Source organism: Phodopus roborovskii, unplaced genomic scaffold (assembly GCF_943737965.1).
Source record: "Phodopus roborovskii unplaced genomic scaffold, PHOROB, whole genome shotgun sequence".
NCBI lineage: Eukaryota > Metazoa > Chordata > Mammalia > Rodentia > Cricetidae > Phodopus > Phodopus roborovskii.
Genome location: NW_026126517.1, coordinates 46,150,920 through 46,721,276, shown reverse-complemented (window position 1 = coordinate 46,721,276; position 570,357 = coordinate 46,150,920). Strand labels below are relative to the sequence as shown.

At 42.8% G+C, this 570,357-nt stretch overlaps 6 protein-coding genes and 2 non-coding genes across 23 annotated transcripts; 5 read left to right on the top strand and 3 right to left on the bottom strand.

The window, feature by feature from the left end:
* Window positions 1-8,074: 8,074 nt before the first annotated feature.
* Mindy2 (MINDY lysine 48 deubiquitinase 2) lies at window positions 8,075-67,521 on the top strand. The gene is made up of 9 exons (XM_051197909.1): window positions 8,075-9,045; window positions 18,841-18,898; window positions 30,740-30,804; window positions 38,151-38,309; window positions 41,997-42,099; window positions 50,308-50,450; window positions 56,234-56,407; window positions 58,550-58,750; window positions 61,171-67,521. Exons 1-9 carry the CDS (start codon window positions 8,278-8,280, stop codon window positions 61,300-61,302), a joined length of 1,803 nt encoding a protein of 600 aa, XP_051053866.1. The 5' UTR covers window positions 8,075-8,277; the 3' UTR covers window positions 61,303-67,521.
* Window positions 67,522-75,342: 7,821 nt separating this feature from the next.
* On the bottom strand, window positions 75,343-120,826 carry Sltm (SAFB like transcription modulator). Of its 8 annotated transcripts, none has more exons than XM_051197900.1 (21): window positions 120,520-120,826; window positions 119,555-119,642; window positions 109,264-109,328; window positions 106,387-106,587; window positions 105,514-105,561; window positions 96,005-96,032; window positions 94,243-94,711; window positions 93,550-93,599; window positions 91,064-91,182; window positions 88,845-88,994; window positions 88,206-88,309; window positions 87,932-88,095; window positions 87,418-87,503; window positions 86,874-87,037; window positions 84,149-84,329; window positions 83,347-83,471; window positions 82,324-82,491; window positions 81,455-81,772; window positions 81,223-81,367; window positions 77,872-78,032; window positions 75,343-76,004 (listed from the first exon to the last, which is right to left on the bottom strand). In XM_051197900.1, the coding sequence occupies exons 1-21, from the start codon at window positions 120,679-120,681 to the stop codon at window positions 75,896-75,898; spliced, it is 3,105 nt and encodes a 1,034-aa protein (XP_051053857.1). In that variant the 5' UTR covers window positions 120,682-120,826; the 3' UTR covers window positions 75,343-75,895. The 8 variants fall into 8 exon arrangements, with proteins under 8 accessions (XP_051053857.1, XP_051053858.1, XP_051053859.1 ...); XM_051197901.1 differs by having other exon boundaries at window positions 81,455-81,769; XM_051197902.1 differs by having other exon boundaries at window positions 94,243-94,657.
* A 16,217-nt stretch (window positions 120,827-137,043) lies between these two features.
* LOC127232019 (U1 spliceosomal RNA) lies at window positions 137,044-137,212 on the top strand. The gene has a single exon (XR_007835324.1). It is a non-coding gene; the product is annotated as a U1 spliceosomal RNA (small nuclear RNA).
* A 2,954-nt stretch (window positions 137,213-140,166) lies between these two features.
* Window positions 140,167-140,273, bottom strand: LOC127232035 (U6 spliceosomal RNA). Its single transcript, XR_007835336.1, has one exon. It is a non-coding gene; the product is annotated as a U6 spliceosomal RNA (small nuclear RNA).
* A 16,783-nt stretch (window positions 140,274-157,056) lies between these two features.
* Rnf111 (ring finger protein 111) lies at window positions 157,057-222,146 on the top strand. 6 transcript variants are annotated; one of them, XM_051197895.1, is made up of 14 exons: window positions 157,057-157,194; window positions 185,381-186,270; window positions 192,738-192,864; window positions 194,845-195,008; window positions 196,000-196,194; window positions 199,843-200,162; window positions 202,507-202,759; window positions 209,781-210,129; window positions 211,970-212,095; window positions 213,648-213,774; window positions 214,775-214,867; window positions 216,202-216,297; window positions 217,674-217,777; window positions 220,495-222,146. In XM_051197895.1, the coding sequence occupies exons 2-14, from the start codon at window positions 185,400-185,402 to the stop codon at window positions 220,610-220,612; spliced, it is 2,943 nt and encodes a 980-aa protein (XP_051053852.1). In that variant the 5' UTR covers window positions 157,057-157,194; window positions 185,381-185,399; the 3' UTR covers window positions 220,613-222,146. The 6 variants fall into 6 exon arrangements, with proteins under 6 accessions (XP_051053852.1, XP_051053851.1, XP_051053850.1 ...); XM_051197894.1 differs by having other exon boundaries at window positions 202,504-202,759; XM_051197893.1 differs by having other exon boundaries at window positions 202,504-202,759; window positions 217,650-217,777.
* A 4,150-nt stretch (window positions 222,147-226,296) lies between these two features.
* On the top strand, window positions 226,297-240,017 carry Ccnb2 (cyclin B2). The gene is made up of 9 exons (XM_051197889.1): window positions 226,297-226,462; window positions 228,757-228,885; window positions 228,972-229,085; window positions 235,874-236,044; window positions 236,152-236,310; window positions 237,246-237,482; window positions 237,725-237,865; window positions 238,473-238,583; window positions 239,687-240,017. Exons 1-9 carry the CDS (start codon window positions 226,439-226,441, stop codon window positions 239,795-239,797), a joined length of 1,197 nt encoding a protein of 398 aa, XP_051053846.1. The 5' UTR covers window positions 226,297-226,438; the 3' UTR covers window positions 239,798-240,017.
* Window positions 240,018-249,979: 9,962 nt separating this feature from the next.
* Myo1e (myosin IE) lies at window positions 249,980-430,854 on the bottom strand. 2 transcript variants are annotated; one of them, XM_051197887.1, is made up of 28 exons: window positions 430,615-430,854; window positions 355,894-356,037; window positions 346,710-346,799; window positions 342,172-342,266; window positions 326,191-326,278; window positions 322,829-322,918; window positions 320,696-320,827; window positions 318,527-318,661; window positions 316,190-316,322; window positions 308,082-308,278; window positions 305,364-305,444; window positions 304,331-304,417; window positions 302,516-302,602; window positions 301,732-301,899; window positions 300,813-300,898; window positions 297,003-297,084; window positions 289,853-289,959; window positions 283,928-284,026; window positions 280,905-281,049; window positions 275,923-276,037; window positions 275,617-275,786; window positions 274,364-274,509; window positions 268,710-268,856; window positions 267,456-267,613; window positions 267,032-267,124; window positions 263,147-263,345; window positions 253,054-253,223; window positions 249,980-250,961 (listed from the first exon to the last, which is right to left on the bottom strand). In XM_051197887.1, the coding sequence occupies exons 1-28, from the start codon at window positions 430,615-430,617 to the stop codon at window positions 250,885-250,887; spliced, it is 3,324 nt and encodes a 1,107-aa protein (XP_051053844.1). In that variant the 5' UTR covers window positions 430,618-430,854; the 3' UTR covers window positions 249,980-250,884. The 2 variants fall into 2 exon arrangements, with proteins under 2 accessions (XP_051053844.1, XP_051053843.1); XM_051197886.1 differs by lacking the exon at window positions 430,615-430,854 and adding an exon at window positions 367,446-367,500.
* A 58,905-nt stretch (window positions 430,855-489,759) lies between these two features.
* Fam81a (family with sequence similarity 81 member A) lies at window positions 489,760-543,306 on the top strand. 3 transcript variants are annotated; one of them, XM_051197884.1, is made up of 9 exons: window positions 489,760-489,780; window positions 506,117-506,213; window positions 507,195-507,468; window positions 523,654-523,772; window positions 529,637-529,766; window positions 532,627-532,733; window positions 535,684-535,819; window positions 537,744-537,939; window positions 541,751-542,070. In XM_051197884.1, exons 2-9 carry the CDS (start codon window positions 506,203-506,205, stop codon window positions 541,873-541,875), a joined length of 1,098 nt encoding a protein of 365 aa, XP_051053841.1. In that variant the 5' UTR covers window positions 489,760-489,780; window positions 506,117-506,202; the 3' UTR covers window positions 541,876-542,070. The 3 variants fall into 3 exon arrangements, with proteins under 3 accessions (XP_051053841.1, XP_051053842.1, XP_051053840.1); XM_051197885.1 differs by lacking the exons at window positions 489,760-489,780; window positions 541,751-542,070 and adding exons at window positions 490,572-490,717; window positions 542,922-543,306; XM_051197883.1 differs by lacking the exon at window positions 489,760-489,780 and adding an exon at window positions 490,572-490,717.
* Window positions 543,307-570,357: the final 27,051 nt, after the last annotated feature.

Sequence of the window (570,357 nt, the reverse complement as noted above, 5' to 3'; positions counted from 1 at the left end):
CTTTGTTTTAAAGCTGACATTGTTTTAATTTTGTGTATGAGTGGTTTGCCTGTGCACATGTGTGTGTGCGCCACATGCATGTCTGGTGCCTGAGGATCCCCTGCAACTGGAATCACAGATAGTTGTAAACTGCTGTTAACTGAACACAAGTCCTCTGAAAGAGCAGTACGTGCTCTTAACCACTGAACCACCTTTCCAGTTCCTACTATAGGAATCTTAACAATACATATGACACTACTCAACAATGAGGGTCTTTCCTATCTGATAGTCCTCTAGATCAGTGTTTCTCAATGCACAGGACACTTCCTGCAGGAGAATCACTCAGCATGCTTGTCACAGCTGCAAGTTTCTGAGCTTTCCTACAATTCTGCTGGATCAGAATTCCAGGGGGTGAAGTCCAGAAACACATCTGAACAGGATTTTGATTATTTTGATTCTTGAGAATTAATAGCACTGAAGTTTGACAACTACTCTTCTAGGCATACATAATTATGTTTGTATTTAGTAAAAAAAATTACTAAACAGTAAAAGACCAAGTTGTTTCTTACCTGTTTTGTTTGTTTTTATTTAATTTGGTCTGTTTTGTTTTTGAAACACAGAGGGAAATCACAAAAGCACTTCCCAAGTGCTAGGATTACAGGCATACACTACCATGTCCTATATTTATTTTGTTTGTTTGTTTGTTTGTTTTTAAGACAGGGTCTCATGTATCCCTAGCTGACCTTATTCCTAGTGTAGTGGTGATCACCAGTTTTGGTTGTGAAGCAGGCTCTCTCATGACCTAAGCAGGCCAACAATGTACTATGAAACTGAGGATGACCTTCCACTCCTGATCCTCCCACTTCCTCCTCCTAAGATTAGGTTACAGACCACCACACCCTATTTATACTTTACTGGGGATGGAATGCAGGCCTTTATGTGTACTAGGAAAGCACTCCACTGAGCTACATCCTCAGGCCCAGTGATCAAACTTTAGTGTATTTGAATCAAACAGAAGATTTGTTAAACACCACATTCCTAAATAATACCAGAGAATAGCCTTCCTCTCCCACAACACACACACACACACACACACACACACACACACAAATCTGGAGCCTTGCCTATGCTAGACAAGCACTCTATCACTGATCAACACATTCATTCTCATTCCTAAGAATTTTTGTTTGTGATAATTTCCAAGTGATGGCGTTGTCAACCCAAAAAAAGACATATTTTGTGAATAACTGTACCAGAATTGAGAGTTATCTGGTGAAATATAAGGTGGGCAAGACAGAATTTTGTTGTCTGTTTTCATTCTGGAATTAAACCCTGTGCCTCATGAATGCTAAATACACATTTTACCAATAACATCCAACCCTTAGCAAGACTTTTTTCTTCTTCTTCTTGAGAGAAGTCCTGTGGAAATAAGAAAGCAGGCACAATTAAACTTGATTCAATAATAAACTGGCCTAAAACTAGGGGAGTAACTCAAATACTAGGGAGTATTGGAAAGTGATGGAATATTCCCCTCAGATTCATCCCTAGAACAATCTATAGTATACAGGTATACATCTAAGTTCCATTTTCTGAACAGATTACATGAGTGCAACTGAAAAAAACCATTTCACTAATATTATAGCACTTGTGGGCTACAATAAAAGGGGGGAGGAAAGTCATTTCTCTCTGTCCTTTCACATCACCAGGGCAGAGGAGCATCTGCTAAAGCAGCATGGAGTAGAGGCAGCACCTGGTCGATGATCACAGCATTGGATTTGTTTCTGAACAGGTGCAGGGCTCCTCATGGGGGTGAAAGGAAATAATTGAGTTGGGGATGTATTTTGCAGGGAGCTGGAGTGTCTGCAAGCAGCTGAGGGCCAAAGCCAGGACCACTGACTTATATGAAAAGCCTGGATTTTAACTCATATATGTTGAACTGAAAACTAAATGATGTGGAGCTAAGGTACATATGCCCTGTACACATTTTAAGTTCTGCTCGGGGCTCATTTTGATGCAGCTAATTATGATATCTGTGATGGTTAATGTGGAATAAACTAAGAGACGTGGAAGTGTGAGAGCATTTCCTGGAAGGATTAACTTCAAAGACCCTCCTCCACAGAGTGAGGTGGTAGGTGGCCCACATTTAAGATCTACGAAAGAGGCAGAAGAAGGGGCACTGGCTGTCTGCCTGTACTTTTGCTGATGGTTGTGTCTTTCTGTTGCCATTGTTTGCTGACATTGGTCTCAGATTCCCCAAGCTCCAGTGTGGGTTGGACATCAGGGACTCTCCAGGAATTCTGCAGCCCCTCAGCACCAACGCGGGCTGCTGAGGAATACAATTCACTGACTGAGCAACTACCTCTCCAGCAAACAGATCACCCAATCCCTCTCAGTCATATGTGACTCTAGTCAATCCCTTTTTAATATGCATACATCCTATCAGTTCTGCTCCTGTGGAGAAGCCTGAATAATACAAGAACCACCAGTTTATTTATTAGTAGTATGTCAATCTCATAAAAGCAAAATCTTTTTAATTATAGTTTTTATAGGCACATACAGGCTGTGAGGAGGAAAAAGACCAGAAAGTAATTGGAATGGTGCTATACACTACTTGCAAAGGGATAAGGACTAGGGGTGGCCACAAGAAGAAGGAACAAAATAAAGGGTACATAATTCAGTAAGACTTAATAGAGAGAATAACAATGGGTATCTAGTGTGAAAGTCAAAGATAATGCCAACTTTTCTCATATGATAGCTAGAAAATTTGTGATGTAGCTTTAAAATAAACATGGTTTTAATAGACTAGAGCCAATGGTGATGGCACATTCCTGTAATCCCAGCACCTGGGAGACTGAGACAGAAAGACCAAGAGTATGAGGCTAACTTGGGCTACCCTAAAACAAAACAGAACAAAAATAATCAAGGCAGAGATATCGCTTAGTTGTATAGCCCATACTTAGCGAACAGGAAGCCCTAGGTTTAATTCCTGTCAACACAAAGTAAATAAAAGTATAATTTTAGCCAGATGTGGTGGTTCACATCTCTAATTCCAACAGGATTTGAAGACAGGAGGCCAGTCTGAACTATGAAATTAGTACTGTACCAAGCTAGTTAGAGCCAAATAGAAAAACCTTGTTCAAAGACAATCCAAAACACTGACAAAATAGTAATAATTTTTATAGTTAAGAGATATATATTTTGTATCTTTTAAGTCTAAAGCAATAATTTATACTTTTAATTATTGTCTCACAAGGGTACCTTTTCTCTGAATTTTTACAGTATTGTTTTTTACTTGTTATTTAATATCATGACATAGTCTTAACAATTTCATGTCAATGTCTTGGTGTGTGAGGATAGCATATGGTTATACATGTGTGTACTAGTGTACTCACCTTCAAGGGGTGTGTAGAGGTCCTTCCTTAATCACTCCCCAACATGTTTTCTTTCTGTTGATGCTATTGTTCTTGCTTTCTTGTGGATTTATTTACTTTATGGTTTGAGATGGGGTCTTGCTGTGTGCTTGCTATGTAGGCCAGACTGAACTAAAAACTACAGAGATCTGCCTGCCTCTACCTCCTGAGTGCTGGGACTAAAGGTGTGTGCCATCACACTTTACCCTCTTGGTTCTTTGGAACAGTGTCTTTCAATGAACCTGAAGTTCACTATTTCAGCTAGATAGGCTGGTCAGGGAATCCTTAGGGTCTGTCTGTATCTGTCCCTCCTCTGCTGGAATATAGGCATGTGCACTTGGCTTATATGTGGGAGCTTGGGATCCAAACCCAGTCTTCACGTTTTCAAAGCATGCAGTATCTACTAAGCCATCTCCCCAGCCCTTATCAATACCGTATTTCCCAAAGAAAGACTTGTTCTATATTTATTTCCCCTATATCTCAATAGCATTACCAAAAAATGACATACTAAGTACATATTACTAATACATATGTTTCAGTACCCTTTGGAAAATACAAAAGTGGGGCTGGAGAGATGACTCGGCTGTTAAGAGCACTGGCTGCTCTTGCAGAGGACCCATATTCAGTTCCCAGCACCCACACAATGGCTCACAACTGTCTGTAATTCCAGTGCTGTGGATTCAATACTTTCTTCTGACCTCTGCAAGCACCAGACACACACCCAGTGTACATGCACACATGTAAGCAAAACTCTCATTCGCACACAATAAAAATAATTTAGTCTTAAAAAATTAAAACATAACATCAAAAGGATAATATAAAAATTATAATCAATATTCTAAAATAAAAGTTAGTACACTATTAACAATAAAAAGGAACTAAAAGGAATATCTGAAAATTAAATATATTAAAAAACAAAATGGTAAAGACTATAAAGACAGGGAAAAAGTCAGAATTACTCAAGATATAATCAATTTCCCATAACTGAAGGACATGAATTTGTATACTGATTGTGGTTACTGAGTACCCAGTGCAATGAATAAAGAAAGGTACACACAAAGAAATACTAACTAGTACAATACTAGAACATCAAAAATAAGAAGAAACTTAGGAGGATCATGAGTTCAAGGTTAGCCTGGGCTACATAGACAACCTCTCTCTCTGTCTCTCTCTCTGTCTCTCTCTCTCTCTCTCTCTGTTTTGTTTTGTTTTGTTTTTCAAGACAGAATTTCTCTGTATTGCTTTGGAGTCTGTCCTGGAACTAGCTCTGTAGACCAGGCTGGCCTTGAACTCACAGATCCTCTTGCATCTGCCTCCTGAGTGCTGGGATTAAAGGCGTGTGCCATAAATGCCAGGCCCCTTTTCTCAAAAGGAGGGGAAAAAAAGGGAGGAAGGAAGAAATGAAGGAAAAAGAGGAAAAGGAGAAAAAGGAAGATAAACTTCAGAGATAACAGGTTATACAAAAGTTCCTGGAGTTGCCAGGTGTTTGATAATGCACACCTTTAATCCCAGCACTCAAGAGGCAGAGGCAGGTGGCTCTCTGTGAGTTTGAGGCCATACTGGTCTACAGAGCTAGTTCCAGGGCAGGCTCCAAAGCAATACAGAGAAATTCTGTCTTGAAAAACAAAACAAAACAGAGAGAGAGAGAGAGAGAGAGAGAGAGAGAGAGAGAGAGAGAGAGAGAGAGAGAGAGAGAGAGAGAGCCTGTCTCAGAAAACAAAACAAAACCAAAACCAAACAAACAAAAAAGTTTCTGGAGTCATAATAGCAGACAGAAAATAGTCACTAAGTTCAAAATGAAGAAAACATATCCCCAACCTTGACCTTTATACAAGTATAAATAGTATATGCCAGTATATACAGTAGAAACACAAAATAAAGCTCTACCTTTTTTCCAGACTGATTGTAGTGAAACTGAACTTGGGTTCTCTGCAAGAAGAGTAAGTGCTGTAATAGCCCAGCCACCTGTCCAGCCTCAATTTGAAACACATACCAATAAAAACAACCAAAGTATATGTTTATCCACATAGGATTTTCAAAACTACTGAGAAGCCATTCTTTGAGAAGTATTGATGGGAGATGTCATTCTGTAAATATGTTTCTCTTATTGGTTAATGAATAAAGCACTGTTGGCCAATAGGAAAGCAAGGTAGGCGAGACTACTGCAATATGGGTAGACAGTTTAAAGTTTGCTGTTTTGCTGAGAAGTCTGCCAGATACACTATGTCCTATAGGCTAAAGATAGAACATTACAGAAGAACTTCCGGTGACTGACCAGGCAAGTTGTCTCTATCATTTCTAGAGTTTATATATTATTCTTCTGTGGTCTTTGATGGAGTTGAAGACAGATAGTTATGGTTATAGTTTTCCTTAGTTAGGATTAAAGTTAAGTTACAGTTATAGGACTTTAGACTCACAAAGATAGGATAGATGATAAAATACTTTCTTTAAATCTTGCTAAATGTTAATGGATTAAATATTGTTAACTGTAGTTCTTATTTGATAACTATTTTGTTATATATATTTGCTATGTTAAGGTTAAAACCCTTCTTTTTATTTTAGACAGAAAAGAGGAGATAATGGGAGATGTCATTCTGTAAATGTGTTTCTCTTATTGGTTAATGAATAGAGCACTGTTGGCCAATAGGAAAGCAAGATAGGTGAGACTAGGAGACTAGGAGAGAGTGAAAGGAGTAGGGAGGAGTTTCAAGATGTAGGACCAACAGGGTAGTACGCCCGGCCCTCCCTCCTCGGTAAGATAAGACCATGGGGAAACACTTAGATTAATAAAAATGGGTTAATATTTAAGGCAGAGCTAGCCAATAAAAAAATACTAGTAACAGGCCAACAGCTTTGTATCTAATACAGTGTCTCTGTGTTATATGGGGCTGGCACAGCTCTGGGACCAGACCGGCAGGAAAAACCTGCTCCTAACAAAGTATGTTTCATTATTTTTTGGCTCTACTGTGTGCTACACTGGCCTACAAATAATTCATTTATTCACCCAGTTTAATCATACAGAACAACTTTGCAAGCCTCCTTTTAGAATTCTCTGAAATCAGTGATATTTTCAGGTGTACTTTGTGGATTTCAATACTGTAACGTGATCAAATCCAGCAGTATATTCTTAATTGTTTAATGTCTGCAATTATTTTGGAGGGGGGAGAAAAACTCAAATTTAACAGCAGGATTTATTGTTTATGAATAAATATGAAGGCAGCTGTAAACAAAACTCCAAATTCAACATTCTGAAGAAATTTTCCATTATATTTTCTAATTTTTCCTTTTCTAGAGTTGCCAATCTTGCGGGCCATGGTGGCACATGCCCATAATCCTAGTATTTGGGAAGCAGAGGCAGACAAACCTCTCTAAGTTTGAGGCCAGCCTGGTCTAATAAGAACTTCCAGGCTAGCCTGGGCTACATAGTGGGACTCTGCCTAAATTTTTAAAAAGTTGCCAATTTTATTGTTATTGTTGTTGTTATACAGAGTTTCACTGTGTAGCTCTGGCTGTCCTGGAACTGGCTCTGTATCAGTTTGAAAACAGTCTTGTGTACAAGACTTCCAGTACTGAAAAAAGAAAGGAGAGTTGAAAGGGGAAGAGGAGAGAGAGGTGGAAGAGAGAGCCAGAGAGAAAGGACCATAATTGCTGAGAAGACAACTATGACATCTTTAGTGTAAAACACTATTCAGCAACATACTTGATGCTAAAATGGGTATAAGCAAAACAATGCATTCATTTTGTCTACCTTTCTAACCAGTAAAGACAGATGTACCAGGTATTTGTATATCTGATCCTGAAGGAAGACCTGTCTTGTTCATTTGTATATCCTCTGAGCCTAGACAAATTTGAAAGGGGAGGGTTCAGGAAGAAACCCTTTTCCGAAACAGGTCAGAAGATCTGTAACCATTCTTGCAAAAAAAAAAAAAAAAAAAAAAAATTTGCAGGCAACTCCGGCCTCTTTGCAGACATCAAGGCTTCATAGTAAGTCAATTCTAATTAGAAAAAGTCACTTTTTCTGGAGCAGGCGCTTCCCACTTCGTGCAAAGAGGAGCCAAGTGAACAGAACCGCAAAGACTTGGCTTACTTCAAACGCAAACTAATTTATTATTATTGGCCCAAATTTACCCCTCTCTCCTGGGGTGTAGGCCAATATCCACAACCGCACTGCACTGAAGCCTCGGCAAGGCCTACCAGTAGCCAGTGGGGAGCACAGCTATTCTCAGCCAAAATCCAGGGAGCGCTGCCCCCGTGCAGCGCAGTCTTCCAAAAGCCTCCAACAGATCTCCGCCTTTAAAACCTGCACTGCCTAAGAAATGCTTCCAATTTCCGATATTAAAAGCTGAAGAAACAGCTCTCTAGAGACCCAAAGAGAATGGCTCCCTTCCAGTACTACTGCCATTTTCGGGGCTCACCAGGCACAAGCCCAAAGTTGGACCACACTCGCTCTAGCCTTGGCGACTGTCTTTAAAGAAAGCGCGCACAGCAGGGATGCTGGGGAGTTCAATTTCCGGCCCCCACACAGAAGCTATTTTCCTACTGGCGTTGCAGATGCCCGAGCCGCGCCTTTGGCTACGCCCCCAACCACGCCCCTACCCTCGTTTTGCTTTCCCAGGCTTGAACGCGCTGGCGGGGGGCGTGGCCTGGGGGAGAGGCTCTCTCTGTGTGGGTCCCGGTTCCTCACCGAGCGCGATCACGCAGAGGCACGCTCCGACCGGGCGGGCGCGAGCTCGCGCACGCGCGCTCCCGCTGCCCTCTCCGGTGACGTGCCTGGCCGAGGCCGCGCTAGGGCGCTGGAGCTGCCACTGAGCGGCTGTCATGGCGTCGGAGGCGCTGGCAGAGGAGAGCCGGCCGCGGTGTCTATAGGACCAGGGGCGGGCGGCCGGGGATGGAGAGCGGCCCTGACAGCCCGCAGCCTCTGGAACTCGGGGTGGCGGCGGGACGGGAGTCGCCGCCGGAAGGGCGACGGCACGTCGGTCGCGAGGCTGAGGATGGTCTCGCAGGACGCGCGGTGGAGAGCGGCGGTCAGGGGGCGGCGGCCGCGCGGAGCAGCCCCGGGGATCCGACGTCCCTCTCAAAGCTCGGCAGCGGCGCGGGCTCGGACTTGAAGGACAGCGCGTCGCCGATCCCCGCTGTCTCGGAGGCGCCTCCGAGAGGGCAGCACAAGGTGACCGCCTCTCCGGAGCTGGCCGAGGCCGCGGCGGGCCGAGGGTCGGGGCCAGTGGGAGATGCGGGCACCTGCGGGGTGGAGCAGGCGGCCGAGGAGCCCAGCAGCGCCGGCGCCCTGAGCAGCAGCTGCAGCGAGCCGAGCCCCCCTGGGGACTCGCCCAGCTTGGACTCCCTGGAGTCTTTCTCCAACCTGCATTCTTTCCCCAGTAGCTCTGAGTTCAATAGTGAGGAGGGAGCAGAGACCAGGGTCCCCGAAGACGTGGAGGAGGGCGCGGCGGGGCCGCCCAGGGCTGCACCTCTGTGCAAAGAAGAGGAGGAGGACCCGGCTCAGGTGCTAGCGGCCTCCAAAGAACGCTTTCCGGGACAGTCAGTGTATCACATCAAATGGATCCAATGGAAAGAGGAGAACACGCCCATCATCACCCAGAATGAGAATGGTCCCTGCCCTTTGCTGGCCATCCTCAATGTTTTGCTTCTGGCCTGGAAGGTACAATCTGCAGCTTTCTACTTCCTACAGCTTGTGGGGAGGGGCAGAATGGGGTGAGGAAACTTGTTTGTCAGCTGAAGGCTTCCTTGTTTCTTCATTCATCAGACTCCTCCTTTTATGAGACACGGTTTATCTGTGTAGCTTAGGCAGTCTTCGAACTCATGATCTTCGTGCTTCAGCCTCCAGGGTGCTAGGATTACAGGCATGCACCATTAGATCTAACAGCCCCTTACATGAAATTAATTCCAGGATTTCTTTATTGAACAATTATTCACGTATGTATATGTCAGGAAGAATTGCCCCTAACTTCAGGTCCCTTTGGTATTAAAAGTTCAACACTCAGTTAAAGGTTGTAACTGATGGTGTACTTTTAAACAGGTAGAATCGAAAGCACCCTACACCCACACCTGCCGAATATTTTTAGCTATATTCGTCTATATATTACTCTTTCTTACTGACATTATCACATATGCAAAACAGTTGAAACTGGAAAAAGTGATCTTCAGAGTTACTATCAATGTGACACCATGAAGTGAGTATTAAGGATTATATATACACTTTTCTAGACAATGCTGCCTATCCCGCTTGGGTGTGGATAAGTGAAGGAATGGAGATAGGGGAGATACAGCCCTTTTAGATAAATTCCATTTAAGGAAAAGCATTGGTCTGAGCCTACTTACCATAAGTTACTTGTTTTCAAAGACTGTATTTTAATCTTGTGTATGATTTTTTACTTGTCTTGTTTCTTTGGCTCTAGTTCAAAGGTTTGGAATTTCAACAGTAACTATACATTAGAATGTGTAAAGGAAGCTAAAACTATTAACTAAAATAAGAAATGACAAACTAAGATACTGGAGCACAAAAGGGGAATGGCCAGTTTATTGAGGCCTCAGAATAAAGTGTCATATTTAAGCTTGCAGTTTCTGGGTGCTGAGAGGTGCATCTCAGCACCTGTTTTCAAACTGATAATTCCATCTGCAGTTAAAATGTTCCCTAAAGGAATAATAGCTTGAACTTTTCAATCAGTTATGAAGAACTGATAGTGAGAGAGAAATCCCAAACACCAGTTTCATATTGGGTATCTGGGCCTCTTGATGGAATTATCTGGATTCCAATCATCTGAATTACTCTGTGAGTGGGTATGCATGCAAATGAATTTGAAGATTGTTTTGATTAACCTCTGCTCATAGCATTCTAGGGCTTTTCTGTCCCAGAGTTTCAAACTTCCACATTCTTTCTACAGACCAGTTCAAGAGGTCTAAGAGCTACATGGTCAGGTTTATCATACCTAAGGCTTCATTCCAGAGTACCAGTTTTCTGGCATAGCTCCCTTTCTCATTGCTGTAACAAAATACCTGACAAAAGCAACATAAGGTAGGGTTTGTTTTTGGTTTTTCTCACAGTTTGAAGGTACAGTCCATTAAGTTGGGGAGCACATGGCAGCTCTAGCCTGAAGTAACTAGTCACATTGCATTCATAGTCAGAAAGCAGAGAAAGATGACTGCTCAATTGGATTTCTCCTTTTTATTTAGTCCAAACACATAGCCTGTGGACTGCCACCCACATTCAGAGTGGGAGGGGCAGCTACCATGGCCTGGATTACTTTGTGGATATATGAGCTTTGAATTGATTCTGGAAGACAGATTCAAACATGTAATCACGTTTGGGTTTGGTTTTGTGGAAGACACTACAAATGCAAAAACAGTACAAAGAACATCAGCCTTCCAGTAGCTCAGGACATGGTAAGGAGGTGGACATAAAGAGTAATTGCAGCGCTAATGTGCTTAGGAAGTACAAGAAAAGAAAGGGGGGGGGAAAGGAGGTGGTGGGTAACTGGGAATAGGCTCTCAGGAGAAGGCTTCAGAGATGAGATGTACTGATCAAATCACAAGATTGAATGAGATAAGGCCTCTGGACAAAAGGGTACATTTGAAGAAAAATCACATAGTGTGTTTTGCTCACCTTCGAGTTTGGTTGAAATGCAGGGGACATGGGGAAAGACATAAATGAATATGCATGCTAATGAATTTGAAGATTGTTCTGTAGGTTTTGTTTTTGTTTTTTGCCTGTAGGCTATTTATGCCAACAAAAATCAGTCATCATTAATGATTGATAGGGAGATGGGTGAGAGAAACAATGCCAAGTAGTATTCTCAAGGTGAGCCAGGGTTTCTAGAGGTCAAAACTGTTTTCCTAATAATACAAAAATGTTATTTGCCTTTTGGACGTCAGCAGGGATTTCCAGATTTTTGTTGGATGGATGATTGAGGTTAAAAAGGAGAACAAAAGGGCACCTACTATACACAACACAGAGACAAAGTATTTGTCCAGTTACAATGTCTAAGAACTTGGGGGGGGGGGGTGCGCATGCTCATGTGCACTCTTACCTATGTGTGTTAAGTGTGGAGGTTGGGTGTATTTCTATATCACTCTCAATATTTCTTGTTGTTTTGGTTCATTTGGAGACAGGGTCTCTCAGTTGAATTTGTTCTTTCACTTAGACTGGGTTTGCCTGCCTACTTCACCACTCTTCAGTGCTAAGGAACAGAACTATGACACTGCCACTCAGTTTTTCCATTGGTGCCAGGAATCTAAACTCAGGTGCACTTTTTTTTCCGTGAGCCAATTGTCCCAGCCTCAAGTTTTTTTGTTTTGTTTTTCAAGTTTCTTTTCATAGTTAGCATTTTATTGTATAAAATAATGGGTTTTGCTATGACATTTCATGCATATACTAATTATATAGAAAATATTGGATTTCATTATAATATTTGTTTTTTGTTTTCAAGACAAAATCTAATATATCACAGCTTGGGCTCCAACTTGCTGTGTAGCCTGAGGATGAATTTTGAACTTCTGGTTCTCCTGCCTCAACTTCCAAAGTACTGGAATTACAAGCATGTGCCACCACTCCCAGTTTATATGGTTCTGGGGTTAACCAGGGCTTCATATATGCTAGGCAGACACCTGTCAACTGAGTTACATCTCTAGCTCTCATTATAGCATTTTCAAACATGTTTGTGGTGTGCTTTGATCATCTTCATCTGACTTCTTCTTTAGTGTGTATGGGTGTTTTTGCCTGCGTGCATATCTGTGCACTACATGCATGTCTGGTGCCCAGGAATCCAGAAAGGGGCACCAGTTCTCCTGGAACTGGGGTTTCTGACAGTTGTGAGACACCTTATGAGTGCTTGGTATTGAATCTCGGTCCTCTAGAAGAGCAGCCAGTGCTCTTAACTACTGAGCCTTCTCTTTCTAAACCTGAGGATTAGTTTCTTATTTTATAAAGAGCACTTATAAATGAGCAAGAAAAAAGCTGAACAATATGATGACAAAAGGAGAAAAAAAAAATCTTCACTGGGTAGTGATAACACACCTTAATCCCAGCCCTTGGGAGGCAGAGGCAGGTGGATCTCTGAGTTCGAGACCAGCCTGGTCTACAGTGTGAGTTCAAGGACAGCCAGAGCTACACAGAGAAACCCTGTCTTCAAAGAAGTAAGTAAATAAGGAGACAGAGAGAGACACACAGAGAGACAGAAAGAGAGAGAGATTTAAAGTTCAAATTGACATGTCCTGCTTTATCTCCTTGAAGTGAAACTCCATGTCTATGAGCATCTTTCCAGCAGTGACTACTTGCTGTTGCTACTTTCCAATGACATCTCCTCTCCTATGTGTTTTTCTCCTCCACAAATCCTTCATGTTAATTTCTGACTTATTCTGCCCTATCCTACCCCAAACCTGTAGAAGAATTGTAGCCACACTAATTTTTTCACGCTGTCTTTTCCTAAAGTAAGCACAAAACTCTTTTGAGGTTTTCCAAAACCTTATAAAAAAGGAAAAACAGATGGTGAGCCAAAGGTTTTATCTTAGCCTCTGCCTACTCTGTTTTAAATATAGATCTTGTAAGGGGAAATTAAAAACTTTACACAGTGGTGGAACCTTATCTAAATAGAAGATTTGAGGAACAGTTCTGAGGCTTCCTTTCCCACTTTCTCCCAAGAATTAGAAGTAGTATGTGTCTCTGGACTTGTGAGTAAAATAGCAGAGAACAGCATGGGTGGATGCCTGGGTTTTGATAGTATTCCTTCAGTGAAAAAGCCTTCCTTTTCCTTTTCCAATCATGCCTATGGAGGTCCAGGTAAAAGATATTTGATTTTTGAAAACATGTGGTACCAACAAACTAGGCCTTCGAATATAGTAATTTTGTTTCTACTTTGTTTTGGAATAGGGTGTTGCTATTTAGTCTCTGCATTTGAACTCTCAGTTCTCTGGGGAGTGCTACAATTACAAGTGTGCAGCAACATACCTGGCTTAAAGTCAACTTTGATGCTGTTCCCATTATTCTCCATTAAAAAAAAATACTTCTATGTATCTTTTTGGGGGGAGGGGTTGTTTTTCATGCATGTATGCATGTGTACCACATGTATGTCTAGTGCTGGGCCAGAAGAGGGCATCATAGTCCTTGGGACTGGAATTACATATGGTTGTAAACATAGATGTGAATGCTGCCAATGGAACGCCAGTAAGTGCTCTTAACCTTTGAACCACCTCTTCATCCACTTATTCTCTACTTTTATTTTTTAAGTTACTTTCATTTTATATGTGTGACTGTTTGGTTTATATGTATGTATGTGTACCATGGATGTGCCTGTGCCTTTGAAAGGCCAGAAGAGACCAGAAGGCATCAAATCCACTAGGACTACAGTTAGGCTGTTGTAAACTGCCATGTAGGTGCTGGAAATAGAACTTGGGTACTCTGAAGAAACAGCCAGTGATCTGGAGCCACTGAACTATCTTTCCAGTGCCTTATTCTCCACTTTTAATTGATTGAGTTGCTTTTTCTTTGTTTTGGTCTCAAATTTACTATGTACCTAAAATTGGTTCTGATCCTTCTCTGCCCTCCTCCTGGGAGTGGAATTACCGTTCTGGAGCACTGTGCACTGCTTGCTTTGGATGCTTTGTTTTTATTGTGTTAGGGATCTGATGACATTTTAAAAAATGAAAAAAATCTTATCTTACTGTAAGTTTGGAGCCTGTCTGAAAGACAAGATCAAACAAAACAAACAAACAAACGAAAAAGTGTGGGGCAACTACTCATTCTATTCTGGAGCCAAAAATGGCCTGGGAACACAAATTTAGGTTACCCAAAATCCCATGTTCTGATGTGGTAACAGTTTCATGAAATTATTAAAGTAATACAACAAATAATATTTCAAATACATTGGTGCAAACATCAGATAGGTGAGATATAGCAAAGTGAGGGGGTGAAGGAGGCTTGAAGAACTTCAGCTATGGGACTCAGATGCTATCTACTGGCTTTCTTAGGTTTTAGTTTAGTGGAAGCCAGCCAGTGGTCTGCCACATTAATTCCAACGATGTTAGGTCAGACAGAGGTGAGTGTCTGACCTAACAATTGTTGGCCAGTGGTGGCACAGCTTTAACCCTAGCACTTGGGAGGCAGAGGCAGGTGGATCTCTGTGAGTTGGAGGCCAGCCTGATCTACAGAGTGAGTTCTAGGACAGGCTCCAAAGCTACACAGAGAAGCCCTATCTTGAAAAACAAAAACAAAACAAACAAACAAAAGAAAAGTTTAACAATTACTTATGATAACTGATCTATCTTTCTTCTTCTTCTCCTTCTCCTTCTTCTTTATAATGCTGTTGTTTGTTTTTTGAGACAAGGTCAAGGGGCTCTTGCCAATCTGGAACTCACTGTGAATCAATGTGCCTCAAATGCCCAGTGTTGGAATCATCTATATAAGCTGCTCCTTATTTCTTAGTAATGTTGAGTTCTCCACATTTACTACTTCTCCATTCCCTTAAAATCTTAGCCTATCACTTTTAGGACATTTCTGTTTAAATTTTCAGTAGTATTTTAAACACCAGATTTTACTGTTTTCATTTTTGACATCTCTTGAGGCTACTTCTGATGTCAGTATACAGGTGATCATTTCTATTTTATATGCTTAGAACAGGGCATGATATGCAGTCTCCTCTTGGGAAGTCAAGACTATGTTCTGAAATTATATAGACTCCTAGGATTATAGAATGTATATGCTGAATTCATGTGTTCTTCAGGGTCTCCATCTTGTTCTTACCCTCTGCTCTTGGTGGCTGACATAGGACCTTGTGTATGGTGTATGTATGGTGAATGCAGCTCTACCACTGAGCTACAGCCCCAGCCTCTCTGGCTTCTTAATTTTACGGCATTGCAGAAATGAAAAAAAAAGGGGGGGGATTTCTTTTATCTTCTTTTTACATTTGGGAGGGTTCACTACAGTCCGTGTGTAGAGGTCAGAGGACAACCTACTTCTCCCCTCCATTATGTGGGTTCAGAGGTTGGAACTCAAATTGTCAGGTCATTGGGCTTGGTGGGAAGTTCCTTTACCTGCTGGACCATCATGTAGGCCCCTTAAGATAAATTACTTGTTCATGAAATCTTCTGGTGAATTTGTCACATTGAAACTGTCTTCAATAAGAGAATACATAATTCTTTTAAGTTGGCAAGAAGATTCAACAGGTAAAGGTGGCTTACTACCAAGCCTGACAATCTGAGTTTGACTCTGGCAAGTTGTCTTATGACCTCCACAAGTCTACCCAGATACATGTGTGCCCATATAGGTACAATCACTAAATAAATAAATATGAAAAAATGTAGAAACAAGAAAAATGAAAGGGATGGTGGCATACACCTTTAATCTCAGCATGCAGGAAGCAGAGGCAGGCGGATCTCTGTGAGTTTGAGGCCAGCCTGGTCTATATAGTGGGTTCTAGGCTAGCTAAGGCTATATAATGAGGCCTATCTTAATAATAACAACAATAATAAAAAAACAGTCTATGTATAAATGGCCCTTTCAGATTGCTAGATATATTCAGATATCAGCACTTCAAAAATGATACTGAAACACCTTGAAAAATACTGTATAATGATAGCTAAAATAGTCTAAAGCAAAAATTAGTACATTATCATGTAAAGAATTACTTCATGGGGCTATAGAGATAGCTAAGGGGTTCATAGCACTGGCTGTGGCCTGGAGAGATGGCTCAGAGGTTAGGATCACTGGCTGTTTTTCCCAAGGTCCCAAATTCAGTTCCTAGAAACCACGTGGCAGCATATGCACATGCAGACAGAGCACTGTGTACATAATAAATAAATAAATCTTAAAAAAAAAAAAAAGCACCAGCTGGTCTCCCAGAAGACCTGGTCCAATTCCTAGCACCTATGTGGCAGCTCACAACCACTATCTCCAGTAGGTCTGATGCTCTCTCCTGGCCTCCTCTGGTTTCTATGGGTACCAGGCATACAAATGGTACATAGACATACATGCAGGCAAAACACCCCCATACATATAAAATAAAATAATAAAAAATATTAAAACTAGTTAGTAATCATGTTAGGCTTTGTGTTTCATCAGTCTCTGTCAGAGAAATTAAACTTTCCTACTGTAGTACAAAAAAAAATGTGGAATATATTGAAATGTAGCCAAAGAATATATAAACAATGAGTAAAATACTCACCTTTTCCTTAGAATAACAGACAGCAAACCATAATTTGCAAGTGAACTTCAGTTTTAAAATTATATGTAGGAAGTGGGCTGCAGAGCTGGTTCAGCAGTTCAAAACACTCGCAGAGAACTCTTGCAAAGAACCTGTTTGATTTTCCACACCCAAATTAGGGCTCACAACTGCATATAACCCCAGATTCATGGGATCTAGTACCCATTTCTGACCCCTGGGTATGTGTACACACATGGCATATATATATATATATATATATATATGTGTGTGTGTGTGTGTGTGTGTGTGTGTGTGTGTGTGTGTGTAAAAAGTACATATTTTTTTAAAAAAACATATTGTTTAGGAGAATGGTTTATAAAGTACACTGAAATGGGGCATTGGACTAGACAGAAACTAGAATGCTGCCTGCAGCCAAAATTATTCTTTAGAATACATTGTTACAGAGACAAAAATCATTTAGAATAATAGGATGAGCAAGCCTCTGTGGCGTATCTTGTTTTTCAGTAAGTGATAAATCCAGAAGACAACTGGGCCCTAAGCATCGGCTGTCATATGTGCTTTCAGAGAGGCTAACACTGCTATGTCTTGCAACATTTTGGAAACTTGTTTTATCATTGATTAAAAATCTTTTAATATATCAGCCGGGCGGTGGTGGCACATGCCTTTAATGCCAGTACTTGGGAAGCAGAGGCAGGAGGATCTCTATGAGTTTGAGATCTATAAGAGCTAGTTCCAAGACAGTCTCCAAAGCCACAGAGAAACCCTGTCTTGAAAAACCAAAACCAAACAACCAACCAAACAAACAAAAAACAAAACAAACTCTTTTAATATGTCATTAACACATTTGATAGCATAAACTTAGAATACCTTCTTTAACAATTAGGGAGCTATTGAAGAAATTGATGATTTAAACAGTTTCCTTGGTTGAACAGAAAATAATGACTAATAATATATTTTCAGTTATGTTCTTCTATCATTGATATGGTAGTTATTTAGAATTTCCATCTTGAATATTTTTAAGACTTTCAAAACATTGTGTGTGTGTGTGTGTTTGCCTGTATGTATGTATATATGTATGTGCCCGGTGCCTTCAGAATCCAAAAGGAGGTATCTAATCTTCTAGAATCGGAGTTACAAGCAACTGTGAGCCACCATGTATGTGCTAGTGCTCTTAACTGCTGAGGCATCACTCCAGTCTCCTGAATATTTATTTTTCTTCTATTCTGTGAATGAAACAGTGTGATTGTAGATGTCAGAAAAAAAATATTTAGTAATTGTCCATGGTATATGTAACTCATCTGACAACCATTTGAAAATTTATTTTAGATCAGTGAGGTAGGTCAGTGGCTAAAAGCACTTGCTATACAATCTTAGCAACCTTAGTTTACAGCACCTCACAAGCTCTTACAGTCTCTCTACTATAAATCTTTCATAATCTCCAGGAGTAGCCATAATCTTGATTTTTGTTATTAGGCTTTGTTTTCTCATTTTCTGAAACAAGGTCTTGTGTCTTATATATGTATCATAGGCTGGCCTCACATTGATAACCAAAGGTGGCCTTGAACTCTCTTGATCCAACTGCCCCTGTCTCCCAAGTGCTAGGATTACAGGTGTATACTACTATGCCTGGCTATTTATTTATTTTGACAAGGTCTCTTTACATAGGCCAAGCTGTCAGCCTTCTCAGTGTTGGGATTACAGGTTTACTGTTTCTCATAGCAATTATATTAAATGGTAAAAACACATGGCTTTTCAGACCTCTCAATATCTTTATATGATTATCATTATAATTGTTACAATGACAAGACTTTGTTATACTTCATTTTAAAAACTATTATTTGTGTATGTGTGTATGAGATGTGAGTAAGGATTCATGTGTGTTTTGGTGTGCATATGTATCACAGTGTGTGTATGTATCACGGTGTGTATGTAAAGTCGGAGAACAACTATAAGAGTCATCCTGAGTTCCTGGAATCAAGCTCACTTATCAAGCACTTTTTGCCTGCTGAACTATTTTTTTCATCCATATTTGTATTTTTTGAGAAAGTCACTCTCTATAGCTTAAGCTGACTTAAAACTCATGGCCATCCTTCTACTGAGTACTGGAAGTACAGGCATGAGCCACATGCCTGGATGACTTTGTTATATAAGCATGAATATCAATGTATTTATGTAGAAGGTGTTTGTGTGTGTGCATGCACATGTATGCTTGTTTTTTGACTACAGGAAACAATTCAGTCATCAAAAACATTTCTTATAGAAATAATACTTTGTTTTTTCAGGTGAAACTTCCACCAATGATGGAAATCATAACTGCGGAACAGCTGATGGAATATTTAGGTCAGTGCCAAAGACTTGGTGATTTTGTATCTTTTACAAAATTAAATGAAGTTTTCAAAGCTGTTGTTTTACTGGTACTATTATATAATCTATTTTTAAAATTATAGTTCTGAATATGCTAATTAAAAATTTTACCAGTATGTTCCTATTCTTGACTGTTACAACATTCTTCCAACCATGATTAGAATCCTGAACTATAAATAAGAAGACTGGGCAAAATCCAGAGAATATCACACTAATTAATTAATCCCTGTAAATTGCAGAGTGAAAAAAGATACAAAAACTTTAGCATTAGAAAAATACTTTTTTAGCCAGGTGGTGGTGGCACAAGCCTTTAATCCCAGCACTCAGGAGGCAGAGACAGGCAGATCTCTGTGAGTTTGATGTCAGCCTGGTCTACAGAGCTAGCTCCAGGACAGCTAGGCCAGTTACACAGAAATCCTGTCTTGAAAAACAAAAACAAAAAAAGAAAAAAAGAAAAGGAAGGAAAGAAAGGAAGGAAGGAAGACCTTTTTAGAATTGTGTCAACTTGCATTAAAGTTGAAGGAGTTGGGCTGAATATGTAGCTCAGTGGTGGGGCATTTGGCTAGGATGAGTGAGATCCTTGATTTAATCAATAGAGTTGACAAACAAGTATAACAACACACACACACACACAAACACACACACACACACACACACACACACACACACACACACACACACCAAAACAAACAAGCAAAGAAAAAACTGAGGAGATGATATGAGATACTGCTACCCAAAGTGTAATTTGTGGGTCTGTGTCAATTTATAGTCTATTTCATCTGAAATGTTTTTTTGTTGAAGGAAGCAATGCATTGAATTGCATTCTCTCCCAGTCAGAACAGACTAGTAGGGTCTGTAGAGATGGCTCAGCAGTTATGAGCACTGGCTGTTCTTGCAGAGGACTTGTATTCAGTTTTCAGTACCCATAGTGTAGGGCAACTCCAGTTTTAGAGGAATTACCTCATCTTCCATAGGCACCAGGCATGTACATTGTACACATACATACATGTAGACAAACACTCATATACATATAATAAAAATAAATCTTTTTTAAAAGACAGGCTGGCTATATCAAATTGAGCTTGTCTAGAGAGAAGATGATAATTCATTGTACTATATACCTTTTGCAATTTGACAAACAACTTATATATATTATTACCAAATATCTTTATCCATATCTTTCTAGTATTTTTAGTGATTAAATTTTTATTTAAAAAAGATCTTTAGTCAAGGGATGTGAAGATGGATTGGTTGGTAGTAAACTGTTTACTGCACATGCATGAGGACCTGACTTTGGATTCCCTCAGTACTCATGTAAAGGCTGAGTGCAGCAGCATGTGCCTGTACTACATGAAAGGTAGAAGCAAGAGAATCTTTGATGTTTCCTGGTCAACCAATTGGTGAGCTGTCAGATTCAGTGAGAGATCTTAATATAAGAGATCAAAAAGTAAGGTGAAGGCCTGGAGAGATGGCATAGTGGTTAAAGGCACAGTTGCACTTGTAGCAAGTGCCTCATAACTGTCTGTAACTCCAGCTCAGGAGATCCAACACCTCTGGCCTCTGCAGGCACCTGCACTCACATGTACATGCACCCACATAGACACACACACATATATACATAATCAAAAATAAATCTTAACCAGATGTGGTGGCACACATCTTTAATTCCAGCACTCAGGAGGCAGAGGCAGGCAGATCTCTGAGTTCGAGGCCAGCCTAGTCTACATAGTAAGTTCCAGGACAGCCAAGACTACACAGAGAGACCCATCTCATAAAACAAGCAAGCAAACAAATAAATAAATTTTAAAAAATAAGGTAAAGTGATTGAGGAAGATACCACATGTCAAAGTCTGGCCTCCACATGTGAGCATTCACATGCATGTATACCCACATACACAGCATACACAAAATACTGCCAGCTACATTTAATGGTATTATGGTATATATCGGTAATCCCAGAACTTGGTAGGCTGAGGCAGAAGTAATCATGTGAGTTTGAGGTCAGTATAGGCTACAGAATAAGACTCAAAAGATAAATAGATAGCTGATAGTTTGTTTCAAGTGTTCCAGGCAACCAGCTGTCTGTGTGTGTGTGTGTGTGTGTGTGTGTGTGTGTGTGTAGGTGCAGCTTAAGTAATTGGAATTGGGACTTTTATAAAGCCTGTGGGGGAGGAAGGAGTGTATACATACATGCATACATACATACATATTCCATGTCCATTAATCCATATTTACAGGCTAGGGACCTCATAGTGGTAGATAAACTACTCTAAATACTTAGATATATGCAGATAAAGGCTAGATTAATGAACTTTAAACAGTGAAGATAATGCCATGGAGAGTACAAAAGGGTCAGGGAGATAAGTAGGAGATGGGCTCAAAATAATTGGATTCTGATCAGGTGGGTCCAGTTGGCTGATGTAGACTGACTTTTTGCTGGGAATGAGTTTTGACTTCAATGAGGACACTGGACACAGGATTGGCATGATCTGACTTTCACGAAAATGCTATAGCTGTTATAACACAGATAGCATATTGTCATAGTTGAATGTTTTTCTTTAAAAATCACAATTCCAGGGACTAGAAAGATGGCTCAGTGGTTTGATTCCCAGAACTAATGTCAGTTAGCTTCAGCTCCAGGGGATCCAACACCCCTCTCCTGGTTTTCGTGAGTACCCAAAAACATGGCAAATGCCCACACTAATACATACATATGCATATAAATAAAAATGAATCTTTTTGAAAAATCTAATATAATTTGGGAATCTTGATGCACACCTCCAATCCCAGCACTCTGGAGCAGAAGCAGGCAAACCTCTGAGTTTGAGGCCAGTATGATCTACAGAATGAATTTTATAACAGCCAGGGCTGCACAGAGAAACCCTATCTTGGAAAAAAAAGAAAAAGCCTTGAAGGAAGAAATGATATCTTGAGATGTTCATACCTAACTGAAAAGCAGTCTATCAGAGCAAGGGCAAGTCTTCACAGCTGTATGGGTTCAGCAGCCAACCCTGGATGATGGGAGGAAGCATTATTATAAGACTGGGACAAAACATACAGTATCACAATGCTATGCAAAAATGCTTCAAATCCAGAACCTGCACAACAGGACACAAAATGTGGCCTTTTAACACAGGAACTTGGGCAAGACAGGGGATCCATGCAATCTCACCTATTCTGATGTAAGCCTCATGTGCTTGGCTGTTTTACCACTAGTTATTCCAAGATAAAGATGGAAATATTTTCTATCTAAACAACCCACTACAGGTTTAACTCATGTTATACCCAGTGAGACCTAGAACCAGTCTTCCATTGGCTCTCTCCAGTTCTTTCTTCCACCTCATGGGTTCTTAGACTTGTTTTCTCTGTCATGTCTCAAAGGTCTTAGGTGCTTTGGCCATGTTCCTAAACTCATGGACTCAGTGATCCTTTTGCCTTGGCCACCCACATTCTGGCAAGAGAGGCATCAGCACAGTACCAGCATGACAGTGTTTGAGATTACTTTTACTATTTTTTATCAGCAAATGTATTTACTGAGCAAGATACCCCATGGAGGTGTTTGGAAGTAACAATGGTCATCAGTGTAGCTACACAAGTGACTTCCACTGCATAAATATTAAAAGAGTATTTCACTTGGAAAAAAGTAAATAATTAACACATTTTGGTATGTTGACTTGTTTCTTAGCTAATAAAGCCATCGAGAAATAGGACATATCACAGAGAATTTTGATAGGGAGAAAGAAAAAACATGATGAAGAAGTACCTAGTGCTGGCAAGATTGCTTAGCAGGTAATATGCTCTTGATGAATAAGCCCAATGACCTGAATTGAATCTCCCAGAACCCACAGTGGAAGAAGAGAATCAACTTCTGAAAGTTGTCCTCTGGCTTCCTCTTGTGTCCCATGGCATGTGCACACACACACACACACACACACACACACTATTGTGAGATAAAAGAAAAATCTACAACCAAGGTAGCTAGAGGTTTTGGGGTCATGGGCTTTAGCTGCTAGGAATGGCATAAAGTAATCCAGAAGAGAGGGAGAAGGAATGGGATCAAAATGAACAGAGTCTATGTAAAATCATCTACTTAGGATCAGTCCAGTCAGAACAAGTGGCATAAGATCCTAAGCTAGTTGGATTGTCTCCTCTTGAGATTACTCTAGTTCTCTGAAGGAGCTAGAGATATTGTATATTAAATAGCATATTGGGGGCGGTGCATGCACACTTTTGGGAAGGGGTACCATGGATCAAACAAGTCATCAGGCTTGTGGGCAAAGTGCTTTTACCTGCTGAGCCTTCTCAACAGCATGGAATATTAAAATACTTGAGTTAACGTGCAAGCAGTAGTGAAAAGATTATAAGAGAAACCATTAGTTGCTTTCCAAACATCTAGGTGAGATACCCCAAAGGATGGGAATTTTGTGTGTATTTGTGTGTGTGTACATGTATACATGTGTATGGCACACATAACTGTATGCCAGAAGACAAATTCAGGTGTCATTCCTCAGACACTGTCTTTTTTGTTTGTTTTTGAGACTGAATGCTTCACTGGCCTGAAGCTTGCCAAGTAGGCTAGGCTGGCCAGTAAACCCCAAGAATCCCCATCCCTGCCTCACTAGTGCTCAGATAACAAGCATGCACATTCAGCTTTTGAAATTTTTTGTGTTTTTCTTTACTTACTTGATTTTGAGGTAAGATTTTGCTACATAACCCAAGTTGCTCTCTAGCTCAAAATCCCCCTGCCTCAGCCTGCAAATGCTTGGATTACAGGTGTAATCCACACCCAATAAAAATGAGAATTTTGCTTGGCAAGGTTGAAGGAAAAGCAAATGAGTTTCATTTTAGAAATCTCTGCTTGTACGTAAGAAGGTGGCCAAAATGCAGCTGTAGCTTGTTCAAGTATTTGGCATAGAGAAAGTAACATAGCATGTAGATGCTTAGGCAGCGTTAAAAAGTCTAATAAAAAAGGAGAACAAGGAAACAGATACCTTGATAGAGGGAGCCATTATGGGGTTAATGAGAAACCTGGCACTAGGGAAATTTCCAGGAATCCATACAGATGATCCTCAACTAAGAATCTAAGCAATAAAGTGGAGAGGCTACCTTAAATGCCCTTTCCCTATAATGAGGTTGATGACTTCTTTAAATGCCATCATAGAGCCTTCATTCAGTCGATGATGGAAGCAGAAGCAGAGATTAAGTGCTAAGCACTGAGCCAAACTCCTGGAATCCAGTTGTAGAGAGGGAGGAGTGATGAGCAAAGGGATCAAGATCATGTTAAGGAAACCCACAGAAACAGCTGACCTGAGCACGTGGGAGCTCACAGACTCCAGATTGACAGCTGGGGAACCTGCATAAGACCAAATTAGGGCCCCTGAATGTGGGTGTCAGTTGGGGGGCTTGGGCAGTCTTTGACACTGCTGGTAGTGGACCAGTATTTGTGCCTAGTACATGAACATGCTTTTTTGGAGCCCATGTCCCTATGGAAGGATACTTTCTCAGCCTAGATGCAAGGGGGAGGGCCTCTGTCTTGCCCCAAATGATGTGACTTTGATGATCCCTGAGGAATGGACTGGAGTGGGATGGGGAGATGTTAGGGGAGTGGGAAGAGAGGAGAGGGAGAGGGAACTGGGATTGGTATGTAACATAGGATTGTTTTTAATTTAAATAAAAATTGATTTTAAAAAGAAGCCTAATAAAATGGGAACTAGGTGAATGAGGTGGTACATACCAACAAAAATGAGATGGAAAATACAGACACAGCAAATTAAGACATTTGCTGCCAAGCCTGATGATCTCAAATTGAGTCTTGGGCCCCAAGTGGTGGAAGAAAGAACTGACTCCTGCAACTTGTCCTCTAATCTCCACACATCTCATCCCACATAAATGTTGTTTGCTTTTAAGATCTTACACAAGTCTAGGATGTATGTTGTGACTACAACCATCCCCAGTAGTATGACGATGAGACAAGTATAGTAAAAGACAAGTAAATAAAAGTAGTAGGGATGATAGACTTATTGGGCTTTTTAAAAATTATCCTTTGAAAGCCCGGCATTGGTGGTACATATCTTTAATCCCAGCACTTGGGAGGCAGAGACAGGCAGATCGCTCTGAGTTCAAGGCTAGCCAGGCCTACTGATCGAGTTCTAGGACAAGCTCCAAAGCTACACAGAGAAATCCTGTATTGAAAAACAACAAAAACAAAACAAAACAAAACAAAATATCCTTTGAATACAAATAAACTATAAAAACAGACCAGTATTAAAACATTTTAATTTTTACTACAGTTAACTATGTCTTCTTTTCCAAGATCATCAGGGATAAACTAACTAGTACTTGCCAGATTCTATCCTAATGTAAATATTGGGTTTTGTTTGCTAATTTTCAGTTGCCTAGAACAGCTTCTTAGTAACAAATTCTGATTGGAGACTTTCTTTGAAATTTTTTCAATGTGCACTGATATTTCAGAGGCTCTGACTTATTCTTCTACTCTCCTAGTTAGCCTATGCCAGTATACTCTTCTGAAAGCATCAGTTTCATCCTCCATCCATCTTAAAATCTCAAGAGTGTGGGATATGCTTCAGTGGTAAGCCATTGTCTAGCAAGTATGAGGTACTAGATCTTACCCTCCACAGTAGAAAAAGTAAATAAACATAAACATAGATATGTGCACTTATATACATCCCTATGGTCTATTATAGGCAACCACACATTATATAACTTAGGATTTTTTTATAACCTTGTTAGTTACCAGCCATATTTTCTTCTAAAACAAATCTGACATATTCATCTTTTAAAAACCCCACTCATTGACTCAGCTGTTTGACAGGGTCCTTGCACATGCTTGAAAAGCATTCTGTTGCCCAGCTGCAGTGCCAACCCTCTTTCCCTTCAGAGTGCTTGTTCACCTACCAGTTCAGGTCCCAGCATCCATGTCAGATGGCTTGCAGCTTCCTGTAACTCCAGATCTGATACTTCTTCTGGCCTCTGCAGGCACCCATGTTCATATGCCTGTATCTACAAATAACATTTTTCGAACTTTAAGTGTGTGTGTGTGTGTGTTTGTGTGTGTACTTGTGCATTCACACACATACATGTGTTCAAGAGTACAGTGCCTATGGAGGCCAGAAGATGGCATTGGATCCCCTGTGGCTGGAGTTACAGGCAGTTATGAGCTTTTTCAGTCCTCTGCAATACTAGTATATGCTCTTAACTGCTGAGCTATCTTTCCAGCCATCTCACACATAATATTAAAAATAAATCTTTTAAGAAAGCAAAAATATTGAGAGAACAAAAAAAAAATCCCAAAAAGAAAGAAAAGAAATACTTCTGTTTTGTGACACAAGGTTGCCATGTAATCCAGGCTGTCCTATGTCATCTCTAGGCTCCAGAGCTGTGGAAAAGAAGCACCTTTTATGTAAATGTTTTTAAAATAAGTACAGACACTATAGTGTGATAATATAGATAAAAGTATACTCTTAAGAGATAATTTATTTTCATATCTAAAACTGAAAGGTGCTTTCTTAGAAGATTAATTTCTTCTTTTTAAAAAGATCTGATTATAAGGGCTATAGGTTTTGTTCAGTGGTAGAATATACCGTAGCACTCAACAAAGTTCTGGGTTTGCTCTCCAATGCATCCACACACACCATCAATCAGATTCTTATATTACAAATTCTTCCTAAACTATATGGTTCTAGCATTGTGTGCCTAGTACACTAGGTATCTTGTGCTTTATAATAAATCATCCCAAACAATAATAATTTATTTAACAGTATCTTTGGGTCCGGAATCTGGGTGACAGCTTCATTCAAGGTCTTAGGAGGCTGAAGACACAGTGCCCACAAGAACTGCCACTTCAGGTGAAAGTGTAACTATGGAGAATTGATAGCCATTGACACATTCAGTTGATGGCAGGACTCAGTTTCTCTTGAGTTGTGGTAATAAAGCCCTTAGTTATCTGATGACTGTTGGCTGGAAGCCTCCTGCCATAGGAAGCTCTTTATAAGGAGCTTCCCAACATGGGAGCTAGCTGTCTTCAGAGTAAGCAGTAGAGAGCACAACAATAAAAGCTACAGTATTTTCTAATTATATAAGTGACATCTCATTACTCTGAAATTCTATTCATTGAAGTAAATCAGGCAGGTGTGGTAGAACCCACTTATAATCCCAGCACTGGAGAGGCTGAGGCAGGAGAATCATGATTTCAAGGCTAGCCTGTGCTACAAAGATGACCCTGTCTAAAGAACATAGAAAAAACACAAAAGATAATGAGTCAGTAAATACGTTCTATATGGAAGGATATATAAAAAGGTATAAGTATAAAGAGAGTCTTGCCATTAGTCCCCAAGCATTATTGTGGTGATATTTTGCTTATGATCTAATAAAGCTTGCCTGAAGATCAGAATGCAAAATTCACCATAGCCATAGAGGCCATGCAGTGATGGTACACACTTTTAGTCCCAGCAGCCACACTAGTTAGCCATAGAAGCTTGGTGGTGGTGGTGCACGCCTTTAATCCCAGCACTAGAAAGGATTATAAGACAAGAGCTCAGGGTCTCAGTCTATATTCAGTCTGCAGTCATGTTGAGGACAGGATCACACCAACCTTGGTAGAATTAAGAACTCTCTAGTGCAATGGGTGGTTGTGGCATGCACCTTTAATCCCAGCACTCAGGAGGCAGAGATAGGTGGATCTGTGTTAGTTTGAGGCCAGCCTAGTCTACAGACTGAGTTCCAGGACAGCCAGAGCTACACACAGAGAAACCCTGTCTCAAAAGAAAAGGAGAGAGAGAGAGAGAGAGAGAGAGAGAGAGAGAGAGAGAGAGAGAAGAAAATAACATCTATAGTGGTTGGGGGCTTTGTTTTTCTGATCTTCAGGTAAGTTTTATTAGATCATAAGCAAAATATTACCACACACATCTCATATAATGTTCTACAGACCAACTCCAACTAACAAGTAACATGGTAGCTAAGGAAAACACACCCAGTCTTTCATCAAAATAAACACAGAACACAAATGAAATACAGGAATCAAGCAGACCACTCACACTCTCACATTATCCAAATAAATATCATATATAATTTGCTGACAACATCAAAACTTCAACCTAACCTGGTTTCATGGTACATGTATGAAATCCTAGCATTGAGAATATTATAAATTTGAGGCAGCCTGGACTAAATAAAAAGCATTTCAAATATGAAACCCAGAGTTCATTCCCTAGTACAAACAAAACAATCTGTATAGCTTAAAAATTAAATATTTCTTGCTAGGTAGTGCTAGCACATGCCTTTAATCCCAGCACTAGGGAAGCAGAGGCAGGCGGATCTATGTGGGTTTGAGGCCAGCCTGTTCTACAGAGCAAGTTCCAGAACAGGCTCCAAAGCTACTCATAGAAACCCTGTATCAAAAGCAAACAAGCAAACAAAAATTAAATACGCTATTCCATAAAGCAATTATTTTAGCACATTAAAGTTCTCCTGTATAAGTAAAATAAAGTCATTGCAGTTATAATTGTCTTAAAATAAAGATTGTTGTCATAGGAATTCTTTTGCTTTCAGAGTTGCAAAGCTTAGATAATATTTGGTGTAGTCTTTATAAGCTTATTTCAAAGTCAAAAGTAAAGGTTATAGTAAAGTAGTTTTGTTAACTTGTTAGCTATTTGAGTAAGAAGCTAGTTTCATATCTTATTGTTTCTATCAAAATAAATTCCACTTAAAATGAAAGATTTAGCCAGGCAGTGGTGGTGCAGGCATTTAATCCCAACATTTGGGAGGCAGAGGCAGGTGAATCTCTATGAGTTCGAAACTAGTCTGGTCTACTGACAGGACAGGCTCCAAAGCTACAGGGAAATCCTGTTTTGAAAAACAAAAACAATAAAATGAAAGATTTAAACATTTAGAAGGAGGCACACAAAGGTTAAAGAAAGCATAAGTATTTATTTGTAAACTCTAAACCAGTGGAGATCCTTCTGAACATAGCATCCAATCCAGAATATGCATAGCTATTTCCATTCTTGAAAAAAACAAACAATAACAAACTGTCATAAAGTATAAAAAATATCCCTCTAGGAAAATATGTTTACTAAATATATCACAAGGATTATGCTAATTCCTCTCATTCTGAAAGAGCGATAAGGTCAATGAGATGACTTAGTGAGTGAAGGAAGCACCTGCCATCAAACCTAACCACCTAAATTCAGTCTCCAAGACACATACATATACACACATGCACTAAATTAATACAAAAATATAAATGTGGTAAAAATGTAAAAGATTTTATAACTCAAAATGATAACAAATACACTGATCATTTAAAGAAAAGGGCATTTTCAGTTAATTTCACAGGCAATATGTATACTGAGGCTGTAGTTCAGTGGTAGAACACATATGCTTGGGCATGTTCAAGGCCCTAGGCTCAATATACAAGAACTCCACAATCTTTATATAAAAATAATATATGCCATGTATGGCATCGCATGTCTTTATCCCTAGCTTTTGGGAGGCAGAAGCAGGTGGATCTCTGTGAATTCCTGGCCACTCAAGGCTACATAGTGAGACCTTGTCTTAAAAATCAAGAACAATGGCTATGCTTCCAGGAGACCCAATTCAAGTATACCCACCTGGAGACAGCTCACAACTGTCTGTTGCTCCAATCCAAGGGGATTTGACACCCTCTTCTGGCCTCTGAGGTATACACATGACACACAGACATACCAGCAGGCAAAACATCCATACATATAAATAAAATTTTAAGAAATATGTTTGTGTGTGTGAGTGTGTGTGTGTGTGTACATACAGAGATAGATACATATAAAATTGTACTTCCCATTTTTAAAGATGCCACTTATATTGAAAAGTTATATATGCATTAAAAATGATATCAGTGACAAGGGTGCTATCCATCAGCTTCTGCCTCCCAAGAGCTAGAAATAAAAGATTGGTATACATCAGTAAAGATTTTTAAACACTGGTAGCATCTATGGGTTTTGAGATTATTGGGGAAGTAGTTAAATTATTTATAGCAGTTGAAGTTGGTGCATTCTTTGGGATGCTATAGGTCATAGAAAGATGCTCAAATATGTTGTAAAATGGAAAATAAAAAACAAGATTCAAATTGGGCCTGATGGCATAGGGCTGTAAATCTAGTTATTCAAGAAGCTGAGGCAGGAAGATCTCTAGGACAAGGCCAACCTGGGTACAGAGCAAGGTCAAGCCAAACTGGGCAACTGAGTGAGACTTTGTCTCAAAGACTGAAGGAAGTGGAGCTGGAGAAGTGGCTCAGTGGTTAAAAGCACTTCCTGCTCTTGCAGAGGACATAGATCTAATTCCCAGTGCCCACATGACAGTGCCCACATGCCCTGTAACCACAATTGCAGGGATGCCAATACCCTCTTCTTGGCTCCAGGAACACTTATCATACACAGATGTGCATGCAGGAAACACACACACACAGTTATATATATAGTTATATAGTTAAAAAGGGCTGGAGATAAAGTTCTACTTGCTTGCCATGAATAGAGCCCTGGATTCAATTCATACTACCACAAAAAGGAAGAAAGGAAGAGAGGTAAGGGAAAGTTCATGAGTATTATATGTGTTCCTTGAAAACTATGTAAGGCAAAACTTTAACTTCCTCTGGGTAGAACTGAGGGGTCAGACTTTATAAGCTACCTGTTGCTGCAATGTCATGCTGGACTGGAACTCACAGAGTTCCTCTGCCTCCCAAGTGCTGGGATTAAAGGCATGTGTCACCAATGCCCAGCCAGAAAGAGTATTTTTTTAAAGGCAATTTATAATTTCTTTTTACAGGTGACTACATGCTTGAGGCAAAGCCAAAAGAAATTTCAGAAATTCAACGTGTAAATTATGAACAGGTAATAAACATATTTTTATATTAAAATGTATAATTTTGCATTATGAATATACACAATGATCATTGTCTGTGGTTTGAAACTTTTTCTATACAGGACTGGAGAGTAAATTTTTTTTGTTGTTGTTGTTGTTGTTTGTTTGGATTTTTAATTTTACATATCAATCCCAGTTCCCTCTTTCTCCCACCCTCCTATACCCCTCATCCCCCCCATCCCATCCCCCATCCACTCCCCAGGAAGGGTTAGGCCTTCCAAGAGGGATCAAAATCTGTCAAGTCATTTGGGGTAGGACCTAGGCCCTCCCTCGTGTCTCTAAGCTAAGGAATATTCCTCCATGGGGAATGTGCTCCTGAAATCCTTTCACGCACCAGAGATACAGCCTGGTTTCAGTTTCAGAGGTCCCATAGACTGACCAGGCCTCCTAACTGAGACACACATTCAGGGGGTCTGGGTTGGTCCTATGCTGGTTTCCCAGCTATTAGTCTGGGGTCCATGAGCTCCCCCTTTTCAGGTCAGCTATCTCTATGGGTTTCTGCAGCCTGGTCTTGACCCCTTTGCTCATCACTTCTCCCTCTCTGTAACTAGATTCCAGAAGGTTCAGCTTAGTGTTTAGCTGTGGGTATTCGTTTCTGCTTCCATCAGCTACTGGATAAAATCTCTAGGATGACCTATAAGGTAGTCATCAATCTCATTATCAGGGAAGGGCATTTAAGGTAGCCTCTCCACTATTGCTCAGATTGTTAGTTGGGGTCATCCTTGTAGGTCTCTGGACATTTCCCTAGTGCCAGATTTCAACCTATAATGGCTCCCTCTATTATGATATCACTTTTCTTGCTCTCCTCTATTCCACCCCCAACTCAATCTTGCTGCTCCCTCATGTTCTCCTCTCCCCTCCTCTTCTCCCCTTCTCTTTCTCCTAATTCCCTCTCCACTCATTGCACCCACCCCACCCCGCTCCCATTTTGCTCAGGAGATCTTGTCCCTTTCCCCTTCTGTGAGGGAACATGTAGGTCTCTCTAAGGGTCCTCCTTGTTTCCTAGCTTCTCTGGTGGTATGAATTATAAGCTGGTTATCCTTTGCTATATGTCTAAAATCGATATATGAGTGAGTACATATCATGTTTGTCTTTTTGTGACTGGGTTACCTCACTCAGGATGGTTTCTGCTAGTTCCATCCATTTGCCTTCGAATTTCAAAATTCCATTGTTTTTTTTTCCCTCTGAGTAGTACTCCATTGTGTAAATATACCACATTTTCTTTATCCATTCTTCATTTGAGGGGCATCTAGGTTATTTCCAGGTTCTAGCTATTACACATAGTGCTATGAACATAGTTGAACAGATATCTTTTTTGCATGGATGTGCATTTTTTGGGTATATGTCTAAGGGTGGAATTGGATCCTGTGGTAAACTGAGTCCCAGTTTCCTGAGGAATGGCCATACTGATCTCCAAAATGGCTTTGCATTTTGCACTCCCACCAGCAGTGGAGGAGTGTTCCCCTCTCCACATCTTCTCTACCATAAACTGTCATTGGTGTTTCCGATTTTAGCCGTTGTGACAGGAGTAAGATGGTATCTCAGAGTTGCCTTGATTTGCATTTCTCTGATGTTTAGCACTTTCTTAAGTGTCTTTCAGTCATTTTTGGATTTCTCTATTGAGAATTCTCTATTCAGTTTTGTACCTAACTTTTTAATTGGATTATTTGGTGTTTTGGTGACAAGCTTCTTGAGTTCTTTATGTATTTTGGAGATCAGCCCCCTGTCAGATGTGGGGTTGGTGAATATCTTTTCCGCTTCTGTGGGCTGCCATTTTTTCTTGTTGACTGTGTTCTTTGCCTTACAGAAGCTTCTCAGTTTTAGGAGGTCCCATTTATTAATTGTCAAATTCAGTATCTGTGCTACTGGTGTTATGTTCAGGAAGGAGTCTCTTGTACCAATTCATTCAAAGGTACTTCCCACTTTCTTTTCTAAGAGGTTCATTGTGGCTGGATTTATGTTGAGGTCACTACTGGTGTTATGTTCAGGAAGGAGTCTCTTGTACCAATTCGTTCTTTTCTAAAAGGGTCAGTGTGGCTGGATTTATGTTGAGGTCTTTGATCCATTTGGATGTGTTTTGTGCACGGCGATAGACATGGATCTATCTGCAGTCTTCTACACACCAGCATCCAGTTATGCTATCACCATTTGTTGAAGATGCTTTCCTCCTTCCATTGTATAATTTTAGCTTTTTTGTCAAAAAATCAGGTGTTCATAGGTGTGTGGGTTAGTATCAGGGTTTTCAATTCAATTCCATTGGTCTACCTATCTTTTTTTGTGCCAATATCAAGCTGTTTTCAAGACTATAGTTCTATAGTAGAGCTTGAAGTCGGGGATGGTAATGCCTCTGGAAGTTTCTTTATTGTTCAGGGTTGTTTTGTATATCCTGGGTCTTTTGTTTTTGCATATGAAGTTAAGTATTGTCCTTTCAAGGTCTGTGAAGAATTGTGCTGAAATTTTGATGGAGATTGCATTGAATCTGTAGATTTCTTTTTGGCAAGATTGCCATTTTTACTATGTTGATTCTACCTATCCAAGAGCATGGGAGATCTTTCCATTTTCTGGTATCTAATTTCTTTCTTGCTATATAAGTATTTCACTTGTTTGGTTAGCATTACCCCAAGATATTTTATGTTGTTTGTGGCTATTGTAAAGGGTGATGTTTCCCTGATTTCTTTCTCAGCTCTTTATCATCTGTATACAGTAGGGCTACTGAATTTTTTTTTTCTTAGTTAATCTTGTATCCTGCCACTTTGCTGAAGGTGTTTATCAGCTGTAGGAGTTCCCTGGTAGAGTTTTTTGGGTCACTTATGTAAACTATCATATCATCTGCAAATAGTGATAGTTTGACTTCTTCCTTTCCAATTTGTATCCCCTTGATCTCCTTTTGTTGTGTTACTACTCTAGCTAGAACAATATTAAAGAGATATGGAGAGAGTGGACAGTCTTGTCTTGTTCCTGATTTTAGAGGAATCACATTAAATTTCTCTCCATTTAGTTTTATGTTAGCTTTTGGTTTACTGTATATTGCTTTTATTATGTTTAGGGTTAGAGTAATCTTCAAAATATGTGATCAGCTGGGCATGGGGAAGCCTGACCTGTGTAGATTTCCATGCTAAGCAGGATTATACAGTGAGACCCTCTCTCAAAATACAAGACAACCAGCAGGAGCAAATTCACAACAGGAAACAAAGTTCATTTATTTTTTTCACAGTTTGTCTTTCTTACTTTCTCTCTCTTTCATTGATTGATTGACTGACTGATTGACTGACTGACTGACTGACTGACTGATTGATTGATTGATTGATTGATTGAGACAGGGTCTCACTGTGTTGACTTGGCTCGCCTGGATCCCACAGTGTAGACCAAGTTAGCCTGGAATTCACAAAGAAACACCTTTCCCTACCTCCCAGTGCTAGGATTAATTTATGAGTTTTCTTGAATTTGATTGTTCACATAATCTTCATCTAATACAATTGAAAAACCAACCACTTGCATTATAGGCAATCAATAACTGAAGTCAAATTTTTAGGTTGATTTAAATTTTGTTAGAGAAGACTGAATGAAGTATAGCTCAGAAGGACCTATGTTTACTACTCATTAACTCTCCCAAAAATTACTAGGAGAATTTAAAGCAGTTTAAAGTAGTTTAAAGCAGTGATTTTAAATAGTTTTTTTTTTTTAGCAGTATTAGTACTACAGCTACATGCTGGGTCTGAGCACCTGTTTAAAGCCCACTGGTGCCAGGCACCTCTTCTTAATGAGACTTTATATGAACTGACATGGTCAGGCCTACTTTTGGAAAGACCAACAATAGTCACATGAATCATCTGCCAAAAGCCACCATGTTGACAGTGCACACTTTCTAGCCTTTTAAAATAGACAAGGGTAAGAAAACACAGTATGTTTTCATTTTTATTTCACTTATTTATTTTTGCAGTTGTACAGTATTAAATAAGGGCCTCACACAGCTAGGTCAGGGCTCTATCACTAAGCTGCACCTTCAGGCTGACAAGTTTTTAAGTGATCACAGATGTGTTTGTAAAACATACTTATGTCTAAGCTAGCTGTGACAGCACATCATCATAATCTGAGTAGGCAGGTGATGGAGGACTGAAAGTTCAAGACCTGGCCTGCACAGCATGATTGCCTGAAATAAATAAAAGTATGTTTTGTATTTAAATGTAAAATACTTCATTATGCTAGAAGTACTTTTGAGAGGAATTCTAAAACAGTTTTATCATCACTTTAAGGATCCAATAGTAACCTCTTCTTAGGGTATCAGCAGCCATACCTTACTCCTATATTTTACACCATAATTACCAATTTGGAATTAGGAAGAAGTTGTCCAAATTTTTTTTCTCTCTTTAACCTTTGTTTATAAATGTACCTATATTGTCAGTTTTATTCATCTTGATGACTACTGAATGGTAGGAGATTATTTACTGTTTTTTGAGACATGGTCTTACTGTGGAGGCCAGCTTGGCCTTGAATTTCCTGTCCTCCTGCTAGAATTACAATATGCATTCGTTTTTATTTGTTCTATGAGGTATATCCTGTTTATTCTTATACTTAATATAAAAAATCAGAAAAATGGGCTTTAAAATAATCTTCATTATTTGTGACATTTATTTTTAATTAATTAATTAATTAATTAATGCATTTATCTGTGTGTGTGTGTGTGTGTGTGTGTGTGTGTGTGTGTGTATACACCACAGTTTGCATGTAAAAGTCCAAAAGACAACTTTGAAGGAATCAGTTCTGTCTTTCTTCTGTGGGTTCCATCAATGAAATTGATCATCACACTTGTGCAGGAAGCTCCTTTATCCGCTTCTTAACCTAGGCAGTTAGATTTTGTGATCTGCTTTCTGCCTGTCAGACTTCACCTACAACTCCTAGATCTATCCTTACAAGATTCCTTGCTGTCCACAAATACTGTAATATGTTCATTTTTGTATCCGTTTTTTGTTTTGTTTTGTTTGTTAGTATTCTTTATTGTTGTTATTGTTTTTTGATATTTTTGTTTGTTTGTTTTTCAAAGCAGGGTTTCTCTGTGTAGTCCTGGCTGTTCTGGAACTTACTCTGTAGACCAGGCTGGTCGTAAACTCAAAAACCCACCTGCCTCTGCCTCCCAAGTGCTGGAATTAAAGGTGTGCAGTACCACCACCTGGCAAGAACTTAGTTTCAAAGAAGCCTTTCTTTCTCCATCTTCTTCCCTCCCTCGCTCCCTTCTGCCCACCTTTTTTTTTTTATGTTCAGTATATTCAGTGAAAACTCAAGTACAGGAAAAGCAACTGTTTCCATATGCCTCTCACTCCTCTTCAACCTGCAAATACAGCTTCTCCATTATTACCTTCCCACACCAAGGTAGTATGTTTGTTAGACCACACACAGGGAATCTCTCATCTAGGGAAATAAGAGTGGCCTTCTAAAAGTTTTTACCTAATAGTCACAAGGATGATGGCCTTTTAAGAGGACTAGAGATAGCCCTAGGTAATTTGGGCTTTGGGTCTGCAACATTCCACCTGTTTCCAAGTTCTACTCAATCAGTCAGCTTTGAAGAATCTCTGACTTGTGGTGGACTTTTTCTTCTGGGAACTTCATTTCTCGGACTAACAATCCTACGTTAACACAGGATTGTCACCCAAAGTCCATAGTTTGCAGTAGGTTTCACCTACAAAATTCTGTGAATTTTGACAAGTGTGTGATGGATTGTATCCACCAGCATAACACAGCACAGAAATGTCTCACTGTGTGCTGCTAGGTACTTCTCCCTCCATGATTGCTGACAACTGATCTTCCTAGAGTCTCTGTAAGATCAGCCATTTCCAGAGCTAGACCCCACATGTAGGGTCTTGGTCTCTTCAGATATGCTTCTGTTATTTAATGATGTACAGTTAGGTTCCTTCATATCCTTTCATGGCCCAAGAACTCATTTCCAGTTTTTAAGTTGTAATAAAACCATATAGCATTACATTCATAGGCCATCCTTTTAAACTGTACAGGTTTGTTTGTTTGTTTGTTTGTTTGTTTGTTTGTTTGTTTGTTGAGGCAGGGTTTCTCTAACAGCCTATTCTGTAGACCAGGCTGGCGTCAAACTCAGAAAGATCTGCCTGTCTCTGCCTCCCAAGTACTGGGATTAAAGACATGTGCTACCATGCCTGGCTTAAACTGTACAGTTTAATGATGTTAACTACATTTAAAGTGAGGTGTGAAAGAGCTCTAGAATTGTCTCATCTTGTGAGACTGGACTCTATACCCACCAAGCAATAACTTCACATTTGTCACTCCTACTGTCCCAGGAGCCCTCCATTCTACTTTCAGTTCTGGTCATTGTGGTCACTTTACCATTACAGAACAGAATCACAAAGCATCTGCTCTTTGGGCAGTTTATTTCGTTCTTGAAGGGTTATCTGTGTCCTAGCATGTGACAGGAGTTCCTTCTTGTGCCACTGATAATAATGTCAGAGGCATTTGCACTACTGCTTCTTGACTGTTTTTGTACTGAGCCTGGGTCCTGAAGTGACAGAGTCCTTAAACATCAGACTTTTCCTTTAAACTTCTTAGTCTAAAACAAGACTTCCTGCAACTCTTCACAACCTCATTCTGCTCACTTTTACTTGTTAATGCTTGGCATCATATTGTACATTTACATGGCTTTCTCTTGTAGCACCATGCTAATCACATGACAGCAGAAAGCCTGTTATGTTCACTCTTGTATCAGTGGGACTCAGATTAGTGCCTGGTACACAGTATCCACTTAATGAAATGTCTATAAAGGATCTGAAGATGTGGCTTGTCTAGCAGTACAAAGCTCTGCATTTGACCAAATAATGCAATTAATAAAAGTGTTGAAGAGGGGAATAACTTGGATAAAATGGAAATTTTAACTTTTTCTTTCTTTCTCTCTTAGGCTTTCTTTCTCTCACAGTCTTTAGTCCCACTTGGGAGGCAGAGGCAGGTGGATCTCTGTGAGTTTGAGTCCAGCCTGGTCTACAGAGCAAGTTCTAGCACAGCCAAAGCTACACAGAGAAACCCTGTCTCAAAAAAGAAAAAGAAAAGAAAAAGGAGAGAGAGAGAGAAAGAGAGAGAGAGAGAGAGAAGGAAGAACAGAAACAGGATCTTTGTGTGTTGCCTAGGCTGGCATGGAAATTTTGGACTCAAATGACTGGGACTACAAGTTCATGTCACTTGTCAACACCACACACAAACTTTTTTGTTTTGTTTGTTTTGTTGGTTGGTTGGTTGGTTTTGGTTGATTGTTTTTTGTAGTTCATATTCTTCTGAATTCTACTTCTCCCCTTTGAATTTTCAGAATATGAGTGATGCTATGTCGATATTGCACAAACTACAGACAGGCCTGGATGTGAATGTCAGGTTCACTGGGGTGCGAGTGTTCGAGTACACACCTGAGTGCATAGTCTTCGATCTTCTAGATATACCTTTGTATCATGGGTGGTTAGTGGACCCTCAGGTAAGTAGAGTTTTGGCTATATAAATACAGGTGGCTTGAGAAATGGCTCAGTGGTTAAGAGCATTGGCTACTCTTGCAGACAGGTCACAATTGTCTGTAACCCCAGTTCCAGGGAATCTAATGTTTGCTTTTGATACCAGGCATGCCACACATAGACATACATGAAGGCAAAAAAACACATATACATAAAAATAAGAGTCACATAAACACAAATGCAGGAAAGTTTATCTCAATTTTATTTTTTAATATGAATAGGCTTACTTTTTGACCTGGATTAGAAAACTGAGAGTACTGACACACAGCCCAACCTGCTCAAGACTTCTGACCCTAACCACAGAGTCAAGTGAAGAATCCCTCACTTTTCACATCAATTGTGAAGTTTAGAGGGTTTTCCAAAATAGCCTAAGATTTAATGATTTTCTAGAATTCTTGTGGTGGTTTGAAAGAAAATGGGCCCCAAAGGGAGTGGCACTATGGGAGGTGTAGCTTTGTTGGAGTAGTTATGACCTTGTTGGAGGAGTGTGTCACAGTAGAGCCAGGTTTTGAGGTCTTTTCTTAAGCTTTGCTCAATGTCACAGTCAACTTCCTGTTGCGTGAAAAATGTAGGACTCAGCTACTCCTCTAGCATCATGTCTGCCTCCATGCCACATGCTCCCCACCATGATGATAAGGGACTGAACCTCTGAAACTGTAAGCTGTCACCTCAATGAAATGTTTTCCTTTATAAGAATTGCTATGGTTATGGTATCTTTTCACAGCAATAGAAACCCTAACTAAGATAACTTTCTTGGGTGTACTATTGCATACAAATAATTCAGCTTATTACTATAATGGTGCACACAAGAGAAATCAGATACAGGTTCATATTAACCAAGAGAAGATGCATAGGAAGGTTTTATCCAGGAAGCTCCTGCCCTCTAGGCATGCTGCCTTCCTGGAATTGGCCAATGGCAGTATCCATAGAGTGTTGCCAATCCTAGAACTCAGCCTCTAGAGTTCAGATTTCTTATGATTGATTGCCAGTGTGGTTGATCTCAGTCTCCAATCTTTCCTTTCTAGGAAGCTAGACTTGATGCCACATTGTTCAAGGGGGGCTCCATGAGTCACTGTGCTCTAGTGTAAGCTGCAGGTATGGCATGAAGGCTCTTCCATAAATAGCACCATTGGTCTTATTACTAGAGAAATCCCAAGAACTTAGAGGTTATCACTCCAAGAGTCTGGAAAGGCCAGACCTCTTCTTGGTCAAGAGCATAACATTAAATAGAGATTTAAAATCACTCTGACATTTATTTTAAAAGCCACTCCCATATCCTCATCACTCTAATGTGTAAAAGGATTTTGCACCTTGCTCTACATTCATTGATTGCTGGTATTTAATAATCTACATTCTAGATTCATCCCAGTAGAACTAAACAAAGTTTTAAGAAGAGCTTAGTTAGAAAGATGTGGGCAAAGGTAAGGGAAACAACCAAGGAGTAGTGAAGCATCTTAGAGCTATCTACAGCAAGGAACCATTGTCCCCTTAACTCTGAAGAGACAGTGGTTAAAACCCAGTAACACCACTTGCTGAAGCATGAGGGGACTGTCAAGAAGGGAATACAGTTACTTCCAAGTAACTTCCAAGCAGAGATAGACAAGAAGACCTCTTTAGTGTCCATTATTACCATGCACTAGTCAAGCTGACTGAAAGTAAAAGAGCTGCCTTTAGAATAGAGTGCAGAGGAAGTCCTGGGAGAACCAAAATAAGAAACAGCTTCTTTCTTATGTATAAAGTTGTTTTGTTGTTTTTTTGCTGGGATGTGGTCTCACTATATAAACCAGGCTAGCCTGTAACTCACAGAGCTCCTATCTTCCTGCCTTCCCAGTGCTAGGATTTCATGCTTTACTTTTTACATGAATGTTGAAGATTAAACTCAGGTCCTCATCCTCGGATGGCAGTACTTTACTAGCTGGGTCATCTCCTAGCCCCATGCCTGGATTTTTAAAGTTTGTATCTTTAACCATTAATGATGTTGAACATATTTTCCCATGCTTATTTGCTATTAGTATGTCCTCTTCAATAAAATCTCTCTTTTTCTCCTTCCCTTTTTCCCCCTCCAATTTTCCAATTATATTGGTGTTTTTTGGTTTTTTGAAATGGGATCTCTATATATAATCAGAACTAGCATAGAATTTATAATTTTCTTGCCTCTTGAGTGCCAGGTTGCAGGTGTGTGCTACCACACCTGGCATCAAAGTTTGTTATTAAATTTCATTTTAATTTTTATGTGTGTCTGTGTATGTATGTGCAGGTACTTGCAGGGGCCAGAAAAGAGTATGGGCTCCCTGGAGCTTGGGTTACAGGTGGTTGTTAATCACATAATATATGTATTGGGAATCAAACTTAGGTCCTCTGGAAGAACAGTATGTATTCTTAACCATTGAGCCATTGCTCCTGATCAAGTTTTTTGATTTAGTGAAATATATTTTATTGATTTTTTTCCTCTGTTAAGTCCAACAACTCCTTCTAGCTCTAAATCTTGACTGTTTTCTGTTGTGTTTTTCTTTGCTAAATGTGTTATAGTTTTATTTATTATGCTTAAGTCTATAATGCATTTTGAGTTAATTTTGTAAGACTTGAGTTGTTGGATATGAATATTCCATTCTCTGGCACATTTCATGTGTAGCTATCATCTAAATCAAATTTTGAATAATCTTATCATCTTGAAAAGAAACTCAGCTGGGCAGTGGATGCGCACACCTTTAATCCTAGCACTCGAGAGGCAGAGTCAGGAGGATCTCTGAGTTTGAGTTCAGTCTGGTCTACAGGACTGGTTCCACAACCAGCCAAGGTTACACAGAGAAACCCTGTCTTGAAAAACTAAGAGAGAGAGAGAGAGTGCATCAGAGAGAGAGAATAATTACAAAGAAATATTGTAAGGATGAAGAAATGCCTCAGAATTGATAAAAGAAAGTTATGGGCAGATGGCATGGGCATTCTGAGTTTGAGGACACCCTGAGATTTATATGAACCCCCAAAAGTAAGTAAAAGAAGTGTGAAAGTGTCACAGGTGGAGGAGAGGTTCAACATGAAGGTCACGGGCACGTACCACCACACTGTTTGAAACCGTGTGTATTTTATCTTAACACTGAAGTTTCCCTTTCTCTTTTATTCATTTTTGTTCTATGTTTATGGATGCTTCATCCACCTATATGTCTGTGTATCACATGTGTGCAGTGCCTGTGGAGATCAGAAGAGGGTGTTGGCTTCTGAACTGGACAGTTGTGAGCACCTGTATGGTGCTCAGGACCTCAGCAAAAGCAGCCAGTGCTTTTAACTGCTGAATCATCTCTCTACCCCCTGAATATTCTTATTTTTCCTCCCCAAAACTTCACGTATTGTAGATGCTTAAATTAAGCATCTTTATAGTCTTCACGGTTGCATGTAATAACTATCATTTTGCACAATTCAAATATATAACAAGAGTTTTCATAATGTGTTAGACTGAGTTGTAAACAGAAACTGCTGGGTTCTGGATTCTGTGCTGATGTGCTCCTAAGCATTTCTGTTTAGTGTTGTATTAGAGTACAGGCCTACAGAGTGATGGGATTGTTGTATTAGAACACAGGCCTGCAGAATGATGGGATTGTTTTTGTTGCTGTTTCTAAATGTTGCCAGGGCTAGTAAGACAGTCATTTGTTTTCCAGATTGATGACATTGTAAAAGCTGTTGGCAACTGCAGCTACAACCAATTGGTGGAGAAGATCATCTCCTATAAGCAGTCAGATAACAGCCAGTTGGTTAGTGAAGGTGGGTAAGTGCTGCTCAAACTAGGAAAATAACTTGTGAAATACATTGAGTTTGCATTTATCTTTTATAAGTATGCAAAATAATGGTTTCTTTATAACATTTTCATAGTTGTAAATTTCTTAGACAGGACTTCTTATAAGAATTAAGAGAAGCATTCATAGATGTGCATGAAAAGCTTCTTCTAGATTCTTCTTCAGCTGGCTAGACAATCAGGGCAGGGTGCTAACAGAAGGCTTTGGATCACTTGAAGCTTTGGTGTGATCCGCTGTCCAGTGATTATTACTTGGGCTTACTGAAAGGATTGCTTTACTGACCCTGACCCCTCCCTCTATCTGAAGAGGGTGAATGTACTTTCAACTTGTCTCAGTGCAGTTCAATATGAAAGCCTCATTCTGGAACATGAGTGACTGACTGCAATTACTAAATTCACTGTCACAGAGACAGGTCAGTATTTTCTCAGGGTTCTCCTCCTTTGGAGTCCCTCCCACTCTCAAGAGTTCTTTGCCACTTTTCCTCAATACATCTACATTTACTCTGCTTTTAAAATATAACATTTTTCAGATGTGCTCTGGAAAATAGTGAGTAAAGAGATTTGAAACCAGAATGCTCTCAGGCTGGAAGCTATTTGAATAAACTTTTACCACTTTTTACTCCACTATTTGATATAAGACCATACTGAGGCTGAAGTTCTCCTTCCTTAAAATAGAAAAAAGTGAAAGAGAGACAAAAGAGAAAAAGAAAGAAGGAAAGAAACAAAGAAAGGAAGGAAGAAAAATTAAAAAAAAAAATCAGTAAAATGCCAAGTGTTAGTGGCACAAGCCTTTAATCCCAGCACTCGGCAGGCAGACACAGGTGGATCTCTGTGAGTTCAAGGCCAGCCTGGTCTACAGAGCTAGTTCCAGGACAGGCTCCAAAGCAACACAGAGAAATTCTGTCTCAAAAAAACCAAAAAAAAAAAAAAAAAAAAAAAAAAAAAAAGAAAGAAAGAAAGAAAGAAAGAAAAAAGGAAGAAAGAAAAATCAAAAGGAGGGGATGAGTAACCCACTCTCACTCATAAACAGTTCTTCAACATGCAATACAGTAAAAAATGATTATAGTTAACATATTTTTAGAAATTAAAGACAGTGATTGCAAGGATATATAATAGACTAGATATATAATGGTTAAGGTAGCATTTGCCTTTAATACCAGAACTCAGGGGGACAGAGGCAGGAGGATCTCTGTGAGTTTGAGGCCAGCCAGGACTACATAGAGACCCTGTCTCAAAAACAAACGAAATAGTGGGCTAGGCTAGGGAGATGACACAGTTGGTAAAATTCCTGTTGTGTAAGGCCTGTGTTAGATTTCCTACATCCCACCTAAAAACTAAGCACTTTGGAGATAGGAACATTCTGACCAGTGGTCAGCCAGTCTAGCTACATTGCTAAGGACCCTATCTTAGAAAGTGGATAGCAGCTGAGAAAGACATCCTACACCAACCTCTGGCCCTCAACATGAACACCACACACATCAAAGAACAAAAGACTATGTAAGAGCATATAAAAAGATAGATACACGAGTCTCATATTAACTAATCCTAATAATTATATTAATTATTCAGGAGCTTAACATATTTATGCAAAAGGTCAAGTAATAAAAGTTTATTCATGTCTTTTACTTGAAAAGATAACATAAACATATAAGAACATTGATCACTGATTTGAGTGACATCTGTTTTATTACAGCTTAATGCAAAAATGTTTAAGTTTACAAAGGAAACAAACAATAAAGCTCTCATAAAAATGTTTTCTGCCAGGTGTAGTGTCTTATGCCTTCTCTAATCCCAGCGCTTTAGAGTCTGAGGTGGGAGGACAGCCATGAATTTGAGTCCAGCCTGAGCAGTGTAGCTACATAGTGAGTCCCAGGCCAATATGAGCCACAGTGCGAGATATCTTAAAGCAAGCAAGAAAATCTTTTTTCTCTCCATATGCAGAATTCTACTCACTAAATGTACTCCTTTCTTTCTACATTCCTGGTGTCAGATATATTCCTGAAATGAAACCTATAAAGAAATTCTATCTATGAAATCTACTTTGTCAACAACACCCAATATACTATTCTATGGTTGGTGAGATGGCTCAGAAGTAAAGGCACAACAAACCTGATGACCAGAGTTTGATCCCCAGAACCCGTAATGGAAAGAGAATCAATTCCTGAAAATTGGCCTCTAACTTACACATGCATCAAGTAATATGCATGCACAATACACACACATATACACACACACATACACACACTATATATATATATGTATATGTATATATAATTTTTAAAAATATAATTCTACTATTCCATAGTAATTAAATAGCAGGATTCAGAAAGTGGTAAGAAGAGGAATGATATCATGAAAAGGAGTTTGGGTCAGCATGTTATAGGTGAGAAGCCACTGGAAACAGCATGACAGCACCCTTCCCTCTCCAGGCAGTGATTCTATAAGGGTAGGAGTTGGTAACACACTAATTAAATACAATGAACATGGGAAAGTCAACTCCTCTAGCACTTTTCCCCCTAACATGACAGTTTAAGTCACTGCTTCTCTGACACTGACTCCCCAGGGTAATAGGTAGGTATAGGTTCATAGTGTGGATAACTGGGAAAGTATCTTAGCAAAAACAAGAAGGAATCACCTGTTCTGCAGTGCATAGAATTTTTGAGTGCATATACCATGCATGTTTATTATGAAGTCCTTGACAGGCCAATCTCACAGCAGTAAAACTCTATATGATTTTTATACTAAGAAGTAATCATATGTGAAGTTTATTACAGTTAGTTGGCTAGACTAGTTTTCTAATGATAAGAAATAGCGGTATGTAGTATGTTTAAAACTACACTAGTCTGCAGGGCAGTGGTAGCACATGCCTTTAATCCCAGCACTCAGGAGGCAGAGGCTGGTGGATCTTTTGAGTTCGAGACCAGCCTGGTCTACAAGAGCTAGTTCTAGGACAGGCTCCAAAGCCACAGAGAAACCCTGTCTTGGGGGAAAGAAATTCACTAGTCATGACTGGTGTAAGACCCTAAAGTTCACATAAACAAGGAAGAGCCTCACTGAGTATTTTCACTCACATTCGAGCAACTTCTTCCCACATGGTTTGTGAACATACACCCTCGATTCATGTTCAAGAAATAATCTGGTTCCTTTTTGTATGTAGCCTTCCACTGTATCTCCCCTTTGAATCAATAAAATATCCAAACTTGTTTATTTCTAGTATTAGAAGCTTTAGTCTTGAATGACAACCTCTTTTTTTTTTTAATCCAAACATTCCATAAACCATGAAGCCTCAGAATATAAGCAATACTTTCACTAGCATGCTTTTTGGTGGGGTGAATGTTATATAACCAGCCGGTGTTGGCAGAAGCAGCCTTTCTCTTTGGTGCTAACACCTTGAGAGCACAGCACAGCATTGTTACAGTAAACAGAGCATTCTTTATCTGTTTCCTCTTTTGAATGGCCATGCATTCTTGAATCTGGTTGTTATAATGATCACTTGTGATCAATAAGATCAATAAAAAAATTTCTCACAGTGCCAGCTGCCAGACTCACCCAAAACCAGTCATGAGTTTCATACCCTTTTAAAAGTAAATTCTTAATAACTATTCCTAGGATAGACATGTATTTATGAAACAAACTCCAGGATATTTACTCATTTACTCAAACTACTTTTTGCCCAATTGCATTCATATTATCATTATTTAGTGACAATAATTATTAATTTATTAAGTAATGTCCATCATTTTTCTTTGCCCAACTTTTATTTTGAGAAGTCTCAAAACCATAAAAAGAGTTTCTTGGTGAACAGTCACATGCAACTGTTAATTCACCAACTGTTCACACACTGAACACCTGCCTTTTTTCTGTGTTCCTGCACAACACATTTTTTTTTCTTCCTAAATCATACTAGAGCTAGCTGCAAGTGTCACATCACTTCAGGAATGTGTGTCATCATTGTCTCTTGAAAACAAAGAGTTCTGTGTAACTTCCCCATTATGATCCCAATGACCTCAGGCAAGGCAGGGTCACGGCTGTTACTTAGTATGTTGTTCATGTACTCCTTTTCCTGGTTTTATTAACCATGCCCTCTAACTTTCCATCTTTTTCAGTGTACTCTACAGTCAAGGATCAGTTAGCAGTTGTAACAGCTTCAATATATTGTTTAGAATAGATCCCTGTGTTCCTTTTCCTTTCTTTTCTTTCCTGCTTTATTTTAAACCTTTGTTTTATTCTTTACAAACATATGTTTTATCATATTCTTTCCTGATCCCCAAATCCTTCCAGGTCCTTTCCTCTACCAATCCACCCAACTTCTTCTTTCTCTCAAAAAAAAAAAAAAAAAAAAAAAGCCAGGGGCTAGAGAGATGGCTCAGCAGTTAAGAGCACTGGCTGGTCTTTCAGAGGTTCTGAGTTCAACTGAGTTCAATTCCTAGAAATCCACATGGTGACTCACAACCATCTATAGTGGAATCTCATATAAAGTCATCCATGCAGATCTCATATACATAAAATACATATACATAAAATAAATAAGTAAATCTTAGAAAAAGTATGGGGCCTGCCCTAGAGTGTGGGGGATATACCCAGTGTCAATCCATTGAAGAAAATTGATTTTCCCCCTCTTTCTTGAGAAATCTAGCTGGTACTCAAGCTTCATACCTACTGGTTAGCATTCATATTGGTAGAAGGTGCTATATATACTACTGGAGAAGAAATCATCAGCCTCATCCAACTACAAACCCTGTGAGCTGTAAGAACAACCTGCCTGCAAAATATGCCCACTAGTACAAATATAAATGGTTTAGGAGTAACCAACCACTTTTTGGTACGATATAAGGCCCAGTCCATGAGGTGATGGGCCCATGGGAAAACCTACTACTACTATTCTGCTAAATGAACACAACAATAAAACAACTCCTAACAACACATTGCTATATCCTTAGATCAGTGCCTTGCTCAACCCACATCAGAGAAGCTTCTCATAATATATAGTAATTAACACAAAGATCTATAAGTGGGCAACGTGCAGAAAGAGAAAGAGACTTTGGAGTGTTTAGCCCTGAAAGAGATTATCTTATTATAGCCCCTCCTTGCCAAAGTTCAGGAATCTATGTGGGAGAGGGGAGTGGAAGAGTGGAAGAGCCAGAGGTGGTGGATGATTTTAAGGAACAGCATTGTCCAAGCACAACAGGGCAGATGCACAGATGAACTCATAGAGACTATGACAGTTTGCATAAGGCAGACACAAATTCAAGCCAGACAACCCCCAACCCCATATAAAGGAAAGGGCATTAACACAAAGTTCTACCACTAGCCAAGAAGGTATTCTTTTGTTTTTTAACTATCTTTATTATTATTTATTTATGTATATATGTATCTATCTGCATGAGTGAGGACAGAGGGATGTCAAGTTATAGGCAGTTATGAGCTGCCAGATGTGGGTGCTGGGAACTGAATTCCGGTCCTCTGCAAACAGAGTGCTTTTTTTTTCTTTTCTTTTCTTTTTTTCTGTTTGGTTTTTCAAGTCAGGGTTTCTCTTTATTGTTTTGGAACCTGTCCTGGCACTCACTCTGTAGACCAGGCTGGCCTCGAACTCACAGAGATCTGATTGCCTTTGCCTCAAGAGTGCTGGGATTAAAGGCGTGTGCCACCAACACCTGGCCAGTATGTGCTCTTAACCATCTCTCCAGGCCTGGCATCTTGTTTTTGGTTTTTGAGACAGGGTTTCACTAGCTGTCCTGGAACTCACTTTGTAGATCAGGTTGGCCTCAAACTCACAAAGATCTGACTGCCTCTGCCTTCCAAGTGCTAGGATTAAAGGTGTGCACCACCAACACCAGGCAAAAGCTACTCTTTTAAACTTTTCAAAACTTACTGTGTGTGTTAGTGTGTGTGTGTGTGTGTGTGTGTGTGTGTGTGTGTGTGTGTGTGTGTATACCACATGTATGAGGCTGACCACTGAGGCCAGAAAGGGGTTTTAGATTGCCTGGAGTTACAGTTATAGGTATTTGTCAGCAATCAGATTGTGTGGGTGCTCGAAACCAAACTTGGGTCCTTTACAAGATGAATATGTGCTTTAACCACTGGACCATATCTCTAGCCGCCCCCCCTAAAACTTTCATGCATTTATTATCTCTTACTACCTTCCTACCCTGTCTTCCTACTCAGCCCTCATCTACTTCCACTCTTCCTTACTAACATTTTTTGAATAGTGAAGGCCAGTATTTTATGGCCTAGCCCCAATTTTGATTTATTTATTGTTCTCTTATGAATAGATACAAGTGATATAATTTTAGTTGGGATACCACACAGATAACATCCTCTATAGTAGTCTTACTGCATCAAATTAGGTGCATGAGTCAGCTTATCCATTATTAGTTATATTTAAACTTGAATGAGGTTGGAATAGGCCAAATATCTTTACTGTTAGGTCACTCTTTTTACTATATAATTAATAATAATGTGTAATTAATAATCTGTCATTAGGCTTTGAAACTGTGTGCATAGCCTTTCCTCTAAGAATTGTATATACACTGTGTGTGTGTGTGTGTGTGTGTGTGTGTGTGTGTGTGTGTGTGTGTATTTTTGAGACAGAGTTTCTCCATAGCTTTGGAGGATGTCCTGAAACTTACTGTGTAGACCAGGCTTGGCTCAAACTCAGAGATCTGCCTGTCTCTGCCTCCTGAGTGCTAGGATTAAAGGTGTGCACCACCACCACCCTGCCTGGAACCATTGACTTTTAACTAAATCAATTATGATTGAGATGGTTATTGTGTTTTTATTATACCTTTTATACTTATTAGCTTTTATTCTTCTGTAAAATTGTTTAGTTATTCAAAGTTGAACCTAAAGTAGTCTTACCTATATTGTTTTAAAATTACCATTTAAGAGACAACAAAAGAATTAGGAAACATTGTATTTTTAAGTTCTTAATAAGTTTATGCTTTATGGCTTGGGGTGATATGTAATTCAGTTGGAATTTATAACCATCTCTGCACTAAACTGGTAACATTTTAATACCAATAGTAATAACTCTGGTTCCAATCTTCACTTTGCCATCACTAGTTTGGGCAAATCATCTATTTTATGTGAGTCTATTTCCTATTCTATAGAAAGAAGACTGAAAAAGTTGTGTCTGGTATTCACTTTTGATTTCTACAACATAAAGGTAGTGTGCTCTGTCTCCAGTGAATTTTTTGTATTTTCTCAAGGAAGCATTCATGAGCATGAATACTGCAACCAGGAGTACTTTTGAGCAAATGGTGCATCCTTTAATGTGGTACATAATAGTAAAAGCTTGAATACATTCTGCTGAACAAGGTTATCACATAACATAACATAAAGAGGAACTCTTATTTCCCAATGTGTAAACACAAGTGTGTGTTGTAAACCTCAAACTCTCCTCTCCCTAACCAAGTCCTTGTTGTGTTGTATTGTAACTGCCTACAACTCCTTTGAACCTCCAAGTGCCCTGCCTGGCAAAAAGTAATGAAAAAGGAGTGTCCTAACCTGCCTTGCTCAGGTATACTGGGCTTGCCAAGATTCCCATCCAGTTATTTTCAGCTTCTGATTGAAGTAGCACTTAAGACCAACTCAACTTGACTCTGCACCTCTTGGTGTGTTCTCTGTGACTCTCTCTGTCTCTGTGTCTCCCTGTGTGTCTCTGTGTGTCTTTGCATGTCTCTCTCTGTCTCTCTGTCTATGTCTCTCTCTCTCTCTCTCTCTCTCTCTCTCTCTCTCTCTCTCTCTCTCTCTCTCTCTCTAGTCTTTTGAAACAGTCTCACTGTGTAACCCTGGAGGGTTGACCTTGAACTCCCAGAGATTGAAGGCATATACCACCGTGCCTAGCTCTCTTATAAAATGCTATAGAGTAACTTCCCTGTTGTTGTTTATTGTAACTGTGTCTCTTGTAAACCACCTGAAAGTTTTCATAAGTTAGGAGACTATACCTGTGGATGAAAGTGGTTTCACATCACTGTTTCTTAAGGACAGAAATGACCAGGGATACTGCTCCAATAAAAAATTAGAAAGATGCATCTCCAATCTGGGGGTCATCATGTAACAGAGTAAGTCTTATATTAATTGACCTTTGTATACAAGTGGAACAAATGTAAATAGGAAAAATAACTTTCTGACTTTGAAATGATTCTTCCTTCTCATAGTACACATTGGTTCCATAGGCTTTGTAGCTGAGCAGTTTCTAAACAATACAGCCACTCAACTGACCTACCATGGATTATGTGAACTGACTTCAACCGTTCAGGAAGGAGAACTCTGTGTGTTCTTTCGGAATAATCATTTTAGCACCATGACAAAACACAAGGTAGGATATAGAAATGGATATTTTTTCCTCTTAATCAAAGGAGCTTGATGTAGAGATGTGTTTCGATCTGCTGCAGAATGAGATTGAGCATAATATTCCTTAGCCATCAAGTTGTAAATGTAATTATTATTAAATACTGGGCTAGAATGGAATGGATTAGCAATTTAAATGTTACTGGTCAGCTTTATTTTAAATGAAGTCTCAACCTCTTTATCACAGATTATTGCTTTCAAGTGTTTACTTTTCACTTTCTTGGAGAGAGGATTTAAGTGGGTTACTCACACTGATCTTGAATTTGAGATCTTCCTGACTCAGCCTTTGGAACACTGGGATTACAGTCATGTGCTATCATGCCTAGCTAGGTAATTTCTTACTTAGAGGAAACAAAATACCTAGAGCTAGAACCAGGCTGACTATGAATGAAAGATGTTTATATTTGAGCATTAAAAGATATTAAAAGTTAGAATCAAGATTTGCCCTAAACTAGAATGTGTTGGTGCTTGCCTGTGATTAAGCTACTGAAGAGGCTGAGCAAAAGGATTGCAAGTTCAAGTCTAGCCTGGGCTACATAAGAAGATCCCCCCCCCCCCCGCAACACACACAAGTTATCTTTATAAAAGTGTTGGCTTTTATTAAAGTTATCAGTGTGTTTATGGTTTTGCATGCATACACACACTCTTACAAATCTCTCTTTTATTCATCTCTTAGATCTGTCTCTTGATTTACAAGTAACATTTAGTTCAGGAACTTATCATCAACATACACCCGTGTGGCAGAATACTGTTCTTACCAAGTTGATAATACAGCACAGATGTTCAGTTAGCACCTATGCCTAGAGGATACAATGCAGGTGCCCTCTGCCAAAGTTCCCATCCTCTATGAGTTTTATGTGTTCTCATTTACTGCCTTTCTTATTTCTTCATACTGTTTGGGAAGCTTTCCTCACTTCTCCTCCTCAAAATTACCCATCCTTAAAGATGCATTTCAAATTAAGCATTTCTACTTACACCAGTGGTTCCCAGTCCTCATTGTATCCTAGACCTATCTGGATGACTTAAAAAAAAAAATACCAATGGCCCAGAATGCCCAGAACTTACCACCAATGCAATTAAATCTGAATTTCTAAAGGAGGGGGAACCTGAACACCAGGGTTTTGTTTTTGTTTTTGTTTTTGTTTTTTTTTTTTTTTGTTATTTGTTCTGTTTGTTTTTTGCAATCCAGAGGATTAGACCCAGTGCTTTACACATGCTAGGCAAGCACTCAACCACTATGCTACCCTATCTGTCCTACATCAGTAGCTTCAAATGCTTCTCAGGTGATTTTAATGTGAATCTAAGACTGGGGACCACTGCTGTAACCATCCTCCCTCCACCTATTAGTGGCCACATTGTCCTTACTGAGCTTTTACTGTTTTGTTTCTTGTTACAAGCTTGCCTCCCATGTGAATGTTTGTTTATTTTTTATTTTAAGGTAGCTTATTAAAGTCATAATGTTTCATGTTTCAATCAATGCTTTTTAATCAATGGATGACATGGGGTAGTATAAAATGATTTGCTTGCCAATGAAAGAATGCCTCAAAGTCATAGCTCTTCTATTACTGTCATATTTCAAGAAGAGTACGTTTTATTGTTTCAGCTTCATAGTTAGGAGAGTGCAAGATGTAAGATGAGTCTAAAGCCAAAGGATGTCAGATCCAAACGGCTGCTCTGTCATCTTACTTTATTTGTCCTCTTCAGATCTTGGATCAACTGATTCATTAACAAAGCTAAGCTAATCCTGACAACTACAGCCATTAGTACAGCAGCCATGGTTCCTGCCATTTAAGGACTTCTTTGTTTGATACTGAGATACTTCTGTAGAGGACTTCTGAGAGCTCTTATCAGGATTTTAGCTGGAAAGACTTCCCTGAGAAAGTCCTATGCACACAAGCCTATGGACTTGGGGTGTACATCTCAGTGGTAGATTACTTGCCCAGCATGCATAAGACCCTTAGCACTGAAAAAAGAAAGGAAGAAAAAAACTGAAATCTGAGAATGAATCATCTGAGTTTAATCAGTTAACAACAAAAAGAAATAACTAAGCAGAAATAACTAGCAGCCAACATGTATGCAAAGGCCCTGAGGAGTAGTCATCTCAAAAGAGAGTTGGGAAGTGGAAGCTTAGAAGTAAGATTTTTTTTCTGACTTTTTGATTTTTTTTTTTTTTTTTTTTTTTTTGGTCTTTATTTTTGGAGACAGGGTTTCTCTGTGTAGCTCAGGCTGTCCTGGAAACTCACTCTGTAGACCACGCTGATTTCAAACTCAACAGATCCACTTGTCTGCCTCTCAAGTGCTGAGATTAAATGTGTGTGCCAGCACCACCTGGCTGAACCTTATTTTCTTAATGGATCTGATGTTTCTTTTCTTCTTCTTTTGGCCCAAGAGTGAGTAGGTATTAAATAGTCTTTTGGAAAAACAAGGTCTCTGGCTGTCATTGGTGACTGGGAGCCTTCTCTCCCCTCTCTCCCCTCACCCTTCACTTCATACATGCTAGGTAAGCACTCTACCATAGAGCTACATCGCTTCTAATGTTCTCTCTTCTATTAAAGCCTTTTCCCCATCCAGGAAGCCTTTACTAGTCAGCTAGGTATCCTCAATTTTGTGCGGTTGAAGATGATGTGCCTGTGTCTAGGCCAAGCAGGCCTGTCTATAAGGCCTTGGGAGCTCAGAAACTATCTCTGCCTCTTTTTCTGCTTCTAGGATTTCCCATTAAGTTTATTCTATAGCTTAACAATGCTGCACTGGTGTCATGTGCTCTCATGCTCCTTGTGTGACATTAATTTGCTTTAGGCTTTAGAAGCAGATGTGGAATTTAGTTAGGAGACACTGCAAGAGATAAAGGAAGGACATTCTAGTGATTTGGGCAAGACGTTCACTGCAATGTGGAAAGATTCCAGAATGGGTCAAGAGATAGATCAGCCAGATATCTCCATTGAATTTTAAAAATAAGTGATTTCTGGGTCCTCTGGATGGTGATGCTCCTTCTTGAATCATCCATGACTGACTGTGCATGAGGGCTCACACCTTTGCACTGGGAGGCTGAAATAGGTGAATCTCTGTAAGTTAAGGCCAGCCTGGTCTACATAGCAAGTTCCAGGCCAGCCAGAGTTGCATGACTGTCTCAGAACAAACAAAAGAAACAGATATAAGGGGGAAAAATACTTGTTAAGGGTCCAGGATGTAAGAGGTACTTCTGAGGTATTAAAAGGATCAACTCACAGAAGAAAGAAGGGGACAAGAGGGAAGTTAGAATGTGTCACCTAGGAAGCTAGGAAAGAAGAGATAACCCTGAGGGTAGACATGGGAGGAGAACAGGAGAGGCAGCAAAAGAATTTTAGTTACTTAAAATGGCTGGAATGGAGAAAGCAGTAGCCAGCAACTCCTAGAAATGGTTTGCTGAAGACTGGAGAGGTGCTTCAGTTAAGAACACTGGCTGTTCTCCAAGAGGACCTGAGTGTGAACCCAGGTCATGTGATTCCTACACACACACACACACACACACACACACACACACACACACACACACTCGAAATAAACATTAAAGAGCTGGAGAGATGGCTTAGCGGTTAAGAGATAAACATTAAGAGAAACTTGTTCATAAATATATGCCAAAGAAGATGTTGAGCCTGGGTGGTGGCACAAGCCTTTAATCCTGGCACTCAGGAGGCAGAGGCAGAGGCAGATGGATCTCTGTGAGTCCCGAGGCCAGGCTGGTCTACAAAGCAAGTTCCAAGACAGGCTCCAAAGCCACGGAGAAACCCTCTCTTGAAAAAACAAAAAAAGGAGATGTTGAACATAAGGGTGATTACTCCTCCCTGTAGGGGATTTAGGGGTATAGATATGGAATCCAAGTTTTCATGTTTTTGTTATGTTTTGTTTTATGGGGCAGTTTTACTGTGTAACTGTTGCTGGCCTGGAACTCAGTATGTAGATCAGGCTGGCCTTGAACTCATATTTACATGTTTCCTAAATTCCAGGATAAAAAGTATTCTACCACCATACTTGGCCTCAAACTTTCTACATTGCTAGATCACCTCAATATCCAGGACCCAAATGATGTTTCTACCTCAAGTTCCCTTGCACTAGGACCAGGGTCAAATGCCACTGCACCTGCATCTGGCTATTGGGTTGTTTTGTTTGTTTTACATTGTTATTGGGGAGTGTACAAAGTTTGTGTGAACACTAAGGCACAGACATTTGTGTGCCATGGTGCACTTGTGGAGGTAAGGGGTCCTAGGAATCAAATGCAGGTTGTCTTTTATCCCTGAAACCATTCCACCACCACTCCCATTTTTATTTTTAATGTGAAAAATGTTTTTAGGACATTGACAGACTCATTAGAGAGAAAAAAGTGAAGATTCCAAATATGTTAGAAGCATAAGGTAAAATGAAGCACATGTATCTTTCCACAGGTGAAGAAGATCAACTTGTAACTTTATTATTTGTTTTGAAACAGGGTCTCACTATGTAGCTCTGGCTGTCTTCAAACTCACTATGTAGACCAGACTGGCCTGGAACTCACAGAGATTCACCTCTCTCTGCCTCCTGAATGTTGGGATTAAAGGCATGGGCCACTACACCTGACCAACCTGTGATTTTAGGTTCTGTCTGTGCGTTATAATGAAGGAAAGAATAGACTATGAGGTTTGCTTTTTCCCATTAAGAGGTTAGAAGTGAAAAGTAGTGTTCTGGGTGGCACTAAAGTTGGTAAGAAACAAATACTGGCTTGAGTAGTAGTAGAGTGGTAAAGAAATTTGCTTAACAAGTTCCACAAGACCTGGATTCACACACCAGCACTACTAGATAAATAAATATGATGGTAATTTGTTAGTTCTTTTTACACTTTGACTAAGAGTGGTAGCTTCTTCCCCACAGAATACCACATTCAAGTGGAAATCTGTTTAGTTGTTTTAAGGGTGACTGACGAGGAATTTATATTAAAGGTAAGAACGGAGAAGAATGTGGAAGGAGTAAGGAGTGACTCCACAGGCAGAAGTTTGTCCTTTTCTCTTAAGTAGGGGCAGAAGGGACAGTGTGTTTTGATTAGACAATAGCAGGGTTGGGGACATGTATAGCTCAGTGGTGGGGCACTTAAAACACACATGAGGCTGGAGAGATGTCTCAGTTTAAGAACATGCACTGCCATCACAGAGCTTAATTCAGTCCTCAGCACCCAGGTCAGGTGGCTCACGACAGCCTGCAACTCCTGCTTCAGAGGATCTGACACACTTCTGGCCCCAAGGGGCACTGTACTTGTGTGCCAGCCCACACACAGGCACACAGTTTGGGGCTTGTTGTTGTTGTTGTTTAAAGGAGCAAAATGGTACAGAGAAAAGGAAAGGCTGGTTTGGGCCGGATTATTTCTATCAGCCTAATTTTTTTACGTAAATAAAACCAGACAGTGTTGGGATTTTTTTGGTTTTTGGGGTGTGTGTGTGTGTGTATGCTTTCTGGTTATATCTTTCTATTTTGTGAAATGAGATTGTAAACCCCAGAGCTGTTTGTCAGTTAGCATGCCAGAAGCTCATTATCTCCTGTTCCACTGTGCTATGCTGACAACCAGCTCTAGGCAAAAACCAGTGAATTTGAGCAGAGAAGCTATTTGGTCTTTTTATTGGGTTATATAGATCTAGTTAGAATAGTTACTGTACTTCAAACATATGGCTTTAAAATGTTCTTTAAATATAATGTTGGCTAGTTTGGGAGAATTTAACACTCCTTTTTCATTTGTTATTTCTTGCTAAGGGTCAACTGTATTTGTTGGTAACAGACCAGGGGTTTCTTACTGAAGAAAAAGTTGTCTGGGAGAGCCTGCACAATGTAGATGGTGATGGAAATTTCTGTGACTCAGAATTCCATCTGCGACCTCCATCAGATCCTGAGACTGTGTACAAAGGTCAACAAGACCAAATAGATCAGGTAAAATTGTTTTTCCCCATCCCACATCACATTGTCTAAAGTACATAGTCTCTTTCTTTTTCTTTTTTTTCTGAGACAGGGTCTCACTATACAGCCTTGGCTTGTCTGGAACTCCCTATGTAGACCAGGCTCCCTTAAACTCGAGATCTGCCTGCTTCTGCTTCCCAAATGCTGGAACTAAAGACTTGTGCCATGCTTGGCTAAAGTGCATACTCCTAATTGAGGCATGGTAATGTGCACAACTGCTTGGGAGGCTGGGAGATGTCACTGAACTCACAAGCTGGAACCAGCCTGGGCAACATAGAAAGACCCAATGTCAACAAATAAAAAGCTAATTCTTTTCTAGTACCAGTTTGTTCATCTAAAACTTTTGATTCATCCATTAATTTTATTTATTTGTTTGTTGGTTTTTCAAGACAGGGTTTCTCTGTGTAGCACTAGCTATTCTGGAACTCATTGTGTAAAGCAGAATGCATTCAAACTCACAAAGATCCGACTGCCTCTGCCTCTGAGTGCTGGAATTAAAGATATGCACCACCTGGGGGGGGGGAGAAGGGGGAGAGTAAGTCAATAAAAAAATAGTAAGTATAACTTTTGACCAAAATGAACTTTTTTCTCCATAGGAAATAACCTAGGTATGTAGCTAGGAGATGTAATTACCTAGTAATTGAGTTTGACTATAGCTACACTGGCTTTAAAAATTATTTTGGGGGGCTGGGGAAACAGCTCAGCTATAAAGTACCTGCTGCCCTGAGTTCAATCCTCAGCTCTCATGTAAAGAGCTGGGAATGGCCACATGCATTTGTAATCTCCATGCTGGGAATGTAGAGACAAGATGATCCCTGGGATTCATAGCCACAGTCATGAAAATCTGAGTTCAGATTCCTAACATCCATGTAAAAAGTCTGGCATAGCAATGCATCACTGTAATGTCAGTGTTAGGAATGGAGACAAATGTCTCATGCGAGCTGGTTGACTGCCTAGCTTAATTTAGTCCAAAAGATGAATGTATAATTCACCAAGATACTCTGTCTCAAGACTGTAATACAGAGAGTAACACAGACTGTCTCAAGATTATAGTGCAGAAAGAAAGTGTCCTGCTCTGACCCCCAAAGATGTACACACATGCATGCCTGTACTACTCCTCCCCCATTACACACACACACACACACACAGAGAGAGAGAGAGAGAGAGAGAGAGAGAGAGAGAGAGGAAAAAACAAAAAAAGCATGAATGACACTTGAGGTTGTCCTTTGGCTTTCACTCACAGGCAACTTTGAGGCCAGCCAAGTCTATACAGCAAGGACCTTCCTCAAAAATTAATATGTAAGGAACTAGAGAGATGGCTCAGTGGTTAAGAGCATTGGCTAATCTTTCAGGGGACCTGGGTTCAATTCCCAGCAACCACAGGGCAGCTCACAATGGTCTGTAACTCCAATTCTAGGGGATCTGGCACCTTCACACAGGCATACATGCAGCCGAAAACAAAAACTATGAGTAAGTAAATAATGTAAAATAAAAATAAAACCATCCTTTGAGCTGGATATGGTAGTATATAGCTGTAATCCAGCTCTGGAGGCCCAGACACAAAGATCTGCAACTGAGACCAGCCCAAGACAAAACAATGTAGGGAGGAGAGGGGAGAATTGAGTAAATTATCTTATGAAATTCTTACTGTTTTAAAAACAAATGCTAGATGGAAAATAAAAGTTTAAAATAGTTTTAGAGGGTGGGAGATGTGTTTGAATTTCTATGTGAATGTTGAAAATACTAGATGGCTATAAATACTCAACAGTTACATCTGTTACAGTGATTTCAGCCTTCATATTTCTGGTTTTCTGTCTTGTCTGCATGTTCCATGCTCACATGTTTCATTTGTAAGCAAGGGGATTCTTTTTTAGTAGCTTTCTTGAATGCCTTATTTATTGCTTCTAGAGGAGATTTCAAACAGATTCTAAAGTGTGTAGAGCAATGATAATAATGAGGTAAATCTGTAGCTCTGCAAAGAAGTGCTTAGACACAGAGCTTGAAACCCTGTGCTGTAATAGCCATTCGGAGCGCATTAATGGGTGTCTGTCTTCACACTGGCTGCTTCCTGGGTCACATCTCAAAGCTGACGTCAGTTGTGATTGAACTCCTCAGGACTACCTTATGGCACTATCACTGCAACAAGAACAGCAGAGCCAAGAGATCAACTGGGAGCAAATCCCAGAAGGGATCAGTGACCTGGAGTTGGCGAAGAAACTCCAAGAGGAGGAAGACAGACGAGCCTCCCAGTACTATCAGGAGCAGGAGCAGGCGCAGTTGGCTGTGGCTGCCACCACCACATCCACACAGGTCCAGGTAAAACTGCAACTCTGAATGTCAGACATGACAGTCACTTTAGCAGTAACAGAATTTGTCTGGGAGAAGCAGTTGGAAGTTGGCCCTTGCTTTTCAGCTGTGTTAGCATGTCAGCCAGCACCCAAGCGTTTGAGAGTTTTTTGTTTTGTTTTTAGATTTATTTATATTTTATTTTTGTGTTTGAATGTTTTGCTTACATGTATATCTGTGCACTGTGTGTGTGCCTGGTGCCTGCAGAAGACAGAAGAGGGCATCATATTCCCTGTAACTGGAATTACAGACAGTGGTGAACCACCATATGAGTGCTAGGAATCAAATCCAGGTCCTCAGCAAGAACAAATGCTCTTAACCACTGCACCATTCTCTAGCTCTTCCTGTGGTATTCTTTCACATTGTTCTGACTTTTTTTTTTTACTATTCTAACATATTTCTGATTTCAGGAAGACATTTTTTCAGATGTTCTCATAAGGTTATTTAACCTTTTAAAGACCTTTACAGCTACAAACTATAAACTAACTTGAACAAAGTACTTCCTTTGAACTAGAGGTAGTCTGAGGTTTTGCTAGAAAAAGTACAATTTTAGGAGCCATAGACATGGGCTTACAGTTCCTGCTGGTTGCTCTTTCCTATTGCAAACACCTGATTACAGTCCTTTGCCTCTCGAGGCCCCCTTTCCCTATTAAAACAGAAGACTTCATCCTGAGGATTCTTTGGAAACAACAGTGCTGCCATTTAATTCAATTTTCAACACATATTCAGTACAGGTTAGCATTTCTCTCCTTGGAACCTTTGTTGATTTTTGTTTTAAGCAGCAAAATATGACTGTCACACAAGTTTCTGCATGCTAAATCTAATTTCATGAATTAAAAAGTACCCCTTTATTTTATGATAACCTACCCCATGCCAGAAAATTTCCCTTTGACTTGGGTATACAAGAAACCAAGTACAGAATTCACCATTAAAAGGGTTGGGGTAATGGCCCTGCCTGTAAGAGTGGTGTGCAAACTTGAAGGCCTGAGTTCACATCTCCATACACCTATAACCCCAGAACTCTGGTGGGCAGATAGGAAGATCTCAAGGGCTTGGTGGCCTTGAACCTAGCTCCAGATTCTGAGAGAGCATCTCTCAAAGAAATAAGGCTGAGATTGAAAGGAGGGCCAGATGTGCTCCTCTGGTCTTGCACTCACACCACACACAGTGTGCAAGTGCTCTTGCTCTCTCTCTCTCTCTCTCTCTCTCTCTCTCTCTCTCTCTCTCTCTCTCTCTCTCTCTCTCCTGTTATGAGAAGTTTTCCCACCAGCCTGGTCCCACAGCTGCATCAGCTCCAAATATCACACAGAGACACTATACTAGATATAAAGCTGTTGGCCTGTTACTAGCATTTCTTATTGTCTAGCTCTGTCTTAAATATTAACCCATTTCTATTAATCTAAGTGTTTCCACATGGTCTCATCTTACTGGAGAGAGGGTCCAGACCTTCTTCTCTCAAGTCCCTACATCTTGACTCTCCTTTGTACTACATCTCCCAGAATCATCCTTACCTCCTAGTTCCACCTATCTTGCCTTCCTATTTACCAACAATACTTTATTCATTAACCAATAAGAGAAACATATTTACCAAATGACATCTCCCAACATTCTCCCTCTCCTTTCTTTCCATTAAAATATGTGTCAAACTTCTGCCTCTAAATCAAGCACTAACTATCCAAGCTTAACAGATGAGTCCTACCATGTTAAAATCTGCTTTTCATTTCATTCAAGTTCTCTGATCTTGTAGCACACATTTTCAATTCTCAGGGTTCTTTTTTATTGCTTTTAAGACTTATTATGATATTTAATGAAATACTGAAGAAATATTATAGCTTGCCAAAATTGTCACTTTAACACAAATAGTTCTTAAACTAGAAGCTTAGTTTAGATAATTATGTATTTGGAATACTAAGTACATAGTTAATTATACATTATTTTTTTCAGATATCCCATATATTAATTCTCTGACAGAAGTCAGAGAATTCTGTCACCTGACAGAAGCAACTTAGACAAAAAGATTTGTTGATATTTATGGAAAAGGGTACAGTACATCATAATGAGGAAGGCATAGTTGGACAGTGCTCAGTAGGTGGAGGTGGGAGTTGGTAGCACATTTTCCATCAGGAAGCAGCAGCAGAACTAGGCAGGAAAACATGCCCCACTACTTCCCTTATGTGGACCACTAGGCCCTATTCCCTAAGATACCCAAATGTCCCACAGCAACAGGCCTGCTGTGGACCAGGGATATCTCCCATCCAAAGCTTAACACCTGTAAACAGAAGCCATGTCCCAAGTGTCAGTTTCTATAAGGATGCCTTTTGCTTTGTGGTTCTAGCTAGCTCTGATTTCCAGGAAAATTAGTCATCTCTTCCCATGTGTTCCTCATACAGCAGAGCCAGCCAGCACAACAAGCCTCTCCATCAAGTGTAAAACAGCCTGGAAATAGTGAACGGAAACGAAAGGAACCCCGGGAAAAAGACAAAGAGAAAGAAAAGGAAAAAAATAGCTGTGTGATTTTATAGGAAGTGCTGGTATCTATGGGAACCACCTATGCAGATGACGGAAAGGAAGAACCAGTACCTACCGTCTGTGCCTGATCTCCCAATGGATTTTGCTCTTGTTTTCCAGGGGAAGGTTGTTACTTTGTTACAATCAACTTTTTTAAGTTACACAATACACTCTTTATGAGCTGGAGTTTTATGTTACAAGTTGGAACTGTTGTGTGTTGTCACTTGTAGCCAAATAAGTATATCACTCCTATGTTGTGTTTAGTGACAAGGCAACTCCAATCAGTAAGCTACTGTGTTCTGTCTGACAATGGATGGAGATCACTGAGTGAGCGATCCTTCTCAAGATGTAATTATTAGCACAACTGTTTCTGAAACATTTACATTAAATTATGTTCTAATACATAAAAATTGAGGAGTTTAATATAGGGAGAGAGAAAAAAGCAGGAATAAATGACCCTTCATTGTACATTGAACTGGTTCAGCCCTTAAACAGCTTTACCTTTCTTTATTAATGTACATTTTAGCTATTATCTTGAGAACTGATAATGGAGCTTGGATCCAATTTAGATAGAAAAAGTATTTTTTATTTTCCAATAACAAAAAAAAAAACAAAAAAAAACAAAAACAAAAAAATTACATGACACTAATACATATAACCTATCCAAATCAGATACTGACTTTGTAGTGTTGTAAGATTCTGAGGAATTTTAACACCTTTAGGTAACCTGAATGGTGGTTTGTTTGTTACAGATGTAATATGTGAGTGAAGAGAAGACCACATTTATGTTCAGCCTTGTAAATATAATGGCAGAGAAGAGCAGAGTTCACTGTCTACCTTTTTCTAGAATTACCTTGAACCTTAAATTTTAAATCATGTTTATTGCTAGAAAACTAAGCATAGTTAAACCAATAAAAAGCACATTTCTGAGGGAGAGTTAATCTCTTGACTCTAGTGAAAAGATATTAATAAAATTCTGAACATAGCAGGAATCTGAAGGAATTTATGTAAAAGCAATCAGATTTTTTAACTTATGAGAACCAAATAAACCTAAGACATCTTCTATCGTTTATAGGCTTCTGAAAGAATATTTACTCAGCTTTGTGATGAGGCAGCACATATTGTATTTCTAGATCAAGTTTGGAAAACTATCCTTAACAGTCCTTTTTATATACTTTGTATTTAAAGTTTATTTCCGTCATTTTTAAAGATTATTGCTGGTGCAGATAGCTGTGTGATTTGCCCTAAGCCTCAGTAAACTTGTTTATTCAGGAACATCACAAATTGAACATCCAGTTAAAGAATATTTCTTGTGGTCTGGAGGCAACAAAAGATTACCAAAAAAAAAAAAAAAAAAAAAAGTCCAGAGTTTCTTGAGACTATTGTCATTAACATTCTCCATGATCCCAACCAGCTATAGGATGAATCTGTATGTAAAAAGTAGTTTTCTTAATGAAAAGTATTATTCTAAGGGTAAAAATTCAGGACCATGCTGTATCCTTTATATCCTTCTATATTACATGTCTATTTATGTTGTTATTTCTTCAGATTTCCTATGCTAGCATGGGAATCAATCAGAGAGCCTGACGGGGTATAAAATTTGTGTATAAAATACTTGGTAAGTCTCTTGATTCCAACCTAGAATGAGTGTGAATTGTCAGAGCTCAGACCACTTTGGGTAGCCTGACCTCAGCATAAACACCCATGATAGATAGCACTCTGGTGATTAAAGGAGAAAGCTCAAGCCTCAGGGTTTGCTTTTCCCAGAACAGTCTATTATTTTAATTTAGAAAACAATAAACCTTGAGTAATTTTTAAAAAAAGTATACTTGAGGCATATTTTTCCATAGTTATATACAATATCTATTTATTGCCCTTGAAGAATCTATATATAAAATTATGTTGTTTTTTTACTATCTTAATTTGTTCCAAAGATAATATTGCCATACTGCATTTCCTCTAGAAGAAATAGAGAACAAAACAAACACAACTCACTCAAAACCAGCATCGCTATCAGATAAGTCGATGTCAGTGTGCCCTTATGACAAGTAATGCATTGTGTGTGTTAATCCAATCTTTTCTCATGTCAGATTTGTAAGTTGGCCTTGGCTACATTCCTGGAATTGTTTGATATGACAAGAGTCATAATAAGATACTTGTTTTGATTACTGTGGGGGAAATTAAATGATTGACTCTATTAAAACAAATTTCTGAGATGCTTTCCTGTCCTCAAAAGCTGTCAAGGATCTAAACTGCCGTGTGCTTATTTCCTATGCTTTGCTCAAGGTAGCAAGTGATAGATATTCAGGCATATTGTTGCTTATTTGGGTACATAGGACTTTGAAAATGGTATTTTGAGGTATTTTTCCCCTCACAATACTTTGTAATACTTGAAATTGTTATACATATCTTGCTAACTGGTGTTAGAATTTAAACATTTTGGAGCTTAATGTTTCTAGGCTAAATTTCAGGCACATTCAGCATGTACCCATTCACCATGAGAGCTGACAGAAGGCAGGTGGAGAAGCAGATATTGTCCCTGACTTTTCTCTTGCTTTCAAAGCATAGTCTTAAGATTAGTGACCAGTCTTTATTAACGTGTACTTCTTCATGAATAACCCCATTATATCAACAGTGCTATGACTTGTACTAGTTTATCAATACCTAGAAGCGTGTGTGTGTGTGTGTGTGTGTGTGTGTGTGTGTGTGTTTCTGAAGCAGATTACCATGACTTCTGTTTGAGTCTCAAAGCAAAATTTCTATCAAATTTGAAATTTGTCATTTAAAAAATATGCACATGCACACACCAGAATGCTCAAGGCCCTGGTCTAGAACATGCATATGCGTCTAGACACATGGAGCAGTATGGTGCAAAGCAGTTAATTATGACATTAGCTTTATTCCCAGCCAGTGTTCATAGGCAGAATAACTTCCTCCATGTTCTAAGCTAAGGCTAGGATTTGAGCAAGACAGAGGCTTAAGTTTGGGATTAGGTTTATATCTTATCTTGTTTTGATTGCCTCCCTTTTCTTTAGTTTAACAGTTTATCCATATCTGTTTTGAATGTTTCCTCATGCCCCTTGATCTTGGCTAACCTAAGTTGACTAAACTCATATTGGCCACTCTGTACTCATACAAAAGCTTCATAGCATTTTGTTTTCTGTGAATCATAAACTCAGTGCAGACCTTGAGGACTAGAGGGCAGATGTGAGGAAAAGGTATGACTCATGATCACTGTCTGTATTAGCATGTGAACAGATAGCTGTCTGGAAAATTGTAGCAAATCAAGGCAAGAATTTCTAGAATTGTCCTCAGTCATGCTTAAATTTTTAGACATGGTCTTGCTGTGTAGCCAGCTGACCCAGAATCAACTGTTGTAACCCTGGCTACCTTCAAACCCAGAATCCTCCTGTCTCAGCTTCTCACTGCCGTGATTACATACCCAGCTTGTTTAAACTCTTTCAAAAAGTAAACAGCAAACCGATTGCATTTTGCTTAGCTTTCTTACCCATTGTACCAGTTTTTTGTTTTGTTTTGTTTTTAATGACAGAAAGCTTACAGGTTTGCACTTATAACTGTCTTAGGCATACAATTTAAATTTAAAAAGTAATGTTTGACAAAATAAGGAAAAGACATTAAAGATAGTCACTCATTTTAAGGAATTAGACGTGAAATTTTGAATCATTTGATGTTTGAAACCTTTGTCTGGGTATGGTAATACACACCTGTCACCCCACCTCTGGAGAGGCTGAAGCAGGAGGCCCCTGAGTTCAGGACCCAGTCTGGACAAGTAGTAAGACCCTGTTTCCAAATGTGAACCTGACTTTGCCTTGTTTTGGCAATCACTGTGCTCCTCGGCTTACTCTCTGTGCAGGGTGCTCCTCTCCCACCACTCCCCAGAGCTTGCTTCTCCTGAATGAATGCCATACTTTGAGCACTGAGACTCATGGAGATCACAGACACTGCACGTCTTGTTCTTATGTGCAGACTTTTTAATCATGACTTAAATCAGTTGGTTTTTTTTTTTTTTTTAATGTTGTAGAATTATTTCGAATGTGGCATCATGGCTTTCAAAAATATATTTTGTAGTTGTTTTTGTATTCGGTAGACTAGTGTCAAGACCAGGAGTATTTGGTGTATAAAATGCACTTTACAGACCTGTTCTCCAGATAACTTTTACAGATCTAAGCATTTAGAGCCCCTTGGCCTTTCCCTCCAGAGGAAAGCAGCATCAGGAACTGACTGTTCTCTCCGCTGCTGTCAGTGTAGACTAACTTGTGGTTTAGTGTGAAAATGAACTCTGATGGTGTACAAGTCAGCTCCTTTAGGCAGAGTGAGAAATCACAAAGGAACGTTTGAATCTTAAGAGTCCTTGGTTCTCTGATAATTTAGCCTCTTTTGTTACTGATGCCCAACACCTTTTAAACTGTTAGGGGAAAAGTTATGAAGAATTCAGTTTACTTTTCTCAGGTAACAGTTGAAAATAACTTTTAAAATTAAAAGTTCCCTGAAGGAACTAATAGAGAAGATAAAACAGGAGGGTACCTTGCAGAATGCTGAAAAACTTACTTTGAAAAAAATCTAAGATGTAATTTATGCATGTCTTTATTTAATCCTGGTATCTCTGCTATTAGGAAATAGAGCTTAACAAATTGATATATACATATATTTTTTTACATGTAGGATTCTAGTTTCTATCTTCTGAACTCAAGAAAACTAAACTGAATAAACAGGGTAAAAATCTTCAACTCTTGCCTCAAATTCAATGTTCCTTTGTCCTGACAAAGGATAGTTAGACTTGTCTAGTAAGCTAGTATCTTTTAGGGCATGACACTCTCCCATTGACTAGTTGAAATATCATGGCAGAGATAGGAAACCCATGCTTTGTCCCATGGTAAATTTAAAGAACAAAAGCCCCCTTATCCCAGAAAGTGCCCACTTTAGCATGAATTATAGAGACTTCCTCAGCTCACACAGTAATTTGTCACTGGCCACCTTTCCAATGTTCAACCCTGCCTGCATTGTCACATCTAGATTAGAGGATGCACAGTGCAGAGCCCCTTGCTAGGCAGTCCGAGCTCCTTTGGCTCCAGTAGTCATTTCACAGCTTCATGTAGAAAGTCAGGGAGCTGAAATGCCCATCATAAATCATGAATCAGTGAAGACATCCTAACAGAAATGCCCTAGGAAGCAGCTAAAACTCCTGGAATGAGTTTTAAGATAAGAGATTGGTGTTTAATCTTTGAAAATGATGTCTGTTTTGTCAGAATGTTTGTTGCTGTTCTTTCCCACCCAATATTTGTATGACATAACCACTGTGAAAGAAAGCAGTGTCTTTTCACTTCCTAGTTCTGTTTTGTTTTGTTTTTAGCGAAGCTTTGTTCTAGTACTTTTTGTTAAGACTTATTTTCCTCAGTAAAATGACAACTTATTGCAGATACACATAGAAGACTGATGTGTGGCTGCTACATGTCAGAAGGGATAATTTCCCAGCAAAGTCATTCCCTAATGCCAGCACATATAAGTCTTTTCCCTTGTTATGGACTGCATAAGTAGGTTGAAACATGGATTTGGGAGAGCAACAAGTTAAGTGGAATGATGACTGAAACTGTCATTTTGAACAACAGTAAGGAAAAGACACCGGTTTTTGTCCCCCACTTCAGTGTGAAGCTAATTTGCGCTGACACATGGAGCTGTGTGCTAGCTGAAATGGCTGTGAGAACTGACTGTGAGGGCTCGGTGCCTCCACTCGCCTCCCCTGCCTGTCCCAGGATCTTCTCTATGTCTAATGATTCGTTCTGCTGCTGTAAATGGAGTGAAAACTAACAACACAGAAGCACTGGAATGTGTTCTTTGAAAAAAGACACCTAAAATGTGCCTACCCATCACAGGGCTGAACTCCTTTCAGTGAAATAAACTTGGGTGTTTTAAATGCTAATTATGCAGAGAACACCTCTAAAAATTGTCTTAAATTTCAAGTTTCACTTTTGGAAACTACTTCTGAAAAGACACTGAATATAGGTGGGAAAGTTAAAATGTTTCTGACACAATGATTCAGTATTATTCAGTGTTTAATCTCGTTTGTTATTGTACCACAAGTGTAGTGTCATCGTTGGATTAAAATGTTGGATGTTTTTGTTAATATACTTAAAACTGTAACCAGTGAATAACATCGTAGTATTTTTTATTATAGATTATATTTTATTTCAATAAACTTTGATATTTAGACGGAACATTCTCTGTGCATCAGCTCATCACACTAAGCTGCTGTCACATTTACCTGAGACTCACTTAGAGCTGTGTTTGACACAAGATATAGTTAATAATCAACTCTAAACTGCAAAACCTCGATTCTGGTGAGGAAGAGTCACCATCCCACACAGCTCTCTTATCAGAGGAGTCAGTCAGGAAAAGCTGAAAAGTGATGTTTCCTCCTTCCACTGTGGGTTGGGCTGCCAGGCTGCCACCACAAGCACCTCTCTACCCACTGAGCCATCTCATTTTGTTTTCTAAGTGATTCAGAGCTATTTATGCTATAGCTCAAGTTAGTAGCAAACATGAACAGTCAAGTAAATGTGGCTTTTAAAAACTCTATTGTGGACACTTATGGTGGTTCACACTTGTAATCCCAGCACTCAAGTGGCTGAAGCAGGAGGGAGGATCACTGTGAGCAAAAGGCCAGCCTACGCTACGAAGTGAGACAATGCCTCAAGTTCCAAACAAAATGCTCCAACCAAGGCCAGTTTCTCTTACTGAGTTGACTAAATTCAAACCTCAATCACACCCCTCATTAGGGTCTCAAATGTGATTTGAGAGAAAGGCATTAGGGACAGAAGCCAGATGACTACAGATAGCCATGCCCACAGTGGAATTATTCAATTAGTTCAGAGGGGAGTCCTGGACAATGGCAAACCTCACCACACTTGCCATCAATAACCACCCCCAGCTCTGTAGCTGAGTACAGTAACCTGGTGGGTGGTGGTACAGGCTTCCCCTCATCAGGACTGTAACCAAGAGACTGATTTTCATATACTCAAGCATCATACTGAATCTCACAATCACAGCCATCATTAACTTTGGAGGTGCAAGTTTTGATTCCAAAACTCTGTAGATTGAGAAATGAAGAATTCCAGACCAGCTTGGGCTACACAAGAGCTTGTTACAAAACAAAGCAAAAATGAAGGCAGTGAACCAGGAATGGTGGTACGTATCTGTAATCCCAGTACTCAGAGGTGGAGGGTGGTGAATTCAAGGCCAGTCTGGGACACAGCAAGACTCAAGAAAAAGGAAGAAGGCCGTCAACTGGGACAGATATCCTAGTTGTGCTGGGGAGCACGTATCTGACAAATAATACATGAAGGGGGCTTAGATCTCAAAGATAAAGACAAAAACACAAGTGCTAGTGGTGGTGGTAGTGCACTGGCCTAGAACTCGGGTAGATGGATCTCTGTGAGTTCAAGGCCAGCCTGGTCTACAGAGAGAGTTCTAGGACAGCCAGGACTGTTACACAGAGAAACCCCACCTCAAAAAAAAAAAAAAAAAAATGTAAACAAATAATTCAAAGCAACACCACTTATCAAAAGCATGTGAAAATATGCTTACCATTATTAGAACAGAAATTCAAGAGTCAATGAGATGGCTCAGTGAGTAAGAGAACCTCTTACCAAGCATAATCACCTGGACTCAATCTCCAGAACATTCATAGAACTCTTTCCAAGTTGTCCACTGACCTTCAGATGTACACTGTGACATGTATACACACATTTTTATATATTAAAAATGTGTAAGTTTATTAAACTCCTTAGCTGATAACACTGTACACCCATGAACAGCCAACACTCAGGGTTGAGTCTGGGCAGTTCAGATCTTTTACACTGAGATGCAAAGATGGCCCAAACTTCACAATTCTCCAGCAGTTTCTGCTGTAACACCTGCCAATTCCAAGCCTACTTACTCAAGAGAAATTAAAACACGGCCACGCAGACTTATATACAAATATTCAAAACATTTATTCATCAAACTTCAAGCAAGCTAAATTCCCACCAATGAGTGAAGGCACTGGAATTGTGGGACAGACAGTGGAAATCTACACAACAGAAAACTGCTGATTCACAGCAACATGGCCCAAATGCAAATTTTGCATTGAATTAAAGAATGTTTTTGTATGATTCTAGATATATGAAACTTAAAAAGAAATGCACCAGTAGCTGTGTAGGCTGGAGAAGTGGTTTGGGATGATCAGGAAAGAACATAAGGGCTGGAGAGATGACTCAGCTGTGAAGAGAATGTACTGCTCTTGCACAGGACCAGAGTTCAGTTCCCAGAAGCTACACCAGGTGCCTCACAACCACCTGTGACTCCAGCTCCAGGGGGACCTGCACTCGTGCACATAACCACACACAGACACACAACTGTGCACAATTAAAACAAATCATAAAAGAAAGGGGAAGGACATGAAGATTTTCAGTGATAAAGTAGCCATTTAAATTTGTTGATAGTTGTACCTGGCTATCTATAAATTCCACTTTAAAATAATTTCAAATGTATGGCTTTCATACATAAACAACAAACAATTAAAAACCTGTGATTTAAAAAATTCTAGTTAAGAGAATCTAGTTAAGACACCATTAGGACCTGAGATAGTTCAGCAGTCAAGAGCACTGGCTGCTCTTGCAGAGGACCTGGGCTTCATTCCCAGCACCCACACGACTCCTCACTGTAACTCCAGTTTGGCATCTAAGGACATTGTATGTGGTGCACAGACATACACATACATTCAGACAAAATATTTGTACATATAAAGGATAAATGAAAATTTTCAGCTTTCAATAATAAAAGTTAAAAAAAATACTTAATTTCAACAGTAATACTGACAACAGAAGCCTCTTTTCAAGTTATTTTAAAAGCAAGTGATGGATAAAGGAAATAAACATTGTGAAGTCATTCTGTCAAACACGGGTGTAAGAGATTGACTGCTTTGCTACTGGATACAGTGTGTAGCCACCACTATCTCTGCTTCTTGAGGATGAAATGATCTCAAGTTTTGAGCACACGCATGTCTGTGTTTGAATCTTAGTTCTATCACTTTTTGTGATCTTGAGACCCTTCCTGAGTTTCCTTCCATGCTGATACCCACACACCTAAGTCTTGTGGGAATTAAATTACTACATACAAACTCCCTAAATCTCAGGGAGATAGCTCAGTGGTTAGATCCCTTGCCACACAAGTGTGAGGACTTGAGTTCAGATGACCAGAGCCCACATAAATGCCAAGTGGGTATGGCTGTTCACCTGTAATTTCAGTCTCAGCAGAGATACGCTATCCTCAGAGCAGGCTGTCAAGTTAAGACTGGCCATATTTATAAGCTCTGGGTTTGACAGAGACTTTGACTCAGTGAATAAGGTGACAATTCCTCACCTCACCCTCAGGTCTCCACATGCACACACACACAGGAGATAAGCATACATACAATGCAAACACACATGAAGATAGAAAAAGGAAAAACCAGCCTAGTACATGGCAGGCATTTCAGAAATATTTAATACTATGTGAAAATATTTAACAAGCTGCATTAGGCAGAGTTTTTTTGGGGGGAATAGAACCAATAAATGTAGATCTCTTTGTTGCTGTTGTTGCTGTTGTTTTGAGACAGGGTTTCTCTGTCTAACAGCCCTGGCTGTCCTGAAGCTTGCTTTGTAGACCAGGCTGGCCTCAAACTCACAGACCCACCTGTGTCTGCCTCCCAAGTGCTGAGATTACAGGCATTCGCCACCACCTGGCATGAAAGAGCATTACATTAATGGAATGGGTGGTTCAACAACAGCCATCTATACACTGGAGAAGCTGAGAACCTCGAAGCTGCTCAGTCCACAAGTCCTGGAAGAGTCCTGAGTTTTGCTGGTCTTTAGTTCACATTGGAAGGCTAGGGAAGCTACAGTATGGTGTTAGGGAAGGATGTCCACCATACCGGCAAAAAAACCAAAGCAAGCAGGCAAGAAACACAACCATGTCCTCAGTAACAGGCTACCTGTCAGGTGTCACACTGTGGAGGGTCTTGTTCCTTGGTCAATTCTTCCTGGAAATGCCTTCATACAGTGCCCAGAGGTGAGAATCCTAGGGCAATCTGGTTCAAGCTGGCAATCAGGAATGATCATCATACATGACTGACATATAGCCAGCCTAAAGTCCTGGTTATCTTATACACGGGCACTGCATATATAGGGTACACACACACTTACGCAGGCTGTCTTAGAGTTTCCATTGCTGTGAACAGACATCATGACAATGAGGCAGGGTTTCTCTATGTAGCTTTGCAGCCTGTCTTAGAACCAGGCTGGCCTCGAACTCAGAGCGATCTGCCTGCCTCTGCCTCCCGAATGCTGGGATTAAAGGTGTGTACCACCACTACCAGACACAATTTTTTTTTTTTTAAGTTAAAAAGCAAAAAGCAATTATTTGGTTTGACTGACTCAAAGATATTTATCTACTATAATTCCTAATTCTGGCTGCAAATGTGAATTCTTGGGGAAAGATTTGAGCCAATTCAGCTCTCTATTCCACTAGAGCCCTGCAGTCAGGTGTGCCAGGCAGTGGTTCCACACTCTGTGAGTTTGAGGCCAGCCTGATCTACAGAGTGAGTTCCAGGACAGCCAAGGCTTCACAGAAAAACCCTGTCTTGAAAAACCAAAACCAAACAAACAAGAATAACCAGGTGTGGCAGCAGTCGCCTGCAGTCATAGCATGAGGAAGGCCAAAACAAGACAGCCATATGTTTGAAGCCAGCCTAGGACTACCCTGCCTCAGAACACTAAGGAACTACTCATGATCCGGACAAGAAAGGGGGCCATTGAGATGGCTCAGTGGCTCTGGTACTGGCCACCAAGCCTGATGAATTCAGTCCCTAGGACCCATGCAATGGAAAGAGAATAACTCCTTCAAACTGTCCCCACCCCTCACACACATTTAACTTAAAAATATATTAAGATCAGGGGAGTGGGGGAAAAAATGTATAGCTCAATAGTTAACTTACTCAAGGCTGGCCTTAAAACTTTTCTTTGCTGCTTGATGGCTTAAGTTATGCGTGTACACCACTATGCCTGAACATGTCAAATTGAAGGGCCTAAGAATACTAGGTATTTGCAGGTGAAGCAGAGAAGATTCACCTGTAGATAAGAGAATGGTTTAAATGTTGTACTTTATGAAGAACACAAAAAGAGAATAACTTACTCTTTCCAGGAAGGACTCAAAAAAAAAATCTGAGAATGGAGGAAAGTGTTGCGTAACAATCTAGCAAGTGATATAAGTATGGGCCAGGTGTTTTCTACACAACTCATAAGCTTTGCATCTTCACTTGCATCCTTTTACACGAGAAGTTTCTGACTTCAGCAACTTGTCCACACTGGTTCTCTTGAATAAGCACAAGCTTCCTGTTTCTAAACTCTTAACATTGCAGGGAAGCATTTGGACAGTGCCACACTGAGCACAAGCCCCTTCTATCTCTAGGTGTGAAGAGTACATCTTCCTTTATATCCAGCTTTCACTACATACTCAGGCACATCTCTGCTAATTAGTGTCCTAAGTCTCAGAGCTACTCTCAACCCCTAAATTACCCCAGGTGGGTTTCTCAAATCTTCTAAACTAGAAAAAGCTGTAACTATGGCAAAATGAGGACAATATTGTCTCAAGACTCTTGCAAAGACTAGCACCATTCAAAGCAAATTTATTAGTACTATGGATTGAACAAAGGGACTTTTCCACATTAGGCAAGACTATTACTGCTAACCACTAAACATACCCAGTCCCCCTTCAAACAACCTGTAAAATGGTCTATGAAGCCCAGGCTGGGACCACATACATCATACACGTAACACGTAAATACTCCAAATATGTTTTTTACATATGTGTGTATTTGCATGTTAATATTTTCCAACTTTGTTTTTTTGAGACAAGATCTCCTATGTAGCCTTAGCTGGCTTTGAAGTCATGGGACTTTCCTGTCTCAGCCTTCCAGAGTGCTGGGATTACGAGCAACCCCATCTGGAGCTGTATAAGCACATGGAGTATGGATATGTGAAGCTGTGCATGCCTACCCTGTTGTCAGCTATTATTCAGCTATACAGAAACCAATCTGAAGCATGGTTTCACTTAGGCGGACTGACCAGCAGAGTCTTCCCCCAGCACTGGGGTCAGAGGCACACATGATCATGGCCCATCTTCTTATGTGGGTGCTGGGGATTTGAACTCAAGTCCTTGTGTTTGTAAAGCAACCACTCTTAGCTACTGAGCCATCTCCCCTGTTCTTAAAAAAACTATTTTTTAATAGCACTTCAGTTGGCTGAGAATGTAACTCCATGCCTAATAGACAGGAGACCAATTAAAAGAACAAACAAAAAAACTAATCAAAGAGACATTAACAAGGCAACTACTTCTGAGATGTCCAAGTGAGGACTGTGCAGGGGATGAACTATGTATGCCCTTGGTTGCTTCTTAGCACCAAAGTAGTCAAGCCAACCATGTGCAAGGGTTCCTGCTTAGAAGTGAGGCATAACAGCATCACACTGCCTAGCTACCAACAGGAGAATGACCCAGTGTCTGCAGCCTGCTAGTCAACAACACTGAAGATTATATTGTGCCACTCTAAGTGTCAGGAAGCAGGAAATGGAAGTCAGAGAGACAAGGACACACTCACACACCCCCACAGCTGTAGGACTGGACATGGAAAAATACACACACACACACACACACACACACACACACACAACCCCCACTGTAGGGCTGGACATGGACACTCTTACACACACATCCACAGCTGTAGGATTGGGCATGGACACACACAGCTGCAGGGCAAGAAGGGGCAGATTATGAGAATCAGCTGCAGTTAAGAGTAAGCTCCGCTTGAGCTAGGCTTGATGACATACACCTTTAATCATAGCACTCAGAGGAGGCAGCCTGGTCTACAGAGTTCCAGGACAGCCAGGGCTGTACAGAGAAACCCTATCTTGATAAAGATTTATTTATGGTTTAACAAGTGAAAAATCCCATGCACAAATACCAAAGCACAAAAGGGGAACCTGACCCAAATCACAAGCCAATGCTAACACTTCCTTGCTCGCAAAAGGGGCATGCATCTCTTCCTTGGTCATGTCCATCCCCAACTCTTGAACCAAAACACTCCTCTCAATTGGCTATCGGATCAGTGACAATTGGCTATCGGATCAGTGACAGAATTCAAGTAACAGTCTCAAAAAAAAAAAACCAAAGGGGAAGATTCCCAAAGACCCAGACTCCAGAGTCCTCTGGCTGGTGGAAGCCACTCAAAAAACTGAGGCATCTCATGCCCCTCCATCCAGGGCCACATACTGACAAGAACTTCTCCAAAGACTCCACACCAGAGTACCACTCCCTCCATCTGTCACTAGGCATGAACAGACTACTGTCGTGACCAAGACTCTCGGTGGTCTGGGTCTTGGTGGCTAGTTTCTATGAAAGATTTTGGGACACTGTTGTGAAATACACAGTGTTCTGTCAAGAACTCCTACCACAGGTGCTTAACAAAGGGTAGGGAATTTCTAACACATCCCCAGACTGCAAATGCTGCCATTTCAGTTCCTACCAAGGCTGCTGCTTGGTACTCACTGGCAGGAAGAAGGCTGAAGGACTAACCCCTGAGGCTGCAACAAAGACAGACACACGTCTACATCTAAGTGTGGTTTTTACTCTCACCAAGAGAATCTTGACAGACTAGCATTTACAAAACCTGACTGATTCACCCACCTAGAATCTAGACTCTCCCATTTCTCAGAATTTCTCAGAATTAGGAGATGGAAATGTTATCACAATTCTGAGAGGTGGTATTCATCCATCAAACTGTGAAGATCTCCAACAAGTGCAACTCACCTGCTCGACTGAGTATGAGACCCTTGCAACCCAAGGCACATGGACCAGGCCTCCTTCATCTATGGAATCTTATACCACACAAACCTGTACAAGTGTGCTGCTCCCTTACAGAAAGTCTACCTTCAGTTTACAGTTAAAAAGGTCCTCAACACTTTAGCAACTATACAGAATATGAAGGTTTATTTCAAAAAAGATTACATTTTTTTTAAACCAGGGTACACAGATGCACTTAATGTAACAGTACCTTCTGCAAAAATAGGTTACATAATACTCCGAAATGCAAGGAACAATCTTATTCTCTAAAAATTAGACAGCAGGAGTCTGAAGCTCAAATAGCCTTCAAAATGGAGGCAGCAAACACTGGTGACACACCACAGGGCTATGCTGCAAATGAAACCACTACCGCTCGGCTGCAAACCATTCCTGTTCATACAGAGCCGAACAAAACTGCCTCGGTGCCAATCCTTTCAAATGGGTCTTGGTGCTGCAAGAAAAAAGTTGAATGACACACAAAACTATGAAAAGTTTCAACAGAACTATTTAAACATCTTCTCTAAAATTGAGAAAAGCAATCATGTTAAATTTTTTAAAAAAGAAAACCAACAGTCAGATAGAGCTCTCAGCAGTCAGAGGTCCTCCTCATGAGTAGTCAAGTAAAGTTTACAGGAGATCTCAATAAATTATCTTGAAGCTGTGGCAGGAAGCTTGTGTTCAAAACCGCCGTGGAGGTCCACTCTTAAACGGCTTAAACCCGGAGCTGCTTCCTCTTGGCATGGAGTTGCCACTCATCTGTACAATCCTATTAACTGGGGATGCAGTGCTGAAAGGGGTTTAAAGCAGAAATAGGGGTCAGACAAACATTCACAAGAAATACCTTCACAGTACTTACCACTCATAGGCTGCTCTCTGCTTTCCTGACCTACACCCAGACCCTAACCTTGTAAGGTAGACACCATCACTGAGCCCTCTTTACCAAGGAAGAAACAGAGACCTGAGAGTATATCTTGTCCAAGGTGCAGAGCTAATATGCAGTAGGGAGCAACAGTATGACCCTGGTACTCTAATTTCAATGCCTGCTTCTTCAGAAGCCAGATGCTGGTCACATGACAGGACTACAGCAAGGCTTCTTCAAATTCCCACCCTGGATCACAGCCACAGCCGCCGCCACAGCAACGGTGAAGGCTTGTGCAAAGTGCAAACCCACAGCTTGTTCAGATCTCCTGCCGCCTCTTCGTCTCTTTTTAAACAGGATGTAATTATGAAGATGAGGAAACCTCAAACTCAAGATCCTCCGTTAGCCTCCCCCTGCTAGTCCTATGGCATAAACCACTCTAGCCCTGACTCAGATCACACCAGGTGGGACTCTCTAGTCTGTTTTTAATTGACAGTTAAGGAGATTGTGGTACACACTACAGCTTCAAAAACTGACTCCCAGAAAGTCACTCAACAATATTTCCAGTATCTTTATGTCTAGAGCAGCACTATAGATGTCAGTAAATGATAGGAAAAAGGCACTCCAGAACTCTATGTAATGGAGAGGTAAAAATTGACAGTGAAATACTTCAAATGAAAGTGGCTGTGGCCGGGCAGTGGTGGCGCACACCTTTAATCCAGCACTTGGGAGGCAGAGGCAGAGGGATCTCTGAGTTCCAGGACAGCCTGGTCTACAATGTGAAGTTCAGGACAGCCAAGATTGTTACACAGAGAAACCCTGCTCAAAAAAACAAAATCAAATAAAACTGACCTAGAACTCTGGGTTAAATCTGTGAGTTACAAAAGCCACTGTGGCTTTGAACCAAGTAAATGACACAACAAATGTGCGATCCCATGGTCATTGAGAGGTAGTATGAATGTCAGGGAGGAGTTCTCTGAAGCCCTGGCCCAGATTGAATACAGGAAAGGGCAGCATCAGAAACACGCTTAACAGCTGGGTGCCATTTTTTATTTATTCTAGGAAAAAAGAAAAATCGAGACTGGGCAATGCTTTCCCCAGCCAGGGTTCTGAAGATGGCAGCACTGATAGAAGAAACTTGAGGTGAAGAAAAAAAATAAAGCATTACATGGAGAGGGCAGTGAAAAGTGGTGCCTGAAGCTGGTCTGCTTGGAGGAGGCAGAAAGGAGTCTAGAAGGCAGGAAGAAAACAAAGGGCTTTTAGTCCCAGCACTCAGATGGCAGAAGCAGTTGGATCTTTGTGAGTTCAAGGCCAGCCTGGTCTACAGAGCAAGTTCCAGGACAGTCTCCAAAGCCACAGAGAAACCCTGTCTTGCAAAACAAACAAAAAGAGAGCTGAGCCAGCATGGTGGAGCATGCCCACTCACCACATCTGGAAGGCTGAGTGTGAAGGCAGCCCAGCCTACATAGTCTAAGACCATCTCAAACCGAGCAACCAAAAGACTTCTTCAAAATGAGGAAAGCAACAGGGTGAAACAGCATACAGTAAGGAGCCCAGAACCAAAGAATGGCATGGCACAAGTCACTGGTACTCTCTGCAGGTGAGACACTGCAGCAGGAGAGCAAAGCAACAGCTTCTCCAAAACCAGGGCATAAGCAGAGAGCAAGAAAGCTGGTGAGGCCACAACAGTGGGGTTTTACCAACTTTAGTGTAATCTCAAACTCTAACAATCTTTAAGGAAAGGACCACTCAGTTATAGAACAGCAGAAAAGGTCTTAACAGATTAGCAACTCACCTTGAATGCTGGGTTATTATGCCTGCTCCTGACCGGCCATCAGCCATTCGCCTCGTGTCATGGTAGCCAGGCCCCTGAGAGGGTGGGCCATGCCACTCTTTCCTTGGTCCACTTGTGTCCCGTCCATGACGTTCCACTACATGTCGTTCTTCAGGGTAGTGCTGGGGACAGCACATGAAAGGGTTAGTCCTGGCCCCTTTGAACCATGCACTGACTCATGCTGCTCTGCTTTAATATCAGAGCAAAGTAGCAAAATGTCTAAGAATGTAACGGATGAAAGGTGTGACCACCTATTCTGGCAGGAGCCCCTCAGTACCCTCATTTCTATGTTCACACCCACTACTACTGTAGCACTATTTGCAAACAGGAATTTCAAATGCTTGCACAGATCTGAAGAGCTCTCTATATATACAAGAGGTCAAAAGTTAAAGGGAAGTTAAGGTTGGCTATCTGATCAACCCATCAGAACAACTTGCAAACTATATAGAAAAAACTGTCCAATTTTACACAACACTACTTAGTGCTATGGCTCGGACACGGTGCTCCATTATGGCCATACACAGTGTGGGGACATAGGAACAGAAGGATTTGCAGAACTAAGGACAAGAGGAGGAGTCAAGGCCTGTTAAGCAAAGCTGTTGGCATCCGCACAGGCTTAGAGATGGACTAACATTGTCAACTTCCTGACAGGGAATCCAGGCTCTCCTCAGGAGACCTTTTTTTTGAAGGAATTCTGAATGTAGGGTACCGGTCTAGAATAATTTCTTAAGTTCTACCCTAAATAAAACAGAGTACCTGCATTATGTGCTCAGTTTTAAGTGTGTTCAAGGTAATCAGCTTAACAAACTTGTGCAAATATTTCTCATTAAGACACATTAATATCACATAACCACTGAGCCACAAACCTACTTCATAAATGTGCTAGGTGAAATGATGCACAGTGATACTGCACATTCCAAGGCAGTAAAACATTTTCTAGCTAAATCAAACATGCTATCAAGGAGGGCTGAAGAGGTTTAGTACATAAAGTATTTTCTGTCCTAGTGTGACCCCCCACCCCACATAAAAAGCTGTGTTTGTTGGTCCACACCTGGGAATCGGAGGTAGGTCAATCCCTTGAGTTTGGGCTACAGAGAAACCCTGTCTCAAAAAACAAAAACAAAGAGAAAGAGAAGGACTGGGAAAGAGTAGGAGCTGCCTCCCTCAGGGAAAGTAGAAACACAAGGCCCCTGGAGTGGGCTAGCTACTATGACTAGCCAGAACTGTTGAGCTCAGCTTCAGCAAAAGACCCTGACTCAGTAAGTGGGAGACAGTCGAGGACACCAAACATGCTTGCATACCCATGCCAACACATGTTGCTATAATGAAACCTGGTGTGTATTCAAGTGTGTAACACAAAAAAAGCTCCAGATTCCATCTGGCACAGAACTTATAAAAGTGTATTCCTTCAGGCTAGAGATGTAGCTCAGTTGGTAGACTGCTTGACTAGCATGCATGAAACCTTAGGGGTTGGATTCCCAATACCATAGAAACCAATTTGTGCCTATAATCCCAGCACTCCCATGGTCAGGGTGGGAGGGTAAAAGATGAAGGCCACCCTTGGCTTCACCCTCAGCTGCACAGCATGTTAAGAAGCCACCTGGAACACAAGATACTCTTTCCTTCTTTTTTAAAAAATGGGTTATTTATTTTTATTTTGTTTTCCCTGTACGTATGTATGTATGTGTGTGTATGTATATATATGTATATATATATATGTGTATGTGTGTATATATATATATATATATATCTTTAGGGAAAAAAATATCCTTTCTATCCATCTATCCATGCTGCAATCACCTAACATGACAGTATTTTATCAATTAAGAGAATGCTTTAAGCCGAGTGCAATTTTTGCATATTTGTGTCATTTATAGATACTTTCCCTCTACTAAGCTCAGTAAATTAAATATTCAAGTCAACAAAATATCAAAAGATTAAAAGTTGGGACTCAAGAGATGGCTCAGTGGTTAAAAACACTGGCTGCTTTTCCAGAGAACCTTCGCAGCATCACTTCCAAGCACCCACATAATAGCTCACAACTACCTGTAACTCTAATCCCAGTGGATCTGATGCCCTCTTTTGGCCTCTGTGGATACTGCGTGCACAGAACACATGCAAACAAAACACACACAATAAATTTCTTTAATTAATTAATTATTTTCCCAGAAAGGGTTTCCATGTAAGACCAGCTGTCCTGAATCTTGTTTTGTATAGTAAGCTGACTTCAAACTCAGAGATCCACCTGCCTCTGCCTCAGGAGTGTTGAGATTAAGGGTGTGTACCACCACACCAGGCTTACATAAAATACAGAAAATTTTAAAGATAAGAAAAATATTAAATAATAGAAAGCAATTTAAAATAATTCCACTTGTCTACTTTTGGAAAACAGAGCAAAGGCATGTGACTTTTACTTGAGTTCTACACTTAATGTGCTAGCTTCAGCAATGCATACACTAAAATCAGAACAGAGATTAGTATATTCCCTGCTCGAGGATGATCTGTGTTTTTAAAAAGCCAAATTATCATTAGGAAGGCTCACAACTGTCAAAGCAGAACAAGAATTGTGATAAAGACAAAGTTTGAGGACCAGTAAGATGGCTCAACAGGTAAAAGCAGTTGCTATGCAAGCCTGGCCTGAGTTTGCATAGTTCTGGAACCCATGGTAGTGCACATCTGTAATCCTAGCACTGCCAGAGTGAGGGGCAGACAAGGAAAATCCCCTGCATGCTTACAGACCAGCCAGTTTGAAACAGACTCTGCCTCTCTACTAAGTGGGAGGAGACAACTAATTGCCAAAATGTAGTTCTATGACTTCCATATGTACCATGGCACTTCGAAGATCCCTCTCTCCCTCAACACATTCCTCTCTCCCATATATACACATAAAAATACTTTATCGGGCATAATGGTATAGGCCTTTAATCCCAGCACTCAGGAGGCAGAAGCAGGTGGATCTCTGTGAATTTGAGGCCAGCCTGGTCTACAGAGATAGTTCCAGGACAGCTCCCAAAACCACAGAGAAACTCTGTCTCGAAAAACAAACAAACAAAAAAAAAAACCCCAAAACTTTCTGTAACTCTAGTTCCAGGGGATTTGAAGTCCTCTTTTAGATTTCATAGACACCAGACATAAAAATGGTGCACAGATATAACACGGCTTAATACAGATGTACAAGAAGTAGGCAAAACATCCATACACATAAAAAATAATAATAATAATAAATAATTAAAAAAAAAAAAAAGAGTAAGCATCCATCCAGTGTTCCAGAGTCTTCTAAGGACTCAATAGAAAACTCCCAGCAAGTTTTACCTGTGCTCCGCTTCCTCTGTCAGAAATGACTCCTCGATCTCCCTCTCGGTTTCCATAGCCTGAGGCACTACTTCGATTCCCAGGGGGTGCTCCCCTCACACTGTGTCCTGAGACTTCTCTCCCAGATCGCTCTGGCCTTTCAACTCTGTTAACACAGCACGAGAATGATCAAAACCTCACTTCAACTCTATGAACTCAATGCACAGCATGCCGTGGAGAACAGCATAACTACCTTGACTCCCGTTTGTCTGTGGACATGCTCCCTTCACTTTTCCATGAGGTTGGTCTGGAAGGATTGGGCCCAGCTTCTCGAGGGTGTCTAGGGTGAGCAACCTCAGCTCTGTCATGAAGGATTACTGTTCTTCTCTCGTCTCTCTCCCCTCGTACCTCTCGTCTGTCTGTTTCTCTAAGTTCATTTCTTGGTGGTGGAGGCTCATTTCTTCTGGAATCACTGAAGTTTTTGGGGTACCTTTCAAAGCTTGGCTCTTCTCTTCGGGCTGCTGGTCTTGGCTTTTTCCCTTCACTTTGACCAACAAACCGCTCCCGTCTACTGATAAAAAAACAAATGTAGATCCTCAAAAGCATTTACTTGCCCTTACTTTCAACTTCGTTTGCATAATGTGTAATCATGAAACTTTCTTTCAGGGGAATTTAGGGCAAAGCCACCAGAAAAGCTCCATTACTAACAATTTCCTTTTAAACTGAGCTATGTCTAGCACAAAGGTTGGTTTCTTTTCCAAGAGAAATGGTATCAATTGAGTTACTACCAGCCTGATGTTTCACTACTCCTGACAGCTACAGCACATTTAAAATTAGCATTCCCCACTCACACTTGCTTTTATATAACTTTTTATTGGTTTTAATGATGCAGTATCTCAAACTGCTGTGTCGCCCTCCGCTGGTCTCGACTCTTCAGCCTATACCTCCCAAGGACCCCATCCAATTGAAGAAGAGAAGACCACTTCCCCATCAGTGAAAACCAAAGTAAACAATTTGTTATGAACACTCAATTTGACTCAGCACTTCAAAATCTTACAGAAAAGCAAAGTTAGGACTAGCAAAGCTCCTACTTTGAACGTAAGAATTTCAGTGTGTCCATACCTTTCAAAGGATGAGGACTGCACAGATGCAGTGTCGGGAAACCTGCCCCGCTCTCGGTGACTGAATTCAAGGAACCTGCTCTGTTGGCGATAGTCAGATCCATGGCCAAATCGTGCATCTGTATCTAGAGACAGCTTTTTAGTCTCACTCCAGTAAGGGTCATCTCGCCTTGAAGAGAAATGTTTGCTCATTTATACAAATTATTTTATAATAATTGAACAGCATTCACTTGGAATCATAGATTCCCCATTGGAACTACAGACACAAAAGGCTACCAAACTCAAGACAGAACAGTGAGGAGCTGGGACAGGATTAACTGTTAAATCCTGTTGTCATAAACAGGAGAGGAGGAAAACGGCTGAAAAAAAAAAGTTGCCTGCTTTTGTGTGTGCACGTGTCTAAGTATTTCTCTGGGTGCATACAGCTGTGTAGTTGGAGGAAAGAGGTCAACAGGGGTACCTTCCTCTGTCACTTTCGGCCTTATTTTCTGAGACAGGATTTCTTGCTGAACTGGGAAGTTCACTGACTGAACTACATTAGTTGACCAGAGAGCACAGGTTTCTGCCTGTCTCTACCGCTTCAGGGCCAGGACTGCATGAGTGCTGTGGAAATAAACTCAGACACCATGCTTGCTTGTCAATCATTCTGCCCATCTAGTCATCTCTCCAGCCTGAGCTGTCTATTCTCACATCTTCAAATGGAAAAGACCACACCTTCATAATGGATTCTCACCAACTGTTTTCAGTTACCTTCCTTTTCCCCTAAGTGCTGGGGATGGCCCAAGGAAGCAAGGACTCCATTACTGAGCTACATCCTCAGCCCTCAGCCTCTGTGAACCTCATACAGGCTGAAGAGGTAAGACCTGAGCAGTACACTGGGTCCTGAATACTGCAATCTTTCCCCTTCCATGTTAGCCAGGACCTTTTATTCCAGAGCTGGGAGCATGTACGTTCCAATCCTCTAACCCTTGCTCACTAAGCACAAGATAGTGAGTGAAACTCTAAGGAAGAAAGCAAGCACTACCTATGATCTACATCACGCGGACGTTTCAAAGAATTCCTTTTTTCTTGTTCATAACGGAGCTGCTGCTGTTGCCTTCTGAGTTCCTCTCTCTCTCGAGCAATGCGTTCAGCTTCCTTGCGCCGTTCCTTCAGATACACAGGAATGAACCAAATACAAAGTAAAGATAGAAGGTAAGTGTGCATCTGGGTTAAGAAACCATCCGAAAAGCACCAGGCAGAGCACACAACTGGGACAAACACATTAGATATTAATCACCTAGACTATAGCTACTGTTGGGTAACATTAGAATAATAGGGGTTGAGTGGCAGAAACTGGTGAGCATTTTGGGGAAGGTCAGGTTTAGTTTAATAAATTAACTTAAACAAAAGCACCTAAAAGGAATGAGAAAACTGGCTTCTTAATATGATGCAGAGAACTAAGTGCCATAAGCCCTAGGTGGCAACTATGCAGAGAGGCATTTCCTTCCAGCCTTGGGAATGATTCCCATGATAGTAAGGAAGTACTTGTTATTTTCTAAGTCTGGGATGGTGACAGAGCCTGGATCACAACTACTCTGGACTCAGTCCTATGCTCATATTATTAGGCTGCCATGACACTGCAGAGCTACAGGTTACTTGCAATTGGTAAGGAAGTCACTGTTCAACATACTTTTAACTAGTGCCTAATTCATTATCTGTCAGGGACATGTCAATGCTCATTCTGATCTACAGGAGCTTTACAATAAGTAAAGCAAACTTGAGGGCAAAAATCACAGGGTTTGCAAAGGTGAGTTGTTCAAGATGAAAAGATTTTCTGACTGCACCTGTTCAATACGAATGCGTTCCCTTTCCAAGCGTTCGCGTTCCATTCTCTCTCTCTCTAGTTTTTGCCTTTCAATTTCTAGGCGCTCTCTCTCTCTCTGTAAGCGTTCCCGTTCTTCCCGTTCACGAATTATTCTAATGCGTTCACGCTCTCGACGCTCTCTTTCTGCAATCTCTCTTCGTCTAACAAAAATCAGTATTTAGAAATACTTAAATTATGCTAGCACTGTGTGAAAAATAATAGCTTTGAATTTGAACTTTTCCTTGTGATTGGCAATTTTAAATTTCACATTAATCTTAGTAATTTTAATCGGAAAGAACGCAAAATAAAACTTTAAACATATTCAATCTTATCACTTATTTATGAGTGTCAACTAAGCAGCTAAATTTTACACACTATTTGCCTTTTAGATGATTTGGTTAAATGAAAATCCCACCATAGTAAAAACCCAGTAATTGACATTTTAAAATGTATATAAATTTATAAAACTACAATTTTTCTTTTGGCTTTTTGTGATAGGGTCTCACTATGTAGCCCTGGCTGGCCTCAAACTCACTATGTAGACCAGACTGGCCTTGAACTTGCGGCAAACCTCTTGCCTCTGCCTCCAATTACTGAGATTTCAAGTGTGTGCCATCATATCAGCTCAAAACTGCAACTTTTATCAATTATTTTTGATAGAAATTTTCTAATATCTATTATATATCCTTATCTCTTAAATAATGTATATACTTCATTCTGATGGCTTGGAATTATAATCACAAACATAATTATGGCAAATGTTATATAATAGAATGGTGCCCATAAGGTATGGCTGTACACTGGCTTCTAATAGCTTCAGGTAACATGCTTTTGAGCCAGAGATAATTCAGCACAAACATATACTAGACTTTGCATATAATGCTTCTTCATTTCCTGACACAAGGTTAAATAGTACACTTTTATATTTTTGCTCACTTGCATATTTGTCTGTAGCAATTCAGTATTCTTAATGGGCCAGTACTATTCCCATAAAAACTGATGTGGCATTTTAAATTAACACAGCAGTCAATGGGCTATTACTACCATTCAGTGGGTAGAGACCAAGAATTCTACAACACTTGATGATGCATGAACTGTCATGTCAGCATAGTTTTACAGACCAAAGAACAAGCTCTCCAGAGTAAAGACTATCTAACACTTTTGAACCTGTCCCTTTCAAGGGACAGTCATGCCCTTGAAAAACAACAAAAACCTTTAAGAGGCAGCCTAGAATTTAACTGTTTTTTAATAAATGCTAGGCTTGTTTATTTGCTTTAGCACAATTTATGTATTACATTTTTCAATGTAACACAATTCAAAATTTACCTTTTTTAAAGGGGGAAGGATTATACTTTGTTGAGGGCTTTACCAAGAGGAGTTAACATTTCAGAAATCACATCAAAATGCCCACGCTTCCCCTTTTACTTGACTCACCAATATGACACGCAAAATTGGTCTGTATCTAAAGCTTTTGCACCCTCAGTGAGTCTAATAGGATATAAACATCTGACTACATCAATATACCATCTACATATCTAAACATTTATAACTGGAATACATATATGTGTTACAAATCATTTTTACTTTGTTTTAATATTACTACTAAGTCATTACATTGGTTTTTCTGGAAATTACAGGCAGATAGACCATACACCTTTCTTACCCCAGGAGTGTGAAGAAGGCACACCTCAACAGTTTATTTTAAAGGATCACTGGGCTGGGTGTAGTGGTGCATGCCTGTGGTTATAGTTCACAGGAGACTGAGGCAAAAGGATCCCTTGAACTCAGGAGTAATGGTAAGCCTGAGCAACATAGGGAGATTTTAAAAACCAAATAAGCATTGGTTTGACAGGTCTGAGAGTCTCTGCCCTTGTAGCTCCCCACTTCCATTCTTCTCAAACCTGTTACTGAGGAGGAGCAGAAGCTAGGAGCTAGTGTTTATGGAGGTTGAACAATCATTTCCTTCAACCACCCACAGGCAATGGTTATATTCCTAAGCTGCAGCTTTTAAGTTCCTAACATCTGAGACTGAGTAGATGAAATTCCAGTGACCTCTGTGCTGGATAGGTTGAACAGATTAAAAACACACTAAGAAATATTTCAGGTGGCACCCAAAAAACAGGTATGTATATATGAACTCGTGTTAGTTTGCTGATATTGACACTAAAAATGGAAGCATTTGCTTTTAGTCTCTATTTTAATGAGGAGTAGGGACTGCATTAAATCTCACAGAGCAACTCAGCCTTCACTTGGGAACTAATGCAAAGAACCTTGCAGGTTTTCCATACTATGACAGTAGATCAACACTGTAGCTTACTCTGATACTATCTGGAATTATCTTCTCTTTTCAGACATGATTATTATGGCAGCATCTTTGGAATAGAGGAAAGAGCAATGGACTTGGAGTGAGACTTGGATCTGAGTCCCAACTCTGCCACTCATTGGAAGAGTCATTTAGCCTCTCCAGGTCTCTGTATTTTAGTACTAAACAGTGGGCTTAATTAGTTTTACAGAATTAAGTTGGAGATAACAGATTAAGAAGGATTTTGCAAACTGTGGAGTGCTATGCAAACTTAAGAAGTCATTAAGTCATACCTTCACTTCCTGAGAATAACAATCAGTCTTCTGGGGAATACAGTTTCTAGCAGGCTGGCTTATAGCTAAAGACAGACAATACAGTCAGCTGTCGAAAATGCTCCTCCTACCTTCGGAGCTCCACTGCTCGTCTCAGCCTTTCAAATCGAACTAAATGTTCTCTCAATCTTTGTTCCTTCATCTTTTCGAAAGGCAAGATCTCTTTCCTTCTGTAGTCTTTGTCTCTTTTTTTATCTAGGCTAGCCCTCTCCTTTTCTTTGCTTCTTCCATGAACCTATAGAAGAAAAACCATAAGAGGACTAGAAGTTAAAATAATCTGAGGTCATGTATTTTGGCTTTCATTGGTCATTTTAAAAGTTCAAATGAGGGGACTAGAAAGGCGGCTCAGAGGGTTCAGTGATTAAGAACGCTTACTGCACCTCCAGAGGACCCAGCTCACAAGTGCCTGTGGTTCCAGTTCCAGGGGATCCAATACTTTCTTCGGGTGTGTGTGTGTGTGTGTGTTTTGGGGGTGTGTGTGTTTTGGGGGTGTGTGTGTTTTGGGGGTGTGTGTTTTGGGGGTGTCCTGCACACCAGAGGCACAAATAAGCTCATGCAGGCTCATACACATAAATAACTTGAACAAATTTCTTTATCTTTTGGAAACAGACTTACTTTCTCATATCTGCCCCTTCTTGATGGCCTACAATGATCTCCCTTGGTTTGGTTTAGTATTACCATATGTCCTGGACTCTTTGAACCTAAAACAGAGAAATACTTTAGATAAGCAAACAAAGTATTGTTGAAAAGGAACATAAATAAATTTGAATTTTCACCTGACATAAATAACTTATTCTACTTAAATACAAAGAAATCAAAATAACATAATCTATTAACAAATACCAAAATGACACCAAAAGATCCTAATTCAGTGAGATACTGAAAATCAGTGGCCATTGCTCAAATTTTTTGTTGTTTTGTTCTGTTTTGCTACATTCCAAACCCAAGTCAGTTAAGATTTAAGGATACAGACAGGAAGCTTACTTAGAACAATGACCTTGCAGTAGGAAAGAACACGGTTGGTCTATAAAACCTCTTTTTCTACTACAGGCTCTAACAACATTTGAAAAACAGTCCTTCAAAACAAGGAGCAGACTCAGTTGAGAAGATGAGTGAACACATGACATACTTATTCGTTTCTTTTCTTCACTTTTTTTCATCGATTCTGAAGTCTGGCCACTTGAACCATTATCGCTCTTCTCATCTTTCTCTAGTTTCTTAGTATCTTTGTTTTCTTTTTTTTCCAGTTTCTCAGATGACCGTTTCTCTTCTTTTTTGATAGACGCTTGTGTCCTGACCACATCATCCAAGACAAGAAAACAAAATAACTACTTTTGCTATGTAACAAGAAGTCTGTTTATCAGAAACCAGTCTTAACCTGGCAGCTGTCAATCAATCCTTACTTGGCACTCCTATCACTTGTATTCTTTTTATCGCCAGCACTTCTTGAAGTACTCTTTTCATCATTTTCTTTCTTCATTTCTTTCTTAGAAGGATCACCTTTGACCTGAAAAGTTTAAACAAAAGTAAATGTTTTTAAAATTCATAAACTTTAAAGTTGCATTACCTAAATGGTGTTGAGCTGGGCATAGCTGCACACACCTGTAATCCAAGCACTTGTGAGGCAGGTACAGGATGATTCTAAGTTTGAGGATGGCCATGGCAGGTTTGGAATTCACTATGTAGCCCAAAGTAGTCTTGATTTTTCTGCCTCTGCCTCCAAGTTCTGGGATTAGATAGCCATACACCACCATTTACGACAGAGACATTTTTAGATTGAGACTGCAGGTTGACTATTCTTATCTGAAACACTTGGACTGAGACTTTCACATTTTTGTTTCAGATATCTGTACCCACTTTCCCTGCTGATTCAGATTAGAGATACTGTATCCACTTTCCCTGTTGAGCATTTTAACTAAAAACTTTTGAAATGCACCAAAATCAAAATTTTTGACCACGATGACACTCAAAAAGTTTTAGAGTTTGGATTTTCAGATTAGCCTTCTTGTTCCATCTCACTTTTTATAAACAGTCACACTTACTTTCTCCACAGAAATCAGTTGTCCATGCAGCTCTGTGCGATGGAGATGTGCAATACATCTGGACACTTCTGTGCTTGAAGACATAGTTACAATGCCATAACATTTTGCCCCAGGACTTCGAGCATTTGTAACCACCTTTGCACTTAAAACCTATAAAATTAGATTATACTTCAGAATTTTACAACTGTACACATTCCTAAACAGACTAGACCCATCACTGAGACCATTCAGATTAAAGGGTAGTGAAGATGTACTAACGGTGTACTTCTGTCCTCTCATGTTTTTATGACCAGCACCTACCTTGATAATATGTACTTATAATATTCAAAGGAATTATCTCATCCTCCACCCAAATATACAGCACAAACAAGTTTCATCAAGAAAATAAATAGTACAAAATTAACAAGCACAGAGGAATTTGGTTTGGAGCAGTTTTCTCATTAGGGGCACACCCCTTAGAGAAAACTATGGACATGTCTGTAGACAGTTTACAGAAGTCACTTTAAATTCAAAATGAGTAAAGAGAAAAGAAAAAGGCAGGATTAAAATGCCCTTAATCCCAGTACTCAGGAGGCAGAGGCAGGTGGATCTCTGTACATTTGAGGTCAGCCTGGTCTATACAGTGAGTTCCAGAACAGCTAGGGCTACACAGAGAGACCCTGTCTCAGAAAAAATAAAAAAAGAGGAGAGAGAGAAGGAATGGGGAGTGGGGAGTGGAGGATGGGGGAGGGGGGGTCCAGCAGTGGCAGCAAAATATATCCTCAGACTAGGCCACAAAAACTATAAAGTAATCAGTATCTAAGTGCCTTTTTTAATTCTAGAGAATGATGAAGAGTGAGAAGAAAAGCAGGACTAATCCAGGGCTGAAAAGAGAACAAAACTTAATGGCAAAAAGGAAACTTGGGCAGTGTTTGGTTGAAGGTTGCTGGAAATTAATGGCCTCATGTATGTAAGCTTTAAGAAAAGCTGCTTTGCACTATAGAAACTTAAGTAACAGTCTTGTCATCATGTATACGGTACTCTTATGCAGTTTATATTCTGACAAGTGACAACATTAAAGTACTGTTGTTTTACATCTTGAAAAGCACATAAGTGAAACAGAACACAACATATGCTACATTTGATTGTTGATTTTGAGACTATCATTCTAACAACTAATACTGGTTGTTAATTTAATAAGCATTTAAAACCTACCATGTACACATAAAGTAGGATAAGATCTCTACCCTCAAAGAGCTAACAGCAGAGCAAATTAAAAAAAACATGATGCATATTTGGAGAATGAAAATATAAGTAGATACTTAAAGTAGAAAGAAGTAACAACACTAGCCACTGGCTCAGTGTTCTGTAATTGCTTTCTCTACTGTTAGGGAGTCCAGTACCACAACTGCCCTTTCATCAACACCTCACATTTCTTCACAACACTTAAATAGACTTATTACATACATACATACATACATACATGCATGCATGCATGCATGCATGCATGCATGCATACACACACACACACACACACACACACACACACACACACACACCATTAATGTCACAAAAACCTGTTTTAATGACTTTAGAGGCTTTTACTTCTTCAAGTAGAAAGTCATTTAGCAAAGCAGGTTCTTGCAGGTATTAGAAACCACTGAAAATGGTGGTCATGATCAGAATAAAACACAGCAAGTTTTACATTTTTCTCAGTAGTGGATGAGAACCTCCACAACAGGATTATTTGTTTCCTCTGGAGTTTACATATTCCACTACCTAATTCCAACTAACATTTTCAGGACAACCAAAAAGTCTCAGCATCTTCTAGATCCTTTGCATCATAATACAATAAAACTCAGTTCTTGGCTCAAATGAATATAGACTTGGAACTCAAGTTATAACCCAAGGCTCAGAGATACAAAAGTACTATACTACAGGGCTAGAAAGATGGCTCAGCTATTGGGAGCACTTGCTGTTCTTGCAGAGGACCCAGGTTCCATTCCCAGCATCCATATGACAGCTCACAATTTTCCCAACTCCACTTTCAAGGGCCTCTTCTGACCTCCAGAGGCACCAGGAACACATCATAAAAGCAAACACTCATACACATGAAATAAACTTTAATTTATAAAGTAAATGTAAGTAAATAAATCTAAAAACTTAAAAAGTAGCATACAGAATACATTTGCATAATTATTTTGAATAATAAAACTATTACAGGGTAAAAAAGGATGTACCTTTCCATATTTGCCAAAGAGGTTCTTCAAATCAGCAGCTTTGGTATTAGAAGACAGTCCACTGACCCAGATGTTCTTGGTTGAGCTCCCACTGCTACCACCAGCACAGCCTGTGCTGCCTAGGATAGGTTTAACACCAGAAGCTTAGTGCACATAGGTTTCCATCATGAAACCCTTTCTAGTTAAATTCTCATAGCCTAACATATCTAAACTCTTACAACCTTACCATTATAAAATCAATCAGAGCAGTGAGAGAATAAATCTGAATGCTCATACACTCCCAGTTACATGAGTTTTAAAACAAAGTATGGCTGGGAAGTTGTAGTGCACACCATTGATCCCAGCAGTCATGAGGAGAGGCAAGTGGATCTCTGTGAGTTCAAGGCCAGCCTGGTCTACAGAGTGAGTTCCAGGACAGGCTCCAAAGCTACATAGAAAATCCCTGTCTCAAAAAAACAAGAAAAAAAAAGTGGGTGAAAATTCCAGTAAATCTTGGACATTTTCTAGAAAATGCTAATAATCAGTACCCAAACATCACACTGAACTGGGGTGCCTGGAAGCAGTCCTGTGGCAACTGGCAGACTGCTCCAGGGGTGGACATCTGTCATGGACCCTGAATGTCTGACAAGTGGGAATGAAAACAGGATGGATCCAGAGTTAGGAACTAACATTCTAATAATTCACTCTTATTTTCTTTTTTTCCTTTTTTGAGAAAGGGTTTCTCTGTGTAGTCTTGGCTGACTTGGAACTCACCACACTCAGCCACCTTCATTTTCTAACCTTTCTCTAAGGTTAGGAGAAAATGGAAACTACATAGTTGGATAACTCAGACCTAAATAAGACACAACCTTCTGAAACAATCATTAGAGGAAGACTAGAGACCTTAAAATAACTTAGACTAGGAAAATGATCACTGCTTGTTTCTGAACTGCCTCCACACAGATATGGCTTCGCGCATGTAAGTATATGAAGCACAAAAGCTAGTTAGTGTCCACAGTGCTTTCTTCCTTCAGTGCTGCGATGCAGAAAACACTTCCTAAAATGCCATGCCATCACACGTGCAAGAAGCAAAAAAATAAATGTTTCCAAAGTGCTTTAGTCATATGAGATAAATGCCAACCTTTGGAAAGCTGTTCAGTGCAGGCTTTTAGGGAGAGACAATACAAATGACTCAAACTGTAATAACCAAGTTAAGGCTTTTCCTATTCTTGAGGGTAGTCATCAAAATGTTTTACTTTTATGAGATGCAACTTAGAAATTTGTTATTTACATGTAACCAGCAATAGTTGGGCCTAAGTACTTAGCAATTATAGGGAAAAAAATTAATATAAGGAAAAAGGCACTACTTAATCAAAATTACTAAGTCTCTCAATTTAAAGGATAGACCTTTTCTTATCCATTAACCCAAACTGAATAAGACAGGGTTACTGCAATTATAGTTACTGAATCAAGTCAATAATTACTTCAAACTATTAGACATAGCAATGGAACATACACCAAACTAATGTGCCAGGCAGTGGTACACACACCTTTAATCCCAGCACTCAGGCAGAGGCAGGTGGATCTGTGAGTGTGAGGCCAACCTGGTCTACAGAATGAGTTCCAGGACAGCCAGAACTGTTACACAGAAAAGTCCAGTCTCAAAAAACCAAAAAACGAAACCAAAATAAAATTCATAGCAATGCATGAAATCCTTTTGACACTGAGGAGAGATTAAGGATTTGACAGTACATAAGTGCAGTGTATGCTATTTTAGGACGCTTTCTTAGAAAACAAATGCTCTTCAAGCCATCGTAGTAAAGGTATAGAAGATGAAGCCGTACCGCTCATGGGCACAAGATAACTAGCCAGCACTGAATAAGAAACAATAAAATAAGTCCCCTAGAAGAGTATGGGGGGGATATGCTCAAGGAACATAGAAACATGTACAATTACACAATAAATACAAAATGAAAAAAACTTAAATTGTTCCTTGGATCTTACAGGAACATAAAATATATAAGGCAACAATCAGTCAAATTAAGAAGTGAACTCTGAAACATTTAAATATTGTAAACTTGCTGTGTTAATGTAAGTATATCTCAATTTTAAGAATGAAGTACTACCAAATGTTAAGACTGCCTTTCTTCTAAATAATAGATTACACAAATACATACAAATACATTTATGATACAAGTTTCATCTTAGACAGAAAAGGGAAATGGATGTGGTCAATGTCTGATGTTTTAAACTCACCACAACTAAAACTACTTCTTCCATCTCTCATGCTCATCCTCATACAAGTTTACAAAGTAACTAAAGGATAAAGTTTTTAATAGCAGAGTTTGCTGTAAATTCTTTAACACCACCAATTGAAGGTTATCAAAACTTGTATCTTCTCAGGAAAGTTCTGAAGACTAACAGTCAAAGGGAACAAAGACAACTAACACTTTTGGCTTAAAATGTGTGATGTTATCATGGAATAAATAGAAAAAAATATTCCTTACCTTTGTCATCTTTAGATGATGTCTTGCTGTCTTTAGATTCTTTTGAAGAGCTAAAGAGGCAAATCACCAGAAAAAAATTGAAAACAAAAAACAAAACAAAAACCAAACAGCTTGATATCGACAGCATTGCAAAAAACGGGTTCTACTTATACACATGGATAACTCCAAAGGCCTATTATTAGGCTACTTGAACAAATGGCTCCCTTAGGATTCTTGCACTGATTTTGCCCAAGATGCCTGAAGATCTAGATTTTCTGACAATTCTATTCAGTGGATATATGGCCATCTTCTCCAGATTTCAGGACTGGGACTTGACTTCATTTTGTGTTCTTAGAACTGATAGTTGCTCATTAACCACCATCACAAGGGTTTTAAAAAATAAAACACAAAAATTGTCAATTTGAAAAAAAAAAAAAAAAAAAAACAACAAAAAAAAAAAAACCAAAAATAAAAAAAAAAAACCACCAAATTTATGCTGACAATTCGACAATGCACTCAGTAGGACACACTGCATATCATGAAGATCTTGATTTTTTTTTTTTTTAAGTAACTTATGACGGTCAAAAACATTCTAGGCAGGATCATAAGACACTAATTATTGTACATGGTCTTGAAGCCACCCCCTTAATGTAGCGTGATCTTATTGAATGCTGGAATTTCAGTATCGTAAAGAACTGACATAGAAAAACAAACCTCTTTGCTTGACCAGAGGCCCCTGTAGACGAGGGCCCTTTCTTCAAAGTATCCTTTTCTTTGTCTCCAGATTCTGCTTTCTTAGAACTTTCTCTGGCTTCCTTCTCGACAGGATCACCCTTCACGGATTCTTCCTTCTTACCATCTTTATGGTTCGGGTTCATCTCATAATCCTTGGCTTCCTTCTCCGGGCTCTGTGCAATGGCGTCCTGCCCATCTTTTGGCTTACTTGCTTCAGAATCTGTAATTTTCACATTTTTACCTGTTTCTAGGAGGTCATCACCATCAAAATCCAGAGTGATGGCATCTTCAGCCTGGATTGTGACCGAGATGTTGTCATCCTCAGCTTCTTTCCCAGTCGCATTAGCTTCCATCTCTTCATGAGCTGTGTGATCAGCCTCAGCTAGGCTCCCTTCTGAAGGAAGAGGTTTAGATACTTCTTGTGTGCCATCACCAGAACCTGCTATATCTAAGAGGATTTAACAGGAATAAATATGGCAAAACAAGAAGTTTAAACAATTTCACATTCATAAGCTAGAATAGGACCTAGAAAATATAAAGCCAGTCATTAGCACTGATGGAGGGTTAGGGGGAACACAAGGAATTAACTAACATACACAATTCTTTACCTAAGATCACTTATTCTTCAGGGGAAAAAATGATCTCTACATACAAACATCAAAACAACAACAGTGAGAAAATGGATCCATCCTCAAGATGCGGCCGGTTCTTCATTTCTGCTTATAAGTTAATGGTATCAGAATTGTTATCCTCCACGGTAGAGTGACAGATGTGCAGGTTTGTTATTCAGTGTTCGGCTCATCTTGGGATTTAATCCTTCTGACCTTGAGAGGTCCTTGGTGACTTCTTGGAAGGTCACACTCTGAGGACATTAGTCTTCAGATTATTTCCAAGCCCCATCTTTTTCCGCTCTTCAATCCCTGAGTAGTCCAGAATCGAATGCAAAACTGCTACAGAAGACTCCGAAGATGAGACTCCATGGCATCTAGGAAAGTGGCTACTTGCTATCTGCGTCCTGTCCTGGTGGTCTGCAATGACTGTTTGCAAAGATATCTTGCTTTCCCACAGAGAGAAAGGCCTCAGGTATGTGAGATTTTTCAGTCAGTAGCTTTATTCCATCTTTGCTTCTGGGCTTTTTATTCTGCCTGGCTGAGGAGCCTGCTCCATGTCCTTTCTAGTCCAAGTAGGATAATGTGACTTCTGTCCAAGAACTCAACCTCATAGTGACCACATGTATTGCTACAGTTGTCTCTGTGATTGTATTGGATAAGATAGTTCTCCCAAGCCACTACATGTCAGAAAATCATATGAAAGTTGCTCTAAAGTAGCAAACAAAAGCCAGTTCCCTAGTCATTCACCATTCTTAGGACTGGTGCAGAAATTCATTGAGTCATAAACTAAGACTCCAATAAGCACGTATGAGTTACTGCAGTGTCAGTCCTAAAGACGGAATCTACTTACCGTATACTGAATGTTATTTTTAAAATTAAACTAAATCTACAGTGAAAAATGGTATCATTCACTACAGTAACTGATATGTACTATTAAGTCAGAACATATCTTATGTTCAAAAGAAAATCAAAACCAATTGAAAAATTAAGATGCTAACTTAATTCACTAAATTGATAATTTGAAAATAAACTATTTTAAAGTAAGATTTCAAATAAGGAATGTTTATTTTCATATACTTAGCTTTTCTAAATGCCCATAAATTTGAAGCTCTACTTAGCATCAAACATACCTTTCTCATTTTCTTCTTCCTCACCATCCTGAAATTCAAAGAATAATCAAATGTAAAATAAACTCACAGAGAACCACAATTCAATAACATCACAAAATCAGTCAAATAAAACTGGTGGGTAATTTAAAAATATTGATTAGAAATACACATCACACTAAAATATATTCCAATCAGAAAATTCAGATCCATTTAGAACTACAGCACATCCTCTGCTATATATAATTCTACAAATAGGAGATAAAACTTCCATTAAGCATATCATTTTAGTAACCAAAACTAGTTAATATAATCCAAATCTTACTTGTAACAAAAAGCTGTCAATAAATAGGGTAACATGATTATTTTATGTTACTCAGTTCACATTTTTTTAAAAGGAACCTTATTTATACTAATTTAGTGAGGAGAGTAATGAGAGCATCATGACCCACATGAGCACATCTGCAGGAGTCAATTTTAGTTTTCTTCTTCTACCATGAGTTCTAAGAATCAATCTCAGGTGGTTAGGCTTGGCAGCAAGCACCTTCATCCATCTGCGCCATCGCACTGGCTTATCAGAGATACTTTTAACAAATCATTACTCTAAGGAATCACAAAGTATAATCTGCAATGGACTGAACGCATGATAAAGAAATAAAATAAAACTAAACAAAACAAAAAGGAAAACCTGCTTCCCTTTCTACACACTTCAACATGGGACAGGAATAATTATCAGGAGTCAGTTCCAAGTTACTCTCTTTTAAAATACCTGTTAACTGAGTTCAAAGCCATCACAAGTATACTAGCAAATGGCCCATTTAAAAATGGTGTTTGTGCTATAGGTAACCAAAGCAAACAGCATAATCTTTTAAAAGAAGTGATATAATTGAAAATATTGGATAGTTTCCAAAATTATGTGCTAACTTTAAAACAGAAATATCTCAATAAGATGATGTTTTACTTGGAGGAGGAATTTTGTCTTTTTTAAGGCAAAATACATTATTGAAAGGGCTTGACAGTAACTAAATTACTGCCTGCAGCCAGGAAAAAAAATCTTTATTAAGAAAACACTGCAAGAATTACCAAGGTAGTTTCTCTAAGAAACTACCAAATCTCAGAAAAGGAAGTGCAACTGTCTCAAAAGATGTTTCCAGGAACATCTTGGACACATGACGCTTAAAATACAAACTGTGCAACAGGTGGTTCTAGGTAAGCTGGAAAAGTTGCTATGAGCAAAGCCTTAAAGCAGGGTTCTCAAACACCAATGTACAAATGAAGCCTGGGAGCACTTCTTCAAAAGGCTGCCGGCACCAGTCCCACAGCTTCTGATTCTGCAAGTCTGAAACAGGGCTCAAGGATGTGCACAAATTAACAGGTTTCCAGGTGACTTGGATGCTGCAGGTCCAGGAAGGACCTGACCAACTCCTCCTGCCTAGCAGTGAAAGAAAATTTCAAGCAAAACTTTCAATTCAAAACTAAATTTTTTCAGTGGATTAACAACCATAACATTGTGTCTGTGTATGCACAAGAGTGTGTTGGTACACATGCACTGAACCTGGAACTATTTCACCAGTTAGCTAGGCTGGCTGGCCAGAGAGCTCCAGGGATCTGCGCTACCTACCCTATCTCATCATCCACACCTTACCACTCCAGAGTTAACAGGTGTGCATCACAATGGGCTCTTAGAAGGATGCTGGGGATCTGAACTCAGGACCTCATGCTTGTTATATAAATCAATAGCAATATAAATCCTATCAGTCTGTGTACCAATATTGCATACTATAACTTCTTTTCAACTTTAAAGTTCATTTTTTTTTTTTTTTTGAGAGAGAGAGAGAAAGAACTCCAGTTGTCCTTGAAATCCAGAAGGTACCAGATCCCTCAGAGCTGGAATTACAAGCAGTTATGAGCTCCCCAACATGGATGCCAGGAGCCAAACTCCGGTCCTTTGAAAGAACAGTGTGTATGCTTAACCACTGAGCTACTTGTCTAGTCCCCAAGAATATAATAAACTTCCACACAGGGTTACCAAGATGATTCAGTGGGTAAAGGCATTTGTTACCAAACCTGACAACCTGTTCAACATCTAGGACACACATGAGGAAGGAAAGAACTAACTTAACACAAGTTGTCTTCTGACCTCCACAGACATGCTGTAGCACTCACTCTCTCTCTCTGCTCTCCTCTCCCCCCCCCACACACACACTTCAAAATTAAAGAAATTAAATCACTACCTCTGAACTTTTAATTACACAACTAATGCACAGCACTTGAAAAGTGGCTGGTGGTGACAGCAAAGGGACAATAAGCTATTCTTAAATTTTGAGTATTTTTTTCTTTTCAAACTCAAGTATGGTTTATTATAATTTACCTTGAGTTAATGAAATATCACAATGAATTATTTATTGCAGCACCAACACTACACCATATCCAAGCTATTCTAGTCAAGATGTGACATGATAGGCTGAATGAAAAAAATGTCCAATTAGGCCGGGTGTGGTAGGTGGCAAGGCAGAGGCAGATGGCAGATCTCTGAGTTCAAGGCCAGCCTCGTCAACAGAGCAACTGTCAGGACAGCCAGGGCTACATAGAGAAACCCTGTCTCTTAAAAAAAAAAAAAAAAAAAAAAAAAAAAAAAAGTCCAAATTATTTGCTGTTTTAAAAAAAAGAAATTATGAAAAAAAGACAGAAAAGCCATTGCTGTAGTTTCTTGCTTATTAGAAATGCTGCTAAACTACTTCGTTTTCTGAAATTTAAGCTCTCTTTTTTACTGTGTGTGTGTGTGTGTGTGTGTACACGTGTACGTGGGCATGCACATACATGTGCAGAATGAGTGCAGAGACCCTCAGGGCCAGAGGCATTAAATCTAGCACTCTAGTCCTTTGTAAGAGCAATACTTGGTTTTTTGCTGTTGTTATTTTTTCTTTATTTGTTTGTTTTTCTGGTTTTTTGTGATAGGATTTCCCTGTATAGCTCTAGCTGTCCTGGAACTCGATCTGCAGACCAAGTTGGCCTAGAATTCACAAAAGATTCACCTGCCTCTGCCTCCTGAGTGCTGGGATTAAAGGCTCAAAAACTTAACATAAAGCTCCTTTCTGTTCCCATACCCAGGGAACAGCAAAAAGTCAAACCAAGCCTCACACAAACTTTTCAATTAATCACATTCTACTGCATCCTTTAGGCTAGTCTATGATATACATATGTCTATGTGGTAAATAAATAGACCTATATTCAGTCTGACTGTATAAGCCTTCAAAATTATCTTACATCAGTAACTGCCTGACATCTAGCTGACAATGTGCTAAACAGTGTGAGAAAAACAAAATGATCCAGCTAAAAATGGGAACAATCTGGGCTTTATGGGAAACAGCAATGAGCTAGCATATGTTACATATTTTAAGCCCATAATAACCACTAATTAAGTCAGGCAGTAGTGGTGCACACCTTTAATCCCAGCACTTGGGAGGCAGAGGCAGGCGTATGCATTGAATTTGAAGCCAGCCTGGTCTACAGAGCTAGTTCCAGCACAGCCAGGAGTGTTACACAGAGAAACCCTGTCACAAAAACCAAACCAAAACAAAAGAAAAAAGCACTAAATAGCTGCTGAATAAATATACTATAAGATATTACTCTTTTAAAGGACTTTTAAATTCAACAGAGCTTAGAAAACTCTTATCAGTGTGGGGTTACTTACTGAAAAGAATATGATGTAATATAAACAAACAAATAAATGAGCCAGAGATGGCTTAGCAGGTAAGGGTACTTGCTATCAAAACCTAATGACCTGAGTTCGATCCCAATGATTCACATAATGGAAGGAGAGAAATCACTCCCACAAAGTTGTCCTCTGATCTAACACATACACACATACACACACAATAAATAAATAAATACAAAAATACATATATGTGATTAATTTTTGATGTGATATAATCTTTAAAGAATATAAGACTAAGCATAAGATCCAAGTAATTAGTTGATTTTTACCATTAAAACAATTTATTTTGTGATGTCCTCCATTTAGACTTTATTCTGTAGACTCACACGTGATATAAAATGTATCAATGGTTACCAGGCAGTGGTGGCAAATGCCTTTGATCCCAGCACTCTGGAGACAGAGACAAGCAGATCTCTGTGAGTTCCAGGACAGCCTGGTCTACAGAGCTAGTTCCAGGACAGCCTGGACTGTTACACAGAGAAACCTAGTCTCAAAAAACCAACAAAAAAAAAGCATGAAGGATAAATAAAAGTAGTAGGTATAAAAAGAACTCTTTGACAAAACAAAACAAAAACTCTACGAACAGTGAGCAAGCACTAGATTAAAGAGGCATTAACTTTATGAAGAGAGCAGATGCTTTGAGAAATACACAGATCTTATTGTCTCCCCTAACCACCCCCACCCCCAACCCCAGAAAAGGTAAAGTCCCTCACATTAGAGAAGTGTTATGCATACAGGTAAACAGATAAACAGACATGGCATAATCTTAGAGCACTACATGGGCTCTTTCTGTTGTTCTCTTTTAAGATTTATTCATTTCTATTTTATAGGTACAAGTGTTTTGCCTATATGTGTTAAGTGTACCTCATGTGTGTCTGGTGCCTGCAGAGGTCAGAAGAGGGCACTAGAACCCCTGGAACTGGAGTTACAGATGGTTCTAAGCTGCCATGTGGTTGCTGGGAACCAGACCCAGATGCCCTGCAAAAGCAACCAGTGCTCTTAAGTCTCTCTAGTCCTCTTTTGTTTTTGAGACAGGATCTCACTATGTATCTCTGGCTGAACTGGCACTTCCTATATTGACCAGGTTCTCAAACTTAGCAAGTGTTGGTATTAAAGTTGTGTACCACTAAACCCAGCTACTAAAGCCTTCTTGAAACTAGAGGAAATGTTTAAAATTTAAAACCCTAACAAGAACATTCTAGAAAAAAAAATGTTCAGAAAATTCTCAAGCAAATGACATTTTCAAATTAGTCAAACAACTCTCCAAAGAAACACTAATTGTACATGTTCATGCTAGCATCTAGAATAACACACCATTCTGGCAAGGAGGGGTTTGTTTTAAAGAATGGTGCTGGGGTCAAATCCAACAGTTTGTACTTAGTAAGCAAGCACTCTACCAACTGAGCTACATCCCCAGCAATGATTTTTAATGTTCAAACTAAGAGAATCTGCTTGATGTCACAGTACTATAATTATGTAGAACAGAACAAGAGAAAATGTTCATCCAGAGACTTAAACTTCAAGTCAAGAATTAAGGTTTACACAGTTAACACTGGAGTTACTGCCCTCCCACAAACATCATTCTTGTTGTATTTTATAAAGAAATAGATTATGTCAAGAATTTTTTTAAATGTATTTTATTTATACAGGTGTTTTATCCAACTGTGTCTGCACACCAGAAAAGGGCATCAGATTCTATGGGACTACATACAGTTAGACTGCAATTACAGAAGATTGTGAGCTACCATGTGGGTGCTGGGAATTGAACTCAAGGCCTCTTGAAGAGCAGCCAGTGCTCTGTAACTGCTGAGACATCTCTCCAAGCTATGGCAAGAATTTTTTTTTTTTAAATTACTAATAAAGGAATGGCAGGGAACCACACAGACACTTTTTTAAAATATCTCATTTCATACCTTTGATGTAAAATGTATTTTAAATATGTATATGATTAGAATCCCAAAATGTTAGATTAAGTTTTTTAAATTAATAATTAAAATCAGATGCAACAAATCAACTGAATATTTCAGTTGGTGATCTACTTCTTGGGGGCAGAGCTGATGTGCAATACAATAACATGTTCATCCTTAGTGAGGATATGCTACAACCAACTGGGGAGTTCTTAAATAATTTTCAGTAATGGCCTTGGTGGTAATGGTGTATTCCTTTAAGGCTACTGTACCTAAGAATATGAGCTAAAGGAAATGAATAACTTTGAAGAATCCATATAAATTATTTACAGAAAAGACCTAGAAACAATTAACAACTCAGAGGCAGTGAACACCTATCACCCTGACTGCTGTCCTGACACAGCATTTACCACTAAAATGAAGCAATGGCTACATGTAGGTCTAGCAGAAAGAAACCAGACCACCTTTATACACACCAAAAATAAAGATAGCTAAAACTGTTCACTAACAAAAAGTGAGAACATTTTCAACTTCAAGGATAACAACAGACTGGCATACATAACTATATTAAGTTCATAAGCCTGAAATAAAAAGACAGAAAGCAAAGAAATCAAAAGCTCATTAATACTGCTGAAAGTGCTGATAAACTAGCTCATTATTTTGGAAATTTGATGAATAAAAGGGGGGAAAATCAAATACATATCCTGGTTTTCCTTTATAAATAATATTACTTGATAACCAAATAGAAAATAAAGAGTTAGTTTTTCTAGTAATATTCCAGTTAATACTGTGACCACTTTGAAATGCATCATCAATGACTTAGGTGCCATACAAAAAAGACACCAGCACAGGGTGGCAATTCTACCTATGAAACACTTAATCTCTCATGCTATTTTTGAATCTGATAGTAAGCCTAGCAGTCTAATACCAACTTAACAATTTCAAGTAACTACAGTAAGTAGGAATATATTCAAAGATACAATGGAATGTAACCAGCAAAATGTAGATTTTGGCTGTGGCTTTAATACCAGCACTTGGGACGCAAAGGCAGGTGGATCTCTGTGAGTTTAGGGCCAGGTCTATACAGCAAGTTCCAGAACAGCCAGGGCTATACAGAGAAACCCTATCTTGGGGGAAAAAAGGGGAGGGAGAGGGGGATCTAGACTTTAAAGGCTCTAATGAAAGGCTTGAGAAACTTATTTTTATTGAAATACAGCCAAGACCTATTCATTTTTACATTGTCTGTGACTGCTTTCACACTACTGTGGCACAGTTGAGCAGCTGGGACACAGACCAAATAACCCACAAAAGCTAAAAGATTTACTATCAGACCCTTTAAGGAAGACTTTGAAGCCCTTGCTCTACAAGTAAATCAACTAAGTTTTTCAATAAGTAAAACAAGGAGAAATTAAGTCACAGAGCAAGACTACAGATTAAAAGGGCCTTAACAGACATGTCAATCAATCACAGTGGATAGGTCTGGAATCAAACAAGACCTTTAAAGAAAAAACAAACAAACAAACAAAAAAAAAAAACCATCCACAGCTGAATGAATATTTGAATATTAACTTCATTATTTAATGACTACCATTTTTATGTTAAGGATTTCTTTTAAAGCTACATATTGAACTTAGTCATGGAAAATGGATTTGATTTTAAACACTGCAACAAGTACAATGTAAATGGAGGTAGAGGAAAATTGAAGGAGCTGAAAATAGCTCAAGCTGGAAAAGTTACACCCACTAGACCCCTAATGCATATAATATACTAATGAAACATGTTTAGAAGCATGAGATCACAAGGGAATCTGCATAAATTCATATGTCTCCAGGTGTTTTGCATATATATTATTTACAAAAAGGAAAGTAAAGATTATTTTCATTTTTTTTTTTTTTTTTTTTTTTTTTTTTGAGACAGGGTTTCTTCTCTACATTAACTTCAGCTGTTCTGGAACTTGCTCTAATAGACCAGGATGTCCTAGAACTCAGAGATCTACCTGCCTCTGCCTCTGAGTGCTGGGACTAAAGTGTGTGCTATCACCACCCAGCTATATCTTCTTGTGGATTTTTTAGACAGGATCTAGTGATATAGCTCAGCCTAGCCTTGAACTTGCAATCCTGCTGCCTGTGTGATGCATCTGTTTTACCTTCCAAGTTCCAAGTTAGAGGTTGTACCATAACTGTCAGCTGTAAGATTGTATTTCTCTCTCTAAAGATGTAGCCTCCTTATTTTTTGATACAGTATGTCTCATATCTCATTGTCTGAAATAACTTTCCTTTCACTATCAGGAAAGGTTCACTTATTCTATCCCATAGAAATTTGTTTAAACTTAAAAAAGTAGCCTGTGGTGTAAACAGGGTTCCTAAATGGAACACTCCCACGAAGCTCACAATCTGTATCTGTATCACCTATCCCAGCAGTGGAACTCAAAAGCTAGTAACCAAAAATATACAGAGCTCACTTCTAGTTTTCTGAGAATTAGTAATCTAGAAAAGTATTCCCCTGAATCCAGATGGTAGAAGTGCATGCCTTTAGTGCCAGCACTTGGAAGGCAGAGGCAGGAGATCTCTGAGTTCAAGGCCAGCCTGGTATACAGAACAAGTTCCAGGACAAGCTCCAAAGCTACACAGAGAGAAATCTTGTCTTGAAAAAAGAAAGAAAAAGCGCTACCCCCACAAAAAGATGGATCTCCCTTGTCTATCATGAAGAAATGAATGTACACAGACAAAAGAAAGACGGGTCTACTGCCTCTCCCTGTCCAAATGACCCTTCCTTAGTATTAAAAGCAGCTAGAAAAACTGCTTCCAGAAATGCCAGTTCTCGTCCACTGGGATAAACAGGGAGCCACAGCCCACCTCACTGCACCTGTGAGTACCACCATGGTAAAGACAAGTTAGTCACAGATAAAGCACACAGGCAGAGATAGCCAGCTACACAGTCTGATATTTTGTTGTTTTTGTTTTTAAAGGTTTATTTTATGTGTATGAGTATTCTGTCTGCATGTATGTCTATGTACAGTGTGCATGCCTGCTGCCAAGTAAAGGCCAGACAAGGGTGTCAAATCCCCTAGGATTGGAGTGATAGATGGCTGTGAGCACCATGTGCATGCTGAGATCCAAACCTCGCTAAACACTCTTAAGCAGGGAGCCATCTCTCTAGCCCCAGCTCTGCAGTCTGCACATGCACTCCTGTAATTGCTCTTCCAGTGAACACTACTGAGTTACAGACTCCATCACCATTTTTCCTAACAAGCCAGTCAATGGTGAGTGGCAAGGGATCTCTATTTGAAAGCATGACATTTAAAGAATTAATATACAACAGGTCCTTGTGACTAAATGAAAAGACAGTTTTTAACACTGCAGAAACCAAGTTTAAATGTTATTTACAACACTGGGATATGTTCAAATGTACACTATGCAGAACATGGATCAAAACAAGTTTCACCATATTCACGTGCAGTCATTTTCCACATTCTACAACAATGTCAAGAATATGAGATTTTTTTTTCCCCTGCTGTTATCAAAGTTCATCCTAGGAATGTTAAACTAAGAAAAAAAAAATTAAAGCACTGAAAAGGATATCACACTTTAAGTTATTTTATACCAAATGGAAAAAAAAAAATCAAGATTATAGACTTCCCAAAAGTCTGTTTTTTTGAGAAATCTCTATTATTTTACACAAAGGTGGAACTTTCTAACTCCAAAAAAATAACAGGAACCCTGACTCCTAATCACTTTTGTGATCAGAACCTTCAGCTGCCAACAGTTTATAATATATCACATTCAAAGTTCAGGGTTAAATTTAAAGCAGTTTTATAAATTAAAAAAATTACAAAGTAAAAATAAAATTGCTTTTTCCAAGCCATTCCACCCACAATGTTATACTCACAGGACTAAATGCAAACTTACTTGGGCTGTTAGAAAGGTGTCATCTTCACCTTCTTGAGCTTCAATTTCCTAAGTAAAAGGTATACAACAGCGTTGCTTTACAAAACATCTGGGTACAATGGGAATGCTTTGACGCTCAAACCTGGTTATCATTGGCCTCATGCTCTGATAACTATGGACACCAAACCAGAAATTCAAGCTACACTTTTTACAACAACAAAAAGGTATCAGTCATGCTATTACGTAATTAGAAAAGCCTCCAGCCCCTCACTGAGCAGGCAAGGCAGGAGGCAAGTGTGTTAGGAACACTGACAGTCCTCGCTCCCTAGAATTCAATGGTGTTCCTAAGATCTAACATGCTTCAAAGTAGGACAAAGGGTCTATTTTAAAGGGAAGATCTGAAAATTGCTTTACAATCCAACTTTAATTTTCTTGCCCTTAATAGTAAATGAAGAAATGTAACTTTTTATCCTACTGAAGCAGCAAATGGGAATGGGGTGGAAGGACCTACCACAGAGTGACCCTGGCAAGGTCTGAGTGAAATATGCACACTCGTTCCTAGTGGCATAGAAAAAAACCCCAAACTTTAAATATTCAAGGTTGTAAAGAGGCTATTAGGCACACGGGAAGTGGCCTAATTATGAAGTCATTATGGTATGTTATATAAAAGGGAAATATAGAATCAACAGCAAGTTATGGCATGGCAATAACTATGCATATATGTAAAATAAGCAAAACTTTAAAAAGCCTTAAATGATAAAATTCTGGGTAATTTTATAAATAAACTTTTTAAATTCTATGATCTCCAAATCAAACTTAAAAAAAAAAAAAAAATCCAACTTTCTATTAGTAAATCTGATTTTGTGTCATGTTTTAAGAAAACTGGCTAAAGACCTGACTTTCGATGTCCTCTTTTTCTCTATCTTCTTCTATCGCTTCTGCCTCTATTAATTCATGAGTTTTCTTGTTTTCTTCTGCAGAAAGCAACTCCTGGGACTGCACAATGTCTTCTTCATTTTCACCAAATTCTTCCAAGTCCTTTAGCTCGTCATTTCCATCTTGTTCCTGTGTCTCTTGATTCTCCAATTCACAGTCCTTTTAATGGTAAGAAAATTTGGTACAACTAGAGGCAAACTGGTGTGGGTTATCCACCAAACACTTTTGGAAATTTACAACTCTACATGTGGCAGATTTGATTCTACTTTATGATATTCCCAGAGTGAAAGTCCAAGCATTTTTACCTGTCTCATAAACTGTCTTTTAAGCATGTAGTCAATACCAAAACCAATGAGCCATGATTGATGTCAAATTTCACACTGAAATACAAACTGAATTGCTAGAGAGATACTTTAAGCTCAATTATTTAAGAGTGTCCAAGCCACAGTCTAAGAGCTAGCTTCTAAGAAATGAACTAATTCTCTATTCTCCATAAGAAATGAACTGATTCGCCATTCTCCATGTGCCAGTCTGATTTAACATCAAAAACCCTGGAAGTCATATGCATATTTAAACAAAAGTTTACTTCTAGTCAATAATAGTGAATTCCCAACTGCTACAATCAGTCTACTCTTGAAAAGTATCCAGATTAAAGTATTTGTTTTAAAATCTCTCACTGCCAATTTAAATAGGAAGGGGACACAGGTTGGGATTAGCTCTGTACAAGGTCTGTGTCCCCTTCAAAATATACAGAGATATGGTATTTTGGTGGGAGGAAGAGCTGATAGCTGCAGCAAATCAAGATTTAAGAAGTTGTTTCTAGGCCAGGCAGTGGTGGCATACGCCTTTAATCCTAATATTCAGGAAGCAGAGGCAGACAGATCTCTGTGAGTTGCAGGCCAGCCTGGTCTATAGAACGAGTTCCAGGACAGCCTCCAAAGCTACAGAGAAACCCTGTCTGAAACAAACAAAAACAACCCCCCCCAAAAAAAAATTGTTTCTAAACCGAGGAGGAAAAAACAGTCAAAAACCAGTCTACTCTCCATTTGTAGCTAAACTCAGAAAAGGAAAAATGTCTAATGAAGGAGGAGGGCAGCGAAGACCATGGCTGCTCTACAGTGCAGAGTGACTGCAGAGTGGGCTATGGCATGACTGACACCATCACAGTGTGATGAGGGTGCAGTGGAAGCTGGACAGTGTAGGTAATTTATGATGGCAGAAGCACAGAAGAAAAATATGGAGGAGCCACTGCAGAGACTACACCCATTCTGAAGCAAATCTGGACTTAACTTATCCACAGGAACAACTGCTGTACTGTCCGGGGATCTAGGCACTAAGTGCCATCTACCTACCACTATTCTAAAATTTTTCCAAAATTACCAATTCTAGAAGCAAAAAAAAGAAATTCACTTACTTTATCAAATACATCACATATACTTTCAAAGTGAAAGAAAAAATATTAAGAACTAGAGGTATATTCACACAGTTTTCTAAAAATCTCTTTGGCTCTTCCAGACATCACCAGATTATTTTAAGACTGACCCAAAAGTACCCCTCCCAACTCCACTCAAATGAAGCATGTCTCCTCCAACATTATTCCAAATGACTGACATAAATTAAAAATGGTAGGAAACTAAACATTCTTTTTATAATTTCAATGTTTTCACACACTAGTAAAGAAGTACAGAAAATAACAACAAAGAAACAGACCCGGTGAAAGACATACCATAAGAATAATAGATAGCAAAACTAAAGAGTTCTTAAGAGCTCAAACAAAAGCTGATTGTAGGAATGCAGTCACTACATTTAGGGGCTCATCAGGCAACTATCTGCTTTCAAAGTTCTCAACAAAATGCTTCTATCTCTGCGGTGTGATGTGTGTGGAACAGAGAGGGCACAGAGCCGGGCTATATGAGCTACAGGTGGGAAAATGGACATAAGCTGACATCACAGACAACACACAAACACCCCACAGACAACTGTGACAATGTGAACTAACAAAGAACACAGAACAGATGGGAATAAAAATGCATATAATTTAAAAAGAACTATGATCATTAATAATTGAAAATGGCACACTGCTTAAGACCCAATGAACAGCACATTACTTTTCACTCAAAGAAACAAAATACCTAACTACAATCCAAAAACAACTTGTTCTATACTTGTAATACATAGAACTGTCATTGCCCCAATCAAAATTACTTATTTAATTTTCTGTTTTTGAGCCACAGTCCTTTTTGGTTCAAAAAGGTGTGATGTATTTATCTTCAAAGGGTATAATAAATTTTTTAATTTGATCTTTACTAGGTAGTAATACATCAGCAATTTTCCCTCTCCAGTTCTGGAGCATACGTGATCAAGTCCTACATATTATAGTATATAAAAATTAACGCAACAAGCAGACTGAAAAAAATACCAGTAACCTTCACAAGTGCAACTCTGTCCAACTAACATACCATTATCCTGGGTTTTCTCCAGGGCCCCAAGCCTCAGATTCCCACTTGAATGCCCAAACACACTGATCAGTTTTTTAGTTTTTTTTTTTTTTTTTTTTTTTTTTTTTTTTAAGCCAAGGGTCTGTGTAGCCTAGGCTGGCCTCAGAGATCCACCTGCCTCTTCTAGGATTAAAGGCATGGACCACCACACCCAGCTTAGATTTTCTTCTTGTCTCGGTTAGCTAGGGTTATTTCTTGTATACCTCGATTATGAGAGCTCACGGGGCTGCCAATATTTAATTTTCTTTAACCTATGGACTACAGTGTCTATTTTAAGTCAAAATCCATTAATTCATCACAAAAAGTGAACAACTTAACCTAGAGATTAACACTTTACCTTGACAAAAGCATCATCTTCCACAGAAGCATCTCCACTCAACTCATCTGCTTCTTGTTTTTTACCTACGAAAGAAGGAAAATGGGCTAACAACCAGTATTTTATTGCTTTAAGAAGAAAAAAGAACATTCTACACTTACTCTACAATATCTCTCTCCACTCCTAAAATCATCTACAAAGCTAATGGGAACTACTTAAAAGACACCTGGTCACAGCTATCCCAAACAATAAAAACTTTACCAAAGCCGTATCACTGACATGCATACTGTCAGGACCCGTCACCTCAGCTCACCCAATGTCAATGGTACACTTTCTCCACATACATACAGTCTGCCTTCAGTTCTGGCTGTGGTAGCACCTTTCAGCACTATTTTACAATCTATATATGTAACCAGATGCCTATGGCCAAGTTCAAGACTCAATACCCATAAAAATCCTCAGTCCTCTTAAGCAGCCTTACCTGAAATAAAAAGATCACACTTGTCCAGCCATAATGGTACACACCTGTGATGCTACCAATTTAGGGTGGAAGTAGGATCAAGAGTTTTACTTTTCAAGTCAAAAGCTAACCTAGACTACACGACAGAAGTCTCTCCCATCACCTTTACAACATACCAGTAGACACAAACTGCCTAATTCTGTTCCCAGGACCTCTCACCTCCCCATGAAGGGGAAAGAGTCCTTTGGTGCAGTGATGGCTGACTGCTCCCTTTCCCCCAAAGCCTCAGTATAGCAGACCACTTAAGCATGAGGGCTAGATGCTGCTCACTCAACATGACACTTAGCAGATACAAGGCAGAACTGGCTTCCAGATGCAGACTATCCCCAGCTTCCTGGAAGACTTCAAGATTTCTCTGCTCAGCTTTCATTTTGAAAACCATGTTATTTGGTATAATTGAAAGAGTGCTGCAGTTTTACAAAAAAACACACAGCCAATACTAAGTTTCTTATGTCTTCAAAAAGACTAAAATCTGTAATGCACCATAAATACACAGCCACTGAAACTTTAGTATTTAAATTTTAACCTTTTTTCATTTCTTTTGAAATGTAAATGGTCATTAGGTAAACTAAAGTGCATTTTCCTTTTGCCTGGAATGGGTATTAACAGTGCTGCTGCCTAGGTGTAAGATTCAGTGACTCCAGAGTCTAGCTACTAGAGTAAATGTTAAAAAGTTAGTTTTTCCCATACCCGCTATCCAGTTACCCCCCCCCTCAACCCTCATCTATCACATGTTCTCAACTCAACCCCCCCTTGGATGAATGAGTGATGACAGGAAACAAAACACTAGTCCTACAAGTATAAGAAGCAAGACTGGGAGAATATGCTTTCCATTTACTCAAGGGGCAGCTCATGCCTATGAGGATTATACAATTTTTAAGAAAATTACTTTCAAAGAGGAAGGAGTTGAGACAGGGTCTCACCCTGTAGCAGTCCTGAGCATGCTGGAACTCTCTATATAGCTCAGGCTGTCCTTACACTGCCAGTTACTCTCCTACCTCGGCCTTCTAGTGCTGAGATTACAATGCATGAACTACCACTGCTGGTTTGAACTTCCTATTTAGGATACTGGTGCCTACATTTAAGTATAATGTACTTAAAAATTTACAATTATCATTGTTTTATCACAAATTTATTTTTAGCATCTCACACAACAATCAAAATGCCTATGGGAAGCCTGCAGTCTAAATGTAGAAATGACTTCAAGGGCAACTGCTTCACAGCCCTTGTTCATTAGAACCTATCAGTCTGCTTTCCTGAAAACAGGATACAAAGGAGTTCATTAAATCATTCCACTACATTATAGAAGGACATCTCATATAACAAAAATAATTAAGGGCTAGAGAGATGGCTCAGCAGTTACTAACACTTGTACTTCCTGCATAGGATCCAGGTTCCAGTCTCAGCAACCATGTAGCAGCTCACAACCATCTGTAAATCCAATTCCAAGGCATCTGGTGCCCTCTTCTGGTCTGCATGGGTACCAGACACCTGTACACTTACATATATATGCAGGCAAACACTCAGACACATAAAATAATAAACTATTCTTTTTTAATTTAAGCATGCTACATTTGGAGGAAAATATTTGAACCTCAAGCCCTTTCCTCTACAAATATATACCCAAATTGCCTAGAGAGCAAAACTTAGGGTGAACTCCCTTAGTTGCTTCAAAAATGCTGTTTCTCTTTGTAATTATAATCTGTCTTACAATTTGTAAAAAGTACTTTTTAAAAATACAACTTATTTTACAGGCTTTCTTGGTATGGGTACACAGGATCGGTTTCCACAATTTCACAAAGAGATAAGAATTCAGAGATCAAGCAGCATGTCCCAAACAAGCAAAGTCATTTGCTAACCTCTCAATTCCAGAAAGAGACTTTCTGACCCATTAACAAGACCTCATTCTAGGAAGCGGTTAATGCACACAAATTACAGACACTACACAGCATAGTAACAAGCCACACACCAGACACACTCCAAGAGGAAGTCCATTTACTTGAATTTACTTAGAGGAAGCTCAAATTACACTTCTACAAAAACTATCAGCAGCCACTGCTGCTGCTCATGACTCCTGCTGTCCAGACTCGAGGGAAGCTTTCTATACAGTCCCGTACATGCATTTCACCCTCCAGCTACTCTGAAGCACTCATTCCAAAAACTAGAAAACTGAGGCTGAAAAGATCACAGACATAGAATATTTATGTCAAGCCCAATTCTACTCCTAGAAGCCAGGAGATCATTGAGTAGTTCAAATGGGTCTACTACTATTTCTCCAAAACCTATCTTTAAAAATGTAAACTGTAGTGGCACAAGCCTTTAATCCCAGCACTTGGGAGGTAGAGTTGTGGATCTCTGAGTTCCAGACCAACTTGGTCTACAGAGTAAGTTCCAAGACAGCCAGAGGTACACAGACAAACCCTGTCTCAAAACTATCCACCACCCCAAAATTGTAAACTGTGGAATTCACAACAGTTAAGTAACTTGCCCCAAGACACACAGACAAAAGAGAGGCAGAGGAGGGCACACAGAAATGTCTTACTGTTGCTCTGCACTGTTTCCAGATGTCATGTTACATGAAAGTACTACATAGTTACTATCTCCTTACAAACTTTAAAACCACAAGGATAAGTTTGGGCAACAGAGTAGTAAGACTGCAGTACACAGCATTTGAGAAAACTGCAAACTCACAGAGCTTTTGATCACTTTCATAATCTGAACTCTGGGTTTATTCAACTAATGCTGAATTTGAAACTTTACTGCAAGTGCTTCCTCTGTGGAAAAAAAAAGTTATTACCTCTTCCCACAAATATAAGTAACCTGCATAAGCCATGATGTGTACCGTACAACAGAGAGTCCAGTTTGGCATTAGAGCCAGCAGGTGTTCATTGCACCTTCTGGCTGGTCATGGCAGACTAAGTCCTATGGTGGACACTAGTAGGCCCAAGGTCTAGACTTCTGTTAGGCTCAACTGGGTCAAAAGTAAGAGGTGACATGGCAGTCAAAAAGAGTCACATGCAACTTCATCCTGTCAAAAAGGCTTGAATAATTTTGACGCTGTGAATTATATCTGCAGGTCTCTAGCTTTTTGTGCAGTCACAGATGTGCAAGAACTTCAAGAGGGACCAAACTCCAGTAACACTACCTGTAACACACTTCATTCAGCTGGTAGCCATTTCCATCTGTCCTCTTAGCCCCATGCTAGGCAAAGGTCTTACAGACAATTTCAACTCCTTTGTCCTTCAGGACATCTGGTATGCACAAAAAGGCAAACATTGCCCAAAGGAGAGTAGCAGGACCAGTAATAAAGATTGCACACTTTTTTTTTTTTTTTAACAAAACTAGAAAATAAGTTGGCTGGTAAATAATGTCTGAAAAAAAAACAAAATAGAAAATGAAAGCAAAATTAACATGTTTTAAAAAGCGATAGTAGTATAAGAGGTTAAAACTATTTTAAACTGTATAAAATTCACCAAAATGCTATTTAAGTGAAAGTCACATACCAAAGTTGACAAACCTAGAAACATATCTGTGAGTGGCAGTGTATATGTAGGTCAACGACTTCTTAATGAAACCTCGAGGCCAGTCATATCTAAAAACTACAAACTTCCAAGCTTTGCAAGAGTGGGCACTCTCTGCTCCACTTATTAAGTTCAACTCCCTTACATCATTAGAAAAAGTTTTACATAGCTGGATGTAATGGCACTAGCATTTAATCCCAGCACTCGGGAGCAGAGGCAGTCAGATACCTGAATTCAAGGCCAGCAGAGAACTGTCTCAAAAAAAAAAAAAAAAAAAAAAAGCAAAAAACAAAGACACAAAAAAAGAAAGAAGTATGAAATATGTGAATGGTTATATAAAACAAATAATTCATTTTTGCCACAAAGAAAAAAAATGTCAGCTTTCAGAACTTTTATACATTTCAGAAATATATATAAAAGGTTTAGCTTACAAATTGATTTTTCTTCTCCAAAGGTAAATTGGTCCTTATAAAGATTTGAAATCGTCCTTAAGTTCAGAAATAGTTACAAAACAAAATCCACTTAGTAAGTAAATTTTAAAATAATTCTTTCAAGCAACTTTCCCCTTAAACACAAGATGTTACTTCCTGTGTGACACAGATGAGGGCAGAGCTGAACAGCGCAGGGGGAGCTCTTGCTTAGCAGACAAGAAGCCCTGGGCCCAGCCAGGGAAGGAAGCTTAGTTACAAAATGTCTTTTGGAAAAGGATATGCTTTCCAAATGACCACTGACATTTCCAGGCAAAAACCTCCTCCCAAATGTATGCAGCAGCCTAGAATAATCTTTTCATTATATTTTATTTTGCTTTGTTTTTGTTTTTTGAGACAGGATTTCTCTGTGGCTCTGGAGCCTGTCCTGGCTCTCTTGTAGACCAGGCTGGTCTCACAGATATGCACCTGCCTTTGCCTCCCCAGTGCTGGGATTAAAGGCAGGCACCACCACTGTCCGGCTCTCATTACACTTTGTGTTTGGTGTGTGTATGGACACATGTGTTGTGCAGGACAGCCTGCAGGAGTCAGTTTTCCCCTCAGGCACTGAACTCAAGCTGTGCAGTGGCAGGCACCTTTTATTATTGAGCCATCGTACCAGCCCTTTAACCAAAAACCATTCCTGTGGTAACTTCTGTATTTTAGCTACTGTTGCTTTATTTTACTTTATTCTTGAGATAAAGTTTCCCTATACAGCCCAGGCTGGCCTCAAAATTAAAACTCCCATCCCCATCCCAAATGCTAGGATTACAAGTGTATACCATCACACATATATTTAGCTTTGATTAACTAACATTTTACTAACAGAACAAAATTTCTGAAAGTTCTTATACACTATCTTACACTGAATAACGAGTTTGATTTTTTTTTTAATCTACTACAGGGGAAAGCAAGGAAAAAATACACACATATATTTATGTATATGGATCTATGTGTGTATATAAAAAGATGATTCATATTCATCAAATCAATCAATACCCAAAGTATCTATTTTTAAAGTCCCATGAATCTATCATCTAAAGATAATTATATTAAACACATGAGATTTTTAAAGATAGTGAAAGGGCCAGGGGTAGATAGTTCAGTAGCTGAGCATCTGCCTAGCATGTATGAGGCCCCAGATAACACCCTAGAACTGAGAAAATAATAAAACAAGTAAGTAAAAATGAAAAGTAATAAATCATAATCAAGTTCCTATTAGGCTAAAGTTTATACCTATCTACTAAAAACAGTTCTAAGGCTGGAGACATGGCTCAGTGATTAAGAGTACAGGCTACTTTTGCAGAGGGCACAGGGATGACTCACAGCTATCCATAACTCCAGTTCCAGGGGATCTGATGCCTCTTCTGGCCTCTGAGGGCACCAGGCACACAAGTAGTACACAGATATTATAGAGGCAAAATAGACATAAAATGAATAAATCTAAAAAATGTTAAATTATGTGTACACACACACAGTTCTGCTTACATTTCAGCACATCTGTGAAAATCAAGCAAAAGCAGTGTGAAAGGTTTTTGGAACTATAAAATTGATAGGTAGAGCCACCCAGAAAAGGTAGTATATATAACACCAAGTGCACATAAGACCATCTGGAAGCTTCCAGAGAAGATTGGTGCCTGGGCCCTGATAAGAGCATGGAAACTAAGTCTCAGAGGAGTGGGAACCTGGTGTCTGATTTTGAAAATTCCAATAACTTTAATATAGAGTATAGAATACCAGTTATATAATGGCTGTGACTATAGAGGTCAGAGTGAGAAAAAAAATGGGAGGGAAGTGACTATTTTCATTCTCCACACTGAGCAAAGCACCAAGTATATGATGTGGACTTATTTTAATTGTTGAAAAGGGGAAAAAAAGAGGCCTAGAGTGATGGCTCAGATGCTGGGAGCACTTGTTGCTCTTCCAGAGGACCTGAGCTGGATTCCCAACACCCACACTGTGGTTCACAATCATCTGTAACTCTACATTCTGAGTTCCAAGGGATCCAACATCTTCTGAATTCCTCAGGCACGCATGTGATGTACATACAGATATGTACAGGCAAAACTCATATAGATAAATAAATTTTTGCTTTGTAGTTTTCAAGACAAGGTTGCCCTGTGCAGTAGCCGTTGCCTGGAACACACTCTGTGGACCACACTGGCTGAGAACTCAGAGATCCACCTGCCTCTGCCTCTGAGGGCTGAGACTAAAGGCATGTGCCACCACAGCCTGGCTGATTTAAAAAAAAAAAAAAAAAAAAAAAAAAAACAAATATAAAATTTTAAAAATCTAAAAAAAAAAAATTTTTTTTTAATTAAGTAAAACACAATGACAAATTAAAATTCAAGGTGGCAGGGTTATCAGCTTTTTTTTTTTTTTTTGCATTATTCTGGATTATCTAATTTTAAAAAGAAAAACACTTTACCTTCATAACCAGAAAAACACTCAACCACTATTGTAGAGTAGAAGGGCTGACACAGGCAACTCAGACTGTGAGCTTAGGTCTGTACAGTTAACTCCACTAACTGAAACACTAAAGTCCTTTCATTCTGGCAGAAGAATGGCTGATTAAATAAATCAATAATCCAATGAACTCTAAGCCCCTGTTCAATCCTTTCATTAAAATCTCATGCCATCAACATTAATAATGACCTTTTTCTGCAATTCATACATAATTAACAGTTTATTTTACATGAGTTCATAAAATGGAAATAAAATCTGAAGTCTTCAGCCTTTGACATAGACTACCTAAGATGACTACCCTGGCAGTGAAGTACTATACTGGCATAAACTAGCTATATACCATATTTGATATCATAGCTGAAAAAGTGCAAGAGTACTTAGTGATCAGCAATACTGTTTTAATGGCTGAGCCAGCTCTATGAAATGAAAATGACATAAGATCCCTGACACTAGATAATATTCCAGCAAGGGTTAGGAGGCTTTCCAATACAGCTAGAGCTTGATAACAATGCAGTCAGCTGTGCATTCTCAAAGTACATTTCACATAGTGAGTATATTAGAAGAAGAAACCACCGTGCTCCTGAGATAACCTGATAGGCTATTAACGCCTGATGTAAATGCTTCCTACAAATGTACAAGTGAAACAAACAACAAGAAGTACTTTAGGAAGTAATACTTCTACAACAGCCTTCAGAACTTACTCAACAAACATTTGAGCACCCATTAGTTGCCCCAGGTTGTTAGAGAAAAGACTACATCCTGGGCCCCACTGATCCTTACATTATGGATCTTTTAGTCTAGCAGGCACCCGAGAAACACCTGTGACAATCCTGTGCTCAAAGTCCACCTTTCACTACAGTTTTGTTAGTGATTAACATTCAGCATAGTAAAATTTAAAACAGGTAGTGGGGCAGAACGACCATCCACTGGGACTGAACTACTCAAAATGTGCTCTATGGCTACTAATTATCCTAGCTGATAATTTTTGGAAGTTTTACAGAATAAAGACATAATATTATGTGTCACCTTCTTATAAAAATATTATATATCAGATGCTTGGCCAAACCAAAATTCCAAATTATACTTATTCCTATAGGGGGAAATCCTACATCTGTTATTTTGTTTGTTTGTTCAGCCTATATGCACTGAAAATTAGTTTCAACACCAATTAAATTATTATATTTAATTATGAATAGATTTGCTAATACATAGTTTGCTGAAGCTTAGAGGTGACTTTGAAGGTTGAAAATTTAGAAGAAATCAGATACAGCATCCCTGAAACAAGGCAGGGAAGCATTAGCTCTACCTGTTTAACTGCTTTCTTAACACACACCCAAGAAATATGATAGGTACTCTGGATGGGAGAAGCTTTCTTCTAGGTTACTTATTAAAAAGTTCCCAGGAAAGAGATTGCAAAGAAAATGAGAACTAACCCAGTATACAAACTGTTTGATATTAGCTACATGTTATTCCAAATACCAGAACCCACTACAACAAAATCAATACCACAGATTTTTGTTCTTCTAACTGTGCTTTTTAAACATTCTATTTATAAAATTATAGACTCCTTTTCCTCTAACATATCTGAGCATAATGATTTAACATATTTTAGGTTGAGGGAGGAGAGTGATAGGGCTGGCTCACTGAGATTTACCCCCAGACCAAAGGTACATTCTTTAAAGATGCATGAATGTATGTATGCATTATGTATGTACATATATATGTGTGTGTGTATGTATGTGCCCAGAACTACAAATATAAAGAATAAAAATTTCAAAAATCAAACAACAAAAGCATATGTGAACTGAATAAATCAGATGGCACATCCATGTTAAAATAGTCACGTTAACTTGAGACTATGATTAATACATGGCTTGTCTGCTATCACAATACACCAAGTAAACAATGTAAATCAAAAACCTACACAAAACATGTTCATTCTGTCATATTTCTTTCCCATTATGAAGCAACTGCTCACCAGCAGTTTCCAAGGTGATAAAAATGTATCTATCAGGTTTAAAAGCAACAGATCTTCAAGACAACTTTGTTTGTCTTCCAAAGTTCTACTTTCATGATGCCATTACTACTCACCCAGGAAATGCTTCTTTTCCCTTTTTAATTTCTATCATCATACCCGGGGAACTCTTGAATCAAGAAATAAATAGCAAGCTAGCCAGATCCTGAGACACAGTGCTTAAAGTAAAAATTGAAGACTCCCTTCTATTAAGATTAATCTGTTCAATCATCTTTGGTTGGTTGGTTGGTTGGTGGTTGGTTGGTTGGTTTCTTCCAGACATGGTTTCTCTGTGTAGCCCTGGCTGTCCTGGACCTCATTCTGTAGACCAGGCCTAACTCACAGAGATTTGCTTGTCTTTGCCTTCTGAGCACTGAGATTAAAAAAGAGATTTAATACTACCACTGCCCAGCCTTTTCAATCATATTACAATCCTGTCTATATCAGGTACAGCAATAAAGAAAGTTATTTATAATAGCAAAATGCCATAGAAGTCCATTACTTATTCTGCCTAGAAATTATAGATCCAGGCATCAGACAGTTATTTGTCTACCCTCTGCCACAGTCCTTCATAAGGGCAGAGGGATTTGCAATTATTCGAATAAGATTACACTAGCTGAATGTTTTCAAAAATACCTATTCCCAATTATTATTAAGATGTCCATTTGAAAATTCCTTTCAGCTATTCACACCAAATAGTTTCTTCCCTTGGAAATACACCTAATTTAAAAGTTACGACATTAAAAACCTTTAGTATCCCCATAGCCTAAAACTCCTTTAAAGGCTAATTATTTGTGGGGTTTCTGTCCTTATTAGTATCATTGATGATGTCTTTTGAATTTCACTAAAAATTATTAGACTGCATAATGGAATAAATGCAAAATAACCAGTATGTCAAATAAAACACTAAACATAAAGGTTACATACAGAACTTGAATACACTAGAAAAAACAGCAAAGAGCCAAGGAAAGGTCTGGTAGGAGTTTCATCAAAACTCTGCCAATTGTGGGGCAAGGTAGACAGGATCAAACTGTATTTATTCTTCAGTACTTCCTACTATGAAGGACCAGTATGCAACGTAACTTTGTACTTTTCTCCAGAATCAATAAAGAACTTTCTCACTTTCTAGTCAACAGCCAATCTAAAAGGCTACAAGTTACTCGGAGTCCAGTAACAGTAACTTTTCTTCCTTGACCCAAGAAGGCAGAGTGCCAGAGGGAAATAGCAAAGAGTAGCACTATATAAACAGGGCAAGTGGTACAAGAGCAGAGCCAAGTTATATAACCAAAATATATTTTAAAATATGTTCAGAACTCGTAACAACCTTTGCCTTTGGTTGGTTTCTTGTTTGGAGTATCAGTTGAAACAGTTAATTCAATATTATCTGGATCGCCTCCTTCCTCTTCAATAGCCTACATTAGAAAGAGAAGTTAATATGCTACACAAACTATCTAAACTTATTTTATAAAAACTTAATGAAAATATATTAGCAAACCTCAAGCCTCAAGACATTAGAATTGCCAGTTATTTTACAAACCGACTTCACAAATGAGTTATTATACTACACGGGGATGGGGGTGGTGATTAAGTATCAAAATGATATAGAACTTGAAATTCCAACCAGTCGATAGTTATATGTCACATATACTTAACAAGAATCTATATATGTTATTACAGGAAAGTTTGTAGCTACTTAAATAAAGAAGAGTTTTCCTAACGTGTATTGCGTACACTTGTTCCCCTCTCCGATTCCAAGGCTTCACGTGAATAAACCTGAAAGCTTAGCAGGGCTGAGAATGTAGAAGAGTACGCTGATGCAATCAGAAATTAAAAATTAAAACTAAATCAACTAAAAGCCCAGGGGAAGATGATAAACCTTCCTTCTCATCCACCCATCAACTCCCTCTACCGATTTCTCCGAACAGGGGTGAAGAAACGGTTGGGCACAATTAAACGGTAACTTCGGCCAAGTCAGCAAACTAACCATCGCCTCGCAGCCCGAGCGATGCACGCGCTGCGCACCGACCACAGGCCGGTGTACCCAGCGCCGCCCGGTTCTGCAGCACCGCCCTCGGCAGGCCGCGGCGCCGACCGAGAGGACGTCCCGGGGGAGACGGGGGGCGCGACCAGCGGCGGCTCGCGAGGCCGCTGGAAGGCCAGGCTTGTCGCGGAGGCTCGGGCCTCGCGCACCCGGCACGCACAGGCGCCGCCCGGTCCGCCCCGACCGCGGAAGCTCAGCAACCAAGCGGCGCGGCCTACGCTGCCCAGCGCACAGCGCCCGGGCCTCACCTGCTTCAGCCGGGAGACCAGCACCGTCTTGACCCCGTTGATGTCCAAGTTGCGGCGCTTCAGCTCGGACCTGAGGTCGATGACCCGCAGCTCGGTGATCTTCTTCCCTTCCGTCTGCCCCGAGGCGGCCGAGGCTGCCACGGCCCCGGCAGCGGCAGCCATTTTGGGAAAGCAGCGCGCTGCCGAGGCAGCGAGTGGGCTGCAGGGCGGCGGCGGCGGAGGAGGAGGCAGCGGCGGTGGAGGCGGTGGCCGCGGCAGCACCAACTTCCAACCCGGGCCCGGGCGGCCAGCGGCGCCGCGCTACGCTGCGCACAATGAGCCGCTGACCACGCCCCCGTGGGGACCACGCCCCCCCGGCCCGCAGCCCCAGCGCAACCTGCAGCGGCACCCGGATGACGGGTGCGCGTGCGCACTGAACAGGCATGGCGGGGCGGAGCTCTGAGAGACTAGCGGCGCTGTCCCTGGCATGGCTTCGGACCGTCCTGCGCGTCTGACCGCGCAGCTGTCCTTTGCACCGCGGTTCCTACCTCTCCATTAACCATCTTCTGGTTCCTTCTCCAATCTGGAGCCACCGCCGTATGAGAGGCACCCATAGTAGAGAGAGCAGGCGCGTCTCTCCACCGAAACGACGGGGCGTGTGCGCACGCCAAGCCTCCCCGGAAGAAATACGGAATCGTCGCGGAAAGGTGGTCGGGGTACACCAGTGAACCTGGGTCGGCGGGTTCCACCTTTGAACGCCCAGCGAAACCTGTGAGGCTGTGAGCCCAGGGGACCTGTAGGACACGGCCCACTGGCTCTCCCAGGGTATGGTGTCACGCTGCGACCGGCTGAAGCTTACTTGTTCGTTCTAGGGCTGCCCCTGTTTACCTGAAAACCACCAGGGAAACGTCCTCTCCGCCATGGCCTGTTTGCCTAGGTGGACCTAACGACTCAATGAAATTGTTCACGAAAAGAAATTAGCTTATAAGTACTTGTTTCCCTGATCCTGTGCCAAATGTGCTGTCTGGCGCCCCCAGCATTTGGGATGTCAAGGACAAGGGCCCCTTTATGGAGAACCAGCCCATACTAGTCAGTTTGTCTTCGAAGTTTTAGTCAGTATTATCAATCAACATAACATAAACATTTATGGAATAAATTGAAAGTTCGATGAGGTTAATAGGATACACTGAACTAACATTTACTGGCGGTGGGGTGGGTTTGTTTGCTTGTTTTTACTCTTTTCTCCAATTTCCTGGTTTTGAAACAAATTGGTAAGGTGTGACTCATTTAGGATTGCCTTTTCTGATGCTGTGTTAGCTCAAATGGAGGAAAACCGGATGTTATAAAAAATCATACCTGTTAGTTTGGCATCACCCCCCCCCCCCCCGAGTTTCTCTGAGTAGCCCAGGTTGGTCTGGAACTCAGAGTTCCTCCTGCCTCTGGAGTTCTGGGATTAAAGGCATGTGCCACCAGCACCCAGCTTTCTTTGTGGTTTTTAAGGAACTCAAATATAGCAATCCCATAATCCTTCCCAATTCTGTGAGGTAAATCTCCCAAATACTTAAAAAGATTAAATGACTTAAAAAAGTTTGAATGGTCTGTATGTGGCAGAGCTGTGCTAGTGTCCAAACCTCCTGATTCCTAGTTCAACTATCTTATACTACAGGTGAGTTTCACACTCACAGAATTTTAGAGTTCAAAGGTTCTTAATCTTCCAAATTAAGGGATAGGTATTACCTATTGGTCATGTTTGCAGTATATCTTAGGGGTTTTTGGTTGGTTGGTTTTGGTTTTTGTTTTTAGTTTTTCAAGACAGGGTTCTCTGTGTTTTTGGAGGCTATCCTGGAACTAGCTCTTGCAGACCAGGCTGGTCTCGAACTCACAGAGGTCTGCCTGCCTCTGCCTCCTGAGTGCTGGGACTAAAGGCGTGCGCCTCCACCACCCGGCCAAAACTTAGGTTTTATTCTATCATTATTCCCCCTCTTCCGAATCATCTTCTGTGGATTCTTTTACCCACGGATCTAATTGCTAACTCCAAATTAATGATATATTCAAAAGGAATGAATTTTTATTCAGCTGTTTCCTTCTAAGGGGAAAAAGGCCTCTAGTAGTGGAATAATCTTAAAATGGAAATCTGTGCATTCTCATCAGATACCCTTGAGAAAGACTTTTTTTCCGAAATACAGAAAGTGCTTACTAAGAATCTGGTAAGGAGTAAATAACAGATTGTCTTCAGTTTTCCCTAAGAGACCTGCTCTGACCTCTTCAAAAGAAATAAAAGCAGTGAGATAATGACCAAAGACACAACAAACATGATGTATGTTTATTATTTGAACCCTGTCTCAAAGAAGGGGTCAACAGTAAAGGGACAATTGGGACCAACTTATTAGATTGTGTCATTCCACCAATGTTAAACATGTAGAATAGGATAGGATTTTGTAGAAAGTCCTAGTAGGAGTAGATAATGTCGTTCTGCCTGCAATTTATTTGCAAATAATTGGAGAAGGGAAAAATGGCATTATGTTAGCCATCACAATTGTAAATGTAGTAAGATGTTAAGAGTTAGGGGGAACAAGTATGGTAAAGTGTTACTTAGATGAAAATCAAAGGACTGATGGTTGTAGCTGATGCTCGGTGGAAGAGTACTTGCCAAACATACCTGACGCCCCAGGCTTGGTCCCCAGTAAAGCCAAGTGTAAAGGTGTTCACTGTATACTGTTCAAACTTCTTAAAAATAAATTTGAGGGTCACAATGGCACTTGCTAAGTAAGCTTGGTGGCCTGACCTCCATCCCCAAAAATCTTGTAAAGGTGGAAGGCAAACCCATGCACTCAAGACACACACAATAATAATAAATAAAATTTGTTTAGATAGTAACTCACCGCATACGTAGCTCTGGCTGGCCTGGAATTCTCTGTGTAAAGCAGGTAGACCTTGAATTCACAGAAATCTGCCTGCATCTGCCTCTTGAGTGCTGGGTTTAAAGGTGTGCACCACCATGCCAGCCAAAGCCCTAAGTACATTTATTTTAAGAATACTATTCAAGCTGGGCAGTGGTGGCATATGTATTTTATCTAATCATTTAGGAGGCAGAGGCAGACAAATCTCAGAGTACAAGGTCAGCCTGGTGTACAGGGTGAGTTCCAGGACAGTCTGGGCAATACAGAGAAACCTTGTCTCAACACCTGTCTCCCCTCCCCCCTAAAAAAGGAAGAAAGATTAGTATTCAAAAAGGAATGAATCAGCCAGGCATGATGGCACACATTTTGAACCCAGCATTCAGCAGGCAGAGTTCTATGAGTGCAAGCCAGCCTGGTCTACATAAAGAGTTCCAGATGATCCAGGGCTATACAGTGAGATCCTGCCTTTAAAAAAAAAAAAAAAAAAAAAAGTGTGGTGATATACTAATACAGATATTATAGGATGAAAGGGTAGATTATTGAATCTACCCTTTCATCCTATAGTATCTTTAAGAAGAAATGACAATCTAGGACCAGCAAAATGGCTCAACAAGTAACAGTGCTTAAGCCACCAACTCTGATGACCTCCATCCTCAGAACCCACATCCAGGTAGAAGGAAAGAATCAACTCCAAGCTATCTGCTGGCCTCTAGGCATGTACCATAACACAAAATGTGCATATTCAAACATCACACACAAAAAATAATAACTGGGAAGTGATATGATATTTTTATACAAAGCCACTTGTTTATTGAACCTTTAACTCTGATGTTTTCATAAAAGCTCATCAGTCAACAAACCTATTGGGTATCTTAAAGGCAGACCTGCTTCTGAGAGGACAGTGTTACCATATCTACCTTGCTTTTATGTTATGGTATTTTAACAAGTACTCTCATGAATACTGAAGGCTTAAAGAACTACTGGTCTGCTCACATGAACCTTATATTGTTATATCAAAGCAAAACATCTATAGGTCAGAAAAAGACATGGGTAATTACAACTGTAGCCAGTGAAATGAAGTAGATGAGCACAGTACCCCAAAAGCCTGTCATATTTTTTAAGAATTTAAGTAACCCTTAGGGCCGGATTACACCTTTGATCCCAGCACACAGGAGGCAGAGGCAGATGGATCTCTGTGAGTTCAAGGCTAGTCTGGTCTACAAGAGCTAGTTCCAGGACAGCTTCCAAAGCCACAGAGAAACCCTGTCTCAAAAAACTAATAAATAAATAAATAACCCTTAGAAATTGATTGACTGGTTATTTTATGAAAGAGAAAAGTTAATTTTGCCATTAAGTCAGGCATAGTAGTGCACACCTGTAGATGGTTGGAAGTTCAGGGCCAGCTTAAATTAGGGAGGTCTCATCTCAGAAAAAAAAGTAGAGTCAACAACTAGTTCAAGAGCACAGAATAAACGGAAGATCCTGAATGATTCCAAATCCATTGCCTTTTAAAAATTCTAAGTTCCAATTTATACTGTTAACTTCTGAAATTTCTTCTAACCTTCATGTACATCATTGCTCCTGACACCTGCCCTCAGGTAGGCTTATAACTCTTTGCTGTGTTGAAATGTCTTTACTTGGCCCAGCTATTTCCTGTTAGCAGCAAATACACTATTGTACCCTTTTCCTAAAAAAGAAAAGTGTGGAAATTCTGATAATGACAGAGGAGGCAGGTAATACACAAAATGCTTACTCAGCTATATTTAAGGAACCCAAAGATGTTGCTGAGTGGCAGGTAGTATACTTACCTAGCATGAGCTGTGGACCAGTACTTGATTCCCTGCACCAGAGAGAGAAGTGAGAAGGACACACAGAAAGAGACTGAGACTGAAATCTCAGGAAATAAGCCCACCATATGAAGAAGAAGAAGAAAAAAAAGGAGCCTTTCCTTAATGCTGAAAAGCTGTTAAGACACTGAATATTCTTAAGTGGTTTTCAAGGACATAACATGAAGGGGGGAAAAAACGTAAGAGCTGTCCTGGGAAAGAAGCCATCCCAAGTTTTGTTTTGTTTTGAGATGCTAATGTGCTATATCCTGGAATCAAAGCTGAACTTGAACCAAAGAAATCTTGCAAGGATTATATAGTAGTTTGAATGTAATTGACCCTCATAATCTCATAGGGAGTGACATTATTAGAAGGTGAGGCTTTGTTGGAGTGGGTATGGCCTTGTTGGAGGAAGTGTATCATTGTGGGGGTATGCTTTGAGGTTTCCTATGCTCAGGATAGCTCCCAGTGTCTCAGTCAAATTTATGTTGCCCAAAAGATGTAGGACTGTTAGCATCCTCTCCAGTACCATGTCTGCCTGCTTGTCATCATGCTCCCTACCATGTTAATAATGGACTGAATCTCTGAAACTATAGGCAAGCCCCAATTAAGTGCTCTCCTTTATTAGAGTTGTGTGGTTATGGTGTCTCTTCACAGCAATGAAACCCTAAGACAGACTGCATTTATGCATTATATCATGTTGAAGACATTATGTCCCCACTACCTATGTCATTTTTGGTATTAGTGCTACCAATACTTGGATAGAGCAAATTTAAATTATTTTTGCATTATGATATAAAACTTTGCCTTTGTTAATAAGTATTTCTACAAATGCTAAAACCTGTATACGATCTAGCATCTGGTCATGATCACAAGGAGACAAGATCCTATGACTAAAAAGATTAAATAACAACAGAACAGACCATTGGCTTGGCACACAGAATGATCAGAGAGTGAAGTTAACCAAACTTAAAAAGCCACAGAAAGGCTAGATGTTGGAACATGTCTTTAATCCCCAGCAGATCTCTGTGAATTTTATCATAGGTTTTTTTTTTTTTTTTTGTTTTGTTTTTTTTTTGTCTGTTTTTTGTATTTTGAGACAGGTTTTCTCTGTACCTTTGGAGTCTGTCCTGGAACTTTGCTCTGTAAACCAGGCTGGCCTGGAATTCACAGAGATCCTCCTGCCTCCCAAGTGCTGGGATTAAAGGTGTTCACCACCACTGCCCAGTATCTCTGTGAGTTTAAAGACAGCTTGATCTACATAGTAAGACCTAATTTGTGTGTGGGGGGGGGAGGGAGTGAGAACTTAAAGTTACAAATGTTACTACAAATTTGAGGCAAAAGTAGAAATTCTAGAACCAGACAATGATAAATATAAGACCAGGAAATTGGTCAGTAGAAAAATACAGATGGACAGGCAATGGTGGCACAAGCCTTTAATCCCCATATTTGGGAGGAAAAAGCAGGTGGGTCTCCGAGTTTGAGGCCAGCCTGGTCTACAGAGGGAGTTCTAGGACAGCCATTGTATATAGAGTGGGAGGAGCAGGAGGAGAGGAGTGAGGGGGAACTGGGATTGGAATGTAAAAAATAAATTAATAATAATAAAAAAAGAATGGCAAGTGTCTCATAACAAGACTAACCTGTGGGAGTCACTACATGGAAAACTGTGAAACATTATCAGGAGAATTAAAGAAGACCTAAATAAAGGTAAAGACATCCAGTTCATATATGTAAAACATTCAATATTGTAAAGGTATCTGTTCATTCTAAACATATTTGCTCAGTATAATTCCAATCAAAATACTAACCTCTTTATTTGTAGTATGATCAGATGAATTCATTTGGATTTTATATGGGATGCAAAGTCTAAGAATAACCAATCTCTCGCTTGCTCTTGCTGTCGCGCTCTCTTGCTCGTAATAAAATTCAGATCTTGCTCATGCTACGAAAACTTTAAAGAGAAAAAATGACAATCAGCACTTATTCAATGTGTATCAGTATTGTTGTAGAGTGTGGTATTAACAGAAATACTGAAAATGAACCAACAGGACAAAATAGAGAAAACTAAAACAGGTCCATAAACTTGATTTTTTTTGAAGACTTGCTTTTTAATTTTATACGTATGAGTATTTTGCCTGTCTGTCTGTATGTCTGTGTACCACATACAAGCACTTTTAAGAAGCCAGAAGAGTGGCAGATCCACCGGCAAATGGAGTTAGAAGATTGTGAGCTGCCATGTGGGTGCTGGGAACCAAACCTGGGTCCTCTGCAAGAGCAGCCAGTGCTCTTAACCCCTAAGCCATCTCTCCAGTTCCATGTACTTGATTTTTTTTTTTTTTTACCAAACTGGTGCCATAAAGCATTAGTATAAATAAAGATAGATTTCTTTTAATGAATTACACTGAGGCAAAAAAAAAATCATCATGAATCAAGACTCACATAATAAATTCCAAGCCAGCCACACTGAGGAGAGGCAGTAGTCTGAGGCTTGGTGAGAGCTTGTTGGAGACAGGATCACCTCTTATAGGTAAGAGCTAGTGACCAGCTGCTTTGCTTTTCTGATCATAAAGTTTAAACCCCAATATCTGTCTTTGGGTCTTTTATTTTATTAATAATGATAATTTCTTTAAATTTCAGTAAAAATTGGTTGACTTGGAAAATCACTTTATCAAAATGAAAATTCAAAGTTTACATTGACATACTTAAGTATATATAATAAATATGTTTGTGTTAAATATAATTTAAGCATACATATAATTAAAATATACATGAAAATCAGAATTGGGATATTCAATATGCCTTGTCTTTAGATCCCAGTGTAATATCTACATCAAGAGGATTGATAATGGTATGGTTGGAACTCATTAGTGCTGAGAGAAAATATAGGTGAATCCTAGCAAACACCTAGGATTTCTTAAGAAAATAAGAGGACTACATATTTCTTTGATCTAGAAATTTACTTCTAAATACATGTTCTATTGAAAAACAATATAGTCATGTACCACATACCATTTTGACCCTTGGTGGTCACATAAGATTGCGATGATCAGGGCTAGAGAGGGGGTTGAGTGGGGAAGAGTATGTACCATACTGGCAGAGGACCCAGTTCAGTTTCCTGCACTTACATTAGGCTACTCATAACTGCTTGTAACTCTAGTTCCCAGGGATCCAACACCCTCTTTTGACCTCCATGAGCACTTGTACTTGTTTGCACACACAAACATGCACATGATTTTTAAAAAATCTTTTCTAATCTGTTAAAAAAAAAAAACAGGCCTTATTATCTGACACCATAGTCATCTGGTTTGTGTAAGTACTCCCTCTGATGTTCACATAATGACAAAATCACTCAATGATACAGTTCTCAGATCATATCTCTGTTGTTAAGCAACACATGACTGTGCACATAGCAGCAGTATTGGTAAGCCACACCTCAGAAGCCACCCAGAAGTCAATTAACAGGAAAGTGGATAACCAGATTGTGGTATAGTCATACAATTATGAAGCAATTATAGTTTCCTACAGCAATGTGGTTATATTTAATAAAAAATGATGTTGGAAGAAACCAAATCCAGGGACTGTGAAAATGACTTGGAATATAAAAAGATACCTAACTTTAACCTCAGTTTCCTCATGTTTTCACACATATGTGAATTGCATAGACACACACAACATAGACATTTACATGTGTAAAGAAATGAAAAATGAATATTTTTTAAAAACTTTTAAGAAGAAACCAAATATGAAACATCATAGATTATATGATTGAAACAAGGACAAACTAAAATAAATTTTTGAGATAACCTTCAGAGATAAATCTATAAAGGACAGGAGAAATATGATTGCTACATGAAGATTACAGTTCACTGGTAGAGTGTGTGCTTGGTGTATAGAAACTTTTGAATTCAAACCCTCAGAAATAAAAGAAAAAGTAAAGTAACTTGATAGACTATAAATGCTGAACTGAGACAGAGATAGATAGAGCTGTGGGGGGGGGGGCTGGAGATGTATTCATTTACTAGAGATGAGGATCAGAAATCCAATGTCATCCTCAACTACCTAGCATATTTGAGATTAGCCTGGGTTACATGAGCCCTATCTTAGAGGTGGGAAGGAAGGAAAGGAGGGAGGATTTGACAAATGTTGCTACTAATTGCCAACTTAGTAAACATTTAATATCAGCAACAAAAAAGCACTTAACTGTTATCCCTTTCAATACAGGAAAAGTGTCTTTGTAACAAACAGTAGCAACACAATAACAGATTTGAGAGCTGGGTGCTAAAGAGTAAGATGTTTAGGGGTGTGTAGCACATGCCTTTAGTCCTGGCACTTGGGAGACAGAGGCAGGTGTCTGTGAGTTAGAGGCCAGCCTGGTCTACAGAGTTCCAGGACAAGCTCCAAACCCTATCAGAAAACAAAACAACAAAAAAAAAAAAAAAAAAAAAAAAAAACAACAACAAGAATAAGATGTTTCTTTTGACTGACAACTTAAGTTGATAAATAATGCAATGCAGGTAGGCATAAGCCTTAGACCACCCTGAGTCATATAGGACCTATAGCTTGGTATTTAGAAGACTGAAAGAATACCATTTTGATGATTTTTTTAAAGCAACTAATTATGTTTAAAAATAACAAAACTCAGAGCGGTGGTGGTGCACACCTTTACTCCTAGCAGTTGGGAGGCAGTCAGGTGAATCTCTGAGTTCGAGGCCAGCCTTGTCTACAAAGCTAGTTCCAGGACTGGCTCCAAAACAATACAGAGAAACCCTGTCTCAGAACAAAACAAACAAACACAACAATAACAACAAAATAACGAAAAGCCAGGCAGTGGTGGTGCACGCCTTTAATCACAGTACTCAGGAGGCAGAGGCAGGTAAATCTTTGTGAGTTTAAGGGCCGTCTTGGTCTACAGATCCAGTTCCAGGACTGTCTGGACTGTACAGAGAAACCCTTTCTCAAAAAACCAAAACCAAACATACACACACACACACACACACACACACCACCAACAACAACAAAACAAAGTAAGGTGTGGAGGAACAGGTCTTTAATCCCTGTGCCGGGGAGGCAGAGATAGGCTAATTTCTGTGAGTTCTAGGCCTGCGTGCTATACATATTGAGGTCCAGATCAGCCAGGACTATCATATTCACCCAAACAATCCATTTTCAACTACAGTTTGATGTGGCCTTAATGGAAGGTTCCTCATAACTACCCATCACAGGCAGGAGCTTCTGGACATGAAATAGTTTCAGACTTTTTTTTTTTAAATAATCTCAGGAACATGCTACACCCCTAAAGCTGAGTTTTAGAAACATGTGGTGATGATATAAAGCAGCAGGATCAGCATGTAAGGAAACAGGAGTTTCCCTTGGAAGGATATCACAGTCAGGAAACTAAACTGCACATGTGTTGCAAGGGAGAGATGATGAGACATGTCTAGAGAGGCGGCGTGGAGATTCTCATACATGCTATGTTGAGAAAGGAGGCAGCAAGACCAGTTAGGGAGCTATTAGTATGTAAAGAGTGAGGTGGAGTAGGAAGGGATGGGTTCCAGAAGTACAGTCCACAGGCCTTAATCATTTGATCAATGGGGGAATCATGACATTAACTGAGATAGATGCTAAAGGATATAGGGCATTCTTTCTTTTTGTCAAATGGTATCAGAGTTGGGTATAAAGTTGAGAGCCATAGCTGGAGGAATAGCTCAGCTGTTAAAGGCTAGGCTCACAAATATATATATAAATATAAATATAAAGTTAGGAGCCACAAGGATCCAAAGTATTGTAAGAACAGAAGGCTTGCTTAGTGTGAAAGAGGTACTGGGTTCCACCCCAGCACCGAAGGAGAAGGAGGGAGAAGAAAGGAGGGAAAGTAGAGTAGGAGAAGGACAGCAATTCTTTCCTTGTTTTATTTTCTTTTGTATTTCAAGACAGGATTTCTCTGTGTAGCTCTGGCTGTCTTGGAATTCACTCTGTGAACCAGGCTGTCTCGTAGAGATCCACCTGCCTCTGCCTCCCCAGTGTTGGGATCAGACAGGCACCACCATCACCCAGCTGATACAGCTGGGTTCTACCCCCCAGCACTGGAAGGAAGAGAGGAAGAGCAGGGGAAGAAAAAAGAGGGGGAAGAGGACAGGGGATGAGAAGGAGGAAAATTCAAATTTTATTTTATTTTTGGATGAGGATTTAGCTCAGTTGGTAGAATATTTTTCTAGCATGAATGAAGCTATCTATGGGTTGCATCTCAAGTCTAAAATTGGGCATGAACGGGCATGCCTTTAATCCTAGCACTTAGGATCAAAAATTAAAGTCTCATCCTCATTTACAAAGTCTTTCATTAAAAACTGATTTTGTTGTTGTTGTTCCTGACTTTCCTTTTATGGTGAGCATTCCAAAAGAGCTGTCTACATTTGTTCTTCCTCCCTCACATTTCCATTCCCTCTGAACTCCTCTTGACATGGCTCCTGTCCCTACTACTGCATTGCATTTGCTCTTTCTAAATTCTCCTCTCACCTGACAAGCACTAAAATATACCATAGCTTTTAAGTATTTAAAGTGCCAGCCACCTACTCAGTTTTTGATGATAATTCCTGTCTAAAACTCCTTCCCCTCAAATTCAGCAATATTGCCATCCTCTAGTTTTCTGTTCAGCTCTGTGACATCCTATTTCATCAGTAGACTCTCTTCTAAGTTAACACCTTCTTGTTACCTTCATTCAAACATTCTTGTACTCAGGGTGGTCCTGGAGAAGGTACTAGAGGCCAAGTCAATACATACCTAATTTAATCCCTCTTTCTCTAGCTTTCCTCTTTATGGAAAGATGAAACACTCATTTCTTTACTCTGAAGTTAGGGAGAGCTGTGTACCACAGTTTAGGACCGTGACCTATATGTAGACAGAAAGTTCAAAAGTCTTCTTTTCCCATTAAGAGTACCTGACAGGTACTCATTGGCAGAGTGCTTGCCCAGCATGTGAATGACCTAAGTTCAATACTCAGAATCACAGGAAAAAAAAAAAGTGGGGTGATGGTGGCATACACCTTTAATCTCAGCACTCAGGAGGCAGATGCAGGCAGATCTCTTTGAGTTCCAGGCCAGCCTGGTCTACAGAGAGAGTTTCAGGACAGGCTCCAAAGCTACAGAGAAACACTTTCTCCAAGGGGGGGGAGGCATCTGGCAAAGAAAAGACTTCGATGTCATTATATTGCCTTTTTATTATTAGAGCATGCATACAGAATTGGAGGGTACTTGTGATCTTTCAAGGCTGAGGGAGCACAACAATGGTATAGGAAATGACAGTTGCTTGCTAGCATCACTCATCCATTGCCAACAGCATACTGTTATGTCCAGTTTTTAATTGCATAACTAAATAAATTATTTGTTTTTAGTCAAATTAAAGTTCTCACTTATACAAGTTTGTACTCTTAGTTACACCCCATACCTTTCCATTATGGCAGAGGGAGATCTTAACCAACGTCTTGACTTTAATTGCCAATCACCATCCATATGGAGTTAGAAAACCCACATCTAGGGCCAGGCAGTGGTGCTGCATGCCTTAAATCCCAGCACTCAAGAGGTAGATACAGGTGGATCTCTGTGAGTTTGAAGCCAGGCAGGGCTACAGAGAGAAACCCTGTCTCAAAAACAAACACATCTTCATCCAAACCTCTCAGGTTAGGATCTACGAACCCACCTGCCTTCTAGAACCTCCACTTAGACTTCTATCTCCAAGAAATTTAAAATGTAAACATTTTCTTATGCTTTCCAGTTTGAAGTTACAAAGATTTTTTTTAAATATGGCAAACACTTTAAAGAATAAACATACAGTAGTTGTTTCTAGATAAAACACAAAATTAGTATTCTCTTTGTGATATTTACCTGTCTCAAACTTGATTCTAACCCTTTCTATATAAACTCTCATCTAGCAATGGAGGCAGAAATTCATTGTCTCATGAAGGCAGAGGAGTCTGAGTTGGAAAATATGATGGGACAATAAGTACTGCTGAAGATTCTTATTGGAATGTGAGGTCTGCTGAAGAGTCTGCCTGACATCAGGGCCCAGGGTCCTTTCTTATGGACTGTCATCTGTGTGGGAAGCTGCACATCAACACATGGCAGCTGAGATTTCTAGTTCCCTTTTGTGGGAAGGAGTGATGTCTGCTTCTTCTTGGACTCTGTTTCACCAATGACACATCTTTGAATATTTTCATTTAAAACTTAAAGATGTTGACTGATCTTCCAACGAATAGGGAACCAGTTTAGATCAAAAGGCCTGTTCAGGTTCAAACAGCGAGTGCTCACACAAGCAACCTGCTATTATTAAACCTGTAAGAAACTATGAAGAAACCTGTAGGAAATCTCTCTCTCTCTCTCTCTCTCTCTCTCTCTCTCTCTCTCTCTCTCTCTCTCTGTGTGTGTGTGTGTGTGTGTGTGTGTGTGTGTGTTTAGGACAGGAGGAGTAACTATGGTCTCTCAAGGCTTACCTTTATTCTTCATGGTGGTCAGGAGTCCAATAGTCCAAAGAAATGAATACTGTCCAGGCCAGGGGCACCAGAATGACGGCCCAGCAGTTGCCTTTGATTTTACTTCAAAGCTGGAGTGAGGCAAGGCGAGGAAACCACAGCTGCAATGTGAGCAGGTCCTTCTACGGCCATAGTCCAACAGGTGTTTCTGTTCCTAAGGCTTCGACCAGCCTACCTGCAGTTTCAGTGGAGCAGGCCCAGCCACAACTCTTCAAAGGGGTGAAGACTTTTCTTTGAATTTTGGAACTTATATTTCTTAGACTTGAGTAATACATAATTAAACCACATAATTAGAGTAACCCTTACAACTGGAAAAACTGGTTCATAATAAATCCATCTGATTCTTGGTACACACGCAGGCCAGCTAGTCAGACACACGGGTAAGCAACTGTCCCTCTGCAAGTGCTCGTGCTATGGGTGTCACCCATAGTTTACAAGGGAACAATAAATATGCATTGCCACGTTAAAGGAAAGGAGGGTGGAAATGTTTCTTCTCTGTATAGATGTCTGGAAGTTACGATTCATCTGTGTGTGGGAATTTGAGGAGGCCTCTCCATCCATGTGCATTTCCTTTTTTTTTTTTTTTTTTTTTTTTTTCTTTTTTTCTTTTTTGTCTCCCCTGTGGCTGCCATGTATTTAAAGGGATGCTCCTCTGTTGTCCACCACTACCTTTACATTTGTTTGTTTGTTACCTTTTTGTGGTGCTGGAGACTGAGCCCAGGGCCTCTCTCTTCTGCCAGACATGCTGAGCTGAGCTACAACATACACCACCACAGCCTGTGGAGGGCTGCAGGGAAAGTGAAGCTATGTGTGCTCTTCTGCCTGGTGCTGAGGCAGATAGGTTGAAACTTCCCTAGCAGTTTGGCTAATGGGATGTGGGTGGAACTGATGTAAGCGATTTTCATGTCTGATCCTTAAAAGCTGTACAGGCAACCTTCCAGCCTCATTTTTAGTATGACCTAGGAGGCTTCATAATCCAAGTGGTACAGTTGCAGGATGACAGATATTCATCTAAACAAGATCTGGTCCCCACACTGAGAATTGATTTTGCTTGTTTGTTTTCAAGATAGGGTTTCTCTATGTAGCCTTGGCTGCTCTGGAACTCACTCTGTAAACCAAGCTGGCCTTGAACTTAAAGAGCTCCTCCTGCCTCTGCCTTCCCAAGTGCTGGTATTAAGATTAAAGGCGTGCATCACCATTGATCAGAAAATTTTTGCAGCACTAACACAGTGAAATTTTGGGGGCTTGTCAGTCATGGCAGATTGTGTTTACCATAATGATTACACAGCTCACAGTAGCAACAGAAATGGATGAGATCAGTTGCCTATGGGAAAACTGGACATTTGTAGAACAATTTTGGAATAGAAAATATTCACAAACAAAGGAAATGTTCATGATACACTCTTCTGTAATATAGACAACAGCAATAAATATGCATATATGCATATTTTTCATTACTTATTGATTGGATCATATTTCAATAAATGTGCTATTAATTTTCCAAAATGTGATCATAAACTGTACAAAACTAATATGACTATATATAAAGTCACTAGGTGATAGAATTTTTTGCAATATTTATTTTTATAAATATGACAATTTGCCTTTATGAATGGTCTGGTACTATGTGTGTACAGTGTCCTTGGAGCCAGAAAGGAGTATTGGATCCCTTGGAACTGGAATTATACATTGTTGTGAGCTGCCATGTGGGTTCTGGGAACCAAATTTGGGTTGTGTACAAAAAACAGCAATTATTAACCACTGAGCCATTTCTTCAGCCCCTAGATGATCAAATCTTACAAAACAACTGTTGTACAAATGACCCACTGTTGGACATTGCATTATATGTATTCAAATATACCCAACTCAAGACAGAGAACATTTTCAGCAGTCAGGAAGAATCCATTATATATCTTTCCAGTCAGTACCTGCTTCCCCCCAGATAATCACTCTTCTGAGTTATGTCATGTTCAATTAATTCTGTATGTTTTTAACATTTGTGAGGGATTTGGATACTATTTACTCATTTTTGGAGGGTCTCTCTTATACACCACAGTGTATAAAATAATGTTGGTGCATGTGTCAATAGTCTGTCTCATTGTAATCTGTTGTGTGTTGTTACACTGTCTGAATTTACCAGTTAATGACTCATTTTCCTCTCAATAGACATGTAGGCCATTCAGTTTGTGGCTATTTTAAGATAAGCTGAAGAATAAGGCTATGAAAATTCGTGTATTTGTCTTTTTTGCCATTGTTGTTTTGTTTTGTAGGCAAGCTTTGTGAAGGAAATGCTTTCCTGGTTCATTTTCCTGCAGTCTGTTCTGGCATGCCTCTAACAAATATCAGAATCAGCTGGGCCAGTGACAGCCAGTGTGCACACTGTAGCATTTTCCACATGCCGTGCCCAGCTCAGTATTATTGCCCCTGTCCTGAAGGACACCAGTTCTGGCCAACGTGACATAGCATTCTATTTCAGATTTTCTCTAAGCAAGGCAGTTGGCAAGAATAACCAGTTTCGCTTTGCCCTAGCTGCTCATCTTCAGAGTCAGCTTGTACCCCAGCATGTACTATGTGCTTAGAGTTGTAGCTACAGCTGACAAAGACTTTTTCCATCCTCTTTGTGCTCACCATCTTTCTGCTTTAAGTGCAAGATGACTCCCAACTTAGGACAACAGCCAACATGGCCTGAGAGTGAAAAAGGCTTGCATATGCCTTATGTAGATATATGCCCTCAACTTTTGGGGTTTTTTGTTTGTTTGTTTTTTTTTTTTGTTTTGTTTGAGGAGGGGGTTGGTTTTTTGAGACAGAGTTTCTGTGTAACTTTAGAGGCTGTCCTAGAATTTACTTTGTAGACCAAGACTAGCCTTGAACTCACAGAGACCCACATGCCTCTGCCTCCCCAGTGCTGGGATTAAAAGTACACACCACCACCGACTGGCTAAGAAGGTGGCACAACCCCACCACCAGGGTGGGATTGGAAACAGAAGGGTAAAGTGGCTGAAATGTGGTACATGCTGTCAGAGAGTAGCATCATTTGATTGAAGCTAAGGAGAGAAACCTTTGTGCAATATTCCTTTAAACGGTGTGAAGACGTGTCCCTGTGATTGGTTTAATAAAGAGCTGAATGGTCACTTAACTAGCCAGGAAGAGGTTAGGCAGGACTTTTGGGGACAGAGAGGACTTGGAGAAGAAGAAAGGTAGAATCACAGCCAGACACAGAGGGAGCAAGACATGCAGAAGGAGAAGTAAAGCCACGAGCTATGTGGCAGCACGTAGATGAATATAAACGGGTTATTTTATACTCACCTGGCAGGGGAAATAACATGATTACGAAGGTGGCTTTCCCAGAGCGAGGCTAATCCATTGCACTCCAGGTGTGCTGATCCTTGCGATTTCACCAAATTCGGGAAACTGGACTGCATAATTTGTGGTAGTGGGGGATTGTATGTTCATCACATTCATGCCTAGTGCTAGCAAAGATCAGAAGAAGGCACCAGATCCCTTGAAACTGAGCACCAGATCCCTTGAAACTGAAGTTACCAATGGTTATAAGCCACCGTATGGGTGCAGGGAGCTGAACCTGGTTCCTTTGGAAAAGCAGCCAGTGTTCTTAAATACACTGCTGTACTGTCTCCCCAGCCTCTGAAGACCTTTTAAAATATTTTATTTATTCTTTGAGAATTTCATACTTAGGTCCAATATATTTTGACTGTATCCATTTCCCCACTCTGCTTGGACCTTTCCCAATTCCTTGCCTTCTTCTCCTCCTCTTTTTTTTTTTTTTTTTTTTTTTTTTTTTTTTTTTTTTTTCTGAGACAGGCTTTATCTGTGTAGCTTTGTAGACCAAAATGGCCTTGAAGTCACAGAGATCTGCCTGCCTCTACCTCCCGAGTGCTGGGATTAAAGGTCAATGCCATCACCGCCTGTCTTCTCCTCCTCCGTTTTTCAAGATAACAAACATATGGAGTCCAAATTCATTCTCAAGTGTGGGGCCATCCACTGGGGCATTGGCAATCTACAAGTGGCCATATCCCACAAAGAAAATGATTTTCCCTTTCTCAGCAGCCATTAACTGTCAGTAGTTCCTCTGCTAGAAATGGGGACCTGGGAGCCCCTCTTCCATCCATGCAGGAATTTTTACTGTCTTGATCTTGTGCAGGGTAACCATAGATGTTGTGAGTCTGAGTGCAACAACCATGTCATGTTCAGAAGTCAGTAGTTCACAAAACATCTCGAGGACTTTTTTCAAATCTTAAAAAAAAAAAAACTTTTAAAGATTGTATGGATGGTTGTTTTACACAGTGTGTGTCTGTGCACCTTGTGTATGCCTTGTACCTGTGGAAACCAGAAGAGGGCATCAGATACCCTGAAACTAGAGTTATAGATGTTTGTGAGCCACTATGTGGGTGCCAGGGACTGAACTCAGGTCCTCCACTCAGTGCCTTTGATAACTGAGACCTCTCTCTAGCCCCTCACTTTGCTGTGAGTTATCATGAGTGACTGTTGAATTTTTGTCAAATGATATTTTCAAAGCTGTTAAAATAATTATAAAACTTTTCAACATGAGACTACAGTGGCTTCAAGTGGACCATTCTTTTATGAAGTTAAGCATGTACTCTGTGATGAGCACATTTGGTAATAATACATTATCTTCCTTTATTTTTTTTTTTTTCTGAGACAGGGTTTCCCTGTGTAACAGTCTGAAACTCACTTTGTAGGCCAGGCTGGCTTTGAACTCACAGAAATTCATCTGCCTCTGCCTCCCAAATGCTGGGATTAAAGGTGTGCATCACTGCCTTCGAGCATACATTATCTATTTGTATATCCCTGTTTTCCATTTGCTAGAATCTTTTTTAAAGATTTTTTTTAAAAAAATTATGTGTATATGGTATCTGTGTAAGGGGTTGTACATGTTGATTTCGGGTGCCTGTGAAGTAAAAAACTAGATAACCCCCGGAGCTGAAATTATAGATTGTTGTGAATCATCTGACTTGGGTGATAGGAACTGAACTTTGATCTACACTAGGCTTAAACTTCCAAATTCTTTCTCTGTATTTAGTATTGCTTGTTTGGTGCCTTGTGACTGACTGTTATAGACTTTGATGTGGCAATGGACTGGCCAGATTCCTAGGCTCTTCTAGGAAGTGTTTACTCCAGACCATGAGCTCTCTCTCTCTCCAATCCTACCACTGAAAATCTTAGGATCTTAGGGATTTTTGTATCTTCATGAGGAGTGTTACTCTAAAATTTTCTTTTCAAGTCTTTGTTTTTTTTTTTTTCCGTTTTCTTTTTAGATATATTGGGGGGGGGCCACGGGTATGTGCTCAAGTACAGTCCAAAGGTCAATGCTCAGGTATCTTCTTCAGTCTCTCTCCATCTTATTTTTCTGAAAGGCTTTCTTACTGAGTTTGGAGCTCACTGATTGGAGGTTAAAGATGTACACTGGCCAGCTTCTCAGGGGTTACTAGGGACCCAAATTCAGGTCCTCGTGTTTGTTTGACCAAGCCATCACCTAAATCCTCTGAACAAGTTCATGTTTCACAAAGGCATCCTCGATTCAATTTGGCTATGCTGGAGTGCGCAGCCCATCAGGAGCCTGTTTGCTGAGATGCTTGCTGCCGGGGAACAGCTGGTTTCTGCTCTTCCCTCCCACCCCTGCCCCTACTTGCTCACTCATTTCCTTTTTTTCCCCAATATAAATATTTAATGAAAAAAATATTTAATGCTAAAGTTTTCTCTGAGAATACTGCTTTAATGGCATCCCAGAAATTTTAATAGTGTTTTATCTTTATTCAGTTAAAAATATTTTTCCTTTTCTTCCTTTACCCAGGTTTGTAAAAGTGTTGTTTATATTAGCTTCCAGTTATTTGTAAGGGACTTTTCAAATACTTTTCTGTTATCTAAGTTAATCTTTTTTATTTTTGCATGAATTCATTCTAGATTTATAAGCATTGGCTTTATGGGTAAGAGTATAATATATTTTGTAAATGTACAACGCTGCCTTGATGAGATGTGTTATTACTGGGCACAAGTCAGGTTGATTAATATTGCCAACTTCTCCTGGGTTTGTTTGTTTTTTGTTCTTGTTGTTTTTGTAGACAGGGTTTCTCTTTGTAGCCCTACCTGTCGGGTAACTCAATTTGTAGATGAAGCCAGCCTGGAACTCAGAGATCTGCATGCCTCTGCCTTCCCAAATGTTGAAATTAAAGGTATGTACCAGGCCAGGAGGCGGTGCCACAGGCATGCCTTTAATCCCAGCACTCAGGAGACAGAGGCAGGTGGATCTCTGTGAGTTCGGGGCCAGCCTGATCTACAGAGCTAATTCCAGGACAGCTAGGACCGATACACAGAGGAAACCCTGTCTCAAAAAGAAAACAAAAACAAAAAAAACACCATCTGGCCTGGTTATGTTTTTTTGTTTTTAAATATGGAACACTTCATGGATTTTTGTGTCATTCTTGCATAGGGGCCATGCTACTCTTCTCTGTATTGTTCCAATTTTAATATATGTGCTGCCAAATCAAGTACAACTTAAATTATTCTGTCAATTATCCATAGTAGAGCTAAAATCACTAACATCTATTTCTCATTTAAATTTTGTTGTTTAGCTAAGTGTGGGGGTACTTTCCTTTAATCTCAGCAACTGGGAGGCAGAGGAAGGCCCATCTTTGAGTTCAAGGCCAGTCTGATCTATATAGTAAGATCCTGCCTAAAATAATAACAATAATAAAGCCTGGAGAGACAGCTCGACAGTTAGGTCACTGCTGATATTGCAGTGGTACTGGCAGGTCACAGCCATCTGTCATTCTATCCCAGGGCATCTGAAACCCTCTTTTGATCTCTGTGGACACCAGGTACACACATGGTACACAGACACAAATTCAGGCAAGTCCTCAACACACATAAAAATAAATGACTAAATCTAAGAACTGAAGCATAAATGGAAACTTTGGACTTGAGAATTGAATGACACATAGATATAAATCTGATTGTGTGTCTCTTTGGGCTGGGAGTTCCCATGAAATAATAGGGTGGAGATAAAGAATAGAGAGTTGAACAGATACAGCTGGTGTTCAAAGAGAGATGGGGACAAAGATAGAAAACTGAGATATCAGCACACATGTGAAGTTGCATACGTAATTCCTTAGGAAAAGACTGTACAGGCAGAACATCTGGGCTAGATAATTGGCACTTGCCATGCCATTACAGGTAAGTAAGGAGATTTAAAAGTCATGAAACATTGTGTAATTTTGGAGGAATTAGAAGCAAGACATGAGCTAGAACTGGGGCCCACAGTGAGCCATTTGGAAGCAGGTTTTCCCTATATTCTGTGCAGACCCTACAGAGATAAACGAGTCACTACCTTCAGGCATGAAGGCCAGAATACAAGCAGCCCTCCAAGGATGGTGACCCACACCAGATTTTGCACAGAGGCATGAAGAGCTGTATTCTGAGAGGGAGGATGTGAACCATAGTCCTTCAGGCCAGTCAGTGATGGAGGAAACCATGAACTTCTGTCCTGCACTGCTTACTGCTTTGAGCATTTGGCAGATATAACCAGAATCCTTTGAGGAGGAAGTTAGTATCACTTCAAGCTTGATATCCTGAATTCAGGAAAAGAAATCATCAGAATCATCCAGAAAAACAAGTGTCAGGAGATTCCAGAAAATGGAATTACCAGACATAGACTTGGAAAAACAATAATGATTACTGTGTTTAGAGGACAAAAAAACAAACAAAATAAAACAACAACAATAACAAACCTGAAAACTTTATCAGGAAGCCATTAACGGTACTTTTAAAACAATGACACAGTATATTTGCCACACGAAAATTCTAGAAATCAAAAATTATAATACCACCAGGTGGTGGTGGTGTACTTCTTTATTCCCAGTACTCAGCAGGCAGAGGCAGGTGGATCTCTGAGTTCAAGGCCACCCTGGTCTACAGAGTTCCAGGACAGCCAGGGCTACAAAGAGAAACCCTGTCTTGAAGCAAAAAAAGTTAATATCAGTTCTTTAATGGCTTTAGTAGATTAATCCTCTACCAAGGAGAATGGAATGAAATTCCAAAATGAAACAATAAGTAATTTAAAAAATGAAAATAGCTGGGGAGATGGCTCAGTGGTTAAGAGCACTGACTGTTCCTCCAGAGGACTTGGGTTCAATTCCCAGCATCCACATGGCAGCTCATTACTGTCTATAACTCCAGTTCCTAGAGATTGGATACCCTCACACAGGCATACATGCAGGCAAAACATCAATGCACATAAAATTAAAAATTAAAAAATGAAAATAATTGGAGGCTATAGAGATGGCTCAGTGGTTAGGAGCACTGACTGCTTTTCCAGAGAACCCTGGTTCAATTCCCAGCACCCATATGGCCACTCACAACTATCTGTAACACCCTCACAGACATACATATAGGCAAAACACCAATGTAAATAAATGTAAAAATAATTTTTAAAATGAGAATAATTAATATATATTGACACATTAATTATTTATGACAATCATAAATTCTATTAATATATTGGTTGTTATAAATAAAGTTTTACTATATTAATGTTAGCATTTTAAGAAGTTATGTATATATGTATGGATGTATATATACATACACAACAGCCATAAAGAATGACACAATAAGGCACAGCAAGTTTCATTGAGGTTCTAGAGGAAAAGGGAGAACTGGTTTTAGAGAGATGATTGCTGACTCAAGATACTCTACAGAGCCAAGGAAGGATCAATAAGAATAAACACTCAAACCCATATTAAAATAAGACTTTAGTGAACCAAGACAGGCTCAGTGCAGCCATCAGAAAAGAAAACCAGTTCAATGCACTACCATTGAACTCACCACAGACCTCAAGGACAGACAACAACAGGCTTCAAGTAAAATAAAAGATCTATATTGCCACTAGATAACTACTTAAAGGATGCCCTGTAGGGTGTTCACCATGCAGAAAAGAAAATAATCTTGCATGAAAAAAAAATCAGGTGAGCCAGTGAGGTGGCTCAGAGTAAAGGTCCTTGCTATGCAAGTTTGGCAATCTGAGTTTAATCCCCAGAACACACATAAAGGTGGAAGAAGGGAACTGACTCCCACAATGTTTCTCTTGGTCCCCATGCCCAATGTGGCACAAGCACCAGCCTCCCATTTATGCACACACACAATAAACAATTTTATTTTTTGGGTATGGTGACACACACTTTTAATCCCAGCACTTTCAAGGCAGCGGCATGTGGATTTCTGTGAGTTTGAGACCAGCCTGGTCTACAGAGCTAGTTCCAGGACAGCCTCCAAAGCCACAGGGAAACCATGTCCCAAAAAACCAAGGGGAAAAAAAAAAAGAGGACAAGAGAGGGTTAGGATAATAAATAAGAATAGCTCTAAACCATAGATTATTGATTATAAAATCATATTGATTATGAAAATAGGGTTATGCAAAAATTATAGAACTACAGCAGATGGTAAGACTGAGTATGTTGGGGGTATATATGTGGTAAATACTGGTAAGCCATTTATAAAGCTTTGCCAAGGACACTAAAGGTAACAATATCAGGGTTACTATTTTCATCTTTTAAGTTTATTTTATGTGTAGGAGTGTTTGCCTGTGTGTATGTACATATACCACATGCATGCAGTGTCTAAGGATGTCAGAAGAGGGCCTCAGATGTGGGTGCTGGAAATCAAACCTGTGTCTTAACTGCTGAATCATCTTTCCAGCAACTTGTTATCAGATTTTGATTCCCCCACCCCACCCCAGAAAAGGCTTCTCCATGTAGTCCTGCCTGTCCTGGAACTCTCTTTGTAGACCAGCCTGGCTTCAAACTCAAGAGATTTACCTGCCTCTGCCCCTTGAGTACTGGGATTAAAGGAGTACACCACCAACCACCCAGCAGATTTTGTTTTTTATAAGAGTATGCTAATTTCTAAGGAAGTCACAAAACAAGTGAAAACAACCTCCCTCCCCTGAAGAAAAAAAACAAAAACAAAAAACAGTGTGACCACAATATATACCACCTCACCTCCCCACTTGGATGACCATTATCAAGAGACCAGCTGTGAACCCAGCTAGCTGGGAGACTAACACAAGACCATGGGAGCCCACAGGCTCAAGGCCAGATTAGAAAACACAGAGAGACTCTGTCTCAAAAAACAAACAAAAAAACGCCTCCCGGTGGTGGTGCATGCCTTTAGTCCTAGCAATAGGGAGGCAGAGGCAGGCAGATCTCTGAGTTTGAGGCCAGCCTGGTCTATAGAGTGAGTTCTAGGACAGGATCCAAAAGCTACACAGAGAAACCTTGTCTCAAAGAAAACAAAACAAAAACAACCAAAAACAAAAAGCATGCCAAAACAATAACAAGTGTTGGTGTGGAAGATACTGTAGCACTCTTAATATTGTTTGTTGGGAATGTAAAATCGTATAGCTATTGTGAAACACAGCTTGACACCTCCTCACAAAGCTAATCACAAAGTGACTATTTGGCCCAGCAAAACCCTCTCCTAGGTATATGCCCTAAAGGATCAAGAGCAAGGATTCAAACAGACACCTATACTTAACTAAATGCTTACAGCAACATCATTTGCAGTAGACAAAAGGTCTCTCAGCAGGTAATTGACTAAGTCATTTTAAAATTTTGAACTCTTCTGTGGTTCTGGGAATTTAAATATTTTTCTCATAATTTCTTCTTTCTTTTTCTTTTTATTTTTTTACATTTATTTATTTATTGGTTTTTCGAGACCAGGTTTCTCCGTATTGCTTTGGAGCCTGTCCTGAAACTAGCTCTGCAGACCAGGCTGGACTCTGCCTCTGCCTCATGAATACTGGGATTAAAGGAAGTCCTGTGCCACCAATGACCTGCCCCTGTTCTTTCTTTAAGATTAGATATTTTGCTTCTAGGCTGCGCCCTTACCTTTTTTATGTTGATTCTCTCTCTCTCTCTTTTCCCTTAGCATCTTGGAAGATTTTCTTTTTATCTTTTAGACTCTGTATTGAATTTTAATTTCTGAAATCGTAATTTCAATTCCTAAGCATTCTATGTTGATTTCTTCATGACCTTTTGTCCATCTTATAAGACTTCAATGTTGGGCCAAGAGATCACTCAACTACTAAGAACCCAGACTGCTCTCTAGAGGACCCAGGTTCAGTGTCCAGCACTGACATGGTAGCTCACAACTGGCTGTAACTCCAGTTCCAGAGAATCTACCACCCCTTTCTGGTCTCTGTGGCTGCTATACACATGTGGTACACAGACAGACACACAGGCAAAATATTAATACACATACTTTTTTTTAAGTTTCCAAAAAATTTAAAGACTGCTGCAGTTTTAAATGTCTGAGTATATTTGAGAATTTAAAATATTTTCCTATTTGTTGACTTACCTCCACCCTCTTAATCATCCAAAAATATTTACCTGTGTCTCTTTCATGTTATGCGCCTCACATAAAACTGGCATTTCTTAGCTGTCAATAAGTATTTATAAGTGTTGTAGTTTAAAAACCAAACATAAAGTCTGCACAAATGAATGCCACCTACTGCTAGGCAGGTGTGGGCAGGTGGGGCCCCTTAGTGCTAGAATGTGAAATATTTGTCACAGCTTGTCACACCAGCTGCTCTAGTTCTCCCTAACTAGTTTAATTGGTTTCTCTGCTCAACTCCCTGCCCCTGTTCTTAGCCAGTATTTAAAGGACCAGGTACCATATTCTTTTTGTGTGGTGAAAACAAGTGGAGAGGTTTGTCCTTGCCACAGAGAGACTTACAATTGTTCTCTGCCTCTACCGTTTGTGTCTTGTGCTTTGAGCTGTCTTGCTCTTGGCTCGAGTCCCTATCCTCTGACCCAGCCAGGCATACAGCTACCAGCCCTCTCTGGCAGGAATCTTCTGTTGCCTTTTCTACTATACTGTAGTCGTCTGAGTTTCTTTTTCAGACATTTGACAAGGGAACTGGCTCGCTCGTGACCCAGTCCCATTATCTTGTGGTACCTTTTACATTCCTTTGTCAGGGTCACGTTAGAGATGATAAATATGTGTGTACAGTCTTCTATCTTTGACTAAACTTAAATATTAAGTTAAATCAAAGAATATTTGAAGATCCTTTTAGATGTAAAATTTAAAAATATTCACAAGGGAAGCCATACCCCACACACGGAGGAAGGAGGTCAGAGGACAACTTTCAGGCCCTGGTTCTTGCTTTCCAGCACGAGCATGCAGGGGCTTGAACTCACATCATCAGTTTTGGTGTTGAACACCTTTGCCTGATGAGTCATCTCACGGGTGCTTGGTCCTTAGATGTACATTTTTTGAGGAAATAAATACCTCACATTCATATGAACTGGTTGTTGAGAGGCTTCAGAAGCTTTGCTTTAGCAGATGGCGCCATTCCCCAGTTCAACACTGCCCCACATTGGAGACTGTTTTGCCCTGTATAACGGACATGAATAGGTTTCACTGACTAAACCTCAACTCAAATCTCAAATCCAAGTCTCTAAATAGTTTCAAGTTTCTGAAACGTTAGCATAACAGGACTTATGCTCTGTGGGTCTGCTGGTCACTGTTAGAACACTTCCCAAGCCTGCATTAAGATCCTTGGATTCCTGTGTTGGATCCCCAGCTCCTCAAAACATAGTACCAGCAGCACTTAGTGCTAGAGGCATTCAGATTCAAGCTGCTAAGTAGTCCTTAAATCCCTATTGAGGGTTCTGGGGGAGATGACCCAGTGGTAAAGAGTGTACTACTCTTACAGAGAATCTGAATTCAATTTCCAGCATGGTTCATATCCACCTGTTACTCCAGCTCCAGGTGCATCTGATGCCTCTGGCTTCTGTGGGCACCTCACACACAAATCCTTTTTAAAAAATCTCCTTTTAGTACATGGACATTACATTTCAGTGTTCTTCCTCCCAAGTTAGCCAAGATGTACTTTCCATAATCAAATCAGTACTAAGGCAGTAACTTTTAATGTTTTTGGAAAAACTGATCTATGAATAATAATAACAAGAAGAAAATGAATAGGGCATCTTTACTTTCTCTTCTGAATTTTAAAAATTAAGCAGTATGTCAATTATGTGTGAAATTAAAATCTTCATAGGGTTCATATAAACCTGAATAGTAAACATGAAATGTTAGAACTCAGAGGGCCTTGCCCTTTATTGAGCCTTACTTTTCAGTAATCAGAAACTTTATTATTTCTAGCAAGCAGACATGAACACTTCAGAAATTATAGATTTCAAAAACATCATTGCAGGGCGTGGAGCAGTACATAAGCCACCTAAAGTCAAAGCTTGGAGCGAAGCTCCTGTTGCCTTTGACTGACTTTGGGAAAAGCCACAATGATCAACAGACTAAACCACCTGTGAAAATGGTTTTCAGTCAGCTGAGACACTTCTGTCATAATTCTAGGCATTTGTCACCAATCCTGGGGCCCTGGCTTTCTCTTTCAGCTTTCTACAGCTTTACTTTTAAAAAATCCTTTCCTGGCCGGGCTATGGTAACACACACCTTTAATTCCAGCACTTGGGAGGCAGAGGCAGGCGGATCTCTGTGAGTTTGAGGCCAGCCTGATCTTCAAAGTCGCAGGTGGAATTTTTGTCTGAAGGATGGGTGGCATGGGTGAGTGATGCAGAGTCTCACTATGCAGTCCAGGCTGGCCTTGATCAGAATCTTTCTGTCCCTTTCTCTTGCCTATTGGGGTTACAAGTGTGTGGCCCCATGTGCAGCTACAATTCTAGGCATTCTGTATCACTTCATTAGACCACAGTTTGCGATGATTCTAAACATCTTGAAGGCCATATTCAGTGCAACTAGAGAAACCTAAAATACAGTAAATATTCTTTAAAATTTTGTTTTGAGTAGAGTGTGGTGGCACATGCCTTTAACTCTGGTACTTGTGAGATAGAGGCAGGTGAATCTTTGAGTGTTCAAGGCCAGGCTGATCTATAGAGGGAGTTCCAGGACAGCCAGAGCTAATAGGGAGATGCTATCTCAAAAAACAAAACAAAACTTCTCTCTTCCTTCTCCTCCTTTTTTTTTTTTTTTTTTTTTTTTTTTTTTTTTTGGTTTTTGGAGACAAGGTTTCTGTGGTTTTGGAGGCTGTCCTGGAACTAGTTGTAGATCAAGACCAAGCTGGTCTCAAAACTCACTGAGATCTGCCTGCCTCTGCTTCCAGAGTGCTGGGACTAAAGGTGTGCACCACCACCACCTGGCCATCAAGTAGCTTCTTAATACAATTTACTAGTAGAGAATGAAAACTGTGCCTGTTGACTACCTGTGCCTCTGTCCCTTTGTATTTATCTTTATGTACAATAAAGATCACGTAGTTCTACATGAGCTACATGGCCTCTACAATTAAGTAACCGAAATAAAATCTCATTTCTGTATAAATAAACTTTTAGGGCCCAAGTAGAGAGCTCAGTCAGAGTCAGTAAAGTGCTTGCAGTGTAGATATGAGGTCCTTAGCTCAGTCCCCCAGCACCCATTAAAGCCAGGTGTGGTAATCCCAGTATAGAGAAGATAGAAACAAGAAGATCCCTCCAGGGACTCACTCACCTGCCAGCCTAGTCTAATTGGTGAACCCCAGCATCAATGAGAGACCGGGTTTATAAAAACAAGAAGGATGGCTCCTCCAAGGTTGAGCTGTGGCCTCCATGAGCACCTACATACACATGTACCCACACACATGCATATGGATCCACACGCATACCTGTATGTACGCACAGAGGAGCTGAATACATTAGCTAAACTTGCCCTTATGGGGTCTATAATGTTCTCAGCTTCAGTTTCCAGTGCACCTGTAAGGAGTTTGTTGTGAATCATTGGGTACTCTCAGAAGTTCTTTTGAGATCTTTCCCATCCTGTCCAAAGATTTCATCGGTGTTAGCACACCCCCATGCCTAGGCCCCACCCCTTGGGGACCTGGCAGAATGCAAGCAGTACCCTGGCTCTATGCAGGCACAAAGGTCCCTTTAAGAGACAAACTCTGCATACTCCAGCTCTCTTTCCTGCTGCTCCTCTGAAGAGGCAGGCAGGCAGGTCTTTGCCTCTCTCTCTCTCTCTCTTTCTCCTTCTCCTATCATAACAACAGGGAAACTGTGTGAATACTCTTGACAGTCTCTCAAGAACTGCCTATATCATTGTCTTGAATCACAAAGTTTTGCTTCACTGTCTTTATTACAAATCTGACCATGTCTTTGGTTTTTCCAGCTTGGAAGTATGCACTGTATAATGGGTACTTCTCTCTCTCTCTGGTTTTTTGTTCATTTGTAAAAACTAGTCTTTCCTTTATTTCAAGTGACTCAGTATTTCCATGTCTATTTTTATTTTTACATTAAAATTTGGTATGTGTATGGATGCTTTGTCTGCATGTATGTATGCTACCCACAGAGGCCAGAAGAGAGCATTAGATCCTATGGAACTGGAGTTGCAGATAGTTGTGAACCTCTATGTTGGTGCTGGGAATTGAACACAGGTCCTCTGGAAGAACAGCAAGTACTCTTTAGCAAGTACTCTTTACCATTGAGCCATCACTCCAGCTCCATGTTTTTTTATTAATAATTTTTAATTATGACTTTTACATTTTTCTAGGGAGGCATGTGGAGGTCAGATAACAATCTTCAGCAGCTCTCCTCCATGTGGGCTCCAGGAATGAAACTCCCACTATCAGGTTCAGTGGCAACCCTGAGTCCCTCCCCCACATGAGCCATCTCACAAACCCCAGTATTTTCATGTTTAGACTAAGCTCCTAAAACTCCTGTCTGAAATTAGACACAGAATCAGTTACTTCTGGCCCATGAACTCGGGCTAAGGTGTTAAACTTTATTTTGCTGCAGTTTGAAAAATGCAAATTATGTTGATGGAGAGATGACTCAGTGGTTAAAAGCACTGGCTGCTCTTTCAGAGGCCCTAAGTTCAATTCCCAGCACCCACATGGGAGTTCACAACTCTCTGTAACTCCAATTCCTGGTGGATCTGGATTCTGCAGACACTGCACACACATGCTGCATGGACATACAGGCATACAAGCAGGCCAAACACCCATGCACATAAAAAAAGTAAATTAATAAATACGTAATAAATAAGAAGAAAGCAAGCAAATTCAACCTGAAATGTATACAAATGATTCTGACCCTTCCACAGGTGATAACTACAACTAATTGTCAGAAATTTCAAGTGATTTGGTCAAAATTACAGATTTGCAGTATCTTAATAGTAAAATTCACACTAGAATTCAAAGTGTGTTTCTCATTACAGTTCAAGAAATACTGATTACTGCCTTTCTGCCAAAGAAAGGTATTTTCTTTGAGTTTAGTGTTTTGGAAGATATGAGAGTATATGTAAAAAATTATAATGAGGAAAGTATGAATATACATGGAAGAGACTACAACAGAAGGAATTGTTACTTCTGGGTATTGATGTGGGATGCCCTTCTGTATGCTGCGAACATGTGTTGCTTTTATTGGTTGATGAATAAAGGTGTTTTGACCAATGACTAGGCAGAATACAGCTAGGTGGGAAATCCAAACATAGTTACAGAGAGAAAGAAGGCAGAGTTGAGAAGAAGCCATGTAGACACCAAAAGAGTAAGATTCTAGACCATTACTAGTAAGCCACGGCCACGTGGTGATACACAGATCAATAAAAATGGGTTAATTTATATGTAGAACAAGCCAGTAAGAAGCCCGAGTCACTGGCCAAACAAGTATAATTGATATTAAGCTTTAGAATGATTATTTAGTAAGCAGCTGCAGGGACCTGTGAGTGGGAGAGAAACCAGTTTAGTGGGACTTGACAAGACAGAGAAAAACTTCCAACTACAGGGTATTCTGAAAGGTAAGGGTGTGCTTCAGAGAGGAGGGCTTGGAAGATGGCAAAGGCAGATGATGCACGGTGGTAGTGTGGAGGAGAGGGAAGGGTGTTTTCAGACCAAAGGAACAGTGGGTTCAAAGACAGGGTGTTAGAAAACAAAAGCATACATCCAGCGGATTTGGAATCAGGGAAGGGCAAGGTTTGAGTCCTCTTGGTTTGCTGGAAGAGCCAGTTGAAAAAGAGAGGCAAAACCTCCTGGAGAAGTTTCTATGGGGGCAAATGGTTAATGATCGAATGAATTAGCCTTGGGTAGCAGAAAGGATACTCCTTTCACTCCAACAGGCAAATGTGACTGTTCAAACAGAAGGTTGTTGATTTCAGGGAGCAAACCCAAGGCTGCTACTGGAATGCTGCAAAGTGCATTTTGTTTACTTGTTTTGTTTTGAAAGAGTTACAAGAAGTTTAAGAAGAGTGAAATCTAAGCAGGGTTGAGAGCAGGATGGTAAGACCTAACATGAAAAGACACTGAAGAATCTGGACTTTGAACAATTTTATTTGCCAAATTAAGGATTTAGCACCTGAAGTTGACAAAGTGTTATTGAAGGATTTAAGCAATTTGTGGTTTCAGTTTCTGCTATGACCTGGCAGTTACTGAGTGTAGAACTGATGGTGGCATGGGAGCATAGAGGAAGACCCAGAGAACCAGAAGGTGGCCATTGTACTACGGATGTGAGCTCTCACCCAGCTTATCGTCCCTTTACTGCTGAAGACTCAGGCTACAGCACCTGACCTCTCCTTCCCAGGCATTTTCTGACCTGGGCCTCCTGTTTTGGTTTGTCATCAACATCCCTGCCACCATATCAGAGGCTATTCTGATGTGTGGAATTTTGTTTGTTGTTTTGTTTTTTGAGACAGGGTTTCTCTGTGTAGTCCTGGCTATCCTGGAACTAGCTCTGTAGACCAGGCTGGCCTCAAGCTCAAAGAGATCCACCTGCCTCTGCCTCTGAGTGCTGGGTTTTAAGGCATGTACCACCACTGCCCAGTTTATTTTGTTTTTTATCTGTATCTTCTAATCTCCACCCAGCCACTTCCAAACTTTCTACCTTGGTATTTCATAGAGTATTATTACAAATAGTTTTCCCCTGCTGGTCTGCTTGGTCCTGGAGCCTCACTAGCCCCAAATAACACACAGAGACTCTGTTTTAGATACAAAGTTGTTGGTCAGTTACTAGTTTGTTATCAGCTAGCTCTGTCTTAAATATCAACCCATTTCTACTAATCTAAGTATTTCCATGGGTCTCATCTTACCGGAGAGGCCGGCATTCTGCTCTCTCCATCCTCCATCTTGAATCTCCTCCCTACTACTTCCTTTCTCCTCCTTGTCTCCTAGTCCTGCCTATCTTGCTTTCCTATTGGCCAACAGTGCTTTATTCATTAACCAATAGGAGAAACATATTTACAGAATAACATCTCCCATCATCTCTTTTCTAAGTAAAAAGGGTTTTAACTTTAACATAGTAAAATTATAACAAAACAGTTATCAAATAAGAACCATAGTTAACAATATTTAGTCCATTAACATTTGGTAAGATTTAAAGAAAATATTCCATTATCTCTTCTTTGTGAGTCTAAAGTCTTATATGTAACTTATCTTTAATCTTACCTAAGAAAAACTATAACTGTCTTCAACTCCATCAAAGACCACAGAAGGATAATATGTAAACTCTAGAAACGACAGACAACTCACTGCCTGATCAGTCATCCTAAGTTCTTCTGTAATGTTCCATTTTCAGCCTATAGCCCATAGTGCTTCTGGCACTCTTCAGCAAAGCAGGAAACTTTAAACTGTTACTAGCATTACTTATTGGCTAGCTCTGTCTTAAATATTAACCCATTTCAAGTAATCTAATTATTTCCATGTGGTCTTATCTTACTGGAGAGAGGGCTCTGCATTCTACTCTCTCTGTCCTCCATGTTGAACCTCCTCCCTACTTCTTCCTCTCTCCTCCTAGTCCTATGTATCTTGCTTTTCTATTGGCCAGCAGTGCTTTATTCATTAACCGATAGGAGAAACATATTTACAGAATGACATCTCCCAATAGAGAAATCAAGGTTAATCAGTGGGCAGGCTTGATTTACTCCCATAAGCAAACAAACCTAATTTCATTTATCTTATCACTTCTTCCACTTCTCACCTGTTTCAGTAGAATGACTAATTTTATGTTTCTGAGCACCCATCATTAGTCTCCAGGGATTATTGGGTCCATCACTTACCTTTATTTTCCTTACTTTCCCCTTTAACACATCAAAAGGATTTAAATTCTTGCCTTTTTTTTTTTTTTTTTTTTTGCCTCTCTATCCTGCTAGGTTTGACTCTTTCATTTACTTATTCACTATTAATTTAATGAAATAGTACCAATTCTGGTGTAACTAGTGTTCAATACTTTGCACACCAGGAATTCTCAGCTGAGATGCTGATATCTTAGTCCAGATGACTCTTTGCTGTGGGTGGTACCCTCCCCATTGTTCAGTGCTTAGCACCTCTTATTAGATATCAGCAGCATTTCCTAGTTGTGACAACCAAAACCAACACCCAATTTTGTCAAATAATACCTGAGTGTCAAAACCACTTTATCAAGTTCTGTTCTGAGCTGGAGAGATGACTCAGAGGTTAAGAGCACTGATTGCTCTTCCAGAGGACCTGAGTTCAATTCCCAGCAACCACATGGTGGGTCACAACCATCTATATTGAAATCTGGTGCCCTCTTCTGGCATGCAGACATACGTGCAGGCAGAACACTGTCTGTGTACATAATAAAAAAAAAATAATTTTTTGTTTGTTTTTTGAGACAGGGTTTCTCTTTACTGCTTTGGAGCCTGTCCTGGAAATCCCTCTGTAGACCAGGCTGGCCTAGAACTCACAGAGATCAGCATGCCTCTGCCTCTGAGTGATGGGCTTAAAGGCATGTGTCACCAATGCCTGGCTTAAATAAAAAAAAATCTTAAAAAAAAAAAAAAAAAAAGAAGCCAAGATAATTTATGAAACTGGTCATGTTTAAAGATCTCTTTATTGTCATACCAACAGGCATTTCATGAGTCCTTGATCACACACTTCAGTGTTTAAATTCCTTTTAACTTTACTATTTGTGTATCTCGAGTGTCCCCCGCCCACCCCATCCTAACACATTCATCTCCTCCTGAAATTTCTTTTCATATTCTTCAGCTCTTTAAATAGCAAATAGCAGAAATTCCAGTATTCCAGGTATCTGTTTCCTCTAACTTCTACTTTGGTTAATCTCACCAAAATTATTGCTTCAACTGTCATATGTATATGCTAATGAATCCCAAACTCCCTCATTAGCCCAGGATCTCCTGAATTTCAGACCTATACATCCAGTGACCAATTGGAAGCAACCCTTTGGGTAAATGTTAGACACTTCAAAACTCTACTTGACCAGAACAGACACTTCCTGGCTTTAACCTAAAGTCCCTAACCCATGAAATTGATTTTTTGTAAATCTGTCCTTCTTGAATGGCTTGAGCATTCAACCTTGTACCCATTGCCATAAACCCAGAAGAACCAGAAACTGCTTTATCTCTACCTACCATTGGCCACCGTCTTTCTTCTCATTCTTATTTATTAGGTTGCAGATCTTATTAATATCACTCTTCATAAAAACATAAACTTTTGTCAGAGAATTCACATTTTGTAAAATAGTGTGAATTATGCAATTAAAACATTCCACTTTAAGGCTGCAGACTTTGTTTTTTTTTTATTGATTAATCAATTAATTTTTTCCCAGCCTGATTTCAGTTTTCCCTTCCTCTGCCCTCTCCTTTCAGCCCCTCCCCCACCCCGCTCCCATTCATTCCTCTCCCTTCCCTTCCCTCTCCCTTCCCTTCAGAAAAGAGCAGACCTCACACATATATGGCATATCAAGTTGCAGCAAGATTAGGCACCTCCTCTCCTATTAAGGCTGAATTAGACAACCCAGTAGGAGGAAAGGGTTCCAAGAGCAGGCAATAGAGTCAGAATAGTTCTTGCTTCCTGCCAGGAGTCCCACAAGAAGACCAAGCCACACACTTGCAGCATGAACAAAGGGCCCAGATCAGTCCCATGCAAGTTCTCTATTTGGTGGTTCAGGCTCTGTGAGCCCCGATGAGCCTAGGTCAGTTGACTCTGTGTGTTTTCCCATGGTGTCATTGGTCCCTCTGCCTTCCATAATCCTTCTTCCCTCAGTTCCACAGAATTTCCCTAGGTCTCCCTAATGTTTGGCTGTGGGTCTCTCTGCATCTGTTTCCATCAGTTGCTGAGTGAAGCCTCTCTGATGACAATTGGGCTAGGCAATGATCTTAGGTCCTTGTATCAGGCCTGGCCTCCAGTAAAGGAGCTGGAGGTGTGGGTGGGATAGAGCCAGGGGAGGGGATCCTCATTCTCATTTCTACCATCCTCGTTCTTGTTCAGTTTCATCCTAGTTTGTCTTCCATATTGATCTTGTCCTCCTCCCACCCCATCCTCTACTCTGCATGTGTAGTGATATTGTTAGGACTCAATTCTGATTACCAGTGCTAAGATTATGCAACAGGAAGTGGTCTGTCTTACTTACTAGGTGTAGCTTGAACATATATGAGATCTCAAAGCTGCTTCTACAGTGACACACTTCCTCCAATAAGACCATACCAACTCCAACAAGGCCACACCTCCCATTAGTGCCACTCGATTTGGGAGGCCATTTTCTTTCAAGCTACCATACCCAGAGTTTCTCAACCGGGGTTGTGGTTTAGTGGTAGCATTCATAGGGCCCTCAGTTCATTCCCAAGCACCACAACAAGAAAACAATCAAACAAATGAAACAGTTTTGGTATAAGAATTTTGTTGAAGGCTATCCTGTGCAAATAGGTGGTTTATCTGTATCTCTTCTTTCTGTTTAGTAGATGACCGCCTCCTTTGTGTTGTGATGCACAACATCTCCAGATGTTATTGTTGAGTGGGAGTCACCCCATCCATATCTTGTCATGCGCATATTCCTGTGATGTATGGCCAGAATTCTCTGGCTATTTAATACCATGTTGGACTTGATTTCAGAATCAATTCAGGTGAGTATCAGGCAGTTCTGATTTTTATTCAGTATCATGTATGATTTGGGAATCATTTGTTGTGAAAAAACACTACGGACCATCTGGGTATCCATTAACTTAGCCAAACGAAGTAAAAATATTACTTTAACATATAGTCAATAGTAAAAAGTACTGGACTTTCACATTTTTGAACTGTAGTTCTGAAAATTGATGTAGTTAATACAAACTCAATAGTGCTTTATTTCATGTGTTCAAGAGTCATATGTGACAAGTGTCTCTACCTTATTACAGAATACAGGACAAAAGCTTTAAGGAAAAAAAAAAGGAGAGAGATGAAAATAAGCAGTTTGAGACATCGTGAGTCAACAAGTCATTGCCTCAATAGTCCAGGTGGCATTCTACTTTTAGAGAGAAGCAATTAGGGGGACTGAGGAGATCTAGGTCCAATGCTCTTCCATTCTCCCTTATTTATAATTTAAAACCACCTTCTTCACTGCATATGGAGAACATGAGTGAATAAAATAGTTGAAGAGCTGGTGTATAAGGAGGAATTAATTAATTCCTGCTGAACACTTAATTGGTAATATATGGAAGTTTATGTAAACATCATATTTGATCTCACAAGATGGTTTTAAAGCATATAAAGTTATCCTGGTTTATAAAAGAGGAAACAGATTTATAAGAGTGTTAATAAGTCAGCTTTCCGATCTGAAGTCTGTCTGGTTGACTGCAGAGCCCAAGCTCTGTCCTTACATCTTGCCTCATAGGGCACGAAATGAAACATTGCAATCTTCTTGTTTTGTGAGGTAATTAAGAAGTCTTCTGAGATTGTATAGTCAGCGCTTCCAGACTATCTACTACCACGCTTGAACTGATTCTGGTAACAATTCACTTGAACAGCAAGATGTGATCTCTGGCTTGGGTGTCATTTGCAGGGAAAAACACCGCGGTTTTACTTTAAGAGCGCTGCAAGTGCAGTCGGTAAGTTTTAGCAGAGAAAAAGTAACCAGGATGTAGGCAGAATCGTGTTGAAGTATTGTTGAGCCGGAAATCACCGAAGAAAATGAACCCTACGAGCTTATTTTTAACGTAGCTCACCTGGGCCAGTAGTTTGCTAATGCCAGTGCAAAGGGGAAAGACTGGGCTGCAGGGGGGCGGGCCCGGTAGGCGCAGGTCCGCGCACGCGCAGACATACGGACGTGAGAGGGCGTGAAGGTCCGGCGCGCTTGCTTTCCGAACTGTCGTAAAAGGCCCCCGGTGTCGCGCTCGCGCAGTCGGGGAGGGCCGGGCCAGGCTGCGGCGGCGGCGATGGTGGCGGGGCGCCGGGACTGCGCGGCGTAGCCACGCCGGCCGTTCAGGGTCGCGAGCGCGCGTGGGCCACGATCGGGCGTTCCGAGCCGGGTCGGGCCGAGCCGGGCTCAGCCGCACGCTTAGCGGCGGCGTTGACAGACGCCCTCCTGAGGAGAGCCACCCGGGCCGCCTCAGCCTCGCCTCGCCTGGCTGAGCGCTGTTTGCCGGCCCGCGCCAGCGAGCCCTGGACCTGGCCGCACGGGGGCTGCGGACTCGGGTGAGGGCGCCGGCGGAAGGGGGGGTGCGGGGGAGGGGAGCGGCGCGGCGGCGCTTGCGCGCTGCGGGGGAGGGGCCGAGCTGTGGGGAGAAAGAGGAAGGGCCGCGGCCGGCGGCCGGGGTCGGCGGCAGGGGGATGACCACGGGTCCCGGGCGGCGCGGAGCGGCTCATTGTGTCGGGGCGAGAGTCCGCCCGCGGACACACCCACAGCCTTCTGCGAGGGAGAGGGTGAGGGGATCGCACCCTGTCGCCGCTGTTCGCCGGCAGGACGGGGGCTGAAGGCCGAGGCGTGGGGGTGACAATGGAGTGAAGACGGTAACCCGGGCCGAAGCCGGGAGCCGCCCGGTGCGGGCGAGCACGCGCAGTCCGTGGAACAGAGGACAGACGCGCCTGATATTGTGTGGAACTGGCTGGTTAGTCATTAAAAAAAGATGTTTTCTTTATTCTGCCTAGATAATTGATCGGAGTCAGCAGTGGTGCGCTGAGAGCATCTGTTTTTGTACTGAGAACTAGAGGTTTGTCACCACACTTCCTACACTATAGGACTTTATAGATAAAATGTCTTAAAGAGTGACTTTCAGAGTCTGAAAAGGAAAAAAACCCAGGAAGTTATAGCGCCTTTTAATTTGCTAATGTCTGTAGTGTGGGGTGACTCCATTGTGTTGTTGAGAGCTTTCCTGTTCCTTGATTTATGTACATAGTGAGTTTAGAACTCCGAGTAGCGGCTAGCCAGCTGACAGACTTCATTGTAAGTGTTCTGATAGCTTTTGATTTTCTTGTTTTTGTTACCTCTTTAACCAAAAAGAACAGAATGGGAAAAAGATGAACTGAGGTTCCATCTCATTGCCCATTTGTCTGTGTAATTTTTGACTTTATGTAGATATTCTTTCCATAATTGCGATTTTACTTAGCTTTATTAGATAGGGTTTTACATTAAAAAAAAAAAAATCCTTCCTGTGGGTGTACGTCAGTGTGTGGGTCTGTGCATGTAAGTGCAGGTGCCTGTGGAGGCCAGAAGGAGGATCTAATATTCTGGAGCTGGAGTTAAGGGAGGTTTTGCGCTGCTCTGTGTAGGTGCTGCGACTCCCAAGTTGGGTCCTCTAAAAGAATAGTAAACACTCTCTATTCCAAACGGTTTCTCCAGCTCCGGATATGTATTTTGATAGTTTGTTACTATATGATCTTTGTTTTTGCTTTTTGTTTTAGTTAGAAACATTTCTGTAGAAATTGGTAACTATGGCATTTTGTTACATTGTGACACAGGTTATGAGGAAGCTTCGACTTTGAAGAGAGACAAATTATTTAGCTTTAAATAAATACTACTTTTGTTTAGCCTTAAATGCTACTTTTGTATCTGGAGTCCTGGGTGTGATGGCTCAAACCTTTAATCCCCACACATGGGAGTCAGTGGCAGGGGGAATCTTTGCGAGTTCAAGGCTAGCCTGGTCTACATAGTGAGTTCTAGGATAGTTCCAGAGAGCCCCGGTCTTGAACGCCTACCCTGAATGTATGTATTACTCTTTTACTACTTTCTCAGGGTTTAACCATAGACAAAATATTTTGTTGTGTTCTGTTTATATGTCACCTAAGATTCTCAGTAGTATTTGAAAAAATTAGTGAGGATATTTGTGAATTGGCCAGAATGACACTGGGGAAATTAGCAAGAATAGTCTTTTCTTGATAGTCAGGGCTGGGTGTCATAAGTGTATTGTTCCTTTTGTCATCTTTTCCCATTGGTCTCTCTCTGTTTGTCACTTGCATCTCAGATGTGTCTCTAGAACCAGTTGGCCTTCAGTTCCAAGACTCAGGAATCTTCCTGCCTTGGCCTCCTGAGGAGCTGGGGTTGCAGGTTTCTACCATTGTACTTGGGTGTAGAGTTTGTGTTTCATGAAAACTATAATAAGAATAATTTCTTTTAATGAAGAATGTGTGCTAGCTGAGGTTATTATGTTCAGCAAGTTTCACTTTGGTCCTCCGTGTTAGTGAGAAATTGAGACATGCTTCTATAGATATTTTAAGAGGATGGCAGTTTACTTGCATGAAGCAAGGGAACAGTAAGTTATTTAGTAAGTACATCTATGTATGTATTTTTTCTTTCAAGTTGAAAATGTAGACTAGAAAGCTCATTGCATCAAAATGTTTAGAGCTTTAAGTGTTGTTTTTATATATGTCATGGTAAGGAAGGGCTTTGGTATCATGCTTTAGTTATGGCTTATTTGTATGTGCCCCTGCTTTAACCCTAACCTGGTGGGCTTGGGACTTTAGTAGGGAAAAATATGACTGACAGTCCAAAAAAATTAGTAATTAAGATTTGTTAGAACTTGGCATTAACATTGGGGGGGATCTTTAAAAAAAATACAGGTCTAGAGATAGTATATATGAGTTTTAGGTGTGGTGTGGTTGTTGTACGTTGGATTGTGAATGTATTGTTAACCTTTCCTGGTCCATGTCCTTCTTAGTTAGTAAAATTAGTGTAAGATTGATTGTAAGATTGTTTTTGGGTGTGTGTGTGCGTGCCACATTTAATAGCTTCTATTTTTAGTTCTTTTGGTATTCACTGTTGGATTCCACAGATCTCCAGAAAGAAATGCTCTGTGGGGAGTATAAATGCTGTCATGATGCATGTATGCTAATGAAACACATACATATGCATTAACCTATGATGAAGCCATATTTGTTCCATATAGTAGGTAGTGCTGTTCACTGGAGAAATTATTCAGTGTTTTGTTTGTTTTGTATTTTCCTAAGATTGAGGCTTACTATAACCTGATTCTTGTTATGGATCCCAGGCTGGCCTCAAGTCATGGCAAACTCTTGCTTCAGTCTTCAGAGTGATGGAGATTACAAGTATACGCTGCTATGTTCAGCTTTATCAATCTTTTACAACTATTAGAGAGTTCTAAGTATGAATGCTTCCCCCTTTTTTTGGAGACAAGCCTCTCAGGTATCTCAGGCTGACCTTGAACTTACTGTAAAGCCAAAGACTCTTGATCTCCCTCTCTCCTTGGTTTTTTGAGACAGGGTTTTTCTGTGTAGCCCTGGCTATCTTTGATCTCACTTTGTAGACCAGGCTAGCCTTGAACTGGTAGATCTGCCTGCCTCTGCTTCCTAAATGCTAGGATTAAAGGTGTGTGCTACCATCACCCAACTAGTCATTTGGATTTCTGATCCTCTTGCTTCTACCTTCCAGGTATTGGGTAGTGGGAGCTACTACATTGTTTATTAAAATGGAGCTTTTAATTATTTATGATAATGTCTTTTTCTTTTTGGTTGTTACTGCTTTTTGTTTGTTTGTTTGTTTGTTTTTAATTTATTTATTATTTTACATGTCCATCCCAGTTCCCTCTCCCTCCCTCCCTCCCGCTTTTGTTTTTTTAACACAAGTTCTTACCATGTAGCTTTGGCTAGTCTGAAACTTGCTAGGGTAGACCAGACCTTAAACTCATTAGAAATCCACCTGCCTCTGCCTGGAGAGTGGTGAGATTAAAGGCATATGCCGTCACACCTGGCTTAATGTTATTTTAAAAATAGTCTTGAGAACCTGTTATATTGTTGCATGTCTTTAATCCCAGCACTCAGGAGGCACAGGCAGGTGAGTTTGAGGGCAGCTTGGCCTTCATAGTGGATTCTAGGGCAGCCAGGATTATGTAGGAGACTCTCATGAGAGAGAGAGGAAAAAAAAGCAAGCCAGGTGGTAGTGTCTGCATATGGTTTTAATCAAAAACAAACAAACAAACAAACAAACAAACCCCACAAAAACACAACAGAAAACCCCTAACAAACAAAAGTCCCAAATAACATTTTTTTTTTTTTTTTTTTTTAGAAATGTGTTGGCTATTATTTAGCAAAGTCCAGAATTATGTTTGACTGTCTTATACTCTGTTCTCTCTCTTATATCTCCCAGGTTGCTGTTTAGGTTTCTATAGGTACTCGAAATTGCCATCAGATGGAAAGCAAGTTACAAATGATAAAAACACATAGGAGAGTTATTTTACACAGAGACTGTACATTATGATTTTCTCAAGAAGTATATATTGAATGTCTCATGTTGTAGGCACTGCCACTGACGGGCCTGCAAGGATGAAGGCACTGCCTTCTTGAAGTATGACGTTTTATTGAGTGGCAACCTCATAAATTGGATAGGTAGTGGTAAGTGCCTTGAAGAAAATAAGACCATGTAGAATGTAGTAGAGAATGAAGAATAAAACAAGAAAAGGGATGGAGTTTTTAATTCAGGGGTTGGGTGCTTGTCTAAAATTTTCAAGGCTCAGAGTTCAATTTCCAGCACTAAGAAAAAGGGGCATGACATGGGTGGTTCAGTAGTAGAGTTCTCATTTGTCTTCTTGTATCTGTACATGTGTATGCATGTTCATGTGTATATGGGGGACAGAGGACAACCTTAAATGTTGATCCTCAGATGCTGTATTACTCAGGATTCTCAAGAGGAACAGAACTTATTGAATGGATCTATTTAATATAGAGAGACTTACAGGCTGTGATCTAGCTAGTCCAACAATGGATGTCTACCAGTGGAAAGTCCAAGAATCAGACAGTTGTTCAGTTCCCGAGGTTGGATGTCTCAGCTCATACTGATGTATAAAGACATCGGTATAATGGGTATCTTCAGTATATGCTGGAATCCAGAAGAAGTAGGCCCTTAACAATGCCAGTGAAGGAATGAACTTACCAGGAAGAGTAAGATCAAGCAGGCAAAGAACAAAAGTTTCCTTTTCCCATGATCTTATATAGATTGCCACCATAAGGTATGGCCCCAGATTAAAGGTGGATCTTCCAATCTCAAAAGATCTGGGTTAAAGGTAGGTCTTTCCACTGCAAATGATTTAATTTAAGGAAAATCTCTCACAGGTGTACCTAGACTGTTGGGCTTTAGTTAATTACAGATGTAATCAAGTTGACAACCAGAATAGCCATAACATATGCTGTGCACCTTGGTTTTTCTGGGATTGTGGTTGAGGTAGAGGTAGGGAACAGGGTCTGTTTGACCTATCATTCAGGTTATGAGAGTTTAAGGGATTCGCCTGTCTCCTCCCCGGCACTGGGGAGTGTCCACATTATAGGCAGTTCTGTAACCTTTTAGTATATTTCACAGCCATTCTACCACCTGTACATGGGTATTTGTTTTATTATTGATCTTAAATTTTTTGTTTTCTTTGAGACAAAGTCTTACTATGTAAACTTGGTGGCCTTTCACTCACTATGTAGACCAGGCTGGCCTTGAATTTGTAGAGAACTACATTTGCCTTCCGAGTGCTGGAATTAAAGGTTGTGACACCATGTCCATCCTTATTATTTTTTTTTTCATTTTCCTATTTTTTCCAAGCAATATTTTGAATTTATTTTTGAACCAGATATTGTCTCATTGTTTAAAAAAATCAATCTCAAAAGCCTAAAAGCTAAAACAAAACAAAAAATGTATCTCAAATCACTCACCAGTATCTTAGTTCCTGCTTAAATAGAAACAATTTCTCTCTCAAAAATTAACTTTTCTGGGTCTTGCTGTGCAAGTCTCACAACCTGACCTTGGACCTATAGTAGAAGGAAAGAACCAATTCTTGAAAATTGTCTTTTGACCTTCACACAGGTGCCAAGGCATATATGTGCCCATATACACACCATATATCAATATAATAAGTATTTTTCTAGGGACTGCAGATGAGCTCATTGATAGAACATTTGTCTAACACAGGCTGGGTTTGAATCAGAGCTCTGCAGGGGAAGAAATAAGAGACACTATCCTCCTGTATGCATTCATATTTCTTGCCTTTTCTCCTCTTGTTTGCTGGCTATGGATTGAACATAGGTATATATTCTGACATTGAGTGTCATCTCTTCAGTATGTCTGTTGTTTCTCCCTCACTCTCTCTTGCTCTCTCTTTTGTATTGTAACAAGGTTTCTCTGTAGCCCTGGCTAGCCTGGAACCCACTGTGTAGACTAGGCTGTCCTTGAATTTACAGAGAGACCCACCTGCCTCTGTTTCTTAAGTGTTGGGATTCAGGGTTTGCACCATCACAACTGGCCCTGTTCTTACAGTTGTTTATGTGTCTAGAAAGTGGCTCAAAGTGTGTGAGGACTTGAATGTACTTCATATAGTCTGCCAGGTTGAAGCTGTTTCACAATGGTAATAAGTTTTTATTTGCTGTATTAATGCCATCAGTAGTTGACATTTGCAGTGGATGGTACAAACAGCACTAGCGTAAGTTGTGACAGTGGGCAACTGCACTAGCCATCACTGTACTCACAATGAAGACCATTGTAGTCATAATGTTGACACATACATTGTAAAAATGCTATTGCACTCAAAAATTTTCTTTAAAAAATTTTAAAGTTATTTTTTATTTTACGTATATGAGTGCTTTGCCTGCATCTATGTCTGTGTAAGTATATGTTTGCCTGGTGCCCAAGAGACTAGAAGAAGGTATCATACCCCTTGGAACTGGAGTTACAGATGATTGTAAGCAGCTATGAGGGTGCTAAGAATTGAACCCATGTCCCCTAGAAAAGCAGGAAGTGCTATTAACCACTGAAATATCTGTCCTTAAGAATATTCTACCCATCTTTAATTGGAGAACATAGGAGACAGAGGCAGGTAAATCTCTGCTAGTTCAAGACAGGCTTGATATACAGAATGAGTTCCAGGACAGCCAGAGGAGCTGCATAGTGAGACCAGTCTTGAATCACCCCCCCACCCGTGTGTGTGTGTGTGTGTGTGTGTGTGTGTGTGTGTGTGTGTGTCTAGAATGCCTGACAGCCTGGGTTAATTGATTGCCATGGTGACATCTTTTTTGGGAAGTAAAGGTAGCAAGATGAGAAGCTCAAGTTTATCACTGTATATCAAGTTTGAGGCCATTGTGATGTCCCCAAAACTCTTGTCAAAAAAAAGAAGAACAAGTGGCTGGGCCTTGGAGGCATAAGCCTTTAATCCCAGCATCAGGAGGAAGAGACAGGTGGATCTCTGTGAGTTCGAGATCAGCCTGGTCTACTGAGCAAGTTCGGGCACAGGCTCCAAAGCAATACAGAGAAACCCTGTCTCACAAAAACAACAAACAAACAACCCAATAAAACCAAGCCAAAACAAACAAAAAACAAAAACAACAGCCAAAAAAAAAAAAAAAAAAAAAAATGTCCTGTAACATTTCATGTGATGAAATAGGAAGGGTGTTAGGTTGGGTCACACTTCCGCATACTAAAATGTGGTGCTTGTCTGGAGGAAAAGAATTTATATGATTAATAAATGAAATGAACATGTCATTTCAAGCAAATGAACATCTCACTCAGTTTTTAAACTTAGAAAACTTTGTTATGAGCTTGGCAGTTTCTCAGGAGTTTGCTGATGTAGTCATAGCAGGCCCAGTGAGTGGTGGGAGAGCTCAATTACAGAGCTACATTCTCAGCTCTTTGTCTTTCAGTTATCCAGGTTTGCCTACTTGTCTCAGGCTCCTGAGTATCAGGGATTACAAGGGAACGTTGCTGTGGCTACTGTGTGCTGTGCTGTTATATATAACAACATTATTCATTTCTGCAACCTGTGCATTATTCAGTGTGTTTTTTTTAAGTGACCAGTATATCACATTAGAAAGTCATTAATAGGTGAAAGATTTAAGAGTTTTTTTTTTTTTTTTTTTTGAGAGTTTTGTTTTTATTTTGAGACAGAATCTCATACTCTATGTAGGGGAGGCCGGCCTAGAACTTGCTGTGTAGCTAAGGTTGATCCTTCTCCCTTAGACTTCTAGTTCTTAGTATTACAAGCATAAGCCATAGCATTTGACAAGCAACAGACTTGCAGTGTGATTATATGAAAAGTTTGACTGCTACAGTTTCTCTTTCCAATATGCTAGGCAACTGTAGCATCACTGAACTATGCCACTCTCATTGCAATTTTTCAATTATTTTAAGTAGAACTCAGCAAACACTGATTGAATACCAAATCTGTGTTCTATCTAAGTTTTGGGAAAGTAAGTAAAGTTCATAGATGATTATAGAAATGAGCTAGAGAGAGAAAATAGTAGTTGAAGTTAACTTTGTGTTTTTGTTTTTTCACAAGCAGGTTAAAGTTGTGATAACTCTTTAGAATTTGAAGTGGATAGTGCAGGTCTCTTGCAAAAGGAAGCAGCTGAGCACAGACATAAACTTAATGGGAGGGAGGGAGTGGTCACTCCAGGTGCCCAGATGCTATAGCAGTCAGTTCCTCCTAGACAACCCCCCTGCGGGGGTGGGGGGGTGGGGTGAGGGTGGGGGGTGGAGGTCGTAAGGTTCTTTGATTTCTTAGCCACATTATGTCCTTATTTTGACAGTTTCAGTTGGATAACATTTGTTGGTATCTCTTGACTTTTGTGAAATTTTAAAGGATCGAAGAGTATTTGAATTGAAGATGTGAATCACTTTTTTTTTTTTTTTTTTTTTTTTGGTGCTGGGATTAAAGGTGTATGCCACCCCTGCTGTGCTCAAAGTGAAGTTTTGATAAATGGGAGTAAGTTAGATTACTGACATGATCCTGGGTTTTCTTTGCAAATCTTAGTGGTAAAATGTTTAAATATCTAAGAAAATACCCTTTTTGTTTGTTTGTTTTTTAAGACAAGGTTTCTCTGTGTAACAATCCTGGCTGTCCTGAAACTCAATTTGTTAGACCAAGCTGGCCTCAAATTCACAGAGATCCATCTGCTTCTGCCTCCCAATTGCTGGCGTGTGCTGCCATGCCTGGCTGGAAATACACTTTTTACACTTAAAGATCTGTTAGATTTTTTACAAAAATTAAACCTAATAGCTAAAATCTTTAATAAAGAATGTTTATTTAATGAAAAAGTCATGTGTAAAATATTTAGAAAATGTAAAACATGCTTATTATCATGTATTTGATGACATTTTCTATGAAGTTACATTTCCTTTGAAAATTTTTTATTTATTACTATATATGTGTATATGATACCTGTGAGTGTAGATATGAGCACATCACAGTGGACATGTAAAGGGAAAAGGATAGCTTTGAAGAACTGAGACACTATACGATTCAGGGTCAATGACTCAGGTCATTGGCTTTCACTGAGCACCTTTACCCTGAGCTGTCCTACCAGTCCTAGTAATCACCCATCAAAGCCTACCAGCTCTGCTTTTCCTTTATTGTTGGAACAAACCACATTTTTATTGTAAAACATCAGATAAAGTATGGTCAGTTGTATGTAGGGAGCTAAATGGCTTGAAACATTAGGATCTGACAGCACAACAAGATGCTCATCTCATAGTCACATGAGAAGGAAGACCTGCCAGCTAAAGAGCAGGACTGTTCTGGGCATATGACTGACAGAATGGCAAGCACAGTCTATGTGATTTAAATTACTGTTTTATTCTGATAGTTATAAATCCTCCTTTTTGTGTGTAATGTCTGTTCAGTAGTAATCTCTCCAATCTAGTTTTCAGTGTTCTCTTGTCAGTCAGAGCCCCAGTTCTTTGTTAGAATTTTTCTTTCTTTAGAATATAATCTCTATTTTCTAGGTTATATACTTTAGACCTAAACCATATATGTAAAATACAAACAAGTTTTATTTAAACAGCTTAAGGAGCAATTTTTCTTCCCAAATTAGATACTACATAAATTGAGGGGAGGGGAGTTGTTTGTTTGTCTTTTGAGGCAGGGTCTCACTATGTAGCCCTAACTTGCCCGGAACAATATAGACCAGACTAGCCTTGAATTGTTCTGGAGCTCACTTTGTAGACCAGGCTGGCCTTGAACCAAAGAGATCCACCTGCCTCTGTCTCCCAAATGCTGGGCTTAAAGAGGGATGTACCACCATTCCCTGTGTGGATCCTATATTCTCAGGACTATTGCCATGCTCTTTAATTAGTTTTCTGGCTTTATTTTTATTTATTCCAATTTTATTTTGGGGCTTTATTGACTCAAAGTTTTTGGCCACCCTCCCTCTTCAGAAAGGTTTCTCTTTATAATAAATAGCTTTGGCTGTCTAGAACTTAACTGTGTAGACCAGACTGGCCTGGAACAGAGTTCCACTTACCCCGGCCTCATGAATGCTGGGTTTAAAGGGGAACATTACCAGCCTGGCTTTTTTTTTTTTTTTTAATAGTAAATTTTCTAATTTCTACTATTTTTTTGTGGGGGAGGGGGAAGGGTTTCTCTCTTGTAGTCCCAGCTCTCCTGGAACTCCCTCTGTAGACCAGGCTAGCCTCAATCAAGCTCATAGATCTGTCTGTCTACCTTTGTCTCCTGAGTATTGGGTCTAAAGGCATGTGCCAACATGCTTTGCTTGTTTTTGCCTTTTCCTTTTGTTTTTTGTTTCTGGGTTTTTTTTTTTTTTTTTTTTTTTTTTTTTTTTGGAGACAGGGTTTCTCTGTGGCTTTGGAAGCTGTCCTGAAACTTTTAGACTAGGTTGGCCTTGAACTTGCCTCTGCCTCCCGAGTGGTGAGAGTATGAGAGTAAAGGCATGCGGAGCTACCTCCTGGCTTTTTTCGCCTTTTCTTAAGGAGGGTTTTGAGAGCTACCACTTCAGTAAGGTAGACTAACTTGAGGTAGGTATATCTAGAGTTCTGAACTCCTTTTTCTTCTCTCAACCCCTAAAAAGGAGAGGAAAAACTGGAGGAAAGAAGGTTCTGTTTTTTTTTTTTTTTTTTTTGCTTAGATGATTTCTAAAGCGATTTGGATGTTAACTTTAAAAATAGCAGTGTTTTAGCTTTCATGTACATACATTATTTACAACTGTCTTTTGAGGTAAATATTTCCATTTTCACATGAAGAACTTTAGATAGAGGGGAAATTAAGAACTTGCTGAGATATGTCATGGCGGTTGGACTGCAGGTCTTAAGTCAGTAGGGCTTGAGTCACCAAGCCAGAAACCTCACTTTTTGGGAATTCATTGTTTTTAATATTGCTTTCCAAAGAGTCAAGTGTTTGTTTATTTCTCATGGACCTGGCCTTTTTGACAGCAAGAGAGAAGGGTTGATGACACTTTGGGTGATAATTGGAAGGAACTTAATTTGTGTGTACTTTTCTGTATGTGCTAACTTTTTTACAGTGGACTTTAATAAAAATCAATTGAGCTGATAACAGTACAAATCACACTCTTTAAAGGTCAGTGAGTTTTGGCAAATGTATACATCTATGTAATGAATTGCCAATCAGGAGGTAAAATGGCCCATTGTCCTGGAATGTTCCTTTTTATTCCTTTTTCCTGAGTTACCTCAATTTCCAGACAGACTCCATCCCAAGACAGCCACTGGTCTGATGCTTGACGCTTAGTTATTTTTGTTCAGTAATTCATGTGGTGCTCTGTGTCTGGAGTTCATTCATCAAGTATTTTCCTTCTAGTGTTTTATTAACAATTGCAAATGCTATATAGAAAATGAGTGGGTTGTGCAGTGAACACCCAGAGTTTATTATTTGCTGATTTTTTTTTCTTCAGATTTCTAGACATCTGTCTGTTACTGTCAGGCAAGCCTTTTAATCACTTTGTTTTTGTTTTCAAGACAGGGTTTCTCAGTGGCTTTGGAGCCTGTCCTGGAACTAGCTCTTGTAGACCAGGCTGGTCTTGAACTCACAGAGATCCGCCTGCCTCTGCCTCCTAACTGCTGGGACTAAAAGTATGCACCACCACCGCCAGGCCCTTAAATCACTTCTTTTCTAAAAAATATTATTAGATTTATTCATTTTATGTGTGTGTTTTTCCTGTATGTATCTATGTATGTAATATATGTGCACCGTGTGTGTGTGTGTGTGTGTGTGTGTGTGTGTGTGTGTGTGTGTGTGTGTGTGCGTGCTCTTCTTACCGTGAAGTTGAGAAGAGGGCATTGAGTCCCCTGAAATTCATTGTGAGTAGCTAGTATGGTTGCTGGAAATTGAACCCAGGTCCTCTGCAAAAGCAACAAGTGCTCTTAACCACTTCTCCAGTCTCTTCTATTAACTTATTTATTTAGGGACAGGATCATCCTGTAAGTCCTTAAATCTTGGAATCCTTCTGCTCCCACCTTGAGTGTTCAGATTACAGGCATGTATCATCATGCTAACATTTGTTTTAAATTAAATTGGCAGGGCTTGGGCTTTAGATCAATCTAGAACTCCTGCTCAGCACATACAAGGCCCTGAGTTTAATCCCCAGCACCACAGTGAACAGAAAGAAAACAAATTGCAGTCATTCCCCATACTACAGTTCTAGCTGGGGTGGTATGCACACCTGTAATATCAACATTGCAAAATTGAAGCCTGAAAAATGAAAGCTTGTGGCTAGCTTGGTGTTCTTGTTTTTTTCCCTTCTCTTGCCTCATTTCCATTGATTACAATGTATTTTAATTCCACTGCTGATTGATTTTAATTTTATTTGCCTTATTTGTTTTCCATTTGCTGTCACTTGGGGTTTATTTTATGTATAATGTAATTAATTTCTGCTATTCTGGAGGTTGAGGCATGAGGATCACAAGTTTGAGGATAGTCTGCAACTTAGGAGATACTGTGTGAAAATTAAAAAAGTAGAAAAGACTGGGATGTATCATGGTAGAGGTCTGCTTATCACTTTTGAGGTCCTCTGGTACCAGAACTGCCAAAGTGAAGTAGAAGAAACATTAGGAGTAGTGTTTCTGAACCTTGTGCTAGCATCTGCCTCTCACTGTGATTTAGGAATATCAGAGGTGATATTCAAGATTAAGTGGTTGGCTATTTCTGTTGAGACCTCTCTCTCTTTGTTTTCTAGTTAGCAACCGTCTTGCAGTGTCTTCCCACGGCCTTTTGTTTTTGTATTTGCACCCTCCCCCTTACTCTTAAAAGGGCACTTAGATTGTGCTAAGACCCATTCATGTGCCCAAACTTAATATGACTGTGAGCCAGTTTAAGTGGTCCAAGCCTGGAATTCCAATACCAGTAGGCCAAAGCAGAAGCTCCAGGCCAGGCCATCTTTACCTACAAAAATGAGCCTGTTTCAAAAACAACAACAAAAAAAGTCTCTCAGTCTCACTCTGTCTTTTTCTTTCCCTCTTCCCCTACTTTAAAGATTAAGTGACTTATTCTCATGTTTTATCTTCTTGGTGGCTTAGTTACCTGGGTGACTGGCATTTTTGCAATAATGTTTATTTATTTCATGTCACAAAAGCTAGATAAAACATACTTAAGATAAATATACTTAAGCATGTGTGTGCCCTGTATAGTAACTTTTTAATGCATTATCATAGAATGTTAACAAGAATGTGTGCTTATTTACAAATTTCCCAATAGTAATTTGAAATAACATAAGCCAACCATTTCCCTGTAGCGGTACCATGGGTTATGTAGATTTTTTTTTTTAGTGGAATCCCAGATAATTTAGTGGTCCCAGCTCTAGAGTCTTATTTCCCTCTCTTGTAAAACTTCTGGAACTATTGGCAGGGGAAACTGTTGTTTCTCAATTGTCTCCTCCTACCTTTTCTAGAGCCTAAGGGAGCTTTGTAAATAATACCTCCTTGCTCCCTTCTCTTTTTAATTTTAAATCAACTTTGCAATAACTTTACAATCACATGACAAAAATAGTATAGAGTTCCCTTATCTACCTCACCCAGTTCCAACTTCTTGTTAACTTCCCACCAAATTGCATGTCTCTCTCTAAAAAGAGAGGATATTGCCACATCTCTACTAGTTACATTCTGGGTATTTAAATACAGTTGCTGGTTTCACAATTTCTCTAGGTCTTTCCTTACAAATTATGGCAATATTAAGTACCTATCATGTGTTCAATAGGTTGTACTTCATTTTGTTTTGTGGGATGTTTTTGTAATAGGTTTGGGAGAAGAATCCCTCAGCTTCAGATTTCCTTATCATTTACCACTGTTCCATGGTAGTAGCCACATGGCCATCAATGATGTTGACTGTCAACAGAAAAAGAAGCTAGCATTTATCGTGTTTCTCTTCGAAGCTGGTCTCTTGTCCACTTGAGGCTGGTGGGCTAGAGGCTATTGTCTAACTCCTAGAAGTGAGCAGATGGAGATAGCTTTCTTCTGGAAGGAAGATTTTCTTATATTAATATGGACTTGTGGATATGTGGCCTTACTGGGGTTAGAATCCAACACTGCATTACTTGTTTGGTTGCCACATTGTTTTAGCTTTGTCCTTTTGCCTTGGAAACTTTCACGTGGACTCAAAAAAAATTTTTTTTTTTTTTTTTCTGAGACAGGTTTCTTTAGGTATCTTTAAGAGACAGGGTCTTAAAAAAAAAGAGAGAGGGTCTTACTATGTAGCTCAGGCTGTCCTGGAACTCACCTTGTAGACCAGGCTGGCTTGGAACTCAAAAGATCCACTTGCCTCTGTCTCCTTAGTGCTGGGATTAAAGGTTTGCACCATCGCACCTGGCTCAGCCCTGACTTTCTATTATGGACATTTCTTAGATGTGACTTAAAGGTTAAGGCAGGTGAGTTGCTGTAGTATAATAGGAATTGGAACATTCTGCTTGTTTCCTCTCAGAAACCCTTTTAGACATTCAGAAAGTTAAGTGGACTGGTTTTTAGAATAGTTTATTGTTGAATTAATTCACTTTTCTAGAACTAATTTGAAATAGCAACTACAGTTTTGAGAAAGGTTTTGGTTAGAACAGCAGGTTTTTTTGTTTTTGTCATGACAGTTGAAGGAAGAGCCAATGAATTTACAAACAAAAAAATTAGATTTTTTTTCTCATTTTTTGCCATTTTGAAATTCTATGTTTAAGTTATTGCTGGTTTGTGTTAGATTATAGGATTTGTACCCACTAGGAACCAAACTGGAAACTTGTTTCTTTTTTATTTGCTTTTTTATTTTCTCAAACTGAAAGGTAAAGAATAAAAATGAACAGGCTGTTATGAAAAATATAGTAACCCATGTTTTTTTCTAGCATCCTGGCACTGAAAATGGATGGAGAGATTATTAGTTTACTCTTGTATGCTAACTGGGTGAAAAAGCTAAAACTGTTCTTTGCCTGTTCATTGATGAGTTTTCCATATCTGTTCATTGATGAGTTTTCCCTGTGTGTTCCGACTTTCCTTCTAGCTTAAACCTTTCATTTCCTTAGTTACTATTTAGATCTCCCTAAATGATGTTAGGCAGTGTGATCCTTCCTCATTCTTTGATAATGACTCCCCCCACTGAAAAAGCAAAGCTGAAAAACTCCTCAGCAGTTGAGGGTCCTGCCTCTAGTGTCCTCTGCCCTTTTCTCATCCTTCCTTCAGTTTCACTTGGGTATCATGGTTCCATGAAATGAAGTTGGTACCAGAGTCCCTATTTGCTTCTTCCTCCGTGTTCCTCCAGAAGGTGATTTTGTCCATTTTGGTTCTATTTGATAGTAAATTGTGAGCTTCTTAGAGTATAGGATTCTTCTTTTCTTTTTTTAGTTCAACACAGAGTTTCCCTGTGTAGCCCTGGCTGCCCTGGAACTCACTCTGTAGACCAGGCTGGCCTCAAACTTACAGATCTGTCTGCCTCTGCCTCCAGAGTAATGGGATTAAAGGCATGCCCCAGCACTGCCACTTTTTTTTTTCTCTTTTTCTTTCTTTCTTTTTTTTTGGAAACAATATCTTGCTTTTCCCTCAGCCCATATCTCTAGCACATGGTTGCTTACACATTTTCTGTATTGTAATCTTGCTTTACACTGCCTGTTTCAAACAGCAGCTTTCACTTCTGACAAGGAAGCATTCACTGCTTGTTCTCTTTGAAGAGTACTGTATAAGATGGTGGCACACATCTGTCATCTGAGGTAGGATTGGGTGTTTGAGGCTACATACTGAGATCCTGTCATAAACAAAGTACTGTATGTGTAAACCATACTAAGTGTAGTTATTTATACTCCAAGATCTTTATTATAATTTAGCAAAAATGGCAATGCTTATTCATTTGCATTATTGATAAAGATTTTTTTTTAAAGTTCAAAATGTTAAATGTACAGCTGTAAAGACCTAAGACCCTTAGTTCATACCCTTAGCATACCTGAAGCCTGGGTCCATCTCCAGTACTAAGACAACACATACTGGGTTCATATAGAGGAGCTGACTTAAGACCCTTTTTAGCAATGTGGTTTAATTCTGTGTGTACTTTTTTGTTGTTGTTTTTCAAGACAGGGTTTCTCTGTAGCTTTGGAGTCTGTCCTGGAACTCCTCTGTAGATCAGGCTTGCCACGAACTCACAGAGATTCACCTGCCTCTGCCTCCCAAGTGCTGGGACTAAAGGCGTGTGCCACTACTGCCTGGCCCTGTGTGTACTTCTTGTAGAATTATATATTATAGGTATGGGAAGTGAGGCATTTCTGTATATTATAAAAACATTAAGATGGGCATGGTGGTTTATATCTGTAATCCCAATAATAATGTATAAAATAGCAATTATTTTAGGTTTGTTTCTGTTACTTAAAAATAGAGCAGCCTTTATCTTGCTGCCTCCCAGTTACCAAAGAAATCTGGAGGTAGCTTGCAGTTTAGTTTTAGGTGCTGGAAGGTGAAATAAAAGAACTCTGTGGTTTTTAAATTTAAAGCTTTGGACATTGGCTGACAGGTACTTGAAGGATATGGAGATTGTTTTCCTTACATGTCATTTTCTGAACTTCCTTTTCTCTCAGTGTTGGAAACTGAAGCCAGGGCCTTGAGCTAGGTAAGCTCTTTACCACTGAGCGAAATCCCTGAGCCTATTTTTCAGTTCTTTTGGTTTTTTGAGACAGGGTTCTATGTAGCCCTGGCTGACCTAAAACTTGCTCTGTAGATGAGACTGGCCTTGAACTCAGAGATCTCCCTCTGCCTCCTGATTGTTGGGATTAAAGGCATGCACTATCATCACCAGGCCTAATTTTCAGTTCTTATTGTGCCCTCTCCCTGCTTTTTTTCCAGACAGGTTTCTCTGTGTAACAGCTCTGGCTGTCCTGAAATTTACTCTGTAGACCAGCCTGGCCTGGAACTCACAAAGATCTGCCTGCCTCTGCCTCTGCCTCCTGAGTGCTGGGATCACAGGCGTGCACCACCACTGCCCAGCTTTATTGACCCTTTTTAAAATAACACAACAATAATAATTATTCTTTTAATGATACCAGGTTTTTGTGAACTGTATTTTAATGATTATTCTTTAGTAGTTAACATATCTAAAAAGTATTAATTTGGAAATTATGGACTAATAATGAGATTACAGGCAGTATATTGTTGTACAATAGTTTCCTCTGAGATTGAAACATTCCAGCCTGGTGGGAAGCTCCTTAGGCAAGAAGGTGAACAACTCATTATATTCAAGCAGTTCCTGAAGCTGACCAGATTAATTAGACCCCTCCCTGCCAGAGTAAACAGTAAAAGCTGAGTCCCCTCAGACAGCCTGAGTGGCAACGAAAACTCTTAAAAGACTTGAGACCAGATCAGCTGCCTGGAAGTGGTTTAGACAGTCACTTGGAGAGAACACTCAGTCTCTTGAGCTGCCTGTAGGTTGTGCAGTGTGCTTGAGGGTCCCAGCTTTTGTGAGCTGTCACTCATACTGGGTTGGGCTTTGGTGATATAGCTGTCTGTGAGTCATTTCTGCTCCTGTAAGTAACTCCTCACCCATATTCCTGTAAGGAACCCCAATAAAACTTATTGGTTCACCAAGTTGGACTTTGGTGGTATCCATATTTTGTTCTTTTGTGGGATCCCTATCTGGAGTGAGTAGGGTGTATGGGGAGTGGGGAGCTGTTCTCCAGGAAGAATTTTGTCACACAATGTGTACACTGGGATCACATTGAATTCCCTACTAGGTTTTATGTAGTAGCATAGTTTACGTAGTTGACTTAGGTCATATAGGCTCTGTGTGTCTCTTTTTGTTTTATTTTTTGAGACAGGGTTTCTGTGTAGTCCTGGTTGTCCTTGAACTCACAGAGTCAGCTAACTCTGCCTCCTGAGTGCTGGGATTAAAGGTGTATACCACCATGCTCCCCCCACCCTTTTTTTTTTTTTTTTTTTTAATCTTTCTATCTTTCAAGGTTTATTGAGAAGAAACTGCTAGCTTGACAGTAGTTTAAAGTGCTGCCTGGCATTAAAATTTTTTTTAACTTTTTATTTTATGTATATGGGTGGTTTTGCCTGTATGTGCATCTGTACCATGTGTATGCAGTATCTTTGGAGACCAGAAGAGGGTTTTGGCTATTCTGGAACAGGACTTAAAATTACCAGCTGCCATATGGGTACTAGGAATTGAACATAGATTCTCTGGAAGATCAGCCAGTGCTCTTAACTACTGAGCCATTTCTCCAGCCTTTGTTTTTATTTTTGAGACAAACTCTTAACCTTGTATCCCAGGTTGTATTCAGGTTGTAATCTCCTTATCTCTGAGTGTTAGAGTTATAAATTATGCCACTATACCTAGCCTGGCTTGTTTTGTCTTCCTCCCTTCATCTCCCCCAAAGATGGATGTCTCATGTTGCCCAGGCTACTCCTGAACTCTTGGGATGAGCAGTCCTCCAGCCCTAACCTCACTATTCAAGTGGCTCATCTTAACCATATTTGTATATGATAAATGCATTTTCATTATTGTACAGCCATCTTCTCTTTCTAGAAAATATCAGTCTTTTCCAGGTGAAACTCTGCTCATGAAACACAAACTTCCATTCTTCCCCTCCCCTGCTGGTCACACTATCATTCTCCTTTCTCTCTGTGAATTTGACTGGTCTAAAGCCTTCCTGTAAGTGGAATCATAGCATTTGCCCTTGTGTGTTGGGCTTGTTTTGACTTAGCATTGGATCTTTAATGTTTGTTCATATTGTAGCATGTTTCATGATTTTCCTTTGAAGGCTTGCTGCTGTTCATTTGTGTGTATGTTAACATATTGTCTATCTGGTTGTCTGCTAGATGCTGGGGCTATTTCTACCAGAACTGAAATACTAGATTATATGGTAGTTCCATACCATTTTCCACAGCTGCCATTCTACAGTCCCACCAGCAGTGAATAGATGTTCCAGTTTTTCCCACACTCTTGCCAGCATTTGTTATTCTGGGTTTGAGGAATTGCTACCCTAAAGACATTCTCTTTGCAATGTCGTTGAGCTTGTTCTCCTGTGCTTACTGGCTTCAAAGAGGTGACTGTCAAGATGATTGCCCATTTTACAATCAGATTTTGTTGTGTTGTAGTTCCTGTGTATCCTGGAAATCAGTCCCTTGTCAGATAAGATTTGAAACATTCCCTGCCCATTGCATGAGTTGCTTTTTCACTTTGTTGATAATGTACCTTGTGTGGGTTTTGTAAAAGGAAATACATGGAGAATTTGGGGGTGAGGGAGGCAGAGAAGACAGAGCTGTCAGACTGAGGTGGAAGTCTGGTTCTGAGTGAGGACACTGGGCAGGGATTGGGAAATCTAAGTTGGTTTCAGCAAGGTTGCCAGGGTGCTATGGAAGAAACCATGTGTTTCCCACTATCTTTGCCACCCTCACTTATTTGGCAGGACATTCAAGTGAGGAAGAGTCAGTGAGTAGCTTATGTGACCTGTATGACCTGGGTGGACACAGGGATAGAATTTAGATTTGCAGCTCTTTTTTGTTTGTTGAGACAGGGTTGCTCTGTAGACCAGGCTGGCCTCAAACTTACAGAGATTTCTCTGTGAGCCTCTGCCTCCTGAGTGCTGGGATTAAAGCTGTGCATACCCCCTTCCCCACCCCCAACTAGATTTGCAGGTCTTAATCAGTTACTTTTTCCTTGTTTGGAAGCCTGCCAGGCATACACTCTTTGTTGCCATAGAACAGTCGGGAAAACTCTCCAAATGTAAGACATTTAACCCAAGATCTCAATAAAGAGCAAAAGAACAAAGGCCCAAGATTGAAAGGCTTGTTACCCGAAAGAAAGAAAGAAAGAAAGAAAGAAAGAAAGAAAGAAAGGAAGGAAGGAAAGAAGGACAGTTTGAGATTGATGGTGACTGAGAGGGGAAGATAGTAGAAGCTGGAGATAGAGCACTATAGAGCTGGGGTTTTATTTTTGGAACATGAGGAATTCTTTTTTTTTTTTTTTTTTTTTTTTTTTGAGTCAGGGTTTCTCTGTGTATCTTTGTAGAGCAGACTGACCTGGAACTCAGAGATCGACCTGCCTCTGCCTCCTGAGTGCTGGGACTAAAGGCATGTGCCACCACCACCTGGACTGATTTATATTCATAAGAGTTCATGCAAGTATATAGAAAAGGGTTAGACATGAGAAAACTAGGTCTCTGTGGCAGGGATCCGGGCAGGTTATACTTATTTAGCTAGGGTGACAGCAGGAGGTGTTTCCTGTGCAAAGCTCAACAGAACTGTGGTGATCCTGGATTTTATAATTATTCTGTTTTCAGTGTCTCCTGTCTCCTTGTCTTTCTTTGTGTGTTCTTGCTTTGTAGAAGTAGTGACCTTTTAATTGTTGTTATTTTGTCCCCAGTGTTGGCCTCTTGATCCCTCCCTTTTTTTTTTTCACATTGTGCTATTATATGAGCCATTGAAAATGTAATTGTAATGATGTAACATTAGAATGTCTTTTCCTTTCGCCGGCCTGCATTTATCCTCTCCTTACTTATCACTAAAATTGTTGTTAAAAAAAAAAAAAAAAAAAACGATGCCATGTGGCAGAGCTCACTTGGAGGGTTCTCTTTCCTTCCTTCCTTCCTTCCTTCCTTCCTTCCTCCCTCCCTCCCTCCCTCCCTCCCTCCCTCCCTCCCTCCCTTCCTTTTCCTTTCTTTCTAATTAAAGGAAAGTGTATGGGAAAGGGGGGAGAGGGAAACTGCCCTCTGGGGACAGGAGCAGTAGAAAAGAGTGGTGATGGGGAGAGACAGGCAGAAAAGCAGAGAGAAAAGGAAGAGAGGGAAAGGTGGGTCATGGGCAGGGCCCTTTTTTAAAGGGACAGTAGTGAATGTACACATGTGGTGCACTTAGTGGCTGTAACTGTCAGAACATATCCTGTCAGAAGCCCAAGGACCAGCCAGTACAGATGCCTGACTGCTAACAAAAGTGATAGGGCTCCTCCTTCAAGCTTTGCCAGTTTCTATTTATGCTCTGACTTACAATTCTTTCAGTATTATCTCCTCCTTGTCCCATGTCTTATGACCTATGTTTGTCTCTGCTCCATCAGTTATTTTTTGTTTGTTTGTTTTGGTGGGTCAGTGCTATGTAGTTCTTGTGGATTTTGGCTCTTGGAATGTGGCTATGCTCATCAGTGTCTCCTGAGTCCTTTAGCCTCACTTAGAGTAGACTTTCTAGAATTGGTGATTTCAGCAAGTGCAGATTTTTGTTTTTTGTTTAGTTTATTTTCATTCATTCATTGGTTTGTTTGTTTATTGTGGCAGGGTTTCTTTGTAGCTTTGGAGCCTGTTCTGGAACTCTGTAGACCAGACTAGCCTCTAAATCAGTTATCTGCCTGCCTTTCCCTCCTAAGTACTGGGATTAAAGGTGTGTGTCACCACCTTCTGGCACAAATTCAGTTCTTGTGTTTTGTAATTTTCCTAGAGGGTTTTTGATATTACCTTGTTTCTGTGCAATGAAAACAACACTCTAGGGCCTGCTTTAATGGTTAGAGTGCTTGTTCTTGCAAAGAACCCTGGTTTAGTTCCCAGTACCCACATGGTGTATCACAACCATCTGTTACTTTACTTTGAACTCTATAGGCATCTGGCAGACATGCAGTGCACATGTGTACATGCAGGCTATGGTGGTTTTAATGAGAATGGCTCACATAGGCTCATAGATTGGATGTTTGGTCTTGAGGGAGTGGTGATACTTGACAGGGATTAGGAAGGAAGTGTGTCACTGCAGGTGGGTGGGCTTTGGAGTTTCAAATGCTCCTGACAGCCCAGAGTCTCACTTCTTCTACCTGCCTCTTGAGATGTAGATTGTTCAGCTACCTTTTCAGCAAGATGTCTGCCTGCAGGAGGATAAGATGATAATGAACTAAATCTCTGAACTGTAAGCCAGCCCCAAGTAAATGTTATTCTTTTTAAGAGTTGCTGTTATTATGGCCTTTCTTCACAGCTATAGAACATTAACAAAGATGCAGCTCAAACACTCATACATGTAAAATTAAGTAAGTCTAATGAATGAAAAGAAAATAACATCCTTAGAGTAATTCTGAGTTGTCTATAATGGTTAATAATTTCATCTTGATTACCATGGTCAAGGATCCAAATGATAACTATATTGTCTTTTTTTTTTTTTTTTAAAGAGGAGGTTGCCAAGATCATTAATCTGTTTTTATGTTTTCATTTTTGTACTTACCAAAAGAAAAAAAGAATTTGATACAGTTGGGTAGGCTCACTCATGCTTGTAACCCTAGGCAGGAAGATAGCAAGTCCCTGGCCAGCCAGCCTTGACTACCTTGTCAAACAAACTAAGCTGCATTTAATAAAGCAGTTTCCTGGGTGTCATTTCTTTCTTTCTTTCTTTCTTTCTTTCTTTCTTTCTTTTTTTTTTTTTTTTTGCTGTTAGAGGGTTACAAATTAGTTATTTGCTAATACATATATCAAAGTTCTCACTACCCTTTTCATAATTATTATATTCTTAGATATCAGAAATCCAAGAAACTTAATTTTAAGCACTTTGAAAATATAGTTAAGAGTTCAGAGTGATTGATACCTTTGGGGAAATATGTTTCTCGCTAATAGAGTTTTGATGTCTGGAAACAGCTATGTGAACAGCTGTCTCGAAGTGTCAGCAGTGGTAGTGACAGCATTGTAAGTAACAGTGGGTCTGTCATGAACTTACTTGATTTAATATATTCAAACTGGCAAATTCTATAAGTAACTCTGAGTTCAGAAGAGGATTAAAAATTTCAAACATCACCCCAAGTAAGTAGTATCCTTGGGACATAATGTTTTCACTTGTGTAAAACTGTATTTAAAAACATTAGTATAGCTGAGTTTGAGGCCAGCCTGGTCTACAGAATGAGTTCAAGGCAAGCCAGGGTTATTAAACAGAAATACTCTGTCTTGAAAGCATTAGTGTATCTAGTTCATTTTCTGGTTACCTCTAGAGTTTTTATAGAAAAATATCAGATCTCTCATGGCTAAAAAAAAATCTTGTTTAATAGCTGTGTAAATCTGTATGTTTAGGGCTGGGATGTGCTCAGTTTATAGAGTGCTTGTCTGTTGTCCCCAGTAGCCCTGACTATTGTACTGTTGTATAAACCAGGTGTGGTGACAGGTGGACTTGGGAGGTGGAGAAAGGGTCAAAAGTTCAAGGTGGCTCTTGTATACATAGTGAGATTATGGCCAGCCTGGGATAAGTACCTGAGACCCCCAAACAAAGGGCTTACTCCCTTAATCCCAGTATCAGAAGCAGACATAGGCTGATCTCTGAAAAAGCAGATCTCTGAGTTCATTGGCAGCCAAGGCTACACAGAGAAACCCTATCTCAAAAAAACAAAAACAAAATCAAAAGCTGAACATGGTGACACGTATTTGTAATTCCATATTGGGTAGGCAGAGATAGATGGGAGGGTTTGCTGGTCAGCAAGTTCCAGGGCGTATCAGGAGACACTGTCTCAAAAAACAAGGTGGGTGGCTCCTGAGGGTTGACACCTAACGTTGATTTTTTAGGCTCCACATACACACAAAAATGCACCCGCCCAACACACATACACACAAAATAAAAATCATGCAGTGCTCATATTTCTGTCTCACAAACGTACTCCCTTTTCTTAGTTTAAAATAGATTTAAATTTGTAGTGAGAATTTCTGAGTTAATATGAGATGTTAATTTTGCATTTTTCATTTGCATGACCATTTAGGAAGCAGTTATTGGTGTACAGACAAAGCATACCAGACATCTCACCCCATGTGCAGTCCCCTCTCCATCTTACTACATTTCTGATTGGTTTGGTCTTTTGGTTTTCTTTCTTTTGTTTGTTTGTTTAAAAACTGGTGTTTTTATGTAGTTCCAGCTGCCCTGGAACTCATTATGTAGACCAGGTTGACCTCCCTTGAACTTACAGGCATCCTCTTGTTTATCTCCCAAGTGCTGAGATTAAAGACATAGGCCAGCTTGCCTTCCCTTCCATCTTTCTCTTTGGGAAGACCAAATTGATTATAGCCTAAGCAGTTTTAACCACAAAGATTTCATTGTTTTGGCTTTGGGGCATAAGTGATGGGAAAAGAAAAGACTGTCATCTTAGAGATTCAGGTTCAGGGAGAACTGGATTTCTGGATAAATCTCAGATATTTTGAAAAGACACATCCCACATTTTCTGTTATTTATGGGGTCCACAACTATCTAGTGCCCAAGGGCCTTCATAATTTTCATTGGACTTTTCACTGTTTGAGATCCAGTGTTGCTGGTTTCTATATAGTCACAGAGTTTGAAGAAAAAGCTCATTGAGATCCATTGTTGGTGGTTTTTGTAGAATCATAAGAGTTGAACAGCTAACACTAAGGGCAATTTGAGACACAGTTCTTAAAAAGAAAAAAACAAAAAACCCTGTTTCTCACAATCTAATTCTTAGATCATCTGCAGCCTTAGGTAACCACTATTCTAAATTTTACCTCTAGAAATTTGACATTTCATATAAAAGAAAAATTTACTTGTATAGTTTTTGTAGCTATCTTTAATTTATTTTTGTGTGTATATGAGTACTTTGCATATGTGTATGTGTATCAAATATGTGTTTGGTGCCCACAGGCAGTCTCAAACCCACAGAGCCTGCCTCTGGCTTCAAGTGCTAGGTGGGACTCAAGGCATGGCTGGTTCCAGTTTCCTCACATCTTTTCTAACACTAATTTGTGTCTGTTACTATAACCAGTGTCATATAGCTCCTTCCCTCTTGCTAACATCTGCCTACGCCTCATCATTTTGAGCTCCTCTTTCTTGAGCTTTGTTGGTCTGATTAGCTGCCTCCTGTAAATTTGTTTGCTATGCTCCGGTGTTCATTCATTGTGTTATACTCCAAGTAGGATTTAATGTCTGAGCTTGCACAAACATCATTGCCTGCCCCTTTATTTTTGTTTTTGTTTTTGGTTTGTTTTTTTTTTTTTTTTAAAAAAACAGGGTTTCACTGTAGCTTTGGGGGCTGTCCTGAAACTTGCTCAGTAGACCAGGCTGGCCTCAAACTCACAGATATCCACCTGCCTCTGCTTCCCAAGTGCTCAAGTGCTGGGATTAAAGGCATGAGCCACCACTGCCAGGCTTGCCTGCCCTTGTAATAATCATATAAGAAAAGAAAGGATCAAGAAGCCATCCTGCACTACAAGGTGAGTTCCAGGACAGCTAAGGCTGTTACACAGAGAAACCCTGTCTCAAACAAAACAAAACAAAACAAAACCAAAAACAAAACACAAAAAACAAACAAAGAGAAAAGGATCGAATGTCATTCTCTAGGGAAAGGTCATTGCAGTTTTACTTTCATGGGGTCTGTTCTGATAATAGAGCTGTGAAATAAAGCACAAAATCTATGAAATTATGCATTTTGGTAACTTATTTACCGAAAAGGAAGAAAACCCTTGACATAAAATACCTGTTTTGTTTTTAAGAAGCTGTTTAGCTGGGTAGTGTGGTACACACCTTTAGTCCCAACATTTGGAGGCAGAGACGGGCTGATCTGAGTTGAAGGCTAGCCTGGTTTACAGAGGGAGATCCAGGACAGACAGAACTACACAGAGAAGCCTTGTTTCAAACAAAGAGGTGGTTTGAAAATGTCTGTTCATATAGAAACAGTTCTATCATTTTGTTAGGAAGTGGTCACAGTTGTTAATGGATGGAAGTGATGAACTTGGAAGCTGAGGGAGGAGATGTCCTTGATCCTGGCAGTTTGAGACAGTCTGAGCAAGGTACTGAGACTGTTTCTAAAGCATACAAACCATGTTTACACCTGCTTAGATTCTCATACTGCTCTAGCACAGTGCTTCACTTATTAGGCTGAATACCTTTCTAGTAAGTGTTCTATCTTGAATGATGTTCACAGTTTTTACATGGTTATCCTTCTTTTCTGTATAAAGTTACAGTGTGAGTCAGCAAGAAAGCTCAGCAGGTAAAGGTACTTGACATCCATGCTGGGGCACCTGAGTTTGATCTATGAAGAGAATCAACTCCACAAAGTTGTCTTGCGGAGTTTATATTTGCACTGTAGCACAAGTGCCACACACATCATGAATCAAGTAATAATAAAAAATTTAAAAATTATATTGGTGTTGATGCTGTAAATTAAGTTCCCTTGTTCAGCAGCTCAATTTCAGAGGTGATTTGATCTAAGCACACTTAGACCAGTTGTGGGAATTTTGGTTTTATTTTCTGCTGTGCTGCTGATTTAAGAGTTATCTTCAGCATCCTGGTCCTTGCTAGACTTGCTAAACACTAAACATTCTAGTCAAACTTCTGTTGGAATTAGGCTGTCATTAGAAAGATGGAGTCGTAGGAGAAAGAAGCTGTATTTCTGCTAGTTAATTGTTTAATGTAAAAACCATCTAAATATACAGGAAGTATTTATCAAACAATTTTAGCATGTTAATGTCAAAGGGAAGACATGAACTTTCCTGAACAAATGTCTACTCGCCCCAGATGGCATCAACAATAGAAACAACCAGTTCAGCTGTGGCCTGGTTGAACCAGTTTTAACTGGGGTTTCTTAGGGGAGCAAGTGCCACACTGCAGTCTGTCCTCCCACACCAGCTGTTTCCTGTCAGCTCTTGGGGAAAGATGTGGCCTTATAAGCCCCCTCCTCTTAGCAATTGCTTTATAACAGTGGTTATCTGTAAACTCTTGGGAAGAGGTGGGCCTCATGGTCCTTTTCCTTTGAGGGAAAGTTAATGTACAGTCTCCTGGCACTCAGATCTTCTGGCAATGACCACGTTATGCCCTGAAGGTGGTATTCCACAACACATGGTGACTAGTCTTTGGAATTATTTTTTTAGTGGGGAAAGGAGTGCAGGGCTGAAGGATTCTCTTGAGATAAAAGTCTACTTGTGCCTGGCTTCAGCCTCCAAAGTGTTGTGATATGATGACTTTATTATATTTTTTCTTAGAATTTAAATTACATTAAAATTTTAAGTTTTTACTAGCATTATGGCTTTTGTTACATTTTTATTGGGTACATAATATATTTTGATCATATTCACCTATAATTTCCCTCTCTCATGTTTTTCCTATTCCACTCCAATCCACTCCCATTGACCCCTTTCCTTTTCCCAAGTCATTCCTCTTCTGTTTTTACTTCTTGGTTGTTGGTGATGGTGAACTAGAAGTTCCATTTGGGTTGCTAACAGGGATATGAGTAAGGGTTTATAAATGCCTCCACCTCCCCCAGCAACCATTGGCTGCCTATAAATCCTGAGGAATGTAGCCTCCCTAAAGTTTGTTTTAAATGATACACAAAAGCTTAAACACTGTACATACTTTTCAGTACTGTGTAATGTTTTGATAAGTTTGTACATAGTGTAATATTTCAGTCAGATTAACATATGTGCCTTCATAGACATCTTTCTTTAGGATATAGTTTTTAAAACCTTCTCTAGCTGTTTGAAACACACAGTATAATATCATTTGGAATCACTTTATTACACACTGTTACCAAAACTTGTTCTTTGTATATACCCAGCTAGTACTTGTTGACCAGCCATCCCTTATCTCACTTCTCCACTCCATTCTCCAGCCTCTGGTAACCTTCATTCTACTCTCAGTTTGTGTGAGATAGTTTTATCAGTCTCACATTGTGAGTAAGGTTGCGAGGAACTTGCTTTTCAGCCTGCCTTATTTCACTCAGTGTAATGGTTTATACATCTGTCCGGGTTATACAGATGAAAAGATTTCATTCTTTTTTAATGGATGAATGGCATTCCATCATGCATCTACTACATTTTTTTCATCCATCATTAGGCTATTGTGGTGGATGCTGCAGTGAACATGGGGTGCTGGTGTGACTTCAGCAGACCGGTTTCCTTTGACTGTACCCAGTGGCGTGACTTCTAGCACAGAAGGCAGTCTTTTGAAGGCAGTCTTTTGAATTATAATTCTCTTCTCTAGTTTAATGAAGTAAGCTTAAAGGAAGTGTTTAATTTTGATCAAATATGCTATATTGTGGAAGTTAGCAGGAATATTGCAAGGTCCATTTGGTCACTATGTTGCTCAGTACTATGTGCTAATTAACTGTGTTTCTGAAAGTAAGGGTAGAAGCAGAGGTATTAGAGTGCTCGGTGAAAAAGTCAAGTGTCTGGCTTAGCTTAGTCATGTTATAGCTGCTGCAGGCTTTAGTTAGTTGTGTAGCACAGATGTACTGAGTGCTTTCAATGTCTGCCTTGTGTCTCCTAGGCCTTCCTTAAAGTTTCCCATGTCTCAATGGACTCCTGAATATAACGAGCTCTACACCCTAAAAGTGGCTATGAAGAGTGGGACTCCTGATGCGCCCACAACACAGGAGAGTCTGAAGGGGGTCCTTCTGCACCCACAGCCCCTAGGGGCCACCAAGAACTTCCCTGCAGAAGTGGAAATGATTAACAGCAAAGTGGGGAATGAATTCTCTCACCTGTGTGATGATTCAAAACAAGAGAAGGACATGAATGGCAACCAGCAAGAACAAGAAAAAAGTGGGGTTGTGAGAAAAAAACGCAAAAGCCAACAGGCTGGCCCCTCATATGTACAGAATTGTGTCAAAGAAAATCAGGGAATCCTAGGGCTGAGGCAACATCTGGAGACACCAAGTGATGAAGAGAACGACTCTTCCTTCAGTGAGTGTCTGTCTTCTCCCTCATCTAGTCTCCATTTTGGGGACTCTGATACTGTGACTTCAGATGAGGACAAAGAAGTCTCAGTGAGACATTCCCAGCCTGTTCTGAGTGCTAAAAGCAGAAGTCACAGTTCACGGTCCCAAAAGTGGCCTCGGACTGAGGCAGAGTCTGTGTCAGGCTTGCTGATGAAAAGACCTTGTTTTCATGGTAGTGCACTGAGGAGGCTCCCATGCAGAAAGAGACTAGTGAAGAACAGCTCCTCACAGAGGACGCAGAAGCAGAAGGAGAGGCTGCTGGTGCAGAGGAAGAAGCGGGAGGTGCTGGCCCAGAGGAAGTATGCGCTCCTTCCCAGCTCTAGTAGCTCCAGTGACAATGACCTCAGCAGTGACTCCTCCTCCAGTTCCTCAACAGATGGAGAGGAGGACCTGTGTGCATCTGCCAGCGAGAATCCCAGTAACCCCGCTGCCCCCTCAGGTGAGAAGGCTGGGGCAGTAGGTGTTGTGCTCTTATGCTTGCACCCAGGTTCTCAAACAAGTTCTGTTAGCTTTTATTCTTAAACGGGGATAAATTACCAACTGTGTTAAACTGTGACTCTTAACTCTAGGACGCTAAAAGAATTTCTAGTAACAAAAATTGAGTGAGCATGGATTTTTGTATATTTGTAAATTTTTTTTTTACAATTTTTACACCCTGCTAGATTAACTTTTAAATGAGTTGATTTATAGCTCATAGTTTTTTCTTTAGTACTGTACTTTTTCAATTTATTTCACTTTTGTGTGTGTGTGTTTTTTTTTTTTTTTTTGCAGGTAATTTTATTTCCCCCCATATTCAATCCTATTAAGAAAATCTTATTTTTTTTTTTTTTTTACTGTGTTCCTATTTTCTTTTTGAGACAATCTGCTTATTGTGGGTGTCCTTGAACTATTGATCTTTGTGTTTTAACTTCTCAGTGCTGAGATTTCAAGCGTGTAATGTGCCACCATACTAAATTTACCATCCTTTTTATTGCTAGAAAATAAGTTCAAGTTAGTGGTTCTTGGGAGTGTACACCTTTAGTCCCAGTGCTTGGGAGCAAAGGCAGGTGAATCTCTGAGAGTTCCAAGACAGCCTGGGCTACACAGTAAGAGCTTGACTCAAAAGAACAAAACAAAAATAAGTTGAAAGGTGTACATCTGGGGCTCGTGATTCAACTAGGCTGGCCATGACAAATCCTCCTGCCAACGGGATTTATTTTTTTAAAGACCATCTCTCTTATTTATTTTAGATTAATATAATACATTTCTACCTTTCTTCCCTCTAAACCCTCCCATATATTCTTCCTGCTGTTGTCCTTCAAATTCATGACCACTTTATTATTGCATGAATACACACATACACACACACACATTCATATGTATATACACGCGCGCGCGCGCACACACACACACACACTCATTCCTAAGTATGACATATTCAGTCTTATAATGTTACTTGTATGGCCATTTGGCAGTGAACAACCAACTTATGTGCTTTTCCATGGGGAAGAGCATCTCCTGCTCCCAGCTTTACTCAGTTGCCTACTGAGTTCTTTGTGTAGTCTTGATGCCCTGTGGGCTCCTCCCCTCAATCTAGTTCAGCATGTCCATTGTTTCATCCTTGAGGGATTTTCGGCTTTGTTTTTAAACATGGTGCTGGGACTCTAACTTGCCTGTGAGCCTTGTCTGGGTCTAGGAAGAGTTTCAAGGGTTATGACAGAACTTTCCCTTTTTGTATGATGTTCATCCTGCCAAGGTTCAAGCCTCCAGTTCTCTTTTGAGACCTGCCATTTCCCTTCCATTTTCTCCCTCTTTCCTGTGTATTATTTAGTTAGCATTTATTCTTAATCATGTTTCATTTTTTTCAGTCTACTTTGTTGTTTTGAGAAGTGTTAATGTGGTGCTGGAGAGTTGCTTGGTGGTTCTTCCTTCATGTCTCAGAAAAGAGGGAAGCACTCAGGATTGTTTTACTTAATTGGTCACATTTCTCTCATTTGGTCAGAATGTAAAGACTCTGACATTGGGAGAAGGAGCAACAGAGCCCAGGGTCTGTTTGAAATCATGAGGTAGGCTGTTTGGTGTGACTATCAGTTGTACTTGTCTTAAGAAATGAAGGTAAGCTCCAGTGTGTTTATGGGGAGCCTGCAAGTGAGCTCAGGTCTTCCTGGCTAATTCTCACTGTAACTATTGATGCACTTATGTACTGTCTTGGTAGTACTGAATTGCCTCAACTACATTGCTTTTAGAAATTAGCATTAGGGGCTGAGAGACAGGGCTCTGTAGTTAAGAGCACAGGCTACTTTTGTGAGGACCTGGGTTCAATTCTAAGTACCCACATAGAGACTCACAGCCATATTTAATTACAGTTCCAGGGGATTCAATGCCCTCTTCTGTCTTCCTTGGACATCAGTCACATTCTTGCATACATGTAAATGAACTACTCATACATATATACAATATAAAGGAAGAAAAGCAAGCAAGCATGTGAAGTGTCAAATAATTATCAGAGGAAGCATAAGTCCTGAAAGTTAAAATGAACTCTGACATTTTTTGGTTTCTAGTGAAATATTTTATTTTAAACTAGTTTTTGTTTTTGTTGTTTGTTTGGCTTTCCAAACAGAAATGAAACAATGACTTAAGGCCCAGAGAGATCAGTAGTTAAGAGCATTGATTGCTTTTATTAGAGGATCTAGGTTCAATTCCCAGCACCCACATGGTTCACATTGTATAGTACCATGTGATCTGATGCCCTCTTCTGGCCTCTGTAGGCACTACACACACAGTGTACACATACATGCAGGCAAAACACCCCTACCCGTAAAATAAAATAACAGTTTAATGCACAGGACACAGAATTATAAAAGCACAAGATAATTCCCTTTTTAGAGAGTTCATTCTTACTGCCCAGAAGTAATAACTATTAATAGTTTTTCTCCAACAGAAAATAGGAAAATACGGAGAGATAAATAATGAAGGACTTTTTGTATCAGTATGCACAATTACTTATTCAACAGTTGTGCAGTTCCTCTGCTTGAATGTTCTATAGTTGAACCAGCTCTTTCTGATGACTATTTCCTATATAATCTTGTACACCTGTGTAAACATATCTGAATAAACCTGAAAGTGTGTTATAGTTTATATATACTACAATGTTACCAGCTGCTGTGCCAAATGCCCAAGGAATTTGTGTCTAGTTCCTCTGCTCTCAACAGTGGATGATGCCACAGTGCAGTTTTGAGAGTTTCCTGTGTGTCTCATTTAATCCTCCCTGTGCTTTTCTATGTATTTGGAGATTCATTTTTGAGTGGGTTGCAATTCAGAAGAAACTGAACTATTGATGGGGCTTAGTTCTGTTTTTTTAAAAAAAAATTCTGCTCTTTCAAGGAATTGAGTTTCTTGCATTCTTTGGAAATAATTTTCCTTTTCCCTGGATATATATGGATATTGCCATTATCAAAAGCATCTCGTATTTAGTAACTGGCAAAAGCCTTAGAGTGGTAAAAACTTGACTTTGAATCCAGGCCTAGCAACTAAGTCAAATATATTTCAGTCAGGATGGTGTTCGACTGTCAGTTTTTAACTACTTTTATTTGTCAGTGTTGGTATGGTTTTATACTTGGGTATAACAGTGTGCATCAGTGTTTGTGGATTGGTTGTAGTGTCTGATAGAAGACTGAGCATTTTCTAGTGCTTTTAAGCTCCAAGAGACAGCAATTTTATGTTATTCACTATTTTTGTCAATTCAACTAAAATAAACTAGTTGAACTTAGTATTGGATGTTGTTTTACAAGCATCAGCTCATGTGTTAGTTTTATCAGAATTCTGAGAAATAGTTCTCTCTTGATGTGACTTTATTAATTGGCTTCTAAATTTATTAAGATTTCTGCTCATAATACAGAAAGCCAGAATGAAGTGTCAATTGGGTTACCCTAAATTATAGTGAGGCTATTACCTATATTTTGATTCATGTAGTGTTTGTCAAGAAATTCAGGTTTATCTGTTTGATTATTTTGAGTCAGGCTCTCACTATGTAGCCTGGCTGTCCTGGAACTCACTTTGTAGACAAGGCTGGCCTCAAACTCAGATAGATGCTTCTGTTTCTGCCTCCCAAGTGCTGGGATTTAAGGCATGTACCACTATGTGCAGCAAAATTCAGGTATTTTAAGATAATCTATAAACTTGGGCTCATTTTAGTATTTCTGTGATTCCTCAATGAGCCTTACCTGTCCCACTGATTTGCTTGTTATTTTTGTTCATTTTAATTTATTTTAGAGAATACTCATTTCATTTATCCTGCTATTTATGTTTTGCTTGTGTATATGTCATGCACTGTGTGTGTGGTATAGCCGCTGTAGAGGCTAGAAAAGATCATTGGGTCCCCTAGAACTAGAGTTACAGACTGTTGTAAGCCATCATGTAGGTGCTGGAAGAGCAGCATGTAGGTCCTATGTAAGAGCAGTAAGTGATCTTAATCACTGAGGCATCTCTCCAGCCCCTCTTTATTTTTTAAACTTAGTGTTTTATACTACTGAAACTTCACGAGTTTCCAGTTAGTTATGGATATGAGGTAGGTGGGTGTGTGTGTGTGTGTGTGTGTGTGTGTGTGTGTGTGTGTTTGTTTTTGGTTCCTCTCTTATATTTAACCATTCATTCACTCATTTATTCACTTATTCAAACAGTAGGTCTCTTAGAGAAACTTTGGCTAAGCTGGCTGGCTATTGAACACTAAGGATGTACTTATCTTTATAGTTCCCACAGTATTGTGGTTACAGGCATACTCTACCACATTCAGCTTTTTACGTAGATTCAGGGGATCTAAATTGATGTAGCTGTCCAGCTACATTAATCACCCATTAATATTTTCCCCTATGGATTTGAGATGTCATCATTGTCATATGTTAAATTCCCTGTGCATTTAGATTTACTATTGGAATTTTTTAACTTAAATTTATTTATTGTATGTGTGGGGTTGGGTGGGTCACAGGACAACTTGTGGGAGTTGGTCCTCTCCTTCCATTTTGTGGGTCCCAGAGGTAGAACTCAGAACAGCAGTCTTGGTAGCAAAGTGCTTTTATATGCAGAGCCATCTCTTCAACTCCTCTGATATTTTTATTGTTTCACTTGTTCATGTATTTTTGCAAAAGAACATGCTTTGATTATAGAATCTTTACTATTTTTGTCAATATCTTTTGCTTATTCTTCCAAATACACTTAATAACCTGTTTGCTTATCTGGAGATAATAATGGGAACACGTGGTTATCATGCTTTTTCTGAGGGTTGTAAATGGATTAAATTATGGAATTTTGATTTTTTTTTTATTTTGTGTTTTTGTTTTGTTTTAGATAGGGTTTCTCTGTGTAGCTCTGGAGCCTGTCCTGGTACTTGCTATGTAGATCAGGCTAGCCTTGAACTCACAGAGATCCTCCTGCCTCTGCCTCCCAAGAGCTGTGATTAAAGGCATGTGCCACCACTGCCCAGTTTGGGAGTTTGGGTTTTTCTATTCCAAAATGTAGCTCCCTCCATTTATTGACTTAATGTGGAGTGGTGTTCATGTTTAATAGCTTTAGTTTTATCTGGGTGTAATTTATATGTCAGTTCATTCAGATTTGTTTTTTAAATTCAAACTGTATAACTTTGTTTACAGTGCAATTTTAGAACATTTCTATTGACCCTTAACTTCCTCCTTTTTTACCTTTCTGTTTCTGCCTCTCCCTTCAGTCTCATGCAACCTTTCATCTGTTTGCCAAATATGGTTTGCCTTCTTTGGGCTTTTTTGTGTAAGTGAACCATATGTGGCCTTTCCTATGTGCTATCTGACTCAGCATAAATTCAAGGTTCGTTCATGGACCAGCAGTTAGTTTCTCCTTGTTAGTTTTTTCATGCGTATTTATCTTATCTAGCTGATAACATTTGAATTGTTTCTCATGGTTGGCTGTTGTGAATATGTTGTCATGAAGAGCTGGGTAAAAAAATCCCTGTGTGTGCAGTTCTCCATTTCTGTTGGCTGTTTTGTAAAGTGAAATAAGCAAATCATGCACAGTCAAAATACTGTGCCATGGGCTGGAGAGAGTTTAAGAGCACTGGAAGCTCTTCCAGAGGTTCTGAGTTCTATTCCCAGCAACCAAATGGTGACTCACAATCATATATAATGAGATCTGGTGCCCTCTTCTGACCTGCTGACATACCTGCATGCAGAACACTGTATACATAATAAGTAAATAAATCTTAAAAAAAAAAATGCTGTGCCATTTTAATTACGTGAGTCATCTGACACAGTGAAGTCTTAAACACAGTAGAATGGTGATAACTGGGGTGTTGGGAGGGATGTCTTTATGCCTTTTGATTGCAGGGTGAGCAGGAGACCACAGCAGCTGGATCCTTCCCAGTACAGACGAGCTTGCCTGCGTGACTTTGGCTCTTAAAAAGCCACACTCTGTTTCTTAGCCTTCACAATAAAACACCTCTGCCTTAATTTTAATCACCTACCAGAACAGATATTGGCTAAAAAAAAATATAGGTTGTGCGGATAATAAGGTTTCTCACGGTCATGAGAGTAAGAAATGAACGTTTTCTACTTATGAGTTCTTCCTGCTGCAGAGTGAGAGCTCTAGGAATGTGGTTCCAGTTCCAAAGCTTATTCTCTTTAAACACACTCACTTGTTACTCATTCCCACCCAGAGTACCTTCTACTACCAGGTGCTTTTATTTCCCTCCCCTGTCATTTGCTCTCCACTTAACATTTCTGAAGTTGTAACCCTTTTTGACTCTTAACTTTAGGCTCATCTATTGGCTCTTCAGCAGTAAAAAAGAGATACTATATAACTCCATTATTATATTCATTCAATCGTCTTTAAGTTCAGAACAAAACTTTTGCCTTGTAGTTAGCTTACACATGCCTTTTAAGTGGATTTGCTTTTTGTTTCCAGGAAGTATTGATGAAGATGTTGTGGTGATAGAAGCTTCCTTCACTCCCCAGGTCACTGCCAATGAAGAAATTAATGTTACCTCAACTGACAGTGAAGTGGAGATTGTTACAGTTGGAGAAAGCTATCGGTGAGGTTTTATTTCCTACTTATATATTTGAACTTTTAAATGTAGATACTTTAATGTATTTGCTACCTGTTACCTCCAGATGCTCAGTTGATTATAATCGTACTAGAGTAGTAGTTTTAAGCCAGGTCACATTAGATTCCCTTGGAGAAGAAAGTCAAGTTCACTTTTGCAAACATTTAGTCCCAAACCAGCAAAGCTAGAATCTTAGGGAATATAGTATTTTTATCATCACCCCACTTGTTCTAAATAGCAGTTTTCTTTCTTTCTTTTTTGAGGGGAGTTTAAAAACAGGTTTCTTTGTATAATACCCCTAACTGTCCTAGAACTAGCTCTGTATATCAGGCTGGCTTTGAACTCACAGAGATCTGCCGGGGTTCAAAAGTGTGCATCGCCACTGCCTGATTTACTTAATATTTTTTAAAATGGGGCTTAATTTATAACATCAGAATTCATGAACTGTAAAGTTTTGCTGAGTAATATGTAAATATTGGGCATATAAAAATAGCACTTGTTATTTGCTTATGTCAAGATTATCCTCATTGATATGCATGAAAATTGTGCTAATATGTTATGGGACCAAAATTAAAGATGTTTATGATGTCATTCTTCATTTGATCATGCTAAGTTCTGAACTAATAAGTGAGTGGAAAGATCTCATTTGTTTAGATAGATATCTGGATATGCCACGTAGAATTATCTCCAACACCATGTCCCCTTGCCTGAAATAAAAAATTACTATTTTACTTACCCTGTGCTTAAGATGATGGTAAATATTGATATTCATTGTAATGAGTTACTTGTTTGATACACCTATAGTCTATATTCTATAGGTGAATATTAATTTTCATATTAGAATACCCATAGAAGTACATTTCAGGATTGTGTATGCTTTTCTCCACTTGTTATTTTCCTGTCAAAATGTGGCTTTTCATGGCCAGGAAGTTGTTTGCTCGCTCGCTCCTCCCTCCCTTCCCAAAGAATAATATAAAAAATAGAGGTTATTTATTTGTATGGGTTTTGCCTCCATGTATGTATGTATGTATATCACACATATGTACTGTGCCAGTTAAGGCCAGAAGATGTCATGTGATACCCTGAAACGAGTTACAGAGAGCCACTAGGACAACCCAGGTCCTCCAACTCAGAGAGAGCCACCTGCCTCTGCCTCCCAACTGCTGGAGTTAAAGACTTTGCTACCAACACCCAGCAATTTGCCTCATTTTTCAAAAATAGATTTAGGTAGAATTCCTAAGAGTATTATCAATACTCTTTAATCCCTAAATACTCTTTAATCATTATTTTGATTCCTTAAAAAAACAAACATCCTAAATGCCTGGGAGTGATTGAGAAAACTGTAGTGCCATTCATTTAAGGTATTTAAGGTTGCCAACAATTCAATGCTAAAAGGAGTTAAGCAAGTAATGGTTTTTATGACTCACAAACTCATAGACTAGCCAGTGTCTTCACTTCTGCCAACTCCAGGAACTCTGCTGTCTCTTTACTTCTGTGTACTATGTTAGGATAGGACCAGAAGCTTGGTTTGGGATAGTGTTCCCAAAATTAAATTCTGCAGACCTAGCCTGGGACATGTGTATAATATTTGAGATTTATGTGTGTTCCTTTATTATAGTGAATAACTTGGTACATTCTTTACAATGTATGGTAATATTCACATAATCCAAGTGAATATTCAAAACAGTGGTTACCAAGAGCAGGGTTCTGTCTTTTTGTATAGTCGAGTAGTTGATATGATAGCAACATCTCATGTCTGCTTTGGTCCTCTTGTTGGTGACGCCTTTGTTCAACAGTTTATTGAGTGCCTGGCATTGTATTAGTCATTGTTTTTAATCCTTCTTAGGAGAAGTCTTGCTTGAGGAACTTAAGTGCTTGTCAGAAAAGCTTGTGGAATTTTAAGAGTGACTGAAAAAAAAAACCCATCCTTCATTTATATTTACTAACTTGATGTTGACATCATTTAAGGTCTCGATCAACCCTTGGGCACTCCAGATCTCATTGGAGCCAAGGCTCAAGTTCGCATACAGGTCGGCCACAGGAGCCTCGAAATCGCAGTAGGATCTCTACTGTTATACAGCCCCTGAGGCAGAATGCAGCAGAAGTTGTGGACCTTACTGTTGATGAAGATGGTATGTTGGAGTTAAAGCTGTTAGGCCATGAAGAAAATTTTATAAAATATCTTAAGTGACCACTTTTTACTAGATGCTTGAAATTTACCTCACTCATAATTTAATTATTGGAAAGTATTGATGAGTGTTACTCCTCTTAAAGTCTTCCTATTTGTGTTTATTTACATTTATAAAAACTTTCAAAAACAAAGGCATTAACATAAATATTAAAAGCTAATGTGAAATGATTGCTATGTTTAAAGTGTGATGACGAGGTGCATTATAAATGGTCACATATTGTCCTAACAGTTCTTTACACAAGCACCGGGTATCGTCTTAGTTTCCCCGGTGAAGATATGAAGTGTGGTTAATCAGTGTTGCCATACTGTAGTAAAACCAGAAGCTCTGGCTGGGCAGCCTGTTTTGGGATTATGCTGTGCCAGAGAGTGCAGTTAGTGGTTTGATAGTTAGACTTTGCTCTCACTCTTCTTTGTAATCAGTAGACCAGAAAACTTAGTAGGTTCTGGGAACGTTTTCTCTTGGTTCAGGGAACAAACCTAGGACCTCGAACCTGCTAGGCAAACACTTTACCACTGACATACACACCCCTAGTCCTACTAGAAAACCTTCAACGTCTGTTTAACTAGATTGTACAAGAACATGTTGTAGTTTTTCAATGCAGTTCTTACTTTCATGACATTTCAGTTTGATGTTGCAGTGAAGTTTCACAAAATTGTTCTTTACCATTAGTTATACTTACTAGGACGTTTGTTTTTAATGCTTGTTTCTTTATTTTAGTCATTATCATGGTGACTTTTTTTTTTTTAAACTTGTCCGGGTGTGGAGAATGTGCCTAGAAGCAACATTTGGCAGGCCATAATAGAGGAATTCTAAGAACAGCCTAGCTGTGTATAGCAAGAGACTGTTTCCAATAGGAAAAATATGTGTTAATTTGAATTAAAACCATCTTTAATCTGCTGTGAAATGCTAAATTGATTTTTGTGTTTTATAGAACCTACTGTAGTACCAACCACTTCTGCTAGAATGGAATCACAAACTCCTAGCGCTTCCATTAACAATTCAAATCCATCTACCTCTGAGCAAGCCTCTGATGCTACTTCAACTGTGGCCAGTAGCCAGCCTTCCACAGCATCAGAGACTGCAGCTACTCTTACAAGCAATAGTGCGGCTGGTTCTTCTGTGGGCGGTATGTAAGAATGTTGGGTTACTCTTTCACAGTGTTGCTGAGAGTTTATTCTTATACTGTGTGGTACTTCCTGTGAGCAAAACTTTGTGTATTATAATCACACTATGACTTAATATTTGAATTATATGTGTTGTATGTGACCAAGATATTTTAGCTCACCTAAGAGAACTTTATGAAAACCAGGTGGCTGATAGTACATTTATAAACAGCAAAGTAGAAAGTAGTTGAGGTGAATTTCATCAAAAGTTAAAAGCTTTTGTGTATCAAAATAATGTCGAGAAAATGAAAGACAGTCCATAGAATGTAAGAAAAATTATTTGCAAGTCATATATGATAAGAGTTCTAGTACCCAGAATACATAAAGAACTCTAATATAATAAAAACACAATCTGGTTTAAAAATAGACAGAGGATTTGAACACTTTCTAAAGGCCAATTAACAATGAATCCCATGCTCAGCATCATTGTTAATAAATGAAATGAGATTAAAACCATATTGAGATATATGGTTATAGCATACCTACACAGGAGTTCATAATTTAAAAAGAACAAACAGAAGCAGTCACCAGAATTGGTCATAGGTAGAGAAGTTGCAACTCTGGGTGACATGCTGGTAGAGTCCAGAAAGGTACAGGTGCTGGGAAAACACTGGCTACTCATGAACTTCTTCAGAGTTCCCATATGGACCACCACTTATCCTCCTAGGCATATTTTGAAATTAATTAAGATGGGGATAGGAGTTTTAAAGGTTTCAGTGGTATCATTTATTCTACTTTTGTTGCCCCTTTTTCTTATGGCATCATAGATAAGAAAGGCCCAAGGTCAGAACTATCTTCTGTTCGTTTGTTTGACTTGAGCCCAGGCCTTCATATGTGCTGAGTGTGTTTTCTATCATTTAGCTACATACCTAGCCTAAAGAGTTTTGTATTTCAGCTCTGGTCACATTATCTCTTAGTTTTGTGTTATTTCTCTTTTGCTAGCTTAAGGCAGCTTGATGTCTGACATGGACAATGGTACAGATAGAAACTTAATAACAAAGACATGCCAATAGATGCCATAGCTCATAAATTGACTATATCACCTTTTTTTTTTTTTTTAAGGATTATTTATCTATTATGCATACAATGTTCTGCCTACATGTATGCCTGAACGCCAGAAGAGGGCACCAGATCTCATTATAGATGGTTGTGAGCTACCATGTGATTGTTGGGAATTGAACTCAGAATCTCTGGAAGAGAAGCTAGTGCTCTTAACCTCTGAGCCATCTCTCTAGCCCTATGTCTTCCTCTTTTCTTCCTCCCTCCCTCCCTGTTTTGTTTTTTAAGACAGGGTTTCTTGTATAGCTTTGGAACCTGTCCTGAACTAGCTCTGAGAGATCCTCCTACCTCTGCCTCCCAAGTGCTGGGATTAAAGGCATGCACCACCACCCAGCTTATATCACCAATTTTATTTTTTAATTTTTGTCCTGGAACTAGCTTTGTAGGCCAGGCTGGCCTTAAAGTCATAGAGATTCACCTACTTCTGCCTCCCGAGTGCTGGGATCGAAGTCATGCGCCACCGTCACTCGGCAAACCGTCACTGGGCAAAAGTTAAATATCTTGTTTTTCATGTCAATCCCAGTTTCCTCACCTTCCCCTCCTCCCTTGCCCCCCTCCCTCAACCCCTATCTTATCCCCTTTCTGCAAAGTAAAAATATCTTGATTGGGGTCATTAGCACCTTTGTAGTAAGGATTTTTAACTCTTCATTCACTTATCTCTTGGTAGTGTTAGTAATTACATTCCTACCTACATTTCATTATTTATCTTAAAGCTTCAGTTTATTTATTTGTTTAGGCTTTTCAAGGCAGGATTTCTCAATAGCTTTGGCTGTCCTAGAACTCACTTTATAGATCAGGCTGGCCTTGAACTCACAGAGATCTTCCTGCCTTTGCTTCCTAAACTCAGGGATTAAAGGTGTTCACCACTGCCGATAGATTAAAGCTTTTATTCATGTATTACATATGACTATTTCAGTATCTTCTAAATGTTTTTCATTTCTTAGGTATTAACTTCACTATAGTCTCTGAAAGTTCATTCTTGATATTAGTCTGTATTTGCCATCTTTGAGACAGATGCTTGTCCCAAGCCAAACTGTTTTACAGAAGAAACCTGATAGGAATTTCAGTTCAACTTCTACCTGTCATGTGTTTCCCTGTTTTATGTAGATTTTCAACTGTGGATCACTTAAGCTAGTTAACTACACTATTATCCAAATTCCTAAATGGTGCAGGTAATGACCAGGTGCCATGAAGGCTGCTGCTTCTCTAAGTGCTTAGTACCTCACAATAGGCTTTTGGTAGTAACTCACCTCAGTGTCATGTTGGTTCTCTTTCCTTCCCTTCTATGATTTTCTAAAACTCTTCTTTTCCTCAGGGATTTCATCCCCATCTGCGAAGGAAGTTAAAGAATAAAATTCTCAGGCATATGCTCCTACAGCACCTGATGTTAGTCTTTGTAAAAGTCTTTGTGTGTTTGTGCCTGCCATTCTTTCCAAATGCCTGGTCCACTAGTAACCCACTGTTTAGAATCCTGAGTCTGTGATCTGTCTTTAGCCATAACATTGTGTTCTCTTTGTTTTCGGTATCTTCACCAGTTCCATTTTCCTATTACATGTACAGGTACTCCTGGATGGTCTATGCATACTTATGTGGTTGCTTCTACTCTGTTTTTCCTTTGTTATTAAACTATTTGCTTTTTTATAGTGTGTGCATGTGTTTGTGTGTGCAAACTTGGAGAAGTCGGTTATCTCCACAGTATGGAGTCCAGGAATTAAACACAGGTCTCCAGGCTCAGTGGCAACTGCTTTCACCTTACTGTTGGGCCCATTCTTTCTTTAATGTGCTTGTGGCGTCTTTCAGAGTGACTAGACATGCACTGTATTTCTGGTGACGGTCTTCTTGTCTTCTTCCCAGGCCTTTCCTTGGCCTTCCTGTTTTATAATTGCATTGTTTTTACCCATCACCAGGAAGCTGACTTTCATTTTGTGGTTTTTGTACCATTCTCCTTATTTTAAACTTTATATCCAACCAACTTTGGACATCTCCCCTGGACCATTTAGGAGTCACCTTCAAACTTATCATGCTCAACACAGCTCACTTTTGTAGCCTGCATTTATTTGAATTATGCTTCCCATCTGCTGTATTTATATGTTCAGCAAATAGTCATTGGATACTGTGTTGTCAGGTGTCCCCCCCCCCCCACTGGAATGAGACAGATCTTCATTCTAACATTCCACATGACATGTGTCCCTTCCACCATACAACACAAACTTTAAAAAAAAATAGTATAATAATAAAAATTATAAAAATAAGAAGCAAATGAAAGGGTTGTCAGATGGTGGTCCAGCCAAATATTCAATTGATTTTGTTTGTGTGTGTATGTGTAACAGTATGTGTGCAGTTCAAATGACAGCTTGAGGTAGTCATTTTTCTTCTTTCATTGTGTAGGTCCCAGGCATCTAACTCAGGTGGACAGACTCAATCAACAAGTCTGTTACTTCACTGATAAACCTCACCAGCCACTATCACATTACATTCTTATTTACAGATTAATACAGTGCTTTTTTTCAAAGTGGTGTTTGATCATTCTTTGCATTTGTTTCTGTTTTAAGATGACACAAGAAGAACTGCATCTAGTGCTGTCCCAGAAACGGGCCCTCCTGCAATGCCGAGGCTACCTTCCTGCTGTCCCCAGCACTCACCATGCGGAGGGACATCACAGAGTCACCATGCATTAGCACATCCACACTCAAGTTGTTTTCAGCAGCATGGCCACCATTTTCAGCATCACCACCACCACCACCATACCCCCCACCCAGCGGTCCCAGTTTCTCCTTCCTTCAGTGATCCTGCTTGTCCTGTGGAAAGACCTCCTCAAGTACAGGCTCCTTGTGGTGCAAATAGCAGCTCTGGTTCCAGCTACCACGACCAGGTGTGTGGTTTTCACCAATAATTTCCTGTTTTTCTCTTTCCTACTTCCCCCTCCTTTTTTTTTTTTTTGGACTTATGTTGCCTTCAAAAAGAGTGGAAAATCCCAGTGATGTCTTTTAGTGTATGTGGTGCTCTCAAAGTGAGTGTGTCTGTAAACTAACCCATATTCTTGAATGTAAAAAGGACCTAATTTGGTGAACTGTGACTGTTTTTCCCCCAAGACAGGGTTTCTCTGTATTACTTTTGGAGGTTGTCCTGGAACTTGCTCTATAGACCAGGCTGGCCTTGAACTCACAGAGATCTGCCTGCCTCTGCCTCCCAAGTGCTGGGATTAAAGGCGTGAGCCACCAACACCTGGTTTGAATTGTGGAGTTTTAAATTCTTCGTTTACAGAAGGTATAAATTATTTCAAACAATTAAGGAGAACAATGGCACGGAAAAGTGAACATGATATTTATTGTAAAATTTACTTTTGGGGTCATGGGATGCAGTGAGTAAAAGTACATGTCACCAGTCCTGACCCTAGTTCAGTCCCTCGAACCTATGTAGTGAAAAGAGAGAACCAATCCTTACAAGTTTTTTTTTTTTTTTTTTGGACTACATGGGTGTGAACTTACACACACACACACACACACACACACACACACTTACTTTAAATGCAATTAGAAACAAAAACCCAGAAGGTGGTATTTCAGGGACGTATTGTAACTGGCTTGTCATGTGGCTGAACAAAGCAGAAACAGAGCTGAGGAAGGCTGCCTTTCTGTGCTTCCTGACTTTTATAAAGTACTCAGTTTTGCCTTTCTAATTTTGCTGGCTTTTGGGTTGTGACCACTCAGAAATAATGAAGAAGTCTTCTTTTTAAAAGACGAAGCTAGATGCTGCCATGAGGAGGGAATTTGAAGAGTTGGTTCAATATGCAGTTGAGATTTCAGATGTTATTTTGCTTCTGGTAACAGTTCACAGTATTAAGTGGTTATCTGAAATCATTGTGCCTCTTGGAAAAGAGGTGAATGGAAGACCTTGCCATAAAGGACAGCTTACTAATAATAGGAGTTGGCTTTTACTTTCTTTGGAAAGCTACAAGTGTACTGAACTTAAGTGGTAGACAACGTGTTTAAATTACTTAACAATTAAAAAAAAAAAAAAGAAGGAAATTTTTGCCTTATAATTTGCTCTTAGAGTAAGATCTAAGTGTTCACTTAGGATTTTGGGGATTCGGATTGCGACAGGGTTTATTTGTATAGCCTTGGCTATCCTGGAATTCAAGTGTTGGTATTAAAGGCATGTGCCACCACTGCTCAGCATTTACTTAGGGTTTTAAGTGACTAGCACATAGTTGTATATTCCAGTATTTTGATGCATGTATAAAAATTCATGATGATCAACAGAATAGCCTTCATGTCCATTACAAAGTCATCATTTCCATGTAGGAAACCTAAAGACTGAGACACTCATTGCTGGCCATAGTTACCCTACTGTGCACTTTGGACTTTTAAAGTCACATGCTTTGAGGGGAGAAAATGTAAACTTTTCCTACTCACTATGTAGATCAGGCTGGTTTCTAACACACAGAGAGCCTTCTGCTTCTGCCTCCTGTGTGCTAGGCTTAAAGCTGTGTGCCACTATGTTCTGCTCTTTTTTGTTTGGGTACTCTTAGAATTTTAGTTGAAAGTTTAGACAGACAGATTGTTACTAGAATTCTTTTTTTAGTGCTGTGATAGATAGCATACTGTCTGAGGAGTCCTGAAGTCCTGATTAGAATTTCAGAGGAATGCATATCTGTTTTTAAACCCTCTTTTCTTCTGGTCTCAGTTGTACATAATGTAAAAAAAATAAATCTTTAACTTTTTTTCAAATTATTTTATGTGTATGTGTATATTCCTGCTTGTTTCTATGCACCACATTCATGAAGGTTTTCAGGGAGGCCAGAAAAGGGCGTTAGATCCTCTGGATCTAGAGTTTCAGGTAGTTGAGAGCTACCTACTGTGGGTACTAGGAATCAAACTTCTGCAAAAGAGTCAAGTGTTTTTAACTAGTGAGCTATCCTCAATTCCAAGAAATAAATGGTACAGTAACATATTAGTTAAATGCTTATCTTATAGCTTACATTTTACTTAGAGTTGATTTCACATTTTGAGAGTAAAACTGCTAATTTTAAAATTTAAACTTTGTTTAATATTGTCTTTGTGTTTGATTTTTCTCATACAAAGAATTGCTATTTCCAAATTTATTTGAAGACCTTGTTTTCCTAGAGAGCATTAGGAATATTTTGTCATGTGATAAGAAGTGTTATTTTCATGAAACTTAAGAAAGGTAAACTTGAATTGTTCTTTACCCAGCAGGCATTGCCAGTTGATCTGAGCAGCAGTGCTCTCAGGACTCATGGAAGTGGGGGTTTCCATGGTGCATCTGCCTTTGACCCCTGCTGCCCTGTCTCCTCTTCCCGAGCCGCAGTCTTTGGCCACCAGGCTGCTGCTGCCCCGACTCAGCCATTAGCAATAGATGGCTATGGTTCAAGCATGGTTGCGCAGCCCCAGCCTCAGCCACCTCCACAGCCTTCTCTCTCATCATGTCGGCATTATATGCCACCTCCTTGTAAGTATGAATTTAATGAGAAACAACTGGAGCATGTAAATTAGCATTGTAATTTCCCTCATGGAATTAGAGTAGTTTATACGTTTTATTTGGCTTAAGAATGGGATTTTTTTTTTCCCCATACAACTGTTTGTGAAATTGAGATGTATTGAGTAGCACCTTATATTCTTAGGCAAGAAAGTTTTAAGGGATTTGGCTTTAGTTTTTAGGGGTAACTGAAGAAATATTAAAGTAGTATTTCTAAGTACAATAAAGGAAATTTTATTCAAAAATTCTCAATTTTTATTCAAAGATTTCTGAGAGAGGGCTTTGACAGAATGGATTGCCATTTGGGAAAAGAGTTGTGTAGTCATTTGTTATGGGCAACTACAACAGAACCAGGTATGGCAGCTATAAGGAAATTGGAATCCACTAGATAGCTTAAAATTGATAACTATCCTTGGGCTAGGTAACGTAGTACTTTGAGTCTTAGCTAATTATTATTAATTGATTGATTGATTTTTTTTTTTTCAGGCAGGGTTTCTCTGTGTAACAGCTCTGGCCATCTTGGAACTAGCTCTATAGACCAGGCTGGTCTCAAAGTCACAGAGATCTACTTGCCTTTACCTCCCAAAAGCTGTGATTAAAGGCATGCACCATCACCACCCATCGAGTCTTAGCTAATTATAAAATGGAAGCTTAACAAATACTCTGATAATAACTTTTGCTAAGAGTAAACCTTCCAGGGCTGGAGAGATGGCAAAGAAGTTAAGAGCACTGGCTGTTCTTCTAGAGGTCCTGAGTTCAATTCCCAGTAACCACATGGTGGCTCACGACTGTCTATAATGAGATCTGTTATCCTCTTCTGGCAAAACACTGTATATATAATAAATAAATGAATCTTAAAAACAAACAAACCATGAGCCATAGGCATGGATAGATGGCTTAGTGGTTAAGGGCACTGGCTGCTCTTGCAGAGGACCCAGGTTCAATCCCAGTACCCACATGGCAGCTCACACTTGTCTGTAATTCTAGTCCTTCATACAGAGATACATGTAGGCAAAACACCAATGAACATAAAATAAAAGTAAATAGTTTTTAAAAAATGAGCCATTTCATTATACAATGTTATGAGTTTTTATTTGATTTAATAATACATTTTTTTTCCCTCACCATAATTAACTCACAAAGCTGGAGCTTAGAACTGGATAGAGGTAGTGCACACATTTAATCTCAGCACTCTGAGGCATAGGCAAGAGGAACTCTGACTTTGAGGCCAGCCTAGTCTATAAATTGAGTTCCAGGATAGCCAGAGCAGTTGCACAGAGAAACCCTGCCTTGGAAAAACTAAAACAAAAACCAAACAAAAAAACTGGAGCTCAGGAGTGTTTGTGTGATTTTCATTTCCTCTCCCATATTTGTTATTTTAAAACCCCTTCAGAACATTCCATTATATTAAATCAGCCCACTCTATGAATGTTTAAGTTGTTTATAGCTTCTTGAGTCTTTTTGTAGCCAGAGAAATACAGTATTGTTAAATCTCTCTCAAAGAGTTTGTACCGGTTTATATTTGTCAGTGGGGGAGCTCTGTGAATGAAGGTAGGGATTTGAATTATATTCATTGTATTGCATTTGACTGATTACCCTGTCCCGGGCTATTTTTCCTCTGTGGAATATATTTGTCATATGTGTATGTTCCCTTTCCCCACTTCCCTTTAAAAACATACATAATTCATATACAGCACATACCATTCTATTATTCCCCCTTTTCATTAAAATTGTACTGGGGAAGAGTGATTGAGGGAAAGCACTAGTTTTACATGAAATGGTGATATGAATGGATTTCCCAGCTCTGGCAACTTAACTTAGAGACTTCTGGTTAACTATCTCCTTTATTTTCAGTTTTTTCACACTGATAAAATATGAATAATTGTGATTGGGTATAGATTGCAAAAGCTTTGACCCAAGTGACTAGCTTGCACACCTCTAGTACTATTACATTAAGAAAACTTCTTTTCTTTTGAAAGTGCATGGTCTTGAGTTAGTGATGAAACTATGGTGCTTGGAAAGCCATCTTTGAAATGTTTTGTGGTCTGTAAAGCTCTGCTATTGATGAATATGAGTTATAGATAGAATTAAGCTATCTGCTGTTATTTATTAGGAAGGAGGTTGAGATAGGGTCTTCATTATGTAGCCTGGAATTCATGATCTACTTCCTATCTCCTGAATGCTGAAATACAGGCCTGCTTGTACTGCTGCGTCCAGCAGAGGCTCCTTTCAGCCACTGAGCCAGGGTGTGCACTGTGTAGTTTAGTACTTGAATATGGAGTTAAGCAGTCTTCATACTATAAGTAACAAGTAGACCCTCCTTTTTTTGAACCAAATTTTCCTTTATACAAAGCATTAAAATGCAATTGCATTTCTAAAATGAAATATTAGGTATACAGTTTTATTAATAAGTGGGCTAAGTCAAAAGCTATGCAATAATAAAAAGAAACATCTGTGAGACAAAAGTAAACATGAATGAAGACACTCCTGAATTCCCACCTCCCATGTTTCATTGAGCATCAGAAACCACCAATCTGGCTGGGTAATGGTGGCACACACTTTTAATCCCAGCACTAAAGAGGCAGAGGCAGATGGATATCTCAGTTGGAGGCCAGCTTGGTTTATAAAGCAAGTTATAGGACAGCCAGAGCTGTTAAACAGAAAAACCTCATCTTGGAAAAACCTAAATAAAAAAACCCAAATCACCAAACTTTTAGTCCTTGTACATTAATTCTGTTTCCACATTCTCTGCATCTGATTGGGTCCTTGGATTTTATTTCATTTTCATTGTGACACTCCACAAATACATATTATCACCCTCTGTTTGTGTGGGTTTGAATGTCTTTTTGGGTGTTCATTTAGTGCTTTCATGCTTGAAACTTCTCTATGACAAGTGGAGCTTTCTAGGAAGCAGTTTCAAAAGAATTATTATTTTATTTTATATATAATTGATAAGCATCTATATACTTAGATTTTTCTAACTTGATAAGAGCATCCATAAACTTTCAAAAGTAGATGGATATGGTGGTGCATTCTCAAAAAACCAGTACTTAGAGTTTGGAGGCAGGGTAATTGAGAAGTTAAGGCTAACCTGGGCATCAGAGCAAAACTTTGCTTCAAAAAGAACAAAAACTGATGGACATGGTGGCACATGCCTGTAATCCCAGCACTTGCAAGGTTTGAGGCCAGTCTGGGCTACCTAGTGAAACCCTGTGATGAGAAACCAAACCAAAACATAATTTTAAAAAGTACATGAAAAGGAATGGAAATGAAGAGTAGGTGGCCTATATGGGCAGCATTCTGTTCTGGTTACCAAAATTGTCTCTTAGAATGCTTATGGAAGAGTTAAGTGGACCCATTCTAAAACAGAACTTTGACTTTGTAAAACTTGTGAACTTAGTGCTGGAAAGCTCTGAAAGATGCTGGACAGTTGATGTGAATTGGAGAGGTGATTAGCAATAACCTAACAAGTAACTTCTTTGTCACCTGAGTATTGGAGTTGTGTGCCTTCTTGAAGAGCAAAACATCAAGTTAATAAAAAAGACTTAAAGAAAATTGTTTGAAAGTGGGGCTGAGCCAGAAAAATAGTTTTAAAAATTACAAACCCAGGCCTGGTGGTGGTGGCTCATGCCTTTAATCCCAGCACTCGGGAGGCAGAGGCAGAGGCAGGTGGATCTCTGAGTTCGAGACCAGCCAGGTCTACAAGAACTAGTTCCAGGACAGCCTCCAAAACCACAGAGAAACCCTGTCTCAGGAAAAATAAATAAATAAAATTACAAACCATAGTGGGAGTACAAACACTTAAGAGGCAGAGACAGGTGGATCTCTGAGTTCAAGGCCAGCTATATGGCAAAACCCTATTTCAAACAAACAAATAAGTAAACAGTGGAAGAATACAACCAAGTCTTCCTCTGCCTCCCACACATATGTCCTCAGGTGTACCCACTGTCACACAAAGAAACAAATAAATGTAATTTTCCAGATTAAAAAAATAATTAAAAAGTAATGACTTGGGGCTGGAGAGATGGCACAGCAGTTAAGAGGGCTGTCTGCTCTTGCAGCACCACATGGCAGTTCACAATTGTCTGTGACTCCTGTTCAGGGGATTGGACACCCTCACACAGACATACATGCAGGCAAAACTCCAGTGTACATAGAATACAAATTATAAAAAATTGACTTAAAAATGCCTTGAAGATAGTCCAAGATATTCCTTTGTTAATAAACTAGAGAGTGATAGACTGTAGCTCCAAACTAGATCTCTAGAAAGCCCCAAATGATGGGCTGGGAGAGGGCTGTCAGTATCATGCTTGCCATGCAAGCATGAGGAACTGAGTTCTATTTTCAGGACCCATGGAAAAAAGCTTAGTATAGTAGCATGTGCCTGTAACCCAGGTGCTGGAAGGCCAAGACAGGAAGATAAGGTTTATTGGCCAGCAGATTAACTGCACTGAATCAATGAGCCCCAGTTCCCAATGAGAAAACCTCTCAAAAAATAGAGTTGTCCTAGTTAGAGTTTCTATTGTTGTAATAAAGCACCATGACCAAAATCAACTCTGGGTTTATTTGGCTTCCATTTGCACATCATAGTCCATCATTGAAGCAAGTCAGGACTGGAACTCAAACAGGGCAGGAACCTGGAGACAGGAGCTAATGTAGAGGCCATTGTAGGGTTGCTGCTTACTGGCTTGCTTTCCCTGGATTGATCAACCCACCTTCTTATAGAACCCAGGACTACCAGCCCAGGGATGGTATCACTCACAATGGGCTGGGTTGTCCTTCACCATTCACTAACTTTAAAAAATGCCCTATAGCCCAATCTTAGGGGAGGCATTTTCCCAATTGAAGTTTCCTCCTTTCAGATAACTCCAGCTTGTCTCAACTTGACATAAGACTAGCTAGCACAAAAGGTGTGGTAAGATTAAAACTGGCATACACACACACACTATACTGCAAGAGCATGTGCACATACCCACAGAAATGTGCAGACAGATTAAGGAATATTGTCCTGCTGGGTATGGTGGTGTAATCCCAGCACTGGGAAGGCAGAGATAGATGGATCTCTGAATTTGAAGACAGCCTAGTCTACAGAGTTGCAGGACAGCCAGATTTGCACAGAGAATCCTTGTCTTGAAACACACACACACACACACACACACACACACACACACACACACCTCTCTTTTCCTCCCTCCCTCTCTCTCTCTCTTCCCCTCTCCCCCTCCCTCCTTCCCTCCCTTCCTCCCTCCCTAATGAATTGAAGTTTAAACTAAAACCCAAGGCTTCTTATTGTGTTGCTCAACTTGCTTTGAACTTAACATTCTCCTCCCTCATGTCCCTCAGTCTCACCTTTCTAGGAGCTGAGATTACAGATTGTACATTATGCCTAGATTGGCTTTTTTTTCCAATGTCGAGTAGGTGCGGGTTTCTCAGTAAGAGAGGAGTATTTCAACAATGACTTTGAATTTTGTAAAGGTTTTCATTGAAGATACAAGAGAAAGTATTTTGTTAAGGGCTTACTTTGCTTTATATGTTGTTAGCATAGAATGAGGCATGACATATGAAAGGCAAGGGCAGCAATAGTGTTTCACACTTGTGTTCAGGGGCATCAGATTCTTTCCCTTTACACCTCTCTGACAATAAATCATTTAGGAAATTGAGACATATTTAGGAAGTACCTGCTTGCTTGTAATTCCAGCACACAAGAGGCTGAGGTGGGAAGGTCACAAGTTTGAAGTCAGTTTAGATTGTTTATCAAGGTATTGTCTTAAAAAATAAACAAACAAAAAGTTTGTTTGGTGAAGAAATTTTCATTTGTGGGATTTAGTCATGTGTGCCGTTGTCCCCCCCCACACACACACACACATTTTCCGGGCTTGAACCCAGGACAATGTACAACTGAACTATGTTCCCAGTGTTCAATCTTACTGCAGAAAAGCAAAGACAATTTGGAAAAATGTTTATTATATTTTTATTATAAAATTTCCATATAGACAAATAGTACTTTAAGTAAATAAGAAAATGCCCAATAATTAATATAAGAATACAAATCAGTAATTCTGGGGGAAAAAAGCAAGTGATTAGAAAACAATTTTTCTTAAATGCATACTTTTTTTTTAATGTGCATTGGTGGTTGTCTGCATGCATGTCTGTGAAGATGCTGTTAGACATAGTTGTGAGCTGCTATATAGGTGCTGGGAATTGAACCCGGGTACTCTCAATTACTGAACCATCTCTCCAGCCCCTCATATTTACATAAGAAGTTTAAGCCAGGTGCTGGTGGTGCACACCTTTAATCCTAGCACCCAGGAAGCAGAGGCAGGTGGATCTCTGAGTTAGAGGTTAGTCTGGTCTGCTGAGTGAGTTCTAGGACAGCCAGGTCCACACAAAGAAACCATGTCTTGAAAAACAAAAAAAAAAATTAGGATGTTGGAGAGGTGATTAAAAATGTATACTGTTCTTCCAGAGGACCTGTGTTTGGTCCCCAGCATCCGAAATCACCTGTAATGTAATTCTAGCCCCAGGAAGTTCAATGCCTCTTTTCAGGCCTCCATGAACACCTAAATATGTAGCAGTCACAAACACACACACTAACATACAAGTAAATAAAGAAAATCAAACTTCTTATTAAACATTTGGTTGATTGTGTGAAATTAATAATATATACCTGTGTCTTATAGATGAGTATATTAATTAATGGTAACCTCTAGGGAGGGTGTTTTGTCAGTGGCCATCTGTAAAGTATTTTTTTTCTGGCACAAAACTTATATAAATTTTACTATAGAAAATGGTCTGAGCGTGCATGCGTGCGCACGTGTTTATGTCTTGGGGAAGAGGAATGATAGCACATAGGGCTGTCACTTCAGCATTTACCAGTTTTTATTGGGGTACTTTTCCAGAAATTCTGGTACAGTCTCATAATAGGTTGTTTTAAGTTGTAACTCTGTGAATGAAGTAGATTTATTTGTATTGACAGAAAACACTTTTCTTACAGATGCATCCTTGACAAGAACATTGCACCATCAAGCCTCGGGTTGCCCTCACTCTCATGGAAATGCTCCTCCTCAGACTCAGCCTCCCCCTCAAGTGGATTATGTTATTCCTCATCCTGTACATGCTTTCCATTCTCAGATATCTTCACATGCAGCATCTCACCCTGTGGCGCCTCCACCCCCAACTCATTTAGGCAGTACAGCTGCACCCATCCCTCAGCATCTTCCTCCTGCTCATCAGCCAATTTCACACCATATTCCAGCCCCAGCACCTCCTGCCCAGAGACTGCACCCTCATGAAGTGATGCAGAGGATGGAAGTTCAGAGGAGGAGGATGATGCAGCACCCAACGTAGGTCTCATAGTTTAAGGAAACTGTGCTTGCTTTTCTTCATGTTCAATTGGCCTTTCATGTATGAAATCTTTCATGTTTTGAAACTAGGTTTCACTGTACAGATCAGATCTCCTTCCTTAGCCACACAGTGCTAAGGTAACAGATAAGAACTTTCACACCCAATAGGGGTTATGGACACAGTAAAACAAAGCAGTGTAACTATAGTAAGTCTTCAACATAGTTGGACATTACCTTTTTGTTGTTGTGATGATGGGCATTGAACATGGCACCTTGCACCTAATAGAGAAGTGTTCTACTACTGGCTGAGCTTTATTCCCAGCTGGAGAATTATCAACCATAAAATAACGTTATTGTGTCCTACCCTGCCTAGTAGTGTTGACAATGTGAGTGTCTTTAAGCAAATAAGTCCGTTTCTCTGTAATGATTGATCTCAACATTGATCCTGAAGAACAAGATTGAAAGATGTCCAATATCTAATTATATTTATCGTGTTATTTACAAGAGGAAAGAACAATAGGAGAAGTTTCTAAATCTGGTCAGGTGATGGTGGCACATGCCTTTAATCCCAGCACTAGGGAGCAAAGGCAAGCCTGATCTACAGAGCATGTTCCAGGATAGCCGTGGCTACCCACAGAAACCCTGTCTCAAAAAACCAAACACCAACAAACAAAAAGTTTCAAAAACTGACATGGAGGATTGGGGTGTAGCTCAGTTGGTAGGGTGCTTGCTCAATGTGAATGAACCCCTGGATTTAATCCTCTGCATTGCATAAGGACCAGGCATGCTACCGTTCTTGGGAGGTAAGAAGTAGAAGAGGATTGGAATTCTATTTCCAGTCTTAACAAAGCTTTATTAACCTTCTAATAGTGTAGTTCCCCCATATCTATAAGGCTAAGTAAACTTTTTCTTTTGACAATTCAGGATTTGATATTCATACTCATCTGATTGTCAGTGTCTGTAAATAAACTTTATTAGAAAACAGCTTAATTTTTTTTACTCACATATTGTCTTACATTTTTGGCATGACAAAAAGCTGGTTAGCTTGATGTTTTAGTAGTTAACCTATATAGAAAATGTCTGTGGAGCCAGCAAGATGGCTTAGTGGGTAGAAATGCTTGCTGCCAAGCTTGACAACCTGAGTTGGTCCCCAGGGCTACATGGTGGAATGAGAAAACAGATTCCCACAAACGAACGGTATTTGACCTGTCTTCAGCAGGGAAAGAAAAGCCCTCATACTCTTATCTACTAAAATGATTGAATTTTTTAATGACTGAAGTAAAATAAAAATTTCCATTGTCCTGCTTTGTATATTTATGTGAAGTATCTATTTGAACACAAGACTTTTTTTTTTCTTGGTCTTTAACTTTTTAAAATTTTGTTTTCATTCTCCTAATTAAAATACATACTGTAGAAGTTTCAAGCCAAAATTACCTTTTTCATGGAATTTTTTTTGTTTTAGTTTTTGAGGCAGGATTTCACTATAGCTAGCCTTGGCTGCCTGTGAACTTACTATATAGACCAGATTTGCCCCAAACTTACAGAGGCCCAGTTGCCTCTGGCTCCTAAGTACTGAGATTAAATGCTTCCATCACCATGTCTGGTTTCTGGGATGATAATTAAATTGGAGATAGTAGAATCATAAATGAGCAGTAAGTGTGTATAGAAGATTTCATGTGCTTTTTTAAAAATAATTTTATAATGTTTCTTAGTGCAAATTAATTTCCTCATCATGATTATCTATAGATTTTCATAATTTCAATGGAATTTTTTTTCTACATTAAGAAATAACCAATTATTCAATTATTTCCAGTGGTCTTTTTGTGTTCTGTGTTTCTAGGCGGGCACATGAACGTCCCCCGCCCCATCCACATAGGATGCACCCAAACTATGGCCATGGGCATCATATTCACGTGCCTCAAACCATGTCCTCACACCCTCGCCAGGCTCCAGAGAGATCTGCCTGGTCAGTACCTTACTTATTTCAAGCAGCTTCTGGGAAAGTTGGGGGAAAATCCCTTGTAATGGAGTGCATACAACAGAGCATAGCTGTGTGGAGAGACAGTTCTGCTGGGAGGAGCCATCTCTGGGCATGAGGCCTGGAAAGAAAGAGCAGTACCTTGAGTTCTGGAGCAGGAGCCACCTGAAGCAGGGAAACAGCTGTTGCTTTTGTTTAACTTTTGTGTCAGATACTAATTTTATGGACTAGGACATTGTAAAATGATAACTCAGGTTAAGTAATGTATCCATACCTCAGTAGTTACCATTTTTCTGTGATGGTACTTAAAATCCCCCTTTAAGCAGTTTTGAATGTTTATCTATTGCTGCCCTCTCAACCATGAGGAAACTATAGAAACCCAGAACTTAGTCCTGTTGAAGTGAATGTTTGCATCTGTTGACCCTAGCCCCACTTCTTCAGTTCTTTACAACTGAGTTTGACTTTGACAGATTCCATATATAGATGAGAAGACTGCTAAGCTAACTTTTGTAGGCAGTTTTCTGTCCAGACCTCCGATTTTCTGTCCCACCAGCTGCTCCCAAATAACCACTCAGATACTTAATATTAATTATAAATGCTTGGCTGATAGTTTAGGTTTGTCTTTTAGCTATCTGCTATAACTTAAATTAATCCATTCCTATTAATCTATGTGCTGCCTCAAGGCTCATTTGACCTCATTTTTACTTCCCATCCTGGTGTCTCCTCAGACTCTGTTATTCCCACTTTTCTACTATTCTGCCCCCAAAATTACGCCATTGGACAATCAGCTTTTTGTTAATAGGAGGGTATCACATCTTTTCAGTGTACAGATGGATTATTCTTCAGCAAGTAATAGAGTATTTCTGTTTTCATGAGTGTCTGCCATTACGGTCAGACTGCTTGCCTGGTTTCTTTATCCTCCTCGCTGGTCATGGTTATGTTTGCTCCACCTGCAGTATCCATTGAAAAGAGAAGTCTAGTTTGTTCTGGAGAAATTAAATGGTTTGTATTACATTTTTTTAAAAATCCAGTTGCAATCACTGCAGCAGAACACCGAGTGGGAGTCTGCAAGTGGAGCATCATTATATGCCAGTTTTCTTCTGATGGGGTTACCACAAAAGTGTTTAGGTGTAGAAGCTCTTTTAATTGTCACTGACTCTAAGAACCCAGCAAATACAGGCCTGGGGAACATGTGTCACATTCAGCTGACCCAATAAAGTCAGCTCTATTAGGTGTGCTCCTTGAGGAGAGCCAGGTCCTTGGTTGGAAGGGACCCTAGGAACCATTCCTTATCTGTCTTGCTTTTATGATGGAATGAAACTGAGTTGAAATGTTTTTGTGCTTATATTCACAAAGTGAAGCTTTTTGAACATTTATTTCTGAATATACTTGAAATCATCATTAGTAAAATTTGGGAGGGCTAAGTGCCTTAGCCTTGTAAATTAAGGGTTTTTGAAATTGCTTCCATTTCTGTTGGCCATATAGAGACTGTGAGGGAGACACAAAAGTTAAACTGCTCTCGCTTTTTTTTTTTTTTTAGGGAACTGGGGATTGAAGCTGGAGTGACTGCAGCTACCTACACACCTGGTGCACTGCACCCTCACTTGGCCCATTATCATGCCCCCCCTCGACTTCATCACCTGCAGTTAGGAGCACTTCCATTAATGGTAAAATAGGAATTTTTAACATTCTGATACATTTGCCTTCTAAATAAAAGTAATACTCCTTTTCTGAATTAAATATTGTATTAAAATATCTTGGTATAGTAAATATTTTTACTAGAATTTAGGAATAATTCCACTAATTAGATACTGTACTATTTTCATACACATTAGATATATTAAAATCTGAGTTTGTAATTTGAATTGTAAAATATACTCTTGGTGTACAAAATGCAAAGAAGTGACCTTTTCTACACACCAAGATAAATGTGATCTGCTGTCGCCAAGATGCACGCATCAGTGAATCCCAATCAATGGATTGGGTCTGCTTTGATACCATCATACTGTTGCTGCTTCTGACAGATGCAGATTTTGTTGCTACAATGTTGAAAAAGATTACTGTCAGGCTAACTGTAGACATGAAAGGAAAGGGAGTCTGTGTTGTAGTGGAGATACTGCAGAGAGTCCTCATTGGCCCTTGTCCTTGGCAGGTTTGGACTTTAGGGTGCTACATTTGCAGAGGTTTATACTGGTCAAGAGCTGTCAAACATTAACAAGCACTAGGAATCCACCTAAGTTTGTGTTTACAGATGTGCCAGCTGGGTCAGTTCAGTGCCAGCATTTGCTCAGCACTCATGAGCCTTTATTTGGTGGTGGTGGTGGGGCAGGGCGCGGCACAAGAACACAAAGCTGCTCAGACAGGAAACTTTTGGGTGTGTTCACCCCTTCCCAACCCCCCACCCCTCCCCACCTAGACCCACCTGCCTCTGCTTCCTGAGTGCTGGGAATTAAAGGCATGCATGACCACACTTTACCTTTTTTTTTTTTTTTTTTGGTGGGATGGGCAGAGTATATTTTGCTGTTGCCCTTGCTGACCTTGAAACTACAGTTAGCTTCAGTCTACCTCAGTTTACCTCAAGCTTCTAAGTAGCCAGGACTGTATCTTCAGTGTTAGCAGTAAAATACAAACCTTAATGACTTCATCCGTCTCTTGCATTAAAAACAGGTTCCTGACATGGCAGGCTACCCTCACATCCGTTACATTTCTTCAGGACTGGATGGAACATCATTCAGAGGTCCTTTCAGGGGCAATTTTGAGGTATGAAATAAAATAAATGAAGATATTTGCCATAGTATTTTTAGTGCAGAGTTAATTTATTTTGTGTTCATGGTTAAGTAGGATGTCTACTGTATTTGGGAATCACAAAGCAGTCAGATGTCTGATTTTCGATTTTCTGGTATTGCCTTTGGGACTTACACAAAGATTTATGAACAGTATCTTTTTTTTTTTTTTTAAGATTTATTTATTATGTATACATCGTTCCTCCTGCATGTATCCCTGCAGGCCAGGGGAGGGCACCAGATCTCATTACAGATGGTTGTGGGTGCTGGGAATTGAACTCAAGATCTCTGGAAGAGTAGCTAGTGTTCCTGATCTCTGAGCCATCTCTCCAGCCCCTAAGGTCAAAGATTAACTGAATGTGAATATCTACCATAAAAGAAAATATTATATTAAGTTTATTAAGCAAGTACTTGAGAGGCAAAGGCAGGCATAACCCTGTGAGTTTTATGCCAATCTGGTCTACCTAATGAGTCCCAGGCTAGGTAGCCTTACATAGTAAGGCCCTGTCTTACTATGGGGGACTGAGTAGCAGGGTGGTGGTGGTGTTCACCTATAATCCTGATCCCAGCACTCAGAAGACAGAGGTAGGTGGATCTCCTTGAGTTCAAAGCCAGCCTGGTCTACAGAGCGAGTTCCAGGACAGCCAGAGCTATATACAAAGAGACCCCCATCTCAGATTAAAAAAAAATACAAGAAAATGGTGTGTGGGAGGGTAGCTGGAGGGATGGCTCCATGGTTAAGATCACTGGCTGTTCTAGAGGACCCAGGTTCAGTTCCCAGTACCCACATGGTGGATCACAACTGTCTGTAATGTAACTCTGGTTCCAGAGGATTCAATTCCCCTCAGCTGGCCTCCACAGAAAACAGGTAGGCATGTAGTACAAAAACATACTACAGGCAAAACACCCTATTTAAAAAAAAAAGTTTAAAAACCTACCAAATCAGTGTAAACATCCAATACACAACCATTTGAATATGGGAGGAAAATCGTAGCTAGATTCTCACCGAGCTTTACAGTTTGGAGAAAGGGAAGCCAGTTTGTGTGCAGCTGAAGATCTCATTTGTGGTTGGTGTGAGTTAGAACTGCTCATTTCCTTGATAAAACAGAAGTACTTCAGCTTCTGCACCATGTGCATACCCAGACTCCCGCTATGCCACATGGTCATTTCCTGATAGTGCTGCAACACCGGCATTTGTCGTACTTCTATGGCAGGGTTATAAATATTTAAATTTGTTGCATTTATAGTATTTACAATACTCTTAAAGGAAAAGTCATTGTGGTTTTAATGCTAGTTATTCTTTACTTTCAGGAACTGATTCATCTGGAGGAAAGACTAGGAAATGTCAATCGTGGAGCATCCCAGGGAACAATTGAAAGATGCACATATCCACATAAATATAAAAAGGTGAGGATTGTTATGATAATGCATAACATGGAATGTTATAGACACTTGGATCTGTGAAGTATAGCAACTGTATTGCTATTGAAGTGATTCCCATGATAAAAATTATCTAAAATACATACTCTGAAATCTCCATCCTCTGGTCTTTCATTTCACATGGGAAGTCACAGATTTCTTACATGTTCATCAAGGTACTTTAGTGTATTTTATCATACTCACTTTCATAACATTTATACATATATATTGTTTCCTTCCAGTTAAAAGAGAAACCTACAAGGTGACAGAAAGTTTTATGCACCATCTTTTTATTGTTTACTAGCTCTCAGCCCTTTCCTTGGTTTGGATGATAAAGGTGTTGTGTAACCTAGTGTAGCCTTACATTAGAGCTTCCCCTGCCTCATTCTCTAGTGCAGGCGTTATAGGTGTGGCTGCCATGCTGATCTTTCATCTTTTTAGTAGCTTGTGCAGAATTCCATCATTTGCTACTACTATAATTTTTAAGCTATCTTTTTATTTTGCATGTAATGTGGTGGCCACACCTCTACTCCCAGCATTAGACAAAGAGATTGCTGTGAGTTTAAGACCTCCTTGAGCTATAAAGTAAAGCAAACAACAGTAATAACAAAAACAAAACAAAACAAAACAAAACAAAAAAAAAAAAAAAAAAAAAACAAAGCTGGGAGGTGGTGCTGGCTCACACCTTTAATCTTAGCCCTCGGGCAGCAGATCTCTGTGAGTTTCTAGGCCAGCCTGATAAACAGAGTGAGTTCCAGGACAGCTGGAACCCTGCTTTGGAAAATCAATACAACTAAAACACCTAGCCAGTTCTTTTCACCAATGTTTAGTTCATATTTCTGTAGTGTTATGTGTGTAAATTCCAAACTAGACGTAGTGAACAGAAAATGCTCAGTGCTGTACAGGGAACAATGAACATGGAAATTACTGTTGGTATTTTTCATGTTTTCTAAGGAAGAATGTTAGTGAGGCATTACCACTAACTGTATATCTTGTTTAAACTAAATGCAATAATTGGAATTAACATAAAGATGTTGGAAATAGTCATTTGAAGAATAATTTACTTAACTGTGTTGTGATAGTAATTATACAGAGTATCATCATCATGAATTAACAGTAATAGGGGTCAGCCTACAGAATCTGTACCATTGTGACTTTGCTTTTCATGCTGACTTTTAGGAGTTGATACTTGGTAGTTACTTAATTCATCTGTTAATTCTTGACAGTGTTATATAGGAAATAAGTTATATATGAATATGTGGTCTTGTTCTGTTTTTGTTTTGTTTTAAATAAACACAGACTTTACTCAGTTGTTCAATAATGTCATCTCTGCTAATAAGGTAACAACTGATTGGTTCTCACAGAGGAAACTGCACTGCAAACAAGATGGGGAAGAAGGGACTGAGGAAGACACAGAGGAAAAATGTACTATCTGTTTGTCTATTTTAGAGGAAGGTGAAGATGTGAGGTAACTAGATATTTCTTATTTAAAGTCCACTCTCTTATTAAATAGAAAGGACTGGATTGTGGTTCAGTGGCAGAGTCCTTGTCTAATTGCACAGCCATGGCATTGTGCCTCCACACCACAGACTGCACAGATAAATGATTGATTCACAAATAGTTAGATCAATTGGTTTTAAAAGGGCACTTATTTAAAAGTAATTTAGAAACCAAATAAAGATGATTACTTATGTACCCTGTTGCCAGCTCTGTAAGTAAAAAAATAAAAGAGTTAAAGCCATGGAGGGGAATACACATCCACTCTGGACTCTACTAGAAGCTGCATGGGTAATGTCTGTAGTAAAAATTTGTCTTCTGTAACTATTTCAGGAATGAGAATTTGAGATGATTTTGGTATCAAGATTTTAAGGGTCAGGGTCATCTCTATGCATTCTATTGACAATACTTTTTTTTTCTTTTACCCCCTTTTGCTTTTCTGAGACAGAGTCTTGTTGTATAGCTCTGGCTGGCTTGAGACTCACAGAGCTCCATTTACCTCTGCCTCCCAAGTGCTGGGATTACCAGCATGTGCCTCTATGCACACATAACCATACTTTTGTGATTTAGTAAATGTTCTCATCCTAACCAAGTATCATTTGAAGGCATTTTAAAAATAATTGCTAAGATAATTGTTTTGTTACCATCTTTTTTGGGGGGGGTTGGGAGGTTGGTTTTTGGAGGTAGGGTTTCTTTGTAGCTTTGGAGCCTGTTGTAAAACTCAACTCTACATCAGGCTGGCCTTGAACTTACAGAGATCTGCCTGTCTCTGCTTCCTGAGGACTGGGATTAAAGGTATGGGCCACCACCTCCCAGTTTACCATCTTGTTTTTTTTTTTTTTTTTTTTTGGTAAAAGCAATAAAGTTTAATTAGTTAAAAACAAGTTTGGGTTAAGGTTAGGGTCAGCATGACTTCTGGAGCCAAGAACTAAATATATGGGAGAAGTGACCAGATGTTCCCTGTACACATCCCATTGTGTCTTCAAGACACTGAGCACAGAGTCCTCTGCACACCACCAGGTCAACTTCTAGCCAGCATTGGTAGCTCAGAGATCCACAGGGCATGGAGTCCCCATTCATAATCATCTTGATTTTTTAAAATAATAATTTAGTGTCATATCAGACATAACAGCTATGGGCACTCTTTTTTTTTTTTTTTTCCCCTCTGTTTCTAAGGATACTGTTATCAAACCTAGTTTGTTTTTGTTTGAGATAGGATTTCTCTGTGTAGCCCTGGCCATCCTGAAACCTGTAGACCCCCCCCCCCCCACTCATCATACCTCTTCAACTAGTGGCTGAGAGAGGAAAAAGATACATATTGTCCATTACAACATGTGATGAGGGCTTTTTTTAAGTCCTTAAAAAAATGTATTATTACTTATGTGTATGAGTATTTTGCCTGCATATATGTTTGTGTATCATGTACATACAGATGTTCAAGGAGGTCAGAAGAGGGCATTAGATCCCCTGAAACTGGGTGCTTGGAATTTTAATCATGGCCTCCTGGAAGAGTAGCCACAGTCCCTGTGATTTTTTTTTTTCTTTTTTACTTTTTAAACATTCTGTTTCCAGTGAAGGCATGTATATATTGAGGCGGTCTCTTTATAATGTTACTGATAGTGTTCATGAAGGAAAAGAGCACTTCTGAGGTATTATCTGTGAGAAATTCTATAAAAAGCAGCTCTTAAATAGTAAGTAGATGTAGAAAGTTATTAAGCAGCAACTTGCATCCTACTCTTAAATTTAGATTTAATGTTATTTCAGTTTCTGTTGGCAACTTGGTGTGGTATTCTGAAGTGAACATTTTTCTTTAGCCCACCTTTAAAGCGGTGGCATTTTGCTAAGTAGGTGTGCTGATTGTCCTATGAAAACAGAGTCCTTACCTCAGGCATGTGCTTCATCTTAAGTATAAAGAGCCTCAGGATTGAAATAGTGTTACATATTATTGCATTCATTAATTCCTACAGCACAGCTACTGCTACAGCAGTCTCCAAAGCTTTTGCAAGACAATATGTATTTCAAAGAATCTTGAACAAGCATCATAATGATTTGATATTTAAAAGTGTTTGCAGCATCATACAACAGGGTATTTTCCTCTCCAGTGCCTTGGCTGCTTATGTAAAAGTCAAAAACTAAGTAATTGCCAGTGTGAGTTTTGATTTGACAGCTCAGAGTTTTATATAGTTTGCTTACATAGACATGTCAATTATCTATCTTGGTAATCACATATTATATTTATAAAATGCTAATTTTTAATAAGCAATTCTTAGAGAAGATAGGAATGTATTGTGCGCATATGAGTATCACAGAGCACATGGAGAGATCAGAGGACAACCTATATATAGTGTTGGTCCTCACCTTTAAAACAGAAATCTCGTTTGAAACAGGGTCTCCAGTTTTGTTCACTGTGGTATGCACCAGGCTAGCTGGCTATTCATCCCATATCCTGGATTGCAGATGTGGCATGCCATTGCATGCTGCTTTTTATGTGGATTCTGAGGATTTGAGTTCAGGTTGTCAGGCTTGCATCACTTTGTCCTTGGAACCATCCTGCCGGCCCTAGTCTTTGTGTTTTTAACATAAAGATGCTTAGTTACTTCAAAACATTTTGTCATTTATTTTCAAATTAATGCCCATAGAATTGTCATGAAATTAATATTTACTGTTTGTTTTCTTCACCAATGATAGGCGCCTTCCATGTATGCACCTTTTCCACCAAGTGTGTGTTGATCAATGGCTGATCACCAATAAGAAGTGCCCCATATGTAGAGTGGACATCGAGGCCCAGCTGCCAAGTGAAAGTTGACACCATATTTCAGAACTCTTGCTGTCCCTCTCCTTCCCATTCTTCCTGGTACTGCAGTCAACCAAAGATGGCATGACTTACCTGCGCAGATCTGGAAGCCTTGAACTCGGAGTGCTGACTCTGCTACATGGTACAGCTACCGCTAGACCTACAACTTATGTATACAGTTGATTTTGATGTATTTATAAAGGCTTTTTGGTTTTTTTTCCTAGATTTGACATTTCTTCCTGTATCATTTTACTGTATTTTTGCATGATTCCTTGTATTGCATTTCTTTGCACATATTATGGGCTTGTGACCCTAAACTTGCAGGCAAGATTAGCTGCTTTAGTAAGTAGTATTTTGTGGTCTTTTTGTTTTATTTTTTACATAGTACCCTGAGAATTATGAATTTTTTTATCCATTACTAACCTTTAATTTAATCAATCATGTACTTTAGTTTAATGTATAAAGATCCTCTAGAAAATGATAATATTGTGTATTAAGACATTCCTTAATTAAATTAGGACAAAATGGCTGCTGTATATTTACAATATGGAGTTCTGAGTTAAGTACCACCCTTAATATTGGGAACAGAATGCAACCCATGTCAATCAGATGCAGGTGGTACTCACATGACCAGAGTGATCAATAGGAATTTTCTTGGTGTATCCTTTCTTCCAGCACAGTGCAAGATAGAGTTGCTATTGATGCCGTATGTTTAGACTGCTGTTCTGACCCTATTTATCTTTCTCGATGCCATTTGGAACTTTATTCCCTAATCCAGTTTTTTGCTGCTGTGAAACAGCTCTGATGAACACTAAATATTAATTTGAATTAGCTGGATTGTATATACTTGCAGATTTAAAAAAATAGGGAAATTGAAAAAGACATGTAGAATTTTGTTAGGTCTTCTGCTAAGCACGAATAATTAAGATATCTGCTTATTAATTTTATAAAGTCATTCAGTCAGGATTTAGGATTCAGTCATTGGCAGGTATCTATGCATTCGTAGAACTTCTAAGGGTCCCTCCCAGGTTCACTTTTAAGGGATTTTTTTTTTTTATAGTTTAAATAAAGTCAGCTGAATCTACATGTCTCTTGTTTTATTTCTCTCTAAACTTGAAAATAATAAATCTGCAGATACTGTGAGGCACAGATTATATTGTCAGGCTACTGTTGGCTATGGTTATAGACACCCACTTCAGACATTACCAAGAGTCGATCACTGATTTAAAAATTTTAATTTCTATAGTTAAGATTTACAACATAATATAGAGTAATAAAAGTTAACATACTAACATTTCTCCTTTGGAGGAAATTTTAATCCACTTCAGGATGCATATTATCAAGATACTTTCATATACAGGATAGCCTAATTTTATTTGTTTAAATATGCTTAATATGCCCAAGATTGCAAATGCATCCAGTCAGTAATACCACTGTCTGTATGTGGAAGACATGTTCCCATGGATCATATGTGAAGATGTCAATAAGCTTGCATTAAGCCACCTGCTTTGTAAGTGGATTGATTAATAAATAACTTATATTTCTATTGTCTTTGTGTTTTATAATTAGTATTTATAAAATGGTTTACATTGGCCATTTTGGAGTTCAGATGAGATCCACCTAATTGGTGTTTGTATAATCTGGTGCTTGTTTCATTCAGTTTTGCCTTTTATATTAGTAAATGTCACAGTAGAGTAATTTCATTATCAACATGTGTCTGTAGAGTATGCATGCTGATGGAGGGTTGATAGAGTTAGAAGTATGCTTGTGAGCCAGAGTGTAGCCTGATGTTGAAACATATCCACACTCCAGGCATCCTGAGTTCCATGACTGACACTGCAAAAAAGAGGACAAACGAGTTAGATTTGATTACCAGTCTACATTATAGAAGGTCGGGAAATAGTGGAACAGCGACCCATATCTGCCACTGGGGAAAAGCCAAAAAGTGGACTGATACACAGAAGACACTCATTATGCAAGGGCTTGAGAACAGAAGTGGAAAAAAAAGAGGGGTGTGTGGAGAGATGACTCAGAAGTTAAGGTTGGACATTTTCTTCCAGAGGGCCTTGCATTCCACACCTTTGGCCTCTGCAGGAACCCACACTCATATGTACACACCCACATGAACATACATACATGCATATCTTGTTTATTTGTTTTTTCAAGACAGGATTTCTCAGTGTGGCTTGGTTATCCTGGACCTTGCTGTATAGACCAAGCTGGCTGACTGAGTACTACTATTAGGCATACACCACCACTGCCATACACATTTTTTTTTTTTTTTTTAAGTTAAAATGGAGAGAGTTCCATGCTATGGGGCCCTCTAGTGTTTTTCAGAGCATAAAAAAAAAAAAAAAAAAAAAAGCTTAGCTATCTCTCTCACACACATTATATGTGGTTTAGATACATACTTGTCGCCTTGTTTATAATTAGTACTGATTTTTTTTTTTTTTTTTTTTTTTTTTTTTTTTTGAGACAGGGTCTCAAGCCCTGGCTTGAAACTCATTATGTAGACCAGGCCTCAAACTCAGACATCCATCTCTCCTCTTAAAAAAATAATATAAATTATCACTTTAAATCCCAAAATGTTTGGCCTTCCAAAGCAAATACAGTATCATGAGATGCTGCTAACATATCTCCATCAAGCAGCTAGTCACTAAATGGGCAGAAACAGTCCTCTTTGGCATTCACAAGGGCATTAGTTTTCTTCTGATCTATGGCCGCAGAAGATTCTAGTCTGTGTGCGTTTTGCTTTACACTGCAGAGCAGCAGTGTGCAGAGGCACTGCTTAATACTATGTCTTATCCAGCTACTGCTGAAGGTGGGAATTGATGTCCTCTGCTGTAGAATTATATTTTGTACGTGGTGGTATGATTGAGTGTATAGAGGCCATAAGTCACAATTGGGTCCCCTCTCCAGTTGCTTCCTGTTAGCCAGAGCCATGCCATTTTGTCTATCTAGTGTTTTAAATGTAGGTTTCTTGCCAAGGCCTGGCTCTGGACATACTGTCTTTTGTAGGTGAATATTCCTTCTAGCTGGTGTCAGCACTTCTCAGGGTTCCCAGTTACATCAGATTCTTGCTTCTGTGTTGGATAAATATGCACTCGAGACTCGATCAAATGCATTCAGTTTTTCCATTCAATCAATCACATACCAAGACAGCATTTAGAGTTCAGATTTTAAAGAGATCCTGTGTCCCAACCACTAGAGTATGTTCATTTGCTAAATTGTGGCCCTATGAGAGAAGACAAGAACATATAGATGGCATAAAACTAAAGGCTTATTGTAGGTCACAGAAATACTCCAGATAAGTATATCTTTTATTTAGTGACAAACTACCACAATATGTGGCTTCAGGTGAAGACGGAATTTCTCCTTCCTGCTCCTGCAGCTGCTTAGTTCCAAATAAATACACAGAGGCTTCTATTAATTATAAACTGTTTGGCCAGTGGCTCAGGCTTCTTATTTTCTAACTCTCTGAATCATTTAACCCATTTCTATTAAACTATGTATTGCCATGAGGCTGTGGCTTACCTGTAAATGCTCCGGCATGTAACTCCTTTGGTGGCTACATGGAATCTCTCTCCTGACTCTCTGTGTTCCTCTTCCCAGCATTCCTGGTCTGGTAGCCCCACCTGTATTTCCCTCGTGATTGCTGGCCAATCAACATTTATTCACCAGCTAGTAAGAGAAACATTCACAGCATATAGAAGGACATCCCCCATCATTTAGGCACTTTTATTTGCTCACAGATGCTCAATTTAGGTAGGGCTAATGGAGTCTGACTTTCCTGTGGCTGCATTCAACCTGGGAGTGCTACTGGAATAGACTTACACACTGGGTCAGGAATCCTAAAACTGCCAGGCCTCCTTAGATATAAGTCTGGAGCTGAAGTGCCATCTATTTTGTCATCCTGTTGGCCAAGAGATTTATCAAGGCTAGCTAAGAGGGTAGAAGGACCCAAACCAACACAATTTGGCCACTTTAAATCTAACACAGTAGAGACTGGCTAGGTAGCTCAGATGGTAGAGTCCCTAACAATCAGGAAGCCCTGGCTTCTGACCATGTAAACTGGGTGTGGTAGTGTATGCCTGTAATCCCACTCAAGAAGTAGAGGCAGGAGGATTAGAAATTCGTGGTCACCCTCAACTACATAGAAAGTTGTAAGCCAGCCCGAGATAAAGAGACCCTGTTATAAAGTTGATCACAGTAATTTAAGGCAAAGCCCATTGTTTTGTTAAAATGACTTCTTTCATTTAGAGATGGGGGTCTCACTGTTGCCAAGCCTGTACTAAAATCATGAGCTTAAGGGGGTCTTAGCCCTCCCAAGAAGCTGCGATTACTGGCATGAGCCATAGTTGAAACTACTGAGCACATTTTCTTCCTCAACACAACCCAAAACTTGGCAGAAAGAGAAGGCTGTTTGTGACATCTTTTATGTCAAGGATGATGGCCAGAGGAGTCAGCAGCCACAAAACTTGCATTTCCTAAAGCAGGTAAGAGAAAGAAATTAATGGAATATAAATAGATACTTCTGTTCCTTTGAACCCCATATCCTTGTGTGATTTAGAGTGAGGGACAATTCCACCAGCCTGTTTTCCAGGTGGGAGAGACAGTGGTTCTTCCTGACTTTAGACTCAGATTGGAAATGTCAGATATACTGCAATGGATTTGGGTAAAAGGGGAGGATCTATCCCGATCGGTTAGCCTTTGTTCAGGCTCTCCAACCAGTGTTTGTATTTCCCAAGTAGAAGAGACTTGAATTAAAACAACAGAGTAATGGGGAAGCCTGATGTGAGTCAAGTGTCGCTGGCTCTCCCATCGTTTTGCTGCCTTTGGGCACTGGACCGTTTTCTGTGTTGCTTGATCGCTTGTTTGTTTTTCAAGACTGGGGCCTCTCTGTGTATAGTTATGGCTGTCCTAAAACTCACTTTGTAGACCAAGCTAGCCTCGAACTCTCGAGTGCTGGGATTAAAGGCATACACCAGCACTGCCCGGCTTCAGTGTTTTGATTTTCTTCACTCTGTGCTGAAAACTCATCTTCAGAGCTTTGCACATGCATCATACCACTAAGAGCCCCCCCCCCCCTTCTGTCTTTTTCTGTCTTGACCACCTTCTCTCCACCAGGGTAATATTCCCTTCTTTAGCTGCTTCTCTCACTGTTCACAACTTGGGATACACCTTGTTTTCCTTGTAGAAACCTTGTACACATTATTACCCTGTCATTTGTCACTTTTAGTTTGATTTGTGCCTCTGCTGGGGATCCGTAGGAAGGCCATAATGTAGCACACGTTCGATTCTCAGTCATCATGTAACCCTGAACTACCTAGAGACAAAAGCTCTATTCCCCAGACGAACCCAATCCAAACTCCCAACTAGAGGTTTCCGGAAGAGGAAGCAAGGTCAGAAGTAGCATTTCCAGAATGTTCCCTAGTGCTCACTTCTACCCTCCCAGAGCAAACTTCTAAAGACATCTGTCCGTAGGTGAACTTTTTGTGTGTGTGAAAATCCAGATTTGCTTTTCCAGTGGGAGGAAAATTATTTTGTTTATCTCAGGGACTAGGATTTAAAAATAAAACTGTAGGCAAGGAAACAAAGCCCTGCGGCCTCGCTGGTTGCTATGACAAGTAAACAGCCAATCAGAGTGCAGGGAGGCCTCCTAGCCTAGCCAATAGGAAGAGCGCGCCGTGCGTGCGGCAGCCCAATGGGGCGCGAGCGGCGCGGTATTTGAATCAGCAACTGGGCCGTGGAGTGGGGAAGCAGCGAGATCCTGAGTCGCCCAACGGCGCCGCGGACTCGGGTGGCTGCGCTGAGTCCGTACGTCCCAGCGCGGCCCTCATGGCGCTGCTCCGACGCCCGACGGTGAGTGCGCCCGAGCTACGGTGCCCTGCCCTACTCGGTGGCCCGGGAGGCTGCCGCTAAGACCCGGACAGAGCTGTCTAGAAGCAAAGGCCTGGGGTCCCCTATCCCTGTCACTCACTGCGCTGCGCTGGGTATGAGGACCGGGAGGAACCGGGAAGCCGTTCAGTACCATTGCTTTACTTTATTTTTCACGGTTTGCTTTGTGTTAACTTCCCATTGGCGTCTGCACACTGCCTTCCAGGCCACGTTCATGATAGTGTAGGTTTGTCCTCTTAGAAACAAAACAAAACACTAACAAAATAAAGGCAAAAAACCCACCCGAGTGCAATAGGAAAAGTACAAAACTTGGACCTCAGTATTGCAGATGGTGGGGAAAACGTCCAAATTCGTTTTTTTGAGAATGAAAGTGTTACTAGCTTTTAGGCTGGAATTGTACCTGGGTCTACTTTCCTTTTGTTGAAAACTAGAGGGCCCACGCAGCTGTCTGCCATTGTCCTGGCTGATTAAAAGCTGCCAATTCCTCCACCAGACTTTAACTAATAAGACCTTGAACTTTAAAACACATTTTGAAATTAGCAGTGGGGTGCTGGCAAGAAAGATTCAACTTTGTGGCTTGTTGAATCCAAATCTAAACTAAACAATAATAATAAACAGTTAGGGATTGGGTCTTGTAGATCTAACTCCTACTAACAAGTAATTTTTGTCTAGTTGGTCCTTTCAAGTTATTTAATACTTGTGGTAGGCTATGGTTTTGCCTGGCTTATCTTGATAAGTCAGCTGAAAACCCCCCAGTTGGGAGGTATTTTAGAATTAGGGACCCTCTAACTCTCAGGGAATTCATTGTTTCCCTCATGAAGTATTTATTACTTTTACAACAGAGTAAACTTTGGGCTATGATTAGCAAGTCTTGTTTTTTAACTGTGTTCTGGAAAAGCCAGTTACAGCCAATTGACACTATTTTTTTTTTCATACAATTCTAAGTCTCCCAAAACTTGAGGTAAAATTATTTTGCGCATCCTGTTTCATTCTAAGTATCCTTAATTTGAGAGAGGCTGTGCTATCAAAAGTTGTGTTTCTGTAGGTCCATTTCTTATGCTTTGATTGGTATCATAATGAAAGCTACTATGGGTCTGAGAGTTTTAAAGAACCTGACCCATTATTAACTATTGACATCAACGCTCCTTATCATTACGGATATACTCTGTGAAGGGAGGTTTCTTACTAAAAGACAACCTACAAGGATCTCTTAGCAAGAGACACAGCTGTTTATGAGAAATAATCACTGAGGTGAAACTTTGAGATCTCATAAAGACTGCTTGAATGTGCAAAACAATGCATAAAATCAATAGGGAGATCTTTGTTTTGTAGGTAAGGTAGGTGGGCGATTGCCTAATTTTAGAGTGATCCTTCAAGTAGCATTTTTAAATTTCCCTAAAATGTACCTTTTTCCTTTAAAAATGTAAGCTTTTGGGGGACTGGAGAGATAGCATAATTGTTAAAAAGCACTGACTGCTCTTCCAGACGACCAGGGTTCAGTTCCCAGCACCCACATGGTAGCTCACAACTTTTTGAATTCCAAGATCAGACACAGACATACATTCAGACAAAACACCAATGCATGCAAAACACCAGTGCACACTGGGTGTGGTGATGCACACTCAGACAGGCAGATCTCTGTGGGTTTGAGACCAGCCTGGTGTACAGAATGAGTTCCAGGACAGCCAGGGCAGTTACACAGAGAAACACTGTCTCAAAACAAACAAACAAAAAAATTAAGCTTTTAGCTAGGTGGTGGTGGTGTATGCCTTTACTCCCAGCACTTGGGAGGCAGAGGCAGGTGAATCTCTGTAAGTTTGAGGCCAGCCTGGTCTACAGAGCTAGTTCCAGGTCAGCTAAGGCTGTTACAAAGAGAAACCCTATCTCGAAAAACCAAAACAAGAAAAATTTATGTGCATGAAAATAGTATATACCATGTATGGTCAGTACTCTCAGGAGCCAGAAGAGGGTGTCAGATCTCTTGGAACTGGCATTACAGGCAGTTGTAAGCGCCCCTGTGGATGGATGCTGGGGTTGTCCACTGCAGGAGCAGACAATGCTCTTAACTGGTGATAGCCATCTCCTTTTCCACTTTCCCCTTTATAAATAGATGTCAGTATATTCGCCTTTCACAGAGCAGTTCTTTGAAGTGGAATATCTGATTAGGTAGATAGGTATTTTTCATTTTCCCTGTGTTTTAATTTCTTTTGTTTGTGTCCTTATTTGTTGTCGGCTGTGGTTTTTTGTTTTGTTTTAAGGTGTCCAGTGATTTGAAGAATATTGACACAGGAGTTAATCCTAAAGCTAAGAGCCATGTGACTATCCGGCGGGCAGTTTTAGAAGAAATTGGAAATAAAGTTAGAACCAGAGCAGCTCCAGTGGCTAAGGTAACAAAGGCGAGGTGACATGTGGAGAGCCACATTGTAAAGGCTGCGCTGGTTGCCACCCTGCTCACTGTTCTTTTCCCTTATAGAAACCTCAGAACACCAAAATACCAGTTCAGCCCACCAAAGTGACCAATGTCAACAAACAGCCGAAACCTACAGCTTCTGTGAAACCGGTACAGATGGAAACACTGGCTCCAAAGGTGGGAGACCCTGAACTTACCTGCCTGCCTGCAAATTCTCTAATTTTAATGATACAAGTATGGGTATTTTGCCTATGTGTATGTTTGTGTTCCATCTTCGAGTATGGTGCCCTAAGAGGCAAAAAAGAAGACATAGGATCCCTGTAACTGAAGTCACAGATGGTTGTAAGCTGATGTGTGGGTGCTGGGAACAAACCAGGGCCCTTGGGGAGAGGATACAGTGCTGGGAACCGCTGAGTCATCTTAAAGTACTACACAGTAGGAATGACCTTCCTAACACTCTGAAGTCAAACTCACATAAAAATAAGGTAATCCCATAATTCTTTTTGGTGTTTTGAGACAGGGTTTCTCTGTGTAGTCCTGACTGTCCTGGAACTTGCTTTGTAGACCAGGCTGGCCTTGAACTCACAGACATCCACCTGTCTCTGCCTCCCAAATCCTAGGATCAAAGGTGTGAGCCACCACCACCTGATAGTAATCCCATAATTCTCCATTGATTAATAGTAGTCGCTATAACTGTGTAGCTCAGCTGGACTTAGAATGCTAAGGGACCTGGTGGCTTACCCATTTCCCATAAGTTCAAGTGTAAGCATGGCTCTCATATATAATTACTATGAGAAAGACATTGTTTGAGTGCCAAGATATAGCAATAAACATTTCATCCTCTCTCTCTCTCTCTCTCTCTCTCTCTCTCTCTCTCTCTCTGTGTGTGTGTGTGTGTGTGTGTGTGTGTGTGTGTGTATGATTGAAACTTCACACATATTGGAGAAATACCTAGGTTGAACACTTACTGTCCACATCCAGTTGTGTTAAGGTTCTAGAAATCTCTTGCTTCAGGAAGCATATCTAGGAGGGACATATATTCCAAGAAACAATGTTAGCAATCTTACGGGGTGTCACTAATGACCTCAGGCATTGCAGTGTCAGATGGCTGGGGTTTCCCTCAGTCTGTGGAAGACACCTCAAGGAGGACACAGATTCTAAGGGATTCAGTGGCCCAGGGCTACTTGGTCCTCAGACGTGTGTGTGTGTGTTTGTGTGTGTGTGTGTAGGTCAGAGGACAATCTTAGATGCTGTCCCTCAGGTGGCATGCACCTTTTTTTTTCTTTTTTTTTTTTTTTTGGTCACACTATAGCCTCAGCTGGTTTGGAGCTCATAAAACTGTCTGCCTCTGAGTACTGGGATTAAAGGCATGCATCATCACGTCAGGCCTGACTTTTTTCCTTTTCTTCCTTGCAGGGTCTATCACTGCCTAAGAACTCATCCAAAGTGAGGCCTCTAAGATTTGTGTGTCTCAGGCTCCATAGCACATGCCCCCACTGCTCTTTTTTATACCGATTTGGATTCTGGGGCTCAAACTTGGGCAAGCACTACCAACTGAGCCATCTTCCCAGCTTCAGTGCTGATTCTGAAAAAAACTTGACAGGCAAAGGTGCCTGTGTGAGTTTGGTTGGATGAGAATGGTTCCCATAAGCACATATATTTGAATACTTCGTTCCCAGTTGGTGGAACTGTTGGGAAAGATTAGGAGGTGTGACCTGTGGAAGGAGGTGTTGTAACTAGGGGTAGGCTTTACGATTGCAGAAGTTCACACCATTTCCAACATGTAGATTCTCAGCTACTACTCTAGCACCATGCCTGCCTGTTGACATGACGGTCATAGGTTTTAACCCTCTGCAACTATGAGACCCAAGTTAAATGTTTCTGTAAGCTGCCTTGGTCGTGGTGTCTTATCGCAGCAATAGTAAGTTAACTTAAGACTGTGCCTTTTTAGTGATAAAGGGCAACAGCAACAGCACGGTGCCAAGATGCAATAGACTTGTATGTAATCAGACATAATCCTGTGGTCAAGGAGTCTGCAGGCCCACGATAGTCTGAAGCTTGTCCGAGGAAGCAGGAGATAAAGTTAGGAAGAAAGTTGCAATTGTAATAGTAGGCATTAGTGCCTGGATTTTATCTCTGTGCTCTCTCTCTCTCTCTCTCTCTGTGTGTGTGTGTGTGTGTGTGTGTGTGTGTGTGTGTGTGTGTGTGTGTGTGAGACTTCTCTGAATTTGCCTGCACATTTGGAGGTCAGAGCAACTTTACAGAATTGCTTTTCTCCTTCATGTGAGTCTCAGGGTTAGGGTGGCAGCAAGTGCCTTTACCCACTGAACCATCTCATAGGAAACATCTCTCTCCTCCCTCCCTCACCCCTCTCTTTCAGGGTCTTTCACTGTAGCTCAGGCTGACCTTAAACCAGAGTATTCTCCCTCACAAGTGCTGGAATTATAGGCATGTGTGACCATGCCTGGCCAATGAATACGGGACAGAAATGATCTTAACTGGGAGAGCCATTCAATGTATTTAATGAGGTACTATGCAGCCATAAATATGAATTAGTACAGCATTTAAAAATGCTGAAATGTTTGGGACCTTAAGTGACAAAATCAGATTATAAGATTATGTACTGTGTAAAATCAGATTTGCCCTTTTTTGGTTGGGGGCAGTGTTTCAAGACAGGGTTTCCTATTATGTAGCCCTGGCTGTCTCTGCCTCCCATGTGCTGGAATTGAAGGTGTGCACCACCTCCACCTGGCTCAGATTTGCTTTTAAAAGCATGCATTTATATAAAATATTAATGGTAGTTTCATTTTTGAATATTGATTTTTAAGAATTTCAGGCTTCAGGGGCAAGGGAAGTATAGTGTTGGTAGAGTGTTTGCTTTTACACATGAAGCCCTAAGTTCAGTGCCCCTGCATGTGGCCATCTGTAATCCTAGCAGGAGGATCAAAGTTCAAGGCCAGCCCAGGGCATATCTCAAAATATATAAATAAACAAATAATTCAGGCTTTCACATAAAACTGAAGCAAAGAAGAAAGGGATCTAAATCAAGATGGTGATAGCTCAGATGTAGATGCTGTGCTTAGCATGTAAGAGGCCCAAGGTTCAATCCTCAACATTAAAAAAATAAGAGCTTTTACAAAAGAAGGAAGAAATGCTCCCCTCTTTCTGGTTTCCTTTATTCTATGGCTGGCTGCTTTTTCTTTGTTTCCTAACAAAATCGAGCCCACCTGTTTCAGACAAAACATGGGCTAAGAGCTCAGTCCATGTAAAATCACTTTGAGGGGCTAAAGAGATGACTGGTTATGAGCACATGCTACTCTTACAGAGGACTGGAGGACTTGGTTCCCAGCACTTGTGTTGGGTGGCTCATATAACTTCAGCTTTAGGGGATTCAGCCAGAGCCCTCTTCTGGCCGCTGTGGGCACTAGCACTCACTCATGTGCACCCCTCCCCATACATACATACACATAATAATCTTTAAAATGCCACTGTATGGTTAGAGGAGTTGCTGGATCCTGTGACTTTAGAAGTTACCAGGGATTACGGAGCCATTAGTTACTCCCACTCACACTGATTGAGAATGACAGTAGCAAAGGTGCCATCACGTCCACTGTAGGTAGTAGAGCCCCGCCTCTGGCAGGCGAGCGCGAGCCCTCCCTGTGCCTGGCACTGTCTGTTACCTGCCCTATTTGCTGCCACTTTACAGACAGTCCCTGGAGCTGCGCGCACACCAATGGAGCATAGGGTTCCAGTGACTTCCCAAGGAAGCTGTTGAGCCCTGTGTCCACGAAAGCAGATATTCCCGGAATCCTAGCTGTGTGAGCCTGGTGGGGGAACTTCTCATATGGCTGAGACTTAAGTCAAGCATTCACAGCAGTTCTCACACAGCATTTGGGGGAACGGGAACCCCAGTAGGTTTGTTTGCTTGTTTGTTTTCTGCAGTGCTGTAAGGCCGCAGTAAATATTGAATAGTTTGAAAAAAGAAGAGTATTTGTTGCATGGGGCAAGCAAGTTTCATAGGGCTCAGGCAGACCGGGAAGCTAAGAGTCTGGTTGGGAAGTCCATCGATTCACGGGAAGAGTGTGTGGAGGCATTTATCCCAGCTCTGGGAGGCTTGGGCTGGAGGATCGGTTCTAAGTCATGGAGTTTAAGGTCAGCCTGGGGTACATGAGACCTTGTCTCAAAAGAAGGGCAGGAGAAAGTGAATAAATAAAACCTGCAGTGCTATTGGCCATTTAAATGAAAGGAACAAAATTCGCAAGAAACAACTACAGACAGGGAAACGGGTAGACGAGTGCTTAGAGCTAAGTCTCCTGGTGCCAAGTCCCATGTTCCTGAAGAGTCTCAATAAAGGTTCTGTTTCCACACTACCTTGCTGTGAGTGAATGAGTGTCATGTTCACTGTGACAGGTCATCCGATGTTGGGAGTTGGAGAGGTTCTTCATGGAGCTATTCCTGCCTGGGCTACTCTATTGCTGAGCACTGGGCAGGGCAGCATGGTGCTTCACAGGAAGACCCTTTGTCAGAGAAAAAGGAAACAGAGCAAGGCAGCGTAGGAACCACTGTCAAAACCTGAGTGCACCCTGTGCTCGTCCTTCTGACAGTCCCCATGCACGAAGTCCTCCACCCTTCCGAATTAGAGGCTCCTTAAGTCAGAGGGCACATCTGTCCTCAGCTTCTGATTGGCCTTTCAGTTGTCTGTGACAACCAATAGGCTTCTTTGTCTAGTTTGAAGGTTATAATTTGCATATTACTCTTAATAATTCATTTTTAAGGCCAAATGTTGAGTTGCTGACCCTAGCTAATGATGTTTAAATTTTGTTCGTCATATTTTTTATTTTTTAACTGGTGCATAACAGACACACACACACCAGGAAAATGAAGTTTAACATTTATCTCCTGGACCATTCTTAATGGTGAGACGGACGTTCGGAGTCCTTCTTTCCCCTAAGCTTTGGAGACTGTGCAGCACATTGTGAGGCAGCTCTGAAGGAAAGACAGAGGGACAGCCACTCAGGAACAGCATAGGCTGTATTCAGGAACGGACCTGTCGAGGGGTATCTGCTGTACGAATCGGGACCCAAAATTTTGGCTTACAGGATGGGGGCAGCTGTAGGGCAGAAAGGGACTAGCAGTCTTCCTTTTTTGTCTGCAGTTGGCCATTGCTGAGGGTGGCCATAGAGACAAGGTGAGTGCTGGGTCAGTGGGGAGGTCAGGAAACTAGAAAAACAAGTTGCTTTAGCTCTGGAAGCCAGAGTACTTTAGTTTCATGACTTATCAGTGTTCACCTAAAATGGAGAAGCTTTAGCAAGAAGTGGTGGCGCCTGCCTTTAATCCCAACACTTGGGAGGCAGAGGCTGGTGGATCTCTGTGAGTTCGAGACCAGCCTGGTCTACAAATCAAGTTCCTGAACAGCCAGAGCTGTTACACAGAGAAACCCTTTCTCAAAAAAAAAAAAAAAAAAAAAAAAAAAACCAGAGAGATTTTCAGTGTGGTGTGGCCTTGGTTAGCAGCGTAGTTACTCTCTGTTGTTGCCCTGCTATGCAGTAGCATACCTCTGACTCCCTTGACTTAGAGCCCACTGACCCTTGCTCCCAGCCGTCTGATAACCATTCCACCAGCTCTGAGTGAGATCTGAGTTTTCAGGTCACACAGGTGAGGTGATACAGTACCTGTCACCATCCTTGTTGTCTGAATATTCTCTACTACTGTGAACTACCACCACCAAATTTTAGCGACAGGCTCCCACTGTGTAGCCCAGGCTGGCTTAAGCACTGATCCTCTTGGCACCTCATCTGGCTTCATTTATTTAAACTCTGCAGCAGACACTGTTCAGAGGATGGCACAGTGGGCCTGTGGCACTTAGGGAAATGTCTTAACAGTTATGGCATCCTTGGAAGGGTTCACTCTTTCCAGGATTTGAATCTCATTCAGTCTACTTCTCTGAGGTTTGTAAGTTCTGAATGAGTGGCAGGCATCCCTGCTTAGCCTTCGTTGGTCTGGACCTTCATATATCCCTTAAAAGGCATATCATGTTTTAAACTGCCTCTTCCCTTCCACTCATTGTTTCCTGCTCTTAAGACTAGAAATTATTAACCTTCCCTGTGTGGGTTTGGTTTAATTTTTTCGTATTTTTTGAATCATTTTCTCACTCCAGCTCGGTTAACCTGGAACTCTAGTCTAGTTCCTGGCTATCCTAGCTCAGCCTCCCTTGAGCTGAGACTGCAGGCCTAAGTCAGCACCTCCAGCTTTTACACTTGCTAGATGGCAGGGCTGTGCTCTGGTTTTGTATTATTCCTTTAGTAGTATTCTTGTGGTCTAGAAGTAAGTCCCATTAGGCACTTTGAGAAGGGCCACTTATTCTTTTTCAAATAATGGTTTATATTTCCTTATGAAATATTTGTTTGATCCAGGCCATGGTTAAACCTAGCACTTAGGAAGCAGAGGCAGACAGATCTCTGTGAGTTCCAGGCCAGCCTGTTCTACAAAGTGAGTTCTAGGACAGCCAGGGCTACACAGAGAAGCTCTGTCTCAAAAAAAAAAAAAAAAAAAAAAAGAAAGAAAGAAAGAAGAAAAAAAGTGTTTGAGTCACATAACTTTTTAATTCATGTGAGTTTATGAAGAACCACCCTGTCATGATCCAGGCCTCAGCTCTGCTAAGCCTTGGTCATCGAATGCTTATTCACAGACTGGAATAAGCCCTTCTGCCACAGTCTAAATTTAGAAGGAAGTAATGGAAGAGTGAAAACATGATTGCAGGAGAGATTGCTGCCAGGGAGCTATCAGTGTTCAGTGCCCTCTGACCTCAGGGGTCACTCATTCATTAGTAAGCACCTACTGTGTGAACAAAGCTAGCTAAATACACAGACGCTCATCAGGGAGACAAGACAAGCCATCTCGGTGTAAACAGTGTGTGGGATGCAGGGCTAGGCTCTCCAGTAAGTCAAGTCTTCCACTTGGTGTAGGATCCTTCTCCTGCCCCTGAGGATGTCTCCATGAAGGAAGAGAACCTCTGCCAAGCTTTCTCTGATGCTCTGCTCTGCAAGATTGAGGATATAGATAACGAAGACTGGGAAAACCCTCAGCTCTGCAGTGACTACGTGAAGGATATCTACCAGTATCTCAGGCAGCTTGAGGTAGGCAGGTCTCTATGTTTGGGTTGCACGACTAGCAATGCAGACTTTATCGGGCATGTGGGGAGGAAATGATATCAACTTGTGAAACTTTTGAATTGTACCAACAGGTTCTGCAATCCATCAACCCTCACTTCTTAGATGGAAGAGATATAAATGGACGAATGCGTGCCATCCTGGTGGACTGGCTGGTCCAAGTCCATTCCAAGTTTAGGCTTCTGCAGGAAACTCTGTACATGTGCATTGCCATCATGGACCGGTACCTGCAGGTGAGTGCAGCCTAGCTGAAACGCCAGAGAACTGCAATTGCCTAACCAGGGTGGGGCTGGAGAGATGGCTCAGTGGTTGAGAGCACTGACTGACTGCTCTTCCAGAGGTTCTGAGTTCAATTCCCAGCAACCACATGGTGGCTCACAACCATCTGTAATAGGATCTGATGCCCTCTTCTAGCATAAAGGTATACATAAAGCTAGAGCACTCACAGACATAAAGTAAATCTTAAAAAAAAAAGAAAGAAAACAACTAGGGTGTTATCCATCAAAGCACCCTTGCATACCAAGACTGACTTAAAAATCAATACTCATAATATATGGCCAGGTCAAATACAGATTCTGCCCTAAGTGGTGATAATTACCACTTAAAATAATGGCTGTGAGACATTTTCGAATCCTAACTGATGGATTGTGTGGTTCTCAGTGTAGGCATTGGGCAGGGAAAGGCTGTTATTTTGTGTGTAGACTTCCAGTAATGAAAGCAGGAGTTTAAAAAAAAAAAAAAGCAAAGTTCCAGTTAAAAAAAGAAAAACTAAAGGAGCTGGAGAGATGGTTAAGGGCACTGACTGCTCTTCCAGAGGGTCAGGGTTCAATTTCCAGCACCCATGTGGCAGCTTACAACTGTCTGTGACTCCAGTTCCTTTAATCCCAGCACTTGGGAGGCAGAAACAGGAGGATCTCTTTGAGTTTGAGGCCAGCCTGGTCTACAGAGTGAGTGCCAGGACAGGTTTCAAAGCTACACAGAAAAACCCTGTCTCAAACCAAAAACAACGAAACCCCAGAAATGTCCCTTTCTTGTGTGTGCAGCCTCTGTGGAGGTGAGAGGACAACTTTGAGGCTTGCTGCTCTCTTCCCATGTGTAGATGCTAGAGCGCCAGTCAGTCATGCCAATCTGGTCAATGGTGACTCCAGGTGTGGTTGTTTCCAATCAGGCTCAGCCGGTCTGCCGGAAGAAGCTGCAGCTGGTTGGGATCACGGCTCTGCTCTTGGCTTCCAAATACGAGGAGATGTTTTCTCCAAATATCGAAGACTTTGTTTATATCACAGACAATGCTTACACCAGTTCCCAAATCCGAGAAATGGAGACTATGATTTTGAAAGAGCTGAAATTTGAATTGGGCCGGCCTTTGCCTCTCCACTTCTTAAGGCGAGCCTCAAAAGCTGGGGAGGTGAGTGCCCTGTCTCTGGGAAAGTTGGCTTGCTCTGTCTCCCCCCAAAACATCTCAGAGAAAGCTTCTTTAGGGAGCATCTGGTGCTTAACTCGGGGTATCTTTGACAAGGGTGTCCTGAATTTGGTGCATCCTCCTGGACAAGGGTGTCCTTGAGAAGGGTGTTTGAACTCGAGTGTCCTTGACAAGGGTAAGAGTGAAGTGGACCAAGTTCAGGACACTCATATGCTGCTCTCCCCTAGGTGGACGTGGAACAACACACTTTAGCCAAGTATCTGATGGAGCTGACGCTCATCGACTATGACATGGTGCATTATCACCCTTCTCAGGTCGCAGCTGCTGCTTCCTGCCTATCTCAGAAGGTGCTGGGCCAGGGCAAATGGGTGAGTTTGAGAAAGAAAGGAAGGCTGCATTTGGAGCCCGTGTCTGCAAGCCATGCATTTCACTGACTTCTCAGATCTCAGTTTTCATTGTGCCATGGCTGGGCTTGCAAGCTTATACTAGTACTGCCAACCTGCCTGTGAGACAGGTGCTGCTCTGGGAATTGTTTCAATCTGCCTTTTCCCAGCAAGGTGTGGCAGGATGCTTTGTCGCTTAGAGTACCCTCCAGACCCATGCAGCCGCTTTCAAACATGCCATGAGCACTTGGTCTGTTAGAGCTGAGAGCCTAAGCTAGCCCTGTCCTAAGCTAGCTTGGTGCTGGGGAAGTGGTTAGGCTGGACTGGGTTTTACAAGGTAAGAACTTTCCTGCTGCTTTTTGTTTTGCTTTTTCTGTTTTTACTCATATTTGGGGGTTGACCCCAGGCCCTTACTCCAGCTGTTATCACTTTGATACAGGATTTCAATAAGGTATCCTTCTAGGCCTTGCACAATCTCTGGGATACAGGCCTGCACCACCAGCCCAGCTCCCATGGGAGATGTGGCATGTGTTGTTCTTTTGACAGGAAGGAAGCATTTGCCAGCCCTTCATGGCTTCTGCTTATGTTTCAGAATTTAAAGCAACAGTATTACACAGGATACATGGAGAGTGAAGTTCTGGAAGTCATGCAACACATGGCCAAGAACGTGGTGACAGTCAATGAAAACCTTACCAAGTTCATTGTAAGTGCTTGCAGGGAAGCCTCAGATTCTGGGCTGTGTGTGGAATTGTGATACTAGCAAGCATGGTGGTCTTATAGCATAGTCTCTAAGGAGTGGAGTGTACCAATTGGTTAACCTAGGCACCTGGCCAGCACACCCATGGTTTCCCACGCTCGCATCAGCATCCTGAGTAGGCACACAGGATGCAGGGAAGGCTGTTTGCCATGGGTCTGGGAAAACTGGGTCCCCTCTAGTGGACTCAGATCCAGCTGATGTTACTCAGTGAAGGAACATGGAGAAGAGAGAGGGACCTGTGGGGCGGGGTGTGCTGTGCCTCAGGGACACAAAATATCAGAATACCCCTAAGGGCCCAGTGACAAAGAACAAAGCATGGCCTTGCCGGCATGTAGTTCTGGTGATTGAACCGTGGAGGCACAGTGGCTGGGATTTGTGAAGCTCTAAAGTTGCCAGGCACTTTTTTTTTTTTTTTTTTTTTTTTGCCTTTTTTGTTTTTCAAAATGGGGTTCCTCTGTAGCCCTGGCTGTCCTGAAACTCAATCTGTAGACCAGGCTGCCTCGAACTCAAGAGATCTACCTGACTCTGCCTCCCTCATGCTGGGATTAAAGGCGTGCACCACCACTGAGCCTTTAGTTCTATGGGTGTTTTGTCTGCATATCACATACATGCCTTGTGCCTATAGAGGCCAGAAGAATGTGTCTAATTCCCTAGGAGTGGAGTTATACAGATGGCTTTGGGCACTGGAAATTGAACCCATGTCCTTCTGAGCAGCTCTGGTGCTCATGACTGTAGAACCATCTTTCCAGCCCTTTTTCCAGTTTGTGCTATCAGTCCCAGTGGTACTCACCAAGGACAGAGAGCCCTTAACCTCTCAGGTAGCTAGGAGGGCCTGTTCCTCAGATCTTGAAACTATTTCCCTGTCTGTGTGTGACCAACGGGGTTGGAGGAGACAGCTTGGTGCAGGGTGTTATAAGGGAGAGGCCTGGGGATTCTGCATCCTCACGCTGTCTTACCTGGAGATGGCAGCCATAGACCTTCACACTTGTAGGTTAGACTAGGTATGTTGGGCAGTCCTGAAATTTCTAAACCCCATCTGACTTGTGCAGGCTGTCAAGAACAAGTATGCCAGCAGCAGACTCCTGAAGATCAGCACGATCCCTCAGCTGAACTCCAAAACCATTAAAGACCTCGCCTCCCCTCTGATGGGCAGGCTTTAGGCAACTGGGAACCCAACGTGCACATCTGGTTTTGTATATACTCCTCTGGTTTCCTTCACAAAAAAACCTTCTCAGACTAATTTCCTAATTGTGTATTGAGGAAAAATATAACTATTGATTTTAAGGTATCTGTGTATATTTGTATACTCTATACTGAAGAAATGTAACATGGTTTACCGTAACTGTGCTTTGTATTGAGGAAAAATAAAGCTATAATTTTCTTAAGGTATCCCGTGTATATTGGTATACTCTGTAATGAATGGGTATAAACAGTAGATAAAGCTTTATCCCCGGAGGAGTCTGGACATTGGGAATGGGGATTGACAAGCATTCCTTTTAGAATCTTTAACCTTTAAGGTCATGGGTGAGTGGCAGTGAGCACCCAGGTCAATCCAATAGGAGTATCTGCTCTTACCTGAGACTGTCCCTGGTACCTAACTGGAGACAGTCACTGGCTAGACTTGGGGTGAACACCAGCTAAACATCTGTGTCCACAATCAGCTGCTATGTGCCTGTAAATGGAGGGAGACGGCCCCCAAACCCTTAGTATCGTGTTTTTCTTTAGACTCTTAAACACAGGTCAGTCAATTCTTGCAAGTAAACATCCCCAGGGGTATGAAGCCTCCTGACAGAGCTGAGTGTCTGATGAGCTAATTCTGCCTCGTGTTTGAGAAGGCAGCTGATGGGTACCTTCAGAGGAATCCTGGAATGTGACAAGTCTTGGTCAGGGCTTTCTCCACTTTCATTCTCTAATCTACCTGGATATGCATATCTATCCTGTCAACAGGGAGCAGCTAGTGCTGTCTAGTCTGTCCCAGGGAAGAGGGATTTCCACAGCGGCCCACCACTTAGTCCCCTGCCATCTCCCATTCCCTCTAGTCTTCCTTAGGTCCATATTGCCATCTTGTCCTTGGCCATAGGGACTCAGGACCAGGTCCCCTAAAGCTCCATTTGTTGATGCTGCCAGTTCTTAAAACACTTGTTTTGCCCTAAGAACCGCGTTCTTGTGAACCCCACCAGCTCCTTGAGACACCAGAAGCCCCATTTACCAAGCTCACTGAACACTGTTCTGCTATATCCTCACATGATCTCAAAACCTGAGGTTAAAGCATTTCCAGTGACTAGGAACTCCCCACAGGTCACAGGGCTGGAGACAGCCAGATTCAGAAAGACGAGCCAGTGGTCATCTAGGGAGAGCCTGGAGCTCACATCCATCATGAATAGCTTCTAAGAAGTTCAGAATTCAGGTTCTGCCTCGTTCTGGGGACTACCCACCATCAGAAATTATCCTAGTGTTAGTCACTTGCAGAAATTCCAGAAAACCATTCTAATTACCAGTCACAACTTGCAAATAGGGCTGGCCCTTCCTCATGTTTGCATCTTGTCCCCAATATGTTCCTATCTGGTCCCCAGGTGAACAGGCTGGAGGCCTTTGGGGAGCTTCACACTTGTTATGTGGCTCTGAGTCCAGTGTCACCCAACTGAAACAGGTTACATACAGTTCATGGGGCCTTTCAGGCTGTCTAGCAAGATTTCAGATATTCCCTGGGCCTGTATTCAGCCAAGGCTACTTGTTTTTTCCTTTTTTTTTTTTTTTTTTTTTTTGTTTGTTTGTTTGTTTTTTTAGAGACAGAATTTCTCTGTATTGCTTTGGAGGCTGCCCTGGAACTAGCTCTATAGACCAGGCTGGCTTCAAACTCGCAGAGATCCGTCTGCCTCTGCCTCCGAGTGCTGGGATTAAAGGCATGTGCCACCAATGCTCAGCTTTTGTTTTTCAATAGGAACTGGCAATTCATATCCATCTTCTCTTATATTTCATATACAGCCATGAGGCCAGGCCTTCAAGGTTGTGCAAGTAGCACCTGTAACAGAAAACAGTCAGACAGGGTAGATCCTGGAGAGGTCCGGAGTCATCTCAGGTGTTGGGGATTTGGAGGAGGAAAAGTTGTCATAGTCCCAGAGATAGAATACCTGCAAGGACACTGGTACACTAGGATGATGATAGCTTCCTCTGGCCTCAGGAGAAGTCCCTGGCCTTGGAGACCAGGTGAGGGACAGACCAAGGTAGTATCTGAGATGGAAAAACATAAGGAACAACAAAAAGTAGATGCTACACACCTAACTGGGAAGCCAGAGCTAGGCAGCTTAAATCAATCCCAGCATTTGGGTGGCAGAAGCAGGTAGATCTGTGAGTTTGAGGCCAGCCTGGTCTATAGAGCAAGTTCCCAGAGAAAACTTGTCTCAAAGCCCTTGTAGTCCCCCCACCCCCCAAAAAAAACTATATGAAGCCAGAACCCTGACTGAGAATCACTTCCAGTGTTCAGAGCAGAGCAGACTGACTTCAGAGCTCCAGTGCTTAACCAATTTTTGTTGTGAGTGACTGACACCTAATGTGCCCCTTTTTTGCCTCTGAGGACTGCCCTGAAAGTGCTTCCTGTTGATAACACTTGGTAGAAATTGTGACACACTTGGGAAACATGTGACCTGCAATAGTCTCTCAAGCTTCACCCAGCAAGGAACCAGGATCACAGCTGTGGAGACTTTGTACCTTGGAACCCTTTTTATCCTCCAGTTCAGGCAAAGCCCATGTACAGAAATTCCTTATTATTATTATTTTTTAAACAGACAGGGTTTCTCCGTAGCGCTTTGTAGCCTGTCCTGGCACTCGCTCTGTAGGTCAGGTTGGCCTTGAACTCACAGAGATCCCTCTGCCTCTCTAGTGCTGGGATTAAAGGCCTTCGTCACCACTGCTAGGTGCATGCTCCTTAAAGCCTGTACATTGAATAGATAAAGGGAGAAATCAAGGGGAGGCTTTGTAGATGACTACTCATCTATAGTCAGACAAAAGATATGTTGGAACACTTTCCAGGTCATGTGTCCTTCTTTATGACGTGGACATAGGTGCCTGCATCCACCCATTCCTGGTTATTGCCCATGGAAGTAGGCAGAACCTATTTACAATATTTGTTCTGTGTGATTCTTCAATACTCTGACCTTAATGAATTCTTGATCTTTCCCTGCCTGTGTAAGATCCAGCACTGAAGCCAGGCACTCCTTCAGTCCTAGTACTAGGAGGCAGAGACATTCATATCTCTGTGAGTTCAGGGCCAGCCTGTTCTACAAAGTGAGTTCCAGAACAGCCAGGACTATTACACTGAGAAATTCTGCCTAAAATAAAAAAGATCCAGCATTAAAAAACTCTTCTGGAGTAAGCATTCCTTTGGACTCTTTTCCTCTGTAATCTGGAAGCCATCATGACAAGCAATTAGATCATTCTGAATAATTTACCCATAATCTAAATACTATGGAATGCCCTTTATCCTTTGCCTGTTTCATGTCACAGCACCTGAAAAGTGGCAGAAACAAAAGCAGTCACCAAAGAGGAAAGAATAGAGAGAAATAGACTTGGGGATGCTGGGCCAGAAGAGCAGGCAATAAGACCCAGTGGAGAGCTGGGCTATGGTCAGCCAGGAGGTGGTGGCAGCTCATCTCTTATCCCAGCCAGAGGAAGGCAGATCTCTGAGTTCCAGATCAATCTGGTCTACAGGGTTAGTTCCAGGACAGCCAGGGCTACAGAGAAACCCTGTCTCGAAACGAGTGAGGTAACCCAGGTTAACATGGTATATACTCACTTATAGGTAGATATATTAGCCATAAAGTAAGGGATAACCATGCTACAATCCACAGACCCAAAGAAGCTAAGTAACAAGAAGGGCTGAAGTGGGGACGCATGGATCTCACTGTGAAGGGGAAGTAGAAAAGACATCTCAGATGGCCGGGGCCAGGGAGATGTCTACATGGGTGTGGGTGGGCTTGGCAACAAGAGGGATCAGATTGGGGCAGGTGGGGTGGGGGGGAGTACTGGGAAAGACAACTGGAATCGGGCATCTCTAAAATGAGCTAGAAATCTAGTGCAATGGAAACTCCCAGCAATCTATGAGGGTGACCCTAGTCAAAACAGCTAAGACTCCCTAACAAAGGGAGTTAGGGAGCCTGAACCAGCCATCTCCTGTAACCAGGCAAGATTTCAGTGGAGGGGTTGGGATCCAAAGCCACATAACCTTTGTCCTACAATTTGTGCTGCCTACAAGATGTGCTGGGACAAAGGTGGCACAGAAATTATGGGAGTGGCCAATCAATGTCTGATCCAGCTTGGGACCCATGCCACAAGAGGGAGCCCACCCCTGACCCTAGAGGGTCAGGGCCCAGAGGCTGGGCAGCTCAGAGACCTAGGATACAGCCAAACATGACTGGCCCAAAAAAAAAAAAAAAAAAAAAAAAAAAAAAAAAAAAGTCAATGAAATGATTCCTAACAATATTCTGCTATTCTCATAGATTGTAAGCTAGCCCAGCTGTCATTAGAGAGGCTTCAGACAGCAATTGATGGAAACATATGCAGAGACCCACAGGCAAATATCAGGTGAACCTCGGGAATCCTGTGGAAGAGGGGGAGGAAGGATTATGGGAGCCAGAGGGACCAAGGACACCACAAGAAAACCCACAGAATTAACTAACCCAGCAGAGCCCTCGTCTTCAGCCTCCCTCCCACGCAAGCTGGTCCCGCTTTGCCTCCAGCTGTTCCTGGCACCTGGGAAATTGATAATGAAGTGGACAGACCTCTCATTTTCTCCATGATTGGTGCAGTCCTGTGCAGTGTTTAGGTGACAGCCCCCCCAGCCAGCCAGCTCAGACCCCATAAGCCCAGAGAACTGCAGGCTCAGTGTCTCCTGCAAGGCTAGGGGCACTGGGGCTGGAGGAGCGTGCTTGAAGGGGGCATTTGCGAGGTCAGAGCTGTTATCCCCCTCACAGTCCAGCTAAAGGAGACCCTGTCCTGCCACCGACCACCCCAGCTGGAGTATGGGGGTCCCTGGGTAAGGATTTGGAGATGACAAACAGAAACAAACACAGAGGGAGTTTGAATCTGAGTGTATTTTGTAGCTTTCAAGCAACGCTTTTTATCCAGGATAAAGAATAGTTTCTCAGAGATTGTGTCCACTGAAGCAAATCCAGATAGAACAAATGACATCATCGTTGTTAGGTACAGTAACCTACAACTTATTCAAAGATAGCAATAAGTCAGAAAATCATTTAAAGCTAAACACAACTAACTGCCTATTTTTAAAGATCAGGTTAATAAATCTTTATGGTCAGTTATTGTTTAATTTTTGTTGTCTAGCTCTTAAGAATCTTTGAAATATTGAGCTATTTTGACTTTTCCTTACCAAAAGACTTTATCAAATGTTTAAACCTACTCTTATTACACATGTACAGCCATATGAAGTTCTATTGTTGGGAAAGTTTTTATTAATATTATTTGTACTTATGTGATTGATGTAAATGATTTAAAAAGCACTAGTTTACACCTGGAGACGAGGTCATGGTCAGTGACCACATCTCAGGGGACAGTTTCTCATTTGTATCTTTTGTTTAAAATGTCAGCATAGGCTTTCAGGAGCATTTTGATAATAATAAAAAAAAAAAAACAAAAAACAAAAATAGAAAAACAGAGATTGCCAAGAAAACTATGGCTCAGTATTTTCCTTCAGTCAAGAGTTGCACAACCGTTTCCAGGAGACTTCCTTCTTTTGAAGTTATCGCCTCAGTCTGTGGAACTTGTCACACAGAATCTACTGGATTTCGTGTGGCACTGTTCCTGACACCTGACCCTTCCCTTGAGTTCACATACAGTGACAAGGCTTTGAGACAGCTACTTACTACAAGGGTAAACTTCCAGTAGCCATGTAGGTTCCAGGTTTCAAACAGCTAAAGCCCTTCAGGGCTATCAGCTTGGAGACAGCTTGCCCTCCTAGTCACCTCCATTGGAACTTCAGACACTTCCCACTTCCAACTCACGGCAAGCTGGGTGGCACTCCTTACCTGTACCTCTGGGAACCAGAAAGCCAGGCAAGTCTTTGGGTCTTCCCTTCCTCCAGACAACTAAGCCCCAGGTGCCTACACTTAGTTATTTATAGCTCAAAAGCCAGGTGTGGGGCTAGGAAGCCATCAAGCAGAAGTGTGACCATCCCACCCACCTTTTCCAGGTGCACTGAGTGTGGAGTCTGCGTTCTTCCCCTTCCTCCCCAGGAAGATGGTCTGTCTCCTGGGGTTGGGTTTGCTGTCTGTTGGCTCAGGAGTGATGGACTGGTTCCACCCTTTCTCAAGGGGGAAAGCTCCTCCCAGCTGTACAGCCAGCCTCAAAGCATCCAAACCCCCCACTTCCAGAGGAGGCAGAGGCTAATTGGGATGTCCCCTTAGTTGGAAGGAGCCCTTGGAGTGCCAGGTGGGTCTCGGGCACTTCCAAGTCCTTCAGGATTTTTAGCCAGGTGTATGACCTTAAGTGGAGATCTTCTCAAATCCTAGATAAGAGGTCCCAAGAAACAACAGGGTTGCTGGTGGCTGTCTAGCGCTTGCTGAACTCATTTCCTGTTACAGACAGAAGAACTGAATGCTGGGGATGACAAGACCAAGCAGCAGCGAAAGGGAACACAACAGCTCTACCCCTCTGGCAGGGAGAGGCCAGGGGCTCAGAGGCCCTGAACTGAAGCTGGCTTGGGTGTTTTATAAGGCCAGTGGGTCCTCCCCTTTCCCTGACTGGTCCTATTTAGATATCCCGCCCCACCCAACTACCAATGCTTTCCTGCAGTTTCCTCTCCCCAGGCAATGTCTCCTGGGAACAAGGATTCCCCCCAGCTCAGGGAGTATGCTTTTGTTTTCCTTGTTTACCTACATTCCTCCAACTCTCTTTCAGACAGGCAGTTTCTGTCCCTGTCCCTCAAAATAAGGTGACAGTTACTGAGGTTGACAGACACACACACACACACACACACAATTTATAATGAGTGGGAAGCATGAGTAGCCTCACCTGTTCCCTCGGCCCTGCACAGAAACAACTGTCATCACAGAGACCTTCGTGATGGGTGAGACTAGAAAGAGCAGCTGAGTTGGGGTGACTATGCAAACAAGTAGGGGGCTTTTGACAGACATCTTGCTGGGGGATTAACTGGGATGACTTTCCTGGTGTTCTGTTTTAGCTACAAGTGGGTTAAACACTTCCATCATGTCTTACACCCTTTCCACTACTGAGGATGGAACCCTAGGCCTGGCACGGGGTACAAGTTCAGCAAGAATGTTCTACCACTAAACACTACCCCATCCTAAGATGCTTCCCCTGCAGAGGGGTGTGATATGGACTTGGGTCTCCAACCACTGATGTAAAACAAACAAAAGGTATAAACAAGTCTATTTTTACGAATAAGCTCTTGACTGCATGTACGCATGTGCACCACGTATGTGGCTTATGCCCTTCAAGATCAGGACAGGGCATTGGATGCCCTGGGATTGGAGCTGCCATGAAGGGCCTAGGAATCAAATGTCTTCTGGAAGAACAGCTTGTGCTCTTAACTGTTGAGCCATCTCCCTAGCCCCCATAGTGCCTTTCATAGGAACCACTTCCTAACATCTTAATGTGAGAAGACACTGACCGGTGTTTGGAGGGAAGGAGTCAAACCCAAGAAGCTTTGCACGTTTTTCAGGATTCACAAATGCTCTGAGTTCCACAATCAGCATTTAATCTAGTGTAGCGGTTTGAATGAAAATGGCCCCCATAGGCTCATAGGGAGTGGTGGCATCTGAAAGGATAGGTGTGGCCGTATTGGAGGAAGTGTATCACTGGGGATGGGCTTTGGGATTTCAGAGACGCAAGCCAGGCTCAGTGGCTCACTCTCTTCTTGCTGCCCACCCATCTGGAGATCTAAATGTAGAACTCTTGGCTTCTCCTGCAGCACATGTCTGCCTGTGCGCTACCACGCATCCCACCATGACAGTAATGGACTAAACCTCCCAATTACATGCTGTCTTTATGAGTTGCTGTGGCCATGGTGTCTCTTCACAGCAATAGAAACCCTAAGACACTCAACAGTTTCTCTACTGACAGTATGGTGGAGTTGCCTTCTGCCTGACAGTAGATCCCACTGTCTGGTCTCCTGTGCTCTGCCGTGCTGAATAAAGCAGGCCCAAGAGGAAGACCTATTTCCAGTGATGGCTGGTTTCCCCTTCCTTGGACATGTCAGAGATGCCTGATGAGGATGTCCATAAGTCTCAAAGCATGTTGTGGCATCAGACATCTTTATGGTTTGAAATCCCATTGCAGTTTTATAAACAGCCCTTGTTGAGTTAGTAAAGCTTGTTCCCATGGCAGCCTTGGACCAGTTTTCTTCAGAATGAACAGTAAGGAGGTGAGACTACTGAACAGAGTTTTACTAGCAGCAAAAGTCCATGACTTCTCAAGGATGCTTGAGCTCAGCTTCTCTCAATAGATGGCATGTGTGCACATGCATTCATGTTCATGTGGAAGCCAGAGGACAACCTTGGATATCACGAGAGGACAGATCTTTGTGGGCATATTCGAAAGGTGGTTTATATCTTATGTATTAGGGTTCTTGAGAGGAACAGAACTAAGAGAGAGAGAGAGAGAGAGAGAGAGAGAGTTTATTAAAGTGGCTTATGTGCTGTGGTCCAGCTAGTCCAACAATGACTGTCTGCCAACACAAAGGCAAGAATCCAGTGGTTCAGTCTATGAGGCTAGATGTCTCAGCTGGTCTTCGGTATATGCCAGTCTCCAAGAAGTAGGTTCCAATGCAGGTAAAGGAATGAACTTGCTAACAAGGTGAGGGCAAGTAGGCAGAGAGAGAAAGCTTTCTTCTTCCATGTGTTTTGTATAGGCTGCCAGCAGACATGGCCCAGATTAAATGTGGGTTTTCTCACTCCAAATTATTTCATTTAAAAAAACAAAAAACAAAAACAAAAAACAAACAACCTCTCACAGGTGTACCAAGCCACTTGGGTTTTAGTTAATTCCAGATGTAGCCAAGTTGACAACCAAGAATAGCCATCACCCTTGATAAATTTTTTCCCCTTAAATATTAAATGCCCTGACTCAGGAGTTTCCAGGGTGTCGTGAAACACTTCGAAGACTCTCACAGCACACAATGAGCATCCAAAGCTAAAGTTACACATGTGGTAAAATGAACTTGCTAAACATGAAAACCATGCTATGATCAAACCGACAACATTCTGAAGTTAGAGGATGGATGTCTTCCGTGAGGTATAGAGCAGCATGGGCCCACAGGTGGTAGCCTGGGGTTGCTTCTGATGAGCTGCCTGACTGCTATAGTGCAGAAGTTACCCACGTGGATGAGGGTGGCATTTTCACCAGGATTTGATGGATCAAGCCATCACAGCACAGTCTCTGGAATGAAGGAGGTCATTTATGGACTCATTCTGAAGCCGTGTTTGGGTTTTCCTTGGGTGTTCTGTTTCTCTGTAGACAGAAACCCATGTGTCCCAATCAGGCTATGGAGCTGAGCATGAACTTGAACTCCTGACCCTCAGACCTGTACTTCCCAGGTGCTGGGAGTATAGGCATTCATTCATCATCTCACTGAGTTTATGGAGCTGCATGTCCCTTTTTAATCATAAAAAGTTATCGTTATTATATGTGATGGGTGTTTTGCCTGCATGTACAGCTGTGCATCATTTGCATGCCTTGTACCTGTGAAGGCCAGAAGAGGATGCCAGATCCCCTGGATCTAGAGTCTCAGATGATTGTGCTAAGAATTAGATCAGGATCAGGGTCATCTGCAGGTTTTTTTTTTTTTTTTAGTAGGTTTCTCTGTGTAACAGCCCTAGCTGTCCTGGAACTCCTTTTTCAGACTAGGCTGGTCTCGAACTCACAGAGATCCAATGGACTCAACCTTCCAAGTGCTGGAATTAAAGGTGTACTACCACCATCTGGCATTCTGGAAGTGCTTTTAACTGCCGAGTCATCTCTCCAGCCCCCTCTTTACTCATTTGATTCTCCTGTTATACTAAAGGGTTGGGGGCATGAATAGAGACCTCTTACACCATAAGCTGATTTTTTTTTTTTTTTTTGAGTAGATCAGGCTGGCCTCGAACTCACAGAGACCTGCCTGCCTCTGCTTCCCGAGTGCTGAGATTAAAGGCATGTGCCACCAATGCCCGGCCCAGAAACTGTTATTAAGCTTTCCTGCCCACAAGATGCTCATCCAAGGTATTTGTTCCAGTCATGGGAACTGGAGAAATCCATAGTGGGTACAAATGTACCATCTTTTTTTTGGGGGGGGGTATTATAACCCACAATAAATGTCATGAATGAACAAGGCATTTCACTGACTCCTTTCCATTTATTTAGGAGGTAGGGGAGGGTGGCAGAGGGGTCAGAGAAAAGGTAAGGAGGGTCTGAGGGGCTGTGCAGGAATGCAGTGACTGTTTCTGTAGGCGAAGAGGAGAGGGCGCATCTGTAAGTACCTAGTGCGAGTCCTGTAATAAAACCTACCTTCATGAATGGGTACAGTGGAGTACTACCTGCTGCATTCATACGTGCTTCTAGATTTTTCTATATACAGTATATGATCACTTTTTATAAATGTACAGCTTGGGGGGGGGAGACATAAAACCAACATGGGCCAGCCACATTACAACCAAAGACCAAGAGAAAGCAAGACCAACAGCCTAGCATCCAGCTCCTTCCCCAACGGCAGTCTTAGTGGCCCTGGCTCCTGGGGGCTCTGAGAGTGGCTTGTCCTTGGCAAGGACAGGAGTGCCTGTTCACACCAAGTCCAGCCTCCAGAGGGCGGGTCCTCCCTGAAGGAGGGTTAGTGGAGAGGAATGTATCAGGTGTAAGAGAGGAAAGAAATGTGCACTTTAACTAAAGGCACTTGTCAAGAGCGGCCACCTGCTGTTCCCTGGGCCTGCTGAGTGGGTTAGGGGCTGTGGGATAGACACCCCAGAAAGTGGGCCCCTGCTACTCTCACCAGATTTAAATACAATAAATAAATCTTAGTGGGTGGTTCTTTTTGCACTCCTGGGGATTAGGCTACCTTTTAGGATCATTTATGGAGTGACACTCCTTGTCCCTAATCCAAGCTTTTCTGTGTCTTCCGTGGGGAAGGTGTCAGTATAGCTTCAGGCCTTGCTCACTGTGGATCAGAAGGGGGGGGGTCCCCAGAAAGTCCCCTCCCCAGTCCATGCCTGGAACTCCTCTGCCTGCACGTCAGTTTCGGGGTGCCTCAGATCTTTGTGACATAGTTGTTGGGAAACAGGCCCTGCTTGCCTCGTAGTCTACCCGTCCACCAGCCAGAAGGATCTGTGGAAGCAAAAGTATAGGTGAGTGTGGGCCACATCCCTGCTCCTGTGGGCTCAAGGGACGCCATTCCATTTACAGTTTCTTCCTTCTGTGTTTCATTTTGTTGTGAAAATGTTTCTCCTATAGGCAACCTGTTCCCAGGCTGAGGATATGGCTTGGTTGATACAGTGCTTTGCCTGCTATTTGTAAACTCTTGGGGTTCTATCCCCGGCACAGCATGAACCAATATGGTGGGTGATACATGCTTGTTATCCCAGCCCTCAGGAAGTAGAAGTAGGAAAACCAGAAGCTTAAGGGCAGCCTTGGCTAAATGAGACCCTGTCTAAAAAAAAGATAAAAGTAACCCCTTAAAACAGATATGGAACCAGGCAGTGATGGTGCACACCTTTAATCCCAGCACTCCAGAGGCAGAGGCAGGTGGATCACTCAGTTTGAGGTCAGCCTAGTCTCAAACCTAGAGTGAGTTCTAGGTCAGCCAGGGCTACATGGAGAAACCCTGTCTCAAAAAAAACAAAAGCCAACCAAACAGCAATAAAAACAGACATGGAAATGTAGCATCAATGGTATCCCTTTAGGTGGGAAGCCTGCAGAGTGCATGTGAGAAGACCTCTAGCTGTGAGCTCTGTAGGAGCCAAGCTGGCCAGGCCTGCCCAGCACAGAGCAGTCTGCCCAGAGTCAGCCTGGTGCAGGACGACTCAGGCCCAGTGTCTTGTCTCACCACCACTGGAGAACTGGTTCTGCCTTAGTCCTGTGCACTCCATCCCATCTTCATCTGTCTCCTGTCACTGGATCCTTTTCAGCTTAGCTCTTTAAATGTTTTCATATTTCAGAAGTTTATCAACATCTGTGTTTGCTGTTGTTTTCAGACAGAGTCTCCTGTAGACCAGGCTGGCCTCAAACTTCCTATGCAATAGAAGATGACCTTGAACTTCTGGTTCCCCTGCCTCTACCTCCTGAGTTCTGGGATCTCAGGAATGTGCCAACGTTTCTTGTTTGATGCAGTGCAGGAAATCACACTCAGGGCCTTGAGCTAGATAGGTACTCTACCAACTAAGCTATACCCTCGCCCAACAACTATGATTTTCTGGCTTCTCAGATTTTTACAATTGTAGGAGACCCTTTCCACATGACTAGGAACAAAACTGTCATACTTCTAGGACATTTTTCTTTTTATAATACATGTAAATATTTATTTGGATTTTTAATCTTGGTTTGGTGGAATGAAGAACAAATCTGAAGTCATTATTTTGAAGGGAGAAGTGAAGAATTTGGATAATTGCTGCCACTTATTTCCTCTGAAAGAGGAACTATTTCCCCAGTGTGTGGATGTGAGCTCTCCACTCTCACCACAGTGACAAAACTCATTCAGTGGGAAATGGATTTGTCTGGAAACTTTCCCCCCAACTGAATGTGAACACTCTTATGTATCACATTACAGATGTGTATGTGTAAATATGATGCCATGAGTACACACTTGTACACAACCCCTCCTTTCTTAAAGAGGGCATTTAAAACAGAAGTCTCGATGGGCCTGAGAGCCCAGGCCTATAAACCCAATTAACTTGGGAAGCTGAGGCTGCAGGATCATAAGTCTGAACTTGTGCCTGGCTATAGAGTGAGTTCAAGACCAGCCTAGATAACTTAGTGAGACTCCATATTAAAATAAAAGTCAAAAGAGGGCCGAGAGCACAGTCCAGGTACAGTGCTTGCCTAGCATGCCCAAGGCCCTGGGTTCAACCCCTGACATGGTTGGTGAAAAGTTTTGATTACTTACCTCTACTTACACCAGTGGTTTCTCAACCTTCCTAATGCTGCAACCCTTTAATACAGTTCTTCATGTTGCGGTGACTCCCAGCCACAACATTATTTTTGTTGCTACTTATAACTATAATTTTGCTACTGTTATCGTAATGTAAATATCTGATATGCAGAATATCTGATCTGCAACATCTGTGAAAGAAAAGGTCATTTGACCCTCAAAGGGGTTGTGACCTACAAGTTGAGAAACACTGGTCTACACACTTCTGCTAAGTGAACCCATGAACTCCCTGCATGCTTTTTGGGAAGCTATTGCAGCCAGCCATGCACTTACCTTCTTTAATAATATCAATAACATCATTGGCATTGAAGCTGAGTTCGTCCGTGTCCTGAGCATCATAGGCATACAAAGCCTTGCACTGTGGCACCTGAGGCTTGGGCTTAGGTTGGGGCTTCGGTCTGCCCCCTGCTGGGGGAGGCCGGCTAGTTGTTTGTCTTCTGACTCTGTGGAGAAAGCAGGGCCATATGACACAGGGACACCACCAGGAAGCAGCAGTATGTTTTGGTGGCTGCAGCAGGGACTAAACTGTGTAGTTCAAGCATCTTTACCTGCTGAGCCATCTTGCCAGCTAATATATATACTATGCTGCCTCAGTTCACCATTCACAGTGTTTCTAATAAGGTACATAATTTCAACTTGTTCCTTTGAGTGAGCTGTTTTTCGAGATAAGATCTCATGTACCCCAGGCTATCCTCAAACTCGCTATGTAGCCAAGGATGGCTTTGAACTTCTTCTGATCTTCCTGTTTCCGCATCCCAAGGGCTGGGATTACAGACATGCACCACCGTCTTCATGGCCGCAAACATGCTAGGCAAACTGGGCTACATTCCCAGTCCTAGGATAAGCAAGTTCTTTAAACTTGCATCTGGAACAGTTATTACAAATGCTTATAAAGAACACTTTAAAAAAAAAAAAGGACAGAGAAAGTCAGAAAACATTTCCCCCTACTTTGTTTAAGGCCAACCCAAAGCAAAACCTACAAAGGGAACTTAGATTATGCACTCTCCTAAAAGGGTCTTGGGGGTAGGGATGGGGGCAGTGAGATGGCTCCATGGGAAACAGGCACTTGCCGCCAAGCCTGACAACCTGAGTTTGACTCCCAAGCCCCACATGGTGGAAGGAGGGAGCTGACTTTCAAAAATTGTCCTCAGACATCTATCCACACATGCACCACAACATGCTCGCACCTACAGAAGGGTCTGAGGTAAGTGTCAGCATGGGAAGGGCTGTCTCTTAGGCCTAGCCATGTCTGCTAACACCTGTAAGAACAGAGAGTAAAGGGGGATAGCCTTCTAGACAGACCCATCGCTCCATTTTCAGCCATGCTTTTGAGAGGCCATGTCCCTGTGATGACAGACAGATGTGCACTAGGTGTGAACTAGCTGCATCAGGTGGGGAGGTGGATGGGGTGGGCACTGGATGCCAGGTGAGGGTGAGGCCCCTGAATCTGGTCTCTGTCCCCAGGCTTGGGACAGCAACAAAGCCCAGGACAGCTCCAGTTTCTATGAGACTTTTATAAGTCTATGCTTACTAAGAGCACACTGTCTCTAGGGTCTGGCTGCCTGGGAATCTGGAAGCAGCATAGAGTTCAGCCAGTCACAACAGCCCTTACCCAGGCTGGGTTAGAAAAAGCCCCAAAGCCTGGGAGACACAGCCAATCTCTTTTGTATCACTAGGTGGCAATACTGCGTAATAAATATGGAGAACTAATGGCTTTCAACACAGTGCCAGGAATTGATTAATGAGGTCTTTTAGGTAGTGGGAGCTGGCCACTCTCAGCCAGGGTGACTGCCAACTCAGTGCAGAAGGGCCCCCTCGCAGAGCTGGCTCAGTCCCCGTCAGAGCTGACGGCTCCAACTTCCAGGAATTGTGTCAATGACTGGTGAAACACAGCCATTGAAAATTAACTCTTACAAACTTAACAACTAATCTAGGAAAGGAAAGAAATATGCAAGCTTCGTCCCTTCAGAACCGGTTTTCTGGTTTTCTGTCTCTGTTCTGGAGGTTCTGAAAGTCTCTCACTGTCGTGAAGTGGAAACACTGCTAACTCGGTGTGACAGTGTGATTGCCAGTCCACGCCCCCTTCAGTGTAGCCATGCTCATGGCCTGACATATGGCCATGGCATGTGTATTTACCACATGCCTTAGTTTGCTTCCTATCGCTGCCATAAAACACCGACCAAAGCAACTTGGGGTTTTTTTGGCTTACTTGTCCTGGTTACAGTTCATCTACAAGGGGAAGTCAGGGCAGATCTCAAGGCAGGGACTGAGCAAAGACCATGGAAAAATACTGCTTACTAGTGTGTTCACCTGCTCTCTTATACAACCCAGGACCTAGGGGGAGCCCTGCCCACATCGGTCATTAAACAAGATGTTTTATAGACTTGCCCACAGGTGAATCTGGTGGAGGTAATTCCTCAGTTGAGGTCCATCTTCCCAGATAACCCTAGCTTGTGTCAAGGTGACAAAAACTAAACTAAGCCACATACCCCAGGAACTGGCCAACTGTTGCAATTAGGACACTTCTGTCCAGTTTCATTGCTCACCCACAGGTTACTTCTTGGGAAAGGCTTCCAATAATAACGCAAATTCATCCTCCTCTGAAAATGCTTTCCTGCAGCTGGAGAGATGGCTCAGTGGTTAAGAGCACTTGATGTTCTTTTTCTTTTCTTTCTTTCTTTCTTCCTTCCTTTCTTTTTTTTAAAGATTTTATTATTTATTTATTATGTATCCAGTGTTCTATCTGCATGTTGTTTGCCTACATACTGGAAGAGGGCACCAGATCTCATTATGGATGGTTGTGAGCCACCATGTGATGGGTGGGAATTGAACTCAGGACCTCTGGAAGAGCAGTCAATTCTCTTAACCTCTGAGTCATCTCCTCATCCCACACTTGCTGTTCTTATAGGGAACCCTGGTTTGGTTCCCAGCACCCACATGCTTAGTCTCAACTGCCTATGACTCTAGTTCCTAGGGATCTGACACTCCCTTCTGGCTCTTGAGGGTACTGGGCACACATGTGGTGCATAGACATCCAGGTAAACAACTATACACATAATAAAATAAGATAAAAATAAAAATTCTTTCCCGAGCTAGGCTTGGCAGCACACACACTTGTAATTTCAGCACCCGGCAGGCTGAGGCAGGAAAATCTCTGAGCTCAAGGTCAGACTGAGACAAATCTGGTCTCAGAAATCAAATAAAAACAAGCAGCAGGCCTTTTCTCCACTTGTTCTGAACTGGCTGTACCAGGTTTGGGTAATTTTGGCTCCTCTGCTATTTTGTGCTGTTTGTATTTCTAATTATGTCCCCACCCCCATTCCAGGATTAAAAGCCATGTTATAAAGGCAGATCCTTCACTAGGAGGATGGGGACTGACTGCAGTGAGAATCTCAGTTTAACAATAAAGTTTCTGTCCCTGCTGCTACTGCAACAGTCAAAGTTTACTTTATCTATGGGCCTGTCTGTATCTGTGCAGATACATGTTAGCATATAGCTATGAAACTACCCACTGACAGACAAACCTAGTATCTGAATATCTGTAATTTTCTTAATTAAAAAATTATATTATTCACTCTGTGTGTGTGTGTGTGTGTGTGTGTGTGTGTGTGTGTGTGTGTGTGGTGTGTGTAGGGGATGCATACCATAGCATTTGTGGAGGTCAAAGTGGCATTGGTTTTCTTATTATGCCAAGGGGACCAAGGGGACTAGAGTCATGTCAACAGGCTTGGTAGAAAGTACATGTACCTGCTGATCCATCTTGCTGCCATTATATTTAATTTAAAAAAAAAAGTTATGTCTTTGGGTATTTTGTCTGGATGTATGTCTGTGTACCATGTGTGTGGCTGGTGCTCTTGAAAGCCAAGAGGGCATTGGGTACTCTGGAAATGGAATTATAGATGGTTGTGAGCTGCCAGGAGTGCTAAGAATAAAACTCAGGTCCTCAGGAATAGCAGCAAGGGCTCCTAATAGCTGAGCCATCTCACTGGCCCCATATGGAATTTTTTGTACAAGAAACTTACCTTTCCTGTTGTGACTTGATGGACCCCTCAAGTTCAGACAATTAGCGTAGTCACTTTGTGTCTTTTGTTCCTGAACACTATGACTGTATGAAGAAATGGACTTAACCCCTTGCTCTCGCTCTCTCTGTCTCTCTGTCTCTCTCTCTCTCTCTCACCTCTTTTAGGGCAGGGCATTTTACTCAAGTATAATCACACTATAACCCAGAATGCAATCCATTTTTCCTAAGGAAATATGTACAACACATCTGAGTTGAATGCAGATAAATTACCCTGAAAGATGATTCCTACATTAGTGGCTTGGGAAGACCATTGTACAGGCACTGTGATCAACTCCGGTTGACATTCAGGACCTCACAGAGTGCTGGGAGATTCTCCTGAGATAGGAAAACCTAACTGTCATCCAACATCTTCAAACTGAGGACTACTTGATGGCTCTGCCCTGGTTCATAGGATGTGGGTGTGATGCTGATCAGTGATGAAGCTTAGAGCAAGAAGGGATTTGTGACTTTAAGTTGTCCAGATCCATTGCAGTGTCTAGTGACAGCTGCATCATCCATGTATCAGTGTGCCCTGCCTCTGCTCTGTACCATAACTGCACCGCCAGTCCACGTGTGCTAGGGAGTGTTCCCCTGCCTGGCTCCCTAGGAACAAATGCAAAAGAACATGGTCGAGAATTTGCTTAGAATGTGTGAGATTCTGGCCTTGACCCCTAGAGCCACAGGAAAACAGCTCCCCTCGCCCCCCTGCCCCGACTCAAGTTGCATTGTGCTTTCTTACATACTTAGTCTTCTTTGTATAATCTTTAAGAAAACCCAGAAAGGTGGGCTTTTCATTTATTATCCATTTTGAAATGTTTAATCAATCAATTAGTTTGCCAGGGTATGTGTAATGCTTGCCAGGGCTCCTGTGTGGAGGTCAGAGGGTCTGTTCTCTCCTATCACAAGGGTCCTAGGGATCAAACACCAGTCCTTAGGATGGGCGACAAATACCCTTTCCTACTGAGTCACCTCACCAGTTCTCAATACTGGCGTCTTATTCTGCCATTATACATATGAAAACAGCAAGGCACACAAGTTAAGTGACAGGCATGAGCTGCCCGACCAGCAGCTCGGTAGATGTTTGATGAGTGAAAGCAAAAGGGACTAACATATGAGCCAGACTCATGCCCAGTCCTTCCAAACCACTTTCTGAGCAGTTCCCATTATTCCCAAGGTGGGTGTGCCAGGGAGAGCTGAGGTTAAGCTTTTGAATATCACTGCATTTGTTCTGCAGATGTGAAATTCCAAGAAGGAGAAGAATAGAGTCTTATTGTATTGGCTTTAAAAATCACGTTCTGCTCCAAAGGCTGAAACCATAAACATTACTGGAAGTAATGAGAGCGGGTGCCAGGAATTCCTAAGACCTGGAGTCGGCTCGGGCCAGGTCCCGGCTGCTCCTGTAGACTGTAGGTTGAGACTATTGTTATTGGATGCTTGCTGGAAATTTTAAGCCCTTTGAAAATATAACTCCATTAGGAGAGTCTTGTCTGAATGGAGACACCCAGGCAGCACTTACAGCTTCCTAGCTCTTTCCTCCTTCGCTGCATGCATGGAAGCCCTGCATCCAGCACCTGCCCTATTACTCTGTTTCCCTGACTTCTAGTTGGCTTAACCTCTGGAGCATATTTGGAAGCTCCTGTAGCCATTCTCTCACAGAACAGAACTCGGGATTGAAAGCAGCAACAGACATATCCAGTCTTGGCTTCCATCCTTCCACAGTGGACTGCAGGCAGATCATATTGCAGTGACCAGAGGGAGGGCTGTCCAGCGCACTTGGTGGCCAGATCAAGAGTCGATACGAATCAGTGTGAAGGCGAGGGAGTGGCTGCTTCTGTGAGTGTTGCAGAGTCTGCCTTCTTCCCTTAAGAAGGGTAGATCGTTTCAGTCGGGTCTCATGATGTAGCCCTGGCTGGCCTAGAACTCACTAACTCTGTAGACCAGGCTGGCCTGAAATTCACAGAGATCACCTGTGTCTGCCTTCTGAGTGGTGGGATTAAAAGTGTGGATTAAAGTGGTGGGATTAAAGGTGGGATTAAAGGTCATGCACTGCCATGACCAGAAGGAAAAAAAAAAAAAAATACTCCGACAGCATCACTAAATCTTAGTGTCATCTGGAGAATGATGACGGGATAACAGTCACGTGCAGGAATGCCACAAGACAAAGGTGGAGAAGCTTGAGGGGCAAGGGTGTAGTCAGTGGTAAAGCACTTGCTTAGCATGAGTAGGGGCCTGGGATCCATCTCCAGCATTACAGAAACAAGAATGGATAAAGAGAGGGAGGGGAGGAGACAGACAGGCAGGCAGACAATACTTGTTGGAATGATAATTTAGTGAACTTCTTGCTCTCTCCCAAATCAACTGGCTACATGGAAATTAACTGACATTTTCCTGAACAAACCTGAGGTGCTAATAACACCATTTGGTACCAGCCAAGTTACAAGGTCCGGAAGAAATGAAAGCTTTACAGAATGTGTCTGTGAAGAAAGAGAATACCGAGGGGCGGGGAGGGAAAGGGAAGATAAGCCAGGATGTGGAGGACATGGGAAGGGGCTGTGGTGGTCGGGGTCTAGGCTGGTAAATTCAAGACAAGCCTTTGGCACTTTGAGATCAATAGGAATCCCCATGTCCATAGAAAAAGCACCGGTTTGGGCTTCTCTCTGAGTTCCAACACAGTTTGCCTTTTGGCAAAGAGAAACTGTTAAATTTAGGTAACCACCAGTCTCCTGAAATGCCATAGCCAAGTTTTCTGCCACATTAGAAATGGAATTTTCAAGTTTGTGTTGTAGAAAACAAGTGCTAGGTTCCGACTTCCTATTCTTTAGTTTGTTTGTTTAGAAAAAGCATTTATTTTTATTTTATGTGCATGTGTGTTTTACGTATGTTCACCACCCGAGTGCAGTGCCCCAGAAGCCAAAAGAGAGTGTCTAATCACCCTTGTGAGTGCTGGGAACTAAACACAGGTCATCAGTGAAAGCAGCCAGTGTTCATACTGAACCATCTCTCCCCCATACCTTCCCCCTTCCCTACCTCCTTGTGTTTTTCTTTCTTTCTTTAGAGACATGGCCTTGGTCTTTAGCTGAAGGTGGCCTGGAACTCAAACTATAATAATTCTTTTGCTTCAGCCTCCTATGTTCTGGAATTGAAGGCAGGAGTCACCATCCTCAGCTAAGTTCCTACTTTTTAAGGACTGTCTACAGAGCATGTCTAGGTGTGTAATGAGAAGACTGGCTAGAATTCTTGTAGCTACTGGACTTAGTGTGCTAATGTAAGAGTATACATGGGACAGACAGGAAAATCAAGTTGCCTGTGGAACAGTTGTGAAGCTTTCCTTCCTCCTGGCCTCCCGGCTAGTCTCCCAGGTGGCACCAAGTGTACACAGCATCAGGGCCTGGAGGTTGAAGGGCTGGAAGGGAACACCCTTGGTGAAGACCCAGTGCTCCTACTTTTGGCTGACAGATGCTCCCAGCTGGCCCATATGCAAGTCTGCAACTTGCAACGCAGGCTCAAAAGACGGTGTTGCTTGCCAAAACCAAAGCCAATAGGAAGCCAGCAGACAGACTGAGGAGACTTGGAGGGTGGCCGCTTATAATCCCATCTACTTTAGAACACAAAACGGGGGTCCAGGAGCAAACTCGGGACTGTTTAGTGACGTTCAGGAATATGAATAGCATCTGGGACCAGTGAAAAGCTCACTACCTTAGCAGCACCTTCCCAACCCACCACTCCGTGAACTGTATCAATCGGACACCAGTTGCTCTTTAGGTTTCTGTGTACCATGTGGTCCTTCCTGGGAAATGTAACCAGAACATGAGGACCTGAGTTCAGATAATCAGAACCCACACCAAAAGCTGGATAGGGCAGTGTGTGCCTGTAATCCCAGCACTGGGGAGGTGGAGGACTGCTTAGGCTGACTAGGCAGGCTGTCTAGCCAATCAGTAAGCTCTAGGCTTAGAGAGAAATATATCTCAAATAAGGAGGTGGTAAGAAAGTGAATGACACTTGAAATCCACACATGTGGGCTACACACACACACACACACACACACACACACACACACACACAGCCACAGTCAAATTTTAAGAGAGAGGAAGGGGAGGCAAGCCCTTCAGGTAATTCTGGTTAATAGCAGGGTTTGAGAACCATAGCGATAGCTATTTACATAAAGGTAGCATGTACTCTACTAATGACCACCTGTGCAATAAAGATGAAAGCCCAAATGAGAGGATAAATTAAGACCTGATAGGGAGCACTCAGGCAGCAGAGGATCTCTGAGTTCCAGGACAGCCTGATGTACAGATAGAGCTCCGGGACATAGAAACCCTGTCTCAACCCACCCTTCAAAAAAAAAAAAAAAAAAAAAAAAAAAAAAAGAAAAAGAAAGAAGTCAACTTGACAACACAAGCTAGAAGTCACCTGAGAAGGAACCTCAGTCAGATAATTGAATTGATTAAATCAGTCTGTAGTCATTTCTGTGAGAAATAGTCTTGATTAATAATTGATGTGAGAGAGCTCAGCCCACTTTAGGTGACAACAATCCTAGGCAGAAGGGTCAAGTTGACAATGACACGTATAGACTTGCCACTTGCCTTCCCTGAGCTTCAGTTTCTTTGTGTAGACTGATGTCATGCCATCATGCTCACAGGCATGTTAGAAGTATAATATACATTACATGCTTAGCATGGTACTTGTATATAGAAGACAACTTAGTACTTGCTTAACCATGATGATGATTATTGAGGGGCTAGGGCATCTTTCACTGGGTCCCAAGTCTATACCTCCTGCCAGAGATCCCTCACTGGTCTTGCCCCTGACTACAGTGCTTTCCTTGAGACCACAGCCAGGTCTCCTTCCTGTCTCTAACTGGGAGCCCTTTGAATGTCAACTAGCGACATAAAGTTCCAGGGTCCTCTCTTCTTCAGGTTGAACAGTCTGGCTCCTGCTCTACTAGAGAGGCACTGGCTCTTGTGGAACTTTCAAGACCGATGGACTTAAACAGTTCCATCTCACAGGACATGAGGATATGATGCTTTTGAAATATTTATGGAAATGTGTTTATTTTTATGTGCGTTGTGTGTGTGCATACCGCATTATGTCAGGTGTGTGTATGTGTGTCTGTCTATGCATACCACGTTATGTCCTGGTGCAAGTGCAGGTCAGATCTGAAACTGGAGTTAAAGGGACACTGTTGTCACTGTTGTGTAACAGTTTCCTCTGAGGTTGAAACATTCCATCCTGAAGGGAAGTTCCTTTAACAGGAAGGCAAACAGCTCAAGATAGCTTCAGGAAGTCCCTGAAACTGACCAGATTCACTATGCCCCTCCTTGCCAGTGTAAATAATATATACTGAGAGTCCTTCAGGCTAAAGAAAGCTGAGCTGCAAAGAAGACTCTGAGATGGGAGCAGGGCTACCAGGAAGACCCAGAGAAACTGAGAGGCAAAAACACCACTCAGAGAAAAGCTACAAAGGCTCTGAGACCAAACCAGCTGCCTGGAAGAAGAAGAAGCCAGCCAAGCTGCCAGGATGAGGTTTAGACCAGAGACACTTGGAAAGGACACCCTCCAACCTGTTGAGCTGCCTGAAGGCTGTATAGTGAGCTCCATGTTTGTGAGCTGTCACCCATGCTGGGGTGGGCCTTGGTGATGCAGCTGTCTTTGAGTCATTTCTGTTTCTGTAAGTAACCCCTCAGCCCTAGCCCTGTAAGTAACCCCAATAAAACTCACTGCTTCATCAAGTAAAGACTATGGTGGTATCCATACTTGGGTCTGTCATGGGATTCCTATCTGGGGATGAGTAGACATGTGTGCTATGTTTCCCATGAAATGTTTTGTCATATAACAGTCATAAGCTGACACATGTGTGTATTGGGAACAGTCATAAGCTGGCACATGTGTATTGGGAACAAAACTCAGGTGCTCTACAAAGACAGTAAATGTTCTGAATTGCTGAGCCATTTCTTCTCAGACTTTGGTAACCCATTCTAAATGTTGCTAAAACTATGAAATTGTTACATTTTTGCAACTGAAGGCACAGATAACAAGTAATAAAGTAAACAACAGTCAGAGGAAAACATTAGGAGATTCTTATGACTGAGATCACAAGCTATTGATATTTCCAGGGTAAGCCCCTTCCCAGGGCATGGAATGGGCTATGTGGCTATTAACCTGGCCCCACAGCCACGGGTTATAAGTCACTTGGGTAGAAAACTGAACTTCAGAAATCGGAGCTCACGGAGCCCTGAACCTTCTGTATGACTGACTGGTGGAGTAGAGTTCACTGGCTTTACCATAAGACATGGGAAATCTTACCCAGCAGCACCCTGGTCTGGGACTTTAAGGAAATCCAGGCTCTCTGGTGTCTGTGACAATCGGTCTGAGCCTATGGACTGTTGCCGAGGCAAGGGTGGGCGGGCCATAGAGGTGTACAGGCTTTTCTGATTGGACCTCTGGTTCCCAGGAGCATGAGGAGACACAAACTGGTTTCTGATGACTCCATTTTGATGGCATCCTAGAGAGGCAAGAGAAGAAACAATGTCAATTTCTGATGCTTTGCCAAAAGGTCCTTCATACTCATTCCATTAACCAGCTGAAGGCAAGTGACTTCGAAACTCTGGTCCTCAGTTTCCCCATCTGAAAATAACTCTGCCAGTAATATATTGTAAGAAAGTTAATACTCTGTTTTCCTCCTAACCTTACTGAGGTATAACTGATGATTATATTTGGGGACTGTAACATGATAGCACAAATGTCACCTGCTTAGGAAATGCCTCAGCTGAGCTTGTTGAATGTGGCAATAGAATTTCAAGATATCTAGGTTCAAACACACAGTCAGAGCAAGCTGAGCTTGCAGCCAGCTGACAAGCCATTTTTGGGCCCATGAGGCCGTGAATCAGGAGGGCAACGGATTAAACGGTTGGACATTCATTTTCAAGGAGTCAGTCTCAGGTTGGCTGAAGACTGGGGTGTGAAGTGGGGGAAACCCTTCACATAGGCGAGGGAAATGCAGCCATCCAGTTAGATCAAGTAGATGAAGAAAGTTCTGTGTACCCAAATGTGATTTCTAGTTAAGATCTCAAACGTTGCATTAGCCAATGAGTCATGGATGGATGGTGGCACGGGCTCTCGGTCATAAGGGCATCTTTACTCCCTGCTATGTATGAAGTAGCCCTATCTCTCTTCCAGCTGACACATCAGGCAGAGTGGAAAGCAAGGCCCACTTCAGTAGGGCATGCCAGAAAACTGCAGAATTCTCTAGTAGCAATGCAGTGGCCAGGGCTCAGAGACTCAGCTCTGACTCTGAAAATCAAGTACTGTAATCTTTCAGAAGGTCAGCTTCTTCATTAAAGGGCAAGGAGACTGGTCCAGTGCTTATCTGCTTTCTTCCAGCTCTGATATTCATTTCTCTGTTATCTTGGCACACTTGTAGATGTCCAAGTGAAATTCCCCTCCCCAGAAACAATGGAGCAAGTTCCTATTCTGAATGGCAGTGTTTAGAAGCATTTAGAAGTATGGCTTTTCATCCAGCCAGCTCTCTTGCCATTTCCTCCCACAGGCTCCAGGCTGGATGAAAACTGGATGCTTGAGACAAATAAGACTTTCTCCTCATCTGACCCAGTGAATAAGAATTTGAAGGGCTCCCCATAGTGTCTGGGGTTGGGGAGGACACTGAGGCCCCACTTCCTGCCAAGACTGCTAAGGAGAGGAAAGGAGTGTGTTAGAGTGGGGTGTTCCTTAGGGCAAAGAGAAGTAGGGGAGTGTCGACTCATTTGTGCACACTGAGTTCAGAGACCGAGAATAAGCACTCAGCAGATATATTTTATTCCTGTTGAAATTAATAATAAAAAATTGGCTTGTGTTATATGTGGTTTTCAGATTTCATTGTTCTATGGATTCATTTTTATTACATTTTACAAAAGTGTGGTTTGTCATGAGCTGGAAAACTTTTTAAAATCCAAAGTTACTGAGGGTTCAGGAGATGGCTCAGCTGCCTTGCAAGCATGAGGACATGAGTTCAATCCCCAGGACCCCCACTAAAAGCCAGGCATACTGGCTCATGTTTGTAACCCCAGCACTGGGGAGAAGGCAACAAGAGGATCCCTGTGGCTGGGTAGGCACCCAGTTCAGCCTAATTGGTAAACCTCAGGTCCTAGGAAGAGACTCTGTGTGGCCAGGTGGTGGTGGCACATGCCTTTAATCCCAGCACTCAAGAGGCAGAGGCAGAGGCAGAGGCAGATGGATCTCTGTGAGTTCAAGGCCAGCCTGGGCTACAGAGAGAGTTCCAGGATAGCAAGGGCTATTTAGAGAGATCTTGTCTCCAAAACAAAGAACAAAACAAATCAGAACACTTGAAGTTGGCCTTTGGCCTCTACATGTATGTGTGTAACATGTATATGTACCCCTTCTCCATTTTCCCCTGCAAACCACCAACAAGCACATGAACCTGCACACGCACCCACCCTTCCCCCAATACCTACCTCCAATAAATAAACCTGAGAAATAGAATGTTCTGAACATCACTTTTATAGATCTTTTGAGAAGAGCTGCTTTAATGGACTTGGGTTAATTCCACATTTGACTAATGAGAAAACTGTTTTAGAGGTTGAGGCTATGTTCGAGGTCACTGTGGGCTGATTCGGTTAGAGGATATTCCAGTCAGAGCTGAGGCAAAGGTGGTCCTGGCAGGAGGCCAGAACTAAAGAGTAACACAATATGTGTAAACCCTGCTTCTCTGGGGTCCCTCTGAGCTTAGATGTTCCTCCGGGGTTAAAGAATAAAAAAAGGAAAGAAATCTGGGCTAAGGGAAGATAGAGATTCCAAAAGAGAGGCTAGCTCTTTTCTCATTGCTGGGCAGTGTTTATGCTTAGAGTACAGGTTTGAGATCCTAGAGGAGGAGATTAAAGAATGGCTTGGAATCCTGGAGACTGAGGCATCGACCTGTTCAGACCTATACTAAAATGACTAGTATTCTACTCTGCAGGCAGTTTCTTATGGTCTGAACTTTGTGAGTGATGGAGACTTGACAGACTGGGTTATAAAACTCCCTCTAAAAACAAAAAAGCTGGGTGTGGTCATTCACATCTTTAATCCAGTGCTCCAAGGCAGAAGCAGATAGATCTCTGTGAGTTGGAGGCCAACCAGGTCTACTTATTGAGTCCCACGACAGTTAGAGCTATATAGTGAGAGCCTGTTTTTATTTTTCAAAACAGGGTTTCTCTACAAAGTATAGCCCTGGCTGTCCTGGAACTCACTATGGAGACCAGACTGGCCTCCAACTCACGGAGATCCGTCTGCCTCTGCCTCTGCCTCTGCCTCCTAAGTGCTAAGATTAAATGTGTGTCCCACCATGCCCAGAAGACCCTGTCTTAAAAACAAAAACAAAACAAACAAACAAAAACAAAACAACAAGCTGAGAAATATGAAACAAGGATCAAAAAAGCTTTTGTAACATTTTGCAATTCTCTCAGAAAATGTTTTATTAAGGAATGTCTCCTGGGTTTCATTTCACTAAGAATAGATGTTTTTCTCCTAATTCACCAGGCCATTAACTAGCTATGAACCACTGCAGTATGTGTCTGGAACCTCGAGCTGGGGGTGGATACCCAGAATGCTCCTGGGCCCATCAAGGCGCTATCTGGCATCATAAAACCAACAGCATTCTGCTTGTGGTGAAGGGGAATTCATTTTGTCTCTCTCTGCCCTAGGAAGCGACAGAGCTGGGGGATGAAACCCAGATTGTTCCCGGGCTCGATTTGTTTCCTAAATTTTAGGGTCACATGTCTGGCTGCTATGTATTCACTAGCATATGGGTTTCTTTCCAAACACTCCCTCTTTATTTCCTTAGTGTGTGTGTGTGTGTGTGTATGTGTGTGTGTACATGTGTATATGTGCATGTGGAGGGCAGGTCAACCTCATGTATTATTCTTCAGGAACCATACATCTTATTTCCTGACACAGTCTCTCCCTAGTGCCTAAGGCTCACTGGTTAGGTAAGGCAGCAAACAACAAGAATTTCCCTGTCTCTGTCTCCCCAGCACTGGGATTCCAAGTCATGCCACAGTGCCCAGCTTTTTATGTGGGTGCTAGAGCTTGACACACTCGAGTCAGGCTGAAGCATTTCTCTAGCTTTCCAAACATCCCTTGTAAGTTGTGGGTCCAGACTCAGTGGTACCTCTCCATGGTGAATGTGTGGCTTACCTGGCGGAGCAGGGGCAGCTCTCATTGGGTAATTGGCATTCTTCATTCCACTAGAATACCCTCTGCTTTGGATGGTGTTCCTTCTGGTAGGGCCTGAAATAAACAAGCAACCAAGAATCCAACTCAAGTCATCAGGCTTGGTGATAAGTATGTTTATCTGCCGAGTCATCTTACCAGCCCCACATTCAGGTTCTTGTCTTTGTATCAGCCCAAACAAATTGTTTTAAATACAACTAGGACATGAATGCCAGGATACACACATTCAGCCTGCCCATTCTCCTTGACATTGCTCTAGTTTGCAGTGTCCTATCTCTGGAGAACCCAACCATGGCCAGCAGCAGAAACATAGACTCTTCGTTCCCAGATCTGCACAGAAGAGCCAAGTGCACGGCACCAGTAGAGGCGGGGTCTGGGGGACACTTACGAGAGTTCTTGGGCAGCCCAGGTCCAATGCTGACCTGCAGCACTTTGTTGCTGGGCTTGAGGATGGCCAGGTCACCGAAGCCTTGGTGAAACTGCACTTGCCGGGAGCCTCCTGCGCTCCAGGGACCCCAGTTCTCCTTTTTTAACTTCAGTTCAAGGCTGTGACAAGCACATTGATTGAAATTATGAGCGAGAAGGAGCTAGCAGGGAAACAGCGCTCATGAACCAGCTGCTGCCTAGAAGGTGACAACTGTAGGCTGGAGGCAACCGAGCCACCTAACCCTCCCATAGGGGATGGTACATCGCAGCATGGCACAGCCGCCAGGTCATTGCCATACCAGAAGCGTAGGCATTTGGAGTTCAACGTCTGTGAGAACCCTGTTGGTTAGGGGCTTTTCCTCATTTAAGTCACGGGACTGCTTGGATGGGAATTGATGTGGGAAGATCCAGCCCATTGTGGGCAGCACCATTCCCTATGCAGGGGAAAGCACTGAGCACAAGTAAGTATGCATATGTTCATTTCTCTCTGCTCTTGACTTTGGATATGGTATGATGCAACTATCTGCTTCAAGTTCCTGCTTTGATATTCCTGCTGTGGTGGACTGGACTCTGACCTCAGAAGCCAAACGAAACGCTGTGTCTATACACCTATGACACACTGAATATTCTTCTCTTTTACCTTAAGGAATAGTAATGATTCTAAGTAATTGTCTATTATTGGGTTCCTTCATCCAGGCATCAGTCTTGTGATCGCCTCATTTTTTATGGGCAAGAAGAGATGAACCCTATTTATACTCTATAGATGGGGAATTTAAGAAAAGCTAAACAACTTTTGAGGTTAGAAGCTCAACAACATGTAGTGCCTTACCCATTCCACTAGAACATTCCACCAAAGCATGTAAAGGTGAGTCCCAGATTCCCCACCAACTATCATGGGAGTCAGAACCCCATTCCAGTCCCTATTTCCTGCTTCCTGTCTTACTCTACTGTTCACTCTGCTAATATTTGCCTTCCCCAGTCTTACTTGAGTGATCTTGTGTAAATAATAAAAAACATATTCTTTCATGATTTATGTCATAGAAATACAAATGTGACCCCAGTAAGGCCCATGAACACCTAGGCTGTCTTCAGCAGGCCGCCCTGTTCCTGGAGATACTGAGGCACCCAGAGGGGTTAGCTAAAGGGATGATACCATTGAGATCACACATAGCCCACCCTGTAGGCCTCCCCACCTCAGTCTGGACTCCGAACTCACGTATTGCTGAATTTCAGAGGTAGCTGCTTCTGGGTTTTTTCCTCATATCGCTTTGCTAAGAGGCTCAAGAACTCCGTTTTGAAGACGGATTCAAGCAAACTGTCATACTCTTGCTCGTGAAGAATGAAGATGTCATCCTGCATGGTACTGAGAGAGATCAGATGGAGTTAACGTGGGCTGCGCTCTGCTCACCTACCAGCTCCATCATTAGCATTTGGAAGCAGGGAGAAGGGTGCGAATGCTAAGCATAGAACATTGTACTGCTGCACACTGTACACACCCAACCTGTTCCAAACACTCCTAAACTACACACAAGCGTAGTGATATATTATTTATGATTTATCAAAGCTTGCCTGAGGATTCAGAAAGCAAAGTCAGCCACAAGCCAGAGAAGCCAGGCACACGCCTTTAATCCCAGCAGTCAGAAGCTAGGAGGTAGTGGTACACACCTTCAATCCTAGGACTCAGGATTAAGAGGGATACAGAAGACTGAGTCAGTCTAGAAGAGTAACAGATCACAGGCCTTTAATCCTAGCACTAGAGGGGTGTAAAAGATAGAAGCAGGGTCTTCAGTATTTAGTAGGAGGCATTCATTCTCCAGCCACGCTGAGGAGAGGCAGCCGTTTGAGGCTTGGTGAAGAGCGCGTGCATGGATCAACCCTTTCAGCCTGAGCTGGAGATGAGAGCTAGTGGCCGGTTACTTTGCTTTTCTGATTGAAGCCCAATATTTGTGTCTGGGTCTTTTATTTGTGTTACATATGAGGCCTGTCATTACTACTTTTCTCATTCAAAAACATCCTGTAACATAGCACCAAGCTCCTTTCTCCTACTTCTTTTCTCCCCTTCTTCCCTTTCTCTTCTTACCCTCTCATAATACTGAAAACAGGACCAGGAGATGGCTCAGCAGGTAAAGACTTTTTTTTTAACCATGACCCGAGTTTGAATTTGATTCCAGGGATACACACAGTGGAAGGCAAGAATCAGATCCTGCAAACTGTCCTCTGGCATGCTGTGCAACTTGTACACTGTTTTCCCCCAAAACATAAATAGTAGTAATGAAAAATAAGTAAAAGTATCACTTAGAACACAGACTAAAAATTATGTAATAAAATCCATGAAATCTGCCCAATGGCTGGAGAGATGGCTCAGAGATTAAGAGGGCTGGAGTTCAATTTCCAGCACTCACGTAGGACAATTCATAACTGTCTGTATATCCAGCTCCTCTGCCCCCTAAGAACAATGTGGAACACACACACACTTTAAAATAAATCTTAAAAAAAAAAAAGTTGCTGGTTAACTACTAAGGTAGTAAGTAAAACACTTCCATGTGATCTCAAAATCAAGGGTAGTTTATATTTAAAAAATATCTCTTAAGGTCTAAAGAGATGGCCCAGAGGTTAAGAGCACTGGCTGCTCTCCCAGAAGACCTGTTACTAGCAACAACGTGGTTGCTCACAATGGTCTATGTCAGTATCCAGGGATCTGATGCCCTCTTCTGACCACTGTAGGTATCACACATGTGCAAAATACCCACAGACATACCCATAAGATAAAAACAACAAAGGATTTAACTTCTGCCTCAAAATATTTTAACTTTATTTATTTGATTTTAAGATTTGATTTATTTTGGGGATTATAATTACAATGAACCTCATGGTGAACTCCTGATGGCTTGGAGGGACTGTACTAGGGGCAGGAATTCTGGGAAAGAAAAGCGCAGTATCCCACTAAAGAGTAATTATTCCACCTATCTCTTTAACATGGCTTAAGGGGAACTCACCTTTCTAGGGTGGTCCAGGTGTTTGGCCTGCCCAACTGGAATGTTAAGTCTCCACCCAGGTCAAAGATTCTATTCTCTTGACCAGTTTTTCCTTAATGGGCCTTTATAGTTGCTCTAGCTCCGACATGTCTGGATCAGCCTAGTGGTAGTTTCTAGAAGACTATTCTTTATTTAACAGGATGAAGTAAGCAAGACCTTGAGATGTTCAATGTGCTTAGACTTGGGTGTCATTGTCTATCGTGTGTGTGTGCGCGCGCGTGCGCACATGCTCGAGTGCCCATGTATGTCTATGTGCAAGCAGACTCAAACCTCGTACCAGTTAGCAGCATGAATCTGAACATGAGATGCATTTGGACACTTTCAGCTATGAATCATCAAATTCAAAAGCCCCTCCCTTTAGTCACCCAAGTGGAAGTTAGTCAGGCCCTGGGCTTGGAAACAGTCTTCAGGTTTATTTACTCTTTAAGCAAAAAACAAAAACAAACCAAAAAAATCAGACTTGTTTTTGGATTTTACCCATATCCTTTTCTTTTTTGGGGGAGGGTGCAGAGGGGTTCTAGACAGGGCTGTCCTGGAACTAGCTCTGTAGACTAGGCTGACCTCGCATTCACATAGATCCTCCCCAGTGCTGGGATTAAAGGTGTGTGCCCCACTGCCCAGCCATCCCTGTATTTTTCATACACAGGCACGGGAACTCCTTACAGGCATCTGCCACCCTCTGTGCTGAAGGTCTTCTACCAGCTCTGGTTTGGTTCTGACCTGCTCTTCATTCTCCTCCCCTGTGGCTTACTGTATTGCTGGGAACACTCAAAAATTCTTTTCCACTCTCCTAACCAACAGGTTGTCTTTACAAGAATGTCTGTTACAAAACAGACCAAGCATAAAGGAGGTTTTGTTTTTAAGCTTGAAAGGCGATTCCCAAATACAGTGTATCTTATTTAAGTCTTTTTAACCTTTTATCCTGACCACAATATAAATGCTCCTCTTAATAAACTGGAAGATAAAGAGGAGAATGAATTTTTAAAAAGCTTGCCCAGAATTCTGTTCCCCAGAGAAACTAGAGCAGCGGTTCTCAACCTGTGGGTTGTGACCCCTTTGGGGTTAACTGAGCCTTCTTTTCACAGGAGTCACCTAAGACCACTGGAAGACATAGATACCTACACTATGATTCATAACAGTAGCACAATTACAGTTATGAAGTAGCAATGAAATAATGTTATGATTGGGAGTTATCAGAACATGAGGAACTGTATTAAAGGACCACAGCCTTAGGAAGGTTAGGAAGGTTGAGAACCACTGGACTAGAGGCCACAGATTCAGAGCTCCTCTACACTGTGTTGGGCCTGTTTTGAGAAGATGTGTTCCGACTGTCAGGTAAGAGGTCCATCTCCCTCCTTCCCATTCTTTTGGAAGCTTCCGTGCCTTCAGGTCACAAGTTCACTTGAGTGTTTGTCTCCCATTCATTAAGGGGAGGGAGTCTGGGAGGCAGAAATGGGATCTCTTTCTCCTTGAATCACAGGCAAAAAATTCAGATTTCAATACCATTTCAGGTCAGTAAAACAGGTGGTGAGAGAGAGGCACGGTACACACACACACACACACACACACACACACACACACACACACACACACTGGACAGGACACAACCTACTGCCGTTACGGTGTTTAAGATCTCAGATTCTATTACTTTACGATTATGTGTATGTCTATGTGCCTGTGTGTGGGTATGTGCACAAAAGTGCCAAATGAACAAGCATGAAGACTCGTTTGAGTCCTCTTCCTGGCTGCTTTTCTATGGTTCCCAAGTTGCTGGTACTTGACGCCAAGCCTGATGACCTGAGTAGAATCCCTGGCACCCATGTGTGGGAAGGAGAGAATACTTGTATTTATCCACACTACAGACCCTTTTGCATACAAACTAGGCTATTTTAAAGCAGACTATATGCTTCTTCTCAGCCTTTTGGCTAAGATCAACTTAATAGAGAAGTATAAATATTATATTATTTTGTGCTTAATATTTCAGTATGTGCCATTAAAAAGTAAAACTTCTTTATATATAAAAGTAAACATGAGGCCATTATCATGCTAAGAGAAATGAGTATTAAATCCTTCATATAAAATATTTACTCCTGAGCACATTTCCAAGATTGCTTCTTAATTGCTTTGGGTTGGCTGGTTTATCTGAAGAAATCTATTTTCTACCAACACTGAGGTCATAAGAGTCAATGGTGGGCTTAGAGATCAAGCTTGTGGGATATCTCAATAGTGTGAACCAGAGAAACATGGTGACTGTCAGTTCAGCCAAGAGTCAACTAGTAAGCCTCATAAATTCTTGAAAACACGTACAGATGTTACAACATATTTTTCCTGAAATACAAGACAGTTCTTCCCCGCTTTCTTTACACCAGCATCGAGGTATTCCGAGAGACACCCACCCATCCATCACACCTACACCACCACGATTGATTTCAATGTTGGGCTCAATCCTGCATAGCCCAGCATCTTCTCCTCCCAGCTGTTTAACTGACCTGGTTTTGAACTGCTGCCCTAACCTAATGTGTCAGGAAAATGAGAGGATGATGGTAGTCTTGGTGAGTGGGAGGTCCCGTAGCTGCAATGTGCAGATGTGACTAAAAGTTATAAGCTTCCCCCGTCAGAGTTAGGAAAGCCTCTAGGCTAGGAACCTCTGAAGAGGAAAGGCCATAAGGAAACAGGCCTGTAGACCATGTACAGACGGAAGAAAAGCTGGTTTTACCAGGACATAGTCTATCCCCAGAGGCTCAGGTAGAAGGGGTTGGGAAACCAGAAGGAAGAATTCGAAACTATGAAACTAAACAATCACACTGGGTAACCCTTAAAGTCACAGTAACAGAACAGAGGTGCTTGGTGAGATGATGATCAGCTTCGTGAGGGTCTATACGAATGATGAGGTCTGAAGGCCCCAGAGACAGGACTGGGCACTAAGGGCAGGGGGAGCACTCGTGACTTTCACAACAACAGCCTCCGGGTGTGATTTCCTAGCTTTCAGCCACAGCTCTCAGGTGGACCCAGTACATTTCAGGTCACACAGTACATCCTGGCCCAGTGTCTCTTCAGGCAGGTAAAAAAGAAAACATCTTCCCATGGGTTCTTTAGAACTCCAAGGGTGGCCAGGAAAGGTGTAAGACAGCCAATGAACTAAAGCATAAAGACGACCCAGACATCTGGGCTGTCCAGGCGACCCAGGGCTCTTATTGAGGTGGTGTTGAGGAAGGACACTGATGTATCCTTCAGCTGTGAGGTGTTACCACATCCTGAGTTAGTGCTTTAAACATTTACTTTCACTGTCCCACCTGGCCCTTTATCCAGGAAAGCTGGGAATGGATAATAGAGGGAAAGCCACAGGCCAAGATGGTCATACTACAAATGTGTTTTGGATTATCCTACCGTAGACAGGATTTCCACCCTGGTAGGTCAAGGGTCTGAGTCTGTGAAGAGCCCAGCAGCTTCATTTAGAGAGGGACATTCCATTTCCAGGTAGACATGGGCACCAGTGAGCAGAATGTTTCACTTTCTTTTTGAGACAGGGACTCATGTAGCCCAGGCTGGCCTAGAACTGACTGGGTAGCCAAGGATGACCTTGAATTTATGATTCTTCTGTCTTTAATTCCTAAGTACTGGGATTATGTGTGTGCTGCCATGCCTGCTTTGTTTGATGTTGGGGAATGGACTCAGGATGTCATAAGTGCCAGGCAAACACTCTACCAACTGAGCTACACCCCCAGCCCAGGTCTTCTTAGAGGAGAATGGAAATTCTGTTCGCTTCATCGTGGGCCTGGTGGTCTCTTGGGACAGCAGGTGGTGGGTGATGTGAGGAGAGCTGTGTCCCACTTACCTGAGGGACACGGACAGGATCCTCTCCATCTCAATTCTCCGCTTCAGGACTTCCTTGACAAGACCTTTGTCGGGGCCCTGCTTCACCTTTTCTCTTCCAATTAAGTACAAGCACTTTGGGGTTAGCAGCAGGTCTCGCTTGACACCCTGTGAGGAGAGGGACTTTCAGAAGGCAGCTAGACATGGTCAGAGAGACAACCGTGACAATGGTGCGCCAGAGGGCAGCTGTCCTGGGTGGTGGACATTCACTTTCACCAGAACGGCTATTGTGTGACTGCTGACTCGGGCCCCTTGACAGAAAAGTCTGGCATACATGATGATGATGACACTTGACTTTTTTCACCTTACAAAAATGGCATCTGCATATGGTTTATAAGAAGGCGCCCTGACAACACGTGGAAAGGGACAGTCTCAGGTAAACCCACAAACATGGTGACTTGACCAAGGGTTGCTATAGCGTGGTTTCCAAACAGGCCTCCTGCTGGTGTCTACAGGTTAACCATTACTAAACAAGTAATATGCTTTAGAATATGTGGCTGATCTCCTTATTATAGCGCAGTTCGGGAGCCCTGAGAACACACCTCACAGCAGCTGGTCCATTTCCAGGGTGCAAGGAATGACTTCCTTTTAGTAAAACAACATGTCTTATTAAGCCAGTGCTGCTATTCACACCATTATTTTTTCCTGACTAATACAAGAAGTTGCTTTTTAAAAAGTCAGCTGGGGGTGTGGCTCAGGTGATTGAGCCTGCCTAGCATGCATGAAGCCCTGGGCACAGTCCCCAGCATTGCATAAACAGGGCTTGGTGCTGGACACTTGTGATCTTAGCACTCCAGAAGCAGCAGCAAGAGGATCAGAAGTTCAAGGTCATGTCTGGCCACATATGGAATTTGATACCACTCAAATGCACTAGACTTTGTGTCAAAAACAAAACAAAACAAAACAAAATGCAAAGCATCTACTAAACAGAATACTGTATTAAGTATGGGAAGTTCTTCCTGGCACAAATAGGACATAAAAGAACATTTAATGCACATCTTATTTTGCAATACTAAATATGCAAATATGTCTGCATAAAGAGGTTCTGAAGGACACCCAGAAAAATGCCAACAGGGATGCTTGCCTACCGTTGACTGCTATTTTTCTTTTGACTCATCTGAGTCTTTACAAGTTTTCCTCAATGAACACAGTCTGCAAAAATCTTGTAAATGAGAACTCTGTTTTGACTCTTTAGGGGCAGGTAGCTGTGAGTACCTTGAACCTCCTGTCGTACTTGGTGACAGTGTCAGCAAAGTCAATCTTCTCCCTCTTGCCTACGAATTGCTGCAGTTCCGGGTGCTCCTCCATCCCGATGTAGTCCCCGATGAAGTTCCGGTTGATGCTGTTTCTCCTTCTCTCCTTCTTGTTCAACAACAGGTCTGAGGCTATGATGCCCAGGAGAGCAGAGAAGGAAGACGGATCAGGCAGGGAGAGGAACACTCAACACACACACACACACACACACACACACACACACACACACACACTATGATATGATAAAAAATGCTAAATGAATAATACCTTCTTCTCTCATTTGGACATATTTCTTCCGGGCCACGAACTTCCTCCATGTTTTCTGTATCACTCGGGCATACCCATCATACTTCCTCTCTCTCATTTCTTCTAGAAGAAAAAGCTGGAACAGCAGAGAAGACACATATGAGCCAATCCACATGATCTGAACAAAGCTTTATATTAATTAAAGAAGGTATTTATTTTACATGTTTGAGTGTTTTGCCTGTGTACATCTAGTGCTTTTGGAGGCCTCCAAAAGAAGAGTTAAGGATGGCTGTGAGCCACCAAGTGTGAGCCTGGGTTCTCAGTAGGAAGAGCAAGTATTCTTAACAACTAAGACATTTCCTGCCCTGAACATCAAATTTTGTTCTTCCAAGGAGCCTCAGTGTACTGAAGAAATACAAAAAAATCTCTTATTATGCACAAATAGTGAAATGATTACTATGGGATGTATGAGCAGTACCCACTTTTTAATTTATGTTTCTTCCCTTAATGGAAAGGAAATGGAAAAGGGCTGAGTCTGAGTGTACGTGAATGGCCTCTGTCTTCTCTTGCTCACAGTCTCTGTGACTTGTTCTCCTTCCTTGGTCCAAGGACAAAGCAGGTAGCCAGATCTAAAGAGAAGATGTAGCCTGCTGCAAACGGCCTCAGAATAGAACCTTCCAGTTTCTGCCAGAACTGTGTTGCTGTGGGAAGAGGGCTGCCCTACTTTGGGCTGAAGTCTAGACTTCCTGCCTCATGCAATCTCCAAGGAGTGTTTAGGGCACCGGGCAGAAACCACAGTGGCTGCAGCCAGGCTGCAGTGTCAGTCTTAGGCTCTCTGGAGAGCTGGCACAACAAATGGCCCAAATCAGACTCTGGAGAGCCAGGCCAAGGGGACAGCTCATGCTGACCAGCTCACATGCAGCTGGGCTTTGGAACTGTGAAAACTAATAAGGAGCCACTGTGTATGGAGTGTTCACTGTAGTCAGGGATCCCTCCAGACTGTCCTCCAACTCCTCAACACACATATGGCCATTTCACAGATGAGACACCGGAGCTAGATTGGGTATGGCTGAACAGAGAGCCTGTTTTCTAGGCATTGCAGGCTCCTGTTCGCCAGAATGCACAAAGCTTTCTCTAGATATCATCGGCTTGTAAAACTGTGGGCAGAACGCATAACCCACCTCCATGTAGCAATTTATGTAGGGGGAGGGGAAAACAAATAGGACAGTTCAATATAAACTCCAAGTAAAGATGGTTCCAGAAAGGGGCTGCAGAGAAGGCTCAGCAGTTAAGAGTGCTTACTGCCCTTGCAGAGGACCAGACTTTGGTTCCCAGCACCCACATCATGAAGTTCTCAACTGCCTGTAGCTCCAGGGACTCTTGCCATCCTCTTCTGGATTCTGGAGGCACCTGCGCTCAGCTGCACTCACACCCACACAGGCGTATACACACATATAAACAAAAATGAACACAAATAAAACTTTAAACAAAGAATTTGGTTTGAAGGAAGTTGGGAATGTTGTGTTTATCTGAGCATATACATACATACATACGCACATACATACCAGCCACTTTCTTGCCACCCAGTGTTTCCCATTCACAGCCCTGGCTGCCTAGAAACATCCAGGACAATAAATGCCAACAGCAAGGAACACCAAACCCTACACCCTTCACTGCAGTCCCAGCTGGACGAAGGAACATATTTCTAGGCTTACAATGGGGCTCACAACTTAGCAACTAGACCGATGCCTAAAGTCTCAGCTCCATGGTCACCTGCCGGAGGACATTCATTGATATTTCTCATCTTGGTTTTTTCCACTTCTGACTAATCTGGCAGGACACACATAACACACCTGTGACCAGAAAGGAGGCGACACCAACAGCTCCCAACACCCAAGAGATGATTTCAAAGATTAGCTGGGTTTTAGGTGTTTCTTTGGTTTTCGTTTTGCACCTCCCCCCCCCCAAAAAAAAGCCCAGAGGGTTAGATATCAGGGAGGTTTGAGAATAAAAAGAAAAGCCAAACAGACAGATGCATAAAACACAACACAAACTCTTTGGTGTCTTACACCAATTTTTGAAGATCAGAGGCTATTTGGTGTGTATTCAACAAACACTGTAAGGGGTAGGGGAGAAAATCACAAGGTGGCTTTGTTGTTTTGAAGATTTATTTTTATTTGTGTGTGTGTGTGTGTGTCAGTGTGGGTACCCTTAGAGGCCAAAAGAGGACACTGGATCCTCTGGACTGGAGTTACGGGCAGCTGGGAGCTCCTGACGTGGCTGCTGGGAACTGAACTTGGGTCCCCTGGGAGAGTAGGAAGCACTCTCAACCACAGAGCAGCTACCTAAGGTGGGTTTAAAAAACTAAACTTTGGGGGAAGTGCTTCCAAGTCAAGGCTAGGTGTGGACAGAAGAGGGGGGAGGGGAAGGAAGGTGCATATGTGTGCATATGTGTGCACAAGTTCAGGGATGGAGTCAGGAGAAGGAGAGGTGGCTAACAGCTGTTGGGAGGAAGGCAAGCTAAAGGCAGGCCAAAATAAACATGGGTTTCAGATATAAATTCCAATGTTCAATTAATTCAGAATAAAACAAAAACCAGGCCGTTTTAATTATACATGAAGATTTTCTAAGTCGGAAAGTGAGCCTTACGAGCCGGCCGAAGATCTGTGTTGTACTGACTAATCACTCTGGCCCATTTTAGTAGAACAGGAGCTGTGCTGTGGGTTGCCTAATGGCATATGACACAACATTTTCATTTTATATTTGGAAATGAAATTGCTGAGAGGCTATAAATAACTCAGAGTGGAGAAGGACTACCACAGCCTTATAGCTGGTCTACTGGTGGGTGCCACTCACTTCCTAAATAATTTCCATGGCTTGCCACACCATTCAGCTACAGCCTCCATCACTTTTGAGTTTTGGGCTCATCTCACAGACAAGACAGGAATCAGGATGGAGAGCATGCTGTGAGACCAGAATTTCTTGCAACACTCTTTTGTGCCCATGCTAGTTCCTCTTGGGCTGATGAGTGTGTTTGCTAACTTCGCCATCAGTTCCTTTTTTTTTTTTTTTTTTTTTTTTTTTTAAAAAGTGTCCTGTAGCCCAAGCTGGCCTCAGTCTCACTAGGTCAGCTGAGGCTGACCTTGAAGTTCTGATCCTTCTGCCTCTACCACACAATTATTAGGATTACAGGCTTGTGGCACCACACTCATTTTATGTGGTGCTGGGGATGGAACTCAGGGCTCGTGCAAGCTGAGCCAGTACTTTACCAACTGAGTCAACCCCCCCCCCCCAATTCTTGAGATGAAGTTTTGTGGTAGTTACAGGAACCTCAAGAAATGGTGATGCCTATGAGGGACATACTCTAAAGTCACCTGGGAAGGAGCTCTTAATGTGGGATTGTCTATGTCAGGTTGTCTTATGGGATATCTGGGGCAGGTGTATCTTGATTATGCTAACTGGAGTGGGGACACCCACTATGGCTGCCACCATTCCTTGGGCTGGAGATTCTAGATTATATAAGAGTAGAACAAGTAGGCTCAGTACAAGCATGCACATTACTCTTTCATTGCCCTCTGCCCTTGACTGTGGATGTGATATGACCCGCTTTCAGTCCCTGCTGCCTCAGATTCCTGGCAATGATGGACCTGAGCCCAATAAACCCTTTCTTCCTTAAGTTGCTTTTGTTAGGGTATTTTTATCACAGCAACAGGAAAGAAAACTAAGGGGTCCAACTTCAGTTACAGCAATTTCTCCAATGTAATTTGCCAACTTCGCTATCAATTTCTTTCTTTTTTTTTTTTTTTTTTAAATTAAGGTAGCTCAAGCTGGCCTCAAACTCACTATAGAGCTGAGGCTGACCTTGAAGCTCTGATCCTCCTGACATTCCTGCAAAGCAATGTCCTTACTCTACAGCCGCAGATCTAAGTGGGCAGAAGGACTCAGAACTTTGCTGGACTCCCACACATGAAGACATTCCCTAGGACCCTAACGCCCACATCTGCATCAGGATAGCTTAAAACTCCCCACAATCCACATGTAGAATTCCTGTAAGTTCATGAAGTATGCATGTACATGCATTGCTGCCTCGGGGGGGTCTGGGTCCCACAGCCCAGATACTGGCCTTGTTGTCCCCACAGAGTTGCTCCCTAGCTCCTCCCCGTCTTCCAGCCTCGATCCTGAAATTCCCACCCTGGGCTCAGCGTAACTGGCCTGTTTGGTGTAACCTAGACGAGGACACAGTTGCACAAAACTTCCCTTATAGCACAAGCACGCCCCTTTGTAGCTCACGTTATTCATAACTGAGATGATTATAACCTTGTTGACTGGATGGGATTTACAGTAGCCATGGAAACAAATCTCTGGTCCTGTTGGAGTGGAATTATCTAGAGTAGGTTAGTAGAGAAGGGAAGACCCACCCTAAACATGAATGACACCATTTCATGGGCTCAGTTCACAGACGACATAAAAAGGAGAAAGCAAGCTAAGCACCAGCGTTCACTGCTCCCTGTCTCTTGGCTGTGGACACACTGTGACTAACTGCCTCAAGCTCCTGCCACCACACCATCTCTCCCTTGGTGGACCACATCCCCCAGAACCATGAGCCAAAATACCTTTCCTTTCCTCAGGGGCTTTCATCGGGTGTTTTGTTGTAACACGAGGCGCATAACTTCAGGCAGTTTCTGCTAAGGCTTTTGGTATATAAAAGCAACCTAACTGGTCAGAGCTCTTGTCCTTGGACATGACTTTGACCTCATAGAGAGGGAAAGGAGTAAAGAGGAAAGGAAGCCATTGTACTGGGTGATATTTTATTAAATAACTCAATGCTATGAAGCAAGTGGATGTGGTTGGTAGATGAGAGGAGACATGGAGGTGACAGGCTTCTTCGAGAAAAGGCTATGAAGGGCAGAGGAGCGCTAGCATCCAGCTGTGTGTATGTGTGTGTGTGGGAGCTGGCAGCGGCAAGACGGGAGGAAAGGTGTGGGGCTGTAGCTAGTACTTACAGACTCTGGGGCTTTGATGAACACTTTACTCTTCCCGAGCTGGAACTGGTCGCTGTCCATGTTGACAGATTGCAACAGATGGAGAACACCTTGTTTCTCATCTCCTCTCCACACAGGCCAAGTGGCTTTGGTCAGAATGGCGTACCTACGAGGGTGGGAGGCCATGCTTAGGGTGGATAGTGGGCTCTTGCTGGGGCAAGAGGGGCCTTGAAGGCAAATGCTGTCACTGTACAGCTTGGTTCCCTCAATTTCTCTCAACGACAGGTGACAGGTCTCAGTGACTAGGAAGGTCTTCCACATCTGGTCTAACTGCTACAGTATTTCTGGTCCTCCCTGCCTATCCTGGGGTTTCTTTAGGTTTTCCTCTGTGGTGCTCTGGCTGTCCTGGAACTCGCTCTGGCCTCAAGCTCACAGAGACCCACCTGCCTCTGCCTGTCAAGTGCTGGGATTAAAGGCACAAGCCACTATTGCCTGACTTATATCCTGGTTTTCTGTGTTCATACCCTGGTGGAAATCCACTTTCCTTTCCTCTTATTGTCTAGAGGTTCCCATGGCACTCTTCAGGCAAAACAAAATATTATTTTTTTTTTCTAATCCGAATCTGTTCAGATTTCAGGGTACTCAGCAGCACAAAAAGTTTCACAAAGTTGAGTTAGGGAGATGGTTCAGTCAGTAAAATGTTTGCCATGTGAGCATGGGGACCTGAGTTCAACCTTCAGAATACATGAAAAAGCCAGGCATGGTGGTGCACACTTGTGACATGTGCCTGGTATCCTAGGAGGCCAGAAAAGGGCATTGGACCCCCTAGAACAGGAGTTACAGATAACTATGAGATGCCACCATGTGTGCTGGGCATTGAACCTGGGTCTTCTGCAAGAGCAGCAAGTGCAGTTCTTAACTGTTGAGTCATCTCTCCAGACATCACTAAGCCTGGTTTTGTGTTATGCTGGAGATTGAACCCAGAGGTTCCTGCATGCTAGGTAAACACTCTACCAACTGAGCTATAGGCCTAATGCTCCCTCTACTCTCTTTTTCTTCTCTCTCTCTCTCTCTCTCTCTCTCTCTCTCTCTCTCTCTCTCTCTCTCTCTCTCTCTCTTTAATGAGACAGGGTTTCTCTGTATAGCCCTGGCTATCCTGGAACTCACTCTGCAGACCAGGCTGGCCTTGAATTCAGAGATCTGCCTGTCTCTGCCTCGAGAGTTCTGGGATTAAAGATGTGTGCCACCACCATCTGGCTCCCATTACCTCATTTCTTAAAGGAAATTAAATAAACAGAACAATTCATCAGAAGGATCAGGGAGGTTAAAATGACTTCATATTTCAAGAACACCAAATTTATCATTTTCAAAACACAGAGTGAGACCACTTAAACATGGTCCTGTCAAATACACTTTCAGGGGAATATAAAAATTAGTTTGAATCTAAACATGAACTAGGCATAGTGACCCATGATTTTAAGCCCAGGACTCAGGAGTCAGAGGCATCTACGTGAGGATCTATGTGAGTTCAAGGCCAGCCTGGTCTACATAGCAAGTTCCAGTATAGTCAGGGCTACAAAGAGAATTTAAACATGGATTCTACAAAGTGTTTGAAATTAAATGCCCTAGTTTATTTCTTAGGTAGGCTAAATATTTTCTTGCACTTTTTAGATAAATATTTTTTAAGATTTATTTAGGCTGAACAGTGGTGGCACATGCGTTTAGTCCCAGCACTTGGGAGGTGGAGGCAGGAGGATCTTTGTGAGTTCGAGACCAGCCTGGTCTACAAAGCAAATTCCAGGACAGGCTTCAAAGCTACAGAGAAACCCTGTCTTGATAAACAAAAACAAAAAAGATTTATTTATTCTTATTTTATGTGCATTATTGTTTAGCCTGCATGTATGTCTGTGTGAAGATGCCAGATTTCCTGGAACTGGAGTTACAGACAGTTGCAAGCTGCCATGTGGGTGCTGGGAATTGAACCCAGGTCCTCTGGAAGAGTAACCAATGCTCTTAACTGCTAAGCCATCTTCCCAGCCCCCTGGGCTAAATATTTTCTTGCAATTGTTCTCATATTATTAATCCATCCAGTCAGGTCCAGCTCCATCCCTCCCATGTCATGATTATCATAAAGTCTTGTACTGTGGACTTCACAGAAGGCTTACTAACTGTGACATATTCTATATTATGTCTCTCATAAAAAGACAAAAGTCCCCTTCCCCCACCACAAAAAAGAGGGGCAAACAACCTAAATGGACATTTCCCTAAAGAGGAAATATAAATGGCCAATAAACTCATGAAGAGTTTTGAATATTCTTTGCCATCTGGGAAATGCAAATCAAAACCATAGCGAGATACCATTTCCCTCCCACTGGCAAGGTTAGTCAGATATTAGCATATGTTGGCTCAGACTGGGATAAAATGGAACCCTCAAATACTGTGGGTGCAGATGCAACATGGTGCACCCACTTGGGAAAACAGCCTGGCGGTAACTCTGGGAGTTAAACATAGAATTACCATATGACTCAGCAATCCCACTTTTAGTTCAACATCGGAAAGAACTGGAACAAGGCTTAGACAAGAACTGTCCCAGTAGCATTATTCACATCGGCCCCCAAATGGAAGCAACTGATATTTACCAACCGATGAATGAATAGGTAAAATGTGGTATATCCATACAATAGAATATTATTCGCCAATGAATAAGATTAAGATATAGACATACTATATATACCACTGACGGCTCTTGAAAACACCATGATGTAAAAGCAGCCAGTCACAGAGGACATATATATGACTCAGGCAAGTCAACAGTGACAGAAAGCACATGGGTGACTGCCTTGCATGGAGGATAGAGGAGAGATGACAACTACGGAAAGCAGGACCTATTTTCAGGGCAATAAAATATTCTAAAATTAGTTGTGGTGATGGATGCCCGATTCTGTGGTCACATTAAAATTTGTTTGATAGGTGCTTTGAGTGGACAAATTAATCTTATTTGAGCCAAAAAAAATTCTATAGTCCAAAGGTAACTGGTTCAATACCTCTGTAGAAACTTCTGGAAGACGCGCCGGTAAGCATACCCAGCTCTTCTCACTCGAATGTTTTCTTTGAGACCCAGGTACTCTACTTGATGCTTTACCCTAAAAAGGAATATGGGACATGGAGGTTACCGGAAAACTGTCACCCTGCTGATTTGACAACTTTCTTAACTATGCTCCAGGTGCCCCTCCCCCCAATACCCGCTACTACGAAGCTGCAGGGGACATATTTACAAGATTGTAATTATAGTGTCCGAGCTGAACTCTTGAACTGTGTGATAGTAACCTAAAAATATTATGAACTACTGCAATCATACACGAAGACATCACACATCTGTTTCACAGAACAACAATTAAATAAAAACCCAAAGTCAGGTATGAATGAAGCTGTGTGCCTATCATCCTTAGTTACTTGAGAGGATGAGGCAGGAGGATCCAATCCATTGAGCACAGAAGTTCAAGGCCATCCTGAATAAGTGGGGCTGGCGAGATGGCACAGCAGGTAAAGGCGTTTGCCACCAAGCCTCATAAACTGAGTTTGGTTTCTGGACCCCACATGATAGAGGAAAAAAAAAAAAGACTCATAAGTTGTCTTTTGCCTTCCATCCATGTGCCCTGGCACTCATGTGTACCCCCTTCAAAGAAACAAATAAATGTAAATGCTAAAAATAATTGACAAAAATAAAAATAAAGCCCCATATACTTAACATATGGATTACAAACAAAATTGTTTTTTTTTTTCAACAAAATAACTTTTTGAATTAAATGCTCTTGGAGTTGTTTTTCATCATTAAACTTTAGTATCAATTCTAGACTCAATGAGCTATACTTCTAGGATTTTTCAAATGACCAAGTTAAGAACGGCTTAAACTATATTTCAATTATATGTCTTACTGTAAAGCTCTGGTCGGCCTTTAACACACACAGACCCACCTATCTCTGTCCATTTGGTTTTACTTGTTTGTTTGTTTGGTTTTTATTAATAGTAGTGGAAATCTGGCAAGTTTCCCAGGTCTAGCTTCAGCCAGCCCATTTGCAGTGCAGACCCAGCCCATCTCTACAGACGGGCTGATCAATCAAGCATCCCTGTCAGTAATGATGATTCATTTCTGGGCGTGTTTTTCCAAGCAAGACTCTCACAGGTCTTCCTTGAAACTTGGCCTGCGGCATAGTTCTTTCCTCTCAGTCATCAAGACTTGACTCCTTCAGGATAACTCTTTTTTCTGGTTTTCATTTTCATGTGTGCATGGATGCATGTGCATGTTATTCAATGAGGCATGGTTGTTTCCTTAAACCCAGAGTTTGTGAACACGGCTAGCCTCTAATCAGCTTGCTCTGGAGATCTCCCATCTCTCTGCCTTCCTACGCTGGAATTAGAAGCAGGTTGTCACACCCATCTGGCATTTACTTTAGCTTTGGGAAGCTGATCTCCAGTCTTTCTGCTTGCCCAGCAAGTACTTTGACCACAGCCAGCTCCAGGACAAATAGCTTTTAGAAAAGACTGATATTCAACGTGCACATTTCCCTTGAATTAGAAACATTCTAGAAACCTGACTTGGAAAAATAATTTACCTTTCCCCTTTGTTCAAATACAAACTCACTAATGACCCTTTCTCTAGTAAGAAAAAAAAATGCAGAAGTGCAAAACAATTTATATGCATGAGTATTTGCCTTGTTGCTTTGTTATGGGCATGGTGTGTATGCAATACTGGAGGAAGCCAGAAGAGGGCACTAGAGCTCCTATAACTGGGTGTTGGTGATTGAACCTGTGTCCTCTGCAAGAGCTCATAACAGCTGAGCCATTGCTCCATCCCCAAAGTGCCAACTTTGGATGTAGGTTACTTTCAATGCACTGTTCAATAACATTGGCTTCTCTTCAAGCCTCAGGCAGGGACCACATCACACATGGATTTACCACACCTAGGCCTTGCCCATAACTCACACAGTAAAGGATATTCCCTTTGTGAGGATCTTGCTTCACAGCCTGGTGAGATTGCTCAGTGAGTAAGGCACCTGCTACCAAGCCTGATGACCTGAGTTCGATTCCTGAGACCACATAATAGAAAGTAAAAACTATACTCCTGCATGTTGTCTTCTGACCTTGACATGTGGTGTAGCACATGCGTGCCCACACGCATTATACTTGTCCATTCTGGTGCATGAAGAGGCCAGGGGTTAATACTGGGATGTCTTCCTCAATCCATTAATTATTTCCTTAGTTTTTGAGACAGGGTCTCTCATTGAATCTGGAGCTTGCTATTTATTGGGCCCTCTGGAGCAGTTGTGACATGGATGCTGGGAACTTAACTCTGATCCTCAGGAAGAACAGTAAGTGAGCCATGTTTCCAGCCTTGAGCTGCCATTCTGATTAGACTGGCTGGCCACCTTTCTTAGCACTGACTTGCTAGGGTTATAGATGGACACCAATAGACCCAGCTTTCATGTGGGTGTAGGGATCTAAAGTCAGGCCCCCATGCTTGCACAACAAGCCGTCTGTACACTGAGTCATCTCTCCAGCTTGAATCAAGTTAGACTTTGTTAAAATGACATCAAGGTCCAGGACATTTCTTACATAGGTTTTCTGCTATTTGCCAATCAGTCTAGCCAATTCTGTGATGTGTAAAAGAACTTCAAGGCCACCAAAGGACCCGAGATGTCTTTGCTGGAGCATCACTAATGGTTGACATTGGCTTGTCATAGAGGGACTGTTCCCCCAGGTCACCTTTGCCACTCTGTGGGAAGAGTCACCCCTAGGACTGTCTTCACTCCCTCCCTTCCCCGCCCCCTTCAAGCAAGCCACAGGCTGAGAACTCTGTGAGGGCAGCAATTCAGAACCCAAGGCCAGCCACTTTGCCAGAAGCCAAACAAAAACACATTTCAACAGGAAGAGAAAAACCCTGTACCTCATAAACTTGTGGAGTGAGTAACCCTCTCCACCAAGAACTTCAATTGAGCGTGTAATTCCCACCAGCGACTCAGCCCTCCATACTCACATGGAAGTGAAGAATCTGAGATTAAACCTAGGGGGGAGCTGTCCCACTGGAAATGTGAACCAATACTTGTCAGCTCGCACCCCGCATTTCCGTAAACCATGACCTGCAGATGCTTACAGTATCTTTGCTGAAATCCAGCAAAGACTGGTTGGTCATGGGAGAGAGGGCAAATGAGGAGAAGGAGGGGGTAGATGGAGGAAAACACCACGAGAAATCCCATAAAGATTATAGCGTGCCTTTTTGTCTTCTGATACTCCAGTGAATCAGATTGGGGGGGGTTGGGAGGGGAGGAGGAAGGAGTTCTCACATGTGTGCACAAACCACACTCTATCACTCTACCTCGGGTGCCATCCTTCGGAATGCCACCCCTCTCCTTTGAGACAGTGTCTCTCACTTCCCTATGTTACACGGGATGGCCAGCGAGCCTCAGGATCTCCCTGTCTCTGCCTCCTCAGAACTGGCATTACAAGCACATGTCGCCAGGCTCAGAAGTTTTATATAGGTAGTGGAAATCAGACTCAGATCTTCATGTTCACAAGGCAAGCACTTTACAGACTGAGCCATCATGCCAGCCCAAGTCAAGGTGGATTTTGTGTGAAGGAAGCATCAAGGTTGGGGTAGGTCTGCACAATAGCTACTGCACAATTTCTTTACAAGAAAGCCTTTTAGCACAGCTACTTACTTGAGGTTGGGAGTAGTACTTTATTTTTCTTGATTTTTTAAAAAAATATTATTTTTAATTTTGTGTATTTGTGTGTCTGTATGTGGCCACCTGCGTGTGAATGCAGGTGCCTGTAGAGGCCAAAGGTGTTGGATCCCCTGGAGTTGGAGTTACAGGTGGTTGTGAGGCACATGGGAACCAAACTTGGACTCTCTTAACTGCTGAGCCATCGCTCTAGCTTCAAGCAAAATGCTCTTATTTGAGACTGTTTATTGGAAAGAGGAGGGGAAGGACAGGGGGAGAGTTTGACTTAGGTACCCCTAATGGTACTTCTGTTGCCAACATTTTCTCTAAGGTTGCCCAAGACACCACCCTGCTGTGTGCACAAGCACATGTATTTGCACATGTGAGTGGGTGGGCTGTGCATACATCAGTACATGTTAAAGATCTCACAGACAGACATCCTGTCCTAGACCCACTGTTTAAATGGGCCAGACTGGCACCATGGAAGACAAAGTGTTCCGTGCAAATCAGTTACTAACAGTCCAGCTAGTCCCAGTCCAGCTCCGGGTGGGGCGCCAGTGTGGTACTTTGGGTCTAGATGCTTGCCTTGCAAACATGAGGGCCAGAGTTTGATCACCAGAAGCCATGTCTAAAATAAGCTAGGCTGGGCATGGTGGCACATGCTTGCAATCCCAATACTCAGGAGCTCTGGAGGGAGAGGTAGGTGAATCTCTGTCCAGGCCACCCAGCGCTACACAACACAACCGTACATCAAAGGAAGCAAAAGCAGCAGCCACTACAGCCATGGTAGTAAACCCGCTCTACAGTGTCTGGTTTACATAGCGCTGGGGGTCAAAGCCTCGCCAAGGCTTCATGCATTCTAGACAAGCACTTTACCAACTCAACCACATCCCAGCCCATCCCCTAACCACATCCCAGACCATCCTCTAGTGTCAAGAATGAAAGAACCCTCTAGTGTCAAGAATGAAAGAACACCCTTCAGACAGTGATATCCAACCTAGGCTGGCCAGTGTGTTTCTTTTGTTCCTTGTCTGCCCTTCCCCCTCTACAAAGGCTCAAGTATCAAACCATCCATCCTTCATTGCTGAGAATGGGGCTTGAGGACAGCATGGGGAAGGGACTCCTCCCTGCCTCTCAGCAGCTGTCCTCTTTAAGCCTGGTCTCTTCCCATTGTTATCTTTACTTATTCACTTGACACCTTACAAAATCCAGTCTTCTTTTCTCCCAGATGGGAACAGAGCATTCCTGTAGGCTCACAGCCTAGGACCTGGTGATGTGGTGATGTTCCAGGGTATCCTCTGTAGCTATTCTTACCCTACTATGAGACCTTTCCCCAGCTCTTCTTCCCATACCCCAAGGGGATGATAAGATCATGTCTCCTAGGAATGGTCCCAGGATTTTCCAGTTGTTTTAAAAACATATCTTAAGTATTTATTTATCCTATTTTATGTGTATGAATGTTTTGCCTGCCTCTCTGCTTGTATCATTTGCATGCCTGGTGCCTGCAGGGGTCAGAAGAGGGAGTCAGATCTCTCAAAACTGGCATTATGGATGGTTGTGAGCTACCGTGTGAGGGCTGGAAACTGAACCTGGGTCCTCTGCAAGAGTAAGTGTTGTAAACTGGAAAGCCTTTTCTCCAGCTGCTGGAGATGAATCTTATCTCTTCAGTCAACACCCTACAGCTGTCAACTCACTTCCCCTTACATGGGTCACTTCCCACACACCAGTGACACAAGCTTCTTCACGTAGCAGGATGTCTGAGTGCTCGTGGTCCATCCATTTCCTTTGGCTTCATCCTGTCTTCACTCTGTTCGTCTACGGAGAGTTCAGGCCCTCTAGCCTGTCTGAGGGTCTTCATAAGCTACAGTCACTGGCAAATCACCTTACCCGATTCCTTAGGCTTTCCTTTGCCACCCCGAGCTAAGTACCCTACACAGACTACATGCTGTACATCTAAACAGAGCCGCAAACTAATTTCAAAACCATCGTGACTCTTCAGTACAAAGGTTTGTTTTAACACCTGCCTCCAACATCTTAAATTAATTCCGAATGGGATGATGCTGCAAACATATTAAAGACAAGATGAGGTGAACTATTACACAGATATTGTCAAGGAAAAAAAAAAAAAATCGACGAGACAGGAAGTACCAAGCACGCATGCCTCCTCCTATGACAGTCGTTGGTTCACCAGAGGTGGTCATACATGCCACGCCCACCCCAGCTAGCCCTGCCCTCTCCCCTGTATCGTACCTGCTCTCCTCCCAGTCTTTGGGCTTTTTGGTTTCGTTTGGTTTTATGCAGCGGATGTAGTGGGGTGTACATTTCATTAGGGTGCTCACGAGGTCATTGGCTTGTTTCTAGTGGGAAGATAAGAGCAGTTAGAGATAAGGAACTAGTGGCGGGCCAGCTTCCGAACAAACCCTGCAGAACGCTAGCGCTGGTGCACACGAGCCAGGTGTCCAGAAGAGTTTTGAAGTGCTGCTGACTTTTATGTGATTTTCATCACACGCAGGAGTTGGAAGATTGAACACTGAAAACAATTAGGCATTTTTAGTACAGCTAATAAGTAAAAGTTTTATATATACACTGAAGTAAATCTTCCCATGGGATTCTTTTCATCAAGGACAATGCCATTGTCAACAAAGTTCACTTTGTACTGAATGAGATCACTGTAAATATACCTCACTATATATACGTGTGTGTGTGTGTGTGTGTGTGTGTGTGTGTGTCTGTGTTTTGGTTTTGGTTTTTGAGACAGGGTCTCAGGCATCCTAGGCTATTCTAACTCACTATCTAGTCAAGGGTGACCTTGAATTCCCAATTCTCCTGCCTCAGCATCATAAGTGCTAGAATTATAGCCATGCTCAACCATGCCTGGTTCTTGATGAATTTTTTTTGGGGGGGTTGTCTAAAATTATGAGCAGGGTAAAATCTCAAATCTCTTTCCTGATAGTGTCATCTATGAAGAATCTCTTTATTAAAATGAAGAAGAGGTAAGAGAAATGGCTCTGTAGTTAAGAGAGTTTGCTACTCTTCCAGAGGACCTGAGTTCAGTTCCTAGTATTACCTACATTAGGTGGCTCACAATTGCCTATAACTCCAGCTCTAAAGGATCTGTGAGGACCAGAATACACATATCATACACATACACACACACACACACACACACACACACACACACCACCACCACCACCACCAATAATAATAACTTTGTTTTAATTATGTAAACACAGCTAAACAAAGTGAAATTCATTAAAAATATCTAATTAGTGAATTTTTATATGCCATTTCATCCAGAGCCCCCCTCAATTTGTCCCTTTACAGGGCTCCCTGCAGGCTCTCTGCACTTCTCTTGGGGGACAGAACATAATCTTCACACAGCAAAAAGAGTCTGTATAAAATCATGTGTCATTAACTGTGCCCTGGGTACCCAGAGCAGGACTGAGTTCAAGCAGAAAAAGCCACATAAATAAAGCTGGAATTGCTTAGGATGCATTTCAAATCATGAGAATTGCACACATGGAAGGAACAGGAGTAGCAGTCACATCAGCAACCCCACCGCACAGCTGAGTACACCCTGGGGGTCCATGATGCTCCACTTAGGCAAACTCTCCTTCCGAGACAGTCAGCATGCAGAGAAAAAAAGAAAAAAAGCCTCTAAAAGAAAATAGTGGGAAGGCCTGCCAGGAAACCAGGGAGTCATTCCCAGTCAGCAGAAGGGCTCTGCTGACAAGAGACAACCCGCTCTCAATTAGGGCTTCTCTGTTTTCCTGTGCTTGGGAATCGGAACCCCTTAGAAAACTGATGGGTAGCAGGATGTTCATCAGTGAATGGAGCTCTTGTGTGAGCCTGCAGAAAACATTTTTTTTTTTTTTTTTTTTTTTTTTTTTTGCACAGCCTGCGTTTGAGGACAGAGGTATAGAGGTTGCCCTGCCATAGTAAGGACTCTGACCACAAAGGAAATTTTCTTTTATCTTCTTTGCTGACAAAGTTACATTTGGAAACAAATCTGATGCACTCTGCTATATGTCAGGTTAAGTGAGGATGGGAGTATCTTTCTGACAAAGCTTTAAAAGTTTTATTTACTTATTTTATGTGTGCTGAGTGTTTTGCCTGTAGGTACATATGTGCACCATGCATATGCATTGTGCCCATGGAGGTCAGAAGAGGGTATTGGATCCCGTGGAGTTATGGATGGTTGTGACTCACCCACCACATGGGTGCTGGGGTTCAAATGTGGGTTCTCTAGCCAGTGCTCTTAACTGCTGAGCCGTCTCTCCAGTCCTGACCTTTTCTTTTCCTTTCTTCCTCTCTTCTTCCCTCCCTCCCTCCCCTTCCTCCTTCCTTTCCTTTTTTTTTTTTTAATAGGGTTCCTGTATAGAGCCCTGGCTGTCTTGGAACTTACCATGTAGACATTACAGAGCTCGATCTACCTGCCTCTGCCTCTGAGCACCATCACACCCAGTTCTCCATTCTTTCTTCTTTTTCTTTTCCAGCTCTGTAGTGAGATATCACCTGCCCCCACCTGTTGCACTGACCATGCCCACTGGGGCGTGGGGATAGGTGTGTGCGTGACCAAGGGGACTAGGTCTGGGGTCCCAGACCCCAGCTTTCTCTCTTTTGCTTCCTGGTCAGAGACAGAGGGCATCCGGAGGCATCCTGGGGACAGCAACCTGTGGCGGTCATCTGTTTCTCGTGTAAGTGATTTCTCCCCAAATAAACATCCATCAGCATATCTTTTCCCAGATTCTTATTTACCACATTACACAGCTCCTCATTCTTACGTTCCGTGTTTGATACTAATTGTTCATTTACTGCTATCCAGCCATAAGCAGGTAGAAGCATATATATCCTTTGCACTGCAGCATAAGGAAAGCACCCAGAGGCCAGTAGTTCTTTTTACAACAGTCCCGGGCCACTGATACATCACAACAACCCTGAGCAGTTGTGACTATTCCTACTTTTGCTTTTTCAAACAAGAATATCAAGCTTTTCAGGAAGAACCATTCTTTGGAACAACATAATTTGTAAGCAACAGCAGTGAGACTTGAAACTAGTCCCCATTTCTTACCCACAGTTCTCTTTTGCTTTCCTATGAGTGATACAGAATAGTGTAGTGTGGCAGGAAAGGAACTAACTGGGTGATCCTGGATAAGATAGACCAGCCAGGTTATGAAATACTTAATTATAACAAACTGGAATGAGTCGTCATTCTCCCGAGTTTCAATGGATATGCATCACTCTCGATGTCCTGAGAGGTGACTATGAAGCAAACTGGATTAGTTCTGACTCCAGCTAAGAATGCATTGGTTACATAGTGAGGTACCAGCATTATTCAACAGAGCAGGAATCAAAATACAAAAACAAGACAGGATAGTGAGGAGAGGTTCAGGGTACGATCAATTAGCCTCAGTGGTGTTCCTGGCTCTGTTATGTGAAAGGTGTTACACCATGAGTCTTATCTATGTTTCTAGGCTTCAGTTTTTCCAGCTGCAGCCTACACACAGGTGGATAAAACTAGAACATCTCTGATGTCTTATTTAAAGGCAGGAACAGATGCTGCAATGCGTGGTGCTGTAGTTCACCCTCTCCTACTCACAGTCCCAGGTTCACTCAGGTAATGCCTAGTGTGTCTACCTTGGCTCACTAGGAGTCTGATCTCAGCACTAGCCTCTTCCAATCATAACATATAATTGAATGAAGCCTCAGAATGAAGCATTATTAAATGTAATATGATTATATTTAAAACATTTATTTTTATTTTATGAACGTTTTGCAGGCACGTATGCATGTGTAAGTGCCCTTGGTGTGCTGTGGAACCATCTTTGTATACTGTAAATATGTATTGCTTTCATTGTTAATAAAGGGCTGGTTGGCTGATGGCTAGGCAGGATTTTCAGGGCAGAGAGAAAGCTGGGAAGAAGGAGGTGGAGTCAGAGGAGTTGCCAGCCAGACACAGAGGGACCAGGATGTATACAAGACAACAAGCCATGAGCCATGTGGCAGCACATAGATTAGTAGAAATGGGTTAATTTAAGTTATAAGAACTAGCTAAAAACAAGCCTGAGCTATCAGCTAAACACTTATAATTAATATTAAGCCTCTTTGTGGTCATTTGGAAGCAGCAGCTAGGACACTGGTGGCCAGACAAGGGAGTTGGATTCCCCTGGGACTGGAGCTGCAGATGGCTGTGAGCTACCATGTGGATCTGCTGAGACATCTCTTCAGCTACATAAATGCAATATATTTTTTTGCTTTAGTAACTTGATAGGAGTGTCCATCAAATGATAATTCTAATTAAATTCTGTAGATCAGCTTTTTATTTTAAAATAATTAAAACAGTAAAATGTATAACACTACATTTTTAATATAAAAAATTTCTATCCAGAAACTTGGAACTCTCTTTCAATATACTCTTGGGACATCTGCCAAATAGTATGAATATGGAAGGGACAAGGGACCAGGCCATGGCTGTGTATCCCTCACAGATGTTTTGGGAGGGCGTAGAAAATAAAAAGACTTTCACTACTGTAGATCACTAGGCAGAACTTGGTCACAGGATCCATCAGAGACAGTGGGATTTGGGTGAGAATACAAGTAGAATCCATTTAGATGACTGAACTTTGGGTTGACCTTCCTAGACAAAGGCTCCAAATGTGCTTTTCTAAGCATTCTGTGTACAGTCCAGAAAGATGGCAACTTTTTAAACTACACACAAATATGAAGGGAAGGAAGCAAACTGCCTTCAAAGGAGAAGTAAAAGGCCTCCAACCCCCAGTCATGAGGCGTATTCCAGACCACTTGAAAATGAGTCACTGCAACCTTGGGGGATCTGAGCCCTTGGATCTGAATGTGACAGTCTCATGACTAGAGTTTCCAGCCCAGAGCTTGTCCCTATCCAGGTCCTTCAGGCTAAGGCATGAGTCAGACCTTCATGCAGATGTTAACACCAGGGAAAATCACATCTGTTCTCTGCTCTCAGCTAGCTTTCTGTCCCAGAGACCCAAATCCAGGCAATCCATCATGTCCTCTTAAGGACATGATGTCCCTATAACCAGAGGGCTCTGCCTACCAGCTCAAAACTCAGCTTGCACCAGTGGACATGGTAGCCCACGTCTGTAGTGTCTTCTGTTCAGAAGGTTGATGCAGGAGGATGGCTTGAGTCCGAGAGTTTAAAGAAAACGACAAGATTTCATCTGTTTCTTTGAGATAGTCTCATTTTGTAAGCCAGACTGGCATGGAACTCACGGTCCTCTTGCCTCAGTCTCTGAAGCACCAGAACATAAGGCAAGTATCAGAAACCTGGTAAGACTGCTCCATCCCCCACCACCTTCCTGTGACTCAAACCTGTAATCCTCCTGCTTATGCTGCCTAAGCGCTGGGATCTTGTCTGTGTGCTACCACACTCAGCTGGGAGCAGCTTAAACTGTCTAGTTGTTGTTTACGGTGCTGCGAGTCAAATACTATTTGTTGATCTAGATATTCCACTCTAAAAACAACAGCAAACAAAAAACCACACCACCACTTCATGTCTGACTTCATTCACAAAACCTAAAAGGTCCTCTTATGGAACCACGTCCTTTACTGAAGCCAGTGTTTCTATCCTCATGAAGGTTATTAAGCCTTGGGAATGCAGGCTTCATCCATGAAACAGTTGGAAGCGGAAGGGCAGAGGGCAGTGCAGTAACAACCATAGCATCTGTGACACTGGTGTCAATCAGGAAGGCACAGGCTGAGGGGCATCGTGGAATGGAATAGAGTGAAGGAGAGTGAATGGAAGTCTAGGGCAGGGAATGAGCATGTGCAAACAACAACAAAACCACCCACAGCAGTAAGTAGACACGAGGGCTTGGGCACGGTAAAGAGAACACACTGGTAGTCAAGGATGTAAGAGCGGCCACTGGGCATTTTTACAGGGTAGGATGCAGGATGCAGGCACTGTAGGTGGATGACTGGATTTAACCCTCACGGCAACACCTTTGGGTCAGTGCTACAATCCCTACCTTACAGATAAGCAAGGGGTGCTGAGAAGTTTTAAATTAAGCAGTTAGGTATTTTTATGTGTATATATGCCTTTGTGAGTTTATGTGTATCATATATGTGCAGGAGTCAACAGAAGCCAGAAGAGGGGCCCCAGATCCCTTGGAACTGGAGTTGCAGATGGTTATGAGCTGCAGTGTAGGTTCTGGATCTGAACCTGGGTCCTGTATAAGAGCAGCAAGTGCTTTTAACCACCAAGTCATCTTTCTTGCCCCAGATGCTGAGAATTTAAATTATAAGTTGGTAATAACTTAGATAGTAAAAGTCATAGGCAACTGAACCCCAAATGCCAAATATTAATCATGCAATCTCTTTGACTATAAAACCGGAGACATATTTAACTGGCATGATTTACTATACACGCACGAACACACACACACACACACACACACACACACACACACACACACACACACAGAGTCATATGTATAGACAAACATCTTCCTTCCTTCCTTCCTTCCTCTTTCTTTCTTTCTTTCTTTCTTTCTTTCTTTCTTTCTTTCTTTCTTTCTTTCTTTCTTTCTGTTTTTGAGACAGGGCTTCATAAAGCCCAGACATGCCTTGAATTTACTATATAGGCAAGAGATGATCTTGAACTTCTGATGGTCTTGTATCTACCTCTCCGGGACTGGGATTATAGACACGCACCACCATCCCTAGTTTTACAGGTTGATGGGGATGGAATGAAAAGACAGGGATTTGTACACTCTCTATAAGTCCTCTACCAACTAAGCCATGGCCATCCTCAGACCAAACAGATATTCTGAACTGGCATTACCTGTACAAAGTTCAGCAAATAGTTGTCAAAGTTACAGAACAAAGTGTCCTTGATGCAAACTCTTCACCGCCCACAATATTTCAGAGTTGCTACCACCATACGGCCAGATGTGTTTGCACTTAATAGCAAGGAGGAGCCTGTAAGACCCAGGGAGTAGGGACGTGTAAATCGCCCCTAAAGATGAACTGGGGTTTCTGGCAAGTCTCATACTTGGCATGCCTTAAGGGCTTGGCCTGGAAAAACACCATCGATATCCAGAACATGATTCCGAACCACAAAATTCCTGATAGTTTAACATAAATCCTTCCAGATTGTCTTTAAAGCCATTTCCTCTTTAAAAGAACTGATTATTATGTGCTAGCCATTAAGCTATGGGGTACTTGATTCCAACTGGGAGATCAGGATGGCCAAGTCAAATTCAGCTATATCCTGTGCCTTTTTGTTTTTATTTTTTTGGTAAGTAACCTAACTTCTGGGCATTTCAGTGACTATACCCCTATACTAACCCTAGGGCACAGTTCTTGACTACCAGAGAACTCCAGCTCTTACAGGGATCCAAACACTTCCCAGAATAGAACCAACCTTTATTTTGCTTCCTGCGGTCGTTGGGCGGCCTTTCTTGTCGGCTTGCAGGTTTTCAGGAAATAGAGATTTTATAAAAGGCCTGGAAAATGAGAAAGAGGGTGGGTCAGCAATCTCTCAGTTCTGTGGGGGGTGGTGGTGGTGTATGTGTGTGCTGTCCAGAAAAGCATCTAACACTGGCCACAGAAGAGCCATGTGACTTACAGTACAAGCCTGCAAGATGTAACCTGGGCAAATGAACACCAGACAGGAGACACAAAGAACAGTAAGATACAAGCACATCAGAGTCTCAAACAGAGAAATGAGTTTGGAACATCCCTGCCTCTGGGACCGAGGGCTATCTGGGGGACAGCACGGCGGAGGGGAGGGAAGACAGCATTTGTTTGTGAAGATAAGTTGGCTAGGTTAGAACCCTGTCAATGGTGTGAGTTGGGAGTATTGGAGGTGCATGCTGCTCTGCTTGCGAGAGCCTGTTTCTGAGTCTGATTACAGTGAGTGTCACACCTGCATAATTCTTTGACGGGGCTTAAGAAGAGTGTCCTACACATCTTAGGGTCTTTGCTTGTTTCTGAGGCATTGGTTTTATGTAGTCCAGGCTGACCCTGAATTCCCCATGTAGCCCAGGATGTCCTCCTGTCTCTGATCCCCAAGTGTGTTGTGGGATATTTGTATACTATGAAGAGGTACTGCTGTGGTTGGTGTCATAAAAAGCTGAATGATCGAGAGCTAAGCAAGAGAGATACTGGTGAGACTTCCGGGCAGGGCAGAGAGAGGAAGCAGATACTGGAGGAGCACAGGAGATGCCATGGAAATGCGGAGCGAGTGGAAGACACAGAATGGGAGAGAGGTGACAGCCACGTGGTAGAACATAGATTAATAAAAACATGGGTTAATTTAAGTTATAAGAGCTGGTGGGACAAGCCTAAGCTAAGGCTGAGCTTCCATCATTAATAATAAGTCACCATGTCATTATTTGGGAGCTGGCAGTCCAAAGAAAAGTCCACTTACATAAGTGCTGCAATTACAATCCTTTGCCCCTATGCCAGGTTTTACAAGGGGCTAGGGAACAAACCCAGGGCATTGTGTGTGCTAAGCAAGCACTGTACCAACGGAGCCATATTCCCCGCCCTGCAATGCAAGATATCTAGTAGCATAAGTGGCTTCTGCTTGCTACAGGCCAGCAAGAAATACTGGCCCCCAATCCCTTGACAAACTGCCTTTGAGTAGGATCAGTTGCAAGTGCAGCAGTCACGGGTCACTGAGGCTCTGTCTGCAGAATATGTCCCCTTAATAACGCTAACCGAGCACCCAACAGGCACACAGAGTGGGGACAAGTCTAGTTACTTTGATGCATCTGGTGTCTGAACCAAAGGTCAATAGATATCTTCTAATCTACTCTGTGAATGAAGTGGCCCACATAAGCTGACAACTGGAAATGCCAACCCAAACTCATCCTGCCCCCTCCAACCCCCATCCAGCTCCGAGTGACCTTTTGGTCTTTAGAAATTTCCAGGAAGTTTCCCCAGACATCTGCTTCTAACCTGGCCAGACGTAACCACAGACTTTTACAGAAATCACATTACAGAACAATATGCTGTATCTAGATGACAGGAGTTTATGTGGGCCCATCGATTGCTTTTGAACTTGGCAGGAGTTTTAATAATTAAAAACCATCTCTGAAAGTGAGATGCCTTCACCTGTGTTTGCCAAGAGTCCCACAAGCCAGGACTTTGAGCCTCCCTGACCTTCTCAGAGGACAGCACATTGGGGTTATGCATTTTGAATGAAAAGAAAGGTGTCGTCTCAGAAGTGAGTGTGAGGAAGCTCTGGAGAAGGATGGTGGTGGAGCCCGGCACAGGGAGAATGGTGGGAGAGCACCCATGTGGGGAGGGATGGCGGGCTTTGGGGCAGTCATTTAAATAAAGCAAGAATAGCTCCTCACTGGGGCTTTCATGGCAGTTAGGATTTTATCAAAAAGCGGCTGCCATTGCTGCTGTTCCTTAAAGTAGTTGTCCCTGGCTGGGGGTGTAGTGCGGTCAATAGACTGCTTGCCTAGCATGCAGGGAGTCCCGGAGTCAATCCAAGCATCACATATAGGAGTGCATCATCCCAGCACTGGGGAGGTGGAGGCAGGAGGATCAGGATTTCAGGGTCAGCCTGGAAGACACCACCTCAAAAATAAATAAATAAAAACAAATGTTTCCATGTAACCCACTGTAGAGGCTCCTCGTAGGGTTTTCTTTCTTTCATTGTTCTTCTATTTTAGAAACTTTATTTCCATCCACCTTTTCATTTTGCTCAAGTGTCTTGCAGACTAGCTTGTGGCCACTGGTTCCAGCCCATTCAGTGGCTGAGCAATGGGAGCTGCAGCCCAGTCTTCAGTGGTCCGTAGGGAACAGCTGGGCAGACACAGATGGTACTTGTATGCCTTCAGACCACTGACTTAGGCGCTGGCAAGGTTCATTCACCCTGCAGTTCCTCCTTGGTCAAACCTTTTTCGGTAAGCACCTTCTCCATCTTCTCAGAGTCTCTGTAGAAGTAGAGCTTGGACATGACCTCCACTGGGCACTCATGGGAGATGGTGCCACACATACTGAGACCTTCATAGGTCAGTGTCTACAGCAGACCCAATAGGTGATTGGGTTGCTGCATAGGATGTCAATGTCCCCATAGCACAGAATTGAATCTGAGTTACCAGAGTGATGGTAGGCAGGTTGATATAAGATGCCTCTGTAAAGGGCTGAAGGTCAATCCCAGGTTTAGCCACAACTGGAAGCCATAGATCCCTGAAGGTTGCTTGAACCTGGTTTGTGAATGCTCCAGGCATGAAGCAACCCGCAACTGGAGTGGCCAGTGTTCCTGGAGATGATGCTGATCTCAGCTGTATTCTCAATGACAACAGGCTCGAGCTGCCAGCAGCGGTTTCTCCTAGGTCCTCTTTAGGCTCCTCTTGATGTAAATGCCATCACTGTTCCTTTTGTAGATGTGTGGTTCCATCTGGAGATCAAGAGTGGTGCCACATACATGTATTCCTATGGCAAGGAATTGAGGACATCCTTTTCCAACATTTGCAGGACATCAAGGCTCCAGATACTATGTGAGTTTCCCTTTACATTACAACAGGAATCAAGAACAAAACCACAGAGATCCCCCCTCCTGGAAAGCAGGGGAAAATTCCTCTTAGACTTCTCAGTCTCCAGTTGCTTCAGCAATTTAGGCTAATTAGCCACCTTTAAAAATGGAGTGACCATAGAAAATCTTTTCGGTTTTGTCCCAAAGGGAAAGTGTCATAGAAGTAGATTGTTCTACTCTTGCTGATCAGAAATAGCTATTCCAGGCCAATGTGGCCCCTTCTCCCTCCTAACAGTGTTGAAGCCAGACATACAGATGGCACTTAGGGGAAGGAAACATAATGACAGAAGGGATAGGCAAAGATTGGAAGAAGAGAAGCCCTTTTGAGAAAACAAAAAGTCAAATTATAAACCAGACTCAACAGTCCTAAAAGAGCTGGATGTTAAGCACTCCAATATAACTCTGGTTTGCACATTGAAACAATACCATTACTGGTCTATGATGGCATGGGGCTGGATGGTTCAATTCCTAGTACTCACATGGTGGCTCACAAGCCATCTGTAACTCCAGTTCCAGGGGATCTGAGGCCCCTTTCTGTCCTCTGTGCATACCAGGCACACACATGGTACAAAACATATAAGCAGGCAAATCACCCATACACATTAAAACAAAGCAAAACAACAACAAAAAACCCCCATGTGTACCACATGCCAGATGAAGCAGATAAAGGGCACTTACAGCTCACTGCTCTGCATGAGTTCAATCAGGTCCATGAAAAGCACGTCCCGGTTCCTTTCACAGAAGCCATCCATGTCATAGGAAACCTGGCCAAGAACAGAAAGAAATCAAATTTTATCCTACACATTTCTTTGATTAAAAACATCCTTAGGTGAGTATGGCTATCCTCATCGAAGGTGGACATTCCTAGTTGTAGCCTTTGAGGTTTCTCACATAAAAGCTGCCAATTGGCTTAGATGACCATGATCTAATGGTGGGTGATGAAGATCTGGCTCCCCAGATGATCTGTGAGTGTCTGAACACATGAAGTTATTTTTCCTAAGTTCTGACTAAGTGAAGAAGAAGAAAGTCCTTGTGTTCACTCATCAAGTACGCCAACTGAGGCTTGGATTGTTCTTGGAAGCAGCATCAGAGCTGTGTCCATCTGTCCTGAACTTGATGCTCAGGGGCCAGGGTTAACAAGAGACTAGCTGGGAGGAAAGATTCTGTCTGTGGAGTTCCATAGGACCAGGCAGCATCCAAGAGCCATGACCCCAAATTCTGTTAGGACCCTACATGGTTGTGTACCCTGCAGGCACCTAGTTACTTCCTTTGTAAGGGAAAACATTAAAGTTAGTCCCAGTGCCCATGGGAAAGCAAAGGAATGCAAGTTTGTGATTGCAAGTGTCAAGACAAAAATCTATTGCTTCAGCAGTTACAATCCACACCACGGGGATTTTTGCTTTAAAAGCAAGCAGCCCTGTAGACAGTGCCTTGTTTTAACTCTTCAAATCCTTTAACGGTCCTGTTTGTCAAATGAATAAATAATACAGGTCTCTATTGGTTCATGGGAAAACAAATCCCACTCCTAAAGGCTCAAAATGGGGAGCCTTTAAAATGGATCGATTCTAGCCCACTGAACTGTGGTCTCAGACCTTACCTTCCCTGCATAGTGGTGAATGATGAAGCCTTGGTTCCAGCTGTTGAAGTGCTCATGGCTCCCAATCTGCATCTGGAGCTTCTGTAGCAGTGTCTGGTCGGCACCCTCACCCACGGCATGCATGGTGGCACACACGTCATCCAGGATGCTCATGATTCCAGGAGGGTTCTGGTGGGACCAAGAAGGCAAGGCCAGGGTCACTGATCCCTCCAAATACTTAGCACCTATGGGGTCATGTCTTAAGTCAGGAGACTGCTCCCAAGACCCAGATGTCATCTCATCATCAGCTGTTCCTTCCAGGAAGGAACATTCCCAGAGGAGGCTTTATCATCAGGCCTAAAGATGGAGGAAACTCATTTCCAAGAAGTTAGCTAGCTCTCTAGAGGGTTTCTTATGTATGTATGTATGTATGTATGTATGTATGTATGTATGTATGTATGTGTGCATGCATGTTCCTGTGTATGTAGGTGCATGATGGGGCTGGGAAATGTGGCCCTTTTTTATGGCTCCTCATTTGCTATGTCATACAACCAAGAGCCATCTTCTAGAATTCAGAAACAACTTCCATTTGCAAGTTGGCATGTTGTACACTTTCTTATTTATTGTAGTAGTAAAAGCCTATCACTTTATTTTCATGCTGCACATTTGTACATTACTAATGTTACTGCTGACATTCTGTACAAGGGTAGTTTCCTAGTCAGTTGAAAAGCAACTGATGCCAGGCACAGAGAATGAAAGATCTCTGAAGGGTAGACCAGAGAAGGGAACCACAGCTAATACTTACGACTTTGCTCTCTATGAGGTCACACACGATTTTATTATTGAAGTATTCAATGGGCGTCCATCTTATTCCCTCCTGGACGTATTCTTCCTGGGTGACAGAAATTGGAAGCTTGCATGAACCACCAAGAAAGAGAACCTGCATCCTTCTCACATACTCTAAGAACTTTCCCATCACGAGAGGCGATAAGAGCAGAACATCTCATAACTTAATGGTTTTTCATGTTTTGTCTGCACTGTGAAAACCAATACCCTACAGCTGTTACTTGTCATTTGAGACAGTGTCTCATGTGTTCCAGGCTGGCATTGAACTCGTTATGTATCCTGATCCTTCTGAACCCATGTGGTGGTTTGAATGAGAATGGCCCTCACAGACTCATGTACTTTGATACTTGGTACCCAGTTGGTGGAACTGTTTGTGAAGAACGAGGAGGTATGGCTTTGTTGGAAGAGGTGTGTCACTGGTGGTGGGCTTTGAGGTTTCCCAAGACTCCTGCAATTCCCAGTGTGTTCTCCACCTTCTGCTTGTGGTTTGAGATGTGAACTTTCGGTTGTTCATGCCACCATCCCCTCTTTAATATCATGGACTCTAAAACTCTGGGACTGTAAGAACGATTAAATATTTTCTTTGATAAGTTGTCTTGGACATGGTGTTTCATCACAGCAATTAAAAAAAAAAGTAGGGCCAGATCTTTCTTCTCTCTAGAACTCTGTATGTGACGGGCAGTTTGGGGACTCTCTTTCCATCTGTCTTGTTTATCCGACCCTCCTTCCATCAGTGGTTTCAGCCGATTGCCATGATCCCTCATGTAGATCTCCAGTCTCCAGGTAGATGTACAGAGGGTCTCTCCTTTGGCTACCTTACTCTAGCCATTCTTCAGTGGTAGACAGCTAACATTCCAATAACTCAATGGTCCCTAAACAGCTTTTGATATGTCTAGCTTCTTTCCAGATTGCACGTGCACCCAGAACCTCAGGACTCAAGGTTTAGAAATAAGGTCTTGGTAGATAATAATTAATAAAGGACCTCATGATTACATCACTCTGGACATAGGACAAGCCCTAATAAACGCAAAGGCTTGTGTCTTAATGAGAGAAAGGAGAGAGAGGCTAGGGCATGGAGCAACAGAAGGTAAGGTATAGAGTACAGTTTGAGCACCACAGGCACAGAAGGCCAAAAGCCACCACCAGGTTGTGAAGGAGAAAGAACCCTAGGCTTTTCCAGAGTCTCCCTCTAGCCTTTGGAGGGGCTGTAAGGCTGGATTTTAAATGCTTGGTACCTAACTGTAAGAGAAGACATTTCCACTACCTCAAGTTCCCTGCTTTGATTTATGACAGTCACTCTGAAAATCTAAAACAACATGGCACCAAGAATTTCAGAGCCTACACTGCACTTTTAGAATGGAGTGTAGCAAGGCATAGTTCAAGGAAGAATTCCAATGTGAGCATTGTTAGAAGTATGTATAGCTTAGGGGGGACCCTAGGGGTGCTGCACATTTGGGAAAGCCACGTGTTTCCAAGACAATGGAGGTCAGATCAAGGGTGCCCACCTGGGTCAGTGAGTGGGACAGAGGGTAGCAAAACAGCCCACTGCCAGTCCAGGCTCCTAGCTTCACTTGCTGACAGAGGAAGAAACACGCAGCAGATGGTATTTGCATCTCAAAGACTGAAATACCGCAAAGGCATATGGCTTTACTGCTGACTTTAGTAGGTACATTTCCTAATACAAGACAGAAACCCAACTCCATCATCAAAGGGAGATCTGTATCTTCGAAGCAAAGATGACAGAGAAGAGCACGAAGGATGAGGGACCACTTACCTGTTCTGCTTTTAACGTCAGCTCAATAAAAATCTGCTGTAATTTCTCATTAACGAAATTGATGCAGAACTGTTCAAAGCCATTTTTCTGGGGGAAAAGGAGGAAACAAAAAAGAGAGAGAGAGGTCGTTTCCTGCAATCATTTCACAAAACCATTTAAAAATCATTTCTTGATGATGCACTAAAATGTCTGTGTGAAAGAGCTGCCTCAGAAACTCTGGCGACGTCAATAGAGGAAGCATGGTTTATATTTAGGAGAAACTAATTTGGTCAAGGTACATGAAGAACTCACAGCAGCAAAGATGAGCTGGAGCCCGTTTCTTCTTCAGTGCTTAGAATTATTCTTGATGGCCAGAGGAAACATCACCTTCCCCACAAGCTCTGATGATTCAAACTGGCCTTACCCAGAATCAACTTCCTTCCTCCCTTTTTATTACTTTTATTTACATGCATGCATGGGTGTATGCATATCCATGTATGCATTCGCGTGTGTGTAGGTGTGTATGTATCCACATGTGTGTGTGCCTATGTACCACACATGGGCATGCCCACAGAGGCCCAGGAGAGGCCATCAGATCCCCTGGAGCTGGAACCACAGTGTTGTGAGCTGACTGACGTGGGTGTAAGAAACTAAACCCAGTTCCTCTTGAAGAGCAACAAGGGTTTCTAAGCACTGAGCAATCTCTTCAGCTCCCCCTCCCTTCTCTTTTTCTTGCTTCCTTTCTCATCTCCCTCCTTTCTTTTATTTTTCTTGTGTGTATGTGTGTTCATGAGTGTGTATGCAGGAGCCCTCACTGGGAATACAGAATTGAGAGAGGGCTACGGAGTGATGGTTCCCTCCCTTAAGACAAATCTCCTACTAAACCTAGAGCTGGGCTGGTGGCCAGCAAGGCCCAGTGAGCCCTGTCTCTGCCTCCCACCGCATCAGGGTTACAGGTGTATGCAGTATTTTTACCTGAGTGTTGCGAGTCTGAACTGAGCTGCCTGCATGGCAGTACTCATACCCAGTGAGCCATTTCCCCAGCCTTCCTTACCTGAAATATTTCAAAGCCATAGATGTCTAGGACGCCAATGTTGTATTCCTCGTGGTCCTTCTCCATGGCTTTATTGATGGACTAGGAGAAAACACACACAGCACAAATAGTTCCTTTCGTCCTTACTGAACAGACTTGAGGTGGAGCAGGGGGCCCTGCGTGGCAACCATACTGCCCCCCTGGAGACAGGATAGTTTGAAGACAGGGTATATGCTTTAAAAAGGTCTCAGGGGGATTCAAACAACTGCAATCCGGGCAGGGGGAATGGGGGACCGGGTTGAGGGGGGGGGAGAGTGTGCTTGTACAGTGTCAGCAGAGCTAGCACTCCTTAAAAAGTCCGGAGATCTGGAAGAGGCTGTTGCCTTGGATGATACAGTAAGATCCTGTCCTGAATGAGGTTCCACTCTCAAAACCTGCAACTGCCAGTCAGATGTCCCCAAGTCAGCAGCCACTTAACCCTAACAGGACACAATTCGTCACTGATGCTGAGACTCCCTTCTCAGTACACAAGAGGTCCGAGTAACACTTGACCCTGAACTTCCCACAGAATTGAACGTCTCAAATAATCACCAGCAGTGTGGGGAGCATGGCTCTGATCTGTCTGGCTCTCCCACCCCACCTGAGCTCCGTGAGTGGATTTGGGCACAGACTCCTGGGACCCAGTGGCTGCTGTCCCTGGCTAGGATCTGCCTTGGGTTTCCTGTTTGAACATAGAAAAGTAGAAACAGCAGGAGTCTAGGTCCCCCTAGAATAGCCACACAGGAGCCGGGATTTCTGAACCTCTCTGTTCCTTGTTCCTTTTATTTAGAAAACTAACACAATATTTAAACTTTGGCATTGTTGGAGAAATTAAATGATATTCCTTTCCCCCTGAACTATTTAAGTAGTATTTGGAACAGAGTATAGACTATATCTTATTCTAACACTAAAGGTACCAGATTTACACCACTGGCTTTCCATCAGAAAATATAAAGTATACATCTTTATACCAGAGACAGGGCCAGCAATATGGCTCAGTGGGTAAAGGTGCTTGCTGCTAAGACAGATGACCAGAGTTTAGTCCCTGTGACCCACACAGTGGAAGGAGAGAATCGGCTTCTAAAAGCTATCTCCTGACTTCCACAAGTGTGTTATGGCATGCTTTGGAGTGCACACACACATGCAAAACTAAAAATAAATTTAAAAAATATAAGTAGCTGGGTGGTGGTGGTGTACACCTTTAATCCCAGCACTTGGGAGGCAGAGGCAGACAGATCTCTGTGAGTCTAAGGCCAGCCTGGTTTATAGAGTGAATTCCAGGACAGCCAGGGTTGCACAGAGAAATCCTGTCTTGAAAAATAAAAACAACAACAAACCAAAAACAAAAAAGTAAGTATATTCATATATAAATGTGTGTATGATTATGCTATATTCTGTGTCTAAAAGTATCAGAGTTAATTTAAAAGTAATCCAAAGTCAAGCTGGGGTTGTAGCCCAATTGGCATAGTGCTTGTCTAGCATGCATAAAGGCCTGGGTTTATGATTCCCAGCAATGCATAAACTAGCTATTGAATTAGCTATTGTTTAATGTACCATAAATGATGGTACATTCCTATATCAACACTCAGGAGGTAGAGTCAAGAAGATCAAAAGTAAAAGCTCATCCTCAGTTATATATCGAGTTTACAGCTAGCCTGGACTAAATAAGACACTATCTCAAGCCTGGCCATGGTGGCACATGCCTTTAATTCCATCAATTCAGAAGGCAAAGGCAGGAAGATCTCTGTGAATTCAAGCCCAGTCTAGTCCATGGACTGAGTTCTGAGACAGCCAGGGCTACACAGAGGAACCCAGTCTTGAAAAACAAAGGCAAAAACAAGAACAAAAACAACTAGACAGACAGACACCATTTCAAAACAAAACACAAAACCTCTCTCAATAGATATCCAAAACCTTTGATTATTTCCCCCCTTTGAAGGGTACAGATCAAGTTCCATCCCAAGTGGACTATCTTGGTAGCTTGCTCAGAATAGACAGAATATTACAAAGTGATAATAATCCACTCCATGATCAAGAATGAACAACTCACGGCCTTTTTCTCTCACACCCTGTCTTAGATCACTGACTCTGGGGAAAACCAGCTGCCAATTGTGAGGACACTGAGCTGCCCTAAAAAGAGGCCCATATAGCTACGAACAGAGACCTCTAACCAACAGCACATGAAGATTCCCCTTGACACCATGTCCCTAGCCCCAGGCCAGCCTGGAGAAATGCTCTCTGTCAGTCTTGCAACTTTAACTGTGCTTGAGTCAGTATTGATCAGGTAAGCTGATCTTGAGTACCTGTCCCCACAAAAATGCAAGGGAAGACATGTGCTTATCACACCATGTTTGGAATTACTTGTCACAAATTAACTATGTCATTACCAGATGCAACATTCTTAACCCTTTACACTCAGAAATCAAGAATGGTCCTGGACCACAAGCTTCCTCAATTACAGTTCTGACCTTTACTGAATATCTTGTGCTACGGTGTTAGTTCTGGCTACTCTCTCTTGCTGTGAATATCTTGAAGTTGGATTCGGGATTCACCAGAAACAAAGAGAGAGGATACACTAGGCAGAGAGGGACATGGTAACGATGCAAAGGAATGAAGCAAACACGAGAACAAACTCTTAGTCATTGTATCCCTTATATCTAAAACATGAAGCTTTGCCCATGTCCACCCATGTTTACTTACATCTACCAAGTAATCAAAGACCCGTGCATGCAGGGCCTTGGCGAGTGCATCCCTGGTGTAGCAGGCCTGTTCCACATTAAGGGTCACGTGGATGGACTCCGACTTTCCTCCCCACTTGCTATCCATCTGGCGGCTTGTTAGCTTCTCTTTTAACCGGTCTTGGTTTATACCCAGCAGATATGCAGGAAAAGCCAAAACTGCAGAATATAAAACATGATTGTCTTTTGTAATTGTAACATTTATCTACCAAGCGCACGGAAGCCCTTGTGCATGTGTGAGCAGATAATGGGCATCAAAGTTAACTTCTAAACCTTCCACTCTATTGGGGAAGACTTATTATCAACGCCATGCATATCCCTGTTTGTTCTATTCTGTAAACCAATCCCTATGATTACTGAGACTTCCAGTCACTCAAATCAGTGATCCAAAAATGATGCAGGCCAGGCCTAGCCCCCACTGATATCACACCGAGATTCTGAAAATGGACATTTCTACATGCTCAAGGCAAAGGCATCAACAGGAACTTAATTGCCAAACATTTCTTTGCCTTTGAATAATGTTTTCTTCCTTTGGTGCAATGTTTTCATGGCCTCGTTTACAGAGAACTTGTAACATCTGTTGTCATGGGCCCAGTAAGTCCAACAATCCCCTACTAATCGAACACTTAAACTATGGGGGATTACAAAAAGTAGAAAACAAAGAGGTAAAGATAGTAAATAACTAGTAAAGCTTGAAGACAATCTAGAACTGCATCCAAACAGACTATATAATTCTAGAAGAATTTAGGACAGGATGCTATTAACGATTTCTGGGGTAATCAAGGAAAGGGGCTTCAGCTGGACCAGGCAGGCAAGGAAGGGTAGACTTTGTACAGATGTGGAGGGGGGGGGTGGAGTGGTATGTGCTAAGGGGAACAATCTGGAAGGGGGCAGAGGCATGGCTGGGCTGTGGTCTGTGTTGTATAGGTGTCTGCTGAAAGCTATAGCTGAAAGCTATGATTAAAAGATTGGGATAGGTTTTGATGCACTGGGGAGGGGTGTTCTGGATTGAGGGAGCAGGAGCAGAGGGGTCAGAAGGCCTGTGCGTGTATGCCTGTGTTGGTGTGGGTGTGCAGATGTCTTCCTTGGCCACTCTTCACCTTAGTTTTTGAGACAAGGTCTATAAATGAACCTGGAGCTCATTGGTTTAGCCATGAGGTTGACCACCGACAACCAGGGATCCCCATGTCCCTGTCTCCAGTGCTGGGAATACATGTCACTAAGTATGACTTCTGTAGATGGGTTCTGGGGACTGAAAGCAAGTCCTCGTACTTGCATGGTAAGTATTCACCAACTGTGCCATTTCCCCACCCAGAAGGCTTTTAGTAGACACATCACAGGAGAGTCCTCTGAGGTGGCATGTGAACAGAGGGGACTGGTGTTATTGGTATCACAGGACCTCGCACAGGAGAGTCCTCTGAGGTGGCATGTGAACAGAGGGGACTGGTGTTATTGGTATCACAGGACCTCGCACAGGAGAGTCCTCTGAGGTGGCATGTGAACAGAGGGGACTGGTGTTATTGGTATCACAGGACCTCGCACAGGAGAGTCCTCTGAGGTGGCATGTGAACAGAGGGGACTGGTGTTATTGGTATCACAGGACCTCGCACAGGAGAGTCCTCTGAGGTGGCATGTGAACAGAGGGGACTGGTGTTATTGGTATCACAGGACCTCGCACTGCCTCACATGTACTGGGCTAATTTGGGGTCTTCTTCCTTCCTTCCTTCCTTCCTTCCTTCCTTTCTTTTTGGTTTTTCAAGACAGGGTTTCTCTGTATTGCTTTGGAGGTTGTCCTGGAACTAGCTGTGTAGACCAGGCTGGTCTCAAACTCACAGAGATCCACCTGCCTCTGCCTCCCGAGTGCTGGGATTAGAGGTGTGTGCCACCACTGCCCAGCATGTGTCTTCAAATAGAAAAGTTAAAGCACTCATGAGTGTAACAAGTTGTTTCGGACCATAGATTTGCTAAGAGAAAAGCTATCAGGACCAATGGGATTCCCTTGATTTCTGGTCAGAATGTTCAAATCTGGATAAATGACACCATTCTTGGACATGAAAGAGTATTCAGATTTCCTAATACTTTATAGATTGCATATGGAGTTTTGTTCACCAGGATCACCAGCTCCCTAATAAACAACATGGAGAAAAGTTGAGGCTTGTTTCTAACCCTTTTTTTGTTTGTTTGTTTTTATTTTTTGAGACAGGGTTTCTGTGTGTAGCTTTGGAAACTGTCCTGGAACTCGCTTTGTAGACTAGGCTGGCCTTGAACTCACAGAGATCCACCTGCCTCTGCCTCCCGAATGCTGGGATTAAAGGTATGTACCACCACCATCCAGCTCTAACTAGCTCTTATAATTTAAATTAATCCATTTTTATTATCTATGTATTACCTGCCTTGTGACTCATGGAATAGATACAAATGAAAAATCTGAACTTGGATAGGACTCTCTGTCTCAGTATAAAATTTTGCTGATATAAAGAATATGTTGAGATCTTGTGGATGGTGTCACCATTGTGCCATATGTCAATCATCCCAACACTTGAGAAGGTAGAGGCTGGAGGATTACAAGTTCAAGGCCAACCTTGGCTAAACAGTGAGATACCTTCTCAAAAACAAACAAACAAACAAACAAACAAACAAACATATAACAACAAAATAAAATCCTTAAAGGACCCTTTAACAGTGGGAAGTTACCATCAGCCTCCCAATAAAGACCGATCTTAGATTGCAGAGAGTGTTGTGATTTAACAGACTGATGTTTCTCAGCATTAACTTCTAATAGAGTCAGTCAATGAACAAGTCTCTGAGGAAAAAAAAAAAAAAGCCAATCCCAGAGCAATATACTTCTCATCCATATGAGGATCTCACACAGGGCCTCTGATAAAAAAATAAAAATAATAAAAAAATCTACCTCTTAGGCATTGATTTTCCCTAATGATTATCTCTTAGAAGCTAACTCTTCCTTTGTACTAAGAACAGAGGACATCCATCGATCACACTGGACATGTAGAGTTGTAGGGACCAGGAAAACATTCACCAAGTGTCAGAGATGGAATAAGACATTCCCAGCAACATCAAGGAGGCCATCTCACTAGATGCCATGGACTGTTCATCAATAGTTTATAGAACAGATTGTGGAGACAGTTGAGGTGGTAAAGTTCTTACTGTGTAAGTGTGAGGACCCAAGTTTAATCTCTAGAACCCACATAGAAAAGTTGGGTGTGGTGGGACACATTCATGATCCCAGAGTTGGGGTTGCCTGGAGTTCTCTGTCCAGCCAGCCTAGCATAACTGAGGGGTCCCAGGGTCTAGTGAGACAGCCTATCTCAATAGACAAGACAGATGGATCTTAAGGAAAAACACGTGAGGTGGACCTCTGGCCTCCACACGTACACATGTGCACCTGCACAGACACATATACAAGTATGGTAGCTGAGCATGGTAGCACACACTGTAATTCCAGTTACTCATGAGGCTGAGGTGGGAGGCCTTCAAGGTCAAATCCATCTTGGGCTCCCTATTGAGATTCCATTAAAAATTGGAAAATCTCCCTATTGAGCTTCCATTAAATTGGAGCATAATCACTAAGGCTTCTCTCATCATTCACGGGAATTCCACAGTGAACAGCTTTATACAATGAATAGTTAGCCCAGTGTGTCTGTTTAGTAAACATGGGATTCTCCCCAAGCCCGTACCCATGCCAAAAGTTGGTTAAGAATTGAGCTGTCTGGTAAATGGCTCATGCTGTTATCTTTATGGCCTTAGCTTAAAAAAAACAAACAAGGCTGAGATGAGACCCTCTGAGACAAAACAGACAGGGGGAGTGACTGGACATGTGCTATCCTTCCACATCTTGTAGCTCTCCAGCAGAAGAGGGTGGATTTGAAGGGCTCCAGGCTCTTCAGAAACAAGGCATGGCGTGTGGCCAAGAGCCAGAGCCACAGCTTAGGGAGAGAGCTAAGCAGACTAGAGAGGAAGTATGGCACTTGCTTTGGACAAAATCCATGCCATGTTTTTCAAACACAAGGTTTTATGGCCTCGTATTTTATTCTGTGACTGCCCTGGTGCTGAAATTATAGTTCTGCTCAGCCTGACTTCCTCCAGGCTGTGAATTTCCATGACAGTGTGTGATTGGGGCCGAGGTTGGGGACAAACTTCAGCACTGAGGCGTGGGGAAGGAGAGGCAAGAAGCAAGGATTGATCATAAAAGGTTGGTGTAAGACCAGTGGAGTTATTCAGTCATAGGAACCAGGAAGAATGTGATAAGAGACTATTTCAACATATTAAGTTGATGAAGGAAGATTAAACACATAAGGTGAGGTTCAACCTAAGTTTCCTACTTAAATTTGAACTATAAGGAAGACAGAAAAGTCAGAAGGATGTAGCAAAATAAAATTCCTTTTTCATACAGTTAAGGGAGCAGCAGGTTTGGGGATGTAAGTCAGTAGAGAGGTTGCCTATGGATGCCCAAAACCCGACTCCACCCCAACATCACATAAAACAGATGTGGTGGTGATGTAGAAGAAACTCAAAGTAATAAAATTGATGTCATACAGAATTTACTAATATATTTGCTGAGGAGACATTAAGTAACACAAATGGAACTTATCTAAAGAGGCATTGTCTCCAAAACCTTCCAAAGATAAGTAGTCTACTAACAAGGCCTGTTAGAGATAAGGGATACTTACTTAGGATACAAGGATTTAAATGTTTATTCTCCAGGATTGACTAGCCATTATGCTCCATTCCCATCCCCACAGACATACTACTCAAGATAGGCACTAAGTCCCCTGTATGGAGAAAACCAATTCTGCCAGGTGGGCAAGATGGGTTAATAACCACTTGAAAAAGAACAACACTTAAAATAGTTCTGGCAATATGCAATGCCTCTGCTGTGTAAATCTCCTCTCTGCCCGAGTGGCCAGACTTGTGGTCCTGTTTCTTTAAATTGTTTGAAGTGTAACTTGGGCTGATCCAGAAAGAGATTTGGGGATGGCTGTGTTTGTGGAATGCATGAGCCTAACGAAATATGCCAGTAAGATCTCCTGTTCAAGGGTGACTGTTACTTGGCCGTTAGCCTCAGTTGGCCAGCCATTTAAGTAGAGAGTATTTCTTCATCTCTAAGTGTGTGGCGAGAGTTGTCAATGAGAAGGCATTTTCCCTGTAACCTTGCCACTTGGGAGGTAGAGACTGGAAGACCAGAAGTTCAGTGTCATCCTTGGCTATTGAGGCAGCCTGGGCTACATGAGGAAGGCCAAAATCAAGTAGATATGGATTATTAGGCTTTGGTGAAGGTATCTAACCTGTTTATCAATGGGTGAGGCCTCAGCATCATATGTACTTGAACTCCTCAGTGGTTTTAAAGTAGTAACTTTTTTCATCAACAAAGTTCTTAATTTAATATTTAATCACATTCAGGTAATACTTGACTCAAAGTACAGTTTTACTATCTTGATATGGAAAAGTACACAGTGTTAAGGTTTGATTGGCTTCTCAGCAACATAAAGGAAATTAATTCTGTGCTCCCATCAGTCCAAGGTCCACCAGAGGGTTAGAGTGCTTTAGTGAGCCAGTTTGGAAGAAATTTTAGCTCCCCCTTTCACTGGGAAAGTGCTGTCTCTAATTATGAAATGCACAGGTAGCTTTTTGTTTATTATTTATTTGTTTATTTATTTATTTTATTTAGTTTTTTTGACACAGGGTTTATATAGCCTTGGCTGTCCTGGAACTCTCTCTGTAGACCAGGCTGGCTTTGAACTCACAGAGATCAGCCTGTCTCTGCATCCTGAGTACAAGAACTAAAGGCGTGTTCTGGGCATGGGTAGCTTTTATAAAGTCTCCCTTGATAAATTTATTCCAAAGACATACTCAGACATATGAAAGATGGGATGAACCAAGGTTATTGACCCTGCTTTTACTTTCTGAGTGCCAGAGTCGCAGGGATGCCTCACCATGTCCTGTTTATGTGATGCTGGGATCAAACCCAAGGCTTTATGAATGCCAGATAGCAATTGAGCTACACGACCTAGACACCATCTTAATACTTGGCAATAGATGGTCGTTATGTGAATCAAAGTATAGGAAAGCAATGCAGCTATAAAAAAAGAAATGGATACAGAACAATCTCCCAGACACAATGCTACCTGGGAAAACAACTGTGGAACATGGTGATAGAAGTTCACATCATAGTCTGAAAATAGAAGAAAGAATGCATATATGGTCATTTTGCAACTCCTGTCTTTGGGAACCCTGGTGACCACTGGGGAGGGGAGGCAGAGGTTGGCAAAGGAATAAACAGGTACCCAGTAGACCAACCAAATAAAGGACACAACTCAGGAATGATGGCTAGGGCTATGTATTTCTCTGCTAAACTGACTTGGCTCATAGCTTAGCCTTCTCTGACCTCCACTGTACCATCATCCCTCAGGGAATTTCACAAGCAGTTGCCAGTTTCACAAGCCTTTCCACATGCAGTAGGGAAGGCTGCTACCCCAGATGTCATCACTGAACAGTGAACTCCTTGTTGGTTGGAGGACCCAGGGACGTGCTTGCTGGGCCAGGGTCTTGCACTGATACTCAAGTACAAGGAGGCAGTGAGGGTTTTATTTCTCAGGGAGCCAGAGAATCCCAGACTCCTTCCATAGACACCACCACCATACTAGAACTGCTAGAGTGATGTGGCTAGGTGCCAATGACCCTTCTGTGCATCCGTTTCATATCAAGGGTGAAGTCCGGTGAGTCCACAGGCAGAGTTACCATTAAGATTAGGTCATATTCCTAAGCTTCATGAACACTGCATTTTCACTGTTTTCTGGACCCTCCCTTGTTAAATATATTTTGTCTTTATCAGATAAAGATAGACATCAGCATCAGATGTTAGGAGAACTTCCCTCTTTTATGAGAAAAGAAAACGAAAACATAAAAAAGGATCCTTATTTGGAATGGAAATCTCCCCACTGCCTTGTCAGCAATGAGTGGGATACTATTTATTACCAAGCATCTAAAATTATCCCCAAAGAATGCTGAGAAGGGAAGAAATGCCTTCCTGGGTGGCTAGAGTGGGTGTGAGTTCTGAGAATGGCCTGAACCACTGATGCCTGAGAGGCTGGGGTCACATGTCGCAGGGGTTCTGGTGGATTGCAGGCAGAGGGGACCCGTGGAACTCACTGTGGTAAGGGCTCTAGTTTCCTCTGAAAGAATAAAAATGACCATCTGGTTCTCAAGGATGCAGCTCAGACAGATGTGACCACCAGAAAATTCAACCCAGTGGTCAAAGTTCATTTCTCTATGTCCAGAAATCTAAACTAAATCAGATACATGGGACAAACTGCAAACCCCTGAGCATCCTGTCACTTGTTTGTCAGGACATTCAGGTAACAAGTCATCATAAGGGCCAGGCACAGGAAAGGTTTTCACCAAGTGACTCATCTGAGTCAATAAGCCAGTCCTCCAGTCATCATTAAAGTGTGACCTCATCTTTGAAACTAGAGGGAAAGCCAGCGTGATGGCTCAGTGGGTTCTGATGACCTGATTTCCACTTATGGTGGAAGGAGAGAACTGAATCCCAGAAGTTGTCCTCTGACCTACATGCCATGGCATGTGTGTGCAGCCCCAAACTAAAAAACAATAATAAACAAGATGTTTATTATTATACCAGGTTTAGTTCAAGGTTAAATTCTGCCAGGTTTCTCCAAGATTAGTAATGAATAGAGATAATTTTCATATCATCTACAGTGTAGGACATGGAGGTGTATGAGGGAAGAGGGAGAGGAGGGAAGAGAAAACCACACAGCAAAGGAGGGGAGGGGAGAGGAGAGAAAGGGGGGGATAAGGTAAGGGAGAGGAAGAGTGGTAAGATAACACAGGATGGGGGGGGAGAGAAGGGGTGGGGAGGGGAGAGGAGAACAGGTACATGAAAGAGCTAGTCTCTCTTGAAGCCATTTTGTTCTTTAGGACACATGACTTCTCATTTCTTACCAATGCACCTTACTAGCCGATCTAAGCCAAGCAAAGGCGATTGGAGATAACCCCTCACTCCCCTCACTCCACAGCCCGGGCAGAGCTACGTACATTCTTCGCTCTCCACTGCAGCATAGTTGCCCACTTCTTTGAAGGTGATGTTTCCCAAGTGGAGAATTCCAGCCACAATCTGCAACACCAGAGTCTGTTCTTCTGAGAAGATGCCGATCACATTCATGGCATGCTGGAAGAGAGAGAGAGAGAAGTAAGCCAGACAAGTTGGCTGCTGACAACGTAAGCAGGTGACAAACAAGACACAGAAAGGCTTGTACAGCTAGTGTGTAGCTTAGCCTGCGACGATGATGGGAAATCTCCATCACACAATGTGATCTGTGATGACTTGGGTACTCACTCATCTCTATGTGTATGCACACAAGTGTGTGTACATGCTCATGTGTGCAGGAGCGTGTGTAAGTGGAGGTCAGAGGCTGATGTTAGGTTTGTCTTCATCATTTGATTTCCATGTTTATTTGTTTGAGACATGATAGTCTCATGAAACCTGGAGCTCACTAATTTGGCTAGACTAGACGATCAGCAAGTCTCAGATCCTCCTGGCTCTGCCTCCCCAGAGTTGGTATTACAATGTATGCTGCCAAGCCCTGCTACTGCTAAAGTTTCTCCTCCTCCTCCTCATCATCATCAACATGGGTTCTGGGAATCAAACTCAGGTCCTCAAACAATTTGTTATAAGCAATTTGCTGATCAACCTACCATCTCCCTAGCCTTTATGTGCTATTAGAAGTCCTGCTGGAAGGGCAAGTCTGCTTTTAAATATAATATACACTCTACGCCACAGAGTGAGTTCCAGGACAGCCAGGACTGCTATATAGAGAAACCTGTCTCAGAAAACAAAAAATTAAAAAAAAAAAAAAAGAAAGAAAGAAAGAAAAAATATATACTCTCTAGGATCACCATAGACCCTAGAGTATCTCTGAGAAGGGAGACACTCAGGGGACAGGAATCTGGACACACACTTCCCGGTCAGTCCTGCCTATGTATGTACTGGCTGCCAACCCTCTCCATTTCCAACCACCCCAAGATGCCTTCCCTTTTGTGAAGAGGGAGACAGATTTTATTAGCAAAAAAAAAAAAAAAAAAAAAAAAAATCTTTTAAAACCTCCAGAACAACAGACTACTACTAAAAGCCAAGTTTCTGAATACATTAAATTAAAGTGGTTGAGTCTTGGTTTTCTGTAACTTGAGAAAAGTATTCCCAGGGACAGTCTTGGGCCCTTCATCCACAGTTTTTCCTTGTCCCTTGAAGGCTGTGGCTGAATAGTCTTGGGACCTCAGACTCTTCCTGTCACTTCTGAGAAACAGACCAACTCCCCTGCTCATTCTAGATCCCCACTCAGTTCTCAGTAGACAAACAGGCCTGGGCTTGTTGTTGACTCAAAGGCGATGTCAGCACAGTCCTTAAAGGATGTTCTAGACTGGATGATCTAGGTTAATTTCAGGCAGGTCACAAACCCTCAAAGATATAGTGTTGGGACCCAGACTGTGACATGTGTATGACATGGACAGCTCAGAGCAGTGACTGTCCTTTGACCTCAAAACTCAGAGGTAACAAAAAAAGTCTTTGGAAACAGAAAACCAAGGTCAAGAGGATGAAACAAACAAGACTTCAAAGTGTTTTAAACTGTTTTGGGGTTTTTTATTTGTTTTCTTTTTCAAAACAGGGTCTCACTATGTAGTTATGACTATCCTGGAACTTACTCTGTAGACCAGGCTGGCCTTGACCTCAGTAAAATACACCTGCCTCTGCCTCCCAGGTGCTGGGATTAAAGATATGTACCTCTATGTCCAGCGAATATATATATATATATATATATATATATATATATATATATATAATTTTTTTTTTACCTTTGTGTGTCTGTGTGAGGGCACCATATATGTGTGAGCAGGTGCCCACAGATGCCAAAAGAATGTATTAGATCCCTTGGAACTGGAGTTCTAGGCAGGTGTGAGCTGCCCGATGTGGCTGCTAGAAACTGAACTTGGGTTCTCTCTCCACAAGAACAGCAAGCACTCCTCTCCAGCCCCTAAAATTTTCTATGCTCAATTAAGACCATAAATTGTCTGTGGCCTTCCTAAAGAACAGCTTTCCAAGTACTGGCTGCTTGGCAGACAAGCATGCTAAATGCACCCCCTCAGTTGTCTTGGTCTGTTTATCACAGCAGTCTTGCAGGGGAACAATGATGAACTTTCTTTTTACTCATCTCAAACCACTGTGTGACAGTTGGGTGCATGGCTCTCCAAGGTGCTGAACACAGGTTTCCAGAAGGGCTTACAGTGACTGAGGGGGGCAGGTCACATTGCTGTCTGCTCCACTGACCTTCACTGTCCTCTGCCTCAGTTGACACCTTGCCTGGTGCCTACACTTACCAGGGTTTCCTGGAACTCCTTTTTGTCATCAATGTCATCGACTTTGTAGGACCCTGAGAGGCTCAGGTAGTAATAGTAGTCCATGCTGGTGATGCCAAGGCTTTGCTTCTGCTCTGCAGAGGCACCCTCGATGAGCTGCCATGAGAGTACATAGGACATGTCAGGACGTGGTCCACAAAGCACCCACAGTCATCTTGTACTTTCGGGACCCCCATCCCTGAGCCCAGGTGGGGAAAAGTCTCTAAACTTGTATTCCAAAATCCCCAGTGGCTCTAACCCACAGAATCTGAGGGAGTTTATAAATATCATTTGGGGTTGCCCTTGTCTAAGCCCCAGATTGGTCTGCAGATTCCAGTTCTTGTTTTGCGGAGTATGGGTGTTGCCTGTAGGTATGTATATGCACCATGTGCACATGTAGTGCCCATGGAGGCCAGAAGAGGGCACCAGATCTCATGGAACTGAGCTAGAGATGGCTATGAGTACCATGTGGAATCTGGGAACTGAACCTTGTCCTCTGAAAGAGCACTCTTAAGTACCCAGCCATCTCCCCAGCCCAACTTCCAGTTCTTAACTCTGATAAAGCCTGAGAGAGCTCAGACTTTCTTCCTTTCAGTAAGGCAACTGAACACTGTAGTGCAGCTGTGGACAAGGAGAATATAAAACAGCCACCGAATTCCTGCCCAGCTTAGCTCTTCCACACTTCTCCACCAGGATGTGTATTTCAGAATGGCTGAGGGTTATTTTTCCTGATCTACCCCGTTTCCTTGGTTGCTTCATGCTCATGGTTCAATATAAGCATTATTTGCTTCCTGTTCCTGTCATCTGTTGTCATACTATTCCCCACCATGGCCTCCTACCTTCTAAACTGTAAACCCATATAAATTCTTTTTGCCGTAAGTTGCCTTGGTCATAGTCACAGAAAAATAACTAATACAACCACTGTCCCCAGTTTATTCAGTGCTGGGGATTGAACCGGAGGCTTTGTGCATGCTAGGCAAATACTCTACCAACTAAGCCACATCCCCAGTCCCTGAGGAATCTTCCCTTTCCCTCTATTTTTGCTCTTATTTGAAGAGAACAACTCCCTCCAGTTCAGTCTTCTTGTTCAGACACATGCGCCCTTCTCTCTTGCATCTTCAAACACCCATGTCTCCAACTCCGTCCATGCATGCTGCTGCCTTCACTGAACACTTTTCCTTGATGCTGAGCTTCTTCAAGCCACACAGTCTGCTTCCTCACCATGATTTAGGCACGCCCTATAATATCTCCTCTTACTGCTCTGACAAAATTGTTTTATTGTCCTTCTTTCTCACGGTTTAATCCAGCAGGCTGTTCTTATTCCATACTTGCTAAGTACTTTTTCAACAAATAGGTACTAAAAGAATACACAGACATACAGGTAGAACAAAACAAAACAAAACCTTTTTTTTTTTCTTTTCTTTTTAAATCTTGCCCTCTGCGCTGACCCAGACTCTGCTTGGGTTCTGAGGGTCTCAGTATCTCAGTAGGGGGATCTTGAGCTTGCTCTGAGGATCCCAAGCCTACTGAAGAGCTCTAATCCAACAATCCAATAGTGAACCTGCTGGAGGTAAGTGCCCTGAGGACACTTCATTCCCATCCACCTGATTTCCTGGCTTAGCATCTCCACCCCTCTCTGGCTGGAGTGCTTCCTGCTTAGCCCTCCCTGACTTCCCATACCTCCAACTCTCCCCACACAGATCCCTATTTGGCAAATAATCAAATAAACACTCCTACTCCTGTTTTGAAGTTTGTCAACAATTTCTTAATTATTTAGCTTTTGGGAAATTTCTTTGTCACCCTAGTTAGAGCTCAACACCCCTTGAGGACAGGGACCTTCTCATGCCCCTTTTAGACACTTGCACAAACTCCAGGGGTATCTATCTGAGCTTATTAGACTTCCGCCTAAACCTGAGGGTTGAGAGGAGAAAAAGTGATCACATTATTATTCATGCTATCTATCGTCCCCTTGGAGACCAGAAGACAACCTAGGGCTCTTTTTCACCACATGGGTTCTAGGAATTGAACTCAGGTCATCAGGCTTGGCATCAACTGCCTTCATCCTCTGAGCCATCTCACTGGCCTCCCCGGTTTGGTTTTCTAATATGGATAAGAAATAAAACGTGGGTAAGAAAAACTGTAAAGGGAAACCTGATAGAATATGTGAAAGCTCCTCTCTCCCGGGTTCCTCATCACCACTCTGGACTTTTCTAGAAGGAAGTTGGAGATCTTGCCACCATCTGGTTCCCCACCTGGACTGAACTGGATTTCAAAGTATTTTCCCTGCAAGAAAATTAGCAATTTCCTTTAGGACTTGGTAAACAAACACACAGTGCTCCAAACAGACTTTGAATATACAGGGTATAATTCAAGGAAATTCATCAATGGAAGACATTCTGGATTACCCCCAGCTCTTTGCTAGACTTCCTTACTTTTTCCATGGCAAACAATACCCCCGAGCTTGCCAGTCACACAGTTCTGCATTCAGAGGATCAATCCCATGGCCAGACTAAATAAGGAGATGCGTATAACTCGCTCACTTTCTCCCCATCTGTTTGTCTGAAGACTGGGACAGACAACCACACAGGGCCAAGGTCGCCACATTGTTCTTCTAGAAGAACATATTAATCTTCAACCAATAGGATCTTGGTTATTATCATTCTCTGTAATGCTTGCTTATCTAAGACACAGAAAATTGCATATGGCTTTAAACTTACATTTCCTAATAATTAGTGAGAGTATCATTTGATGCTTTCAGGCATGGCGCAGAGAGAGAGAGAGAGAGAGAGAGAGAGAGAGAGAGAGAGAGAGAGAGAGAGAGACTCTGTCCCCCTCTTTGATATCATTAAGCATGACACAGAGAGAAAAAAAAATCTATACTCTCCCCCTGTCTCTTAGGGCTATTTGGTTATAAATGCTGGGTCCTTGCTATTTCTAAAGATTGAGTTATCTCTCAGAATTAAAAAAACAAACACACACATACACAAACCTTATTATAACAGGAAAAGGCAAGGCAACTCATAACTATGTGTTCCCTGCTTTCTAAGGTGAGTATGTGGGGGTAGCTAAAGGGTTACAGTTGACAGTGTCTATTTTTGCAAAGCAGTTTAAGAATGATAATTAGGGAGAGAAAGGTCGTGTGGAAAATTCATTCACAGCATCTTTTTTTCTGCCATTACCTAGAAAGGTCAGAATAAAGCATCCTAAATATGAAAGAGGAAACAAGCAAGAATAATACCAGACAATGAGGAGCATGAGGTAGGTTTTATAGACAGCCATCAGAGACCTTGACAATGACTACCTGAGACTATAGGACGGCTTCTTTTGGGAAGAAGACCTTCCTTTCTGAATAAAGACCAATGCCAACATGGTGGTATACATCTACAGTTCCAGGGCACTGAGGCAAGTGGTGTGGTGTGTGTGTGTGCACGTGCGCGCACACGCGCACAGAGACAGGTCATCCTAGGCTACATAATGAATTTAAGCCTAGCCTGGGCTATGTAGGGGACTATCTCTAAAGAAAAATAATTAAATGAAAAAAATTTAAGTTAATGTTTTTCTAAAGTGAAAAAGAAACTGTTTTCTTTGAAAGTTCCACCCACTATTTATCTTGAAAACAGCCCACTGTGAGCCTTGCAGATGGTTCTTGCCTGAGTGCCAGACAGGCTTTATGGTTGAAATAGGACACTAAATCTCAAAGCATCTGCATTTGGTTTTGTAATAACACCTTTTGGAATGGCCACATTTTAATACCCCACCGCCAAGACTTCCGGTCAGAAACATTTAAGAAAGGCATTCATAGCACTTCAAGGTGGCCTTGTCCTAACCCTGGAGACATGGCTTTGGGAGGCACCAGGGCCAGGGGCTCTTCATTCTGTTAGCATACAGAAAGCAGGTTCAGAAATCCAGGAGGTGAAGCAGGAAGAGACCTAGAGGAGAGGAAAGGTCTTCCAGATGCTCCCTTAGCCCAAGTATCTGCTCCCTTCAGACTAAGCTCGGAGGAGCAAAGTCCCCACAAGCAGGCCTGGATCTCTGCCTTTCTCTAGTCTACTTGCTTCTTTCCTCTAGGCATGTGCAAACTTCCCCAGGAAAAGGGCTCTCCCTTCTATCACCTGTTATTTTTCTCACTAAGACAACTTGAGGGGTGAGCCAATTTTGAAACTATCTTGTTAGTGTTCAAAGCTTAAAAGTAATTTCTGTCAAAGGGCACACTGTTTAGAAGATAAAGGAGAGGTTGAGAAGCCCATCTCCTCCAGATATGGGAGGTGCTCATGAGACACTCACAAACCGGCTGGAGTTGTTGTTGCGCACTGTCTTGGCATTCCCGAAGGCCTCAAGGAGGGGGTTGGACTGCAGGATGATGTCCTTGACATGCTGTTGGGGCAGGCATGAGGGCATTAGGAAAATAATTGGATGCTTATCACATGATGTCAAACTCAACTTTCCACAAAGTCCTGCTTTCTGAATATTGTAAGAGGCCCAAACCATATGTCCTGGAGAGTTTCTGGAGAATTCACTGTGGTTTTGCTTTGTTTTTATTGAGATTGGATTTAACTATGCAGGCCTGGCCGGCCTGGATCTCACTATGTAGACCAGGCTGGCCTTAAACTCACAGAGATAGATCTGCTTCTGCCTCGTGAGTGATGGGATTGAAGATGTACATTTCTATGCCTAGCTGTTTTGTTTTGAAACAGAGTGACATGTGGCTCAGGCTAGCCTCAACCCTGATATGTAGCTGAAGATAACTTTGAACTCCAGATCCCCCTGCCTCCACTTCCCAAGTGCTAAGATTATAGGTATGTGCCACCACACGTGGTTTACACAGTGCTGGGGATCAAACCCATATTTGTGTCTGCTTATCAAGTACTCTGCCCTCTGAGCCACCTCTCCAGTTGAGAGCTTATTAATGTATTCTTGTATGGCCACAGAAGCTTACTTATGTGACTAGGTTTCCCAAACCCTCTTGGTTTGAAGCAGCATCCCAAAGCTGGGGTGCCACTAGGAGCCTGGAGTCTACACAGTGCAGGACTGGTTTTCCACATGCTTGCTGTGACACCCCTCCTGCATTCCTGGGTATTTTGGCAATCACAGTGGAGAGGAAAAAGAAAACATGAAGATGTCTCCTTGCCATTGCATCTTCCCCAAATGTTCCACTCGCAACACTAGAGGCGAGACTTAGCTAGATGGCAATGAGTTTCTCCTTCTCAAACATCTATAGAAACACAATCTTGTATTGTCTCCAACTTTCAATGTGTACCAGTAACCTGGGGATCTTGTTAAAATGCAGAGGTAGGTTTAATAGGTCTGGGGGAAGGCCCAGGGAGCTGCATTTCAAAGCAATCCCTGCACCCGGGAGCTTGCTGCCAAGGCTGGGTCTCATCCTCAGGACCCACATGGTGGAAGGAGTGAACCAATACCCTTAAAGCAGCCCTGACATTATGGCTTCTAGCATGGGCTCAGGCTCAGGTCAGCCAGGGGCAACACCAGATCGTGTAACACAGCTCCTGGCCAACAACAGGGGAAGCATTTAGTGTGAACACCCGAGGCCCATGCCAGACTTAAGTGTGCAAAACACATCACAGACATGAGGCTTCTCAGCTGATAGGACCCGGTGCTGGAGAGGGCTTTTGACAGTGACTCACTCCTTGTACGTCTAATTATTCACATGCTATGGTTAAATGTGTTCCAGAAATAACAAGTCTTCTGGCTTGTGCTCTTGAGCTACTGACTAATTTGAAGCCAAGAGTTCTGGATCAGTGTCCTCAAAGGAAAACAGGAAGAGAAAAATCAACATTAACAGTCTGCAGCTCGGCAACTGGGTCACAGGCCATAGCAAACGGCTAGATGAAGGTATCAAAACTGACTATGGGACAAGCCTATGTGCTCCTATGGTACCCTCTACATCCCAAAGAGAGAATGTCACAATGCTTGGGAGGGAGCATCCCACTCCACACAGGGAGTGATAAGTCACTAGCACCAAGGCAAACTCTGGGTGGTCCTACCATCCGGTCAGCTCCAGACTTAGCTCCATACCTAAGATGCCTCTCTCTCTTTTACAACCCAGGGTTGTATATAAACTTTGCATTTCTTTGTAAGGTCAATTTGGAATGTGTAATCTTTATTATTTCTTTTAATTTCCTGTTTGCAGGATAGATGTATTACACCACTTAATGATACTCAGTTTTGCTTAGGGAGACATAGAAAAGAACTTGAAGTGTTTCACTTAAAAAACAAAACAAAACCATAGCCTTATTATTATTTTATTTTTGGCTGCAGTGCTGGGATTAACAAACTCAGGACAATGGATTCAGGCTTGCTAGGCATGCATTCTTTCTCTCCTCCTTTTACTACTTTATTTTTTAATCTTATTATTTTATTAATTAATTATTATTATTTATTTATTTATTTATTTATTTATTTTTTGGGGCAGGGCTTCTCTGTGTAACTGTCATGGATGTCCTGGAACTCACTTTGTAGACCAGGCTGGCTTCAAACTCACAAAGATCCTCCTGCCTCTGGCCCCCATGTGCTGGGATTAAAGGTGTGTGCTACCAACAATTGGTTTTCCTTTTATTACCTTTTAAAAGATGGTTTCCTATAGTCCAGACTGGCCTCAGTCACACTCCACTGATTTGTGATTGCCTCCATTTGCTTGCCTCCCTTTCACTGATGCTAGGATTACAAGCACATGACCACCACACTTGATTTATGCAGTGTTGGGGGATGAAACCTCAGGCTTTGTGCAGACAAGCTTCTTATCACTGAGCTTCTTGCCCAGCTCAAGAGATCTACTTAACCCTTATGTGGAATCTGGGCTGTAGCTCAATTGGTAAAGTGAGTTTGTGAAGTGCCGTTCCATTCCCAACACCAAATAACCTGAATATGATGATGCATTCCCGTAACGGTTAAGGCAACTTAGTAAGATCCCATCTCAAAACGACAACATTAGAACTACTGTGTGAGAGAGCGCCTGCGTTACCTTCCTAGATTCTACTGAGATGGCTTCCGCAGACCTGTGCTACTTTTTGCTCCTATCAGTAACCAAAGTGACTTGGTTTATAAGAGCTATCATGTTTATAAGAGCTATAGGGGCTGACAATGTGATGATGATGATGATACTGGGATTTTTGTTTGTTGGGTTTCTTGCTTTGTTGAGAAAGAGAGAGATTCATATAGCCGGGACTAGCCTCAAACTTGCCGTATAGTCAAGAACATCCTTGAACTTCTGATCTTCCTGTTCCTACCTCTGAGTGGTGCTGGGATTGGAACTCAGGGCTTTGTGCATCCAGGTGAGCATTCTACCGGTTGAGCTAGATTCACAGCCCCAGTTTTGGTGTAGCTTTAATACAAATTTATCTTTTTTTCCCCCATGTTTGATGAATAACTTATACTTCCTTTCATCTGAGCTGTCTTTCATGTCTTTTATTCTCCATTTGAACGGCGGCCCTTTTGATTAATTCCTGAGAGCTCATTATCTATTAGACATGTCACTATGAAAACATACAATTTCTTTGTACATTTCAGGTACCTTGGTTACACAACCTGTGCTCTGCAAAATAAATTCTTTTCAAAGCTACAAACAGACCAAAGGTGTGTGTCACCCATGCCCAGTTATAAATGGAGTCCCCGATCATACCAAGACTCACCTGGACCTTGGGGCCTCCTCCGGACACTCTGGAGACATAGCTCATGATGTACTTGGCAGCCACTGTCTTTCCAGCGCCACTTTCACCACTGAGGAACGAAAGACAAACACCATGAAGTGGGCCCTGCCAGCTCCTTCATCTCCTCTATCCAACAAATGAACAAATCACAGAGAAACTAGGGAGAAAGAAAGTCAGGTGGGGGCAGAGACCAGCACGACACTAGTTAAGGTGGATCACAGCAGGCCCAGCTCACTCCTCAGACCCCAGATGGTGTGGCTCAGACTGAGCCTTTACCATGGCCATTGTGCAGAGGCGCAGTTGAGTTTTCTCATTGTCCGATCACAGAAAGCATGATTAGGAAAATATAAATGGAGGAGAAGGATGGAATTATCCAGAAATTACAAGTGACAGCCACACAGTTTTATAAGCAGAAAAAAAAAAAAAAAAAAAAAAAAAAAAAAAAAAAAGAGGCTACGAAGTAATTTCACCTCACACATTCCATTCTAATTATGGATAAAACATAGTTATAATTTCATTTTTATTGTTAAGACTCGGTCTTACTACATAGTTAAGGCTGGTCTTGAACTCAAAATCCTGCTGCCTCAGTGCTGGGATTATAGGCATGCATGAGCCACCACCCCCAGCCAACAAAAGTGGGTTGAAGGACTGGGGGTATAGCACAGAGGTAAGTTTTCCTAGATGCACGAGGCCCAGGGTTCAAGTTCAAGCACAGAAAGCCCCATTTTTCAAAATATCAGCAGAGATTTTGGTCAGGGTAAGACAGTAGGAGAGCTCTTCATTTTAGAGAATTATTTTCTAACCTTTTTGTCATGGTATACTAGTTTTGTTTATATATGTGTGTGTGAGGGGTGTGTGTATAAATAGACATGTATCTAGGCATGCATATACATATAGATGTATATAAAATATATGAATATGTACAAATATATACAAAAAATGGGCACTCTGAGGTTTCAGACTCTGCCTTGATGTAATGCAAGCTTCCTTATTTTAGAAATGCTAAAATTAAATGATGAGGCAATATTAATCACATCCTGAGAAACAAAGACTACCTTCCGCTGGGTGGCCTGACTACAGCAATAGCCTTTTGTTAATAGTCTGCTCTCCAAAAATCCCCATTCTTTCCTCAAAATCCCCCTGAATTCATAATGACCTCAATTCAAAACACGTTTGGTTCCATGTGAAGTCTCATCTTTCTGTGGGTAGTCTTGGTGTTGCCAAAACAGTTTGTTAAAGAAACCCACGTATATAGCATGAAAACTGCAGGCTGCCATAAATTCATAGCTTCAGACTTGATGCTCTTTGGCGTCAAAACACTGGAGGTGTGCATTTTATGTCTCAGACTAGTTGACATCAACAAATGTTGCCAATTGTAGATCGCTATCCTCCCAGCGCAAGTGGCCTTCAAGAGCTTGCCTGTGAGGTGTTGATGTTTCTACAGAGGAGAGGGTGGGAGGGTCACTGGATCCTCACCTGGATTCCAGGGAGCCTCTGCCAATTATCTCCTTTCCAGATTTATGTGATTTTTGTCCCAGTTGCAGCTGGCCTCACAACCACTCTATTTTATGACTTTTAAGTTATAACAATGTAAACACTGAAGACCTTTGGGAAGAGGAAGTGTAATAATAAGCCCAGACCAGGAGACTAGAGCTCAATAGCAACAATGTATCTACAACATGTTGATAACAATACAAAAACAATGCAGGAGAAAGACAGGGCAGGACAACTAGAAAAGAATGCCTAGGTCCTAGTTTGCTCTCAGTTGCTGTGATAAAACATCATGATAAAAACCAACTTAGGGAGGATGGGGTTTCTAGCAGGTCATCATCAAGAGACACACAAGCAGAAATCGGGAGGCAGGAATTCAGAGGCCACAAAGGAGTGTTGCTTGCTGGCTTGCTCAGTGTGTTTTCTTATATACCCCAAACCACCTGGACCCTCCCACAAGAAAATGCCCCCATAGACATGCCTACAGACAATCTGAGGCACCTTTTTTGTTGAGTTTGCTCTTTCTAGATGACTTTGGCTTGTGTCAGCTGACAAAATTAACCAATGCAGACTTGTCAGGGGGTTGCTCCACAAATGATTCTTTTCTCTTTAAAATTCTATGACACTGAGCATTGAACTCCAAACTTCAGGCATGCCAGGCAAGTGATCTACCACTGAGCTACAAATCCAGCCCTGACACTGATGTGATTTCTTCTTAAAAAAAAAAAAAAAAAAAAAAATTATGTGTGTGTGTGTGTGTGTGTGTGTATCTGCATGTGAGTGCAGTGCCTATGATGGCCAGAAGGGAGCATCATATTCCACTATAGCTGGTGTTAAGAGGCAGTGGAGAGTCACCTAACACAATTGCTGGAACTGAACTTTAGTCCACTATGAAAATAGTAAACACTCTTAACCATGGGCCATTTCTTAAGCCCCCGTGATTCTCTTATATTTTTATTTGGTTTTTATGGTTCGTGTGTGTGTGTGTGTGTGTGTGTGTAGTGTAGTGTTTGTATACATGCAGGTGTCATACAGGTGCTTTTACACATGTATGTGGAGGCCAGAGGATGATGTCAGAATGTCTTTTCCATTCCTTTCCACTTTATTTGTCTGTTTATTTATTCATTTTGAGGTGGTGTATCTCACTGAACCCACAGCCTACTACTGATTGGCTAGGCTGGCTGACTACTGAGCTCTGGGGATCTGTCTCTGCCCTGCTCCTTCCCAGTGCCCAGGTTACAGAGCAGAGGGCTTACTACTTACATTTTTGTTTCTGAGACAGTCAATTAACTATGTATTTTATATTTTTAAAAACATATTTTCACAAAAAAAGAAGGATCACATCACAATGATACTGAATATTCATCACTTTCATTGCATTACTATTCAACTTTTTATATATCACCATGAATAATCAGATTTGTGTAAATTTAGATTTTTGTATTCAGAACTCCTTTGAATAAATTGTGTGAGAGAAAAGAAACCTGTACTAGTTCTAAAGTAAAAGTCTAACTGTCCCTGTGTAGTGCCCTTGTTTTAACAGTGTGACCAGACACGAATTACTGCATCTCTTAAAAAATGTTTTTAGCTGGGTGGTGGTGCACACCTTTAATCCCAGCACTCAGGAGGCAAAGGCAGGTGGATCTCTGTGAGTTCAAAGCCAGACTGGTCTACAGAGTGAGTTCCAGCACAGGCTCCAAAACTACACAGGTGGGGTGGGGGTGGGGTGGGGTGGGGTGGAGGTGGAGGTGGGGTGGGGTGGAGGTGGGGTGGGGGTGGGGGTGGGGTTGGGGTGGAGGTGGGGCAGGGGTGGAGGTGGAGGGGGGCACTCATGCCAACAGTGCACACGTGGAACTCAGAAGTCAGGATGATTTGAAGATGTCTTCGCCTTCAATCCTGTGGGTCCTAGGGAGTGAACTCAGGTCACTGGGTGAGGAGCAAGTCTCCCAAGTCTGATCAAGCAATGTATCTCATTGTTTGAAGCAAAAGAGCAGAATTATAATGGAGAAAGTAACTCTTTTCATATATTAAAATAAGTATGTCAGTTCCAAAAATAGGACATTCACATCCTCAGTAGCTGTGATTTTCTTTTCTATTATTTCTATTTAAAATAATTAGTTCTGGCTAAACATTGATCTGAATGCTCGTTTCTTGGTTTCACTTCACAGGCACTTAAAGGAAAATTCTATTGATCACAGCCAGTAATTTGCTCAAAATAATGGCACAATTAATGTTCCATAATTACTGAAGCTTACAGCATATGGAACTGTAATTGCACCCGCCTGCTTGGGAGAGGACAGCACTGTCCAATGTGATGAGACTGTGACGACATGAGACATTATATAGCACACCCCAAACCACTCACTCTGCTGCTCACAAGTCACAGCAATTGGCTTTGCCGGTGTATACAGACACTCTTTCCTAATCTCATTGCTTTGCTTGACTTTTAGGGAGGAAGAAGAGACAACAACAAAATTTCAGCTAGGCATGGTGGTGCGTGCTTGCAATCTTAGCCCTAGGGCCGAGGCAGGAGGATCAAATTCTGTGACAGCTTGGGATACATACAGCAAGACTGTCTCAAAAATCTCAAAAACTAAGGGCTAGGGGCATAGCTCAGTGGGAGAGTGCTCATCCCGTATGCTGTCCTAGCTAAGGTTGCTATTATATGATGAAACATCATGACCAAAAGGAACCTGGGAAGGACGGGAATTGGAAGCCTGCCTCACACACGCAGTTACAGTCTCCTTGAATCCAATTAGTAACACAACATTATACATGGCTGAAGTTTTGAATTTAACACACAAGCGTCCTAATGTTTCCTATTTGAGTTGGTGTTTCCTGTAAAGCCTGTCTTGACTTTGACTTTGAATTGCCGATCTCCAGTTGGCTGGGAACAAACTGGGGCACTACACTAGCTAAGTGTTCCTACACTAGAAACTGCCCATGGAGGTTAGAGTTGTGATGATGAGGGGAGAATCTGGAATGCAGTCATTTTTTAAATACTCTGCTGGGTGCTGTCAGCTGTCTGAATGCAGGATCACTGGTGAGGTTTCTTCATTTCTTCATTTTTTTAAAACACATTTTCATTCATTTTGGGGGCACCTATGCGTGTGCGTGTGTGCCACAGTGAGTGTGAAGAATTCAGAAGACAACTTGTAGGACTCGGTATTCCATCTCCACTGTGTGTCTCAGGGGCTGAAGTCATGTCACGAGGCTTGGCAACAAATGCGCTAACCTGCCGAGTCCTCCTGCCAGCCCTTGTGTTCCTAATTTATAATGGAAGTTTTGCTTTTGTTTTCTGCATTGGGAATCAAACTCAGGGCCTTGGGCACAAGCTAGAGGGTGTGTGTGGGGTACATGTGTGTATATGTATACGTGTGTGTGCGCGCGCGCGCGCGCGCGCAAAGGGAAGGCATGAGCTGGCATCAGCTGTCTTCCTCTATAGCTCCCTCCTTGTTTTCTGAGACACAGTCTCTCACTGAATGTGGTGCTCACTGATTCTAGTCTAAGGTCACTGAGCTCCATGGGTTTTCCCGGCCCCCATGCCCACTGTTAAGGTTACAGATGTGCACAACCACTCATATCTTTTTATGTGGGTGCCGCGGATCCAAACTCGGGTCCCTGTTTGCTCCACAAGTCTCTTACCCACACTGAGCCACCTCCTCAGCTCCAGATATCAAATTTCAACAGCTCTTGAGTCTTTACTGGTATGTACCCATTTAAGCAAATCTGCCAAAAATATTATTTACAAATAGCAGCCTGGTTTACTTCACAAGAATGGGAAACCACAGCAAAGGAGGTTCTGGACAGCCCTCTCCAACCACTGTGTTCAGACTCCTTTCCCGAAAGCCTGTGGGGCCGGAGGCTGACGTCGGTCAGATGTGGCATGCCTCTCTGCTGGCTACCTGGGAGGTTCTGGGGAGGAGGAGTAAAAGATCCTCACGCAGATCTTGAAATCACACTCAAATAGGTTCCTTTGCGTTAAAATACTGAACCATAACCCCACTGCTATTCTGAGCAGACAATCCGGAAAAACATGCTAACGCACTGAGCAAAGTGTGCTAAGATAATAGCTGCTACTTTCCCCCCAATCCCCAACACCCAGTGAGTTAATGCTGTCAGGCAGACAGCATTCTCAAGTCAGAAAGTGGCTCTGTGGCAAGGTTTGCCTCGGTCAGCCCAACAAACAGGAAAGGCCCGGTGTTTAGTCTGAAGATTGTTTAAATCCCAAGTTGGCTCCTTGCTATATATAAAATTCCCTTTGATGTTACTAGAGGATATTTCAAATCATTCTTGAACAGTTTAGATATATTTAATTCTTTTTTAACCTTTTTTATGTTCTTCTAACTTATTGGTCCTTGCTTTTGTTTCTTTTTTTAAAATATTTGTTTAACTTTATGTCTATGAGTATTGGCCTGCATGTATGTACCATGTGTGTGCCTGGTACCCTATGAGGCCAAGAGAGGTTATTAGATCCCTTGGAACCGGAATTACAAACAGTAAGCTATCATATGGGTTCTGGGAATTGAACCTGGGTCCTCTGCAAGAACAGCCAGTGCTCTTTAACTGCTGAGTCATCTTTCCAGCTCCCAGCAATCTCCATTTTTTAAAAAAGATCTATTTATTTATTATGTATTCAGTGTTCTGTCTGCATGTATGCCTGCAGGCCAGAAGAGGCACCAGATCTCATTGCAGATGGTTGTGAGCCACCATGTGGTTGCTGGGAATTGAACTCAGGTCCTCTGGAAGAGCAGCAAGTGCTCTTAACCTTTGAGCCATCTCTCCAGCCCACAGTCTCCAATTTTTAAATGCAGCAACTCAGGCTTGCATAAGGCATGCACCTGAAATAGAACAAAATGGAGTCCAGGCCCAGAGTCATCCAGAGATCTTTTCAAGTCATCCTGGGCTGCAACAGTTATGTACCAGATAAACAAATACAAGGTGGCCATACTCCAAATGCAAGACACTTCACAAGTTTCTTTACCAACACTCAGTTTCTTGATTTGTCAAAGAGGCATATAGTTACTAGTTAGCCACATTGTTAAAAAAGATTAAAAATTGTATCATTAGGTATGGGAAGATGGCTCAGTTAATAAAGTGTATACCTTCTAAGCATGAGGACCTGATTCCATCCCTAGAATCTACAGGAAAAAATAATAAAAAAAAAATCAAAATAAGACAAAACTAAAAAGCTGGGTTTGGTGGCATGTACCACATTCCTGGGTAAGGGAGGAAGAAACCAGCTCATGGGCCAGCCAGCCTAGCCTACTTATTGAGTTCCTGACCAGTGAAAGACCTTGTTTCAAAAAGACAAAGTGGACAGCACCTGAGGAATGACACTTGAGGTTGACCTCTGGCCTCCACATTCACAAGAACACATGTACACGTGCACTTGTGCACTCATATACATATAAGAGATGCTAGTGTGATTGAGATATGTCAAGTTGCCAGTCCTCCTTGACTCAGGGAATTTTTAGGACCATAAGAACTAAAAGGTAAATTGGGTCTCTACTTCTCCAATCCACAGACAACAGCAATTCTCAATCATCTCTCTTAGACAGAGGCAAAAGTTGACAGGGCCCATCAGAGAGATGGTGAGCATCAAAGGCTGAGGTTGCTGGAATAAACAAGACATTGTGTGGGCCATCAGAAACACAGGGGAGCCTTGAAAAGGGCCCCAGTGATAATAATGAAAGGCTCTTGAAATGAATCAAAGACAGGAAGGCAGTTTGAGAACCAGGAGACGAGATATTAGATGAAACAGAAGCCAAGAGCGGAGCAGACACAGCCACACATTAGAGGCATCCTCACTGTTTTCTTTTACTCTTTACCACTGTAAGTGTTAGGGAAGCCAAACACAAAATGTCATTTCAAGCAGGTAGGTCAACAACCACAGATCCAGTATTGGCAGCTAGCTCCTACTCTACTTCTCATAGTCAACCAGTCAGCAAATCCCTTCAAAATATGTCTTTGTTAATTCCTCTTTTTGTTTTGGAACAGAGTCTCATTACACAGTCCAGCTTGACCTGGAACTAGCTATGGAGACCAGGCCAGCCTCAAAGTCACAGAGATCTCCTGCTTCTGCCTCTGGAGGGCTGGAATTAAAGGCGGGTGCTACCATGCCTGCCCTACCTTTATGAATTCTGTCTAAAGGCAGGGAGGAGGAGGGGGCTGGTGAAATGGTTTAGTGGGGTAAAGGCACCTGCTGCCAATCCTGAAGACCTGAGTTTGATCCTTGGGATCCATGTGGTGGAAGGGGTGAGTGACCTGATTCCTGAAAGTTGTCCTCTGTGCACCAAGTGCATGCGTGCATTCCCCCCAACCCCTGCCTGACATGTACACAAAACAAATAAACTTAAAAATGGAGGTGCCAGGAATATAACTCAAGTGGTAGAAAGTCTTCCTAGAATGCCCAGCACCCTGGGTTTGATGCCAGCACCATGTAAATCAGGTACGATGATGGCACATGCCTGTAATCTAAGCACTCAGGAGGTGGAGGTGGGGCATCAGGTGTTCAAGTTCATCATCTGAGGCTTCATAGTGGGTTCAAAGTTATGAGACCCTATATCTACAAGACACCTTATGTCGACAAATAAACAAATGGACAGACAAATAAGAAAACTTTGCCAGATGTTACTGGATTCATTAAAGACAGATGCCCTATTCTTCAGACAGATGCCCTACTCTTCAGAAAGCAAATACTTCAAGATATTTTTGAAAAATGAAGCTATAATAAATATGTGGTATCTCAGTTATTAAATATGCTAAGGTTACCCAGGTGCAGGAGGCCCAAAGGGACAGAAATTCGTGTGCCACAGAAATGTTCTCCGAGGTCTAATATGTCCCCACACAGGCTAGGGGGCAGAGGCTTCAGAACTATATGTGAACACACTGCCAAGAGCTGTCTGGTGACACAGAGATGACTGGGAATGCATTAGCAACTTCCTGGTTCTTCTTCCCTCTTTAAACCACATCACAGAGATTTGCATAACTGTCTCTGACATACAAAAGCATCCCAGATATGGTTCCAACATACAGATCTAGACATGGATTTTGTAGAATAGATAATGAAAGAACTAAACAGACATGGGCTGCTTGGTGACCAGGCTTGAGGGTAACTCCTAAACCATTAGCTGCTCATGACTCTCAGCTACCTGGAGCTCACACTAGCTTGCTGGTTCCTATATCCCTTCTCAGGCCTCCTGAATGCCATGCACTTGCCATCCCTACTCAGCTTAGCTCTTCCTCCCAGTACTAGATTTCTGGATCCCTAAAGATATCTTTTCTCTACTATTAAAAGGGTATAATCTTTGTAAATGGCCTTTTGTGATTTCACAACCCTATGCAGATACCTTCAGGACATTACCTTACCTGAAGGCTACCCAGCCTGTTATCTACAGAGGAACCCAACCATGGATCAACCAATTTTACATTATTGTATAAAAGCCATGTGGTTATAATGTAGAAACAGATCATAGTGAAACAAAAAAGAAATGGACGACAGCACTCTGGGTCTCGCACAAATCCAGGGACAAAGCAAAAGGATGCAGAATGATCCAAGGTGTCTTTACTTCATCAAGATCAGAACTGGGAGACTGGTCAATTGGGAAGATGCTAGTCTAGCATGCATGACTTAAAATAAAGAATTTTCAAGCCAAGAAATCTTAGAACTTGTTGGCTCCATCAATTCACTATCGGGAGAAGAAATTGAAGCCCAGAGAGGAGCTCCATGAGCAGTTGAGATTAAGGGTGAGTCTTCCAGGCTGAAGATCTGTCTGAAAGTAAAGGAACCTACATACTGAAGAATAAACTCAAGAGAGGTTGGGCATTTGGCCTCTGTAACTAAAGTCAAAGCGCCTGCAACATTCTCCCTCTTAGGTCCATCTTTGCCGGGGGACCGAGGCCACCAAACTGTCTAAAGTGATTTATGGCAGATACTCTGTACCACAAAATAGACCCTCTGATCTCCACAGGAAGTAGAGGCTAGAGGCACTGACTGAGCCATTAGTAGATGTTTGGACCTTAGAGACTTGAGAAAATACCCCTGATTGCCCATAGGTAGCTGTTGCACATCCCCTTTGGAGGGGGGATGTCACACCATCCATGCCTCCATGTGCACACCTTCCATGACTGGAAGCTTCACATCTGGACCCTCCCCCATCTCATCTGATGCTGACTCTTTCCTGCAGTTGTGCTTTGTATTCTGTCACCACAATAAAACTATAACCAAAGGTACCAAGAGTGATGCTTTTTTTTTAACTAATCTATTTTTTTAAATTAATCTATCTTTATTTTATGTGCATTGGTGTTTTGCCTACATGTATGTCTATATGAGGGTGTCAGATCCCCTGGACCTAGAGTCACTGACCCTTGTGAGCTGCCATGTGGGTGTTGGGAATTGAACATGGGTCCTCTGGAAGAGCAGCCAATTCTTTTAACTGCTGAGCCACCTCTCCAGCACCACCCACCCAAGAATGGTTCTGACGAATGTTTGAGCCTAATAGGGAGAACTGGCTACAGCCAGAGAGAAGCGAGAGCTGTCTTGTCAGGGGACAGGATCCTTAACCTTAATTTTGCCTCCCTGTTCTACCATCTCCTAAATTAAAAGCACATGTCCTCTGAATGGCTGCAAAGATGGATCTTGGAAGCGGTCTCTGGTTCCACACTGGGGCATGGGAACCGAAATGACAACCTTGTTATCTGAGTGGAAGAGGCACAAGTTGGTATAATTGCAAAGTAACAAACCCAATCCCTTCCTTCCCAGGAAACACGCAGAAGAGGGGAAGAATGAGAAAGGACAAGGAACACAGGGACCTACCTTCCAGAACACTCATACTGTACGCTCTCATTAAATACAGTGAACGAAACACTCCCTCTGCTCCAGTGACCTCAAACTGGTGTCATACAAAAACATTTCCTGTTACTCAAGCAAAATCATCATTTCCTACACATCCCCGAAATGGTTTAACCTGTATCTAATCTACCATCTACATCTAACTTCCGACTTCTGGAGGAATCACTTGAAGGAATGAGTACAGTAAGCACACAAGGAACCAGTCAGGCAAACCCAGATGACACCTCTAGTAGAACTGGCATGGTCTCCCCGCAAAAGCCGATGGCATAAGGCTCTGAAGGCAGAACACAGAGGGAGAATGCATGCCTAGCACATGCAAGGACGTGCTATAGGAGCTAGTAGGAGCAAAAGGAACCAGAAAATAAAAGGAAAATAAAAGCTGGGCATAGGGGAACTGTGGCAACATAAAAATAAATTCAGGATTCATAAAAAATATAACTATCCTCCCTCAATTTGCATAAAGCACCAGGAAAGAGCGAGCTGGTGACAAGTGAGACACTGAACATAGGCTGTGGGGCTCCAGAGACACTGGAGAATGAAGGGGGATTGCTAGTTCTTTGGTTGGGAAAATGGTCCCAGAGACATACAATACAACAATTTTATTTTCCTCCAGGCCCCTGGGGTAAAATGTCATTGAGTCTCTCTTCATTCTGAAACCCTGGGGACATGCATTTACCTCAAAATGCTTCTGTTACCTTGCTTTACTGTTTTCACTTTGCACCATGTAAGTATTTTAGAAGGTGGCAAGAAATCAAACTCTCAGATCTTAAATCAGGTGCGATGGTGTGCAGGTGTAATCCCTGCACTCAGGGGGACTGGGAGGCTGGAACCAGCACAGGCTACTCAGCAAGACCCTTCCTCAAAAAAGCAAAAGGAGTCAATGATAGGTGTATTTTTTACATTTTTAAACCAGGAAAATTAACAGTGTAAATAACCTTAATGATAGAACACCTTGACACATGAAGGGCATAGAAAAATATTAAATTAGCTGGCTTTTAAAATCTAATATTTGGGGGCAGGGGAGATGGCTCAGCCATTATGAGCACTGGCTGTTCTTACAGAGGACCCAGCTTCTATTCCCAAGACTCGTATGGGACACAACCATCTATAACACCAGGGGATCCAATGCAATCTTGGGCTTCCATGGGTACCTGACACACATATAATACACATACATTCAGGAAAAATATTAATATATATAAAATAGAAGTGAATAAGTTTTTATTTACATTTAACTAACTTATTTTTACTACATATGTAAATTTATATTTACCAAATATTTTAGATGAAAATATTGGATATACAGACCAAAAGAACAAAAATAAATTTTAAAATGAATTCAGTATTGCTACTAATTTGCATTATTATTGTTGGTGTTATAATAATATTGGTATCATTTATTTTAAATACATATATGTATATATGTTCATATATACATGTTTATAATACATACAGTATGCAAGTAATTATGTCTATGCCATTAGAGACCAAGACTTTTTAGTAGAAGAGAGACAAGTTATGAATATAAAAGATATTTTAGAACATTAATATCTGCACACACATATAGCACAAACATACACTCAGACAAAAAACTCATACACACCAAATAGTAATAATAGTATTAATAAATTAAAATGAACAATTCTCTGTAACCTTAAAAAGAAGCTAGAAATAGCAGAAATGAACTCATGCTTCACTGTTTTCTTTAAAAATTCAAATTCCTTAGCTTTGTCCACTGCAGAGAATAAAAACACTAACAGGTGGTATCCAGAACAGTGGTGCCTAAACATCAAGTCCCAGTCCATGAAACAAGAACCCCTTGGAGAAAGGGCCAGTTCCAGGCCTCCAGAGGATATGAACAGGATGAACCTGGACCATTTGCAACAAGGAAGTAATTCAAGAGGACTTGAGATGTGCCAGAGGACATGGAGGCCAAGACAAGGGAGAAGGGAGATTATCTAAGACACTAAAGGGATAACTGCAATGTAAACAGGGAAGCTATTTTAGATTCACTAGTTAGAAGTGATACTGAAAATAAATACACACTACCTTCAGAGGTTGCCAGGGCAACAACTCATTACTTTGAAAAGTGAGGAGAAACGACAATGAGTCGGCATTTTATCTACTTTTCCCATAAAGATTCTATTTTAAGATCAATTAAAAAAAAAAAGTTCAACTAGCACATGTAAAAGAAATAACAGAATAAGAAAATTAATTAAGCAATGGTCATGAAAATGAAAATCAAGAACGGATGCGCCTCTTGGCATTCTGAGCATCACATAGACCATCAGGAATGAAGTTCATTGCATAACAGATGTTTTTGCAAAAACTGAATCTGCATCTGGCCATGCTTTGAGATATACTATCAATTTACACCTGTGCTCATGAACATTAACTGTCAACTTGACAGGACCTAGAATCACCCAGGAACCAAACTCTGGCCATGCCTATGAAGAAGTTTCTAGGTTGGAGTAACTGAGGCAGGAAGGTCCATCCTGATTGTGGGGGAACCATGGGCTGGGGTCTTGGACTAAACAAAAAGGAGAGATCATGCTGAACACCAGCATTTGTCTCCCTCTTGAGTCCATGATGGACTGTATCCTAAAACTGTGAGCCAAAGTAAACCCCCCAAATAAAAATAGACACATGACTATCACGCTCACAATGAAAATGACCTCCAAATGACAACCTGTAAATGGCTATTGTCAGGTATTTTATCCTAAAAAGGAGACAAGTAACTATGACAACAGGAAATAAAGAGCATGGTGGGAGGTGTTGGCACCATAGCAGGACACGGTCGGTCGGCCAGAGCACAGACAGGCCTACAGCCCTTCTCTTTAACAAATGAATGCCAAGAAAAACAGAAAGAAGGAGATGGCTCAGCAACTAGGAGACTTGAGAGACACAGCAGCCAGGGGCGATGATGTGTGGGCTTTGTTTGGCCTCTAAATGCAAACAAGGCAGCTGCTGAAAAGAGTGTGTAACTCAGTCCCGAAACTGGAGTTTGGAGCAGATCAAATAATAGCAGGGTTCCTTTTTCATTTGTGCAGCAGTGTTGAGAACCAGACCTAAAGTCTTGGACATGCTAAGTACTTGCTCCCAGACCAGAAAGGATTTATTTTTAAGTGTGATAAGAATTATCTTGAGTCTGGAAAAGGGGCTCAATCAGTAAAGTACATGCAACAAGGGCCTGAACCCATCTCCAGAGCCTTCACTGGAAAAACAAAGAGAGAGATGCCTCAGTGGATCATGATGACTGCTGCCAAGCGTGATGACCTGAATTCCAGCACCAGGCTCCACATGGTAAGAGGAGAGCATTGACTCTCACACGTTATCCTCTGACCTCTACATATGCAACACACACACACACACACACACACACACACACACACACGCATGCACGCACGCACGCACGCACACACGCGCACACACACGCTCCCACACACGCTCCCACGCACTCAGAGGCACCAGAATTTTCTTTTAAAGTTATACACTAATTATTGGCAAATGAACAGATTTGCTCTCTAGGATTTGTTTTAGATAACCAAGATGGCTAAACTGGAAGGGTAAATAAGGACTGGCCACATATTGATAACCAAGCAGAATGGAGAGATACATAGGAGCATACTACACTTTGTCAGATTTTGAGTATGTTTGGGAACATCACAAGAGGCTCTTTCAAAAAGACTTCAGGGGCTGGGGTGCAGCTCAGCTGGAGTTCTTGACTGGCATGCTTGTGGGTTCCAACCCCAGCATTTCATTTCAGAAGCCCAGTGTAATGCAGCCTGTACTGGGGCATTGAGTTAGGAGGATCAGAAGTTCTAGCTATCCTTGATATGATATTGAATTTGAGGCTAGCCTGGACTATATGAAACCGTCTCAAAAATTAAATAATTTTTAAAATTCAGACACAAAAAAAGGATGAATGCAAATACTTAAGTATTTTGACAAAACTATTAACTTTTAAGCGATAGGAATCACTTTCTTTTTTAAAAGATTTATTTATTTATTATGTATACAGTGTTCTGGCATGTGATTGGTTGTGAGCCACCATGTAGGCACTGGGAATTGAACTCAGGACCTCTGGAAGAGCAGACAGTGCTCTTAACCTCTGAGCTATCTCTCCAGCCCCAGATGTCTCACCACAGTGAATGAATTTTAAAGCAATTAGACCCAGCCACCATTTGGTGACAGTTCAGGTTACATGGATTGTGAAGTATAAGTAAAGATACCTAATACTGGCATTTGCTACTAATAGCCTAAAAACTTTCACGCAAATGATAACTTCTTAAACACACACACACACACACACACACACACGCACACGCACACACACACCTGAACTACTTCATTACTAAAGGAAGAAAGAGTAGGGCCTGGGAAAGAAATTGCAGCAGATGCTACAGTGATTCACAATTGTTAGGTGTAGATGTAGAGACTCTCCAACTTAGAGGCACAAGGAGATGCATGCAAATGCCACCCAGACCCACAAGGATGACACCATTTATCTCCAACAACCTCCTGTCACCTTGCACCCTAAAGCCTCAGTGCCTGGAACAACTGAGGGCTAACAGCAACCCCACAGAAGCAGAAACTTTCTCCTCCTCCTCCTCCTCCTCCTCCTTCTCCTCCTCCTCCTTCTCCTACTCCTTCTTCCTTCTTCCTTCTTCCTCTTTCTCCTTCTCTTTCTTCTTTGAGCCAGGGTTTCTCTGTGTAGCCCTGGCTGGCCTGGAACTTGCTCTGTAGACCAGGCTGGCCTCAAATTCACAGAGATCTGCCTCCCTCTGCCTCCAGAGTGCTGGGATTAAAGGTGTGTGCCACCACCCGGTGGAGTAAAAAGCTTTTAAACATATTTTCATTGGCATTTGTTAATTATATGTCCCAATGGGTTTCATTATGAAATTTTCATATACGTACATAACATATTTTGATCATATCCACCCTCATTACCCTCTCTTGTCTCTGTCCTCATTGGCTTCCTGTTACTGTGATAAAACACTAACCAAAACACTTTACAGTTGGGGCAGGAACCTGGAGGCGGGAACTGAAGCAGGGGCCATGGAGGAGGAACACAGCTTGGCGGATTGCTCCTGTGGCTTGCTCAGCTTGCTTTCTTATGTAGGCCTTTCCACATCAATCACCAGTTACAAAGATGCTCCCAGCCCTGCCTACAGACCAATATAATGGAGGCAATTCTCTACTGAGATTCCCTCTTCTAGGTGACTCTGGCTTGCCAAATTGGCTACAAACCAGCCAGTACACACTCTCACTCCTGCTGATGTCATTCCTATCCCCAATCAGTTCCCCTTGTACTTTCAGACATCATATTTATCTGTTTGTTTGTTCATTCATTCACTCATTCATTTATTCATTTATTTTTAGTGACTTGCCAGTGGCTACACCATTGAAGAAAATCCCTACAACAACCATTAACTGAGGGGTGGAGCCTCATGAACTCCTCTCCTGAAAGTGTTCATGAGCTGGCATTGGACAAGGGACAATCACAAAATAAACCAAGCAGCACCTGCTGGCTCCTCAGACATGCTGAGTGGCCTCAAGCACGGGGCTGCTCTGACAGCTCAGGGCTGCAGGCTTGCTGACCTGTGTCTCTTTCCTACCTGATGATGACGCACTGGTTCTCTCTGTCAATGATCATGTTTCTGTACATGCTGTCGGCGAGGGCATAGATATGAGGCGGGTTCTCATACTGCGCCTAGGAAAGCAAAAACAGAAACCAAAAGCAAACCACAGTAAGTTTCTTTGTGTGGACTGGTCAATGATGCTGTGGCACACAGCTCCAGTGTTTAGAATTTATAGGCAAAGGTTTCATGATCCAATGATTCATAAAAATGCCCCAGGTTGTGGCCTGTGAGGCGCCAGGGAAGCGAAGGTGGAGTTCGGAAGGACCTCCTCCACAGGCATGCCTGTGATTCAGCCCTCAGACATGATGTGGGTACACCACCCTTCCACCCAGGCATGCCTCTGCAAGGACATCCATTCTGCTTCTGGATTCTGCAGACACTTGGCACCTACCAGAAAAGGGTCTGCCAAGACCTGGATATCACTTCTACCAGACTTCTAAATGTTGGTGGTATTTTTCATTTCTCTGAGAGACAAGTTGCTATCCTCAGGTCTCACTGAGGACTAAGGGGTATATCTATGGATGAGGAAGGAAACTTAAGTTCTCTCCAAGAAGATGGTAAGAGATGCGGTTCCTCATAGGAATGAACCAGTTTGGTTAGTTCGTTTCCTATTAATGGGGAGGGCTTGAGGTGACACTCTGCAATAAGAGAGTCTCCTGGGTATGTGAGAGGGTCTTTGGCTTTGGACAGGTTTAAAACTAAAGACTGGCTCTTCCAGAAAACCCAGGTTCAATTCCCAGCACCCACATGGTGGCTCGGCAACCATCTGTAACTCCGGTTCCAGGGTACTTGGTGCCCTCCTCTGGCCTGTTCAGGCACTGCGTGCACATGGTGGTATCCAAAAACACATGCAGGCAGATGCCCATACACACAGAACAAAATTAAATTGGAAAAAAGTCCAACAATCAAATCACACCCCATGCCTAACATCATTCTGTCAGCTGATTCTAGCCCCATTTATTCATCTGCTAGTCGCCTGCTCTCACCAAACCCTCAACAATAACAAAAAGAGCTACCACAGTGACATATACCTGTAACCCTAGAATTTAGGAGGTGAAACAGGAGGATCAGGAGTTCATAGTCATTAATGGCTACTTAGTGAGTTCAAGGCCAGCCTGGGCCACATGAGACTCAATCTCAAAAAAAAAAAAAAAAGAAAGAAAAAGAAAAGAAAACCCAAAAAACAAAAAACAAAAACAAAAACAAACAAACAAAACAAAAAAAAACCAAAAAATCAAAAACAGGGCTGGTAAAGCGACTCAGCAAACAAAGGCTCTTGCCACCAAGCCTGCTGACGTGGGGTCTATCTTCGGGACCTTCACAGAAGGAGAAAACTGGCTCCAGTGAGTTGTTCTCTGACGTCAGCACATGCAGACCACAGTGCACATAGTAAACAGATAAATGTCAGAAAATATTTTCTAAAACAAACAAAAATAAAAACACTTCATGTGCTGGAGTGGAGTGGAGAAAGTAAGACTTGATAAACTTGAGGCCATCGAACTGAGTTCAGGGTAATGACTCATTGTCCTGTCTCTGAGGGTCTCACAAGGTAAGTGAGAGGACCAGGACAGTAATTTTAAAAGATGAAGGCCATATGATAACATCAGAGATGATTTGCTTAAACCATTGTTATGTTTTCTTACATAGTGATGGACTGCAGAAAGAAGGTCTGGCTAAGGACCTGCCACTTACTGCCAAGCTCTGAAGACTGAACCTCAGTGGCTCAGTGGTAAAAGGGAAGACACTGTGTACAAGCCAAGTTCTCATGTGTCTCCCACCACAGGGAACCACCTAGTGAGAGTGGGGGGCTATCCTTGGGAATGCAGAACTCCTGACAGAGATTCAAGGTAAGCCTGCCTTCCCAGTGACAGGGGGAGGCCTGCTGGGGCCTCAGGACATGGTCTCAGGTGGGCTTCCGCACAGACCACTGAATCAGAATTATGCATAGCGACTCTTTGGAAACAGACAAGCAGAACACTGAAGGGAAAAAAGGAGGCTGATGACTAGGAGGGGGAGTGGAGAGAATGCTGAGTGGTGGAGGGAAAAGAGAAGAGAAACTGTGCTGGCTGGTTTTACGTCAACTTGACACAGTCATCTGAGAGGAAGGAGCCCCAGCTGAGAAAATGCCTCCATAGGCTGGGCTCTAGGCAAGCCTGTAGTACATTTTCTGTATTAGTGACTGAAGTGGGAGGGGCCCGGTCCATTGTAGGTAGAGTCATCCCTGGGCTGGTGATTTCTGGGCTCTATAAGAAAGCAGGCTGAGCAAGCCAGTAAGCAGCGCTCCTCTGTGGACTCTGAATGAGCTTGCACCTTCAGATTCCAAGCCTGTTTGAGTTCCTGCCCTGACTTCTTGCAGTGATGGACGACAATATGGAAATGTAAGCCAAACTTGCTTTTGGTCATGGTGTTCATTATTGCAATGTAATCCTGACTAGGACACAAGCCTTTCCTACAAAGGTTCCAAAACTGCTTAATGAAAGCTATACCCTTAGTCCTCGAGGGTCACTATACTCCTCCCACCCCCAGACAGGGTCTCATGAGTTTCAGGCTTGCCTCCCTCTCCCTATGTAGCTGAGGGTGACATTGAACTATACTGTACCAGGCCTGGTTTATCTAGCGATGGGAATGGAATCCCACACTTTGTACATAATAGGCAATCATTCTGCCAACTGAGCTACAGCCCTATCTCTGGAGTCCTATACATCCCTCTGGGTTTCCCATCTACAGTTTCACCCGGCCTCTGAGCTAGGTGCCTACGGAGCATTGAGTAGACATCTCCTTTGATACTCCTATCTCTCAATCGAGACCCCAAAGCCACTAAGACTCTAAGTGCAATAGCTTCTGGTAGATACTGCTCCCCTGGGCAGCAGTTTCTGTCTCTGTGAAGTAGGGTAGAGAACGTAATGCGGCAGTTACACAGACTGTTTTAGCATTGTTGCAGGCACATCCAGTACCTAATACGCAGTACAACCAATTGTATACAGTGTTACCATGAGCAATGAAAAAAGAGGTTTTTTTTTTTTTCTTCTTTTATGACATTTCTACAGAGAGAACTCTTGAAAAGACAAACAATGTAAAAGGGGGCTGGCACACAGTGACTCTTCAGAGAAAGAGAAAGAAACACAGGTCTGTGCTTATGTGTGTGCGTGTGAGCTCTTCATGTTGAAGCCTTGCTGTTATTGGGGGTGGGGGTCAGGCCAGCTCTATGCCAGCTGCCCCAGGATCATAAACTGGGGTACCGGGGCAGGGTCCTTGTGCCACCCCCTGATAAAGGCAGCATTATCAAAGGTCTCCCATGGCAGCCTCCTTGGGCTCCGGCTACCAGCAAGAATTCATTAGCAACAATGGAGTGCACGTTTGCCCTGGATAAAAACCTTCCACTTCAACTGGATTTATGTGTTCTTTTGTTTGTATTCCAGGGTCCAGGATTAATAAAGGCTCTGTGCTTCTGCTGTGAAGAAGGGAAGGAGGGAGGGAGATGCAGAGGTCTAGGGCTGAGGGGAGTGATGATCTGCAAAAATTAGACACATTGGCAAGGATTGATGGTTTTACTTTTAACCCACAGATGAAATGACTGTGGAGTGGGCTTGAATGGAGAGCCATCACATTAGTAAATGAAATAATGAAGGATTCTTTTTCAAGCCATGGCCAAAGCTCACCAAGCGCTCCAATTCTCAAAGTTCCCGGCATCTCGTTTGTTTTTACCTATGACTGGCTTTGTTTGTTTCTTTGTTTGAGTTTTTTGAGGCAGGATTTCACTGTGTAGCTCTGGCTGTCCCAGACCTCTGCAGACCAGACTGGCCTTGAACTCACAGAGATCCACCTTCCTCTGACTCCTGGGATTAAAGGAGTATGCCACCACTGCCTGGCTGACTTTTTTTTAAGTGTGTGTGTGTGTGTGTGTGTGTGTGTGTGTGTGTGTGTTAAACACAAGCATGTGTGTCCACACTTTTGTGTGGAGAACAGAGGACAACTTTGGTTGTTACTCTCAGGAATACAGTCTGACTCCTTTGGGACAGGGTTTCTCACTGGCTTGGGGCTCATCACTAGGCTAGACTGGATAGTGAGCCCCAGGGACCCTCCTGTCTGCATCTCCTCTAGCCTGAGATTACAAGCATACACTATGTATTGCATCTCCACCTGGGTCCTGGGGCATAAACACAGGTCCTCATGTTTGTGACACATCTCCCCAGCTCCTATGGTGTTTCTTCCTGTTACTTATAACTTTGAAGCATATGTGGAAGGCAGAAGATCACCCCAAACTCTGGGTATGGAAGCCCACTTAACTAGTTCTATATGTAAATTAACCCACACATTAGTCCACATGCCTTTGAGCTACATGCTGAAGATCAGCCTCCAATTAAAACAAAAAAAATCAAACAATGTCACTTACTTGATCTTCCCTATTAAATAATTCATAAGAAAATGCAAATGCATTGCTAACTTCAAGAAAAACTATGTATACATGATAAAATCCCTAAACACTACAGCCACTTGTTGAGTATATAACTTACCGCTCCTTGGTACATTTCAATTTCCTTTTCTCCAAAATATGGCATCTGCTTGAAAGGGTTGACAGAGATTAATACGGACCCTATGTAAGTCTGAATTGCACCCTGGTTAAGGTCCATTGTTCACCTTCATGGAAACATGTTTTCCAGTCAGTCAATAGATGTTACAGAACGTGTAAGGAGCTGCTGGACGAAAGGAAAGCCAGTGTGGACACTTTACAAACACCATAAAAGTAAAAGCAATTATTCAATTAGCTCAGGTCTTACTCTATAGATATACACAACTGTGCCCCACTCAAAATTGTTCAACTAATCGCTGAATTAGAAATGCATTCATTTTAATAAATAATTCGAGACTAAATTTATCTGCAAACAAACAGGGATTTTTAAATTAAATTAAAAAGGGATATAAAACTGTGAGATTTCTCGGGGGCAATGGTGGCATATGCCTTTAGTCACAGCACTTGGGAGGCAGAGGCAGGTGTATCTCTGTGAGTTCGAGGCCAGCCTGGCCTACTAAGTGGGTTCCAGGACAGCCAAGGATACATAGAGAGACCCTGTCTCAAAAACAGCAAACAAACAACCACAAAGCTATGAGATTTCTTCCCATGGAGCCATTTCTATTACAGGAGCTGGCTGGATCCCCAAGCTCTATTCTACTCTCACCTGGAACATTATACTGGTAAGTTGTCGTGTGTTGTTTGAACTCAGAAGCTGTCTCTGAGTCCCCTACCCTGATTTCAGACATAAGCATGTTTATGTCAAGTGTCCTCAAAGACCCCTTATCCAAGAATGGGTTGGTGGTTTGGTACCTATAAATGTGTAACAGGGGAGAGGAACACAGCAAAACATCCCAAGAGTAAACTCACTGTGTCAACTGAGTATAGCTAGCTGGTAAACTATTTCCAATAGAGATCACTATGGATATAAAAGTGTCTACCATGGGCAAGAGGAAGCTCAATTGGGAACTACAGCCAACTATCTCAACTTCCCCAGTCAGTTTCTGATGGATATTGTGAGCTCCCTGTTTGATGATATCATCTCTGTCCAATGCTATTTTTTCCTTTTACTTGGAAGCTTCACCCAGGCGACACCCCACTATGCCTGGAGTCTCTCACTCAAGACCATCAGCTGACTGTTTTAATGAGTCTTTCCCAGTTGATTTCTGATGGATGTTTTGAGTGCCTGATTTGATGACACGTCTGTCTGTCTGTCTATATCTATCTATCTATTTATCCATCCATCCATCCATCTATCCATCCATTTAAATATCCACCTGTCCATCCATCTATCCTCCTTCACTATTTTACTCTTGCTTGCTGCATACCTGATAAATTCACTCATTCAAAACCAAAAGCACAGCTGTTGTAGATTGTTTTCCAGACTGTACACAACATATCTCTAAGCTGCGGTTAATGGATGATGGGGATAAACCAAGATCTACTTAATTAACAGCCATGCCATGGAAGTGAATGAAATAATCAATGTCATTCCCTCAACTCATGTTCTTAGACACATGTGTCATTACACACCGATATCTCCAAAATCATAATGCAGGTGACAACTTGGGCCTTAGATGAGATGTGGAATTATTAATAGACAATAAAAATGGGTATGGATATGTCATATAATTTCAACACACATACACAGACACATAAAATGACTCAATTGCTTTTTTACTTCACTTGCTACTGACCAAAAGACCTTCCAAGCTGAAAAATGAAAAACTTAATAGTACAGAAAGGGAAGTGATGAGGTGTTTTTAAATTACTTAATTTTAATTGTTTAAGAGATAAAAGATGCCTGTGACACTGTTGCCAAGACTTCATAATTGGTGACGAAACTGAATGAACACAGACATATTATGCGATATGTAAACAACAATCTCATGATTCTACTTAGGCAAGCTCTTATCCCTGAGCAACAACCCTAGCCCTCAACCCCATTGATCTTGTTAAGCCTGTGTGGCTATAAGAAAAGAAAATTTAAAATCTGCTCAAAGACACAGGCCAGAAAGTTGCAGATCTGCTTCCCATCCAGACAGGCTGAATCCAGAGTCCATATTGTTGATTAAAAGGAAAACAAAGGGCCAGGAATACAGTTTAGTGGGAAGAGCACTTGTCAAGCAGCATGAAATTCCAGGTTCTGTCCCCAGCACCCATATAAACCACGGACAGGGTACATGCCTGAGACTTCAGCACTCAGGAAACTGAGGTAGAAACTCAAGGTTATCCTCAGCCACCTAGGGAGGTGAGCTCAGCCTAGGCTAGAGACTCTGTTGGGTGGGTGGGTGGGTTGGTGGGTGGTGCATTGAATAACATCTTTATGTAACTAGCAAGTACTTTCATTGCTATTGTGAGTTGAGTTGTCAGACTTAGTGAATATAAATATGGGCTACCTCATCAAATTTGGATGCCAAGTAAACAATGAAAATATTTACGTTATAAGTATGTCTAGAGTAATGTTGGGGCACACCTGTGCTAAAACGTTACTTGTTTGGCTGAGATTGAAATATAACTGGGCTCTCTCTGTTTTGTTTACATATCGACCTTACATTTAAATTAGCAGTGCAAGAATTCATGTGGGGGATTGGAACTAGGAGGATTTGTCTACTCCAAAGCCCACCTTAGGGAGCTAGAGAGGTGGCTCAGCAGTTAAGAGCGCCGGCTGCTCTTCCAGAGGACCTGAGTTCAATTCCCAGCACCCACACTAAAGCTCACAACTGTCCATAATTCCAGTTCTTGAGACGTAAGCCCCTCCTGAGGTATCAGGCAAACATGTGGTCAAACACCCATACACATAAATTAAAATATAAAATCTATCTCAGTAGGATTTTTTTTTTTAATTTTTAGGATTTGGGTAGGGATCTAATAATCAAAACTGAAGGGATAGGTTTTGTCTCCCATCTGGATTCTCTTTCTCAATGGCTGAAACCATTCTGAGGGTAGGACCAATTTGAAGGCTGGAAGATGTCTACTCTGAGCAAAAGCAAACCAGGGAAGACATGATCCTGCCACAGAGAACACTACCCCCTTCCCTTCACAGCTAAGGAAATACTGTGAATGCCACTTCCTCCTGGACAAATTAGTCATTGCCACAGGAGAACAAAGTGCCACTTAGGGACATCAGCCAAAGGCACCGCCCATCCCCAAACCCTCAGCTACTAATAAATAGAACTCAGGTGAGTGTGGGCTGAAGATGGAGCCATAGTTGTTTTAGTGAGCTTTATATACAGTCTCTCTTATTCTGTTCTAGGTGGTGACTCAGGTGAGAACAAAGGGGATTCCATAGCCTCCTGCTAAATTTCCCAGCAGGGTTCCCAAGAGCATCACAGTATTTGAGAACACTAATAAAAACTAAGTGTGGTTTGAAAAGGTCAATGTGGGGGCCTAGAGAGATGGCTCTGAGGTTAAGAACACAGGCTGCTCTTCTAGAGGTCATGGGTTCAATTCCAGCAACCACATAGAGGTTCACATTATTTATAATGAGATCTGCATGTAGATGTGGAGAGAGAGAGAGAGAGAGAGAGAGAGAGAGAGAGAGAGAGAGAGAGAGAAATGTCCTGTTTCCTCCACACTTAAGACTAACTTAGTCCAAGGGAACAAACTCAGTTACTTCCAGTTGGAATTTGGCTTCATTGTGTATCTAAATTATTTCATCTTTTCTGTCTGGCTGGGTCTTTAGAGATCTGAGCAAATACTCAGAGAGTTCAGGGCCCTGGTTGGGGGTGGAGCACTAGAAAATGTCCCTCAGCACTCCCTCCTACACCTAATACATAATTCAGGTGTGCCTCTGGGGACACCATCAGGGCCATTATCTCTACACACATAATCTTCCACAGTAAAGGTGTGGCCTAAAGATAATTTTTAAACTGCAGGCAGATATGAAACTATGCTAGCAAATGAAAGATGGGGGAGGGGCTCCTCATTTAATAGACAATGAGAGGCAAGAGGAAGCAGATAGATCTTTGACTGATTGGTTCCCAGATGTTGGTCCATGCTTCCGTGAACGCTCATTCCCCTGCAGCACAAGTGACAAGGGAAATAAAAAAGAACAGCACATTGAATTTTTTATGAGGCTCAATTCAGGGCTGTCAAGATGACTCAGCCGGTCAAGACACTCGCCACCATACCTAATGACCTGGGTTTCATCCTGGAAACCCACGTAAAGGTGCCAGGAGAGAACCAACTCCTGAAAGTTGTCATCTGGCTTCTGATGTGCCCCCTCCCTGAAAATAAGGGTGAATTTAACAAAGTTCAATTCATCCTGTATGAAGGACTATTCTTTGGATTTAGACCATTTCCTCTCGACACATGCAGTGTAAGGCAGTCTTTTCTGGGACGTAGAGAAAGATGTACTTCTGCCTACTCACCTTATTCTTAACTTTAGAAATCATTTAGTTCTTATTTTTAAAGACATTTCTACGTGTACATGTGTGCTTGTATGAGTGTTCAGGGTGCCACGGAGGCCAATAAGGATATTAGATTCCCTGGAGCTGAGATCATAGTGATTTGTGAATGAGACCCCTAACCAGAGTGCAGAAACTCGGGGCCCCTGAAGAGCAGAAAGCACTGCTAACTACCATCTCTCTAGTCCGTTATTCAGTGGGGTTTGGTGTTTTGTTTTGTGTGTGTGTGTGTGTTTGTGATAGGTTTTCACATACCCCTGACTGACCTAAAGGTTTCAATGCAGTCAACGATAACCTTGAAGGTCTGATCTTCCTATCTCCATCTCTTGGAAGTAAGTGCTTGCTTTTTGGGATGGTGGGGACAGAACCCAGGGCCTTATGCACACTAGGGAGGCACTCTCCCAACTGAGCTACATGCCTGACCCTCCATATTTGTTTTGAAGATTAGGCAAAGATAAAAGCATTGTACTACTGAATGTGATGACAGCCTGCAGCGATAAGCCACGCTCACTGCATATATTACTGGAAAGTGAAGGAAAGGGAGGCCACTGGCTAAAGTCCTATATTTAGAGAAGGTCTGAGCCAGAACTCAAACTTTTTGGTTCCAGTCATAAAACCAATGTCTCACCCAGCTCGCTGTCCCCTCTGTGTGGACTGCTGAGGGCCAAGCTTCACTCTGAATGAGTAAGAGGACACTACTTCCTTAAAATCATTGGTCTGGCAGGACAGCCTGAACTCCTCATTGAAGGATTTAAACTGCCAACCACGTTTGAGCGTGGCCTTTGAGGAAAAATGTTTAAAGACATTTGGAGCAGATGAGTGTGAAGTGCCTCATACAAGAATTCTCCTCAGCCAAGCGGCTGGAGCGGATGGACCGCCGAGTGCTGCCGTTGCAGCTCTTTTCTTTCTAAACTCCAGAACGTTCTCCCCTCACACATTTTTAGAAAACAATTGGAAGCAGTGTGGCAGCCATCTCTAAGAAAGGAGGGTAAACTCAGCCTTCCTTTGGGGGAGGGGGTAAATAGCTCAAAATGCCAGACAATGTCAGCGTGTTCTAAGTGGATTTTGTTTCCTAATGGAGAACAAAGCAACTATGCTTGGCCTGCATGCATTAGCCACCAATTGCCCTTTGTGCTGACCTACAATACAAAACACTGCTGGTATTATGGGCAGGAGAGGTAAAAGGCATGGTTATATATTGACGTCTCTTTTGCCTTAACAAACACAGAAGACACAAAGAAAGAAGCCAGCTTTCTCGTTTACAGGAATGCCATGGGTTTTCTCTGAAGTGGAAAGGGAGACTGAGAGATGGGATGGCAGATGCAGCCTCGGGTTAGAAACATCCATCAGCATTGCCAGGCCTCCTCAGAGCTGAAAGTGACTCCCTCCCACCTGCTGAAAGAAAGCACGTTTATGCCGAGTGGGTAGAGATGTCTAAATCATAAAGTCATTAGTGGTCAAGTAGCTCATTTCCCTGGGAGAACACGCCATTAGTCAGTTATTGACTCAAAGGCATTCACTACCCCCACTCCCTACCCCATTGAGTCATTAAAAAATTCTGCTGTCTGAATTTAAAAAGTCTTGAGAGTCAACAGATTTTCAGTGAACACTTAATACAAGGCATCCCATGCCAAGAACTGTGCAGAAAAGTAAAAAAGTACATGGGCAGGGCTGGTGCGAGTTGTTAAACAGCAAGAAAGCGCATGTGTGTATTCGAGAGGGAGAAGGCTGTACGTTCACAGGAACTCGCCTTGGGTGGTAGGATTTCGGGTAGGTTAGTGTCTTTCCCTTTGCTAGGCTGCATTTCTTAAGTCATGTCAAATGATCATATACTGCTTGAAAGGACTTTTACAATCTGTTCTCGGTATAAAAGTCATGCTGTCTGTCTACAAGAAGCTTCTGGGCTCTTACTAGAAAAGAGCCAGTGAGAAGCAAGGCTGTCGGGATTGAGGTTGGGCTGGTTTTAGGCAACTGCTACCATCATTATTTTTGTCTTCCCTTTTTCAGTTTATCAAAAACCACGTGTGTACTGGGTGAGGGAAATGGCTCACTGGGTACTAATGATTGCTATGAAAACAAGTGGACCCAAGTTCAAATCCCCGGTACACACATAAAAGTCAGGCATGGCTGTGCATGCTTATAACCCCAGCACTGGGGAGGTAGGGACAGGTTCATGGTAGGCACTCCCTGGCTAACCAGCCTGGCCAAATTGGTGAGCTTCAAGTTCAGTGGGAGACCCTTGTCTCAAAAGTAAGATGAAGAGCAACAGAGGAAGACACCCTCTTCTGGCCCTCCATATGAGCAGGTATGGGTACTTGAACCAGCACACACACACACACCAAACCAGCAAACAAAAAGACCACATTTCTTTGTACATAACTAAAAAGATGAGCCTACATTTCAAGGCTTTTTGATTTTCCATTTAAAACAGTTTCTAGAGAGGAGATGTAGTTCAGTTGGTAGGAACCAGGCAGTCCAGAGCCACAACCCACACCCAGTCCTTCCTAACCTCATCTACCAGTTTCCATGTGCCATGGGGTCTTTCACTTAGCATTTTTTGATGGTGTGAAATCCAGATGAAATGAACAAACTTCAGTTTGTGTGACCAGAGGAGATGAAAACTAAAAGTTCACACACCGCTTCCATGAGGGACATGGAGCAGGTGGTGGTGCAAGGCCACTAACTGCTCTGGAAAGGTCTGGAAAGCAATTACTTTAGACCTCATGGGGTCAGATAGTCTATTTCAATGGCTTGGCTAGGCCATGGTACCATAAAGGCAGCAGAATCTGTCATTGAACAAGCACAGTTGTGCCCCAGGGAAGCTTCAGTTAAAAAAATAAAAAACAAACAAACAAACAACAAAAAATAAAACGATGGTGGGCAGGATCTGTCTGTAAGCTGCCGGCCCGCTAACCAAGACCTTGTTTATTCCAAGTTAACAATAATGTCATATTGTAATTGTGCATTATATCATCAAATTGCCATGTGCTGTTTGAGCTAAGCAGCTGCCTACCCTCCAGCCCCAAGCATGTTATTGTCAAGTATCTTCTGAAACTACCTGTCCTGAGTCAGGTGGCTCCCTGACTCTCGGCAGGTGTGGGTGGGGGAGGGTGGAGTGTAGGGGGGTGATGAGCAAGCAACTAAGGGTATTAAAAACATTTTGCCCTTGAGAACATCTAGGAAGTAAACTATTTCCAACTTTATTATTATCGTTTATCTCATAATGTAAAATATCTGCCGAAGAGCAAGAGCCCATCCATGGACAGAAGACCCAGGTTTCTGCTGGATGTTTGTAAGCTCCACAACTTGGTATTATCTATCTGCTGTTATTTGTTTTTAACTTGAAAATCTCACCCCTGAGGATAATCTGCTCCACGTGCGTCTCTTACAGTCAGAAACTCCAGTAGACTGCCTCAAAGTGGTTTCCCTAGTCAGTTTCTGCTGGATGTTGTTAACTCTCAGTTTACGATGTTGTCTACACTCTCTCAATCAGGCTACTCCAGTTGTCTCTGCAGAGTGTCGTGTGTGCCTGGTCTAATGTTTTATTAAGTATCCGATGTTTTTCTTTACCTGACGCGTGCTATTTATTTTTCTACTTTTGCTTGCTACATGGTTAATAAACTCACTCATTCAAAAACCAAACACAGCCAGTCGGCGGTGGTGGTGCGCGCTTTTAATCCCAGAACTTGGGAGGCAGAAGCAGGAGGATCTCTTGAGTTTGAGGCCAGGCTGGTCTACAGAGTGCACCCCATGACAGCCAGGGTTACACAGAGAAACAACTCATTGTTGTCTATTAAAAATTTAAATAATGCTATTATAATGGTCAACAAATCCAAATATATATTCAGCCTTGTAATGGTTCAAGTGTCTTGGGCATGGCCACATGAGTACAGGCAGGTAGCCAAGGCAGCCTGCAAAAGTATAGCTGCCTAGGTTTCGGTGATTCTAATAGTCAAGTAAGCATTGCAAATAATGAAAAGAAGCCCCTGATGAGAATGTTCCCTGTCCCTGGGCATTCTGGGTGAAACCCTAGATGCACATGATGACATAAAGCACCCACGTTTCCTAGACACTGTGCCATCAGGAGTCACTCCTGCGTCACCATTAAGCATCCTGGCACCGCTGTACAGATAACACAGACCTTTGCATGGCTGTGACTAACCGGGTGACAATTTCACTAATGGATAGTTGATCCAAAGGAAACTCCTGACTGCTGGAGGAACACCCTCCACATCCACAGTTCTCGTTCACCATGAAGTCTACACACATTTCCATGAAGTTTGCGTTCTGCGTTTTTAAAAGCCCTATTATAAAACGGTATCTGGCAAGCTACCAGGGAAACGCCAGGCATTTTCAATAGCTGATCATCCCTTCTCATGTTTCCTTCAGTAAATATAAAGGTTCAGAAAAACTAGGGAGGTGGCCTTTCTACTCATGAGGTGATCTTTATAAACTTTCACAGTCTAGATAGAAGAGTTTCTACTATGTCATCAGGATGATACAGAACCTTCCTTGCAGACCAGGACTTTGTCCAGGATAGGCAGAGGTCTGACACTTAGAATGCATGCTGCTGCGGCTCAAAGGAACACTACTAGAGCTGTACTCTGACCCTGGGAATTTCCAGGGAAACACTTTAGTCTCATCTTTGCCTTTGGAAGCACAGTTCCTCATTCTGAGAGTGAAAACACTGACATCCAATACTGAGAGCCAGCTCAGCTTTCCGGAGGTGTGGCTCAGGGGCAGAGACCACACTGGTACAGAGTTGAGGGTAAAGGATACAAAGATGTAGTCGTCCATGTATCTCTTCTTCAGGTTCTCTACAATGGAGCTCTCTGTTATCTTGGAGAGTAGCACCATGTCGTCCACGCCACTCTGCTTGACATTGTGACTCTGCCAATGGTACCGGTAGGCACCTTTGCTGCCCTGGAGACAAAAGCACCAAATGGGTTAGAGAATTTTCTAATACACACACACACACACACACACACACACACACACACACACACGTATTTTCCCAAATAAAATGTATCATAAAACACAGCAAAGATTTTGAGCTCCATCCTTGCCACCTATAGATAAGTGATCCTTGCCCAACGTACTATGAAAGCAGTGCATTTTGTGTATTTGATAAATAACGATAAATAATATAAAAATGAATGAGACATAAGTCATAGGGCTCTTTACCCTATGGCATGATGAAGTGATGGCCTTTGGATCAGATCTCAAAACATTTGAATTTTCCAAAAGGCATTTGTTCCCATGTATAATCATCAAGCAAAAAACCCACACACAAACAGAAAAAGAAAAGGAAAGAAACCAGAGCACACCGACTCAGACCCCCTGAACATGGGTCTCAGTTAGAAGGCCTGGGCAGTCTAAGGGACCTCTAACAGTGGAACCAGGATGTATCCCTGGTGCACGAAAGGACTTTGGGAGCACATTCCCCATGGAGGGATGCTCCCTTAACCTAGAGGCAGGAGGGAGGGCCTAGACCCTACTCCAAATGACTTGACAGATTTTGATGATCCCTCCTGGAAGACATCACCCTCCCTGTGGAGTGAGGGGTGGGGGGGGGATGAGATGGGAGGAAGTGGGGGCATGGGAGGGAGGGGAACTAGGATCGATATGTAAAATAAGAAAAACAATGTGTGTGTGTGTGTGTGTGTGTGTGTGTGTGTGAGAGAGAGAGAGAGAGAGAGAGAGAGAGAGAGAGAGAGAGAGAGAGAGAAACCAGAGCACATGTGTAATCCTGACAAGACACAAGATTTTGGAGCATTGTTGTTTGCTGTCAACACTTTCGGTGTAATCACAGAGGTGCCATGTATCAGGCTAGCCTGATGGACCAAGTAAGACTCAATCCCGCCCACACACTGTGTAAGCTCATGACTTGGTGGAGTTTCAACAACACAGGGAAAATTAACGGACAAGGGTATCTAGAAAGGCCAGCAGCTGCTCAGACATTGAAACCAGCATGAGAAAACAAAAGCAGAGGCTCTGTGAGAGAGAGGAGAGGTAGAAAAACAAAACAAAACAAAATAACAAGATGGCAGCTATATTAACATCCATGGGGAAAACATATGGAGTTGCTTTCTTTTGCCTGAGGAGGACACAGATGTAAATGTAAGTCCAAGAGGGTCAGAAGGAAAAGCAATCATCAAAATCCAGCTGAGAGGACGCCACCACCAGGAAGAGCATACCACACGCCAAAGAGGTTCTAGAGGGTTGACCACCCATGCTGTCTAGTGGAGAGAAACTGTCCATATGATATATTTGGCTTTCCCAGAACCACACATAACATCAATTCTGCAAAATTACCTCAGATGTCACCATTCCTACTTCCTTTGTGGCAAGCAGAGAGAACGGAAAGGCTCTGCCCACAGCTTGACTCACAGGGTTCCCATCGTGTCCCCAAGGCCAATCAGACACAGCCCAGGGAACTCTGCCTCTGGGTCTCTGGCCATCTCTCCCCCACCCCCACCCCAGAAGGCTAAAAATGTTCTTTTCCCTGTGAAAATGTAAACAAGATTGAAGATAACAGAAAGCCACCAATAAGTAGCTATTTCATGTCCACAAAGAATGAGGGACAAGGGAGGTTGGTGCTTATGCAGACCCTCAAGGTAACCTGTGCCATGTGGGCAGCCACCGGGTCCACTGCTCCTCACCATCTGTCTACTGTCTACTGTCTCAGAGGCTGAGTGCTCCTTCTGATGTCAATCATTCCCCAGGAGGATAGGTTTCTCTGCTGAATCTACTGGGTGTCTTTATCCAAGAAATTGATATTAAAAGTTGTCATCTTGACTTCAAACTTACTATGTGGCTGAAGATGACCTTGAACTTACGACCCTCCTGCCTCTACCTCCTGAGTGCTGGGATTATAGGCACGAGCCACTGTTCCTGGGTTCTGCAATTCTGGGGATGGAACCCAGAGCCTCTTGCATGCTAGGCAAGTGCTCTACCAACCAAGCTACAAGCCCCTCATGTCTCCCTTTCCCCACTTCCCAGACTTCTCTCTAGAATGTGAACCAAGAACACGACCCAGCAGTTGTCACAAATGAACCCAGCTTAGTGTTTGTTGGATGAAATTTGTTTGCTTTTTATGTTACAATGGCACTTAACGTGACACACACTCAGAAAAAAAAATATTCTTCCAACTCTGATCTTTTCCCAAACTTGTTAGTAACATGCAAAGAGCCACAGCTCTAAGCAGCCGGCCAACAGAAGGGTAAACAATCCACCTCACCTCTCCCTCCCCCATGGCCCAGCAGAGCAATACTACATGGCTAAACCAAGCCATATTCAAAGCATTTCAATTTATGAGATTTTGTTTTTCAGCTTATGATTTGTCAGGAGACCATGCCATCATAGGCCATGCAGACTGTCCCTGTGGAATTATTTCACTCGCAGTAACCCATCTGTCTATCATTCCCAACAATCTCACAAGAGAAGGGCTTACACTGCCATACTACCTCCACTGAGTAGCTGGCACAGGCAACAAGTGAAGCCGGTTCTCTTTATAGACCCGCCCAAACGCGGCTTCTTCCCACTCCCTTCCCAGTGGCCCATAGGGCATTTATGTCTGTCTATCAAGACTAAAATGGCAACAGGATACCAGACTGTATCTGGGTGGAACTCCTCATTAAAAAGACACATCATTAGGGCTGAGAGATGGCTCAGCAATTAGGGGCACTTGCTGCTCTTGCAAAGGACCTGGGTTTAATACCCAACATCCATAGGATGGCTCACAATTGTCCATAACTCCAGTTTCAGGGGATCAGGCACCCTCTTCCTGTCTCCATACACATAGGTACATACTTTATGCACACACATACATGCAGACAAAAGATTCATACACATAAAATGTGTGCAAATTTTTAAAGATGACACATAATCTTTGCAAATGACTACTTCCTCTCAATGTCAAAGACTGAAACACTAAGTTGTTTCTAATCAGACAACTTTTCCAGTATCTAATTGGTCATGAATGTTTGTGTGAGAGAGAGTTCATGTTTGTACGCATATGTGTAATTACTTCCCTTTCTCTTTACCTCCCAGGCAACAATGGTTACATATACAAACTCCATCCCCACAACCACCCCCCCCAACACGGTGAATTACTTTGTAAATTTTCGAAGAGTCTTCCCAGCTTCTCACCTTCCTTTTCCCTTCTGTCCCAACTCACCACAAAAAAGACAATTATTGGGCATGTAGCCGAGACAGGAAAAAAAAAAATGTTTCCAGGAGAGGAAATGTCACAAGAAAGATTAGAATACAATTACCCATATGTATGAAGAAGTCACAAAGGAACCTGTTACTTTTGTATGCTCATCTAAAAAAATTTAATTTATAAAAATGAAAAATTTAAAAAATTCGATGAGATAAAGATAAAGGGAACAGAGGGGAGAAGGGGAGGGTAAGCACCTTGGGGTGGCGTAGGCTGCCCCCACCAGAATGGAGGAGGGGAAACACGCAGAGGTGATATAGTGCTCAGGGAAGCGTGGGCCTCAGGGCTCTCAGCCAACTACACAATAGAGTTTAATGACAAAGGTCTTTAGAGTCAGGGAATGCTTGCCTTGGTGGGACACGGTTACCATTTATGGCCCTCTAAGGAGAGGCAAGTGACTGACAGCTGCTCTAGGACACCAGCTACTGCCTCAGAAGTGTGAGGATGTGCCACAGTTCTGGGGAAATCACCCTGCCCCTTGTATTCATTATGCCTACTCCTGGCTGGGCGGCAGCAGCCTGGCATACTCGGATGGGACATAGGGACAAGACTTCCCCATGGTGTCACCCTTCTTACACTTTAAGAGCTGTTCCTTTCCCCTCTCTGTTTCCTTCTGAGTATCTCCTTCTGGCCCCTTCTCCCTAAAAACAGTAAGGCTTTAAACAAAGAGGGTAGAGTAAGGCAGAGGGAGACGGATGGATGTAGTACTGAGAATTGTAGTATCAAATCTGAAGACTTGCTTGTTGCCCTGAAATCATCAGTGGTGACAAGGATTCTCCTGTCAGATAGGCCTCAAGTAGAGACTTTCTCCGACCCATGTCAGTTTCTAATGACCATTCAGTTTGGGGAAAAGCAGTCAATTCATGCGAAGGTTCTGGAAAGTAGGGCATGTCTATACCCATATAATAGCCTAGTTTAGGAAGATGGACACACCCAGACACAGGGTCTCTCACCAGGAGGAAGAAAGGGCCACAGGGCAGGAGCTTTGGTAGGCTGACTATTCTGACTGGTTTTAAAAGGTGGAGCCTTCCTGGTGTTCTCTCTCTCTCTCTCTCTCTCTCTCTCTCTCTCTCTCTCTCTCTCTCTCTCTCTCTCCCTCCCTCCCTCCCTGCCTCCCATCCTCTTTCTGTGTGTTTACTAGGGTGGGGACTAGGAGAGCAAGGGTGAGTCAGCAGGCACACACAGGCAGCTTTATCCCCTCTGGTGTCTCACACACCCTGGGGTGGCCCTTGCCTCGTGCCTCTGCAAACTCTGGCTTACCCACTTCACCCAGGAGAGAAGGAGTCCTTCATGGGCAATGCCCTTCAGAGGCCAGGAAAACGGAGGCTGTTAAATACAACAGAAACACAACAAGCCCAGTGTTGGGAAGGATGGGAGACTAAAAATACACTTACAGCCTCCTAAACAATATTTCTAGGGAGCAAGCTAAAAATAGGCATTAGAATTTTAGAAACTAGTCAACTAAATAAAAACAAAATTCACATCCTTTTTGATCTGGCAATTTTATTTTGAGGCATTTACTTTAAGCTGGGAATGGTGGCACACGCCTTTAGTCCCAGCACTCTCGAGGCAGAAGCAATTGGATCTCTGAGTTGAGGCCAGCCTGGTCTACAAAGTGAGTTCCAGGAAAGCCAAAGCTGGGCAGAGCAAACAAACAAAAAGATACATCTATGAATCTCCCCATAAGAATGCTGGGATTGCAGATGCTCTGGCTTCTTAAGTGGGATCTGAAGGATGTGAACTCAGGCCCTCAGCCTTGAGCAGCATTGGCTCTGTTCTGTGGGGCATTTTAGACTTGGGATTTTCATATTATGGATGCTCAATCTATAGCAAAATTTAAACATAACATCCTAGGGTGGCATTAGCTAACTGAACAGGATTCCATGTGGCTTGTAGTTTTGGAAGGTGCTTGGAGGAAGTTAAGAAAAGATACTGTCACCTGTTTGGTGTTTAGCTAGTCCCTGCATAGAACAGAACAGCTCATTCAGCTTCCAAAATCCCTGAGCCTTGGACACACCTCAAGTACATCTCTCAGAGAAGCTTATAAGTCCTGGTCTTACACGCATGCCTTTGATCTCAGCACTCGGGAGGCAGAGGCAGGTGGATTTCTGTGAGTTCGAGGCCAGCCTGATCTACAAGAGCTAGTTCCAGGACAGCCTCCAAAGCCACAGAGAAACCCTGTTTCAGGGGGAAAAAAAAATGCTAAGAAATAACTAAGCAAAGGTTTAAAAACATTTATGGAACTGGGGAGATAGCTCTGTGGTTAAAGCATTTGCCTCAAGTGTATGAGGACCTGCATTTGGCTTCTCAGAACCATGTAAAAGTTGGGTTCTGTAGGACATATGTCAGCAATCCCTGCATTTCTATGGAGGAAAAAGGAGGCAGAGACAGAACTTCCAGAAGTTGGTGGGCCAGCTAGGCTGATGTGTGCAGAGACAATTGACAATTGAGACCCTGCTTCACACAAGGAGAAAGGTGAGATGGACCCCTGAAGTTCCCTTCTGACCTACACACACCTACAGGGGTGCATGCGTGCACGCACACACACACACACACACACACACACACACACAGTGGCCTGTGCATTCACACACCTTCCCCAACATTGTTCACATCCATTTTGCTTGCTACAGGGCCCACACATGGGGACTTGCTGCTGTCCTGTACTGGGTCAGTCCCTACCTGTTTCTGACAGTCATGGGGAGTGCTCGTATCTTAACTCTGTGTCCCAGAAGGCTTTTCCTTTCTGCGGAATCTCAAATGGCAAGACCAGATCCCCCTTTCATTGGTAAGTGGTAGTGAAAGAAAAGTGAAATCAAACTATTCTGTTCATCTCTCAATTCCTTGCACTTTCCATGAGGGGTCCCAAGACCCGTGCTCTAGTCCTCTCATCTCAGGGAAGCTCCTAGGGAGCCACACTGGGATGCCTTGCAGAGGCTCCAGGGTAGGGGCTGAACTTGAAGCTGAGGAGACATCCCCTCTTAAGGCAACTGCTTCTTCCTTTGTCCCTGAAAGAGCTCCCTTCAAGAGCTGCCAGCTTGGTTCTGATCCTTTTCTCTCTCAACCTCTAGAAAAAGAGGGATGGCTCCTGCCCTTGTTCTCGTCAAAAGTCCCCTTTACCCTCCTTGCCCCTTATCTACAACAGGTTTAAACACATCCTGGGTACCGAGGCCCATAGGTTTCCATGATCCAGCTCAGGATGCCTGGGCTCCCTAAAGCCCCCCAAGGGGCAAGCCCCCCCCCATGCTGAAAGATTGTGCTGGAGGCTCCCTTAGGAATGGGACAGGAAATCGGGGAACAATCTATCCTTTCAAGCCTAGTCTAGACCCTGGAAGCTATGTCTGATAGTATGGCGGGCCTTGTATCTAATGTGCAAATCTGATGAGGCTTCCCTATCTTGTCCCACCCTCCAAGGGTGCTTTCCCCTTGCTCTGTAGCTCCACGCATGGATCTCTCTCTCTCTCTCTCTCTCTCTCTCTCTCTCTCTCTCTCTCTCTCTCTCTCTCTCTCTCTGTGTGTGTGTGTGTGGTGTGTGTGTGTGTGTGTGTGTGTGTGTGTGTGTGTGTGTGTGTGGTGGGATTACTGAGTCCCACTATCCCGTTTGGATATAATATTGTCCAGCAAGCTCCTCCCTACTCTACGTCCTACGCCTCCTGTCTCATCAGCCCAGGCTGCCCTCTCTTGGAACCCCACCCCTCCCACCCCACCCCATGCAACAGCAGCACAATGCCAGGCTCCCAGAACTAAGCATCATTCATCATCTACCCAACACCTAATACAGTGATCAATGCATTTGTGGGTGTCTCACACATACTTGTTGAATGAATGACACAGACTATAATAATAATTATTATAGATGAACTAAATATCATTTATTTTAATACCTAATATATAACTTGTTTAACTCAAACAATCTCACCAGGCAGGAAACTGGCACACGGAAAGGTTAAATTGCTCAGCACCACACAACTTACACATCCTATGCTTCAAATCCAGGCCTTCAGCTCTCAGGGGGTCACACTTAAACACTGCCTCTCATAGCAAAGTAGGTGGCACTGCAACTGTGTCACTCTAAAGCCCACCGCCACACTGCTGCTAATAGCCCTTTCATGGTGTAATAACGCCACGAAATATTTCTCCTTGAAGAGAAATATACAGAAGTATAGAGAGCAGGAGTGGGAGGGCCTCAAACTCAAAACTAACACTCTGCTTTATCATGGCCTCCAGTAAGACCAAGCTCTGCAGCATGCACTCAGTCTTGAGAACGTTTGTCCCCTGTGGTGTCCCTAGCATGCAGGCCAGTGCCAGTGTGTCTGGCATGTGGTATTTAGTGTCAGCCAGTACAAGTTGCGTGAATACATGATACACCAATGTAACTGTGCGTGTTGGTTCACACCGGTAACCCCAGTACTCAGGAGGCTGAGGCAAGAAGATCACTGCAAGTTCGAGGCCAACCTGGTCTTCTACACTGTGAGACCTGTCTCTCTGGCTCATCTCAAGGTACCTTAGCTACATAATTACCACACTGTGGCAGCCACTGGCAGGGTGAATGGGAACGCTGGGCCCAGAGACTGCACCAAGAAGTTTCCAAAGCTGACCTATTTTCCTCCAACCTCAGGAAGTCAAAACGAAAGAGGCAATCCCCTTAGAGATATCCCTGGCTTTTTGGCTTCTCTGGCTTTTTGAAGCTGGGGCTCATATAGGCAAGGCTAGCCTCAAACTTACAGTATAGTCATTACTACCCTTGAACTCCTGATCCTCCCACCTCCTCCTGAGTTCGAAGGTTATAGGTGTGCAGCACTACACCCAGCAGGACCATCGTTCTCTTAACTCCACAATCCAGCTAAGGGCAATAGCCTGACTTTAATGAGGGAAGTGCATTTCGAGCTGTAGAACAACATGGTTGAAATTGGCTCACGTGGCAAGTGTGTGTTTAACTTCCACCTCTATCATTTAATCAGGCTAGTGATGAACCAATCGCCCAATGGCAGGCTCTCTCTACAGCTGGGGCTCTAGAGTAGTGTTCATCAGGCATAGTCCTGGAAGGAACCGCCCCACCATTCCTGCATTCAAGTACAAAGGTTCTCGGGTGAGTGGATCACAGTTGGACCAATCGGCAAGCTGGAGCACAAGCTCTCACTTTCCCATGCCTCAGGCAAGGACAGTTTCACAGAATTTTACTCTTCACAATGACTTAGGTTGGGCACCTCATCGACAAGACTGTCATTAGCAAGAGTCACAAAGCAAAGCCCCACTTCACCTTGTCCTAATCCTTGGTTAGATATGAATCATCTCTGAGGCAAATACAGCCATAAATATGGTAAGTTTCTCTAACTGATTGAAGAGGACAAAGTCATCAGGCAAGCAAACTGGCTAGGAAGAACAGTCCTCATGGCTCTTGTTCATGCCACTGACTGAAACAGAAACAAAACCAGAAGGATGAACTCTGACTCTAGTGGTTCCTAAATTTAACGCTACTCTGAGAGAAATGATCTACCTGGAGAGTGTATTTCAGCCTAATCCCAAATCTCCCGGTGCTGGGGATATAGCTTAGTTGGTGGAGTGCCTGTCTAGCATGCACACAGCCCTGGGTTAGACTCCAAGCACCACATAAACCAAATGTGATGGTGCCTGGGACTTGCATGGTAGGTTCCATATTGGCACATCCCATACTTGGGAGATGAAGGCAGGGGGATCAGAAGTTCAAAGTCATCCTCAGCTATATAGCAAGTTTGAGGCTGTCCTGGGTTATCTGAAATCCTGTAGCCTCTTCACACACATACGTTGTTTCTTTCTCTCTCTCAACACTCACCTTTTCTCTTCTATATTGACTACAAAAATATACTTTAATTGTGCAAAACAGGAATAGAGGTGTAATAACCAAATACTACCTTATTTTTAAACATTATTTTATTTCTGTATACTGTTTTATTTTTCTGAAAAATTAACTGTGTAGATATATATCAATGAGGATTCAACTTAGAAAAGAGCTTTTAGATGTGTGGTGGGATTGTTTTCTTGCCCATGTTATATGTGTGTGTGTATCCTAAACATATACATATAGTCAATATATGAATATGCACATATATGAATGTTATCATATATATGAATACACACACACACACATATATATATATATATACATATATATATATATATGGGGGCTTCAGATATGCATGTGTTGGAAGCTGATGTCATTCTTGACCACTCTTCACCTTATTCTTTGAGGCAGGGTTGCTCACTGAACCTGGAACTCACAGAATGGTTAGACTAGCTGATCAGCAAGCAAGGTTCAGGGGCCCTCTGTCCCCACCTCCTCACTGCTGGAATTACAAGGTATGCGGCATACTGACTGCATGTAGATGCTGGGATCATCGGTACTCAGGTTCTCCTGTCTTCACAGCAAGCATTTTACCAACCACGCAATCTCCTTAACCTCGCCTATGGTTTTTAAAAGCTAACATGGAACACTAAAAGGATACAAACCATGGGGTTCCAGGCCCCCAATTAGTATATCTACAACACATCCAAGCTCACAAAATCTCTCAGAAAAGGGGGTGGGATATTGGTGAAAGCTGGCAGATCAGGATGCCTGCTGGGATAGACTGCTTCCTAGACATGACAGGGAAATACACGAAATCTCAACAACAAGGTTGCCTAAACAAGGCCAGCTGTGTGACCACACCAGCTGGCATGCCCATCAGGCTAGAAGAGATTTCACAAGGTCCCAGCCCTAGACAGAGAGCTTCTGGCAATCAAGACTACTGGAAGAAGGAGAATCAGTTTTCTCTAAGGATAAGTCACCTGATGTTATCAGTTATCAATCCCAGTGGTCAGCCCTAAACACATTATATACAAGTAACACTAAAAGGACTCAGTAGACTCTGTGCGTACGTGTGTTTGTGTGTGTATGTGTGTGTGAACAGTAATTAAAGAAGAAAAAGATTTTGAATTTGAGAGGGAGTGGGTGGGGGTATGGGAGGAATTAGGTTAAGGGGGTAGAAGGGGTATAAATACAATACTCAGGTATTCAATGCTTTTTGTTGTTGTTGTTGTTTGTTTGTTTGTTTTTTTAAGACAGGGTTTCTCTGTATTGTTTTGGAGTCTGTCCTGGAACTAGCTCTGTAGACCAGGCTGGCCTCGAACTCACAGAGATCCATCTGCCTCTGTCTCCCGAGTACTGGGATTAAAGGCATGCACCACCAATGCCTGGCTCTCAGATATTCAATTCTTAAAAAAACAAAAGAAGAATAAAAGGAAAAAGGTTTTAAATGGTGAGGTGTTACTATATCACGGACCACTTGGGGGTGCTGTGACAGGATGTGCTAACTGATCAATGGCCTCTGGGAGGGACCAGAGGCCTTTGTAGTGGCTCACTGAGCTGACGGACAAGGCTATCTGGGCACCACTGACTCACTCATGCTAAACCAAAGGCAGGAGGAGCAATCCTGGTTTCTGAACAGGAACATGAAAGGCTCCTCGGGTTGCCTGACCTGTACCCCGGGAAACACAGTCCTTTGGAGAAACAGAACCATAAAGGACTCATTCTTAGAGCCCTTCAGGTACTAGGGGAAAGGGTTTACCAGAGCCTGAACCACAGAGGTGCTGGCTGATCAGAAATGAAAGAGGCCACCAGAGTAGCCAGAAAGTCAACAGTTCTGATTAGTGTCGTTGGGGACCATGGGCAAGCCCTTTCTCTCCCTCCATAAGGGATTCAGAGCCTTCCCTGCCTTTTGCACTCATGACTCACACCCTGGACTTGAGGGATGGAATAAAACCAGGCTTGGGGTTCAAGAAATTTTGAAGAGGTAAGGGGAGGGGACAAGCAATGTCAAGAATGAGCTTGACGATGGAACAAAAAGCCCCAGTGTAGACCAGAAGGCAGATGGCTATCTTCTGATGCCCCTGTTAAGGACTACCTCACAGGAGCCACACCCAAGTTGCAAGTCCAGTCTGCAAGAGGCAGTGTGCAATGGCCCGAGGGTGGAGAGGGTTGAGAGGCCTGTGGAGCAACATGCAGAGACCCGACCCATAGCTCCTTGAAGAATTCCTAAGGGGCTCTGGCTATGCATAATCCCCCCACCCCCAATTCAGTGTCCAGAATGCTCACCACCACAAGGCACAGCTCCAGACACATGCTCTCCCAAATCAGTAAGCAAGTTCTGGTAGTGGCTATACAAGAACACAGAGGCAGAGCCAATCCTGAATTCTGAGTGAGCTACTCCAGAATCTGCTAAAGTGTGACTGTGGTGGCCACACACAGGTACCCAAGTTTGAGTGTAGGCAAATACACACGTTTTCAAACCCAAATTGCATAGGAAGGTGTGAATTCGTGGGCAGAGGAGAGAGAACACCCTCTCTGAGGAGGAAGGGTTTTAACTGCACAGCCCAGAGCAACCCTGCAGCTAAACACTCTGAAGAATGCTGAACTATTCAATATCTATGGGAAAACAAAACAAAACAAAACAAAACAAAAAAAAAAAAAAACAAAACAACAAAAAAAAAAAAAAAAACAGCCCTGAGCTGGTTATGCAATGTCTTCTGTCTCAGCTGTACTGGGGCCATGCCTGGTTTCTGTCCTGCTGGGGATTGAACCCAAGGCTTTCAGGCACGCTAGGCATACTTCCTCAGAGCCCAATTATACCGCCAGCCTGGGGCAGAACATTGTGTGTATACACATATGCAGGTGTATGTGCAATATGTGTGTGCTCTTCAAGGTCAGAGGTCAGCCCTCATGTCATTCCTCATGAGCTATTTGCCTTGTTTTTTGGAGGCAGGGTCTCTCTCATTGAAGCCGGAGCCTCCTGATTAGGTTACACTGCCTGGCAAGAAAGCCCCAGGGATCCTCTTTCACTACCTCCCTAGTGTTGAGATCATAGTTGTGTCCCACATACCCGGCTTTTTATGTGGGTGCTAAGAATCAGACTCAGGCCCTCGTACTTGTTTGGCAATTAATTCACCAACTGAGCCATCTCCCAAGGCTCCCAGAATATTTATGTATTAATATTCCAAACTTTACTCCCCCTCTACCCCAAGACAAGGTTTCTCTGCATAGCCCTAGCTGTCCTAGAACTCACTCTGTAGACAAAGGTGGCCTCAAACCCTACGATTTTGACTTCCCTAAGAAAGTGCCTTCTTCGTTAGCCGACCAGTCTGATGCTCTCTTCACAGATGAGGGACCTGAAGCTGCTGAGATGACTCATCAGGTCCATAGAACCATTCCTGGAGGAAACAAGACGGGTCTTCCAACTCCCGACCCATCCCTGGGTGACTCTCAGTTCTTGTCTTCCCCAACAATCCTGTAGTATGGGTGGCTCTTAGTTGTTTTGTTTTAATTTTGACTGTACAATCATCCCAAAGGCCCTAGAAAAAAGCGGATTCTATTTTGGATGTTTACCATAACCAATTGAGTCTATGTGCTTAAACATGTTTAGCTTCTCCAATGAAACATTAAAATTCATCTGTGTGCATATGCGTATTTGTGTGTGGGTATGCATGTGCCACAACATGTGTGTGGAGGTCAAAGGACAACCGTGAGAATCCCTTCTCTGTTTCCACCATGTGGTCTTGAGGCTCCTACTCAGATCCCCAGGCTTGGCAGTGTCTTTGCCTGCTGAGCCATCTCACTACTCCACTATTGGGGAACCCTGCCCCCCCTCCCCGGGCAGTCAGACTGGATGAAAACTCTGGTGCCCATCCACATAGCAAAGACTGCAGGGGCTGAATTTCTTCCTAGTCTTCCTGGTTTGTTTTTTTTTTTTTTTTTTTTTTTTTTTTTTTTTTTTTGAGACAAACTCTCACTAGTAGCATTGAATGGGGATGGTCTGGAGCCCTCTACATAGACCAGACTGCCCTTGAACTCAGAGATCTACCTGGCTCTACCTCCTGGGAGCTGGGATCAATGGCAGGGGCCAGCACAACCAGCTTCATCCTAGTTGTTGTTGTTTTTTTTTTTTTAAATAAGATATCATAGAAGATCACATATCGCATCAATTGCACGCCTTGATTATCTCCACCCCAGCTTCTCCCTCCTACAGTCTTCCTAGTTTCTTAATGTGAAGACAGACAGGTAGTACATCTTAATATATCTTCTCAGTGGGTGACCTCCTTCATGCAACTGTCCCACTTTGGGAACACTTTCCCGGTAACTTCAGCCTCCAAGGGCCTGTTTGTAAGCTGGGCACAGGGAAGCCTGGGCATTGCCTTTAAAACACAGACAACAATGGGATGGATAAAGAAGAGAAGTAGGGGATGGTCCACAGAGATCAGAAAGCAACCATCTACTTAGAGACCTCTGGCCATGGGATTTCACGGCGGTCCTTCCGGTATTTACTTTCTCCTGCTGGAATCACTAACACTGAAAATGAGATGTGAGCTGACCATGTCTGATGTGATTATGGGGGCACGGATGAGTCACACCGAGAAACTCTCACAACTGTGGAGAAATCTCCATGTGAGCAATCTTCTGGTTATTGTTACTTATTTCTCACCGTATTCGGTGACACACCAAGAAAGTGACCTGTGTCACTTCCAGGTGTGCAACTACTCGTGAGCCCCATCTATGTACTGAGGGGCTAAGTGAGGGGTTTGGCACAGAGTGTGTGTGTGTGAGTGAGTGTGTGTGTGTGTGTGTGTGTGTGTGTGTGTATGTATGCATGCACAAGGAAGCCAGAGGTCAAACTTGGGTGCTGGCCAAGGAATTCCAGAGATCCTGTCTCTGCCTCCCCAGAGCTGGGATTAGCAATGGTTGCCAATGCCTAGCTTTTTGCTTGAGTTCTGGGGCTAAACTGCAGATCCTTATGCTTGCAAGGCAAGTATTTTACCCCACTGTCTCAAGCCTCTAAAGAAAAACGATGTGTGTCATCTCCAAAATCAAACAGCCCATTGCTCTCTAAACCTGGCCTTGCTTGTTTTGACCATGCCAGATACCACGGAGCAGAACTTGACACCTTTCACGTTAGGTGAAAAAGAATGTGTCAGTCCTTTTATTGTAGACGACACTGTTCCATTCCAAGTGGGACAGTGAATAGAAAACTAGAAGAGAACATAACAGATCCCAGAAAGTTGTGCTTAGAAATTGCCAGCCTGAACACACATTTATTCACAAACACATCTGTATGGTTTCTGTTTGAAAAAAAAAAAAAAAAAAAGTGCTGAAAACATTGGTACTGTGTTTTCTGTCTCCACAAGCGTAAATGCCCCCTTTTCCGTCCATGTCCCAAAATACTAGGAAATAAGCACCCGGTTTTCTAACCTCCTCCCTGGTCTGTAACCCTTCCCCTTCCTGGGAGTTGGGCCAAAAGCACAGGATTATTTACTGGCCAAAGATCCCACACCCCAAGATTGCATGGGAGCCAAAAGGAAAAGTCTTTAGCCTTTGTTCAGTGGAGACAGACTGTGTGTGCAATCCTGCAGTGGCCACTCACTTTGCACTTAGAAAGAAAATGCATGTCAATGTATTGTTTTTAAATTCCATGCAGCCAGAAGGAGAACAAAGGTTAGAAAAGAACGAAATAGCTCGAGATGCTGAGAAAGATAAAAGGCAAATGATTTAAATTAAACATGAGGAAAACATTAAGGAAGCAAGGAAATAAAACAACCCTTGAGATCTAAACACACAACAAAGAAAAGATGTTTGATCCCAGAGTGAGTCATATGAATAAATAAAATAAAATACCATACATGTTCTGAAGGGGAAAAAAATAGGAAAAAAGTTTCTTTCCAGCTCATTGTGAGGCAATCCCAGCTCATTTTGCCTAGAATCTATATTCTAAGTGGTAAATTCAGTTTGTAAAGGGCCTATCTAACATTCATTCTTTTAGAGTAAGAAATGTACATTTGGCTGTGGAGACTGAGGCAGAAGGCTGGAGAGTTCAAGCCCAGCTGGGGCTGCATAGTCTTAGTGAGAGAAAGAGAGAAGGGACGGGGATGGAGACAGACACAGAGATGGTAGAGCAGAGGTTGTGGGAGAAGTATGCATGCAGAGCTGGAGAGATGCTCATAGGTTAAGAGCACTAGCTGCTCTTGCAGAGGACCCAGGTTCAGTTCTTAGCACTCACATGGTGGCTCATAACCATTCATAACTCCAGTTCCAAGACATCTGATGTTTTCTTCTGATCTCTGTAGGCACCAGGCATGCATATGGTACCCATACTTACATACATGCAAGCAAAACACTCATATGCATACAATAAAATAAATCTTTTAAAAAAAATGTGTCTGTGTGCATTCCTGTGAAGGCCAGAGGACAATGTCGGGTGTCTACCTTCTTTGAGACAGGGTCTCTCATTGGCCTGTAGCTCATGAATTGATTAGGCTGGACTGGCTGGCCAGTGAGCCCCCAAGGGAGGTTCTTTTGTCTGCTTCTTCAGTGCTGGGGTAACAAATGCATGCTGGCACACCCAGCTTTTTATGTGGGCACTGGGGATCAAATTCAGGTCCTCCTGGCTTTGAGGCAAACACTCTACCAACTGTGCCATCTCCCCAGACTCTCATGGTTATTTTCCAGGACAATAAGTTGGTTTTTAAGAGTGATGCAAATACCTTTAAACTTATCCAACTGATGCTTTCCTGTCTCCAAGTCCAAGTTTCTTTCCTGGTTTTGTTTTGTTTCAAGGGGAGGGATGGTTTGTTTTTGAGGCAGGATCTTTTGACATTGGCTGAGGATGACCTTCAACTTTTGATTCTCCTGCCTCCACCTCCCAAGTGCAGGGATTACCAGCACCACTATGCCCAGGTAAGACAAAGTTCTATCACCTTTTCTGAGAACCTGCTGGCTCTGGGCTTGTGTACCAATAGATCTTGTACAACTTAAGTGTCTGTGAAGTGACATTACCAGGTGATCAGGTATGCTGTGAAATTAGAAGTGTGTCACCAGAGAAACATAACTAATGCTGGGCGCAGGAACACTACAGATGGCACAAGGACCTGAAAACAATGTGCAGTTCCTTTCTATTCTGTGTCGCCCCATTGTGTTTTGAATAGACTGAATCACTCACTGCCCGGCTCTGGGACGGGCTCTCAAAGGCCCCATTGTAAGGGCTACGCTTTTCCCTGAGCACATTGAAGGTCCTATAGTAACCCTCCCATGAGTTTCCTGACTGGTATGATGAAAATCTTAACAGAATTTAACACTGCTCCAGCAACAAAGCAAGACTGCAAAATGACCAGGGTCTGCCCATTATGGGCATAGGGGGTGGGGTTCCTTATCTGAACATCCCACTATCTGCTGCCTACATCATTCACACTGCCAAAGAAAGGGCAGACTTTCTAGGACTCAGGCTTGAAAAGAGAACTTGGACAGAGTGTATGGGCGGGAGGCAGCGGATAAGGGGGTTGGCAAAGGGGAGGGTTCCGCTTAGCAGTTTGGAAAGGCAATGTGCTAAGGCTAAGCAGCGACAGGTAAGGAATACATCTACACTTATTGGTACTGATGGAAGAAAAGAATTCAGGATTCAGTTCACATTCTCCTTTATTTTCAGTGGGGAGGGGAGTAGGTGGGGACCAGCAGCATCCACCTAACCTACTAGGTGGAAGGAATACAAGGCTAATGTGAACCCCTGCCCTGAGTTCAGATCCCTAGAGACCATCCATATAAAAAGTCAGGGACAGTGTCCTGTACCTGCAGCTAGCCTGTTCTATGTGAAGAAGCTTCTATGAGAGCCCTTGTCTGAGACAATAATGAAGGTACCCAAGGACTGAGGTGCAAAGCCATGGCATAACTGGTCTCAGGTCAGCAGCACCCTGAAAGCAGACCCTCTCTACTCCTGTCTTCAGCTTCTTCAAATAGGCATGGGATGCTCAGAATACACCCAAGAGCAAGAAGTAGCCAGAACATCTCTTTGAGAGTTCTCTATGGACTTCAAGGAAGTTTGTTTGTTTTCTACAAGCCTAGGAGTGAGTTCATAGAACAGGAAGGAAATGGAGGACAAGAAAGCCAAGGACGTACACTGGCAATGTAACTCAGTGGGTAGAGCACTTGTTTATCATGCACAAAGTCTTAGCACCATATAAACCTGGCATGGTGGTGAATACCTGCAATATTATCATTGGGGAGTAGAGGCAGGGGCATCAGAAGTTCAAAGCCATCCACAGCTATATAGCAAGTTGGAAGCCAGTTTGAGATACATGACACCCAAACTGATTTGCTCAATTGTTCATTCCTGCATTCACTTATTCATTCATCAGACACCGTATCAGTAGCTAACCACTGTTCTAGGCACTGATTCACAGAGTGGTGCCCCCCTTGGCATGGGAGACAATAAACAGAAAGACAAACATGTCACATTAGACACTGACAATGCTAGGGTGAAGGGAGATGATGTGATGGAGTTGGGAGCTTGAAGATTTCAGCAGGGTCACAAAAGACACAGAGAGAGAGAGGAGAGAGAGAGAAGAGAGAGAGAGAGACTCCAGGGGGACAAAGAAAGCCATGAGGGGGCAGCAAGATGGGGCTTCCCCTGGGTGCTCATCTGGGGAAGCTGGGCTGGCTTTTGTGGGCAGAGCCAAAGCCAGTGTAGTCATTCTGTTAAGATGTCTTTCCTGGAGGTTTGTAAAGTCCCAGGTCAGAGGCTCAAGTGTCAAATGCTTATCAAGTCCCAATCAGGGCAAAGTCAACGTGATCACGTCCACTTAATCAACCACAGTGACCAAATGGTCCACACCTACTCCACCCAGAATGCCAGTTCAGACCTTCAGAATGACATGTCTACGACCTAGTCAGTGAGCTCTCTCCGTGTTCTAGACCTGCTATGTAAAGTGCTTGGCTTATAAACATGAGAACCAAAGTTCAATGTCCAGACCTATGTCCAAAAAAAAAAAAAAAAGAAAAAGAAAAAGTAGTAAGTTAGTGAGTGCTTCTAACCCGGGACTGGGGAGGCAGGAACATGAGGACTGATTGGGTTTCACTGGCCAGCAGGTCTAGCAACTCCACACCAGGAAGAGACCCTACCTCCCCTACCTAAAACAAGGCAGAGAGAGGGCTGGTGAGATGGCTCACTGAGTAAAGGTGCTTCCTGACACTTCTAATGACTTTAGTTCAATCCCCAAAACTCGCAAGGTGGAAAGAGAGGCACTTGTCCTATGACCTCTATGGATGTGCTCACACATATACAAATAAATAAATGTAATTTTTAATAAGGATACCCGGGATTGACTTCTGGCCTCCACATGCCTGTGCACACAAATTTGTCCACCCACAAAGAGTCATGTTGAATGAAAAAGCAATAATAAAATAAGCCTGAAAACCAGCAGGTGATAAAGGAAATGGGAAGCAGAGGTGAGTTAAAAAGTGGATATTGGACTTCCGGCAGCACCCACTTCCTCCCCACACAGAGCACAGACCACAGTTACTCTTGGCTGAAACTGAGAGTCTATAATAACACACAAATGGTATAAAGTGTTAAGCGTCTGACACTGACTTAGGTCATAACACAGGGAATTCCACGAAAGCGAGCCATCAACAGTCTTTGCATCTGGGCCAGCAAGATGGTCCAGTGGGCAAAGGTACTTGCTGCCAAGCCTAAATTCCATCCCTAGGACCCACACAGTGGAACCAGAGAAGTTACTCCTACAGGTTGTGTCCTCTTACCTCTCTCTACACATGCGCTGTACTAATGCACCCCCCCCCCTTAAAAAGAATAAAATAAATGTGATTTTAAAAAGAGCAAAATCTTAAAAACACTTTTTAAAGACCCAGGTTTGATTCCCAGCATCCACATGGAGGCTCACCACTTCCTCAGGCACCAAGCAAGCATCTGGTATATAGATGCATGGGCAAAGACCTCATATGAATAAAATAAATCTAAAAAAATATTTAGAAAGAATAATCGCTGGGTGGTACTGGTACATGCCTTTAGTCCTAGCACTTGGGAGGCAGAGGCAGATGGACCTCTGAGTTCAAGCTAGTTTGGTTTGCAGAGCAAGTTCCAGGACAGCCAGGGCTACACAGAGGAACCTTGTCTCAAAAAAGAAAAAAAGTAAATAAATAAAAGAATAAGAAAGCCAGGTAGTGGTGGTGCACACCTTTAATCCCAGCACTTGTAAAGCAAAGGCAGGTGGATCTCGTGAGTTCAAAGCTAGCCTGGTCTACAAAGTGAGTTCCAGAAAAGCCAAGACTGTTATGCAGAGAAACCTTGTCTTGAAAAACCAAAAAAATAATAAATAAATAAATAGGATAAGAAGAATCATCTTCATAGAACCTCAGACCATCACTTCTTTTCATTGGCTAATTGTGCCTCTACTAATTTTATAAATTACCCTTATTATGTCACATATCTAGGCAACTATTATGGTATTTGGTTGGTATGGATTCTATAGAATGCCTCTTGAAGGTCACCTAGGATGTTTGGATCTACAGTTAAATGCAGATACCTCTCTCCCTCTCAGAACCAAATGAATTTGAATTTGCATACAGTGACCATTAAACCTTCTCTTCCCCAGAATCTCCCTACTCCTTATTCTAAATACAGAAAATATATTGATAGTGTTGCTTGTTGTCCAATTACCCTACTGAGACACTTGCCAGCTGAACTTGGAAATTAATTTCTTTGGCTAGTAAAGTATATCTATCCTGCCACTATGCTTTACCTCTCTGCTCAGCTTTTCAAATTCAGAGAGGCATATAGATAGGTTTTCTATATGTTCTGTCCTTCCTACCTTCATACAGTGGTAACTCGTGTCCTTCCATACATACTGGGCTTCTCCTGCCTCTAGGGAAAAGTTCCTCATGATCAGACAGTGAAATTTACGTTCAAAGCCTAGCTCCGTTGCCAGTACTATCTTGATATTCTCTGGGGAGAAGAAAACAAACAAACAAAAAACAAACAAACAACAACAACAAAAAACTACCTGCTTGTCATAACAATACTGCTACCCAGACTGAATGTTCCGTGTCTAAATCTAATCTGTGAGGACCTACTGCAAATGCTGCCTCTCCAAAAGCCACAGATTCCAAGGGATTTTCTGCATTCTACTTCCACCTCATAGTCAGTTTATCCATACCTCTTCTCTCCCTCTACACCAGAAGCCATTCCAGGGCTGAATTTGCATCAACCCTCTGCCCGGCTTATTCTAATGAAGAGCCAAGCACATGAAAACCTTCGTAAATGTGTCCAATGAATTCATGATTGAAAAAAAAGAAAAAAAAATCACTAAGGTTGAATCATCCCAGTGGGCTGCTGGGAGATCAGCTTTGAGTTTAAGATCCCAAATAAATTTAATCCTGGATTGGGAGGAAGGCAGAAACAGATATTACTGAGAGGGGAAACAAAGGGAGAAAGGCTTAGAAGAGAAACAAGTAATAATCTCACTTGTGTTTGACTGAACTTGGCTTCTGAGAACCCCCTAAACAGAACAGCTAGACTAGAATAGATGGGATTTGTGTGAAAGCAATCAGAGCCTGGGTTAAATAGGAAAAATAAGAGGCATCCAGGAGGGCCAGGAAGGCATGGTTGAGTGCTTGGCACTGGAGACAGGAAGCAGGCAGCCAAGATGGAATCTCCATCAGAGGGTGCAACCCAGGTCACACAGAAAAACTACCCTCCTTCCAAAGGGAAGAAAGGCTCAAGCCACTGTAGTCAGAGTCTCACTCAGCAAGCACCCAGCTTGCTATCCTGCGTGTTGTTATCACTAGCTTTCAGGGATGTACCTCTGTTTAGCTGCCTAGCCTGATAATAGCCATGTTGCTTACTGCTGGGTTATTATTAGGCTGGGCTGTAAGTCTCTGTGTGTGCTCAACCTCCAGCCTCGCCTACTAGAAATCAAGAGAGGGTAGGAGGAGGGAACCCAAGCTAGCAGAGTAGTTAGGCTGTTTTCCATCCCAGAGCCTGGGAAAAAACGAATGGCCCTGTGAGATCCCAATTTCTAAGCACACTTAAAGGTAGCAATTCCAGCCTCAAAGCCTCTGGGCTTAGTAATACTCCACCCCAGTGAAAGGGCAAATTTATCAAGACACAGAAAGGCAAGAGGCATCCCGCTGTGGATGAAGGGTCCATGCCAGCTTCTAAGTAAAATGAGGGATTACAGTAATTCAGCCCAAAGCGATTTCCCGTTTTAACTGCTGCTTCCTGTTTTCCACACGGGGCCTCACAAGGATATTTAGAAGCAAATGCAGGGTTCCCAGGCTGTCCCTTCACTGGGGGACATTCTTCACTGTTCACTCATCACAATGTGTAACATGGCAAATGGACTGTGTCCCTACTGACCTCAACTTGTAGCCACCATTACTGCTGCTAAGAGAATTCTTGGCTCTGTCGGGCAGAGTTGGGCCAATCTCTCAGGCACCTCGAACTTCTTCCCTGGACCCACTGCACTCCAAATGGGTCGGCAAATAACAGCTGGGTTGGCTGGATTTGGGAGCATGGGTGCGGGGCAAAGGGGATGGAGAGCTCTTTTCTAGCCCTTCAGGGCAGTGAAGGTAACTGAGCAATCCCTCCTCCCTTCCTTTTCATTCCTTGTTTGTTTTTGTAGGCAGGACAAAGAAGATATAGGGGTTTTGGAACCTTTTATTTTGATACACTGTCTTGCTACAAAATTTACAAAAATATACAAAGATATCTTATAGCTACCAGTTTGCAACACTGTTTCCTTCTTCCCATTGTCATTGTCCAACTTCTTCCTGAAACATTTGAAGAGTATAGATACATAATGACACTTGTTCCTTACCTACAATGTGTATTTCCTAAAGAGGGAGTTTTCTCATATGTGGAAGTTGGGAAGAAACACTCTTACAATTTCTTTTGTGCCTCTCCATGACCCTAGTGGTGTTCCTTACAGCCACCTCCTCCCCAGTTCAGGATTATCTGTTACATTTGGTTGTTAGACCTATCTTATCTCCTTTCATTGGTAACAGTTTTCCTTTGTCTTTTATGATTGTTGACTTTTAAAGAATTCAGGTCAGTTATTTTAGAGAATTTCTCTCCCTTTTGGTTTGTCTAATGTTTGTTCATAATTAGATTCTGCTCTTAACATTTGGGCTGGAATTCTAGACAAGCAAGTGGGTGTCCTGAGGGTGTCACACTACATCCAGGGTTATTGGTGGTGTTCATTCTTAGGACTTGGTTAAGTTCTAGCCAGTTTTCCTAAAGAATAATTTCTATTTTTTCCTGTTGTAACTGCCAAGTGGTATGTGGGGAGATACTGGGAGACTACGTAAATTCCCTATACTTCAAACATTTACTGACTTTGATAAAACTGAAACTGAAGGGGCCTAGAGAGATGGCTCAATGGTTAATAGCACACTGGCTGTTCTTCCAAAGGATCAGGGTTTAATTCCCAGCACCCACATGGCAGCTCAAAACTGTCTAACTCCAATTCCAGGGGGATCTGATACCCTCACACAGACACAAGCAGGCAAAACACCAATGCATATAAAATGCATAAAAATAGTAAAACTAAGAAATTAATTTTTAAAATTAAAACTTAAAGCCCAAAGCCATGGCAGCCGACTTGTCATAGACTGCTGGGTCTCAGGGAGGGTGAACATGCTGGACAGATATGCTGCTCACCTACAAGGCTGCCTTCCACCTCCACAGGGTGGGAACAAGGCACTCTGGAAGTTGAAAACCAGAACTATGAGTCAAGCTGTGTCTTAATGACCAACAGCACTGGCCAAAGAAGACTGAGAGATCAGCTCAGACCACATGCAAAGTTATCACATACACAAGGGTAGATTGCTAGTGTGTCATTTGTCATCATGCCTGGATGTCCACCCTGCCTCCACCCTGCTCCTCTCTGCCTAAGCTACCAAGCCTTCCAACAAGTTTAAAATGTGGTGGAGGAAGCCATTTGGGACTGGATTATTTAAAGTCACATGGGGATCAGAGGGTCTAAATAAAGCAGGAGCAGAGGAATAGATGAACAGGCAAGGAGGGAGTCAACACCTGTCCCTAAGCAGAAACTTCTCCCTCCAGGCGTGTACTCCAGACATTTTGTTCCCTTGTGGAACTGCTACCCCTCATTTCCCCAGGCCTCATAGTACAAACAGAAACTAGAGATGGGGTGATGGCAGGGGTGACATTCTTTAGTGACAGCTCTACCTAGTCTTGCAGTGTTTCCCCTTAACCAGGGCCTCTGTTTCTCTTACTCATTCACTTACTCAGTCCTTTAACCCAAGCATCAAACTTGTGCTGGATACTGCAGTAGGCCCTGAGGATATGAGAAGTTTTTTTTTTTTTTTTTTTTTTTTTTTAAGGCACAGAGGTTCACAAATTAATTAGTTAAATCTGCATTTACAGTTCCATTGCGGTTTGTTAACATGAGATTCAGGTCTTTCACAATATAAAAACTGTGACTTAACCAGGAAAGAGAATACAGATGTAATTCACACCAAGCTGTGAAATATTACCCCAGGCTGCCAGGTAAGCTGAGAAGACATGGGTCTACACACACCACTGATCTTCCTAAGCAAGTAAACCCTAACCTGGTGACCCTGTTTAGAGAGCGCTTTCCTTAATGCTATCCTAGAAATAGAGGAGTTCCACAGCTCTTCTCATCATTCATTCATTTAAATTAAGCTGACTGAATTTTCTTTTATAAACATTTTTTTTCTTATTCTAACACTGTTTCCCCCCTTGCAAAACCTCAAAGCCCAGCTTCAAACTGCAGACAGACATTTGGTGTGAGATACAAGAGCTTCCTTTGAGCCACGAGAAGTTTTAAATGTCTTGACTGGAACCTGGAAAGCTTTTAATGTAATGTAATGCAAGAGTTGTCAGAGTTCAATTAGCCACTTGGTAAGGGATCACCAGGAAAATTGGCCAGGGTTAAATATCCTGGCTTCTTGGGTCCTCCTGATTGCCTTCTAGGCAAATCAACCAGTGTGTCCGGCTAAACCAGTCCCTGGACAAAGGCTGTGGGTGGAGGGGGCTTTCCTGTTCCCAAGGTGCTGCCTGCCTCGTGCTCACTGAAGGCCAGGGAGCCTGTTCCATCAAGGATGCTAGCACAGCTCAGGGGTGCTCCACATTCCTCCCCAACTTCCCCAGCACCCAGCCTTCCCCACCCCACTTCCCCAGCCCGCTCCCACACTCTCAGATTTAGTCACAAGAGGAAGCACTTCTGAAGTCCCCATGCTGGAAGTGGCCCACATGCTAGTAAGGGAGTGAAAGAAGACTAGAGACCATGAACTGTTCTGCTCATGGAGACAGCTGAGTCCACCTTCCAGCCAACAATCTCGCAATGTTTTTAAGTTTAAAAGAAATTCCCAGGTGGCTCTGAGGTTAGGAGCACTTGCTGCTTTTCCAGGGGACCTGAGTTTGTTTCCTAGAATCCATGTTGGGTGGCTCACAAGCACCTATAACTCCAGCTCCAGGGGATCTGACACCTTTTTCTGGCCTTCAAAGTCACCTGCAATCATGACATGCACAGAAATTTCCAAGCTGCTCCTCTTAAGGTGGAAATTGGATTTTTTAGGAATTTTGGCAGATATTCCTAACAGGCTCACAGGGGCATTCCCAAGAAGGTACCTAAATAATAAAGTCAGCTTCATAAGAAGAGAAATAGAAACAGCTTCTTTGCGGGAAGGGCTGTCTACTTTTTCTTATCAAATTTTAGCAGGATCAGCTTGTGGATCCTCAGGACTTTAAAATTCTTCCTCGGCTAGCAGGGTCAACAAACCCATGTATGCTTAGCCTAGAAATACTCACCCAAGAGGGTGTAAGGGCGTAGACAGAAATTCCAATTCAGACATTGGAATTTCTATCTACATCTAAGCACCTGTAAATACATTGACTTTCTCAACCATGATACAGCAATTTACCACCACTAGTTAACTTTCTCAGATCTGCCCAGGAAATGTCACCCCACCCTTCTGGGAGCACATAGCACCAACTATTCCAGTCAGTACTGAGAGCTAGCCTTCCTTTGAGTGGATTGTATTCCCTAGTAGGCTTAGCATGTATCTTATCACTTGAAGCTGTCAATGAGAGCATGTGGCCCTCTCTCAGCAGAGACTCCTGGACTCTAATGAGTAATTAAGAAGGCTTCTCTTGGGTGCTGGGATATTGAGACAGTAAAAGACACTTTCCTCAGTATTTGAACAGTATTTGAACCAACTTTGGTTTCCCAATTTCTTCAAGACCTGGCCAAGATAACTTGAATTTACAATTCTTCTCCTTCCCAGCAGGGTGAGGGCAGGAGTTACTGGACTCCCCTGAGGTGAGCAGTACCTTTCCACCTCTGATAACACTGGGTGAAGGTAATGTTGAGAATAACCAGGGCTGAACAATGCCTGGGTTATAAGAGTTTCCCTTCAGAACTCTGAAGCCCAGGGGAGCATTTATAGGGGCTGGTAAGGAAAGGGCCGTCTTTATTTAGATGGCACAAAATCAATCAACATATGACTTTTGCCTCTATCTAGATGGATGTGACCCTGGGTTTTTAGAGTGATTATCTTTTCAGTGGGTTCTGCTCAGATTGTCCTCTACAACTTCCTTAGCATATACAAGCAGGGATCAACCTCTAGGCTCAAGTGTAGGTAAATGAGGATTAAGAATGTATGTGGGGCCAGCACTGCAGAGGCAAGCAGATCTCTGAGTTGAAGGCCAGCCTGGTCTACAGAGTGAGTTCCAGGACAGCCAGAGCTGTTACATAGAAAAACCCAGTCTCGAAAAACAAAACAAGAAAGAAAGGAAGAAAGGTATGTGGAGGGTAGCTGGGGGCGGGGGAGCACTTGTTACCCAAGCCTAAGGACCCACGATCCCTCTTGAGACCCCTCAAAAAAGGCCAGCCACAGTGGTGCACATCTGTAATCCTAGTATTCCTGTGGTAAGACGGGAGGTGGAGTCAGGAGAATGACCAGAAGTTGTGGGCCAGCTAGGCTGGAAATGAAATAAGAGACCTGCCTTGACAAGGTAGAAGGAGAGACCTAAGATGCTGAAAGTTGTCCTGACCTCTACATGCACACTGTAGTATCCACACCTGCTGCATGTGCAGTCTCTCTCTCATACACACTCATATACATCACTCTCTCACACACACATAGACACACTCATATATATCATTCATCACACTGATACACATGCCATATATACACAAAATAATAATAAAAAATAATTCCTTAACTTTTTTTTCTTTTGTTTTGCATGATATGGTTTCTCTATGTAACAGCCCTGGCTGTTTTGTAACTTATTCTATAGACCAGGCTGGCCTCTGCTTCTCAAGTGCTGGGATTAAGTGAGCTAGGATTAAAATGCCCTTTTTTTTTTTTTTTTTTTTTTTTTTTTTTTTAAAGGAACAGATTGTGAGGCCTTAAGCTCCACACCAGGGGGAGGGAATTCTTCATATATTTGTTGATATCATTATTCTCTATTTATAGGTCAGGAAATTGAAATTTTCAGAGGCAAAGAAACAGGCTGAAGCTGACAAAGAGACCTCCAAATGAGTCCAGACTTGCAGAACTCGGCGAATAGTATCAACCCTCCTTCTGCACAAGGCATCTCAGTTTTCCAGCAAAGACCACCAGGGGCACACAGGAGCCTGACTGGGCTTAGGCAGCTGTGCATGGTGGGGGGCGCGGAGGAGATGGACCTCGACAAGTTTCTATGACTTCAAGAGCTGATGGAGCGAAGACAGAGCCAGCTGGTGGGAAGACGCAGTGGCCTCTCCCATCTGATACACGGGAAAGCCTTGATGCTCTGTGGCTTTTACAGGAACTTGGGTTTCGTCCTTGCTCTGACAAAATTTTAAAAATGCCCTTGCTCCGTCTTCCCCTGCTATGGCTTCAGAGTGACCTTGCCTGAGGACAGTGTTCTGTGAGCACCAGGCCAGCTTGAGCAACACTGTAGGCTAACCCCGTCATTGGTTCTGGACGGCAGTGTTTGTCTCTTCCGTTACCAGTGGCTTCTAAGACAAGAGTTGAGGAGAATCATTTCATAACAATTTAAACGAAGCCTCTGTTTAGTGAAACCCAAAAGACAATCAGATCTAAACTGCCCTTAGACTCCCCAGCAGATGACACAAGCTCTGAGTCACACACAGTCTTCTCACTGGGACCAGATCTTCCTCTCTTTAGATTTCCTTCCCCTACTCAGCTGGTTCATGGGCACCAAACTGCACAATCTGCTTCCTTTCTTTGTGTCATGGGTTCTTTAGTTCAGCCATGGGCACCTGGCTGCTGGAATTAAAGAAAAAAAAAAAAATCATTCCCAAGCACCTAGGTTGGTTGAGTGATAGAACTGGGATGGGTGTGTCCAAAGTCACAGGGCATATCACACAGAGAAGGGCGTGGACAACTCTCCTTCCACCTCTCCTGCTCCAAATTAGAGGGTGGTGACCTGGACTCCATCACGGGTCCATAAAAGACAGGAGTCACACCCTAAGGTAGTAGAGCAGGAAATGGGAACCAGCCTGGAACCATGTGACTTCAGAGCGCCACCCTCAGCTGAGCATACCCCAGAATGTTAAGTGGGAGAGAGAAACACACAGCTCACCATAACCATCGGTAGACCTCCAAGTCCTAAGGATGCAACTCCAGTAAACTTAGATCTAACCCGCCGTGGTCCTTCCGCAGAGCCAGGCTTCCACAAATCTTGGCCTGCTTCAGCCCTGCCTTTTGCTTTGGTCTGTAATTCCAGGAAATTACAAGAGACTGGGTTTTGTGATGTAGCCCAGGATGGCCTGGACTTCCCAATCCTCCTACCTCATTCAATTTAGTGATGGGATTACAAAAGTCTGGTTTAGTTTTCACTGAAGAAATATCTGTTTTGAGGAGTACTTAAAGACTCAGCCAAACAGAGTGATGCAAATCTGTAATCTGAACACTGAAGAACCATGGGGTGAGATGGAGTGGGGTGGGGTGGAAAGCAGACTTGAAACCAGCTTAAGCTTCTTAGCAAGACCCTGCTGTAATACCAAGATGGACTGGCAAAGTGCTTGCCTTGTAATCATGAAGACCTGAGTTCAACCTGAAGCGTCCTTGTAAGAAAAGGCTAGGGGTGGTGTCCTGTGACGGTGATCTCAGTGCCAGAGAGGCAGAGACAAGTGATCACTGGGGCTTGCTAGCCAGCCAGTGTAGCCTATTTAGTGAAAGATCCTGTCTCAAAAATAAAAAAGCCCAAGCTAGCCTTGGTGCTTCATCGATTCATTCCCTCTTGGCCTCGTATGAAATAGTCACATCTGTGGATGGAAGAAAGCGCATGCCTTAGCCTAACTGCAAATCGCAATGGGGTTGCTGCACGGGCTGGCAGAACCTCAATGTTAAATTTGTGACTTCCTTACCACGATAGACTGTTCCCTCAAACTGTTAGTCAAGGGTTTAAATGCATAAAATGCCCCAAAGGAGGCTTTTTTTTCTTTCTTCTTTCTTCTTTTTCTTTTCTTTTCTTTTCTTTCTTTCTTTCTTTCTTTCTTTCTTTTTTTTTTTTTTTTGCCATTACTTCAGGAAATGCCTTCTGTTCACAAAGCCATTTGTACTTTACAAAGCACTTGCCTGCTTATCACTGTCCAATCTTAGACATCAGTATGCCATTGCCCACTCCTACATATCAATAATTTACACGTATAGACAAGGAACAGCCAGGAGAACTCATTGTTCATGGTGTTGCTCACCTAAAACATGGCAAAAAAACCCGCAAAATACAAAAAAACCCTACAAGGGACCTTTGGGTTATTTTTCTGCTTTTTCCTTAATGAGCATCTCTATATCTTTTTTGTCTGTTTTTTGGTTTTTCAAGACAGGGTCTCTCTGTATTGCTTTGGAGCCTGTCCTGGCACTCTCTCTGTAGACCAGGCTGGCCTCGAACTCACAGAGATCCACCTGCCTCTGCCTCCCAGGTGCTGGGATTAAAGGTGTGCACCACCGCAGCCCAGTTGCATCCCTGTATCTTTAACCTTGCAGCCTTGCACTAAGCCTCTCTGTAGAGTGGTCTCCAAAACAAGACTGCAGGTTTGGGGCTTGAGGTTGGGATGGGGGCCAGGAGAGAGAAAGCATAAAAAATTCCCAACAGGCTGATGAGAGAACACTGAGGATGCTGGATAATCTTTACCATCAACTGGACTTGGTGTGTGTGTGTGTGTGTGTGTGTGTGTGTGTGTGTGTGTGTGTACATATATACATACATATGCATGCATGCATGCACATATGGACCTTTGGGTGTGTATGTGAACTGGGGTGAAAGGGCCCACCCTAAATATGGGCAGTCCCATTCCATGGGTTGAGGTCCAGGACTGAATAAAAGGAGAGAAAATAAGCCTAGCTCCAGCATCCATCTCCCTCTGCTTCGTGAAGATGTCCTGCCACCATGACTCCCTCACTGTGATGGACTGTTCCCTCCAACTAACTACCAGCCAAGATGATGCCTTCCTTAAGCTGCTTCTGTCGTTTATTTTCTCATAGCAATGAGAAAAGCAACTAATCCCAAGAGACAAAGGAGGACAGGCTGAACAAGATCATTAGCCACCCTAGCTTTCACTCAGCCAAAAATGTAGGTCACTGTTTTCTAACTGCAAACTGAAACCAAGTCCAAGGAAGGGGACATCACCCAGGGTAGCTCCCAGGACAGCCTGGGCAGTAGCCAGTCTTGAGGCATGTCCAGCAACAATGGAGTGTGGATGGGTTTTTGGACCAGCTCCTCCAGCAGCTGTGGGAATGTGTGAGGTCCTGGGAGGGTGAGGATCTAAAGGCTGCTTTCTGCTAGAGGGAAAGCAGGAGCCCCCCCATGATGGACAACGGCATCTGGGCAGCAAGGATCAGCCAGCATGGGGAAAGGCAGGGTCACAGCCAATTCTGCCTCACAGATTTGAGCTACATCAGTTTGTTGACCCTGAGGTTTCCTTGGCACATTCGACCTTTGGGTCTGCTTCCTATCCCCATGGGCCTTCACACAGCTATTTGAGTTTGAAACACCTGTTTCAAAACAGATGGAAGGTGAATACCGACACCAAGTTTATCCTCTGTCCTTTTCCTGTTTCTGTAAGAGATTACCATGACCAAAAGCAACTCAGGGAGGAAAGGGGAAGCCAAGTCAAGAACTCAAGGCAGGAACCTAGAAGCAGAAACCTGGAGACAGGAACCTGGAGGCAGGAACTGAGACAGAGACCAAGGAGGAACACAACTTCCGGGTTTGCTCTCAAACTCACATTGAGCTACCTTTGTTATATAGTCCTGGCCTGCCTGCCTAGGGATGACATCATCCTCAGTGAGGTAGGCCTGCCTACATCAATCAATGATCAAAAAATGCCACACAGACATACATATCCATGGACAGGTCTAATGGGACCTGGATTTGATTCCCAGCACCCACACCTAATAGCTAACAACCACTTGTTAATAACTCCAGTTCCTGATGACAGCTGAGGGCATTGCTCCCACATGGAACACAGACATTCATGCAGGCAAAAACAAATAAAAGCTTAAAATTGTTAAAATGATCAGCCATCACATCATCTGATTCTACATGTGTGCCGTGTCACATGCACACTGGCATTCGTGCTCTCGTGCACAGACACACAGAGACAGGGACAGAGAGAATATCTTCTGTCAAAAAATTTTGAACTTAACAAGCACATGACAGAGAGCCGGAGAGTACATGTGAGTGCCCATCACCAAAGTCATGAGTGGGCTGAAGGTGCCATGGCTTTGGTTCAGAAAACACCAGGGAAAAAGGTATGTGTCGTGTAAGAGCTCCGGGCTCCCTCCATTTCCTCTCTACTCACTTTGAATCGTCACCCATTTGATTACTGAATTATCTATGAGATGTCTCACTTTGTGCCAGGTTCAGAGAGACAAAACATGCATGCACACATGCAATATACCACAGTCATTCCTTCAGATCCATTGGAGGTTGGTTTCAGGACCTGCGGGATGCCAAAGTCCATGGATGCTCAAATCCTTAATATAAAAGATGAACTACTTGCAAATAATCCATGCACACCCTGCTGAATGGTTTACATCACCCCCAGGTCACCTGCACTAACCATCATAGCATAAAAGTTGTATATAGCCCTGTATTATCTAGGGAACAAGGACAAGGAAAATGTCTGCACATGTTCAGCGTACATGCATTCGTTTTCCTGAACATTTTCAACCTTTAGCTCGCTGACTGTGTCTTGCTGAGGCCTGTTCAATCTCACTACTGTCAGTGTCACATAGCTGGGGAAAGGACTGACATACATCACTCTACACATAATGCAAGACAACAGATTAAATTCTATTGTCTAGCTGAAACCTGGAAAGAGTTCAGAGTAGGGAGCAAAGCTCTGCTGACAGATCAGGGAAGGTCCTGTGAGAGATGGGGACTTGGTGCAGGCCCAGAAGATGCCGATGCCTTAGTCAGCCAAATGGAGGAGGAGGGACTTTCCAACGACAAAGGGGTCCCCCATTACTGCTGGGAAACAGCCCTGGCAGCACAATTCTTCTTTAGTTCTTTTGTTTCTGTAGCTCCCGGGATTTAACCCAGGGTGTCCCCCATGCTAGACAGATGCTCTGCCACTGAACCACATCCTCAGTAATCAAGCACCACGCTGGATTATCCTAGTATACTACATGAGATATCTGCAAGCTTGCTAGAGATGAAGAGTCATGGCTCCCATTACAGCCTAAAGAAAGATGTTCAACACGTGGGGCTTAGGCCAAGCAACCTGACCAATTTATGTGGCTCTGATGCAGAGTGAAGTGTGTGAGCACATAACTGCTGTAGTGTGAAAATACACACACACACACACACACACACACACACACACACACACATTTCTATATGACATTTATTTTGTGTGGATATTTTACATATGCCTGGTGCCTGCAGAAGTCAGAAGAAGGCATCAGAGCCCCTGGGATTGGAGTTACAGATGGCTGTGAGCAACCATACAAGGTGCTGGAAATTCAATCTGGGTCCATTGCAAGAATAACAAATGCTCTTAACTGCTAATTTAAAATTATAGCCTTAAGATAAGTGACTTAATTGTGGTTACTTAGGACACAGAAATAGGAACAGAAATACAGGCACAAAACTTCCCTTGTCGCCCAGTTATTTTTCAGTGACCATTATGGAAATGGATTATGTGTTTCCACACACAAGGGGTAAGGTCTATATGTTCTTCTGTGCTTTCAATATATGGGCATCTTCCTCACTTTTCCAACTCCTGCCAAATGAAGGCTGGATGTCCTCTCATGTGAGCTGGCCCCAGGGCCCCTGTTAAATAAACTAGGGCTTTCTGTCCAGCCCATGCATTCAGAAAGAAAATGGAAGGACTCCAAAAGAACTGGAGGGAGGAAGAGACCAGGAAGGTTCCTTGGAAGTTTAAAAGTAGGAACTGGGGATAGTATTTGTGGCTTGGGACTTTCTGCACCACATGAAATTACAAAGATGACTTAATTACTTACTCCTGTGCTTGAGGAACCCGAGAGACACCAAAATGGCTGGGTCACACCCAGACTGACTGGAGCAAGAGTTAGACCGGGAGGCCTTCAGCCAATCTAACCTGTTCTGCAAACCTGTCTAAATATGATCGTGCCTGTTTGACCTTTCCTCCTTAGTCTCCTCGGAGCAGACCGTCAGTAGTCTTAGAAATAGGCAGCACTGGGCTGCAGAGAACCTGGGTCTGGTCCTCTTTCACCTAGTCCCTGAGTCTCACCTAGTTCCTGTGTGTGCTTACTCAGCCAGTGCACATTGTCACGATTTCTCTGTACTCCAGCTTCCTCTTCTACTGAATTAGAATAGCAATAGTTGGGATGTGACTCAGTGGGTAAGTGCTTACCCACCATACACAAATCCTCAATTCCATTCTCAGTGCCACATAAGCTGGGCACACTGGCAAACACCTAAAATCACAATCTTTGGTGAGTGGAGGAAAGGGGATCAGGAGTTCAAGGTCATCCTTGGCTATACAGAGTTCCAGGACAGCCTACGCTACATGAGATCTTGTATAAAAACACAAAAGTAGCCGAGTGTTGGTGGTGCACAGATCCCAGCACTCAGGAGGCAGAGGCAGGAGGATCTCTGTGAGTTCGAGAACAGCCTGGTCTACAGAGTGAGTTCCAGGATCTAAAAACACAGAGAGAGAGACCCTGCCTGGAAAAACAAAACAAAAAACAAACAAGCAAACAAAACAAAACAACAACCAAAAAAAGGTAACTATGTGCCTTAACTGTTTTAAACAATGGTGTAGAGGGTGATGAGAAAACAGAAGGAAGCCTAGGAAGAGAAAGAGTATTATTTACTATGGGGATTACTCATAAGATGTCTGTATATAGTATCTTTGAGGGCAGAGGGACCTTCACACATGCCAAGCATGCACCCTGCCACTGAGCCCACAGTGTTGCTGTATTTTTTAATGTCAGTCAAACATGTCACATTACATGTGAGGAGATCAGGGGACACTTTTTCAGGCTGGTTCTTTTCATTTACTCTGATTTCAAAGCATAGTCTTATTTTTCTGCTTCTGCATGTTGCACGGCTCAAACTTTCTCAGGGACAAAATATAACCCAGGGGTTGCTCAGACACACTTGGGGGCCATTTGTAAACACCAAGAAACAAACTTTACACTGAGGCATCTGAGCCCCAATAAGTGCTGATAGGGTGGGTTTGTGGTGTTTCTGAGAAGAGGCAATGAATGACAACAGGAGAGAGAGAGCATGATGAGGAGAACCATGAGGAGGGGGACCTTGGAGCAGAGGACAGCAATCTCTCACCATCTTAGGCATTTAGTATGTCCAGGTTTGTGACTAATAAAACCTGTCATAGGGCAGCTGTGGCATTCTCTGCTGAAGCCAAGTCACAAGTCACTCTGGGCTAACCTTGTGCCAAGACTACTTGACCCTCATAAAAGCCCTTGACAGCAGAGTGGTGCCATTTTTCCGGGCTTTCGCAAGCTTCCTGACAGATCCCTTACAAACAGAGTAGGGTCTACTCTCCAGACCCAGACCGGAGGTCGGGATGCTAATTAACTCATCCCCAAGTCTGCCAAAAACAAAACAAACAAAAGCTGTGGCTAGCTCCCTCTCTTTTCAACAGTATTACAGAAAGATGAGAAATAGGACTAAAAGATCACATGACTGCATTCATTCAACCCTCTTCTGATCACTTCCTGCCAATACAGACTAGATTGTTAATTATAACATTTATTTTGTGTGGCGTGGACTGCACCCTGAATCCCTCTATTTCCACAGCACAGAGGATCTATGCAAAGTCCTCCAGATTGACTAGAATCTCCTTCCATATTTCCATGAACACTTTGGGCTTCCTAAGGAATGTCGCACAAGGCAGGTGACATACACTAGATGCTGGAACTGAAGAGGAAAAGAAGCCTGAAGTTAGTACAGGGTCTGTGAAAGGCAGTATTGCTAAGACACAGTTCCTCATTAACGCCCAGGACGTGTCAGTTGCAGAGCCAAATGAACAGCCCCAGGAATCCCAGAATATTTCAGAATGTTGAACTATATTCTTGATAGGACTTCCCCCCCCCCACAACCCCCAAACCAGGTCAGAAGAAAGCTCACCTGATGTTTGTGTTTGGGCCAAGAGAAACATTACAGTCCATCATGGTGTCCCCATCCACGCACCCACTTAATAAGGGTTACGTAAGAGCGCAGTAAGAGGGCTAGAGAAGGAGCTTGTGGGCTGGGGTCCCAGTGGTAGAAAGCTTACCTATGATATGGTGGTCCTGTTTGCAATGGGAATGATGAAAACAAAAGGCTCAAGCTAGAGAGACGGCTTTGTGGTTAAGAGCACTGGCTGCTCTTCCAGAAGCCTCCGATTTTTCGTTCCCTGCACCCACATGGTGGCCCACAGCCATCTGATGTTTTCTTCTGGCTTCTGTGGTCACCAGGCACACACATAGTGCATAGACATACATTCAGACAAAACATCCATAGATGTGAAAAAATAATAATTAAAAATGTGAAGTATTTAAGAACACAACAAAAGACCAGTGTTAGTGGGATACACAAGGTGACTATGTGTATGTAGGGCGGTCTCCCACCTCTGCCCAGAATGTACTCAGACAAAGGCCCTCAGGCTGCTTGCTATAGGAGAGAGGGGCAGTGCTAGATAGGGTTTGCTATCCTCCCACCACGGTGAGGAAGGCTGGCTACAGGTGGAGCTACCTGTACTCCCAGTGGGGGATGGAGAATTGGGGTTCAGACTTTGAAAAGCAAACTGTCTGACTCATCAGGAGCCTCAGGGAGACCGAGGGACAGGAAGGAATGCTGGTGTGACAATGGAAAGCCTGTGACATACAATCAGCAACTTTCCTAGGCTATAGGTCCCTCCTATGACCTAATTCAGTCTTGATGGCTGACCTTATGACCTTGAGAGGCAGGTGTGGCTGTGCCACAGATGAGGAAACCCCAAAACTGGAGTTAAAGACTGTTGTGAGCATCATATGGGTGCTGGGATCCAAACCAGGTTCTCTGAAATATCAACCAGTGCTCTTAACTCAGAGCCATCTCTTCAAACCCTGCCCATCCCATGCATGCCAGACTAAATAAAATGTTCTTTTAAATCCCAAGATCTTTTTCAGTATTACAAGAAGTAACTGTTGAATTGTGAATATTTTATTTTTTAATTATGTATGTGTGAGTATCCCAGGATCCCCTGGAGCCGGAGTTCTAGGTTGTGTTCCAACGACAAAGGGGTCCCCCATTACTGCTGGGAAACAGCCCTGGCAGCACAATTCTTCTTTAGTTCTTTTGTTTCTGTAGCTCCCGGGATTTAACCCAGGGTGTCCCCCATGCTAGACAGATGCTCTGCCACTGAACCACATCCTCAGTAATCAAGCACCACGCTGGATTATCCTAGTATACTACATGAGATATCTGCAAGCTTGCTAGAGATGAAGAGTCATGGCTCCCATTACAGCCTAAAGAAAGATGTTCAACACGTGGGGCTTAGGCCAAGCAACCTGACCAATTTATCCATGTGGCTCTGATGCAGAGTGAAGTGTGTGAGCACATAACTGCTGTAGTGTGAAAATACACACACACACACACACACACACACACACACACACACACACACATTTCTATATGACATTTATTTTGTGTGGATATTTTACATATGCCTGGTGCCTGCAGAAGTCAGAAGAAGGCATCAGAGCCCCTGGGATTGGAGTTACAGATGGCTGTGAGCAACCATACAAGGTGCTGGAAATTCAATCTGGGTCCATTGCAAGAATAACAAATGCTCTTAACTGCTATCTCTCCAGCCCTAATTAAAAAAATTTTTTTTTTCATTTTTATTTATATGTGTGTACAGGTGCCTTCAATTTCTGATCCTACTACCTCTACCTCCCCAGTGCTTAGATTACGGGTGTGCCCCACCAAACCGTGTTTATGCAGTATTGGGAATCCTTTTGAAGCAGGCGTATGCATTAAGAGTGCAGAACGCAGAGTACTGTGTTCAATCCATGACAGCCCACCTTTCCCTCCCCCAAACGTAGGTTAAGGAGGCACTGATTCTTGCTATGATCTTCACTAGCTGAGAAAGCTTGAGAGTTGGGGGCTCAGCTTGGGTTGGTATGAATGTGCGATCAGACTTGAGATTCCTGTGTTGGTGTTCACATTCAGTACTTGTGAAACCAGAACTCCATCAACTGTGCTCCATCCCAGCCTCTGGTCTTAGGCTCCTTTTTACTTTAATTTTACGTGTATAAATGTTTTGTCTGCAGGCATGTCTGTGTACCACACAGAGGCCAGAGGAGAGCCTCAGATCTCCTGAAACTGAAGTTATGGGTGGTGCGAGCTATCATGTGGATGCTGTGCTCCTAACTGCTGAACTATCCCTCCAGCCCCTGGTGTTAGGTTCTTTAGACTTGATCACACTCAAAGGTTTAGCTCCTGGTCTATTTGGGTTCATGTTTATCATCAGGTGGTCAAACGAAAAAGGAAGAAGGAAAGAAAGGAAGAAGAGAGAAAAACCCAGACAACTATGTGTTTCCCTTAATACGCAAATAATTCTCACTTCCTCTGGAAAACTGCACAGTAAAATAAGTCATGAGGTCAACCTAAACCCACCTACACTTCAACTCAAATATCATTAAATCTGGGCCGGTAAGATGGCTCAGCCTGATAGCCAGTGTTCAATCCCTGGAGCCTACATAAGGGTGAAAAGAGAAACCCAATCACACACACCTGTCCCCGGACCTCCACACACTTGCCATGGCATACCACACCCTGCCCATCCTATGCATGCCAGACTAAATAAAATGCTCTTTTAAATCCCAAGATCTTTTTCAGTATTACAAGAAGTAACTGTTGAATTGTGAATATTTTATGTCTTAATTATGTATGTGTGAGTATCCCAGGATCCCCTGGAGCTGGAGTTCTAGGTTGTTAGAGTGAGCCAACCCAACCTGGGTGCTGAGAACCCATCTGTATCCTCTGGAAGAGCCACAAATATGCTTATCCTCTGAGACATCTCTCTAGCTCCAGTTTTTGTTTATTAGCAATACCCTAAGACCATGTGACCCCCATAAATGGATTTAAACGTTGAGGGCTCCAACCCTCTGTTGTCTGTGGAATGCCTGTTAAAGCAGCCACTGGTTATGTGTCTTACAGTGAGGCTTTAACTGAAGGTGGTGAATTGCCCTCTGAATCTGTCAGTAAGATAGAGAGAACCAACAGCATCTTGGTGAGCCTGTCTTGATGGCCAAGATCCGGCCTGCCTCCCTACTGTATATAAAAAGCTCATGTAAAACCTATAGTTGGGAAGTAAAGGGGAAGACCTCCTGAAAGCAGGCTTTGAGAGGACAGCCACTTTCCCTCCTGGGGACTGGACACTGGGTGTGGTTTACTGGGTAGAGGGTCCCAGAAAGAAAAGAGATTGAAAGTAACACTGGCCCCCTTTGCAAGGCAACATCTCTTCCTGAGTGCATACCACACACCTGAGTCTCCAGTCTGGTCACCCACTCACAGTGTTCCCAGACTGTGCCTCCCACACTTCAGCTTCCACTACCAGTATAGCCCAAGGTCACAGGTAGAACTAGTGCCTGTTTAACTCACTATTCGGGGACATGGGGGTGGGGTAGCAGGCGTTGAGCCCAAGACAGAATGTACTTTCCCACTAAGCTATACCTCCAGATCAAACACCTATTTTTAAAAGACATTTTATGTTTTTTTAAAAGAAATCTAGCCCTAAATATCCGCTTCTATGCTGACAGAGAAAGCATTATGCAAATACTTGCATCTATTCATTTCAAACACTGCAATGCTGTGTAGGGAATTCCAGAGGCCAAGAAGGGAGACAGAGATCAACAAGGAGCATTCTACATTACTCTAGGAGGAGTCCCTATCCTAGGAACTAAGCAGTGCTGAGCTGTAAGAACAATTGTATCTTCATAAGTAAAAATGGTAAAAGAAGTTGATGTCTGTTATGGGGGTGAGGGAGGGGTGGAGTCAAGGAAAGGCCAGAACAGCTCTGTTTCTACACACATCTGGGGCAAAGCTAAGACTCTCTGTGAGTAGAGGGATGAGGCTCCTAGCTCTCTGAGGAGACAGGCTGGGACTGACCTGTGCTAGAGATGACAGAGTTCCCAAGTCCATCACCCCACAGCATTGCACAGAGCCAAGCGACTGAGGTGCTGGGCATCGAGGGTGAGAAGCTGCTGCCCTGAGTGTTACCTGGGCAGTCAAAGGCCTTGCAGAATTTGGCCTTTGCTCAATCAATGGTAGTAGGTAAGAGGACGAGGTGCACTGTCCTGCCCTGGGACAGGGAGTGGCCTTCTGCTTAGGGCTAAGCACAGACTAGGCAAATTCTGCAAGGCTCAAGCATCAGGCATGTGAAAATCTAAGGGATGGGGTGGGAGAAGGGACCAGGGTTAATATGTAAGCATATATTAAAAAAAAAAAAAAAACCTAAGGCAGGATTGGTTTATTAAACTCTGAGAGGGTGTTACCATCCTACTTTTTAGTTTGGGTCCAACATACCCATAAAACCAGAGTCCTGTCATGCAGATAGGTGTTTAAAATAGAACTCACCTGAAAGGGTTACATACCTAGTAAGTATATAAAAATGGTTAACAAGAAAACATATCGAGCATCTCCTAGGTGCCCAGTCTGGTTACATCTGAGGTCTTTGCCCTACAGGAAGTAAGGCTCAGACATTAGGAATACAGCTTGCCTGTGAAACTTGTGTTCCAGCCATGAGATGCCATGCTTGGCCTGGCATGGTTCCTCTATCTTCCTTAACCAGCACTAGGATGAGGTCTCTGTACCTTCCTCCCCTTCTAGTGTGGGGATCAGAGAGGCCAATGTCTGACCTGACAGTACCTCAGCTAGCACGTGATATGCAGCTAAGGGCGTGGGGGCCCAGAATTTTACAACTAAATGGTTCCGACACCCACATAGCAATCTGACCTGTGCACAGTTGGAAGAAAAATGGACCCAAGCCTCAGAGTATAAGCATTTGGGGTCACTCCAAAACCAAAGAGATTTTGACATCTGTTCAAAGGAGCCGCAGGAACTTGGTAGAGGGCACTCGAGGGCCTCTGTGAGTCAAAGCAAAGAGGAAAAAGCCCACCCAAACTTTCCCACAGTACGGTAGAGCTGCTTCCAAGTGCAGGGGCATCACATGACTGACACACGGTGACTGCCAGCTGTCCAACACTGAGCAGGCCACTTCCTGCATCCCACTGCCTTTTCTAAATTCCCTCTTAAGGTCTTTAAGAGCAAACCACAGTTATTCTCACTTCCCAGAAGCCTCGGCTGCTCACAGTGTAAGCGCAGCTCCCCACGGAGAGGGTGGACTGGTATTTCAAACATGAAACATCAAAATGTGGGTTAATAATTTACCAATGACTCTAAACAAACACTGTCCACAGTGGGGGAAAATGCCCCCACTTTGAAACAAGAAGTCAGTCCAATTACCTCCATATTTTAAGAGGTAAACTGCAAAATACCCTCTCATACCTTCTTGGAACTCAATAGTTATTAATACTGGTTTGGGGGTCTTTTTTTTTTTTTTTTTTTTTTTTTTGAGAATTAATCACTCCCAGCTTCAGCCTTCTGCTTCAACAGGGTTCACGGTACTCTGCATGTGGAGTTCTGTACTCTCTGCCCAGATAAATTAATACATATTCCAAAGTCTGGGGCCACGATCAATGAAAACCACAGTGAATTCCTAAGCAGTAATAGATATTCCACGTGGCTTAAAATGCTCGGAGGAGAATTTTCTTAAGGGTAAGGACCAAAGTGCTGTAATTGAAGATCTTAAAAGTCAAAGCAGGCAGGCTTTCTGGAGTACCTAATGTTCGAGTCAAGGATCATTTAAGGTAAATGGCTCCGCGTCCTCCCTTGCTGTCGGACTCTAGTACCAACTTAGTGTTAGGGTTAGTGCTCTCAGGTTAAACAGGCAGTGTGGTGCAAAAGGTAGCAAACACTCTCAAACAGTCCTGAGGCCTGCTGCCAGCCCTCTGCCTAAACCAGCCCACAGACACACAGTGCAAGGAAAAAACTTGCAATTAATTCTCTGACCAAGGCCTCCCAGCACTGGGATTAGAGGTAGCCATAGGGAGACTGCCCTGTTAGTCACAATCACCTTTCTTTTCAAACCCCTGACTAAGATGAAAGAAGGGACAGCTCTGAGTTGGGGGGAAGTACTCTTAACTGCATGGAATCTGGGGGTGAGAAGTCAGAGAAGTGGTGCATGCAAGAGGAAGGACAGGCTTGCACTTCTTAGACGGTAGCATGCCTGTCACGTCACTGTTGACGTCAGCTCCAAGTTGTTTCTTCTATTTGTTTGTTTGAGGTACTTCAAACGAAGGCCTTGTACATGCTTGACAAACACACCACCATCAAGTTACAACCCCAGCTGTCTTTTACATTTAAAAACACTCAGAGAGAGAAAGAGAGAGAGAGAAAGAGAGCATGTGTGTGTGTGTGGTGTGTGTGTGTGTGTGTGGTGTGTGTGGTGTGTGTGTATGTGTGGTGTGTGTGTGGTTGTGAGTGTGTGTGTGTGAGGTGTGTGTGTGTGTGTGTGTGTGTGTTTGTGTACCCTCAGAGGCCAGAAGGTGGTGGTGCTGGATCCCCTACAGCTGGAGCTAAGGTGGTGGCAAACCACCCAGCATGGATGCTGAGATCAGATCTCAGGTCCTCTGTAAAAGCAATATGAGCTTTCAACAGCTAAACCATTTGTCCACCCTTTTATTTTGAGACACAGTCTCACTAAGTTATGAAATCTGACCTTGAACCTGTGACCCTCCGGCCACAGTACCCAATGACAGGTTTGTACCACTGTGTCCAGCCGAAAACTGTCTTAATGCAAAGCTATATAGATGTACCATGTTCCTACTTCAAAAACAGTGAACTCAAGAGAAGTGAGTCCAGATTATCAATTCTGCATATCCCTTCTAACTTTACTTAGGTTAGTGACTAGCACATCTGTACAAGGTGCCAGGGGCAGCTCTGTGGACAAAGCTACACCCGAAAGCCCGTTTTGCCTACTCGAGATCTGCCTTAGATTGCTTCCCTCTTTGTAGCTAGGCGTTCTCCCTCCCGCAATCCTGTAATTTCTCGGTTTGATCTCACTCTCTTTTATTATTACAGTGTAGGGGTGATGTTCAAAAGACACGAAGGGAAACAGAAAGGCCTCATTTTAAAATAAGGCTAAGGTAAGGCTAATTCACGCAGAATGCAGTCCAAAGCTCTCCTTTGTTAGCCTGGGATGTAGACACTAGATAAGAACTGACACACACATAGAAATTAAGCAAAAAGCAAAAGCTACCCTGTAATTTTACAGAGCATTTGCTCTCACCCTTTTATCTTTTGGGGCCTTCAAACCCTATGGTAGAGAGCTTACTGAGCATACACAAAGCTCTGGGTTGTAGCCCCAAGCACCATATAAACTGAGTGTGATGGTGCATGCTTGTAGTCCCAGGACCTTGGCAGTTGGCAGCAGAAGGATCATCAACTCAAGTCCATCCTTGGCTATACAGAATGATTCAGGCCCGATGGCCCACTTTAGAACAAAACAAAAACTAAAAGCTGAAGCAGGTCAAGTAGACAGCCGGCTTTTCTGACTGGCCCATGAGGAACTGTGTTCCTAGAGAGGTTAAATCAGCTTGCAAAGACTCAGGCAAAGGGGATTCAAAGTCTTGTAGCTGCTGCCACACCCTTGTGAGATAAAAGTGTATGACCATATTAGTATGTCCAACAGTGCAGCCAATTGAATGGAATACATTATAGGCTTTCTACAGCACTTACAAAAACATTTACCATCTCAAAATCATAAGTTAACCCAGATCACAAGTTAATTTGGAAAAGAAATCATAAGCCCAGGAGCCCAGGACTTCCAGTATGTAGTGGCCCACAGGAGGACACATGCATGCTGATGAAACACAGATTAACCTGAAGAGCACTTGTCTTATGACAAGTCAGAGCATCCTCCAATAAATCTGCACAAGGGTCACTGCCCAGTCTAATGCCCGATCCACACACACCACATCCCAGGCTTATGTTGGGTCTTAAGTAGGTGTCTCTATTGTATAAAGAAGCCTAACAGCTCTCATCTTCCCATCACCCTCAGAAAGAGGTGGGGAGGTAAACTTGGCAGAATAGGAACTCTGAGTTGGAGGTAAACTTGGCTGGATATGAGCGAGTTCTGAGTTGGATTTTCCTTTCTCTGAGGCCGTGGAGGGTCTACTGTCTGTGGTGGCCTTACAAGGAACTCTCACAAGCACACCCTAAGGACAACCCACCAAGAAGTGCCACTTGTTTAAAAATTCTGAGATCTCCTGCTCCAATTCCATGTGCTGCCTTTCAAGCTTCTGCCCATGGCTATAACTTCCTACATAATCCCTGACCTTGCCAATCTCCTACACCACTGTGAAAAGCTTCTCCTAACCACCTCAGCCTGACCGACCTGGTGGGGGAGGGGCTGCTTTCCCCTGGGCAAATCCATTTCCACTTTCTTCTGGTTCTCTCCTCCTGCCTTGCTTTCAGCTTCTACGTCCCCTGCCCGCCTCCTATGTTTACACTGGAAAGAGTAAGTTCAGTAAATTCTTCTTAAGTTTCTACAGCTAGGTAAACACTTTGGAATCAGTGAACCCTCCTAGACATGTGCCCCAGTAAGAGGGAAGCGTAAGACAGGCCAGCAACCTCCTGACTGAATAGACCAATTACCCTCATCAGGAAATTCTGTGGTGGAGGATATTTAAAAAAAAAAAAAAAAAGAAAGAAAGAAAGAAAAAAGAAAGAAAGAAAAAAGAAAAAGAAAAAAGGCATGGGGTGGGGGCTGGGGTTGGAGAGATGGCTCAGGCAGTTAAGTAAGGGTAGGCTGCTCTTGCAGAGGACATGAATTCAGTTCCCAGCATCCAACCACCTGGGACACCAGCTCCAAGGGAGCTTGGCCTCCCTAGGCACCTAGACACACACACACACACACATATACACACAACCCTAATTCTCAAATTCTTGTGTTCTTGTAAGAAATCAGTAATTTTTTTTAAGTTGGGATTACATTCAATAATCCCCAAATATGCCTTATTTCCATAATTCCTTACCCTTTTCTGCCCTCAATAAACACAAAACTTTACTGGAAGTCAATCATATAGTCCACTGTCAAGTGAAGAACACATGCTTTCATGGCCAGCAGCCATGTATGTGTGAGTTCACTTGACAGGAATAGAAGTTCAGGTATTGGTCATAGCTGGTGACATCCAAGATATAGCTGAAGTGGGGGGCCAGGCTGGAGATGGCCACCACATCACAAACGTCACAGCAGAAGACTGACATCTGCCATGATTCTATGATTTTTACCAATGTCCCTGCATTTCAAGACCCAACCCCCACCCATCCTGAGCCAAATAAAGGCTGTCCTGTACACACAGCAACTGATGCTGAGGGCTGTATTCTAGCAGGGATCCCTGTGAGAGCATGCACCCATGCAGAAGCCAGAGTAGAACGATAAGGATCTTCCTCTCTAGCTCGTCTGCTGTGTGGTTTGAGGAAGGGTCTCTCAATGAACCTAAAGTTCACTGTGTAAGCCAGGTTAGCTGGCCAGTGAACTCGCAGGAGCTGCCTGTCTCTGTGCCCTCAGTTGTGGAGTTACAGGTTCCTGGGCCTGCCTTTTTATGTGGGATTTGAACTCACAACCTTATGCTTATAGAACAAGTCCTCTCATCCACTGAGCCATCTCTCCAGCCTTAGGGTCCCATTTTATACCTGGGGATTTTCTTAATTCAAACATCGAATTAATTCATTACCTCAACAAACCGGGGTGACCGTGTCAGTATGCCAAGTCCTAGGATAAAGATGGTAAAGGAGGCAGAGTTGCTTCCCTACAACCACGGGAGCAGAGAACTAACATGCCCATGGCATGCTTCCTCTTGGTTCTCAGTTGTTACTATGACTGACAGTAAAGCCTTAGATTAGAGGACTATGGAGTGAACGTCTCAGCTCACATCAACTAAATCGTGTCCTTCAAAGCCTCTGCATGCCACATGTCTCTGGAAGGGCAAACAGGAAAATGCTACTGAATGGCTCATTTTTTTCCCCGCTGTGGTAACAGCATCCCTCCCACTTGTGACAATGTGGCAGAAATGGCTGTTGGCTCAAAGTGAGATCTGATGACAGTGATAAAACTGTCACTGGTGTCACCTTAAGACTGTCCACAGTTTAACTTGCTGTGGAAGTCACTTGGAAAATGCTTCAGAAGTCCCCTCCCGCTACAGAGGCAGGAATCTGGTTCAAGCCAGTAGAGAAGACTAGGCGTGTAGTTCTGTTGGTAGAATGCTTGCCTAGTGTGGTGACATATTATTCATGATTTATCAAAGCTTGCCTGAAGATTCAGGGAGCAAAGTCAGCCACAAGCCTTAGAAGCCAGGCACACACCTTTAATCCCAGCAGCCAGAAGCTAGGAGGTGCTGGTACACACCCTTAATCATAGGACTCAGGATTAAGTGGTAGACAGATCTCTCTGAGTTCAAGGCTACCAGCGGTAGCATCAGTCTAAAAGAGTGACAGATCACATGCCTTTAAGCCCAGCACTAGATGGGTATAAAAGACAGAAGCAGGGTCTTCAGTATTTAGTAGGAGGCATTCATTCTCCAACCACGCTGAGGAGAAGTTACAATCTGAGGCTTGGCAAGAACTTGAGAAGACAGGACCAACCCATTTCAGCCTGAAGTAGAGGTAAGGACTAATGGTAGCTGCTTAGCCAGAGCTACACAGAGAGACCCTATCTGGAAAAGCAAAAACAAAACAAAAAATAGTACAAAGCGTGTATCAGTTATATATGTGTAGCTCAGTGGCAGAGTGCTTGCCCAGCATACTGTGTGCTGTTTGATCTCCAGCAGTGAAGGGAAAATAAAAAGGACCCTGATAAAGAGATATCTGCACCAGAGTAGGCGTTTCTAGTTTAATTTCTGTTGCTGGCATATAGCACTCTGGTCAGAGAATTTAGGACAGGAGAGGGGCTTTCTTGGCTTTCAATTCCACTTCCTCATTTTGAGGAAGTCAAGGCAGCTGGTTCACACCACATCCACAGTGCAGACCAGAGGGAAATGGATGCATCTACTCTGCCTGCTTGCTTGCTCCTAGCTTTCTCCTGCCCTATACAGGTCAGCCCCCTCTGTGTAGGAGATCCTAGGTTGTAGCATAGCAAGTTGACAGTTTAAACCAACAACACCAGATCAAACAATAAATGAGAAAAACAAAAACACTCTGGTGATACGTAAGACTACTGAAAAAAATTTTTTTCTCATCCCTTATTTAGTCCACGACTCTCATAATAAATGAAGTACAAATTATATGGTAAAATAAAATATATGCTAAAAAGAATAAACTTTGATTCAGGTTGGTAGATGTATGGCATTTTTCCCCCAGTAAAAGGTGGACTGGCATCAAAAACTTTGTTAAATTACTTGAAGCCACACTCAGACACTTCACTGGCAAGCACACACAGGGACCTGCCAGACACGGTCAGAATTCGAGATTTGAGGGGTTTTGAAAGCAGCTGGTGAGTGCATCAGGACAGCGTGGTTTTTATGTCAATAAATCTGTGTTGAATATGAAGAACAATAAAAACTGGACTTGGTCCTACATCAAGGGCGACTTTGCACCTTCGTCTCCTGCATTTGCCATATGATGCTCTTGGCTGGAAAACCAGAAGAGACCTGGCTGGGCTATCCTCAGATCTCTTTGAAGTCTAACACCTGCTTTTTCTAGTTACCCAGAGGCTACGGTGAATTCACTTTAAAAGCACATTAGATCTTATGCCGCATACCTCCCTCGCCCCCACCAGACCGGCTGCTATTAGACAGCCAAGCCTTTACTGCCAGTTAGATTTGGTATGAAGGGCGAGGTGGACACTTCTGCATAGAAGGCAATCCCCCTGAGGATGATGGGAAAGGACCTAATGTGTATGGAGGAAGGTCAGTGTGACATAATTCAGACACCGTGCTGGCTGCACGCCTGCCTTGAGCAGCTTCTCGTGATAAGTCGCACCACAGTATAGGGCTCTCCCTGACAACACAAAAGACAAGAAGAGAGAGTGGAAGAGGACTTAGCAGACACATCCAGGATGCTTGGGCTGGATATGATCAAGATACATTACATACATGTCTGGAAGTGTCAAAGAATAAAGAGTCCCAGGAGGTTCCTACAGACTACATAGTGGAAAGAAAGGACTGACTCCCACAAGTTGTCCTTTGACCTCCACAGTGCACTGTGGTGCACACACGCACACACGCACACACACACACACACACACACACACACACACATTTAAACAAACAAAAAACCTTGGAGCAGAAAGGATGGTCTACACCTATAAGCCCAGCCTCAGGAAGCTAAGGGAGAACTAGAAATTCAAAGCCAGCCTTGGCTACATGTTAAGGTCCTGTCAATATAAACAAAACCCACCAAATCCCATCTGTTTAGTGTCCATTTGTGCCTATTATGCCTTAAGGCCTTTGAAACTTCCAGCTTTCTGTAAATAGGGCTTAAGTTTTAGATGTGTGGCCATATAAGAATTCGACAGCAGATTCAACAACAGACCCTCTGAACCACTCTGAAAAGGAATCTATGCTTATGTAATTTCTCTTTACACTTACTAAATTTCTCATAGTTCTTTTGTTCGTTTGTTTCTGAGACAGGTCTTGCTATGGTAGCTCAAGCTGGCTTCCAACTTCCCTCTGCCTCAGCCTCCCATGTGTGGGCCCATAGGCGCACATTACCTTAGCCAGTTCAAATGGTGTAGCTTACAAAATGCATCCAAATCCCTTATTTTATCTGCTCCTTAAAGCAATCCCAATCCTCTGAAGTGCTTTGCTGTTACAAACACATGCATTTTGTTGTTGTTTTGAGCCAGGATTTCACTATGTATCTAAACCGGGCTGTCCCAGAACTCAGATGTTCGCCTGCTTCTGCCTCCCCTATGCTAGGATTGGAAGCCATGTGCCATTAGGCTCAACACAAATATTATGAAGACTTCCATTTTACAGGTATGAAAACAAAGGGGACTGCTTAACACAAAAGCAGGAGTCAAGCCTGCAGTTGATACTACAAGCTTTAAGAGAATAGGTCTTCCCTCTAGCCAAATCAAGTTCACTACAACAAGTACAGGGATGATGACAAAACTGGCTTTGTTCAGCAAAGGAAGCCATGATCGGATCCATCTGTGATGAGTGAGTGGATCATGGCTTTTCTAGAGATGAACACTCATGACTTTCTACCACCTAAAACCCATGTTCTGGTATTCATGTTTGGCAGAGCCCTGATCCACCAGCCTGAACGGAATGTTCACAGCATGTACCTTGCTCTAGTACATTGCTTATAAAGTTGTTACAGGACTATGTAAAACCCAAGTTCAGACCAGCCTTCCCTGAGTAATACTGAGGATGGCTTAAACATACTCTTGCCTCTCTTCCTTCATGATGAGGCTAGTGTGTCTAGATGAAGCTGCCCCTTTTCCCTCCCTCCTTCTCCATGGAGAAACGTCACCCAAGAATGGAAACTAATCAAACTAAATCCTTTTATAGGAGTTAAGTTTGGTGGTACAGGCAGATCCAGCCACTAGGTGTAACTGCATCATACCCTTGGCAAGAGCTGCGTGTGCAGTAAGGTCAATAGAATTATTTAAGCTTTGGGGGTGGGAAGAGACTTTAGGAATCTGGTAGCTCCTTCTCCCTCCACTTTCATTGATAGGGGCATTTTATAATAGCCACGTAAACCAGGTCAGTGTTGAAATTTTCCTTTTGCTTCAGAGAGGAGACAGAATGGATTGCATAGCACACAGTACATTCCTGACTCTCAGATCCATGCTGGGCAGAGCAAGCTCTCTGAGTTTTCCAACCTGTCGCCCAAGTTGGCAACTGTGTTCACTGGAAGTCTCCAAACAGCCCCTTGTCTACAGTCATGAAGGGGAAAAGAGAGCTTGCTGGGGATGCAAGGTTCAAAGGTCTGTAACCTGCCACAAGCAAGGGGGGGGGTGTCTCGACCCCCTTGGGTAAAAATTAAGATGCAAAAGAGAAAGCCACATATGAGTTTGTGGGTGAAACCACAGGGTCTCATCAACATTTAAAGATAGACTTAAAATGTGAGTGGGCATTCCAGATGGAAAATATCTAGCATGTCTTACTCATTTTGAATTAGTCCCATCAAGGACTAAGCAGCTCACATTTCATATTCCTCTACTACAGAGATCCTTTCCACTCTTCTCCAGTGGTCCTGTGCACACTTTGGAATGATAATGTTTATGGGCAGATTTTCTGTATAACATAAAGAGTTTCACTGTGCCTGCACCTCTAGGCATATGTTTAACTGACCCCTTGGCTCCCAAGCACAGAGACAAATACAAGTAACTATATGACTTCAGGTGGACGTTCAGGTAACTCCTCCACTTTAGAGTGGTCCAGTTGCCTGCCAATCACCCTCTTTCAAGGCAACTTCCTCCCAAGAGCCACAAAAAAGCAGTCTGGACACTCCAGGCTTCCTCTCCCCAGACTCTCTTTCTACATTTATTTTCTGTCACCTATTTGTCTCTTCCAGTCAATATTCTTCTTTTCTTTCCCATAGTCATCATCCAGTTTCTTCTTCCCTGAAGATCCCCAACTAGAGTGAGAACTAAAAATACATAGCAAGCAGAAGAAAATGTAGCTATGCATGTCAGAATTCAATGAAGCAGCAGAATGGCGGGAGAGTCTCGGGTGGTAGAGCCCTGACCTAACACGTATGAAGCTCTGGGTTTGGTCTCCCAGCACCACATAAACCGGGCATGGCTGTGCACACCTGTCTCCCCGGCATCTAGGGGAATCAGAGGTCCAAGATCACCCTTGTCTACATAACAAGTTTGAGGCCAGCTTGAGACACAGGAGACCCTGCTTGAGAAGGGAAATTCTATTTCAGAAAAGAACTGGTGAGATGGCATGGGCCACACAAGCCCAAATTCCCCCCCAAACCCACACAAAAGTAGATGGAGAGAACCAACTGCATAAAGTTGTCCTTTGGCCTCGACACTCGTGCCCACAGAGAGATCTGATCTCTCCCTCTGTCTCTTCTCTCTCTTACACACTTATAATAATAAAAAATGAAAAATCAAAATACTGTTAGTGAGTAAGAATAAATGAAATTTCTTCAAAGGAAAAAAAAAAAAAAAAAAGAGGTCACTTTCAGATTCTTCAAACCGAGTGGTTTTAAGCTGTGTCAGAACTTTCTAGGGGTGTGCACTAAAGCCAGACTTGTAGCATGGACACACAAAGTGGGAGGGACTGGAAGGTGTAAAGGCTAAAAAGGAAGAGGGGTTTTCCCTGTTTTTAATTCGGACTTCACAGAAACCTTTTCTAAAAGAGGTTTAAGATCCAGCCAGACATTTAAATTAAGTGAAACAACTTTCTAAATTAAATGAAACAATTTTGTTTTCTGTCCACTGTGGAGGCCCCCACTTGCAACCCCAGCACTCAGAAGGCAGAGGCAGGAGGATCTCTGTGAGTTTGCAGCCAGATTCACATAGTGAATCCCAGGTCAACCAGGGCTACGTACATGTGTCAAACAAACAAACAAACAAACCAAAACCCTGTTTGTATAAACCCAGCACTTAGGATGCAGAGATAGAAAGACCCTCAATTCAGGTCAGCCTGGAGGACAAACTGAGATTTTTGGTCTCAAAACTGAATAAATGAGTAAGTAACTAAAATTCAATTTTAGTTTCATATGGATGATAGAGTATCACAGCTTGTGAAACAATTTATTTAGAAGGAAAGTCTCTAAAATCCGTAACGTTTTATGAAGGGGGGGCGGGGACATCAAGGAAAAGGGAGGTCACCGAATTCCCTGAAGCCCAGGGGACAGGAGCCACTTCTCTGCATGAGGAGTGCACTTTAGAAACTGCAGGGTGTGAAGCCAGGGCACTGACCACAGCCTCCTCCCAACAGCCAGGGAGCAGCACCAAGTGACTGACTGGAAAAGCAGCTGAAGAATGCAAATCCGAAAAGGGATCTGAAGCAAAGTGCAGAATGTTGCAAAAGAGGAAAATCATAAAAAAAAAAAAAAAAAGTAGAGGGCAAAGGTGAGGGATGCAGGTGTGGCTCAGAGGTAGAGAGCTTGTAGTCCGGTGACTATGAGGCCCTGAGCTCCATCTCCAGCCCAGGGGGGAAATTACATATACATATACATTCAGGAAAATACAAACCACAGCCCACTGCCTAGGATACAAACCCACCCCCCTCCCCAGCCCCCATGCCCCTACCCCCCACCCTCCAACCCCCCCCCACCCCGCACAACAGTGAGCTCCATGAAGCTGTAAGGCAGGGGCCCTGGCCATCAGTTTTCCCAGTTACTTGGAACCTCTGTGAAAAACAGGCCTGTATCACATCCCCAAATGGCTCAAGTGCTTCCCAGCAACCACCAAAATTCAGGTTTCCACTTTAAGGCGTGGCTCCAAAGCAGAGAGGAGGCCAGGGGACTGGGTGGCCACCATTTCTATCACTGAAGGTGCACAAGACTGACCAAAGGTTCACCTCTCAATAGTCCATTTTTTTTACAGAAGTCGGTATATTTAATAAGCAGTTTCCAAAATCAGAACACACAATGAAAACCCCCAAAAGCCTCCTCCTGCTAGTGAGCTTACTCCAGTTGGTAAATATGCAGTCTGATCAGTTTGAGTTTGGTGTTTAACCAAATCACAGCACAGAGATAGATAGATGATAGATAGATAGATAGATAGATAGATAGATAGATAGATAGATACAGAGAGTGAGTCTCATGTAGTCCAGGCTAACCCTTAAATTAGAGGATAACCTTCAACTCATGTTCTACATCTTCAGAATGCTGGAATTACAGTTATGTATCACCACACTTAGCTTATTTGGCGCTGGGAAAACCAAATCAACTCAATCATTCTTAAGTATCCCTCAACATTGACTAGTTTTGGGAAGCATCCAAGAAGCTTCTAAAAGTCACACAGCTATGTCTGCATCTCACCCCTACTCTAGGATGATGTAAGAGTCCCACAGGTGACTCTTACCTCTACAGAGACCAATGGTCTCTGGACCTCAACTTCTTACTGATATAAAAGCATATGGCTACAACCAAAGGTCAACTATGATACATGGTACAGGTCCAGCTCAAGCAAGGTAGGTAGGTACCTGATACGAATGAGGAAAGCGTTTCTCTGGGAAGACTTGGGGATACGGGGAACTGGTTAGAAACTTATCTAAGATGTGGGCATGATAGACACCCAGGCAGAAGTGAGAAAGAGGATGATTTAAACCCTTATTAGTATTAATAATTACTTGGTAATTATTTTGCTTACCTCCTGTAACTTCAGACCTAAACATATAAGGATATGCATATGCTTCTGATATTATGTTTGTAACTTTTTTTTCAATTTTCAATTTTTTTTTTTTTTTTTTTTTTTTTTTTTTTACTATAGCCCTGCACTGGGCCAGGAACTCACTTGGTCACCTCAAACTCTGAGTGATCCTCCTGCCTCCGTCTTCCCTAATGCTGGGATTACAGGCATGAACCTCCACAGCTGGTTTTTGTTTATGCTTGTAAATTTCCTATGAACAGATTTTTGTCCCAGTGTGACTGAAGTGGACTTAATCTCCTGCTAAGCATGCTTTTAGTCAAGGCTGTGTGTTTCATCCAGCCCAGAGCAGAAAGGGTAGGTTTTCCTCCATGCCTGCAGGGCACCTTCCACGTACAGGAGGGTAAAAGATCATCTATTCAGAACATTCTTCTCACCACACACCAACAGATGGGAAACTGTGTGACCCGGCTGGTTAAGCAGAGAGAGCATTCAGTTTCTTGAATCAGTTCTAAGATGACTCCTTTGGCCTCCAATTAGGAAATATTCCCTTAACGTGCAACCTGAAACACTTTCAGAGACAATCTGTAGGAAGAAAAAACAAACTAGAGAGAAATGACAGGGTTCCCTGAAGTTCAGTCCAACAGAACTTCAGTAAATTAGCTATAAAAAAGCTAATGAGGTGGCATTTCTTACCTCCATTGTGGGGGCAGGTGAGGAAGTCAGGAAAGAGAAAAGGGGGATGGGAGAGGGTGACACCAATACTGGGCTTCAGCAGTGATCACACTGGAACCTTGATGTGCTCTGAGAAGATATGAGTATTTACAATCGTATTATTACCATCTACATCGTTACCACTTATCCAAGCTACTGACTTCCTGCATTTTATTGTTTGTTTATTGGAGGCAGGTCTCACATAGCCATAGAACTCACTATGAGGACCAAGGTATTTGTTTGTCTTGTTTGTTTGGAGAGAGGTTCTTACATAGCTCTGGATGTCCTGGACCTGAAAATAAAGATCAGGCAGACCTAGAACTCACAGAGATCTGCCTGTCTCTGCCTCCAAAGTGCTGAGATTAAAGGTGTGTGCTACCACACCTGGCTTCTGGCTTCCTTTACAAAACATGAAATTGTAGTTTAATCATATAGGAAACAACGGGGTGAGGGGGGGTGGACAGAGCCTTCCTCCCTTGCCATCAGGCTCCTGCTCCCCCCCCCCCCACTCTGCCTCAGGGTGGAGCAGATCCCTCGCTGCTGTCTGAGTAACCTTTACACCCTAGATGGAGGAGACACTGAGTCATGGTTTCATTAACTTTTATATTAACTTTTATTCAGTGTGATCTTCCTTCCAGAAGTCCAGATTTGGGAGTTCCAAGAGGAGAACGAAAAAGATGTAGATAAGATTTCAAAGTTTAGAACAGTTATCACACAAAAAGCATAAGGGGGGTGGGTGAGCTGGTGGTGTATCTCAGTAGTAGAGTGCCTCCAGCCCTGAGATAGACTCCCAGACACCCAAAACAGCAACAACCAGAAGGTCCAGGAGCTACACCTCCACTCTTGGGAACCACCTGTGTCAGAGAGGGACATGCCGGTGGAAATCTGTGATCCCGGCTCATAGGAGAGAATCAGGAGTTCTAGGCCTGCCCTCGGCTTAGTGAGTTTGAGAACAAGCTGATATATCCAAGGCTCAGTTTCAAAACAAAACAAAAGGCCTAACATTAATATCCAACACAAGCACTGAGGAGGATCAGGAAGGGGTGATGGAGTGAGTGCAGGGTTGTGGGAAAGCCGAAGGAAAAGATGGGGAAGTCTCCAATACCCGAAGCAGTGGGAGTCGCTTCTCACCTCAGCGAAGGTCAGTGACAGATGCCTCAGTTTTCTTGAAGTGTTTCTAACCTGACTCAGCTATTTCCAGTTTTGAAGTTATTTCCTGAATGGGCAAGTGGAAACCCTTTCAAAGAGAATGTGCTAATGCCTGGCTCAGCAAGTCAAGGTGCTTGTCACATAAACCTAGGTGACCTGAATCTATCGTAGGATACACAAGGTAGAAGGAGAAAACCAATTCCACAACCAGTCCGTCCTCTGACATGTCTGGCCTCACACAAGCATTTATACACACACAATTACGGTGGCGCACGCCCTTAATCCCAGCACCTGGGAGGCAGAGGCAGGCGGATCTCTGTGTTCTAGCCAGCCTGGTCTACAGAAAGAGTTCTAGGGGAGCCAGGGCTACACAGAGAAACTCTGTACTCTGTCTTGAAGAAAGGAGCAAAAAAAAAAAAAAAAAAAAAAAAAAAAAACAAAGCATTTCTGGAAATGAACCTGTAGTTAGGCTTCTAGGAATTCATATAAATGGCAAGAAAGGGAAAGTCCCTGAAAAATGACCTAAGGGCTGTGCTCTGCCTGAACTACAAAGGACAGATGTGAAAATCATTCATTCGCCCAGTATTTCAGAGAAGCTGTTTGTGCAAGCTATTGTCAGGACATAGAATTCAGGATTCTCTCTGTAGCTTTCATATGACAGAATTACTAGAAAGTACAGGTGGCCAGAGGTAGTAATGCTGCGCCCCACCCCCCAGGACCTCACCTATGAGCTATGAAGCTTGTGTTGTGCCTCTCAGCTACATCCTCAGCCCTATTAAGGCATGTGTACCTGCTAGTGCACTTGGCTGGGGGAGGTTGTATATGTGAGCACTGCTGTACTTATGAGTGTGGAAGTCAGAGGCCAACCTCATGTCCTAACTACTTTTTTAAAAAGACAGATATCTTCACAGGCTGGGGACTCTCTAAGTAGACAAGGCTGGAGACAATCTAGTTCACCTGTCTCCATCTTTCCAGCTGGGATTACAGGGCCTGCTGCCACATCTGGCTGTGTTTGTTTGTAAGTTTGTTTCATTTTGAGACAGGCTCTCACAGTGTAGTTCTGGCTAACCTTGGGCTCTCTGAGGTCCCCCTGCCTCTGCCTCCCATAACCATGTACAACCTGAGTTCCAGGGGAATCAACACTCTTTTGGGCCTCCTCAGGCACCATGCACATATGCACATCAATGCTCATACATTTTTATTTTAAAAAATCTTTAAAGGGTAAATTTTAAAAAAAGAAAAAAATTAATATTTGCAAGTGGCTGGGATACAGGAAGATGCAGGGAGGTGTGAAGGTGGAGAGAAAGATGACTATGTTCTCCAACACAGAGTAGAAAGTTCTCTCTACTATGTGGGTCCTGGGGATCACCTCCTGATTATCAAGATGGCTGCTGACCTGCTGACTGGTTCTAGATTTGACAGGCCAGCTCAGAGCCACTGGTTGTGGTACTAAGGCTGGAGTCAGCTGCAGTCACAGAAAGGACATTCTGAGCTAAAGCGTCTCCTTGCATGCTACGGGCAACCTACTCTGACATCTAATAAGAACAAGCTGAGTCTAGAATTGTCCAGGAGAAACACTCTCCCTCAATGCCCCTCCTAAGAACTGCTCTCAGATGTTAAGTGAGCAGGATAATTAGGCTGTTGGTTAGCTAGGCTTCTGAAAGTTTGAGAAACCCCTATATCCTGTCCTTGGAAATGACATCCTAGACAGCAAAAACTGGACTTCCTCTGCAGACATGATCAGACAGACCCATATTGCCTTACTTAGTTAGGTACAACATTCCCAGGTACTCACTTAGGGTCCCAGTTAAAACAAAGATTCCAGATCCACAGGTCTGGGAGGGAGCTGGAAGTTCTAAGTGTATAATGTTCCCTCTATTACGATACTGATCCCTAAGCCCAAAGCTTGCTCATGTGTGCTTCTGGGAACAGAGGGAACCCCTCCAAAACTAACACAGACTCTGTATCCCTCTTGTGTCACATCACTGATGGGTGATGTCGAGCAGGGTGCTTTCCTCATTTGCCTCCTCTTCTGCAAAACTAACCATCACATGAACTTCTACGGATGCACCAATATTAGGCAGCACAAGCCAACAGGCTGGTTCTCAGTAATGGTTAGTACCAAGGGCAGAGTCTCTCTCTCTCTTTGACATGGTGTGTGTGTGTGTGTGTTTCCACGTGTGTCTGGGGAGTGTGGGCACTCATGTGCCACGGTGCACCTGTACAGATCAGAGGATCACCCCGAAAACGGTCTGGCCTGTCCTCCCACCTTGTCTGAGATAGGGTCTCTTGCTAGCTGGCCCACAAACTTCCAGACATTCCCCTGTCTTTACCTCCCATTCCACCCATCTCTCCTGTTAGGATCGGTGAGGTTACACATGCAAGCCATCAGGTGATGGGAGATATCATTCTGTAAATATGTTTCTCTTATTAGTTAATGAATAAAGCACTGTTGGCCAATAGGAAAGGAAGATAGGAGGGACTAGGAGAAAGGAGGAAAGAGGAAGTAGTAAGGAGGAGTCAGCATGTAGAGACTGGAGAGAGCAGAACACCAGCCTGCTCTTGGGTAAGATGAGACCACGTGGAAATACTTAGATTAATAGAAATGGGTTAATACTTAAGACAGAGCTAGCCGATAAGAAACAAGAACCTGGCCAACAGCATTATATCAAATACAGAGTCTTGGTGTGTTAATTGGGGCTGCCACCACGGTGGGTCCAGGCCGGCAGGGGAAAACTTGCTGGTAACAATCAGGCTCTAGGGATCAGAACTCAGGTCCCTGTTGCTTACAAGGCAAGCTCTTTATCCATGGGGGCCATCTCCCCAGCCCGATCTCTTTTCTGCAGTACACACAGCTCCTGGAAGGTTCTGAAGTTTCCAATGGAAATGATTGAGAACAGAAAACCCTGGACAGGGGCGCAGCCATGAAGAGCTATAGCTCCATAAGCCTGCAGAGTTGCAAACACTTCCAGAAATAGCCTTATCCTGTGTTTGTTCCAGTGATTTATAACATTAAGACCCACCCCATGATTTCCTAGCTGGAGAATTCTCCAAGTCCTGTGTTCAGGAAGAGGAAGCCTTTCTTTCCTAAGGAGGCCAGCACACCTAGACTAGAGTGCCGTCAATGAATTTAACCCTGGTTAGCCTCACTTCCCCTTCCCAAATGCCAAACCCCACCCTGATGAAGAACTCTGTATATCATAAATTCCTTTGATTTAAAATGCTTTATTCATATAGAAGTTATAAAAATGTCCTTACTAAGCCAGACATTGGTGGCTCATGCCTTTAATCCCAGCACTTGGGAGGCAGAGGCAGGAGGATCTTTGTGAGTTCGAGGCTGGCCTGGTCTACAGAGCTAATTCCAGGACAGGCTCCAAAACAATACAGGGAAACCCTGTCTCAAAAACAAAAACAAAACAAAACAAAAACAACAACCAAAAAAAAAAAAAAAGAAAAGAAAAGAAAAGAAAAGAAAAGAAAGGAAGGAAGGAAGAAAGGAAGAAAGAAAGAAAGAAGTTCTTACTGAACCGGGCAGTGTTGGCCCAAGGCTTTAATCCCAGCACCCAGGAGTCAGAGGCAGGTAGCCAACCTGGTCTACAGAGTGAGTTCCAGGTCAGCCAGAGTTACATGGTGAGACAATGTCTCAAAAAACTAGAAAAGCAAGAAACAAACAAAGATGCACTTACCACATGGAATCACCTTAAATGTGGATAATAAAGGTTTATTATCACAGGTAAGTGGGAAACTCTCACTACATATATTCTAATCACATTTACTGTGATTCTGTAGGTTTTTTGTTTGTTTAAAAAAAAACTGGCTATTTAAATATTACCATTCCTTTGTGCATATCAATCTTTTAACCCCCAAAACATAAATTATGTTGTCAAGCTTCAGGTTCCAAGATAATGGAGACAGTGTATACAGTTGTTTTGCTTTTAAACTGAGTCACTTTCTTCATGGTGCAGCAACGTCTCTATTGAGAGAAAGTCAAACCTAATACGAAGGGCAAAACCCTTAAGAGAAAACATTAAGAGTCATTTGAAGCCAAAGGAAGTGCCAAGAGGCCAGGCAGCGTTCCCGTGATACAGATGAACCTACTGGAATTTGCACCCAGCACAATAAACAAAACAATTAAACCATCAGCAGGCCTCCAAGGAGCCTCTGAGGCTTTAGCAGATGGCAAAAACCAATCCTACTAAGCACCTGTTAGCTGCAGGGTAAACAAAGGCAGTAAACTGGCTCTCCCCCAGTTTAAACCAGAACAGACACAGACCACAGCAATCTCACAGCCTCACAGTTTCCACAACCCTTCACAGCCTTCTGTTAACCAGGACACCATTGTTCAGACCTACAGAAACAGCCAGACCACTCCTCCAGTTCAGGACTCCAGGTCGGAGGCTGCCCCTCCCCCCCCCACCCCACACACACACCGGGCTGGACCCTGATCTGCAGGAATGAGAACTGAGAACTGAGTGGAGAGAGCCTTGGCAGAATTTTGTTTTCATTTCTCCTAGCAAAGAGCAGCACCACCCCTGGAGTGACAAGTCAGGACTGGTTGTGGGGCCTCAGGCATGGACTTAGTCTCCCGAAGGACTGGAAGCAAAGAGAGAAGAATTAGATACAGAACCCTTTTGGGCCCTCCTGGCTTCCTTCAGCAGCCACACTGGCTAATATCCTGTTCTATTAATAAAAGCAGACAGGAGAGGAAACTCAAGTATGGTTTTATCTGTGGGGGGCTATTTTTAATCTTTGAAACCATTTCCAGTTTACAATAAATTGTTTACTTTGGCTCACTGGCTGTCATCAATCGTTCATTCACTGCAGGAAACAATGTAAGTAAGTTGCACTGGAGGGGCTGAGGGTCTTCTGCACTATGGGGGAAAACAGTCTGGCTCAGTTCAGTTAAATTGCCCCACTTTGCCAAGGCCAAAGTTTGTGATGAAAAACCAAACCCAGCCACCAGCTTGAAAATGGACAGAAGAGCAGACAGCATCTAATGATCTCATGTCATCTGAAAACCTCCCACTGGCAGAGGGGTCATTGAGAATTCCTCTCTACAAACTGTGTGACTGGGGACCAGACATCTTTACAGCCTCCAGGTCCACCGGGGGCCTGGACCACTCCCCAGTTCACTCCTAACACGAAGGCTGGGGACCATTTCTTTGACACTTTTGTAGGGTCTTAGAATTTGAGCATGGAAAACATTTATTACAAAAAGCCCCAAAGATGCAAATTTGCCCATTTTGATACTTGATGGACTTGGCTAGTCTCTGGATTATCTAGAAATTTTAAGTATCCAAGCTACCCTGTAGTAAACCACCTCATCTTCCAGATACTTACACAAACGCCCATGCCCCTGCCAGGTCTGCTTATTTCTGGCTTTTATTTATTTATTTATTTATTTATTTATTTATTTAGAGACAGGGTCACTGCACTCCTAGAACTTGCTCTGTAAACCAGGCTGACCCCAAACTCATAGATATCTGCCTGCCTCTCCTTCCCAAGTGCTGGAATTAAAAACACCCACCACAATGCCTGGCACTATTTGTCTTCAGTGCTGATGACAGAAGCCAGGGCCTTATATATGCCAGACAACTGCTCTACTGAGTAACATCCCCAGCCCTAGTGTACAGTATATATGCAGGTGTGTGTGTGTAGATGTGTGTATGCAGATATGTGTGTGCAGGTGTGTGTGTGTGCCCATGTGGTGTATCTTCCTCTTTTGCTCCCTACCTTCTTATTCTGAGATAGGATCTCTCTCAAACCTGAAGCTCACTGTTTTGTCTAAGCTGGCATGTCAGTGCTCTATTTGTTTCTACCCTCCAACACTGATAACGGGCACACATGACCTTGCCCAGCTTTCAGTGGGTGATGGGGATTTGAACTCAGGTCCTCTTGCTTTCACAGCCGAGGAGCTGTCTCTCCAGCTTGTTTTTGTTTGGTTGGTTGCTTCGCTGAGTTTTTTTTTTTTTTTTTTTTTTTTTTTTTAAACAGGGTCTCGCTACATCAGCTCAGACAACTGCAGCATTCCCACCAAAATGAAAGGCTCAGATATTTGAGTCACAGGGGCCCCTTCCACAGCCTCACTCCTCTTCCGAACCCTCCGCTAAAGAAGCTCACAATGGTTTCCTGCAATGGGTTTTAAGAGCACTTCACTGTGTTGACAGTTCCAAGCCCTAAAAGAATGGCTATACTTCCAGAGAAATACAAGCATTTCCCCCATTAAATTTCTTGTTTTAATTTGTGTGTGCCTGTGGGAAAAGCGTCACCCTTGGATGCTGTTCCCTGAGAGCTGTCTACCTTGTTGTTCTTTGAGACAAGATCTCTCCTTGAAGCTCATCAAGTAGGCTAGGTATTTAGGGCCCCAGAAAACCCTAGGGATCCACCTCTCTCTGCCTAGGAATCTCTTCGAGATTCCTAAACCCACCACCAGACATAACTCTTTTTCTTTTTTTAATGTGAGTTCTGGAAATGGAACTCAGGTCCTCATGGTTTTGAGACAAGCAATCTACTAACAGAGCCAACTTCCCAGTCTTCCCATTACATTTTAAAATGGGATCATAACTAGCATAGCTTTTCACAAAACATCACATAGGCAAAAGAGACTTGGGAGGACAGGCTGGATGCAAAACTAAATGAGAAAGAAGTCACCCTGAAAAGTAACTGATCAGAAGAGAAGCTAAACCAGCAGAGCTGTGTGATCTCCACAGAGAGAGTGAGGCAGACTTTGGAAAGAAATAACTTGCAATTATGAGATTCAAAAAGCTGGGATTGGGGCTGGCTTCAAAAGAGAACTAGACTGTTAGCTGAAGGAGGAGAGAGTAAGTCCTAGCTAGAGACAAGGAAATTGTAAACAACATCCAAGCCTGGAAGTGGACCATCACATGGTTCCATTAGGCAGACTATCGGCAGGTAACAAAGCAAAGGACGGACTGAGGAATCCTGAGGAGGCAGAGCAACTGTGATGGAATCTGGCAGCTGGCTGCTCTGTTTCGTCTTACACCTGCAGGACCCAGAGGCACCTTTGCCAACTGACTCAAACACCCACTGCCACAGAGCGCTGCCTGCGATTGGATTTATAGCCTCAAACAAGGAGGACAAGTGCCTCATTGTCTCAGAGCACACAATGCTTACAGAAGTGCTAAGCAGGGCTGGGCAGAGGACAAAACTTGCAGAGGTGGGAGAAGAGAGCTCCTCTTGTTCTGAAGGCCTTTGTCTTGTTTTCTCTTTCTGAGCAGGTGCAGAATGTATGTAGGCTTCCCATGCTCCTCGGGCTCCATCCTAGCCTTGGAGGACTGGTGAACTGATTAGGGTTTTTAGCTTAACCCAAGCCAGGATCATTTAGGAAGAAGGAACTTCAGTTGAGAAAATGACTCCATCTGATTGGTCTGTAGGCAAGTCTGTGGGGTATATTTTCTTGATAAATAATCAGTGTGAGGGGACCCAGCTCGCAGTAGGTGCCACCACCCCTGCAGGTGATCCTAGGTTAGGTAAGAAAGCAGGTTGAATATGCAGCAAGCTAATAGCCCGTGGCCTATTTTAGTTCTTGCCTTGAATTCCTGCTCAGATCTACCACAGTGATGGACTTGAACTAGCTGTAACATAAAGTAAATTCTCTCTTTCCCAAGTTTCTTTTGGTGTTTGTTGTTGTTGTTTGTTTGGTCTTAGGTTTTTTTTGGGGGGGGGTTGTTTTTGTTTTAATCAGAGTAATAGAAAGCAAACTAAAACTATAGGCAAGAGGCTTTGTGGGGCAAGAAGGGACAGCCCTGGGAGGATGTGGTTGGTGTGACAGAGTGGGCACAGGCGAAAGAACTGGAAGGAAGAGGCTAGCCCAGCCTTTCGGGACCTCTGCCTCCATCTCTCAGTAAAGAAACACAAAGTGTCAGGCGTTGGTGGCACACGCCTTTAATCCCAGCACTCCAGAGGCAGAGGCAAGTGGATCTCTCCCTGAATTCGAGGCCAGCCTGGTCTATAGAGCTAGTTCCAAGACAGCTAGGGCTGTTACACAGAAAAACCCTGTCTCAAAGATCCATAAATAAATAAAAAGTTGATTTAACTTAATACTTACTTTCTACTTTCCCTCTCCCTAATCTTTATTATGCTTTACTTCCAAGCATTTGCAGTCAGTGCAAGTTTTAAAAATGGGCCTAGACTGTGAGTCAGAACACTTGGGTTCCAGGGTCAACGCTGTTGATTAAGTTGCTAAGTGACCGTGTGTGTGTGTGTGTGTGTGTGTGTGTGTGTGTGTGTGTGTGTGTGTTTGCACACACAGGCACATGTCTAGAGGAAGGCATCGGGTGTCAAGCTCTACCGCTGCCTTATTCCCCTAAGACAAAGCCTCTTATTGGATTTGGAGCTAGGTGGATATCCAAGGAGCTATGGGGATCTTCCTCCCTCCACCCCCACACAGTGTTGGGGTTACGGGCACACACTTGGCTTTGCACCCGGGCCCTAGGAATTTGAACTCAGGTCCTCACTCTTACCATTGGAGTCATGGCCACACACCAACTTCCAACACTTTTCTAATTTGATATTCTATATTTCAGGTCATCTGATCACTCACAGAATTAGACATTCTTTTCACAGCTGACACTGGTACGAATGAGGAGGCACGAAGAAGCTAGGAACTACAAACCCTCTCCCTACTACTGTTCACACCTAAATACAGCACCTGAGTGAAGCTAAGACTGGAGGGTCAGGGAGACACGCTGTCCTATACCTCACCATAGTAAATGCCAAGGTATTACTGCCGGACCCCCTGTGAATGACACTGGACCACACTGTGGGAAGTCCCCTTAGTGACCAGAGATATCTACACCGTTCTATAAGACAAGGGGAGTGACCAGCTCTGATTGTCTGGGACACACCCCTTCTTCCCGGCCAAGAAGCACCAAGTGCCAAGTCTGGCTTGGCTTAAAACCCAATAGAATACGTATGAAATGTTGTGCTCGCTCCAGCAGGGGAGGTGAGAGCAGAGAGAGATGGGTCAGCAGTTGCCATAGACTAGTTTTCTTTCCTCTGGTGGAGTTCTAAATAAAAGAACTGGGCGTGGCAAAGCAAATGCCTCCAGCACTAGTAATTCTGGCACTCAGGGACGGAGGCAGGAATTGTGAGTTGGAGGCCAGCCTGGGCTACAAAGTGAGACTCTGTCTCAAACTTATTTAAAGAAATAAAATACAAGGAGAGGGAGGAGAGAAGGAGAGAGGAAAGGAGGGAGATGGGGGGGGGGCATGGAGAGATTTGTAGACTAATGGTTTTTTTGAAGTCCTAACAAGAATGAAGTAGTCCTATAACTTCTTGTGTTATACAGGAGCTTGCAGATGGCACACTCTGTGGCTCACATGATATGGAAGTGACACAGGTTATTTTGAGAATCCTCTTATAGTCCAGAGACATGCTTTCCAACCAAGGAAAATATGCATTTTTGTCTGTGTGAGGAATATTTTTCTCCACATGGACAGCTCAGAACTGGCTGGAAAGGCAGCATCAGGCAGCGAGAAGTCTTGTCTCCACCTTGGAAGGGCAATGAGTTCCAGTCTTTAGTCCAGAAGGACAGTTGGCCTGTCTGGCTTGGCATGACTCAGGGTACTCTGCGTTTGGGCTCAAGTTACATGCTTGTTATTTTCACAGAGTTCCCTTTAGTGAATAGAAAATACTTTTTCTTTTTGTTGTTAACTATCGCTCTGACCTTTTCAACAACAACAGAGCAGCAATTTTGGAAGGAGACTGAGAGGTCTCTAATTGTTTTCCTGCCAGGGAAAAATCAGCTGAGGATGTATCAGGAGCAATGCTTGAGTATCTGTCACATACAGAAGCGCAAAAGGTACAGCTTCCAGGATCATTCTGCCCCTACATTCCCACCCCTCAGTGATTTAAGGAAAGATGGTGGTGGCGGAGGGCTGTTCCTCAGCCCTCGGGGTAGTCCATTCTTCCACTGATTCTTGGCGTAAAACATGTGACTTGCTTTGGCCAGTGAGGACGACAGTAAATCCGATGCAAACAAAATTTAGAAAATTTGTATGTGTTGGCACTTAACACTTCTTGCTGTTCTTGGTAATGCTGTGGTATGACCACGACTACGTAAACAAGCCAAGACCAGTGTATTGTGACGTCTCCACCGCTACAGGTGGAAGTGGACCAACTACCAGGCAGGTGAGTAAGGTCGTCCTGGATCACACATTCCCAGCCAAGCCACCAGCTGACCACAGGAGTCAGAAGAGCCTAGATGGGAACTGGCCAGCTAATAAACAGAAATAATACAGGTTTACCATTCCAATCACAGCATCTAGAATGAGTTGCTATGTCAAGAACATACATACACACTTGGAAAAAGGGATGATAACAAAGGGATGACAAGTTGGAGTACTGAGCAACAGACAGAGTACATGTGCCCTGGGTGACACTCACTGGGGACTTATTCTTGCCACCACCTTATGTCGAGTAATTAAATAACCTAATGGAAGTCCAAAACTGACCATTTACCTTAATAGCCAGTCTCAAAAATAACATTTGCTACAGCTCTAGGAATGATTGTGTGTGGGTTTCACAGCTTTCTGCAGTTCCTAAAATTATACAAAAGATTGTATGTATGTGTTTATGTGCATTTTTTTCTTAATTGGAAAAAGATGTTAAAACACATAGACTAACAAAGAAATAACCTACGCGCATACTGCCTAAAATTAATGCTATTTAACCACATTTGCGTTCTATCTCTTTTTAAGTATAAAGCAAATAAACTATTACAGTTATGTGAGCCCTGTGGGACCTCCAAGAGTGTGGCACACAGGGCAGACACTTAAAACATACTTGGTGAGTCAGAAAAAGAGCAGGGCACATACATAATGAGTACCAACCATGTCTGCTGTGGCAATTTTAGTACTGCTGCTGATTTCCTGAGGGTGTCGCCTGAATTTCCCCCATCTAGATAACCCACACACAAAACCTTAATGCTCCAGAACCCTTATTTTACATCACCAAGGCTACAACCTGAGAGGGAAGTCAAAAGGACATAGAACATAATTGGTGAGGCAGGTTGTAACCAACGAAGAAGGTGAGCCTTATGCTCCAGCTGATAAGTAAAGGCTGAAGGAAGTGATGTTACCAGAAGTGCAAAGTATTGCCAGAAAAACTGAGTCAGTAATGAGCTGGACCAGCTCTCTGGGGCTTTTGAGATAAATAGGAGATAAAGAAAACGAAAGAAACTTTAAACAAGTATTTGTCATTAGACCTGACTCCTGAAGATTTCCCAGCCTAGACTATCAAAAAGATTGGCCAAGCCAGGTGGTGATGGCACCCGCCTTTAATTCCAGGACTCAGGAGGCAGAGGCAGGCGGATCTACAAAGCTACACAGAGAAACCCTGACTCGAAAAAACAAATAAAGAAACAAAAGCAACAAACAAAAATGGTAGACCAGTACCTGGTGTAATTGATGGTCCCCTTCAACAAGAGGTGTAAGGCAGGCACATGGAAAGCCCATTGTCAAGGAAGAAGTGTGGGACCCTCAAGGATGTGGTACAGAACAAACAAACCATCTAGTGGACCGGCTCCCTGGCGGAGACCACTTTTTAGACCCTAAAGAAACAGATTATTACCAGGGAGCCATGATGAACTTGCAAGCCAGCCGCTGGAGTGAAAGATTCAGAGAGTGAGAACGAGGGTACAAAGAACCACATGAATGTGCTGGAAAACTAACTGGACCAAAGATCCCAGGCTGGCAGAGGAAGAACCTGAGGGAAATGTGGCGGCTGCTATACAGACTGTCTTTAAAGCAGGGGCGGAAACAGGGGCATAAAGACAGGGAGGGAGCAGCTTTGGTGGAGAGACTGAGAACAAAGCCTGCTGGAGCATCCAGACTCAAAGGCAATCCCGCTGCCACACTGCCCTGGCTGGCCTTCTGCCTACTCTCTACTATCACAGAGGAGTCTCCAGAGGCTAAGAGGAAGATAAAGGGCTCCAAGCAACACCCGCAACAGGTGCCAGCTATCAGGTACCAGCATGGTAAAGCAAACAGAGCCTGGACCCGGGAATAAGGCACCTGGGATGCCACAAAATGCAGGAGGCTGGCTATGCTCCCAGATGCCTGTCCCTGCATCCTTGAACCAAGTAGGTGTTTGTTCAGACAGTGAGGGAGTGGCAGCAACTCAGCCCTTAACTGAGTCCCCTGACCAGGACCTTCCCTAAGTCAAGGGTTAAGGGTTATAAGTTCTTTTTCAGCTATGGGGAAGGCCACAGGACCTGGTAGCTGGAGACCTTGACACCAACGACAGCCATGACCAGGCAAGCCATCATCACCCTCCATTGCTTGTAGGGCCTGCAGGATCAGTGAGATTTTTATCTGAGGGACTTAGAGTCTCTCTCCCCGAGCCTTACATGACCTCTAGATCTCAGCACCGCCAACTCCACCCCTCCCCAAAGCTGTGTTTACGGCATCTCGGCTGAGACTTGCAGAAGAAACAGGAAGTCTTGTCTTGTACTACTCTGTAGATGGTGGCAGGATTGGGGGGGGGGCATAGGGGTGGGCTTTCCCATCATCAACACGCATTTGGAGGTCAGAACCTAGGGATATGAGAGTATATCCCAAGCCTGTTCCACTGTACACCAAAAAGAGGGCTCCCCATCTCCAAAGAGTCACACAAAGATGAGCGGCCTATTACAATGACAGTTGTAATGAGTGCCCGGGCAACTTTTCCATGTACACAGGTATAGGGAAGATTTTCTACAATTCTGACTTAGGTTTGGCTATCAGGCTACTTGGAGGTATTATTCAACCAGCAAAGGCCATGAATATGTCTACCAAGGTGAAGGATTTATAATATAAATGGGGGAAAAATACAGAGTATGGGTGATACATTTGCCTCTTAATCACAATGACATAAAAACTGTGTGTTAGAATAGATTGGAAGGAAACCCAAAAACATAAAATAATTACCAAATTTCAGGCAATGGTATTACGGGTGAGCGCTTCAGACTTTATTTCTTATAATCTTTTACAGTTAAAAGGCAATGAATCAAAAATAACACACTTTCATCTTCAAGCGAGCCTTCTTGAAAGGCTCAGAAACAAAACTATCTTGGTTGTGTCTAGACTTTTGAGAAAATAAGATTCTAATCCATCCCCTTCTTAGACTGAGATCAGAAAATCTGTACTCTGCCACAGCTCAGCCAAAACCCAGAGCTTTCAGAAGTCATTAAACTGAAAGACCAACTCTGCTCCCTTGGCCTTGCTCCTTGCTCTTTGAAAGAGAGAGGTTTTTGTGTATTCCAGATTGGCCTCAAGCTTCCTACATAGCCAAAGATGAGCCCGGGACTCATGAGGTTCCTGCAGAACTGTATCACCACCCACATCCACCACCTGAATTCTGGGATTATAGGCATGCACTAGAACACCAGGTGTGTGTGTGTGTGTGTGTGTGTGTGTGTGTGTGTGTGTGTGTGTGTATGTGTGTGTGTTGAGAATCAAATGTAGGGCTCTGTGCATGCCAGTCAAGCATTCTGATGACTGAGCTGCCTCGAAGCCTCAGACTACTCTCTATGAAGGTTTGGGGTCCTCTGTTTTGTTTTGTTTTGTTTTTTCTGAGTGTGTGTTACACATGTGTGCATAGTGTGGGCACATGTAGAGGCCAGAAACAGATGTAGGGATATCTTAGTCACTCCTTATTTTTTTTTTTTTTGTTTGTTTGTTTTGTTTTTTGAGACAGGGTTTCCTATCCTGGCACTTGGTCTGTAGACCAGGCTAGCCTCGAACTGACAGAGATCAGCCTGCCTCCGCCTCCCGAGTGCTGGGATTAAAGGCATGCACCACCACCGCCCAGCTCCACCAAAGACCTGTTCCCATATCCCAGTACTGCCATACCAGGATTTTATATGAGTGCTGGGGAGCTGAACTCAAGTCTTGATGCCTGCATGGCAAACTCCTATTCACTGAGTCATCTCCCCAGACCCCTCCCTCTATAAAGGTTTAAGACAGAAATCTGAAATTCTTTTGAGGTGTTTTAGTGAATATGAATACACATCGGAATTCTAAATACCCAAGAGATCATGGACTGCCTTCACACTGCTCTCATACTTAATTCCTAGGGAAAGGGACCTACCTACCTCCTTGACCTCCACATCTGCTCTACATAAAACTGCACACCCACAGTAGGGTGGGTGTCCCTCCTCAGAGGCAGAATAGAGACAGCTGAAGGGACTAGGTACAGAGCCCTGTGAAAAGGATGGCAGTCACATGGCCACTAGTATTTTAGGTCAGAAAAGAAATTTTTATTAAAAATGGTCTTTCTTCTGAAGCTTGTAAATGACCATTCAAAAATGCTTGGAGGGCTGCCAGGATGCTCAATGGGCAAGGGCACTTACTGCCAAACCTGACAACCACAGTTTGATCTCCAGGAGCGGCATGATAGGAAGGAAGAACTGCCTTTCTGCCCCTACAGATGCATGTACACACAGAAATAAACAAAGAAGTGTAAGGAGAAACATTACAAAACAAAACTGAAAGGGCTTTAAATGGGGACAATACTGGTGTTCTCCAGGCGGGACTTCAGAAGTGAAGGCCAAGTCTGTGTAGATACGAAAGGCCCCTGGCTTGTCAAAGCCAGCACTGTTATTTTAGGAAAGGATCTGTAAATTCTGCTTGACTTGATATAACTGTCAAAAAATATATTTTTAAAAAAAAATCTGCTAGGATGACCAAAAAGCTGTTAGCTATGCCAAAATAAATTCTGATGTACAAAATTCAGAACTTGATTTGCTTGCTATTATTACCAAATGAACTTACGGGCTAAGATGTTTATTTTTAATACCATTGGCATTTAACCTTTAACCTCTTATTTGCTCTGTAAATGCCAAGTCCAAGCAAAGTGGGAAATAAAAATATCAGGGTCTGGGGATGTGGTTGGGAAATAGTGCACTCATCCTGTATATGTTGGGTGGATCCTCAGCACTGCAAAACTAGTCATCTGAAAATAAAATAAGCCAAGCAGTGGTGGCACACACCTTTAATCCCAGCACTCCTAGGAGGCAGGGGCAGGCAGATCTCTGTGAGTTTGAGGCCAGCCTGGTCTACGAAATAAGTTCCAGGAAAGGAGCAGTCAGAACTACATAGTAAGATCCTGTCTAGAAAAACAAAAACAAAAACAAAATGAGGGCAGGAAAGAAAACACTATTGAGAAAAATTTAACCACATAATGGTAAAAATATAAATTGCTGCATCTTTGTTAAATATGGATACACACACACACACACACACACACACACACACACACACACACACACACACGCAAATAATGGTTTGGAGAGATGGCTCAGCAGTTAAGAGCATGGGTTGTTCTTGTAGAGGACACAGGTTTGAATCTCAGCACCCACATAGTACAGATCATAACGATCTGTAACTCCAGTTCCAAAGCCTCTGATGCCTTCTGCTTGCCTCCTCTGGCACCAGGCATGTACGAGGATCATGTATACGGTACACAGACATACATGCAGGCAAACCACCCTGTAATATATATTAAATATTATATATATTATATCTGTATCTTATATAATAAATTAATATACAATATATATAAATTACTCAAATTCAAACCTGGAAAAGCATGACTGAATGTACCTACATATCCCACTATGAGGTCCAGAGTACCTTACAGTTGTCTAGAGGTTTCAAAATATTTCTGCATGTTATAGCCAGATGTGGCACATGCCTATACTATAGTGGTTCCCAACCTGTGGGTCATGACCCCTCTGACAAACCTCTATCTCCAAAAATATTTACATTATGATTCGTAACAGCAGCAAGATTGCGGTTATGAGGTAGCAATGGAAATAATTTTAAGGTTGGAGTCACCATAACATGAGGAACTGTATAAAAGGGTCACAGCATTAGGACAGTTGAGAGCCACGGCAAAGCCAGCAGCTGGGAAGCTGAGGCAGGAAAACTGTAGCTGGAGGCCAGCCTGGGCTACACACACAGTGAGGTGTGTGTGTGTGTGTGTGTGTGTGTGTGTGTGTGTGTGTGTGTGTGAGATTGAAATTTGAACAGAGACGCTGATAATAAGCTTCCACGTGCTCTTGCTAAGCAGTGGAGCCCTTGTCCGCTCTCACCAGGACATGAGAAGCACTGCTCAGTCTTTACTCTTATGTGACTTCACGGCACACCAGGAGAAGAGGAATCTAAAATGCTCACAGGTGCTTGCTCTCCAGCCTTCAGGACAACCCTTGAAATCCACCTCAAGTTCTGCACTTTGAAAGGGGCAAGGAGTAAGGGGTGTTGTGCAGCCTTGAGGCATTTCACTGAAAGAGAGGGGTGAAGGGTAACCAGAGGAGCTGTAAGTGCAGCCTCGTCACCCACAAGACATCACCACTCCTGTTCTGACAGCTCGGATTAGCAGCTGCACAGGGATTTTCCCTGTTTAAGCCACCAAATTCCACAGGTATAAAAAAAACAGGCCACCGCCTTCTCTATCGAGGCCCCAGGAGAAGGTGTGGATATACAACACTGACATCATTGCTGCCGTTTAGACCTTCTGACAGCAAGTAGATGGAGGAAGCGTTGTGGTCCACAGGACACCATACTGAGCTTGTAGCAGCTGCAAGCAGATGACCCACAGATAAGCATGCTTGGCCTTTCAATGACACCAGGGTACTTAAAAGTAAGCAGTGCCAGCATGAGATCTAGATTGCCACTTGACTACAACAAGATAGCCTGGTAATACGGTCAGTGGGACCATGGGACATGTGTTCCTTGTTTACCCTTCAAGGACAGATTGTGTCCTTTTTTAATTTTTTAATTTTAATTTCTTTATTTTATGTACACTTGTATGACTGTGTCACATCCCCTGGAACTTGAGTTATAGACAGTTGTGAGCTGCCACATGGGTGCTATAACCCTAACCCTAACGCTGGTTCATCAGAGTCACTGGAGTTTCTACCAGTGGAGTCCTCAGCTGAGAAAGAGGCAGGGTCCTTCAGCTCCTTCCCATACCTCATCTCTGTCCATCCAATGCCCAACTGGACTTCTCTCCCAAGAGAGGAAACCCTAGGCTGGCCCACTGCACTCATCCCAAGGTAGAAACATTCAGACTAGTTTTCCTTAACCTTCCCTTTATCAGCAAACTTACCCCCTCCTCTCCAGTTGAGAATCTGATAAACTAATCAATGGAAATTAACTAGATCGACTTCCCTAAAACTTCCCTAAAACATTCCAAAGGATTTCAGGCTTATTAAATACACACCAGCCTCCACCCCAAGGAACCTAACTTATCCAAGGTCAGCTGTCTACCGGATCCCTAAGTCAGTAAGCCAGATGTGGTGGTACACATCTTTGATCCCAGTACTTAGAGGCAGAGACAAGCAGATCTCTGAGTTTGAAGCCAGCCAGGACTACACAGAGAACCTCTGTCCCCAAAAATAAATTTAAAAAAACAAAACAAAACAAAAACCCCCAAAAACTAGTGCTGTGTTTGTGTGTGCTACACCTGCTAGTGACGCAGGGACAATAAGCAGAAGAGAAAAGGGAGCATAGTTTAGACATTTGCAAAGACAATGGCCAAGAGAGAGAGATTCACACAAGCACCTCTGCGTATTCTCTTCATAGAAGCCGTATGAATCACACTTTCTGGGGTCAAAACAGAAAGCAGCCTCACACACAGAGGTTTTAGTCTATCACCCAGCAAACAGACCACGGCCACCAAGCAGAGTCCATGAGGGACCCTTAGACATACACTGTTATGTATTAGAGCCAGAAGGATATTTGTAGACTCTTCTCTCCAACACTTACTCAGATATGATGACGTATAGAGATTTTTTTTTCCACCTAATTCAACCCTCCTGATGAAGAGGGTAACAATAACTATGGCCTAATAATACAGTCTGGGTTTCCCAGATGAGTTAATGTCCTGTAGTTAATATTCATGAGGGAGAAGTGAACTATACATTGTATTCATGAGTCTGAAGTCAATTTTCATCATGAGTCACAACTGAGTAAGTCACAGGGCCTTAGGTATTGATAGTCTAATTTGCCCCGAGATCTCCTTGAAAAGCTCTCTCTCTCTCTCTCTCTCTCTCTCTCTCTCTCTCTCTCTCTCTCTCTCATACACACACACACACACACACACACACACACACACACACACACTTAGCTGCTTTTCTTATTGTGACAAATTTCCCTAATAAAAGTAACTCACAGAAGGGTTTGTCTAAGTGGGCCATTGGAGGGCATACAGTCCAATCAAGGCAGAAGAGGTATGGTGGCCTCCGCCAAAGGCAGCTGTCACATTGTGCCCACAGGCAGGAAGCAGACAGAGACACAGCTGGTGCTCAGCTTCCATTTTCCTTTTTATTCAGCCTGGCTCCCCAGCCCATGGAACAGTGCCATCATGTAAAAAATGGGTCTTCCAGCCTCTGGTAACCTAAGCTAGAAACTCTCAGATATGTCCTGAGGTCTCATTCTGTTAAGACCCTAAATCCCACTGGCTTGCCAATCAAGAGTAGCCATCGTATAAGTACACAGGAGAGTTCACAGTACAGGTGTTCTTCCTGCACCCTGGCCAAGGGCCTGTGCTCTCTGTGCTTGGACACACCCACCAAGGGTAATGGCCCATCCCTTCCTGTCCTAAGCAGCTGAGGGATTCAACTGGGCAGGCCCAGACAGATGCAGAACACAGAAGTTCCATTCAGCCTAACACTTCTTACTGGGCTCCTAACTATCTGTGATGTAGGTACTCTGTCCTCAGGCAACTTCACCCAGCTGATAGGCCCACTCACACTTTCAAGTCATGGAAGAAACAATTCCTCTAATTCTGTTCAGATGACTCTAGACACCAGAGTTCTATCCATGGCACATCTATTTCAGGATGGCCAGCTGTTTCAACTTTTCTGAGCAGCAAATTGTGGCCCTGGCATCCATATCTGATACACAGATAGGCTCCTAGTGGCCCACAACATGCCCATCTATGTAGATGGAGGTGACTATACCCAAAGGGACGCTAAGACACACCTTCTCCACATCGGATGGATCAACCAGCTACACCAATTGCAAGGAGCCAAACTGAACGTGTTTCCCCACATCTCTGAAAAAAGGCACCCAGACTAATTTTGGATCTGCCCCGCAGGAAAAAGTGAGTTTAATACAGGACGGTTCATTTTCTCAAGGTACCACTTAGACAGTTAAATTCAGGGAAATTCTTTTCAGTCCTTGACATAAACACATTGATTTTTTTTTTTTTTTTTTTTAGAAATATTGAACCATGCATGGAAAGTAATTATAGCCATTCTTAGGTACCAGGATTATCACACTGCTCAAGTTCAAGTGGTCAGAGGCCCTCGAAACTCCACCCAACCGCAGCTCAGGGTACACTGAGCAGCATGGACTGACTTCTGAAACCTCAAAACTGAAGGAGGAAGCATATTTATAAATGAAGTGTTCTCTCTGGGGGGGGGGGGAAAGTTGACATAATTTTGAACTATGTAAAAAGTAAAAGCTTGGGGCCAGGATGCCTTTTAAAGGTTTCGTTTGTTTTAAATCGTCCTTTTAGATAAACCGAGAAGGGGCAGGGGCCGCGAGTACACTGCATGTGGGCTCTGCCCAGCCTGTGCCTCGGATGCTTGGCACTGGGATCTGGGATACAGATTTCTCAAGCGAGCGCTATGCTAGGCATCTTTTTTAGTAAGCTTCACCCTCACCGCCAGTAAACAGCTAACAAGCCAGGAGGACAAGTTCCTCCACCAGGAAACAAGTGTGGAAACTTTGGACTTTTAGAACTTCAAGTTTAAAAATAAAACTTTATTTTTTTCTTCTTTTGGTCCTGGTGGACTGGCAATCTCTCCAAAATACAGTCTATGCTTTTGTCCTTCTGATGTAAAACTACACCACAGCAAAGCCCAGGGGATGTGGCTAAGGTTATTGGAACTGAGAGAGGAGAGGGTGGCTGGGCTGGGGACTCCTCCGGGTAGCGACAAAAATCTCAAACAAGTTAAAGAGAGGCAGTCCATGCCATACACGTCCCGAATGCCAAGCGGGAAAGAACAAAACCAGGGACGCTCTCGGGGACTTGTGGCGTGGGAAGCAGGGTGGCGGTCCTCTCGAGCTGGGGACCGGGTGGGGCCCGCGGCCGGAGGTGTTTACCCCATACAAGGACCCAACGGGTCTGGGCTGCCGGCCAGTGTGACTGCCGCTGTGCGCCATCGTTACAGGGTCCCTGCAGTCCAAACCACTGCCAGGTGTTCCGCGGTACCTGGTGCCCCCGCCTGCCTTTGTGCAGTGCGCGGCCCATCACCAGTGCAGGCGGCACTGCCCGGGTCCTCCCCGATGCCAGGGGGACAGCTGCAGGGTCAGCCTGCCAGAGAACTCACGCTGGTGCCCGCCCGGGGGAGGGGGACCCGAGGGACACAGGCGTGCCCCCCACCTTCCCTGAAGGAGAAAAGGGTCCCCGGTCCCACGGCTGTATCGGTGAAACCAGATGTGCTCACGCCCTGACTTCCGACAGCTGGCAGCCACAGCAATATTGCCACCAAAACTTTCCCGGCGCAGAAAGCTACTTCAGAGTTTTCCTTGCCCGCCTCGGTCGCTCTTCCCGGCCAAGACCCGGTTTACAGCAAACAGCAGGAAATCGGTGCTTCAGAAGTGCATACTCCCGCGTCCACCTTCTCCACCCCCTGGCCTGGGCAGCTTGCCCAAGGTAGGTGCCGGCGCTCCGGGGCTTCCTGCCCCATTCCAGGGTCAGGCGTCCTGGGACGCGGCAAGCCAACTCACCATGGTGACTCCCGCCGCAGTCGCGCCTCCGCCGGGTCCGGCTGCCTGGACACTGGGGCTGGAACGCCGTCTCCTGAGAGAACTTCAAAAGTTGGTTCCCTTCGCCAAAAAAACAAGCGCCAGACACCCAAGCACTCACAGGAGCCAAAGGAAACCCAGATGGGACTCCATCCAGGCGGGATCCGAGACGCTAGGTGAGGCCAGATTTAGCAGACCTGGTGCGCACTCGGACCGGAGGATCCCCCAACTGTCTAGAGATGCACCCGATGTGCTCCGCGGGACTGCTTTCCCAGCTGCCCTGCCTGGACCGTCTTTCTCCTAACACTTAATCCAAACTCTTCTCTGGCTCAGCCTGGGCTCGGGCCGGGCAATCTGTCCATAAATGGAGAATTCAGCACAGGCCTGACCAATCAGAATTTGTTTTCGCAGCGTCACTCCTCAGGGAAGCCGAGGTAACCAACAAGAGTGGAACTACAAGTTTCCAAAGGACTCTGGATCCTGTAGTCCCGCGGCCTCGCCAGCCTACAGAGCACGCTGCTGCTGTCCGAGCCGCCCCCAAAGGAAACACCCCCAATCCTAGGGGATGAAAACACTCGGGGAGACCAGAAAACTGCTCACGTGTCTCTTCTCTTTAAGGAGAAACAGCATCGATTTAACCCCCAAATCGCATGATGTTTCCTAGAAGTTTCTTTCCTTCTTTTTTTTTTTTTTTAAGAGAAATATTTTATCTGTATAAAAGATCAGAATCGTGGCCACAACCCAAAGGAAATCCCTTTTTTTCCCCCTTGCTGGATTCTAAGGAAAGTCGAAAATATTTCCTCCACCCATCCTTTATACCTGAATTAGTTTCCTTGGGAAACAAGAATAGAGAGGGCTCTGTCCTCTGCGGTGTCCGGTTTCAGGAAACCAGGTAGCCTAGGAGAGAAGGGAACGCGGATTCCTCAACGGGGATTAGGGAGACTGGTGCCTTGTGCTGGGACAAGCTGAGGAAGTAAACTCTCAGGACCACCACGGGGCTGCGTTCCCAGTGTCTGAGAAAGAAAAGCCTGAAAGTTCCAGGGCGCAGAAAACCTTAAGATTTGATCGTCATCCATCACATAAATCTAGGACCGTAAAGTTGCGATAGTAAAAAAAAATCATCTCTGGCTAGGAAGGGTTTTGCTGTGTGTTTGTTTTAATGTAGTGCATATCTACAGAGAACTATGATCAAGCCAGGAAAGGGAGCAAATGCTGGTACACCCTGCCAGGGAAAAGAACCTGGGAAAACTAGTTATATGAAAGGTCAGGGCCAAAGTTCACAAAACGCAATTCCATGTGGGTGACAGTGGTAGGTAGAGAACACTGCAGAGTAGCAGCAGATCTTGGCTTCTTGTGGGCTGGAGGATGGAGTGTGGAGTGACTGCTAACAGAACAAAGGAGCTTTGTTGAGGGGAAGGTGGTCCAGGGATATCCTGGAGGTACTGCTCATGGTGGTAACACTGTGACTATATCCAAAACTACTGGATTATACATTTTAAAGCAAGAATCTTAGGGCATGTGAATTACATCAGTTCTTAAGATAAAGGTTGCACACATGCCTCTGAACATGTGTGCAATTCATAGGATAAGTTGCAGGAGCTGATTCTCCCCTTCTTCATGTGGGTCCCGGGGATTGAACTCAGGTGGTCAGGCTCTGAAGCAAGTGCAGTTATCCACTGAGCCATCTCATACAAATATGAAAGACACTCATGTCGTTTGGTTTTTTTGTAACTATTCCCAATGGTAGGGCAACAAAGTACTGAACTCCTTTCCAGGAGATAAGCCAGACACTAGGGGCACAACTACCCCAGACCTTGCTGGTTTTATAGTTTGGCATAGGAACAGGCAATGGTTGGGGGGGGGGGGGCTCACCAGGAGCTGGAGGACCTACCTGCTTTGCCAGTGTGAGGACCTGAGTTAGATCCCTAAAACCAATGTGAAGAAAGCAAGGTGTCCTGGGATGTTGGGGAGACAGAAACAGGCCAAAAAGTGTTTGGTTCACTGGCCAGACAACCTAGCCTACTCGATGAGTTCCAGGCCAAAACCTATCTCAGGAAAAGGTGGGGAGCTGAAGGGATGGCTCAGTGGTTAAGATCACTAGCTTCTCTTCCAGAGGATCTATGTGGTGGCTCAGAACCATTGTAACTCCAGTCCCAGGACATTTGACAACCTCTTCCGACTTCCTGGAGCACTGTGTGCATGTGATACACATATAAGCATGCAGGCAAAATAATCCTACACAGAATAATAAAGTAATTTAAATCTTAAAAAAAAAAAAAAAGATTAAATGGCTCTGGTTCCCACACGTCCACCCCCACATACACATACCAAACAGGAGCAGGGTATAGCGGTGCACACCTGTAGTCCCAAAAGTTCTGAACGCTGAGGTGGGAGGACTATTTCAGCTCAGGAGGTCCAGCTCAGCCTGGGTGAGAGCGAGGCCTATTAAGACAAACCAAACGAAACATAATTAGAAGTGAAAATGAAAAGGAGAAGAAGTGGCAGAAGGTTTGCACAAGGAATGACCACACGCTCAGGACGAAGTAGACAGGAAATAGCTCAGAGCCTGCCAAGACTTGACCCGCCAGGTGTGACTTCTGTGTGCCCAGACCTGCTTCCTTGTGTCACAGGGGTGTGCCACCTTCAAAGTTCTATAAGGCTTTTTAAGAAGTCAGAAACGGAGATTTGCCAAAGGGGAAAGGTGAGTTTACAGATAGCACTAGGAACACCAAGTTTTAGGTCCAAAATAATGGTACACGTCTAAGCTACTATCCCATCTGTGGGCCAGCCTCATTAGGGGCTGAATATCAATCCTCTCCTCCCCTCCCCTTTCTCTCTCTCAACCTCATCTCTCTATAGAGGCCAGGCTGATCTTGAACCCCAATTATCTTGTATTGATATTGGGGCAAAATTAATCAGCAGTCCATTAATTTGGGATGTATTAAAAACGGTCTTTAACCTGGGCCGTGATGATACATGCCTTTAATACCAGCACTCGGGGGGCAGAGGTGAGAGAATCTTTGTCATTGGAGGCCAGCCTGGGCTACAGAGTGAGTTCCAGGAAAGCCAGGGCTACACAGAGAAACTCTATCTTGAAAAACTAAAACAAAAAAACAAAATAAAAAGGCAAACAAAAGCCCTGGCTTGAGACTAATTGTCAATTTTTATTGTTATTTGAGAGGGTTTTCTTCCCCAATAATAGGGGGGTTATTTTTAAAGCACTTTTAAAATATTTTAGGAGCTAGGGCAGATATAGTTCAATGGGTGGAGAATATGCCTAGCACACACTGAGCCCTGGGTTCAAGTTCCAGCACATCATAAACTGTGTGAAGTTGTCCATGCCCACTATCCCAGCATTTGGGATGTGGAGGCAGAAAGATCGGGAGTTAAATTTGAAGTCAGCCTGGCCTATGCAAAACTGTTTGTCTTTAAAAACAAACAAACAAAAAAACAAAGAGCTTTATTTATGTTCAATATCTAAATATCCCAGGTAGTCAGGACTGGGATGAGACTGTACCCCCAAGATCATTTTTTCATGATTTTATAGCATAATCCTTTCCTAGATTTTGTTTTGTTTTATTTTCTTGAGACAAGGTCTCATGAAACCCAGGCTGGCCCCACACTTGCCTATATAACACAGGATGATCTTGAACTTCTGATCTGCCTGCCTCTCTCTACCTTCCAAGAGCTGGATTACAGGTGTACACCAGCACACCTAGTTTATGTGGTGCTAGGGAAGGAAACTCAGGGCCTTGTGCATGCTGGCAAGCGCTTTACCAACTGAGCTATCCCTCCAGCCTACAGTATGTATAATTGTTTTATGTTTGAGCAATAAGTAGCTAGATTTACTGGCATGTAAACTTGAATTTGAAATTGACTATAAGATCTTAATTTTTCTGAGCTTCAATTCCCTCATTTATAAAACATTCTGATGTGAGTGCGAAATTAAACACACATGAAAATGGCCTGCAGAGGTGATTCCCTTACTCCTCTTCTATGCTTCAGGTCAGGCAGTCAGATGTGGGACTCTGAGTGAGATCCGGTCGCCCAGCCTCGAAATTGCATGTGGAGTCATGGGTACTGTTGCACGAGTGTTTGTGAAATTCCCAGGAGTGCTGATGGCCCAGCATGATCAAGGTTCCTCTCCTGTCTTCTTCATCACGGTTGTCTGGGCCTTTGTCTCTGTTTGAGTGTAAATCAACCACATGAGATCATGTGATCCAGAGGCTAATTTCACCAAGAATCCCCTTGGGACCTCTCCACTTAGAGCAGTGCAATGACAGTTGGGGCTACTATGGTCACAAGCTTTGTTTGGTCTGGGGGAGCCCCAGTTTGTGTTTTTTTCTCACTTACTTTTAGTTTTCTGTGGTCAGGATGAGGGTCTCATTACATCTTGGCACTGGCCCTGACCTCCTGATCTCAGACAATAGACCTACCTCAGCCTCCCAAGTGATGAAGCTACAAGCTTTAGACAAATTCATCAATTGTGCCTTTTTTTTACTCAAAAGTCTCAGTTTTAGTTTCAATGAGGGATTCTACAGATACTCTAGATTTTTTCACCATTTTTCTTCTCTTTTTATGTTTTAATGTAATGAATTTATTTTGAGAGTACATTTGTGAATGTGTGTATGAGAGAGAGAGAGAGAGAGAATTAAAAGACAGCTTTCACTTTCAGGAAACGTTCTTTCCTTCCACCGTGTGGACCTCAGGGATGGAATTCAGGCTGTCCAGTCTGGCAACGAATGCTTTTATCCATTGAACAATCATGTCTGTCTGGAGTTTTAAAAATTTATATTAAGTTTTAAAAATCCTTATCTTTGGGTTTTGAGAGATGGCTCAACAGTTAAGAATGCTTTCTGCTTTTCCAGATGACCAAAGATCATTTCCCAGCACCAGCATCAGGCAGCTACCATCTCCAGGGGATCCAATGCCCTCTTCTGGCCTCCGTGAGCACTGCACACAAATGGCAGACAACATAGACACGTAAGTAACACATTAAAAATAAAAATAAAAAAAAATTCCAGTTTCTTTTGCATTGCTGTGACAAAACACCATGGCTAAAGCAACTTTTGGAGAAAAAGGTTTATTTCAGCTTACAGTTGACGGCTATCAAGAATGGAAGGCAGGCAGGAACTCAAGTCAGGAACCTAGAAACAGGAACCAAGAGGTGCTGCTTCCTGGCCTCCTCTCCATGGCTTGCTCAGCCTGCTTTCTCATACAACTCAGGACCACTTGGCAAAGGATGGCACTGCCCACGGTGGGCTGGGCCCTCCCACATCAATCATTAGTCAACAAAGTGCACTTACAGACTTGCCTACAGGCCAGTCTAATAGAAACATTTTCTCAAATCAGGGTCCCTCTCCTCAGATGACCTTAGCTTGGTCAGAGTTGATAAAAACTAACCAACAACACAACTTGTGTTTTTGTTTTTCTTCAAGACAGGGTTTCTCTGTGTTATAGCCCTGACTGTCCTAGAACTCTCTCTACCGACCAGATTGGCCTCTAACTTGCAGAGATCTGCGTGCCTCTGCTTCCTGAGTCCTGGGGTTTATAGGCATGTATCACCACCAACCAACCACAGCATAACTTTTAAAATGAATAGTTTTTCAGTCTTCCTGACCTGTATCTATTTTTCAGAAACCTCAGAAATATACTGCCAGCCTTTTGTACTTGGTTCTGCAGAACACACCCAGGGTCTTGGTCATGATAAAGAAATATTCTACTACTGACAACCTATACACCCTCACTCAAAGCCTTGGTAGCTTAGTAGACTGTTTCTTGACTGTGAAACTTACTCCAGACACATGGTGACCCTGTTCAGGTGAGTCCCCCCCTCCCTAGACATATAATAGCACACTGTCCAGATGAGAGCCCCAGTCACACCTTAGCATGATGAACTGCACTATAGCTGAGCCTGAATGCAAGGGAAGAAAGCTAGAGCCAAACATAATTGTTATATGAAAATATATTATATGAATAAATACTGATTTTAAAACAATTCTCACTAATACATTGGGGGGGGATAAAATAACCAGCTGGAAAATGAGATCAGGCAAGAAAACTAGTTTCCATGGCAATAGCATGAAAGAATACTCCACAGGCATTCATAACAAAGCTTAAAAAGAAAAAAAAAATTAGGGGAAAACCTACAACAAAGCAAAGGACACAGGCTCGTCACATCGTGTAAACTGTCCTATTTAATTCCTTCACCCCATTTCTGTCTTCACAGGCATCAGCAGGAACGTACTTAATCCTCTCCACAACCTTATTAGCTCCACTGGAAGTCAAGAAACCTAAACTGAGCTGAGTAGGCAGAGGCATATTGATCTCTGTGAGTTCAAGGCCAGCATGGTGTACATAGTGAGATCAGACCAGGGTTACACAGAGAAGCATTGTCTCAAATGAAAACTAAATTGTCTAAGCAAATGCTGCCTCACATCCATAGATCAACCTGACTCTGCAGCTTGGCTCTTATCCTGTGGGCAGTGCATCTTTAGCTGAGGTGTCCTCAGAGGAAGGCTTCCAGCATGCAGGCCTGGAATGAACAGAAACACCCTTGGAAAACTCCAACTCCCTCCAAACCTTGGGAAAACCACTGCTTCTTATGGAACACAAGGACTCCAGAGCTGGGGATGTAACTCAGTTAATGTTACGTGTACCTAGTTGAGTCCCCAGAACCATATAAACTGGGCATGTTGGTATACGGTATACTCCCGTAATCCAAAGTATACACGAAGTGGAGACAGGAAGGTTACAAATTCAAGCTCATTCTCAGCTACACAAAGATCAAGGCCAGCCTGAGCCACAAGAGACCTTTTCTTGAAATATAATAAGGATTACATGTGTGGACTTAAGGAAGTGTATGCTTGGAATGGGTGGGGGACATATCACCAGCACTCCAGAAAACGAAAGGAAATCAGAATTACAAGTGCATAAAAAGTTTAACTCAACTCTACACATTGCTTTCCACTAAATATTTGGATGATGGTGTATGATGTTGATAGAATTTCAGTAGGACAATGTAGTATGTAGTAACTATTGAAAGAAATGTATGGAACTGTATACATATGTTGAAAGTAATGTGTACTTGTGCATATCTGAGTGCATGCACATGCACACGGATGAGTGTGTGTGTGTGTGTGTGTGTGTGTGTGTGTGTGTGTAAATCTGGGAACAACCTGAGTGAGTCAGCTCTCTCCTTCCACCATATATGGAGCTTAAGGATCAAACTCAGGGCATCAGGCCTGACCACAGTCTCCTTTAGCCATGAGCCATTTTGCCACTCTAATTACACTGTTTTCCGATTTCTTCCAGATGATGTTGTTTTTGTTTTTCAAGACAGGATTTCTCTGTGTAACAGCCCTGGCTGTCCTGGAACTTGCTCTGTAGACCAGGCTGGCCTTGAACTCACAGAGACCCACCTGCCTCTGCCTCTCAAGTGCTTTGATTAAAGGCGTGCACCACCACATTCAGTTCTTTTCTTCCAGTTTTAATTTGATGTTTTATATATAGAATTTAAACTTGATCTTTCCCCCAGATGTTTCTTTATTATTATTACCATCATCACTATTGTTACCTTCTTCTCATTATTTTCTGATGCTGGGGATCAAACAGTACTCCAGACGAAAGTCTAGAATTCTACCACCAAGCCATACACCCACTCTACTCCATCCAGTAAGTGGTAAATAATAATAGCACTCCATCTCCTCATACAGAGGTAAGTGTTACAAATGGCCACTCTGTGTAGAAAATTTATTATTTACATGTATGGATGCCTGTGGAGACCAGAAAAGGGAGCTGGCCTCCCTGGAGCTATTTTCACAGGCGGTTGTGAGCCACCTGACATGGGATCTGGGAACTGAACTCAGGTCCGCTGGGAGAGCAGCAGGTGCTTTTAACTGCTGAGCCCCAACCTCCGTCCAGCTCCTCTGTGTCTATATTTTGATTTTCTTCTCCATCACTGTCAGTTTTTGCCTTTTTAAAAAGAAAACCTTTTCAGATTTAATTTTATGAACGTTCTGCCTGCGTATATGGATGTACACCATGTGTGTGCCTGTTGCTTGCAGAGGTTGGAAGAGGGCATCAGAACCCTTGGAACTGCAGTTTGTTATGAACAGTTTTTCCCGCCAGCTTAGTCCCACAGCCGCGTCAGCCCCAAATAACACACAAAGACGCTGTATTAGATATAGAGCTGTTGGCCTGTTACTAGCATTTCTTATTGGCTAGCTCTGTCTTAAATATTAACCCATTTCTATTAATCTAAGAGTTTCCATGTGGTCTTGGCTTACCAGAGAGAGGGTCCTGACATCTTCCTCTCCAGTCTCTACATTTTGAATCTCCTTACTACATCTCCTAGAATCCACCCTGTCTCCTAGTCCTGCCTATCTTGCTTTTCCTATTTGCCAACAGGGCTTTATTCATTAACCAATAAGCAGGGCTTTATTCACTAACCAATAAGAGAAACATATTTACAGAATGACATCTCCCACCAGGAGTTACAGATGGTTCCAAGCCACCATCTGGGTGCTGGGAACTGAGTACAGGTTGTCTAGATGAACAAGTGGTCTTAACCACTTAAGCCACTCTCCAGCTCCCAAGTTTTGCTTTCTTCCTGGATTTTTAAGATTCCTTTTATTTTTGTGTGCATATGTAAGAGAGGGGAGAGCATATGCTAGTGTGATGGTGACAAAATCTCTTACAGGTTATAGCCCTTCACCATGTGGGTGCTAAAGATCCAGTGCAAGCACCTTCACCCACTGAAACTTGACCGCTGGATTGACTTAAGGCTGAGTCTCATTGTATCCATGGCTGGCTCTGAATTTCTTATCCTCCTGCCTTCAGTGCTGGATTACAGATAAGTGCCACCACGTTCCATTAGTGGGGTGCTGAGGATCAATCCCAGGGCTTCAAGAATGCCAAATAAACACCCTACCAACTAAGCCACATCCCCAGCCCTGGAACAAAAAAATAACAAAATCATTGAATGAATCTTGCCTTTTTTAAAGCACCAAAAATTTTATTTTTCTTGAAGTAAGCTCAGGTCACCCACCTTCCTAAAAAATGCAGAATGCCAGACCGTCTCTGCTTGAAGACCTCAAGGTCAGCACTGTCCATACTGCTTTATTGCATGAGATCCTTGGGGACCATTGAGTGGTATGACTTTGCTACTCTGCTCTCTGGCCCCAGATGGCCATCATCATGCAGTTTTCTTTTATTTAAGTGGTAGCTTCCTTTAATTAATCACACACAACACATACACAAGAGTGCACACATGTGAAAAAAAAAAGAACATCACAGAGGAATGTGTCTGTTTTCTGTCTTTTGGAGCCTCGTAGCCTCTCTCTGTATAAATGGATGATCTTTCTATCGATTTAAATGTCCTCACTTAGCTTAGAAATGTCCCTTCTTCATTAATTTCAGCTTGGAAAACAAAACAAACAAACAAACAAACAAACAAAAAACCCAGCAGGATCCTGTCTGTCATGATCCTGACTCAGGCCTTAGAAAGACAGGTCAGCAGGGTTGTCCAAACTCATTGGAAACTACTTTCTTGGCCTCTGGATTGGAGTTCTAAGGAGGAAGTGGGGAGGGGGAATCTCCAGAGCCCAACTCACTGTCTCAGCCTGTCACATCACCCAGGTCATGTAAGGCCCCAGAAGGTTGTGTTCAGACCAGGTGTCTGCCCAGCTGCATTCTCTGTGGGTGTCAGAGACAGTACCCTGCAGCCTAGCATCCTATTCAAGAGAGGTGGGGACTTACCCAAGAGCCCAGCTACTTGCCATGTTGAAGCAGAGGATCAGCAGTCTGAGGCCAGTCTGTGAAATTAGCCTGCCTTAACCCCCTAGGGCTGGGAAGATGGCCTGGTGGGTGAGGTGCTGCCCAGCAAGTGTGAAGATGTGAGCTCCATCCCAGATCCCACATTCAAAACACAAACAAAAGCTGGGTGTAGTAGGATGCATTTGTAACCCCAGAGCTGAGGAGGCAGAGGCAGGTGGACCCCTGGAGCCTGCTGAGCAGCCAGGCTAGCCTATGTGGCTAGTTCCAGGAGAGACCCCCTAACTTGAAAACAAAACAAAGATGGAAGGCTCTTGAGAAAAGACACCTCCATGAGCACACACACACAAAGCAAGGTTATGAACTCATTGGTAGAATGCCTACCTACCACATATGAGAATCTGGATTCAAATCTCTGTACACCAAAAACTAAATGAAAGCAGGACCAGAGAGTCAGGTTCACTGGTAAAGATGCTTGCTGCCAAACCTGGTTCAATCCCTGGACTCCATAGGGTGGGAGCAAAAAACACACTCCCACAAGTTGTCCTCTGACTTCTACAGAAACATACATATACACATATACATAAATGAAGGTAAAAATGTTTAAATAAAGAAATAAGCCATGAGGTCATGGCTTCTGAGAAGGGATCAGGTAGGGCAGGGACTCTAAATTTTGGCCATGCACCATGCTGCCAACTGCATCTGTCTATAGCCTTGGCTTATGTGCAATCTTGGCAAAGCTTCAGAGTTAGTTCTATCCATTCCGTTAGTGGGGAAAAAAAGAAAACTATGACCTCATCATCTCATGTTTATTGTCATGCCCATGTAAATATGTCAGCAAATGTAAGAGTGACATCATTTTTACTTCATTGCCATGTACTTACACACATCTGTGTTTTATGTGTATATGTAAGTATTTGCATGTATTAGACTAGATAGGTGCTCACACATGTGTGCTTGGAATGACATATTTCACAGGATGTTATACTCAGAGGAATTCACTTTTTTTCATGCCTGAGTTATGTATGTGTATGCAGATACCAGAGGGCCATCTGCAGAAACACCATTCACCTACTTTGAGACAGGGACTCTCGTTGGCCCGCTGCTCACCAAGCACCAGAGTTTCTCCTGTTTCCATCTACCCAGCACTAGGATTACAAGGGCCACCACACTCTGCATCTTTACACTGGTTCTGAGCCATCTCCCCAGCCTGGAATTTATTTTGACTAGAACACTTTTTTAAAAAATAGATTTATTTATTTTATGCTTATGAGGCCAGAAGAGGGCATCAGATCCCACTACAGATGGTTGTGATCCACCATGTGGTTGCTGGGAATTGAACTCAGGACCTATGGAAGAGCAGCCAATGCTCTTAACTGCTGAGGCATCTCTCCATCCCTGATTAGAACATTTCTTATTGCTGATGCTCAGCATGTTGATAACATGGCTTCCAGATCATTGCTTTCCCCTTCGGTGTGTGTGTGTGTGTGTGTGTGTGTGTGTGTGTGTGTGTGTGTGGTGCTGGGAATTAAACCCAGGGCTTCATGCATACCCTATACATCCTAGCTCCCAAACCATTACTGGTGCCCTCACCCACTGCCTTCACTGAGTGCTGGTGTAGGTACTAATGAAGAATTAGGAAAATTCCTGCCCCAACAGGTCTCACATAATTCTGCACATATAAAGAACACCTACATCAAAATAGGAGCTTGACGCTCTCATTCATGTTCCTAACAACACAACCAGTGTCAGATTACAAAACCCAAAGGAGGTGACTCCACTCTCAGACATCCAAAACGGAGCAATACCCACCGGGCACGGGGTAGGGGTGGTGGGTGAGGGTGGTGCCAGCACTCGGGAGGCAGAGGCAGGTGGATCTCCACGAGTTCCAGGCCAGCCTGGTCTACAGAGCTAGTTCCAAGACAGGCTCCAAAGCTACACAGAGAAACCCTGCCTCAAAAATCAAAACCAAACAAACAAAAGGAATAATTCCCAACAGTGCTTTGTCTCTTGCACACACAGTTAAACTATAATTCTGACATTTGGCAGTTGTTTTTAAAACACGTAGCTCAGTTTGCCAGTGCTTACTTAGCTTGTATGAAGCTCTGACTTCAATGGTAGCACATGCCTGCAATAACAGCACTTGGGAGGTAGAGGCAGAAGAATCAGAAGTTCAAGGTCATCCTTGTCTATTTTATTTTGCTGTCTCAAAATAAAATAAAATGTGCAAAATAAAACAAAATATATAAAATAAAATATCTGGGCTTCTAATTCCCAGCAGTCTAATGTGTAGCTTTAAGATGTGGTGCCAGCTAGGCATAGTGGCTCACATATTTAATCTCAAAGACATGCATTTATTTATTTATTTATTTATTTATTTATGTATACAGTGTTCTGTCTGCATTTACATATCTCATTACAGATGGTTGTGAGCCACCATGTGGTTTCTGGGAATTGACCTCAGGACCTCTGGAAGAGCAGGCAGTGCTCTTAACCTCTGAGCCATCTCTCCAGCCTCCCAAGTGCTGGGATTAAAGGGGTGCAACACCACCACCGCCCACCCCTGGCATGTTTTTCATACCTATGAAACAGAAGATTATATCTCTAGGGTTTGCATGTAGCTTAGTAAAGCACCTGCCTGGCATTCGTAGGACCCTGGGTTTAATAACTAGCACCACAGTGTGGCCCCAATACAGGGGCAGTGACTGGTGCTTGCCAGGCTCTCAGCAGGAGCTGCCATCACAGATGCTAAGCACTTGCCACCTTCTGTACACCTAAGGACGTCTGTCCTTTGTCTCAACTATTTTACTCTTCTGTGAGCACACTTCCCTTTTGCTGGAGTTGGCACTCATAGCCCCACCCCAAGTCACCCACCCACAACCCACTAGTTCCACTAAAGCAGCAAGCTAAATGTCTCTCTGAATGAACAAACTAAAGCAATGCTCTGGGCTGATAAAGACGGCGGCACAGTTGGACCTTGGCTTGGCGGCAGATAAAGGAGTGTCCCTTCATTGCCTGGCTGATTGTCCTGAGGCTATTTAGGAAAGGTGGCAAAGAGGCTTTCTTGGGGGATATCCTTCTGTATCAATGCAAACAGGCCAAGGCTGCCACCAACAGGAGATGGCCTCTTTTATCATGTTCAAACAAATCCCAGAATCATATCAAACACCACAAAGTTATTGGTTGTTTCTCACAAGAGGAATGCTTCATTAAAGGGTAACAGGTGAGCTACGATTTGACCAACAGTATGGTTTTAAAAGCAGCTGGTTGGTTTGAATGTGAAATCTCTCCCATGAGCTCAACTGTTTGAACACTTGGCACCCAGCTGGTGGCACTGTGTAAGGTTGTGAAATGTTTAGGAGGAAGTGGGACACTGGGGGAGGACTTTGAGGTTTTGTAGCCCAGTCCCCTTCCCTGTACTTCCTGAGTGGAGAGGCAATGTGACCAGCTGCCCCATGCTCCTGCTGCCATGACTTCTGGGCAGCATCCTTTCTTACTCAGTGAGTCCAAATAAACCCTTCTTGCCTTGTGTTACTTTTGCTACAGCAAGGAAAAGGGTCACTAGTACAACAGCTATGACAATTCTAAGCTTCTGAAGTTGTACATTTTGCTCCAAACTGTATAAAATGGATAGTTATGTGCACTTTTATATTATGAACTGTGGCAGATTGAAAGGTACATTATAAAACATAAAAGCACTGAAGTAAATCCTTTCTAGTAATGGATACAGCCCCAGCTCCTGTGACTTTTCTGCTTTAGTGCTCTCCTGCTTTAGTTACATTTGATCTTGTTCAGTTAGAGACAGTCTCACCGTGCTGCTCAGGCTAGTCTTGATCTCTTGGATTCCAGAACCCTCCTGCCTCAGCCTTCTGAAAGGCTGGGACTACAGGTGCCTGCCATTAGGCCTGGCACTTCCTCTTTGATTTAAAAGCTGGGAGGTATGAGAATAGTGTCAGGAAATGATGGTCATGACCAGTCTACAAAGAAATTGAACTGGAGGCTGGAGAGATGCTCAGTGGTTAAGAGTGCTTGCTGCTCTTCAGAGGATCTGAGTTCAGTTCCTAGCACCTACATCGGGTGGCTCATGGCTGTCTATAACTCTAGCTCCAGGGGACCCAATTCCCTCTTCTAGCCTATTTGGAAACTGGCTACATATTTTGTGCAGACATACATGCGGGCAAATCACCTATGCACATCAAGTAAAATTTTATTTTAGTTAATTCTTTCAAGACAGGATTTCCTCTGTGTAACAGCCCTGGCTGTCCCAGAACTTGATTTGTAGACCAGGCTGGCCTCAAACTCACAAAGATCTGCCTGCTTCTGCCCCCTGAGTGCTGAGATTAAAGGTGTGCACCACCGCTGCCTGGTTTCAAATAAAAAATTTAAAGAGCATGACTCAATGAGGAAGAGTACTTTCTGCTCTTGCCAAGGACCTGAGTTCGGTTCCCAGCCCTTACATCAGATGATTCACAGACGCCTATAACTTTAGTTCCGGGGAACCTGACTCCCTCTTGTGGATTCTGAGGGTACCTGTACCCATACACAAATCTGTATATAGATAGATACACATGTTCACAATTAAAAATAAAATGCATCTTAAAAAACAAACAAACAAAAGACGAATGTCTTTAATAAAAGGCAATGTGGTACAGATGAGGTGGCTCAGCAAGTGTAAGGACTCGCTCTGCAGGCCTGACAAGCCGAGTTTGATCCCTGGACCCAGAGGAAGGAAAGAACTGACTCCTGAAAATTGTGCTCTGACTTCATGATGGCTAATCTTGGCTATCAAGTTGACACCCATTGGAAAAGGAAACCTCAATTGAAGAAATACCTTCATCAGACTGGACATTCTAGGAAGGATTTTCACAATTGCTAATTGATGTGGGAGGACACCTGGGCAGGTGGGTCTGGGCTACATAAGAAAGCTGGCAAAGAGTCTGGGAGAAAGCAAGCCTGTAAGCAGCATCCCTCCATGATTTCTGCTTCCTTTCCTGCCCTGGCTTCCCTTGATGAACTGTGAACTAGAAGTGTAAGGCACATAAACCATTCCCTCCCAAGTTGCTTTTGGTCATGGTTTATCACAGTAATAGAAAAGACTTCCATACACATGCAGTAGTACACGTGTGGGCCTACATCTTACGTATGATGATAATAAATAATAAATGATAATAAATAAAATGGAACAACATGTAATGCTAGAAAGCTTTAAAAACAGAATGAGTTTCTCTAAAATATGGAATATATTTTAAAAACTTTTTATTGCATCTTACTTATATGTATGTATGTATGTGTGTGTGTGTGTGTGTGTGTGTGTGTGTGTCTTTGTGTGTGTTACACTTACCGTGGCTCAGGAGTGGAGGTCAGAGGACAACTTTCAGGTTCTCTCCTTCCATCCTGTGAATCCTTGAGAACAAACTCAGGAAACTCAGGTCATCAACTATCTTTACATGCTGAGCCCATTCACTGGCCTGAATAGTTTTTTAAACAGTATGTAACTTGTTTCCTGTTTTTGATGGGTATTCATAGCTGTGAACTCATCTGGGGTATGAGGGAAACCGTGGACTTGAACTTCTGAGTGGTGCTGGGAACTCTTGAGATGGATGAAACATGTTTTTCATTGTGTGATGGTCATCAGGCTCTGGAGGTTGGCGTGGAATGTTCTGGTTGGCATTCAAAATGTCACCCATAGGCTGCTGCATGGAAGGCTTGACCCCAGGTGGCCAGCTATGGGGTGAGGTGGTGAAAACTGGGAGGCAGGGCAAGTTATCATGAGCCAAGAGCAACCACCCTCTCTTTCACACTGTTTCTGCCAGGCGTTTTGTCACAGTGATGAAAGTCTGGCTAACACAGCCTCCGTCTCAGCACTACCAGGGTATGCAGTGTCTGAGCCATCCATCTGTATTTCTTGGAATTTCTCCAAAGATACACACGCATAATGCAAATTGGCATTTGTACAAAGCATCGCTGGCGTAGCAGATGACAGCAGGCACCCCAAATGTCCATCACAAGCAAAACTGGCTGAGTACATCAGGAGGCAGCATTTAATAGAGTTCTTTAAATTTTAAAAAGTTTTAAAAGCACAATGATTTCCAGTGTGGAATGATTCCCAAGACGTATTGATAAGGTCAAACAAAATGAGCGAAGTGAAGAATAATACCCACATGAAGTTTTGTATAGGAAGACAGGGGCGGGGCTCATGGTAAACCAGTTGCCTGGCATGCCTGAGGCCCTGGCTTTGATCACCAACACAGGGTGGGTGGAGCCAGAGATGAGACATCAATAGGTGGGTGTTTATGTTTCCATGACAAAACTTTGGAAAAGACAAGAAACTCACAGAACCGTTTGTGGATGTGTCTGAGGGATGGGAGCAAGGCAGTGCATTGGATACATTTCCCCCATTTTCCCAACATTTATTTACTCAGAGACAGGGACTCATGATGCCTGGATTGTCCTCAAACTCATTCTTTAAATTAGGATGACCTTGAATTTCTGATCCTCTTTTTGATTTTTTGTTTTTTGGTTTTTTGTTTTGTTTGTTTGTTTTTTAACAGGCTTTTCCTACGTAGCTCTGGTTGTCCTGAAACTCATTCCATAGACCAGGTTGGGCTTGAACTCACAGAGATCTGCCTGCCTCTGCCTCCTGAGTGCTAGGATTAAAGGCAAGTCCCACCACCACCTGGCTTGCATTTCTGATCCACCTCCCAAGTGCTGGGATTATAAGTGTGTGCCACCATGCCTGATTTTATGTAGTCTTGAGAACTACACCAAAGGCTTTGTGGATGCAAGTCAAGTACTCTTATTAACGGAGCCACATCTCCAGTCCTCCCACCTTAGGCCTTGAGACAAGTCTCTCATTGAATTCGGAGCTCACCAACTTGGCTAGTGCTAGCTGCCCAGCAAACCCCCAGGGACCCCAGTCTCTACCTCCCTGGGTTTTCAGACACTTGGCACTGTGCTCAGCATTTACATGGGTGCTGGGGATCCAAAAGCAGGTGCTCAATGCTTGCACATCAGGCACTTTACTGACTAAGCTATCTTCCCAGTTTCGAAATGTAAGAACACTGCTATCAAGCCAGGTAGATTGCTGCATGAGCAGAATAATGCAAAGGTTAAGTAGGGGCCATGCAGTTCAGGTTCTGAAAGCACATGGAAAACTGCTTAGTATGGTGCCCTTGAGCTGCTGGTCAGCTGTAAAGATTGTTTAGGCAGGTAAAACATCAAGGCTGTTTGTAAGAATGTTGGGGATACAAGTAAGAGGACTTGAGTTCAGATCCCAGCACTCAAATAGAAAGTTGGGCAGAGCCACACCTCCTGCCTGTAACTCCTACCTCCACCCCTACTATGGAGGTGGAGACAGGGATATCCTTGGGGCTTTTTGTGCTCCACCCTACCCCAGTTTCAGTGAGAGACCCTCAAAGAAATAAGGCAGAGAGATACATCCTCCTCTGGCTTCCAAGCTTCTGCACACACAAGTGCATATTCCACAAGTATCTACACATATAAAAGAAAGGTGAAAAATTATGGGATAGGATTTGTTAGGGAGACGGTGGGGCCTTCTAGGTTTTAGGAAATACTTATCAAAAGCCCAAAGATTGGAACACTTATGGTTTTGACTTTTAATGATTCCCCAGAGAACATCTTCTTAAATGCATTGAGAAAAATGACCTCAGTCCTCCTTTCTCTCTAGGGCTGCGGCAAAACGAAGCTTGTTTCTATCTTTGCTCAGTCGAGTTAAGTGATTTAAAATACTCCTTGTTCCTTGTCGATAGTACTGTCTCAGATTTCACCCATCATTAATCTTTGAGAAAAGTCATTATTAAATACAAAGTTGTGTAACATCTGAATCCATTTTAGAATAGGTTTTTCTTTTTCTTTAATTTGAAATAGAGCCTTATTTCACTATCTGACCCTTGCTGGCCTGGAACTTACTGTGTATATCAGGCTGGCTTAATTCATAGATACCTCTGACCGGCCTTTGACACTTCTGAGCTTGGATTAAAGGAGTGAATGTTTCTGGTGCCAGATCCTTGTGTATAGTTAACATACTCTACTAGTGAGCTCCACCCCAACTGTATTACAGGAGAAAATTTATTAGGAAATTTAAATGATTAAGCCTGCTGTGACCTCTTTTAGTTTTAATAAGAGGTAGGTCTATTTCACTAAGAAATGAAAATTTAATAATCTGTGCTTGCTTTGTTTGTTTGTTTACTTAATAGGGTTTTGCTATGTATCTCCATCTGGCCTTAGGTTCATGATTTTCCTGCCCCAGCCTTTCATAAGCTGGCATAACAGCTTAATAATTTGTTTAAGTATTGAGGGCATTATAGCATATATCATGTACATGTTTTTAATGGGTATTTTTGCTTGTTCTGAGACAGAATCTTGTTAGATAGCCAAGGCTGTCCTGGAACTCACCATTCTCCTGCTTCAGCCTCACATGCATGATATCCCCATACACATATCTTTATATGTCTTTTAAATAAAAAAAGCTATTTATTTGTGTGTGTGTGTGTGTGTGTGTGTGTGTAGGATGGGGACTTACCCTTGTGCCACAGTGTGAATGTGAAGTCAGGGGATGGTTTTCAGGAGTAGATTCTCTCCTTCACCACGGGGTCCTAGGGATTAACTCAAGGCTTGACAGCAAGCGGCTTTCCTTGTTGAATCATCTTTCTAGCAGCCACTTCTTTAGGTATCTTGATTTGTTCTGTACTCTCCTTCTCCCTAAACATGGACCCTGAAAGGAGCAGCTGCGAGTTGGAGTGGGTGATTCCTAATGACAGGATATAGAAGAGCCAACTTTGTTTTTACCAAAATCGTGAAGTTGTTCAATAATTCTAAGATGAGTCATCCTAGCATTTTAAAATCACATTAACCCCGATGCCTTGAAAACAGGGAGCGCTTCAGGGAAAGTGCATCCAATAATGTTAAAAATCTCTTCTCTCCCCCTCCCTTTCTTCTCTCCTAATCTATGTAAAAAAGAAACCCCCTTTGAAAGACATATGTTTAGAGTGGACAGTGAGACCACAGAGGGATTTCTTAGCTTCTTTTAATGTTTACTGCATTTTCTAAATTTTATTTAATGAACACAAAACACTGTCATCATAAAGACAGAAAAGGAAAACATCCAAAGAACATTTAAAAGGAGCTTGGTGGGCTCAGAAGACCCAACATGTAGTCCCTTTTCTCTCTCAGTTCACCTTCCAGCCAGTCCTTGAGGGCACCTGCTGCAATGGTAGGAGCCCTGTGTGGTTTGCAGAGATCTGGGAGCCAAGTGCAACACCCTCAGTGTCTTCCATTGTGAGTTCAGGTGGAGAGAGAGGCCAGTCTCCATAGCAGATGAAATTAGTTAACCCAGCTGCACCTGGGCCCTCTGTAGCTGCTGCAGCAAAAATCACTTTCAAGTGGGGCTCATTATGTGGGCCTTGATGGCTCTCCTTCAAACCAGCAAAGCAATATGAGTTTCTAAGAGTTTACTGACTTTCTTTTGGGAAGTTAGACCACATTCCACAAAATGTGCATGTAGCTCAGTTGGTAATATGCTTGTCTGGCATGTATGCAACCCCAGATTAAACCCCCCTGCATTGCATAAACTAGGCTCGATGCCCACATCTGTAATCTCAGCACTCAGGAGGTGAAAGAAAAAGATCAGAAGTTCAAGGCCATCATCAGTTTACATGGCAAGTTTAAGGCCAGCATGAGCTACATGAGACCCTATCTTAAAAAAAAAGGAAGGGAGGAAGGGAGGAAGGAAGGAAGAAAGAAAGAAAGAAAGAAAGAAAGAAAGAAAGAAAGAAAGAAAAGAAGGAAGGAAGAAAGAACCTGGGAGCTGGCTCTACAGTTAAGAGCACTGGTTGCTTTTGTAGAGGACCAATGTTTGACTCCCAGCACCCACATCATGGCTAACATCCACCTGTAACTCTACTTTCAGGGGATCTGAAACTCTTTTGGTCAGGTACACAAGTGGTGCACAGATATACATGCAGGTAAAACACCCATACATATAAGATAAAAATAAATCAAACAGAGACACAGTAGAGTGTCCCTGAAAAAAAAAAACTGCATGATTTGGATGTTGTGTGTACTCCTGTAATCCCAGCACTTGAGGAGCTGAGGCAGAAGGATTCCAAGTTCTGGACTAGCCTGGGTTACAGCATAAAATTCTACAAGTGAAATAAAAGCCTGCATATATTCTGCTCTTTCCTTAAAGTGCCTCTCCTAGCAGCAGCTTAATGCCCTTTCTCCTTCATCCAGATTGCTCCAGGGCCCTTTGAGCCTCACCTTCTCCCAAACCCCACCCCGCACACATAACCTGGTATAAATGTCCAGTTACCACTCAGATTGTAATCTAACTGTCTTAGTTAGGTTTATATTGCTGTGATAAAATGCTATGACCAAAAACAACTTGAGGAGGGAAAGAATTTGTTTCATCTCAGAGTTTGTAGTTCATCATTCAGGGAAGTCAGGGCGGGGACCTACTGGATTGCTCTCCATGGCTTGCTCAGCCTGCTTTCTTATACAATCTAGGACTTCTTGTCTAGGGTTAGCATGGCCCATAGTGGGTTAGACCCTCCCACATCAATCATTAATAAGAAATTACCCACACACTTGCCTCTTGCCGAGGCAGGATGACCAGGTGCAAGTTCAAGGTCAGCCTGGCTACATAGGTACTCTCTTTTTGTCTCTGTCTCTCTCTGTCTCTTTCTCTCTCTGTCTCTCCCTGTCTCTCTCTCTCTCTCTATCTATATATATATATGTACACACACACACACACACACACACACACACACACATATATATATATATCAAGCTAAAAAAAAATCAATGTGAAACATGTTCTGTCCTCCTACCTCAACAAAAATACCTTAGAACAACCTGGAAGCCCAGGTGGAATCTATAATTCTTGGACTCCTTAGAGTTCCTTGCCAGAACATGGGGGTGAGAAATGACAGCAGCAAAAAGTCTGGCATCACAAAGTAAGAGTGATGAAGAGCTTGGAGAAGGTCACTGGTCATCCTCTCTCTACACCTATGGTTTATGTGTAGCCAGACTTGTTAGAAGGAAGGGAAGCTAGTGGTCAGCAGTTGGTAATGCTCAGGTGGTGTGGTAGACCAGAAGGCCTAACAGCAGAAAGGGCTGAGACTATGGTGTCCCAGTGATAGAGGGTGGGAGGGAAACAGTGCACCCTGAAATTAGGGAATGTGTCAAGGGTTTCTTTTTTCCTGCCATATCCTGGCTCCCAGGATCTAAAAGCCTTCAATGAGGCTAGCACCATGTGGTCTCAGCCAGTGAAGATTGAAGTGGATGATAAACACAGGTGCACATACATACCAGCAGCCTTGTGTCAGACCTAGTCTTCAAAAGAAAATGTTTGGGGGTGAGGTGGTTTGTGAGAGGTCATGGGGAATTTGAGGCCTGACCTTTCCCAGGGGTTAGCTCCTCTTCTCACTAAAAGGAGTGATAGGTATAAATATGTCAGCCTAAGTTGATATTTGCTCTGATATCTGTGTTGTCATCTCAGAAGAAAGTGGGTAGGAATGTGATGAAGTTTGGGACAAGAAGCAGCCTAACTTTTTGCCCTAGCTTTCTTTTTTTCTTCCTTTTTTTTCTCCACCCCCCCTTTTTTTTTTTAGAGACAGAGTTTCTCTGTGTAGCCCCAGCTGTCCTGGAATTTGCTTTGTAAACCAGGCTGACCTCAAACTCAGAGATCCACCTACCTCTGCCTCCCTAGTATTAGGATTAAAGGTTTACACCATGACTGGCTGGCCCTAGCTTGCTTTCTATTGCAGTGCTAAAGCACTGACCAGAAGTAACTCAGGAAGAAAAGGGTTTCTTTTGTCTTACAACTCTCAAAGCTCTGAATTTGCGCAGATGTGAACTTGGGGCCACTGGGAAGATGCTGGATCAGATCACACAGCAAATCAAGAGGAAGAAGTGCAGTTGAAATCTACAATGCCTCAAATGAGCTGAGGTTATAACTCCATTGGTACAGTGTTTTTGCTGAGTGTGTGTGGAGCCTTGGGTTTGATCCCAACACCGAACAAACTGTATTTCCAGTACTGAGCAGGAAAAGTAGGAGGAGGTGGCATAGTGGCTAAGAGCTCTGACTGCTTTTCTAAAGGACTGTGTTCAATTTGCAGCATCCACATGATGGCTCAGAACCATCTGTAACTCTAGTTTCAGGGCATCTGATGCCATTTTCTGGCCTCCTCAGGCACCAGGCATGCATGAGGTGCAGACCCACAGGCAGGCGAAACACCCATAAGCATTTCTTTAAAAATACATGCTTTTAGGAGCAGGATGGTCAAGAGGTCAAGGCTAGCTTTGTTACATAGTGAACTTGAGGCCAGTCTATGTGAGACCCCCTCTACCCAACTCCCCCAAAGCAGTAGACAGTAGAATAGTGGTTCACAGAAGCTGGGGAGGGCTCAGGGAGAGGAGGGGTGGACAAAAGATGGCTGGTGGAAAGCCTGACGTGCTATATGAAGAAAATGCTAGCAGGTACAGGACACAGTTGAATGTAGAGGAAGAACGATTCTAAGATAACTTCCATGGTAAACAACCAGTAGCAATATACTTCAAAGTAGTGGAAAGAGGCTGGAAAGAGGCTCAGCAATTGTACTGTTCTTGCAGAGGACCTGAGTTCAGTTCCCAGCACCCACACTGGGTGGCTTACAACCACCTGCAACTCCAGCTCCTGGGGGCCTTATGTCCTCTGTGGACACACACAGACACACAGACATAGACACGCACGCACACACACACACACACACACACACACACACAGATACACACATGCATATAAATAGAACTTACAGTATAATGGGGCTTGAGAGATGGCTCAATGTTAAGAGCACTGGCTGCCCTTGCTGAGGAACCCAGTTTTGTACTCGAGCACTCACCTGGTGGTTCACAGTTATCTCTAACTCCAGTTCCTGGGCATCTGATTCCCTCTTCTAGCCTCTGTGGACACCAGATTCATATATATATATACACACACACACACATACACACACACACACACACACACACACACACAGGCAAAACACTCATACACATGAAATAAAAACAAATCCATCTTAAAAGAAATAGCTAGTAGTGATAATACATCTTGAAGCACTTCCACAAACATCTACATTTTTTTTTCATGTAGACCAGGCTACTCTTGGATTCACTATGTATCTGAGGTTAGCCTTGAATTCCCACTTCTCTCTCATCCACCTCCCAAGTTCTGGGATTGCAGGTGTGCATGAACAAGAATAGACTCTCTCTCTCTCTCTCTCTCTCTCTCTCTCTCTCTCTGTGTGTGTGTGTGTGTGTGTGTGTGTGTGTGTGTGTGTGTGTTTGTGGTGTGAGCACATGCACCATATGTTAAAGAGGCCAGAAGAAGGTGTCAAATCACCATGGAGCTAGAGTTACAGACAACTCATAGCTGCCGAAGTGGGTGCTGGGAACTGAACTCAGGTCCTCTGGAAGAAGAGTACTCATTTTTAACTGCGGAACCACCTCTTTAGCCTCCAACATGTACAATTTATATTTCATTTAAACATTAAAAAAAGCAAACAATCAGAGCCTCTGTCCCAGTAGACTGTTTCCATTCGGGAGACTTGGGTGATTTCTTCCAGCCATATGGGTGCCATATCAAAATACTTATTTTGACTACCCATCAAGAAGGCAAGCTTTCCACACCAGGAGATAATAACGCCCACTTATCAAACCTCTCCTAGTTGCTAAGCATCATGTTAGCTGTTACACGTTTGTCATCTCCCTTCTTCCTCACTGTGTCCGTGATAACTATTTCTCCTGCTTCAATGCAAAAATGAAGACTAGAAGCCTTATTATAAATGTTAGGTTGTGTCTCCCCTGGTTGCATACCTGGCAAGTTGGAAGCGCTGGGATAACGGTGATGAAGATGGAGCTCATGTCTGTGATGATGAAGACTGCTAAAACTAGTCAGGAATAAATTATGTGCCAGCTAGTCTCCTGGGGATGCTATGTTCACTATTTTGGTTCTAAACGCTCACTAATGCCATTTTAAAATGATATGGCTGGATGAAAGAACAAGTGATTAGTATGTGAAAGTACCTGGTTCAATCCCCAGCATTAGACAAACAAATAAATAAAAAGGGATGGGAAGATGGCTCAGTTGGTAAAGGCCTTACCTCACAAACATGAGTCCCTGACTTCAGTCCTCAGAACCCATGTGAAAAGTCAGGAATGGGCCAGGCATGGTGGCACACACCTTCAATGTCAGCACTCAAGAGTCAGAGGCAGGTAGATCTCCATAACTTCAGGGCCAGCCTGGTCTACATAGTGAATTCCAAGACACGTGGAGCGCTATAGTGAGACCCTGTCTCAAAACAAACAAACAAGAGTAACTAAGTAAAATATTTTTACAAAGTCATGCACGGTGATACACATTTGAATCTTGGTGACAGCAAAACGGGAAGTGGACACAGGGGATTCCCTGGAGCTCATTGGGAATCTGATAAATGGTACCCAAGATTGTCCTCAGATCTCCATACATGTATGCATACAAGTGCACCTATCGGAACACACACAAGACACAAAATGGTAGATACACAGACAGACAGACAGATGGACAGAATGGGTGGATAGATAGATGGATACAGAGAAGAAACATTTAATATTGGTTTCCAACTCCAAATATGGACACTACTGCTAGTCAATATTGTGTGTGAGTCCTTTGCTCTGTGCTTTGAGTCCAAGAACCCCACTCCTTTCCTCCTACTATGAGTTACTGAACCATTTATAGACTCTCTGGTTCCTGAAAAATTAACTTTACAAATAACTTGGCCAGATCATGGAATTAGTGCCTTGTAGAGCTTTGGACAGCCAGTTTTCAGGTCAATGAAAGTCCCTACTTTGAATCCAGCATATTTAATATTTTCAACTTAGAAAAAAACATGTTTTTATAGCTTTTTGAGACAATACCTCCCTATGTCACCCAGGTTGGTCTCAAGATCATCAAGTATGTGTCACCAAACCCAGCATGAAAATCCACTGCTTAGGGCTGGAGTACTGAGCCAGGAAAACAGCCTTGGAAGAGCCATGCCAATTCCATCTGCAGGAAGCACTTGGCTTTTCCTGATCACTAACTAGTCAAAGACAAACCTGACCTCATACCAATATGGCAGAACTGGCTGCTGTCACATGGTGTAGACAGATTCTCTTTAGAAGATGGGGTTCCCCACTTAGCTACAATGCAAGTTCAAAATTATAAAGAGAAATGGTGAATCAAAACAAACCTTCACCATCATACTTTCTCCTTATTCTTTTGCAATATAATTTCCTCCTAAAGCCCCAAGAAATGGACTGAAACTGCACTTCTGTAAAGCCTGCTATCAATCTTGATGGCTCCCAGAAAAATGTTTCTCTTACCTAGCCAACTTCCCATCTCTCTCTCTCTCTCTGTCTCTCTCTCTCTCTCTCACACACACACACATACACACACACACACTCACTCACTCACAAAGCTTGAGCCAAGCAACTTTAAACATAGGAAAAGGACTGGGTCTAAAGCTGCATGGCAGAGACTTTTGCTTAAAAGTTGGGGGTGGAGACAGGACGGGGAACACGGACAATGTTAGATGTCCAGCGATGAAACAAAAGCCAAGCAAAAAGGAAGAAGTGTTTCTTTTGCTGGTGGGTTCAGAGACTGCAGGCCACAGTTGCCAGCCCTTGCTTCAGGCTGCATGGTTCATATCGTTCAGGACATGTATGTGATGCGGGCTGAGACATAGCTCAATTGGGAGAGTATTTGCCTAGTATATACAAGATCCTCAGTTTGATGCCCAGCACTGTATAAACTGGCATTGTGGTCCAAACCTGTAATCCCAGCACCCAGGAGTTAGAGGCAAAAGGATCAGAAGCTCAAGGTTATCTTCAGCAGCACAGGAAGCTCAAGGCCAGCCTGGAATATGTGAGACTATGTCAAAAACAAAACTAAAACAAGTAATGATTATCTCATGGTGGCCAGGAATTAAAAGAGACATACACGTAGAGAAGGGGTGGGGGTCTCAGTGTTCCCTTCCAAGGCACACCTCCAATAGCACAACTTCCTTCCATTAGGCACTCCAGGACCATATGCAATCCAGCAAGCCTTCAGCATCTGAGCCATCAGAGCCATTCCAGAACCAAACTGGAGCAGCATACATCATTCTTCTCATTGTCTTCCAAATGTAGGTCTGTCTTCTGGGAGGGTCCCACGTCTTCACAGCCACAGTGTGTGTCTCTCTCTACTCCTACAGAGGGCGTATGGGGATGGGGAGGTAGAGCATGGTCATAAGAGTGTGCACTCAGAGGATGGGTGGGGCACAGTCGGTAGTGTGACACATATATGCACATCAAACAAACAAAATCAACTGTCATAGCAGCAGTATCTACTGATTTAAGTACATAAACCCAGCATGATTGCAGTTTCTACGCTAAAGACAATCAGATCTGTCCAGACATTTGCTAAGGGTTGGCCATCAATCATTTCTGATACCTGGGACACAGTTTAGGTTCTATGTCTCTGTATCTTTGCCATTGTCACTTTTACGCATTGTTTTTTGAGCTGTTATTAATCACAGATATGACAATTAAAGCAGAAACTGTGTGGTAAGGCTGTGAAACACCGTTGCACAGGATTTGACCCCTGGTCGGCTCTAGGGGAAGAAGTGAACTAATTAGCTCTGACTCACTGCTGGTTTCTGTGCAAAGGCGCATCAGTGAAACTCATTAAGGCTGCTTGCAGTGAAACAACCCACCGGATACGCTCACTCCTCTGAGCCTACAGAAACTCAGGCTGACAATCTGTCCCAGGCAGCTAATGATGGAGCTGCACATGCTGGGATCTTGGGCTTTTCCAGATTGCTTTCAATACTCCAAATGCCAAACCATCAGAATTTTTAAAATTTATTTTTTTGATCATCCAAATACAGCAACATAAGGATGGACTATAGACTGGGAGATGACAGCTAGGACAGGTATAGTATGTGCCTCTTTGTCTTGTTGCTTGCTGTGGGCTTTTTGGCATAGTTAATGCACTCTTCAATCAGAAACAAATTGCACTAGAGGGGAAGTGGGCACAGTGTTAACTAACCATGCCTTCACCAGATACTGTAAACCTAGGCTGGAGATGGTATCAGAAGTGACTCCATGGTATTGCTTGGAGCTAACTGGCTCTCTGGTCTCTTCCTGAGCACTTTTAGGAGTCACTGGTGTTTCAGGGACATCTGTGGGACCACCTGCATTGGGAGAAGAGTGTATACTCTGGCAGAGCAGATTTTGTGTCAAATGCATAGATAATGGACAATGCAGGATGTGTTTTATGGAAATAACACGTGGCAGGGCTTGGGATGTGGCTTGGTTGGTAGAATGTGTGTCTAGAATGCACAGGACCCTGGGTTTAATCCTCAGTACCATATAAGTCACAGGTGACAGCAAATACCTGACAGCCCATCATTTGGTAGATGGAGGCAGAAGGATCAGAAGTCCAGGGCCTGTGATGCAAGATGGCTCAGCAGGAAAAGGCCATGATCCAAACCTGAAGACCTAAGTTTGATTTCTGCAAACCAAATGGGAGAAAGTGAGAACTTACTATTGCAAGTTGTTCTCTGACTGTACATGGGTGTCATGGCATACACATGCCCACATCACATACTTATAAACAAGCATAATTTTAAAAATTAGTTCAAGGTCACCCTTACCTACATTGTAAGTTCAAGGCTAAACTGAGCTACATGAGATCCTATCAGAAAAGGTTAAATAAATGATATGTCTAGTGTTATTTTTTTCCCATTATTTTTTCCCCCTTAAAGACAGGGTTTCTTTGTGTAACAGCCCTAGCTATCCTGGAACTCTCTTTGTAGATCAGACTGGCCTCAACCTCACCTGCCTCTGCCTCCTATGTGCAGGGATTAAAGCCCAGCTGTACTTTTCCCTTAAGTGTCTTCCCACATGCCTTCTCTCCACACCAATGTGTGCAGCTCAGTCCAAGCTACTGATACCCTCTCCTGGCAAGCATCACCAGCGGGGGTCTGGTGAGCTGCATCAACTCTGACCTCTCTCCTACCTGCAGCCAGGGTCATCATTTCATGGTATAGTACCAGTTATGACTCCCAGCCCCCACCACTTGGAACCCAAGGCTGCTTTTTCCCAGAGGCACGCACAGTCGAGTGCCAGGTTCATTCCTCTCCTCCCTGCCCAGCAGCATTTTCTCCCATTCTCCTTCCCTTCTACCACCTCCATTGACTTTCTGTCCACTATCTCACCTCCATTCTATCCAAAGGCTTTCCCACAAGCCACAAGGCATCCTCCCTGCTGGCCAATCCCAGGCATCTTTTGATCTCAGCCCCGGCTGCCATCTCAGAAGTTCTTCCAAAACTCCCTGGATTCTGTGAATCCTCCTTGAACCTGGCTTGTGTTTCTTCCCTTTAATGCATGTGTTGATTTATAGTTTTACAGGTTCCTTGGTTAACACCTGTCTTAGTTAGAGAAGCAACTAAGACAATATTTCTCTTGCTTCCAGCCAAAGGATTATAAAGTTTTATGTAAGAACAGAAACTTCCTCTTTGCATATTTAGAGGGGAGGTGATCTTTTCTGATGTGCACAGATAAGAGGACTATTTTAAGTTAGATCCTAAAATAATTCATTATTTTTCCCCAGGTGTATTAAGTCCTGGGGAATCTCTGGATTCAGCGATGGAAGGTGTTCAACTCCTAGTTGTCTTATCTGGCAAGATTACATGAGAAGGATCAGTCTCAGCTGTGGATATGTCAAGTAAGAGCTGACACAAAAAGGGGCCTATGAGGGGCTGGAGAGATGGCTCAGAGGTTTAGAGCTCTAGCTGTTCTTGCAGAGGACCATGGTTCAATTCCCAGCACCCAAAAGGCAGCTCACAAAAACCATTTGTAACTCCAGTTCCAGGAGCTCTCATGCCCTCTTCTGGCTTCAGTGAGCACCAGGGATGAATGCAAGCAAAATATCCATACATAAAATAAAGTTTTTTGAAAAGATCCTTTGAGCCACCTGACTTGTCATCTCACCCAGACAGAGCATCATTGCTCTTTGACACCATGAGAAGAAGTATTCAATGCTAGATAACAATGCTGCTGTCAGTCACCCATCAAAGGAGATATGGATGTGTTTGAGTTCTTTCTCAAGGACTCAGCGGAAACCCTAGAGTTCTACTCTGTCCTCTCCATGGTTCATCTTCTCAGGGTCACTGTCATGTCTACCACCATAGTGTGGTTCAGGGTGTGTGTGTGGGGGGGAGTCATAGGATTCTTATTTTTATGATATCTTTGCTCTATATTGATAGGAAGTAATAATCCAAATTGCTTTTCTAGGTATTAATGAACAACTGTAGATATAAGGACAGTAACCTAATTTAGGGGTGAAGGAGTGATAGTATTATTTTAATATTCCTTCCCTGTTTTCTCCAATCTAGTATATTGGCTGGGATTAAAGGCATGCCCCACTACTCCCATCATTTGTCTGTTTTTATTTTGGGTATACTTTTATTTTAAGATTTTGGTTTACTTTTAATTATGTGTATGTATATGTATGCATGAGTGCAGGCACTGGAGGAGCCACAGAGTTATATGAGCTGCCTGATATGGATGCTGGGAACCAAACTGTAGTCCTCTCTCAGAGCGGTACCTGCCATGCACAAAACTCAAGTCCAAATGCATCAAAAAACCTCAATATAAATCCATCTACACTGAGAAAAAGGGAAATACATTTGAACTCATTAGCACAGGAGACCACTTCCTAAATAGAACACCAGTAGCACAGACTCTGAGAGCAACAATTAATAAATGGGACCTCTGGAAACTGAGAAGTTTCGGTAAAGCAAAGAACATGGTCAACAAGACAAAACAGAATGGGAAAAGATCTTCACCAACCCCACATCTGACAGAGGACTGATCTCCAAAATATACAAAGAACTCAAGAAACTAGAAATCAAACTACCAAATAATCCAATTTTAAAATGGGGTACATATCTAAATAGAGAATTCTCAACAGAACAATCTCAAATGGCAGGAAGACACTTAAGGAAATGCTCAACATCCCTAGTCACCAGAGAAACTCAAATCAAAGCCACTTTGAGATTCCATCTTATGCCAATCACATGACAGCTTGTGCTGGAGAGGATGTGGATAAAGGGGAACACTCCTCCATTGCCTATAGGAGTGCAAACTTGTACAGCCACTGTGGAAATCAGTATGGTGATTTCTCAGAATGCAATCAAAGTAAGGGAAGAGTGACAATATGAACAAAGGAGTCAAGACCATGATAGGGAAAGCAACAGAATCAGCTGACACAAGCTAGTGAAAGATCACTGACTCAGGTCTGACAAATGGGGAACCTGCATAAGTCTGAACTAGACTCCCTTAGTATAGGTGACAATGGTGTGATTGGGACAATATATGAGGTCACTGGCAGTGGGTCCAATATCTAACTCTAATGCACAACTGACTTAGTGGAGCCCATTCTATATGGAGAGATACCTTGCTCAGTCTAGACACAGGGGTGGAGAGGTGCCTTGGTCCTGCCTCAACTAGATGATGGGACAGACTTAGTAGATTTCCTAGGGGAGGCCTTACCCTCTCCATGGAGCAGATGGGAGGGGAGTAGTTCGGGGAGTGGGAGGAGAGGAGGGAGGGGGAACTGGGCTTGGAATGTAAAAAATAAATTAATTAAAAAGAGAAAACAACTTTTTAAAAAATGTATTTTATTTATTTTTTAATTTAAATTAGAAACAATCTAGAAACAATCTCTGTTTAGAAACATTCTTATTTTACATATCAATACCAGTTCCAGTTCCCTCTCTCCCCCATCCTCCCATGCTCTCCACTGATGCCCCCCATTCCATCCCCGCTTCTGCTCCCCAGGAAGGTGAGGCCTTCCATGGGGATCATCAAAGTCTGTCACATCATTTGGGGCAGGGCCCAAGCCTGGAAAAAAATAATCTTAAAAAAAGAGCAGTACATGTATTTAACCAACTAGACACCTCTCTAGCCCTCTTTCTGTTTGTTTTTGATGCTGATAATTGGTAAATGTTCCTTGTACATCCTGGATACAAAGTCATCATTGGCTCTGGATCTTGCAAATGACTAGTCTATCACTTGTCTGCTATCTTCATGATGTCATGCACAATAAACATCCTTGCTATTTTCTAGAGTCAAAATCAGCATTTCTTTTTCCTCTTCAAGGTTTATACACTCCACGCTCAGAGCCAACTGTAACTCCAGTTCCAGGGGATCCAACACCTTCTTCTGACACCCTCAGATACTTGCACTCATCTGCACATAACCACATTCATATTTTGTTTAGGAACACCTTCTACCATTGAAGTCACAAAAATACTCTGTTTTCTTTGCCTTTTATGTAAGGTCTTCGCTCCCCTTAAGTCTCTTTAGGTAGTTCTCTTAACTATTCAAAGACTTAGAGCTTTCCAGTTAAATTGTAGAATTGACTTGCACAAACATTTTGCTGGACCATGCACTGAGGTGCCCACCTATAATTCCTACACTTGGAGGTAGAGGCAGCAGGATCAGGAGTTCCAAGATTACCATTGGCTATGCGTAGTGAGTTCGAGGCCAGCAGCAATTTGTCAAGAAGTCCTAATGCCATAAATAGCTGGCCAAGGCTGCAGGTTATGTCAGAGGACACATCATACTTCACACAGTAAATGGATCTGTGGGTTACAGAATGGCTACGGAGGGCAAAAGGGACCATAGCAGAGCTCAAGGAGTTTCAAAAGGAGCAGCAGAGAGGCAAAGTGGGAACTGACTGGATGTCCGCGGTGTCTCTGCAGGGGGTCAGAAAAAATGAATCCAAGGCTTCTGCTTCGCTTCAGTTGCTGCTTTATCAGGTGGCTGGATCAGAGCTGAGCGGGGCCTCCGAAGTGTGAGGTGTGGGCTACAGAGGCCAGGATCCCGATCAATGCTCAGATGGAAGGCAGTTCAGGAAATGGAGTCCACAGCGGGGAGCTAAACTGAAAACCTTGAGACAGCAGAGAGTTCTCTGCCTGTTTGTCCCTTGACACATACACTGAGTGGTCATGACAGATCAGTGACAGGCTGATCCCAGGGTTCTATGTCCTCTCTACTGGGTCCAGGTAGGGAATTAGGCCCTTGCCTCTTCTCACTCTGGGGTGTCTGGTAAGTTCTTGGACCTGGTTTTCCTACTATGACTTTTATGCTTTCTGTTTATTTTTGTTTTTTTTTTTTGAGACATGGTTTCTTTGTGAAACAGTCCTGACTGTCCTGGAACTTGCTGTGTAGACCAGGTTGGCTTTGAACTCACAGAGATCCTCCTTCCTCTGCCTCCTGTGTGCTGGGATTAAAGGTATGCACCACCAACGCCCAGTGGATTTTAATATTCTTATTCAGTCCCAATTTACTGTGTGTGTATGTATACATATATTTTTTCTTCTGTGCCTGTCATAACTACCAATATTGTCAGAGCACATAGTTCACATAGTAAAATGTTATCTGTGGGTACAAAGGATGAAAGAGGTTATAACAGAAGTTCCTTGGGAAATGCACACACACACACACACACACACACACACACACACACACACACACATTTTTTAGACAAAGTTTCATGTATCCCAGGCTAGGCTCAAATTGGCTATGGAGTTTAGAATGATCATGCCTCTACCTCTTGAGTGCAGGGTTAATAAGCCTGAGCCACTACTCTCAGTGTTTGCCATGCTGGGCACAGAACCCAGGGCTGTGTGCATGCTAGGCAGGTGCTTTACCAACTGAGCTACATCCCCAGCCCTCAGCCCTTTCCTCCAATTCTTCCTTTCTCTCTTAACGTTTTCTTCTGTGTTTTCAAATGCTGCCTACGAGAATTGATGGAGACTGCAATGCTTCTGAAAGTGGCCTTCCACCCTTAACTGCCAGGGTCAGACTGGAGGAGTCCCTGAGAGCAGGGTCTAAATAGAAGAGACTATCTGAAGGGAAGGTCTCCTGATACCAGCACTACCATAAGAAAGCCTGGCCCTGACTTCCTGCACCTCAGACAAGATCCGAGGCCATCTCAGGTTGAAGGTTCTTATGCTTGTGTTCCCAGTAACAAGAGAGTTCCTGCATCTAAAAGTGTCTTCTCCACAATGGCTTGAATAATCTACACATCAAGTCACTGGCTTCTCTGCTCATCATTCTACTAATGGCTCTCATCAGTGGTACCCAGGATGAAGTCAGTGTGTTTCCCAAGGCCAATAACAGATCTTGCTCTTACTACTGAAGGAAGTAGTATCACCTGTATCCTTTGCACTCTGCTCCAGAGATGCTGGCTTCCTCTGCTCTTTGAACATAGAGCTGACACCTGGCCCAGGCTCTTTGTACATCTATTCCCTCTCTGCCAAGAACTCTTCCCTCCAATCTTTGTTCCTTTCCCATTTTCCTCTCTGCTTCCTACTGCAGATACAATGTGACTGTGCCACATCTGCTGCCATGCCTTCTCTGTCATGATGGACTGTACCTTCGGTGTGAGCTGAAATAAACTCTTCCTTCCGTAAGTTGCTTTTGCCAAGTGTTTTGTCATAGCAGTGGTAAAAGTAACTAACACACCTATCTATCCTTTTGTTTGTTTGTTTTCTTTTTTGATTTATTGGTTTGCATGCACAAATGAATGTGCACCACATGTGTGCCTGGTGCCTGAGATCAGAAGAGGGCATCAGATCCCCTGGAACTGGAGTTACATGAGAGTCATCATATGGCTGCTGGGAACCAACCCTGGGCCCTCTGCATGAGCAACAAGTGCTCTTGACTACTGAGTCATTTCTTCAACCATCGGATTCATCTATCTCTGGCTATCTCCTGGTGCAGCTATCCTGGGACAGTTACTTAGGGACCACAAGCTCCTGCCACTCCACAAACTATTCCACCTCCCTAGTAACAGATGACTTAACTTTTGTCCTCACAGCTTGACATGGAAGGACAGGATATAGTCAAGGACCCCTGGAGATAGGAACTGTGAAACCACTGAGCACAGGGAGGGCATTGGAGAGCCTGAGTCACTGGGAGCAAAACTACATTTTCTTTTCAGATCATTCTCGCTGATAAAGCCAGAATAAGCATTCCTTCCAAGCCAAGAAACACCTGGCTTCCCTTCTCATAGACTCTTATGTCGAGGATGAAATAACAATAGTTTAAGAAGTACTGGGATGGGTGGGGGGCATGGCTGGAGCCATGGCTCAGCAGTTGAGAAGACCTGTTCAAATCCTAGTATCCCCATGGCTCGCAGCTCTCTGTAATTCCAGTCCCAGGGAATCTGGTGCCCCTTCCACAGGCACTGCATGCACATGACGCACAAACATGCACACTGGCAAAGCACATAAAATTGAAAACAAAAAAAGGAAAATAAAGAAACAGCAATAGTTTTGTCAGTCACCACAATAGCGTGCTAAGTGGAACTTTCTGGAAGGCATTTCATTTAGCTGACCTGTTATCATCATCCACTGAACAGGTGAGGAAACTGAGCCCAGAGGTGGGATGTAAAGTAATTTTTTTTCCTAATTCACTTTGCCAGAAGTACCATCAAAATTATAATAGATAGTAATCTCTATTTGTCATACTGGTTTCATTCACTTACCCACACTAACTTTAAAAAAAAAAAAAAGAAGAAGCAGCCTTTATATAGGGAAAGCCACCCATTGTATATGCACAATTGAATGGTTTCAGTGAACTTCACGGAGTGGTAAAGCTATTGCCACAAATTCCCTTTTAGAACATTTCCACTACCTCAAAATGTTCCCTCAAACCCATTTTTGGTTAGTCCCTACTCCTACCCCAGCCCCAGGCAAGCACTGATCTATTTTCTGTCACTGTAAATTAGCTTTTCCAGACACTCTACATAAATGAAACCATGCTGTATCATCTTTCACTTTACTACAGAAATTCCATTTGTTTTCTGAGGCCCGTGTGGTTCAGTTCTCAACATGTTGCTCAGAGGTGCGGCATTGGAAGCAAGGAATGCAGTCCACGCTCCTTCTGCAGAAATCTCGGGGCTCCTGAGGACGCCATCCAGGCACTGTGTAGTAGTGGAGAATCGGGGTCGGGTACGGTAGGGGAATCATCACACATACTAATTTTTCTGTTCATTTACTTCACAAACCATATGGAACAGTCTATCTTAATCCACGGGCTTCTCCTCCAAATGGTTCCAGGAACGACTCCACTCCTGCTGGTGGTGGTACACGCTTGTAATCCCAGCAGTCAGAGGGTGCAAGCAGGAGGGTCTGGAATTTGAGGTTAGCCTGAATTGCATAGCAAGGCCACACCTCCCACCCCATAGCCATGTAAAATCAAATTTGAACTGCAAAGGGAAGCCCTGAAATATATTTTCTGGGGGGGGGTGTGTGTGGTGGGAAATCTATTTTCAAAACTTAATACAAAGGTCCTGCCCCAGGCCAGTAAGAAAGTGCCTCCCTGAAGGAGGAAATGAGAACAAGGAACTATGGGATCAAGGCCATTCCAGTCCTGCTGCTCACGTGTGGCTTCCCAAAGCTCGAAAAACTATACTCTGGTGCTGGGTTTGGCTAATAATCACAATTTTTAAGAACTTCCTGTGTACCATAGTTTCTCTGATTTACCATCACCACCACCACCCTCGCCTTCATGTTTGGAACGGTCTCTCAAGCTAGCAGTGTTGCTGGCTTCATTTCCCAAAGCATTATTGGTAGTATAGAAGAAAGAGAACCACAGCACAAAGTTGCAGAGTATCATTTTGGGGTTATTGCTACTATAGACTTCTAAGTATATCTGTATTGCAGGTACAGAAAATATTATTAAGGTGCAGAAATGATTAATACACACCACAGTATGTGGGCTAAAGTGTAGCTTAGTGGTGGAAGGCTTGACAAGTGTAATCTAATAGCAGGGAGGAAAGAGAGAGAACATTATTAGTACTGTTACAGTACAGACAGTATTAGAACAGAAATAGGCATAGATGCCATCATTATAGTGTATAAACTATCAGTCCACTGAAGATATCACTACTAATACAGTCTAAAAATTAGTACAGAAAAATTGTATCAGGGCTGGCAAGATGGCTCATCAGGTAAAGGTGCTTTACCTGAGTTTGATTTCTGGAACTAATGCAATGTGAAAAAAAAAAAAAAAGAACTGATTCCCACAAGTAAGTCAGTAAGCAGCTCCTCTCCATGGCCTCTGCATCAGTGTCTGCTTCCGGGATCCTCATGTGTACATGGCACTCAGCCCACATGTGCTGGGTGTACATACACATCCATTCAAATAGATAGATACATAAATAAATGCAATTAAGTTATATTTTGGAGAAAGAAAAATAGTATAGGTACTGCTACTGACTCTATTCCCTCCTTGTCCAGAAAACCGTCTTGCAGACATTAAGCTAATTTATCAGACATTTAACAGAGTTAGGGCTGGAGAAGTGGCTCAGCAGGTAAAAATGACTGTTGCCAAGCCTGAGGACCCAAGTTCAGTCAATGGAACACATGATGGAAAGAGAAACGATTCTCACAATTTGTCCTCTGACCTCTACATGTGCACACATGCATGTGCACATATACAAAGGGTTTTTTGTTTGTTGTTTTTTTTAAGTTTACAGTGTTAGCTGTAAAATAGCTGCCAATCTCATAAAGTGAGTTAGTTGCTTGCTTGTTTGAGATGGGGTTTTAGTAGGAAGCCCTGGCTGGCTTGGAACTCTGCAAAGACCAGGCTAGTTTCAGACTCGTAGAGATATCTCTGCCTCCCGTGTGTTGGGATTAAAGGCATTGGCCACCACTGACACTATACTCAGCAGTTCTGGAGGAGCAAGCACTCCAGGTCCTTTCTGGTCACCCAGAGCCATGGTAAAAACGGATAACCTGCCTGGGGAAAGTTTTCCTGCCAAGAAAGAGACTCTGAAAAGTTGGGAATGGGTGAGAACAATATTGTGTTTGGCCCAAGCTCAAGCAACATATATTTCTACAGCATAGATTTTTTACATTAGGCTTTTCTTTTCCTGTTGCTATGATTAAAAAAAACACTGACAAATGAGGCAGATGGATCTCTGTGAGTTCCAGGGTAGCCTGGTCAACACAGCAACTTCCAGATCAACTAGAGCTCCCACCGTGAGACCCTGTCAAAAAACAAGAAACAGGCTGGGCGATGATGATACACGCCTTTTATCCCAGCACTGGGGAGGCAGAGGCAGGCAGATCTCCGTTGAGTTGGAGACAGCGAGTTCCAGGACAGGCTCCAAAGCTACACATAGAAACCCTGCCTCAAAAACCTAAAAAAACAAACAAACGAACAACAACAAAAAACAAAACAACAAAAAACAAACACGCTTCCCACTCTTACCCCTCACCCCCCAAAAAACCCCTCTGATAAAAGGGATTTAAAGGAGAAAGGGTTTACCTTGGCTCACAGTTCCAGGGTACAGTCCTCACAGCATGGAAGTCCAGGTGGCAAGGTGCAGTCCAAGACAGCCTGGTACAGTCAGTCCATCACGGCTTGGAAGTCTGGGCAGCAGGAGCTTGGAGAAGCTGGACACATGGTATCCACAGTCAAGAGGTAGAGAGCCATGAACTCATGCTCAGCCTGTCTTTTCCACTTTATCTAATTTAAAATCCTCTGGCCAGGCAATGATGTCATTGAGTAAGATGGGTCTTCCAGCATTAATTAATGTAATCAATATATTATCCACAGGCATGCCCAGAGTCCCTTCTTGCAGGTGGTTCTAGACTCTGCCAAACTGACAGTGAACCTTGACCATCACATTACTCATTCGGTGTTGACAGTTACACTGAGTTATATTAGCTCTGCTGTTGTTGCTGTATCCAGGCCATGAGCCCAAACCAAACTGCAGCCTCACAGGTCAGGAGGGCGGGGATGAATCATGGAGCACAGGCTGGGTGGGATACAATAGAGGGAGGGGCTTTCTACAGGAGTTGTTGGGAGCCTGGAGTCACATTCCAAGAACTGGGTGAGGGAGGATGCTCTGCACCAAAAGCAGAAACATAGGCATGCGGGGGCATCTTTCCTTAGATACCACTAAGGAAGGAAAGGACAAGCAGTTAGTCCCGAAGTGTGAGCACGGGATGGGAATGGAGAGAGTGTCAGCATTGCAGCCTTCAAACACACAGCATCAGACTTTACAACCAGCCTCCACCTCTTCAGTGCAAGGGAAGGACAGAAGGGTAAAAAGCCCAGCATGGTGAGATACAGAGAACCCCTCAACACCAGAAACAAAGGCAGGAAGACCAAGAGTTAGAGGCCATTCTTGGCTGGGGAGTGAGCACAAGGCTTCTCTGAGCAAGGTAGGTGTCTCAAAAATTATTAAAAAAAAAAAAAAAAAAAAAAAAAACTCCATTCTTTTCCCTTCATGTGAAGCAAGGCTCTGATCTGAAAGGGTAACTTGGATCTGCTTCTGTGCCCGGATTAGCAAGGAGGTGGAAAAACCATGTAGGAACAGAGAACATTGCAGTAGCTCCTGGAGCCTGTGATGGAGCGCTGTTTCTTTCATTCAGAATTTATGGTCCATCCTGGAGGCTGTCTCATAGATAGTTCCCTAGAGTTAGTGCCATGGCCAGGATCCTTTGGGTACCATCCTCATTGCTTGGAAAGACACCTTGTGTGGGGAGTTGGGAAATGCAGACAGAACCTCAGGCCTCCATGGTCTTGCTTTTATTGGCCTTAAAGATTTATGTGTATATTTATTTATATGACTTTCTGTATGAATGCATGTATGTGTGTGTGCATGTATCTCTGTATGCAAGCAGATACCCATGGGGCCCAGAAAAGGGTATTAGATCCCTTAGAGCAGGAGTTACAGGTAGTTTGGAGCCTCCACATGTGGGTGCTGGGAATGGAACTCTAGTCCTTTGAAAAAGCAGCAACCACTTGAAAAAAAAGAAAACTCAATTGCTTATTATATATATGTGAGTGCTTTATTCTCATCTACACCAGAAGTGGGATTAGATCCTGTTACAGATAGCTATGAGCCACCACAAGGTTGCTGAGATTTGAACTCAGAACCTCTGGAAGAGCAGCCAGTGCTTTTAACTGCTGAGCTATTTCTCTAGTCCCTATTGGCAAGCATTTTTAATAGCTGAGCCATCTCCCCAGTGCCTTCTATTGGCCTTATTAAAGGACCCATACATCCTTAAAACTAGCCTTGAACTAGTCAAGAGAAGTCCTTCCTAAACCCCTTTGCAGAGGAAAACCAATCAAAACTTTTAGAAAGGAAAGCCAATGAAACATGCTTATCCCATATCAGTGAGCTGTGGCTAGACCAGATGCAGATCAAGACCACAGACAGGAGTTTCATCCAATTGTGTCTTAGGCTCCACAGTCCTGTGTAAGGCTGCTCAAGAAACATATCCAGGTTAGGCACAAGGCCAATGGTGCAAGATGGCCAAGAGGCAAGATGAGAAGGCTTATTTGAATAGTCATTTGAATAGCTCGTTTGAATAGCCATTGGACTCTGGGCCAGGAGCTGTCCCAGACTGCCTGGTAGTTGACCCTGGGGCAATTAAGATGGAAGCATAGTGTCTTAGTGTTTCTGTGATAAAACACCATGGCCAAAAGCAACTTGGGGAGAAAAGGATTTATTTCATCTTGTAACTCTCAGGTTACACTCTGTTACTGAGTGAAGTCAGGACAGGAACTCAAGGCGGGAACCTGGAGGCAAGACTTGAAACAGGGGCCATGGAGGAGCCCTGCTTGTTGGCTTGAGTCTTATAGCTTGCTCAGCCTGCTTTCTTATACAACCCAGGACCAACTGCACAGGGGCAGTACTGCCCACAGTGGGCTGGGCTCTCCCATATCAATCTTTAATCAAGAAAATGATCCACAGTCATAGAGGGGCACTTTCTCAACTGAGGTTCCCTCTTCCCGGATGACCCTTGCTTGTGTCATGTTAACTTAGAAACTGGCCAGCACACATAGTGGCCTGATGGGCACGTGAAAGCTCACTAAAGGGAATGGTTGGGATGTGCACTGAACTGATTTCTCACCAAGAGAAAGTACCACCTCTTGTCAAAGCCTCAAAATTAAATCAAAATGTCATAAAAAAAATCATATCTGCAACACAATTCCTACGCTGGAAAGGGGGTAGAAAGATTGCAATGGCCAGAGGACAAGAAAGACTGCTGTGAGATTTTATCTTCTATACATGCTAGGAAAGGTACACCAGAACAATGACGACACCAGCTCACATGCCAGTGTAGATGGGGGAAATCTCATGTGGTCCCTCTTTAAGACAGTTAATGACTGTGGAGAGAGGGAGAATTAGTCTTCCCAGAGATGAGTCCTCTAATTGATTATCCGATAACAACCAGTCAGCCCTAAAACATATGCACACAAACTACACTAAGCTGAAATAGCAGGTTGTATTTATATATTTATTTGTAACAACAATAATAATTAAAGAAAAAGAGGCCATGGATTTGAGGGTCAGAACTGGGAGGGATTGAAGGAAGGAGATGGAGAGGGTGGGAAATGGTGTTAATTATATTTTAATAATGAAATTAAAAAAATTTTGTTGAATGTTGTAACACATCCCTGTGATCCCAGCACTCAGGAGAGTGAAGCTGGAGAATGGAGGAGAGTTCAAGGTCAGTTTGAGCAATGTAGCAGGGCCCTAGTTCAAATAAAATACAATATTCTGTGAACAGAAATTAATGGCACATTTCTTTCTTTTAGGTGACTAAGCTTCTTTAACACAAAGAGTTCTTTGTGAGCCCCTTGTCACCAAAAGCTATTTGCAAGTTTTGGTAGTTCAGATGTTCTTGGGAGGGTTCATTCACTTAGATCTTCTAGAAACATCCAGCATAGCCAAGATCAGCTTTTCTCTTTTAGTGTGTGTGTGTGTGTGTGTGTGTGTGTGTGTGTGTGTGTGTGTGGTAAATATATAAGCGCATGTGGGTGTATGCACCCATGCATGCACACGCATGAAGAGACATGTTAGGTGTCCATGCACATGGAGAGGATGTTGGGTGCCCCCTCTGTTGCTTCCTACCTTATTTCCCCTAGACGAGTCTCTCGCTGAGCTAGAAGCTCACCATTTCAGCAAGGCTGTCTAGTCAGCAAGTTTTGGGGATTTGTCTCTGCCTGTCAATTGTGGGGTCACAGACACCAGTTTTTTGTGAGTGCTGGGAATTTGAACTTCAGCCTTTATGCGCTTGCACAGCAAATACTCCTACCCACTGAACCAACTCCCCAGCCCCTTGCTCATTCTTTTCTTTCATTATTTATCTTTAAAATACTTATTGTATGTGTATGTGTCTGTTCCTGATATGTTTATGTAACGTATGAGTATATGCCTGAGGAAGTAGGAAGAGTTATTGATCTCCAGGAACTTGAGTTCCCGATGTGGATGCTCAGAACTGATCTCGGGTCATCTGAAAGATGCTCTTAATTAACCACAGAGCCATCCTTCCAGTCCCTGATTTCTCTTTTTTTATCAGCTCTGGGCCTCAGCTCCTGGAGTGGTGTCACTCACAGATTATTCTTCCCAGCTCAATTAGCCCAATCTGAAAACTTCCTCACAGACATACCCAAAGGTGTCTCCTGAGTTCTGTCAGGTTGGTAACTAATATTAAGCATAAAGGAAGTGGTCTCAGGAAGTGTAAGGGAGGGCATGCAGGGAGAAAATGGGACAGAAACAGAGCAAAGAGTAGAGTTATATCCACTGTGGGCTACCAGAGCTCAGTCCTGCAGGAGCTGGGTTGGGGGTGTGGCTATTGAGATGCCTTTGTACCACAAGCTTCACCACTGTCTTGCCAAGGGCAGGAGACCTGGCTTTTTAGCCATGGCCCTCTTCCTGTCTGGCTTGGCTGAGGTATGATCCATAGGAGTCAACTCCTATAGTTTTGACTCTGGCTCAGTCACAGTGTCAACAGTCTTCTGTGTGCTGGAGTCAGCTCTCTGGCAGAGGAGCAGTGGGATCCACTAAGAGTAGCCTGAATGTGGCAGACACAGGCCATGCCAGAGAGGTAACACAGACCTGGGCAGAGGCCACACAGGGTGGGATAGCATTATTGGCTACAATCTCCCCTAAGAGCCACTGATAACATCTTGTCTCTTCCCAAACACTCTCTAGACATCCTCCTCACTGATAAATAGTGCTTCTTAGGTGCCAGGCACCTAGCCAACCTTTGAATCTGCATTACAAAGTCAGTATCTATTAGTTTCCATCCTTAAGGGACTCGGAGTCATTCTAAAGCATGCTGCATTTGAGTCTGGAGATGTAGCTAAGTTGGTATATCGCTTGCCTGCCATACATAAAGCCCTGACTTTTATCCCTAGCACTGTAAAAAACCTGGTGTGAAGGTGTATACAACCAAGCGCTTAGGAAATGGAAGCAGAAAAAACAGAGAGATCAAAGTTCAATATTGTCCTTGGCCCAAACTGAGCTGTTTTTAATATATTATTATGCTGGATATTATATCTTTTGCAACTATTTGAATCTATGGTGAACATTTTTAGGTGCCAACTTAAAAATATACAAAGGGAACACAGCTTTTCAAAATTCATCCTTCCAATAAGACAGCCAAAGATTTTCTAAGCCACCATCCTAGACTTCTGCTCATCTTCACTGGGGATATGCCCAGGATGGATAATGAGATCAATGGGGGCTGGGCAGAATCATGGAGAGACAGCTACAGGACTTCTGTGGTTTCTCTGCAAGGATCTTGGGAAATAAATTTTAAAATGGAAAAATCAAACTGAGGGATGCTATAGATAGAAAGTGAATTCAGCTTCTGGGATATCCAGATGGATGTGCACTGAGTATCCAGGCTGTACTTGCCAGCATGAGTCTACTGATTCGGTCTCCCTCAAGTCCGGATGCTGAGTCAGTGGCTTAGAGACATCCCACCCCACCATCCCCTGTTATATTTGCTCAAGTTTCTTAATTTGTAACTTCAAGTTCTTAAGTATCAAGTTACTCTCTGGTCAGTATTAGCTCCCCTGCCCCTACTCCGAAGACTCACTCTGTTTTACCTCAAAGATATGCAGTAGGCAAACAGTGTTTTCTCTTCTATAGAATGCAATGCACATCATGACATAAACATTACTGTGTAAATACATTGAGAGCTCGTGCTAGGCCATGAGGTCCCTTGAAGCTTGCACTGATCGATATACCAACATTAAACAGTGACAACTGAAAATCAACCTTGAGGGGCTGGGAATGTAGCTCAGTTGGGAGAGCATTTACCTAGCATGCACAAAACCCTGAGTTAGAACCCTACTATTGTGTAAGCGGGGCATGGTGGTTTGTGGGTATGTGTGCGTGTATGTGGGGGGCATATGTGTGTGGGGGCATGTGTGTGTGGGGGCATGTGTGTGGAGATCAGAGGCCAGCCCCAGATGTCATCTTCGGTTACTATCCACTATTTATTTATTTATTTATTTATTTATTTATTTATTTATTTATTTATTGAGGCAGGGTCTCTCCCTGGGACCCAGGGCTCACTGATTAGCCAAGGCTGACTAGCCAGGAAGCTTGGATGATCTTGTCTCCATGTCCTCAGTGTTTGGATTCCAAGCTCTCACCACCACACACAGCTTTTTACATGAGTACTGGAGACTGAACTCAGGTTCTGAGTGACAGGCACTTTATCAACCGTTCTATTCCCCAACCCTCCCCTCCTCTTCCTGTGGGAGGAACACACATGTTCCTTCCTGATATTTTCCAGCTCTTGAAGTGTGGACTATGTAACTTATTGCTTCATCATTCTTCAGTTGATATCCGGGGGTTTCTCAGTGCTGTAACCCTATCTAAAACAAATGGGGCAGAGGGCTCACTAGCATGGGCTGCTTTTCCAGAGGTCGGTTTCCAGTACCCATTGGGAACATCTCACAGCCACCTGGGATGCCCCCTTCCAGGCTCCTTGGGATCTGAATGGCCACGTGCATATATACATGCACATAGTTAAAACATAAAAGTAAACCTTAATAACAACAAATAATATTCAAGCACGGAAAACAAATCTCTGCCCAGTAAATTGAGAGCCTGCTCAAAGCGACCGACTATACCACTTAAATATATTCTGAGTTTCATTATTTTACCCCCCACCCTATCCCCCTGCCAAGCAGGGCTCAGAGAAAGTACTTTGTATTTGCTTGATTGATTTCTAGCTTACCTGAAATGATGGCCTAGAGAATCCATTGCAGGGTAAAAATGGAGACTCATTCCTTAGGGACTACCCACTAAGAAGCAGAGCAAACATGTTCCTGCTGGGAAATGGAGATGCAAAAGGCAGTACAAGCAGGAAAGCACTGCTTACCTGCAGATTTTATGCTGATTGGTGACTCCTGTGATGCCCTTGTAAGTGTACGTGACAAGGACAAAGTTTTAGCTGAAGCTGCCCTGGTGACCCTATGTAGGTCCCTATGTAGGTGGGAGAGAGCCCTCTGTGGGTTTATTACTCTGGCTCCTCCCTCCTGCAGTTGTAAGAATTAACTTCATTGTCTATAAAATTAAACAACTCAACTCTCTCAGCTGAGGCAAGCTAAAGAGCAAGTGAGTTCTCTGGGGGCTTTCTTAAATGGGGACAGATGAGTTTCAAGCAAAAATCAAACAAAGACATTTCATGCCGAATAGCAATTACATACTGTCACATACAAAGCAAAAACCTAGAAAAATTTTTTAAATTTTTTTTTCTTTTTAGACTTTAAAATTTTATTTTTGTGTATGGATATGTATTAGTGGGTGCCCATGGAGGTCACAAGAGGGCATTAGATCATCTCAGAGCTGAAGTTACAGATGGCTGTGAGCCATCAAATGCGGGTGCTGGGAACCAAACTCAGATCCTCAGCAAGAGCAATATGCTCTCTTAATACTGAGTCATCTCTCCAGCCCTGAATTTTTTGTTTTGTTTTGTTTTGTTTTGCTTCTATATTTTCTTAAAATCCCATTCTTCCCAGTGCTTCATAACCATGGCAACTATGATAAAGGAAAACATCTCTTTGGGGTAGCTTACATTTTCAGAGGTTCAGTCCATTATCATCATAGTGGCATGCAGGCAGACACGGTGCTGGAGGATTAGCTAAGAGTCCTATGTCTTGCAGGCAACAGGAGGTGGTCAGAGACCCTGGGCAGTATCTTGAACATATATGAGACCTCAAAGCCTGCCTCCACAAAGCACACTTCCTCCAACAAGACCACACCCCCTAATAGTGCTACTTCCTTTGGGGCCATTTTCTTTCAAACCACCACATTGCATGGTGAATTGACTTTTTTCTATGACACAAAATTCTAGATACTTTCCCATGAGTCTAAGGACCAGGGTGCCTACATTAGAACTATTGTTTACTACAAAGAGGCCCCAGCTCTTCCAGGAGGGGACAGGCTCTTTTTATCTTGCCTAGCCTGCTCTGCAATCCCCTGGGCTCAAGCACTCCTCTGGCCTCAGCCTCTCAGCAACTGAGAGGGTATGTGTCCCCATCCCCTCAAAACCAAGGCTATTGAAGCCTGTGCCCTGTGGTGTCCCAGTGGGGTTAACTGTCTAGGTCAGAACTTACCAGATGCTAATGTGTATACAAACGGGCACCACACATTACAGTTCTGTAGCCTGGGTGGGGTCAAGAGGGTGCATAAGCCTTAGATGGCCAAGCTTTCGGGGCAGGGCAAGCTAGGGCAGGCCAGACTGGAAAGGGCAGTCCCTCCAAGGTGAGTAGGAAGGCTGGCCAGAAGCTGTCCTGATGCTGCTTCAGGCTGTTCCCCAGTCTGCTCCCATTCCAGAGCCCCTCCTGAGGTGCCCTCTTTTCTGAATTGGCAGCCTAAGTGCTTGCTTAGAACTGTGATTTTTGACCCTGATACCTTCCTGTCTATGTCTCATATTTTGGTCTAAACCTAGAGTCTTTGGTCCAGTCAAAGGTGTTTTTGTTTTGTTAAGACAGGGATTCACTGTGTACCTCAGGCTAGCCTAGAGCTCTAATTTCTCCTACCAGATACTCCTCAATGCTGAGAGTATAAACATGTACTACCATCTCCTGAGTCAACCTTGAGGTTATTAAACTATTATCCTTGAAGACAGACTTTCTACATTATCAAATCTATATCTATCTATCTATCTATCTATCTATCTATCTATCTATCTATCTATCATCTATCTCGGTGTTGCTGACCAGAAAGGGATAAGAAAATTTAATGTGACCAAATCTTCTCAAGAAAAATGTGGCAGATGCACACAACCTGTTACTTAACCTCTGTTCAATGCATTCTTTTTGTTTTGTTTTGTTTTTTTAAGACAGTGTGTCTGTGTGTAGCAGCTCTGGCTGTCCTGGAACTTTCTTTGTAGATCAGGCTGGCTTCAAACTCATAGAGATCCCAGTGCCTCTGCTGGGATTAAAGGCACATGCCACCACTGTCTGGGGTAGTCAATGGATTCTTATTATTATGGCTTTTATTAAACTAAATTCATATTACATCAATTTTGTGGCATTTAATGTGTTCACATCTGTATGTGGTTTCAAAACAATGCATATGTATTTTTAATTATTACATTTTATTTATAGCTACTCTTCTTCTTCTTCTGGTTTTCAAGTATATTCTTTTCTTTTCCTCATCAGTTCTGGAGATTGCACTCGGGTCCACAAGCATGGGAAACATGCACTCTATCACGGAGCTACACCATAATCCTTAATTCATGGTTCTTGACCTGACTTGTTCCCCTTTCTGTGTTGCAGGGCTTGGCTCTGGGCCCCTTCTTCCCTACATGACAACATCTGATCTCCTGGCTTCAAGGTTCTCATCTGCTAACTCCACGGAAAGGCTATCTTCTGCTCATCTCTCCTCCAAGCCTGAAAGTCATCATTGCTGTTGCCTTCTCCATGTTTCTTCTTGTCTGCTTAGGAAGTGTTGCAGTTAATCTTGTCAACTTGATGGGAATTAGAACTCTCAAATGTGTATGAGGGTGTTTCCAGAAGGCTTGACTGAAGAGAGAAGGCTAGATGTGGGCTCCATCCCATGGACTGGTGTCCCAGACTGAATAAAAAGTCAGCATTCATCTCTCTCTGCATCCTGCCTATAGATGGATGCAATGTGACCAGTTGCCTCTTGTCACCACGCCTTCCTTCCTGTCCTGGCTGTCACAGCCTACAGTCATCTGAGGCATCAGATTGGCCTGTGGTGGGGTTGTCTTGATTGTTAATTGATGTAGGGGAGCCTATCCCACTGTGGGTGGTACCATCCTTAGACAAATGATCCTAGGCTGTGTAAGAATGCTAGCTAAGCATGAGCCTGCCAGTGAGCCAGCAGTATTCCTCCATGGTTTCTGCTTCAAGCTCCTGCTTGAGTGCCTATCCTGACTGCCCTCCATTGATGGACTGTAAACTGGAAGTTGTAAGACAAATAAACCGTTTCCTCACTTAGGCTGTTTTTGTGGGGTATTTTTATCATAGTAACATCACATTAAAAATAAAGTATTAATGTGATAATGTCAACTTGACAGGATTTGGAATCACCAGAGACAAGTTTCTGAGTCCATGTGTGAGGGACTACATATCCTCTGGGCATGTCTGTGAGGGTTATGTTGATTAAGGTAGGAAGATACATCCTAAAAGTGGGCGGCATCATTCCCTGGGCTTGAATGGACTAAAGATGAGGACACAAAGTGACATAAACATCCCTCACTCTCTGCTGCTTCCTGGCTTCTCTAAGATACAACTGCCTTGGCTTCTCAGGAATGATGGATTATATACTCTTGAACCATGAGCCAAAATAAATTCTTTCTTCCTATCTACCTATCTATCTACATATTACAGCAACCAGATAATAAATTAAGACAGTCACATACTCCACACATCCAAAGCCAAGCCCTTAATTTCTGCCCCAAAGCTGCTTTTCCCAGAGTCCTCTACTGCATAAGTGATGCTGTGATTTACCCAGGTGCTCATGTTAAAATGAAACACTTCTCCTCTCCCTAACACAAGTTTATTTATCCCTTCCTCTACATCATCTCGTCTCCTTCCACCTTCCCTGCAAGTATAAGCCAAGACACCATCTTGCCCCACAACAGCAACTCGAGACTCAGTCACTAGCTCCAGTAATTCATTCTCAAAGAAACTGGAGTAAACCAGACACTCTCTCACAAGAGAGGAAGAGAGACAGAGTACCGGATACGGTTGGCCATAGTGAGGAGATTCAGTTCTGTCAGACAGTTCATAGATTACTTAGTGATAGATACCTAAAGGACTAAGGAGAGAGAGCGCAAACACTGTAGGTATTACATTATGGGTGTGGGCACATGTGTAGGTATAGGTGTGTGCACGTATGTGGAAGCCAAGGGACAATCTCACATATTTGCCCTTAGGAATCTTTCATTTGAGGCAGGGCCCCTACTGGCCTGGGAGTTTACCAGGTAGGCCAGGCTAGCCGGCCAGGAGCTTTTGGGATCCCACCTGCAACCCATCAAGGGCCTCCACTTTCCATCATGCCATGGGTCACAAACACATGCCACTCTTCCCAGCTTCCTGAGTAGGTTCCAGAGATATAAGCACAGGTCTTCATGCTTTGGAAACAAGTGATTTCCTCATTGAGCCATCTGCCTAGCTCCACAGCAGTTTTTAATGCCAAGAATTTGAAGGGAAAAAAAAAAAAAAAAAAAAAAAAAAAAAAAAGGACAGGCAATCATACTTGCCTCAGTTGTGAACAATAATCAGGATAATAAAACATTGCTGATAATTGGCTTACTCAAAAATCATTTGTCACTAAACTGAGAAAGCTAAGGGAAGAGAAGTATATGCAGCCGAAGACAGGTTGAGCCTTGTAGACAGTAGAACTCTCATCTCATCTTCTTTTGTAGGATACCCATAGGGATGTATAATCATGAGAGATCAAGAAACATCAGTACCAGCAAATCTGGCTTTATAATTGAGTACATGTATTTCTTTGATGCAAGGGCAATGAAAAGACACAAAATTTAGAGTAATGAGGAGGAATCAGAGGGCATTTTAAAAGAACATGTACTTAGTATTTGAAGTTTCTGTTATTAATTTAAGAACCCATCACATCTTTCTTCTTAGGACACAGTTTCTGCATTTCTGTCTCCTGCTTACTCTGAATGTGCAGGTCATCGAACACATTTTCATTCAACGATGGCGCTAGAAAACTTTTTGCTTCTTTTTCAAGACAGGGTTTCTTTCTGTAGTTTTGGAGCTTGTAGACCAGGCTGGTCTCAAACTCACAAATATCTGCCTGCCTCTGCATCCCAAGTTCTGGGTTTAGAGGCGTGTACCACCACCGCCCAGCTTAGGAAACATTTTAAAAAGAGGATTTAAGATACTAATTTAAAAACTAATTTAGTTCAAAAGTACATAAACTTATAAAATACAAAGCAAATTGTTCCAAATATGGTTTTAACAACTTCCTGACAGAAAGAATGAAGATATAGTTTTAATGTCAGCTTTACCTGATTAAAAATAGAAGAACTAAGGTAAAACCCATTTTATTAATATAAAAGTTATTTTCCAGATACAAAGAGCATTCACTTAAGGTCTAATTTTTTTTCTCTCTGTCTATGGAACAATCACATGAATTTTATGGCACAGAAAAGGCAAATGACTTCACTCTAGTTAGCTATTTACAATCACCATGAGTGCCAAAGACAGCTTTTCTTTTTCCACAATTTTAGATAATTAAAATAATTATCTACTGAAGCACAATGCATGACTTGTAATGTGGTGGGTTCCGTCATTTCGAGTTGAAGACTGAGGTTCAAACCTTCAAACTTGCACTGACTTGGTGATCTCGAGCAATTCTTCTAGTCTGTTTTTAAGAGTTAGTTTCCTCCTTAGGTAGGAGGGATACAGTAGTCACTCTGTAGCCTTCCCTGTGGAGATTGCATTTGGTGTGTGTGTGTGTGTGTGTGTGTGTGTGTGTGTGTGTAGGGAAGAGTAGGGGAACAAAAATAGGATTAAAAAAAAAAAGAGAGAGAGTTGTTACTATGATGCTTTAAAATTCTGTGTACATGGGTGCAGTTGCCTGAAGAGTCCGGAAGAAGGCATCCTTTCCCTAGGGGTCAGTGGTTGTGACCCACCCTAGGTGGGTGTTGCTAACCAAATTCTGGTCCTCTGCAAGAGCAGTAAGTGCTCTCAACTACTGAGCCATTTTTCCCTGCCCTGACCATAATATTTTTAATTGCACTGTTGGATTGACTGACTGATTGTGTGTGTGTGTGTGTGTGTGTGTGTGTGTGTGTGTGTGTAGACAGAAAGAGAGAGAGAGAGAGAGAGAGAGACAGACAGACAGACGGGGGGTGGTTCTGGGACTTGGAACTCAGATTATTAAATTTGGTAGTAACAGTCTTTACTCTGTGAGCTGTCTTGTCAACCATTCCCTTTCATCCGCCCACTGGTTTTTTTTTTTTGAGACAGGGTCTTTTGTAGCCTAGGATCTCAAACTCACTATGTAACCAGGGATGATCTTGAACTACTAATTCTTCTGCCTGTTGGACTACAACAGATATAAACAACCATGCTTGGCTTGAGACTGCATCCTAAGGGGGGAAGCCACAAGGCACATACAGTGCGATTTTAGGTAGTGATCAAGCTGAGTGGCACAATCAGTGTGGGTCATGGCAATAGTCTAGAAAGGCCGAGTGGGGTAGAATTGTCCCACCCAAGTGACAACCCAGATGATCTAAAGTGAACTATGTGATGGTCTAGATCCAAAACAAATGGAATTTGAGGCAGAATGGATGGATGGTCAGGCAAAAAAAAAAAAAAAAAAAAGTGGGGGTCTTGATGTATTTTGAGTAGGAAGGAATTTGTGTGGTAAGAGTTCAGAAAGAGTGAGGCACCGGGCACTAGAAGCTGGTTCAAATTCATTATATAGCCAAGCATGACCTTGAACTCCTGATCCTCCTGCCTCTAACTCCCAAGTGCTGAGTTGACAGGCACACTCTACCATGCCTGGATTGCTAGGTGGATTTAGAGTGCAGAGAATTCAGAAATAGATTCTGAAAGCTATAGTAGGGAATTTTGGAAGCTGAGCACGGTGGCGAATGCCTATAATCCCAGGACACAGATGGCTGTGGCAGTAGGTTACTGAAAGTTGAAGGGAAGCCTGAGTTTCACAGCAAGACCCAAGCTGAAAAAGTTTTGTTTAAAAAAAGAAAGAAAGAAAGAATCTGATTTTGTTTGAGGTAAGAAACTGCAAACTAGTTTAAGCAGAGGTTTGTATTCCAAACTTACAGTAAATTAGCAATAATTTTGTACATGTCACTGAGACCTTCACACAAGAATGGCTCGCCTTTTAAGGATGAGAATCATTAGTCTGACTTGTGGATAATCTAAAGCCATTGACTCAGGTTTAATTAGGCTTTCACTCTTCTGATTGGATTTGAGAGAAAGAATAAGTCAGGGGAAGCTAAGCACCACTCTAGTACAGGAGATTTGGGTGACTATTTGATTAGGACCAGGCCTACTTCTGATGCTGAGAAGGTAGGCAAGACCTCAAAGGGTGGAGCCTGTGCCATGTGGGGGCTCTGGAGAGCTGTGCATTTTGTTCTGTTGATTACGAGAACAAGTCAAACATCCCAAAGCAGAGAAGGGCAACTGATAGGAATTGGTGAGAGATAGTGACTACAGAGCCAGTGCTGGCCACATACATCCTTAGAGATACCCACAGGGGGAAAGATGATGCCCGCTGGCAGTGGGAACACGGATGATGGAACAGCAATGCTAACCCACCACCATCTCAGCACCAAATGCACAGCAGCCCTGAGCCCCTTCCTTTTGCAGTGCTGGGGGTAGGACTCGGGGCCAGTTTGCATGCCCAATGTATCTCCACACCCCCTCTTTTTGAGTCATAAACTCATAGGCTCATATATCCTAGGTGACCTTGAAGTACCTATGAGCTTCAGATCCTTCTGCCTCCACCTTCTAAGTGCCAGGACTATAGAAGGGAATCAACACAGTTTATGCAGTCTGAGGATAAACCCAGGGCTTTGTGAATTCTCTATAAACAATCAACTTCCTGAGCTCCAACCCTAACATCCTCTGCACCCTTTTGGGGGGTATGGCCTTGCTGTGTAGCCCAGGCTAGCCTTATACTAGCAACAAAGCAGCAAGATTCCCTCCTAACGTTTCTGTTGGGGTTACTGGCATGTGCCACTTAAGGGCCTTGTTAGGTACTTTATTCAACAGAATGATGTAAGAGGGGCAAAAGGACTGAGATTTGTTTTTTGTTGTTTTTTTGGTTTGGTTTTTTTATTTTTTTTTAAAGCAAGACTTGTTCTTGAGTAGAGAAGCTTTGGAAGAGAGCCAAAAGTGAGCAAGGGTATGGAGAGCAGCTCCTATGCTGTCTCAGACATTGACAGTCATTCACTCACAAAGCAAACAGTTGACTCTAGGGTGTGGCTCACAGTAGGCAGGTAGGCAAGTGATGATAAGAGTGAGTCAGGCAGACTCCTGCCCAAATTCTGTCTCCATACAATGGATGTAATTGCTGAGTATTACAATATTTGTTACATAGTCACTATGCAGACAAGGGCTGGGGGGGGGGGGAATGATCAAACATTCTTACTTTGGACATAAAAAGAAATGCTACAAATGATAATGGAAGTATTCTAGTTTCTTTTTGTGAATCACTGCCTCTGATGTCCAGTAAGGCCCTATGAGGCAGGCACCATGTTGTCCTCTGTTTGAAGATGAGGGCTTGGAGACAGAGGGGGTGCTAAATAACTTTCTAAAGCACAGACAGATAGCTTGTGACACCTTCACAGCATGAGTTCCCTCAGGGTAAAGAAGAAAATGTCATCTGAGTATTTCGTTTCCAAGGAGAAGAAAAAAGCTATCCCTGGGTCCACAGTGACTATAGCTTATTATATGACTATGTGGGGGGTCCAGTTCCTCCTGGGGAATCCTACAGCCCGTTGCTTGCCTGGGACACTCATATGAGCTTCTGAAGACATTTCAGTGTATTCAAATATTGGGGGGGGGGCAACACAATTATAATGGAAAGTTCTGTTTTTAAGAGCAACTGTATACTATTGATTTTACTTTCTTCTAAGTGCAAGATCTGCATTGTCTTTTTCCTTTTTTTGGTTTTTTGAGACAAGGTTTCTTTGTATAGCTTTGGAGCCTGTCCTGCAACTAGCTCTGTAGACCAGGTTGGCCTCGAACTCACCGAGATCCACCTGCCTCTGCCTCCCAAGTGCTGGGATTAAAGTTGTGCGCCATCAATGCCGGGCTGTCTTTTTTCTTCTGAGAGAAAGAGTTTCATTCACGAGAGCCAGGCTGGTCTTGAACTCACAATGTATTTAAAGCTGACCTTGAACGTCTCATCTGCCTGCCTCAACCTGCTATGTGCTAGGATAGAAGGCTTGTGACATCATGACTGACTTGTTTTGTCTTTTCTTTCTTTTTTTCTTTCTTTCTTTCTTTCTTTCTTTCTATCTATCTATCTGTTTATCTATTGTTGAGATTGTACCCACGGCTTTTCACAAATTAGGCAAGAGTTCTACTATAGAGTTCCACACCAAGCTATCCCTGTTAAGATTTTTATGACATATTTTTATGACATTCCAAATGTTTTTTTGCTGGCCAGGATATATATCTATATATATATCTATATCTATATATCTATATATCTATATATCTATATATATATTTCATTTTTATTTCTCGAGAAATTTCCCCTATAGCCCAGGCTGATCTTGTACTCCCTAGATAGCTGAGGATGGCTTTAAATTCCTGATCCTGATGCTTCTATTTTCCAGGAGCTGGAGTGACAGGTGTGAGCGCCACTTAGCTCCACTCATGCTAAGCTAGAGATGGATCTCTGGGCTTCTTGCTTGTTACAGAGTACTCTACCATCTGAGCTACAACCTCAGCTCATCACTTCATTTTATTCTTGAACAGAAGCAAAAATTATCTCCCATTTCTACCTATAAAGAGGGTTGTCCAAAGATACATATCTTGTCAAAGTAGCCAAGATATGAGTGACAGATGGTGTGAGACCTTGTCGTCTAGACTGTGGTGCCACGACCCATCCGAGAATACCTCAAGACTGGGCAGGACTAGGGTAGCACAGCAGTAGACTTTCCAAAGTGTGTGTGGGGAGGGGCTGCCCCTCAGATGCTTATCTTCTGAAAGCTGTTGGAAAGAGGAGGAAAAGGTTTCCAAAATCAATATGCAATGGAATTTTTTTTTTTTATCATGCTCCCTTGTGGGAAACCGAATTTAGGATGAATGCATTTTGTTGTGAACTTATTTTAGAATTTCTGGCCACAAACTCTTGCAGAAAAAAATAAATCTCTCTAAAGCAAGTCATATTATGCTATCTTAAGTCTCAGTTGTGAGTTATTTAAACACACCCGAGGCTGAATTTGCCCTCTTTATACCAGCAATTATGTAAGCTAAGACATAAATACCCCAAAGAAGGATCTTCTCAATAGTTTATGATTTTTATTGGCTGGCTGTGCTTGGTTGTTGCTTTAAAAATTACTTGTGAGCTGTCTAGATAGTAATAAATGCATACATAAAACATAATTTTGAGAGCATTAGCTTACACACAAATGGCAATTATTAGTAAAACAACTAGTCGATTAAAGTATATTCAAATACATAAATATCCACTCTGTTTACATATAAAAGAGGAATGGCTGTCTTTTGAGTTGTAATTATCAAAAAAGAAAAAAAAAGAAAAGCTTTAACACAAAAAATAACATATGTTGGGTTAATTAGTTGCTGAGGTGGGGGGTGTCTTATAACTGCTAGAGTATTTCATGTCATTTTTTATTTAATTTAACTTTGTACATTTTGTTTGGTGAGAATATGTGTAGGTCAGAGGGCAACATCCTGAAGGAGTCAGGTCTCTCCTTCCACTATGTTGGCCCCGAGAATCTGCCCTCACTACTGAGCCATCTCCTCAGCCATGATGAAATGTTTTAAAACGGGAAACCATGCTGTTGAATTAAGGATGAAGCTTTGATTGACAGTCAGCATGAATGATGTACTGGGCTTTCTGTTCCTTCATTCTGATGATCTATTCACAGTAGTGAAGAAATTTCTACCAGAGTGTTCTCTAAGGAGCACCCCCTGAAGTCATTTCCCCCTTCCTTACACTGTGGAAGTTCTCTGAACAGTGACCAGCAGGTTCAGGGCACATTGCAGAAGAGAGACAGGTGGGATATAAGAGCTGTAGAGGTGGGGAGGGTGCTGTGAAATGCATCTTCTCGGCATGGTCTGGATGGGGCACTCATAAACACACAGTAGCTAAGGTTACTCACACAAGATGATACCAACAAGATCTGTGGGTCTAATGGTGCAAGAGAGAGCACTAATTGAACTCAGTGGATTTAAAAACAAATCATGGGGCCGAAGAGATGACTCCACAGTTAAGAGCAGTGGCCACTCTTGTGGAGACCCAGGTTTGAGTACCAGCACCCCACACGGTGGTTCACAACTACCTGTAACTCCAGTTCCAGGTGACCTGACTCATCTTTCTGGCCTCTTAGGGCACCTGGCATCATATATATTTATGGAATTGTCAGAGAGCAAATAAAAGACCCAAAAGGGAAAAAAGTCAACATTGGCTAGCCATAGTGGCACACATGTGTAATCTCAGGGATCAACAAGTTAGGGAGAAAGACCAGGAATTCCAGGCAAGCCTGGTGTCTTAGTTTGCTTTCCGACCAAAAACCACTTGAGGAAGAAACGATTTATTTCAGCCTGCAGTTGTAGTCCATCCTGAAGAGAAGTCAAGTCAGGAACTCAAGGCAGGAAGCTGGAGGCGTTCTCCCCAGGGCTTGCTAGGTTACCTGTCTTATACAATTCAGTACTTGCTTAGGGGTGAAACCACCCACAGTGGACTAGGCTCTCCTACATCAATCATCAATCGGGAAAATGTCCCACAGATTTGGCTACAGGCCAGGTTAATGGAGATAAACCCTGAATTGACATTCCCTCTTCCTAGATGACTCTAGCTTTTGTCAAGTTGGCAAAACAAACAAACAAAAACCAACCAGCACACCTGGTGGTTTACATAGTCAGACACTATCTCATACAACACAGGAAAGAGTGACCAATGTCTTCCTTCCATTTCTCCACCACCCAGTCTTTTCTTGACTCGCAGGCATCTGACAACTACTCATGAAGGTCATCTGTGAACCTTTTGGTTTCTGAAATGGTCCCAACCCCCACATCACTGGTTTTTCCTCAGTGGGAAAATTTTGCTTCCTCTCGTTCCCATGTGTGACCATTTCTAACAGGACAATAGTCTAGCATACAACCAAGAGATAATGGATGCCTGAGGAGCTCCACTGCTGAGGTAGCCTGGGATAAGACAGTAACAACTCTATATGTCCATCCTGAACTCATCCTGTTGTTTTCAGCTCATCTGTTTTACATTCTTTTTCTTTTCCTTTGAAAGATAAGGTTTCCCTGTGTAGCCCTGACTGTCCTGGAACTCACTCTGTAGGTCCATCAAGCTGGCCTGATAGGTCTGCCTCTGTCTCCCAAGTGCTGGGATTAAAGGTGTGTGCCACCACCACCACCTGGCTTTGCTTTACATTCTTACAAATATCATTTAAAAATATTTTTGAACATTTTTATGTGTATGGGTGTTTAACCTGTATGTATGTCTGTGCACTACCTGTATGCATGTCCACAGGGGCTATAAGAGGGCATCAGATCCCCTGGGACTGGAGTTACAGATGGTTGTGAGCTGCTATGTGGGTACTGGTAATTGAACTTGGGTCCTCTAGAAGATCAGCCAGTGATCTGAACCATTGAGCCATCTCTCTGGCCTGAGGGAATACCACTTTTGACCAAACTGGGACATTTGCTTTTGAAAATAATTTATTAATGTATGTGTGGTATGTATGCATATATGTGTATTCCCATATGTGTGGACATATGGATAGTATAGATAGACACTGAATGTCTCCATCTGACTTTTTGAGGCAGGGTCTCTCACTGACTCCAGAATTTACTGTCCTGGCTAGTCTAGCTAGTGGGCTTAATTTTGGGATCCTTGTCTATGCCTTTTGAATGCTGGAATTATAGGCAACTATGATAACCACTCATCTTTGTAAGTAGGTTCTAGTAGTCTGAATTCTGGTTCTTGTGATTGCATGGCAAGCACTTTATACACTGAACCTTTTTGCCCAGCCTGTTCTCCATCTTTACTAGTTGAATATGCTTGCTGGCCAGTTTGATATCCTGTCCATTATATCGTCTACAGCAGTGCCAAGACAGGATGTTAACTCAGCAGTACAATGTTACTTTAAAAACAAACTCCCTGAAATGTCTGGCCCTGAAGGATGTACCAATTACTTCTATCCCATGACTTGCTGGCAACTAATACTATAATACTAAGCTTATAAGACTGCTTTCTTTATTAATTTTTAAAAATCACATTCATTAATCTATTTGTGTGTTGGGGTGGTGCATATGCCATGGCACAAATGTCAAGTTCAGAGAGCAGATTGCGGGACCCACCATGTGGGTCCCAGGGATCCAGCTCATGCCTCAGGCTTGGCTGCAAATGCCTTTGCCTGCTGAGCTTTCCTTGATAAACCATTTTTAGAGTTATAGTCGTAGTCCATCGTGAAGGGAAGGTTTTCTTTCCTTGAGAAAATTGTCTTTAGCAATAACCTCTGCTAGCATATAATAATTTGTGACAACTCATGGTTTTGTAATTAAAGTAATGCAAAGGAAAAAAAAACATTTCTTATAATGAGTTACAATAAAAACAAGTCTAGAAAATTGAGTACTTGATTGAAATTTACCTTAAAGGTATGTAAAAGGTAGGAAGAAACTAGAGGAAGCTTAAATTGTGTGTTCAACTTTGACCCTTTAGGACTGAAAAACAGATTTCCTGAGAGAAAAGAAGGTTGAGGGGAGTGTGTAGAAGTGGGAAGTCACAGCCCTGGTTTGGGACTGCTTTGAAATCTTAGGACTGGTAGTGAGGCATCAAGGGTTTTTTATTTTTTATAATCAAGTGAATCTTTCTTACTTTTTGTTTTCTTTGAGACAGGGTCACTTTGTAACCCAGGCTAATCTGTCTAGGCTGGCCTTGAACTTGTGGCAGTCCTACCTCAGCCTCTTGACTGCTGGATTTACAAGCATAGGCCACCATGACTCACAAATGAACCTTTAAAAAATTGGTGTCTTATGTCAGTCAGTATGATTAAAAAAAAAAAAAGACATGAAATAAGGGTTTGTGTGTGCTTCTGGCAAACATCCCTCACATCTCAGGTGCTCCTTACCCCAGAGTATGAGCTATGCTTTGAAGGCTGTCAAAGTGACTACTGGTGCTCCATTCTCTCACCTTCCTAGGAAGTGAATCCTGACTACTAGGGGTGTGGTAGGATGAAGCAGGATAGGGAGGGAGGGCAAAACAAAACAGGCAGGGCCACTCTGTGTGTGTGTGTGTGTGTGTGTGTGTGTGTGTGTGTGTGTGTGTGTGTTGTTAGGGTGTGGAGGTCAGAGGACAACCTCAAATGTTATTTATTCATCAGGCACTGTCTGCCTTTTTGATACAGGGTCTCTTATTGAATTAGAACTCACCAAGAAAGCTAGGCTGAATGACTAATGGGTCATGATCTACTTGCCTGTCTCTGCTTCCCCAGGTCTCGAGTTACAAGTGCACAGCAAATTCCCATGTCTGGATTAAAAATACTGTGCTTGTGTGGGAGCCTGCCCGAGGATATAGGCACTATATGAGTGCCGAGTTTTTTTTTTTTTTTTTTTTTTTTTTTTTTTAAACGTGGGTTCTGAGGATGGAACTCAGGTCCTCCTGCTTGTGAGGCAAACACATCTCATCTCATCTCCCTCAAACATATCTTAAATGGTGGAAATTCCCAGAGCTCCTTCTGCCTAGGACTGGATCCAATATTAATTTACAGACTGTGCATCAGGTGACATGGAAAGAAAAATCATCACACTAAAGGAACCTTAGGTCAGATCTCCATGAGATGAGGTCACCAGATTCTTTTTTACTCGTGTCTAATAAATCTGTGTTTGGCTGTAATGACCAGGAGATGAGCAGAGTCCTCTCCGCTTCTCCTCTCCATCTTCATCTCCATTTCACCTTAGAGCGTCAATAAATACTGTTGGCTGAATGAATGCTACTATATTCATTAGCGCTCTCTCTCTCTCTCTCTCTCTCTCTCTCTCTCTCTCTCGTGTGTGTGTGTGTGTGTGTGTGTGTGTGTGTGTGTGTGTGTGTGTGTGTGTGTGTGAGGAGTTATTATTTTACAGGCAAGGAAATTGCAGAAAACTCAAGACCACACAAATAACTACAGGATCGAGGATTCCAAGGCCAGACCTGAGCAAGTGGCTGCATAGTCTGCTTTCTTCCCAGCTCCCCCTGAATTGGGGGGCTGAGAGGACTAGATAGAGACTAGATGGGAGCATCTGTATCGGGTAAGCCTCTACGTAAGAGCTATGAACCAGACGCTGTGAGGCGAGCAAAGGTGGGATCCCCATTCTGCTTAAATCCCACCCACGGAGAGGAAGCAAAATTGCGAGTGGATCCTGCTTAGAATCCAACACGGATGGGAAGGGGGGGCAGAGCTAGGACTCTCGGAGCTCAGCAAAAGGTAGGAGGACTGGGAGGAAAAGCAGTGTAGCTAGCATTCTTACTGGGATCATGTCTCTTGGGCCGACATGCACTAGGCACGGTGATTCCCTCATAGACACTTGTAGCCTGGAGGGTTCCATCACCTGTGCAGGTGGGGCAATGGAAGGCGCTGTTTATCAAACTGTGGTCTTACCCCTAACTTCTCCCAGTTTGAGGTGAAGAGCACAGGCAACTATTTTGGTGGGAACCAGGCTTGGTACCTAAGGGATGCTAGGATTCCCGGGAGGATGACGGATGGTATTACCACCTGGAAGGCTGGGCTCTCACACAACCATCCTTCTCTACACCTACCTCTGCCTCCAAGTCGACGGGCCCTAAGACAGGACTGAGGTTCCTGCAAGCAAGTCCCCGCCCGCCGACTCCCTGCCGAGGACTGGGTGGGGACCCGCGGCGCCGCGGAAAGGCTATTTTGGGTGTGGGAACGCGGCGGGAGGAGGGGCGCCGGCGGGCTGGGCGCGGGCGCGCGGGGAAAGCCTCCAGCTCGGGCTGCCACGGCAACCGCGTCCAGGCAACGCGCCCGGAAGCGGCTCTGGGCGGCGCGCGGCGGCTCGCGCCCTTCCCGGGTGGGGGAGCCGCGAACCCCGGGCCGGGCCGCGCGCGCGCTGACTGGAGCGCGGGCCCGTAGCCGGGTTCGCCCCGCACAGCCCCGCGCTCGCGGCCACCGCACCCAGAGCGCCAGCGACAACATGGGCAGCCGCAGCGCGCCCGATCCGCGCGCGGGTGAGTCCCCAGGGGTGCCTCTCCTCCCCATGCGGCCGGGCATCCCCAGTCCAAGCAGTGGGTGCTCCCGCAGGGACAGTCGATGTGACCTTGGAGCAACCACTCCATGGATAGGCATGGGGTAGTGCTGGGGAGAGGGGGTTTAGGGGTGAAGCTGAGCGCATGACATTCTGGACGCGAGAGGGTTAACTGCATGCTGACGCGCAGGGCTGAAGTTGGGTGCAGAGCGCAAGTGGCAACGCATCTTCGCGGGGGCTGCAATCTAGCAGACAACAGAGCCCCCCTGAGGGACTGTTTGACGCGAGCCAAGGGTGTGCAGAGTTTGCCAGGACTAGGACAAGTCTATTACCCCCCAGTCAGAGCTGAGTGACCTTGGGTGCATTAGCCACATTGCTCCCCCGCGGGTTCCCTGGTTCCCTCCAGATGCAGCACAAGGCTGTTTTGCTGGTACTGTGAGCTGAGAAAGGGCCCCTTAACCATGTTTATTCCGAAAGGGGTTTCCAATGAGCTGGCTCCCGAAGTGGCAAGAAATGTTACCAATGTATGGGAGATTGTGGAGGGGAACACTCTGAGATCCAGGGAGGCTTGTTAAAATGCATAGATTAAAACCCCCTCAGTGCCCTTAAATCCTAAACCCATTTCAGGCTCAAGCTACTGAATACTTTTTTCCTGTAGTTGATCTGATAGGAAACTTTGTGTCTGAACAGGTAAAATCAAAACCCAGCAGTGGTAGGCAGTGGCAAATTAAGTGAGTCATTTCTTCAATGTGTAGAAGCGCTCTCTCTCTCTCTCTCTCTCTCTCTCTCTCTCTCTCTCTCTCTCTCTCTCTCTCTCTCTCTCTCTGTGTGTGTGTGTGTGTCGCATGCATGCACTTATCTTAAAATCTGTGTGTGCTGGTGCTAGAGATAATTTCACAGAAAAAAAAAATGCCAACCTGGTTTGGATCTACAGAGGGAATCTCTTAGAAGCAGAGACAAGCATTTGCATTTGCTCTTTAAAGACTGGTGGTGGTGGTGGTAGGAGCTGACAAGATGCCTCAGTGGGATGATGTCCTTTCCACCAAGCTCCATGACCTGAGTTTGATCTCCAGAACCCACACCAGGAAAGGAGAGAACCATCCAACCCTCACAAGCTATTCTCTGGCCTCCATACCCACACAAGACACACAAGGCAAACAAATAAATGGAACGGAAATTAATGAATTAGGGTTCTGAGAGTAAATGTGTTCTTTATTTAAAAATGTGCACTGTGTCTGCCTTGGTGTGTGTGTGTGTGTGTGTGTGTGTGTGTGTGTGTGTGTGTGTGTAGAGGTGACTTAGAGACTGTGACATTTCTTCTAATTTTAGCACTGGCTGGTACTAAAAATGACAAGGAAGTTATTTTCCATATTTTCCATCCATAAACTTCCCTTTTCTCTAAAGGGGCACAAGGGGGTACCCAGGATCCCTATCATTGGACGCTTGAGATGTCTCTGGTTTTGTGTTTCAAGGACACTCTTGATATCCAGGGCTGGGAAGCCAAGTTTTCATCTGAGTAATTTTCTCCCAGCTTGCCTACCTGAGGGCCTAGAAATCTTTAATGGGCTACCTATTAGAAATCTGCTAGCATACAGATACAAAAACCCTTGTTGCCCAGGAATTCCGTCAACCGGCCTACAGCCCTTTAATGAACCACAAGTCCTCAACCTTAGAGCCACGGTCGGCAGAGGACTCACCCTCCTGCCTCTGTGGCTGCTAACCCATGCGACACCTCTGCCACTCAGGAACTCTCCTTTTTTGTGTCCTCCAACCCCACTCCTGTATTTTCATTTTCTGTCTCTGAGCTCATCTCCTCTTTCTTCCCTCCTACCACAGTATGAGCACACAACAGACTTTAAGTTGACTTTCCCCAGAACACCCCTTTCTGGGATTTATTCATAAAACCAGGATGACCTTGTCCTAGCTCCTTAGTGTCACCTCTAAGCTTAACTCTTAGGATGTGGTACTGTCTTCTCGACCTCAAGTCTCTCCTTGTGTTTCTGGCTTAGTTCTCCCCAATCCTGGTGGCCTCCCTGAAGTGCCAGGCACATTTGAAAAAAGACAGGCTCATTCAGACTCTCTCAAATATCAAAATGGAATCATTAGGATGGTTTAAGACCATAAAAAAACCCCAAACCAATCAAACAAAACCCTTTCTGTAAAGAAACAAGGCTTCTGTCAGCAAGATGGTCAAGCAGGCAAAGGCATCTGTCCCGAGGACTGACAACCTGAGCAACCTGAGCTTGAGCCTCAGAATCTACATGGTACAAGCAAAGACTGGACACTTCTAAGTTGTCTTCTGGCTTACACAATTTAAAAAAACAAAAAACACTTTTTTTCTTTTTTGTTTGTTTGTGCCTAAAAAGGGAAAAAAAAAATGGAAAAGGAGGGAAGAGGGAGGAAACAGCTCATTTGATGCTGGCTCAGGCAGAGAAACCACTTCTCTGGAGTCTAGAAGTCGTAATCAAAGACCACCAGCCCCTAACTTTGGTCTCTGTTCTGCTGGTCTTGCTGGTGACTTTGGGTTTACATTGAGACCTGCCTACCCCCCATCAATGACTTTCCATTGCCCGAGTCTTGATCCCTGTGGCTCAGCCTTGACCTCCATGGCTCCCCCTTGACTCCCAGGGCTCTGCCTGCATTTTCCTAATACCATAGACTTGCTGAGGCTGGACAGTTTTCCTCTTTCAGGAGTGAGGACTTGGACTTCTTCCCACTTCACCGACAATGTCCACATACTGTGCCTGTCTTTAATCATCACCGAGAACGCCAGGCCCCTCATCCTTGGCATAGTAATGCTTCAGCCCACCTTCAGGGTGCCACATCTTTGATCTTGACATGGTGACTTTTACTTTAAAAAAAATTTTTTTTGAGTCAGGTTCTCACCATTGCAGCCTCGATAGATAACCTTGGACTCACTACGTAGGCCAGAGTACCCTCAAATTCAGAGATCTGACTCCAGAGTGCTAGGATTAAAGGTGTGTGTTACATTGTCTGTCTTGGACTCCTTGTATTCCAGTCTCCAATCCCCAAACCACCCACTGTCCGTACTTTCTTCTCCGAGCCTGCCGAGTTATCCAGGAGAAAGTCATGAAGACTTTGCTGGTTCCATTTTAAACTGATGCTGGCTCTTATTTCATGAAGGCTTGCTTTTCTATGAAACACAAGGCTTGTATTCTTCATGAACTCAGACTGCATCCACTCTGCTCTGTGCCAGGGCTTTCTATCCCTTAAATGCCAGGTTCCCTTTCAGAAAGCGGCCTTTGACAGGTAAGACAGAGAGCGTCCACGCTCTCCATTACTGCTCCCCCACCTCAATGTGTACCCAGCTGGACCCTCCTTTGCATCTCCAAGCATTTTCTTCCCCTTCCCTCCGTGTCCTTACGTTTTCGTTCTGAAATTCAGGAACTTTGCTGTGTCTGTCTCTCACTTTGCTTTAGTCTGCCCCAGCTGGGATCTCATTCCATTTGTCAATTTGTCATTCTCCTTTCTTTGCCCCCTCCTTCCTCTGCCCTGACCTCATTCCATCATACAATCAAGTCATCCTTCCTTTAAGAAACTGTACTAGAGTCTGCATTCTGTCCACTAGAACCTTCCCTAGTGACGGAAGTGATGGTAGTTACTAGCCATATGTAGCTATGGAGCTCACAGGATATGACTACTCTGATCAAGGACCTGAATATTTATTCTTTTATTTACTTATTTTTGAGACAAGGTTCATCCCGGGCTGTGTTTGAACTCCCAACCCTCCTGCCTCAGCCTCCTAAAGGATGAGATTATAGGCATGTTCCACCACTCCTGGCTTAAACTGAATTTTCAATTTGTGTGGATTTGAAATGAATTTAAAGTCAATTGAAATAGGCTATTGTGTGGGGAGGGCAGAGCCTGTGCTAAAGCCCTGTTGATCACTGTGAGCTCCTCTCCTTTGATCAAGCACTTCCTTTATCTTTCTGCAGAGACTGCCCCCTCACAGGGCCCCCTACAGGAGTCTTGGCTGCAGAACTGAGCCTTCCCTCTGCACTTCTTGGTTGGTGCCCTGCTGCTCTCCTCTCCTGCCTCTCTCTTTCTGTCTTCATGCCCTGTCTCTGCAGCTTCTACTCATCCCTCTTTTGGTGACTGTGGGAACTCTGAACTTGGGTTGTCCGCCCCCCTCCCCCTTCCTAGCCTTTGCTTTTCTCATTCCTAGCTTAGTGTCAACTCAGAGTCTACCTTCTTGTGCCCCAATGGGAGCCTCTCAGTCTGGGAGGCCAGCGTTTATCCTTGCTTGTGGATGAAGAGATTAAATTAGAGGGAATGCAGGGTAACTCGAGGTAGTTCTTAGGGGCAGAGCTGAGATGAGCCAGATCTCCCATCCCTGCTTGGCTTGGGTCCCTGACTTGGCTATTTCATCACTCTGGCTTCCTTAATAATTTCCTTCCCCTTTAAAAATTTTTTTTTAATCTTAAACTGATTCAGATTTATGGAAATGCTTCAACAATAAACTAAAAAGTTCTGATCTCTCTTTCAGCTGCATTCTATAAATATTAACTTTCAACCACACTTGTTTTATCTTTCTGGCACTTTCTCCCACTCTCTCTTTGCATCTATTTGTGGATGTGTGTGTATGGACACACACTTAGCTTGTAATTTCTCTTGCACCGTGTCAGAGCAACAGGGAGAAAAATGTACCTGTCCTGTCCCAAACACTCAAACATATATTTCCTTCTTTTAAAGGGACATTTTCTTATATACCAGTTGAGTCAGAATTATTCTCTAATCAACAGATATTAATCAGATGTCCTAATGGTATATTTATATAGAAAAAGATCTTTTTTTTAAAAGACTTTGGTTTAGGGATCAGGATGCAATCTAGGGTTTAAAACAATCCGTGTGTGTGTGTGTGTGTGTGTGTGTGTGTGTGTATACAACGTACATTCAGACTCTTGAATACAACCTGCTCAGTCTGTATAATGTTATTTGTGTGTTTTTAGGGCTGACCATTTGGTATTGGATAGCTAATTGCTGTGCTCTTCCCTGGGGAAGAGGATTTCTCCCACTCTCAGCATTCCTTAGCTGCCTGTAGTTCTTTGTTGTAGGGCTAAGTAAGGACTCATGGGCTTTCCCTATGCACTTTAGCATCCCTGCTATTGTCCTTGCTCAGTTCATGTTTCTGCAGCCGTGTTGGTGAGACTTTATGGGTGTAGCTTCTGGCATTACTAGGAGATAGAATCCCATAGCGCCCCCTCCAGCTCTGTCTCTTACAATCTTTCTGTCACCTCTCCTCTTCCATGTTCCCTGAGCCGTAGGTGCAGGAGTTCTGTTGCAGATGTATTATCCATTAGGACTGGGCTCCACAATCCAGTGTCTTGATTGGTTGTGGTTTTCTGTAATAGTCTCCATAACTTTCAAAGACAAGTTTCCTTGATGGGGTGAGGACCACGCTTATCTGTGGATATAAGGACAAATATTTAGAACACAGTTGGGGATTATTCTGGTTTAGTAAGGAGTGGTTGTAGGCTCTCCTGCAGATCTGAGACTTCACTAGCCCTGGACAGTTAGCTAGGTTCCCAATACCAGGCATGATTTCCCTCTTGTTGGCAGGCCTCTTCTGTCTTCCACCATGTGGAGTCCAGGGATAGTGTTCATGTCATCTGGCTCCACAACAAGTACCTTTACCTGGTTCCTCCCTCTTTATAGATAAGATCTTACTGCCTGGCTGGTCTCAAAACTCACAGCAATCCTCCTGCCTTAGCCTCTCACATGCTGGAGTTACAGGAGTGAGCCACCATGCCAGGCTTCTCAGGCTAGTATTGTGTTGTTCTAGCTATCTCCCTCTTCCTCCCTCCCTTCCTTCCAAGAGGGCCCCTCAGGTGGCCTAGTTTGACCTGAAACCTTTGATCTTCTTGTCCCAGGCTCAGTGATGTCTGTCTCTTGGTTTCTTTAATCTGGGTCAGTTTCCCAGTTATTTTGTCTTTAATGGCCTTGACACGAAGGGTCCAGCATAGGTGTGCTTTAGCCCTACAATTGGGCTTGTGGTTGAATGGGGACACTCTGTGTCCTGTCCCTAGGCCCACCCAGGGGGTTTCCTGATTTCATCTTCCTCTGAGTCAGTTCTTGAACCCTCGGGGCTGTGCTGACTCTGCTCCTTGTCACAGTTTTAGGGGTGGCTGTCTGTCACATGTAGAGGTGTTTCCTTCACAACCTCCCTTATTTTGTCCATCCTTCTGATCCCATGTGTGGAATGAAGGCCTCTGCACAGTGACTTCAGTGACTACCTCTTCTCACCCCACTGCTTTCCAGCAGGACCCGTTGGGTTTGCTCTTGGCCACTAGTCACCATTTCCTCCCCTCTAGCCTTTCCCAATCTTCTCTCACGATGCCTGATGCCTCCGTTCAGCTACCCCGGAATACCCAGCTCAAATGTCTGCCCCTTGAAGCCTGCTTCACACTGCCCTGCCTCCTGCCTGCTGGTCTAGCCTGGCTCCTGCTACTCCCATAGTGTTTGCCAGCCTCTTTACTCTTGCTGGAGGCTTGCTAGTGTTACTTCCTGTAGCATGGGGCTCCATTCTGTTCAGCATTGTAGAAGCTCAGTGAATATTTGTTAACTGGACTAAAGTATGTCTGCCTTTATAGGTGGAATTATAGTGGGCTGGCATTTATATGGGTTCTGGGGATCTGAACTTTGGCCCTCATGCTTGGGAGAGAAGGGCTTAAGCCATTGAGCCCTTTCCTCTCTCACACTACAGGATCTGCTTCAGTCATTAAGAAAGCAAGTTCTCAGAGCCACTGAAGTACTCGGTGGTGTGACTGGTGGATGTGAGACCTGTGTCCATCCCAAGAGTCAGGTGGGGTTTGGCTCATATTGGATCTTTAGCTAAATGGTGGATCCCTTAAGAATCAACCCCCCTCCCTCTCTTCCTCTTTCTCTCCCTCTGTCTGTCCCTCCCTCCCACTTTCTGGGTGTGGTTAGATGTGTGTTTGCAAGAATGTGGGCTGATGCTCGTGGAGGCCAGAACTTGACACTGGTGTCTTGATGGTCCCCCTTATATGTTGAGGGAGCCCCTAACTGAACCCCGAGCTCACTGATGGGTTAGTCTGACTAACCCTGCGGCTCGCCCATCTCTGCTTCCCCAAGCACTGAGATTACAACTGTGCTACTTTACCCACCTGGCATTTACATGAGTGCTTTGGATCTGAACCCGAGTCCTCAGGCTTTATTTACACCCCAGTCTCCATTCTTGTCTGTTTCCCTCCTCCTCCTTCTTGAAAAGGGTCACATGTGACCCAGGCTGGCTTCAAATTCATTATGTATCCAAGGATACCCTTCAGCTTTCCATCCTGCATCCTCCTCCAGCTGAGTGCTAGGGTCACAGTTGTGCAGCACCACACCTACTTTCCTATGATGTAGAAGATGGCGTCCAGGGCTTTGTTCATGGGGGGGGGGTTGTGGCAAGCACTCTGTCAACCAGAAGTCTTCCCCAGACCTTGAGAATGTATCTATCTATCTTCATGCTGGAGGTGAAATAAATATTTGCCCCAATGACCTCTTAATTGGGGTATATGTTAAGACAGTGAGCACATATGGTTGGGGAAAAATGAGAAACCTACCAACATATTTAAAATGGCCCGTGTGGTTCTTCACACCCCAAATGAGCAGCCGAATGTGAGAAGGAATTCTCCTGTTTCCTCCATGGAGACTGAGACACCCGCTCCCTCCATCATCTGGCCTCTCTCAGCTCCATCCTCCCAGCCATCATCCATCCCCTCTCCCTCCCTCCTTCACTCTGTCTGCTAGTTCCTTTCTGTTGGTTACCTTCTGCTTCCTCTTTTCTCTACATGGATGGTTTTAGCTTTTATCTTCTTGGATGGGATTTTCTTTTTCTTTGGGGGAAATTATTGAAGTTTAACGAAATGTTCCAACTCGCTGGCCTGGCTGGCTGGTATAGACAGCAGATCAAGTCTCTGTTCAGAAAACACTGTGGTGACAGTCACCGAGGGCTTGCTGCCACAGGCCTGCCTGTCTTCTCATAGAGCTCAGGAGCTCTGAGCAGCCAGACCCCGCGCCCTCCCCCAACGTGTGTGTGTGTGTGTGTGTGTGTGTGTGTGTGTGTGTGTATGTGTGTGCACCAAGTCCAGGAACACAAGGTTTAGGGACTCCAAACTTCCCTGGGGGCTTCCAGACACTCAAGAAACTAATGGAAGTTTCTGTCCATTAAAGCAGAGTGAGTAATATGGTGAATAAGAGGCAGAGAAGTGGGTCCCTTTTATATGACTTTCTTTTTGATAGCATGTAATAATTATACATTATACTAGGTTTTATTATATTATCATGCATGTACCTAATGTGTTTTGATCATATTCACCTCTCTATCACGCTGTCTTCTCCTCCCCCTTCCTGCTGGTTTCCTTCTTCTTTCTAGCAAGACCCACTTCAGCATTCATACCCCTTTCTTTCTTGTGTGTGTGCACATGTGTCTGTGTGTGTGCATATATGTATATGTATGTTTGTGCATGTATGTGTGTGTGTCCTTATGGCTTCCACCAAGGTTGCTTACAGGAGTATGGGTAGTGGTTAGATCACAGAAGTGTGGGTACCTTACTAGGAATCTCCTTCCCCCAGCAAACATAGATCCTTGCAGAGGATTAGGGTGTCTTGGGCCTCCATGACAGGATGTTGATGGGCCTAACCTTGTGCAGGCACCCTCAGCTGCTATGAACGCAACCAACTTGTCATGCCCAGAAGTCAGCACTCCACACCCATGCCCACTTTCTCCTGAGTCTTAGAGGGGGTGATACAGAGATGTCCCATTTGTGGCTGTATATTTGGCCGTCATCTATTCTCAGCGCTTTGACCAGTTATAGTCTCTGCATTCTCCACTGATGACTGCAAAGGGAAGCATCTCTGACCAAAGCTGGCCTGATCGTTGGCTTTAATCTAGGCTCTCTCTCATTTCCCTTCCTCCATTCCCAGGATCTTCGTGGCTCTCTAATATAAAACCAGACGATTTTCGGAAAAAGGGGAAAGTTGTTTGCTTTTTCTGTCAGGTCATCTTCTATTGTTTCTTGTCCATGGCTCAGCAGTTAACTGATAAGATCTTATCTTTGTTTCGTGGTCCAGGGAATTGAAGCCAAAGCCTCTAGCATGCTGTGGAAGCAGTCTGCTACTGAGCCGCAGGCCCCCACAGTCCTTTGATCTTTTAGAAATGTAGTTCTCTGATTTAAAAAAAAAAAAAAAAAGTTCTAGTGGGATATAGTTATCTTTCTGTTACACCAGAAAAGTGACTTGGAACTAGTTTCCTGAGGAGCATCAGAGGGTTTGAATGAACACTTGGGTGTCTCCAGAAGTAACACCTAGTTTCTAGGGTGGTGTGCACTAGGAAGTGACTGGGTCCCTCAGGAAACCTCCCCTGGGTGTGCTGACTTCCCTGCTCACTGGCCAGCTCCCATCCCCGATGGCCTGTGGCTGCTTGATGATACTCTTTGTGGATGTAGCTGCTGCAGGAGGGAGAGCAGAGATCCTGCCGCTGGAGTGTGGCTTAATAAAGAGCATGTTTGTGTGGGAGAGAATGTGTGGGGCTGCTTTTTGAATTATGGGATTCTTAAAATTGTTTAACTGGGAAGATGTTATTCAGAAACCCCTGGTGCCTTGAGCTGGGTTTTTTTTTTTTTTTTTTTTTTATTTCATATTGCTTTTCTCCCTGATTTTTAATTATCTGTGGAAGGGCTCAAGAGTCCTCCCCTGCACTCTCTAAACAGAGTGTTAATGCCCTGTGCTGCACTCATCACTCCAGATGGGAGATTGTTCCTGGGCAGCAGAGAAGGGCAGTGGTGTCCGCTGAGTGCCTGGACAAGGGCACAGGCTGGAAGCTGGGGGTTCTTTCAAACCCTCCCCCTTAACTTTTCAGTTAGAGAGTCAGGCAGGGTAGAAGCCTAAAGTCACACACACCCAGCCTTCTGCTTGCAGGAGAACCAGAAGTCGTGCCATCCCCGCCTGTGGGTGAACCCTGGTGCAGCTCGGGTGTAGGTAGAGTTTATACCCACTTTTAATAATATTTTTTCTGTTCTTGCTGTTGCACTTGGCAGATTCCCTTTTTAACATTTGGTAATGTGTCTTCGCTAATGCTAGAGAGACAAGTCACCAAATATAGCTGTTGGAAAATGTAATATTAAGACATTTCTTTGGGTGTGGCTGTGCGTTTGCAGGAGGAGTGCATGGGTTTCTTGCAAGGTGACCTGAAGCTGCTGCCACACACATACTGGAGGGACACCTTGAGTCAGCCACTGATATGCCACTTGGGTAAAGCACTGTCTTAGTCACTGTTCTAATCCTGTGAAGAGACACCATGACCAAGGCAATTCTTATGAAGAAAAGCATTTAACTGAGGGCTTGTTTACAGTTGCAGGTGCATAATCTATTATCATTATGGCAGAGAACATGGTTCTGGAGAAGTACCTAAGAGATACATCCTGATCTGTAGGGAGAGAGACAGACAGACAGACAAACTGGGCCTTTAAAACCTTAAAGCCTGGGGTTGGAGAGATGGCTCAGAGGTTAACACTGGTTGCTCTTCCAGAGGACCTGGGTTCAATTCCCAGCACCCACATGACAGCTCACAACTGTTTCTAACTCCAGTTCCCAGGAATCCAACATCACACAGAGACACACATGCAGGAAAAACACAAATGCACATAAAAATAAAAGAGTCATTAAAAAAAGCAACCCAAATCTCAAAGCCCTTCCCCACTGATACACTTCCTCCAATAAGGCCACACCTCCCAATTCTCCCTGGTGACTAAGCATGCATATATAAATGAGCCTATGGGGGCATTCTTATGTAAACCACCACAAGCACCTCAATAACTACAAAAAATGAGCTTCTCCTCATGAGAGAAATGGGGAGACTGATGAATCTGTATCTGTGAGCATCTGTGAGGAGGCAAGATGCCTGGCTTCCATTCCTATAGGGTTGGGTTCCTGCGGTCCTAAAGCCCCTCATCCACATCATCCACAAACAGTTCAAATAAATAGCAGAGACTTAAATGGCATTTTAAAATAGCTGTTATTAATATATGAGAACAAAACCAATCTGTTTTTGCAGGGATTCTCCTCACAACACTGGCATCATCCTGAACCCTGGTGAGTGGGCTGAGCCAGCGCCCCCAAACTGTTCCTTGCACTCTGGGGTTATTTGTGAATCCACATGGCCCCACAGAGGCCAGTAACTCACTGTGTTGGCTGGAAGGCCAGGAAATGTGTCCAGCATTCTAGAACTCATTAAGATTTATTTATTTTAGATTTAAATTTTTATCTTATGTATATGATGTTTGGCCTGCATGTGTGTATGAAATGTGCTTCATGTTCATGACCTAGTTGGTCAAAAGAGGTTTTGGGTTCCCTGAAACTGGAGTTATGGATGATGGTTTTGCATTACTGTGTAGGTACTGGGGACTGAGCTCAGGCCTTCTAAAAGAGCAACAAATGTTCTTAACTGCTGAGCCTTCTCTCCGGGCCTCTCCCTTACTCCTTTATTTGAGTTAGGGTCCTGCCTGGGTAACTTAGGCTGGCTTTGAACTCACTATGTAGTCAAGGATGGCCTTGAACTCCTGATTCTGGGGTTGTAAATGTATACTACCACACTGGGTTTATGCTGTGAGGGTGAGGGGTGGAAGTGAGGGAAGTGAGGGAGGGCGAGGGGGGTTGTGAGACCCAGAGCTTCTTCATGCTTGGCAAGCATCCTACCAACTGAGTTACATCCCCAGTCATCTGAAACACAACGTTATGAATCAAATAGAAATTACCCAGTGTGAATGCAATTGAGTAGAGGGAAAGAAAACACACCTTGGCAAGTGTGTCTTCAAAGCCATTTCACTAGAAATACCTACCTGGGATCCTCTAAACTACCTCTCAGCCCCTGGAATGGGGGCTTTTGAAATGCTATGGGTGACACCTTAGAGCTGTTGGCTCAGGTCTCATAACATGCCTGCAGGGGAATGAGAAGGTAATACCCGACAGTATTTTTGTTCTAATTGAACCATAGCATCTTTTGAACCCAGAATGTGGCTTGCTTCTCAGTTTTTATAGCCCAAAGTGAGCAGTTTCTACATTTGTTACTGCTCATTGGTTTGTTGTTCAAATTAATTGTGAAAATAACATGTTTATTAAGTATTTTGAAAATGAGAACAGAATAAAGATATGCTTAATGTTATTGGCTACATTTGGCCCATTTCTTTCTGCTGTTTATAAAATTTACTATAGAATAGGGCAAGAGGGCACACATGGCTCATTTCAGCACTCAGCCAAGGCAGGGGTATTGAGATTTTTGAGGTCACCCTGGGCTATATAGCAAATTAATGGAGAAATCCTATGACAAACAAGATTACTGTCACAACACTTAAAGTGGACAAGCCTTTGTCCTGTCCTTTCCAGGGTAGTGGAGGGGGGCTTCTGAGTTTCTGAGGGTGATGTAGGACTCAGAATGTGTCAAGAAGTGGTAAATTAAAGTAAGTCATCTGCCACTGGCCAGGCATGTACAAAGCTACATGTTTAGGTGTGAGGACACACATGCCTCACTGATCATATATGGTCCTGATGCTCACTACTTTTCTTGGGTTCACCTCACAACCAAAATGCTACCTCCATCCTTGAATATGCTGGATCAGATCATTTCTTTTTCCATAAATGGCTCACCTGGTCTCCGAATTTTTGATCCTGGGGTGACCTAGGTCAGCTGCCTATGAAGAATACCAGGCCTGATTGTGTGTGCTAGTCTGTTGTCTGAGGCCAATTGGGGATTCATGGACAGCTGTAGCTGTTGGTCATGGTCTTTCCTTGGTCTGGTCAAGCTGGATGTATTGGCTTTGGAAATTAGGTATCCTGGTTTAAGCTGCACAGCCAAAAGAGGTACTATTGACCGTTCACACTACAGAGGCAAATCCAGCAATCTGGCACAGGGGCAGTAGATAAGAGAAGAGGGACATAGCATTTAAAAGTAGTCTCAAACTGGGACTGGAAATGTAACTCGGTAGAATTCTTGCCCAGAACACACAAAACTCTAAGTTGGATCACCATGTTCTGTGTGGTGGTGAATATCTGTAATGTCAGTATTTGGGGGTAGAAGCAAGGGAATCTGAAGCTCAAGGGCATGCTGTAGAGTGAAGTCAAGGCTGATTTAGGCTACATAGAGCTGTAAAAAAAAAAAAAAAAAAAAAAAAAAAAAAAAGGCACTAAGACAAAACAAAACAGAAAACCCAAGTAGTCTCAGGTCTTTTCAAGTTGTGTTTGGAGAAAGGGATCTATGGGGTCAGGTGGGAGAGGGAAGGAAAGAGGAAACTGTTGGCTGTGCACACAGCAGGACAGTGGTTAGTTTGCTGTTGCTCTTGGGTCTGCTTTCCCAGGCATCTGTGCTAGGCTGGGTTAGGACTTCTTCTCACTATAGGACGCTAGAGGACAAACAGGCATGGCATGTGGATAGTGGTAGCAAGAATGGGAAATTTGCAGGATCTTTAAAACCTGAGGTTAAGAGGGTTGGTGGCATAGCTCAGTGGTTAAGGCTGTTTGCTTCCAAGCTGGGTAAAGTCCCATCTCAAAATAACCCCCCCAAAAAGCAAACCTTGGGGTTTATGGCAATCAGAATAGTGCATGACCTTGACCTTCCTGGTTACACTGTAGACCCACTTGTCAGAGATCAGATGCATAAACTAATGGGGGATGCTAACTTCAGGCAGCTGCATTGGAGGTGACCATGGGAAGATCTGGAAGTGCCACCTGGGAAGGGACTTAATCTATTATTTATTATCAGCCTCTAATTAAGCTGAAACTGGCATCCCTCCTGCTACTGTGGCAGACACCTGGAGATACCAACCAGGTAACTAAACAGATGAACAGATTCTTTCAGCACCCATGGAAGGACACCAGCCCCCAGCATATGTTGGTATGTTTTATAAACTTATGCCACAGGGAAGTTAATATCATGGAGTCAGTGCCAGATAAAGGTATTGATGAGGCTGAAAGAGCCTGTCTAGTAGTCAAGAGACATCCTTTCCTCTCTCACAAAGTTCATCTGGTTGGGATTTCTGTAGCTCATGAAGGGGATGGCCAAAGTCTACATTCGGTCATCAGTTTGTACTAAATGGGACTGAAATTCAATCACAGTAAATAAAACAAAACAAAACGAAAAACACCTCTACAATTTAAGATAATACCGTCATTGCTGGCAGTTCTGGCTGGGGGTGTGGGATGGTTCCTAATAGATGCAAAATGAGGTTTAAGTTGGACCGTTTCATTAATGAAAATCCCATAAAAGTGTTATGTACCTTCAAAGTATAAATGTTCTATGATTTCCAAGTCCCCCCACGGGCTTGATTCTATTTTATCTAAATGATAGATTCTTCTCTTTTATACCCAAGACCTTGTTGAACACCATAGCCTGTTTGACATAAGTTACTCCACCTCCCCTCCCCACATGTAATTTGTTTAAAATTTGAAGTTCTTTGAGAAAGTGAAATGTTCACATTTTGAAAGTCTAAAAATAAAACACCAGAGAATTGATGCCAAAACAATGGTGTCAATCAGAAATGCTTTTTCAATCCAACTTCGGTATGGGGCTAATTACAGAATCAGCTCCTGGTACCAGCACTCATTGTTTTGAGCCAATTAACCACCAGCTTGAGAAACCTAAGTTCTAAAACCTTTGAAAAACTCCAGTTTTCTGATCAGATGTAACAGCCAAATAGTGTGCATAGGTAAGATTTGGTATGAATGGTTATTTTTATAACCAAGTTTTTAAAGTAAGTGTATCCATGCCATTCTCTAAGTGTACAGATAGGTTCTCCCAAATCAGCTTCCATCAAACATGCATTGTTTATATTTTTGATTCACTTAGAAACAAGCATTCTTAATTGCTCACAAGGATCAGATTTACTAAGGCGGCTTATTGAAAATTTCTACGAAGAAGTACAAGATTGAATAAACCTATTAAGGAGATTGCTTTGGGAACTGGGGGTGTCGCTGGGTGGCAGAGCAATTATCTAGCATGTGGGAAGAGCTGAGTTCTAGCCTGGTATTTCAGGAGGTGAGTGAGGGTCTTCTGGAAAAGTAGTTTTCAAGCTCATGATAGAGAATGAGGAAACTTCTGGAACCTCCATTTGATGGTCCTTGTCACTGTGTCTGGCCAGAGTTAACCACTCTTGTTTCAGAACTGCTTTGGTTCTCAAGGCTCATTCCCTTCATGGGAAGCACTGGCTGTTTGTTTCATGTGTAAAGTCAAAAACATTTACAACTACAGCCGATTGGTATGGCTACACAACTTAGGAGCCTCCTGGTGCCTTAAATGATCAGAGTTTGAGGTACTTTACATCCTAGGTATAAACTGTTAGTAATTTAGCACTTATTTTTTTTCCAACAGATGTGAATTATTAAAAAGAAAATGGCCCAGCAGGACACTGTATTTCCTTCTCTTGTCACCCAGGAAGGGTATACTATCTGGAAAATATGCATCTAAGGTACAATTTTTCTTTCCACCAGTCCTAGGAGGGTTTCTAGAGGATGCAAGGGTCATGAAAGAGGAAGTCTGTGGCCATTACATTGTAATGGGTCATTTTGTTTAAGGGCAAGAAAAGTATTATAGCATCATGGCTCCTGTGGACTGCTCCATGACCCCTAAAGGCAGAGATTTCACAGGGGCTCTGCAATAGACTTGAACTTCCTGCTAACAGTAAAATCACTGTGTATCTTGAAGCAAATGTTCCCTTTAGCCCTTTGAAATCAGAAGTTGCACATTGGATGCCTGGGGGAAAATACTGCCTCACAGAAATGCATTGCACAGCCTGCATATCGGAAGTCTTTTCTAAATGAACCATCATTTAAAGAGTGGGATGATCTCACAGCCACATCTGATTTTCCTGGCTCATTCTGAAGTATCATTCTGATAGTCCCCCAAAACAAACAAATTTTAAAAAAGACCTTATTTCAGATGGTCTTTTTATAGGTGGAACAAAAACCAGGGTACCCCAGGGGACATTCTAGCTCTCCAGAGTTCCCAGCCCTTCTGATTGTGTTCTGTATGATGTCTGTTCCCCATTTCAGGGACTGCCTGGTCCCTAGAGGCATTGGAGTTCATGATCACTGCTGTAGGGGAAGGGAAAGGAGGCAGTAAGTCAGCATACCTCTGAGACCAGCTTGATCTGGCTATCACAGCGATCATAGCCGATAGCAGGGAGCCATGGTGTGTTTGTTCTGTCAGCCTCCTGCTTCTTGGAGGCCACAGAGCCTGCAAACAGCCCACTGAATTCCATGGGCATGGCCACCTTAAAATGTTGTCTAGCTCCCAAAGAAAACTCTTTTGGGTAGAAGCTTTACCCTTAATCCCATTTGTTTACAGAAACAGACAATGTGTGTCTCTTTCTCTGGGGAGTCTTAAATCTGGCTCGAGAGATTACTTTTCCCTCACCAGCAACTTTTGGCAATGTGGCTCCTTTCCACAGGCGAGTGAGGACCATGCCCCGACACAGCCAGTCCCTGACCATGGCACCCTACTCTTCTGTGAGCCTGGTGGAGCAGCTGGAAGACAGGATCCTCTGTCACGAGAAAACCACAGCAGCACTGGTGGAGCATGCCTTCCGCATCAAAGACGACATTGTCAGCAGTTTGCAGAAGATGCAGAATAAAGGGGGAGGCGACCGCTTAGCCAGGCTGTTCTTGGAAGAGCACATCAGGAATATAACTGCCATTGTGAAGCAACTGAATCGGGATATTGAGGTAAGGGATGTGCAAGCCAGTGGATCATGTTTATCTCCCCAGACTTGCTCCATGTTTATTTATTGCCCAAGTCTGAGTCCTAACTAACTGTCAAACAGTTGTGTGTGTGTGTGTGTGTGTGTGTGTGTGTAGACAGTCCTGCACTGACACTTTCTTCTTGTGTGGGCCTAGGCTGTGCCAAATAGACAATTATACCGTCACACCACCTTAATTTTTTTTGAGATAGGGTCTCTTATTGACACTGGAACATGCCTTTTTTGGCTAGGTTGGCGGGCCACCAAGCCTCAGAAATTTGCCTGTCTCTGGCCCCGGCTCTGGGGTTATAGGGACATACCACAATACTTGGCTCTTACATGGGTGCTGGGGATCCAAACAACTCAGCAGTTTGCACAGCACTCACTGACAACTGAATCATCTCTCCAGGCCTTCTCTCTGTGTGACATGTGCTCACAGTGTAGCCCAGGCTGGCCTTGAGCTTGCAACGTGTAGCAGTCCTCCTACCTCTGCCTCCCAAATGCTTCAGGCACTCGGCACCAGATCTGAGCTCTCTGTTTTGTCTATTATCATTAGATATTTCTAGAACAGGATCTTGTATACTCCAGCCTGGCCTTGAACTCTATATAACTGAGGAGTACCATAAACTCCTGTTTCTACCCCTTAAGTGCTGGGATTATAGGTGTGATTTATGATGCATGAGTTCATGGCATTCTGGGTACCCAAACTAGGCTTTTTTGTACAGTAGGAAAGTGTTTCATTAACTGAGATACATCCTAGCCCTAGGTTTACTTCAGGATAGGCTCCCATGTGTCTCAGGCTGACCTCACACTCACTATGTAGCCAAGGTTGTCCTTGAACTCCTGGTCTACCTACTTCCAAATTTTGGGATTAAGAGTGTACTTCACAGGGCTGGAGAGATGGCTCAGCAGTTAAGAGCACTTGATGCTCTTGCAGAGGACTTGGGTTTGGTTCTCAGCACCCATACTGCAGCTCACAGCCATCAGTAGCAGCTCCAGTTTCAGAGGATTTGGTACCCTCTTCTGGCCTCCTCAGATACCAGGCACAGCACAGCACACATTCATGCAAAACACACACACATAAAATAAAAATAAATAAATCTTTTAAAAATGCTTTGTTGTCTTTTCTTTTTAACTTGAAAAAGTTACTGTTTATTTACGTGTATGTCAGTGTGTGTGTATTTACATATGTGCATCCATGTATGTATATATGGAGGTTAGAGAGCACTTGCAGGAGTCATTTCTGCTTTCCATCTCACCAGCAAGCCCTGCCCTGCCTTGTCTTTTATTTTTATTTATTTATTTATTTTTTTGGAGAAAGGGTTTCTCTGAATATCCCTGGTGTCCTGGAACTCTCTTTGTAGACCAGGCTGGCCTTGAACTCACAGAGATCCATCTGCCTGCCTTGTCTGTTCTCAGTGATCACCAAGGAAACTGCAAGACTATCCGAGTTATATTAAAGTTCCTGCAGTATCTGATGGCAATTGCTGTCAGTGCTGTTTGTGTTTATTCTAAATTTACCTTGCTGATTATTAAATCATTTTGTTTTGTTTGGATCTCAGTGGAGATGGAGAACTAGACAAAAATCTGTCATGTAAACTCCTTCATGCCTTTGAAGATGTTATTACCACAGTTACTGGGTCAGCTCTGGCTGCTCCAGACGAAATGTTTCTAGGCCGAAATGATTATACAGCGCATGTTGTATTATTCAGGCAGTTTAGGTGTTTGAATGGCTTCTCACACACCTCTTTATTAGTTCTGACAGGCCAACATTGTCTATTCTTAGAATTTGTAAGTTTATTTCTAGTTTTCAATAACCACAGGGACCATGCAATTTAGTTCAGAAAGCTTAAGACCCACCAGGCCCAGCTTGGGCTTCCATCTCCGCACAAGGTCACTATCTTTCCCAGCAATGTGAGTAAAAGGTTGATGGCCAGACAGGGAAACCCCTGTTTCCTGTTGGGGGTTGTGTTTCAATCATGCTACCCTAGGTAGATTTGTAGTTTTGTTTGTTTTGAGGAAAGAGCTCATGGGGCCGAAGCTGGCCTTGAAGTTCCTAGTAGCCAAGACTGACCTTCTGCCCCTGCCTCTGAGTCCTGGGATTACAGGTGTGTACTACCATGTCCAGTTTATGTAGCACAGATTGAGCCCAGGGCTTCATGCATGCTAGGCCAGCACACTACCAACTGAATTACATCTTCTAGACTCTGGATTTGTATTTTTTTTTTAAAAAAAATAGTTTATTGAAGTGTAACTTAAATATCCCAAAATTCCAGTGGTCAGTATATAATTAAATGAGTTTTAAAATTTATAAAGTTGTGCAGCCATTATCACTGTTTCATTTTAGGACATTGCCATAGCTCCCTTCCCCAAATTTATAGGGACTCTACTCCCAACTTAGCATCAAGCCATCCTTCATGTGTGCACTTCAGAAAACATTGCATGCTTCCCAGGCTGGACCCAAACTCATTATGTAGCAGAGAGATACACACAGAGCTTTGTATATGCCAGGCTGGCAATCTTCCCCACTGAGCTGCCCACAAGTTAACATCAGCAAAGTCTGCCTTACCTTGTTTTTCTCTTTTATGGGCTTTTAATGGTATGGCCTAAAAGCTGGTTGCTAACCCAAGGCTGCAGAGGCTTTCTCCTGAGTTTTCTGCCCAACTTCTAGTTTTCATATTTGATTTGTATGACCCTCTCTGAGATAGCTTTGGTAAATGGGGGTGAGATGAGGTAAAGCATTCACTGAACAGAACAGACTGTGAGCTTCTCAGGTAAAAGCTTGTCCTATTCATCTTCCCGTTGTTCCAGCACAGTGTTTGAAGGTATCTGGGAGGCTGCTGGCGCCCATCTGTGCTGCTGCAATAAAATACTGCAGAGTTGGTTTCTAAAGAATAGGAATTCATTTAATATGTGTGTGCACTTGTGGTAACGTGTTTATGTGGAGATGGGCGTGAGCACATATGAGGGCCCCAAGACAACCTCACGTGCCATTCCTGTCATCCCTTAAGCTCTGTACCTCTTTGTTTCTTTGAGGCAGGGTCTCTTACTGACCTAGATATCCCCAAGAAAGGTGGCAAGGATGGCCAGTGAACCCAAGACTCCTCCCTCAACCATCCATCCAGCACTCACTACCATGCCCAGATTTTTTATATAGGTTCCGGGAACCAACTTCAAGTCTTCATGTTTCAAACATGCTTCAGTGATGGAGCTGTCCCCTAAACTTCCACAGGTGCGTTTAGAAAGGTCCAGGATCTATTGTTGTAGGGGCAATCCTTGTGACTCAGGCACCTTCCGGTGGTCCCGCCTGACACTGCCAAGGTGAGGGCTGAGTTTCAATGTGGATTTGGGAGGGGCCACTCTTAGCTAACCCAGAAGAAAGCTCATGAAATGAGTAGATACTCAGTGAAGACTGCTGGAAATGCAATGTGCTTCCTTCTCAGGTGAGCCAGAAGAGTGACACACCGTCTGAGAAGCATCCTCAGCAGTGCCGAGATAAAAACAACCCTACCCCCCATGTGCTCCTTTCCCTTTGGCCCCTCAGAACCCTGAACTTTCATTTGTTTGTCTATTTATATTTAAGACATGGTCTCTTATAGCCCAGGCTGGCCTTGAAGTAGCTATAGAGCAGAGAATGTCCTTGGGATCCTCTGGCCTCCACCTCCCAAGTGCCAGCTGCAAAACCCAGAGAGTAACATTATAGAGTCAGCTTTATAAATTCCGGGTTCTAAGGGCTGGGGGTATAGCTCAATGGGCAGAGAGCCAGCCTAGCATGTGGGAAGCCCAGGGTTTGGTCTCAAACACCACAGACACTGGGTGTGGTGGTACACACCAAAGTCCCAGCATTTGAGAAGTAGAGACTGGAACATCAGGGGTTCTAGGTCATCCTTGACTATAGGAAGTTCAAGGTTGGCCTTACATGAGACCCTGTCTCAAAAAAAAAAAAAAATTAGTACTTGAACAATTTACACTGTGGAGAATTTGAAATCACAGTTTTGTTTTTCTACACCATCTGAAACACATTTTATGTAATGATGTTTCTTATCTCATGCAGACAGCATCCTTTTCCATTTCCATGCATTTTTGGAGTACACAAATTTTGCAAATGAAAAGATGATTTCTGTTGTAGAGGTGGAAGACTGAATGAAATCTAATTTGGGCAGAAAATTTACTTTGGGTATCCGAATGTTTACTCTCTTGTCACTGGTAATAATTATGCATCATGTCAAAGTAACAGCAAGGAAGTTTGGAAACTTGAGATTCCACTGTGGAGTGCCGATTATATGGATCTGGATATATTTTTAACCTAAGCGTGTATGCCCAGACACATCTAAAACGAAGACGCTTGATGAGACATTCAAATTGCTGTGCTGTAGCCAAATTTCCTCAAAGGAAAATCAGTGCTTTATTAGTCGGTTTAGGTAGCTATGACAAATGACCACAGGTTATGCAGCTCAGATAGCAGAGATTTATTTCCTACAGTACTAAAAGAGTAGGAGGTTCAAGCCCCAAATCCCTGCGTCCTGCCATGAAGGGAGATAGCAGAAGCAAGCTCTTTTCTTCTTCTTATTTATTATCTATAGTTCATGCTGGTTTCAAACTTGACGTCTAGCCAATGATGACCTGAGCTCCTGATCCTCCTGCATCCTCCTCCCAAGTGCTAGGATAACAGATGTGCCTTACCATTCCAAGTGTGTGCAGTGCTAGGGAACAAACTCAAGGCTTCATGTTTGCTATACCAGCGCTCTATGAACTGAGCAACCTTCCCAGCTCACTTGTGGCTATTATATTAGTACAGAGCTGCATATGGAGCCCAGGTCTGATCAGGAATCCTATCCATGAGGATTCTTATCCCTATAACCTAATTATATTCCAAAGACTTCCTCCTAACATTGAAGGCTAGGGTTTTAACATATGAATTTTAGGAGGACATAGTGATGGTGAATAAAAGAATTTAAAGTCCTAAAAGGAACTCTTGACTGACTTATCAGCAATATAAAATTGGGAGAGCAGAGTGCCTGGAAAGATGAGTCAATACTTAAGAGCACTTCCTGCTTAATGGAGAGGATCAGGGTCCAGATGCAACCACCCACATCAGATGGCTTACAACTCTCTGTAATTCCAGCTGCTGGCCACCTGCACCTGTATACACACACACACACACACACACATACACACACACACGTTTATGTACTCATGCACACATATGTATGCACACACACAAAACACATAATAAAAAGCATTTTTAAAAAGTTATTATGGTACAGAAGATGAGAGTAGTAAAACAAGGTGATAGCTACATATTTAAGATGAAGACATTAATGTACTTAGAGTGTACTCAAATACAATATTTATATTCTATTTGTGTATTTGTGTCACAGGACTAGATTCTTACTGAGTTTCTTCTGTAAATTGCCCTGCTTTTTATTTTTTATTAATGCTTCATACCTGTTTTTTCAGTTCACTCTCAAGGTTTACTGGGTATTGTTTTGTTAAGAATCGTGACTGTAGGTAATTTTTTCTTATGATATAAAACTTAAACTACAGCCGGAGTCAATATCTGAAGCACACTCCAGCCTCTTGGTGCAGCTTGGGAAATGGAGATACATTCATTTTGTGTGTTGATAAATGTGCCTAGAGAAGTCTTTGTGGGGAGAAAGGATGTCATCACACCACTAGCCCAGGCCAACCTTAAAGAGACAGAACTGAATCGGAACGTTCACATTTTTAGTCCTATTAAACTGTTTAGTGTACAGCAGGAGCTCAATAAATGTTTCCTCATTAACAGCTCCAGGTTCCTTGTCCCTCCCAGAATCCTGTAATTATTGCTCATGTTCTAGGAGCAAATTCCACTGTGAGAATGGACCAGCCGCATGGCTCATCAGATAAAGGTGTTCACTGCCAAGTCTGGACCACAGAGTTCGAGCCCCAGGATCCACATGGGGGGAAGGAGAGGACCCACTCCCACCAGCTGTATTCTGACTTAAACACTAGCACTGTGGCACACATCCCCACACACAAATGCATACCAGGCAGTGAGAGTCTCCCCCACGGTCTCTGTTAACAGTTTACCTTGTGATGTGGAGCATGTCATCAGTTATTTATTCCTCAGAAACTTTCCACAAGTCACCAGCACCATTGTTTATGTAGGAGAGTTATGTCATGTCAATCACGAATTCTGCATCTCTAGATTCTCCACCCTGTCTTTGACATGAGCAGTTTTCACTCCCCAGAAGCCACGTCCTGATCAGTCCTGATGAGCCTCTTCTTGGTGGTTAGTATACCCTTTTATGCCAGTCTGACCGTGGGAGAAACAGCTTGGGTGCTCCCACAAGTTCCCTTGAACATTTTAGCTTGTAGGGAACCATGCAATGGAATCTGCTACCTGGCTGGTTCAAATCCACAGACTTGTACCTTGATTTCCACAAGCTCAGACTTCATGGTGTCCTGTGGGCTTAGGACATTGACTTTGACTTAGCTGGGTCTGGAAAACCCAGTCAAGCCTATAGGTAGTAAAGTACACCATGCAGTTTAATGATTTGCAAACAAACTACTGGAGAATTTAGCAATGAGTGTGGTGTTGGCCTTTATTAACATGACAGATCTAAGGAGGAGCAGGGATGTTAATAGATGGTTGGAGTGACAGGCAAGAACCAGGTTACTGTGCACCCAACACCACCAGTGGGATGAGAGATTCAGTTGCTGGATGCATTTACCTGACAAGAGAATTCCAGCCTGCAGCTTGGAGAGCTGGTTGTAGTCTAATCCTTGTTAGGGGGATCTGGGGTTTGGTTATCACACACCACAAAAAAAAAAAAAAAAAAAAAAAAAAAAAAAAAAAGAAGTGGAGGGCCCTGAGGATTGAACCTGGGTCCTTCATGCTAGACAAGGACTCTCACACTGAGCTACCTCCTCAGTCCTCCAAATTCATGTTGTTATTGGTTTCTTGTATGTGTACAGATGTTTTACCTGCATGTATGTCTGTGCATCACATGCCTGGTGCCCACAGAAGCCAAAAGAGGGCACCTGATCCCGTGTAACTGGAGTTCCAGATGACTGTGGGCCTCTATGTGGGTGCTGGGAATGGAACCATCCTCTGGAAGAGCATCCAGTGCTCTTAACCACTGAGCCATCTTTCCAGCCCCCAAATTCTTGTTGCTTTTATTCTACCCATTAGACTTGACTCACAAAGAGGAGAGAAACAAAATTGAATATTCATTAGCCATTCATCCTGTTGACATAACATTTTTAGTACAAATTAATTTTTAGCATTTTATAATTTGTAGAGAATTTTAGACATGAGCACTGTATTCACATATCATTTCCACACCACCTTCTCCCTTCTGCAACTTCTCTTATGTCACACCTCACTCCCTCTCAACTTCATGACCTTTTCTTCAATTACTATTGTTTCATATACAAAAGTACACACACATATGTGTATAAATACTACCTGCTGAGCCCATTTAATGTTGCACAAATTAATTTTTTAAATAGTGTATGGTTTCTTCGGTCATGTATATTTTTAAAATTTTATTACATTTATTTTGTTTATTTTTATTATGTATATATACACATATGCGGGAGGTCAGAGGTCAGCTTTCAAGAGTCTGTTTTTTCCTTCTACCATACAGGTTTGGGGAATTAATTGAGTGTGGAACATCAGGTTTGGTGGCAAGCATTTTTACCGAATTATCTCCCTTCCCCAATATGTGTGTGTGTGTGATAATATATGTATAACTGCATATAATAAAAACATGTATATACATAGTGAGATAGCATCTTACATAGCCCAGGCTAGCCTCAAACTCCCTAATAAACCAAGGATAACCTATTGCCATCTTCAGATTACTGGTATTAAAGGTAGGTGTCACCAAACTTTGTTTCTGTGATGGTAGGGATTGAACCCAGGACTTTATGCATACTAGGCCAGCATTGTACCTACCAGCTGATCTGCATCCCAACCCGTCTCGTACATGTTTTAGTTTGCCTGAGCTTATTTTTTGAGGTCCTGATCACCAATGGGACTATGATAGTCTGTAAGTCTTCCATCGGGAAGACCAGGCCTGAACCGTAGAGTTAAGAGCTACATTCATTGATGATGAATTGAGGGTGAGGCAGGAACAATTAGAGCCACAGGAGCTAACTGTGTTTACCCAGAGGTAGAAGGTTCGGCCCTTAGCCCCACACCACACTCCAGTGGGCACGTGGGCGGTGAAGGCTAAGTAACCATAGTAACATTAGCTTATATCGGTGAACATGAGACAACGGGATGGAGGGATATTTAGAAAAGATGGTTACATGTGAAGAGCAACTGAAGACAGCAGAGGACAGCCAAGGTGGGCTGGAGGTACCCAGGGGGTCTGTGTCAGAGGCAGAAAGGGGGTAGAGGGAGGACCAGCCAGCAGCCTGGAGGGTCGTGAGGTAAAGGAGGTTGCCACCCAGAACCCTTGAAGATCAGGATAGGATGACTGTAGAAGCCATTTTCTAGGGATTTTGAGGTGGTTTTGAGGGTACTTGGAAGGTGAGCCTGGTGATCTGAGTTTGGTCCCCTGAACCCATAGGGTAGAAGGAGAGAGCCCACACCTGAACTTGGTCCTCTGACCTCCATGACAGACACACACACAAAGTATGTATATAAGTATATTATATGTGTTTTTAAGGTCATCATATAGAGTTTTGGTTTTTTTTGGTTTTGTTTTGTTTTGGGTTGCTTTGTTTTTCTGAGTTGAGTGTCTTGTTCTGTAGTCAAGGCTATCTGAAAACACAAATTCCACCCCAACTCCCGAGTAGCTGGGATTGTAGCTGTGTGCCGCCACACCTGTCTTTGTTACTTTTGAAAGCGAAAACAATTTATATCCATTGTGTTGAGGACGCATTAGTAGGTAATAAATCAGACAAACACTTTCCCGGCATGCTCAGGCTACTGTGAAAGAAAAAGTTGTCCAGGACCAAGAGCAGAAGCAAAGGGCATGGGGATGTAGCTCAGAGGTAGAGTGTTTGCCTAGCTTGCCCAGGATCCTAGGTCTGATCTCCTCAAACGGTGTTAACAAACGGGCAGAAGCATGGAGGTGGGCTAGCAGCACCCAGATAAGCAGAGCTATAACAGCAGCAGCTCATCTGGGGGAGCAGTGGGTACATCTGGGGTTACTTTGAAGGTAGGGATGGCAGAGCCTTCTGCATGCTGGAGGGAGAGACTTCTGTTTGGGATCTGGCAGGTTTTGAGGGGCCCATGACGAAACTAAATACCAGGTGGAACTAAACACCAGAAAATCAATTCCCACAACAAGCTGGGCCCGGAAAGCTCTCAGCCTCTGCTTGGAGGAAGAACCAGGCAGGGAGGTCCCATCTGATGAATCGCTGCTCTGTGTGTCGGGGCCTCTCTCCTTTGCGTGCTCTATTTTAAACCCCTTTCCGTGTAAGAAGAGGTGGAGATAGACTCATGGAGAACTCTCTCTGGGCAGTTTCTAGGCAACTCTGAGGGCCTGGGCTATCACATCGTGTGCACAAGGCTGGCTTTGGAGAAGGAAGTCTTTTCAAAAATAAGCTATGTCTTGGGAGAAAAAGACGTTTCTTTTTGAAGATGGCTGGCCTCTTCTCTCCTGGAGTGGAAAGCATCTTTGTCTGAAGGACTTAGCCATATACTTGACCACTCTGTAGTCTCTGCTGCTATAACCCTGTCTCATAAGGGCATGTCTGGTAATCTGCAGACTAAAGACAGTTTCTCAAGTTGATAAGGAAGGGCAATTCATGTCTTGCCAAAGGCCAGCAGCATTCTAAAGTAAAAGCTCCAAGATGGCAGATCAGGGCACATTTCTGACATTACTGGGTGTCTGCAGTTTTGCTCTAAAATCTCCTTAAACAATAAGCCTTCTAATGATTTCTGTCCTCATAACATTTTAGTAATTTGGATATCGTGTCAAGCTTAGACATTTTTTCCTGTATTCTTCAAAGCTTCTTAATGCAATGCCTCATTCATCTGCATAAGAACTCTAAAAGTTACACTTTTCTTATTTCTAAGCTGTAAAAGAAAAAGGCACATACTTTCTTCTTCTGGTTATAAACATAATATGGGAACTACAAGAAAGAGGAATCTGCTGTCCTCTCAAACTAGTCATAATAAGGAAGATGTTAACATTCCCCCATTTTACGTGGTTTTTAACACACAGGGGGAACTAACCTGTGTGTTTATTTTATACTCTTTCTTCTTGTTCAACATTGAACTCTACGATCCCCCTCCAGCCCATTTCTTTTTGAGACATGGTTTCTTTGTGTAGCCTTGGCTGTCCTGGAACTAGCTCTGTAGACCACTGCCTGGCTTCACCCTTGTTTTTAAAAATCCTCCATGACAGCCAGGCATGGTGATGCACACCTTTAATCTCAGCACTTGGAAGGCAGAGGAAGGTGGTGTGAATTGAGGCCAGCCTGGTCTGCATAGAGAGTTCTAGGCTAGCCAGGTCTACATACTGGGAATGGTCCCTAAACAAACAAACTGTAGCACAAAAAATAAAAAGACCCAGAGACTGATATTGGGGTTCAAACTTCAAGCCGAATATCAGAAAAGCAAAGCAGCAGGCTACTAGCTCTCACCTCTAGCTCAGCTGAACGGGCTGATCCACGCTCGAGCTCTTCACCAAGCCTCAAACTGCTGCCTCTCCTCAGTGTGGCTGGAGAACGAATACCTCTCTGAGACCTTGCTTCTGTCTTATATACTTCCCTAATGTTGGTATTAAAGGTGTGAACTATAATTGTCTTTTAGACTATTTCACTCTTGTATAGATCTGGGTCGCCTTGGATTTACAGAGATTCTGAGTCCTAGGATTAAAGGTGTGTATCACCACTCTCTAGCTTCTGGCTGCTGGAACTAAAAGTGTGTGCCAGGTTTCTGTGGCTTGTGACTGACTTTGCTTTTCTGAATCCTCAGTCAAGCTTTTATAATTCATAAATAATATATCACCATAACAAACAAACAAATAGATGAATATCCTTCTTCAACATCCTCATGTTTGCATAAAGATGCAACTTCTATAATAGTTGGTGTGGCTATCACACATGAAGACACTTATAATTTTTTTCCTCTTAAGATTATTCTAAGAAGTAGAATTACTTGGTCAAAAATTTGAACAATATGGATAAATTTTGACTACCTCATCAATCGTACCTCTTGGATTTTATTTTTGTTGTGCTTTTGGGATTACAATTAAAATATTTTATTTTTAATTTATTAAAAAGAGTATATGCAGTGCATACATGTTCATGCATGTGTATGTAGAGGTCATAGATTGACATGAGCACTTTTCTGAATCCATCTCTATCATAGATTTGAGACAGGGTCTCACTTTGAATCTAGAGCTCCAAGGATCTTCCTGTCTCTGCTTCCCCAATGCTGGGGTTACAGCTGATGTGGACATGCCTAGCTTTTACATGGATGCTGTGGATGGAGCTGGAATTATTTTTCTTGCATGGCAAGCACTTTACCAACTGAGCCATAATAAATATGGGATATATATATATATATATATATATATATATATATATATATATATTTTTTTTTTTTTTTTTCGAGACAGGGTTTTTTTTTTTTTTTGTTTTGTTTTTTTTTTTTTAAGCTTTGGAGTCTGTCCTGGAATTCACTCTGTAGACCAGGCTGGCCTCAACTCACAGAGATCCAATTGCTTCTCTCTGCCTCCCAAGTGCTGGGATTAAAGGCATGTGCCAGATTTTTTTTTCTTGTAGACTTTGGGCTGGGTGTATAGATAAGTGCTATATGTAAAGCTCTGTGTTCAGTGTCCAGTATAGCAAAACAAAGAAGTGATAAAACAGGGACTTTATGGGGTTTTTGTTTGTTTGGTTTGGTTTTTTGAGCTAGTTTAGGTTCACAGCGCAACAGAAAGCATAGATACTTCCATTCAGCCCCTGCCCTCATATCTAGCACCTCTGCCCCATGCACCGCCCCCCAAAAACACCCCCCCTCAGCTACTCCCAGTACTAGCCTCCTGCCTCACAGTGGTTCAGGATCTTTCAAACTCATTACTGAATAGCTGAGGAAGACCTTGAACTTCTGATCTTCCTTCCTCCTCCTCCAGATGCTGGGATTACAGATGTGTGCTGCCGTGTCAGGTTTGGGATAGAACCCTGTCATGCCACTGCCGTGTGTGCTCAGATGATCCCAAAGCTTTGGGCATGCTCTTCAAGCAGTCTAGCAACTGAGCTACACCCTCAGCCCCCACTGTATGGTTTTGGTTTCTCTGGTTACGTTGACTGCGTGAATTATTTTAAGCACCCCTTTTTGTGAATTCCTTTCCATTCTCTTCATTAAGGGACTGAAAACCAAAGTAAAGCCTCCGTTTCTTAGCATCTAATGCAGTGGTACCCTAGGACAGGCCTGAGCCTCTTTTGCATCTACCTTCAGGCCTGTTCTTTAGCTTTGGCTTTCTGGGGATATGACCTGGATGTGTGAAATGGGTCTTCTGGGTGACATGGACCTTTGAGCACTGTGGCCTGTGTCTTATTATTATCAACAAAAGGTTGAACAAGCCCAAACAAAGGATGAGTGTTTCTTTCTATTCACTGCTTCTAATAGGTATCACTTTCCTTTGAGCCCAGAGAGAGAGAGAGAGAGAGAGAGAGAGAGAGAGAGAGAGAGAGAGAGAGAGAGAGAGCACTCCTCCAGCACCTTTCATCAGTGGGAGAGTACCAGAGATGAATTAATCAGATCTGAAGTCTCTTTGCAGGAGTGTGCTCAGATGAGTAACGTTTTGTCATTCATAGGTGATTGTAGCTGGTTCACATTGTTCTTCATAGAGCAGGTTCGTTCATTCAAAAATTAAGAGCCTTAGGAAACAATGGGTCAGTGCCAATGAAATGTAAGTGTTACCAAACTGAACAATACCAGGGAGACAAGTGCCCATGTTGGCACAGGAGGTGAGGGACACTGGTGACTCAGTGCCACAGCCTCCTCACTAGCCACAGTCCTTGTGCCACCTTCCCCAGCACCTGGACAGCACAGACGAGAGGGTGTGGCAGTGGCAGCAAAGCCTTAATCGGGGGAAGTCACAAGCAGGCTGGAAGAGTCTGAGCAGCAGCCAGGCTCACTGCCTCCCTCTATGCGCCAGTCTCTTACCCTGTGAGGGAGGTGAGGAGACACTGTGGAGGCCGACTTTTCCTCTCAGTCTTCGGCTGGGAGCTGGCACGGGTCCCTCACCGGCTGCCCACTATTGTCAGGGATACCCACCCAAGCACTCCAAGGAGCAGAGGAAGAAGAGCTCCATCTCATCCAAGGACTCGGCAGCCAGAGCAGGAGAGCCATGCCTTCCGACAGAGGGAACCCTAGGACCAGGAATAAAAGAGCAATTTATATATTTAGGACCCATGAGCGCAGTGTGAAACAGCTGCCTTGAACTGAAGAGTTTAGAAAAAGTGAAAGATTTATTCACTCTGAAGAGAAACCAGAGTACATACTTCTGGTGTGCAGGTATACATTTAGGCAGAACACTGTATATTTAATAAAGAAATCTTTTTAAAAAGAGAGTTTAGTGGGTTCCAGGGAAAAGTGGAAGAAGCTCCAGAGAGGTGACAGTCAAATTCAGAGTGAAGCTGTCAAGAAGGGCAAGTTTTGGTGCAGCCAGGTGCCAAATGGAATGACAGGAGCAGAGAAGAAATATTGGCTACGCAGGAGAATTATGTGTGAGTCAAAGGAAAAAAGAAAGTTTTAAAAGTTCACCAAGATCAGAGTTAAAATGGGTTTTGAAGAGCAGAGTGGGATTGTAGACACTGGACCCCGTGGTCCAGGTCGATTCTGTTCACAGCACCACCACGGTCTGATCACAGCCACCCGGAACTCCAGTTCTGGAGCACCAGACACCCTTGCCTGGATTTCATGGGTGTTACAGAATAGTTGTTTAACTATGTAAAGATGTGTTGCTGTTTCACCTTGCCTGCCTAAGGCACTTGATTGGTCTAATAAAAATCTGAATGCCCAATAGCAAGGGAGGAGGTATAGATGGGACTTCTTCTAGGCAGGGAGAATAAGTAGGAAGAGGATTTTAGGCTCAGAAAAGAAAGAAAGGGAGGCACCAGAGGCCAGACAGACAGACAGGGAGGGAGCAGGAAAGTAGGACATATAGAGTGAAAGAAAGGTAAAATGCCCCAAGGCAAAACACAGATTAATAGAACAGGTTAAATTAAGTTACAAGAGCTAGTGGAACAAGCCTAAGCTAAGGCCAAGCTTTCATAATTAATAATAAGTCTCCATGTCTTTATTTGGGAGCTGGTTGGTGGCCCAAAGAAAATTCCAACTATACATGGTTATCCACACACACACACCACACACACACACACACACACACACACACACACACACGTAAATAAAAATTCAACAACTCAGTCATGTGCCACAAAGCAAAACTTAGCATATTTAAAACTATAAAATGTCTTATAGACTATCATAAGCCAGTACAGTGAGACTTAAGTAGTAAAGTAAGATGGACCCGCACTTGCCACCACTCCTGAATTCTTGAATTTTGTCCCCAGCATGCATGGTAGAAGGAGAATCAGCTCCAGAAAGTTGTGTTCTGACCCATACATCCTACTTATCACTAAATAAAATGTAATAAAAATTATAAAACCAACCCCACACAAAATATTAACAGCTTAAATAAAGAGACATATATGTTTTTAGCTTCAGGGCTTCTTCCTCTTCTTCATCTGTTTTTGTTTGTTTGTTTTTTCCCCACACTTATGTTTATTAAAAACTGACAAACAAACAAAACCTGTACAAAAAATATCCCCCAATTCTTTATCACTTTAAAAGAGTAATCTTAAAAGACATTATCGCCTAGGACCCCCTCTTCCTCTGCCACGACCACGTCCTCTTCCTCTACCTTGGCCTCGACATCTTCCTGCAACAGCTTCCCTTTTCTTAGATTTCACCTTGGGTTCAACATCCTCAAGTAATGTATCTAGCGGTAAGCTGTCTGGTAGAATAAAATAGCAGATGTTATTTCCTCAAATACTCAAAGTTTCCAACTGCACAGGCTCTCTGTTCTTCAGGGTCATTTTCACAGCTTTAAGATGTGTGTTCATGCTGACATCTACACCTGTGATTTTTCCGTGGACTTGTGTTCCATTCTTCAACTCAATGGTTACAGTTTCATGACTCAGTTTCATCAAAAACCTCACGAACTTCATTCTAGCGGCACAGCCTCCCTCGGGTCCTACTGGGCACGGAATTCGGGCTCCGAAAACTCACCGACTAAGCATATGCCTTCTGGTTTTTTGAGACTTGGTTTCTCTGTAGCTTTGGTGGCTGCCTTGAAACTCGCTCAGTAGACTTGCCTGGCCTTGAACTCACAGAGATAGATCCACCTGTCTCTGCCTCCTGAGTGCTGGGATTAAAGGCCTGCCTGTGCCACTCCTGCCTAGCTAGTTTTAGTTTTTAAAGACAGAATCTTGTGATGTAGCCTTGGCTAGCCTCAAATTCAATAGCCTCCTGCCTTAGCCTCCCGAGTGTTAGGATTAGACAGCCCTGCCTCCAAGCCAGCCCTCTAATTCTAAGTAACCTTTAGATATCCAAGCATTCTTAAATCAAAGAGAAAATTAAAACTGAAATTAAAAGGATATAAAATAAAACAGGGGCTGGAAATGGTGGCCTGTGCCTGTAATCCCTAAAACGGGGAGGCCAAGGCAGGAGGAAGACAAACCAGAGGCCATCCTTGGTCACATAGTGAGATACTATCTCAAAGGACAAATAAACAAGTCTACACTCAGCTTAAGGCATACAGGCAGTGTGTGAAAGATAAAATCCCTTCTTACTAAGGAAAAATATTAGAAAACTAAAAGTGCATAGTTTTATTGGTAAATTGGGGACTCTTAGTTGGAAGTGGTACCTCTTTTTAGGCCTCCTGGTCCTCTCTGTTTATCTGTGTTTATCAGTTCACTTCTAAAAAGAATGCCTTATGCAGGCAGATCACTGTGAGGTCAAGTCCAGTCTGATCTACACAGCAAGTTCCAGACCAGCCAGGGCTGATAGTGAGACCCTTAGTTTTAAACAAACAAAACAACACCCTTATGAAAAGATGGCGTGTGCACTCATGTACTTTCCTGAATTGCAAAATGTTTGTGGACAACTGTGAATTTGCCAGTGACCTTGAGTGACCTTTGTGTTGCCCAGGTTCTCCAGGAGCAGATCCGTGCCAGGGACAACATCAGCTATGGAACTAATTCTGCCTTAAAGACACTGGAGATGCGCCAGCTCTCTGGTTTGGGAGATCTCCGAGGAAGAGTTGCAAGGTAGGTGTATCAGTTACTGCCCTCAGAATGTCCAGTGGAAACATCTTGAGGAAGCAAGGGCTGCTTTGGCTCACAGTTGGAAGCTGCAGTCCATCAGGTGGGGAAGCCTTCGTCAGGACCATGGGGTGACTGTTCTTGCAGGGTTCACAGCCAAGAAAGCAGCAGAGGGAGATGGCTGCTGCTGCTAAGCCTGATTCTTTTCATTTTTATTCAGCCTGGGACTCCAGCCCCTGATGAGGTTCTGTCCACACTCTGGGTAGGTTTTCCCACTTCAGTTATACACCTCTGGAAACATCTAACAGCCAAGCCCAGAGGTGTGTCTTCTAGGTTATTCTAAACTCAGTCAAGTTGGCCATGAAGATTACCCATCACCATAGGTGTTCAAAAGTTGGAGACTACTCCTTAAGAACAGTTACTACTTGACTCTGAGACTGTCAGAGATTAAAATGCTCTGTAGAAGTTTGTTGACCTGAGCTCCATACCAGCATCTATGTGAGTGTGGAAGAGGGCACCAACTCCATACTTGTGTGTGCATTCGACACACACACACACACACACACACACACACACACAATTTTGTTTCTGAAGCTTGCCTGGTCTTCATGGGAGTAACTGATCAGAGGGCGCCCTCTGCTGGCTGATGTCATTTTATCAGGTAATAATAGTAGGGTCATGGAGTCAAATAATACTGTTTATATGCTTTCTGAAATGTTCATCTTTGTTGTAATTTTTTTTTTATTTTCTAAGAGCATTGGATTCCCATAGGTTGGAAATTTTAAGATGTGCTTTTCTGTCAACGTGGAAAATGACTTTTTCTTCATTTGGGTGTTCCACAAGCCCAGAGCCTTGGGATTACCTGGCATTTTTAAAAATGTATTTCACTTACAGTTGCATTTATGTATTTATGTGTGTGCTGTAAATATCAGGGGATAATTGCAGAAGTTGATTCTCTCTTTCCACCACGCCTGTCCCAGGGAGCTGAAGTTATCAGTCTTGGCAGCTCGTGCTTTCCTGGCTGAATCATCTTCCTGGCCCTTACCTGGGGCCTGATTAGCAATGTCCGCTATTGCCACACCCCACAGCTCCTGAATTGGAATCCATTTCTGATGAGATCCCCGGATTCCGGGTACACTGGTATCTAAGAATTGCTGCAGGAGTCCTGTCCTCTGGATTGTGTTTAGCAGGCTGGGACGAAGTTGTCAAGCTATGTATGGGTCTCTTCTGCCCTCTGCTGCTACCCAGAGCCAAGTACAAGTATGGAGCTAATAATCTAATAATGGGGATTTGAAGGAAAGAAACATTTCCAGCCAGCTTGGGTGACAATGAGCATGACCAGGTTAGGGACAGGGACCCACAGAGGCCAGGGCATCTTCAGAGCAGAGAGAGCCATGTTAGGGTATATTTGTGTAGAAACCCAGGGCCTGTGTGCTGGGTATGTGTGTTGGCAGCTGTTGGTTAAAGGTCAGTTAACGGCTGGAGGAGGTTTGTGAAGACTGAACGAGGGATGCAGTGACCACTCAGTCTGCCGCGGCTCTTTGTAATTGTTCCTTTTGTTCTGTCTTTATTTATTTAATATGCACGTGTGTGCCTGGGTGTATATATGCACCATGTGAATGCAGGAGCCTATGGATGTGAGGAGAAGACATCAGATCCTCTGGAACTGGAGTTCTAGGAGATTGTAAGCCACCATGTGAGTGCCGGGACCGAATCCAGGTTCTCTAAAAGAGCACTGAACACTCTTGACCACAGAGCCATCACTCCAGCCCCTTTGCCTATTGCTTTATTTGCAATTGAAACAGAGTCTTATTCTGTAGCTCCAGCAGGCTTTGCATCAATTGTCCTGCCTCAGTTTCCTGAGTGCTGGGATTACAGGTGTGTATCACCATGCCTGATCCACCTGTCATTTGCTCTTCTCAGTGGGATGAATCCCACTCTAGTCTCCTTACTCTGACTCTTAGTGGTGGACACCCCCTGGTCTCCTCACTTCTCCCTAGCCTTGTCTTGCACCTTCAGCCATCCCCCATCATTTGTTAATCTCCAAAGAAACCCATTTTCCTACCACCAGGCCTTGGCATGTACTGTTCTTGCTCTGAGTACCTTTCCACTTCATCTTCTCCTTGTCCACCCCTGAAGGGATAGTGCAAACGTCCTCTCCTCCAGGGATCTTTCCTGACACCCCACTCTGCAGAGTGGCCCCTCCGCTTAAGAGGCAAGTGCCTGGAGCCTGCTGAAAACAGTAGGAACTCAACAAACACATATTTAGGTGAATGGCTGAGTCAGAAAGATTGCCCAGGCTGGGCTGAAAAGTCTCAAGTCTTTGTTTTGCTTTTAAAAGACCCCAAACTCGGAGAATAACAGGGGCTTGGGAGGACTTGAGAGCCACAAGGTACAGCAGGGACTCTGGAGACAGCTGGAGATTTTCACAGCCACTATATTTGTTAGAGGTCTTTATCTTGAGGAACAGAATGAACAGAGGCGTGTGTGTGTGTGTGTGTGTGTGTGTGTGTGTGTGTGTGTGTGATTGGATTGGTTTGGTTTATACAGTATAGCCCGACTGTTGGATAATGGTCCTCTCCATGCAAGAGGGTTTGAGCACATGGTGGTAGCTGCTGAGTCTGAGAGAGCCACTGGTCTTCTGTCTGTGCTGGAAACCCAAAGAATCCTGAGTGTGAGTGGGGAAGTGAGTGGGGAAGGCAGCGGCATCGGCAGTAAGAGGGCAGATGACCTTGTTAGTGAGACAACAAGGCAAAAAGCAGAGCTTCCCCCAGCCCTCCTTTTGTCGAGGCGCCTCAGGAAGGTGCCCATGTTTGGGGGCCCAGGTGTCTTCTCATTCCTAATTGCCTGATCAGGTAAACCCCTCACAGGTGTGCCCAGTGGCTGGTTCCGGTCAAGACAATAACCAAAATTAGCCACTGTGGGTGCAGGTGGAGATTGAAGGCACGCATGTGCAACAGGGAAGGAGGCAGCATGCCGCAAATGGTGGCTGCTGGCACCTCAGCCAACAGTCAAAACTGGTGTCGTCTTTCTGACATTGTAGCTAGGTGTAGGAGTCTCTTGAAGTAGCTGCAGGAATCTCCCATTCTGCATCGGTGGTTTAACTTCTCCAGCCAACTTGCTCCTCCCTGTTAACAAACACCTTGATTCCAACCCCCGCCCAGATTATTTGCTATAAGCACCTGATATTCTGGGCTTGTTTGGTCTTCCTCTCGGATGAATTCAAGTGAGATGAATTCATGTGAGATAAAAGCTCTTTGGCAAGATTTTGCCTTTCATGCATCGATTACATAATTGCGTTGAAGAAGTCTAGCTTTTAAAGCGGTATTACTAAGTCACTACGCTGCCATGTAATTTCCCATTTGAAAGTGTAGTTCTTATGGATCGGTTAGTAATACAGTTAACAGCAAACAGCTCCTCATCTCTCACTTGTGGATCTAGGTGAGGCAGGTTCTCCTTGAAGGTGAGGGACATTCATCCGGCTCATCTTAGTGCACCTCACATAGGATGTGGCCAGAGAGTTGTCCATTTCTTCCTGAAGAAAATCTCCCTTTTAGCTTCCCAGTTCCTACTGAAATGTTTGGTCCTGTGTTTGGCACATTGTCTGCATTTCCCCGAAACTCGGTGGCCACATTCTCTTTCTTCTCTGATAGGGCGTGGGGTGTGCCTGGTGGCAGAGTGACAGAGGGAAAATATCCACATGCCAAGGCATAAGCTCCCAACACCTGCAGACTGGGAAAAAGAGTGGGTAACACTGGGGCCTTCACCAACGGCTCTCTTCTTCATTCCCCCTTCCTCTATTTTCTCTATTTTATGTTATACAATTTTATGATATTTTAATATTTGTTTTTATTTCATGGTATATAATTTTATTTACATTTGTGGAGATTTTATGATCCATAATTTACATATAAGCAACAATGGGGTGGAGGAGCTGGAGAGATGGCTTAGCACATAAGAGTGTTTGCTGCTCTTCCAAAGGACCCAAGTTCGTGTTCCAGGATCAGGTGGCTCACAACTCTCTGTAACTCTAGCTCCAGGGGACCTGACACCTTCTTCCAAACTGCAGGAACTGCATTCACATGGAGACCACACACACACACACACACACACACACACACACACACACACCGGGGTGGTGGGAAGACTTAAAATTAAACTTTAAAGCATACAATTCAGTAAGTTTGGTATATTCACTGTGCAGACATCACAATTAATCATAGAACATTTAAACACACCAGAAAGAAACCCCTTGGCATTGCAGTTCCTCAGCCCCTACCCATGGCAACCAAAAAGTTCTGTCTCCAGGATTTGCCTCTCCAGGTGTCTCCTCTAAGTGGACCCATACCTAACACTTGGTTCTTTAAGACTAGCTTCTTAAACTTAGTGTAGTGATTTCAGGGTTCATTTGTAAAGTGTGTCAGTACGTCATTGCTTTCTATGGTTAAGAAACACCATGTTTTGTTTCTTTATAAATTGAGTGGATGTGCTGTTTCTACTTTTTGTCTATTATAAATAATGCAGCTGAGAATATTTGTTTATGAGGCTCTGTATGTTTACATTTTTTAAAAAATCATTTTTATTTTATGTGTATGAGTATTTTGTTTGCATACAAGTATGTGTACCATATGTATGCAGAGACCAGAAAAGGGTGCCAGGTCCCTGGGAGCTGGTGTTAAAGGTGGTTGTGCACAGCCCTTTGTGGGTGCTGTGAACGGAACCCCAGTTTTCTGAACGTGTTCCTGACCACTGATCCATCTTACCAGCCCTGAGAAAGGTAGCTTTTTATACATAGTGTGAGGTAGGGTTCCAAGTTCATTCTTTCGCATGCTTAGTTATTTTTCAACATCAGTCAAAAGTCCATTCTACTCCTCACCAGATTGTCTTGGCACCATTCTTGAAATCAGGGGTGGGGACACTAAGTCCCTTCCTTCTCCCTTCCATTGCTGATACCCACTTCTCACGCTCTCTGTCATAGTGCATACACCTTTGTCTGGGCGAGGGTGGGGGTGGGGGGCACAATTGTGGAATCAGTTCTCTCCTTCCACTGTGTGGGTTCTGTAGATTGAACTTAGATCTTCAGACTTGCACAGTAAGCATTTTACCCAACAAATCATCTTGCTGGCCCCAACCTTTGTGTCTGTGCACATGTGCATCTTCAGGTACGTAGACATGAAAGCACCATGGAGCCAGTGTGGAAGTCAGAGGACAATTACGGGGGGTGGGAGGGTGGGGGGTGGGGTTAGTTTTCTCCTGTCGCCTCTCAGGATGCACGGATTGAATTCAGGTCTTTGGGCCCAGACATACATATCTTTATCCTCTGAGCCATCTCACCAGCCACTTACAAACAAAACAACAGGATCACTTGCTGGCCTTGAGCTTACCAACTAGGTTAGACTGGCAGCCAGTGAGCCCAGAAGATCTACCTATCCCTGCCTCCACAGCACTGTGATGGCAAGTGTACACCGTCTCTCACCTGGCTTAAAAATATTTTTATTATTTTTAATTATGTGTAGGTGTGCGTTCGAGTTCAGGTACCTGTTGAGGCCTGAGTATTGGGTCCCTGGACTGGAGATACAGGCTGTGTGGTGAGCTGCCTGCCCTGCATGCTGGAGACTGAATTCAGGTCTTCTGCAAGAGCAGTACATACTCTAAACCACAGGGTCCTGCACACACCTGGCTTTTCTTAAACATGCATTTTTGAGGATCGGGTCGTTCCTCCTGCTTTATTGTCTGAGCCTTCTCCACAGCCCAGAAGCTCAGTTTCCGAGGAGACTTTGCATCTCATGAAGTATTTTACAGTATGAAATAGCAGGGCAGCTATCCCATGGGCTTTTCAACTTTAATGAGTGTGTGGTTTGCCTGGATAGGTGTGACGCCAGCATAGCCAGACTCTCCGCAGAGCATAAGACAACCTACGAGGGGCTCCAGCACCTGAACAAGGAACAGCAAGCAGCCAAGCTGATCCTGGAGACAAAAATCAAGGATGCAGAAGGACAGGTATGGCCGGCCGAGCAGACACCTTATAAGGGGAGAGTTTGTTCTCAGCTAAGAACCAGGTGCTGCTTGGTTGTTGCAGGGCAGCCAGCAGTTCCCAGTGTGGGTTTATATAAATCCTCAGCCCTTTCTGTCTTCCTTGCCTCTGACTTGCTGGAGTGACCCCTCATGAATCCAGCAGCCAGATCACAGAGAGCTTTGGTGCAGGGCCAATTTAAAGATACTTTCCCCTTATTCACAAAACAATTCTAAATTATAACCCCCAAACTACCTCTCACACAGGTGAGTGACCCAGGGTAGCTTTTCAAGCTATCTTTGGAAGTGTCTGATTCAGGATGTATGTTCTTTACTGACTGGGCTGCATTGCATGTGCTAATGTGGTCTGTGTGTGGGACCCAGTTAGGTCAAAGTTAGAGAGTAAGCTGACATTTTACCTTCAAATTCATAATATACTCCACAGAACAAAACTCTCAGCATTTAACCAGTTTGGGGGTGTGTGTGTGTATGTGGTGTGTGGGTGGGTGGGTGGGTGGGTGGTGCGATGCTCCCAGAGGCCAGAGGCCTTGGATTCCCCCTGGAGCTGGATTACAGGTGACTATGAGCCATCTCTTCAGCCCCTACTTCATCAGATTTTTATTGTTTGGTGGTTTTTGTTACAAGCTTCCCTTTGTGGTAACAGGGCTAGCCTCCTAGGACTTTCCCACAGCATCTGTCTTATCTACTATTGCTTATATATCCAGAGACTACTCTAGAAAAACAGGAGCATTTGGGTAATTTACTGAATAAAAAGTGCTTACCCCTTCAACTCTTTTCAGCAAGGAACCAAAGCTACTTATGAAAAAACAAAACAAGACATGCATGTCTTTAGTTTTTGTGTTTGCTTGGTTTTTTTTTTGTTTGTTTTTGTTTTTGTTTTTTGTTTTTGTTTTTTTTTTTCCAAGATAGGGCTTCTCTGTGTAGCTTTGGAGCCTATCCTGGCACTCACTCTGTAGACCAGGCTGGCCTCAAAATCACAGAGATGCCTGTCTCTGCCTCTCGAGTGTTGGGATTAAAGGTGTGCACCACCACTGCCCAGCTGTTTTTGTTTGTTTGTTTGTTTTGTTTTTAAATATGAATGGGGCTTGGTTTCACAGCACAGGTCTATAATCCCTGATAGCCTGGAAACTGAGGCAGGAGGACCCCACACTCAAGTCTAGTATTGGCTAAAGAGTGAGTTGGGCCAACCTGAGCAATTTAGATATCTCCAAATAAAAAGTGAAGACAGCTGGCTCAGTAGGTAGAGGTATTCGCCACCAAGCCTGATGACCAGAATCCAAGCTCTGGAACCCACATAATGGAAGGACAGAACTGATTTCCACACGTTGTCCTCTGATCTCCACACAGGAGCTATGGCATGTACACATCTACACACACACACACACACACACACACACACACACACACACACACACGAGATTAAATAATAAAAATAAGCTTAAAGACAAGGCTAAGACATAGTTTAGCACCCATTGTTTGCTTAGTGTTTACGAAGCTTGAGGTTCAGTTCCTAGTACTGGTGTGGGGGTGGATGGGGTGCATGGGGGATGGGTGGGTATGGTTGGGGTTGGGTGGGTGAGAATCAGATCATTTCATAAGAAAATAGATGCTTCCCATTAGCCATGGTGAGTACAACACAGAGATCCACCCAAAGATGCATTGTTATTTTGTTGTTGTTATTGATCCAGACCTTACATATATCATGAACCTTTAAGTAGGAATGTTGAACAACATTTAACTTTTTGGAAAATGTGATTATTTCATGCAGGACTAGTTTAACATTAAATTGTAATGTTAAAACAAAACCCAAATAAAAATAAGGGCCACAAGGCGATGATGGAGAAAGAAGCAGAGGGATGTAGTACACAGGGTCTTCTCTGGGGTTCCACTTGATGAGGATGCTCATTTGGAGCCATGATGCATTTGCAATCCGTAGAAATTCCACCTTCTATGACTGGCACCCACAGTGCTGGTGGAGTTCCAAGGTAGTGATGGCTGCACACCGGGACAGCTGGTGGAGGGGCCAGCCCTGGGCGGGAGTTGGGCTTGCTCATGAGAGAGCTGTGTGGTTTAACACTCATTGCATGAGGATTATTTTGGCAATGCCCTCGTCTTGATTTTTTCTGGGTGTGCTAAAAAGAAAACAAAGGTAGTGCCTAGGTAGATGGTGTCATAGTTAAAGTACCTTAGCGAGATGGGGTCAGAGTTAAAGTGCCCATGAACACACACAAAAGGGCCTGAGTTTGGATTTGCAGCATCCACTTAACGCTGCTCACTGTGGGGGGCTGGAGAAATGGTCCAGCAGTTAGGAGCTCATGTTGTTCTTCCAGAGGACCTGAGTTCAGTTCCTAGTACCCATAGTAGCTCACAACTGTAACTCCAGTCCTAGGGAATCTGACACCCTCTTCTGACCTCCTCAGGCACTAGACATACATGTAGTGTACATACATTCAGGCAAACGTTCATACATATAAAATAAAATAATCTAGAAAAGTGTTTTTAAAAAGCTGGACACTGTGGTATACTCAGAACTGGGCAGAGGAGACATGTGACTCCCTAGAACTTACTGGCCAAACATTCTACCTAATAGGTGAGCTCCATGTTCAGTGAGAGACCCTGCCTTAAAAAATAAAGTGGAGAGTGATTAAGGTAACTCTTGTTGACTTCTGGCCTCCATATGTTCATACACACACACACACACACACACACACACACACACACACACACACACACACGGAAAGAGGAGGCAAACTCCTAAAGGACATGTCTCTGGAATGACCTCTGAAGACATGATGTGAGATCTTTATAATCCAATCTTCCTTTCCAGATATCTCAGCTTTTGAGCAGAGTAGACTTGTCCATTTCAGAGCAGAGCACCAAACTGAAGATGTCCCACAGAGACAGCAGCCACCAGCTTCAGCTCCTGGACACTAAGTAAGTCATCAGGTTGTAAATGGTTTTCTCAAGTTCTTTCTGAACTCATGACATTCACATTTTCTCCTTCTTGATTTTATTTAAAAATATAATGTTTAAATTTTGTCTGCCTTAAAGATTTATTTTGATTTTCATTTATGTCTGTGTGGTTATGTGCATGTGAGTGCAGTGCTGACAGAGACCAGAAGAGGGCATTGGATCCCGTGGAGCTGGATTTGCAGGTGGTTGTGAGCAGCTGGATATGGATGCTGGGAACTGAACTCCCATCCTCTGGAAGAACAGCAAGCACTCTTAATTGCTGAGTCATCTGTCCTGCTCACCTCTTGGTTTTTATTTGTCACACACAGTGAAAACAATAGGTGAGGGTCAACATTGGGCATCTTCCTCTATCTCGATTCACATTATTATTATTATTATTATTATTATTATTATTATTATTATTATTATTATTTTGAGGCAGAGTCTCTCACTGATTCTGCCAGATTAACTGGCCATGAGACTCTTTTTCTATCTCCCCAGTGCTGGGGTTATAGACGAGAGCCATGTCTAGCTTTCTCGTGGATTCCAGGCATCCAAACTCTGGTACTCATGTCTGTGCAGCAAGCACTTTACCCACTGAGTGGTCTTCTCTGCCCCTAGTATGTATTTGCCAAGCACTTGCCTAGAGGCCATGGATCTGGTAATGAAGGAAAAAAACGAAACAAAACAGACCTTGTTCTTAATCCCATAGAGCCTACAGTTTATGGAGTGAAGGCCAGGTGTCAGATAAGTTTTTAAGCGGGGTGTGTGGTTATGTTAGGCTAAATAATGGTTCCGCTAAATTCTCCACATGAGTTTGTTTGTTAACTTTTAGGGAAAGGAACGTGCAGGTATGGCTAAGTATCTAAAGTACTTGTCTAGGATGAGTGAGGCCGTAAATTCATTCCCCAGTATTAGGGAAAAAACACCTTAAAAACAATCTCTCTGTGTGAGTGCATACCATGGTAGAGGGGTGGAGGCCATACTGAACCTGGGGTATTATTGATTCTCACCTTGAAAAAGGATCCGTGGTTGTTCACCATCGTGTATTCCAGGCTAGATGGTCTGAGAGCTTCTGGGGTTTCCTATCTCTGTTTCCCATCTTGCCATAGGAATGCTGGAATTGAAGACAGCCTCTGGATTTACATGGGTTCTGGGGATTAGAACTCAGGTCCTCATGCTTGCACAGCAAAGGTTTTACCCACTGAGCTATCTTCCCAACTCCCTAAAGAATGTTTTAAAATGGATTGGTCATCCAAGCAAGCCTGACATCAACACTAGAGTCCTGAGAGGAAGGCACTGGTAAAGAATAGCAATCCTGGTCATGCTAACTTCTGGGGGGGCATGTGATAGGCTGGGTTTTCTAAGTCCTGGTAGTGGCCAGTGTCTGTACAGTCTGTACAGATAACTGTATTAGTTCAGCTGCAGGATGGTTCAGTGTTCTGTGGTCAGTGTTCCGGGACAGATAGGGCAGCTCTGACAACTCAGCATGGAGCCTCAACAGCTCCAGTCCTTGCTCTTCCCCAGCTGCTACAGAGGGAAAGTCCAGGTTAACAGCTCAGTTTTGACCAGAGCCATGCACTTCTCTCCTTTCTGCACTGCCGATCACCTGCCTTACTGGTGCACTGCACTGTAACTTACTTTTTTCATTGCTGAGACCTGAGAAAAGCAACATAAGGGATGATGATGACAGTTTGAGGGATAACTTCCACCACGGTGATGAACATGTGGTAGCAGGAGCATGATGAGGTGCCTAGTCTCATCGCATCCATAGTCAGAGCCCAAAGAGATGGATGCTGGTGCTCATATACTCCTTCTCCCCCGTTTTTATTCAGTTTTATTCAGTTTGGGACCCCAGTCCATAGGATGGTGTTTTACACATTCAGAGTGGGTCTTCCCTCTTCGTTAAATCCCTCTGGAGATGCCCTCACACATAAGGTGTGTATCCTAGGTGATTCCAAATCCAGTTAAGATGATACAGAATATTAACCATCACATAGACCTAGCTGCAAGGGAAGCTAGTAAATGTGATCACTGACTAGATAACCATGTACTCCAGTGACATGTGAAGACTCCCTATATAAGAAAGAAATAATAGATGTTTCAGAACAATTAGTGACTTTAATGGGTATTCCTGTTATTATTTAAATCATACATCTACATCTTTTACACATATACACACATCTTTGTATATTCTAAACTTTCATCTTATGTTAATACAAACAAGAAGGTGATTAAAGGAAGTAGCATGCATTGATAGTTATTTTAAGGACCGTGGGAAGGGAGGGCTCTCGAGGAGTGGATTGTGGTAGGGGTACTTTCCATTTTACCTCTGATTTTTCCTTTATTTGTTTGTTTGTTTTGAGACAAAGTCTCAAGTAGCCCAAGCTGGTCTTGGACTCACTATGACCTTTAACTCTTGGTCCTCCTGGCTCTACCTTTCGAGTGCTGGGATTGCAGGCATGTTCCATTATGCCTAGTTTATTTCCTGCTGGTATAAATTAGGCTTTGTCCACATGGGGAAAAAGCGATAGGAAACATGAGAGAGAAAACAAGCTAGCCTCTAGTCCTGGGAGATACAAGGAGGAAGAGCGCAGGTAAGGAGAGGATTCTGATAGAGGAGATGAAGGATGGTGTGTCCTCTGAGCAAGGAGAACTTGGACCCTTAGAACTGCAAAGGTTAGTAGCCCCTGGCATCTCTATTACTGTGTCACCTCAGTGCCTGTGCTGCCAGCTCCTGTGGGTAGGAGCATCATCAGATGCTTTTCTGTTGTATGTTTCCCTCCTCCGCCAGCTTCACATTGCCTGTGGTCCTGAGAGAAGGTAAGCACACCATTGTCATTGAATTGATACTGTTTAATGTTACTTAAAACTGTTTTACATTCAGCTTGTTTATGCTCCTTTTCTTTCCTTTCTTTTGTTATTGTTTCAGATTTAAAGGTACGGTTGAGGAGCTCAGCAACCAGATTTTATCTGCACGGAGTTGGCTGCAACAAGAACAAGAACGGATAGAGAAAGAACTTCTACAGAAAATTGATCATCTTTCCTTGATTGTTAAGGAAAACAGTGTAGGTGTTGATGTTTTTCAATAACAGGTACTCGTTGGAGGCCTGCAAAGTCTCACTAGAACCTAAAGACTTAGCCCAAGTTAATTTGGCACCACCCAAAGCTGTTCAGGCATTCCCACTTTTGAACAATTTCCACATTCCTTTCCTCCCTTCTCTTTCCTTTCTTCCTCTCCCATTTTCCCTTTCTGTTTCTCTTCCTTCCTTTGTTCTGGAGATCAAACCCGGGTTCTCATACCTGCTTAGTTTCTTTTCCTGTTGCTAAGAGAAAGTAAATATTCTGACAAAAGAAACTTAAGGGAGAAGAAGTTTATTCTGGTCCACGGGTCAAGGGTACACTTCAGCTGGTCATGTGGCATTCATTACAGGAAACAGAGGGCGTGAATACCGGCTAGTGCTCAGTTCTCTTCCTACTTACACAGTTTGGGGTCCCAGCCACTACCCACAAGGGTTGGGTCTTTCTACCTCGAGCAAATCAAAATAACCCCCTCAGGTACACCCAGAGGCCTGGTTCCTGGTTGGTTCTAGATTCTGATAAATTAACAATTAGCACTGACCATTACATCTGCTAATCTTGAAAATCATCACCCAGCCATGCCCTCTCATCCCCTGCCCTTCATATGCTTCATAAAGACAGGGAGTGCTTTGACTTATGTTGGTTGACAAAGAGCAAATAACATTTCAATTAATGTTTTTTAAGTCACAACTTTAATAAATGCAGTTGTCTACCACACATTTCTAAAGAAAGCTATTGGTTCCGTACTTGATCCTGTTTTTATATTTGTTTTTAATGTTGTGACTTAACTTTTGCTTTCACCAGTGTTGAGTCCCTCTAGGCCCCTCCAACACACTGTAACATCAGTGTGCCTTCGCTCTCCCCAGGCAACAGGTCAGAGCCCACCATTTTCCCATCCACTTCCGCTTCCACCCCCTCTCTCAAAGAGCAAAGGTTTGCAGAACTGCCAACAGATATCTTCAGAAGGTCTTGCCTTTATGAAATTTAAAACCAGTGGGTTTGGAAACCAGTGCTAGACAGGCAAATTGTGCTGGATTCTCTTTTCTTGCCTGGCTTCCTCCCATGGGGTTTTGACTGAGCAGAAGTGGCTGGTGTGGTTTGCCGGTCCAGGTGTCTGACTGCTTGCTCCAGGTGTTGAGTTGTAGGCTCTGTGTCAATGCCAGCACAGGAACGTTGTCATGTCACACCTGATAAGGGCTTGGTGTTCATAGTTTGGCCAGTAAAGCCCCTGGATGCAGAGTTTCACAAAACACAGGCACAGGACAAGGACAAGGAAATGCTCAGCAGTTCAAATCTTTCCTCTGACTCTTCCCCTGCCTTGACACACCCTGGCCCATCTGTGGAGTTCGTTTTACTGTTTGCTTTTCCCATTGGCCTAAGCTAACAGTAACCTCCAATGATAACGGTAGGTTCACTAAGATGTTAGCTTACTTCTCTCTTATGTAAAACAGATCCAGGTGTGCAGTTTTTCAGGACAGACTTGAGGTGAGAGCTTGTAAGTCTTCGGAGACCCAGAATCTTTTTATGTTAGTTTTCTGCCAGCCTCAGAGATTCAGAGATTCAGGATTCAGGATGGCTGTAAGGCCTCTAGCCATTGACTGAATGGTAGAAACAGAAGGGAAGAAGGGAAACTAAGGATATACAGCAAGTGAATTTTAACTTTCCCTGGAGGCATTTACATGCACTTACTCTTACACCTCATTGGCTAGATCACATGGCCACACCAAACTCAGGGGACAGAAGGAAATGCAGATTTTTACTCTGGGTGACCTTTGAGAATGGACACATGAAGGACAATAAGAAGCCATTGTGGTCTGGTCCCTGCAGATGTTAAGTGCTATGGTGGGTGTGAGACAAGGCCTATGGTCTTCTGTTGCAATAACCAATTGTAATTCTTACCATGGACCCCAGGGAGCCAGTGAGAGAGACATGGAGAAGAAACTCAGCCAGATGTCGGCCAGGCTTGACAAAATCGAAGAGAGTCAGAAGAAGAGCGTGGAAGGACAGAGAGCGAAGCCGGAAGAGGAGAAGGTGCACGGGCGGATCAGCAAACTGGAGTTACAGATGAGCGAGGACATGAAGGAAATGAAAGCAGAGGTCAATGCTGGTAGGCCCAAACCCCACAGCTAGTGTGGCTCTTTTATCTAAAAAGTTATTCATTGCGATTCCTCCTGAAACTGAGACTGAGCTTGCTAGAAAAACAAAACAAAACAGTGAAATGTCTTTAGTTACTTTTCTAAGTATCTGGGCAGTATTAAACAAAGATGCTACCTAATTCATTTACTTATTGTATGCTGCAACTTAAACTCAGCTCCTCACACTTGCTAGGCAAGCCCTCTGCTAGTGAGCTAAACTCCCAGACCTAAGATACTAGTTCAATTGCAGGTGTGTGAAGCATCTCCATGAGACACAGGCCAACAAAATGCTTAACCTGCTAAGGCAGACTTTTTTTTTTTTCTGCCACCTGCTGATTCCTTTCTGTTCATGGCCAAGATGGGTGAATGTCTGAGGCACTTTTGAGGGTTACTTCTGCACTGCTGGCCACATGCACATGGTACACGGGTGTGGAGTCCACTCTCTCCCACCCTTTTCCTAATCAAAATCTCATTCAAAAGATTTCTTACTCTCTCTCTCTCTCTCTCTCTCTCTCTCTCTCTCTCTCTCTCTCTGTGTGTGTGTGTGTGTGTGTGTGTATGTGTATATGTACACCCATGAAAGCCAGAAGGAGAGTGTTAGATCTCTAGGAGCAGGAGCAACAGGCATTTGTGAGCCACCTGACGTGGCTGTGGGGCTCTGAACTCCAGTCCTCTGATAGAGCAGTGCAGTGTTCGTAACCACTGTCTTAGCTAGGGGTCCTATTGCTGTGATAAAACACCATGACTATTATAATTAAAAAAAAAAAGCAGCACAATGAGACAGAAAAACACCATTCAACAGAGCTCATGTGGATGTTTTTATTATTGTTATTAAGGGAAATGGAATGGGGAAAGGGGGAGAGAAGGGGGAAGACTGGCCTCTGGGGACAGGGGCAGCAGAAGAGAAGAAGAGGCAGAAAGCGGGGAGGAGACAGAGGGACAGCAGAGAGAAGGGGGGAGACAGAGACAGAGAAGGGAGAGAGACAGAAACAGAGAGGGGGGAGACAGAGACAGAGAGGGGAGAGAGACAGAAACAGAGAGAGGAAGTGAACGGGGCAGGGCTCTTTTAGAAGGGAATGTAGTGAATGTGCACAGGTGGTGCTCAGGGGCTGCAGCTGAGGACAGATCCTGTCAGAACCCCAAGGGCAAGCCAGTACAGATGTCTGAATACTAACAATGACCAAAGCATCTCGAGAAGAAAGGGGCTTATTTGGCTTACACTTCCATGTAACTGTTCATCACTGAATGAAGTCAGGCAGGACCTGGAGGCAAGAGCTGATGCAGAGGCCATGGAGGAGTTCTGCTCACTGGCTTGCTCCTCATGGCTTCCTCAGCCTGCTTTCTTATAGAATCCAGAACCACCAGCCCAGGCGTGGCACCACCTATAATGGACTGGGCCCTCTGCTGTCAATCACTAATTAAGGGAATGCCTACAGGTTTCCCTACAGCACAGTCTATGGAGGCATTTTCTCAGTTGAAGATCCCTCCTCTCTGATGACCGTAGCTTGTGTCAAATTGACATAAAACTAGCCAGGGCAACTATTGAAACATCTCTTCAGCTCTCAAACATTTTTTAGATTAAAAAAATGTTTATTTGTATATTTAAAGTCTGTGTTTTGATATATGTAACAAAATGGTGACTGCACATAAATTAACCCACACATCATCTCCCATGGTGGGGATGGTATATGTGTTTGTGTGTCTTGTGTGTGCTATGTATATGTGTGTATATATTGTGTATGTATGTATGTATGGTGTGTATGTATGTGTGCATATCTATGTGTATGTATTCATGTATACTTTGAGTCAGCTCTTTCAGCAAAAACCCCAAAGACAATATATTGAATTTTCCTCATGATGTATATTAGATCTCTAGACTTGTTCGTTTTATGTATTGTGCTATTTTTACCCTTTGACCTGAGTCTCCTTACTCCCTATCTGCCTACATCATGCCCCTGGTATCTGCCATTTTATTCTGCTTTTATGTATTTAGTTTCTTTCCCCTTTGAATCACCATATGAAACCATGCGGCATTTCTTTGTGTGTGTGTGTCTTCCTTCATTTAGCACAGTGTTCTCTAGTCTCAGCTGTGTTGTGACAAACAGCAGGACCTGCTCTTTTGTGAGGCTGAACCATTTTGATGGCGTACACACATACTGCATCATCTTTGTTCACATCTCTTGACAGACACTTTAGGTTGCCTCTGTGCCTCAGTTCTAGGGAGTAATGTTGCACTAAGCATCAGAGTGCCAGGGCTGGAGGGGTGACTCAGCCGTCACATAGTGAGGCCCCTGTCTCAAAAATAAAAGAAAATAATTTAAAAAAAAAGGCACAGATGCACAGAGGCAGAAACTGAGGCAGGTGAATCTGTGAGTTTGAGGCCAGCACAGTCTACAAAAAGGGTTCCAGGACAGCCTGGACTGTCTTGAAAACACCCTGCCCCCCCAAAAGTAGACAAAAATGGTGGGGACACACCAGGTGAGGGGCTCTATGAAGTACTTGTGTCCTCCTCCTCTGTGTGTGTCCAGCAGTGGCATCGCTGGGTCATAGGGTAGCTCTGCTTTAATGTCTGTAGGGTCTCCACCGCTTTCCACCCCAGCTAGGACTGTTTAAATGTGTGTACGTATGTATATCAGGCTGGCCTGGAACTCACTGTACACAGGCTGGCCCAGAATTCTGCCTGCCGGGTGCTGGGATTAAAGGCATAGTCCACCACACTGGGCCTTCACTACACTGTATTTAAGTCCCGTCACCATGTCCTCAGTGCTGCTTAGTCTCCTCTTGCTCATAGCCTTCCTAACAAGCCTTAGTGACAGTTCAGCCACTGTAGCTGTGCTTCCTGAGGAGTGATGCTGAATACCTTCCCTTATACTTCCTCCTCTCCCTCCCCTCCTCCTTCCCTTCCTCCTTTTCTCTCAATTAGTCCTTTGATCCAGGCTGGCCTCAAACTATGTAGCTGAGGATGCCCTTGAATTTACGATCCTTCTGCCCCCAACTTCTGCATGCTTATATCACAAGTGCACGCTACTAAGCCCAGTTTAATGGGGCGCTTTATTAGGATGGGACCCAGGACTTTGTGCATGCTAGGTGAGCACTCTAGCAATTGAGCCACATTCTGAGTTCTTCGTCCCATTACAATTCAAATCCAGGACCACACACAGTCGTTAGTTCTTATGCTCATTTGTTTAGTCTTGCGTATCTGGATCAATTCCTCTGTGATGCTGTTTTGTTTCTGAGATGGAGTCTAGCCTCATGGTGGTGGCACACAACCTTTAATCCCAGGCAAACTGGAGACAGAGGCAGGCAGATCTCTGTGAGTTCGAGGGCAGCTTGATCTATGGAGCAAGTTCCAGCATAGCCAAAGCTGTTACATAGAGAAGCCCTGGGGGGCGGGGGGGGGGAGAGTAGCTATGTAGAGCAAGCTGGCCTCAAACTCATAGACTTATCTTAGTCTTCCAAGTACCGAAATGCAGGCATACACCACCATGCCTGGCTGAGCCCAGTGGACACCCTGCTCTGGCCATCTGATCACAGGTACAAGCTGTGATTTCTCTCAGTGATAGTGGTGTGAGCTTTGATCACGTGATGAAAGCAACATCCACCATATTTCTTGTCTGCAATAGTCCCCTTTGTAATTAAAAAGCAGTTTTCATGAAGTCCCCATCCAGGGTTGACCCCTAGAGTCTCCGCACTTGTCAGAAGCAGCCATTACTCTTGCTGAAGAACCTGGCAAGACACTGCTTGTAAACTGTTAACTCCTGTGATGTTTGCCTCTTCCTCAAGGGTTTACAGCCATCTACGAAAGCATAGGATCCCTCAGGCAAGTGCTGGAGGCCAAGATGAAGCTGGACAGGGACCAGCTACAGAAACAGATCCAGCAGATGCAGAAGCCAGAAACTTCCATGTGAAGAGGGTTGGGACCTGACAGGAGATTCCCATAGGCTAAGAGCCAGACACCTCAGCAGCCGGACCGCGGCTGCATTCTGGATTCCATCCAGGGTGTGCATGTGCCAAGAAACGCGTTCTCATGGGTCTAACTGTTTACCTTCGGTATTAAAAACACCCTTTATTTAAAAACCTTAAATACAATTTTTACAACTCTATTTCCCTATCTAAGTGCAGTTGAGCCCTATGCCCTCAGATTTTGAAAGGCTTTTATGAATGAAAAGAATTTATTTTCAATGCTTGATGCTCTAGCCAAGACTACTATTTTGAAAAAAAAAAAAACTGCCATGGTGATTTTTTTTAAATTAAGAAATTAATGAATTGCTACAGGTATGTGATGCTCCTCACCCTACATTAAGAGAGTCCTGGTAGATTAGAGTTCAGCTTTAAGCCCACATCTGGATTGTATTACTGTTGTCTATGCACTTTTTTTTTTAAACGTTGGGTTATTTTCTTGTAAATCACCTGTCTTTTGTAGAGAGAAGAGATTTAACACTGGGAGAAGAAAACCTTCACATTTATATAATAAATAGTTTTTTAAAATTGATAACTGCCACATAGATTACAAATTAAGTGGAAATTTAACGACATTTATCTAGATCCCACAAGGCACAATATTTATATCCACCTAGATGTATCAGCCTTTAATATTTAAAGCTATTTTTGGAACCATTCACAGCTGGTGTAGCCAGTAGCCATATATTTAATAATGGGATGGTGGCTAAGCAGTCTGTTTATTGCACAGTTAATTGTTCATCAATTGTAATGAATGTGAGAATTTTTCAGAAATTTACCTAAATATTTCCCAAATAGATACTACATGGTAGGGTTTATAGACATTTGTTGTAACTGTATATTTGTGCCTTGTTTTTTTTTTTTTTTTTTATCACATCACTGTACTGTTTCCCTGTTTAAAAAAAAAAATCAACAAAACAGAAAGTGTGGTAAACACATCAGGGTTGTATTGTAAAACTGGGATCCTATGTATTTTTTTTTAATGTCCTAACAGTTTTATCACTGTCATGATGGACCTCAATTGGCATCATTTATGGAATAGCTACACACGCTTTTGTATGGACAGAGAGTCGAACTGATGCTACATTTATCATACCGTGAAGAGACACGCCCTGGCACGTTGGTAGATGTTTTACTTTCCAGTCACCATGTTTGAGTTGTTGAAGACTTGAGCCCGTGCTATTTGCTCACCTGTGAGTTTGTCACAGCTGACAGAAGTCACTTGTGTGAAAGTGTGAGGGCATCCCAGGAGAGACAGCAAGAGCACTTACAAGTTTCCAGAACACCTCCTTGTCTTTTCCTTTCCTCTCTCATTTGCAAGGACTCAGGAAAATAAAAATGATTTTCTACTTCTAGAATAAATCACAATGGGATTCTAACTGGCTCTTACTGTTGACCCATGTGAGGTGTGCTGCTAAAGTACTTAATATTTTATTCTTGGTAGCTCGACAACTTTTGTTTTCATTTGGACTCATGAGAGGTTATGTGAGGAATATGTATCCATCATGCATTTCTTCATTTCCCTGCAAATATTTTTCACCTCTAGATAAGAAGATCTTTCTGCCTAGAAGTCACTGGTATTAAGAAAGTGATTTTTTCCCTTTGTGCTAGGCTAGCCTTTTCATGGAGAGATTAAGCACAAGTCTCAGGACAGGGCCACGCCCCTCCTTGTCTCTCTCCTTTGGGGGCTCTAAGGGGGGAGGATGAGCACAGATGACACCTGGGAAGAGGGGGACAGGGGACACCGGCTGACTTTGGCCTAGCAGGTGGTGTAAGCAGGTGACAGCTGCTGGGGGAGTCGCCTAGGTGCTCAAGATGTTGCCCACGTGTGACGAGGAATGGGGGCAGGGACTCTCCACCCTAGCTGCCTGGGGTCACTGGGGGAATTTAAAGAGCTACTGATGTTGAACGACCTCCAGACCAATTAATTCAGAGCATCTGGGAGGCAGTCACCAGCATCAGTACATGCCACGCCCCTAACACCTGCACCCCCCCCCCCCACAGTGTTTTGGTGTGCAACTGGGAGGCCAGCCATTCAGCGAAGACAATGGAATAATCTTCTCGCCAAAGTTTAAAGGAGAATCAACTATTCTGTCTTTTCCTTTACCAGAGATTTGCAATAAAAAGAATAAAATTTCCAAATATATGTGGCATGGGACTTTTAAATGGTAAGAGTCTTTCAGTGTGGGATGAAAACTTCAGCAGGCTGACTGACTGCCTTGGGAAAGGTACCTCTTTGCTTTCTTGAGAAATCTGATGCAGGCATGTGTGTTGGTGTGCATGTGTGTCCATGAGCATTGGCTCAAAGACATCAGAAGAGGGCATCGGATCCTTTGGAACTGGAGTTACAGATGGCTGTGAGCCACCCATCATGGGTGCTAGGAACTAAACCTATGTTCTAGAAGAGCAACAAGTGATCTTAGCTGCTGTACCATCTCCCCAGCTCCTGTGCATGCCCACTCATTTTGTTTAACAGTATCTAGTTAAGTACTATTTGCCTCCCATTCTACATAGAAAATTGAATCACATAAAAATGAAGCAGCTTGCCTCAGACTCCACAGCTTGTAGTAGGAGCCCTGGTTCTACCTGGAGCCTGGATTATACGTCCTGGCTTCCCTATGACAAGGCCACCATCCACAGCCTGACCATCCTGTCCCATTACCTTTGTCTTTTAAAGACAAAGTCTCATGTAGCCCAGCTGAACTCATTGTGTAGCTGAGAATGACCTTGAACTTCTGAACTTCCTGCCTCCACCTCTCAAGAGCTTGGATTAGAAGGTAGAGCCATCATGCCCACAATTATCTTATTTTTTAATTATATTTTATTTATTCATTTGTGTGGATTTATACAAGTACATGTGTGCATTTGTGTGTGGGTGCCATAGTGCGTGTGTAGAGGTCAATGAAAAGCCTGTAGGAGTCAGAGCTCTCCTTCCACTATGTGTGCTTTGTATAAACTGATGGCGTAACCATCCGTGGGGTGATTAAGGGGAAGGTTTTCATTGTAGATATGAGCGAGGCATCTGGAAAAGTCTAGAGCAGAGAGAGAAAGAAGTAGTATAAACATGGCCAGCGGAGTGGACCTGGCCAGGGCTAACTGTGAGAGAGGGAAGAACAGCAAGGGATAGAGAATAGAGAAAACACAGAGAAGCAGAGATGGAGACAGAGGGACACACACACACACACACACACACACACACACACACACAGAGAGAGAGAGAGAGAGAGAGAGAGAGAGAGAGAGAGCATAGTGAGAATAGCAGGGTTGTACGGAGAATGCGTAGCTGGAGCGAGGGAAGCCGGTGAGCTGGAGGAGGTGAGAAGAACGAGGATGCCAGCATGAACTCTGAAAGGTATAGCAGGTACTTAGGATACTGAAGGAGCCTGGAAGCCAGCTTGAGCTCTGATATGCTACTGAGCACCATGGGTAGAAGCCATATGTTTCATGTCGGAGATAAGGAAATGAGCCCTTTTGGTAGAGGAACAGGCTTCACAAGTTCCTGAGCAATGCTGGCTTCTGTCTGACTGCCAGAAATCCTCCTGTAGTTCAGGTGAGCCCATTTCTGGATATCAGGGCGCCTTTTGGAATTTGGGATTAGAGTTTCCTTTGGACTGGGCAGGCTGGAGGGCTCAAACTCAGGCCAGGGGGTTTGCTGTAAAGCCTCTACCCCCCAAGGCATCTCACCAGCCCTAAACTCACTAACTTCTGCATATCAATAATTAACCCATTGAAAAAGAAATCAGGCTGAGTAGTGATGGCAATGCGTTTGATCCCAGCACTTGGGAGGCAGAGGCAAGCAGGAGGATCTCTGTGAGACCAGCCTGGTCTGCAGAGTGAGTTCCCGGACAGCTAGGGCTACACAGAGAAACCCTGTCTAGAAAAACAAAACAAAAGTCAGGAAGACATTCTCATTCATAACAACCCCCAAGTAATAGCAACAGCCAACCAACCCAAAACCTATGCATAAGCCTACCCAAGATGTTAAAGACTTCTACACTGAAACTATAGAACACTGAAAACAAAAAAGGTACTAGAATGTATAAAGACTGCTTGTGTTCATGGATTGACAGAATTAAGAAATCATATTACAAAACAACTTATCGATACAATGCAATTCCCATCAAAATTCCCATGTCATTCTTCACAGAAATAGAAGAATAATTATAGAGTCCACATGAAAGCCACAAATGACCCCAAACCGCAAAGGCAACCTTGAACAGAGAGAGAATGCTGTGATAAAACGCCATGGCCAGAAAAGATGCGGGCAGGAAAGGGTTATTTCAGCAGTAACTCTCAGGCCATTCATGCTCCACTGCCTAGGGAAATAAAGACAGGGACAAGCAGAGACCACCACTCACTGCCTACTGGCTTGCTTCCTGCCTTTGGCTCAGCCTGCTCTCTTCCACAACCCAGGACTGCTGCCCAGGGGTGGCAGCATCCACAGTGAGCTGGACCCTCCCACATCCATCGTTAAGGAAGAAAGTGCTACAAAGACTTCCTCACAGGCCAATCTGATGGAAGCAATTCTCCAGTAGAGGCTCTCTCTTCCCAAATGACTCTGGTTTGTGTTAAGTGATTGCTACTAAGTCTCATGACCTGGGATCTGTGTACTGGAAAGGGGAATCTGACACCTATAAGTTGTCCTCTGACCTCCACACTTGTGCAATTGCATGAGTTGCAGCCAACAAGTGAAAACATTTTTTAAAAGGCCAGGTGCACACTTTTCATCCCAGAACTCAGGAGGCACAGGAGGATGGATCTCTGAGTTTGAGGCCAGCCTGGTCTACCTAGAAAATTCCAGGCCAGCTGAAGTTACATGGTGAGAGCTTGTCTAAAAATGATAAATAAATAAACAAACAAATAACTGACATATGATATTGTGTCAAGCTAAAAAGCTGTCCAACAAAGGAATCAATTACTGGAGTGAGGAGCCTGAAGAATAAGAAAAAAATTCCTGTCAACTATTCATCTGATAGGAAATTAATGTTTAGAATATAAAGAACTAAAAAGTTTAAATGCCTCAAGAACAAATAACCCAAATCAATCAAAAAAAAATCAATAAAATTTTCGAAAGAAGTACAAATAAATTGTTGATAGAGTCATAAAAAATGTACATAGCCACAATTAGCCACCAGAGAAATGCAAGTCAAAAGTACATTGATATTCCAGATCACCCAGTCAGAATAGCTGTTCTTAAGAAAACAGACAGAGTGGGAGACAATGGCTCAGTGGTGAAGAGTACTTAACTGCTCTTCCAAAGGACCAAGTTCAATTCCCAGCACCCTTTTAAAAACCTCACAACTGTCTGTAACTTCAGTTCCAGGGAATCTAATACCTCTGCCCTTTGGGCACCTTCATTCATGCCTGCACACACACACACACACACACACACACACACACACACACACACACACACACACACACACACGATTTAAAAAATAATAAGAATACATTTAAAAAATAGAAACCGAACAATAGGCCAGGCATTGAACCTCAGGCAGGAAAATGGAAAGTTCAAGTCTAGCTTGTGCTACTCAGTGCAATTGTCTCAAAAGTCAAAACAGCAGGCAAGAACATGGGTAAAAAGGAACCCTTGTGGCTGAAGAGATGGCTCGCAGTTAAGAGCACAGGCTGTTCTTACTGAGGAGCCAGGTTCGATTCCCAGCATGCATATGGTGTTAACTCCAACGCCCTCTTCTGGCCTCTGTGGGCATTGCACATGGATGCTGCACAGACATAGCAACTGGAAAAATACCTACACTCATAAAAATAATAAATGTTCATAAATAATTTTAAGGGCCTACATACTGTTTTCGAAGGTAAACTAGTTTACCAACTCTGGAAATCAATATAAAAGTTAATAAAATAACTTCCATATGACACAGTCACCCTACTTCTGGAAGCAGTCCAAGTCCATGTAAAGCCGGAATGCCTGCACATCCATGTTTTCCATGACACTGTGCCCAACAATGGAGTCATGGGATCACGTATAAATGAGTGAAGGAAAGATGACGTGATCTTCAACCATAACGAAGAGTGGAGCCACACCATTTGCAGGGAGTCTGACTTGTTAAGTCAGACTCAGAAAGGCAAATAGCACCTACTTCCTCTTATGTAGACAATGTAGAATTTTGTTTCAAAGGCATTAAAGTAGACGGGAGACTATGCGGGGAGAAGAAGGCGCCGATGGGATGAGTGGGAAAGAAAGAGGGGGCAATGAGGGATGAATATAATCGAGCACATTCTATATATGCATGAAAGTTTCATGGTGCATATTGATTTGTATAATTGATGTATAGTAATTTTAAATTATTGAACAGAGTCTGGGGCGGTGGTTCAGTGGGTAAAGTGCTTGCTTCAGAAGGTCAGGAAAAGCCGAGTTTGGATCCCCAGTCCCCATGTAAAAACCCAGCGTGGTGGCATGTGCCTGTAACCCCAGCTCTGAGAGAGCAGACAGGCATGGCAGGTCACAGGGGCCCACAGGCCAGCCAGTCTGGCTGCAATTGAGAGACCTTGTTCAGGAGGGACCCTGTCACAGAAATAAGGTGGAGACCTTTCTGAGATCAACCTCTGTCCTCTGCATACACACACAAGAGTGAGTGTGTGCACATGTGTATGCTGCACAACACACTTACAAACTTGAATAAAACTTTCTTGAGTAAAGAACAGGAGCTAGAGAGAGCTTCAGCATTATGAGAGCTTGCTGTTCTTCTAGAAGACCCAGGTTCAGTTCATGGTGTCTCACAACTGACTGTAACTCTAGTCTCCTGTGGATCCACTGGCCATCCAGGCACACATGTAATACACAGATATGCCAGCAGACAAAACACCCATACACATAAAACAATTTTTAAAAATTTAAGTGTATGTGTCATCTGAGGCCATTTTTCACACTCTGATGCAGAGATTTATAAATATTGGCTATTTCATTTATTTTTAATTTTAGACATATTTTAACCAGGTGTTGTTTAGCCTGGTAACTGAGACCTCTGGCTCTCTCTCCTTCGCATTTTGCACCAGGGTTTCCTTCGCATTACCGTAACCCTGACTCTGCTTGGATATATGGAAATTTTGGACTACATGCAGCAATCAATAAACATGATTAGCCTGTCTTGGGCGTTTCTGATCGCTTTGGATGGTCTCTGGTCTGTTTTTAACTCCTGTCATTCTTTGTTTACTTGGAAAACTTTGTGGATTCAGCTTTTCTTGGGACTAGGTTGGGCCCCAAAGGTCTGAAGGACAGACCTGAAGGATATAGAAGGGAAGGGAGAGATGGGGAGGAGGGGTGGGGTGGGGGAAAGTGTGGGGAGAGAAAGTAAAAAGGTGTTTGCTGCCTCCACATGGCAAGAATGGGAACTGCTAAGGAATCTGTCCTGGGAGAGCCCCCAAGCAAGCAGCAAGGCAGTCACTGATTTCTGCCTCAGTGAAGGCCTGGGAGAATTGCTGGGCTCAGCTCTCTCTGGAACAACAAGCTAATGGTAGAGAAGGCCTATGCAGGCTTTTCATGAGGTATGCACTGTAGTACAGGAAGCCAGCGGTAGCTATAGAGTGGGCAGTACCAGCTCTGCAGACTAATAGTTCTCCTCCCAGAGGTGTGAATCTCACAGGAAGTGACAGAAAACAAACAAGTGGATGCCAGGCCTGGCAGCAGGTGATACATTTCTACGAGGGACTGGTATAAGCACGAGACACTCCAGGACCATGTTCTCAGCACAAAGGAGATGTATTTGCCCCAGAAGGACAGAAGGCAGGGATAAGAGACAAAGACGGTAGAAAGAGGATGAGGGAGAAGGGGAAAGGAACCAGGGGAAGGGGACAGGGATAATTGTCCCAGAGGGGCAAAGAACTGTCTGGATAGAGAGGACACAGCTGTGGCCCAAAGGCAAATGGCAGTTTATAAAGGTAAGGTGTGCTAGGAAGAGGTGTCTAATTTTGATTGGGGACGTAAATTAGAGCAGCCAAGGGTGACGTTTTGATTACTGGACTTCAATACTTTGACAGCTGGACCTTGGTAGTGAGCCCTAGGGGGAGGAAGTGGCCAAATCGGGGAACAGGCCTTGGGGACTGCCTTTAGGAATGTAATCTAATGGTCTTTAGCAAGGAAGAGGGAATGAGGGAGAAGGGCCAGGCCTGCCAGAGCCTTTGCTACGCTGAGGCCGGCTAGAGTCCCTTCAATTTGGGAGAAAACAAAGTGTGTGTGTGATAAAATTAGAAGGGCAGAGCCCAGCAAGGTAGGACCTGGGGAGCAGCGTAATTGCTGCGCAAACCCAACCAACTGAGTTTCATCCCTAGAACCCCAGTAAAGGGTAGAAGGCAAGAACAGACTCCACAAAGTTGTCCTCTGACCTCCACACACGCGTGGCAAGCACACAATGGTAATAAATAGGCTTACAAACTAGAGCTTGTGAGACCCAAGGAAGAGATGTTAAGGTGGGGTGGTAATGGGACATGTGTGATAAAAGCAGAAGCAAGGACTATTGGGAAAAGAGCGTCAGCCAGAGGGAGGCGAGGAGTGGAGCGAGGGAGAGGCGAGTGGGGGAGGCAGACGGGTTGGAATGACAATGGCGTAGATGCATGGAAATGTCATAAGGAAACCCATTATTTTTCATGCTGGCTGAAAAAGATTAAAGTGTATCAGGTACTTGGTGCTTGGCCGTGACTACATGACTGACAAAGGCAACTGAAGATAGGAAGGGTTATTTTGGCTACAGCTCAAGCACAGGCGGTACACGAAGGTCCAGGCCATCACAGCAACAGAGGCGAGTGTGCTTGTCACACTGTGTCTGCAGCCAGGAGGAGAGAGGGACAAACGCTTTGCCCAGCTGGTTTTCTCTGTTTTCTTCAGTCCATGCCCCTTGCCCATGGAACTCTGGTACTCACACTTAGGATGTGTCTTGCCACTTCAACTTACTCAATCTAGAAACTCCCTCACACACAGGACCAGGGGTTTGTTGTCCAGCAGACTGTAATCTTCTCAGGCTGATCATCAATATTAGCATCACAAGCAGGGAGAGAGGGAACCCATATACACATGACATACACTCAGACACATACACATAAGTAAAAATCAAATACATTGGGGCTGGAGAGTTGGCTCAGTGGCTAAGTGTGCTTGCTGCTCTTGCAGAGGACCTGGGTTCAGTTCCTAGCACCCACATGGTGGCTCACACATGGCACACAAACACACAGCAGACAAAAACACACAAATAAAATAGAAATGAATAAATTAAAAAGAAATCCTTAAAAAGTTAAATGTGACTTAAAAACGGAAAAAAGAACAAAATGAACTAATTAATGCAATTTTATTAAATAATCTTTCTGAAGAGTCTGTATTTGGGGGCAACATTCCCAAAAGGAAACTAAGATTATTGGGACCATTAAATGAAGGCTTCCAAACCCCTCCAAAGTGCTTTGGGCGCATTTCACCTGTTTCATATATTATTTTGTATAATGTTAAAAATGCATTTTTTTGCAGGTTTCTCTTACAGTCATTTCAAAATCTAAAGAAAATCTAAAGAACATAGATTTATCCAACTTCATAAGACCCAGGAACCAGAAATCCCTGACTCAGCTGTTTTAAAAATGAATGCAGAGCCGGTGTTGGTCACCAGATGGCGAAATAAGTTAAAATGTCAAGAGCCAGGTGCTGCTCTTCCAAGTGGAAGACTGTGACTCACCAACCACTTTTACCCAACCACTGTGTTCATTATGTTACTGTCCTCATTCCCATTCTCAGATACAGAAACTAAGTTTGCTTTTAAAGTTGTATTATATTTATTCATTTGTTGTGAGTGGGCGGGAGGGGGTGGAGCAGGGGGTTGGAGAAAATGCTACAGCTTGTATGGCGATCAGAGGACAACTTTTGGGAGTCTGTTCCCTCCTTCGACCGAGTGAGCCCAAGGGATTGAACTCAGGTCCTCAGGTTTGGCAGCAAATGCCTTTATGGGTGGAGCCGCCTGGGTGGCCCCAGCTTACTCATTTTAATTGATTGCCATCTGTATGTCAGACACTTCAAAGCACACGTCTCATTTCATGGCCCAGTGAGCAAGAAATTCCTGTCTCCATTTTACAATAGGAAAATAAAATCTCTAGCTTGGTTCAGGGCACTCGGGAGTGAAGAGGGGCTGTGCACCACTCTCGGACTGCAGGTTTCTTTGTTTCCTACCACCATCTAGAACATTCTGGTCGCTTCTAGGAAGAAAGCCCTGTGATGGAGCCTTGTGCTGTGTTACAGTGCACAGAGCTCTGCATTTCTTAGATGTCGAGAGCTCCAGAAAGCAAGCAGAAGATCTGAACCATCTGTGTGTGAAACTCTTGCCTTCGACACCAGGTAGCAGAAGGAAAGCACAGTGAGTGTGGCTGCAGCTCCTGGTGGTCAGAATGGCACTCTCCCGCCTCTGTACACTAAACAAAGGGACAGAGTTCTGATGTCACTATATCATTTGCACTGTGGATTTGGTGTGCCTCCCTTTGTGGCCTTTTTCTAGAGGTTCATGGGAAGAAATAACTGAAAGGGGAGATCTGATCCACAATGATTTGGGAAGGAAATGATAATCACCTTACACCATGAGTAGATCACCCACCTCATAAATATTCATAAAAGCTCCCTTTCAATCCCCAATGCAGAACTCACTGGATAACTTCCTGCCTTGGGGAACTCCACACTAACTTATCTTGGCAGTGTCTGCTTTGCTTAGCTTTGCTAAGTACACTTCTGCTTAAATTGAAACTATCTTTTGACTCAGTTCTTTCCTTCAGAAAGTCAGGAAGTGAACCCTCTGGGTATGGATAAACATGCTGTCAACCCCACCTGCCTGCCTGAGTTTGACTCCCTGGGCCACCAAATAGTGGAAGAAGAGAACAGACTCTTTCAAGTTGTCCTTTGACCCCCCCCCCCCCGTGTGTGTGTGTGTGTGTGTGTGTGTGTGTGCATGCGCGCGCACACACACACACACACACACACACACACACACACACATACACACAGAGTGATACCAGGAAAATTCCCAGGTCCTTGGTTTCCGAGATAGCAGGAATAATGTAACTGTAGCATCCAGGATGTTCCGCCACAAAAGCCCCACACTGTTGTTTTCAGTATATAAGCCCACTCCTTCTCCTCCATAAATGGCATTCAGCATTCAGACATTGCTTTTGAATGAATGACCTGCTGTCTTGTCTTTTTATTTCCATCTCTAGGTCTTCACCTGATTCGTGGAGCAGATTGTAGCCAGATGCTACAGCTGTAGAGGCTTGACTCTTTTTGCAGAGCCTCTCAGGTATTTTTTTATTTTGAATTTATATCACTGAAAAAACTTAATAGAGACATGGGCCCTCTTTAAATTGTCAACTCCAAGTCTTCAGATCCTGACTCTCTCTCAAAATGCAAACTATTATCTAATGTCTATGTGGTGATTTGAATAGGAACAGCTCCCATAGGCTCGTATATTTGAATGTTTGATCATTAGAGCATGGCACTGTTTAACAGGAATTAGGAGGTGTAGCCTTGTAGGAGTAGGTGTGGCCTTGTTCAGGAAGGTGTTGCTGAGGGTAGGCTTCCAGGTTTCAGAAGCCTAATCCAGGTCCAGTGGCTCTCTCTGCTTGCTGCCTGCAGATCTGGTTGTAGAACTCTCTGCTACCGTGTCTGCCTGCCTGCCACTGTGCTTCCTTGCTTCCTTCCATGAGGATAATGGACTAAACCTCTGAAACTGCAAACAGGCCCCAATCAAACGTTTTCTTTTGACCTTTAATCTTAGTTCAAGGCCAGCCTGGTCCACAGAGTGATTTCCAGGACAGTCACAGAAACCCTGTCTCCAAAACAAAACAAAACAAAACAAAACGCTTTCTTTTTTCAGAGTTGCCAAGGTCATGGTGTCTCTTCACAGCAATAGAACACTGACCATGGCAGTCTAGAAAGTCTAGAAAGTAGGTGATACTAGGTAACAAACTGATACTGTGAGATAAATGTTTACAGCAGAGGAGAAGCTGAGAACTTCGGGAAAGCCCAGACACAGCTGTAAGGGCACTTCCATGGGGTGGGGGGGGGTGGTAAGGTGGGGCGGTAGGGGGGAATGGAGGCTTAGACTTGGTTCAGCTGGCAATTGTGGGGAAGAGGCCCAAATGGTTAAGGGAACACTCAGGCAGATGGTAATAGAGTGAGGGGCCTATGATGCCACCTGAGTTAGGGTTAGGGTGGCTAAGAGAAGCTTTCACTGTTTTTGGAGATGATTGGTCATCCTCCTTGTCTCAGCCTCCTCAGTAAGTACTGGAATTATTGGATTCTCTTTCACTTTGAGATGACTGAATAATATTCAATGCCAGCCACATGGTGTCTGTGGCAAATTGCCAACAATATGTGAGCTCCACCTGTCTCTGTCTCCCTAGTTCTGGGATTAAAATTATATACTGTTAGCTCTCAGGATGTCCATTTGTCTAGAATGAGCTCAAACTGGACTATAGGATTTCTGATGGTTGGATAAAAGACATCATTCCACAGGAATTTGTGAAACTGTTTCCCATCTTCCAAAGAGAGTCATTTCCTTTACCTCTGGCAGAAGAGACATGTTGCAGAATATTTGCTTAACTATGCAAAAATTTGTTGCATTTGTTTAACTATGTAAAGATGTGTTGCATTTGTTCAGTTATACAGATAGGTTGCTGCTTTACCTTGCCTGCCTAAGGCAACTTATTGGTTTAATAAAAAGCTGAATGCCCAATAGCAAGCCGGGAGGTATAGGCATGACTTCTAGGTAGGGAGAATAAGTAGGAGGAAGAATTTAAGTTCAAGGGAAGACAGAAAGGGAGACAACAGATAGACGACAGGAGCCAGCCAGCCAGCCAGACATGGAGGAAGCAGGAAAGTAGGACATACATAATGATAGAAAGGTAAAAAGCCCTGAGGCAAAACGTGGATGAATAGAAGCAGGTTAAATTGAGTTAAAAGAGCTAGTAGGACAAGCCTAAGCTAAGGCTGAGCATTCATAAATTAATAAGTCTCCGTGTCTTTACTTATGAGGTTGGCAGTCCAAAGAAAATTCCAACTACAGGGACATATGGCTACCTGTAGCACCTGTCAACATGTCAAAGCCCTTGCTGGCCTCCAAGCTCCCTCAGTGTCACAAGTACCTGTTACAAACTTCAAAATCCATGCTAGCATCCTATCCTTCCCTACCCCCAGCTATTCGTGTGTGTGTGTGTGTGTGTGTGTGTGTGTGTGTGTGCGCGCGCGCGCACGCGTGCGTACCATGGTGCATGCATACAAGGTAAAGGACAACTTTGGAATCAGTTCTCTCCTTCTACCATGGGGGTTCCAGGGATCAAGCTCAGGTTGTTAGCTTTGGCAACAAGTACCTTTATCACTGAACCATCACACCAGCCCAGAATAGCATGTATAACTGTTGTTCTGTATTGGCCACAAAAAGAGTCAGCAGTGAGAGGCAACTGCCAAGAACAAATGGGCCCTGAAACCGGAGCCTGGGGGGAACTGAGCATGCCTTCTGTTGATCTGCAGTGCACTCAAAGGTAAGGCTTGCACACTAAGCCTCTGAAGCAGGGTTCTCTGTCTTGGTTGGCCCTGTCATCTCCTGGGGAAGCTTTAGAGTGGCTGGTGCATACCTTCTGATGTAATTGGTTTGAGGTGCTGCTGGGCAATGGGATTGCTTTCCTGTTTCCTAGGGGTCTGTGCAGCCAGGTCCCAGACCTTCAAGGTGTCTCCTAAACATCTGCAGATCTTGTTAAACTGCAGAATCTGATACAGGAGGCCTGCTAACAAGCTCCAGCTGACTGATTGGAAGTTTGCTCACTCAGAGGAGAGGATGGGGACACAGCAGCCTCACCTGGAAACTGTCAGGAACTCCGACTCCTCCTTGCAGCTCAGATCTTCATGGTCCCTACATGGGTGTGAGTAAGGGACATGACGGGGTGAGAATTACTCTGAGACCAGCGTGGGTAGGAAGGGGGGCAGGAGAGAGAAGGGTTCAGAAGGGAAGGACCTGAGAAATGATGGGAGGGACTGAAGATGATCAGCCCAGAAGAGAGGAGGGAGAGAAGAGATGTGGGTAAGAACTTCAGTCCCGGGATGGGTGCTGACAGAAGAGAGGAACTCGTCTGGGTTCCCAAAATGTGTAGCTGTGACTTGAAAGAAAGCCAAAGAGAAAGAGTCCTCCAGCTCGTGGCTCCAGTCCATGGTTGCTTGGCTCTTTCCCGTGGACATATGTGAGGCTGAACATCTCTAAGGGGGAATGTATGGCAGAGGAAAGTGCTGACCTCATCACACCCCCAGTGACCTAACTTCCTTCCACTAGGTCCCATCTTATAAGGTCCCACCACCTCCGGACTGTTCTATCAGTTGTGAATCCTCCAACACACAAGCCCTTTGGAAGCCAAATCCCTAACTCAAGGGAAGGGCTGGAAACTCAAGACCCTCTCGGTGTCATTATCGGTGTGCTGAGCCTCTCTGGCTGTTTTAGTTTGGTTTCTTATTGCTGTGACGAATTCCAGGACCAAAAGCAACTTGAGAAGGAAATGATTGTTTTGATTCACATGTCCCAACTGTGGTCTGTCCCTGAGTGAAGTCAGGACAGGAACTCAAACAGGAACCCAGAGGCAGGAACTGAAACAGATGGTGCAGAGGAACGAAAGCTGCTTACCGCTTGCTCCCATGGCTAGTGTTCTTACACAGTCCAGGACCACCTGCCTAGGGGCGGCACCACACACAGCGGGCTGGACGCTCCCACATTAAGTATTAACGAAGAAAATACCCCCACAAACTTGCCTACAAGCCAAGCTGATAGGGAGATTTTCTCAATCGAGACAATGTCTTCTCAGTTGATTTAGCTTGTGTCAAGTTGATTAACTACACAGAGAGGCTCAGGTGTGGCAAGGACCCTCTGCCCTCCCCATCCATCCCCCACCTTCTCGAAGTCCTGAGTCTATGCAGCTGAAGTGCAGGGTGTTGGGGTTCTCTGGATCTGTGGTGTACTGTTACTTTTCTCATTGCGGAGACACAATACCTGACAGGGGAAGTTTAAGGGAGGAAGGATTTATTTGGATAGCAGGAGCATGAGGGAGCTGGCCATATCACATCCCCAGTCAGAAGTCATGGAGCCATGAATGTTGGTGCTCACCCCACTTCCCCCTTTTTGCCCAAGCTTAGGTGCTACCCTGGGGGAGTGGTGCTGCCCATCTGCCTTCCCTAGTCCAATCTAGAAACTGCCTCACAGATTTGCCTGGAAAGAGTTTCCCCTGATGACTCCAAATCCCATCAAACTGCGGACGACAAATCAGCACGTGCTCAGTGCCCCAGTGGAGCTGAGGTGACTCGTATCTGAACTAAGATCTGGGGTCAGGAAGAGGACCAATAGTGATGAAAATCAACGTTAGTGACGACATGCTCTCATGAAGGAGAGCTAAGTACCTCACACAAGCCTGTGTGGGAGGAGACTCCAGACAGCCCCCAGTCTAGCTCAGGCGTCCCTGAAGGCCCCTTATCATCCTGTTGTTGGCTGATAGATGAGGTAACTGTGTGTGAGCTGACCTATGGGCTGTCATGGCAGAGCACAATCAGGAGACTGTGGACTTCAGGGCTCAATTTGTCTGTAGCAGCCAGAGGGCTCTGGTTCAGGTGACCCTGGTGTTGGTAATTTAAAACAGGAAAGGTGAGACTGACAGCTTGGGCCAGAGGGATGTCAGCAAGTGACGTCAAGGAATACAGAGCCATTGTGAGGACACACACACACACACACACACACACACACACACACACACAGGAAAATGTAAAGACAAGTTTCCAGGTATCCAGGTCCCTGGGGGCATTCATGAGAATTTAGCTGGATTAGACGCTGGAGTGTTTTCTGTGGGCATAGGGTGCTCACTCAGGTCTTGGCAGGGGTGGGGTGGTGGAGGTGGTGGTGGGTGGTGATGGTGTCTATGGGAGTTGGCAAGAGAGGGAGCAGTGTGTGTGGAGAAATGGGCAGGGTATCCTTAAGTCAGGATAGGTTTCCCCAGAACTTGCTCACAGGCAAGAGGGCTCTGGCTTCCTCTGCCTGTCCCTGGAAGAGGAGAATCAGGAAAAGCAGTGAGCTGTGCTGGAGAGAGGGACAGGGTTCTGCTGGGGTCTTTGCCTTGGTCAGCCTCTATCAGATAGAGGAACTTAACAAACTGGGGTGACTCTAGCTGGAGTTCTCACTTTTATAATCTCATAGAAGACCCCACACTACAGATGAGCATGGTGACTTCCCTGTTTGCCCATCCAGGGAGTGGCAGGGGGCGGGGACTCTTTCCTCATCAGAAACTTTTCAGAGTCTCAAGCCACCTGTGGTGAGCATTTTCTAGCTACTAGGGCACAGGGCGACCAAAAAGGAGAGCATTGCTCCCCAAGCCCTTACCACGTTCAAGACTGCTTGGCACTAAGTCCCATTTTTCTCGTAGCTGATTGTTGTAATCCCAGGACGCTGGTTATTGATTTCAATGACTTTCAGTTGGTTTGCTGATAGTTTATCTTGGAGTACTCTTGAGGAAGTAACCGCTCAGATTGTATCCCACAGGCAGCTGAGACAAACCATTGTTTCACTGGCTCCTTGGGTGCCTGCCTTCTGGCCACAGGTGCTTGTAGCCAGCCCAGAGAATGTTCTCCACCCTCTGCCTCACAGACCCGTGCCTCTGCACATTTGGCAGAGTGGACTGAGACAGAGAGGAGACCCCCTGGGGGGTCTCAGATCTACCAGTTAAATCCCATGACTTTTCTGGAAATGGTGCTGTGCCTGGTGTTTGCCCCGGGTTACTGCTATAGAGTCTGCAGGAAGCCACCAATCATGGGAAAATTCCTGAATAGTTCATTGTTTCCTTTTTTTCTAAATAAGAGATGGATGGTCATATTTTCTCTGTGTGTCTCTCCCTCCATCTCTCCCTCTCTTCTCTCCCTTAAGGGGCTTCTCCCATTACACGCCCCAATATCTGTTGAATGACTAGATGGATGGAAGGTCCTCAATGGTGGCACATCTTCATGGACTAATCATGTAGTATGATGTATCAAGTGTGTGGGCTGAGGACAGCAGAGGGTGAAGAGTTGAAACATCCTCTTGCTTGCCAAGGGCATTCATTTCCTAGCTAAACGAAGGTTCTCTGTGGCTGCAAGCTTGAGTATGTACTGTCAATAACTGGCCCAGTGGTGAGGCTTTGTGGTTTCCTTAGAGAGCACTGAGACATAGCTCTATAAAACCCCTGGCTTCCTGAAGATGTCCATTCCCCTTTCCCTGAAGAATACTTCTCAGGGGGACACCAGGAAGGAATGCTGTTCTCAGACAGATTTACATATTCATTTTTAAAACTTACTTTTATATTTCTAAACTGTGTATATCTGTGTCTGTGTGTGCATACATGAGTGCAGGGCCCCTCCAGAACTAGAACAGAGGCATTGGATTCTCCTAGAGTTGGAGTTAGGGGTGATCGTGAGCTGTAGGTGCTGGGAATGGAACTCAGGTTAGTTAGTTCCTGATGATCAGCAAGTGCTCTTACTGATTGAGCCACCACTCCAGCCCCATATTCATTTTGAATCAAAGCCCAGGATTCATGTGTCTCATAGTTTTCTAGGTAGAAGAGTTAGAGCTGAAGTTGTGGCTTTTGTCCTTTTAGTCACGAGTGTGTGTGTGTGTGTGTGTGTGTGTGTGTGTGTGTGTGTGTGTGCTTATGCGTGTATATAGGTCAGAGGATGATATGTGTTTTCCTCTAGCACTCTCTACTATATTTATGTCATGGTATGTATGTATGTATTTAGAGACAGAGTCTCACTATGTAGACCAGGCTGGTCATGAACTTACAGAGATCACATGCTTCTGCCTCCTGAGTACTGTGATTAAAGGCTAGTCAGTGAGTTCAGGCATCCATCTGCCTCTGTCTCCCATCTGTGGATTACAGATGCATGTGGTTATGCCTGGCTTTTACATGGTTCCTGGGGATCTGAACTTGGGTCCTTATGCTTGTGTAACAAGCACTTTATCTTGTGAGCCTCCAGGCCCATTGTCCTATTATTAATTCTTGTTACTCTGGTGTACTCAATGGATATTTTAATGAAATCCCCACTTGACGACAGGCTTGGGTGTAAGGGTTAATAATGAACAGAATAAATATTGATTTGCTAAGAGTCCAGAAGAAAATCCTTTTTCTTTTTAAATGAACACCCTTCAACTCAAAGTTTTGTGTTCCATGTGATGGTCCCTGGAAACAGAGCAGAGAGAAACAGAAGTTAATACTATTGAGATCTAAGAGAGGAAGTGTGGGGAGAGGCTATGGAAGAAGCAGTGAGAAAGGCAGGGTTGTCATGAGAAAGGACAGAGCTCCTCACGGCAAAGTGCCATATTTATTGTCTGAGAGCTAGACTTCCCTTCTCCCTGTAGGGGAGCCCAGACACCAAGCACCGAAAAGCCTTTTCCAAGGTGACCCAGGAGACCACAGGTGTTGTGTACACAGCTGGCTGAAAGCAGTCTACCTTTCTCTTATTTGATTGATGGGGAGTGTATAATGGTTCTTTTCCCCATAAGTCCCTTCCTACCCAGCAGTGTCCCCTGGACTTTGTCATTCTAGTAAGAAAATGACCTGTTCATGATACCCATAGGTCCTGATAGTGAATTTCCAGAAAACCCATATTTAGTAAGAACATTTACAGTCACATGCTTGCTTAGCCTTGAGCTAAGCTGATATCTCTGTAAATCTGTAAACCTGGCAGTTACTATGATACCAAGGAGGAGAGGCCAGTGACATTATTAGATAAGATGCAGTCATTGCTTCCATCTGGCCCCATTGACACAGCAAATTCCCAGATGTCTCCCCAGCCTCTGAGTTCTGCCAACACACTTATCTGAAGCAGAGGGTAAATGCTTAATCCCACCTCTCTTGTTGCCTGTATATCTGTATTTATTTTACTGTCTCTATTGATTCTGTGCATGCTGGTTACATGAGTCTTCATCTTCCTCCTGGATGCTGACATTTGGGCTTGAGCCCTGACAGCTGAGGCCTGCCCTTAAACTCTTGTCTGCTTTAGTGAATTATTCAATTACTTTTTCTTACTTATTCTCCTCCTAGTTTCCTTAAATAAACTTTTGTGCACCCTGCCTCTTCCCGGACTCCAATTTTGAAAGTCTACCTACATCTTGTCTTTATTTTGGGCAGGTAACTAGGTAAACTACTTCAACAAATTCCATCCTTTACTATCTCATGGCCATAGTTCAGTCAAGAAATGCTTATAAGGCACCTACTGTGTGCTATATTCTGTATCCACAATGAGAGGTGGAGGAGAGAAGTATGAAAAGAAGAAATGACCATAGATGTGGCAGAGGGCCAACTATGTAAGCAATGCCTTGCAAGACACCAGGCTTTATTTGCCTGGGGGAGAGATGTGATCTGATTGGTGTTTTAGTTTGGTGTCTCCAGATGCTTTATGGAAGATGACCAGGCTGAGGGCAGAACTCCAACTAAGTTGGCAGCATGTCCTCAGAGTATTGACAATGGCTGGTGACTAAAGAGTCTAGAGTATCAAGAAAAAGGATTTGGACTTGATTGAAAACCATTGAGAAAGAATGGGATTGGGGATTTATGTAATGTGCCTGGCCTATGGCCTTCAGTAATAGGTCTGTGTGTACTTGAGAATCTGCTTTAAGACAGTATCATAGGGACTGGAGAGATGATTCTACAGGTAAGGACACTTGTCTTGCAAGCCTGGCTACCTGAGTTCAATACCTGGACCTGTGTGAAGATAGTAGAAAACAGACTCACAGAGTTACCTGGTGACTACCACATGTGTGAATTGGCATGTGTACTCACCTCCCCCCTTAAACAGATAACTTCTTAGAACATAATTGCTTGCAGGGATGTGTGGACTTCCTCTACAAGGACTCTCTCAACAGGTGTGAAGGTTGCAAGAGTCAGATAAGATTACATTTGCTGTGAGATTGTGTCTCCTACTAATGACAGAAGCAACATTCATAAAGTCTCACCAACATGACTACTTAAACATGAGCTGAATGAGAATAACACCAATAGACATGTTAAGGAAAAGCCAGCAAGGCCTCAACTCTACACAAAGAGCCACAGGCAACTAAGGAATGCTGAGAACAGGAGAAATTAGCCTTCCCCAGGGAAGAGCACACCAATTGGTTATCCTGTACCAAATGGTCAGCCCTGAAAACATACACTCAAGTAGCATGCAGACCGAGCAGGTTGCATTTTTTGCTTTTTGTCTTGACCAGTAAGAATGCCGAAATTGCAAGCCATAGAGGAAAAGATGCTGGTCTTTGTCATTGGAGGAAGGCAGCTGGATTTTGTCCAATTTGTGCTGACCTACCAGAAGGGATCATAAACACTTCTCTAAAATATTAGACACTCTTATCTAATCTAAGTCAGCAAATAGCAGTAATGTGTGCTCTTATCTGTCACTCCTGGCTTTTAATTATCTCGAAGTCCATATGCCTGATGGTTAGTGGCTGTCATTTCCTGGGGACAGATGTTCTGTACTGCCCCTCCATATGTGCATATGCACGCACATATACACATATTCTAGTAAGTGCAATTGCAAAATACCTAATTAGGATGAAAGACCTTATAAGGGCTTGGGGCACAGGTCAGTCAGAAGAACAAAGTCCTCTGTCTGATACCCAACACTGCATATAAGTCTGTATGGTGGTTCATCCCTGAAATCCCAGCACTCAGAAGGAGGTAGAGGCAGGAGGATTAGAAGAAGTTCAAGGTTATCCTTGGCTAGAGCTTGCCAGCATGAGCTAGAGACCCTCAGTCACAAAACAGACAAAATGAAACAAAACAACAGGCACAACCAGAAAGAAGATAGGAAAATCTCCAAGTTCTCAGACACTAACAATTTTCAAAATAACTAACAACAACAGAAGGAAATCAAGGCAGCTGAGACATCAGTGGGTAAGGCACTTGCTCACAGGCCTGGTGGCTGAGTTCCACCCTAGGAATCCACAGAGTGGAAGGAGTAAACCAACTCCTACAAGTTGTCCATTAACCCATCCACACACATTCTGTGTCATAGCATGCCACAACCCACCCCCCAAAATAAATAAGTGTAAGAAAGTTTTTAATGAAGAAATCAAGAGTAGAAGATAGGCCATGAAGAAAAATGAGAACACAGAACATCAGTATCTCTGATTGTACTTTAGCATTTAAAGGAGCATTTATAATGTCACACATCTATCTCAGAAAAGGATAAAGCTTTCTGAATTATGTCACCATCTGTCTTGGGATTTCTGGTGCTGAGATGAAACATGACAAAAAAAGCAAGTTGGAGAGGAAAGGGTTTGTTTGGCTTATACTTTCACATCACCATTTATCACTGAGGGAAGTCAGGACAGGAACTGAAACAGGGCAGGAACCTAGAGACAGGAGCTGATGCAGAGGAGGTCACGGAGGGGTGCTGCTTACTGGCTTGCTCCCTATGGCTTACTCAGCCTGCTTTTTTTTTTTTTTTTTTTTTTTTTTTTTTTTTTGACAGGGTTTCTCTGTGTAACAGCCCTAGCTGGCCTGGAACCAGCTCTGTAAACCAAGCTGGCTTTAAACTCACAGAGATCCGCCTGCCTCTGCCTCCTGAATGCTGGAATTAAAGGCGTGTGTCACTATTGCCCAGCAGCCAGACTGCTTTCTTATAAAACCCAGGCCCACCAGTACAGGGATGGTACTACACACAATGGTCTGGGCTCTCCCCATTAATCACTAATGAAGAAAATTATCTACATGCTTGCCTACAGCCCGATCTTTTGGAGGCATCTTCTCAACTGAGGTTTCCTCTTCTCTGATGAATATAGTTTGTGTCAAGTTGACAAAACCAGCTAGCACAACTGATTCTTTGTCAACTTGACACACAAACACATCACTGTTAAGCCATTCCTTTCTTGTTCATCCCCAGAACCACACATTAATAAAGACATCACAATATAAAACATTTCACAAACTTAAAAAGTCCCACAGTCTTAAAAATTGGAACACTTCAAAAGTTATCTCTTTCAAAATGTCTCTTTCAAAATGTCAGATGTGGTGGCATGCACCTTTAATCTCAGCACTTGGGAGGCAGAGACAGGCCAGCCTGGTCTACAAAGTGAGCTCTAGGACAGCCAAGGCTGTTACACAGAGAGACCCTGTCTTGGAAAACCACTGTACACATCTGCTCTATTAAAAGTCAAAATTCTCTGTAAAATTCCCAAATCTCTCTCTCTAAAAAAGTTTAAAGTCTCTCAATATGGATCCCTGTAAAATAAAAAGTAAAGTACTTTCTTCTTGCTTCAAGAGGGAAGCACCAGGAGTGCCACAATCTGAACAAAGCAAAACCAAACTCCCAACAGTGTCTAGGATTTGCTCATGATCTTCTGGGCTCCTTCAAGCGGTCACTTCTCCAGCCCTGCCCTCTGCAGCACACACAGCTTGGCTTCTAAGCTCAGGCAGGCTCCACTCCTGCAGCAGGCTGCTGCTGTTCTTGGAAGCCATCCCATAGTATTAGCATCTCCAAAACGTTGGGGTCTGCTGCAACTGGGCTGCATTTTCACCAACAGCTTCTCCTAGGCTCCCTTCATCGTGCCAAGGCGAAACTTCTCTGCATGACCCCTTCAGCTGCTACTTAGGCTACACCTTCACCAATGGCCTCTTCTGGCCTCTCACAGTGCCAAGCATCAATTGCTCTCCAAGACCCCTTCGTGTCTCCAAAGAGTCACCTGGGTGACTCTTACACTACCAAGTTCAGCTGCTAGCGTGAGGTGCAGCCTTGGCCACCTCTAGGTCACAGCTTTTGTGAACTGACTCTCAGGAAACACATTCCAGAAGATATCATATCAGTGATGCTAGTCTCTGCTAATTTCTTATCGCCAGCTAAGCAGTATCAATATCCCAGGAAAGCAAAAGTTTCACTTTAGTAGTTCTGCTACCTTGTTAACCACAGCTGCTTCTCTAGTCCCAGCTAGCCAGAACCACATAATCTTAATTGGAAATAACAAACAGCCCTGAAAAAGTCTTTCAACTTTCCTCTGAAACTTCACAAGCCAGGCCTCCATCTTCTGTGTTAATGTTCTTATCTTCCATGCTCCTACAGAACAGCTCACAAGCACTGAACACTCAAAGGTTTTTCTTGCACAGAGTTCCAAAGTCCTTCCATAACCCTTCTCAAAACAACCTGGTCAGGTTTGTCACGATGATACCCCACACCCTTGGTACCAACTTGTCTTGATCTTCTATTGCTGAGACAAAATGCCATTACCGAAAAGCAAGTTGAAGAAAAAAGAATTTGGCTTAGGCTTCTATATCACTGTTCATCATTGAGGGAAGTCAGGGCAGGAACTCAAAGAGGGCAGAAACCTGGGTGTAGGAGCTGATGAAGAAGTTATGGAGGGGTGCCTTTATTGGCTTGCTCCACATAGCTTGCTCAGCCTGCTTTTTTTTATAGAGCTCAGGACCACCAGCCCAGAGATGGTACCACCCACAATGGATAGGGCCCTTCCCTATCAATTACTAATTATGAAAATGCTCTACAGGTTGGCCCACAACCCTATCTTATGGAGTCATTTTCTTGATTGATGTTTCCTCCTTTCAGATGATTATAGTTTGTGTCAAGTTGACATAAATCTAGCCAGCACACCTTCTATCTAAGAAACTAAAAAGCAAAGCCCACAGTAAGCAGTAGAATGGGAAAATACAGACAACAGTCGTTAAGCCAGAGAGGATTTTGGAAAGATGGCAGAGCAGGAATGCCTCTAAGCAGTCTCCCCACACAGGGACAATGGAGTTGGTGGAATCTATCTGCTGCAACTATTCTGGCTTCTATTGAGGGCTTGCAAGTTCTAGAATGTTTGGAAGATAGTCCAAGGTTAATTTTGGTCAAATTCAACTCTTGAAACTATAGCAACTACCTAGCTCCCTGACAAGCTTCTATGAACAAGTTTCCACGGCAGCTAGCCTTCAGCCTGTGGAAGCCAGGGTGAACAAAAAGGGCCATGGTCCTCAACCATGGAGCCTTGTGCGTGGATTGCTGCTTACACTTTTAATAACAGGTGCACAAAGGTAATAGCAATTATTGCACTCTAGGGTTATGACCCCATGGCTACAGCCCCTCTCCCTCTAGCTACAGTGACTTGCCGTGATTTAAAAGAGCAGGAACTCTTTCACCTCTCACTTTTCTTTCTTTCTTTTTGAGAGCCACAAACTAAAGTATAGGACCCTAAAAACAACCCCCCCACGGAAAAACTCGAAAGTAACTCTGTGTGACAAAGTGAATGACTCATGCTTTAAAAAAAGGCCCAAGAAGGGGCTGGAGAGATGGCCCAGCAGTTAAGAGCAGGTACTTAGCCAAGTCCAGCTCCCATGTCAGGCAGCTCATAACTCATAACTGCCCGTATATGCAGCTCCAGGGTACTCGATGCCTTCTTTTGGCCTCCATGAGCACTGTAATTATGTGCACATACCCACCCACACACACACACACACATACATATAATTAACAAAAAAGATAAAAATCTTTAAAACTACCAAAAAATAAAAATACAAAGTTCACACACTATAAGGTGGCTCTTGACACCGAAACAGTTAATAACAATCAAACCAAAATACAAACAAACAAACAAAACCCAAAACCCCAAAACAACAACAACAACAAAACCCAACAAAACAAAAGAAAAGAAAAAAACTATGAGCAAAATCAATAACAAAAGAATTGTAAACCCTGGGGAGGGCAGAACTTGATTTCTAGAATTACCACATTTAAATATTCCGTTTTCAATAAAAACCATAAGCAGTACAAGAAAGGGGACACTATGGCACAATGAAAGGGTAACTAGGTAGATATGTAAGCTGTATCTGAGGACCTGGGGCTCTTCTCAGTGAACACGCTGAGATAATCACACCACCAGTCGAAGGAAGATGTGGACGGAGAAAGTGGAGAAAAAGAAGATGTAAATAAATTGACAATATCAAAAAAAAGTGGTAGAAGCCTAAAAAGACACTAAAAGAAATATGACAGCTGAAAAGCACAGTAGCTGAAATGGTAATTGCACTCCCAAGGGTTGGGGCTGAGCAGGCTGAAGAGAGAATCCATGAACTTGAAGATGTGATGGTAGAAATCACTGCACATAAAGAAGAGAAAGAAAATATTCAAAAACTGAAAACCCAGGTACTTGTTGAACACCATCAACTGGTCACACATACATGGAGTGAGTCTTAGAAGGAAGGGAGGGGAGCAGGGACAATATCTGAAGAGAGGGCAATAGAAAACTCCCCAGATCTCATTAAACGCACAAGTCCCTTCCTTCCTTCTCCTGTCTAACCACTGGGCTCCAGTGTCTCCCCCTCAGCCTCTGGAGCAGCTAGAACTCCAACAGTGTCCCACTACTCCTGCCTTCGGATCCAATAACATGGTGTGATGCACATCACCACATGATGGAAGGAGAGAATCAACTTCTGTAGGATATCCTCTGACCTCCGTAAGTGTGTGTCATGTGATGACCAAGCATGCACACAAATAAATGTAATGTTTAAAAAGGAACATCGATCTTAAGCGAAAGGAGAAGACTGTGCGACAAAGAAAGAAGATTCAACACAGCAAGATGTGCTGAGCTACAATTACAAGCAGTTACACACTCAGGACAGACCCTGAAATACATGAAACAAAACTGACAAGTCTCAAAGAGAAAGGCAAGACTCCAGTGCTGGTGGCAACTTCGCTAGCTCCCTCTTACTGTCTGAAAGGACAGCAGAGAAAAGACATAAGCAACACGATAAGCCAAGGAGATCTAACTGACTTAAAATTCTCTGTGCAGCATATGTACTCTTCTAAGCCCTTGTGGTGCTTTTTATTTATTTTTTTCTAGGATAGAACATATGTAAAGCCACAAGCTAAATAAAAATTTGCTACACATGTACAATGAAATTTTATTTGGCTTTCTAAAGAAACTATGCTCTTTCCTACAACATGGATGGAACCTCAAGAATATTGTAATACTGGGCTAAGTCACATAAACAGGAAAGTATGAGTAATGCATGAGTCTACTTATATGAGAGCCTGAGTAGTCACATCCATAGACACAGAGCAGTGTGGAGGCTACCAGGGGCCAAAGAGGAGAAAGAGAGAGGTGTTGCTTTTTGCTAGGCACAGAACTTCAGGTTTTGTTTGTTTTATGATTTATTTTGTTTGTGATTGTGTGCTTATGTGTTATCTGTGTGTACATGTGTGCACATGTGTGCAGGTGCCTGTGAAGGTCAATCAGACACCTGGAGCTGGAGCTACAGTTAGTTATGAGTCACTCAACATGGATGTTGGGAACAGAATCAGTGTCCTTTGGAAGATCAGGAAGTTCTCTTTCCCGTTACTGGTGGTGGTGATTTTCAAGACAGGGTTTCTCTGTGTCCTGGCTGTTCTGGAACTCATTTTATAGACCAGGCTGGCCTCAAACTCAAAGATTCACCTGCCTTTACCTTCCAAGTGCTGGGATTAGAGATGTGCACCACCATGCCCGACTCAGGAAGTGCTCTTAAATGCTGATCCATCTCTCCAGTCTCAAACTTCAGTGTTATAAACTGGAAAGAGTTACAGAGTTAGATAGTGGCTAATTATTTATGTATTGAATACTGTTGAAATGCACACTTTAAAATAGTTGTTGGACATGTATATGTACCTGCAATCCCTGCACTCAGGAGGTGAGGCAGGAGAGCTGAGAGTTGGAGGGCAGTCTGGGCTCCAAAGTAAGTCCCCCCCCCCACTGCTTTCTGTCTTTTCAAGTGTCTCCCCTTCCCTCCCTCCCTGCATGTTGGGGACAATATGCTAGTACCCTCCCTCTCCTGACCCTTTCTGCTTTGGATGGTCTGATGACCAACTCAGCAGCCAGTGTGATCACTACTTCAAGACCTCTCCCAGACGGACAACCTAAGCATCTTAGCCCGTGAATCTCAGGCTTGCCCAGAATTCTGTCCCGGGCAGTCACCCAGCCTTCCAGAGGCTTTGTGATTGACTCACTTAGTCCTGACCTCACCATGACCTGATCTCTACCCCACTTAAGCAACCAGACACACAGGTCCCCTTGTAGAACCTGAATGACAAACCCTGACTTCTTTTCTGCAGCATGACCCTTCGTGCCTTTTCTACAGCCTCTTTCACCAGAGGTAGCAACTCAGCCTGTGGTCCCTACCCTTCCGCATTCTCCCAAGCCCCAATCTCTGAGGCTTCCCTCATAGTTCTCTCTCTTTGGTTTGGACTTTCTGCCTAACTACTTCTCTGTTCTCATAAATTTCCTTTTGTCTTCTCACCTTTGACTTCCTTTTCAACCTCACAAGCTTGCAACTCCAGGTAAACCTGGCTGCCAACTCCCTGCCCATGTGTGTTCAAGTGGTGCTGGTGGGACAAAGCCAACACACAGCAGGACACACATATTGCTAGTCTTTATTTTGGCTATATGGTCTCCCTTCAACCGGATCCTAATGAAACCTGATGAGTCTTTTGTTTGTGTTTGTGCTTGGTTACTCCCTGTTTTATTTTATTTCAGTCCATTTGAAGTGTATTTTGTCTTATGACATGAACTGTGGGTGTGATTTTATTTATAGTCATTTATTCCACAGCTGTTCAGAAGCACCTTGATGAACAATACCACTATGTATTATTCAACAACGATCTAATGGCTTCATAGATGTTGGTCTTTTATTATAACTTAAGGACCTTGGCAACCATGCTCGATGAGGAAAGTGGTAGCTCAGAAGAGCGTGGGAACTCAACGGATTATGTCATTTCCCTGAAAACTTTCAAGGTGAGTGTTGAGCCTGGTCCCTTGGGGCCTGCACCTGTGCTCAGAAGTGGTGATCCTTCTTCCCTGGGCTTGCTCCCTGATAACACCAGGCCTTTAGGTAAGGAAGAATAAATGGCCTTTCTTCTAGTTGGTAAGACATGAGCTACTGATGTTGACATGTGACAAGAAACATCAATGCTTTCTGCTTCAGACTCCAAGGTCACTTCTGAGCGGGCCATTTCTTTCTTGAGATCTTTCCTTCTCCTTTTGGATAGAGTAAGTATTATTTATGAATCTCAACAGCTAGATAGTCTTCTTCCCATGCCATAGACACTTATGAAGCTAAAAATAGATTCTCTAGTAATGAATAAAATTTGGGCTGGAGAAATGACTCAGGGGTTAAGAGCCCTTGCAGAGAGGGCTAGGGTTCAGTTCCCTGCACCTACCTGTCAGCTCATAACCCTTGGTAAGTCCACTTCCAGTCAATCTGATGCCATTTTCTGACCTCTGGATGCACCAGACATGTACACGGTACACATATACACATACAGGTAAAACACTCATACACATAAAATAAGAATAAATCCTTTGTGAAAAGAAAAGGGACTCCTAAGCGTGGGCTGGAGAGATGGTTCAGCAGTTAGTGGAATTTACTGCTGGTGGTGGTATGGATGA

Bases quoted from the DNA above. Each gene is read 5' to 3' on its own strand.
- Mindy2 (XM_051197909.1), top strand. From the start codon at position 8,278: ATGGAGAGCGGCCCTGACAGCCCGCAGCCTCTGGAACTCGGGGTGGCG. The intron at 18,899-30,739 runs GTCAGTGCCAAA...TTCTTTTTACAG, and splicing joins ACAGCTGATGGAATATTTAG to GTGACTACATGCTTGAGGCA. The intron at 50,451-56,233 runs GTAGGATATAGA...TTTCTTGCTAAG, and splicing joins GCACCATGACAAAACACAAG to GGTCAACTGTATTTGTTGGT.
- Sltm (XM_051197900.1), bottom strand. From the start codon at position 120,681: ATGGCTGCCGCTGCCGGGGCCGTGGCAGCCTCGGCCGCCTCGGGGCAG. The intron at 96,033-105,513 runs GTAAGTTTGCAT...TTTGAATTTCAG, and splicing joins ACACCTTTCTAACAGCCCAA to GATGGTGAGGAAGAAGAAAA. The intron at 81,368-81,454 runs GTAGTTATGCTG...CTGTGTTAACAG, and splicing joins ACAGACAAACGGGAGTCAAG to AGTTGAAAGGCCAGAGCGAT.
- Rnf111 (XM_051197890.1), top strand. From the start codon at position 185,400: ATGTCTCAATGGACTCCTGAATATAACGAGCTCTACACCCTAAAAGTG. The intron at 210,130-211,942 runs GTAGGTCTCATA...AATTATTTCCAG, and splicing joins AGGATGATGCAGCACCCAAC to TGGTCTTTTTGTGTTCTGTG. The intron at 216,298-217,649 runs GTGAGGATTGTT...TCTGCTAATAAG, and splicing joins ATCCACATAAATATAAAAAG to GTAACAACTGATTGGTTCTC.
- Ccnb2 (XM_051197889.1), top strand. From the start codon at position 226,439: ATGGCGCTGCTCCGACGCCCGACG. The intron at 236,045-236,151 runs GTAGGCAGGTCT...TTGTACCAACAG, and splicing joins AGTATCTCAGGCAGCTTGAG to GTTCTGCAATCCATCAACCC. The intron at 238,584-239,686 runs GTAAGTGCTTGC...TGACTTGTGCAG, and splicing joins AAAACCTTACCAAGTTCATT to GCTGTCAAGAACAAGTATGC.
- Myo1e (XM_051197886.1), bottom strand. From the start codon at position 367,472: ATGTGTCTGGAGCTGTGCCTTGTGGTG. The intron at 268,857-274,363 runs GTAAGTGGGACA...GATCTCTCTCAG, and splicing joins ATCCTGTCCGTGTCCCTCAG to TACCATGCAGGATGACATCT. The intron at 263,346-267,031 runs GTAAGCCACACA...TTGCCTCTCTAG, and splicing joins AGCTGCCCCTGCTCCGCCAG to GATGCCATCAAAATGGAGTC.
- Fam81a (XM_051197884.1), top strand. The intron at 529,767-532,626 runs GTATGGCCGGCC...CTTCCTTTCCAG, and splicing joins TCAAGGATGCAGAAGGACAG to ATATCTCAGCTTTTGAGCAG. The intron at 537,940-541,750 runs GTAGGCCCAAAC...CTCTTCCTCAAG, and splicing joins GAAAGCAGAGGTCAATGCTG to GGTTTACAGCCATCTACGAA.